This window comes from Carcharodon carcharias, chromosome 11 (genome assembly GCF_017639515.1).
Source record: "Carcharodon carcharias isolate sCarCar2 chromosome 11, sCarCar2.pri, whole genome shotgun sequence".
In the NCBI taxonomy this organism is placed as follows: Eukaryota; Metazoa; Chordata; class Chondrichthyes; order Lamniformes; family Lamnidae; genus Carcharodon; species Carcharodon carcharias.
The window spans coordinates 35802722-36379437 of NC_054477.1; the positions used below are offsets into that span (position 1 = coordinate 35802722).

Genomic DNA, 576716 nt, shown 5'->3' on the forward strand with positions numbered 1-576716 from the left:
GCAAATCTATCTTGCTATTTTTAATGTAACACAGTTAAGAATATGCACTTACATGGCACATTTCCCTTTGCAGAATGCTGTAAAGTGTTTCACCATCAGTGAATTACTTTCGAAGTGCTGTTATTATTATTTTGTAGGCAAACATGGAGGCCAGTTTATGTACAACAAGGGTTCACTAACTGCAGTTTGTTATTTTATATTCACTTGTGGGATGTGGAAGTTGCTGGCAAGGCTGACATTTATTGTCCATCCTTAATTGCCCTTGAGTAGATGATAATGGGCCACCATCTTGAACTGCGAATTCTATGAGGGGAGGAGGGGGGATAGTAGGTACACCCACAGTACTGTTAGTGAGTTCTAGGATTTTAACCCAGCAGCAGTGAAGGATTGGCAATATATTTCCAAGTCAGGATGGTATGTGACTTGGAGGGGAACTTAGAGCTGATGATATTCCAATCTGTGTGCAATCTTTGTCCTTCTGAACGGTAGAGATCCCAGGTTTGGAGGATCTGCTGAAGAAGTATTGGTGAGTTGCTGCACCTTGAATCTGGAATCTTGTAGATGATACACAATAGTGATGGAGGAAATGAATGTTTCAGCTGGTAGATAGGATGCTGATCAAGCAGGCTCCTGATTGATGTCGAGCTTATTGAGTGTTGTTGGAGCTGCATTCATCCAGGCAAGTGGAGAGTATTGCATCACATTCCAAAATTGTACCTTGTAGGTGGTGGACAGGAACTGGGGATTCAGGAAGTGAGTTACTCACCACAGAATTCCCAGTCTCTGACCAGCTCTTGTAGCCATAGCACTTATATGGCTGGTCAAGTTTAGTTTCTAATCAATGGTAATCCCCAGGATTTTGATGGTGGCGGAGTGGGGCGGTGGGGGTCAGCAATTGTAATTGTCATTGAATGTCAAGAGGAGATGGTTAGATTGTCTCTTGTTGGAGATCGTCATTGCTTGGTATTTGTGTTGCACATATGTTACTTGCCTCTTATAGCCTTAAACTGAATGTGTCCAGATCTTGCTGCAAGGGGCATGGACTGCTTCGTTATCTGAGAAGGTGCATATTGAACTGAACACTGTGTTCATCAGCGATGGAGGGAAGGTAATTGATGAAACAGCTGAAGCTGGTTGGCCTGGAACACAATCCTGAGGAACTTCTGCAGCAATGCCCTAGAGTTGAGATGATTGACCTCCAACAAGTCCAACCATCTTCCATTGTACTTGCATTGATTCCAGCCAGTCAATGGAAACTTTTCCCCTAATTCGCATGGACTTTAATTTTACTAGGGGCCCTTGATGCCTCACTTTGTCTAATGCTATCTTGACCCTTTCACCTCAACTCTGGAACTCAGCTCTTTTGCCCATATTTGGTTCAAGGCTGTAATGACGTGTGGAGCCAAATACTCCTGGTGGAACCCAAACTGAGCATTGAGCTGATTATTGGTTGGTACTGCTTAATAGCACTGTTGGCAACATCTCTTATCATGTTGCTGATGATTAAGAATAGATTAATGGGCAGTGATTGGCTGTATTGGATTTGCCCTGCTTTTTGTGGACAATTTTCCACTTAGTTGGGTGGATGCCAGTGTTATTGCTGAAGTGGAGCACAACATTATAGCTGAAATATTGGCGGAGCCCACAGCCCATGCTGTATCCAGCGTGCTAAATCATTTTTTGCTATCATGAATAGTGAATCAAACTGACTGAACACTAGCAAGTAAAACAGAAATGCAGATTCATTCAGTGAGAGGTTTGGTGAAAGATTGGGAAGTGTTGATGTTCAAAGGGACATGGGTGTGCTTGTTCATAAGTCACTGAAAGCTAACATGCAGGTGCAACAAGCAATTAGGAAGGCAAATAGTATATTGGCCTTTATTGTTGTTTAGTTGTCCACCACCATTCACAAAAGGCAGGATTGCAGAATTTTGATTTAATCCATGGATTATGGAATTGCGTAGCCTGTTGCTTTTGCTGTTTAGCATGCACGTGCTGCTGTGTTGTAGCTTCATCAGGTTGGCACTGCATTTTTTAAACAAGTCTGGTGCTGTTCCACATGCAGCTCCACACTTGCCATTGAACTAGGGTTGATCCCCTAGCTTCATGGTAATGGTAGAGGGATATGATGAGTCATTAGGTTACACATTGTGGTGTTAAACAATTCCGTTCCTGCTTTGGACCCATTGTGCCTCATGGATGCCAAGTTTTGAGCTGCTAGATCTGTTCTGAATCTATTCCATTTGAAACAGTGATGATGCCACACTACACAATGGTGTTCTCAGCATGAAGGTTTGTCTTAGTCTCCACAAGGGCTGTGCAGTGATTGGTCATACCAATACTGTCATGGAAAGATGTCTGTATGACAGGTAGATTGGTGAGGATGAGGTCAAGTAGGAATACCAGGCTTCAAATGCTGGCCATTTTTACATTAACAGTAATAAAACTTTGTAGCCTCAGCCCATTTCCTTGTGCTTCATGTAGAATTTGTGCCAGAACAAAGAAGGGAGTAATTTAGCCTAGATGGGGAATGAAACAGTAAACTTAAAATATAAACTTATAGTAAGGAAAGGAAAGAGAATAAATCAGTATATCTGTGGTAGTGTTCCACTGCATGAGAAGTCAGTGACTGTTTTTACGTTGAGAAATAGTGCAAGGGCAACTTTGTTGCTTTGGCACTTCGATGAGAATATTAAAGGTTGGAACCACTTTAAATATACTATTTTCACTATATACTTTTCATTTTCTAGTTTATGTTCTCAGTTGGTTTATATCTTGAACTTTGGTTCGAGAGATTAGATCAAATTTAAAAACATCATATTTCCCAGCAAGCTGGAATATGGCAGCAAGGGATCTCCCCAACCCCTGGGCTGCATTACATTTGTTAGATATTCAGCAAAGACACAATCTGATTTGTAGAGGATATTTACAGGAGTGGTCAGTAAAACTGAACCCATGTAGAATATCTAGAGTAAAAACCCAATAATGAAACACAACATTATCATGAATGTATGAAACATAGATTGAGGCAAGGTATAACTGCCTCTGCCTGACTAAGATGCAATTTTCTGCAACTGATGTCTTGCTAGGGCACTGAAATGGTGTATGTTAGATGTTGACCTGACAATACCCAATGTATAAAAATGTTATACAATGTTGATGCTGAGTTGTTTTTGCTGATCAGAGGACAGAAAATCTAATGTTGCTACAAGTGCAAATTGTTGAAAAAGATTGAGGGTAATAAAACCCAGGAGCAGAGAGAAATGAGGGGCAAAGCACAAGAAATCAATTCAGTGAACGTGGTTTTCAAGAGTACTTGTCTATTGGCAATAATGCTTAGAATTCCAAATAGTCACCGAACATTTATTATTTTCTGGTATGTTCATTACACTTGACTCATTTTAAGAGAACTTTTAGCATGGTATTTGGAAAGGTAGAACAAATTCACAATGCTTTGTTTTTGCTTCCATGTTGTTTATGTTTCCTTTCTTTCATTTCATCAACACCTTTTTGGGGGTATGGTTCCACGAGTAGTGACCTGTTCCAGTTCATCACTTAAGTGGTCATTATTCAAGTGTGAGCCTTCCTAATGAGTGTCAGCTGATTATTTGATTGCAGGGGTTTATCACAGCCAAAACCATTCTTGTCCTCAATCAAAATCTATGCATTCATTTCCTGCCAGGGTCACTGGATAGAATTCAGTATTATCATTCACCCATATTATTTTCCCCCAACCTAACCTGCCAACCACCCGCCCCCCCCACCCCACCCACCTCCACCTCCCAATCTAGCCCTCGCTGAGACTGGAATAAAACCTGGGATCTTCCTGGTTCAATTCTCAGCCTAGCGATTTAAAAAATCTGGCTTTACATTTGACTGCAGTCATGCCACTGCCACGTTAAGCTGCTCTGCATTAGTATGTTCAAGGTTCAGGTCAGGGCATGACACCTGCATTATACTGCCATTCTTATGTTAATGCACAACTGAAGCCACTTTGTATCATTGTAATGATGGCAGTATAACTGTAACTGATGGTATGAAATTATCTTCTGCTATTTGGTATAAATTTCTGTGCCTGTTGTGCACCAATTTCGGCCACATAAATGGCACCAGTTTTGCGATTAACATCCACTAGGTGGGGTTTCACATCATCAGCCAACTGAATTGTATCCACTATCAGACAAGTCCCAATGTCTCCTATTGGTGGGACAGATAAAAAAACTATTCTGTTGCTGTTCAGCTGGGCCACAACGAAGTACTTGTTGTCGTATGTTAGCCTATAAAGTAAAAAAAAAACACAATTAAAAAACAATTTTTTTGGTATTTCTGCATGCAATATGGAAAATGAAATTTACTCTATATTACATAAAATGGTCTAAACACTTAGGAAAGTGACATTTGTCTAAGACCAGATAAGGCCCTCAAAGTTCCACTGGCTGCAATCATTGTAGTTGTACCAGGATTGCACCTGCCAGTCCCCTCCAACACTATCAAAATTTATGTGAGGCCACCTTATTTGCACAGGGCAGGTGGATCCAAAGTGTCACTTGGGGCACATCTTTGGCATCCATCCATGTCCCGGGAAATTTGGATACCTATCCCACCCTTCTGGAGGGAAGGGTGGGGTGAAAATAGGGGAATTACCTAGATCCCTTTCCACTGATCCAACTGGGCTCTGATCTAGGAATTATTCTGGTGAAAACATAATATTCACCTTCAGGGGACTAGCTGCTTATCAGGTGGCCATGCCTAATCATGCTTCAAATGCCAGCTTTCACTATTATATTGCGTACCTATTCATGGCCAGGATTGGGAACTCTCTACATAAGAAACCCCAATTCCAAGATGCTATTTGCCTTGGAAGGAATGGACTGAATTTCCACCACCTTCAAGTCAATGCAGAAATGGCAGAGACCTGACTTAACTTGTCCGCCCCATTTCTGCATGTGGGGGAGCTGCTGCTATCCATCTAAGTAGAAACTCTGAGGAATTTTGGGCCCATAATGTTGATTCAGTTTCTGTTCAATGAAGGGTATAGAAACATGGTTGCCATTGTTGGCGCTGTGCAGGTGCAAGGAATGCGTTCACAGCCAAAATTTTGACGTTTTGATTTGTAAATCTCGGCCAAAGAAAGGTAGAGGGTACCAGCCTAATGCTTCCCCACAGGAAAGGAAGAAGAAATAAAAACTACAAATAGGCTAGTTGCGTTGAAACACTTCTGTGTGCATCAAAATCAAAAGCACGGAATGGTACTGATATAGACAGTACAGAATTGGTAAAACTACTTTAAAAAAAGTGAATTGCCATAGAGTCCTAAGCTTTTACTCTAAGTACTGAGATTCTTTATTATAAACGCGTTAGTGGATTTCTGAACTCACCTAACAGAGTAAGGGGCATCATCTGTGAAGCAACTGGCCCAGGACCCTAGCCATTCTCCTGAAGCTGCATCAAATGCTTGCAAACGCTTGTTGCCCCTGTCAGCTACCCAGATCTACATTTGAAAAATAACTGAATTACAGATAGAACAATTTGCATACTTTTACTTGTATTTTTCTCCCTTTTTGCTTCTACTTTTGTGCCCTCAATGGAACCACTTGCTATGATGCTCTCTCTTTTAGCCAGGAACTGCTGAAAAATCAACTTAATTTAGTTTCTTTTTAAGAGAGAATACAGAAACGTTCAACTCACCTGCTGTTTTAATGCGATGGCTGAATTTGAATATTATATTGTTAAATATTATTGTAGTAATTTAGCTGATACTTTTATCCAAAGCAAATTAGTAAAGATGATGATAAATGCTATTTTGAAGGCGCTGCTTTCATAGGTCAATATTTTTAGAAATTTTGCTGTGGGCTGGATGAAGTTGAACAACGGGCTGAATCCAGCCCATGGGCCGTGAGTTCCCCACCCTTGTCCTAAACCATTATTGATACTGCCTCCTAGTTTACTGACAACAGGTCTACCTGCAATGAGGCCCATCAGCATTTTTGGGTTTTTCCATAAACACATCAGGTGGAATCGTCTAGTCCCATTGGTGTCGGGTTTCAAGGTGGGCAGTGAGGGGGTGGGATTCAGCGTGAGAAATCGGTTTCATGCCAGTGTGAAAGCACAGCAGCATCATCCGATGGTGTCCGCCATGGCAAAACGCCAGTCCCACTGGAGGCCGGCATGAACCCAACGTGATGCAAAGTAAGGCCCGACCGGAATCGCCCCCACCCCATGCCAGATTTACCGTTACGCTGGTGGGAAAACATGCCAGCCTAGAACACATCTGGACAAGTGTGACATGCAGAAGTTGGGACTTATCATTAGGGCTTTGCTCAGATCACGGACATCTGAGGAGAAGATGATGCTGGAGCCTTACAACTACCAGACTCTGGAGGAACATGTGCATTGCAATCTGGGTGGATCCTCATGGACATGGCTCTGTTGCAAAGCAGCTCAAGGGAGGTGGGAATCTCCATTGATGCTTCGGGTCCGCTTCAGAACATCACGGTCTTGGCCAGGGGCTGCTATGGATGATCGGCGAGGGATTGAGGGGAGGAGAGAGGAAGGTCTAGCTGTGAGAGGGAGGTGTACTGGGTGGAGAGAAGGTGTTGGGGGTGGGGGAAGTGGTTGGGAAAGGGAGGATGAAGGTGTTGGGGGGGATAAGGTTGGGGCATGGAAGGAGGGAGTGGGGGATGAAGGGTGTAATGGGGGAGAATATGGTAAGAGGGTAGGAAGGTATAAGGGAGGGGATTTTGGCAGGGGGAAGGGGGGGCTAGGCATCTGGCACAGGGAGCATGGTGTTCAGTTGGGGGAGGGGGCAAGATGTCCGGCAGGGGCAGCGGGGGTCAAGGCATCCAGTGGAGGGGAAAGAGTCCGGCAGGGGATGGGGAAGGAGTCTGGGAGAAGGAGGCAGTAAGGGCGGAGGAGGGTCTTATGGGGGATGGGGAGGAAGAATGTCCAGTTGAATTTGCGAGGAAGCGGTCTGTGGAGTCAATGGTTGCCTCCTGGGCAGTGAACTGCAGGTTAGAGTGGTAGAAGAGAATGGTGAGTATGAGAAGGGGCAGAGGGAGCCAGTAGGGTGGGAGGATGAGGGTGTGTTAGTAGCGGTAGAAGGGAGTGTGAAGGTGGTTGGTGGGGACTCTGGGGCAGATACGGACCCTGAGGATGGGAAGGAAGAGGTCAGGGAGGGCAATGTGGATGGGGTGGGATTTCCCAGGAAGACAGGGATGTGTGGGTTCACCTGGACATCCTGGAAAGATAAGGGTTTGGGTTGGTAGGTGACAGTGGGGAAGTGAAAGGTGATACCAGGGGTGTTGACAGTAATAGGGGAAAGGACATGGGTGGCTGGGGGAGGGTAAAAGACAGGAGAAGCTAATCCAAAGCTTCAATATTACCTTGGCTGTCGAAATTGGAAGTGAGCGGAACCTCGTGTTGGATGGGTAGAGGTGCTGCATTGGAATGCAAAAAGTGGGCGGAGATGTAGGTCAGTTCAGATGGACAACTGAAAGAGAACCCCAGCAGGCAGCACTGAAAATGCTCAGGACAGTAAAATGAGTGTGGTGGATGAAGGCTCCACGTGCTTGGGAGAGTGCTTGCATGAGGCTCTGAAAGGCCCTGCCACATATGCACTTCTCCCTCAAAAATCACCAATGGTCAGGCTGTGTGCAGTTGAACTGCTAGTGGGAGGGGATGCAGTGGGAGGACTGCAGTGGGCAAAACCTGTCAATGAAGCTATAAGACAACATTACACATTAATCATTGAAAGTGAAGAGTTTTTTCAGATTATAAAGTGACAAAATGTGTTCACCTGTGCAACCAGTTGTGATCACAATTTCTGAACTTTTCTAGGCCTACTACTTCTTCTAGGTGCTGCCCTGACATCCTCAGCAGGGCTGGAGGCAGCCTGTGCAATGGTTGGCCCTGCTGCTTCGGATAACTTCGGCGTACGTTCACTGGAGAGCTGAGACCTTGAGGGCCCCAGCTTGCCTTGGCTTCCCTCGCATGGGCCAGCTGCTCCTTCTGCGTTGACAGAGGATGAGGTTGAGGGGGTCACAGGCAATGGGGACTCAGAGGGAACGGACAGCCTCTGAGTTTCCTGAGTGATGACCCAGGGACATCTGGCTGCCACTCTTCCTCTCTTTGGGTGCCCAAGGGTCCCGGCCTGACACCTTCAGGGGAAGAAGCACCTAGAGGGACATCGAGGTGTCCCGTTTCCTCTCACGTTGCCACTGCAGGAACTACCCATGGCTGCTGCAATGGAGTGCAGGTCTGCGCGCATCTCCGTGTTCTGCTGGATCAGGGTCTCCGTGGTGTCCACCATCCTTCCCATGGAGACCACCATGCACACTTGGGCACCACTTCATCAGAGAGCAGGCGGATGCACTCCGACTTGCGTGCCGCTCTCTGGTGAGCAGAGCCATGGGTGGGATGAGGACACGAGCTCCAGAGGATTTGAGCCTGATGGGGATGTGAGGGCATGTGTGAGAGTTAGTGGTGCCTTTCCTTGAGGTGTGAGATCCCTGTGGATGTGTGATGGGTTTGTGCGTATGTGAGTCGAGAATGATGAGGTGGTTGAGTTACCCTGGCAGAATGGATGACAGCATTCATCCTCTTCCTGCACTGAATGGCTGACCCCTGCACTCTGGTGGCGTTGGCCTCCACTCCTGCGTGCTGTTCCCCTGCCTTCTGCTTGCTCTCCAGGATGAGTTGGAAGGCTGAATTCAGAGGCTTGTCATCTGACTTGGACCTCCCAGATGCCTGATCCCCAGCAGTCCTCCGAGTGCTGGGGAGCTCAGCTGAACCTGCCTCCTACTGCTGCGACACATGTCCATGCGGTGACCACCAGATTGTGAATCCAACCTGCTCTAGATCTAGGTCCCACCAAGGTGTGTGTCTCTGTGCTGGTGGAGGGTGTGGGTAAGCACTGTGACGAATCTTTCAGACTGCTCATTTCCAGCTCTTCAATGGAGGAGGAGTCCTCTTGGCTGGAGGTGAGGACCTGGATGGAGCTGATTGACTGGCTGGTTGAGGTCGTCGGTTGCTTGGCAAAGCTCCCTGTGAACCCATGTAGAGATAATTAGTGTATGGCAGCAGAGTCAAGCATTGCATTGAGAGAGGGATGATGTGGAGCAGGATCCTCACATGGGTGTTTGCTACTAGCCTCACCACTGCCACAGGCACGGTCCACGTCCTCCCCAGTCAGCACAAAGGCATGCTCCTCAAAGTGAGTGAGAGGCCCAATATGGGCCACTCCACCCTCGGTCCAGGACCTCTCACAGCTCGTGAGCGAGGTTCCTCTGCTTGAAAACAGATAGAGGGAGTGTGAGCAAGACATGTTTGTTGGTGAGCAGAGCCATGGGTGGGATGAGGACACGAGTTCCAGAGGATTTGAGCCTGATGGAGATGTGAGGGCATGTGTGAGAGTTAGTGGTGCCTTTCCTTGAGGTGTGAGATCCCTGTGGATGTGTGATGGGTTTGTGCGTATGTGAGTCGAGAATGATGAGGTGGTTGAGTTACCCTGGCAGAATGGATGACAGCATTCATCCTCTTCCGGCACTGGATGGCTGACCCCTGCACTCTGGTGGCGTTGGCCTCCACTGCTACCACCTCACAGGCTGGATTGGTGACTCTGTTGCTGCATTATCCGTTTCTCGTAATTTTAGTAAAGAAGTTTTACTCACATGTAAAATACATTACAGTTTTGGACCTGCTGCAGCCAGAGCAGGGATTGAGAACAATGCGGTGGCCTTCCACTGTGTCCAGCACGTGTCCCAGAAAGGCATCACTAAATGTGGGGGCATGCCATCTTCTTTGCCTTCTGGGCCATTTGTTGCCTGGAGCAGTGTTGGTCTGTAGACATGAAGTAGACTGCGCCCTGGTGCCCAGAGCAAGGAAGCGCAGAGGTCACTGTGTGTTGGATAAATCTCAGCCCTCCCGTCAGCGATCTGGAGTGTTTCCTGTGAATGCATTATTAATGAGATGGGACGTGTCGAGAATGGGATGATACGGCATGAAAAACCATCATTATGGCTGATGGGTAAAACAACCCTTTTCACATCCGCTACTGCACTTAGCGCAAATCTGGGACGAGTCCTCCCATCATGATTTTACCTTGCTTTTGTTGTTTTATGAATCCTTTTACTTATTGAGGTGAGTGATTTAAATAATAAAAATTAAATATATTACCAATTTTATATCTAGTGTCAATGCCAAGCATTTCCAGCTCAAGGGTAGAATATACCCTACATTGATAATTTGCATTGATTCAAACTTAAAATGGTATCCTCACTGCATGTATGAAGTTTCTGTCAGCCATTCTTGTTATCCCAATGTGAGACTGCTAACTGTAAAATCAGGAGCAGTTTTTCATGTAGATGAAGTTTAGTCAGATATCAGGTTAAGATTGCCAAACTGACTTCATTTAGGAAGAGGAAGGAACTTAGAGCTGGATTTATTTTCTGAGCTACAGATAAAAATACAGTTGCAGTTTGCTGCATTATCGGTTTCTCATAATTTCAGTGAAGAAGTTTTACTCTCATGTAAAATACATTACAGTTTTGGATTTAATAAATTGTACATTCTAGGGTTAGATTTGACAAATTCATCAAGAGCTCATATTGAGAACTGAGGTGCAGATAGATCCATTGACTCCTTCACTTCTGTGGATCTTCTTCTTCTTCACAAGCACTAAAATTTCAGTTGAATATTTGCAAATATTTTGCAAAAGGATAGTAAAAAATTGTGTCTTATGGAGCAGTTAATTTTATCTTTGCCACTGAGCCAAATGCACTCAACAGTCATACTGATAAATTTTAAAACTACATCTACAGGTAATCCATTTATCAATAATAGAGGCTGAGACTTACCCTCCCTACAGTATCCTCAGTTACGCTGTGTGGAATGTAAAATTGAGAAGGTCCAGCTCCCTTTTCTCCTTTCATCCAAACTATCCCAAAACCTATAACAGATAAAACCACCAGCTACAAGACTGTTTATTTCCTTTAGTTATTTACTTCTACTACAGTACAATCCAACTGGGTGGAAAAAAACTGCATGAATGAATACAACAGTAAACAGGCACCAGATCAAGTTGATGTATATTTTGTATAAATCCTACTTATTAGCTAGTTTCAATGCCAAGCAGTCCTACATCAGGAATATGTATATTAATAAACTTAAAACAGAATTTTTAAAAATTGCCAATGAATCCCAGTACTTTATTTCAAAGCACATTGGTTTCAATAGACCATGCACCACCTGTGTCTTAGAGGGCAGTAGGTTACATGTTTCTATGTCTCTGCCAATTTTTCCCTTCAAGTAGGAGCTAACAGGCAACAACTGCCTTCTGATGTCTGTCCCTCCAATTTTTCTTTCCTGAAGAGAAGCACCTGATCCCAGGTTGACAGCTCCCCACAGTATCAAAACTGAATTTTGGGACTCCTTAGAAAGGGGTGAGGGGGTGTTGGAGAGAAAGGGGCAGGGGCAAAAATTTTTGGATTGCTGCAGGAAAGGAAAAGCCTGTGCTGTAATATCCAAGTATGATACTCCTACACACTTTACTGCAGCAAATTTTAAAATGAAAATTTCTACATACATTATCAAAGATGTACTTATTGAGATTTTGTTCTAAAGAAGTGTTCTTCACACAATACATTCATTTCAAATTTTATGGCAGCTGTCTCATAAACAGCCTTCACAGCTTCAACTAAAGTTAAAGTGGGGAGTTCAGTAATTTTGGGGATCTCGCCTGGGAAAAATTGTCACCAAATTGAAACACTCCTCATTGTCATAGTCTAGAATTCTGATAGTGCTGCACCCCATTTTCAAGTTCCAAGTGGTTGCCTAAGCATTTGCTGGAAGGGAAGGGGCGTATGGCATATTTAATGCCATAAGAGGGCAGTTTGCAATATTGGTAAAGGCAGGAAGAGAGACATCCAGAGCCTGCGCATGAAATGGACAATAGGCTTATTGTTTGCACATTTGCAAACAGTGGGTCTGTTGAGGCCACATTTATTTTGTAGGCAATGTGGGTCTGTTCAGGCCCCCTTTCCAAAATTGGGCTGTCTCGAACGCAGCCTGTGTGACCAAACTACATTCAGGAAAACGTGGATGACATGTGGCCTAACCAGCGTAGTCTTTAAAGGGACCTTGTAAGCCACCATCAAAAAAGTAACTTTGAAAAAAGTACTGCATTGAGTTTGGAGCCGAGGGTGGGTGCAGCATGTATTAGATAAAGCTTAAACTCTCCTCATTCTAAACTGTCCCTTCCAGCTCTTCTATGGAGAAATCTTAAAGCAGATTGGAGGACACTTTCTCAGTCTAAATTACTGTTTTAAGATGGGTAGGGGAGAAACTGAAACAAATTCAATCTGTTCCGCAAACCTTCTGGTAATTTCAAATCACAAAAGTAATTGCTTTCAAAAGAAATAGTAACTAAACACTCACTGAAGTTAACAATTTAAACAATGACAATTACCTTGTGCTAGTTTGATTAGCCTGTTATTTAAGCCTCCATCACCATCCACAATGTATATTTCTCCCTTTTTAGAAACAAATACTTCTGCTGGTTGATCAAATTGCAATGGAATTAAACCAGAGCCAGGAGTTCCAGGTGTTCCCAGAGTTTGAAGAAGTTTTCCAAATGAAGTGTACTGTTTGACTGTGTGTCCATATTTTCCTAGAACAACATGAAAGAACTGGAATTTGTAAAGCTCCTTTCACATCCTGAGGATGGCTTCTGAAGTACTTCATAGAGAAGGAATTACTTCTGAAGTGTAGTCAGTTATTTTGTAGGCAAATGTGGCAGATTCTCCCCTCAAATCCCTGTCCTCGCCCACTGCAATATCATTTAAAATTTTGACAAAATTGTGTTGCATTTCTGCATGTCCTAACACAGATTAGAAATGTACAGATCTGAGGGCAAATCCCTCTGCTCATACCTCTCCAGCTTGATTTCACTTCTCTATCTAGTAACTGCTGACAATCCCTTATCTACCTCTTAAGTTTTACTTCAGATACTTGCCGGCTTAAGTTGGTGTCATGTGGAACTTGAGTTAAATGCTTTACAAAAGTGCAGGTAGATAAGATCTTTGGACTTTTCAAATCTACTTAGAAACCTACTCCCTCAAAAAGGTCAAGGAGTTTGGTCAGGCAGGACTAAGTTGAAACCATGGCAAAAAAACATTTTAATGTGTTTTTAAAGTAGTGAGAGACTTGATCAGTGGTTCTGGTTCCTCTAGATGTCAAAATAACAACTGCCAAAACTTTCACTGAAATAAAACCATAGACTCTCCATGTCAAGTAATAATCCTTTTTCACCGTCCTCCATTTTGGTTTTGTTAAGGTGAGACAGCTATAAGCACTAGAATTTCTTTTTTTATTCATTCTTTGATAGGATGTAGGTATCACTGACAAGACCAGCATTTGTTGCCTATCTCCAATTACTCTTGAACTGAGTGGCTTGCTAGGCCATTTCAGAGGCAGTTAAGAGTCATGCTACATTGCTGTCAGTCTGGAGTCATATGTAGACCAGACTAGGTAAGGATAGCAGATTTCCTTCCCTAAGGGGCATTAGTGAACCAGATGGATTTTTACGACAATTGATTATAGTGTCATGGTCACCATTACTGAGAATAACTTACTATGAACCTGCTTCCCTCCCTTGAAAAAGACAATAACTCATTTGTTCTGGCATTAGGAGACCACCCATCCTTATTTGGGAAGTAGGGAATAAGAGACTTGAAATCCTAGTGATTATAACTAGAAGTGACAATCAGAATCCTGATATCAAATCCCACCAGGACAAGCTGAGAAATTGAATGGGTTACCACTAGAAAAATAAACTGCACCATATAAATTATACTACATAATGATGTGTGCCTAACCCCAGAATGAACAAGTAAAATTATTACAATCAAATAAAATGCAGGCTGAAACATTTATCAAATCAATTTTATATTTACAAAATCAGAAGTTGTAAATTCCACTATACCAATCATACCATTACCAACATCTGTCACCCACACAGTTGATGAAGGCAATGTATTAGCTGCAAATATCCCATGTGGCATCTCAATTGTTGTAGTATTCCACCCTTGGAGAAAGTATCCATGCTCTGTAAACACCAAAACTTTTGATACCGATTCTCCTCTCTGGAAGGTTTAAGAAAATAATGATATTTATTTGTAATTATGAGACCTTTAAGCCATTAGTAAAACATTTTGATGTAATATGTCAAATATTTTGAGCTACTACATATAGTACCAAAGAAAATTCTTTTGAATGTTCTGTTCTATTGTTTGGCCCTTGATGTAAGGTCCAATAATACCTGTATTAGTGAAGGCTTGGCAGAGATTAATGTGAGTGAAGAGTTTTCATAATTATAGAAACAAAGGATAGTTTCTACTTTCTGGTAATATGGCATCAACTTCTTCAAAAGAACTCAGCATAGGAAGAGAAAAGGCCATTCTGTCCATCTACATTTATCTCTCCAGCAGACATCCCACCATGGCATCTCATTGTATGGTTAACAAGCCCAATGTTTATCCCTCCATTAGATTGTTCCAAACATTTATTTCTCTTAAGTAAAGAAATTTTCAAAATTTGCTTTTCACTGATTTCTATTAAGGAATATGCTTAAAAACATGACGTACATGTATTTGCTAAGTTCTTATGGTTTAGTGGTACAATACTTGTATTATGTCACTGGAGGGGCAACACAACAGCTACACGTGTCCCCACAGGAAGGGGGACAGTGATCCTGACTGTTTCTGCTATCTCTCACATTTTAATCGCAAATGGGAGAGATCTAGGCTTAAGCAACCAATCCACCGTTCCAGTCAGAAAGCAGCAAAGCAGAAAAAATTAAATAAAATGAGAGAAGAGTATCAAACAATTACAACATCGCCGTGTGTTCAAGTACAAATGTATGTCTCACCTGCGCCACATAAACAATATCTGCCACTGGGTCGACTGCAACACCAAACACCTGACCTGTGAAAAATTTTGGAAACTTAGGCCATTCAGTATCCAGCTTGTAGAGATTTTTCTCAGCTAGTCTAGGCGATTTCACATAATATCCAGCTGTTGCCTGATGGTGCAGACATGAAAAACAATTTTATACATTTCCCTCAAATATTTGGTTCACTATCTACCAAGTTTTGTCAAATAGTTATGGTGTAATACCAAGTAAAGATTAGACAGGAAATGCTCCTTCAGTTTTACTTTTTCCATTTAGTGAACTGAAACAACATATTTTTCCACTTCACATTGAATGAAAGAGAGAAAAAGCCTCCTCTTAATGCACTGCTGTTACATGTCTAATCCCTTGGATAGCTTTCAATGAGTTCACCACTATGATAATGCTTTATGCATTGCAGGTTGAAATGTAATTCTTTGAAAAACAGCGGTGAAGAGGAGATAGATGACAGTCAATCTCTTCTGTATGGTTGTTAGGGATAGCCCTTAACACAACTGGGATGTTAAAGGGAAGTGATAAGGACAATATGGTTCTAAATTTGTGCTAATGATCTTGTGCTACTTTGCTGTTTGCAATTTGGCTTCTTCGACAAAGGGTCTGTCATAACCAGAAATCACTGAAGTTTCCCCCCTAACTCAGTGAGTCAAATGAAAAAAAGAGAGAAGTCAGATAGGATCACTGCCTAATAGCTCTTGCTTGACAGTGCAAATGTGTGGCTGCCAGGATTCCTATAATCAAAAAGCCTGTGGACACTTGCTATCTAGGTCCAGAGATGAAGAATGGTCATTTGGATTGGGTATTAGAGTGTGTTACCAGCAAAACTGTTACCCAGCACAAGTAAGTACTTGCGAGAGATGGGAACGAACTGAAAAGAACAACACTCTTACTACTGTTCTTAAAGCATACAAGGTCTGAGGCATATTCTAGAATATAGGGCCATCTTAAATTCCAACTTTAAGAACAGCAACAGAAAATGTTGAAATATACAGGTGGTCCATCAAGATCTGAAATGAGAGCAGCAAGTTAAAATTAACACTGAGCCAAAGGAAGAGACACTAGAACAGATGACAGAAAGTTTGGACAAAGATGCAGGTTGAAAGGAACACCTTAAAGTTGGAGAGGCACAGAGATTTAATGAGGGAATTCCAAAGCATAGCCTGGATGGCAGAAGGCAGGTCCACCTCAACAGTGGGGCAAAGGAAGTAGGTGATGCACAAAAGTCCAAAGCCGAGGAATCATAGGATTCTTAGAGGATTGTAGGGCTAGAGAAGATAACAGAGAAAGGAATGGTCAAGGTTCTGGACGGATTTAAGTATGAGGATGAGAATTTTAAAATTGAGGGCAGATGTGCCAGAAACGAGTACATAGGAATGATTGGTGAATGGGACGTGGCATGAATTAGGCAGCAGTTTTGGCGGAGCTTATGTTCATGGATAGTGGATAAAGGGAGATCAACTAGGAGAGCAAGCAGATAGTAGTGTCGGGAAGCAAAAGGACATAAGTATTCTCTATCTCAAAGAGCTTCACAGCCAGTGAAGTAATTTTGAAGTACAGTTACTGTTGCAACTGGGGTAAATGCAGCAGCCAATCTGCTTACAGCAATGCCCCACAAACAGCAATAAGATAAATGACCAAATAGTCTGCTTTAGATATTGTAGATTGAGAGACTAATTTGGCAAGGAGAACAGCAGAAACTCCACAATACATCTTCAAAAAAATGCCCTGGGACTGCTTGTCTGAGGGACGGTCAGGGCCTCAAGGTAGTGCCTCATCTGAAAGATGGAATCTCTGACAATGCAGCACTCCCTCAGTAGTGTACTTAAGTGTCAGCCTCGATTACAAATTCAAGTTTCTACAGTGAAGCTTAAGCTTACAACTTTCCGTTCAAAATTCTACAAATGTCTGATTATACTTTTTCCTTATGATCCTAAACTTTAATTGATAAGCTTCAGGGACAAGCTCACAAGCATTGAATATTGCCCTTTTAACCGCGTCATAGTCTTCAGATTGCTCTTCTGACAGATTAGTTTTATTTTATTCATTCATGAGACGTGGGCGTTGCTAGCTAGCCCAACATTTATTGCCCATCCCTAATTTCCCTTGAGAAGGTAGTGGTGAGCTGCCTTTTTGAACTGCTGCAGTCCATCTGCTTTAGATACACCCACAGTGCTGTTGGGGATGGAGTTCTGGCAAAAGTCAGAACTGGCATAGTTACAAACAGTTTTCTTCTAGTAAATTCCTGATCGTTCACTTGATACTTTTCACCCGATTTGTACCTCTCCCTGAGACTCTAAAAAACCACACTCTAAACCCACTGTTCCTTCAACAACAGAGCAAACAAATGAGTTCCCTAAACCCAGTCTTCCAGTAGCACTCTGCTAAACTGATCACTTTACTAAGTTCTATAATTGATTATTCAGTCAACTACTGTCCCAATAGTCTTGAAGGGTTTTGGAATCATAGTTATAGAATCATAGAATAATACACATAATACACATAAGGCTACTTAATAATATAAGAGCCCATGGTGATGGGGGTAGTACATTAGCATGGATAGAGGACTGGCTAAATAATAGAAGACAGAGAGTTGGGATACAGGGGGCATTTTCAGGATGGCAAATTGTACCTAGTGGAGTACCACAGGGATCAGTGCTGGGGACTGTATGTTTGCAAAGGACAAAAGGGACCCTGACTTCTCTATTAAACACCTCAGGATTTCAGACCTGGGAAAATACATCCTTTGTCCAGGAGAAGTGGTGGGAGGTATGTCACATGACCTCCCTCAAGCTGCTAGAAACAGTAATATTGACGTGTGGAACTGAACCCAGGCAATCAACCATTTTTCACGTAGCAGCAAAAACAGCTCTGTCCAGGTTTAAAATTGCCTGGCCCTCATCTACACTGTGAATTACTGGAACCTTGGAACTTCTGTATCTGTGCCTTCAAGACTAATTCATCTCTATGGCCTTTTTCCATTGTGGAAGTCCTCGCTTCGGGAGAGTTGGATCACCCTGTAACACTTTCAGGCTGCTAACCTCTGAAGGAATATGCCATGGGAGTTTTGATTCTCGACTCTGCACTCATGTGAAACTATACCTCTCAATTTTTATCATGGTCTTGCCCTGTACCCCTCTTTTTCCCTAATCCCTCCTTATATTATATGAGTGCAAAGGGGTGGATATTGTGAAACCCTGTCCCTTGTTTTGTTTCTGTGTGTAAAGTATACTACCCCTCTTATTTTACCTTATTTCGAGTTTGCTGTGTGGTAATTAATAGAGGATTGGATAACTTCAAAACCGAAGGGTTGAGGAAAATATTCCACCACTTATAAAGTGGGAAATCAAAAATCAAAAACACCTTTCTATTTAAGCACGGGTAGTTAGTGGAGAAATCAGGGCTGTTTAAATTAATCCCCCTCCTATCCGTAACAATCTTTTAACAATTATGGATGTTTTCACAAGATTTTCTGAGGGCAAATTACAGAAAAAGTGATAGTGGAAAAGTTAGTTCAATTTTTTTTACAAGATATGGATTACCTAAGGAAATACAACCAGATCAAGGTTCAAATTTTATGTCACAAATATTCAAAGAAATAATGAATTTGAAATGTCAACTCTTTTCTTCTCCGCTGATGCTGCCAGACCTGCTGAGTTTTTCCAGGTACTTCTGTTTTTGTTTTGGATTTCCAGCATCCGCAGTTTTTTGTTTTTAAATAATGAATTGTTTGGGAATAAAAAATTTAAGTCTTCAGCTTATCATCTGCAGTCACAAGCAACATTAAAAAGATGGCATCAAATTTTAAAGATCATGATTAAAGCCTATTGTCAGGGATGTCCTACTGATTGGGATAAAGGCATTCCAATTTTACTGTTCGCCATTAGGGATGCCCCTAATGAGTCAACAGGCTTCAATCCTTTTGCACTGATATATGGGCATGAGGTCAGATGACCCCTTAAATTAATTTTCTAAAAAATTATAAACCAAAACTCAGAAACTACAGTTTTGACCTCTGTGTCAAATTTCTGGGAAGAGATTAACCAAAGCATGTGAGTTGGCCAAAGAGTATTTTGTTATGACATGGCAGATGATGTGTGCCAGGTGAACCAAATCCATGAGGGAAACTTGGCCACACTATCAAAATGGTTTTGCAATATGTATTTATTACGAGAAGATGTGTGCATTGAATTCAGAAGGAGCAAGTCCGCTAAGACCTTTAGAGATTTTTACAAATTAAATTAAAATATTTATTAACTAAAGAAAAGATTTCAAGCACATTCATAAGACTACAGTTACTTAATACTATAACAAATCTTAAAAGTCCTAATTAATCTGACTCTAAATTACACATCCCTTTTAAGGCAACAGACCAAAATAGATTTTAAATTTAAAAAGCAAGCCAGTGAGTTACCACAGTACCACTCGACAGTGGAATTCTAAAGTCTCCAACTTTAGTTACTGAACATAGCAGACTTTTGCAAAAATGGCTGGTGGCTTCCTGAAGGCTGTTTCAGACACTCCTGTTAGATCTTACAAGGCCCCATGACATAGCCTTTTATTCTCCTTTACATATGTTTCTCTCTCTTTAATCTGTAAATTCTATTGTTCCATATGTCTTTGAAATGTACTTTTCCCATAATATAAAAACGTTCATGTTGCCAATATTGTCAGTAATATTGGGAAAAATAAACACACTGCTTGGCCTTATCTGGCTGGTTGTAAACATCCTAACATCCCTTTGAAATTCAAACATCTCCACTTATCTAAAAATGCAAATTTCCTTCACACCTTATATGTTAAGACAGCATCCATATTTACTCATCAGCATTTCAAGTACGTTTCTACATCTAACTTCTTTTGATAATTGCAAGCTTTCAGTCTCCCTGACTCCAAATTTAATTAAATCACACAGACAGAACCATCTACACTCATATGCATAAGCCTACTTGACAATAAACCAGAATAATATTATGAAAATTATTATACTTTTGTAACAATTTGAAAATCGCTCAATGAAAATTAGAGCAGATAAAAATGCCAAAGCTCGAAATTTTGTTGCTGGGGACACAATATCTCTGGTGAACCATTAAAAGCAAGGTTCACTGGACCATGTCAAATCATAAAGAAACACAATGATGTAAATTATATATTGAGTACTCCAGATAGGAGGAAAAGTCAGCAGGTGTGTCACGTTAATATGTTAAAGCAACATTATGACAGGGAAAATAGTCAGAATAGGAGTGTATTTACAGTGGTAAAAGAAAAAGGAAGTGAAATAAAAATATCAGAACAGTCTGAGAATGAATCAGAAGTCGAAAATTCTAAAGTCAACTCTACAGTAATCAGCTTGGATAATACGAAGGTGCTTAAAATTTTAGATGTAATATTACACTATCTTCCAGAAAACTGTCGAGGTGACTTACAAAAGCTATTGCAAATTCATGAATTGATTTGTGTGAATAGGCCAGGGAAAACATCTTTTGCCACACATGGTGTTAATGTAGAGAATGTATTACCCATAAAGCAACATCCTTACAGGCTAAATCTAGAGAAGTTAGCCCAGGTGAGGGAAGAGATCAAGTTCATGATGAGAATAACATTAATGAACCGAGTCACAGTTGCTGGAGCTCACCTATTGTAATGGTACCGAAACCAAATGAGTCGCAGTGATTAAATAGATCATCGCAAAGTAAATGTGATAACAAAGACGGATTCATATTCAATTCCACGGTTACAAGACTGTATTGAGGAGATTAGACAGGCAATGTTTGTTACAAGAATTGATTTATTGAAGGGATATTGGCAAGTTTCATTAACCCATACAGCCAAAAAAAATCGGCTTTTGTCACACCAAATGGAACTTATTAATGCAAAGTCATGCCTTTCGGAATGAAAAATGCACCAGCAACTTTGCAAAGATTAACCAATAAGGTCATTGAAGGGCTATGCAACTGTGTGGTATATATTGACGATTTGGTTGTATTTAGCCAAACCTGGGAGGAACATTTACAACGCTTGTATGAATTGTTTGATTGGTTACAAAGAGCCAATTTGGTCGTAAACTTGGCTAAAAGTGAATTTGCTAAAGCAAAAGTTACTTATTTGGGTCACACTGTGGGACAAGGCCAAGTAGCACCTGGAGAAGCAAAAATAAGGGCTATTTTGGATTTTCCAGTGCCTAAGGCAAAACAAGAGATTTTGCAGTATATAGGCAAGAGTGGATTCTATTGGAAGTTCGTTCCGAATTTCAGTATTGTAGTGGATCCCCTGACCAGCTTGTTGAAGAAAGGCAAGCAATTTGAGTGTGGACAGAGTGTCAAAGTGCCTTTGACAGCTTGAAAGCTGTACTGACTACCATACCAGTTTTAGCAGCACCGAATTATGCTAAGCTAAACTGGCTGTTGTTCGCCAGAAATGTAGAGGTTGGTGCTGTTTTATTACAAGAGAATGAGATGGGGATCGAACAGCCAGTCAGTTACTTTTCTCAGACAACAAAAATATTCAACTGTAGAAAAAGACTTTGAGCTTAATATTGGCTTTACAACTTTTTGAAATATCTAACAACTCTGCAGAGGCTATTGTTTATACAGACCATAAGCCTTTAACCTTTATAGCAATGTTTCATACCAAGAATCTGAGGCTATTTCATTGGAGTCTATGATACAACCATATAATTTGAAAATTATTCATGTAGCAGGAAGAGACAATATCATAGCAGATGCTTTGTGAAGTGTTTCAACGTGGAGGAACGTAGGTGTCGTGATCAGAATAGACTTGTGTGAAATACAATTTTTATTGAAAAGTCATTTTTCCTTGTATATTTGATGTAAATAGATTGTTAGTGCTAGAGTAAGGTCTCTATATGTAAGATAGAGATGGTGATAAGAGGGGATTGTTTAATGGAAAAACGAAAACGCCTCTTAAAAGATGCCTTTTCATTTTTTTTCCTGTGGTTTACAATTTAGAAGTCCTGTTATAGAATTTCTGTCAAAATGAACCATTTGCAGGAGAGTAGGATGTAGTGGGTCGAATAGCCTCCTTTCAGTGCTGCACGATTCTAGGGTCTTGGTCATGTCTAGGCTAATTTGAACCAGGGTGAATGAACGATGCCAGCACAACATCTAGCTGTAGAGGTATCTTTAAAAAGAAAGCTTCATGTGTCAATACTGCTCTGCGTTTTAAGATGCTTAAATTGTCCAAACTGTCCGGCGACCAGCCTCCAGACACACTGGCTCCTTCATTATTTGGCTGAATCTTACTTCCTCAAAATGTTTCCTCAGCAGATTTTAGAATAACCGACTTCTAAAACTTACCGGGTTGGCAAACCGTGCGGGTAACAATATCCACAGAGACAGGAATGAAACTATCATGATTAAAACTATCAGGGGTTTGGACTGTTTCACAGACACAAACATCCAGTTTGCCCTCAACATGACCGTTTACTTCCGACGGTTGAGAGCAAGGCGGCTACTTTAGCTGCCGGAGAAATCGTTCACAAACAATGGTCTTTTGGCCTTGAGTATTGAACGAGCGGCAGCTATTTTTAAAGTGTTAAAGCCCCGGTGACATAGGAAGGCGGGGGGAGGATAAAATAAAGCGAGTGAAGGGTTGGGAAAAGGGGGAACGGTGAAAGTGCAAACATCATCATCCGGCGTCGCTGTGGCGTGTAGGCCCCCTGAGAGAGGGAGAGAGCGACGGGAGGCGGGCCCGGCTCGAGCGGAAGGTTCGAAGCGGCGGTCGTTAGCCGGAGGCTGTTTGTGTGTGGGGGAGGGGGAGAGAGAGAGAGAGAGAGAGTGATCCTCACTGTAACAGAGCTTTTGGGAAGGGAGTGAGGGAGCTCTCTGATTTTGTGAGGGGGGGTTTCGGCCCCCATCCCACTCCGATTAACATTAGCGGCCATGGAGCAGGTGGGGAAGATCGGGAGGAGGAAGGGGGCAGCCCTCAGAGCCCAGTGTGTCTGATAGCGGCATTCCCTCACTCACTCCCATTGTTCCCTCCTCGGTCCCCGGCACTCACTCATTCAGATCGCCCTTTGTGTGACCGCAGACATCCTCAGTCACGGGCGAGAGGGAGCGGAAGCTGCTGCTTACTCAACAACCACCTCCTTTAAAATAAGGAGAAAGAGAAACGAACACACCTCTCCCCTCTTCCCCCCGCCCCCAAAATGGACAACAAATCGTTTGCAATTGTCCTGGATGAAATAAGGAAGGTAAAGACTCCATTGTTGCTCAGCTGTCGTTCTTCCTTCCCGCGAATTATTGTGTACTATAATTACATTTAAGAATTTCAGAGCAATATGTGCCCAAGTATTTGAGACGATATGTTCGCTTTTAAGTTATAGTTCCTTTTCTGTGCAGAACTCCATGTGTATAATGTGGAAGTAGCTACGAATGGAGCTAAAAAGACACCTAGGACACTGAATAGACTTGATGTTAAACTTGTCTAGCCAATGCTGAGCAGCAGTCAACAAAACTAACAGGGAATGCAATGCTGGAAAACATCCAGAAGGTCAGGCGGCATCTATGGAGAGAGAAACAGAGTTAATGTTTCAGCTTGATGACCTTTCATCAATCGGGTGTTGACCCACATAACCAAACCAGTAGAATGTAGGTCAGGAAGTCGTGTTTATACCACACAGTGCTCTAGTCAGACTGCATCGTGTGTACGCTATCCATTTCTAGTTGCTGAGACATTCTGGAACTGGAGGCAGTATAGAGAACTATGAGGTTCATACCTAGTTATAAGGAAACACTAGGGACACTTGGGCCTTTGAAGCCTGAAAAGGAGATGCTTGAAAGGTGATCTTCCAGAGTTTTATAATAGGGGAATGGAGAAGATGAATCTGAAATAAAACTTTAAATTGTTGGAACAGGACTAGATGGTGTGGGCCTGGTTGCAGGGATCAACAGTTTAGATTAGATTCCAGTTGGAACAGTGGAAGTGCAAAGCTTGGAATAAGTTAAGAAATAATTATATGGTTAAATGAGTGATTGTTAAATTAAAAGCAAAAAACTGTGGATGCTGGAAATCCAAAACAAAAACAAAAATAAAAACACCTGGAAAAACTCAGCAAGTCTGACAGCACTGCGGGGAGGAACACAGTTAACGTTTCGAGTCCATATGAGTCATACGGACTTGAAACGTTAACTGTGTTCCTCTCCACAGATGCTGTCAGACCTGCTGCATTTTTCCAGGTATTTTTATGATTGTTAAATTATTCTGAAATGGGCTGAATTTGTATGTAATTATATTATGATATATGTAATTGATATGTCTGGTATGTTTTTTTAAGTATCTTGCTGTACCTTTATACCCTTAAATATAAATCTTCAACATTGATGAAAAAATTACAAAATTACATTTGACACATAAGAAATCTACTGTCTCGGTGTTGCATTTAAAGGTTATGTTGCTAAGTGTAAAGGTTATAATGCAACTTGTACTAAGTGACTATACAAAGTTCTCAAATTAATGTATCATCAGTAAAAACATGAGAGATGAGGAAGATCATTTAACCTATTTTATCTTGTTAATCAGAAGCAAACAATAGTTCTTCCCATCACTATATCCAAGTATTTCTTCAAGGTTTTTGCCTCCACTAACCTCCCAGAAGCCCATAATTTTTTTGTGAAGAATGGCTTTTGATTTTGGTTCTATATTTACCATTTTATCGTTTAAGCCAGTGGCCCTTGTTCTAATTTTATGACGTGTCTTGAAATGATTCTCAATATTTGTAATTTAATATGTTGTATATCCATTAGGTCTCTTCAGACATCTTTCAAAATTGAAGAGCCCAAATTTCTCTAGTTTTATCTTTTAATTAGGCTCTCCAACACTTAACTCCTGTCTTCAGGGTTTGAATGGTTTCTTTGCGTCTTGTTGGCTAAACCTGGGCTCAGCTTAAAGTGCAGTCTGACCATATGGGCTCTGGGGAAACTGGAAAGAAAGTAAAACTTGCTAACAGTTATTGAGCAAGCACCACATGCGACTGAGAGAAATGAAACCACTGTACTTTCTCATATTATAAAGTTCTTAAGCAATATCCCGAGACAAAAGCAACATAGGTTGAACAAGATGTTTAATGCAAAAGCCGTGAATCTGACATTGTTTTAGAGATCTAGGAGTTAGAATTTCAACTTGCTGGTGTAAAACTGGTGTTGTGAATCGGTTGCCTATTATAGAAACTACCCAATCTTTCATTCCATTGGTTTTAATAGAAGTTAAAATTTGATGGCTTCTGTAATGATTGACCAATTTGTTTTGCCATTTTTATTGCCAAGTGGCAAGTTGAAAATCTATTGTGAAGCCATCTTTGAAACTTTTTTCAGAAAGATTTAAGTATCGCTTCATTCAATTTGTAGCACTCAAGCCTCTCATTCAAAAAGTTATGGAGCTTAGCTCTAGAATGCAAGTTTAGTAGTACTATATTATCAGAAGCCCAATAACAATAAATACTGGCCTAGCCAACGATGCCTGCACCCTGTGAACAAATTAATAAAAACAAAACTTCAAATAGTTTGTTAAATCAAATCCCTATCACTTATTCCAGTGTCTCAGGTAGACACCAAAGAGCCCATGACACTGTTGAAAGAATAGCAAGGGTTCTATGGTATCTTGATCAATATTTTTTTCTTCAAATTGACTGGACATTTATTTCTTTGTATGTGAGACCTTGCTTCTCTGCTTCAACAATATTCACTACAATTCAAACAAATTTGGTGTTTTGGGATTTGAAATTTAAAAAAAAACTCAGCTTGACATTGCTATTTCAGCTGTGTGTATGAAATCTTAGTGTGTTATTATCTGACTGGCTGCCAGCCTTATGGACCCAATATAAATGTATAGAAAGTGTCTTAGGTTACCAGCATTGAATATCTTATATTCCAATAAGCTCAAGGCAAAATGCGTATTGACTATTTTTCAAATTTCTTACAGCATTGACATCTGGAATTTTCTCATCTTTTAGACCTTGGCTCCAGTGCATGCTGTTTTAGTTTGAATACATATTGTGACACAGAAATTATTTTATGCACTTTTCATGACAGTAGCCAAGCCAACTAAGTGAGCTACTGATATTAATTTTAAAACTTTTATTGTTCAGCACCTTGCATTGATTCTGAGTTGCCCAGATACTTGATGCTTCCTCCAGTCTTGGGCAGATTTAGAATATCATTGTAATATCATGATCTAAAATATGGGCACATGTCAAAAATTAATACCTTTAAGTTTCTAGTGGCTATCTATAATAGCAACCACTATATTTATCTAACTCAACAACCTAATTTCTAATGATATGACTACAGAATATTTGTGAATCCCCTTATAAGCCACAAGGTGCAAATATGTATTTGTAGAGTCAAATACTTGGGCATGTATGTCTCATCACATGTAGTGTTGTCATGTTAAATGGTTTTAAGAGACATTTATGATGATAGAGAAGACTGAAGTAATATTAGTTTTGCACCTGTTGCATCCTTTAGTTAAAGGATATGAACAAAATTCAAAACAGATGCTAAAAGATTCAAAATTGCAGTGCAACATTTGCACCAAGCAATGTATTGTGAGTATTTTCTGGCAACCATGTTACTTATTATTCAATCTTTACTTAAGTGAAAATTTTCACTTTCTTTATAGGGGGTCCTGACTGATCATAAATTAAAGGCAATTGAATACGTACATGGATATTTTTCAAGTGAACAGGTATCATCAACTACCGATCTATATGTTCACACTAATGCTGATTCATACTTCTTGTGTGATTGCAATTAACATTTCATTTTATAAGCCCTTTTAGAGTTGACAATTACTGGTATAAATATTTTAAGTTGAATACTAGTGGAAAATTTTAATAGATGCTTGCTAAATAGCCATTTTACTGCAGATGTATTTTGTAAAAGCATTTAAATTCTTAAAGAAAGAAAAGTCAGCAGCCATTTTGTTCTTCAATTACTTTTTTGTTATCTCTTTAAAATGTATCCATATCCTTGCAGGTGGTTGAATTACTGAAGTATTTTTCCTGGGCAGAACCTCAACTAAAAGCTCTTAAAGCTTTACAGCATGTAAGTGCTAAAACTCTCTTGCAATATTGCAGACTGTTAAATGTCTGCTTATCCTAATTTTCATCTTTGTGTAATGTATGATGGTTTGTCTTGAAGAGCTTTGTTATATTGTAGAACTGAATTATCAAATTATAGCAACTTGACAAAATTAGCTAAAGCCACTCTGCTTTTCATTGTTTTGTTTTTCAGAAAATGGTAGCCATCCATGTATCTAAAGTAATAAATATCCTTCATTGCCTCACTTTCACTAAAGATAAGCTTGTCGCCTTAGAGCTAATAGCTTTGTAAGTATGTTGCTGTGTTTGATATAGTATCACACCTACCTTGTGTTACATTTGCTGCAAATCATGTTTCAACTAAAATGTAGCATTTTTAGGGTCTTACAATCTTTTAAGCATAATGAATAATTGCTGTAAAATGTTGCAAAATGTAACAATGTTATAGAAAACCAGTAATCATGTGAATGAGAAGTTCAGGTTATTTTTTATCGCAGATGGGGCCTCCAATATATCTGATGTACATGTGCATGTTATTGTTTTTTAGAGTTAGCAAATATAGTACCAGGAGAATATAGTTGTTCACTAAGCCATTAAAAGAATGAAATGAGGTTGTTGTTAGGTGTCACATTCATAGGTAGGCTTTGTAAATGTGATCAATAAATGTTCTTTTCGATAGGAATATCATTGATCCTCATAACTATCGACTTATTGAAGATATTTTTCGGGTACACCTGCCAGAAAAGAAACGCTGCAAAAGAATTCTCGATCAGGTGAGGTATCTTAATGAGACCACTTTTCTGACTTCTGGTTTTACAGGTCCATTGTCAGTGTTGTGTGATGGTGGAGATAATTTAATTTTAAATTTATAGGGGAAAGATTTCAAAGATACTAAGAACAGAAACTATGCAGGTAAGAACTAAAATCTGAAAGCTTGGATGAATTAATTTGTAGCATAGGAGGGTTGATGCATTTGTTTAAGAAGACAATTGGACAGAGGTGTTGTGTGGGAAATGCTGAGGATAGATTCACACTGCAATTGGGTGGTAACTGGGAGAGCAGTTGGACAGGTTATGGTTTTGCCACAATCAGCAGCAAAGGTGAGGATTGCAAGACAAATTTGGCTTGGATGAGCAGGGAAGATGGCAGAGTCGAGCCTAAGTGGTGGGCTCCTGTTTCAGAGAAGTAGGTACTGGCTGGATGTGTTAAGCTGAATAGTGTGGTTTAGTGGCAGATCGACCAGGCACTTGTGTGGAAGTTGGCAGCAAAGAGGTGCCCAGCAGCAAAAATATGCCTGGGGTTATAGAAGTGGGGTCTTGGGAAAAGAGAGAAGGGGGAAAAATGGGGGGGGCAGAAAAAGAATGGGAGGCAGGAACAGAGCCTGGGGCAAAAGTGAGGAGGGATTGAGCAGAATAATGTTTAAAACTTTTAAAAATTACAGATTGATGGAAGAAAAGCAAATGCTGAAATTAATGGCCGAAAAGAGAATAGATTAAAACAAAACCAAGTGAAGAGGAGAAATTATATGATGATGAAATGGCAATTTTCTCCTGTTGTATAAATTGTTGAGATTGTTTGAAATTTGGTGTTCTTGCTTTTGTCCTGATGAGTACAAGACAAGAAGCTTTGGCAAGATGTCTCTATTTTGAGTAATATTAAACGGCAATTTATTAACATTTCATAAAATAAATCATATAATAACTACAGCACACTGCAAAACAGATCAGCATGCTCCAGAACACTGGCTATGACAAGTCAATAATGTTGAAACTCCCAGGGAGTTATAATGGGTAACTATGGAAATACTGATGTAGCAATTTTTAATGGAACTTGGTAATTGTATCAGTTAATTGTCTTTGAAGCACCATGGTGAGGGTGACGGCAAGAAATGAGAAAGCCATATGAGTGGGAAGAACACTGGTCAGTGATGATGAGCTGCGAAGATCAGCAGGGGGCTGAGTGATAGTGATAAACAGGCTTGTGTTTATCTTTAGTAGTATAAAATTGGAAGAGGAGTGGAGAGTGATTGCAAAGTAGACATGCAAAGAGGGAAGGAGAAAAGCATCAGTTTAGAACAGTACTTCCTAAACTTTTTCCTGATGTGACCCCACTTTATTGCCTCAAACTTTGTGTAACCCCAGAGTGAAAATTTGAGGGGTACAGGAGTTGTTGAATGGGGTGGAAGGAGGCTTCAGTTCTTCAGTTGTTGAGTGGGGACAAAGGACTTTAGCTCTTGACTGGGGAGGGTGGAGAAAAGGAGTTGAGCTTGGGGGGATTTGGTGAAAAACCAGGGTGTCTCCAAAAAAACACGCTGACCTATTCACAGGTTTTTAAATATTTTTCTGCAGCATTTGATCCTCAGAGAGCAGTCAATTAGGCCACACCCACCACCAAAAATACACTGGTATTTAAAGGGGGCTCGCAGGTGTCAGTACAAGGTCCAAGCCATTGTGGCCTTCGAGCTTGCGACCCCAACACCTCGTCTCCTGACCCCACTGGGGTTCATGACCCACAATTTGGGAAGCCCGGGTTCCGAAACAAGACACCGTAAAGTTTAGTAGAGGACTTAGGCTTGATACTAAAAGCTGCTGGGGGTCCCAGGGCAAATTGAGTGGGTTGGACACTTTATTTTTGGGTAAATAATGTCTGAAGAGTTTGAGGAGGTTGACGATGGCAGTTTTATAAGGGAAAGGTTGAATGCAGCACCTAGTTGGAGACTGAGTATTTGGGTTAAACATCAAGGATGTGGGAGAAAAACCTAAAGAAGGAAGTAAAAGCACAAAACATTACATTTTAAAGTAAAAGTTTAATTTATAATGAACTTGCTTAAGAAAAAAATACTACATATTGAACCTGAGCAACACTTGGTGGCCAGATTGTGGAACTGCAGGCAGATTCAAAACATTGAAGAATGCTAGCATCACAGAGCATCACATTAAGTGGAAAGTCATATTAAAAAATTGACAATCTGGTGTTAGCAGATTTAACAGGTGAGGACATAATTAACACTGTGAAGTCTATAGGAAGTACTTACAGATGATCAAACATATTGATTTTTATTAACATGTGGATAGTTATACGATCCATACAATAAATATAGATAGATCCCCAAATCCTATATATAGAATGCATTGTCCACTTTAGTTACTGCACTTTATTGTATCCTCTGAATGACAACGACCAATGCACAGGTGTTGCAATTATTTATATTGTTTATAATATTGAGCAATACAGTAAACTAATCTGTTTTAAATTGGATTTAGGTTTCTAAGCCACAGCTATCATATCAATAAAATTGAGGATGGTGCAATTTGCTGATATTGTAATAATACATTTCTAAGATGGATTTAGAGCTGTTCTTTTTGTTGATGTCCTGATTTTTGTTGTTATATATAAGGCTTCTAAGGCTGGCTGTAAGGCTCCTCTTGCCATGCGATCTTCATGTGGAATGATTCCAGGAAACCCCTATCCTAAAGGAAAACCCAGTGTGTTGAATGGATTGTTAGCAGTAAGTATGGAACCTTTGCTATGGACACATTGATCAAAATTTCTCTTGGTTGTGAAAGGTAACATTACCACTTTCAGTTTAGAATGTTTCCCTCTTTTCAGGGCAGTTGGAAGCTACCGCTTGGGCACAGCGGAAAGGGAAGGCTGGTAAACTTGGGTGTGAGTGACAGATCCAGCAACTTATACATTTATCCATTAACACACAGAGGCTTTTCTTGTATTTCTGTCCCATTTAATGTTAAGACTGTCAAGACAAGTAGAGATGGAATGTTTTTGCAGCAGAATGGTAGGACATGAACTTGTGCCCTATAATTATTCACATTTGAGGTTTTCAATCTCATTCATGCCAATCCCCCCCTGCAAGGGTGGAGGAAACACTAGGAGGTTTGCTGAATAGCTCTTGCTTAATGCTTTAAGGGCCAAGTTAAGAACCGCATTGGCAGGGGCCTGGGACAGGTTTGCATTTTGTCAATATTTATCAGTTTATTCATAAAAAGAAAATTTGACAAGAACTTCAAAAGTTGCAAAGCAAATTTGTTGATAGATTACATCAAAACAGGTTACGTTAACCATTTATAAGACTTTGGTATGGCCACATCCTGGTTCTGGGGACCTTAGCTATGCAAGGACATCAGCATGTTGGAAGAGGAAAAATTCTGAAACTCAACAGTAAAGACTAGTAAAAGACAGATCATGTGCCTTTCAATCTTCTTTTCACTTATGATGGTGTACCCTTGTGAGAGAAAGGAAAGTTGAGAAGTAAAATAATTTGTGACATCTGTGCTGCAGGATTCCATGATTCTAGATTACTGAAAGTGAGTGGATAATGTATTTAAGTAGATTACTTACATTGTCACCATAGGACCAAAACACATGCATCTTTTGGTGAGCCTCAAGCTCTAAGTTTATAAAGAATAATACCTATATGAATAAAAGACATGAAAAATAGAATCCCATATTAGCCTAATACAAAGTTGATATGTGAAGAATTGATTGTGATTTTCTCTGGCCAGGCTCTATCTGTTAAGAAAGAAAATGAAGATGGCTATAGTGTTGGCCGAGGGATAGCGACCTGTATTCTAGGACCTTCTAAACCAGTAAGTAAGAAGGCTAAAATACTGCCATAACATTGATTTATAAGGTCAAGAATTCTACTTCTTAAACAGTGGATAATGTCACTGGTTATATTTGTCTGCTTGCTAATCAATATACTATGATGAAAGGGATCAAAGGATATGAGTCTGTATTGGTAAGCTTCATGCAAGTGTGCATGTCCGATTGTATCGTGTTCTTCATTTTCTATCGATTTAAATTCCAAACTTTTCTTTTCAAAAAAGTAAAAACAAAGGTAATAATTTTAAATGTGTAAAGAAACTGCAGGGACAGAAACTACTAGCGTCAGATTGCCTGCAACCCGTCAATTCCTCTTTTATACTTTGCACTTAAAGCAAAAAGCTAGTGCTCTGACCTGCAATTTAGTTAATTCGCAGCTCATTCATTGTTTACTTAACAACATTTAACTTTGTGACTTCTGTTGCTGTGATGAAGCTGTATGGTATGTTGCGCATTAAGTTGCATAATACTTCTGCCCTTGCAAATCAAAGTATACTCTGAGTTACGTTGAGAGAGGAGTGCGGTGACCAGTGATTTTTCAATGTTATACAACTGAGTTAACATTGTGCACATCAAAACAATGTGGGGGTTTTATGGAGCCTGCAGCATTGTCAGCTGATGGCAGGTTTCACCACTGAATAGATTCCCCTGCTGTGGAATCGCATGTGTCTCCCCTGCATGCCGTCGGCACTTTAAATTTAAATTGTAATCATATGGAAAACATGAAAAAGCAAGAGAGCAGATGTTCTGCTACTGGGAATAGAGCGCTACTGAAAATTCTTCCCATTTTCTCTTTGTGATGATTCAATTACACTCCTGTTTTCATCGAAGATGGACACCAATATGTGGGATTTTAAAATAAACTTCAGTATTATTAAGATAATTCATCAGAAGGCCACTGAAACAAACAATCTGATCAGATTGTAGCCAATAACCCTGAAAAAAAAATATGGATGTGTTGCAAAGGAATGGTAAAAACATGATATGTTCATTGAAGCTGGTGTCCTTGCATGTAATGACTGTTATCAGGATCGACTAGATGTGCAAATGAATTCTTGACTGTTCATATTTATTTCCCTTTTTAAGTAGTGTCTGGAAATGCTAGATGCTGGAAATCCAAATTTAAAACAAAGTGCAGGAAAAACTCAGCAGGTTTGGTAGCATCTGTGGAGAAAGAAACAGAGTTAACATTTCGAGTAAAATATGACTTGAGTTCTAAAGATGAGTCATATTTGACTATGTTAATTCTGCTTCTCTCTCCACAGATGCTGCCAGATCTCCTAAATTTTTCCAATGGAGGCAAGTTTGAACATACAATTCATGGGCAAAATTTTCCCCCCATTGGTGGGAAGTGCGGGAGCCAGTGTGGACAGGCGGTTGTCTGATCAGCGCCCCCAATAGGGGGCACACCGCTATTTTTCTGGTGGATCAATTCAGTCCACACGGAAGGACGAAGGAGCACTCCGATCTCCCTGGGACTAAGTGCTGCCTCAGGGAGATCGATTCCCAAAGTGAAAAGGTTATTCTTTAAAAAATTTCATTTACCATCCATGTCCCCTGACAATGTCACATGAGTTGGAATATGGACATAACTTTAAGTAAAAGTTAATAATTTTTTAATTCAGTCATGAAGCCTTATCCTGCCCGTGGATGAGATTTCATGCTTTTTCAGGTGGCCACCAGCTCTCCCGACCTGCCCGTCAACCTTAAGGTTGGATGGGCAGGTGCATTAATTGCTTTTTGAATGGCCTCAATAGGCTGTTGACAAGCTGGTGGGTGCACAGTTGACTCGGCTGCGCCCCTGCCGACCTGAAAATGCAAATGAAGTGAGATGACATCTGGAGTTCCGCCTGACGTCATTTTACGAGTCGGCAAGCGGGCCCCACCCCTGCTCGCCGACAGGAAAATTCTTGCCCATGTTGCACTTCTAGAGGGCATTCTATCAGCATAGTGGGCTTTAAGAAAAATTGATTATTTATGTGCATGTAAGGTCACTGGTGGGCTCCAAGTTATGAATATTACTGTGTGCAAGGTGTTACAATGCAATTTTTGTAAACTTACCAATGAAAATATACCTTTGCTATTTCTTGTTATTATGAGGTTATTGAAGAATTAAATAAAGCTCTTGCCTGTTTGTTTTTAATGAACTTGAATATTGATCTTTGTCATATTATTGTATACTAATATTGCGAAAGTACTCACATGTAGTAGTTCAAAGAAGTCAGAACAGGCAAGATCGGTTTGCAAATGGGATTCATCATAGGTAGTGTAGAGTCATAAGATGAGATAGAAGAACCTGTAAGTTAAATTGCGATGTGTTTAAGTGAACAAAGCCAGAAAGGGACCTGGGAGCTCCGTGAATTAGATTGGTAAAGCTGTTGATTTAATGTGAGCACGTGGTGAAGAAAACAAAGTGTTTTTATATTTGTAAAAGGTTGGGGTGTGTAGCTAATTCTGGTGTAGAGAGGTGATGTTAAATTGTATCTGACTTTTTGTGATTCTATCTGTGTTCAGTTTGGATCTCTAATGGAAACAGCATTGGCCTATGTATGCTGTAGACTATCTCCATTTATTAGTATATCAGTCAGCTCTTTGGATCAGTTTGGAAGCTGATTATGAAAAAAATGTATACTCTGTACACATAGTAAAGCAAGTTGATACTCACACTAGACCTTTTGAATTGTTTCTATTCCTAATGTCTAAGTTATTTATTTTGCTGTTTAGTTCCCATGTACCCCACATTTCTTGGCCAATAGAGTCACTTGTTACCTGGACACAGCTAAATTTTTTTTGCAGTAGACTCTGAAGAGATTTGAATAACTGACATGATTCATTCAAATGAAAAAGCTTAAATCTTTATCGTATTCATAGAACATTCCAAATTGTTTTACAGCTAGTGAATTACTTCTGAAGTGCAGTAACTGTTAACATAGGCAAATGTGGCAGTCAGTTTGCACCAAGCAAAATTTCATAACACAGCAAATTAATCACCAAATGATTTTTTTGGTGGTATTGAGGGATGGTATTGATCAGGACATTGGGAGAACTCCTTGTGCAAAGTTCCTTAACACATTTTTCATTCAACTGAAGCAGTAGACCAAACATCACGGTAATATCTCATTTGAAAGATGCTAACTCCACTAAGTGTCCAGAGATTGGTCATAACAAATTGTAGAGCTTAAGCCTACAATTCTGTGACTGAAAGACGAGTTCTGCCAACTAATTCAAACTGACCCAATTTCTTATTTTTTTGTTCTGCTTCCCTGTCTCACTCCAAGTCTTCCTCGCCCCTTGCATCTTAGATTTTCCAGTCTAGACCTGTGGGTGAATTTCCACGTAGGCTTTCATGTTCGTCCATTGTGAAAGACATGGAAGTGCTAGAAAAACAGCATGAACATAGTTGATGCTATTTTTTTTTATTAAACCCATGGTGGACAAGTGGCAGAGTCTCAATGTTTTTAGATTTCTGCAGAAAACTGTATCAAACCAGGAAGTCGATGTGTCAAGCAGCTGTTTACATCCCTTATGTTCCAATTGCATATGCTGACTTGCCAGTAAAACCTTTGTGTCAATATTGTGTATACTTCCTTTTGATTGATTCATTAAAATTATGTATTCATTTTATATTTTACATTTAATCCAAATAATTTTGTATCCAAATAAATTATACTTGTGAATAGATTTATTGAATTTTTAAACTTCTATTCAAAGAAATTTGTGAATTCTACATACTTATGCCTGAATTTTCCTTTCATATAGGCACCAGTAACATACAATCCTCATAAGCCTGTTCCTTACCCTATACCTCCCTGCCAACCACATGCAACAATTGCACCAAGTAAGATTTTGTTCATATTTTTCTTCAACTGTTTTCACTGGCAACAATATCTATGCTGTAATGCAATCATAATGCTACAGAAAATCATACATGTATTGATATTGCTGTTGAAGCTTGTAAGTATCTTACAGGCAATAATACTGTGATGCATACTTTTCCACCAGAAATTGTGACTTCTGTCCGGTGAATCAAGGTATTGATATTAGAAATGTTATAAGCTCGTCGATATATTATTTTTCTTGGGGGAGGGTCTGTTATAGCAAGATGCTTATGATGTTCCATTTTGTTAATGGACGGCTTGTTTGAACTTTGTATACTGGAAGGTGAAGAATGTTGACTGTAAATTGCAAATTCTACTGCTGATATGTTGCAGCCAAAGTTCAGTGAAATGCTGGAGAATTCAAAAATCTCCTTTTCTGCCTCAGTTTGATATTTTTATTTCCCATGATGGTTAAGCTTGTACCCTTTTAAAAGGACAACAAGTTGACTTGTTGAGTTATGGTCAGTAAACATTTATCTGCTGAGAAATGAGTTTGGGAATTCTGAACTATCGAAGAGAAATTACTTCATCTGTTTAAGTTGCGTCCAAGGAAAGTCCTGGAGGCACTAAGACATGCAACCCATTGCAGTCTTGTGTGACAGTGTCTCAAAGCTTTTTTTTTGCAATTGACTAATAATAAAGCAGTAAGTATACTTGTTTCGCTCTGTAATGGTTGCAAGTTGAATAGTCCTAGTTCAGTTAGATTGCATCTAGTCTTCACTACTTACATAACAGTGGAATTTTCTCTTGAGGCGTAATTTGGAAGTTCTACCCAAAGTTTTGCCATCCATGTGGCCATTTTTTGGGACTCAGAACATGTAGAACTTGTCATATAGCCCTTTGTTAAATATGAAAATTAAGGTTCAAACCAATTGACTACCATTTCATGCTCAATAGACATGACATGTTAAAGAATGTGCAAGCATGCCAGTTTTTTTTATGTGACTCATACTGAAGCTATGAAATGTATTCAAAGAAACAGAAAAAAAATGTATCTCAGGATAAATCTTTTTATTAAAAACAATTGCCTAAAAAAAAGGCATTGTTTCCTGCTGCACTGAAAATATTGGGCTTAATTTTACACCGTTTTGCACCAGTGAAGTTGCAGAAAATTCTTGCATGTGGTTCTTCAGCTTGGGGTGGAACCATTACAATGAGCATTTGGATGCAAGAATCAATAGACTGCATAAAAGGTTAATTAACTTAGGTAAAAGCAAAAAACTGCGGATGCTGGAAATCCAAAACAAAAATAAAAATACCTGGAAAAACTCAGCAGGTCTGACAGCATTTGCGGCGTTGCGGCGAGGAACACAGTTAACATTTCGAGTTTGTATGACTATTCGACAGAAGCGTTAACTGTGTTCCCCTCCGCAGATGCTGCCAGACCTGCTGAGATTTTCCAGGTATTTTTATTTTTGTTTTTAATTAACTTGGGTGTAGTGTAATTGCATGCATAATACACTTGAGTTCAAGTTTGCTGAAGTTGTTGCAACAGGTATTTGCTTAATGCTCCAATTACACATGCCGCTTGGTGCAAATACACAGCTGGGTGAGTTAACACTCCATCAGCCTTGATTCATGACAAAAGATTGACTTCTGTCCTCTAAATCAAAGTGTGATACTGATATTGGAAGTTTTAAGTTCATTAGTATTTCATGAATGTGTAATCAATGTAAAGAAATGAGATGTTTGGCATATACAATAACTTTGTGCTTATAGGATTTTGAAGATCGAAGTACTGTAAAACAAATGCATTTATAAAAGATGTTATCAACATAATTTTTTGTTAAATTCTTTCTGTAATGGAGCAAGGTAAGGAAACAGCATAGTTGCAAAATGCTGAAAATGAGATGTTTATGGTGGATCCCGATCTATATTTGTTTATTTCTTGTAGGTGCATATAACACAGCTGGCCTCGTCCCAATGGGCAGTTTCATAGCACCTGTTGTAGCACCAGCTGCCTTTGCTCCTCAACAAGGTCTGAGCAGAATTAATTTATCTTAAATCTTTAAAGAGCATTCCCATTGCTTATAATTGTGTTGTTAACTAAAGGTTGATTATTTGGACTGCCAGGTACAAAGGTACTTCAGATTACTCTATAGTGTTGACCACAAATATTTATTTCTGAACCAGTACTGCTGATTATTCTAATCTTACTATTTCGTATTTCACCAGTCACTGTAAGTTAACCCATCCACTAAGGCCGAGCTGAAATCCTGTGAACTTAATTTTCTAACGAGTAGAATCAAGCAGGTTGGCATACACAATGAATGTGACTAATAACACTAGCGGTAAAATGCAGATAATAACTAGAAGTGAGACAGAGAAATAGATAAAGCTTAAGAAAATATACAAATCATATTATCTAAATTGTTGTAAACTATCGAATTCATTTAATTTCTAGAGGAAGGATTCTGCAGAGTACTGTGAGTGTGGAGGTGATTTTTTTAATATGGATACTGGGCACATATTTTGATGATTTGTACTTTGACTATTCTATGCAATTACTGAAAGTGTCCCCATTAATTTCTGCCTTGGTTGGTTGTACCTTCTCTAGCCTATTCCACGGCATGGTCTATTCCAGCTGTAAGAATGGCACCAGTGGCAACTCAGTATATTGTCCTTGCACTTCTCAATGGAATAAACAGCTGTGGTTGAAATAAATAAACTTGTCACTCTGATATGTATCTAATTTTCTTGGCCTTTCAAATAATGGTGGCGTTAGTGGATTGGTGTAAAAAGATGAATCATGGCAAGCACCAGGGTTGAGAGTATTAGTATGCGTGTATTGTTACAGACTAGCTTGTGTTCTTGGAGTTGAAGCCCCTTTTCTTCATGAAATAACAAACTTGTAATTATATGGTGTGTGTGCGTGCGTGCGTTTATTATATTGAACCTTGGAGAATCCATGCAGATAATAAAGTGCAAGCTTCTTTTGTGCTGCTGTCTCTTCTGCAGGAGGCATTAGATAAAATTGAGGTGCCTAAATAAGCAAGACAGCTATGACAATGAACTGCAGGCTAGGAGATGGGGCATATCTCTTGATCAAAAACACAATTACCTGGAAAATCTCAGCAGGTCTGGCATTGTTTTGAGGTATGCAGAGATGAAAAAGTCAAACAGAAGAGCTTATCACCCCTTTAAGAGAGTTTGTCACTGAATCAATTTGTAGATTGGGCAGGTCAAAGTTTCTAATTTTTTTTATTATCGGGCATTCTTTAGGAGTGTACCAAAATTTAAAATTCATAAGGGTGAGCTGAGGAGCATAAAACAAGAATATATATTTTTCAGTAATTATTTGTTGTATATAATACAGTCCATTTTTAAAAGGAGAAATAACATTTTTTCTTTCAGCTTTTTCCAGACCAGCCAGCCAATTGAGTTACAACACATCTGCCAACTTGCATACAGCTGCGTTCTCACCACATGGTTCTTATCCATCAGCTCCTTCAACTCCTGTTGCAGCACCTACACTTGTACAATCGCCTGCAAATCAACTAGCTTTTGCTTCAGCACCAGGAACTCCAGTCTTTCCAAGGCTTGGCACATCCACCCCAATACCTCCTGTTTTTTCAGGTGTTCCTCCATCAACGGGCTCTTCTGCCCCACCTCCATATCCTGAGTGTCAGAATACTACATCTGTGATCTCAGCAGCACCACAGATGTCTCAGGCTCATGCTGAAGTAATATCAGGAAATGCTGGCACACCTACTCATAGTTCAGCTGCCGTAGTGTTAACGTCTAGCTATAGCAATACAAACTGCAGCCCTGGTATGATGCCACAAACTGGGTGAGTATATTGTTTTTCAGTGCAGCCAGCGCATTGTGAAATGTGTAAAATGAAAGTGCAATTGTGCCAATTTCATTAAAACTGCTAAACCTGACAACGTAGGGTTTATTTCTTTCGTATATAATGCAATTAATGAGGTTGCTGTAAATGGCATCACTTCAGTGAACTTTGTGCATCTTAACTAAACATCAATTTTTAGCAAAATTCACTATAATTTGCAGGAAAAAAATTTATGCCACAAAATTAAATGTGACTTGGCTCGGATATGAATTTCAGCTCCTACTGAGACTTAATAGCCCAATCTAGTGTAGCACTGAGAGTGTGCTGCATTATTGGTGGTGCTAGCCTATGGATGAGATAGTAAACTAATGTTATGTCTGCATGTTCAGCTGAATATTAAACACAAACACCTGAAATGATAAGACAGTAACCTTGATATTTTGGAAGGAACAGAGTTCCAAAAACTGTTCAATTTAATTTTTAAAAAAATACTGAAGTTGGAGGTGCTATAGATTGGTAGTACTATATATTTGCAATGGTCTTATTCTTCATTCAACTTGTCTATATTTTATTCCATTGTTTATGATGATTAGTTTTCCCTTGGTTATTTCCCCCCCTTTTCAATCTTATATATAATTCCCTTTTTAAAGTTATTAATGAACTTGCTTCCACCATCCTTTCAGACAGTGCATTCTATATCATAACTCACTGCATTTTTTCCCCTCATCTCCTCATCCCTGGCCCTTTTGCCAATTAGCTTAAATCCGTACCTACTGTCACTGACCCCCCTGCCAGTGGAAACACTTTATCCCTATCTACTCTTATCAAGACTTTTCATAATACACATTACAATGACAAGAAGCTGCAAAAATATGTTCTTTACTTCAAAAAGAAATCTCAAATTTTTCAGTCTCCAGAACTGTAAGTTTGATCATTTGTTATGGGTTTCAGTTAACCAGGAAGTATAAATTTTGAAAAGTCCTTTTGGAGTGGCACTATTTTTGCATTCTTTAGTGTTTGTTTAAATTGTCAAAATATTGTTAGTGCACTGGTGTTTGTTTGTACACTTAATGACTTACACTAAATCAGTTAATACTGTTGAGACTTTGATGTCTCAGCATTATTGTACTAATTCTTGGTCAATTTAAAAATGTATCATTTGCTTTTGTGATTCTGATTGTTAAAGCTTTTTATTATTTTTCAGTTCGTCCTCGGGGTTTCAGACAAGTGACAATTCCAATACACCTCCAGCTATGAACAACTCCTTTCCAGGGCTTGTATCCTTCCCAGGGATGTCTATGTTTTTTCAGAATCAGACTTTATCTCCTGCATCTCTGTCTGCACTCCAAGCAGGAATAACTGTTGCAAATTTGCCTGGACTTCAGTCAATTGCAGCTGCAGCAACTTTGGCAGGAATGCATTCTTCTGGGGCTGCTACGTCCCTATCTGCGCTCCAGAATGGCGTGATGACAGCTACGATGCCTGGACTTCAGTCTGCTGTCCCTGTTGCTGGACTCCAGTCAAGTGCTGATGTTGCCTCTCTTCATGGACTCCAGATTACGGCATCTCTGGGTGGACTTCAACCTAATGGAAATTCAGCATCTCTTGCTGGACTGCAGCCTACAATATCTCTTGCTGGGCTGCGATCTGCTGCAGCATCTCCAATTGGAATGCGTTCAACTGCAGCATCTCCAGCTGGAATACGATCTACTGCAGCATCTCCAGCTGCACTACAAGCTGCTGCCTCTCTTGCCGGTCTACATGCTGTTGCTGCCTCTCTCGCTGGACTGCAGTCTGCTGCTGCCAATTCACACCCTGGACTCCACCCTGCTCCTACATCAATCTCTGAACTCCAATCTGTTCCTGTCTCCCCCTCTGGACTCCAACATCCAGTTTCCTCTCTCCCTGGGCTCCAGCCTGCTGCTGTCGCTCTCCCTAGATTGCAGTCGTCTACAACTTTCTCCGGACTTGATTCTATTGTGGTGGCTGCCTCTTTACCTGGATTGCAACCAACTACAAGTTCTGTATCTCTTCCCAGTCTCCAACCTGCTGTGACTGCCTCATCTCTGCCTGGTCTTGAGTCTGCAATGGCTGCTGCTTCTTCACTGCCTGTTCTCCAGTCTGCTTTAAGTGCTGCTTCTTTACCTGGGCTTCAGTCTCTAAGTGCTGGGTCTCTACCAGGAATCCAATCTGTAGTAGGTACTCCTGCACTCTCTGGCATCCAATCCACTATGAGTACTACCTCATTTTCTGACCTCCAGTCCACTGTAGGCACCACTTCTGTCCCCAGTGTACAGTCTGGTGTGAGTATGGTATCACCAACGGGCCTACAATCTAATGTGGATACTACGTCTTTACCAGGATTCCAGACAACAATGGGTGCTGCATCTCTTCCTGGATTGCAATCTGCTGCATCGCCAGCTTTACTGCAGGTAAGATGTATGAGAACTCGTTGGCCTTAACAGAAGAATTTTCTTAGCTTTTATATCTGGCCAGAGTTGGCGCGCACAGTATCATAAATACAAGGCTAGGGCAATTGATTGTAGAGATGAGAGAGAGTTAGTTTCAGCTGTTTAACTTGTAAGTTGAATATTTTCCATCTTTATTGGACTTAAGAGTAGCAGTAGGCCATTTGGCCCTTTGAGCCTGCTCCACCAATTGATAATTCATGGCTGATCCGATTGTGGTCTCAACTCCACCTTTCTGTATGGCCCCCAGAACTCTTGACTCCCTTGTCTATCAAAAATCTGTCTAACTCAGCCTTGAACATATCCAATGACCCAGCCTCCTCTGCTTTCTGGAATAGAGAATTCCAAAGAGTAATGGCCCTAAAGTCCCTCTACTGTTTACTCAATACAAATATGACAAATATCCCACATTTTATTTGACTTTTTAAAATTCTGTAGTTTCTACAGAAGTGCAGAAAGTTTGATTAAACTTGTTGGTTGACTATTGATATGAAATATTGCCTGTGATTTGCTGTGTTGCTTAACGATAGCAGTCTTGGGCCTTATTAAATAAAGTAGAAATGACTGGGGATCCTATATAAAAAAAAAGGTTGAGATTAATTAGATTGAGTGATCAGAAGTACTTTTTCATAATGTATAGTGAAAGACCATTTAAATTTTATGGAATGTTAATTAGGATGTCACAGTAGATTAGAAAATGGGAAGTTAATTCTATTCTTTGAAATTGTGACCCCACCCCACCCCCACCTCGTCTCGCCACTTTTTAGAGGGTTGTGGATGCGGCATCACTGCATATATTTAAGACTGTGAGAGACAGGTTTTTGGTGTCTCAGGGAATCAAGGGGATATGGGGAGCGGGTGAAAAGTGGAGTTGAGGCAGAGATCAGTTATGATCATAGTAAATGGAAGGATAAACTCAAGGGGGCCACAAGGTCTAATGCTCCTATTTCTTATGTTTTTACGTTCTAAATCTTATGTTACAGATCTCATTCATTTTGATATTTGTAGATCAATTATACATTTGTACAGATTAAAGTCTGTACTAAATGTTAGTACAGCATGGACTAGACACCAGAATTCTGAAAGGTATGACTGAAGAAATAAATTAGTTAATATTTTTGTGGCTCCATATTATGTAGCTTATAGCTAAGTGCTGTTGATAAGTAGAAAAGCTCCATCCTCTGGGTAAGATGTTTAGAAGTTCTGCAGTTATTAATTCTAGGTGATCTGTTGACTGCTCATAAAGATATAAAGAAGAAAGCTGATATGTGACTGCTTTTGTTGAAAGCTATCTATGTGGTCAGGAAACAAATATAGAAGAGATGAAAAACATTGTCTTTTAATCACCTCTTCACTGAGGAGGACACAAGGAGAGGAAGATTCCAGAATGAAATCAGCTTATGAGGAAAGGCTAAGAAAAGGTTCTTATTAAAGGAAAGATTTAAAAAGGACAAGGTCATACTATTGTTATCAAGAAAATAGCAATTGCAAGCCTGAAAGATGTGTATACAATATTAACAGTCTCTTGATAGTACAGAATTTGGATATTGCTGAAGAGAGCGACATGTTACCGAAACTTTTCATCTTCTACTCAGCAGAGTAAATGCAAGAATGCCAAATTTCAAATGATCATGACAATTTATACTGCAGGAGAAAAGGGTGCTGATTGGTTGGCTAGTAGACCAACCTGTGCTTGCAAAACCCAAAACAAAATATCTACTGTTGGATGTGATTCTGCAATTAGACATCACTTGTTGAATGTTCTGGAGTACACTATTGGTGCACAAACAACCAATTTAAAGTAATCTGTCAAGCTCGTAACATGGCTCATTTATGCTTGCATTCAAACGCAGGAGCCGTTCTTTGCAAGCAAAAGGAATATGTTCAAGCCTTGCACCTTTTTTGATTTCCTCGGGAGCTTGGTGAGCCTATAGATAGTTCCTTTCTCCTTTTTCCATGGCAACACCTCGGCCAATCAGAGTTGACTTGCTAACCAACCAGCAATCTTTTCTCCTGTAGTATAAATTGTTGTGATGGAAATTTGGCATTCTTGCATTTCTCCTGATGAGTGCAAGATGAAAAGCTTCAGTAACATGTCTCTCTTAGACATATTTAGATACAATATTGGAAAGTCTTGAGCAAAATTGTATATTGGAGGAAATTTACTTTCCACAGACTTGCATAGAATTGGAATAGACTTCCATCAGAAATACTTAAAGAACAATTGATCAAGTCCTTTAAAAAGATTAATGATTATCTAGTTATGAACGGACGAAAAATCAAATAAAATACTCATTGAACAATATGCCAGCAATATTTGCCAAGTCCAGCAGATAAAGACTGAATCACAGGTACAAGAGGCTATTTGACCTGTTGTGTCTTTTCTGGCTGGCCAAAAGAGCAGTTCACCTAGTGCCACCTTCTCCCTGTAGCCCTGCACAATCTTCCTTTTCAGATAATATTACAGTTCCCCCTCGAATATCTCAATTGAATCTGCCTCCACCACATTCTCAGGCAGTGTATTCCAGATCCTAACCATTTCATGTGGGAAACAAAAAATTTCCTCATTTTGCCGTTGCTTCTTTTACCAATTACCTTTTAATCTGTGTCCTCTTTCTCTATCCTTCCACCAATAGGAACAATTTTTCCCTATCTATTCTGTCCACACCCCTCGATGATTTTGAATATCTCTATCAAATCGCCTCTCAACCATCTCTCTCCTCCTCTTCAAGGAAAACAGCTCCAACTCTCCCAGTCTGTTTATATAACTGAAGTTCCTCATCCCTGGAATCATTCTTGTGAATCTTTTCTGTTCTCTCCCTAGTGCCTTCACATCCTTCCTAAGACATGGTGCCCAGAACTGGACATAATACTCCAGTTGAGGCTGAACCAGTGATCTATACAAGTTTAACATAACTTCCTTGCTTTTGTATTCTATGCCCTATTAATAAAGCCTAGGATACTGTATGTTTTATTAACTGTTCTCTCAACCTGTCGTGCCAACTTCAATAATTTATGCACATTATTACAAACAGGGGAGGACAGAAGAGATGAACTGAAACCCCCAGTTCCCATCCCTTGTTGCTTGTAATCAATTTGGTTTTGGAAAAGGTGGTGTGTGTGCATTTGTTCATCCCCTTGAATATGTGATCAGTTTGAAGCTTCGAATCAGTTTGAATCTTGTGAATCTTTGGAATTCTGTACCCTAGACGGTTGTAGATGCTCCATTGTTGAATACATTTAGGGCTGGGGTAGACAAACTTTTGATGCCTCAGAGAATTAAGAGATATGGGGAACGAACAGGAAAATGGAAGCCCAGGATCAGCCATGATCTTGGTGAATTTTATCTTTTTCCGATCTCACCCCTTCAGGCATAAACCTAGCTGGCGTGGCCGGTTTTCTTGGGCAGCAGCACAGCCTGGATGTTGGGCAGGACCCCACCCTGGGCTATGGTGACCCCTTCCCAGCAACTTATTGAGCTCCTCGTCATTGCGGATGGCGAGTGGGGGATGATGCGGGTTGTCTTGTTGTCCTGGGCTGCGTTGCCAGCCAGCTTGAGAATCTCGGCCGTCAGGCACTCGAGGACAGTGGCCAGGTAGACAGGGGCTCCGGCCCCGACACACTCGGCATAGTGACCCCTGTGCAGCAGCCAGTGGATATGGCCGACGGGGAACTGGAGACCGGCTCTGGAGGAGTGAGTCTTGGCCTTGGCACGCCCTTTGCCTCCAGTTTTACCGCGGCCAGACATTCTGTTGTTGCCCCTGCTGAAAGTCTTCACTACTGTTGGAGGGCAGAGCAGGCTTAACGAGCCGTATTTTTAAATAAATCATTCACGCGATGTGGGCTTCACTGGCTGGGCCAGCGTTTATTGCCCATCCCTAATTGCCCTTGGGAAGGTGGTGGTGAGCTGCCTTCTTGAACCGCTGCAGTACATATGGTGTAGGTACACCCACAGTGTTGTTAGGGAGGGAATTCCAGGATTTTGACCCAGCGACAGTGAAGGAACAACAACATATTTCCAAGTCAGGATGTTGAGTGACTTGGAGGGGAACTTCCAGATGGTGGTGTTCCCGCCCATCTGCTGCCTTTGTCCTTCTAGATAGTAGTAGTCATGGGTTTAAAGGTGCTATCTAAGGCGCCTTGGTGAATCCCTGCTGCTCCTATTTCTTGTGTTCTTGTGAAACACAGCAGCAAGATTTTGTGGGTTTAAATAAAGAGGATTATTTAATCATGCTTTTAACACAAAAGTCTAAATGCTACGTCACTTACGTCCACAAACACATTAAAGGCACAGTTAAAGAGAATTACAAGTTGTGATCCAAAATAATAAGTCATAGTTCATGTGTCTGGCTCAATTGTAGGAAATCAGTTTTTGTGGACCTGGTAAAGAAAGGAGTCTTTGTAGTTTAGATGGGTTCAGATAGCTGGAGTTGGATATCAGGAATATTTTAGGAACCTCTCGAATAGATGAATGTTCATCAGGTCACGAAGTTAGGCACTTGTGGTTTTTGTATTAGGAGATCCAATTTCTTTATGGGTGGACTTGAGTTTAGGAATCCGGCTGGGAGGCTTTTTAGATTTTACAGCCTTCTGTTCTTAACAAGAAAGATGACATTCCTTTTTCTGCAGTTGCTGTGGTTTGTAGTTTTCTCTGCAGACTGCCCAGGTGTTTCTGGGTCTTTGGATGATAAAACTTGAGTGAAACTGGCTCAAAATAACATGATCAATGGTCATTGTCCACCCAGAATGACAAAAAGCTATCACTATACAATGGTGATAATGGATGAGTTCTTCACACTTACTCAGGATGATTTGGTTTCTGCCCAGCTCTCATTGTTAGGGTTTTGTGTGGGTGTGGATGATGTGGCGTTTATATTTTTGGGGTGAATGTGGGAACAAGTCATCTTTATTTAAGCTCTCAAAAGCTTACTGTTGTTATTCAAATTGACAAATACTCAAGGGGGATAAGATATACGCGTGCACCTCCCTTTCCAAAACCACACTAATTATGGGCAGTAAGGGAAAGGAATTGGGGTTTCAGTTTAACTCTTTACCCCCTGCCCTTGTATGTAACAATGTGCATAAATCATTAAACATGGCAGGATAGGTTCAGAGAGAGCAGTTAATAAAGCATACAGCATCCTAGGCTTTATTAATAGGGGCATAGAGAACAAAAACAAGGAAGTTATGTTAAATAAAAACAGAAAATGTTGGAAAAATGCTGTAGATCTAGCAGCACCTGTGGGGAGAGAAACAGAGTTAACGTTTTGAGTCTGTGTGACTCTTCAGAGCTTGAAATATTAATTCTGTTTCTTTCTCCACAGATGCTGCCAGACCTGCTGAGTTTTTCCAGCAATTTCTGTTTTTATTTCAGATTTCCAGCATCCACAGTATTTTGCTTTTTTCGTTAGAAGTTATGTTAAACTTGTTTAGAACACTGATTCAGCTTCAACTGGAGTATTGTGTTCAGTTGAGACATGGAGTCTGGACTTGTGTTTTGGGCAAATCCCCAAACTATAGCAAGTGTAAGTTCTGCAGAGAGTATTTGTCTTTATATCTCCATTCCATGGAGAGAAGCCACCCAGGGTGATTCAATTAGGAACCTTCCAGATGCTGTGGATAATCTTTGTTGAAGTTGCAAAGGTCACCTGACCCTTGACAGCTGCCTTGGCTACTTTGTCTATTTAAAAAAAAGTGACTGTTCCAGAAGCTTCCATATGAACATCTCACGTTTGAAGTTATGGGCATGGCACTCATATACCCAGGTCCCTTTGTTCTTGCATCCCCTTTAAAATTGTGCCCTTTATATTGTGTCTCCATGTCCTTACTACCGAAATGAATCACTCCATGCTTCTCTGCATTAAATTTCATCTGCCACATGTCCTCCCATTCTGCCAACTACGTCCTTTTGAAGTTCTACACTATCCTCATCACAGTTCACAATACTTTCAAGTTGAATCATCCGCAGCCTTTGAAATTGTGTCCTGTATACCAAGGTTTAGATATAGATATCCATAAATATGGAACTCTACTATAATTCAAACAATTTAAATAAAAAGCAATAGACCACACATCTAAGTCATACGGCAGATCAATTAGCACATGACAAGAATAGACAACTGAGGTTTGAGAACTGAAAAATATACAAAAATGGTGAAGGGGGTGTAAACCCTACTAAGGTAGAGGAACTATCTGTAACATGTTTGTCGAATGATTCAACCTGCCATCTCGGACAAGTAATAGAAGCATTGAAGAATTAAAATATGTTAAAGAAACGACGTAACTTGAGTAGGTAAGGCAGTGAATGAAGGAAATGGTGGAAAATAGGAAATATGGAATTTTTTAAAAAAAAAATCCTGGCGATTAGTTTTGAAAGAAACTGGTTTGTCATTTAAACAGAAGATGCTGGCAAAATGCAGTGTGTCAAGGTAAGGATTCAGAATGAGGGAAAAACAGGTCATGAGAGATGCAGCCCTTGCTCCTATTCCCTGACCAACACTGCTTTGATGAAGGATCACTTCCCTCTTCCCAACGAATATCAACCCAAGTGCCTCACTCTGGCCATTGACAGACACCACCCCTCCACACCATTCGCAACTCTTAGTGTAAAGAAAATGGAGAGGTAGCTCTGAAGGGTTGCAGATTGTCTAAGAGAGAGATGAGATGTTGTTCTTGAAGATTGTATAAAGCTTTAGAACACTAAGAGGCCGAGGACAGAAAGTTAGGACTGACGATGTGATTTGTGAGTTAAATGGTATACCACAGGGAGCTCTTAAGCTATGCTTGTGGACAGAAGTGAGATTTTTGGCAAAGTGGTCATCAAATTTTTGGCCTCCCCAGTGTCGAGGAGAGAGCACTGAGTAATAGGTACAATTTTGTTCATTTACCTCCTCCGCACCATAAGCAACTTGTGATTCAGCAACTTGTGTGTACTTTTAATTCTTTGCTTATGGTGGGAATTCAGAGAAGATGAAGATCTTGTTGAATATGTACTTGAACCCGTAAAGGAAAATTCAGGGGAGACCTGACTAATAGCAATCAATTAACTAGATTAAAATGACTAAGGTTTTAGTGGTGCTAGAGAGATTGGAGGCTAGACATGAGAGAGGGGGTGCTGTAAGACAGTTGAGGTCTTGTTCAAATCTAGGTAAAGGTATAAAATAATGTTATTCTCAAGGCGCAGTCTGATTAGTTGTCCATTGCATGTGATTGGTCACAGCAGAGTGCAACCAATACTACAATGGAAATTGAGCAGCTGATCAGAAAGCATAGTTGCCAGGTAAAATGTATCAGTGAGCACCCTGTGTTACAATTACTATAGCAATTACAATTACTGTACATTGTGCTTTTTTTTCCAGGCACATTCAGCTGCAACGCTGGAGAATTTTCCAACTCAGGGCAACAATGGTTTTGCATGCTACCCATCCACACCAGGAACTCCATATTCTCTGCAACCTGGCTTACCTTCTCAACTAGGGTGGCAGTAGATAGCGGACTTGCTTTCGACTACCTTCTAAACTTCAGATATAAAACTGATGCTTGTTGAATTTATCCAGCTCTTTGATTAGACATACAGTAGATTTAGCAGTGTATGTAGGTGAAACTTGATGGTAATTTTCCTAACAGAAGATATCTAAAGATATAAAAATGGTAAAGGATGAAATAGAAACAGCATCTGAAGATTGAATTGCTCCTTATTAGTCACAATGTCAGTAAACTAGTGAGACTTGCTAAATGCTATGTTTCATTCAAGTGTTATCTATGGGACATTATATTAATAAGTGTTAATTCAAGGGAACAGTAGCATGGGGGTGATGTTACTGAACTAGTAATCCAGAGGACTGGACTAATGAACCAAAGCCATGGGTTAAAATCCCATCCTGGATGGTGGGGAATTTAAATTCAGATAATTAAATAAATTTGGAATAAAAAGCTAATATCAGTAATGATGATCATGTAACTACTGGATTGTCATTTAAAATCCATCCAATTCACTATTGTCCTTTAGGGAAATAAATCTGGTGTCCTTACCTGGTCTGGACTGTGTGACTCCAGACCCACAGAAATGTGGTTGACTCTTAACTGTCCTCTGAAATGGCTAGAAAACCACTTAGTTGTCATGGTTCACTACTTCCTTGAGGGCAATTAGAGATGGACAAAAAATGCTGGCCTTTCTGCATACTTCCCATGAATGAATCAAAAACATATATTTGTATAGTCTTTCAAATACATTGCAACAGACCATCCCAGTGGTGTATTGCAGAAGATGAACTGCTAGTTATAGATTTTCTGAAAACAGTTTCATTACTGTACTTGTTCTGGCACTGTTCCATTCATACTGGTTTTTTACTTCTGGAAAGGTTTAAAACGAAGGTTTGACTCATGATAAGTTTATACTATTCCCTTAGAGACAAACCAAATACATGTTGCAATCAGAATTAGCTAATGGGATAGATATTTCATTTCTCTGCTCAATTATTGGGCCAAGTTGCATTTGGAGAGAGGGGTGGGATACTCACTTGGTAACCAAAAGACATTTGGTTCAATAGACCATATATGTCTTTGCTCACTATCCAACCAGATGTTATTAGGCTTGTTGACACTTATAGAATAAGCTCAGATATCCTCTAATTTCTGACTAATCAAGTGGCATATTATAGTTTGTGGCATTGTTTTGATAAAGATGTTCTATTCTTCTTGTTATCCTTTGAAAAAGGACAAGACTCATCAGCCTGAGGGAGTCCCTGCCCCACAATGATAGATTTACAACTCTTTCCTCCCCCCCCCACCCCAACTCTAATCTCTCCCATACATCCAACAAATTTTGGGCAATGATATTGATTCAGATCTTCCACTTCTCTCTCTAGGCTCCAATTTACTCAATTTTTGCTAAAGTTTACTTATTGAAAATGCCCACCTTTAGGCAAACCTTTAAGCAGCTACTGTAAAGATCGAAAGTTGGGCTTACTGATTTATCTTGTTTGCATACAGTGTTCGGGATTTTGGTTGCTACAAGAATGTAATTTCCAAAAATGTTCATGTACTAACCTCGGGTATGCTCCCAGAAGAGCTATATAGATTTAATTTTAAAAAGGCCTTTGTAATTTTTAAAAAAACACGGTTTAAAAGATTACAGTACTGGTAAAAGAGTTACAGTACTGGTAAAAGAGTTACAATGTCCTAAGTACACAATGCATTTATCAGCTGAATGTCATCAACATGCATTGAATAAAACTCGAAGATGCAATTTGGCTTGCATTATCTAAAAAGTATGGATGGAACTTTCCCAGGCTGTTGGAGATGGTTTCAGGGGTGAGAAAGTTGCAGAAAATGACATCAGGTCAGGATCCTGATGTGACCCTGTCCCCTTCCAGCTTTCTCAGGGGAAAGTTGGGAGTGTAGAAGGAGGAACCCCTGAGATTGAGGTCGGAAGCCAATTGAATATGTAAGGAGGCAATTAGGAGCAATTTTGCATATAGATTTCCTCTTGTTCAACAGTGCAAGAGTTCCAACCTGTGTTTGTATCCCAGCAGGTTCAAGAAGGCAAGTTAAGTGGGAACAACTTCCTTAGTGAAGCTGATGAGTAGTGAAGGCTTTGATCAGTTATACTGAAGACCTCCAGCCATGGCCAGGTGAGAGGTTGATGTTCAAAATGCTCCTATCAGAGACTGCTTGGCAGGCAATTGCTTGGGCGGTACTTCACCTGTCCACTGCTTCATCCACATTTCTCTGCTTCCAGCCTCCCTTGGCCATTTTCATCTATGCCTGCTTGCTCGGAGAGGCTGCCCTCTTCCTCGTGTCCTTGGGAGCGCTCAACTCACTGCAGTCCCTCTGCTGGTTTTCCAGGAAAGAGTAAAAGACCCAGAATACAGCATTCCTAGGCCTCCTCTCCTTTCTTGTGGGTGCTAGCGCTTGAAAAATCCATGCACTGCTCAACTTTTCTGAAACATGTCAAGAGAAATCCTTCCTCTAAAAATAGCCATGTAATTCTGCTCGCCCTTCCTACTTGGTCAGGGAGCCCGGAGGTGTGTTCTTTATTGGTTTACTCTGATAAGGGGTAACAGGAGGTTGGGACTGTGACTCGAGAATGGTCCCACCATTGGGTCAGAGACTAAGGTGGTAAGATTTATGTTTCTCAAAACAAATGCTATCTTGTGCTAAAACTAATTTACTGACTTATACCTCTATTAATGCCTCGTGTTGAGGATGATGCTTCCTTGGATGGCTGTGTGGAATATATTTATTCCATATACCTGTTAATTCTTTAATTATTTGGTTGGACTTGCAGCATTTAAGTGAGAGTTAAACCACATTCATTATCAGCAGCGTAAAGCCAAAATTTGAAATTGTAACAGAAATGATTAAAAACCAAATTGAACTGTCATTTTGCAAAACAAAATATTTAAAAGTTTAAACAATGCACAAACTCTTTTCTTCCAGGATCTGAGTTTGAATCCAGCTCGGGTTGCAGGAATAAGATGCTCCTCTTTGAACCATACATAACGATTGGGAGGAAAATAACAATTAAAAAATAAAATCCTGGGGTTTAACTCTTCAATGGGTCAGTCTAATTCATACATTTTGGTTTTTTTAAAAAAGTGTAAGGTCTTGGCACAATCAAAATAATTTAATACAATGCAGCAGAAGCTGAGTACTTTTGGATCCAGGAAATAAGCGTGTGACTGTTTTTTTTATAATGGAAAGTGGCAGTTTTCCGGTAATTAAATGGTAAGTTGATCGTTCATTCTTTTGAGTATCGTGGAGACATTTATCCACTTGGCACAGTGTGGCTTATGGATCCACAAAATGCTTTCAGGGTTTTGATCTAATCCCTGCATTTGTGCTGTGCCTATACTATTCTTTAATATCTAGAATAATTAGACATAGAGAAGATCTTTCTACTTATTCGGGAGTCCAAAGCAAAGAGTCATAAGTATAAGGTAGTGCCTACTAAATCCAATTTAGGAGAAAGTTCTTTACCCAGGAAATTATTAGAATGTGGAACTTGATAACCCATTGAGTAGTTGAGGTGAATAGCATAATTGGAAGCTAGTTAAGTACATGAGAGCGAAAGAAATAGAAGGATATACTGATAAAGCTAGATGAAGTAGATAGGGAAGAGGCTCCTGTGGGGAATAAATACCATCACAGATCTGTTAGACCAAATGACCTGTTTTTCTCTTGTAAGTGCTGTGTAATTCTAAGTGGTTTGAAAACTGGCTTAAGCTGATTTTTTAACCAATGAAAATTCCTTTTTTTAAAATAAAATTTCTCCTCCATTCATCATCTATTTTTGCATAGAAGGATAGGTGAATGTTTTAAACATTAAGGGAAAAAAATTCAATAAGCAGAAAATAATTAAATTTAAAAAGTCACAATAATAGGAAGGAAGAAAACTGACATGGCCAACACAAATTTGCACCTTTTAAAAAATGTTTGATGTAAACTTGTGTTTTCATTCTTTTTATTAGTAGTTTAGGAGTAATATAGCTATTAAAACTATTTCTCATGTTTAAGTACTTTATTTCTGTCAGAGCTAGAGCCGGAGACAAATTAAAGCAGTTGATCAGGGGAAGCAAGACTACCCCTGATTCTGCTCACCTTTTTAAAGATTCAAATAGTTACACTGTAACAGTATAAATATTTTAATTTACTGCACATACTAAAATACCACAGTAAAATGCTCAACAAATAAATGCAGTAATAAGTCCGTACTGTTATATTAGTATACACAGTAGTTTTTACTGACCAAGCAGTTTATATTTGGTGTTCATAACTTTGAGGTTCTAGTGTGTATATTGAGTGACCAGCTAATAAGTTTTGATAATTTGCACTCTGATTAGAGATAAATTTGTAGATGAAAACATGAGCAATAGTCTACTTTTGCAAATAAACAAAAATCCAGAATTCATTGCTACTAAAAATTAGTAAACATTTTACTCTTGACTTGAGTTTTAAAGCATTTTTAATGGAATATTTGTACTCCAAAACACATGACAATGGTCTTAATCCTTGAGTATTTGTTTTAGAAAAACAGAAAACATTTTTCTTCTCTAAACGTTATGAACAATGGCCTTTTGGGTTGAATACTGAGGTTAAGGCTATTGGTGGACAGTACTGTCAAGCATAATGTGAATTTGCTGGCATACTAATCAAAGAGTTGGTACAACATACACATCCTGTTAGGAAGTTTCATTTACAGTGAACCTTGGTTCAGCTACTGATTCTCTGCATTCCCTATGTGTGTTTAACAGAATTGTATAAATTGAACATTGTTTGTTATTTAGCCTGTAAAGAGGCTTCAGCTGTAACACATTTGAAGTTATACATGTTCTCTAGTAGCCATGTTGATACTGTGTAAGCAGTTTAAAATCTGTTCTCCTAATCAAGCTGTATTGATTTTAATTTAACAATATTGGATTATTGACATTTGTTGGTATGATGGAGTATCAACTTTAAAAATATTTTTAAACTTAAAGCTGTAAAGCTTACAAAAAATGTGCATCCTTGACATTCTTTTTAAAATGGTATACAGGATGCTAATACGCAAGAATGGTCAAATTGGCACTTTCAGAAAACTTTAATTCTATATCATGTTAATACATTTATGGTAAGTGTGTCATCAAGAGAAACTTCATTGTTCCTAATATAGTATATAGGCTTGCAGGATAAAATGAACTTTATCCTGAGTGCAGTGTATATAAGTTACTTGATCTTTGTTTTGAGCTTTTATGTCTTGATACACTATTTTGGTACACTGTCAGAACTTCTTTTTTGTAATTGTACACCTTCCAACCCATGAGTTTGATTGGGAGGAAGCTCACTTGAGACATGGACCAGTTGGGCTGAATTACTTGTTTCTGTATTGTAGATTCTATATCTACACAGCTTTCAGTTATTTTTGTATTGTATATAGTTTATGATACAAGGTAACAGATGCTCAAGGAAGCATTTATGTGGTTCCAAGGTTTTTTGTAAATATATGCCAACACGCAACAAGAAGCCTCTTACTCAACATTAATTCACTTTACCATCTGTTATGTATGTACTGTCTATTTTTTCTTGATTTGGGACTGCATTTTTAATGAGATAAGAAAAATGCCTTAAAATAACAAATTATTGGATTCTTTATTGTCACATCATGTTGACATTCTTAATTTTTTAAAATTAGCTACAATCACACAGATTTTTGTGTCCTAAATAGAGAACCACTTTGCAGCCTGTCTGCTTGATCTCATCCATTGTATAGGGTTTGGTTTGACACATTGGGCAAAAGAAAGGGAGAGAGGAAATTAAAATAAATAAAGAAAAAGAAATCTTTTCTAAAAAAAATACGCGTATTAAATGTGTTATTCAAGCACCTTACTACAAATTTCTGTGGAATTAAAGAACTATGAGCACTCTTTTGAAAGAGCAGCAGATGAGAATTTGACAACACGTATTTTTATATGGTATCCAAGAAGTAAAGATTCATACTAGCTTCATCGCTCACTCATAAATGAAGTAAAATGCAAGAAACAACTCTGGACAGAAATCTCTCTTTCCGTTTACTACTTCATCTTTACCAAGAGGGTTTTCAAAATGGCAGCTATCATGACATTAATATGGCCCATGTGCTTGTAATATTGATAATTATAACAAATTTGATGGTGGAATTTTTGCTTTTTCAAGCAATGAGAATGATCTTGTGACTTGCTTTTTGTAATGTGTGACTTTCTTGATTTACAATCTGTATTTGACTTCTCATTGTTTATGTTGTGTTCATAGCAATGTTACTTTAGTACATAAGAGATTGTATTTAGTTCAATAACCTAAAATTATTGTATGTAAGTAGGCTAGAAGATTGCTTTTATAGTGATATGATCTACTGGATAATTATTACTTCAAAAAAATGCTTATGCAATAAAACATTTTTGCTATGCACTATGTGACCTGTTGCATTGAAAAATCATTACTTAGTTGTACTTGAATGCATTTGCAGTGGTGACAAGTGTGATTTCTGCCCAAGGATATTCAGATTTTCAGGCTATTTGCAGAGCTTTACACTATGTATTTATTTTTTGGAGAAATCCACATCCTGTTTGAGAGTAATGACTCAAAGTTCTTTTGGTGAAAGGGTGAAAATGGGTGCTAAATGGCTGCTGAGCTAATAAGGCCCACCTGTTCAGAAGTCGGACTTTAGCCTACTATTTGGGGCTAATTGACAAGTATGACTTAAACATGCCTGAAGATGCTAAAGCAGACACCTGTAGGCTTAGCACTTGAGCGCTGTTTAGAAGCAATTTTGTAGAATGATCAATGGAAGTGGTTGCATGGAGGTCACATTTAAGGTGTGCAGTGCTTTAGCTGATGCACAATGGAACTTTTCCAGATGGCTCTAGAGGGGATACAGGTTATCAGGTGTGGCACTGGAGTCCTAGGTGGAGGAGGTCCAGAGGATGAGGGACATGCTTTACCTCGGGTAGAAAGTCACTTCACCCTCCTATTTCTCTTTCCTGCAACAGATGATGCTGTACTGCCTGGCCTCATCATCTCCCATTTCTCCTTCAGGTCAAAGGGTGCTTCTGGCAAAAGTCTTATGATCAAGCACTCCATTTCTCCTGGTGACTTCTATAATATTTCCAATAAGATAGAATAATACAGTATTAACACTCTTTCAGAAAAAATGTTGGTTGAGTGTTGTGAATTCTTCAGTGTCCCAAAAACCTCACTATCTGCCTTAAATGTCCTTTTAAAACACAACCCATCTCCAGCAATAAGTGAACAGTGAAAGTTGGGTGTGGCTTTAAGTAGTGCTAGAAATCCTCAACAATGATGACTTTACTCGTATGGAGCTGGTCACTGTTGGAGAGGTTGTTAATTGAAGCATCAGCCACCAAAATGGTGTATAGCCTCCTCAATGTAATTGTCAATCAGATCCTTAACAATCCTCAGGTGGCCATTTCTAGTGCATACTTCAACTCCTTCACCAAGATGCCTTGCACTAAAGGCTGGCTAAACTAGCATTGTAGCTTAAGGCCCCTTGACCACCTCAGAGGCTCTTTAGTGTCTAAAATATATGATGGCAATCTACTTGTTGGTATTTCCACTAGAACACTAATAAGCATAACATGAAAAGCAGTTATCTACTTTTATAATCAAATATATAACTCAATTTATTATCAAACAATTAGGAAACATCTTAGGGTTTATTTTTTCAAACTGATAAATTTACTCTTATTGGATAGACATATTTTGCCACAACAGGGCCTCTATAGTAATTGAGCAAACAGGTCAGTCCCAGAGCAACTAAGATTGATTTCCATACCATTGGTAACATTGCTGCAAAACAACCTTCTCACTTTGTAGCAAGGTTAAAATTGGTGTGTACATTGAACTCTTATTATATGCTGTCTAAGTTAATACTTGATGGTTTCAGAACCAGACTCCAGTGTAAACATGGTATTTTGTAGCTTGAATCTCAAGGTTAAGTGATGCAAAGAGAAATTGTTCACGTTTTTAAAAAAAATCAACTGGTCTTCCCTTCTGGGGAAAGTTACAAAAAATTTTCAACATTTAAAAGGTAACTAAACTCTTGTTATTTGTAAGGTCACCATCAAAAGAATGTTCAAGAGCTCAGGGTGATTTTTGGGAGTGCTAATCACTCCCAAATCTATACAGTACAGAAAGAAGCAATTCGGCCCATCGGGTCTGCACTATCTCGCTGAAAGAGCAATCTACTTAATCCCACTCCCCTGCCTTATCCCTGTAACATTGCACATTCTTTCTTTTCAGATAGCAGTCCAATTCCCATTTGAATCCTCAATTGAACCTGCTTCCACCACCCTCTCTGGAAGTTTGTTTCAGACTCCAACCACCCCCTGGGTGAAAAAAATTTTTCCCCTCATCACTTCTATTCCTTTTGCCCATTATTTTGAATCTGTGCCTTCTAGTTGTTGATGTCCTCTTGAGGGAACAGTTTCTCACTATTTACCCTGTCTATACCCCTCAGGATCTTGAATATCTCTGTCGAGACTCCTCTCAGCCTTTTCACCTAGGAAAATAGACCCAACCCCTCCAATCTATCCTTACAGCTACAGTTATTTATCCCTGGAATCATTCTTGTGAATCTCCTCTGTACTCTCTCCAATGCCTTCACATCCTCACATATGGTGCCCAGAAGTCGTTGCACTACTCTAGATGAGGCCTAACTATCTTATATAAGTTTTCACATGGCCTCCTTACTCTTGAACTCAATGCCCCTCTTAATTAAACCTAGGCTACCATATGCTTTACTAACTCCGCTCATAACATGCCCTGCCACCTTCAATGACTTATGTACATATACACTGAGGTCCCTTTGTTCCTGCACCTCCTTTAGAGTTTCTCCCTTTATTTTATCCATCTCTCCACATTCTTCCTGCCAAAATGGATCACCTCGCACTTCTCTGCATTCAACTTTATCTGCCACCTGTCTGCACAATCCACCAAAATGTCTATGTCCTTTTGAAGTTCAAGATTATCCTTGTCACAGTTGACAACGCTTCCAATCTTTATCATCTGAAAATTTTGAAATCATTCTCTGCACACCACAGCCTAGGTCATTTAATATATATCAAGAAGAACAAGGGTCCCAGTGCTCACCCATGGGAAAAGTAACACCAACTTTAGAGCAATTCACTTCTGAGTTCATTGAAGTTTCATCCATAAGGTATTAAAAGGCCTTACTAAATAACTATTATGCCTGGGGCAACATGCTTAGACTTAGTTGGTGTGACAGAGACTTAATTACATTTGAACTCACTGTGTAGAGAATATAGTAATTAACATGGTCCATATTGTCTATTTGTCTCTGTGCAGAGGTGACATGTGATTTCTGCCCCAGGATATTGATTTTCAAGCAATTTGCAAACAATGCAGAGCATTAAGCTCTGTATTAATCTTTCAGAGAAATCCACACTATGTTTGCAAGTAATGTCTTGGGAAGTTATTAGTATGTATTTGAATTAAAGTCCTTCCAATTATTCATTTCAAACTTTTAAGATGTATTGAATTTCCAGTCAAAATCTTGACGATGGTATGGTGTGCTGCATGTCTGGAGTTTTGATGCAAGTTAAATTAAGTCTAATATAGGCGTAGCTTCATAAATAAAGCTACTCAAGAGTCCAGAATAGACTGCAAGGGCTGAAGAAATCCAGGACAGTTATAAGTAGTTCTGAGGTGATCTGCACATTGTGATTGTTGTGAAATAAGATGAACACTTGCATGCTTTATGGTATTGACCTCTAATGTTCCCATTACTGTAAAATTATTCCTGACTTTTGTAGATCTGAAGGACTAAACTTTCTGGGAGACACTTGGGTTCTCCACGCCGCACACTCAGTTTATTCTTTTGGTAACCTTGCTTATATTTGTTTCTGGTATAGGTCAGGTGAACTGCAAATGAAAGCTATGCTTTTTAACTTGTGTGATAGCACTTATTAGGAGAATATGCTCCTTGCATATGCTCCTCACATGTATGCATACAATCTAGTGCGGTAGGTTTTGGAGAACCCTTCAGCTGATCTGCTGAAACCCTCATTCACACATTTGCTACCTCTAGACTTGCACTCCTTACTAATCTCCCATATTATACCTTCTACAAACTTAAGGTCATCCAAAACCTTGCTGCCTGTGTCTTAACTTGCAGCAAATCCCATTCCCCTATCACCCCTATATTCGTTGACCTGAATGGCTTCGGGTCAAGCTATGGCTTGATCTTAAAATTCGCCTCCTTGTTTTCAAATCCCTCCTTGGACTTGTCCCTCCCTATCTCTGTGATGTCCTCCAGCCCCACAACCCGCCAAGATCTCTGCACTCAACTAATTCTGGCCTCTTGAACAACCCCCAATTTTAATTGCTCCACCATTGGGTGACAATGCCTTCAGCTGCCTAGGACCTAAGCTCTGAAATTCCTTCCCTACACCTCTCCACCTCTCTTTCCTCCTTCAAGACAATCCTTAAAACCTATCTTTTTGACCAAGCATTTGGTCATCTGACCCAAAACCTTCTTATGTGGCTTGGTATCATTTTGTTTTATAAATGTTTCTGTGAAGCACTTTGGGACACTTGCTAATGTTAAAGATCTATATAAATATTTAATTGTTGCATTTCCATCCTTCAAGTGCCAGCCTTCTGTTCCCTGCATCAGCATTGGTGGCTGCTTCTCCCGCCCCACTCTCTGCACCTTCATTGCTTGGTGATCTCCACGTTGTCATCTCTCGCCCTGACCTCAGAACCAATTCGAGACTCTGTTATTAAAATGCACTTTTGCACTCTCCTGATCTCTCTCTTCCCTCTCTCCAATGCTGTTCACCACCTAGTAAAGTGCTCTTAGACAAATGTTGATGCTCCACTGGAAAAGAATAGCCTCTGTATCAATAACCATCTGCAGTTTTACTCCAGAATATATTTTGCTACTTGTCCAAAAGACCCTGATGTCCCCATGGCTACATTCACCCCTGAAATCAGTTTTGCTGCATAATTTATCTATACTTGTTGAGCACAAAAACTTACTTTCTTAACACGTAAGCATTATGCTGGTAACCTGAAGGAGGATAATTTCAACAGTTTGTTAACTGTAAAGTACAATTAACTTTCCTATCTTGTAATGAGCATTAAGTTAGAAGGCTTTCATCTTAACAAGAATAATGGAAATGAATCACTCTGACTGTATGGTAGTGACCATCACATGTTCGACTTAATTGACCTTGACTTTTCTCAAACACATTTGGAAACCATCTTGCAGCAAACTTAAGTTGAAACAATGTAAAGTATGCACTTTTTAGAAAACTAGAAATTCTCTGAAATATTACCTCTTCACAATTTATTAATTTTCAAAATAACTGGTGTAAGATTACAGTGAGATTTCAAAATCTTTATTGATTGCTGTAAATTATTCTGTTACTGATGTCTACATCTCTCCTACTCTTGAATACAGTTGCTCATACAAAATGTGAACAGCTTTCTAGAAAGTCATTATCACAGATAGGGTGACAGTTACAAAGAAATCATTTAAAGATTCTCAATCTTTTTGCTTCTAAGTCTCCTGTCTAGTCTTATAAAATTATACAGACCAACTGTAATAAAAGTATATTTTTGTACAAAACTTAGTCATACATTAAACATATATTTTTATTATTTTTCTATGACTTAGTTAATGTGAAACTTGAATGTGTAATGTCCACCAGCAGAGGCTCCATCTGCATTTGTACACCAAATACCCACAGCAACTCTCCATTTTGCATGAACTGGCTCCGAGGCCTGTTTTTCCCCATCTCTGAGGATGGTCACCTCAGTAAGTAATCTGCAGTCACGCAGCCCTAGCTGTGCTTCTCCAGTGTTTTGTGGCTAAAAGTTGCCAGTTTTGTGGTTAACCATAACTGAGTAACCAGACGTGTTTCCACATTTACGGCACGGGAAGAGGGACAGTGCTGGCTCGGAGCCACTGGCACCTTTGGCCCTTCCAGGCATTCCTCAGCGCAGTGTCCTAGGCCCAACCATCTTCAGTTGCTTCATCAATGACCTTCCATCATAAGTTCAGAAGTGGCGATGTGCAAGCACCAGCAAACAATGTTCAGTACCATTCTTGACTCCTCAGACTATGAAGCAGTCCATGTCCAAATGCAGCAGGAACTGCACAATACCCAGGCTTGGGCTGACAAGTGGCAAGTAACGTTTTTGCCTCACAAGTGCCAGGCAATGACCATTTCCAACAAGAAATAATCTAACCATTGCCCCTTGACATTCAATGGCATTACCATCTCTGAATCCCCCATTATCAACATCCTGGAGTTACCATTGATCAGAAACTGAACTGGACTAGCCATATAAATACTGTGGCTACAAGAGCAGGTTCTGCAGTGAGTAACTCACCCCTTGGCTCCCCAAAGCCTGTCTGCCATCCACAAGGCACAAGCCAGGAGTGTGATGGAATATTCTCCACTTGCCTAAATGAGTGCAGCTCCAACAACACTCAAGAAACTTGACACTATCCAGGACAACGCAGCCTGCTTGATTGGCACCCCTTCCACAAATGTTCACTCTATCCACCACTGATGAACAGTAACAGCAGTGTGTACCTTCTATAAGATGCACCGCAGAAACTCCCCAAGCCTCCTTAGGCAGCACCTTCCAACCCATGACTGCTACCACCTAGAAGGACAAGGGCAGCAGATACATGGGAACACCACCACCTCTAAGTTTCCCTCCAAGCCACTCACCATCCTGACTTGGAAATATATTGCTGTTCCTTCACTGTTGGCTTGATCAAAATCCTGGAACTCCCTCCCTAATAGCACTGTGGGTCTACCTACACCACATGGACTGCAGCTGTTCAAGAAGGCTGCTCACAACTACCTTTTCAAGGGCAATTAGGGATGGGCAATAAATGCTAGCCTAGCCAGTGATGCCCACATCTCATAAATGAATAAAACAAAATATGAGCAATAGCTACATGAAATTTAGGGACGTATAAGGTGAAGGGAAGATAAATGAAATTTCAGTATTTCCAATATTCTTATATTTTTTTATAAAATTAAAGACAATGTTTCAAAGTACTAGGGCTGATTTTCCTGGCCTGCTGCCACTCCTGTTGCTGGTCAGGAATGGTGCAATTGAAGTGTAGTTGTCGTAAGCCTGTATTTCCTGTTCTGAACCAGAACAGACAAATTGCACAGGGCTCAAATATCTCTTGTACAGCATGTCAAGATTTGGAGATGTACCTTTTGCAGTCCTCTTAGGTTTACCATTAGGCCAACTTTAACCCTCCTGTTCCAATTACACAAACCCAATTTCAGCTGCCACCCCATGGTGCAGGAACAGAAAAGTAGAGTGGGAAGGCCCAATATGCCCCTACTCCCCACTCTATCTCATTCACACTGATGTGATAGGCTAATGCCTATTAGCCAGCTGCACCATCTTCCCTACCTGGAGAAATGTCCTGAAATCGTAACCTTTGTGCCTGGGAAATGGGCGTTTTTTAGGGACAAAGGTACTGAGCCAGTTAGCAATTCAAATAGGCACTTTATCCATCACAAAAACAGAATTACCTGGAAAAACTCAGCAGGTCTGGCAGCATCGGCGGAGAAGAAAAGAGTTGACGTTTCGAGTCCTCGTGACCCTTCGACAGAACTTGAGTTCGAGTCCAAGAAAGAGTTGAAATATAAGCTGGTTTAAGGTGTGTGTGTGGGGGGGCGGAGAGATAGAGAGACAGAGAGGTGGAGGGGGGGGGGGGTGTGGTTGTAGGGACAAACAAGCAGTGATAGAAGCAGATCATCAAAAGATGTCAACGACAATAGTACAATAGAACACATAGGTGTTAAAGTTAAAGTTGGTGATATTATCTAAACGAATGTGCTAATTAAGAATGGATGGTAGGGCACTCAAGGTATAGCTCTAGTGGGGTTTTTTTTATATAATGGAAATAGGTGGGAAAAGGAAAATCTTTATAATTTATTGGAAAAAAAAGGAAGGGGGAAACAGAAAGGGGGTGGGGATGGGGGAGGGAGCTCACGACCTAAAGTTGTTGAATTCAATATTCAGTCCGGAAGGCTGTAAAGTGCCTAGTCGGAAGATGAGGTGTTGTTCCTCCAGTTTGCGTTGGGCTTCACTGGAACAATGCAGCAAGCCAAGGACAGACATGTGGGCAAGAGAGCAGGGTGGAGTGTTAAAATGGCAAGCGACAGGGAGGCTTGGGTCATTCTTGCGGACAGACCGCAGGTGTTCTGCAAAGCGGTCGCCCAGTTTACGTTTGGTCTCTCCAATGTAGAGGAGACCACATTGGGAGCAACGAATGCAGTAGACTAAGTTGGGGGAAATGCAAGTGAAATGCTGCTTCACTTGAAAGGAGTGTTTGGGTCCTTGGACGGTGAGGAGAGAGGAAGTGAAGGGGCAGGTGTTGCATCTTTTGCGTGGGCATGGGGTTGTGCCATAGGAGGGGGTTGAGGAGTAGGGGGTGATGGAGGAGTGGACCAGGGTGTCCCAGAGGGAGCGATCCCTACGGAATGCCGATAAGGGGGGTGAAGGGAAGATGTGTTTGGTGGTGGCATCATGCTGGAGTTGGCGGAAATGGCGGAGGATGATCCTTTGAATGCGGAGGCTGGTGGGGTGATAAGTGAGGACAAGGGGGACCCTACCATGTTTCTGGGAGAGAGGAGAAGGCGTGAGGGCGGATGCGCGGGAGATGGGCCGGACACGGTTGAGGGCCCTGTCAACAACCGTGGGTGGAAAACCTCGGTTAAGGAAGAAGGAGGACATGTCAGAGGAACTGTTTTTGAATGTAGCATCATCAGAACAGATGCGACGGAGGTGAAGGAACTGAGAGAATGGGATGGAGTCCTTACAGGAAGCGGGGTGTGAGGAGCTGTAGTCGAGATAGCTGTGGGAGTCGGTGAGTTTGTAATGGATATTGGTGGACAGTCTATCACCAGAGATTGAGACAGAGAGGTCAAGGAAGGGAAGGGAAGTGTCAGAGATGGACCACGTGAAAATGATGGAGGGGTGGAGATTGGAAGCAAAATTAATAAATTTTTCCAAGTCCCGACGAGAGCATGAAGCGGCACCGAAGTAATCATCGATGTACCAGAGAAAGAGTTGTGGAAGGGGGCCGGAGTAGGACTGCAACAAGGAATGTTCCACATACCCCGTAAAGAGACAGGCATAGCTGGGGCCCATGCGGGTACCCATAGCCGCACCTTTTATTTGGAGGAAGTGAGAGGAGTTGAAGGAGAAATTGTTCAGCGTGAGAACAAGTTCAGCCAGATGGAGGAGAGTAGTGGTGGATGGGGCTTGTTCGGGCCTCTGTTCGAGGAAGAAGCTAAGGGCCCTCAGACCATCCTGGTGGGGGATGGAGGTGTAGAGGGACACTGACATTGTCATCAAACCCGCTGACAAGGGTGGTGCTGTTGTTGTCTGGCGCACTGACCTCTACCTCGCGGAGGCTGAGCGTCAACTCGCAGACACTTCCTCCTACCTCTCCCTGGACCATGACCCCACCACTGAACATCAAGCCATTGTTTCCAGGACTGTCACTGACCTCATCTCCTCTGGGGATCTCCCTCCCACAGCTTCCAACCTGATAGTCACCCAACCTCGGACGGCCCGCTTCTATCTCCTACCCAAAATCTACAAACAGAACTGCCCCGGTAGACCGATCGTCTCAGCTTGCTCCTGCCCCACAGAACTCATTTCTCGTTATCTTGACTCCCTTCTCTCTCCCCTTGTCCAGTCCCTTCCCACCTACATCCGTGATTCCTCTGACACCTTGCGTCACATCAACAATTTCCAGTTCCCTGGCCCCAACCGCTTCCTCTTCACCATGGACGTCCAATCCCTCTACACCTCCATCCCCCACCAGGATGGTCTGAGGGCCCTTAGCTTCTTCCTTGAACAGAGGCCCGAACAATCCCCATCCACCACTACTCTCCTCCATCTGGCTGAACTTGTTCTCATGCTGAACAATTTCTCCTTCAACTCCTCTCACTTCCTCCAAATAAAAGGTGTGGCTATGGGTACCCGCATGGGCCCCAGCTATGCCTGGCTCTTTACGGGGTATGTGGAACATTCCTTGTTGCAGTCCTACTCCGGCCCCCTTCCACAACTCTTTCTCTGGTACATCGGTGATTACTTCGGTGCCGCTTCATGCTCTCGTCGGGACTTGGAAAAATTTATTAATTTTGCTTCCAATCTCCACCCCTCCATCATTTTCACGTGGTCCATCTCTGACACTTCCCTTCCCTTCTTTGACCTCTCTGTCTCAATCTCTGGTGATAGACTGTCGACCAATATCCATTACAAACCCACCGACTCCCACAGCTATCTCGACTACAGCACCTTACACCCCGCTTCCTGTAAGGACTCCATCCCATTCTCTCAGTTCCTTCGCCTCCGTCGCATCTGTTCCGATGATGCTACATTCAAAAACAGTTCCTCTGACATGTCCTCCTTCTTCCTTAACTGAGGTTTTCCACCCACGGTCGTTGTCCGGCCCATCTACCGCGCATCCGCCCTCACGCCTTCTCCTCTCTCCCAGAAACATGATAGGGTCCCCCTTGTCCTCACTTATCACCCCACCAGCCTCCACATTCAAAGGATCATCCTCCGCCATTTCCGCCAACTCCAGCATGATGCCACCACCAAACACATCTTCCCTTCACCCCCCTTATCGGCATTCCGTAGGGATCGCTCCCTCCGGGACACCCTGGTCCACTCCTCCATCACCCCCTACTCCTCAACCCCCTCCTATGGCACCACCCCATGCCCACGCAAAAGATGCAACACCTGCCCCTTCACTTCCTCTCTCCTCACCGTCCAAGGACCCAAACACTCCTTTCAAGTGAAGCAGCATTTCACTTGCATTTCCCCCAACTTAGTCTACTGCATTCGTTGCTCCCAATGTGGTCTCCGCTACATTGGAGAGACCAAACGTAAACTGGGCGACCGCTTTGCAGAACACCTGCGGTCTGTCCGCAAGAATGACCCAAACCTCCCTGTCGCTTGCCATTTTAACACTCCACCCTGCTCTCTTGCCCACATGTCTGTCCTTGGCTTGCTGCATTGTTCCAGTGAAGCCCAACGCAAACTGGAGGAACAACACCTCATCTTCCGACTAGGCACTTTACAGCCTTCCGGACTGAATATTGAATTCAACAACTTTAGGTCGTGAGCTCCCTCCCCCATCCCCACCCCCTTTCTGTTTCCCCCTTCCTTTTTTTTCCAATAAATTATAAAGATTTTCCTTTTCCCACCTATTTCCATTATAAAAAAAAACCCCACTAGAGCTATACCTTGAGTGCCCTACCATCCATTCTTAATTAGCACATTCGTTTAGATAATATCACCAACTTTAACACCTATGTGTTCTATTGTACTATTGTCATTGACATATTTTGATGATCTGCTTCTATCACTGCTTGTTTGTCCCTACAACCACACCCACCCCCCCTCCACCTCTCTCTCTCTCTAGCTCTCCGCCCCCCCCACACACACCTTAAACCAGCTTATATTTCAACTCTTTCTTGGACTCGAACTCAAGTTCTGTCGAAGGGTCATGAGGACTCGAAACGTCAACTCTTTTCTTCTCCGCTGATGCTGCCAGACCTGCTGAGTTTTTCCAGGTATTTCTGTTTTTGTTTTGGATTTCCAGCATCCGCAGTTTTTTTGTTTTTATAACCTTATCCTTCATTTTAGATCACTACTTCCATCTTGAAGTTTGTGTTTTGCAGCAGCAGTCTACGTATACCCAGCATTTTGGTGCAAAAACTGTGCAGGAGTCAGTTCCTCAGACCAGCGCAGCACTGGCTGAGTACATGGCAAGATTCTGTCATGATGGGACAGGTTCATTCAAACTGATGACAGGAGGACAATTAGGAAAGGCTAATCTAAATCTGTATGGGGGAGAAAAACTAAAAGGACTGGTATCCAGTGTTTTATTGTAACCTTCCTGTATGTGGAGTATAATAAGTGAAAAAGCATGGTTTCCTGTCATGGGTCTTTTCTACCGTATACATAGCACTGTAGATTAAGCAAATGTTTTGGACTTAATAGGAAACTCTGCATTTGTACCCATGTCACCAATAAATTTAGAGTTCCACTTGAACAGGGAAACAAACCACTTGTGTGAATTTTATTTCTTCAGATCCTATGTTCTGTGACTGGAGGGAGTTTGCACAGTCACTTGGAACCTCTGGTAGTAGAATGACAATGTAGAGTCGATTTATGTAAAATACCACTGATGACATTCTTCCTGATTCTTCTCCTTGGTGAAGACTCATTAAAACCTTGTACCATAACAAAGAGGAATATAATAAAGATCAACCATGCGATTGAGTTGACACTTGTAGCCATGCATCAGAGAGAAAATCTTCTAGGACCACTGGCTATGAAAGTTGCATCCGACTGCAGTCGTGTTAGTCCCCGTCCACATGATTGTGTACATAATCTCACCCTGTTCTACATCCTTAGCTTCATGAAAAAAGAAGGCTACAGAGATGGCAGCAAAATAATATGTAAATATTCAAACCTTATGGCTCCAAACAATGAAGGCTAGAGAGAAAATCTGAGGGGCAGGAACACTCTATGCAAAGCCTGAATTGCACTAGGAGATGGAGAGCATCGCAAAATAAATTCCACAAGGCTATCAAGCCCCATTGGAAATGTTGCAAAACATTTCTTTTGTTACTCTTTATTATTTTAATTCAGATAAAGCCTTTTAATTGGCAGGCACTAGTGATCACTCTAGATAAGAGGACTGAACCCAGCCTCCCTCCTGTGTGATTGTGTTAAATATTGTTTCCCCTGTTGTTATTTCACTTTATCAAAATGATTAAGCAGTGGTTCTTGGCTCACTTGGTATTTCTGTCAAGTTAAAGGCAATTACATACCCCTCTGGCCATTTGAGTTTGCTGATATATGACAAGGTTACAGTCACTATCAAAGAGCAGAGCATTGCCAAGGTTTTATATGGAAAAGTCTGGATATAGTCACTATCCTGGAAATAACCTCCAGGAAAGTGGATAACAGCTGGAAAATGAAAAAGAGGTTCACCTCCAGAAATCCTGAGCAATGCTCCTGTCAGTACTCCAGTGACAAATCCAAGTCTATTCACACATGGAATATACAGAACACAAACAAGCTGTGGAAAAAGGATAACGTACACCAGGTCAGCACTTAATGCATAAAGGCCATAGATAGTGTTGGTAAAGAGAGCAAGGATAGTGGCAAGTACCGTCACTACCAAAACTGTAGTCTTCATCGCATAGAGGATTTCTTTCTCTGATGCCTGAAAATAGAAAAGTAAAAGAGTTGAGAAGCCAAATTCTGTGTAAATAACTGAGTCATTCCAAAGGCAAATACATTAGGTGTGGAACTTTCAAACCATCTGAGAATATCTTAAGATCGCTTACATGATAAATCCTGAATGGTAAACATAGGGGTTAGCGAAACAGATTGGGAGTTTGGGCAAGTGTCCGACCAGAGCCTTTTTGAAAAAATATCATTTAGAAATTGTCATCAATGCATACGCAGATAACAGGTAGTTTGGCATCAATAAAATAAGATAAAGCAATGGAAATATACTTACATCAAAATGTGAGAGAAAGGGGTAAAACTGAACACAGTGGAAGACTGTGGCACACAAACAAATAAAATATCAACTCTTCTACAAAGTATTAACGCCTGTGACAACGTTGAGGCCAGCTTGTGTGCTTGGCTCATTGCAGCCCTCAGAAGAGTTATTAATAAGGCTGTGGTTTCACAATATGGACAGAACACTTGAACTGTGCTCCAGACAGTGAGTATGTATTTAAAATGGGCACTGCCTGAATGAAGTAATTGCCAAACGAAAAGCCGAATACTGCAGATGCTGGAAATCTGAAATAAAAGCAGAAAATGCTGGAAGCACTCAGCAGGTCAGACTGCATATGTGGAAAGAGAAACAGAGATCAGAGCTTGAGTATTGCTGAAAAAAAAATTTTGTCAAAGCTTTTCACCTTGCACTCATCTGGACAATCACAAGAATACCAGTGTCAAGGGAATCAATTTCCCCTGACATTGGTATTTTTGCTATTGTACTGATGAGGGTAAGACAAAAAGCTTTGACAAAATGTCTTTTTTCAGAAACAGAGTTAAATGTTTCTGGTCAGAACTGGGAAAAGTTAACAGTGTAATAATATTTGAGTAAGGGCTGGGTAGGACAGGGACAAAGGAAGGCCTATGATAGGGTGGAATTGAATGACAGAAGAATTAGTCTTACAAGGCCAAAGGGAATGGTATTGGAGCAAGGAAATAAACAAAGAAGCATAGGATCTGCCCAGAGCAGGTATGCTGCTGTCTGAAAGCAAAAATAAACTGATACATGCAAAGAAGAGGAAACAAAATGGGGGGTATCAAGAAAACAAGAAATTGTAATATTTTTCTTCTGGTAATAACACTGTCAAATTTCTTATATACTGGAAGACGAGCTGAAGGAGCTTGTAAATATGGTAATTGGAATAAAAGCCAGAGTGACTGCAAGAGTCTAACACCAACAGTAAGAAGTGGTTTTGATATGTTAATGAAACAAGGGAAACTTCAATCAGAATTTTACATAAAACAATAACAGGAGTAGTTTTGAATTGAGTTGTTTTAGTTCAAAGGGAGATATATGCAGGTTGTAAAAGGTGTAAGTAAGTAAGGTAAAGATAGGGTAAATTTGTTTTTGTTAAGTCTAAGAGCTAGAGCAAAAAAATCGAGTTTCATCAATTCTGGAAGAAAGCATTTCTAAGGAGACCGGTTGAGACAATAGAAAGATCAAAGGGAAGGAATGCATTTAGGGAAATGCTGAAGCCTATCTGAGGGGATAGCTGTTTCGATCTCCCAGAAGACTGCAGGATAGCTGGTCAGAACTCCCAGAAGACAGTGTGAACAAGGCCAGACCTGGAGAAGCAGTTAAGTTTAGATCTTGTGGAGCTGTTTTAAAGTACTGTTTACTGTGTGAATCCATTCTTGTGGTTAAGGGCAGGATTTTTACCTTGTTGGGTGGGTGGGGCCGGGAGCGATAGCGAAGCTGACTGCTGCCCGCGATCGGGCACCAACAACAATTTCATGCTGGCAGGCCAATTAATGGGCAGCCAGAGTGAAACATGCGCTGCAACGCTGAGCGCCGCTGGGGTGGGGGGCGGGAGGAGGGCGAACACGGAAGTTTGCGCATGCACACGGGTGCGCGCAGTGAAAGCTCCCCGAGGCACAGAGCTGCCAAAGATTTTCCAAATCAAAAATAAGAAACTTACAAATGTTAAAAACATGTCCCCTCATGTGACTTTGCCATTTCAACATTTAAAAAATTTTTTCATTCCTGCTGGAAACCTCCCGCTCGCAGATGAAGTTTCATGAAAAATCCAAAGGCCGCCTGGCCGATTCACCTGCCCACCCACTGTAAGGTTGGACGGGCAGCGAAAAATTGAATTCAATTAATACTTTAATGGCCTTAATAGGCCTGTTAATTATCGGCGGGCACGCTGCCAACTCCCGTGCGCGCCTGTTGACCGAAATATCGCTCGAGTCTGCAATGACATTGGGACGCTCACCCGACATCAAGGGGCGTCATTTTACGCTTGAGTACATCAGGTGCCTGGTGATCTAGCTGTATGCCTTATGACATACAGAGAGCAGAGATGAAGCAGAAGAGAGTGATGGAGGGCCCTAGCTGGGCAGAGGGAGGAGCAACACCCTCAACAAAAAGAGGTGGCTGGGACACTGAGGAACCACAGTGAGCCTGACGCTGGTTGGCGGCTAACTAGATCCAGAGTCTATAGATGGCACTTGTCGTTCCTGCAGATGACTGAGAACCGGTGTCACTGAAGACTGCGCATGTCCAGGGAACTGGACATCTGCCACCTGCTGCAGAATTTGGCAACAGGGAGACATGGAGGGCATCCACTGCCAGTGACCATGAAAGTGACCTCGCCACTCAATTTTTACACCAGGAGGTCACGGACGCCATATTCATGAAGGCAGATAACTTTGTGCATTTTGCTCAGGACCAGGAAAGCCAGGAAGTAAGGGCGCTGGGATTTGCCCTGATTTCAGGTTTTCTGCAGGGTGTCATCGACTATACTCATGTGGTGCCCAGATCTCCGTGTCAACAAGCAGTCAACCAAGTAATCCACAAGGGCTTCCACTCACTGAATGTTCAGCTAGTGTGTGACCACCACAAACATATCCTACAGGTCTGCGCACAAATCCCAGGGAGTATCCACAACTCCTACATTCTCAGCAGGTTTCAGATCCCTGACATCTTTCAGGGTTGGCTCCTTGTGGACAAGGACTACCTGAGTGGACATGGTTGATGGACACATGTGCAGTGGCCGCAGACTGCAGCAGACAGAAGTTATGAGGGTCTTGCTGCAACTCGCTAGTGGAGCAAACCATTTGAATGTTAAGGATGAGTTTCCAGTACCTGGACTGGTCTGGTGCAATACAATACACAAAGAGTGTCACGCATTGTTGTCATCTGCTGTGCCCTTCACTAACTGGTGCTGCAACAGGGAGAGGAGCTGGCTGTGGAGGAGCTGCACATCTCCTCCAATGAGGAGGATGTCGATAGGGATGAGGATGATGAGGCCCTTGAAGGTGAGAATGATAGCGATGAGGCCATTGCACTGGCCAGATGACGCAGGCATTCTTGGGAAATCTCACAGCTGCTAAATTTGTGGAGAATGATGACAACGTGCAGAGGAGACACTATAGATCCTCACATTGCGTCTGTGAACATTTGACTCCTGGCTGATGGCAGCACACATATGCTCTGTGGTAAGGCTGCTGTCGTGGAGATGCAGTGGATGCCCATAGTCCCTATATTCCAGGAGGATGATGATGACATGCAGTGGGGACACTCCATAGATTGTCACATAGCTTATGTGAATGTCTGATTCCTGTCTGGCTGATGGCAGATCACTTGCGCTCATGGAGATGTGGCGGGGAAACTTTAACTTCTCCCAATCCTATGGCGTCCTTCATGAGCTGAACCCGTCAGGACCACACTGTCACCGGACACAGATGCTGATGAGGTGGGGGGCCAGCCACATGTCAGATGTGCTGGGAGCACACAGAGAGAATGATGGAACTCTGTGTCACTGGCCCAGGACATTCTGGCAGCAATGATTAGCCCCATCGAGGTGCAGGTTTGGCTGATGTGTCCAATGACTGTGAAGGCACACCATCAGTGCGCTGGGAAGGTTACACAAAGCACAGGGAAGACGCCCTGGACTGAGACACCTGCCTTTATCTTGTGCAGCAACAAGGTTTCATACCTGAGTGACACAAACACTGCTCATCATAACAAGGAGCCATAGACAAGGAGACATTCTTGGGAGTTTATTTACAATAGTAAACATTATGTACAAGTGATTAACACCCATGTCGAGGCTGTGCAACTAATTCTTCCTAACCTTCCTAACCCTGCCGCTACGTCATGGTGCTCCCCTGACATCCACAGCAGAGGTGGAGGCAACCTGCTGTCTGCTACACCCTATCTATGATGACCATGGCAGGTGTCCTTTGGAGGGCTGAGATCTGGAGGGCCCTGATCTGCTTTTGGGATCCTGTGTGGCAGTGGCACCCTCCTCGGCGTGTGGAGCTGGAGCTTTTGGGGTCACAGCAAGAGGGGATTCGGATGGGCCGGACACTCCTGAAGTCACCTGAATGGATGGTCCTGGGATGTTCACCGGTTGGTCCTCCTCCCTAAGGATGCCTGAGGACCCCTGGCTGATTCCTTGAGGAGAAGGGGAAGCTGACACGAGATCAAGCTGTCCTACACCCCTCTCATGTTGACACTGTTGGAGGCCAACAATGGCATTAGTGTTGGAGTTCAGCCCGTGCAGCAGTGCAGACCGATGTCATGGACCAAGGTCTCCATGGCAGCCGCCAACCTGCCAGTGTTGACCTTGGTGCGTTGGCACACCAGCGCTATGAGGAGTGCAGCAGACATCCCTTCCTGATGTTCCCGAGCTTGCCTTTGCAGCTCCATCAACAGTGACATGACCGATTCCAGAGGCTCCTTATTTGACTCGGACTCAGTAGATTTCAGGTCTCCAGCTGTCCTCTGAGTGCCGGAAACCTGGGAAATCCCTGCCTCCACCTGCTGTAGATCAGACAGTGCGATGTGCTCACCAGATTGTGATCCCGAGGCTACTCTAAAGCTAGGTCCCGCCAAGGTGTGTGCGTCTGCGTTGGTGGAGGGTGTGGGTAAGCGCTGTGATGGTTCTTCAATGAGGGTGTCATCAGGTTCTTCTTCTGATGTTTCTTCAGGACTTGAGTCAAGGACCTGGGTCGTGGGCCCCCTTGGCTGTTTCCCAGATGTGCCTGAAAAGCAAGGGGAGATAACTAGCGCATGGCAGTGGCCTGTAAAACAGGACACATTACTCACAGCATGGTTGGCTGATGGATGTTGCACTGCTGGATCCTCACTTGGTTGAGCACCACCAACCCCAGCACAGGAACAGTCCAGATCCTCACCGGGCAACTGGATGACTCCATTTTCAAAGTCCGTGAGGACCATGATTTCGGGCAATCCTCCACCAATCTGCGACCTCTCCCTTTTGTTGTGTGCCAGCTTGTCCTGAATGAATGCAGATGGAGTGAGTGTAAGCAGGACACCTGCCAGGCCAGATGATAAGGATGCCTGGCATGTGTGCGGGTGGTGAGTGGTGCCATGGAATGGATGAGGACATGATCCCCAGGGCAAATGAAGGTGTGTGTGAGAGAATGAATGGTGATGTCTCTTGAACTGACAGTGAGTGAGATCCATGTGGATGTGTGATGGGTTTGAGTGTATGTGAGTTGAGAATGATGAGAAGAGTGACTTACCCTGGCGTTATGGAGGAAATCATTCATCCTCTTACAGCACTGGGTGGCTGTCCTCTTTTTCTGGGCATTGGCACTGACCACAGCTGCCACTGCCTCCCACCCTGGATTGGTGACCCTGCTTGCTCATCTTCACCCAGACCGGGGGTAGAGGACATTGTGGCAGGCCTCCACTGCATCAAGTAAGGAATCGAGGGAAGCACCGCTAAATCTGGAGGCAGCATGTTTCCTCCCTTTGGCAGCCATCAGTTCACAGCAGCTTCCTATCCCTTGAAGAGTGCTAGATTTTTGCAGGGGCAGCCTTTAAATACGGCACCCGGCTTACTGAAGGCCTGAGGTTACAGTGTGGTGGGCGAATCAGAGGATGCCCTACCAGCGACCTAGTCTGTTTCCCAGGAATGCATAATTAATGAGGCGGGAATGGGATGATACAGCACAAAAACCCACCATTTTGGCCAGCGGGTAGAACGTCCTTTTCTCACCTGCTATTGTACTTCGTGTAAACCTGGGATGATTCTGCCCTATTAGTTCCCAAGGAGAATATGGCAGAATTTTTCATCATCCTGCAGTCAATCCCAGAGACCACTTCCAGGAAAGGGACTGCTTTAACCTGCTGCTTAGCACATTAACACTCCTGATATTTCCACACCTCCAATACACTGTTGCACCATGCTAGGCACAGCTGACTTGAATCCACTGGGCCAAACATCAACATTAAATTATAGAGCTAAGACAGGTGGTTGGAGTTTAAGATACATTTCAGCCAAAATCTCATTGAACAGCTGCTGTGACTCGAGAGGCTGAATGTCCTGTTCTTATGTTCCTTTCCCGTGGAAAACTGGCTGCAATATAAAAGATGCAGCACTTTTACTTTTAGTTCTTATGCCACCCAGTTGGATTGTCTCAAGTATAGGGCATTTTGATGGTTAGCATGTGTCCTGGAATGCACCTACTTCCAATGCTACTCCCTTCAGCAACACAAGGTTACACTCCATGAATGTGTCACTGGTGCAATGTGTGTGGCACTACTTCCTGCCCATATGTTTTTTCTAAAGGTGGAATTTAATGCCCCCGCAGAGGTGTGTTCTGATGCATGGGGGGGGGGTGAGAAGTGGGGAGGGCGGGTGTCGTTTAATCAGACAGGAGGGTATAGGGTAGGGACCCTGCTTAAATCCAGGCCAGGAAGGCTTTTTGACAGCATTCCTGCTGGATGCCAAGTGAGGCCCTTAAGTGGGCAATTAGTGCCATGTGGGGCGACCAACGAGCAAACCATGTTGGGGTACTCTGTGTTTGATCAAGGGACCAGGCATCAGGAAGTGGGCCCGCACCCCCTACCCCTCACTGGCAATGCCCTCCCCATGAACCTCAACCTGCCATCACTCATCTTTCTCTAGGGATCTAACGATGATCCCTGGCAAAGGCTTAGATGTATTACCAGCAGCATCCACCAGTCCTGGTGGCGCTGCTGGTAATAGAGAGGCCCACAGTTCTTGGGGGTGGGCTTTCTGCCTATTGGGCGTGGTGCGGTAGTTAATTGACTGCCATGGAGCCGGGAGCCCCAGCTGCCGGGTTCACGCTGCCAAATAGGGACTTAATTCCCTCAGGGCTCCTGGAGGTTGGGTCGGTTGGGGCACCATCGGTTTTGGTGGCAGATGTCAGACACCCCCACCGCCCTCCTTAAATTCAGCCCTAAGTGTTTCCCCAGAGGAAAGAGAAAAGGAGGTGGGTGACTGTTAGTGCTTCATCTGGGAAAGGAAATGATCAGGTGTTACCCTGTGCTAGGTCAATAAACGGCTTTGTGACTCCAGGCACCATAGGTATTGGTGCTGTGCTTGTCTGTGCTCATAAGCTATCTGACTTATCTGCAGTCAACTGAGTAGGGCAACAGGGTGTGGGGCTGTCCTGAGAGACATCTTCATTATCTGTATGAGTTCCTGTCATTCCTGCGCTCCCTCAGTACTCCCTCAGTATGTCCAGAGATTTGTATGGGAGAGCGCAGCAGTAGTAAGGGTGCAGCAGTCTGCATTACCTGACTTTAATATCAACATGGGAGAGCCGGGAATTTACAGAAAATACCCATAAACCAGTAGCACAAAGTGCAGCGACAGTGACAAAGGCAAATTGCTATTAGCAAGCAGTATGGCCAGAAACCTCCTGTCTGTGCTGTTACAGAAACCCTGGTTTATGTGGCAAGTGCAGCATAACAACACAAAATCACATATGACAGGTATTTACTTCTACCACTTGAACATGAATTATCACCCAGCAGAATGGAAGATTAAAAACAAAAAAACTGCGGATGCTGGAAATCCAAAACAAAAACAGAATTACCTGGAAAAACTCAGCAGGTCTCGCAGCATTGGCGGAGAAGAAAAGAGTTGACGTTTCGAGTCCTCGTGACCCTTAATGGAAGATTAAGTGGGGCTGATTTCCACTGAAAGCAGATCTTGTGCCATTTGCCCTTCATTTAAATTATTAGGAGATTTGGGTGAACTCTGTGTGGTCTGCTGAGCGCAGATTTCCTCTTTGCACTTCATCCAGGTGATACAGGTGAAAATCTAACCTATGTGTCTAGTATAAAGGATTCACAGTGCTGTCTGTGCTGAAGAGGTTTTAGTGGACTGATTCTTTCCTATGTCTTTGGGTGTTTTAAAACTAGGGATATCTCTTTGTTTTTCAACTTTGATAGCAGTCATGACTGCAGCATTTGCGTGTATAAACACATTCCTCCAAGTTACCTTTGGTCTGACAATCTTTCGGTAGATATTATGGGTGAACATGGAGCTTGATGAAAGAAGAGAGGAGTCAGTTGAGGACATGACAGCAGCTGCAATGGCGCCAATTCCAAATATAGAGACAGCAGGAGGACACAAATATCGGAGAACTAATGGTAGGATCATGGCAGCTTCATTTATCTCATAAGGCGACTGGGAGCCATAAGAAGTCTGATTCCAGTCTGAAAATAAAATGAGACCTCTATCAGATTTTAACAATCAAAAATTGACAACTATTTTATACTGGCAAATAGACATTTGATTATGTTGCAGACAATTTCCAATGTTCCAAACATGGTTTGGACACTGCTGCTAGCGGCAAATTCTTCTGCCTCACAGGAAGTCTTTAATATTTTCATCAGCAGGAAGGATCCCTGTTATTGTGAGGAGGTGTCCACTCCTGCATCACCTCAAGTCTCTATCACGTAGATCTAACACTATTTCATTGAACTGTGCTGTGAGGTGGGTGAGATTTTCATTTTAAAAATGGGGGTGATCAGAAATGGAGCAATCAGGAAATGGGCGATTAGGAGGTGGAGGTAACCATCAGGAGTGGGGGAACATCTGAAAGGGTGGGTCCAGCATCCATGGAGATGGCTGCCAAGCTCAGAAGGGGAGCAGCTGGCATTGGAGAGAGCGATAGCAGTGATCTGGGGATGAGGGTGTTGAGGTCAGGGTCAGTGTCGGTCGGTGTGGGGAGTGATGGTTGGTAGCCAGCTGTATGGTTTGGGTGTGGAGCCAGGTAGGACAATCCTGTTCTTCATGGCTCTACATTCAGGCAAATTTATTTTAACCCCTTACCCTTTTGGTTGCAGTTTGCAGTGGTCCCTTTAAGGATTGCCTGTTAGTCGGCATGCCAACCTGGGACACCTGGCAACCAGGGACTCTCACAGCCATTAGTATCCTTGTTTGAAACTAAAGAGCCTAATGACTGTTTCTGGAGTGTGCCCTGGGCACCTATATTTTCATCCACATTACCTCAGCTCTTTAGCACATGCTTCCTACCGCATTTTAGAGGCTTGGGTGTGTGTATAGTGCCTGGGGTCTTTGGAGCAACTAGGCAAAGAAAATGAAGATAAATTATTTTGTTCCAGTGTGCAAGCTGAGCAGGTAATGTTGGATTCTTGTAGAATGCTAAATTGGCTAACAAGTTAAAACATGATTTTTTTTTGCAATATTCTTTATCAGCTACTACAATAACAAACACAGTGAACTATAGAGATTTCACTCACCCCCCTCCTCTGTGAATACACAGATGCACACAAACATAAACAGGCACAGATACACACACTTGCAGACACAGACACACAGACACAGAAAAAGATGCAGATACACTCATAGACATGGACATGTACATGCAGACACAAACACGCCTGAAGGCACACAAGTAAGTGCAGACATACACGCAGATACACACAGACACAGAGACAGTGGGCTGGACTCTCATGCAGGAGGCGGAAAGGTCAAATTGGAAAACTTTCTGACTCGGCAGACCCGTCTCATTTAAAAGGCACCGATATTTTCATGCTGGGGAGTTGGGGAGGGGAGAGAATGGGATTGGGTCTGCCACCTCCAGCGGCAGCAACGGAGTTAGGCAGAGGTAAGGCTTATGGGCTAGAACACCGCCTCCATTTACTAGGACCAGCTTAAAGGATGAATGTTAGGCTCTAAAACTCTCACCCCTACACCACTCCATTCCTCCTGCCCCCATGCCCCCTCCATTCCTTCTCATATCCCCCTTGCCCCCTCCATACCCTCCCAATGTATCCTCCATAGCCACCCACCCAGTATGGGCAGACTTCAGGATGTCTTTGAAATGGCCAATATAAAAATGAACTTTTAACGATATAATCTCATTCAAATATAGAGTACTAAAAAACTCTCCTTTAGAAAAGCCATTCCAAAAAAAACCCTCGAGTGGTAAAAACAACTAAACATTGATTTCACTAACCACATCAAAAATGGTGAATCTCTTAATAACCTTTCAAAATGGTCGATCAAAATGTTCATATGGACCGTGCTGAGGTAAGTGGTTCTGGACCTTTTGAACCTCAGCCAAGTGTTCATAATGGGCTCAGCTGTCATAACAAATCATAGACAATGGAGCCAATTGCAAAAACAGATGGCTAAGTGTTTTCTAAGCTACACCAGAAACCCTGTCAATCAATGCACTCGAGCAGCAGGTTTCTGTTTCTTCCCCCTAACTGTCAGCTGCTGAAGTTTTATCTTTCAGTGGGCTTTGGACATTTAAATCACTTCAGGTTATTACACTAGAGTTCCCAAGCAATATTTTCTCCAGTTTTGAATGCATATGCACACCTTTCCCGGTTGGAAAAGAACATTAAATCTCAACACGTGCATCATGCTAGTGAATGTAATGGTCAACTTACCTTTGCAGGACAGAATACTATATTTAATCACTACAGTGAAAGTACATCTACTTTACAATACAGCATCTAACTATTGAAGCTGAAAGAATAAATGTATTTTTCTATTTCAAAGCCAGTCAATGAAAGAATTCCAGGAGCAGGTGACTGTCTTTTTGTTTTGATTTCCCACTTGGGGCTGGGGTTCCCCCCATTGTTTATACTAGAGAGGCTGTGAACCATGTCTACTCCACTAATATTGCTTGGGGGGGCTGTGTGGGGGTGGCGGGGGGGGGGGGGGGGGGGGGGGTGCGGGGGGGTGGCTGTGCGGAGGCGGGTTGAACTGACCAACCCCGTTATGGAGCTGGCGAAGGTGGGAGTGGGCTAACTGTCCGCACCCTCATCCTGTACCAGTAAAAATTGCCAGAAACAGGAATGGTGGCAGGAATCCCAGACTCAGGTCCTGCCTGCCATTTTGAAAGGGCTCCCAAGTTGTCCTGACTTGCTGAAGACCCAGGCCAGACAGACACACACACAGACATACACACACATATAGGCAGGCATACACAAATTGCCTATGGTAGATAAGTGGATTAGTCAGTCCACCAGAGATTGTACATGTTTATGGAATACTGTACCTGTAGAAGCTGCAACAGAGCCAATCAGGACTGAAGGGATGCCCATTATACAACCACCAAATGCTCCTGCTATTGATAATGTTTGAGCATTTTCAATAGAGGAAGATGCCAGCACTCTTTGAAAATACGCCTGCCACGGTATTCCTCCCAATACCTGAAGATGAAAATTAAATTCCAGTCTGGTTATGAAACCATATTTATATGATGTATTGTAGTATCAAGATTAAACACTCAGTATCATTCAATGTGGCATTGCCAAATATTTCAGATCCTAATGTACTACAGAAGGAGAGACACATTTGTAGAAAAGCCTCTGTTCAGAAATATTGCCTTATAAATTGTACATAATGAGAAAATGCAGTATTAATTTGATACTGGGTCAATAACCTTCTTTCTAAAATAATGGAGTGTTGGGACATTGAAAGGTGAGAGGAAAAAGGGACAATATTAACAAGTACCATGCTATTAAACAATCCTGAAACTGTCCTTCCTCTGCATGATGTTCATTTTCTTACAGAGATATCAAAGGAGATTCTCTCAAAGTCACTCTCCTTAAATTAAAAGGGTGATTCTACAGTGATAATTGACTTGTTTCTTACATTTCAATACCTGTAGAATTAATTAATTGTGAATAAAAATTCAGAATAACAAATACTAGCTTCAGACATCGATGATAACTGCAACAATAGGCAGTGAAGATTCACCATCTAAAATAAGAATGAATATGGACAACAACTGGAACTGCATTACCCGATTAGTAAAAACAAACATATTCTGGCTGACACATGGCCAGTTTGACTGTTTGAAAACTAAGACCAAAGTTTAAGTAAAAGTAACATACTCTCCTATCACTTCCATTTTCCCCTTTAGAATACTGAACTTATTCCTCAATCATCTTACACATTGATAATCTCTTAACAACACATTTAACTATTTTTAAAGTATTTCCTAATTTGTTCTGCAGCAATTCACCACCAGTAGGAATGCACAATGCAGTGCAAGTAGCACATTTGGAATTCCATTTACAATAAAAATCCCCATTCTCCATCAGATTATACTTTTTCCTAATAGTTTATTCCTTGAGGAAAATATACCTCCTATTGTAATATAACTCCTGATGCATCTTTAATCTGCTTCTAAACTACAAAAAGATAAGTATATAACATTAAATGATGATGATGATGGTGAGAAACCACACTCCCTTCTTGAATTATTCAAAAGCTCCATTTGAGTATGTGCCTGGCTGGCTAATCATTTTATAATTAATCAGCAAATCATTATTTTTTATCAGGTAAAACAATGTATTTCATCATTAAGGAAGGAATTTCTATATCTTACCATTAGCAAAAGATCGTCAATCCATTTTCCAATAAGACTCTCATCAATTTTTCCAAGCCAGGGTTTTTGATGGACCTCCTTAACTGCTGTGATCTTGATGCTTGTAACAGCATGATTTAGAATTGTGAAAGGCACACACAGCCACTAAAAGATGAAGTATTGTAATTAACCACTCATAGTTTACACAATGAATACATTAAACAGCCTACTGAAGCTTGGATATTTAAGTTTTCAGGTAAGCAATTAGCTACAAAAGCAAAACATTGGGTATGCTGGATATCTGAAATCACAACAGAAAATTCTGGAAATAGTCAGCAGGCCTGGCAGTATTTGCGGGGAGGAATTGAAGTTAACAATTCAGGTCTGCTACCTTGATATATTATAAATAATTAGTTATGTCACTTGATTCATTCATAAGTTATCATGCAGTTCTGATGGAAAACGTCAACTCAAAATGTTAGCCTGCTTTTTGGATGCTGTGTGCTTCTGCCATAATTTTAATTTCAGATTTTCAGAATTTATTGTTTTCCTTTTCATTTCAATAATTTCATTTATTAGTGTTAATTTACAATGGTATCATTTCTAACAAAAAAATCAATCACCAATCAATTGTCATGTAGGTGTCTGACCACTGGTCCTTTACAAAGTGGAACAAAGGAGAAAATTAACCAGTTTGGAGGCACTGGATTAGAGGGAAATTCTAGTCAGGACATAAAGAGAACTCATTGTTCTTCAGTTAATGCAACAGGAACTCGTATTTTCACCATGACAGGCATCTCATTTGAGCTAACTCTGATAATGTAGCACTCCCTCAGCACTGCACTGAAGTGTCAGTCCAAACTATGGCCAGAATTTTTACCTCGTTGCATGGGCGCGCACCTGGCCCAAATGAGCATAAAATGACTCACGATGAGCGTCCCGATGTCATCGCACACTCGTGCGACACTTCGGTCGGCGGGTGCGGGTGGGAGTCAACAGAGCACCCACTGACAATTAAAGGCCTATTAAGGTGATTAAAGTCAAAACTTTTCGCTGCTCGTTCAACCTTACGGTTGGCGGGCAGGCGAAAAGGCCAAGTGGCCTTTGGATTTTTTTAGGAAACCTCATCCATGGGTAGGATGGGGCTTCCCTCAGCTATTAAAAATTAAATAAAAATTTAAACATTTCATTAATAACGTGTTCCTGCTCATGTGACAGAGTCACATGAGGGGGGCATTTTTTTTAACAATTCAAAAGTCTTTATTTTTATTTCTTAAAATCTGCATCTCCCTGAGGCAGCTCTCTGTCTCAGAGAGCTTTTCCTGAACACACCTGTGCACATGCACGGAAGTTCGTATTCGCCTTCCTCCCCCTGCCCCTCCACACAGGCAGCGCTGAACGCTGCGGCATGCATTACACACTGGGTGAACCTTAATTGGCCTGCTAGCATGAAATTGCGGTCCGGCCCCATTCACGGGCGGTGGTCAGCTTCCCAACCACTCACACCCACCCCCGTCCCAGCCGAGTCCGCCCAATGAGGGCAAAATTCTGGCCTATATTCCGGCTTGACCCCTGAAATCTGGGCCAGGATTTTCCTGTCAGTGATTTGGGGGTGGGGCCCGCTAGCTGACAGGGAAATGACACGGGATGACGTTGGGAGGAACCCCTGACGTCATCCTGATCCCTTTAAATTTTTAGGAAGATGGGTGGACAGCAAAATCAGCTGTCCGCCCGCCGACCTGTCAATGGCCAATTAAGGCCATTCACAGGCTGATTAAGATTTTTAAAGACCTGCCCGTCCAACTTTAAGGCTGGCGGCAGGCCAGGAGCCCCAGTTAAAAACTTTAATAAAGTTTATGTCATTTTTATTAACATGTCCCATCTCGTGTGACATTGTCACATGAAGGGGGCATGTTAATTATATTTTTATTTTTCTATTTTTTAAGTTTTTCAGACTGGCACTGATCTCCCTGAGACAGCAAGTAGTCTCAGGGAGCAGTGCGCTCTTTTGCGTGCATGCACGAAAAAGCGCACTTTGACAGCTGGGGATTCCCTCCCTCCCCTGCACAGGAAGTGCATAGCGCTTCCTGTCGGGAAGACTGCTGGGCGGGCCTTAATTGGCCCACAGACTCAAAGTGGCGGTGGGCCCTGTTTCAGCGGCGGGGGTCAGCTGTCCGCCCATCACCGAGCCAGTGGGGCCCACCTGCCCACCAAGGGCAAAATTCTGCCCCTGTCATTTGACTGAGCCGAGCTGACACTTATATTGATCATTTGAGCATGTGACCAAATAGATCTCTGTAACTGGATTCCAATGAAGCCTATTATTTGGAAGTTTTGTGGGATAGGAAATAACCTGAAAGAAATGGCAGAAAACTAATTTAAAATTGTCATAGAAAAAGAAAATGTTACTCAGACAGCGATCTGACCTTACAACACACAACACAAAATCAGGGATTGAACTGCCCACAAACATGGCCTTAAAGTCCAGCATTATTGTGTTAAAGCAGTGGTCCAAAATAGTCAAATGTGTCTTTAAACAAATACTGTGACTACATATTAATAGAGTCTAGAACTCACCAAACCAAAGAAAATACATCCTAATTGAACGACATCAGTATATGCCACTGAATACAGTCCTCCAAGTAATGTATAAATCATTGCCACACAGGCTGAAATGACCACTGATAGATTCTTATCTAGATCCAGGATAACACTAGAAGTTGTACCTGAGTAAAAAAAAGGTGAAATTGATATTTAGGCTTTAACCATTAACAAAACAATATTTGGTGTCAAAAGCAGATTTACACCAGACTAAAAATAGAAGTTCCAAAAGACCACAGACTGTGCAGTCCCATGATACACCCACAGCTCCATGGACATGCCAGCAAAAGGTTAATTCAGGAACCTCCCCATGACTATTGAGACTCCAGTATGAGTGTTATGGAAGCCCCACAAATTAGACTGGGATTGAACCCTGGCCTATGTTGTGTACATGCCTTTGAGGAGTTGTTGACACTAAATGTGGTAAGGAATAGTTTAAAACTGCATGTTTCCTTTTACTGGGAACAGCTCAAGGATTCATTCCTCTAGAAACAAATCAGTGGAAGATTGTTCTTAGGTGATGACAGCTGTACCTAACTCGGAAGGGGCCCATGGTCAGACAAGGCCTAGTGAAAGAGCAACTAGGCAGGCACTTAAAACAACCATATTACAAATAAAACCAGAAAGTGCTGTTATAAAACTCAGGTAGAACAAAAAGGAACATCAGGTTAGAGGGCGAGAGAGATTAAATGACAAAGATGACATGGAGCAAAAGGAAAAGGGAGTGGCAGCGGTAGCAAAAAGGAAACAAAGCATTGGTAAAAGCAAAAAACTGTGGATGCTGGAAATCCAAAACAAAAATAGAAACAGAAATACGTGGAAAAACTCAGCAGGTCTGGCAGCATCGGCGGAGGAGAGCACAGTTGATGTTTTGAGTCCTCATGACCCTTCAACAGAACAAACAAAGCGTTGGTCTGGAGTTAGTGTTAATGGCAGAATAAAGGAGAACTCTGCCTGAAAGTAAAGTTTTTCGAGCACTTTCTGACTTTATTTCAACATCCCTCAGTATTTATAACCATATGATAAAACTGTGTTGGCTTTTCATTCAACCTTGCTTAATTAGGACTGTGCTGGAATATGAGTTCGTTAGTGTATGGAAGTAGAATAGAATCTACAGTAGTGAACAACACTTATGGTTCAACAGCCTGATAAAGAACTAGAACAGATCAACTGTTTAGGCATCATTGATAGGTCTATAGGAACAATGAAGTGTCTGTGGATGATATTTGAGGGAATTATGGAGCTGGCCCTGGGGAACAGCCTAAGATGAAGTAGGAAAAGGATGAGGTAAAAGCTTTAATGATCAGTGACAGAAGGTATGTATGAATTCTCAAGAAGCTAAAGGCAGCTGGTGACATTAAAGGTGTGCTTTTCAACCCAATGTTTAGGCAACAAATTAATGTTCTACTTTATAATAAGGTAAATCTTTATAGGGCAAAAAAGCCTCGTCAATAATTGATCCAGGTCCATCCTGAAAAAACGATTATGAAGTAAGAGACTTTGGGACACCTCAGTGTAGTTAGGCAGTGGAGAAGAACTCTCACGGGAGACTCCGGTCCAACATGCCTGAGTAGTTTGAGAAGCCATGAAGATGTGAGATACTGAGAAGAGAAGAGGGTAAAGAAGAAGAGAAAGAGGTGTTTGTGCATGCTAGCTATCCTGCCTGATCTGGACCAGTACTCACTACTTGTGTATTTGTATTTGTATACTTGTGTATTGTGTATTTTTGCTGTATAACTAGTGTGTTATATTCCATCTTGAACTCTGAGTAAACTTAACATCCCAGCATATTGTTTACAATCGACCCTAATTGTTTAAATAGGATAACATCTACTATTTTTTGAAGATTAAAATAGCCACAAGGGGGAGAAAAGGACTTGCAAGCTGAGTGTTATTTTTATTCATTCATGGGATGTGAGCATTTCTGGCTGGGCCAGCATTTGTTGTCCAACCCTAACTGCCCTTGAGAAGGTGGTGGTGAGTTGCTTTTTTGAACTGCTGCAGCCCATGTGGTGTAGGTACACACACAGTGTTGTTAGGGAGGGAGTTCCAGGATTTTGACCCAGTAAAGGAACGGTGATATATTTCCAAGTTAGGATGGTGAGTGCTTGGAGGGGAACTTGTGGTGTTCCCATGTATCTGCTGCTCTTGTCCTTTGAATTGGTAATAGTCGTGGATTTGGAAGGTGCTGTCTAAGGAGCCTCGGTGAGTTTCTGCAGTGCATCTTGTCGATGGTACACACCGCTGCCAATGTGCGTCGGTGATGGAAGGAGTGAATGTTTGTGGATGTGGTGCCAATCAAGCGGGCTGCTTTGTCCTGGATGGTGTCAAGCTTCTTGAGTGTTGTGGGAGCTGCACTCATCCAGGCAAGTGGTGAGTATTCCATCACACTCCTGACTTGTGCCTTGTAGACGGTGGACAGGCTTTGGGGAGTCAGGAGGTGAGTTACTCAGCGCAGGATTCCTAGCCTCTGACCTGCTCTTGTAGCCACAGTATTTACATGGCTAGTCCAGTTCAGACCGTCAGCCTGGGATCTGCCAGCCCACTGGCATGTTGGATGAAAATATGCAGGCCTGGTTCAACTGTTAGTACACACAGGAAAGGGAATTCAGGAGAAATATACTACAAGGGTCTTCAGAAACTGATCCAATAGCAAAAGGTTTAATGTTCTTGCTACCTGTGAGAACAAGGATGATGACTGTTGGAAGGACAGCCAGAATACTGACCATGGCACTTTGGAGCAGAACGCTGTCCAAAGGTACTAGGCAGGGAAGTAAAATGTGAGGGGTGGATAACACCTTTTGTTAACTGGATCAGGATTCTCACATGGTAGGTTGCTTATACCTCATGCCAGGGTGAAGGGCATCTCAAACTTGTTTCAAAGGATAATGGAGAAGGAAGTGAGGAGGATCTGATCATTGTGATCCAGCGACATGGGAAAGAGTAGGCAGGAAGTCCTGTTCAGAGAGCACTAAGAGCTAGGAGGCTTGGGAGGAAGCTCAAAATGGGGAATACCATTTTGGGGGGGGGGGTTGCTCCCCCATGCACACGAGGCACCCCTTGAAGGAGATACCTCGTTCCTTCCTGCTTCTTCACTGCAGAGGTGAAAAAACAGGCTTCTCAATCTCATCCACCTTCTTTGCCCATAGTATTTTGGCAATGGAGGAGGAGTTAGGCCCTTAATGGCCATTTCATTGCAAAATTAAAACCTCAATTGGCCTAAGTGCAGGCAGCCTGGTGAGTACCTTACCATGTATCAAATTATGGGGAATGGGTGGGAAGGCGGTGAGCTAGCCACCTCTCATTTTTTACATGCCCCCTGCTGAAAACACATGCAATTGAGGGTCATAAAATCCACCCCAATAGATGTGTAAGAAAGCAATGTTCGAACAGAAGAACAGGTTAGGGTGTGTGGCTCAAACTAATATTCTTTAAACAAATACAGAGTGTATCAGCAACAAATTAAATGAATTGCAGATGTGTAAGATTTTGATAATACTGCCAATTTTTAGGGTTTATGTTAATCTGAAGTAACACTTATGGATTTTTTCTTGACCACCTTTTAAACAGTTCAGTTTATTGAGCAAATGATCTGACAGTAACTCTTTCGAGTACAAACCCATTTCCATCTGTTTCAGATGAAGTTACATTGTTTCATAGTTTGCCATTGTGAGATTTGAACTCTTGATAATCTTTTAAATGAAAACCAAATCAACAAGATTGGGATAAATCAGGTACAGCCCCTAATTCAGGTCAGCTGTAAAACCAAGAACAAAAATTTAAAGGAACCTTACAAACTTTAAATCAAAATGTGATTAAAGGGGTCAACAAAACACCCCAGTCCCCGCGGTGCCCACTGAGCACGGAAGGCCTCGAGAGTGCCAGCAGAAACCGCGTGCTCCCTCTCCAGGGACATCCGGCAGCGAACGTAGCCGCGGAAGAGGGACAAACAATCGGGCGGGACTCCCCCGTCGATCGCCCGCTGCCTGGACCTGTTAATGGCCAACTTGGCCAGGCCCAGGAGCAGGTTCACGAGGAGGTCCTCCTCCTTCCCGACCCCCTTCCGCACCGGGTGCCCATAGATCAGGAGCGTGGGGCTGAAGTGCAAACAAAACATCAATAAAAGGTTTTTCAAATAACTAAAAAGGGAGTGCAGCCTACAACACCCTGTGTATACATGGTCCACGGACTCCATAAGACCGCAAAAAGGGCACGTGTCCTGAGAGTCCGTGAACCTATGCATCCTCTTATTATAGGGGACTGCTGCATGCAACACCCTCCAACCCAGGTCCCCGATAGAAAGGGGGAGGACACCTCCGTAGAGGGCCTCCCATCGGGGGCCTCTGCTGCCGGACGGCAACAAGGCACGCCAGGGCGTGTCCGGTCGACGGACAAGGGCGAGAAAATGGAAGGTTTGCAGCAGCAGTCCGTACAAAAAGCCCCTCTTTGCCGTGCCAAAAGGCAGGGAGGGCATGTCCCCGAGGCGGCTCATATTGTGGGGCACCAGCACCCGAGGGAGGGTTCAGGGCTTGGGGCCAATGTGGAATTCTGTCCGAACAGGGGAACGCTCAGACGGAAGACCACCGCACACCTGGGCCACCTCAAGACCCAAAATAACGTCGGGTCCGAGCACGACCGTTCTGAGGTCTTGGATGGCATCGGCTGCGACCTGGACACTCACAGACGCGCGTCGCACCAACTCCTGCGGGAGCATCCAGCCCAGTCCTCCGCCACCCAGCACGTCCCCGATCCTGGTCACCCCTGCGGCCACAGCCCTCCTCTCCGCCAACCACTGAAAAGGACGGAGGGGCGGATTCCTGAGCAGCGGCTCTCTGACGATAGCCGCTACTCCTGACGGGGGAGAGCTGCGTCGCGAGGCGACCACTTTCCAGACTTTGATCAGGTCCTGGTAAAAGACGGGCAACGCCTGCAAGGAGCCACCGAGGCCCAGCTGTTCTATAAACAGGAGCTGCACGTCATAATTCAGGCCGTGCACCTGACGGAAGAAATACGTCATCAGGGCACATCATCTAGGAGGAGGCTCGACGTAGAGGTATCGCTGCAGGGTCTGAAGGCGGAAAGTCGCCACCTGTGTGCGTAGGCACACTAGCGCCTGACCACCCTCCCTAAACGGGAGACTCAGAATCTCGGCAGCGACCCAGTGCAATCTTTTGTCCCAGAAGAAGTCGACTAACAATCTCTGGATTCTTGTGACAAAGTCCGGGGGAGGGGTCAAAGTGACCAGCCAATACCACAACATGGCGGCGATCAGCTGGTTTATGACCAGAACTCGACCTCGGTAAGATAGCACTCGGAGCAGTCCTGTCCAGCGCCGCAGGCGAGCGGTGACTTTCTTCTCCAGTTCCTGCCAGTTTGCCAGCCAGGATTCCTCAGCGGGGCAGAGATGGACCCCCAGGTAGAGGAGGCTGGTCCTGCTCCAGGTGAAAGGCCTGAGCTCCTCGGGTAGGGGATCCATCTGCCACTGACCGACCAGGAGTCCAGAACATTTACCCCAGTTGATCCTGGCAGAAGAAGCGGCAGAGTAGACCTCCTGGCACTCGCGCATCCTCCGCAGGTCAGCCGGGTCACTAAACATAAGGAGCACGTCATCGGCGTAAGCCGAAAGGACCACCCCGATGCCCGGCCCGCGCAGAACCAATCCCGACAACCTCCTCCGCAAGAGGCGCAGGAAAGGCTCCACGCAAATAGAATACAACCGGCCAGACAGGGGGCAGCCCTGACGTACCCCTCTCCCAAAGCGAAGGGGTGCCGTCAGGGACCCGTTAACCTTCACTAGACACTCCGCGGCGATGTACAGAAGTTGGATCCGGGCGACAAAATGCATCCCGAACCCAAACGCTCGCAGAGTTCCGAGTAAGTATCCGTGATCCACCCTGTCGAACGCCTTCTCCTGATCGAGAGACAGGAAGGCACTCGACAGACCAGCCCTCTGGGAATGGTGGATGATGTCCCGGGCCAGATGGATGTTATCATAAATGGTTCGGTCCGGGACGGTGTAGGACTGGTCAGGGTGGATCATGTGGTCCAGCACAGTGCCAAGCCGAGAAGACATGGCTCAGGCGAAGATTTTGTAGTCCGTGCTGAGGAGGGAGACTGGGCACCAGTTTTTAAGAAGGCGGAGATCCTAAGATCAAGTGATGCATTTTATTGCATGCAAACAACTAGACAGTGTTTAAGGTAAGATTTTAACTCACTCAAACACATTCATTGTTTCATAGTTTGCCATTGTGAGATTTGAACTCTTGATCTTGGGGTTACAGACCCAGTACCATAACATTGTGAGATTTGAACTCTTGATACTCTTTTGAGTAAACCTGTTTCCATCTGTTTCAGATGAAGTTACATTGTTTCATAGTTTGCCATTGTGAGATTTGAACTCTTGATACTCTTTCGAGTACAAACCTGTTTCCATCTGTTTCAGGTGAAGTTACATGTTTCACAGTTTGCCATTGTGAGATTTGAACTCTTGAACTCTTGATCTTGGGGTTACAAACCCAGTACCATAACCACTTGGCTATTTAGGCCAAGCTTTAAACAGTTCAGTTTGAATTTCTACTAGTGAGGCAATTAACAGTTAAGGCAGCTATTAACAAGGAACTGGTGTTGATGATTTAATGACTTCAAAGGTAATGAAAAGTCTAGGTTCAAGGGGTTGTATTTGTTTTAATTACAGTGCGCAGGTGAGAGCTCCTTTGTCAGCTTTGAAGAAATAACCAAAAGGTTTCAGCTCAGCAGCTTGAACTTAGGATGATACCTTATCTTTAAATAAAACCACATATTATTTGGTTTAATTGATAAATTATATCTGATGGGCAGAACATCTGTACTCAATGAAAATATTCCTTTTTCTGACATTATGGTAGGAAATGTTATTAACATTTGTTCTTACTGGCTTTAGTATCCGTGAGACTTGGGTTAAAATATGTTGATGTGAATGTTTACGATAGGTTGTCCTATAATAAGAGGATGTAACATTGTTGGTATCTACAAGGATGTGTCATTTGTTCATAATGGAATATATCTCCAAGGACCCAGAAAATAAGGGATGGACATTTCTGTTCAGTCCACATGACTTTAGTTACAAAGGTGGGGGTGACACCAGATGGCCATTACCCTAAGCCATTGAGAGAGATTAGTTTGGACTATTTCCTAATAACAAATGAGGAACAGTCAGAAGTAGGAATAGAAGTTGGAAAGCAAAGTCTTTGATGTCACAGCTTTACCACGGCTTCTGTGGGATGATTCTTCTGAGAAACTGTTCAATGTAACAGCACTTCAGAGGCAGAAGAAGAAAGGCATCATCTGTGCTGGCAGCACTTGAGGAATCCTAGGGCCTCGAGGGATAAGAATCTTCCATGTTGCCTTCACTGTTGTTGTTAAGTTTATGTAGCGCCTCGCTTAATAAATTCTACTTGATTCATAAATACTAATTAATCATACCTTGTTAGGTCAGGCACAACTGAGGACCGCATTGCTATAAATTAAGAATTTGGAACTTAGATATTTAAAGTAAAAGGGTTTTATACTTCAAAACCCCTAAACTTACAGGTGCAAATTCATCTTGGGGGTCTGACATGGACTGAAAATTAAGGATGTCATTCTGCTATTTAAGAAAAGTGAGAGAAGGCATTACAGACCAGTTAGCCTAATATCTCTTGTAGGGAAAATACAAGAATTATAATTAAAGAAAGGGCAACTGAACATCTTGAAAAGTTTCAGCTGTTCAGAGAGAGCCAGCATGGATTTCTAATAGGGTGGGTCATACAGGGTACCTTAGGACAATGCCTTGGATAAGTGACTTGATAACAATACCTATTCATTCTTAAAAAGGATACCATCCCCAATGGCTCCACATGTTTATCCAATGATTAGCTGGAAGACCTCAGTTTCGATCCCTAATCTGTGCTGAATTAGGTGATCTTAGCTGAGCCATCGGTAAGGACGTTTGATTGAACTTTTTGAAGAGGTTACTAAAGCAGTGAGCAGTGGAATGTCTAAGGATGTTATTTACATGGACTTGCAGAAGGTATTTGAACAAATCCTTCATAAGAGACCTTTAGTTAAATCTGAAGCTAACGGCATTGAGGGCAAATTATTGATCTGCTTAGAAGTTTGGCTGCATGGCAGGAGAATAAGGATAATGGGCAGTTGCTCTAATTGACATGATGACTAATGGTGTCCTTAAAGGATCTGTGTTAGGGCTTTGAGCATTCATCTACTTATTGTATTGAACACCGACTTAGGTGTTGGAGCAGAAAGCCACATACACAAGTTTGCCAATGATGTAAAGATAGCTGGCATTGTAAGTGTAAATGGGAACATCAAATTACAAAGGGATGTTAATAGATTAAGCAAAAAAATGTGGCATATAGATTTCAATATAGATATGTGTGAGGTAATCCACGTGGATTTAAAAAGGATAGAATGGAGCGCTTTCTAAATCCTGAAAAATTAGAAACACTGGATGCCCAAAGAGACTTAGGGATCCATGTACACAGATCATTAAAATGTTATGAGCAGGTAAAGAAAATAACCAAAAAGGCTAATCGATTATTGCCCTTTATATTTTAGAGGATTAGAATACAAGGAGATAGAAGTCATGCTTCAGCTTGACAAAGATCTTGTTAGATCATACCTGGAGTACCATGGAGCAGTTCTCAGTGCCTCACCTTAAGAAGGATATATTGGCCTTAGAGGGGGTGCAGGTTCACTTGAATGATACCTTGACTCCAAGGGTTAAACTACCCATAGCAGTTATACAAACTAGGGCTGCCTTCCTTGCAAATTAGAAGATTAAGAGGTGATTTGATTAAAGTGTTTAGGATATTAAGGAGAACAGATTGGTTAGATACAGAGAAACCATTTCCACTGAATGGAGAATATACCCTAAAAGTTAGAGCCAGGCTTTTTAGGAATGATGCTCGGAAACATTTCTGCATGCAATGAGTGGTACTAATGTGGAACTTTTTTCCACAAATTCTGATATTGATAGATTCCCGTTAACCAAGAGTATTAAGGGATTTGGGGCAAAGACTCGTACATGGAATTAGGTCACAGATCAGCCATGATCTCATTGAGTGAGGAACAGCCTTGAGGAGTTAAATGGCCTATTCCTGTTCCTATGTTCAAAATTGGTGCAAGTGTGGCTCACCGGTGGATCCAGATCTGTGTTTTGGCCTTGACGTCCAAAGAATAACACCAGTTTTCAGTCTCCTTCTTGCAACGTACCATACCCACTCCATGCCACTCCGTCTTTGCCCACAACCCAACCCCCACCTCCAACCACTGCACTCTGATGGGTGCCTGAAGCATGTCCCTGCAAAATGTTAGAGTATCTCCCCAATCCCAAATTCTCACTTTTCTCAGAATTGAAGAGCTAGAGATGCTCAAACCCAATGTCCTTTTTTTTTGGCTTATTGTATCGTATCTGTCACAAGTTCAGCATCTACCATCTGCCCTGGTGAAAAAATTGTGCATTTTGGTGACTGCACTATTAAAACACTGTCTGTTTAACAGTCAGCTAAAACTAGAGTCTTTCAGCATGTATCTCCTGATACTGTGTTGTGAACTGATGATGTCTCCCTGGTAACAGGCTCAAGAGGGAAGTCAACACAATTTTCACTTGTGAACAAATCTTGGGGATAATTTTGACTTTGGATGATTGCATAAAACAGGTGATGTCGATTCGGTTGACCATTATACATGTCTCCCTGAAAAGTGTGGAGCTGTATAATGGGCACTGAACCAATATCAGCTAAAGTCAAAATGACCTACCTTAAGATTGACTGAGTTTATATTTGATTAACTACTTAACTTTGTATACTGATTTTCAAGTAACTGACTTGGAGGACATAATAAAGAGCTGCTTCAATTGGGAAGGTGGGGATTCGCAATTGGAAAATGCAATGAGAGATCTCAGAGAAGCAAAGGTGTTGTTTAAAAATCTCAGAAGAGACAGGTTGATGTTCTGGAAGGGGAAGAGAAACATTGCCCAGTAATAATTGCATTCTGGGGTTGGAGGTGTGGGTAGCATTCTAGTGGTGCTCAGATTTCTGACTTTGGGGCAGAACATTGATCTGCCACATTTGAAACTGAGCAGGAAACAGATTCCAGGAGGGGGATTTGCCTGGTAGCTCCCACATCCCAACAATAGATGGGGTTGTGCCTGGTTGTTTCTGGGTGTATTCTCGGGTTACGTTGAAAATCTTTTCAGATGTGCTTATGATAAGGCCAGTTGGACCTACAGTTGCCATGATCGGGCATGGTTTCACATGGCTCCATTATTTAAATGAACTCATCCAGGATTTAGGAGAGAGTAACCGGCAGGTTTTGTCCAATGGGCAAAATTTTGAAAGTGATTTAGTTAAGTCTGAAACCAGGGTCTTAAATCTAAACAAAATAAACTACTTATGTATGAGGGGCAAGTTGGTGAAGATGCAATGGGAGATGATATCATTGCTGAGAAAAGAGACAAGCTGACAATGTTTTTCATCTTGCACTCATCAGTACAGATACAAGAATGCCAAATTTCTTAAGGAGCAACAATTTATATTGCATGAGAAAAGGGTGCTGATTTGTTGGCAAGTTGACTCTGATTGGTCGAGGCATTCCAATGCAGAATGCACCAAGGAACTACTGTCCCTCATGCTTTTGTTTAACTCAAAAAAGGCACAATGCCTGGACAGGTTCCTTTTGCCTGCAGAGGACAGATGTTGAATATGAATGTATATAACTTTTAGCAAGCAAAAGTGAGCCATGTTGTGAGTTTGAGTAATAATCTTAAATTGGTTGTTAGTGTAATCCTTAGGACACATGGAATTGTTCATCAAGTGCTATCCAATAACAGAATTACATCTAACATTAGACATTATGTTCTCCTAAATCCTGGATGAATTCATTTAAATAATGGAGCCATGTGAAACCATGCCCAATCATGGCAACCAGCACGAGCTGGTTGAGTATGGCCTGTAATTTGCCTATTGTGAACAGCCAAAGGGACATATCAAACAGCACAGTGTTGGAGGTGAAATTCTCACCAGGGAAAATTGCCAGATCTTTCAGTGAGGCTTATTTCATGGTCAGGGGCAAGTGCCCTTGCTTTCCATTGACCACTAAAGTGAAACAGATCTTCCAGTATGTGGCAATGCTGGGCATGTTGCCAGTGCCCATGAAGATTTCCCCGATCCAACGCTACTGCCCATTTCTTCCAGGATCTCCCAATTCTGGCTGACCAGAGAAATGAATAGCACAGCATCTCCTGTCTAAGTCCAGCAAGTAGAGTAGAGTCAGGGGAAGAAGATATGCCTTTTATGGCACAGTCTTTTAATGAATAAATGTGGGTGAGTGATAGGTGAGTGAGTGAATAGATAACTGAGCGAATGGGTGAGTTAGTGAATGGGTAGGTGGCTGCAGTGCGTGAGTAGATAGGTGGGTGAGGGAATAGGTAGATAGGTGGGTGAGGTGGATAGATGGATGGGTGGGTGAGTGGGTAGTTGGGTGGTCGGTTCTTGTTGGAGTGTAGTTTGGTGGTCGGGGGTATAGTTGGGTCAGGTCTGTGGGGCAGTCAGGAAGGTCAGGGGGTAGTCGGGTGATCAGGCGTAGTCAGGTTGAATCGTGTTGAAGAGTTAGTCAGGTAGTCGGGCGGATAGTCAGGTCATCAGGGTGGTGATCAGTTGGTCGGTGGAGGGTTGTTAGGATGATTGGGAGGTGGTAGGGTCGGTCATGGAGTTACACAGCTGTTAGACGAGGTATTAAATTGTCTAACATTTCCAGGGTCAATACACAGGTAAGTACTGTGTACCTAAGTCTCCACCCTGAGCTCAGTGTCAGAAACATTTGTGGAGGGTCCTGGGCAGCAGGGAATCAGCCCTTTGGAAGTTTAAACTTCCTGGGCAATTCCCACATATATCTGTGCATCAACACTTCTGTAGGGTTCTGATGCACATCTCCTGAGACTGGATGATTTAGGACTATGGGTGGAATCATCCCAGATTTGGACTAAGTGCGGTAGCAGGCAGGTAAAGCGTCGTTTTACCTGTCAGCCACAATGGCTGCTTTCTACACCTTATTGTCCCAAACCTGCCACATTAATTATGCATTCCCGGGAAACACACCGTTTCCATCGAGGGCGGGTTCTCACTTGCCTGCCGCACCATCACCTCACTGCTTCATCACGCCGGGCGCCATATTTAAAGTCTAGACACGCACAAACCTCTCAGTGCTTCCAGCCCACGACTGCTGCAAAGAAAACATGGCTCTAAAAGGGAAAAACACTGCAGCTCCCAGGTCAATGACCCGTCCCGTGAGCGCCTTTAGAACGCAGTATAGGCTCACCGTGATGTCCTCTACCCCAGCTCTGGCCTCAGGATAGGCAGCAACCTCACTAATCCAGCTTGGGAGGCAATGGCAGCAGTGGTCAGCGCCAATGCCCTGCAAAAGAGGACAAGGCACCCAGTGCCTCAACAGGATGAATGGTAACCTACTCTTCTCATCACTCTCAACTTACACACTCACAAACCCAACATGCACCCAGGGATCTCACACCTTAAGGGACAACACCACTAACTCTCACACACACCCTCACATCTCCATCAGGCTCATATCCTCTCGAGCTCACATCATCATCCTGTCCATGGCTCCGCTCACCACACAAACATTCCACGCAGTGTCATGTGTCCTGCTCACACTCTCTCCATCTGTTTGCATGCAGGAGAAGCTGACTCACAACAGTAGGGAGGGGCCCCAGACTGGGGGGTGGAGGGGCCCACATCAGGCCCCTCACTCACTTTGAGGAGCGTGCCACCAAACTGACTGTTGAGGACATGGATCGTGCCTGTGGTGACGGTGAGGTCGGCAGCGAACACCCTTGTAAAGGATCCTGCACCACCTCATCCCTCTCTCAATGCAAATGTGAGTGTTGTCTCTCCTGCTTTTGACTCTGCTGCCATGCGCTACTTAACTCTACTTCAGGAGCTCTGCCAAGCAACAGGCACCCACAGCCAGCCGGTCCCTCAGCTCCAATCATATCCTCACCTCCAGCCAAGAAGACACCTCCTTCATTGAAGAGCTGGAAATAAGCAGCCTGGAAGACCTGTCACAGCACTTACCCATATCCTGTACAAGCACAGAGACACACACCTCAGTGCGACCTAGATCTAGAGCAGGCTTGGGTTCATAGTCTGGTGGTCACCGCACGGACACATGTCCAAGCAGCAGGAGGCAGGTTCGTGCGAGCTCCCAGCAGTTGGAGGACTGCTGGGGATCAGGCATCTATGAGGTCCAAGTCAGATGACGAGCCTCTAGATTTGGCTTCCAACTCATCCTGGAGAGTCAGCAGAAGGCATTGGAACATCATGCAAAACTGTTAGAAGCCCTCAGCAGAGTGGCACGCAAATTGGAGGAGTGCATCCGCCTGTTCTCTGACACACGTTTGCGTATATGGAGGTCTCCATGGAGACGATGGCAGATACCATGGAATCCCTAGTCCAGCAGAACACGGGGATGTGTGCAGACCTGGACTCCATCACGGGAACCATGGGTGAGTTCCTGCAGGGGCAACACGAGAGGGAAATGGGGCACCTTGATGTCCTTCCAGTGCTCGTTGATCTCAAGGAGTCAGACTGGGGCCCCCAGGCACCTGAATGGAGGAGGAGTGGCAGCTGGACACCCCTGGGTCATCCACTCAGGAACCTCAGATGCTGTCCACTCCATCTGAGTCCCCTTTGTCTGTGACCCCCCTCAACCTCATCCTCTGACACTGCTGAGGGAGCAGCTGGCCAACAAGTGATTCTGGAGGGAGAAGTGTGTGTGCATGGCAGGGCCTTTCGGAGCCTCGTGTAAACTCTCTCCCACACACGTGGATCCTTCATGTATCACACTCGCCTCAATGTCCTGAGCATTTTCAATGCTGCCTGCTGGGGTTCTCTTTCAGTTGTCCACCTGAGCTGACCTGCATCTCCGCCCACCTACTGATCACACTCCCATGCAGCACCTGATCTCACCCACCTTGACCACGACCTGTCTTTTCAATTTTGATTTCGGCAGCATGGTCTGGATTCACTTTTTCATGCGCTCCCCCATCTTTTTCCATCTCCCACTTCCTTTCCCTATCATAGTTGACCCCCATCCCCCGACCCGGCATCATCTTCCACCTCCCCTCCGTGACTACCAGCCACAACCCTTTTCCTTTGGCGCTGTCCAGGTGAACGTGTACGTTCCCTTCCTTCCCGAAAATCCTACCCCCATCCACATTCCTCCTCCTTCCCACTCCCGGGTCCACATCTACCTCCGAGTCCCCAACAACTAACCTCGCCATCCCTTCCATCGCTACCATCAAAACCTCACCGTCCCACCCTACCACCTCAATCTGCCCTCGGTCATTCTCACTATTCCCTCATATCACACCCTCCCTCAGTTTTCTCATCAACGGTGACTTTCCAACTTCAGTGCCATGTCCATGAGAATCCACCCAGCATGTCATGAATGACCATTGCTGTAGAGCTCCAGCATCTTCAGCTCCTCTGATGTCTGCAATGGGAGCAAGGCCCTGGCAGTGAGTCCCAACTTCTGCACGTCACAGTTGTCAAAACGAGCTCTGCACTGGCGTGTTTTTCCACCGACGTGGGCAGACAATCCACTGTGAGGCAGGGGGGGGAATGGGATGAATCTGGCAGGCTGCAGGCTGAGCAGACGACTGCAAACTGGTTTCACGATGTTGTAAAACCAATTTCTGACCTTCTCGCCAAATTGGCCACTCACGCCACCAAACATGCCCGATGCCAGCGGGCACGGAAAATCCCGGCCTATGTGTTTAGCTGCAGAATATTGATGACAAGGAAATCTAGATGGGCTGAATAGACTGAAGATCTTCTATATCCTTACCTAAAGCTGCCAGAATCGCAGCAGACCAGAATATTTCTCCGATTATGGCTGGAACAAACACCAAACTTGCTATTTGCTTCCCATAGCGCAGCTGAAATGGGTCCAACATTGTTACATACCGCTCAGCTCGCATTTTCTTTGCAAAAAACAAACCACCTGTGTGAAAGCAGAAGAAAGGCTGTTAGATACCACACACATAATTCAAAAGATTGAATTCTCTTTGCTACATATTCTTTTATGCTTAGCATTTTTCTTAATAGACTAAGGCCTCATTAGACCATGATTAAATCTCCGCTGTATTTAGTTTTCATGACTGGGGTCTGTCTATGTGCTGCATGATTTTGGTTCAATTTTGCCATGAATTGGTTCAACAGTCCAGTGCAGTGAAAGTTGTATTTTATTTTGAAATGTTAACATCTAATATATATCATGCACAAATGCAAATTAGTTAGAAAAAGTCATTGCAAAATATTTAAGCTGCAAAACAATTCCACCACTGTCACACAAGGGATAGGTCTTATGCAACTGTGGAAGTTTAACAATTTCAATTGTGAGCACTTTGGTGCCATAAAATGTGTTCACGTTTGCAGGAAGTACGGTGCAGATTTCAATGAGAAGGAATACATTTTAAAGGTTATTGAGAACGCATCTGACTTAATTGTATTGTGAGTGACTTTCCAATGATGTGGGTGCATCTTGTCTGGCACACTCCATATGGCGATGTAATAAGCTCTGTGACTCTGCAGAGGGTTTAGATAAGGGGAATGCTAACTTGCCCTTTGAAATCTCTTTTATTTCCATCAGGAGTACAATTTATTTCAGAGTTTTTCCTAATAGAACCAAGGGACATGGTCTCAGAATAAGAGGTAGGACACTTAAGACTGAGATGATGAGAAATTCCTTCATTTAGAGGATGGTGAATCTTTGGAGTTCTCTACCCCAGATGGCTGTGGAGGCTATCATTAAGTATATTCAAGACAAATGGATAGATTTCTAATTATTGAAGATATCAAGGGATATGGAAATAGTGCAGGAAAATTGATTTGAGATAGATCGGTCATTATCCAGTTAAATGAGGGAACAGGCTTGAGGCAGTGAATGGCCTATTTCTGCTCTTGTTTCCTACATTCCTATAAAGAACTGCTCTTAGAATGCCCGAGGTTAACATGGATCAAGCTGCTGGCACAACTTGTGGCAGTAAGAAGTATTTGGATGTGCACTTGCGATGCCATGGCATACAAGGCTATGGGCCTAGTGCTGGAAAATGGGATTAGAATAGTTAGGTATTCGTTGGACTGGCGCAGACTCAATGGGCCGAAGGGCCTTTTTCTGTGCTGTAGACCTCTATGACCCTATAACAGTGTCAAATAGTACATACACCTAAAGCACACCCTCTAGGATCTGAGAAAATTGAAAGGCTGTTGTTTTTGAATGTGTTTACTTAGACTTCAGGCAGCAAACTACTTGAATCAAACTAATGCCTGATACAGGGGTAATAGCCTGGACTGTCCTCTTTATTCATAGATCCCGGCACAAACTGGTGAAAGTGGTAGCAGAAGAAATTAGTGTGTAAGTGAAATATAAAAGAATGGGAACAAATGAAGGAGAGTGTCAAAATGGAGGTGGTGGGAAGAGCTCGCAAGTACTGAAAGCCTCTGGAAAGGTTTGAAAGGCCTCTCAATCCACTGGAAATCTTTGGTAAAGCTAAGTGTGGAAGGAAGTGACAGACAAAATGAAGGGAAAGGAAGTCCCACATGTAGGTTTGAGGCTGCAGCTATAGCCAATGACGTCAATTGGTGTGCCAAGCCAATAATGCCTGTTAGCAGCAAGTGTCCATACAATAGAAGTCACAGCTGTGCACCTGTTTCTCTGCTCCCCCATGCCCTGTGAAGACAGCTCCCCAGATAATGTGGCATGTCTGAGAATATGGCTTGTGACATTTTGGCCAAACCAGCCTGAATTGAATTTTGCTGGCTGAAGTGCCTCCTTTTAATATTGTTCCATATAAGGACTGACGCTCTGGGGTTGGCATGCTTCTGAAGAACCATCCAGCATACCAATCGGTCCGAACCTGCACACCCTTCTGTATCATTGTGTCTACTGTTACAAGTTGTGAGCTGGAGCCTCTGCCTGTGCTAACTGTCTGTATATGTGAGGCCTGGTTACTGCTGTGTGGTTGTCGACTGCAGCCTACATCCTGACAAAAAATGAGCACTGGTAAATGAGTGACCTGATACTGGCACTTATTTTTACTCACCAATGAATAAACAAAGTAGAGACGTCCAAGGGGCTACAGTCCATACTAGTCCAGCATCTGGTCGGTAGACCATTTCAGCTGTGCCGTTTATATATGCACCACCAACCCAGGTTGCTGCAAATGGATGCAAAAGCAAGAACACTGGAAATTCATCTCCTTATTTAAATCCACGAGGAGAAAATAAACTGTGAAGACTTTGGCGTAGTTGAACTTATATACTAATAACAGCATAATTGGATATTGTAACATTGCAAGAGATGGTTAACTTCCATTCTTTGAATGAGCATTAGGGAATGCTTTACCAAATGCTAAGCATTTAGAGTGAAGCTGTTTCAATTAGCCATACAAAAAATGTCATACTATGGCGAGGTACATCTTATATTGTACATTTATGTTAGGATCTCTCTTTATAATCCAGACACAATGATGTTAATACAAAAGCAAAATACTGCAGATGCTGAAAATCTGAAATAAGAACAAAACAAGTCAGAAAAACTCAACAGGGAAAGGGAATCGATCTGAAACGTTGAAACTGTATTTACAGTTATTACTCTGTTCACAGATGCTGCATACCCTACTGAATATTTCCAGCATATTTTGTTCCCAAAACACAATGATGTTGTTTGCTGCATTCACCCAATGCTGAAATTACTTAATTGTCTATAAAATCAACAGAAGATTGCATGTTTAACATTGCATGTATGTGAATGTGCAGCTTTCAATTTGTATAATAATAAAAAATTATATTAGCACCTTTGCATCTCTATCACTTTTTAGGTATTTGAATAGCCAATATTAACCAAGTGACCTCTAACTCATTACCAATCAAGTGTTTACCATTTCATTCCTGTGTCTTAGCTGTTTCCCTTGTCTTTGTTTTTGTTTCAGGGTGGATCCAAATTTTTCAATTGTTTCTGGCCTCTGTTGTAGGCCAGCAATACTTCAGTGTAGAGGTTCCTGTATCACTTTTCCCAGTCCCTGGTCTTTTTCCATCTGGCCTTTGGTCTCTCCCCATCTAACCTCCAGCATCTCTTTGAACAGCCCCAAGCCATATCCTTTCTCCAGTTAACTTTGAAGCCAGCACACCAACTCTAAGACTCCCTTCCATGCATGTTGCTTCCAATGTGCAGCCACCTGTAACTAGACAGTCCAAATGGACCAAATCTCAGTATATTTTTCTGTCAGTCTTTCACCGCCCTGCTCCCTTAGGATCAAACCAGTAAAATTAGCTCCACTTTAGAAGATTTTTAGAAAAGTGGCCTCTCATTAAAATTCATTTTTATTTATGTCCAAAGAACATTGTTGGAGATTGGGCAGCATCATCGGTTTGCCTGAATTTCTAAATACCAAAGAAACCAGTTCGGCTTCATCTTGACAAAATATATTAAAATGATAAGTTGAAATATCCTGACTTTGTGTTGTAACAAATACTGGATTTATAAGGTTGTTATGTTTTGCAACTGTCTCTTTAATTTAAGTTAACATGGAGGAATGAAGGGGGTCATATGATCTGTTCTGAATTCTGCCTGACAACAATCTTGGGTGGCTTGGTTGTTAAAGGTTAAAGTGGGGCCCAGATTGTTTTATTGGGAAGAGGGTGTTGATGTCGATAATGACTAGAGTACCTGTGATGATGGTAGGTAGACTGTTAGTCTCCAAGTATCACAGGGAGGTGGTGGAATGTCAGCTTTTATAAATGGTTATATTTTAAACTGTCTACCTAATTTCAGATGGAATGAAATAGGAGGTCTAAAGGATAGCTAATTAGCATTTCCATTGGCTCCATGCCCCACATGATTCACAAAGCCATGGAGAAGAGCGATGTCATTAGGAAGCCATTTTAGGATTGGGTTGCAGATTTTCCTAAGACATCCCTAAACCTCACAGACACAGTCAGCTTTCAAGAACCTGAGAGATGGAGAGAGAGAGAGCAGAGAGATAGAGGCAGCCAATCTCTATTTTTCACCACGCAGACACCAAGTTCATGAAGATTTAAACAAGGCTGCAGGATTCACCTAACTTTGGTCAGAGGGAGGAATCGCCAGGGTAACTGTCACCATGAAAGTCAGTTTGGGGAGTAGAAGCTACCTGGATGGAAATGGAAAAAGAAAGCAAGCCAATGGATGCTGAGTATAGCTTTGGACTGGTTCCTGAAGAATGAAATGTCTACTTAAGGGACAGAATAAAGTATAATTGTGGAGGGGGATTTTTAGTCATTTTAAAAGTTAAATGGGGAAGCTTTCCTGTAGTTTAAAGTATAAGGTGACTACTGAAATAGTGTCTATTCAATGTTGTTTATCGTTTGTGTATTATAGTAAAAGTCTTAAAACTTGAAACCTTGTCTCTATGGGATCGTAACAATGTGCTATGATAAGTCCATGATTGAGACTTATAGAGCAGAGTTTTGTCTGAGTCCTGTTTCACCCTGTTACTCCTGGCCTCCTTGTTTCTTCCACCCTTGCAGTGTCCAAGACCCATTCCTCCACACTCCCCTCACTCCCTAGGATGATTCTTTGCCATGGCCTTCACATTGGCCATTGATAAAAGCTCTTGACTCCTGCATCCCCATTCCTTTTTTTTGCATCAGTTGGTCCAAGGTGCAAGAACATTGCCAGACCTTGTCCTTGCAATGGCCACCTAGATCTGTGTGGAAGCCCAATCTGCCCATTCCCTTCAAGTTCCAGCGGAACACTTCACAGTCAATAAGTCACTGTTGTTGTGTAGACATTGTTGTTAAATAAATGAATGCAGCAGTTAACTTGCCCAAGGCAAGATCCCACAAACAGCAAATGAGAATAGTGACCAGTTAACCCATATTTTTTTTGAGTTGAGGGGTAAATGTTAAAAAATCAGACATGCACTTATATAACATGTTTCATGACCTGACGACATCCTAAAGCATCTTGCAATGAAGTAATTTTTTGAAGTGTAGTTGCTGTTGTGGTAAACAAGGCTGCCACTTTTCACACAGTAAGCCCACACAAACAGCAATGTGATAATGACCAGTTAATCTTTTTCTTGAATGATTGCAGGATAAATATTGGCCAAAACACCAAGGATAATTCCTGTTCTTTCTCAAAAGTCTACTATGTGACCTTTGTCCAGCCACCTGAGAAGACAGATGAGACCTTGGTTTCTTGTCTCATCTAAAAGGTGACATCTCTGACTATGCAGCACTGTTGGAATTGAAACCAGAAGCGCTCCCTGCTAATCTTCAAATATTGTCATGGGATCTTTTACATCCATCTGAGAGCAGGTCAGAGGCTGGGAATCCTGCATTGAGCAACTCACGTCCTGGCTCCCCAAAGCCAGTCCATCTGCAAGGCACAAGTCAAGAGTGTGATTGAATACTCTCCATTTGCCTGGGTGAATGCAGCTTCCACAACACTAAAGAAGTTTGACACCAGCCAAGACAAAACAGCTCACTTGATTGGCACCCCATCCACCACCTTAAACATTCACTCCCTCCACCACCAACACATAGTGGCAGCATTGTGTACCATCGACGAGATGCACTGCAGGAATTCACCAAGGTTCCTTTGGCAACACCTCCCAAACCTCTAGCAGGACAAGGGCAGAAGATGCATTGGAACACCATCATCAGCAAGTTCCCCTTTGAGTCACCCACCTTCCTGACTTGGAACTACATCGCCGTTCTTACATTGCAGCTGGGTCAAAATCCTGGAACTCCCTTCCTAACAGCACCTAGGGTGCACCTACACCACATGGAGCAGCGGTTTAAGAAGGCAGCTCACCACCATCTTCTCAAGAGCAATTAGGGATGGGCAATAAATGCTGGCCTAGCCAGCGAAGCCCACATCCCGTGAAAGAATTTAAAAAAATAAATCTGAGCAGGAGCAGGCCCTTGGTTTAATGTCTTATCTAGTACAATGCAGCACTCCTGCACTGAAGGATCAGCCTAAGTTATATATTCAGGCTTGGAATTGGTCTTGAACCCACAGCATTCTGATTCAGAAGAAACAGTGTTAACACTGAGTCAAGTTGGCAGGGAAGGAGCAATTTTTTCATTTTGCACTTTTGGTTGGAGCTCTTCCCAGTCGCCTGTGTCAGAAATTAATGGCTGGAAAATTATGGGCAGTGAGGGCCCAATTTGCCAATATGTGTTTTTGTCTGACCACACGCCTCACTGATGTTCAAAGCTGGAAAATGATCCATTACAAATCTAATAGACACTACAACTGTCTGGATAGTTTAAAAGAAAGATCACTCTACCTGTGGTTGTTAGAATGCCAAGGGTGATTCCGATTTTTCGTCCTGCTATCATTACCATTTCAGGACCTTCACCCTCGTATGTTCTTTCAACTTTTTTGGCTCTCTTTGCTGCCCAGATGCCGACAGTAAGAATAAGCAGATAAAAACTGGCCATTGACACAGCCCCAGCAATATTTATAGTCATGGTGCTTTCTCCTATAATGCAAAATAAATAAACACAAACAGCCATTACAAATGCAATGCAATTTTCAGCAACTATTGTAACTGCTATTACTCTAGACAGCATTCTTAACATTATTATATAAGTTGTCAGAGACTAACCTTTGGTAGAAGCCTATAGAATGGCCAATATCTCCACAATATCCAATATATGTAGGGTGGAATTTTCCGAGCCCGCTGGTGACGGGTTTGATAGGTGGCATGCGGGGAAAATATGGCGGGACCCACTTCACAACGGTGTGAAGGCAGGTCATGATCTTCCGCTCAGCCCGCTGACCACAGGCCACGTTTCTCGCTATCGGTCGGCGGGGAGCTAATCGTAATACATTAGCCTATAATTAAAAGGCCATCCCGCCAGGATCTTGGAACCCCACCGTATCGTCCATCCATGTCGGCAGGAAAGCGCACCAACGTGTTTCACAACAGCACGCAGGCGACGTGCACTTGGCAGCCTTCACTTTGGGGGAACTGAGGTGAGAGGGCAGCAGCGTTCTCCATGGCTTGCCCATTAATTACAGGCCTCAGGGCTGCCGGGGTGGGGGCCGGGGTGGGGGATGCAGGGAAAACTGATGCCTGGCTCCGCAGGCAACTGCTGAGGGGTGGGGCGGTAGGGGGAATAGGTGCTGGCCAGCCTCAGTGCTGCCCTGGCACTGCATCCCACACACAGGTGGGGGGGCAGAGTAAGTGAGGGAAGTGGCCACACATTAGGGACACCTGTATAAACTGACCATCCCTCTGCAACTGAGACAGATCAGACGCAGCCACAGTGATGTGATTGGGGTCAGGCTCCTAGCCTGCGCTCTTGCAATCAATGCAGAGGCACCAAAAGGCCACCAAGCGCTCCACACCTTACCCCCCAACTCCGCGCCCCCACCCACCCCCGGCACAGACTTCAAGTCTGCCACCTCTTTATTGGGCTGCGGAGCAGTTGGACTGCACACTTTGTACAATCTCCACACCAATGCTGGCCATGTAGCAGTCACTGCTGGAGGTGCTCACAGCCCCTTGCAATCTCAGCATCCTGGTTTGGACCAGTGTCCCCCATGTCGCAGGTTGACAGGGCATCCATGCAGCGCACACATCTCTGGCTATCTGAGGAGTGTCTAGCACTCTCTGGGAGGCATTAAGGGGTGGTTACACAGGGTCAGGAGAGGTGCTAAGTACTGCCATGATAACCATGCCTCTCTCTCTTTCATACTGCAGGAGGACCAGGTCAGGATCATGGATCCTGGTGACCGAGCTGTGTGCTTGATGGCCTACAGACACCATAGAAGACAGAGGAGAGAGCGACTGAGGTACCTAGATGTGCAAAGGCAGAAACAGCAACTTCATGAAGAAGGGGCAACAGGGGCTCCCGCAGACGCTGCCCAGGAGCGACAGCGAGCCCTGGCTGGTTGGCAGCTAGCAACACCCAGGGTCTACAGATGCCGTCTGCATTTCTGCTGATGACTGAGAACCAGTGTTGCCAATGACTGTGCATGTCTAGGGACCTGGTGGCTCACGTCTGCCACTTTCTGCAGGACTTGGCGCCAAGGGGACATAGAGGGCATCCACTGCCAGTGGCCATGAAAGTGACCACAGTGCTCAATTTCTATGCCAGTGGCTCCTTTCAGGTGACCTCTGTAGGATTTCACAATCTGCTACCCACAAATGTGTCCATGAGGTCCCATCTTCTCCATGGCACCAGGATGCAAGAGCCATTAGATTCTCCCTGATCTCAGGATTCCCACAGGTGCAAGATGCAATTGACTGCGCTCATGCTCAGGTCTCCATCTCTATACTCAGTGGACTTCATCAGCTACAAGGGCTCACTGAGCATGCAAGCTGGTTTGCGACCACCAGAAACGCATCCTGAAAGTATGCATACAGTTTCCAGGGAGTGTGCACAACGCCTACATCCTGAGATCCTGCAGTCTTCTAGGGTCCACAGAGGCTGCAGGGCTGGCTACTTGGGGACAAGGGCTACCCGCAGAGGCTGTGGCTGATGACACTCATGCGGCGGCCTCAGACTGCAGCAGAGAGACGCTATAATGAGGCTCACGTAGCAGCTCGCAACTTGGTGGAGCAAACCATCGGGATGCTGAAGATGAGGTTCCAGTGCATGGACCGGTCTGGTGGTGCCCTGCAATACACTCTGCAGAGGGTGTCACGCATCGTCGCTTTCTGCTGCATCCTTTACAACCTGGTGCTGCAATCGGGAGACGAGCTGGCTGAGGAGGAGATGGAGGAACCGGAGCTCTCCTTTGATGAGGAGGATATCGACGGAGATGAGGGTGAGGGGGTCCTCGGTGGTGATGACGATGAGGATGAGGCTCTCACACTGGCTAGACGAGGCAGGTGCACTCGGAGGGCCCTCATAGCTGCCAGATTTGTGGAGGATGATGACAACATGCAGTGAGGTGTCCCCGTAGATCCTTACATTGCAGTTGTGAACGTTTGACTCCAGTCTGGCTTATCGCAGAGCCAATTCCCTCTGTGAGAATGCTCCTGTCATGGAGATGCAGTGGAAGCCCTAATAATTACTCGATCACAGGGGGATGATGACAATAAGCAGTGAGGACACGCCATATATCTTCATATAGCATCTGAGCCCTTATCTCCACCTGCTGTGGATCAGAAAGTGCCATGTGCTCACCAGATTGTGATCCTGAGGCTACTCTAAAGCTAAAGTCCCACCGAGGTGTGTGTCTCTGCCAGCTCCACACATTTAGCCAAAACTCCTGCAAAATTAACTTTGATGGATTGGACATTGTCCGCAGGTAGCTGAAAAGCATCTCCCCTGCCACACCCTGTTCTCTCAATTCTCACATGTCTGCCATTCCAGGGGAAGACAAAGGAAACACTTCAAAAACACTCTGCAGCACTCACTTAAGTGCAGCAGCATTGACGTTAATGACTGGGAGGAGCCTCCTGGACAGACACAGGTTCTTGGCATTACCAGAGTCTGAAGGAAGCCACATGATTAAAATTTCCTCTTTTAGTTTTAGTATTATTAATTTTAATTAATTTTATGAATTTTTCTGGGCTGGTGGGTGAGCACTGTGACAGGACTTCAACAAGGGTGCCTTCAGATTCCTCTTCAGAGGTTTCTTCGAAGTTGCTTGGAGGCTCTGGGTTGTGGACTCCATCAACTGCTTCTCAGATGTGCCTGCGAAAGCAAGGGGAGATAATTAGTGCATGGCAGTGGCCTGTGAAAGAGGACACATCACTCACAGCATGGTTGTCTGATGGATGTTGCAGTGCTGGATCCTCACTTGGTAGAGCAGCGCCGACCTCACCGTCAGCACAGGACTGGTCCAGATCCTCACTGGCTAGCTGGATGGCCCTGTTTTCGAATTCTGTCAGAACGTTGAATTCTAGCATCCCTCCACCTGTCTGTGACCTTTCCCTCCTGTTGTGAGGCAGTTTGTCCTGCATGGATAGAGATGGGGAGAGTGTATCAGGATGCCTGCTGGGCCAGATGATAAGTATGCCCAGCCTGTGTGGGTGTTGAGTGGTCCCATGGACGGGATGAGGACAATGACAGTGTGTGTGAAAGAGTGAATGGTGATATCACTTGCACTGGCAGTGAGGGCCCTGTGGATATGTGATGGGTTTATGAGTGTTTGAGTTGGGAGTGATGAAAAGAGTTATTTACCCTGGAGGAATGGAGGAGATCATTCATCCTTTTGCTACATTAGTGGCTGTCCTCCTCTGCAGGGCATTTGCGCTGACCACCGCTGCCACCCTAGTTGGGTTGGTGACATTGCTGCCCATCCTGCGACCAGAGCCGGGGTAGAGTACATCCTGGTGGTCCTCAATGGCATCCAGCAGTCGCTCGAGGGACCCATCATTGAAGCAGAGGGGCTGCAGTCTTTTTGCTTTTGCTGGCCATGTCTCCCGGGCAGCGGTGGTGAGCTGGTGGCGATGAGCGCTTTGCTGGCGGCTGGTGTGATGCAACAGCGGGGTGATGGTGAGTGGGCAAATGAGAGCCCACTCACCATGGAAATGGCATGTTTCGCTGGAGTGAATATATAATGAGGCGGGCTCAGGAAGATTATGAGCGGGTAGGACTCCATTTTACCTGCCCGCTCCTGGACTTAATGCAATTCTGGGAAAATTTAGCCCGTAGTCTTTTTACGTTGTGACTCGAGCTTAGAATAAATGTTGTCTTGCACTTATTTCATAACCTGACATGCTTAGCAAATTAATAAATCAAATCAGTAGTAACAATGTGGGAAACTCTTTAGTGCATTCACTTTGAGAATTATAGAAAAAAAAGTGTGGTATCAACAATCTACATGATTTTACAGAGAGTACATGTGACCTTGGTGTGAATGTACCTTCTATAACGTCACATAGCTTGCTGACACCGCACCTTTGACAAGGCAATCCAACACCAGATCAGCTGCATCATCTCAGCCTTCTGTAAAATATGGCAATGAGTGTTTGACAATAAAGACCTCCGCAAGCCAATGAAAGTCTGGGTGTACAGAACAGTTGTTGTCACAAGTCTGCTGTACTGCAGTGAGACCTGGGCTAATATGAGTGACACATAAAAGTGCTAGAGAAATTCCATCAGCAATGCTTCCGCCTCAAGCTCCGGATTCAATGGGAGGACCGTTGAACAAATGTTAGCGTCCTTTTTGAGGCCAGCTCCACACATTTAGCCAAAACTCCTGCAAAATCAACTTTGATGGATTGGACACGGTCCCCAGATAGCTGAAAAACATCTCCCCTGCCACATCCTGTCCTCTCAACTCTCACATGTCCACCGTTCCAGAGGAGGACAAAGGAAACACTTCAAAATCACACTGAAGCTCTCCCTTAAGTGCAGCAGCATTGACGTTAATGACCGGGAGGAGTCTCCTGGACAGACACAGGTTCTTGCCATCACCAGACCCTGAAGGAAGCAATGTGTGATTAAAATTTCCACTTTTACTTTTAGTATTATTAATTTTTATGAATTTTATTTATGTCTCTAATGCTACATCCATTGCCCTGGTGTTCCATTTTCCATGTTTTAAATTCCAATAATACTATTGAGTACAGCTTTCTTTTAAAAGGAACAGCCAGTTTTTAAGAAAAGCTGCACCATGTGATTTAAACAGAATGCTGGTCAACCACCGCTATGCGCAGAGGCAGCTGATAGTGCAAAGCGGAAGCCAGCAGAAAGGAAGACGCTAATTGGCCCCAATCGTGCAAATGAAGTGGGAGCACCAAAAATGAATGCTGCCCACGTCCAATTTTTAGTCCTTTAATTTTCATTTCCATATTCTGCTCCTTCCTAGACTGGCTTTCTAACGCAGTGTTGACAAGAAGCACCCTATTCCCATTCATTTCCTGTTTGTCACAACTACCTCTATACCTTCTCTTATAACTCCATTTTATGGAAGATCTAAACTTACTATGTCGTGTGTCTTATAATAATGGGATTGAAATGGTAATATATATTCTGGATAAATAACAGGTCATTGTAATCTAATTGAATACAAGAATGACGATTGCAGATTAAATGCGCCTCTCATTTTCAAACTGAGGCTTAGGTGATCCATAAAAGCATCAGATTTCTGTATTTGTTAACTAATTGGCACATTAGATTCGTGAGAATGGACCCAGGAATGAGGAGCTTTAGTTGTGCAGATAGATTGGAGAAGTTGGGACTGTTTTCCTTGAAGAAGAGAAGGTTGAGGAGATTTAATAGAGGTATTCAAAATCAGAAGGGGCCTGGACAGAGTAGATAGGTAGAAAATATTCCTATTAGGATCGAGAATCAGTTAGCACAGAATTATGGTATTGGGCAAAGGAAGCAATGGAGACATTAGAAGAAACTTTCTCAAGCAGTAAGTGCAAGGCAGGAGAGAGTGGGGTACAAAAGAGTGCTGGGGAGAGCGAGAGTTCACTTGGTGAACGACAGGAAACTTGAAACTAAGGCATTTATGTGTGCCAACCAGTCATTTTTTCATATGTTTTAGTTGAAGGGATGGGCATAGTGGTGGGAGGTGAAGGATGAACCTCTACCTGGCACCCCTTCCCCACTCAGCCCATGTCTTTGACCATATACTTTTGGCCACTCTTTAGCGAGAAGCAGCTCAGATACACTCCTGTAGGCAACTGGCACAATGGCAATTTCACAAAACTCCCCCTCACCTTGCCAAGCACACATTTCTTTAAATGCTTGGGGTTAATGCATGGTGTATGATTACTGTTAGTGTGTATTGTGATGGTGCTCGTCCTTTGCGCTGGTATGGGATATGTACCACCTAAACTAATATATTTAAATGATTGCATTGTGCAAGGAATAAGAGTGCTAGTTGGTTGTGTTATGATCCCAGCTGATGTTGCTACTGGACAAGCCAGATTCCAGGGTGGAACCCAGCTTGATAGATCCTAACTTTTGTTTTTTGTTATGAATCGTGGAGGGCAGCTGCTGAACAGATTCACAGGAGTCAGCTGATGAACTTTTAATAAAATAATTAAACATTCATTAAACAAGAAAAGATGAACTGTATTACAATACACTTTCACCCACAATTATATCTTAACAGATATATACAGATTTGTAACATAAGTTACAAAAGCTATCTTATACTGTCATGTTCACAATAAGTGCACAGTCCATGTAAACCAGTAGGCGACCTGTGGTCAGGCACACCACACTCCGGGTAGAATTTTCCATGCCCCCTGGTGTCGGGCGTGTTTGGCGGTGTGAGCAATGTGGCTAGAAGGCCAAAAATCATCCAGTTTGCAATCGTCCACTCTACCTGTCAATTTCGGACAGGTTTCCCGCTGTCAGACATCGGGAACCTCATTGCAATACATCTGCATATTATAAGCTCAGCTTGCTGGAATCATCTCCTGATGCTGGATAATCCAAGCACAGCTAACATGTTTTGCAGCTGTATGTAAGTGATGTACACCTGGCGAGCTGCACTTTGCTCGGGACTTCGAGGTTTGTTTGCCTAACTTGCTTGGTCACCGGTGCCAGGCTTTGCAGGCAGCACCACATCACTTTCAGGGGGGCTCTAGGGCCAGTCTCTATCTACGAGACCAGCCATAAGATGGGGGTGGCTTCTTAATGGCTGCAAGACTAGGGCTTGCTTGGGGAAGGGGGAGAAGAGGCCTCAGGCAAGGGAAGTTGCTGCAGGGCAAGGGCTGTTCTGGGGAATGGGATATCCCAGGGTGTGTGGGGGCTCAAGTTGATCTGTGCAAGTGGGTCCAAGATGGTGAGGGCTGAGGAGACAGCCTTCAGAGGAGATAAGGCCAGATTGAGATGTGAGGGTGTGTGAGAGAGAGTGAATGGTGAATGGTCCCTTGATCGAGTAGTGAATGAGATGCTTTTGAATGCATGATGGGCTTGTGAGGGTGTGAATTTAGAGTGATGAGATGGTTGCCTTACCCTGGCTGCACGGATGAGACCATTCATCCTCTACCTACATTGGATGGCCAACATCTTCTGTGCAGCAGTAGCACTGATCACCACTGCCATTGCCTACCAAGCTGGATCGGGGATAGAGGACATCAGGGCAGGCCTCCATGGCAGCCAAAAGGTGCTCGAGGGACGTGTCACTAAACCGGGGTGGGGGGGCTGCAGACCTCTTGCCTTTTGGGGCCATGTCTTCTGGGCTGCAGTCACGGGCTAGAAGCACTGAGAGGTGTGTGTGCGGCTGCAAATCTGTAAATCTGGGACGATTCTGCCCTCTGAAACCAAGTGACAGATGCCATCCCAAACAGATACTGTGAATCCCTCATTAACACCCCCCAGGCACTTGTCACAACGTGAGCCTAGTGGCCTCACTCAACTCCGTCTTTCACACAAGGGTTTCCAATCTCCATTCTTGAATAACTTACTTTGGAATCTTCTCCAAAACAATGTATCTCTTGGATGCTTTCCACTAGGATCCACCTCTGGGGTTTCGAACTCTCCATCTGTTGTTCCTCTCCACTGGATCACCACATGCATTTAAGCTTTGCCTTCCACGCGCTCTCTCTCAAATACTTGGTCATGCCAACAGAACACTATTGCTTCACATGCCCATAGTAAGGAGTCACTAACCTTTGGTGGTCTCTTTGGATAATCTGGCTTCTCACAAGCCTACTTGCTTTAAGCCTGCACTCTGCAGCTTTCTCCCTTTAAGCTCGGAGTCTTTCTCTCTGCTCCTTACTACTTACACTTAACAGGAGCTTTTCTAGATTCCTGTTTTTCCTTTGACTAGAGGGTCTTCTTGGGACTTTTTCTGTCCCACTTCCTGGTTTCTGGGACCTTCTTCTGTTCTTATGGGAAACCTACTTTCTGCAGTTTCATTGGGCCAAATAGCCTCCTTCTGTGCTGTAACAATTCTGTGATTATTTGTGTGGTGAAGCCTAATAGAAGAGTTTTCTGCAATAATAGTATCTGTTTCCTCTGGGCAACAGACACTAACTTTCAGAAATTAGCATTTATTCTCCAGGAGTGTGTCAACACTTGCAGAGTGATTCCAACGAGAGAAGTTTGAAAATCACAGCCTAAGGGTCACAGTGAAGTTTACAAGTTTCAATACTCGTTCATAGATAACAATCTTAATAATTACTTTATCATAATTCTTCTCTTCGCAGCAAGCCTTTTCTACACTTATAAACAAGCAAATGTTTTAAAGATATTTCTTTAGAAACCTAATATTGATTCCAAATAATTATTTCAACCCTTTAATATTACACATCTCAGAGCCTGATTTTAACCGGAACTAGCCTCCCATTATTTGTAACGTTTTTCCTATGTTCACGTTGTATACTCTTTCCTGTCAGAGAGTAGACAGACAACTGGAATACAGACCCAGAGCAGCAGAAGGTGTGGTAAGACTATAGACTGGCCACTATTGTCATTTAAAATTGCTTGAACATATTGTTCATTTTCATATCACAAAGTGCTTTGAAGCTCACAATATCCTGGTAGATAGTCATCATGATGTTTGGTCAAAAAGATCTATTGAAACACAGCTTTTACAGACTGTCGATGACCTAGCTTCAAGTCTCAAAATGGATGAAATTACTCACGTGGCAATACTAGATTTCTCCAAAGCCCTTGACAAAGTTCCTCATGGAAAGCTTTTGTCCAAACCTCACTACTATGGAAACAGGGGGATATTATTTAACAGGATCTTGCACTTCCTTACCAACAGAAGAAAAAGAGAGATGTGTGATGGGAATCATCCTCTCCAAAAGTTGTCCTCTCTGGGACGCCCCAGGGAACAGTGATGGGACCTTTACTCTTCTTGATACACATAAACAACTTTCCCAACAAGTTAAAGAACAGAATGTGACTTTTCCAGATGACTGTGCAGTTTACACATCAGGGAAAACTCAAGATCTATTCAATTCACTGAAAGATGATCTTCTGGAATTCCAAAAATGGAAGGACGAGGAGATGGCAAAAAGGCTATGTCATGGGCATCACCAATAGATAGCTTTAAGTTCTGTAATCAAACCCGCCAACAGGTACTTACACAACCTGGAGGTTCATCTTAAAAACAATCTTCAAGGGGGTTTCCACGTTCAGCAGATAACATCCAAAGCAAACAGGGTACTTGAGTTTCTGAGGAGGGATCTTTGGTATTGCAACAAAAATATCAGAGTTATAGATTACCAAATATTACCAAATGTTCATCCAATCCTGGAGCATGCAAGGTGCGCAGGGGATTCTTATATGATAAGAGATATAAATAAAGTTGAAGTGATCCAAAGACACAAATCAGTATGGGAAACACTCTAGTTTCAGATCCTTGATCAAAGATTAGGAATGGAAATCACTACAGCAAAGAAGGGAGAAAAATAGGTTGACCACGTTCAATAAACTATGGAATGGGCTGGTGGGGATTGACAGAAGCAAATACCTGGTGCCCTCCGGCAATGACAAACCACGAGGTAACCATCCACACAAAGTGTAAAGACCATTTGTTTCCAAGACAGTCTTTCTCCCCAGGGACAATCCCATAATGGAACAAACTGCAAAAAGAAATAGTCACAGCCTCATCACTTGAAAACTTCAAGACTTATCTTTAAATTATTTCTATTTATAAGTTTTTCATTATCAGGTCACCATTTCAGCAGGTCATGCCTGGTTTAGCTAGCGCTACCCATATAAATGTTGATGGAATACGAATGTTAGTCTGTGATGCCGGCACAACTAAAGCAGCAGAAACAGAAGAGAAGAAAGGGCATTACTGCAAGGCAACATGTTGCAGAACTTTGAGAGAAGGGGTAGATTTGAGAGAGAATGGTTGTTGGATGGAGAAGAAGGGTTTCAAATTATTTTTTTAGTGAGGAGGGGAATGAAAATGTGTTTTGTAGGAAATGGGGATGGAGACAACTCTGAAAGGAAGAGTCAGGTTGATGATGATAACAAACTAATTGGAGAAGAAATTAAACTCCATGATCAAGAGCTGGAAAGGCAATAGAGTGTGCATGTGATGGGCTTCAAGGATGGAATATATGAGGTAACGACTGAGAGGAAGACAATACAACTGGTTAAGTGGAAGGGAGGTGTAAGTTTTTTTTATTCGTTCATGGAATGTGGGTGTCGCTGGCTGGGCCAGCATTTAATGCCCATCCTTAATTGCCCTTGAGAACTGAATGGCTTGCTAAGCCATTTTAGCAGGCATTTAAGAGTCAACCACATGTATGCCAGACCAGGTAAGTACAGCATATTTCCTTCCCTAAAGGGCATTAGTCCAACATTATTAGGCTTTTAATTCCAGATTTTTAATTGAATTCAAATTTCCCCATCTGGTCCCCAGATCATTACCCTGAGTACCTGGAGTACTAGTCCAGTGACAATATCGCCACGTCACCGCCTCCCCTAGGGAGAATGGAGGGGTCAGAGGGAACCAGACAAGACAGTAGCTGCAATGTACCTGGCCTTGATTTTGGACACAAAAAAAGTCCATGTCCTCACTTTTTGAAGTCCAAGGACTTGAATAGTTGGGGGAGCTCTGAGGAACAGTGGATAAAATGAGTCAGGAATGGTTTCCTAGTCTGAAGTTGGTTTTGGTTAAAGTGATTGATCAGTGGTGCAAATTGAGATTGTCCAAGCAGTAGCCAGTCAAGTCAGATTAATGTCAAGTGCATTTTAGCTAATGGCTACTGATTTAACATTGTGGAGGTGGCCATTATAACAGAGAGAGTAGTGGAGATGGAAGACTGCATCGGAAGAGACAGGTAGTGGTGAGAAAGCTATGGAAAAGATTGCTGGAGGCATCAGTAGTAAGTAGGTGGGAGGTCCTGGTTTGAGAAAATCAGAGTTAGACAGGAAGGAATGAAAACAGAAAGTGCTGGAAAAACTCAGAAGGTCTGGCAGCATCTGTGGAGAGAGAAGCAAGGGTCAGAATTTTCCAGTCCCTCATGCTGGTGGGGTCTTCCAGTCCCGATAACGTGAAGGGAGATTTCAATGGCTCACTGGCCCTGTTGCAGAGAACTGGCTGCAGCAGTGGGGTGGGGGCTGGAAAATTCTGGCACAAGTTAACATTTCAAGTCCAATATGACTTTTTAGGAACTGCTGAAGATGAGTCATATTGGACTCAAAACGCCAACTCTCTCTCTCTCTCCAAAGATGCTGCCAGACCCGCCGAGCTTTTCCAGAACTTCCTGTTTTCATTTCTGATTTCCAGCATCCGCATTATTTTGTTTTTATCTTAGACAGAGAGGAACTTGTTTCTCCAGGGAAAGTAATAACAGAACTCCTAGGGATGGGGAGGGAAACGTGTCAGAAAGTAGAGATAAGGGACCTATTATTAGAGAGTTTTGTCATAACCATATGACGGCAAAATCAAGGACACAGTCATGTGTTTGAGAAGAGGAATTGATGTGAGATTGACAATCGAGAAGGGTCAGGAAGTTAATGAAAGAAAAGGAGATCAAATTGATGTGAAAATTGAAATTACTGATGATGAGAAGTTAAGGCAGCTGGTAGATAATCAACCTGGAATAGATGGAATCATGTGAATGACATGAAGTTGGTGAAGGTCAGATTTATTAAAAAGCCATTCAAAATCTCAGTCGTGCACCAAAATGTCATTGCAATGCAACAAGATGATCGGGCACAAACCCTTCAAGAGCTCAATCTTCAATAAAGTTAGTGTTCCTCATAACAAAGACATTCAGGTTCTCAAAGCGCTATCCAAAGGAACAGGCACTTTTCTCCATAATCTCTTTTAAATTATGGGGAACTTTAATGAATCAAATATAAACTTGGAAAACCAAAAGAGTTTTAGAGTCAGTGTTGATAAATGTGATGCATGACTACGCATAACTAATGTGTCAAGGAAACAAGGGCAAGCAATGATTACCTTCACCTGGTATTTTTAAATATCACTTTTGCCTTTGGACTAAATATAGTCTCAGCCCATACTGATCGGGAGGCATGATCAGGTTTGGCCATCCCATGCCAAAATGCACCTCTATATCTTTGGATGTCAGCCTTTACAAGATTCTGACTAGGGCAATGCCAGAAAAATATTGATGCTGAATGAAAAGAGCTGTGGCTTTACATCAGTAACACAGGAACAAATTTACAGTTATATCCCAACATTTTGTATTCAATCTATCTCTATTTCTGGAAATAAACTAATACAACATTATTGTTTGAAGCTTTGCTCCAATTTTTGAAAGTTTAAATGTTACAGTAGTCTCTGGCTGCACCCAGTTAATGCACACATACAAAACACTGCCAGCAATCAGACACAATCAGACACAAGCTGCACATCTGATTGATTAACCCTGATCCAATGTATACTGTACAGTGACTGCCAGGACTCAGATATTACACAGCTCAACTAGACTATTATGGTCAGGAAGATATGTACTGCACATTTCCACTACACTACAAGGGTCCAAATATAACTACATGCCTCAAGTATGCTGCCAAAGATCAGATACTACACACCAAGATAAAAGCAAAATACTCCGGATGCTGGAAATCTGAAAATAAACAGAAAATGCTGGAACAACTCAGCAGGTCTAAAGCATCTGTGGGGAGGAAAACAGAGTTAACATTTTGAGTCTGTATGAACTATGAAGTTCATGACATCTTTGTCAATCTCTCCTTTGCCCCCACCTGTTGCTGGCCTTCTATCCAGCTTCATCTGCTCCACCGCCTTTAAACTGTATAAACTTCATCACATTTCTACTTCTCTGTAGCTCTGAAGAAGAGTCATATGAACTTGAAACATTAACTCCATTTCTCTCTCCACAGAAGCTGTTAGACCTGCTGAGTTTTTCTAGCATTCTCAGTTTTTGTTTCAGATACTACACGGTTGCCTTAAATTGCCAAGGATTAAACATGTACTTCACACATCCATTACAATGCAAGGGGGAGAAACATATTGCAAAGCTGCAAGGATTAAATACAACTGTCTGTCATTTCGTGTGCCGAATGTGTTCCTGAAAATGGCCTGTTTAATGAAAACGCACGCTTGGCAGAAAATAATTTTGCCATAAGAAATAAGATTTGTTTATGCTCCTGCTCTGGACAGAGGGCGGCCCGTGGCCTTCCCCCCTGCTCACTTCAACCGCACCAGACACAGAAAGCACAACCTGAGAAAATCCTGAATGGCACCTGACCAACACAGCACAGAGGAAGCTTCTAGAAAGCTTAAGGATTGGGGGCTGCTGGATGGTCTGCATCCCTGACCTGGGAGCGTTTCCTCAAGCCAGGAACCAGGCTAATCCCAGCCGCTGCAGGGCTCGCACAAGGATCTGGTGGTGGACACCAGCCTCGGCCTCGGCCTGGGCCTGAGCCTGAGCAGCCTGCCCGAGTACCTGTGCTAGGCCGGCCTGACCGACTCCCTCCCACATCCACTTGGACCAGTCAAGCACCCTGCATTACTTCCAGAGCATGGCTGTGCGTGGGGCTGAGGCTGAGGCCCTGTTCTTGGGGGATAACCTGGAGATGGAGCCCACCTGGGGGGGGGTGCAGGGGGAGGCCTTGCAGCCCAGTTAGCTGCTGGAAGACGGGGATATCATCAGCCTGAGGGAAAAGCAGCTGACTGTGCACTCTACAGTGTTTTACAAGAATTCAGCAAAAGCTGAAAGTGTTGAAATGGAAACTAAATTTTGGCGCGCTTCTTAACACGCACAGTAATAACGTATCAACTGTACTAAATCAAAAATTGAGCTCGTGGTCAGCAGTGCTATTCAGGAACGTTCCCTATTTTTAAAATTGCTCTAAAATGAAAATGCAGTATTAGAACTTGCTCTGTACTGCACAGTTTATCAGGGATCACATTTCTGAGCAGGGATTTGAAGAGTACTGCACACCTCTGCTGTAATGCCAAGGATCAGACACATGCATATCTCCACTAGATCTCCTCCCTCACACACACCCCTTCTTCAGGGTTCAGATACTCCACATTTCCATGAGATTATCAGGCACGAGGTACATATAAACACTAGGCTGTCAATTCAGACAGATACCACAAAGTTCCACAAAACCAACAGAATCAAATGCATAGTTCAGACTTGCATTTGATTGTCAGACGTTTCCATGAGATGGTTAGGAATTAGATCCACTTTCCATTAACATACTTTTACAGACAAGATACGTACTGCAGACTTCCACTAAACTCTCACAAGTGAACATATTCTGTGCATCAGGCATATCTTACATACCTGCAGTAGACTATCAAGGATTGTAATTGGATGGAATAGTCAATGAGTTGCAAGCTTGAACTTTTTCTTTCACTTGTATACAATCTTCATTCTCCAAAAGGATCAGGCGTATAGTTCACCAGAATATCAATGTGAATATCAGTGTGTCATTCAGCTGCCTCAACTGTCAGGCCTAGGGAGACATCACGAGATGTCAAAGGAACAGATGTATTCAAAACTAAAGTGATTGGGCAAAAAAAGATAATGACAACCCTCATCATTAGTGATCACATGTAGACCTCACCAACAATTGCTGTAAGAAAATATTATTTCCAATTATGGAGGATTGAAGCAATGTGATAGAACACTAATATGTTGCAGGGCAAAGTGCTGGGATATGGGAAAATCAGAGTTACTGTGGAGTCCTCTCAAATATTACCCTGTGGACCATTTAGGGCACCATTGTTTGTGGCCTGGAAACAGTTCCACAGAACATTCTTGCTATAAATATTGTACAGCACTGACAGATCAGAAGGAAATGGAAGGGTAGCAAATGCCTTCAGGAAACAGAAGTTTTACCAGAGGGGTAAAAAAACTTTTTAAAATATATCTTGCAGATAAAATTTAAAATTCAGATTACTTAGTCACATTTGCTTCTCCTCCATAAAATAGGCAAAATATGTGGAGATCTGGATTTTTTTGATTAACTTACATTAGCAAGACTTATAAAAGGAAGGTCAGAAGTTTTCACCAAACAACTAACAAAGTCTGACCTAAATATAATTAATGTACAATGGGATCTTTCATAGAGATTTAGATATTTGTGGCAATGCAATTAGAAAGTTAATCATTCTTACTAAATGGTTTCTTTGTTACTGTCTGGTGTACTTTCCATTTGACTCTTCCATTTCCTCTAAATTCATGCAGACAAAATTTCTTTATGGACTTATGATGATGTATTACAGCAAGTCACAGAGCTCTTTTGTCTGTTGCTTTATGATAGTCACAAGATTTGAGTTTGCACAGCTAAGTGCATAACCACTATCACTTCAGAGTAATTGGAGGTCAGGAAGTATAGCTGCCAGCAATTTGATGTTCTGTTCTTCCTTAAGTGCCAGTTTAGATTTTGAATAAGGAGTTCTAAAAATAAGCTCTGGTTAGCTTTTGACAAGAAGATGGCTTTCTTCATCTCCGTATTATACAAATCAAGCTACTTGATGAAACCATGGCAACAGTGGCAGGAATTGTTTTTGTCACACCGTCTGTTGTGACTGGATTTAAATGACCGCAGCTCATGCTATCGGCAACTCTCAACTGTTTATGTAAAGAAGACATGAAAAGACTCAACTGGCTGTAAGGAGCAAACCATGAAATAATGTAGGAGTGCAAGGAAAACGGACAAGTCATAATGAATTTCAAACATGACTTTCTTAAGATAATTACAGATGAGAACAGGCATTCAGCCCAGCTTAGCTTGTCCACAAATAGCCTTAAGTTTCCCTGTTTCAGCATTCAATTATTCATTATATTCTTATAATTGCAGGGTCTTCATCTCCACGACTTAATTCTGGAGGCTGCTCCATGTTATTGTTCATTCTTTATTTGAGGAGAATTTCCTGAGATAAGTTTAAATTTTTCTTTTGCTCATTCAACCCCGTAACACACTGCCCTCACTCTTTCAGCTGTGTTTAAAGTAAGTTTCCGAAATTATATTTTCCACATTATTTTCTACCTTCTATATTTTTTTATGAGGATACCTCTCAAACACCTTCCACGGAATCTTACTGCCACCAGCAAACCACCTCCTGGCACTGCAGGGCTTTGCCCTCAGCGGGGAACGCACCTGAAGGCATCGCCAAACTGCTCCTAGCTGAGCTCTTAAATATTCAAATTGGCTATCTGTCACTTCCGGATGGATAGTCTTTGCCGCATCCACCTTGTGTTCAGCGAGATTGGCCGGAGATGCAATCTCATTGGCCTGCTGGTTCTGTAGAAAAGTCCTTGACCTGAAACGTTAACTCTGTTTCTCTCTCCACAGATGCTGCAAGATTTACTGAGGATGTCCAACCTTTAGTTTTTATTTTATACCTGATAACCTCCCATTCTACCTGCCTCCCAATCAAAGTCACCTTGGCAGGATTGGTAAGATATCTAAAGATCAACCCTTTTGATCTTCTTTCAAGTAACTCCCTTGTGACCAGAATTGGACATTCAGTCATATTTTGTTGCCACAACAAGAACTCAATGAATCGCATAATATTAAGAGGTTAATTAATGAGAATTAAACTATGATATTTTAAGACTTTTCATCCTATCTTTTTTCACGGACTTGGGAATCAGCTGTGTTTTAAAAACAGCATTTAAACAAAGTCAACGCGCACATTTCGAAAACATTCTGGACCGCAGACACATGAACCAGGCACATGAACCTACACGTGACTCCAGACCTACGGCAATGTGGTTGACTCTTAAATGCCCTATGAAATGGCCTAGCAAACCACTCAGTTGTGACAAACCGCTACAAAGTCACAAAAAAGGAATGAAACTAGACGGACCATCCGGCATAGACCTAGCCACCAGAAACGACCATGGTAATCTCAGCCCTGTTGACTCTGCAAAGTCTTCCTTACTAACATCTGGGGGCTAGTGCCAAAATTGGGAGATCTATCTCACAGGCTAATCAAGCAACAGCCTGACATAGTCATCCTCATGGAATCATACCTTACAGATAATGTACTAGATAACACCATCACCGTCCCTGGGTATGTCCTGTCCCACTAGCAGATCAGACCCGGCAGAGGTGGCGACACAGTGGTATACAGTCAGGAGGGAGTTGTCCTGGGAGTCCTCAACATCGACTCCTGACCCCATGAAGTCTCATAGCATCAGCTCAAACATGGGTAAGGAAACCTCCTACTGATTACCACATACTGCCTTCCTTTAGCTGATGAATCAGTGCTCCTCCATGTTGAACACCACCTGGAGGAAACACTGAGGGTGGCAAAGGCACAGAATGTACTCTGGTTAGGGGACTTCAATGTCCATCACAAAGAGTGGTTGGTACTGACCAAGCTGGCCGAATCCTAAATGACATAGCTGCTAGACTGGGTCTGCAGGCAGTGAGGGAAGCAAGAGGGAAAACATACTTGACCTCATCCTTACTAACCTACCTACCTCAGATGCATCTGCCCATGACAGTATTGGTAGGAGTGACAACTATACAGTCATTGTGGAGACAAAGTCCCTGATTCACATTGAGGACACCCTTTATCGTGTTGTGTGGCACTACCACTGTGCTAAATGGGATAGATTTCGAACAGATTTAGCAAATCAAGACTGGGCATCCATGGGGCGCACTGGGCCATCAGCAGCAGCAGAATTTTACTCGAATGCAATCTGTAACCTCATGGCTTGGCATATCCCCCACTCTACCATTACCATCAAGCAAGGGGGTCAACCCTGGTTCAATGGAGAATACAGGAGGGCATGCCAGGAACAGCACCTGGCCGACCTAAAAATGAGGTGTCAACCTGGTGAAGCTATAGCATAGGACTACTTGCGTGCCAAATAGCATAAGCAGCAAATGATAGACAGGGCTAAGCGATTCCACAACCAACAGATCAGATCTAAGCTCTGCAGTCCTGCCACATCCAGTTGTGAATGGTGGTGGACAATTAAACAACTCAGTGGATGAGGAGGCTCCACAAACATTCCCCTCCTCAACAATGGAGGAGCCCAGCACATCAGTACAAAAGATAAGGTTGAAGCATTTGCTACAATCTTTAGTCAGAAGCGCCGAGTGGATGATCCATCTCAGCCTCCTCCGGAGGTCCCCAGCATCAAAGATGCCAGTCCTCAGCCAATTCGATTCACTCCACGTGATATCAAGAAATGGCTGAAGGCACTGGATGGTGCAAAGGCTATGGGCCCTGACAATATTCCAGCAATAGTACTAAAGACTTATGCTCCAGAACTTGCCGTGCCCCTAGCCAAGCTGTTCCAGTCCAGCTATAACACTGGCATCTACCCAGCAATGTGGAAAATTGCCCAGGTATGTCCTGTCCACAAAAAGCAGGACAAATCCAACCCGGCCAATTACCACCCCAACAGTCTACTCTCCATCATCAATAAAGTAATGGAAGGGGTCATCAACAGTCCTATCAAGTGGCACTTGCTTAGCAATAACCTGCTCACTGATGCCCACTTTGGGTTCTCAGCTCCTGACCTCATTATAGCCTTGGTTCAAACATGGACAAAAGAGCTGAACATCCAAGGTGAAGTGAGAGTGACTGCCCATGATGTCAAGGTGCAATTTGAGACAGCATGGCATCAAGGAGCCCTAGCAAAAATGAAGTCAATGGGAATCAGGGGGAAAACTCTCCGCTGGTTGGAGTCATACCTAGCACTAAGGAGGATGGTTGTAGTTGTTGGATGTCAGTCATCCCAGCTCCAGGACATCGCTGCGGGAGTTCCTCAGGATAGTGTCCTCGGCCCAACCATCTTCAGCTGCTTCATCAATGACCTTCCTTCCAACATAAGGTCAGAAGTGGGATGTTCATTGATGATTGTACAATGTTCAGCACCATTTGCGACTCCTCAGATACAAAGCAGTCCATGTTCAAATGCAGCAAGACCTGGACAATATCCAGGCATGGGCTGACAAATGGCTAGTAACATTCGCACCACACAAGTATCAGGCAATGACCATCTCCAACAAGAGACAATCTAACCGTCGCTCTTTGACATTCGATGGCATTACCATCACTGAATCTCCCACTATCAACATCCTGGGGCTTACCATTGACCAGAAACTGAACTGGACTAGCCATATAAATACTGTGGCTATAAGAGCGAGTCAGAGGCTAGGAATAGTGCGACAAATAACACACCTCCTGACTCCCCAAAACCTGTCCACCATCTACAAGGCACAAGTCAGGAGTGTGATGGAATACTCCCCACTTGCCTGGATGAATGCAGCTCCCACAACACTCAAGAAGCTTGACACCATCCAGGACAAAGCAGCCTGCTTGATTGGCACATCCACAAACATTCACTCCCACCATTGACGCACTGTTGCAGCAGTGTGTACCATCTACAAGATGCACTGCAGGAATTCACCAAGGCTCCTTCGACAGCACCTTCCAAACCCACGACCACTATCATCTAGAAGGACAAATGCAGCAGATAGATGGGAACACCACCACCAGGAAGTTCCCCTCCGAGTCACTCACCATCCTGACTTGTAAATACACCGCCGTTCCCTCACTGTCGCTGGGTCAAAATCCTGGAACTCCCTCCCTAATAGCACTGTGTGTACCTATACCACATAGACTGCAGTGGTTCAAGAAGGCAGCTCACCACCACCTTCTCAAGGGCAATGAGGGATGGGCAATAAATGCTGGCCCAGCCAGTGAAGCTCACATCCAATGAATGAATTAAAAAAAAGCCAAGTGGGACCCTATTCATTCTGAGAATAGTAGAATATGTTTTCATTAAAGATGGTGGGGGTGGTTGGGGGGGGGGGGGGGGGGGGGGGGGGGGGCTATGTGGAGCATGGCTAGCAAATTGTAATCACAGGTCCATTGGTGAATTATTGATTGTGGAAGGAGTAAAAAATAAGGACTTGGATTTATGTAGTGTTTTTCGGGATATTTCAAAATGATTTACGGCTAATGAAATACTTTGGAGTGTAGCAAAACACAGTGATCTCCCACAAACAGCAATGTGATAATGACCAGACAACTGGTTTCTCTTCTTTTTGAGAGCTAAATGTTGTCCAGGTCACTGGTGATAACTCCCCTGCTTTTCGTCCAAATAGTGCCATTGGATATGAGAGGCCAGATGGGGGCCTCAGTTTAACACCTCATTGAAAATACAGTGCAGCATTCTCTCAGTACCGCACTAGAGTGTCAGCCTAGACTTTTCCCCTTCCAGCAGAACTATGGGTGCACCTTCAACAGATGGACAGCAGCAGCTCAAGAAGGCAGCTCACCACCACCTCCTCAAGGGCAATTAAGGATGGACAACAAACGCTGGCCTCACTAGCACCGTCCACATCCCATGAATGAATGAAAGTCCTGGGGTGGGACTTACACCCACAACCTTCTGACTCAGGGGAGAGAATGCTACCAAGTGAGCCACAGCTAACATCAGTCTGAAGGACAATACTCCCACTGGCTGGGAAGAGAAAGGACAGAAGCACACAGCCCGCCAATAAACCAGAAAGGTTTGGCAGCAAATCTGGCCTAGTGAGGGGAAACTTATTTTTCTCAAGCCTAGAGTTAATCAGTTTCAGGATGTTGACCATGAAAAGTCAAACAAACTCAAAAATAAGGATGAAGTATTTAAAAAAATATATTTTCCTTGCTCTCACAGGGAATGCCATAGTTAGTTGAATCTGTTTTAATGCTCATTCACTTGCTTAACAAGTCATATCTGGCCATAATCACTTCAATCTTCAGTTGTAAAGACTGGAGTTGCACATGTGGGCATATGTTGGAAAAACATAAGCTTATTTCAACAATTGTACATTGGCATGTTCCAGAGAGTCTGTGTAGATATTAAACAATGTGAAGCCGGATTGTGTGCTGGGTCAGTCTATTTGCTGTTCCATGATAGTCTGAGGTATCTTACCACAAGGCATCCAAATTATTTTTGTGCAGGTTGCCAGCTCTGGTTGAATGTATTCCTGGAAATGTCATCACATGATCTCCTGCCTCCAATTGCTCCTCCCTCACGTTCCCACCATTGGTTGCCCGAGACAACCATCCTCGCAGTGCACCGCATTCCCACACCAATTGAATTTGTGAACAGACTCTTTGCCATCCAATTGAATGAGTCATCATCATTGATCAAGCAGCCTTTCCCCCCACTTCCAATACATTTTCTTCTAAACAAAAGTTCAGTGAAAATTAGTGAAGCACATGATTTTAGTTGATGCACAGAGTGGGCAGATTAATCTTTAAACCCTGGAGATAACAGGCCAATCCTGGAGGTTTAGCAAGCCTAGATTTTGCATCTATCAAAGTTAACTGATGCTCTCACCTACACATTGTTCTCCAAAAGCTCACACCGTGAAAAATCAACGAATCACAGAATTTTAATGGCACAGGAGGAGGCCATTCGGCCCATCGCATCTGTACCAGTTCTCCAAATGAGTAATATGACCTATTGCCATTGCCCTGTCTTTTCCCCATACCCCTGCACATTGTTTCTACTCAAATAATTATCTAATGCCCTCTTGAATGCCTCTACCGCACTCTCAGCAGTGCATTCCAGACTCAAACCACTTAGTGTGTGAAAAGACTTTTTCTCACGTCACATTTGCTTCTTTCGCAAATCACTTTAAATCTGTCTCCTCTCATTCTTGATCCTTTACGAGCAGGAGCAGCCTCTCCCTATCTACTCTGCCCAGCCCCCTCATGATTTTGAACATCTCTGTCAAATCTCCTCTTCGTCGTCTTCTCAGCAAGGAGAACAGTCCCAGACTGTCCAACCTATCCTCATGGCTGAAGTTTCTCATTCCTGGAACTATTCTTGTAAACCTCTTCTTCACTCTCTCCAATCTGTTCACATCCTTCTTATAATATGGCACCCAGAACTGTACACAATACTCCAGCTGAGACAAGTGTCTTATATAAATTCAGCATAACCTCCCTGCTCTTGTACTCTATGCCCCTATTAATAAAGCCCAGGATACCAAATGCTTTATTAACTGCTCTCTCCACCTGTCCTGCCACCTTCAATGATCTATGTACATATACACCCAGGTCTTTCTGTTCCTGCATCCTCTTCAAAATTTCACTCCTTATTTTATATTTTGTCCACATTCTTCCTGCCAAAATGCATCACCTCACACTTCTCCACATTGAACTTTATCTGCCACCGATCTGCCCACTCCACCAACTTGTCTAAATCCTTTTGAAATTCTACACTGTCCTCCTCATAGTTCACAACAATCCCAAGCTTTGTATCATCCACAAACTTTGGAATGGGTTCCTGCACACCAAGATCTAGATCATTCATATATATCAGGAAAAGCAATAGTCCCAATACCGACCCCTGGGGAACCTTCCTTGAGCCTGAAAAGTATCCATTGACCATTGCACTCTGCTTCATATTTTTCAGCCAATTTTGTATCCATGTTGCTACTATCCCTTTTATTCCATGAGCAATAATTTTTCTCACAGGTCTGAAGTGTGGCACTGTATCCAAATGCCTTTCGAAAGTCCATGTACACCACAACAACCTCATCGACCTTTTCTGTTACCTCTTCAAAAAAATTCCAGCATTAGTTAAACATGATGTACCCTTTAGAAATCCATGCTGGCTCTTCCACATCAATCCATATTTTTCAATGTGACTACTAATTCTATCCCGAATAATTGTTTCTAGAATCTACCACTGAAGTTAAACTGACTGGTCTATAATTGCTGGGCTTATCCTTACAACCTTTTTTGAACAAGGGCATAATGTTTGCAATTCACCAGTCCTCTGGCACCTCTCCAGAGTCTAGGGAAGACTGAAAAATTATAGGCAGTGCCCCTGCAATTTCTACTCTCACTTCCTTCAATATCCTTGGAGGCATCTCGTCCGGTCCCTTGGCAACTTAAAGTACTGACAATATATTTAACACTTCCTCCTTATCACTACCAGTTTAGATGGGCAACAAAAACAAAGAGTTATATTGTTGCCTTCAGCCAAATGTGAAGTGGTCACACAGGTTGTTGACAGAAAAATCTTGGGCCAGGAATTTCCTCATGTCTATTCCCACTCCATTACCTTATTTTGCCGAAAGTGCATCAGTAACCCAACTAGTTAAGGTGAGTGAGGTTTCAACAGCACTTACAAGGCAGTCTAAGTTTGGCTGGAATTTTCTCAGAGCTGCTCCTGCTCCACTGCTTCAATTTGGTTGTTAATCTTTAACACATGGAACTCATTACTATGACCCAGATCACTCATGGGGGAAAAGTGAACATTAAGTTCAGGTCAAAAGAGTTGAGCTCATTGTATTGGTGCCTACAATAATACATTGTGGAATTGGCATGATGTCGATCTGGAGACCAAGCTGAAGGTCTGTCATTAAGTTTTCCTTCCAACATTCTTGTTTGGCTGCAAGGAAGCAATGTTTAATGAAATTCCTCAAGTCCCTCATAATTGGCACTATAATGAAAATTTTTGACTTGCGGTACTCTTCCTTATATTAATGTCACTGTTAAGACAGGCTTTGTAAGCTTTCAAAACCCAGTAGATGGTGTAGGCCTGAGGCAGCCACTAATTTTTGCAATTTTGTGTTTTTGCATTTTATTTCTGCTTCACTCTTGATTTTAAGCCTATGGTGAACATTTAAAGTTATTTTGTATTAAGCCTTACATTGATTTTAACTGGGCTGTGATTGTACTTTGATTTAATTAATCAATAACCTGTTTTCCCAGACATTTTTTTTCCATACTGGCCGTGCACAGCTGGTATTTAGACTACATCTTTGTTTCCCATTTTTCAAGCTAGAAGACTGAAATAAGCTGTCCTTTGCTTATCATAAGGCCTCCTTCTTACTGCATTCAGTGACTCTTGGATTACAGGCCATGGTGATGGTGTTCACCTACTATGATCATCAGAAGATGGAGTTTAATTGATGGACATTACACTTGAAGGATTACAGATGGGAAGGCGCTATCAAAAGATGCGTAAGCAAATTGGGTATTGTGAAGACTGTATGGACTTGCAGTGCCAGTGAGAAAATTTGATAAGAACTGAGACTTGTTTTGTGAAAGGACTGTCCCAGACCTCAGAAGGCTGGCATGGAGCCTGAAATTTGGCTTAAAGGGAGTTTGCTTTGAGGACTTGTTGCTGTAGCCACAGTGGAATAGTCAGCACTGAAGACAGTAAGAAGGGCCAGAAACAGGATGACTGACCGTGGTGCCCACCCGTGGAGGTTACTCAGCGACTTGGCAATGTATGTACCAAGGAGATGGTAACATATGTACCAATTTAGGGAACTGTCCTGTAACAGACCAAATTGGTGTTATTGTTTGTGTTTGACAAAAAAATCTGCCTTTCCTCTTCTGATACATATAAAGTACTTTTGCCTTTCAATAAAGTTATCTTTCTTTCTATTACTTAATTTTTATATATTAATGTATTATCAATTACGATTGTCATATTATGATTGTCATATTATTATATCATTATTCAATATTCAATAAAATTGTTGTTTTTAACACAATACTTGTCATAGTCACTCATTCCTGTTAGAGAGTAAGGCTTTGAACCTAAGTGAGGCTCAGGAAGGGACTCTCAGGCCCCTCCCTAAATAGGGATACACACACAGAAATTGTAAGGAAATGTCATGTGGCTTGTAGGAGAAATAGAACATTCGGAATGATTGCTCTTTTAAAATCAACTTCATTCATTAACAGTGGGAGAAAGAATATTTTATTTGAATGCAATATGAACACATTACTAAAAAAGAGAAAAAAAAATGAAGGGTTAAATGATATGGTTTTTTTAGCTGCAGCTTTTACATTAATTCTAGAAATGATTTTTGCAAACATTATTCTTGCTGGCCTGTTACAAATTCTTGCAATAAGCAGCCAATAAGAATAATATTGATAACTTCCCAGGAAACGAATATTCAATAACCTTGTTTTAAATACTATTATCCCACAGTGGAACAATTAGATTTACAAACATGGTTCTAAACGTGACAGGTCAGAGATGTGAGGATTGCAGCAGAAACAATAAGAATAACCAATCATCCATTGACATCAACATCCATGGATAAATCATCCATTGACACAGATGCAATATGTTGGATAAAAGCTAATTTTGCAGAGGGCATAGTTTTCCCATTCCAAATGAGCAGTTGGCATATACAAAGAGCTACAATGACAAATGCAAAACAGATTATTTAAAGAACTAATGTTGTACAAGAAAGCAGAAATTAAAAATGTCTTTGAGTGAGCAGTGAATTATTTTAGAGTTTTCTGTTGTTTACACACTAAACACCTTAAGAGTTCTTGGAGTCCACAGTTACAATTAGTTGAGCACATTAAAGCATTTTTGTTGCAAAATTTGTCGCTACACATTCTACAATGAAATTGTAATGTCTACCCTGCAGATACAAACAGCAGGATCAGTAGGATCTCAATAAAAATGCAACAGTGAATGTGTGAAACTTAATATATCCACCCAAGGTGTAAAGAAAAGTACAATTCGAGATCTGAATGGAGGTTGTTTCTGGAGAGATTACTTTGAGCTTTATAACACAGAAGTACTGGTGGCTATGGATCCATTACTGGCAATGGAACTAATTTGAAGTGATGAGTTTAGGGAAACACCAAATATCAAAGCATATTGGCCTCGTTGTGATATTTCTTCCTATGACATATTGTTATCAATGCACTAAATAGGCAAAGTGACAACACTGGATGCGGTGACACACAAATATATAAGACCTAATTATTAGGCCTGCTATTAAATCAGTGCAGAGATTACCTGGTCGTGGCTAAACCTATCCTGTAGATCAGGAGCAGACCTTATGAGAAAGTCTAGTACAAGTTTACTTCACTTGCTATTACAAAAAAGAGATGTGGTGATTTTTAAAAAAAATTATGGAATTCATATCCTTAGCCACCAAGGACAGTTACAATTAGCCTGTTAAACATTTACACCCACCATCTGCCATCCCCTCATGCAGCACAAGATAAAACTTAATGACAGCGGCACACATGCAGTAAATACAATTTCTTGCAGACCAAAGCAAAACATGAGACATAAAATTAATAAATTGAACCTGTACAAGGATTGCAAAACAAGAATACAAATCAAGAAAGCACCATGTGGATAACTTACAGACCACAGGGTGCGCAAGTCAAAGCACCTCAATCTTCCCAGATGGACCAAACAATTAAAATTTCATAGGTTTTTTTTGTTTTTTTAAGATTTATCTTGGGGGGGGGGGGGGGGGGGGGGGGGGGTGAGGGGCGGGGTGCAAAGATTAGAATTCAGTTTCCTTGGAAAGCAGGATCAGTAGGATCTCAATAAAAATGTAACATTGAATGTGTGAAACTTAATATATCCACTCACGGTGTGAGTGCTACTGCTACTTCATGACTGGTTAGTCTTCCAGTACATATGTCCAGCTGCAAAATTCTTATATAAAATGCTGACTAATTCATTTATATACGAGAAACAATAAAAAAGTGATTTATTGAGTCTTCTAACTACTGCACCTTCAGTCTTTACATCATCTACATAAGTTAATAAATCTCCTTCTCAGTATGAGCGGACTAATTAGCACCTTCGGATACAGTTGTCTTTTAATCCTGTTCAGGGAAAGTGATTTAAAAAAGTAGTGGATTTCCCTCACATAAGCCTCTGCTGCCCCCGTCCCTCTTCCCCCCATCATGTGATGCAGTTTGTGCAGTGCCTCTCGATGTACAGTGCATTTTAGGTCACTTGTTGAATTCTGTGCAAAAGATGATACTTGAGACCCATGACTAAGTTTCAGTGAATGCGATGTTGCATGGGTTCCAAAACCAAACATTCAAGTACAGCTGGAGTCAAGTGACAACAGTAATTGGATAAATAATGTTCTGGTCTTTGTAATAAGGCACAGTTCAAGTCCTCTGAGGCACTTTGGAGTTGGCTGAGATGGAATTTGATGTTGATCAAACCTCAGAGCTGTCGCTGTGATAATTCTGTGCAGTCATGGCCTCATTGCTGGATGATTTCTTATACTCTCCCTTTTTTTCTGATTGCTTTCTGCGTTTCAGCAGGAGGACAATGATAATAACAACACAAATAGCTAGCAACAAGGTAGCAATCCCTCCAATAATGGGAATATTGCCAACTTTGTCACCTCGGTCATTTGGTGACCTAGCAATAGCTCCTTCAGGGAAGATCTCTTCCTCGACAACCTGCTTCCTGTTACTGCGGTCCAAAGCAATATGTTGAATGTTGGTTCCTCTGTTGTTCTCAATGCCGATGTCCTCAGCCAGTATGGGGGCTTCTTTAACTGATCGTTGCTGGCGTGAATGCCCCATAGTGCTCAGGTATCCGCTATGTGAAACAATATGATACTCCACACTTCTCTTTCCAATGCCTCTGCTCGCACTGTCCCTAGACCGCACAGTGTAAATGGTATGAATGTACCACTCTCGGCCAGCAGCAACCTACAGATTAAGAATAACATGTGACTGTTCTGCTTTAGATTTCACTGCAACAATTGAAACATTAACAGAAAAAATACTGTTCAAGTAACTGTTTGAAGGGAGAAAATAATATTAAAATGGCCATTAATCTGCTTTTTCACATCAAAGAGTATGTTTAATGGCTATTTACAATTGATTTCTTAACTACTTAACAATAATGCATATTTGAAACACCTGTCTGAGTCAGCAGAGACTGGGATGTTTATGATTACTTCCACTGCAGGTTAGTCTGCAAAAATGTGCATTAAATACAGTTTGCGTGCACTCATTAAATTTTGAAACCAAAAACAATTTCCTTATAAACTCACAATCTATTTGGGCTACGCAAGGTAAATGTTTGTTTCAGTTAAATTCCACTGAACGATGGTTATTGGATCTGTTTTGGGGCCACAGTTTTTCACCACATATGTTCAAGAATTGAATGAAGAAAGAGGAAAGTTGTTTATCCAAGTTCCAGATGACATGAAGTTAGAAAGCACAGTAAGTTATGCCAAAATTGGGGGAGGTGTCCCACAGACTAGTCAAGCAATAGTCTGACGTAGTCATACTCATTGAATCATACCTTACAGCCAATGTCTCAGTTACCAACATCACTGTCCCTGGGTATGTCCTGCCCCAATGGTAGGACAGGCCCAACAGAGGTGGTGGCACAGTAGAATACAGTAGGGAAGGAGTCCTCAACATTGACTCCAGACTCCAAGAAGTCTCATAACATCGGCCAGAAACTTATCTATGTCTGATGGGCTGGGCGGGAGCAGGCGTGGTGCTGATCGCCGCCTGTGATCATCTGTGTGCCGCCAATTTACGTGGGTGGGCTAATTAAATCCTGCCCAGCGTGACACATAGCTGGTTGCACTCAGTGCTACCTGTGCAGGAGGGTGGAGGAGGGAAAATCAGGACCTGCACTCTTTCGCGCATGCATGCGGCAGAACGCAGCAATCTCCCTGAGGCATGGAGCTGCCTCAGGGAGATAAAGTTGCCAAAAAAATTTTGCAATAAATAAAGTTAAAAATTATTTAAACATGTCCCTTTATGTGGCAGTGTCACATAAGCTGGGACATGTTTGTCAAGTGGACCAAATTTATTTATTAATTTTATGAAACCTTCAGGGAACCGCCCGTGGATGAGGTTTCCTGGAAAACATGAAGGCCGCTTGGGCTCTTCGCCTGCCCGCCAACCTTAAGGTTGGACGGGCAGTGGTGTTAATAAGCTTGATTACCTTTTTAATGGCCTTAATAGGCTGTTGACAGTTCGGCGGGCACGTGCCTGCCAAACAAAGGATCTAAATGACGTGCAATGACATTGGGACGCGCGTCTGACATCATCTCGTGTCAGTTTGTGCATTGGCATGCCAGGCCCACCCCTGCACACCGACAGCAATATTCTGGCCATCAGGTTGAGCATGGACCACCTGATTACCACTTACCACCCTCACTCCACTGATGAACTCCCCCACGTTGAACATAATTTGGAAGAAGCACTGAGGGTTGCAAGGGCGCAGAATTTACTCTGGGTGGGGTACTTCAATGTCCATCACCAAGAGTGGTTCAACTGCACAACAACTAACTGAGCTGGCCAAATCCTGAAGGACATAGCTACTAGACTGGGTCTGTGGCGGGTGATGAGGGAAAACTTTCCAGATCTTGTCCTCATCAATCTATCTGTCATATAACATTATTGGTAGGAGTGACCATCACACAGTCTTGTGGAGACAAAGATGCATCTTCACATTGAAGATACCCTCCATCATGTTGTGTGGCAGTACCACCATGCAAAATGTGACAGATTTTGAACAGAGCAACCAAATCAAAACGGGGCATCCATGAGGCATTGTGGGCCATCATCAGCAGAGCAGAATTGTATTCACCACAATCTGTAAACTCATGGCCTGGCATATCTCCCAGTCTACCATTACCACCAAGCCAAGAGATCAACACTGGTTCAATTAAGAGTGCAGGAGAACATGACAGGAGCAGTACCATGTATGCCTAAAAAATAGGTGTCAACCTGGTGAAACTACAACACAGCAATACTTGCAAACCAAGCAGCATAAGCAGTATGCAATAAGCAGAGCTAAACAATCCCACAACCTAGGGGTCAGATGAAAGCTCTGCAGTCCTGCTACATCCAGTTGTGAATGGTGATGGACAATTAAACAATGAGGAGGAGGTTCCACAAATATCCCCATCCTCAATGATGGGGGAGCCCAGCGCATCAGTACAAAAGACGAGGCTGAAGCATTTGCACCAATCTTCAGCCAGAAGTTCCGAGTGGATGATCAATCTCGGCCTCCTCCTGCACTCTCCAGCACTAAAAATACTGGCCTTCAGCCAATTCATTTCACACTACATGAGATCAAAGAGATGAAGGCACTGTATACTGTAAAGGTATGGACCCTGACAACAGTAATGCTGAAAACTTGTGCTCCAGAACTTGTCGTGCCCCTAGCCAAACTGTTCCTGTACAGCTACAACACTGGCATTTACCTGACAATGTGGAAAATTGCCCAGGTATGTCCTGTCCACAAAATGTGGGACAAATCCAATCAAGCCAATTACTGCTCCATCAGTCTAGTCTTGATCATCAGCAAAGTGCCGAAAGGTGTCGTTGACAGTGCGATCAAGCAGCAATTACACTGCAATAACCTGCTCACTGACACTCAGTTTCGGTTCTGCCAGGGCCACGCAGCTCCTCATTACAGCCTTGGTCTAAAAATGGACAAAAGAGCTGAACTCAAGAGGTGAGGTGACAGTGACTGCCCTTGATATCAAGGCAGCATTTGGCCAAGCGTGGCATCAAGCAACCCTGGCAAAACTGAAGTAACTGGGAATGAGGGAGAAAACACTCCACTGGTTGGAGTCATACCTAGCACAAAGGAAGATGGTTCTGGTTGTTGGGGGTCAAACATCTTAGTCCCAGGACATTGCTGCAGGATAGTGTTCTAGGGTAGTGCTCTAGGCCCAACTATCTTCAGCTGCTTCATCAATGACTTTCCTTCCTTCATAAGATCAGAAGCGAGAATGTTTGCTGATAATTGTACAATGTTCAGCACCATTCCTGGCTCCTCAGATATTGAAGCAGTCCATGTCCAAATGAAGCAAAGACCTGGACAATATTCAGGCTTAGGCATTTTTTTTATTCCTTCATGGGATGTCAGCGTCGCTGGCTAGGCCAGCATTTATTATCCATCCCGAATTGCCCTTGAGAGGGTGGTGGTGAGCTGTCTTCTTGAACTACTGCAGTCAATGTGGTATGGGTTCATCCACAGTGCTGTTAGGGAGGAAGTTCCAGGATTTTGACCCAGTGACAGTGAAGGAATGGCGATATATTACAAAGTCAGGATGGTGAGTGGCTTGGAGGGAACTTCCAGTTGGTGATGTTCCCATCTATCTGCTGCCCTTGTCCTTCTAGATGGTAGTGGCTGTGGGTTTGGAAGGTATTGACTAAGGAGCCTTGGTGAGTTCCTACAGTGCATCTTGTAGATGGTACACCCTGCTGCTACTCTGCGTCGGTGTGTGAAGGGAGTGAATATTTGTGGATGGGGTGCCAATGAAGTGGGCTGCTTTGTCCTGAGTGTTGAAGCTTCACTCATCCAGGTAAGTGGAGAGTATTCCGTCATACTCCTGAATTATGCCTTGTAGATGGTGGATAGGTTTTGAGGAGTCAGGAGGTGAGTTACTTACTAGCCTCTGATCTACTCTTGTAGCCACAGTATTTATATGGCAAGCCCAGTTCAGTCTCTGGTCAATGGTAACCTCCAGGATGTTGATAGTGGGGGATTCATGGATGGTAATGCCATTGAATGTCAAGGGATGATGGTTGGATTCTCCCTTGTTGGAGATGGTCATTGCCTGGCACTTGTGTGGAGCAAATATTACTTGCCACTTGTCAATCCAAGCCTGGATATTGTCCAGGCCTTGCTACATTTGGAGATGAACTGCTTCAGTATCTGTGGAGCTGTGAATGGTGTTGCACATTGTGCAATCATCAATGAACATCTCCACTTCTGACCTTATGATGGAGGGAAAGTCAATGAGGAAGCAGTTGAAGATGGCTGGGCCTAAGACACTACCCTGAGGAACTCCTGCAGGATGTCCTGGAACTGAGATAATTGACCTCCATCAACCACAACCATCTTCCTTTGCACTAGGTATGACTCCACTAGCAAAGAGTTTCCTCCGATTCCCATTGACTCCACTTTTGCTAGGGCTCCTTGATGCCACACTTGGTCATTTGCTGCCTTGATGTCAAGGCAGTCACTTACACCTCACCTCGGGAGTTGAGCTCTTTTGTCCATGTTTGAACCAAGGCTGTAGTGAGGCCAGGAGCTGAGTGATCCTGGCAGACCCCAAACTGAGCGTCAGTGAGCAGGTTATTGCTGTGTTAGTGCTGCTTGATAATACTATCGACAACACCTTCCAGCACTTTACTAATCATTGAGAGTAGACTGATAGGGCTGGAATTGACTGGGTGGAATTATCTTGCTTTTTGTGGACAGGACATACCTGGGCAATTTTCCAAATTGCTGGGTAGATGCCAGTGTTGTAGCTGTACAGGAACAGCTTGGCTAGGGGTGCACTTAGTTATGCAGCACAAGTCTTCAGTACTATTGCCGGAATATTGTCAGGACCCATGGCTGTTGCAGTATCCCGTATCATCAGCCATTTCTTGATACCATGTGGAGTGAATCGAATTAGCTGAAGATTGGCATTTGTGATTCTGGGGACATCCAGAGGAGGCCGAGATGGATTATCCACTCAGTACTTCTTGTTGAAGGTTGCTGCAAATGCTTCAGTCTTATCTTTTGCTCTCCCTCGAAACGTCAACTCTTTTCTTCTCCGCTGATGCTGCCAGACCTGCTGAGTTTTTCCAGGTAATTCTGTTCTTGTTTTTTATCTTTTGTAATGATGTGCTGGGCTCCCCTATCATTGAGGATGGGGGTATTTGTGGGGCCTCCTCCTCCATTGAATTGTTTAATTGTCCACCACCATTCACAACTGGATGTAGCAGGACTGCAGAGCTTAGATCTGATCCATTGGTTGTGGAATTGCTTAGCTCTGTCTATCACCTGCTGTTTGGAATGCAAGCAGTTCTGTGTTGTAGCTTCACAAGGTTGACACCTCATTTTTAGGTATGCCTGGTGCTGCTCCTTGCATGCCCTCCTGCACTCTTCATTGAACCATGGTTGATCTCCTGGCTTGGTGGTAATGGTAGAGTGGGGGATATGCTGGACCATGAGGTTACAGATTGAGGTTGAGTACAATTCTGCTGCTACAGATGGCCCACAGCACCTCATGGTTGCCCAGTCTTGGTTTGCTAGATCTGTTCGAAAATTATCCCATTTAGCACGGTGATAATGCCACACATCATGATGGAGGGTGTCCTCAGTGTGAAGGTGGGACTTCATCTTCACAACGATTGTGCGGTGGTCACTCCTACTGATACTGTCATGGACAGCTGTATCTGTGGCAGGCAGGTTGGTGAGGATGAGGTCAAGTATGTTTTTCCATTTTGTCAGTTCCCTCGTCACTTGCCACAGACCCAGTCCAGCAGCTATGTCATTTAGGACTCAGCCAGCTCGGTCTGTAGCGGTGCTACCAAGGCATCCTTGGTGATGGACATTGAAGTCCCTCACCAGAGTACGTCTGCACACAATGAGGTCTGCCACCCAGCATACGTTCTGTGCCCTTGCCACCCTCAATGCTTTCTCCAAGTGGTGTTCAACGTGCATCAGCTGAGGGGGAACAGTACATGGTAATCAGCAAGCGGTTTCCTTGCCCATGTTTGACCTGATGCCATGAGACTTCATGGAGTCTGGAGTCGATGTTAAGGGCTCCCAGAGCAACTCCCTCCAGACTGTATGCCACTGTGCCGCTACATTTGCTGGGTTTGTGCTGCCGGTGGGACAGGACATACCCAGGGATGGTGATGTCTGGGACATTATCTGTAAGATATGAATCTGCCAGGCTGTTGCTTGACTAGTCTGTGAGACAGTTCTTCCAATTTTGGCACAAACCCTAGATGGTAGCAAGGAGGACTTTGAGGGGTCGACAGGGCTGAGTTTGCTGTTGTTGTTTCTGGTGCCTAGGCCGATACCGGGTGATCCCTCCGGTTCCATTCCTTTGAGACTTTTTAGTGGTTTGATACAATTGAGTTGTTTATATTAATGCTTACATTATTGGAATAAACATTTTTCTTTTAAAATAGAGGTTTAGTCTGTGGGTGTGTCTTAATTGGATTAAAGCCAGCTAGTCTGGGTGCTTTGACGTGTACTAGTTTTGAGATGTAAACAGAGAGGTAGAATGCATTTGCATTTTTTTTGAATAGAGCATTCAGGAAGTGCTGTGAATTCTGGCACCTAGTGAACAGAGACCAAGCAATATGTTTATATTGCTAATAAAATTGGCACTATGAAAGGGGTTTTATTGTTAGAAGAGGCTGGTGATACAATGAGAATTTACATTCAATGAGCTGTGCTAGGTATAACTTTAGCAGTTTTCGGGTGTGCAGAGGAGAGGCAATGTGAGATCAAAAGGCAGCTGTAAGCCTCCAACTGTCTCCACAGGAACCAAAGTGAAAAGAACCTAATTTTGAATTCATAAGGTGAAAATACTTTGCCTGTTGTCTGGTTAAGTCAATGGGTTGCTGTTGCCTTAATGGAGATTAGTTTGGGAATTTGTCAAATGTTATGATTGTAGTAATTTGTAGCCATGTGTATATATTTAATTTTTGTAAATTAATAAAATGTTTCATTTAGCTTAATATAAAACTCTCGAGAACTGGTGGTATGATTCCTAAATTTAGAGTTGCATCTCAAACATAACACTTAAAATTATAGGTTATGACAGTTGTTTAACGTTTCCCTCTGGGATTTTTAAAAAACAACTCAGCTTTACCAACTGCTCAGAAATAACATGAGTGGTTTGCTAAGCCATTTCAGAGGGCATTTAAGAGTCAACCACACTGCTGTGGATCTGGAGTCACAAGTCGGCCAGGCCAGGTAAGGACAGCAGATTTCCCTCCCTAAGGGATGTTAGTGAACCAGATGGGTTTTTACGACAGCCGACAATGGTTTCATGGTCATCATCAGACTTTTAATTCCATTTTTTATTGATTTCAAATTTCACCATCTGCCATGGCGGGTTTCGAATCCAGGTCCCCAGGGTCTCTTGATTACTAGTCCAGTGACAATACCACTATTGCCTCCCCCTGCTGGTGGCAAGTAACATTTGCGCCACACAAGTGCCAGGTAATGGTCATTGCCCACAAAAGAGAATCTAACTATCTCCCCTTAACAGTCAATGGCATTACTATCGCTAAATCCCCCCACTACCAATATCCTGGGGGTTACCATTGACCAGAAACTTAACTGGATCAGCCACATAAAAACTGTGATGCAACAGCAGGTCAGAGGTTGGGAATTATGTGGTAACTCATGTCCTGACTCCTCAAAGCCATCTAGATGGCATGAGTCAGGAGTGTGATGGAATATTCTCCACTTGCCTGGATGTGTGAGTCTCCAACAACATTCAAGAAGCTCGACACCATCGAGGACAAAGCAGCTTGCTTGATCAGCACCCCATCCAACACCTTAAACATTCTTCTTTCAATCATCGACACATAGTGGCAGCAGTGTATACCATATACAAGACGCACTGCATCTTGTCAAGCCTCCTTTGACAGCACCTTCCAAATCCGCGACTTCTGCTAACTAAAGGACAAGGGCAGCAAATGCTTGGGAACACCACCACATCGAAGTTCCCATCTGAGCCACACACTATCCTGACTTGGAACTGTATCATCGTTCCTGCAATGTCACTGGATTAAGATCCTGGAACAGCCTTCCCAACAGCACTATGTGTTTACCTACTTCAGATGGGCTGCAGCGGTTCAGGAAGGTAGCTCACCACCACCTTCTCATGGGCATTTAGGGATGGGCAACAAATGCTGGCCTTGCCAACGATGCTGACATCTCATGACAGAATAAAAATAGCGTTGTGTGAATAGGAGCATGGAGTTTTTTCTTTTCTTAGATTGAGTAAAATGGGCCTATACTCTGCTGTTTAGATGAATGAGAAGTGAGCTCACTGAAGGATATAAAGTTCTTAGAGAGCCTGATTGGATAGATACTGAGAGATTGTTTCCCCTGGTTGGAGAATCTAGAACTAGACACCGACCATTTAGGGCTGAGACATAGAGGAATTTATTCATTCAGTGGGTTGTGAGTCTACCCAAAGGGGCGCTCTGTAAATCAATAAAAGCTTGTACACAGGTACAAAATTTAATCAAAATGGCTACAGAGTGTTGGCCTTTATCTCAAGGAGGTTGTCAAGTCAGGAAGCTATGATTCAGCTTTACAGAGTCTTGATCAGACCCCAGCTGGAATACTGCATTCAATTTTGGACATCGAATCTCAGGAAAGATATAATGGTCGTGAAAGGAGTGCAATACAGATTCACCAGAATGATATCTGTGCTTTAAAAGTTAAACTGCTGTACAGATTGCAAAACACTGTTCAGCATTTTGAAAGGTAATCTCATTCGGGTGTTTAAAATGGTAAGGGGATCAATAAAACGGAAATAGAAAAATATGTTCCTCTTGCGGAAGTGTGCAGGATAAAACATCATAATTGTTAAAATTAGAGCTATTTGCTTTAGGAGTAAAATCATGATCCACTTTATTACAAATAGTGCAGTGAAGATCTGAAACTTGTCCCCCCAAAAGCCTCTAAATTGCAGGATCAACAGAGATTTTCAAGACTGAGATCGATGGATTTTTTATTGTGTAGGATATCAAGGGATATGGAGCATAGGCAGGGAAATGGATTTGATATATAGATCAACCCTGTTCCAACTGAATAGCAGAACAAGGCTCAGGGACTGAATGGCCAACTTCTCTTCCTATTAATGCTGAATGCTTCTTGTACGTTGTAAGGTTCTGATTTGTATTAACCCTGTAGGATTTTACACTACCTAGTGACATCTAGTGCCCAGTCACTCAGACTGTAACAGAAACATTAACAAATTAATGAACTAAGCAGTGATTGGTCATTTCAACAACCTTACTCAATAACTGCCAATCTTTGGATATTACAACACAAAGGCATTTAATGTTTATAGCTCAGGTTGTAATAAAAACATTAACTAATTAAAATTCAGCGATACTCTATTGTGACAACCCCAGTGAATATAGACCAGCTGTTGTTGAGAAGGATGTCTTGAGTCTCAGCAGAAATTTTAAATTATAAATTCCATAAAGTGTACTGACAAACTCCCACAGAAAATAAACACATTATGAGATGGCAGGCAGCAAGCATTAACAAATTAGTGATCATTGCCTTGATTTACAACTGAGTGGATTGGGTCCATTAAATAAACCCAGAAAAAACATGTGGCTAATGGAGTTTTTTCTGGCTCCAATAAAAACAATCAGAAAGAACCAAAGAGTTAGGAAGTTACAGTTACATTGGTAATTGGCAAAATAATAGAACTGATCATCAGGGACAAAGCTGAGGAGCATCAATATGAAAATTACCTGGTAAGAGGTAGCCAACATACCTTAAGGTGTAGCAGATCCTTACTGACCAAAATCATTGACTTGTTTGAGACACTAGAATCCCAACAGGACACCAGAGAGCCCTTTACAGAATTATAAAACGATTACAGCACAGGAGGCTATTTGGCCCATCATGTCTGTGCCAGCTCTCAGCAAAAGCAACTCACCTAACTTCATTCTGCCTTTTCCCTGTAACTCTGATTTTTTTTTCTCTGATTCTCTTTTGAAGGCCTCAATTGAAACTGCCTCTACCAGACTCTCAGGCAGTGGATTCCAGATCCTAACCATTCACTGCGTAATTTTATTTTCCTCATTTCACATCCGGGGCTCGCCACCACATGGCGAAACCGTCCAATGGAATCTAGTGGTCTCCCAGTGGCTCCAGGGGGGAGTGGGCCTCCTTTTTGGGTACTCCATGGTGCATGGAGGGGCCTCTGACAATAGCATCACCTGTTCACTGAGACCCACCTCATTTGCTGAGCTACCCCCAACCCCATTTCTCTGTCTTCGAGGGCACAGGCCATTGACATGCCCTCACCCTCCAGGTGCAACCCCAGCAATGACCACTGCTAGTGGAGGCATTGCTGAGCTGCCAGCTCTCTGATTGGGCTGACAGCTCTTGGGGATGGACTGTCATCCTTAATAGGATGGCTGCTGCTGACTAAATGAAGTGCCGGGTCCTGCTGCCCACAGAAGTGTGGTCACGCCTTTGCTTTTGGCCTAGGTGACGGGGCTTCAGCAGCCTATATTTTCTGATGATAAAAATGTCTCAGTCATAGATCTGTCAATATAATTAAATGGCGATGTCCTCAACAGCGCAATACGTGACTGATGTTTTATAATACAGTTGGTGTGTCCTTTAAGAATAAGCTACAATTCTGTGCAACACCTTATACACTTCAGGGCAATAAACTGTGCTGATAATCCTGCACATCTAACGTGAGCCTTTCAGCCACTAAGCCATGAAAGGGTAACACTGGCAGTGTCTGCACAATATATATGGAACAAACATCTCCTACCTACCTGGAAGAGTGGGGAGGAGTCCATTCGAAAGCCATCAGAACCAGGCTGTCTGGAAAGTGCAATTGCTTCAGCATCATCTATTGCAAGTCTAGCATTGAATGCTACATTTCCAAAATATGGATCTTGTGTCTCAGGCTGAGCCTTATCCTGTTGAAAAAAGTAAAAGGCCTATTACAAGAATTGTATGTCAGTGAAAATAAAAAATACTCATGTTGCATTTGAGGAGGTTAAATATTTTGGATGAAAGGCAACCCTACGTACTGAACACAATTCTTTCCAACGATAGCAAGCTGATTGGCAGTGCTGGCAGCTCATTTGACATGCTTAAAATAACTTCATCTCCCTCAAAATTTTATTCATTAATCTTTCCCCCACTCCCTCCAACCGCACCACCCCCCAACAAAAATCATAACTGCATTCTACTAAAGCTCTAGGCACATGCCACCGATGACCAAGATTATGAGCATTATTTCAAGCCATCTATTAAAATAACTGACTTACTAGGATTTTGAACCTGTACAAGAGTGATGATGAATCAGCCAGGCAGCCATATTCACTATTTATTGGGTTGTACTTGGGCACATAGCCGTCAGCTCCTGTACATAGAAACACCTTCTCAATATTACAGTGGAAGGAGTCTCCAAGGTTCTGCACAGGGTCAACCATCACACGCCCATAGACAACTGATCCTGCAGGGAAAATACATTCCAGTTATAAGTCTGATGAAGCTTTGTACCATGTTACCAAACTGCCTCACTTCCCTTCCATTTCCAGAATTTTTGTTTTTGCTATTTCATGTCTTTCCACATCTTGTAACATTTCCTGAGGCAGCAAACATGCAGCCTATTTCCAGACCACTTTCAGTCTGAAGCAACAACTAATTGTTGGGAGATTCTGTTGCTCAATGCTCTGATTTTCCCTTGCTTCATAAGGGCACAGCAAGTTGTTTCAACAGGGTGTACACCCCTGAATAATCTGACTTGAGATGGTTAACAAAATACATCGAAAAGCATGGACGATAAACCCACATCCCATGAGGTCACAGACTTCATAGGACAATACAGCACATCCCAACATCTGTGTCTTTAACTTGTCAGGTGAACGGTCTAAAATGTTTCCAATTGAGTATTCATCCAAAGCATCCTTGTTATTGTAAGGATGTTCAACACTATACTAGTGCAAAAATGCGGCAAGTTATTTTACATAGCAAAACCTGGACTTGTGTCACTGAGTTTCTTCAAAATAACACACTTTATTCTCTAAGGTACACTGAAGGCCTAACATCTTTATACAAATTTCATAGCAGATTCCACTGGCTTAATGTTCTGATGAAGAGTCATACAGACTCGAAACGTTAACTGTGTTCCTCTCCGCAGATGCTGTCAGACCTGCTGAGTTTTTCCAGCTATTTTTGATTTTGTTTCAGATTTCCAGCATCCGCTGTATTTTGCTTTTACCACTGTCTTAATGTTGGTCCAAAAAATTCCTGTAATGTGATCCCGGCAGTTACACTGAGATTGGGCTTATTAAAGCTCTCTTTGTGGTGACCTCACTGAAGCGTGAGGACATCTAATTTGTGTAGGACAGGTGGGCACAATTGCCACTGTCGGCCCATCTCCAGTGCCCAACTGCTCCTCTTAGCCAGAAAAGCTTGTGCCTGTCTGCCGCTGGAGTCGGGCGGGGGGGTGAAGAAGGGTTGCTGAGGGTTTCTCTCCTCTGCCCAAACTCCCGTTAAGCCATGTTTCCTCTGTAAGGTTTCATCAGGTTTAAGTAAAACAAACTCTTTGGGAGTCCATGCTATTTTGGCAGGTGGGTGTGCAGGTGTTGGGTGGGCAGAAGTAGCGGACGGACCACTCCCAGTGGGACAAATGTCTGCCAATTTGGAGGCCACAGGGTACCTGAGGAGGGTATTACATCATATCGCCAATGAACTGTGGAAGCAAGAACTTCCAGCATAAGAGTACCCATCTCCACTTACCCCTCATCGCAGCTCCACCTCCCCCTCATCGCCGCTCCACCCACCCCTCATCGCCGCTCCACCCACCCCATATTGCCGCTCCAGCCACCCCTCATCGCAGCTCCACCCACCCCCTCGTCGCAGCTCCGCCCACCCCCTCATCGCAGCTCCACCCACCCCCTCATCGCAGCCCCACCCACCCCTCAGCGCAGCCCCACCCACCCCTCATCGCAGCCCCCCCCACCCCTCATCGCAGCCCCACCCATCCCTCATCGCAGCTCCCCACACCCCTCATCGCAGCTCCACCCACCCCTCATCGCAGCTCCACCCACCCCTCATCGCAGCTCCACCCACCCCTCATCGCAGCTCCACCCACCCCTCATCGCAGCTCCACCCACACCTCATCGCAGCTCCACCCACACCTCATCGCAGCTCCACCCACTCCTCATCGCAGCACCATCTTCTTTGTAAGGGGTAAGTGCAAGTTCCAGAAAATCCTGGAAGTTGCAAAAACCTGGTGGAACTGAGTTCCTGCCATTTTCTGGTGGTTCTATAAGTTTTCTGCAAGAGTTATGGTGGGGCTCTAGTGGAACTCCCATGGATTTTCAGGGTCCTTGTATGCTTTTAAGACTTTGATTACTTATGGTTGTTGGAATAATGATTTGCTTTCTTTCAGATCAATTGGGATGTAACTGGGTAAGAAAAAATAACTATAACCACTGGCTGGCAGAGTGGTCTGTTCCATGATGTAACTCCTATTGATTTCAGCAAACCCTTCCAAGCAATTACAGAGATAGAGAAGATATTGAACAGTAGAGAAAAGGTAAATTTGGATGACTACTTCAAATTGAACACCTACTGTAGGGAAAAGGTTAAACTGGCAAAAGGCAAACTTAGAATTGATAACACAAAGTTCTTCAAAAAACGCTCAATCCATGGTGGAATCAAAAACCCTGGCATCATTTAGAAAACTGATTAATTTAGATGAGTCGATTGGCCTTCCTTATCTACAGTTATCTGATGATTTTCTAATGCAATTTGTCGGGGTGGGGGGGAGGGGCTGGCTGCTGGAGACTGCTGTGCTGAGATATTAAATAAAATGGAGCCTGACATATATTTTTCCTGCTTGGAATTTTGAAGGAAGGGAATTGAACAGCTTTTTTGTATTGTGTCTCAGTATTAGATAATTAAGCAGTGTTCACATTCAGCCTGGTTATTTGTAGCAATAAAGTGGCTCAACTTCCATACCTTCTGTAAAAGCGACATCGCTGCCTTCTCCGAATCCCATGGAGCCGTCAGACAACCAGAGACCCTTTTTACTTAGCAGGAACATTTGAGTATTCAGGCTGAACTCGGCAGCAACAGGATCGCTCACCTGGAAGGAGCAGACAACGCCAATAAATCAAAACTTAGTAAGCAATAATGGGGAAGGCAGGATTACAAACTTCTTGAGCATGTGGCAGTACTTTGATCTATGTGCCCGACAGATGCCAGGCGCTCTCAATCATGAGCATATCTGTCACTCAATCTACCATTCGCCACTTGCCAGACAGCTGCAGGATGTAGTACCACGTGAAAAACATGCATGGTCCCTCTCAGGGTTCAACAACATGCCAACCAACAGATCAGATCTAAGCTCTGTAGTCCTGCCACATCCAGTTGTGAATAGTGATGGACAATTAAACAACTAACTGGAGGAGAAGACTTTACAAGTAACTCCATCCTCAATGATGGGGGAAGCCCAGCACATCAGTACAAAAGATAAGGCTGAAGCATTTGCAACAATCTTCAGCCAGAAGTGCCGAGTGGATGATCCATCTTAGCCTCCTCCGGAGGTCCCCAGTATAATAGATGCCAGTCTTCAGCCAATTTGATTCAGTCAACGTGATATCAAGAAATGGCTGAAGGCACTGGATACTGCAAAGGCTGTAGGCCCTGACATTATTCCAGCAATAGTATTGAGTACTTGTGATCCAGAACTAGCTGCACCCTGAGCCAAGCTGCTCTAGTACAGCTACAACACTGGCATCTACCCAGCAATGTGGAAAATTGCCCAGGTATGTCCTATACACAAAAAGCAGGACAAATCCAACCCGGCCAATTACTATCCCTTCAGTCTCCTATCGACCATCAGTAAAGTGATGGAAGGTGACATTGACAGTGCTATAAAGTTGCACTTACACAACAATAATCTGCTCACTGAGCCTCAGTTTGGATTCTCAGGCCCACTTAGCTCCTGACTACATTACAGCCTTGGCCCAAATGTGGACAAAAGAACTGAACTCAAGAGGGAGTTGACGTGACGGCCCTTGATATCAAGGCAGTATTTGAACAAGCCAGTAGCATTAAGGAGCCATGGCAAAATTGAAGTCAATGGAAATAAGGGGAAAACTCTCCAGTGGTTGGAGTCACACATAGCACAAAGGAAAATGGTTCTAGTTGTTGGAGGCCAATCATCTCAGTTATAGGACATTGCTGCAGGAGTTCCACAGGTAAGACCTAGACAACATTCTGGCTCAGGCTGAAAAGTGATAGGTAACATTCACACCACAGAATTGCCAGGCAATGACTATCTCCAGCAAGACAGAATCTAACCCTTGACATTCAATGGCATTATCATTGCTGAATCTCCCACTATCAACTTCCTGGGGGGGGCGGTTACCATTGACCAGAAACTCATCTGGAACAATCATATCAATACTGTGGCTACAAGTGAACAGATCCGAGGCTGGGAATTCACCTCTTGATTCCCCAAAGCTTGTCCATCATTTGCAACGCACAAGTCAGGAATGTGGTGGAGTACACTCCACTTGCCTGGATAAGTGGGTCCCCAACAACACTCACAAAGCTTGTCACCATTGAGGATAAAGCGGTCGCCTGTTGGGCACCACATCCACAACCTTAAACTGTTATTTGCTCCACCACCGACACACAATGATAACAGTGTATACCATTTACAAGATGCATTGCAGCAAATCACCTTCAACAGCACCTTCCCAACCATCGACCTCTACCACCTCGAAGTACAAGGGCAGCAGATGTATGGGAACACCAGCATCTGGAAGTTCTCCTTCAAGTCACACACCATCTTGACTTGGAACTGTATTGCTGCTCCTTTAGTGTCGCTGGGTCAACATCTTAGAACTCTCTTCCAAACAGCACCGTGGGTGTACCTACAGCACATGGACTGCAGCAGTTCAAGGTGGCGGCCTCACCACCACCTTCTCAATGGTAGTTAGGGATGGGCAATAAATGTTGGCTTTGCCAGCAATGCCCATATCCCATGAAAGGATAGGCTTAAAAAATGAATTTATGAACACGTTTAAAGTAGCAAAATGCCCCAAATGCCCCAGTGCTTCATAGGGACACTATCAAACAAAATTTGACATTTAAGTCACATATGGAGCTGATAAGACAGGAAATACAAAAGCAAAATACTGCAGATGATGGAGTTCTGAAATAAAAAGAAAGTGCTGGAAAACTTCAGCCAGCCTGACCGCAGCTGCGGAGAGAGTTCTGAAGAAGGGTAATACTGGACTCGAAATGCTAATTCTGTTTCTCTCTCTACAGATGCTACCAAGCTGGCTGTGTTTTTCCAACACTTTCTGTTTTTATTTTAAAACAGGAAACTTGGGCAGAGGCAGGTTCTAGTGCTCCTTGTGACCTCAAACACACCACTTAAAAAGCTATTTTTGAAACTTTCCTTGGGCGTCCTGCAGTTTAAGAAAGTTGCGCACGCTCTGCCCATTGATACTTCAAAATTGCTTTGAGCCCCAATCAATGACAGAGGGCCCCGATTTGAATAGGTTAGCAAGATTGCCGCCTACATCCAGTGGCTGCTTCAGCTGCCCATACCGAGGTCCCCACCAACATGTGATGATATGGACTTTGGCAAAATAGTTTCCTTAACTGCAGCGCCGCCATTTTCATCACATTACCACCTTATTCCCACACAACTGAGACACGGTAGGGAGGGGTGGTCAGGGAAAAATCGAGTGAGGAGCGGTTTACTTGAGCTGCCTAATAATCTGGTACCTGCTGAAATCGGATGTCAAGGTCAAAGGTTATTGGCTCCCTTGGATTGCAGACAATTGGGATGGTATACTCCTGGCTCGGAGCAGAGACGCAAGGAATCAGCTTCACAGTGTATGTTCCTGAATAATCACGGACCTGGAACAAACAACAGATTAATTGCAACCTTAGAAAACAAATCTACATCATTTAGGAAATTAATCCTAATCTATAAATATTTACATCAATATTAAATATATCTTCTCTAAATTTTTTGACTTGTCACAGTTACCTTCCTGTAGTCTTTTTAATAATCATGGGGGATTTTAATCTACAAACAGGCTGTATAGATCAGATGGGAAAAGGTAGCCGAGATGAGGAGTTCATAGTGTTTTAGGGGCAGTTTCTTAGAACAGCATGTTCTGGAGCCAACCGGAGAACAGGCTATACTAGACCTGATATTGTGCAAAGGAACAGGATTAATTAATGCTCTCACAGTGAAGGTACCCGTAGGTAGCAGTGATCAATATATGATGGAATTTAACATTGGGCAGAATGGTCCCAGATTTGCACTAAGTGCGGTAGCGGGTGGCCACGATGGTGGCTTTTCATGCTGAATTGTCACAAATCCGCCACATTATTTATGCATTCCCGGGAAACTCGCTGTTTCCATGGCAGGCGGGCTGTCATTCATCCGCCCGCCATCACCTCGTCACTTCATCATGCTAGGCGCCATATTTAAAGTCCAGCAGTGCACACCACATCTCAGCGCCTCCAGCCCATGATTGCTGCAGGGAAGATGTCCACAAAAAGCAAAAAAACTGCAGCCCCCAGGTTTGGCAGCATGTCACTGGGATGCCTTTTGGATGCCGTGGAATCCCACCGGGATGTCCTCTACCCCTGTTCTGGCCGCAGGATGGGCAGCAGCGTGACCAACTAGACTTGGAAGGTGGAGGCAGCAGTGGGGTCAGTGCCAACACCCTTCAGAAGAGGACAGCAACCAAGTGCCGCAAGAGGATGAATGATCTCCTCCCTTCCGTCAAGGTAAGTCAATCTTCTCATCACTCTCAACTCACATACGCACAAGCCCATTGCACATCCACACAGATCTCACTCACTGCCAGTTCATGGGGCATCACCTTTCACTCTCTCACACTCACCATCATTGTCCTCATCCCATCCATGGGACCACTCACCATCCACACATGCCATCTTATACTGGGCCCAGGGCTTGGCCCTCCAGAGGACGCCCGCCAAAGTCATCACAGACAGGGCCTTGCAGTCAGCAGGCTGAATCCACCTCCACTGTGGACGTCGGGGGAGCACCAGGACATAGCGGCAGGTTTAGGAAAGTTAAGAATAATTAGTTGCACAACCTGGGTGTTAATCACTTGTACGTACTGTTCACTATTGTCAATAAACTCCCAAGAATGTGTCCCTGCCTGTGACTCCTTGTTCTGATGAGCAGTGTTCTGTCACTCAGAGGTGAAACCTTTCCACACAAGATAAAGGCAGGTGTCGCAGTCCAGGGCCTCGTCCCTGTGCTCTGTGCAGCCTTCAGACCAAAGTGATGGTCTGGCCTCACACTCACTGGACATATTACAATTGCCTGCATCTTAACTGTGCTTATCATTGCTGCCAGAATGTCGTGGGCAAGTGTCATAGAGTTCCGTCATTCTTCCTGTGTGCTCTCAGCACCTTTAAGGTGGCGCTGGCCCTCATCTTTTCAGCATCTGTGACCAGTGACTCTGTGCTCCTAAGGGCTCAGGTGGATAAAGGCTCAGGTGGATAAAGGATCAGATGCTTCAAAGCTGAAGGTGGACAAAGGATCAGATGCTTCTAAGTTTCATGGCTCTGTCTCTATGATATTACCCTGATCACAGAGTGCAAGTGACCTGCCCTCGGCCAGACAGGAGTCAGAAATTCTCAGAGGCTATGTGAAGATCTATGCAGTGTCCTCATTGTCTGTTGTCATCATCCTCCTGCAACTGAGCGACTATTAGGGCCTCCCCTGAGTCTCCATAACAGGAGCATTAACACAGAGGGTATGCATGCTGCCATAAGCCAGATTGGAGTCAAATGTTCACAGATGCAATGTGAGGATCTATGGTGTCTCCTCACTGCATGTCATCATCATCCTCCACAAATCTAGCAGCTATGAGGGCCTCCCGAACGTTCCTCTGTCATTGAGGGCCTCATCCCCGTCACTGTCACCTTCGAGGACCTCCTCACCCTCATCACTGTCAACATCCTCCTCATCAGAGGAGACCTCCAGCTCCTCCATCTCCTGCTCAGCCAGCTCCTCTCCCCATGGCAGTGCCAGGTTGTAAAGGGTGCAGCAGACAACGACGGAGGTGAGTACACAGCAACAATGTGTACTTTAACGAGGAGATTGTACAATGTGTGCAGTCGTACAACTGTTCTACAGTCCACTAAAATGTTCATGGCTTTGCAATCTGTGCCGGGGCGGGGTGAAAATCTCTGGAGCACTTGATGGCACTTTGATGCGTCTGCGTTGCTTCAGTGGGCAGATAAGCTAGAAGCCCGACTCCAATGTGACTGTGCCTGAACTGTCTCAGTTGCAGAAGAGTGGTCACTTTATATAAGGTGTCCCCACTGCATGGCCGCTTCCCTCACCCACCCTACCCCCCACCCCAAATACTTGTGTGCTATATTCAACTGCAAGGCAGTCCTTGCTTCCCCTCCACAAGTTGCCTCAGCCGCAAAGCAGCCCTTGCCCCCCTGCCCACCACAATGCGCCGCCAAGCTTGAAGTCCAACAGGAGACCCTGGTGAGTGCTGCACATTGTTGCTGTGTACTCACCTCCAAATTCCCCTCAATGTGCAGCCCGCCAAGTGCACACCTTTTATATGCTTTTGTGAAACACGGCGGCAGGAAAGCACGTCAATGTGAACGGATGATCTAACGGGGTGGGGGGGGGTGAATGATATGCAGATGTATTGCAATGAGGTTCCCAACATCCGATGGTGGGAAATGTGGACCACCATTGGTGGGCTGAGTGGACGATCACGAAATGGTTTCACACCGTCGTGAAACTGATGGCACCATGTTGTCTGCTCAATACCACCGAATATGCCCGACAAGCACAGAAAATCCTGGCCATTGAGTTTGAGGGAGAGAAGAGTGGGTCCAAGACTAGTATTTTAAACTTAATTGAGGGTAATTATGAGGGTATGAAAGCAGAACTAGCTAAATGGCAAATGAGGTTATGAGATAGGTCAATGGAGATGCAGTGGCTGACGTTTAAAGGCGTATTTCAGAATACTCAATAGATACATTCCAATGAGAAGGAAAAATTCCATGGTGTGGATCCACCATCTAACTAAAAAAGTTTAAGATAGTATCAAACTTAAAGAAAAAGCATATAATTTCACAAGGATGGGTTGCAGGTCAGAAGACTGGACAGAATATAAAGAACAGCAAAGATAGACTAAAAGATTAATAAGGACTGAAACATTAGAGTGAGAAAAAGACTAGGTAGAAATATAAAAACAGATGGTAAGAGTTTCTATAGATATTTAAATAAAAGTAAACAAAAAAAACAAAGTGAGCATTGGTCCTATAGAAAGTGAGTCGGGGAATTAATAATGGAAAATAAGGAGACGGCAGATGAATTGAACATGTATTTTGCATCAGTCTTCACTATAAAGTAACATCCCAGAAATATCTGTAAATCAGGAATGGGAAGGTAAGGAGGAACTCAGGAAAATTACAACCACCAGGGAAGTGGTACTTAGCAAATTGTTGGAGTTCCTTTTCTTGTAAAGTTTCTTTCCATCCACCCCTGTCTACAGAGGCTGTACTTGCTTGTCCTTTGTTTGTCTGTGTGTGTGTCTGAGTATGCTGGGGAATTTTTTTTAAAAAGGGGACAGATGGTTATACTACCAGATTACAATTGTGTGTTAACCAGTTCTTGCAACTTGTTAAAAAAAGTTTTGTTTTATAATAAATCAATCATTCTGAGTTTATTGAAAGAAGCCTGGTTAAAGTCTCTTTTGTTCTGGGTATTGGTAATGAAGACAAATCCCAGGTCCTGATGGACTTCATCCTAAGGCCTTAAAAGAAGTGGCTAGTGAGATAGTTGATGCATTGGTTTTAATTTTCCAAAATTGCCTAGATTAGGGGAAGGTTCCATTACATTGGAAAATAGCAAATGTAACTCCTTGGCCAGTTAGCTTAACATCTGTCATTGGGAAAATGTTAAGAGCTATTATTTAAGATGTCATGCAGGGCACTTACAGTCAACATGGTTTTGTGAAAGGGAAATCATGTTTAACCAATTTATTGGAGTTCTTTGAAGGAGTCACATGTGCTGTAGAGAAAGGGGAACTGGTAGATATACTAAGATTTACAGAAGGCATTTGATGAAGTGCCACATCAAAGGTTATTGCAGAAACTAAAAGCTCATAGTGTAGGGAGTAACAAATTGGCATGGATAGAATATTGGCTGGCTGGCTGGCTGGCAGAAAACAGAGATGTTAGAATCACATCTTTCAAAACTATACTTTTCGTTTAAAATTTGGAAAGACATTGCATTATCTGGACACTTGGATGTTGATCAGGAGTTTTTTTTCAAAAAGGTTATAAGTTCACCTTGGAACTGTCAACAAGCATGCCTATTCCAAAAAATCATCTGACCAGCATAGTGCTTGAAGGGGGAAGAACTGTTTGTTTGTTATGAACTGCAATCACTTTAATTGATGGGGAAAAATCTGGTAAAGGCAAAGGCTAGTGATTTACTGGAAATCACATGGCAGAGTTTTGAATCTGTTGTTTTTCAAACTCAGTCTTTTGGGGGATAAGCCGAGAAGGAAGGCTGCCCTAACCGGCCGTCTCCCTGTCTTGCCTGAATATTCCATGTTGGTGATCAATCTCCCGGCAGAGAATTCTCATTTGCATATAACTTGCTTGCTTTTGGAAACCTGAAAAGCTGAGACGAGAAGCATTGATCCGGCTATATTTTCAACCACGTCGTGGCTCCTTCTGAAAGAACGTCCCGACTACTACAGTGACTAGCAATCAGCCTTCACATGAGTGAGCACCAGATTGACAGCGTTGAAACCCTGCGAACCTTATCCTTTTCTTGTAAAGTTTCTTTCCATCCACCCCTGTCTACAGAGGCTGTACTTGCTTGTCCTTTGTTTGTCTGTGTGTGTGTCTGAGTATGCTGGGGATTTTTTTTTTTTAAAGGGGATAGATGGTTATACTACCAGTTTACAATTGTGTGTTAACCAGTTCTTGCAACTTGTTAAAAAAAAGTTTTGTTTTATAATAAATCAATCATTCTGAGTTTATTGAAAGAAGCCTGGTTAAAGTCTCTTTTATTCTGGGTAATGGTAATGAAGATAAACAATTGGCCATTTTGGTGAGTGAATCAAACTTTTAAATTAATGATGTGACCTGTGGACCAGTGGGGCTAGATAAACTGCATACTTCTCCATTCCGGTTGTAATAAAGAGTTGGCGTAAATGGGTCTTTTTCTGGTTGGCAGGATGTAATGAGTGGTGTGCCACAGGGATCAGTGCTGGGGACTCAACTTTCTACAATTTATAAGAATGACTTGGATGAAGGGTCCAAAGGTATAGTTGTTACATTTGTTCATGACACAAAGATAGATAGGAAAGTAAGTTGTGAAGAGGACATAAGGAGGCTACAAGGGACATAGATAGGTTAATTGAGCGGTCAAAGATCTGCCAAATGGAGTATAATGTGGGAAAATATGAAATTGTCCCTTTTGCCAGAAAGAATAAAAAAGCTTATCATCTAAATGGTGAGAGATTGAAGACCTCTGAGATTCGGAGGGATCTGGGTGTCCTAGTGCATGAATCACAAGAGGCTAGTGTGCAGGTACAGCAAGTAATTAGGAAAACTAATAGAATGTTATTGGTTATTGCGAGGGGGATTGAATATAAAAGTAGGCAGGTTATGCTTCAATGTATAGGACACTGGTGAGACCATATCTGGAGTACTGCGTAAAGTATTGGTCCCCTTATTTAAGGAAATATGTTAATGCATTAGAAGTAGTTCAGAGAAGGTTTACCAGTCTGATACCAGAATGGGCAGGTTGTCTTACAAGGATAGGTTGGACAGGTTAGGCTTGTATCCATTGGAGTTTGGAAGAGTAAGAGGCAACATTGAAACATAGAAGATCCTGAGGGGATTTGACAGAGTGGTTGTGAAGAGTATGGCCTGAATTTTGCGCTTGTCATGCATATGCTATCGGCGTGCCCGGAAGTGGATGCGATATTCGCTCCCATCTGCGATCGCAACCTGAATGCGATTTTACGCTGGCTGGCCTGAAATGCGCACTGAAAGGGGCTCAGTGCTGCCTGTGAGGGCGGGAGCATGGCAGGCGCCGGATCCAATAGGGACCAGAGAGGGGTTTAAAAACTGCACGGGCAATTCCCTGAAGGCTGCCAGGAGTTGGTGAGGAGCCTCAGGGAGCTGTCTCCGAGAGATTTGAAATCTTTTTAGTTGGCAGGAATTATGGCCTCAGCAGCTGCTGGGCGTGCCAAGCAGGAGGGCAATGCTGGTGGCGCTCTGCTTCCCCACCGGTTCTCTGACGAGTGCCTGCGCACTTTCATGGAGCAAGTGTGAGATTCTCATGTCGCGGGATGGCAAGAGGAGGCCACCCTACCAGATGAAGGACACCTGGATGGAGATGGCTGCTCAGGTGAGCAGGCATGATGTTGTACGTTGTATATGGACTCACTGCCGGAAAAGGTTCAATGATCTTCTGCACTCCGCACGAGTACCAACTTTGCCTGGAATTGCGTGTAGATGTCTTGGAGAGTGGCTGTTCTTGTTGGTGCTCAGGGGTGTGAGATGCAGAGTGCCAAATGGAACATATTCCTGTACTGTCCAAGGCTGGGAGATGTGCCCACTTGCCTTGGGTGTGTACAAGGGCGAAGTATGCCAATCTGACAGGCACCTCAACCTGGGTCTCCTGGGTGCGGGGGGTGGGGGGTAGTGGGCGGGTGCAGTTGAGGTTGGTATAGTGTGGCAGGTAGAGGGTTGACTAATGATTGCACTTTTGTCCGTACAGGAGAACAGAAGCCACAATACGCTGGAGCCTGCGCTAACAGGTGGTGGGATGGCCAATGTCCTGATCCTTTCAAAGTTTGAGATAGACGCCCTCGACATGGAATGTAAGTGTAGAGCAAGGTCCACAGGTCATATATACAAACATACGAATTAGGAACAGGAGTAGGCCACTCGGCACCCTGAGCCTGCTCTACCATTCAATAAGATCATGGCTGATCTGATTGTAACCTCAAACCCATATTCCTGTCTACCCCTGATAACCTTTCACCCCATTGTTAATCAAGAATCTATCTAGCTCTGTCTTAAAAATATTCAAAGACTCTGCTTCCACCGCCTTTTGAGGAAGAGAGTTCCTGAGACTCAGGATGCTCTGAGAAAAAAAAATTCTCATCTCTGTCTTGAATGAGCGATCCACAAGAGGAAACATCCTCTCCACATCCACCCTGTCAAGACCCCTCAGGATCTTAAAGGTTTCAATCAAGTTGCCTGTTATTCTTCTAAACTCCAGTGGATACAAGCCTAATCTGTCCAACCTTTCCTCATAAGACAACCCACCCATTCCTAGTATTAGTCCAGTAAACCTTCTCTGAACTGCTTCCAACACATTTACATCTTATCTTAAATAAGGAGACCAGTACTGTACACAATACTCCTGATGTGGTCTCACTAGCTCCCTGTATAACTGAAGCATAATCTCCCCATGCGGAGAGGCAAGGGTCTCGGAGGAAAGTAAGAGTCTAGTGGACAGTTGAGAGACTAGGGAAGTTTGTAAGAGTTGTAGGTCCGTGGCATCTCCAATGAGATGCTCAAATCAAGAGTCCCCACTGGTCATCCAATCAGTGACTCAGTGAGGCGGTTGTCCATTGTGACAAGCGACCGCTGTGCATGCACAGTCACTTCGTTATGATATTATCAACTGATATATTCTCTTCCTCCCTCAGATGCGCTATCCTCACGATGCCTGAGAGAACTTGAAGACCCTCCCTTGACACCCAAGGAGCTGCCGACAGATGCACCCGTGTCACATCCTCTCTCCAAACCAAGCACCAGCGCAGACATAGGCATGTCGGTGAGCAATAGAGTGTGGGTTCATATACTGCATAGGGGTGAGGGGGCATCACACTCGCATGAGGAGCAGATGGAGGCAGAGAGTGCCCAGAGCGCTGACAGTCAGAGAACTAACTGTTGGAGACCAGACCCATGGATGAGCCTCTGGAGTTGTCCAGCAGGTGGAAGATGCTGGATGTCCAAAGGGATGCGTGTGAAGATCTGGAGGAGATCCCTGAGGGTGTGCCTGCCATGGTCTCTGTCCTAGAGCAGTCCATGCGAAGCGTGAGCAATGCGTTGACCCGGAGCTCCAGGGGAACAGCCTCCTCCATTGAGAGCGTGGTGACTGTCATGGAGAGGCAGCTCCAGGAATAGAATCAGGGGTTTCTGCGGTTGCGCTTGGGCCTGCAAGCCATCACACAGGCAGTGACCTCAGCAGGTCACTGTCAGTATTAGAGATGGATGAGGCACCGAATCTCTCTGCTCAGTGCCCGTCCATCAATGGTGAGCAGGGAGGTTCAAACCAACCTCACGCTGGCAGACCAGTTGCATGTCGCATCTGCAAGCTCCTCTCAGGGCACACCAGATGAAGGCAGAAGCTCCTTCACCCTTCTGCCAGTGCCCATGGCATCTGATAAGGCCATGATGACTGATGAGTGCCCAGTCATGGCGCTGGACGTCAGGCAGTGGCTGCACATGCTCCACTGGCCAGTGGATGTCCATCAAGGTCATCGAGGGCAGCACAGTCAGCAGGCTGCCTCTAATGCTTCTGCCAGTGAAGTGGGGGCACCAAGACGCAGCACTCGCAAGCAGAAGTTTAAGGCACTGTAAACACAGGAGGGCTTGTCATGGGTGATATAACCTCAGTTAATACGCGTTCTATGTACAAATTGTGTTAATGGGACCACCATATAAAGATTTCGTTATGAGCCAAGGCCTGAATGTGCTTCGTTTTTTTCACAGGTGTTAGACATGGGAGTGGCTTGTGACGGAAGGGAAGGGCTGCAAACTTTATTTCATCCAACTGAGCTGGATTGACGAAGACCCTTGGGAGTGTCTCAGGATGTATGCATCACGGCAGCTGCAAGGCTACCTGGCGCAGACCTACAAAATCTGTATCTGTGGTTGCAAACAATCTGGATATTCATAGAGTGGAACCCATTCCTGTGGCACCCAGCTCACCCACTGGCACTTTTATGGCCACATGTGTGTAATCTATGGCTCCCTGGATGTGGGGGAGCCCAGCAGTTGAAGCCTGGCTAGCTGGTTTCTTTGGAGGAGGTCCCTTTAAGGTGTAGACAATCCCCATTTGCTAGAATACAGATTGCACAGGATAGTGTATTGAAGGGGGCTCTAAGAAAGCTTCTAAGCCAAAGAGTCCTCCAGAACACACAGGAAATGCAAAGAACTGTCTGTAAACAACCTCCAACCAACTCACACCTAAATTCCTACCTACTCAAATTTCCACGGCTCTGGTCGATTTTTATCCCATCCTGGATCGAGTTTCAATCAAAAATAGGATGGCCACCCAGCTGAGTGGTCCGTGCGTCGACTGCTAAATCGCACGGGCCATGTAAAATTGCGACAATTGCCTTTTTAATGGGCTTAATTGCCCCTTTAATTGTCGGTGGGCGTGCTTCCGACTCCCATGCATGTCCCATCGACTGTAATATCGCGCGATGGCGTAGTGATGTCAGGACACCCGCCTGGCGTCTTCTCGTGTGAACTCACGTGAGTTTGGAACCATCGCGCGCCCGCTCCGAGAACGTAAAATTCTGGCCCACCTTTCCTCTTGAGAGAGAATAGAGGTCACTGCTTAAAAATAAGCGGCCACCCATTTAGGACAGAGATGAGGAATTCTTTCTCTCAGAGGGAGTGAGTCTTTGGAACTCCCTTCCTCAAAAGGGAGTGGAAGCAGAGTCTGAATATACTTAAGGCAGAGCTGGGCAGAGCCTTGATAAACAAGGGGATGAAAGGTTATCAGGGGAGGACAGGAGGTTACAATCAGATCAGCCATGAATGGTGGAATAGGCTCGAGGGGCCGAGTGGCCAACTTGTGCTCCTAGTTCGTATGTTTGTACGTTAAGCCTGTTTTCTGAAAATTTATTAAGACCTTCATGACTAATGATCACAATAATAAACAGAAACAAACACTGTGTTTCGTGGGTAGACAGCAAAATATCTTTTACACCTTATTTCATGTGGGAAGTTAAAAAAATACAATTGCTCTTAAATATTGCCTCAGGTCTCACAAGGTCATCTCAAAGCATTTCATGCACAATGAATTACTTTCAAATATTGCACTGTCGCTACGAGACAAACAGAGCAGCCATTTTGTGCACACAAGTCTCACAAATGCCCCCAAGACAAAAAGCCCAGTTAATCTACTCTGGTGGTGGTTGGTTAGGGCACCGTAAGAAAAACAGCCTGCTCTCTAAAGTGACTGTTAATTTCAATGTGGGCCATTTACAGGGAACCAGAGCTTCAATTCAATGTTCCATCTAAAGGAAAGCAGTTCTGCCGATGCAGCGCTCAGAACTATGCTGTGAAAGCCTAAATTATGTGTTGAATAGCTAGGGCTGAATTATGTGGGGCACTGGATTCCCCACCACTCTCCCCTAGTTAAAAAGTCAGGGTGGGGTTGGGGGATGGTGGAGCCTGCCGTGGAGAACACCGGCTGCCCCACAGCTACTTAATGGTTAATCGGCGTTCACTAGGCTGGGGGCAGGACTTCACCCCTTTTGGCAACCAGAGGCCAGCAGCTCTCCAGCACTTCAGGAGGGAGGCGAGAGGTGCTAGATCCAGGATTTGTCTTATGTGTATGGGTGGGGGGGTCTCGCTAGTGCCAAGATAGTGATGGGTGAGATTTGAGAGGCCATGGGTGGTGGGGGGGGGGGGGCTTGTGCCTCCAATTGGCCCAGGTGCCCATTAAGGAGGGACCCCTCCTGCCCATCACTTGCCCGCACAGAGAACCCTGACTGCAAATGGAATGATTTGGCAACAGGGTGAACTTTTCAGGTAAATACTTTAGGACAAGGCCCTCTGTAAGTTTTTGTCATCGAGAATTGCTCCAAAGTATCATGTCAATTGTAAAATCAGTAATTGAACAAAGTCCTATCATTCATACAGTGCCTTTACAGCAGTAAAATGTCCCAAGGTGTTTCACAGGAATGTTATCAGACAAAATTTGACACAGAGCCACACAAAGAAATATTAGGGCAGATGACCAAAAGCTTGGTCCAAGAGGTAGGTTTTAAGGAGCATCATAAAGGAGGGATAGAGAGGTGGAGAGGTTTAGGGAAGGACTTCTAGAGCTTAAGACCCCCAGCCTGTTGAAGAAAAGGCCATCAATGGTGGAGAATTTAAAATCAGGAATGTGCAAGAGGTCAGCATTAGAGGAGCACAGAGAGCTCACTGGGCTGTAAAGCTAGAGGGGTTTACCGAAATGGTGTGGGTGTGGAGCAGGGAGCGATTTCAAACAAGGCTGAGAATTTTAAAATCAATGTGTTGCTGGCCCATGAGCCAATGTAGTTCAGCAGAGCACAGGCTAAATGCCAGCGAGTTAGGTGCCAGTTAGGAGTTTTGGATGAGCTCAGGTTTATATAGGAAGCAAGACTGGAGGGCAGCCAGAAGAGCAGAATGTCTAGAGGTAGCAAAGGCAGTAATACTTAGTATTCCTGATCCACACCTAATTTTGATATGTGCATAAAACATGTGCATAAACTGGTTCATCAGCAATTGCTCTGAGTTTAAACTAATAAAACTTACAGCAAAATCTGAAGTGAAGCTCCATTGTTGCTCAGGATGATTGTATGTTGGCTCACTCCGCACTAAGCTGAGGGTAAAGGTCAATCCTGGGTGATCAGCTGACATAACCATGGAGCTGAGAGGTGATGCTGGAAAGGACAGATTGTTTTAGGGCACCTCAAAAACACTGCACTACAAACAGTAAAATAAATACATGTTTGCTATTAACACCTTGCTCAGTAACATCTTCCATTTTCAAATGAATAAAATTACTCCTGTTCTCCAGTGTCTCAGCAATATTTTCCAGTAAAAAACCTCATCCACACGGGCCAGGAAATTTCGAGGTCTGGTCCCTGCACTGGACCAAATTAGAAACATGGAATCATAGGCCAGGATTTTCCCCTCGGCGATTGGGGGTGGGGCCCGCTCGCCGAGGGGAAAATAACGTGGGATGACGTCGGGAGGAATCTAAATCTTCAGGAAGGCGGGCAGACAGTGAAATCAGCTGTCCGCCGGCCGACCTGTCAATGGCCAATTAATGCCATTGACAGGCTCATTAAGATAGTTAAATGCCCTGCCCGGCCAACCTTAAGGCTGGTGGGCAGGCCAGGAGCCCATGGCCTGTAGATTATTAATGAACCTTCATCCACTGGCGGGATGAAGTCTCATTACCGTTTTGTAAAAATTTAATAAATTTTATGAGTTTATTATCAACATGTCCCATCTTGTGTGACGTTGTCACATGAGGGGGACATGTTAATAATTTTAAAATGTCTGTAGTTTTTGACTTTACTTACCTTTCACTAAACTCCCTGAGACAGGACTTTGCCTCAGGGATCAGTGCGCTCTTTTGTGCGCATGCGCGAAAGAGTGCACTTTGACAGTTGGGGATTCCCTACCACACCCCCGCACCCCCCCCCTCCCCAACCACACAGGAAGCGCATAGCACTTCCTGTCGGGTAAGCCGCTAGGCAGGCCTTAATTGGCCCGCCCACTCAAAATGGCGGCGGGCCCCGTTTTGGTGGCGGGGTTCGGCTGCCCGCCCACTGCCAAGCCGGTGGGACCTGCCCGCTAACCAAGGGCTAAATTCTGCCTATAGAGTAGTTACAGCATAGAGGGAGGCCATTCAGGCCATTGAGTCTATGCCGGCTCTTAGAAAGAACAATTTTGCTACTTCCATCTTCCAGCCCTCTTCCTTTACCCCCACAATTTTTTTCCCTTCAGGTATTTATCCAATTCTCCTTTGAAGGCTGCAATTGATCCTGCCTCCACCACACTCTCAGGCAGCACATTCCAGATCCCAACCATGTTTCTTCTCATGTTGCCTTCGGCCTGTTTGCCAATCACCTCTGGTTCTTGACCATTCTGCTAATGGGAACAGTTTCTCTCTATCTACTCTGTCTAGACCTTTTGTGATATTGATTTCTAGAGGTATCGCAAATGATCTTTGATCCCCTGAGTATAGAATAGGAAAACATTAATTCAGATACTGGCACCTCATGGTAATCTAGTGATCACCTGTTAGAAAATGTGTAGGAGTGAACGCGGGTGGTGATATGAAACAGTTTGCTAAAACTCATCGTAAAAGTTAACACTCGAATTACAGTCACAGGTATGCCCATGAAGTAGTACTTGGAATCATAGAATAGTGCAGCCAAAAAGGAGGCCATTCAGCCCTTTGAATCTGCACGGCTCTCTCAAAGAGCATTCCAATTAGTCCGACTCCCCTCTTCTTTCGCCACATCCCTGCAATTCTTTCTCGTTCAAGTATTTATTCAATTCCCCTTTGAAAACTCTGATTGAATTGGTGTCCGCCACCCTATCAGAGAGTGAATTTCAAATCCTAGTTACCTGTTATGTAAAAAGGAAGAAGTGAGTGTCTTCAGGAGAGAAGAAAAGGGCAAAGAAACTCACTCACCAGGATGCAACATAACAAAGAGGCCGCGGAATCGTGCGTCTGTACGGAAGTTCACAACCAAGCGTCCTTCACTGTTGATCCGCATGCTCGTTGGGTAAAGGGCACCTGTTGGCAGACATCAGGCATGGTTATAAATTTAGGGGGAGCAAAAGAGTCCAAAACAGTGAATATTATTATGTGGAACTGACAGCTCAAACCTGCTGTAATGTCATCTGATGTATAATAAGGTGTGCTGACATTAAGATGAATACAGTGAATGAAAATACAACAGTATGAACCCATCCCAGCACTCCACGTTAACAGACAACTGTTATTTCACTAAACTCCTCATTCCAACAGTCTTAAGTTAGGCACGTGATCTGTTGAACTATATTGGAAATTCTACTTCTAAAATACCTGGTTAGATAAGTCAAACTCCTTTTATTCAGTTGATCTGCTCTGTGAATGTGCAGAGAGAAAATCAAACCACAGAAGTAACTTGGCATAATAATACAAGCAAAATACTGCAGGTACTGGAAATCTAAAACAAAAACAGAAAATGCCTGGAAAAACTCAGCAGATCTGGCAGCAACTGCGGACAGAGAAACAGAGTTGACATTTCGAGTCCAATATGACTCTTCTTCGGAACTGACAGTCAGTAACTGTCACGTAACCACAGTATTGTATGGCAAATGTTAGCTCAAGACTATGGGGTGGAATTGTTATCCTCGAGGTGGGTAGTGGGAGTTGGCGTAATTCCTGGCTCGGCTTGCCTGCCTCAGGATAAAGTGCCAGGAAAGACCGGATTTTCATTATGGGGGTACGGGCGCAGCTGCAGTCGGGCCAGATGAGCCAGGAAATAGTTTGGAGGCAGCCACAGGGACTGCCGGGTGCGGAGGAGGGCTGTTTAAAAGGCCCGCCTTGGTGCTGTGAGACTTTGTCCCGGTTAAAATGAAAATATTAAGGCCCTCACCCCCATCTCACTCCTCATGCCCCATCCATGCCACCTCATGGCCCTTCACCCACCCCCTATGGCCCCATGCCAAGGTGGTCATCTTCTGAGATTCTATAGACTCTGGAACAGTTCCTACAGATTGGAGGGTAGCTAATGTAACCCCACTATTTAAAAAGGGAGGCAGAGAGAAAACAGGGAATTATAGACCAGTCAGCCTGACCTCGGTGGTGGGGAAAATTCTAGAGTCCATTATAGAAGATTTAATACTGAGCACCTGGAACACAGTGGCAGAATCGGATAGAATCAGCATGGATTTATGAAAGGGAAATCATGATTGACAAAACTACTGGAATTTTTCGAGGATGTAACTAGCAGAGTTGATGAGGGAGAGCCAGTGGATGTGGTTCATTTGGACTTTCAGAAGGCTTTTGACAAAGTCCCACATAAGAGATTGGCTTGAAAAATTAAAGCGCATGGGATTGGGGGTAGTGTATTGGGATGGATAGAAAACTGGTTGGCAGACAGGAAACAAAGAGTAAGAATAAATGGGTCTTTTTCCGAATGGCAGGCAATGATTAGTGGGGTACCGCAGGGATCGGTGCTGGGACCCCAGTTATTCGCAATATATATTAATGATTTAGATGAGGGAATTAAATGTAATATCTCCAAATTTGCAGATGACACATAGCTGGGTGGGAGGGTGAGCTGTGAGGAGGATGCAGAGATGCTTCAGTGTGATTTGGACAAGCTGAGTGAGTGGGCAGATGCATGGCAGATGCAGTATATTGTGGATAAATGTGAGGTTATCCATTTTGGTAGCAAAAACAGGAAGGCAGATTATTATCTGAATGGCTATAAATTGAGAGAGGGGAATGTGCAACGAGACCTGGGTGTCCTTGTACACCAGTCGCTGAAGGTAAACATGCAGGTACAACAGGTGGTAAAGAAGACAAATGATATGTTGACCTTCATAGCCAGAGGATTTGAAGACAGGAACAGGGATGTCTTGCTGCAATTGTACAGGGCCTTGGTGAGACCACACCTGGAATATTGTGAGCAGTTTTGATCTCCTTATCTGAGGAAGGATGTACTTGCTATAGAGGGAGTGCAGCGAAGGTTTACCCGACTGATTCCTGGGATGGCGGGACTGACATATGAGGAGAGATTGAGTCGATTAGGATTATATTCGCTGGAGTTCAGAAGAATGAGGGGGATCTCATAGAAACCTATACAATTCTAACAGGACTAGACAGGGTAGATGCAGGAAGGATGTTCCCGATGGTGGGGGAGTCCAGAGCCAGGGGTCACAGTCTGAGGATATGTGGTAGACCATTTAGGACTGAGATGAGGTGAAATTTCTTCACCCAGAGAATGGTGAGCCTGTGAACCACGGAAAGTAGTTGAGACCAAAACTTTGTATGCTTTCAAGAAGGAGTTAGATATAGCTCCTGGGGCGAAAGGGTTCAAAGGGTATGGGGAGAAAGTGGGAGCAGGCTATTGAGTTGGATGATCAGCCATGATCATAATGAATGGCAGAGCAGGCTCGAAGGGCCAAATGGCCTACATCTGCTCCTAGTTTCTATGTATGCCCCTCACCCGCTCACTTTGGCCCCTCATGCTGAGCTATGGTACTTTCATGCCCTTTCAACCACTATACACTGTATTGAACCATTGAACATTACAGTAACAACAGGATGTGCAAAAAAAAGTTTGGGAAAAAAGTAATTCATTGGTAACTTTCCACTTAAAAAAAAGCTCCTTTTTACTACAGGCCAATAAACGTCTTGATCGTACAGACCATTCAAAATATTAATAGCTAAAATGGTAAGCACTTGAAAACTTGTGCAAATAAACATTGTGCATTAACAGAAGAGATCAGGGAGCCAGAGTTATCAATCAAGCAATGTTTCCTCTGGGGCTCAGGTGTTTCAGTACTCTAATGGATTTCTGGGCTCTCAGCCAAGCCTCATTATGCATTTTTGCCTTTTTTTTACACATCCTATTGTCTCTATAGTATATGTTCAATTATTTTAACAAGCTACTCTACAGTAGAACAATCCTTGAGTCATACTTAACAGTAAAGAAGCTGCTTTTACATATACTTTCACTTATTTCCAAGTAACTAACTTAATTGTAAGAGAAAACTTTCAACCAATACTTTTTTTAGCAACAACAAAGTGATGATAAAGCTTACAAATTATTAATTGGAATAGATTTTGCTCAAAGCTTTGAGAAGCCATGTGCTTTCTTTCAATATTGACACAGGGGCCTGGATATAGTGGTGGAAGCACATGACCTACTGAGCCTGTAAGCTGGAGTCTGGGTGGGGGTGGGAGAACCCGCTTTGGTGGAAGGCAAGACCTGGGGTTGCATCTTGTCACAATTAAGGACAGTCGCCAAGAGCTGCCAGCTAATCAGAGGGCTGGGAGTCCAGAGGAGGTGGCCACTATTGGGGCTGCACCTAAAAAATGAGGATGTATTAATGTATCAAGCAGATAAGTGCCTTGTGTGCTCTCACTGGCCTTCCTGCCTGAGTAGCCTGCTCAATGCCCTTAATTGGATGTGGCTCCTCGAACCTGTTAGACAATAGTAAAGGCTGAGGCTCCTCCACTTTTATCTTCTGGGTCCCCATAGCTGCCTCACTCGCAGTCACACCCTCCTGTCCCTGACCAAATCAGAAGACCCTATTCTAAGCGGTGTGACTGCCTCCTGGAACAAAGTGTCCAGGTAACTTTCTCCCTCCCTGATGCACCACAGTGTCTGCTGCTCAGCCTCCAGCTCAACAACTCTGAGCCGAAGCTCCTCAAGCCATAGACAATTACTGCAGATGCGCTTGCTCTGGATCACATTCCGCAGTTGCATCACATCACCTGCCCTACCTTCTATATTATGTGTTATTTCATTTGCTTTTCTTAATGAATTTATAATTAATAAACACCTGCTAGTAAACCTTACTACTACTAATAAAACCTTACAATTACCAATAAATTAATGTGAGGATAAACAAGCAAACTATTCATTAACCAATCTGTTTTCTTGTGATGTCACACTTTGATTTCTCTCAGAATATGGCCCCTCCGCTCTGGAGCCACAGACTGGGCTGGATTAGATAGCTCTTCTAGATTGTGATTAGTGCCTCCAGGTCCTCCTTACAATTGTTCCTTTTTTCACCCTGCTAGCTACAACCTCAAAAGATTCTAGACAGATTTACAAAACATGATTTCCCATTCATAAACCTGTGTTGACTCTGCCCAATCATATTAAGACTTTTTGCGTGCCCTGTTATTATGTCCCTAATATCAGGAAAATTGCGTGATTTTCTGATCTTTCTCTATGTACAAAGCATTGCTAGCAGTGTGGGGTCTTGCAAAATTTACCTAAAATAGCAGAAGCAAATTACTGATGAGAAGATATCCTTATAAAATTTTTCCTCACCAAACTGAACTTGCTGATATTAACTATTAGAAATAGTAAGGCAATTTCTGGCAATCACTAACCCTGCAATTCTGCTTCTGGTGGGCTGCCAATTCCATCCCTCCACAAGATGGCAGTGTCGTACACAAAAGTCAAGCGAAGCTCCGACTGCAGGTCAAAGTGCTGCCAGCCACCAACACCCACCGGGGAATGGAAAACGTAGGAGACGTAAAGAGGCACTCGCAGAGTCACATAGGACTGCACAAGGTTCAAAACCTAATAAGGCAGAAAGAAAAGCCCAAAAATTTTTTTTAGCACATTAGATACCAGCCATCACTAAATATAAAACATAATAGTGTCCCTTTAGAAAAGCCCAAAAATAGAATGTGTTGCTTTAAGAACGGTGGCATTACTGCAGAATTTTGTTGCTTTACGTTATTTCTTTTCTTTTTTCTTTAAAATATACACATTCAAACACACACACACACTTTTCTATACTTATTGCATTTGATAGGTTTACAGTATTGGATACTACGCGGTTTTGTCAAAGTGAATCTATGTTGAACTGTACAAATCCTTTTTAAATGATTTCGTGCAAAGTCCTGTCACCATTGTTAGCTGAAGGCTGTACACTTACTGGTCAGAAAGGTGGTTGGATTTTTTTTCACCACAAAGGTGCTTTTCTTAAAATGCTATATCACCTGGATATTCCTGATTATGAAAGGTGATCTACATTTACCAAGCTTGTATTTAATCCTTTGTCATAGCACGGTGAATGTGCAAAATGGATTACCTCGAGAGGTAGATTCTACGGTTAATTATAAGAAAAAAGTAGGTAGATGTTTGGTCAGGAAAATGACGAGGTGGGTGAGAGACAGGATGATATACAGCACGGTATTTTCAAAATTTCTGAGACCGGCATAAAAGCCCATAATGATCTTTCCCAGGCATGTACATTCCATGCTTGAAGGAACTGAAGTCCCCGATTTAAAGTTTATCTGCTTTACCTGGATAATCAAGATTACACAGTACTAATTCTGCTCACTCTCTCAAAGCAGAAACTCCTACCCTGTAGACCTGCCATTTTATATCTGGGAGAAATATCAATTTGTAAAAGACCAGAGCTGTCCCCCAGCTACCTTTGTTTTCTATCTACATTTCTGACAAATATCTGCACTGCTTTGAACCTCGCAATTTCCAGGTTATTTCATATTAGTTAAAGTGAAACTGGGCAACTGTAATCAAGAGATGTTGCATTGTCACAAAAGAATAAAAGGTAGAATTTAGGATCTGCAGGCATAAATTCTTAATGTTTAATAAGAGCTTTACAGACAGGATTATTGATTAGCTTTGAGACATGGTCCCAGTTTCTGAATATCCTTCAGGCAACAAGCATCTGACAAGGATAAAGACCACACTTTACAAACAGTACGTACTCAAGCTTTAGAAAACAAGCATTCACTGTCACCACAAGTATCAGTACTATCCAGGGATCCAAATTACCGGTCATGAACAGTGACTCAGTCTAACTTTGAGCTTTAACCATGAGTTATAGGAAATAAGAAGCAAAGCAACAAGTTGAATCAAATGACAGTTAGGTTAAAATTCAACTTTTCATGCACACTACTGTCTAAAGTAGTGAATCTGTGCCTTGACAATTAATTTCCATTTATCTAATGACTGCACACTGGCAATGTATCACAGCTGACTGTCACTTTGGTACAGAGACACGAAGCACAACCTACTTCAGTAATAATTACAGTTATTTCTCGATGATCAAAGTTCATTTTCCCAGTGAACTAATTAGCAGAGCACCATTCCAAAGTCATCATATAGCTTAATAAATATCAAATATCATGCAATACACTTAGTATTTTTACATCAGGTAGAACAGTGCTTGCTCACAACAGATTTTATCAGTGTGGCTGAATGGCAATTTATTTATTTTCCACTTCACATATTAGAAATGAATCAGTATAATGACTATTGGCTAATTAGACTCAATTAAATTTTTAATGATGGTTGTGCCTGGGCTTCCCTTCAATCAGGTTATCTAGAAGCTGGAGGGAAGGTAGGGAAAACTTGCTGGGTGGTGGTGTGGGGTGTTGCTTTCTGTTGAGACACAGGCAGAATTAAGTTACTTTAATATTAGAGTCATAGAGTCATTGCAGCACAGAAAGAGGCCAATCTGCTCATCGATTCTGCTCAGGTGAGTAACGTGGTGAACTAGACCTCTAGTGAATTCCAGCAAATTTCCTTTTGGGTTAGAGCCAATTATGACAGATCTGAATGTCAAAACCTGGTGCAATCAGCATCAATCCTAGTAAAGCTGCGAGACACACTTTGTTGGAGAGGATCCTTATGTTTGCAGGTGATGGAGACATCATCAACAGGTGCACCATTAACAAGTGTCCATAACACATTAACGGAGAGCTCTTATCTGCACTTCCTAAAAGGATAGGGATGATTGGATACAAATGAAAGGCAACAAGCAGAGGGATATTGAAAGTGAATTGCTAAACATTCAATGTTTGTGTGCCTTTCTGGTGGTTTTATATATCTTACACATATCCTCTCTGTTGGCCTCTACCCCAAAAATTGAAAACTACTAGATCCCCTGAAACTATTAAAAGAACTTATTTGGACAAGTGTTGGTAGAAGAATGTTAGAGGAGTTTTCCCAAAAAGTAAAGACTTTGATTGTTGCATTAGTTAACTAAAGTTCAAGAACAAGAACAAGTCCATAAAACAACACAGTAAAAGACAAACAAAAGTTGGCAAACCATTACACCGGACTTAAGGGAAAACGTCTTTGCTTGCAGAGTTCTGAGCTGCACGATCATTCTCTTATCAACTGTAGGAAATGACAGCGGGCAAAAGAACCTCCTTATCATCAGCAGACATCAAAGGGAAGCGTCACTGAGACGCACGGTTTGTTTTAAAATCTAGCCCTTCACACCTCGGCAACAAAAGCAGGGAGATAATGCATTTCCATTTATGTCAAGAAGCTGTAGTTATCTGAAAGCAGCCCTTCAACAGGGCGGCTGGGGCCCTTTGATTCCCGCTGCTGATAAAAGTGAGACGGCTGTGGCTGCCACAGTTCAACAAATGATCTCAGACCCTGTGCTTACAACTGGGTAAATAAAAAGCTGCTTTGTCAGTGGCGACCAAAATAACACAGGTTACTGTTTCGTTGATATACTTCTTGCACTTGAAATATTCAGAGACTGCCAAACCATCAAAATTAAATTTTCTCCCTTTTTATTTGCAGTATTTTCTACCTTTCCTCAATACTTCCTCCCAACATACTCCTCTAATAATCCTGCATGTAGTTGTTTGGTAGCACAGAACTTGAGTTTGATGAAAAAAGACACATGCTGTCGAAGCTTTTCATCTTGCACTCATCAGGACAACTCACAAGAATACCAAATTGTAAAAGGAACAACAAATTATATCATATGAGAAGTAAGTGCTGATTGGATGGCAAATGAACTCTGATTGGTAGAGTCATTATCATGGGGAATGCACCAGTAACTAACAACTGACAGTTAACTTCCAAACTTTGTTTAAATTCAAATCAGACAGGTTGACTCTGATCAGTCAAGGCATTGCCCTGGGGAATGAACCAGGGAATAGCTGTCCCGTAAGCTTCTATTTAGTTAAAAAAAAGATGCAATATGTGTATGTTCCCTTTGTCTGCAAGGGACAGGGCTGCATGAATTGTTGTTCCCTTTACAATTTGGTATTCTTGCAAATTGTTCTGATGAGTGCAAGACAAAAAGCTTCAACAGCATGTCTCTTTTTTCAGCAATGATACTGCAAGTATGGATTAGTGAAATCTCCAACTCCTTTTGGAGGAGGGAGGTAGGAAAGAGGTAGTGCAACAAGCCTCTTCATTTGGCTCAGCTTAAAGTATCTGCTAGAAATGCAATCAAACCTTTTGTATGTAATAACCTAAGATTGTGACCTTCAGAAAATGCCAGATAAAAGGCTGAATGCTTTGTTGTTGCAGGTGAAATGGGACCATTGTAGACCTGATGTCCAGATTCTGCCACCCACCTAACACCACAATGGATTCCTTTATATTGTAATACTGCCAGCAACTCACATCAACATTAAAGTAAGACTGATCAGAAAACAGGCTAAAATGTTAGGTTAAATCATAAAGAAAGAATTGAGTCCATTTTGTTGAATTCTAAGAAAGTTATTTTAAAAAGATAACACATGTATATATTAGCGGGGTAACAATAGAGTAAAATAAAATAATAGCCCGAATGAAGCTTCATTGGTGCAGGTATGGTGCGTCTATATGCTGCACTATAGAACAGCCAAGCTGTCTCAGAAACAGGCAATGGAGATAGGATGGAGGGAAACTGCAAAAAAAATAATAAAATCAGAGGTTTAGTCAGCCAGAGCTGTTCTGGCACTTCTACACATGATAGAGGACAGAGTATAGGGCCTCTCAGCTGGGAAATTCTGAACAGGAAGCTCAGGAGGAAGAAAGGCAATAAGAAGGAAATAAAGATGGGATCAAGGGTAAACTAAAATTTCAAAGGAGAGCATTCATCACAATATCTATGAAACCTAGAAGTAAAATCCTTACAAGAATGAGTAGGCAGGATGCAGCTTATGGCAAAGAATTCAAAACAAGACACAATCTCAGATCTCAGCCATACTCAAGACATGTGGGGTTATACAAAGAGCTGACAAACAAAAGGATCCAAGCTCTGCCTGTCTACATGTGGCTCAACCTTCTGCATGGTGTTGTGTTACAGTAAAACCTCATCCCGACATAGCAAGGCTTTGTTCACCATCTAAAAGAGAATCAGTAAAGCAATGAGGCATTAAACAGACACCCACATAGTGTAGAAGAGGGATGATCTGGCAGTATTTATCAACAAATTATTCCATTCCTACAACAAACTAAGCTTTTTCCCTCAGTCATTTCAAATGGGTAACAAGGTATAAAAGGGTATCTTGATTTCAGTTTTATACAGTGATAATTAAAAAAGGCATCTAAAAATGCACAAATAGTGATTTACTGCAGCCTATGGGCAAGACCTGCTTGCTCTGGTTAAATGAAAACAATTTGAATTAATCAAAACTGATCCTAAATGATAGCTTTGTCTGTACAGATGTTCCTATTAACTGCAAAGTGACTGCAATGATGTGAGTCAAAAAATGAAAACATTGGATTAGTGTTCATTCTATAATTATTGGATATCAGGGTCGACAATGTGCACGTCTAATACATAAACAAAACTATTTTGAAAATAGTTTGAACAGGATATGTTCTGTATTGATGGGCGTGATAGTGAGTCAATTGCATGTGTGCCTAGAAATCGATGTTGATTATATTCGGCAGCACACCCTAAGCCCCTAGGACCATACCTAACATAAGCCACCGCCTTCAGGAGAATGTTGGAGAGGCGTGTAAATTGAAATACATAATGTTTGGCCACTTCATTTTTTAAAAAATATAAACATCTGCATCATAACTTTTATTTGTTTAAGAAAGATATGTGACACAAAAACAAACTTTGCCAAGGAGGAGAAGCTGTTCATACCTGGCCATCGGTTCCAATAGTGCCACCACAGTCTGTGAGCAGCTCAGACATGTCATAGAAACTCTCAAACTCCCAGAGACAAGCTTCAAGGTTGAGGTTTCGGTAGAAGCGAAGTGTAGAAGGTCCACGCAAAGATGAGCTATACTGGTATGGAGCAGTCTCTCCAATCACCTCAGGGTTTTTTGTGGAATCTGACAAAAAGCCATAATGAGTCTTCACTTCATTGTAGTCCAGCAGATTAGAGCACTTGTGGTTTCCAACCCGAGTACCATCAGGGCTAAGAGTAAGTTCAAAGTTAGACAGCTGGCGTGTGGAGATAACAGGGAGCATACCTGAAACAAAAATAGTGAATGGAACACATTAATCAGACATCTGGAGTCTTTTTTTAAACTAAGCATTTACTGATTATTTTTCATTTTGATTCCCCCCATTTTGACCGCCATTCTGGGCAGGGTTCCACTAATGGCTGCTTTTCAGCCAATCTGTCATTAGGAGGAGTGTGAGGGAGCCTCAGGGGCCTTGATATTAACTACCCCGCCTCCCCCCCCCACACCCCCCCCTCGCCTCGCCTCATCCCAAAGACCTAATTTCCACCCAACTCAATCTCACAGCCCTGATCTCTAGCCTCCTCCCTCCTGATTGCAGCCTGTGGGTAAGGGGAGTGTTGGCCGTTATGTTGTTTATTTTAAGAAACAATTAAGTGGAATCTCACATGCAATGGAACTAAGTTCCACAGAACTTAAGCAAGTCACTTGGAAAACAGAAAAACACACAGCAGCAACTCCATGTAGCACTCCCTACCATCGATGTGAGGCATTGTTACAGCCACTTTAATGAGGTTGGGATGGTCTGGATCTTCGGATCCCGTGTAACGAAGCTTAGCAGAGAACGGCTCCGCACCGACTGCTCCTTGTACCCTGGGCTGGCAAAGGCCTACCAATAAAAGGAATCAAGCATCATTAGCTGGTAACCATAACTGAATGACAGATTTAAAGACAACTGGAACTCTCTTGTCGTCAATCTAAAAGAATACCATTTCTCTTTATTGGCACATTCTGGGCACTGAGGAATACGTACAACATTAAGGAACTGCACAAGTTAGGGATGGACAGCCCATTTTAAAAACTTTCTTGTTTATAAGATGTTAGGAAAAGTAAAACACATAATTTATAAATAATAATTGCAATATAGGAAGTTTTCCCTCAGGGAATTAAGGAATATGGGGAGCAGGCAAGGAAATGGAATTGAAGCCCAAGATCAGCCATGATCATATTGAATGGCAGAGCAGGCTCGATGGGTCATTTGGTCTACTCCTGCTCCTATTTCTTGTGTTCGTGTAATGGAAATAATTTCTCAATGCAAGAAATGACCTTTTATTAGCCTTTAACTGCAATTAATGTCATGTGTGCATTCATGTCAAAGCACATGCATGTGCTCAAAGAGAAATAATCGTACAGGTGTTGGCGAGTGTGTGAAAAATATTAATGCAATTTCAAGATTCAGCTAATATTTAAAAAAATGGAGATTCACAAGTAGATATTTAATTATTTTTGTTTAAGTAAGCTGATTAACGATCGCATTAAACCAGAACAAGAAGGAATTTCCATGTGAAAGCATTAATCAATATTCTTGAAATAACACACAAGAAATGAAACTCATTTAAAGTTTATCATAACATCTCTTGCCTTCTTGATTTGGGTTAACTTGTAACTCCTTTCCACCTAATCATCATTCAATGCGCATTGTTCTCCTCAAAGTAGCTAAGCACACATTTTTAATGTGTTACCTTCCTCAATGTTGATTGATACAATGGGGCTTGTTAGCTCAAGCCCTTCATCCCCGTTGGAATTCACTGCTCGGGCAGCACACTGCACCCGAGAACCAGCCTGGAAGTAGATGGAGTCCAGAGTAATCATCTTGGATGAGGTGAAGAAGGTATTTGAATCTACTTCTCTCATAGGGCTCGTCACTCCATCAGGGCCGGTCGGGGCACTCACCAGCCAGCGGTAGTGAGTAAGGGTATCATTGATGCTCTCACTGGTGCATATTGAGCCTGTCTTGTCATAATCAGAATATTTCGGATTGCATGCCTAAGGAAAGAATGGAATGAAGTTAAATATCCCATATGACAATACAAACTAGATTCAGTCAAAAGCAAAACATTTTGAATTAAGCCACCAGCAAACATTAATATTGTTTGTTTGTGTTTGGAATTGTAATGAAACAATTTTTAGTGAGTTGTACACAAATACAAATAAAGCCCTGCAATTAAATATTACACAGGAAAAATATTTCTGTACAGGTGATGATTGTGCAGTAACATTGCAAGCATGTTCTTCTCAAAGGCATTTACAATGTCCCTGTACAAAATGACCTGGACAATTCTTTCCTTTTGATTGTTACTGTATCAGCCTGGATTGTCTTTTGTTCTTGGTCAGATTAATTTGTTGTACATTCCCCTTAGTTTGCAATAACATTTCCACAGTTCAATATATTTTAAAATCCAGTCACTTGTAGGCACATATTTCGGGGCAGTTTTATTTAACTCAAATATTGTTTAAGGGGAATTGCCATTTGATTCGTTGTTAATTTCATTCTCTCACTTTTTAGTGCATCGCATGCTTTCCACTGCAATTAGTTGCAACATAGCCAGAACATCAACTCCAGAGATTCCTGTCTGCCCAATTGCTCAATGCATACCCTAAAGCTTCATTCTTGACATGCTCCCATTCCTTAAAAACATGATGCCCTTGATGACATTATCTGAAAACATGAGGTCAGTTACCATTCATATTCAAATGACACATTGCTTTACCTCTCCACCTCAGTTCTTGACATTATGGCTGTTGGTATGCTACAGGACACCATATTATAGGTGAGCTAGGACATTCTCTAGTAAAACGTCAATAATATTGAGGCCAATTGTTTGACTCTGACAGAAACTGTATGTAACAGAGGTGCTGATTCCATACTTCTCACTCAGACTAAGACCTATGCAAGTGTCCCGCTCAAAGTTGAGATTCAAAGCCCATATCTAATCTGTCACAGAGAACAGTTACACTAATGTTTATAAAATATCCCACCTATGTTCCTACATCACCACCACCGAAACCCTCATCCATGCCTTTATCACCCCTCAACTTGACTTTTCCAAAACTCTCACCTGCTTTACATGTACTGGCCCAAACAAACTTTCTCAACTAGAATTCTGCCAATTATATGCTGCCCCACATTGCTACCAGCACAGTCCTTGCTGACCTGCACTGATTATTGTCCCCCTCATGCAACGATGTCTAAATCCTCATCTTTGTTTTCAAACTCTCTTGGGCCTTGCTGTTTTCCATGAATGCAATCTTCAACCCTACATCTCAGCAAACACAGTCCATATTTCTTGGGCTATTGTACATCCTGCCATCTGCTCCACTTATTGATGAGCAGCATGGCAGTCGAAGATAAATTTAAAAGTTAATCATAGGATGTGGGCATCGCTGGCAAGACATTCATTACCCATCCCTAATTGCCCATAACTGAGTGGCTTGCATTTCAGAGGGCAGTTAAGAGTCAATCACATTGCTGTGGTTCTTAAATCACACGTAGGCTGGACCAGGTAAGGACAGCAGATTTCCTTCCCTAAAGGCCATCAGTGAACCAGATGGGTCTCATGGTCACCATCACTGATACTAGCTTTTTATTCCAGATTTATTTAATTAACAGAATTTAAATTCCCTAGCTGCTGTGTTGGGATTTGAACTCATGGGAAGGACTTTTTTGGATGGTGAGGTTTCCTCCTGAAACACCGAAAAAGGCGAAGGGGAACACACCTCCGCTTCAAACGGCTACACTGAAGCCATTTATTCATTGGCTGGAGGTGGGACATCCACCCCTGCCTCAGGAGGAAACTCTGACTCACACAGCTGCGGGCCAATCTGATTGGCCAGCAGCTCTCGAGTCCCAGCAGCATTGCCGGGAGCAAAGGGTGAGGTGGAGGTCAGGTTCCAAAGGAAAGTGGAGGAGGCTCCTGGGAGGGGGAGGCAGACCATGGGAGGGGTTCCCAATCGGGAAAAGAGGCTCGCGAGGGAGGTGCCTCGCGCACCATGCCCCCTTCCCACCCAAGGCCTGAGCAAGCTAAACTGCTGAACTTCACAATGTCCCTGCAATGCCCGAAAATTGTGGCCAGACTGGATATGGCCCTTAAGTGACCACAAAGTTAAGAGGTGGTGGTGGCGTAATGATATTGTCACTGACTAGTATTCCAGCGACCCAGGGTAATGCTCTGGGGACCCAGGTTCGAATCCCACCATGGCAGATGGTGAAATTTGAATTCAATTTAATGACCATGAAACCACTGTTCACTAATGCCCTTTAGGGAAGGAAATCTACCATTCTTATCTTCCTGACCAGACCCCACACCAATGTGGTTGACTCTTAAGTGCCCTCTGAACAATGGGATGGGCAATAAATGCTGGCCAGTCAGCGACACCCACATCCCATGAATGAAAAAGGGCCCTTAAGGGTGGGTGGGCCCCAGGCCTTGCATGGACCATCTCATCCCCACTCCCCCACTTAAAATTGCAGATTGCAGCCAGGTCAGGTAGGCAACAGGAGGGACACTAGCAGAATTGTACATGGAACCCCGCCTACAAACCTGCTGGCGGTGGGCTGTAAAATTCTGCCACACCGCTAGTCTAGGCTTCTGGATTACTAGTCCTGTCATCTGAACATAATGTGGTCCCATTATAAAATATACCAATGGCAAAGACTTCTCAAAAACTCTGTGATCAAAATATCATGGTTGATGCTCCCAGCTTCTTTTCCTCCAATGCTCTCAATGGGAAATAGGAGTTTTGTAAGATGCACAGTTGCCTTTGTGTTGCAATATGTGGCATTAACTTAATTATAATTTAACACAAAGGCAGAAGTTTTGACATAAGGGGCTGGATTTTCAATCAGGTGTCTGGAACCGGAAATGGAGCTAATTGTGGGTGTGACCCTGCACAGCCTGCTTCACACACGCCCACTGCAATTTTCAAAGTTGCAGCCAATTAAAGGCCGGGAAGTGGGATCATCATCCAATCAGGTGCACGCACCTGACAATAGGAGGCCCTTCGGAATTCAGTGATTGGCAGCCCCATTGGTCGAGTTGGGGGCTGCCGATCGTAGATGAAGATAAAGAGGGAAAAGGTCAGCTAAGTCTTTTTAACTGCTTAAAATCAATGCAGCTGCCTGGCAACCCATCCAGTGGACGGCCAGCGGTTGCTGCTGTGGCCTGGCAACTATTATGGCTTGGGACAGAGGGGGGATGTACCCTTACATTATCCATCGTCCTCCATCCACCCTCAGTTTCCACCCTTATCCCACAGTGTTGGCCTGGGCATGGTCGATACTGACCTGGGTTGCCCACATTGTTGACTGAACGTCCCTGTTGGCATGGGATTTGGGCCATTATAGAGCCTGTAATTATCAATAATTGGCTGCCTGTCCATCTGACCCTAAGCCACCCTCACTAAAAATTGCTCAGGGCGGGATTGTATTAGTGAACTGGCATGGAGGCTGGTGATGCCAAATTGTTTGCCCGGTCACCTCCGAAACTACACTAACTTAAAAATCCCAGCCAAGTTTTCAGGGTCTCATAATGAGCATGCAACTTTATCGTCCAATGACGATACTATGGCCTGAATCTTTTGGTCGCTGATGCGTAAAATGACACGTGATGTCGGGCGTGCATCCAGATGTCACCGTGCGTCATTCCAATCTTCAGTTCGGTGGGCATGCACTGGAGTCGGCTGTGCACCTGCCGTACTGTCAAAGGCCTGTTAAGGCCATTAATCCCCTCATTAAAGTCATAAACAGGGCTGCCCGTCCAGCCTTAATGTTGGTGGGCAGGTGAAGAGCCCAGGCGGCCTTTGCATTTTACATGGGAATGTCATCCATGGGTGGTATGAGATTTCATGAAGGGTTAATAAGTTTAATAAAAATTTTTATTAAAATTCATTGACATGTCCCAGCTCATGTGACACTGTCACATGAGGGGACATGTCTGAGTAATTTTCTTTTTCTTTACTTCAATTTTTCATAATCAAAATAATTTCCGAGGCAGCTCTGTGCCTCAGGGAGATTTCTGTGCTCTTTTGCGTGCAGACCCTGACTGTCCCTCCTACCCCCACCCGCACAGGTAGCGCCGAGTGCTTCCGGGTCTGCGTCATGCTGGGTGGGCCTTAATTGACCCACCCACATAAAATGGCAGCTGCGCGCCTGCCTGCACCCGCTCCCACCCAGCGCGCCCGACAGGGAGAAAATTCTCCACTATGAAAAGTTATGTAGTTAATCACTCTGACAATAACACCATCATGTTAACTGGATGATACGTACTGTAACACAGACAACAGGATAGCCTGCTGGGGGATTAGGGTTTTCTTTTGCTCTGGATGTATCGTCATATATAAGCAGCGAGACAACTTGTGGGACTGATGGGAATGTGACATCAGCCATGCTGTTCATCTCCTCAATGTATACAATTGCTTTGCTTATCTGGAAAATAACATAAAGAAGTATCAGAAGTATATCGCTAAGGAAAGCAATACAACATCAAAGGCAGTTTTACAATACAGAAATAAAATGGTGTATTTTTTTGTGATTGTGGTCAAGGTAGGGCACATTTGTTGGAAGCGGTGCAAAACAGTCAAACACTCCTCAAAGAAGATATGATATGGAACAGGTTCAATATGTGGGTTACTTGTCAGCACAGTTGAAGTTCATGGAATAGAAGTGACAATGACGGCACGGATACAAAGTTAGCTCAGGGACTTAGGTGTGTTGGACACAATTTCAAAAGATGGCACAAAGCTGGGAAGTATTGTGAACTGTGAGATGATATACTAATGATGGACTTCAAGGACACACAGGCAGGTTGGTGGACAAGTGACAGATGAGATTTAATGCAGAGAAGTGTGAAGTGAAACATTTTGCTAGAATGAGGAAAGGCAAGATAAAATGAAGGGTGCAATTCTAAAGGGATGCAGGAGCAGAGAATTGATTCAAAGATTTTGTATTTCTCTTCAAATCAGAATATAATGACCTGTAAGTGACATCATTGAGGTCTGTGCATTCATGTGTTAGTCATATACACTGGTGTTCTATTTAGCAGATTAATGCTTCAAACGTTTGAATCTGAAAAGTAAGGCACTGAACTGGATAGCAAATGATAAACTGACTACTACTCAGCGAGGTAAGAACATTTTTCAAGCTTACCATTGCTGTAATGTTTTAAATAGAACTTGGATTCTATGGTTGCACCATTTCCCTTAGCACGTTGGGTGTAGCATTTGGAATACCACTGGCAAAGAGGATTCTGATGATGAGTATGAGAAAAAAGTTTGGATGCTAAGGAAGTGAGGTATAATTGCAGGAGGAAGGCCCTTGTCCACTGTTACAATGCCAATTGATTGTCTCGGTCACAAAGGACTTATTGCGAGGAGCAATTTCTCCAGAGGTTGCTAATTGCCAGGCAGGCAGTGATAGAGCTGTGCACCTTGTTGTAGGAGGTCCAGCAGGACAAATCCAGGACAGGAATGGTGTTGTCTGTGGCAATGAACCGGTCTTGATCATTTTTACTGTGGATTCTTACCTTGGGGGTCACTGGGACAACAGCAACGTAAGCCTGGGTACAGTGCAACAGTACATAAAGTCAATAACTAATCTCTTGTTTAGAAGAACAAGCAGATGCTTCACTTTCCTCACAGACAACAGAAGAAGGGGATTGAAGGACAGAATGCAGAGTTAAAAGGACACCTTGCTAATGCGACAACGCTCTTTCTTTGTCCAGCACTAGGTTTAACCTAAGGTAGCAGATGGTGTTTCCCTCTATGAGTTTGCACCGCTCAAAACTGGAGGCTTTTATTAATGTTTTAAAGTCTGTTTAATAAACCTATTGCTAAGTAGGTTGCATTCATTTCTCCTGTGTGTGTACCTGAGTTTCTGCCACCATATTTTCATCAGGTTTCAGGTGGACGGTGAAGGCCTCTCGCATTTCTCTCACTCCATCGTACAGCACCTCAACTTCCACAAAGTGCTGAGTTTCGCTTTCCTTAAATTCAATTTCTGAAAGCAATTTAAAAAAAGTCTTAATGAAGAAGGGACAGTCAGTATACATACCACTTAAAAGGGAGGCAAAGTTTCATTCAAACCACGGAAAACTCATTTTCTCCCAACGCTGAGTACTTACTTAGCATTTTTTAATGCAGCAATAGAAAGATTTAGGTTTTATAAGTACCCGATTTAATCAGCATTCTAAAATACATTAAATTTGTCAAAGCTAAGGCACAATTTTGTAATCTGCTCTACTTTAGCTTACTAAATGGGGCTTAGGGTATTGTCTCACTTAAACCTTTCAACTGGGGCTGGGAGCAGCATTAATTTTTTTTTATTCATTCATGGGATGCGGGCTTCGCTGGCTGGGCCAGCATTTATCGCCCATCCCTAGTTGCCCTTGAAGAGGTGGTGGTGAGCTGCCTTCTTGAACCGCTGCAGTCTATGTGGTATAGGTACACCCACAGTGCTGTTAGAAAGGGAGTTCCAGGATTTTGACCCAGCGACAGTGAAGGAACGGCGATATATTTCCAAGTCAGGATGGTGAGTAACTTGGAGGGGAACTTCGAGGTGGTGGTGTTCCCACCTATCTGCTGCCCTTGTCTTTCTAGATGGTAATGGTTGTGGATTTGGAAGGTGCGGTCGAAGGAGCCTTGGTGAATTCCTGCAGTGCATCTTGTAGATGGTACACACTGCTGCAACTGTGCGTCATTGGTGGAGGGAGTGAATGTTCAAGAGGCCATGGAAAGGGTGATGGTGGTGGTGGTGGTGGGGGGGGGTGGGGGATGACGTTGAATGACAGTACCTACAATGGGCCCAGGAGACCCACAGAGGAGGTCATTCCCATCCCCCCCACCTCCAAAGCCCAACACTAGCTTGCTGCTTGGCTTCCCGCATGATGTGGGCCTCCTCTTGCTGCAAGTAAACTACCACAAGGGTAGGATGATGCCCTTAAGTGGCCAATAATTCCGCTGGTTTCTGTAAAACCTCAGACAGGTCAGGGTGGGTGGGAGGTATGGGCAGGCCGCCCATTGAATTTTACAGGCCCCCACCTTCAAATCCACCAGTGGAGCAGCATAAAATCTCGCCCCTGCTCTAATGCTGTCTATGGAGCATCAAAGTGCAATGAGAAAAATGTAGCAACACCATAAGTCAAAACTCTTGACAGTTTATTGGATAAATCCATTGGTTAGTACAGAAATGAGCCATATAGCACAGAAAGGCCCTAGATTCTATTCCTATGTATTCAGTTGATGATCTTAGTAAGGGCAGTAGAGCTTGTGCCACAACTGACTGAAAACTGAGCAGAAAAATCAGCTAAAGTCCCTGTTCTTGATCACTAACCAGTGACACTTTCTGGAAAGTGTGCATAGCGAAGTCAGGATTGGATTGCTTATAATCCTTATGGTCAAACAGCCTGCTGCTGATACTTGCTAAAATAGACTTTCATATGAAGGATGGTGACTGGTGCAAAGCAGCTATGGAACTATAAAGAGTTAATGGTCTATACAAGATGCATACATAATGAGGCTTGGCTAAGGCCCCAGGCAACCATTACGTTTGTTGAAACACCTATACCCCAGAGAAAACATTGTTTGATTGACAGCTCAGGCTCTCAGATCTCTGCTGTCAATTTCACAATGTTTATTTATGCAACTTTAAGTGGTGTCAAGGGTTTGAGGTTTTTGTTAATGATACTTTAAAGGGTCTGGATGATTTATCATAAGCCAATAAAAGTGCCAAATGACATTTCCTATCAACATAATAGAAAGTTATGAATGAATTACTTTTTAATTTAAAAATCATCCTATGTGTCATTATAGCATTCATTAGTTCTATATAATGTATAGTGGGTAAATGGGCTTGGGGGGGGGGGGCATGAGGGGTGGACGGGGGTGTGGACGGGGAGTTGACGGGGGTGACAGGGGGTGTGGTGGTGTTACTTGGTCTAAGAGACATGAAGAGGTCCTTTTGAATTTACTTTTTAAAAGGTCCCTTCATGCAGACTAGGGTTCACAACTCCTTTGAGGGGCTGTGAACCACGGCTCCTTAAAAAGCTGGCCTGATTACATGAAAATTGCAGAGCAGTAGGGCATGCCTGATCCTCCAATGGAACCAACCAGGTCAGGAGTTCGGAATTTGGGCTTTTGACAAGAACCAGCCTGCACTCTTTGAAGACACTCCCAAAATTCAGGCAGCCCAGGAATGGGGTCGGAAAATCTGAATCAGGACCTGCCTGCCATCCTGATTTGGTGAAAATTTAGGCCATAGTCACTGGTATAATGTAGGCAATGCAGAACAGGCTCAAAGGTCCAAATGGCCTACTCCTAATCAGTATGTTTGTATGTCATTCTGAATGGATGAGATGAGTTGGGTCAGATGATATTTGACATCCATAATTAGCTTGCGAACAGAGAGTGCAATCATGGCTGGAGTTCGGTTTACTTTGTTGGTAATGGAAGTTTACTGTGAGCAGACTTTGTGGGGTGAAATTGCCAGGACAGGAGTGCATACTGGGCTCATAGTGAATTAATAACCTGTTTTATACTGTATATGATTCTCAAGAGCCCTTTCCATTGACTTCAATCTTGTCCTTTTGTCTACTTACCTATTATCCCACCCTATTTTGGTACCTTTTATGAGATTTTGAGGGCTGAAATATTGTTATAAAGTTGTGTCGCATTGTAGATATTGAAAATATATTGTAGTGAGAAGCAGCAATCAGCAAAGTCTTCAGACTTGCTGATAAAGAAAACACAGATACAATTGTGAACCATTAAGTCTTTGTCCTCTGGCCTCTTAAAAGTTATGTTACACAGACACCTGAGGGCCCCAACACTTCTTATTGACCGTGAAAATCTAAGTTGTTCAATCATTCCTCTTTGTTGTTCAGGAGTAAGTTGATCTTTCTACCCTGTGAGGTTACTGATAAAATATAATCCAATTACACCCCTTCTATGAAATTATATTGCATAATATCATGCACACAGACAGGAACAAGTCTTCTTCTTCTTCTACAGAATGGAAAAGATCTTGCACAGTTTATATAGATTGCAAGCATTGAATCTTCCACCCAAATATGAGTTTACTGTCATTGTGTCCATATGGTGCAAAGTGGAGAACATGTTAATGAGGGCTGAGGCAGTCACCAAAATTAGTGTTATCGTCTGCACGCTGTTATAAATAACTAATGGGATATTTTCCTGTCAAACGAATAATATTGTACACTGCTGTTGAAGTAAAATTTGTACTCTGGTTTGTTTGATATTCGCGGTGGGATCACCTACATGGTGTACACAAATTAACATTGCATTATATTGTTGCTGCTCTTAATATTAATGACCCACGCTGCATATATATTGGATGACATTTGTAACCACAAACCCACAATGGATGTTATCGCTATATTAAGACCTTTCTTTGACTGTTTGGTGAATTGGCTGGTGAATCTTGAAAAAGGGAAAAAATATCATGCATGACTGAGGGAGAGGGCTGGTGGGGGTGGTGGGGGGTCGGTGGGGTGGTGGGGGGAGATGGTGGTGAGGGGAGTGGAATAAGGGGCCTGGAAACAGGAGAAGCACCAGGGCCCACGATTTCTCTCCCTGGCCCTGAGTATGAGGGCTTTCCTGCCAATTGGTGATACATGGAACAGGGTGAGTTTGGCATGGGATGAGCGAAACACTGAGGCATTTGAGAACAGGCCAAGCAGGACCCTAATTTGAATGAACTAATTCAACATTCAAATCTTTCTGAATATGCGCTCCTGCTGCCAGTACATTTACATCCAATATGGCGGGTGGCATGCTTCTGGTTGAAAATGTGTGGGTGCTTCCTGCTCACCATGTTGAAAGCCTAATAGGAAGGTTAGTGTCCAAAAATCAGGCACTGAGCCACTCAATTTCTAGGCCATTATCTTTGGACGAGGAGGACAGACAAGGGAAGTATTGTTATCATAAAAGGGCCCTCTGATTAGAGAGATAGTTATGTGAAAGCCTAGATGCCTGTTAAGACTTAATTATTAAAGTGAACTATGTCTTTGAATCACATCAATCAAGCAAATGAACCACAAGTGTTCAGCATAATGGGCTGAATCACTTCCATATTTAGGCTAACACTCCAAATAATATGCCAACTTTCTAACAATGTTACAAAGATTCAACTGGAAAGTGCACTGTAGAATTTTATCCGGAATACAAATGGAAAGATGCCATCATTTCAGGCAGCTAATGATTTCATACTATGAAATCCTTGCCAGGGTGAACATGCAAAATTTATAGTGGTTACTATAAAAAGCTGTTCCCTAGCTACTGATTCCATCCCTTTCCCTGGCTACTCTCTGAAGTTCAACCAGACTGGTTGTAACCATGGTATCCTATTTGACCCTGAGTTAAGCTCTGGCCCCATTTCTGTCCCAGCATCAAGCATGTCTACTTTCGCCTTAGTAACATCACCTAACTTCATCACTGCATCAGGTCATTTGCTCCTGAAACCATGTATCCTGCTGCCTGTATCCTAGCTCACACCAAGTCCCATTCACCCCTCATCCGTGTACTTGTTGATCTCCATTGGCTTCTAGTCAGTAATGGCATTTCTCAAAAATTCTCACTCTTGTTGTTAAATCCCACCAAGGCCTCTAGTCCTATAGCCTTTTGATATTTCTGTAATCTTCCAATTCTGGCCTCTTCTGTATTCCTGGCTTCTAGGGGAGGTGTTGGCATAGCGGCATTGTCACTGGACTAAAATTCCAGAGATCCAGGGTAATCTCTTGGGACCCAGTTTTGAATCCCACCATGGCAGATAGTGAAATTTGAATTCAATAAAAATTTGGAATTAAAAGCCTGATGCTGACCACAAAACCATTGTTGTAAAAATCCATCTACCCTCCTTACTTGGTCTGTCCCACATGTGACACCAAACCCACAGCAATGTGCTTGATTCCTACTTGCCCTCTGAACAAGGGCAATTAGGGATGGGTAAAAAATGCTGGCCTAGCCAGCGAGGCCCACACCTCATGAACAAACAAATTAATAAATAAATAGTTCCACCATGCGTGGCCGTGCTTTCAGTTGCCCATGCACTGGAATTCCCTCCCTAAACATCTCAGCCTCTCTACCTTCCTTTCCTCCTTTAAGATGATGCTTTAAACCTACCTCTTTGATCAAGTGCTCCAAGATCTCCTTATGTGTCAGATTTTGTTTGGTAATGCTCCTGTGAAGCACTTTGGGAACTTTAACTATATTAAAGGCACTAAGTTGCTGATACTGAGTTGGTTTTCCGCAATTCACTTGACTTGGTGACATTGGTGAATTTGCAGGAAAGAGATTCATGATCAAAAAGAGTGAACTAGTTGCAAGTCCCTTTAAGCAAATGGGTTGTGTTATTATTAGGAGGGACATACAGCAAAATACATTACATTCTTAAATCAGTGAGTCAATCTCACATTTCACATGAGGCAGATTCACATTTTTACATGTTTTCTCTTAAGTAATTACCCAAGGATAAGTTGCCAATTAAACAATGATGGCAGATAATGTTGAGGAGGGAGTTGACAATTTTTTATTTACGGAATTGATTGATGGTTGTCAGAGATAGGTCATGGTATGGTATTTTTACATATGTTGGGAGTAGCCAAATATATTGCAGTGGCCCTTTTTGGATCTAGGCATCGGTAGGTTACTCAAACTAAAGTTATCTATACAGTGGCATAAATCGCACAAGGATTATCAACTCTGCACCACAGAAGAAAACACTAAATTCTGAGCGAAAATAGCAAGCTGCAGTTGAACACAGAGATCCATCATATCCTGTTCCAGTGTGTGGCCAAAGTTATGGCAGTATTCCATCAGGACGGCTGCCTATTTTTAGTTCCTTTTATTTTAAACTGGAATTAATCCCTCCTGTAAAGCTAACTGATAAATACAGGACTGATGGAAGATATTGTATGGCAGTGCAAAAGCAGTCAATAATTTAACTAAAAATACTAAAAACAAGATTCCGCTCCATTTTCCTAAATTACAACATACATCTTATAATTAAAACCACACTGCAAACAATAGGCATTCTATTACTTCTTTATCACGGGTAATCTCGTTGGCCACTTCCCAAACCTTTTCTTCATACTAAATAACTGTCAAAATGCACAAAAGCCGTGCTCAAAACAGGTTGAATCATGTTCCAGTCTACTCCAAGCCTCCTTGCTGCAGGGAACTTCAGATTTAAATTTAGTGTAAGTACCTGAAACATAAGACGCAACTAGACTTTCAGGAAACTATGAACCACTTTGCGCAATCAGGTACCTTCTGACAAGGGATGGTAGTCTTCTCCTGAGATTGCCGAACCATCTTTTGTGTGGACTCGTACAATAGAAACTTTTGAAGTGTCTCCAAGGCGAAGTACTGGAATTTTTACAACTGCAATCTGCCCGGGTTCTTTAGGTTCACTGATGCTGAATTTGGTCTCCCCAAATTTAATAATAGCCTCTGTGGCAAAAGAGTAAAGATTTTTAGTACTGCTCTTGATATACAGAATAAACCCAATTCACTTTGAAACTACACAATAACGCTTCTCACTGTCTGCGCCATCCATGATTTTTATCACTGTTTCATTCTTTTCACCAATTGAAGCGCCAAATGGGGACTCGCTCTTTGGAGTTCCAAGCACCAATCTTAGATCTTCGTCTTCCTCGTGTATGGTATCGTCATTTAAAGTCACAGTGCAGGGTTTCTCAATTTCACCTGTGAAATATGATAGAATGTCATGTGACACTTAAAGTGCTACTCATTGGCTTTCCATTTTTGCAAAATATGTGGTTTTTATTTAAAGAAAACTTGTATTACATTGAAAAACATATTATTTGATTTTCTAACATTCAGGGTCTTCAATAGAAATAGCAACAAAGGAGTAGAAATGTCTGCCAGCGATGTTATACAAATACTTAGAGCAGAATCTTCTGTTCGGAGCGAAGTGGTGGAGGGTGGTGGGGGGGGGGGGGGGTTGCCGGGCACCACATGCCAACGTGTAAAATGACGCATGGTAACGCTGGGCATGTGTCCCGACGTCACTGCACGTCATTCGGATCTTCAGTTCGGTGGGTGTGGACTGGAGTCGGTTGCGCGCCCACCAAACTGCAAAGGTCTGTTAAGGCCATTAGTGAACTAGCTGAAGTGATTGTCAGGGCTGCCCGTCCAACCTTAAGGTTGGGTGGGCAGGCGAAGAGCCCCGGCGGCCTTCACATTTTTCATGAAACCTCATCCACGGGCAGGATTTTATCAAAATTCATAAACATGTCCCAGCTCATGTGACACTGTCGCATGAGGGGACACGTCTGAATAATTTTTAAAAGTCTTGTTTTCAATTTTTCATAATGAAACTAATCTCCCTGAGGCAGCTCCGTGCCTCAGGGAGATTTCTGCGCTCTTTCACACGCAAGCGCAGAAGAGCTCAGGCCTCGACTCTGACTCCCCCCACACAGGTAGCACTCAGCGCTTCCGGGGTGTGTGTCAAGCTGGGCAGACCTTAATTGGCCCGCCCACGCAAAATGGTGACGTGGGCCGATTGTGGGCAGCGATCAACTCTGAGCCCGCTCCTGACCAGCCTGCCGGGAGAAAATTCTCCCCTTAATGTATTTGTACTAAATACCTTCACCTCCTGTTATTTAAAATCCCCATTCTATTTGGACAGGGATTTGTTATAAGTAGACAAACGTTTTGTGTTATAATGTCACTAACAGTATTCTCTACCTTAGGTTCCGAATGAATCCATGGAGTTGGTGAACAGGAGAAAAACTATACTTAGGTAGAAGGCACTTGGTTAAAGCTAAGTGCTTCAATGTGAAGATGCAAAAAAAAAAAAAAATCATTATTTTCTTTCAGCTTTTCCGTTTCAACCTTTGCTTTGTGGCGGGAAGGTGGTGGCATAGTGGCATTGTCACTAGACTGGTAATCTAGAGGCCCAAGATAATGCACTAGGGACCCAGGTTCAAATCCTGCCATGACAGATGGTGGAATTTGAATTCAATGAATATTTGGAATTAAAGCCATTGTCCTTACCTGGTCTGGTCTACATGTGACTCCAGACCAGGTAATGTGGTAGACTCTTAAAGACGCCCTCAGAACAAATGTAATTAGGGATCAGTGATAAGTGCTGGCCTAGCCAATGATTTCCACAAACAAATTTTAGGAAAATATTTTATTCCCTTGGTCTAACTAGCTGCCATAATAGACAACTTTTACCACAGAAATTTGAGAATGTAAGGATCATTTAAAGTGAAGTAATAATAGATTGAAAAAATAACTGATGTTCTGCCCCGATATTCTGGCATATCTTTTACAACCTGTGATAATTTTCTCTTCCTTCTATGCAATTTCCTTTTTTTTATCACCAGAAGCTAAAGTTAGCAAAATATTTATTCCCGAGTTTGCTCGTCATGAAAAAGTTGCTGCATCTCTTGTGAATATCAGTCACAAAAAGTATGGCTCACACATTTCATCTCTAATCTGCTCTTTAAAAAAAATACCCCCTTAGCAATTTCCCTAATTATCCTTTTGGGCAAAAATCTGGTGATGTCCTTGCTTGACATCATGCTTGATACCGAATTCAGCTTTCTCACCACATCCAGTTTTTTTCTAAGATTCTATCTCTAACTTATCACTGCTGAAATCCCAATGTCTTCATTACCTGAAGCATTGGCTCGTCCAACTCTCTCCAAGGCAGCTTGCTGCTTTCATCCTTCATGTATAGTTCACACACAATTCTGTGGCCCATATCTTTTCCTGTACAACGTTCAATTTATTCACCACATCTGTGCCAAACTCCAATTTGTTTCCTGTCCCCAGTGAGTCAACTTCCAAGATTCTTATAGCAATGAGGTGAAATACAACCTGTTTAAGAGGGGTGGGACAGGTGGAACTGGATAGAGGGCCAATGATAGGTGGAGGCAAAGGAGCGGTTGCCAAAGATGTCATAGACAAAAGGACAAAGGGGTGTTGACAGTGGTAATATTAGCTAAAGGATGTGCTAATGGTGACATTAAGGGTAGAAAGCAGGATGAGCAAGTAGCAGATAGCCCCAGTGGGGGTGGGGTGGGAGGAAGGGATCGAAATAGGCTAAAAGATGGAGATAAAACAATGGATGGAAATAAATTTAAAAATAATAATATAAATAGGTGGGAAAAGAAAAACATATTGAAAAAATATAATTATTAGAAAAAAGGGGATTGGAAATGCGGCGGGGGTGGAGGAGAGAGTTCATGATCTGAAGTTGTTGAGCTCAATATTAAATCCAGCAGGCTGTAAAGTGCCTACTTGGAAGACAAGGTGCTGTTCCTCCAGTTTGCATCGAGCTTCACTGGAACATTGCAGCAGGCCAAGGACGGACATGTGGGCACGAGAGCAGGGTGTTGTGTTGAAATGGCAAGCGACAGGGAGGTCTGGGTCACGCTTGGGGGCAGACTGAAGGTGTTCCGCAAAGTGATCATCCAGTCTGTGTTTGGTCTCTTCAATGTACAGGAGACCACATTGGGAGCTGCGAATGCAGTAGACTAAATTGAGGGAAGTGCAACTTCTGCGGTTGCATGGGAAGGTGCCGTGGGAGGGGGCTGAGGTGTAGTGGGTGATAGAGAGGAGCAGACGAGGATGTCCTGGAGGGAACAGTCCCGGGACACCCTGGTCCACTCTTCCATCACCCCCTACACCTCAACCCCCTCCCACGGCACCTTCCCATGCAACTGCAGAAGGTTCACCTTTTAGCCTATTTTGATCCCTTCCCCCCACCCCACCACTGCTAGGGCCATCTGTCACTTGCTCATCCTGCTTTCTACCCTTAATGTCACCATTAGCACATCCTTTAGCTAATATCACCACCGTCAACACTCCTTTGTCCTTTTGTCCATGACATCTTTGGCAATCTCTCCTTTGTCTCCACCTATCACTGGCCCTCTATCCAGCTCCACCTGTCCCACCCCCCCTTAAACAGCTTATATTGCACCTCATTTCTATTTCTCTTTAGTTCCGATGAAGAGTCATATGAACTCGAAATGTTAACTGTGTTCCTCTTCGGATGCTGTCAGACCTGGTGAGTTTTTCTAGCTAATTTTGTTTTTGTTTCAGATTTCCAGCATCTGCAGTATTTTGCTTTTATCCAAGATTCTTATTCCCATCTGCAAACCCTACAATGATCTTGCTCCAAAGTTTTTTGAGGAAACTTGTTCTGCCATGTCTCTGACTCCAGATTACTGCTTGTACCCCGTTCCCTATACTTGATTTTTCAGTCGCTATTTTCTTTCCCTGTGGAATTCTCTCCATATGTTGATTTTCTCCATTGCCACTTACATCTTCCTAAATCCTCCAAAAATCCTTCTTGTCTTTGCTCTCCCCTTGCTGAAATGCCCTTAATTTCCTACTCAAGTGTCACTCCCCAAAAGTTAGCAACAACAAAAACTATGTTCACAAGGTGTTTTCCCTCTTCCCTTCTAATCCAATAGGAGGAGCACTATCACCATATCTCCCAGAATGTAGAAGATTGGCCATTTTTGTTGTGCAATGTTTAAAGTTAGCTATGCAATGGATCTGAAAAAATCATCACTGTCCTTCAGTGAGTGGTTTATGATGGGAAGTATAAAAAGGGGAATAAATGTGCTTACAACAGCACTAGGGAGCTGGTTCATATTTAAACACCCTTCCGAAGTGGAAAACTCAAAAGCTATAAAATGCTCCATCTGGTGACCAATGGAGTTAATGAAAACCAATGGAGTTAAATTCAGCATTCTTTTAAACATGCTAAATATCTGTTTTAGCATGAGTGATTGTTAACCTTTTGACACAAACTACTTTTGAAAACTAGGCTAGATAATCTATTACATTTCTTCCTAATTTTTAGGTTGATGTGTGTGGTGTCATAAGTGCAATTGGGAATAGATTATTCTGAGCGCTCTCCATTTACAAACCCAGAACACCAACGTTTAAAAGTTTTGAAAGGAGTTTATATATCAAAATAAAATGGATTGATATTAAAAAGTTTTGTGAGATCTGAACTGAAGTCCTTCCTTCTATCGTACATTTCAGCCTGGCTTCTTATAATATCCTTACTTTAATGACTGCACATTTACATTCCATGACAGATTACAGTCTTTTTTACAGCTTCTTGTGCAGGATTTCTCACAGAGCTAAAATTTCTGCAAATTCTAAAGACATGGATCAGTCAGCTGCCACGAGCAGACCACATCTAGACAAGTGTCACAGTTAGCTTGTAAGTGGCCTCATTTGTCTATTAAGCATAAGTGGGACAGTGCTGCATTTCTCATGAAGATTTGGATTTTTAACCAGCTGTTCAGCAGCACAAATCCTAATCATGATGCACATTTGAACTCACTTACCCTCACTACGTGGACAACTAGAGTTTTTGACGGCAGAGCTTTATTATAGGAAAGGAAAAACTGCTTTTTAGAATGGTATTTCCCAATAAATAATCCTATAATGGCAATGAGAATGATCGGTCATGATCAAACTGAATGGTGGAGCAGGTTTGAGGGATTGAATGGGTTACTCCTGTTCCCAATGTTCCTGTCCATCAATGATAATGGCTACTGAGCAGTCTGAGAGATAGCTATCCCTTGACAAGGAACCATGACAATATTATGGAACTAATTAAGGAAAGAAGTGACACATTAAATGAAAATCAGTGCATTTAAGGGTTTTAAAAGCGGTTTCAGACAAATATAGCAATATGAAAGGTTTTGAGAGCATTTGCAAAAAACACACTGTAGATGCTGCACATGACAGGGTCAAAAGGACAGCCATGCTATTCTTACTGACAAGGAGCTGGAAATTTACATTACCTTTCTATCATGTACAATACCTGGAAGAAACGTAATGATGGAATCATCTGTGTTTGGACGTTCAGCAAAATCCATCATGACCTGAGCAGATGCCTGACGAGTATAGCACCGTACTGTGGACTTATAGCTGATGTCACCACTGCGGTAAACAATGGCTGTGACCTGACCGTCGTTCTCTTTCCCCATATATGTTGCATCTTTGAACTGTACCTTTGGCACTTTAAGGAAAAGGAAAGTTAATCAAGCGTTGTTTTCTCATAATCGTTTACTGAGTGAAATACAATACAATTCTCTGTTACACAATTGCACCTGTGCCTGACAGAATTGGCCACTGCATTTGTTCTGCTAGATTTTGGTTACCTTGGCAGTCTTAAAAGACACAACCACATTTAATCCTATAAAATGCTCTGCTACTTTTTATTTTGTGGGGATTCCAATTTCACTGATTTCACGAATGAAGCAAATCCATTAACTGTGAAATCTCCAGGTATATTTCTGAGCTAATTTAGCACCATTTACTGCCATGCTGGAAATAAAGTAAAATCCAGTCAAATGATCAGTGATAAAAAAAAACGCACTCAAAGGAGCATTTTATAATGTTTACTTATGACAGGGAATTGTTTTCAATAAGGAAAAGCTGCTAATATAAGTTTGCATAATTTGAATCTGAAATATGCAGCCATGATATAAGGCAAACCAATGCTGTTGATTTAAGAATAAGGTTTGGAAGATAAGGAGAAGGTTTCTTTGAGGAAATTGCCAGACATGAAATTTAAGACAAATATTTAATTGTATCCTTGCCCATTTCTAACAGTTTGGAAGTTATCATAGTGTTGTTTAGCAAACTAAACATTTCAGTCTCCGCTTTAGTAACTTCTTGGCATAGCTGTGGAAGTTATTAGTGCAGCATACTATGTAAGGTGAACACTTACAATCTGAGACTGAGTCGTTAATGAGCACAGTGGCTTTGCTTGGTTCTCCAAGGACGGCATTCATTGGCATGCGCAAGACAAGCTCAAACCTCTCTGGCCCTTCCAGCACTGGTTGACCTAAATCGTCAAGGATAGTAACACGGAAAGTCTGCATGTTCACTCCAGGGGCAAAATCCAGATTGCGGCTTATGCCCACATAATCGACGCCAGCTGGAAAAGAACACCCAAAGATTAGGAATACTTAGACTGCAACTTAATGATCATGAAATTGGGGAAACCATTTACAATAATTATCTCAAGTCTTTCTTAAAAGACCCATTTCTAACACAAGGACCCCTTCAAAAACATCTACATTTATGACAATCATAATACCAAAATTGATTCTGAACTGTTGTATGAGCACATTTTCAGTAATAGAAAAATCCTTAAGTTATGCAGAATTTGCAAGGTGCACTTTCACTAATTTTCAACGCTCTTAAATAAAAAAGAAAAGCACATTCACAATACTCACCAGCTTTTCGTACTTTTTAGCAAGACTCGGGTGTTCCCCAGAAGTTCAACCACAGGGAATTTTAATTTTACTACCAACATACTCTTGCTCTTTTGTGGTTCCAGTCACAGATATCAAAAGATAAAGATTAAAATAGGAGCTGTTCTTGGATGAGCACTTAATTCACTCATTGGGTGGAATTTAATGTCCTCCCCCCGAGGCATGTTTGGTAGCAGTGGGTTCATTTAATTCGACAGATGGGTGGCGGATGAGGATCCCGCCACCCTTCTTGCCTGTGCCCTGGTTACGTCCAGTACTGGAAGACTCATGGACAGCTAATTGAGGCCCTTAAGTAGGCAATTAATGTCCAAATAAGGACCTCATCCCACATCCACTGGTATTCAGCCAGCGGCGGGCGGGGGACTTGCCATGCGGGAAGCCCAAAAAGCAAACCCTCTCAGGGTTGCTTGAGGGCTTCTGTGGAGTCCCTTGTTGAAAGGCACTCTGCCTGATCGAGGGACCAGGCATCGGGAAGCGGAGAGGCCCACTGAGAGCCATACACTTACCTCAGCTGCTGACCAACTTCCTCCCGCAACACCCTGCCCACCATCATTTGCCTGTGCCTTGGGGGTCACTTGGAGATCCTGGGCCTTGGGTGGGTGTATTAATGACAGCAGCTACCACCTCCGCAGTGATGCTGCTGAGCAATGAAAATCTACTGGCCTGTGATTGGCCACCCACTCCCAGTGGGCATGACTTCTGCCGCTGGGGTCCTTGATCCGGGGGAAGGCCCGCTGTTACTCAGTTAAATGCCTCATTGGCATTTAATGTGTCTGGCCTTCCTGAAAAGAGGCAACATGGCTCTCGCCGGCTCTCCAGCCAGTGAACGAGATGCCTGTCGTCTACATTAAATATCGCAAAACATAGCAAAACTTCTCACTACATTATTTAAATGCAGGAGTTAGCCCATTTAAAATAACTGATGCTCGAATATGTAAAATGGTAATGGTTAAACAAAAATGGATATTTGGTTCCAATGAGTAGATGAGTTATCTGGTTTTTTTTAAAAAACAAATCAAATGGCAGGCTCACCCAAACTCAAAGGGTTTGAGGTTTCACGGCCTTCTCTGAATCAACTGTCTGCACCTTCAGTGGAAAATCCGTAAGGACACTGTAGACACAGCAAATATTTGCATTTTGAGTTTCTGGGGATTCGCTGCCAGTAATCTTGATCCCCGAATGTAAATCCAATTCCACAATGTTCAAAAGGGGTAACTGACACAAAGTGGCCCAAGTTTGGGCCGAAGGTTTTAAACGCACTGAGGCCGAGGTCAGGAAAGGGTGGACGTGCAATTTCGCTCTGCTGACCTCCATGCCAATTACCCACCACAATCCTCGCCCCAAGCTGTTTTCAATGAATGGAGCTCTGGTTGGATGAGGTGCCTGCCAGAAAGTGGCTATCAGCCAATTAAGGATAATTATTGGTAATTACTGACGGGTTCCGTTCCCATACTGACTGGATTTTTAGTCGGCAATGCTGATGGCCTATCAATCTGGTGGGGGTGGGGGGGCGGTTGGTGGTGGTGGTGGTGGTGGTGGGAACCCATTATGGCTGCTGGGCCACAGCTGCAGCTGTTGGTCATACTCTGGATGGGTTGTCCCTTCAGGGTCATGGCCACGGAGCTGTGGCCTTTTTAAAGATAAAAATAAACTCTCTCCCCATGCTCAGATCAGCAGCTCCCACCTCAGCAAGTGAAGCAGCCAAAGGGCTGAATCGTCCCAGATTTGCATAAAGTGCAGAAGCGGGCGGGAAAAAAGTGGTTTTACCCGTCAGCCACAATGGTGGGTTTTCGCACCGTATCATTCCATTCCCACCTCATTAATTAAGTAGCCACAGGAAACTTGCTGCCTCGTTGGCGGGCGGCCTCCGATTTGCCCGCCACACCGTTACTTCGCCACTTCCTCATGGAGGGCGCCATATTTAAACTGCAGTCGCACGCACGCTTCTCAGTGCTTGCAGCCCAGGACTGCTCCGGTGAAAACATGGCCCCAAAAGCCAAGAACACTGCAGTCCCCGATTCAGTGACGCCTTCTGGACGCGGTGAAGGCCCGCCGCAGTGTCCTTTACCCCATGCTCTGGCCGCAGGAAACCCTGTCTCAGTCTCACCACTCCAGCTTGGGAGGCGGTGGCAATGGTGGTCAGTGCCAATGCTGCACAGAAGAGGTTGGTCACCCAGTGCAGAAAGAGGATGAATGAACTCATCCATGCCACCAGGGTAAGGCAACCAACTCATCACTCTGAACTCTCACACTCACAAGGTCATCACACATTCACTGACATCTCACTCACTGCCAGTTCAAGGGACATTATCACTCACTCTCTCACACACATCTTCACCTCTCCATCTGGCCTCATCTCCTCTGGAGACTTCCTCCTCAGTCCTCATTATCTTGAGGCCACTTACACAGATCAACATGTGCCCTCACACGCACTCTGTGATACCCTCCCATTTCCCCAGTACAGCCCTGCCCTGCAGCCTTTTCCTTTGCCTGAAGCCACTTCACCCCCTTCCCCAAGCAAGCCCTAGCCCTAGAGCCATTGAAAATCCAGCCCCACCTTATGGCTGTTCTGGTAGGTGGAGACCTGCCCGTGGGCCCCCTTAAAAGTGATGTGGTGCTGCCTGTGGTGCCTGGCGCTGATGACCGTGAGTGCTGCCCGAAGTAAGGGAGGCAAAGAAACCTCAAAGTCCCAAGCGAAGTGCACGTCGTTTATGTACAGTCATGAAACACATTGGCGAGTGCCATGATGACCCAGCGTGGGGGCAGGGCGGAGGGGGGGTGGGGGTGATTCTGGCAAGCTGGGCTTATATTGAAATGCTATAGTATTGAAATTAGGTTCCTGATGTGCAGCAGTGGGAAACATGGCCCGCCATTGATGGGTGGAGCAGATAATCGCAAACTGGTTTCATGATGGTGTGAACACAACTTTTGGCTGTCTCACCATATTTTACGCACCCCACCCGCCACCACCAATGGGGCTGGAAAATTCCGGCCGATGTGTCAGTGCTGGAGAGCCTCCCATTAGCCCTACAGCATTGGGAATCCACCCACTGTCCTTAATTAAATGGCAATCCTGCTCCCTGCCATTAATTGGCCTTTAAAAATCTAGGTGTGCATTTTGGAGCAAGCTGTGTGGGGTCAGGACCATGAATTGAACCAACTGCTAGGTTCCCGACCCAGAATTGAAAATCCTGGGCTTGACCACTTTTATTTCAGGATTTGGTTCAATGACAGGCACAACTTATTAGTTAAGTGCCAGAATTTCAGTTAAATGTCACGATGATGGACATGATGACTGATTGAGACCTACCTACAACTTCACCAGCTAACCACAGACATACTGAACTGTTTAATGAAGACCTGTATTTTTTAAAAATACAAGTAAAGATATTGACCAAAGATGGATACCAGCAGTCACCTGATATCTGGTATTGTAAGTGACCACTTTTCTGGAAAGTTCCTATATGGATTGCACTGCTGAGCTGCTCTCAGATGTTGTACGGAATTTCATGCCCCGAGATGGCAGAGTGTGGGGAGTTTGTCAAGGTCCAGTTCAAACAGGGATTCTTGAAAAGGAGGCATTAAAAATTCTGTGCTGGACTTTTAATCCATTAAATTCTGTGAAGACAATGGGACTTGTTACCCAGCCAAGATACACCCCACCAGATACTCAAAACTCTCTGTGGAGGACGAAATAACCTCATCTCCTGTTGATTTATATCTCAAAATGTGTCAAAAAGTTTCTGAGATGAAGGAGAAAAAACTGGGATTACAGCAACAATGGATGCAAGACATACTAACTGGATTCCCTCCTGGGAATATATAGAAAAGTGTTTAAAAACTGGTTCTGCCAAAAGCAGAGAGAGGGACAAGCAGGAAGAAACATGACAGACGTCTAAAAACTCTGCTAAAAAAGAGCAGGAAGGATCTCTCTCTCTCCCCATTTCTCCGGAAGCCAATAAAAGTGTCTTCAACAAAGTACACACCTTAACAAAGTCAACTATAGAATTCTACCAGAAAACACCTAATTTCAATGAGTGCAATGTTCCACAATCTACGCCTCACGGACAAGCAAAAGACTTACTCGTATATTCTTTTAACTTTTATTTGGACTAGAAGCTTCTTATTTCTAAGATGTGTGTGTGTGTGTGTGTGTGTGTGGGGTTGCATCTTTTATTTTTTTTTCTCAGGTTTTAGTAATTTATAAACTTACTCTTTCTTTGACTCAAGAAAACCTGGTTTGATTGGCTCCTTATGAACTAAATACATGTGAATTGGTAAAGGCATCTATGGAGGAAAGAAAATTTAAGAAATAAACCTTTGTTGCCACCGAGGATGTTGAATAAAAGGGGAGCCAGCTTGCTCCTTCTCACCTGGTTGTAACATAAAGATTAACGCTTTTCCATGAAAATACAGGATAAGTTAGATTATCAACAATAGGACTGTTAGAAAGAGTGGAATAGGCTTTTGTAGTTCTTCTTGTTTCCTATGTTAGTGGAAAGATTTTAATTAAGATGAATTTAATCAAGGGAAAATTGTCAAGTAGACGTTAAAAGAAATGAACCTTTTCCCTTCTGGTTCCTTCTTGTGCAACAGGCTCCAGGCTAGAATTTTACTCTCAAAGGTCAGACATACATATGGTGAAGGTGTGCTTCAACTACCTTCCTATATGCAGGGCACTGGAATGGGTATGTTTACATTCCTGTGCTAACACATTTTTCAGCAATGACCTACTGATTTGAATGCAACACAATGGGGTTAGCTGCAAAAATGGAATAGGATGAGCCATTTCTTGGTACAATTGTATTGATTTACAATACTTCATTTGGGAAAGGTGCCTCTGGACACATTGTTTAATGAGGCATTTTGATTTTCAGCACTCTACAGGGAAAATGACAGATGTTGTTAGACAGAAACAAATTAATCCTTCTAAGCTACTCCTAAATAGTTTTACAAAGGTGAACTCTGATAAATGTCTGAAGCTAAAACTGTTGAAGATTCAATATGAGAATTCAATGACGTCAGGAATCCCTAATTTTCTTAAAGTTTCAAGTTCAATAGTCTGTACGTTTACAAACAATAGCCTGGATGTTGTGATAAAAATAATGGGAGGCTATCAGTGTTCACTGTTATTAAGGAGCAATTGAATAGAAATTCAGCATTCACAAATACCTAGCAGTTCAAGAAGGCAGCTCACCACCACCTTCTCAAGGGCAATTAGGGATGGGCAATAAAAATGCTGGCCTAGCCAGCGACACCCATGTCTTGTTAAAGAATAAACAAAAAGTAAAACATGGAAATGAGGAAATTGCTGATTAGGTTTCTTTATGCCTGCACAAGCTGTGCTCCAATAGTTTCCCAATAAACAAAACAGAAAAAGTTAGCATTGTCAATTCAAGTGTAAGTGAATTTTTAATGTTGCGTTAAGTCTGCAAAACAACCTCTTTGGCATCGAAAATTTACTTTTTAAAAGTGTGACATCTCATTCCTTCAGATTTTGGGTTTGTTGGAGATTTGTAAATGAATACTTTTTTAGTTACCTTTTCCTTGACTCTCTCTCTCTCCCAATCCCATCTCTCTTTCCCTCTCTTCATTACATTTTCTGTACATGTTTTTTCATTGAACTAAATATTCCAAATTATACTGTATATCTCGTAAGGGTTCTTCAATCTTATTGATTGGCACCTTTGATTAGCCTTTTAGTGATAGTTCCAGATCGCCTCGAGAGGGTAATGCACTATTTTGACTCTCCAGTAACTGCAACTCATAATGCAAAAACCCACAGAATGTTTGAGGACAAGTGCAAGCGTACTGAATAGCTAGACTGTTTCTTCTTCACTGACTGCAAAATTTGGGCCTGTATTCTAAAACGCCAACAAAATATAATGCTCTCACCTTCAGCTGATGCTGGTTCTGTTTTGCGAGAACGAACTGTCACAGTTGCAGTCTTGGACAAGTCTGTTCCAGTTCGCCAGACCTGGACTTCCACGTAGCCTTCACTTTCATCCACCTGGTACTCAGTGTCTCCAAAGTAAAAAACTGGTTCTGGAATAGGGATAGTACCAGCACCATGAATATGTGTACAACTCTTTATATAAAAGATAAAAGGCAAAAATACCCAGCCAGATAGGTCTTTAGCCATTTCATACATATCATCACATCCTCAGTAATAAGGGGAAACTCTTCCTCTAATGCTGGGACATGAACAATTTCAGAGGCAAATTAATTGATAAAAATATCAAAGCAATAGATTTAAATATAAGTTATCATATCAAACTTAAGGCAATAATTAACTTAGATTTATTAATGTGTAGAACTGACAAGAGCAGATTGATATTTAGTAGGTTGCCATGGTTGTGCAGTACAATAACTCAAACAAAGGCCTGTGATTGTCCAGTCTCAAGCGTACACAATTAGTGCACAACATGCACTTCCATACCAGGAGTCAAATTAGAAAGAGATTCATCCAGGGTGGTTGCAAATCCTGTTATTGATAGCTAATTATTGACAGCTGCTGCAACTGGGCAGGCATTAGACAAGGATAAAGTCAGGCTTGGTTCTAATGAACCAGGGTCCAGATACCCCTGTCAACAGTCACTGCCTAATCTTACTCAGGGAGCACTTGAAAGGCACTTATTGTCAATGGAATTATGCCCCAAATATCACAAAATTGGGGATAAAACTACGAATAGAAAACAAATGTGACCTGCATGACCAAAATGCAAAGTCAAAAATGCTGTTCCTTTTATTTGACTTTGGCAAAAAAGGATGTCAAACAAAATTCAGTTGGAGATGATGTCTAATAAAGCAGGCTTTCAAATTTATGGGGCTGCATTTTACATGCCCATGCTGGGTGGGTTCTGGCAGGTAAGGGGCACTTAAAACAGGGCTGATGCCAACCCCAACAGATTCCCGCCCATCCGAGTTCATGGATGCCAAAATCGGCAGCCTGCATGCCATATTTAAATAAATAATCAATAACACACTACCCACGTCATAAAATAGTTGCCATGGGTAGTTGGGCTGGGATGGGCAGGTTGCTTTTTAAAAAATACTTTTCAAAGGGCAGGAAGCAAGTTGGGGTATTATCTTCAGGGGTTGCCCTTTGTGGGTTGGTTGGGGGGGGGGTGGGGGAGGTGGCGGTGGGCACCCCTAAGATAGAATGCTCCTTTTCTTCCTACTCGCCTGCTCCATTAAACATACCAGCCCTGCTTCCCTCCCTAACCTGTCCAAACCCTTGCAGCTCAAGACCCCAGACTTACCTGGCTCCTGGATCAATTGGGCTTTCTCCTTCTGCCTGGTTACAGTGACGGCAGTGCCCACTAAGGTGCTCTTGGCACTGCTGGTTCTGATGGATTGGCTGCTCACAAAGGTGGAACTTCCACCCTAGTGAGGGGCAGAAGTTCCACACTGCCCCTATTTAGCCCACCCGCAGCGTGTTATGGCTGTGGGGCGGGCTAGGCTGGAGTGGCTTGGCCTCCTTTGCTTCTGGTTATTGGGGGGAGGGGGGGGATGTATGCAGCTGGCTGTGTGCCCCTCCACTCCCTGTAATATTCTGCCCCATTATCTATTAATTTGTGTTTTAATTCACTCAGATTAAGTTCTCTGTAGTTATTTTTAGTCCTGTGTGTGGTATGGCAGGAGATTTTGAATTTTTGTTAATAATATATTTTTCAGAATAATTGCTGACAAACCCCTTTTATTTCTTTGTTTTACAGGATTTTATTGATGTCTTATTCAGCAGCTTGGACCAGAGCTGTTGTGTGGTGTGGCACCAACATGTTATCAGAGTAACCTTGGGCAAACAGTGCTTTAATCACCTGCCAAAAAATTCCATGCATTTTTCACTTCTCCACAAAACCCACCACAAAGGCTGGATATTCAGACCAAAGAAAGAACTAAACACAGGTTGCTATGAGTCTGACATTTCACATCAAGAAACTGAAACTGAGATTTCTTCACCTTAAATCGCTTGTCCTTTTACACTCAACAACAACTTAGATGAATATAGTGTTCTTAGTGCAGCAAAACATGTCAAGGTGCTTCACAGGAATGTTATAAACCAAAATTAGACACCGCACCACATAAGGCAAGCGAGGGCAGACAGCCAAAGTTTGATCTTTTAAGGAGTATCTTAAAGGAAGGAAGAAAGGCAGAGAGCCAGAAAGGTTTCGGGAGGGAATTCCAGGGCTTGGGGCCTAGGCAACATAAGGCACAGCCACAAATGGTGGAGCAATTAAAATCAGGGACGCTCAAGAGGCCAGAATTAGATGAGAGCAGAGATATTGGAGGGTTGTCAGTTTGGAGGAGATTACTGAGATAGGGAGGGGTGAGGCCAAGGAGGGATTTAAAAACAAGGATGACAATTTTTAAATCAAAGTGTTGCTTGACATTAAGCCAACGCAGGTCAGTGAGGATAGGAGTGATCGGTGAATAGGATTTGGTCTGAGTAAGGACATGGGAAGCTGAGATTTGGATGACCTCAAGTTTATGGAGTTTAGAATGGGAAACCGGTCAAGAGTGCATTGGAATAGTCAAGTCTAGAGGTAACAAAGGTATGAATGTGGGTTTCAGCAACAGATGAGCTGAGGTAGAAACAAAGTCAACCATTGTTGCAGAGGTGGAAACAGGCGTTCTTAGTGATCACGAGGATATTTCGTCCGAATCTCATCTTGAGGTCAAATATAATACCAAGGATAAGAACAATCTGGTTTAGTCTTAATTGCCAGGGAGAGGGATGGAGTCGGGAACTAGGGTTTGGAGAGGGGACTGAAGACAATAGCTCCAGTCTTCCCAATATTTAATGAAGGAAATTCCTGTTCATTGGATGTCAGACAAGCAGCCTGATAATCTGCACCAGTGCAGTAGTCTAGAAAGGTGGTGGTGACGTAGAGCTGCATGTTATCAGCGTATATGGGGAAAGTAACACTGCTTTCAGATGGTGTCAATGAGGGGCAGCATGTAGAAGAGAAATAGGAGGAGGCGAAGGATAGATTGCTAGGGGACACCAGAGGTAACGGTGCCAGAATAGGAAGAGAAGCCACGGCAAGTAATACTCTGACTATGATCAGAAATATAAGAATGGAATTAGGTGAGAGCAATCTCATGCAAGTGAACGACAGTGGAGAAGCATTGGAGAAGGATGGTGTGGTCAACCATATCAAAGGTTGTAGAAAGGTTGAGAAGGATGAGGGGAGATAGTTTATCTTTGTCATAGTCACATAGGATGCCACTTGTGACTTTGAATAAATGCCATTTTGGTACTTGGCAGGATGGATGCCTGATTGGAGGGATTCATACATGGAATTCCAGGAAAGATGGGCACGGATTTGGATCTCATCCAGAAAATGATATCACAGGCTGTTCAGTAATCCTTCAGTACTGCTCTGAATTGACAACCTAGATTATGTGATCAAGTGTTGGAATGGAACTTGGGACCACAGGCTGAATTTTCCCTGTCCCAGGATAGTGGACATGGAGGCAGGGGAACCGGGAAAGTAGTGGGCAGCATGCAAGGATGACACCCTGACGTATTCCTGCAGCCAGGTAAGTTAAGGCCCTGATTAGGGGCAATTTTCTGGGCTCACAGGCATTTTTCCAGTGATTGAGCAGTCCCCCACTGCATGGGAAGGTTGCCAGCTCAATGGAGGCTGCCTTCCTGCAGTAGGCCGGGGGTCCCATCAGAGCTGTGGGCTCCAATCCCTAAAAAGGGTCCTGCCAGCAGCAACATTGCACCCACAGCCCAAATGCTGCCGGCGGAGCGGCTTCCCCTGCTTGATGCCTTTTAATTTATGTCTTAAATTTATGCTTCCTCCATTAGAATGGGCACCTCCATTTTGAGGCACCCTCAGGCTCTCCACCTGCCTCAGCAGCGCTCACCTCTCCCAGTGGGACTGCTGAGGCTCTGGCGCTACCAGCCCTATGACTGGGCCGACAGCATTGGGAGCCTGCCCACCATCCTTAATAGAACAGTGAGCACGGAGGTGGCCAATTAGGAGGCCACTTCTGGGGAACCATTTCCGCAGGTCTGACTCCTGCCAAGTGTGGACTCGGGTTCCCCATTTGATTCCGACATTGACAGCAGGAGCTGTTACAAGTATATAGAAAATGAAGAGAGTAGCTAAAGTAAACGTTGGTCCCTTTGAGGATGGGACTGGGGAGTTAATGATGGAAAACTTAGAAATGGCACAGACTTTGAACAAGTATTATGTATCAGTCTTCATGGTAGAAGACACAAAAAGCATCCAAAGAATAGTAGAAAATCGAGGGTAAAAGGGGAAGAAGGAAATTAAAACAATCACAATCACTAGAGAAAAAAAACACTAGAAAAAATAATGAACTAATGGGACTAATGGCTGAGAATCCCCTGGACCTGAAGTCGTTCCTTCTAGGGCTTTAAATGAAGTGGCTGCAGAGATAGTGGGTGCATTGGTTGTAATCTTCTACAATTTCCTAGATTCTGGAAAGGTCCCAACAGATTGGAAAACCACAAACACCTCAATTCAAGAAGGGGTACGAGACAGAAAGCAGGAAGCTATAGGTCAGTTAGTCTGACATCTGTCATTGGGAAAATGTTGGAATTCATTATTAAGGAAGTAGTAGCAGGACATTTAGAAAGTCAAGAATGTTTGCACCATCTGAAACTGAGTGCCTTTTGGCTCAAGGGCCACGATTCAGATGTGTCCTGCAAGGTGTTCCCCAGATGGGGTTGGCCAGGCTGCAATGACGCTGCAGGTAGTGGACCAATCCATGCTCCTCTGTCCTTTCAGGAGGAGTTGAGCCATAAAAACATAGAGAGGTCAAGGACAGGCGGAGGCCTCCCAAACCTCCTAATCCTAACCAGATTTGAGCAGGACGCCTTGGAGTTAATGAGGCACCAACCACCTCGGTCAGCCAGTCACAGAGAGGCTGGGGTGTCAGACGAAGATAAACGTGCAGAGCATAGCTTTTAACCAGGCCCATGCCTTTTTAAAGCCCAGGTACTCACTGTGGTAAAGCGGATTCAATAGGTACTGAGATTGAACAGACTAATTGCTTTTTGTTGAGAAGTTTGCACATTGTTAGGTGTACATAAGTTTCCAACTCCTAGCCAGAAAAATGACATCTCTTTCTCTCTTTTAATTCTCTTGATCCTCTGATGTGCTACATCTGCAGTGTGTTGTTACCTGCAGATGCTCTCCAAGAACACGAGTAATAGGAGCAGGAGTAGACTACATGGCCCACTGAGCCTGCTCTGCCATTCAATACATTTATGACAGATCTTGGCCTTCAGCTCCATGGGCTGCATCTTCCAGTCGGCGGGCGGGGGGGGGGGGGGGGGGGGGGGGGGGGCAAGGCCCAATCGCTGACGTACAAAATGACGCGGGGCGACGTTGGGCGTGCGTCCCGACATCACCCGTGTCATTTAGATTTTCAGTTCGGTGGGAGTGCAGCTGACTTGGCTGCGCACCGGCCGAACTGTCAAAGGCCACTTAAGGCCTTTAAAAGAGTAATCAAGCCAATTAATGGCCCTGCCCGTCCAACTTAAGGTTGGCGGGCAGTGGAAGAGCCCAGGCGGCCTTCAGAAAAAACATGAAACCTCATCCACGGGTGGGATGAGGTTTCATGAGGGATTTAAAATGTTGACATAAAAGAAATTGACATGTCCCAGCTCATGTGACAGTGTCACACGAGGGGACGTCAGGATTTTTTTTTTCTCATCTTTACTGACTGTTTGACACCTGAGCCAATCTCTCTGAGGCAGCACTTTGCATGCGTGAAAGAGCACACACCCGGCTCAGAGAACCCCCTTCGCCTGCACAGGGAGCGCATAGCGCTTCCTGGCCCACGTCACGATGGGGAGGGTCTCAAATGGTCCACCCACGTAAAATGGTAGCATGCCCCTGACTGGGGGTGCCGATCGGGAACACACCTGCTTATGCCCGCTCCCGCACAACCCCCCCGACTGGGGGAAGATCCTGCCCCATATTCCCACCGACTCCCCGTATCTCTTAATTCCCTGAGAGACCAAAAATCTGTCCATCCCAGCCTGAAATGTATTCAACGATGGAGCATCCACAATCCTTTGATGTAGAGAATTCCAAAGATTCACAACCCTTTGAGTGAAGTAATTTCTCCTTATCTCAGTCCTAAATGATCGGCCCCTTATCCTGAGACAGTGTCCCCGTGTTTTAGATTCCCCAACCAGCAGAAACAATCTCTCAGCGTCCACCCTATCAAACCCCTTCAGAATTTTGTAGGTTTCAATGGGGGTTGCCTCATTTTTCTAAACTCTAGATACTATAAGCGTAATTTACTCAGCCTTTCATCAAAAGGACAACCCCCTCATCCCAGGGACCAGTTTACTGAACCTCACAAATCCTTTTATATTGTCTGAAATCTTTCAAAATTCTTAAAAGATCTTTGCAGCTTTCCAAGTAAATTCAGAATTTCTCTGACACATTGGGAAAAATTCTAATAAATATATGAATTGCAAACCATTTTTATGATGCAGCTTTAGATTAGTCAGTGTGAAAATTGCATTTCCCTCCCCTACCTCAAATAGTGGAAGCATTTTAGGGGTGTAACACACTGCTGAGGAGTAGCAGAGCTGTTAGAATTTCAGCTGAACTGTTAAAAATTTAAGGAGTACAAGCGACAGACAGACACAACATCTTAAGGGCACAAAATCTCTGTATCCCCCAAAGACCCTGCTGGCTCTGCAGCTTGTGAGGATAATAGGCAAAATGCTCCAATGCCCCGGCTAGTACAACTCTTAAGTAGATTTCAAGGGATATCTGGCAGTTGTCTGGCAATGGCTCTTTGAACTCCCACTTTGCTGAATGAATTATGTGTTGTCTGGCAGACCCTCACAGCGGCATGGTGGAATTAGTCACTCAATAGAGTAGGCCATGCAGCTGAATCCTTGCTGCAGTTGAGCTCTCCAATGTGCTACTCTTAAGAAAAAAATATTCTATTGTACAAACTCACTGCCCATTATAAATCAATTTCCCCCTCACTCCCTATAAAAGTGCACTGAAAATTCACAGTAAACAGTTCAGGTTTATGCCACACTGTTAAAGTTGCACTTTGTGTCATGAAAGCACATAAGTCCTGACAAACTCATTATGCTACAGGTTCTGATTTGAAATCAGTATTTGCTGAGAATAATGCAGGGCAGTAGAATGAAGCAATACTGCCAGCTCTATGAAAAAATGAAGCTATGTCCTTATCAGCACACAGATACAGGTTAAACTTCAATGCCGGCAGAGAGATGGCCTTTTTGTGGACTGCCTGCTAACATGAAAGTTTTAAAATGTAATTTTCCATAGTCCATTTCTTGTGCCCACTAAGTTGCTGAAAGTGCAAGTTTATTACAGCAGTGAGAAAAACAGAGTGCCTAGGCTCTGAGCGAGTAGAAGGTAAACGTGTAGAGGGTGAGCTAATGCTGGTGAATTCAGTGACAACTCAGACATAGAAAGTGAAATAAAGCGAGAGAAAAAAAGATTGGATTAAGAAAGAGGCAGAACGGAAATGTAAAAGTATTATTCAAAATTTGATATTTTAAAAATGACCCCAAAAATTATAAACCTGGAAGAATTAGACTCAACACTTCATTTTTGATGCCAGAGAGGTTGAATGGCAGTCATTAACAATTATTGCATTGTTAAAAAGTTGTACATATGCTACTAATTACTGTCCTTAAATATCTTTGGTAGGTTTAATTTGCATTTACTGTGCGAAATACAGCAAGTCCAATGCTTGCCAATAGCGAAGCAGAAAAGGAAATGCTGTTTTCATGAAGAGCTTGTCTAAGGTAAGTGACTGTCCAGATAGATTTTTGGGACGTGTGGCCTGGTTGATATATTAACTATGCTTTAACTTAAACAGCACTTAAAAGAACTAATTATTGTAATTTATCAATTTTGATGTAAAAAGGTATAAAAACTGATTGGAATGCACCATTTTTACATTTTTTTTCAGAGAATATAGGAACTTAGGAGCAGGAGTAGGCCATTTGGCCTTTCAAGTCCGGACCACCATTTGATAAGATCATAGCTGATCTGGCTGTGGTCTCAACTGCGCTTTCCTGTGTGCTCCCTTGACTCACTTGTTTATCAAAAATCTACCTAACTGAGCTTTGAATAAATTCAAAGACCCAGCCTCCACTGCTTTCCGGGGAAGAGAATTCCACAGTCTAACGACCCTCTGAGAGAAAAGCATGCTTCAGAATTCTCTACATATGCCACCATGGGTATAGAAACAGGTGGAGGCAGCATTCAGAAAAGGCACTGAAAATACTAAATACATCACCTACAACTCTGTAATTACAGTTGTACTACAGTGACTGTGAAGCTGAGGAGTTGTAAGGCTCACTCTTGCATTGCTTTAGTAATGTTTTAGCAACTTGGCAAACAAATTGCACCACACACTTTATATCGCTGTGAAGTAAAATCTGGTTTGTATCAATGATGACAATTTATTACTTATAACTGACCGATAAAAAACTTCTGCCAAAGACAGTATTTTTTTTCTCTCTATAAAAATATAATTTAGAAATCAAGGCCTTTATAAATGACTCTTTAGTTCACAGTGCTTTCATAAGATAGTATTCTCGACTTCCACAGCAATGATCATACAGCTTTTGAGCATTAAACCCAGGTGTCAATCTTTATTGCAATAACAGTCAGATAGTGAACCCATTCATGTCAGATATGGTTGATTCAAACTAAATGCAACCTCCATGGGTTAATGCGCGTGTCCTGTAGCAGATCAGCAATATGTCAGTTGGTTTGACAGTTCAGGTTTTCATATATAAATAACAGTAACATTGTCCCTGGTCAATGCCAGATTATGTGTAAAGAGTAGGGGGAGAGCTTCATGCAAAGTGAAAGCTGAATAGAGTGTTAACCAGTTACAAGGTACTGACTTGCACAGATTCAGGTCTCATGTAATACGGCATTAAATTATTAGCTATGCACACGTCCTGAGTTTCCCTCCCTGTAGAAAAGTAGTGGGAGTGCAACAGGAGATGATTGTTACTAGTTTGATGTAGATCTTATGCACAGTAACTAGGAGCAACTCAGATGTCAAGGTGTAGGAGTTGGTTAACTTCCTCCTGAGCAATAATTCAGTGATTGCTGCATAGATGTGGTGTTGTCACAACTGACTGTAACTAATGAGCAGCATAAATGCTGCCAAAAATATGATTTACTTTTTCCATTTGAGTGCTTAATTACAGCACTATATACCCATATGCATTGGCTTCATTATGTAGAGAAGCCACAGGACCAACGTGCAACTCATGCACTTTAAATGCGCAGTAACTCAGGCCTGATCCATAGGGCACAAACCTGCTGATCTTTCTCAGAATGACTGCACTCGTCTTCCCACTCATGTCGCTCCGCATTCCCGATTTTAATTGCTCCACCACTGGTGGCCATACATTCAGCTGCCTGGGCCCCAAGCTCTGGAATTCCCTCCTTAAACATCTCCACCTTGTTTTTTTCCTTTAAGTTGCTCCTCAGAACTTGCCTCATTGACCCAAGCTATAGGTCATCTGTCCTACATCTCCTTCTGTGGATCTGTGCCATATTGTGTTTTATAGTGCTCCTGTGAAGCTTCTTGGAGTGTTTTATTAGAGGTGCTATATAACTACAAGTTGTGGGTTGGTGGAAACTCCATCCCCTGAGCTAAACCAGCCATTCCAAGCTGTACTTAACCACTTTAACTGAGAAAGTAGAATTGCTATATTCTTTTGGCTGGTACCCAACAATGACAGCTAGCAAAGTCTTGGGTTACATTAAACTAATGAACAGATTGAGATTAATCCTGAACAAAATAATAGGGTATGAGAATTTAGTGCACTTATGGTATTGCTTAATCGTTGAAGACTCTAATGAGTTCCGCGATTGCTTTGAAACAAAATTAATTACATAACAGCTACTTAACAGGCACAGTCCATTCATAACAGTATTTCAACGCTTCCTCTCACCAATGTTTATACCGGCATATGTATAGATTATGCCAATGAGTAATGGGAAGTGAATTGGGCACGGTATTCCCTTCCTGTTGAATTGTAAACTTTAAATCATGGTGTTTCTACTTGTGGAGAAATGGGTGAAACCAGAAGAAGTAACTCATTCTTATTGGTTGGATTGAGTGGCAAACGAGTCATTTGAACAGTTCACCTGCTATCCCTTTGGATGCAATGTAAGGAAATCCAAAAGACAGGGAAAGTATTATGTAGAATGTCCAGTCCAACTGGTCTATGTCAGTATTTCTGCTTCACGTGAATCTCCTCCTATTCCTCTTCATCTAGTCTGATCAGCATATCCTTCTACTCAATTGGCCCTCATGTGCGGATCTAGCTTTCTATTTAATGCACTTATGTTCCCTTTAAATACATCTATGAACGTGTACAGATTTTAAAATAAAAAAAAAAATTCATTCACGGGATGTGAGCTTTGCTGGCTGGGCCAGCATTTATTGCCCATCTGTAGTTGTCCTTGAGAAGGTGGTGGTGAGCTTCCTTTTTGAACTGCTGCTGTCCATTTGGTGTAGGTACACCCACAGTGCTGTTAGGAAGGGAGTTCCAGGATTTTGACCCAGCAACAGTGAAGGAACGGCGATATATTTCCAAGTCAGGATGTTGATTTACTTGGAGGGGAACCTCCAGGTGGTGGTGTTCCCATCTATCTGCTGCCCTTGGCCTTCTAGATGGTAGTGGCTGTCGGTTTGGAAGGTGCTGCCTAAGGAGCTTTGGTTAGTTTCTGCGGTGCATCTTGTAGCTGGTACACACTGCTGCAACTGTTCATTGGTGATGGAGAGAGTGAATGTTTATGGGAGGCATGCAAGTCAAGCGGGATACTTTATTCTGGATGGTGTCAAGCTTCGAGTGTTGTTGGAGCTGCATTTATCCAGGCAAGTAGAAAGTATTCCATCACACTCCTGACTTGTGCCTTTGTAGATAATGGACAGGCTTTGGGGAGTCAGGAGGTGAGTTACTCGTCGCAGGATTCCTAGCCTCTGATCTGTTCTTGTAGCCACATATTTATATGGCTAGTCCAGTTCAGTTTCTGGTCAATAGTAGCCACCAGGATGTTGATAGTGGGGCATTCAGCGATGGTAATGCCATTGAATGTCAAGAGCCAATGGTTAGATTCTTCAGATTCTCTCTTGTTGGAGATGGTCATTGCCTGACACTTGTGTGGTGTGAATGTTACTTGCCACTTGTCAGCCCAAGCCTGGATATTGTCCAGGTCTTGTTGCATTTGGACATGGGCTGTTTCAGTATCTGAGGAGTCGCGATTGGGGCTGAACATTGTGTAATCATAAGCGCACATCCCCACTTCTGACCTTATGATGGAAGGAAGATCATTATGAAGCAGTTGAAGATGGCTGGGTCTAGGACACTACTCTGAGGAACTCTTGCAGTGATGTCCAGGAGTTGAGATGATTAACCTCCAATAGCCACAACCACGTTCCTTTGTGCAAGGGATGACTCCAACCAGCAGAAAGTTTTCCCCCTAATTCTCATTGACCCCAGTTTTGCTAGGGCTTTTTGATGCCACACTCGGGCAAATGCTGTCTTGATGTCAAGGACAGTCACTCTTAGCGAGGTATTCAAAATTAGCCCTTTAACTCTCTTTGTTTCTCCACAGAGGGCTGAGAGTGTGGAGCCAGGAGCGTGGGAGGGTCCGAGACCAAGGACAGCCCCAAGGTTTAATGATGACGCCCTGCGAGTCCTTCTCCAGGCTGTAAGTGATAGACTGAAGGTCTTCACGCCCACTGATGGGAAGAGAAGACCTCCCAGCCATACAAAAGCAGCCTGGACGGAGGTCGCAGTTGAGGTCAGCAGCCTTGGGGTCATCCAGTAAACTTGGCTATAGTGCTGGAAAAGGCTCAATGACCTTTTGAGATCTGTAGGGGTGAGTGCATCACCATTCTGGAGATGGACATATATGGAAGGGTCTGGTGTGGGTCCATTATGAGATTCTCTTGTGAGCTGCCCAAGTGTGCATGGTGGCATGATGCACACATACCACTCAGTATGGCAATGGGGGTTATGGAGGGCAGTAAACTTTAACAACTGCTAATTGGCAAAGAGCACTGAGAAATGTGCCCTAGTGACAAAATACATGTTGGCCACAAATTTGAAGGTATGAGTCTAGCACAGTTTATCATTACAATTTCCCTCTTTAGCTGCAGGAGAAGAAGGTGCACAATGCCAGATAGGGGAACAGGACTGGAGGTGGTGTACCAAACTTAGGCATCCTGATAGTTATTGAGGAGTTGGCTGTCAACGATTGGAGCTGGTCCACTGATTGAGGCGAAATTTGAGGAAGGCCCGGAGGGGGGGGGGGGGGAGATTCCAAGGGCTAATATCTATAATTCTTGCAAACATTGCTGAAAGGGCTGAGAGTGTGGAGTGTGTTGTAAACTGGGGAAGCTGTCAGGAAGGTAGCACTGATAGTTTGTGACTTTGGGGGCTTGCAGAATTCAGGGAGAAAAGTGTGCTTCCATGTTGACGGGTCTATGGTTCAAAAGTGTTTGCAATGAGGAAGCATGTCTATGCAAGCTCATCTCAAAGGATGAAGATGCCCCTCACTCTCCTTTGCGTTTCCACCACAGGTGCAACTTCGGCAGCTGCAGTATATAGCCCTGAGGGACTGACTGTAATATCTGAGGAGGAAGAGGAAGCCTCAGAGGGTGCGGCTTCACATCTTGCTCCGCACCGAGCACCTGCACAGATACACACACCTTGGTGGGTATAAGCGCTTTGGATGTAATGGACGCACTGGTGGGAGCACATCACAGTCAGAGGAACATCTGTCAGAGACTGAGATGGAACTGGCCTCTGGTACTTGGAGTGCTGGAGGCAACCGAAAGGCTGAGCCCCAGGCTGATAACGAGCCTCTAGAGTTGTCCATCAGGCAGCAGATTCTGGATGTACATGGAGATGTGGCAGAGATACCAGGGGAGTTGTGCATTCTTGCACGTTGGAAGAATCCATACAGGCTATGAGTGTTGTGAATACTCGCTTAATAGAATGCATGGCTTCCTCCATCGACAGACTTGCAAGTGTCATGGAGGGCCAAACCCAGCAGCTCACAGACGGGATACTGGTTATACATTCTGACCTGCACTCCATCACCTTGTTCCAGAGTCAGGGTGAGGGGTGACGAGGAGCCTAAAGTCACATCCAGGTTCTGACTTCTCTCAGGAAAGCAGGGCAGGCCAAAGGGACCTTAGAGCAGTGGATGAGCAGCTGCTGACACCACTGGGGGCAACACTCAGATCACTTCTGATGGGGACAGCCTCTCCTCCGCCCTTCTGCCATTGGTACAGATGCTAAGTGCCGTGGCAACAGATGAGCCTCCTGCCGCTGTGCAGAAGACTCCCACCATGCTGGGGCCCTCATGGCCTCAGAAAATCAGAGGACAGCCACCAAAGTCATCCCAGGCAAGGGGGCACAATGTTCAGCAGCCTGTCTCCAGCGCAGCTGGCAGTGAGGGGAGAGCACCAGCCACAGCACCTGGAAAAGAATCGAGAAAACTCCCCATGGAGTCTGCCTGCCTACTGCATTATGATGGACTGGCGTGATGATGTCAGGTTTGTGAGCTGACGTCGCAGCATCGGGTTTTAAGTGTGCGGGCGATGGCGACAGTTCCACTTTGAGAGGATCAAATTCGGCCCCAATTCACAAAAGGAGTCATTAGCCCAGATGGCCAAAATTTTGGTCAAACAGATAGGTTTTACAGAGTGTATGAAAAGAGAAAAGAGGAGAGGCACAGAGAGTTTTAAGGAAGAGATAATTGAACTTAGGGCCTTGGTTGCCAATGGTGGAACCATTAGGTTAGAAATGCTCAAGAGGTCAGTATTGGTGGAGTGCAGAGATCTTGGGGGCTTTGGAGGCTTGGTGGAAATAGGGAGGGGCCAGGCCTTGGAAGGAATTGAAAACAAGGACAAGTATTTTAAAATTGAGGATCTGCTTAACCAAGAGCCAAAAAATGTCAATGAGCACAGGAGAAGTGGGTGAGTAGACTTGGCACGAGTTAAGACACAGGCAGCTGAGTTTTGAATGATCTCAAGTTGGCAGAGGGTAGAACTAGGGAGGCCAATCATGAGTACATTGGAATAGTCAACTCTAGAGGCAACAAAGTCATGGATAAGGATTTCAGCAGCAGTTAAGCTGAGGCAAGGATGAAGTCAGGCAATGGGCAGAATTTTCTGACTACCAGGCGGACGGGCCTGACCCAATCTCTGGCAGGCAGGGGGCCGATCCCCGCAGGAGAAGCGGGTCCCACCGCCATTTTAAGTGGGCAAGCCAATTAAGGCCCACCCAGCGTGACGCCCAGTGGGAAGCGCTATGCACTTCCTATGCAGGCGGGGCGGGGGGATTCCCCAAATGCGAGAGTGCGCCCTTTTGCGCGCACATCTCCCTGAGACTAAGTGCTGCTTCAGCAAGATCGCTGAACATCAAAAATAGAAAAAAAATCCTTAACACAAGATGGGACATTTTAATAAATTTCATTAAAACTTATTCAACTTTTTAAATACTTACATGAAACTCCACCCCACTGGTGGATGAGGTTTCATGTTTTATCTATTAGCCGCTGGGGCTCCTGGCCTGCCCGCCAACCTTAAGGTTGGACGGACAGGTCATTTAATTATTTGAATGATCCTGTCAATGGCTCCCCCCCGACTAACGTCATCCTGTGTCATTTTGTGGGTCGGCGAGTGGGCCCCGCCCCCTGCTCGCCGACCACAAAATTCAGCCTAATGTTGCAGGGGTAGAAATAGGCCATTTTAGTAATGGTCCAGATATGTGGTAGGAAGCTCACCTCAGGATCAGATGTAACACTAAGATGAGTGTATAGCCTGGTTCAACTTCAGGCAATTGCCTGAGAAAGGAATGGAGTCAGTGGCAAATGAACAGAGATTGTGATGATGACTAAAAACAAGAGCTTCCATCTTTCCAAATATTTAGTTGGATGAAATTTCTGCTTATCTAGTATTAGATGTTAGGCAAGCAATCTGACAATTCAGAGACAGTGGAGGGGTCGAGACATGAAGGTGAGGTTGAGCTGGGTGACATACATGCAGAAATTGGTGCTGTGTTTTTGGATAAAGTTACCAAGGGTCCGCATGCAGATAAGAAACAGAAAGGGGCCAGGGAAAGATCTGGGTGAAGGAAGGACAGCAATTGGCCTGATCACAGATGTTTTCTTCAGAAGTCTATTAAAAAACGCCATAAAGAGACCTTAATGTCTTTCTCACGGGTGTCATTGTGCAGCTTAGGTTTAACAGAATTCTGTGCTGTGAAAGTTAGTGTGGTGTGTTATGTGATAACTCCCAGATGTATGCTATTAATACTACAATGAATGATCCAGCAGGTTTTATATTGGAACAGGAACATGGATGTATCTAAAGAACAGTTTAAGAGCCAAATGCTTTAGTTCAAGGTCCTCAATTTCACCATGAACTCCGGTGGCTTATTCGTTGCATCCATTAGTGTTACTTTAGGATTAGACATTTTTCATTAATTTTCAATAATATCTTTCCTCTGCTTTTTTTTTCTCATTTGGTGTTTCCTTTTCAGACATTTTCTTTTGATTTACTCCTTTGATTTGACAGGAATGTGGAAATTTTCCCCTTACGAGATTACTTTTCAACTAACAACTTAATAATGCAAAAGCTGTTCAATTAAAGGGTCTTTAGCAGAAGGTAATGATTGCTTAACAATTTGATTTAATTCTGAAACACATTCAGTGGCTCATTTATTTTAATAATTTTTTGTCACTTATCACTTTAGATTTTCTCACGCTCTGCACTGATAGAGACTATCCTAACTCCCCTGGGTCTCTGACTGTCATTCTGAAACATCTGCTGAGAGGCTTGCCAATAAAAACCTTAGCAATGAGTTGCCCTCAGATTTTCCCTTGGTGTCTCTTGGGAAGCAGGTTTCTTATCTAGTGAGTAGGAACCAGCACCAAATTATTTTTGCCAAAAATAAAAAAAAAATGAAAGCCTGGAAATTCCAGCTTGCCATTATGGCATACCAAGTGTGGTGAAGTACCACCCCTCCTCATGCTGTCTGGCCTTACCATGACCCTGTCCCAAATCCATGATTATCATTAATGGCTAAGAGAGAATTATGTGGAATGGCACTTTACCTTTCTTTGGTGGTGGCTGGGTGGGGAGATGTGCAGGGGAAGGTGTGCACAGCGTATTCTAACTAATATTATGGACAGGAGAGAGGCAAACTGAACTTCTTTATCCTCTTCCCATCTGTTTGTAAGCAGAGGTGTTTTTGAATTATTTTTGCGCTACGTAGCAAACTCTCCTTAGGATTAACTCAGAAAGTTGATGTATTTCGCACACACACACAAACACACACACGCATGTCTGAATTTTGTGCCAGTTGGGTGCGCCCAATTGGTAGGCCGCAGGCCCAGAAGTGGCCATGATTTCCGCTAGAGGCCTTGATCAGACCCCAAACAAATTTGGCCAGTCAGTGTAAAGCATGCCCAGACATTGGCGAATTGCGGACAGCAGGGGCGGGTGTAGCATGCGCTAGGTCCAATGGGAACCTGGAGGGGCATTTAAAATCAGCAGAGGCAGCTCCCTGAAGGCTGCCAGGAGTTGGTGAGGAGCCTCAGGGAGTTGTCCAGGAAAGACGGTAAAAATTTGCAAGGGTTATGGTCTTAGCACCCGCTGAGCACGCCAGGTGGGAGGGCAATGCTGGTGGGCACTCTGCTCCCTGCTTCTCAGATGAGTGCCTGCGCACTCTAGCGGAGACAGTGAGTGCCAGCTGGGACATCCTCATGCCGTGGGATGGCCTGGACTGAAGTGGCAGCCCAGGTCAGCGGGCATGATGTTATGCATTGCTCCTGGATCCAGTGCTGCAAAAGGTTCAATGATCTTCTGTGCTCAGCAAGGATGAGTACCAAGTTGGCATGGTACTGTGTGGTGATGTCGTGAAGGCTGTCCTTCGTGGCACTCAAGGGTGTAAGATTCAGAGTGACAAAATGCACATATACGTGTGCCAGCCAAGGCTGGGAAATGTGGCTGCTAGCCTTGGGGCATAGAAGGGTAGAATGTGCAAATCTGACGGGCTCCTCAAACTGATCCTCTGAGGGGGCTGGGGGTGGGGGGTGGTGCGAGGCTGGTATGATGTTGAAGGTAGAGTTAAAGCGCCAGCATGAAGAAAGGCCTTTAAATTGCAGAGAAGCAGGGGTCTCAGAGGAAGTTAAGAGTCCATTGGACAGATGTGAGAATAGTGGAGAGTGTAGGGCCATCTCATCTCAAAATGAGAAGTTCTAAGCAAGAGTCCCCAGTGATCCAGCAATCACGATGCAGGTATCCACAGTCTCACCAGCCCGCCTAGTGTGCAAATTGACTATGTGATGATTGATAATGCTGACATATTGTCTTCCTTCCTCAGATAAGCCATCCTGCACAGGCTGCCGGCATCCTGAGGACCCTTCCTTGGCACCTGAGGAGGAGCCACAGACAGTTCCACCAGTATCACACCCTCTCTCTCTCTACCAGGCACCAGTGCACATACAAGCATGTTGGTGGGCATGAATTCATTGGCTCAGAGGGCACTGTGGGGTGGGCTTGGCACACTCGCATGAGGAACTGGCAGAGGCAGAGAGTGCCCAGGGTGAAAGCTGTCAGATGTCTGTTGGAGACCAGGACCATGCTGAGTCCGAGGTGGATGATGAGCCTCTGGAGTAGCCCATCAAGCAGCAGATGCCGGATGTCCAGTGGGATGCGCGGTAAGATCTGGTGGAGATCCCTGAGGGTCTGCTGCTGAGGTCTCTGTCATGAAGGAGTCCATGACATAAAAATCTGTCTATCTCAGCCTTGAATATACTTAACGACCCAGCCTCTACAGCCCTCTGTGGTAAAGAATTCCACAGATTCACTACCCTCTGAGAAGAAGTTCCTCTTCATCTCTGCCTTAAATGGGTGACCCCTTATTCTGAGATTATGCCCTCTGGTCCTAGACTCTCACAAGGGGAAACAACCGCTCAGCATCTATTACCATTTCAACACCTCATCTTGCTCTCACATGTCCATCCTTAGCTTGTTGCAATGTTTCAGTGAAGCCCAACACAAACTGGAGGAACAGCACTTCATCTTCTGATTAGGCACTTACAACCTTCCAGAGTTAATTCTGAGTTCAACAACTTTAGACCACGAACTCCCTCCTCCATCCTCACCCCCTTTTTATCCTTTTCAATATTCCTTAATTTTAATTTTTTCATTTTTATTATTTTTTATCCACTTATTTTTATTTAAATTCATTTTTATTCATTGTTTTATCCCCACCTTTTATCCTATTTTCAATCTTTTTTTCCCACCACTGTCCCCTCCCCCCACCCCACTCCCACAAGGGCCATCTGTCACTTGTTCATGCTGTTCTTTCCAGAGCGCTTACCCTTATCCTGCCATTATCACATTCTGCTCTCTGACCTTAATGCCACCATCAGAGCCTCCTTTAGCCAGTATCACTATCATTAACACCCCTTGTCCTTATGTCCATGACATCTCTGGCAATCTCTCCTTTGCCTCCACCTGTCACTGGCCTTCTATCCAGCTTCACCTTCTCCACCTCCCTTTAAACAGTTTACATTTCATTACATTTTTACTTCTCTTTAGCTCTGAAGAAGAGTCATAAGGGCTTGAAACGTTAACTCTGTTTTTTTTCTCTTCACATATGCTGTTAAGACCTGCTGAGCTTCTCCAGCATTTTCTGTTTTTATTTCAGATTTCCAGCATCCACAGTGTTTTGCTTTTCTCTCAGCATCTACCCTGTCAAGCCCCCTAAGAATCTTATATATTGCAATAAGGTCACCTTTCATTCCTCTAACCTACAATAAGTACAGGTCCAACCTACTCAACCTCTCCTCATAAGAAAATCCCTCCATATCCAGGACCAACAATTGGGTGTGAGATTCCACAATGGCGAGAGGAGGATTCTTTTGTTCTTGTAACTCCTGTTGGTAGCTTCTAGAACAAAGGGTCAAACCTGTGGGTCATGTGACTTGTTGCAGCCACCTTATTAGGTTCCACAGAAAGTCAACTTTAGAAATAGCAAAATAAGAATAAAGTCTGATGTACACAGTTTTGATTTCCTTCATGTCTTTTTGGCATTACACTGAAGATTTTAAAATCTCAAAAGGTCTTTCCTGCTGATTCCTCACTAGTGACCCCAATATCCAAAGAGTAATCAACTTTTCTTGCATTGATTACTGATTGAGCTCATCATTGTGGGGCTCACAAACAGCCTTGTGTGGCAAGTGTGACTGATTCATGCGAGTATCCTTAAAACTGGCCATACAAAAGGTTGGGATCTTAATAATTCTGCTGCGACAATTGAAGGAGGTGGTGGTGGTGAAGAAGTTGATTTGGAAGCAGCGTCTGTGCCATTTCTGTTGGAATTGTTTTTTGAGCCAGAAAGGTTCGGAAAAACCTAAAAAAAATGCTGCCCTTTCGCTCCCGTGGTGTCAGACTTTTCCCTATTAAAATACGTGTAACTCCCAGGCCACACAGCTCCTGGAATTTTAGCTCAGCATGAATGGTTTTGATTTGAAAAACTACGGTAAGAAATTGTAGCTATGTAAGGTCAAATGTTCAAATGTTTAGCACACCTTGATGCTTCGCAGGTTCCTAGCTAAGAAAGCATACGGCTACCAGTTATACAATATCTTTAAAAAGTTCAAAATAAAGCATCCAGGTTGGTTGTGTTCCAATCTATCAGATTCTTTGGTACTCTAGTGGCTATGTATCCACCTTACCCAGCATTAGTCAACAATCCAGGGATAATAGAAAACTAAAGCTAGGACTGATAGTCAAATTCAATTAGATTTCCTTCGTTGCTGGCCCTGGGATAAATGTGCAAGTCTCCCAGTAGGTTAATGGTATGGTTGTTTACAAATCTACATCAATTTCTCGCATTTCCAAACATTTATCTGGTAATTTCAGCAGCATTCTTTATAGCTTTAACAGCTCTGGAAGCAATTCTGTTGCCAGGTCCTGCCAATTCATTTAACTGCTCCCCAAGGGAATGTAAAAGTCATGCTTTAAATGGTAGGTATTATACACACAACAGGGCATTTGGAGCTCCACTGAGTGAGTGAAGATTTAAACTCAATGTCCTTTTAATCCCACAATCATGTTAGATACAGTAGTCAGGAAAATTAATGGCACGTTTTGAAGGAAACTTCAAAGACGACCGTAAATGGTCCTGGAATGGGGGTGCGTGGGGAGAAGTAGCTCCTCTGTTGCAGATGTAAATCCATTCTGATTTGCATCAAGCCACTGTTGCAAATGCATCCTTAAATTATTTTCCCAACAAAATGACAATAAAACTTTTTAACTTTACAGTTTTAAAGTTGATTATAGCCTGTAGAAATATGAAATTCGCTGGAGTAACTTTGATGAATGGAACTGCAAGCTTACTTGCATAGAAATTTTTTTAAAATAATACCAGCTTTAGTTTAGTGTAAGCAACAAAAGTGCTGCTATTGTGTTTTGTACTAGGATAAGAGCATGACAAAGAAAACACCTTTTTTTCTCCTCCTTTATTCTTTTCTTCCCTTGCTAACTCCTTAATCTCTCAATTTTCACTCTTCATCATTACTAACCCAGCATCAACAATTTTCCAACTACTGCCTTAGGTTTCAAGGCTGTACCATCATTTACTGTCCAAATAATAGGTGTGAGGCACCTTTCATGCTAATAGTCAAGATTTTGAACAAGGATGTCCATCTATCTGAGTAATCCTCTGCTTTTACTGGAATTGCAATTTGCATTATGTGGTGTTCATAAAATAATAGTTAATAAGAAATTTCCATTTTGGACAAGTTCTATCCAGCAAAGATGTGAGTTTGGTATCATATATAATACAGGAAGTTCCCCTCCAAGTCACTCACCATGCTGACTTGGAAATATATCGCCATTCCTTCACTGTCGCCGGGTCTAATTCCTGGAACTCCCTCACTAACAGCACGGTGGATGTACCTACACCACATGGACTGTAGCAGTTCAAGAAGGCAGCTCACCACCACCTTCTCAAGGGCAACCAGGGAAGGGAAATAAATGCTGGCCCAACCAGCAAAGCCCACATCCCATGGATGAAGAAAAAAATTACTGGTGTGTAATTATACCTACACCTCTGGATAAAAATAAAACAAATAATTGACTATATTTTCAAGAAAGTCATTAATCCAAAGCCAAACCTATATCTATAGATATTTGTTTGCTGCAAACAGGGCATGTCAATCTCCAATCAAAGACTTATCTAGATCTTACACCACAAGAAGCCATAAGCAAACGCCACACTCTACTATACATTGGTGTGACTCATTTAACTTTCATCATAGTTCAAAAAGTAACTTTATCATTGTGCGTGTGCGTGCAAGCTAGCTTAATTTTAACTGGATATCTTGGTACCTGGGAACAATGATGTTGTAAGAGTTGAAATAAAATACCTTTTGACTTTTCTAAAATACATATACACATCAAATATCTACTGGTTGATATCAATCAACTCATTTCCTGATGTTGCTAGTCACTGTAGTTACTCAACACTTTAAATCTGAAGAATTAGTTGCACTGATGTAAAATTTGTATAAAGGTTATTTAATGTCAGCTTCCTGGTAACATTCAAAAATCACACTGTTGTATACAGTCACATTTCCAGCTTCTCAGATCAAAAACCTATACAAAGATGTGATACATCTACCAGGATTTATTGTACGGATACTGTTTGATTTATACAAAAGCAAAATATTGTGGATGCTGGAAATTTGAAATAAAAACAGAAAATGCTAGGAACACTCAGCAGGTCTGGCTGCATCAGGCTGATTTATTAATGGATCAGGTGCAGGTGGGGTGGGAATAATGGATTCATGTTTTGATAGTGAGCCACGATCGAAGCAACTGAGTCTCTACTTGATACATTAACCTCTCTTCTTACACGTTAGCTGACCTGTTTATATTTTGTTTTCATTTTGGATATTTGGCATTTGCATGTTGCTTTTCTTTTTACTTCTACCTTGTCAATATATCAAAGTTCCAACAACATTTAAGAAGCCCGAAACCATCCAAGACAAAGCAGCTTGCATGATGGGTAACAAATTCACCACCTAAAATATTCACTCCCTCCGTCACTGATGTACAGGGCTACAGTGTGTACCATCTACAGGATGAATGTGCCAAGTGTCTGTATCTGCATATTCCAGAGTGCAATTTCAAGGACAATTATTGTAGAATTAGAAAAGATTATTGTGGCAGGGATTGAATTAATTTTTAAACTTTTGCTCCCAACTGTTTTAGTTTTATGAAGTTCATTATATCTGATAAATTACAATATTAATGGAAAATAAAAATGGTACAATAAGCATTGGTGAGCAAAATTAAAAGTCTAGGCAACAATACCCCTCCCCAAAAAGGCAGGTAATGAAGCTGTGCCCAAAGTGGTACTTGTGCCCATCTGACCCATGCAAAGGAGCTACCCTGTGCTTACCTCACAACCTCTGGGGAACAGGCAAGGGGAGGGGAGGTCAGCATGTTGGGTACGGTCCCAAGAATTTCCAGGCCCAGATATAGAGAAACCTCAAAATTAGTTGATATTCAAAATGTTAACTCAACATTTAATTGCACATAAATGAATCAGTAATCTCTTTCCCCATTATGACCAGATTCAAACCAGTTGATAAGGCAACCAATTTTACAGGTAACAGACCAATAAGGCAAGAATGGTACGTGTCATGGAGCTAGTGACCTCTCATACTAGAAAACAGGTTCTAAGTAAATATTTTCTTTATTTTCATTGTTATATTTTTAAATATACACACCTGTTAATTTCTCTTAAAAACTTATAACAGGCATTGAGTTCACATCTAGAAGCGATTTTCGAAATAACTCTGAAATTGCCCCATATGACATCAAACATTCTACTGAAAAATTAACCTTGCTTGACCAGCAGGCAATGCCAAAATACAGCGCTGTAAAACTGATTTCAAGTGTGGTACAGAAAGCTTGGCTAAACACATGGTATTTATTTCTTATCTCAGAAGCCGTGATTCAGACACGTTTACTTCTGTATTTCTTTTAATTTCTCAATTCCATTCTTATCTTACAAAAGCCGACAGAGAACATACAGTCTTACAAAGGCCACGGATCATTGTGACCAACAACCCACAGCTGTTTGGTTATAACGGCAATGAAATGTTTGCTGAAATCCCTCTGATGTGACTCGAGGAAGTTCTCTTGCCAAGTGGAACAAGTTAATTCCCTTTCATCTGTACAGCATACCTGGCAGAAGTTTCACCACTTTAACCACAGAGCGAATTCACATTTTAATCCTTGGTTATTGAATGTATTAGAAGTTTTAAATATGAGGGGGCAGATTAACTGGTTTGCTCTGTGATGCTGATTTGTTTCCAGAATCCACCTTCATCTCAATGTTTGTCAGGCAAATATCTGGAGACCTTTGTTGTCTACTGAAGGAGACGTAACCAGAGATACGATAATAAAAGCTATTAAATCATAAGTATTGAAATATTCAATGTTGAAGCAGTCCATGCCCGCATGCAGCAAGACCTGAACGACATTCAGGCTTGGGCTGATAAGTTGCAAGTAACATGTGTGCTACACAAATGCCAGGTACTGACCATCTCCAACAACAGAGAACGTAACTATCTCCCTTTGACATTCAATGGCATTATAATTGTTGAATTCCCCCAAATCAACATCCTGTAGATTACTATTCACGAGGAACTTAATTGAGGCATATAGGTAAGATGGTGGTGTAGTGGAAATGTCATTAGACTATTAACACAGGCCCAGGCTAACATTCTGGAGACATGGGTTCAAATCCCACGAAGGCAGCTGGTGGAATTTAAATTCAGTTAATAAATCTGGAACATATCTCAGTAATGGTGACCATAACAACCATCACTGTTTGTTGTAAAAACCCATCTAGTTCCCTTCAGGGAAGAAAACACATTTGCCAGAATCTTCAGGTCAGTGAGTGGGGGTGGGGTCTGCTCACTGATGAGTAAAACGACGTGCACCGGAGTCGGATGCATGCCCACCGAACTGTCAAAGACCTATTAAGGTCGATTAAAATATTTAACTGAACAGCCCGTCCACTTTCCTGAATGAGTGCAGCTCCAACAACACACAGAAAGCTTGGCATCATCCAGGACAAAGCAGCTGCTTGATTGGCACCCCATCTTTCGACATTTAGTCCCTCCCTCAGTACATAGCGGCAATAGGTGAAGAGCCCAGGCGGCCTTCACATTTATCATGAAACCTCATCCACGGGCGGGATGAGGTTTAATGAAGGTTTTTAAAGTTTAACAAAATTTTTAAATAAAATTCATTGACATGTCCCAGCTCATGTGACACTGTCACATGAGGAGACACGACTTAAAATGCTATTTTTGTCTTTATTAAAATTTTTAAAAATCAAACTAATCTCCCTGAGGCAGCTCTTTTCCTCGGGGAGATTTCTGCGCTCTTTTCAGCATATGTGCAAAATAGTGCAGGCCCTGGCTCAGCCTACTCTACACCCCGCCTACACAGGAAACACTCAGCACTTCTGGGTGCGTGTCGCCTGGGTGGGCCTAAATGGCCCGGCCACGTTAAATGGCGGCGTGCATCCGATCGCGGGTGGTGATCGGCTGTGCACCTGCTCCCGTCCAACCCCACCTAAGGGGAGAAAACTTTCCTTATTGTCTGGCCCCACGTGGTTCCAGACTCACAGCAATGTGATTGACTCTTAAATGGCCTAGCAAGCCACTCAGTTCATGGGCAATTAGGGATGGGCAATAAATGCTGGCCTTGCCAGAGATGCCTACGTTCAATGAAAGGAAAAAATGTATAAATGTTGTGACTACAACAGCAGGTTAGAGGCTGGGAATTCTGCAACGAATAACTCACCTTTTGACGCCACCACCTACAAGGCTCAAGTCAGGAATGTGATGGAATACTGTCCACTTTCCTGAATGAGTGCAGCTCCAACAACACACAAAAAAGCTTGACATCATCCAGGACAAAGCAGCTGCTTGATTGGCACCCCATCCACCACCTTCAACATTCACTTCCTCCCTCAGTACACAGGAGCAACAGTGGCGGCATTTACCACTCCGGATCCATGTCCCGTGGGGGTGGGACGGGCAGCGAGAATGTTGTCTGCTGTGGACCCCAGTGGGAAATCGCGCTGAACTGCATGATGTTGGGCTCATTAGTTGTGCAGCCGGGCCTTTCCCAATGTGGTTCATGGCGAATCAGACAGAAGTTGCATGCCACACCATCATTTTGGATGCCTAATTTAAAAGGCGCCCAGACAGCTACTGCTATATTGCGTTCTTAGCCACAGAACAGATTATGGAATACAGAACCTCTATTAAAGCTGCTATTGCAGGGCACTTGGAAAAAAGTCAAGGTAATCAGGCAGGGTGAAAATGGTTTTGTGAAAGGGAAATCATGTTTAACAAATTTAACCAATCCGGCCTCTTCCAGAGGTCCCCAGCATCACAGATGACAGTCTCCAGCCAATTCAATTCACTCCACGTAATATCAAGAAACGGCTGAAGGCACTGGATACTGCAAAGGCTATGGGCCTTGACAATAATCTGGCAATAATACTGAAGACTTGTGCTCCAGAATTTGCCACACCCCTAGCCAAGCAGTTCCAGTACAGCTACAACACTGACATCTACCCGGCTATGTTGAAAATTGCCCAGGTATGTTCTGTACACAAAAAGCAGGACAAATCCAACCCAGCCAATTAACACCCCATCAGTCTACTTTCAATCATTAGTAAAATGATGGAAGGGGTCATCAACAGTGCTATCAAGCAGCACTTGCTTAGCAATAACCTGCTCACTGACGTCCACTTTGGGTTCCACCAGGGCAACTCAGCTCCTGACCTCATTAAAGCCTTGGCTCATACATGGACAAAAGAGATGAATTCCTGAGGTGAGGTGAGAGTGACTGTCCTTGACATCAAGGCCACATTTGACTGAGTGTGATATCAAAGAGCCCTAGAAAAACTGGAGTCAATGGGAATCAGGGGGAAAACTCTCCTCTGTTTGGAGTCACACCTAGCACAATGGAAGATGGTTGTGGTTGTTGGAGCTCAGTCATCTCAGCTCCAGGACATCACTGCAGGAGTTCCTCAGGGTAGTGTCCTCGGCCCGACCATCTTCAGCTGCTTCATCAATGACCTTCCTTACATCATAAGGTCAGAAGTGGGGATGTTCGCTGAAGATTGCACAATATTCAGCACCATTCATGACTTCTCAGATACTGTAGCAGCCCATGTCTAAGTGCAGCAAGTCCTGGACAATTTCCAGGCTTCGGCTAGGAATCCTGTGACGAGTAATTCACCTCCTGACTCTCCAAAGCCTGCCCACTATCTACAAGGCATGAATCAGGAGTGTGATGGAATACTCCCCACTTGCCTGGATGAGCACAGCTCCCACAACACTCAAAAAGCTTGACACCATCCAGGACAAAGCAGCCCGCTTGATTGGCTCCACTTCCATAAATATTCCATCACCGATGCACAGTAGCAGCAATGTGTACCATTTACAAGATGCACTGCAGGAGTTCACCAAGGCTTCTTTGACAGCGCCTTCCAAACCCAAGACCACTACCATCTATAAGGACAAGGGCAGCAGGTATATGGAAACGCCACCACCTGGAAGTTCCCCTCCAAGTCACTTGCCATCCTGACTTGGAAATACATCACCATTCCTTCACTGTTGCTAGGTCAAAATCCTGGAACTCTCTTCAGGAGTTGAGGTCTGAAGCAGATCAGCCATCATTTTATTGAATGGTGGGAAAAACTAGAGGGGCCGAATGGCCTATTTTTGCTTCTATTTCTTAGGTTCTTATGTTCCTAACAGCACTGTGGGTATACCTACATCACATGGACTGCTGCTGTTCAAGGAGGCAGCTCACCACCACCTTCTCAAGGGCAATTCGGGAGGGGCAATAAATGCTGGCCCAGCCAGCGAAGCACACATCCCATGAATGAATAAAGAAAAAATTACTGGTGTTTTTTGAAGAAGTAACATGCTGTGGATAAAAGGCAACAGTGGATGTACTGTACTTAGGTTTCCAGAAGGCCATTGATAAGGTGCCACATCAAAGGTTATTGCGAAAAATAAAAGCTCATGATGAAGCGGGTAACATATTGGCACGGATAGAAGGTTGGCTACCTAACAGGGAATAGAGAGTAGGCATAAATGAGTAAGTTCTAGTTGGCAAGATGTAAAGAGTGGTATGCCACAGGGATCGGTGCTGGGGCCTTAACTGTTTAATTTATGTAAAAGACTTGGTTGAAGGGATCAATGGTATGGTTGCTAAATTTGCTGATGACACAAAGATAGGTAGGAAAGTAAGATTTGAAGAAATTAAGTGAGTAGGCAAATATCTGGCAAATGGAGTATAATGCAGAAGATGTGAAACTGTCCATTTTGGCAGGAAGATAAAAGGTAAGTATATGATCCAAATGGCGAGAGATTGCAGAGCTCTGAGATGCAGAGAGATCCAGGTGTCCTCATGCATGAATTGCAAAAGGTTAGTATGCAGGTCCAGCAAGTAATTAGGAAAGCTAATAAAATGTTATCGTTTATTGAAAGGGGAATTGAATACAGAAGTAGGGGGGTCATGCTTCAGTTATACAGAGCATTGTTGAGACTACCTCTGGAGTACTGTGTACAGTATTGGTCTTCTTATTTAAGGAAAGATGTAAATGTATGGGAAGCGGTTCAGAGAAGGTTTACTGGACTAATACCTGGATTGGGTGAGTTGCCTTATAAGGAAAGGTTGGACAGGTTAGGCTTATATCCTCTGGAGTTTAGAAGAGTAAGAGGCGATTTGATTGAAATATATAAGATCCCGAGGGGTCTTGACAGGGTGGATGTGAAGAGCATGATTCCTCGTGTGGGAGAATCTAGAATTAGGATTGCTATTTAAAAATAAGGGGTGGCCCATTTAAGACAGAGTTGAGGAGAAATTTTTTTCTCTCAGAGGGTGTGAGGCTTTGAAACTCTCTTCCTCAAAAGGCAGTGGAAGCAGTCTTTGAATATTTTTAAGGCAGAGGTAGATAGATTCTTGATAAGCATGAGGGTGAAAGCTTATAGGGGGTAGATGGGAATGTGGAGTTGAGGTTATAATAAGATCAGCCATAATCTTATTAAATGGTGGAGCAGGCTCAAGGGGCCAAGTGGCCTACTCCTGCTCCTAATTCGTATGTTCGTTGATTCAGCGAAGCTTCGCAGGAAGTACTGCCGAATGCAATGGAGGAGAGGAAGGATGTCCTCTACCCAAGGGATGAAAAGAGGAGGCCTGCCCGACTGGAAGACATTCATCAGGGTGTTGTGTACGAACTGCCTTCAACAGAGGACTGCCTTGCAGTGCAGGAAAAGGATGAATGACCTCATCTGCGCCGCCAGGGTAAGTGAACCCTCTACTCCACACACTCACCACACTAAATGAGAACTGGGCCCAGTGGTAAGGCTACCATCTCTGCTGCCCATGAATAAAAGCATGTCTCATCCTGATGCGGTGACACCTCATAGTCCCACTGCAGTCCATGTAGTCTGCAGGAAGAGAGTACACTGCGGCTCATTGGACATGTCATACACACAGTTCATATTGTGTTGGGGTGGGGTTGGCGTAGAGGCTGCAGCATTCCCTGCTGATGCCATGCCTCTGTCGGCCTTATCCTTCTGTCTGCATAAGCTCATTGCACTGGAGGGTGCTGCCGAAGAACTCCTGTGGATTAGCTGCAGTGCATCTTTCACATGACACAGAGTAGCCAGTGGGTTCTTGGTGAAGACTATCATCACATGAATATCACCTGCATCCTAATTGCTCTCAAACCATCTTCTATCCTTGTGCAGGACAAGTTAATACACAAAAGCGAAAAAGAAAGAGGATGAGGGGTGGGTGTACCTAAACCAGTTGAAGTGTGGTGGTACAAGAAGGCAGCTCAGTACTACCGTCTCAAGGGAAATTAGGGATGGGCAACAAATGACGAACTTTCCAGCAACGTTCACATCCCATGAAAAAATAAAACAAAAATTTATAACTGATCTTAAAGAAAAGAGTGATTTGTTGAGTTTCTGTGCAGTGGAATGAATGTATGTAATTCATCTGCTTTGCTCTACTTTTTTCCAGGTCCAGGTTTCGGCAGGCCAGGTTAGATGCTGGGAACAATATAGCCACCGCCTGGTTATGGTTTCTTTCCTCCCAATTCAAATCCAATCCAATATTTTGGGAGGCACATGCCGGCCATCTGCTTGGTGCCTCCCGAATATTAATACCTCTAAGACTGGTAACCTGACAGACAGAGGAGATAAAAGGAAACTGTTCTTTCATGTCATGGTGCCACTTACAGGAATTCAAAAGGAAGCGTGCAATATTAAAAAATTGTTAGTTTGCCTCTTGCAACTTGTAAAAATGCTGTAACAAAGTTCTACTGCATTATAAACAATAAGGGTAGAAAAATTGCAGGGCCCAAAAGAAATACTTTAAGGACTTATTAGAAATTGAAAATAAATGTAACTAGTTGGTTTATAGGGTGATGTTGTTAATTTCTAGCACATTGCTCATACAATAAAGTGATATATTGACTTTGCTATTTCTTCAGTGTATTATTAGGCAATTGTAAAAGTCTGTTAATACACAACGATACACTAGGGGTCAATATTTGGGACTCTGAAATTTGAGCTTTAAAGTTTCAGAAATCTGGTAACTAAAAATAAGAATCAAATATACCACAACATCCAGGACAGCCCATGAATTTCTCAAAATCATTAGCATGACTGGGAGACAGTCGTCAGGGTGTTGTGTACGAACTGCCTTCAACAGAGGACTGCCTTGCAGTGCAGGAAAAGGATGAATGACCTCATCTGCGCCGCCAGGGTAAGTGAACCCTCTACTCCACACACTCACCACACTAAATGAGAACTGGGCCCAGTGGCAAGGCTACCATCTATGCTGCCCATGAATAAAAGCATGTCTCATCCTGATGCGGTGACACCTCATAGTCCCACCGCAATCCATGTAGTCTGCAGGAAGAGAGTACACTGCAGCTCGTTGGACGTGTCATACACACAGTTCATATTGTGTTGGGGTGGGGTTGGAGTAGAGGCTGTATGACCCCATGTAGATAAAGTACCTCTGCCCCACTACACCAACATGGATCCAAGGATCAAACTTTAGGGGCTGGATTTTACCAGCCCTCTGAGGGCCAGGAGATGGGGGCGAGGGTTGTAAAATGGCGAGGGATAGTAGGGGGTGGAGTGCCCATTGTCTTCCCACCGCCATGACATTTTACCAATGGTGGATGATGGCCCTCCTGCCCAGAAGCCAACCTAGCCACTGGCACTGTAACAGCAGACCAGCAATGTGTAGGCCCTCCGCTGCATGCAGAAACCATCAGCTGAACTCTTTCAGCCTCCCTATGGGCTGGGAGGTGCAGGCAGCACTCCTATTTGGGTACTCTGTGGCCCATGAAGAGTCACCCAGTGGCAATGGCCACCCCAGAAGCAACACTCACTTGCCCTCACCAATCACACCTCCCTCCCTATTCCGGAGCCTGCCTGACGGGGCCCAGCGATCACAGGCCCCACTTACCTGGTGGGAGGGTGGAGTGCTTCCATGATGTCCCTCCTCATCTTGGTGTAGTCCCAACTGTGGCTACCGTTCCCAGTGGCACTGCTGAAACTGCCTAGCTGCCGGCCCTGCAATTAGCCAGCAGCTCTTGAGAATGAGCAGCTGTCATTTAAAAGGATGGCAAGCCCAATGACAACTGATTAGTTGCCTGACCGAGACAAAACACAGCCAGGAATCCCGAAAATGGCTGAGGGTGGATTGCTCTCGGCTTTCTGGCCCAGTCGGGGCCCCCAAGACTTGCAGCCCCAAGGCTGTCAGACTACTAGAGAAATAAATGGGTGTTTGTATCACTTAAAAATGGTTAAATGTCTCTCCTCCATGATAAAACTGAATGTATAAAAAGTGCTTTCAAATCTTGAGATGAAAAAGTAAATGTAATATTTATTTAGTCCTTTGCATGGGATCTGTATAAATAGTTAGCTGAAACAGTGGTACTCAAGCTTAGTTACCATACAAGTAGAGAAGCAAACATGCTCTTGGATGGTGACCAAATGAATCCTGCTGGCTTATGGCTGCCCATTGTAACTATAAAAATCTTCATGCTCATTAAAATTTTACTGTAAGCATATTTTCAGTATTCTAATTGTAACAGTATGCTATTGAATATAGCCAAGCATTTCTCATTTGGAGGTAAGATTATGGGGTTTTTACTGTTGTTATTTAGCTTCCTGTTGCTATCTAGCTTATTGTTTTATAATGAAATTTATTTTTGCACTTGTATGTCTTATGGAAATAAAGGTGTCATCAGTTTGGGCAAGTTTTCTAAATTTCATCTGCGCAGTCAAATGTACAAGCATACAATACCTTGACTAGCATCACTGATTTAGCCCTTACATCAAAGAGCATTTGGGGGCTATCGTTTCGACAGTTTACTGAAATCTTTAATATATTTGGACTGTCATTAATATTTAACCTAGGAGTTGAATTAACATTAAATAAAGCAGGATACAAGCTGGATATTGAGCTACATTTTCAGAAATATTAGAGCCACATTTAAATGCACGATAGTGTGAATGCACATATTTTTTTTACACTCTTCTGCAATATACTTTTAGGCTTGAGAAAATGTTTGTTATCCTGTGGAATACAACAGAATTTTCCCCTAATGTTTAATAGGCTAATCTGTTCTAGTCAATGCAATTCTTCAAATCATTATGTATAAGGAATAGGTTAGGGGCCACCCTAAAAGTGATTTTTCCTCTAGAATGCTTAAAGCGTATTTGCTTTTCCTTTCCTCAAAAATGTACAATTAAAACTGATGAAAATTTATAATTTATACTTAGTTATTTGGAACAATTCCCTCCTGAGTTCTGAATAAAAAATATGACCATTATGGAATCGCGAATGATTTCTTAAAAGCTTTGTTATTTTCAAGCTGTACAAAATATACTATATACCAAATATATATGTGATATATATGTATATAGTATATATTTTCATAGTTTTGAAAACTGCAACTTGACATTCAGTTAAATGTGGCTTCTTATTTATACATTTTCTGGTCTACTTATCTGGTCCACTAACAAAGGCAAACTTTGTTCGGCTCGTTAAACAGTAGTAAAAACATGAGACAATTACATCAGCCTTTCTTTGAAGATGCCGAAAGTTTAAATTCAGCCAGAACTTATGATCATAAGTTTGTGTAAATCAGAATTTTAAAAATGCACTCTAAATACAACAGAATTATGACTGCAGCCAACATGCACCTGGGATGAAAAACAAGTGGTAAACATGAACTTGATGAGACAAGGGACTACATGGTAGCATAGTAGACAAGTAATCCAGAGGCCCAGGATAATGCTCTGGGGACAAGGGCTCAAATTCCACCACAGGTAGGTTTTAGCTTATATTCTTTACATTATAAGAAATTATAGCTTGGTAAGTTACAAAATTTACTGTTGACAACAAAAATGCAGCCAGACAATAAGTATAATACAAGCTGACAGAGGCTGTACCAGTTAATTGCATGAGTTAAGGCATGGGCAGATGAGCTTTATTGTACGACTGTTTCCTGAAGGAATGTGTGAGAACCACGTATACATGATGAAAGATTGTCAAATAGCATTTTAGGAAAGGATTAGGAATAATTCTTAAACATTTGCTGAATGTTTTCAACAGCTGTGAAATGATTACTGCTCAAGGGCACTTTATGATCTGTCAAGATAAGTTATTCTAATTATTAATGAAATCATTATTGAATATCATTTACAATAATGGGAAACCCATTTTTCAAAGGATTTCAATGGGAAAGGGTTCAGAGGAAGGTGGTGATGCTATTCTAGAATTTCTGGGTATGAAGTTTACCCAATATCCCACTGTGCCTTCAATAGGGGCTTGGCAGAAACTCAGAGAAACATAAATGGCTGTTCTTAGCCTTTTGTCTGGGGGTCACACTGATCTCTCACTGAAACTGCATCAGGGGCTTGGGACAATCCCTATGAAATTTCCAGGTTTAACTCAAGGATAAGGCTTATAGATACATTTCCTGTGGGTTTCCGCAGGGCTCAATGTTACATGCCTTGCCTTCATGCCATATATCAACAGTGTAGGCTTAACTGTAGGGGGCACGATTAAGAAGTTTGCAGTTGATACAAAAATTGAACATATGGTTGATCGTGAGGAAGAAGGCTTTAGACTTAAAGAAGGTTTCAAAGGATTATCAAGTAGGCAGAAAAGTGGCAAATGGAATTCAACCTGGAGAAGTGTGATGTAATGAATCTGGGGAGTGCAAACAAGATAAGGATACAAATAAAGACTATAAATGATGGGATACTGAGATGTAAAGCATAACAGAGCGATCTTGGCATGCGTGTCCACAGATCCCTAAGATAGCAGGACAATGAGAAAAGGCAATTAAGAAGGCATATCGGAGACTCACCTTTATTAGCTGAGGCACAGAACATAAGAACAGGGTGGTTTTGCTGGAACTGTATAAAACACCAGTTAGACTGCAACTAGTGCACCGCATACAGTTCTGGTCACCATGGTACAGGAAAGGTGTGATCATACTCAAAAGGGTACAGAGGAGGTTTATGAGAATATTGCCAGACTGGAGAATTTTAGCTACAAGGAAAGATTGGATCAGCTGTGACTATTTTATTTGGAATATGGGAGGCTGAGGGGAGATTTAATTGTGGTGTGCTGTATGAAATGATGAAGGGCCTAAATAGAGTGGAGAGAGATCTATAACTGTTGGTAGAGAGGTCTATAGCCAGGTGGTATAGAATTAAAGTAAATGATAGAAAGAACAAAGGGGAGTTGGGGGGAAATATTTTCACCCAGATAATGGCGGGGTTTGGAACTCTGAAAAGGTGGTAAAGGCAAAAACCCTCAACACATTTAAAAAGTACTTGGGTGTGCACTTGAAATGCCTTAACTTACAAGGCTACAGACCAAGAAATTCAAAGTGGCTGGATAAGTTTTGGATAGTTTTTAGACAGTGCTAACACCATTGGCTGAATGCTGTCTTTCAGTGTTGCAAATTTCTCTGATTCTATAATGTCATTTGTCAAATTCATTTGCGATTTTCACTGTAAATATACAGAATCATATAATGCAATCCAAAAATATCAGTTAAAATCTTGGAGGAGAATTTTCCCCATGTCGGGTGGGCCGAGCGGGCATGGACCCGATCGCCATCCGCGATCGGGTTCTTGCCGCCATTTTAGGCAGGCGGGTGGGTGAATTAAGGCCTGTCCAGTGTAATGCACGACTCCCATGGACAGCGGGGGTGGGTGGGCGGCGACAGGAGTGCAATTGACCGCAGGGTCCAATGGCGACCCGGTGGCCTGTTTAAATGAAGCGCTGGCAGCCTTAGAAAGACTGCTCACAAAGGCAAGTAGAAGTGTTCTGATGAGCAGGCCAGTCTGGAGGGTAGCCCAGTGAAGCAGGCCAGGCCGGAGGGTAGGGCAGCAGAGCAGGCCAGGCCAGAGGGTAGCCCAGCGAAGCAGGCCAGGCCGGAGACTAGGGCAGCGGAGCAGGCCAGGCCGGAGATTAGGGCAGTGGAGCAGGCTAGGCCGGAGACTAGGGCAACGGGGCAGTGTGCCCCTCGTTTCTCAGATAAGTGACTAGCTGCCCTCCTGGAGGAGATGGCAGCACAGTTGGAGGTCCTGCTTCCGAGGGACAGGAGGAAGAGGCCCCCCCCAACCTGACCAAATGTACCTGGGGGGAGGTGGCTAGGAGTGTGAGCTCCCATGATGTGGTGCAATGCACATGAGTCCAGTGCTGCAAGAGATTCAACAACCTCCTGGCACGGGAAGGGTGAGTACCGTGTTGGCTGAGGTCACTTAATGCAGCCGTCAGCCTTTCCCCGCAAGGTGCCCCCTCACTCCCCAACATCTCAGTGCAGTTACAACATTGAATCCTTCACAGCATGTTTCCCTCGCTAAGTGGGCCAGCAGATATTGCCCATGACTAGTTCACCCTGAGAGGCTAGTGCTGAGATGGGTTCTGCACCCGCAGCATGTGTGACACTGACACCCAGAGTATAGATTCAGGGGAAAACTCAAGGATTTGCACCTAGGTGCAGTGCTGGAACTACAAAGCATGTCAAAGTCAGGGTGCTAATGTGCTGGGAGGGGAGCTTCCAGGTGGTGGGGCACCAATCCATCTGCTGCCCTTGGCATTCCACATGCTTGTGCCTCCTGGCTTTGCAAGGTTAAACCATGTGGTGCCCAATGTGAAGAAGGCAGCATTTGGGCAAGGGGGCAGGGGTCAGCCCGGGCTCCTTTGAGTGAGTGTGCGGCAGCTGGGGGGTGACGAATCACTGGAGCGCTGCGATGTCCCACTCTGGCTGGCGTGGCAGGGATGTGATGGGAATCCAGGAACAGGGTGGACTAATCAATGCTCTTCTCTCCTTTTCAGGGGAAGACTGCACACAATACCGCCGAATGGTTGCAGACTGGTGGAGGCCAGGCCCAGCTGGCCATCTTGACTAGGTATAAGCAGGAGGCGATGGATCTGGAGAGGAGCCATGCGCCCAGGTCTACCAGTGGCGGTGAGGCTGGGATGCCACAGGGATGTATGTTTGCCAAGCACTGAAGTCACCATGTGTGTTCCAAAAGCCATGGCACTGCTGAATGCTCAGTGATTGAAGTTTGCAACATGGGTTGACCATTGATTATGGAAGGATGATTATGTAAGCATAATGATCTGGGGGACAGGCATGTACATTGACATTGTCTCCACTTTAACTAATCAAATGTCCTTGTTCTTCCTTTCAGCATCAACAGAGTAGGCCCGGGAGGAGGAGGCAGAGGGGCCACCTCTCACACCTGAACATTTCGACTCACCAGCATCACACCATCTCTCACCAGGCAGGCACCAGTGCAGATACTAACACTTCGGTAGGAATTAGATCATCGGCTAGTGTCTCGGGGCACAGTGATGAGAGCACTTCGCACTCATTTGAGGTGTGGGCGGAGACAGAGAGTGCCCATGATGCCAGCAGTCGGAGGACTGCTCGGGACCAGACACATGCTCAGTCAGTGGCTGATGATGTGCCTCTGGAGTCCTCTGTGAGGCAGCAAATGCTGGAAGCGCAGCAGGGTATGCGGGAGGATCTGAGTGAGATACATGAGGCATTGCGTGGCATGGTGCCCATACTGGGGGAGTCCATGCAGAGCATCACAGATGCAATGAGCCTAATGGCCAAGTGTCATGCTTCCTCCATGGAGAGAATGGCAACTCTTGTGGAGAGGCTCCTCCAGAAGACCAACCAGGGCCTCCTGGGGTTGCGCTTGGACCTGCAAGCCCTCACAGTGGCATTGACCTCAGTGGGAGGTCAAGTATCCCAGCTCGTTGCCCATCCATCTACAGTGAGCAGGGAGGTCCGAAGTGACCTCACATCGGCGCAGCAGCTGCCTGTCGTCTCTGCAGGCTCCTCTCAGGGCACTCTGGATGAATGCAGCAGCTCTTCCACCCCTCTGCCAGTGACCGTGGCATCCGATGAGGCTACGGCAACTGGGGAGATGGCCGCCAAGGTCACTGAGGCCAACAGGGCAGCACAGTGAGCAGGCTGTCTCAGATGCCACTGCCAGCGAGGAGGGAGCACCGAGACATAGCACCCGTAAGCATAAAGGCACCTTAGGCACACACGGGTTTCTCACTGGTGCTTTTATGTTGTCCCACTATTAATTCATGACCATTTGGTGTGATGTGCAACACCTTTGTAATATTTTTTCCTAAACTTCATTTTGTTATATCATTAAATTTTGATACGTGAGCATGGCTCAGGGTGATTCCTTTCTTCTGCAGGTGGATGGTTACCCATAATGTTATGAGTGAGTTATGTTACATTGAGTTTTATTGACAAGGTCCTTAGTTAGTGTTCCTATCCAGGCAAATTTTGCACTCAGGTATCGAGTATGGATCCTGCAGCCCTGGCTTGTGTTGGAGGTCCAAGTGTGGTGGGCTAGCTGAAGGTTCATTGGATTAAAGCCTTCTGGGTGTCTGTGTCTCCCTGGAGTATACCCGGGTCAGCGTCTACCCCCTCAGTGTTCTCCTGTGAGTGCTCAACCTTGGACACACTGCTGGATTCATTGTGTGCAGCCGGAGCAACTGCCTCTCCTCCCAAAGATGGCTCCCCTGGAGGCTGAATGTGGACTCCTGGCCTCCTCCCCCTTCTGGCCCTCCCTTCCTCCTCAGAGGAGGTGCCTCCAGTGGATAGCACAACTCCCATTCCCAAGCTAAGGGAAGGCTTCCTGAAACCTGCAGGCCCCAGAAATGAGCTTTACTGTAGAGTCCTGACCAGAAGGCTGTTACTCCTGTCCAAGCAGCTGTAAAGAGTTTTGAAATATTCCTGCTCACGCAGGCAAGTATCAGTACTTTTCACAATTAAATATCTGACAAATACCCTCACTCCTCATCCTGCCTGTGGATAAGGTTTATACAAATGTCTCCTACCCGTCTGCCCATTGCGCCCGTGCGACGTCCAGAAGATCGCAAAGGCCTCAAAAAGTAGCAGACAATGGCTGCCTCAAGGGCCTTAACTGGGTGATTAATTAATGGCGGGTGCGCATTGGAGAACATCGCCCGCCTGCCTAAATATTGTGATGGCGCGCGGTGACATCGGGATGCTCGCCTGATGTCACTGTGCGTCATTTTACACCTCAGTGTGCGGCGCCCGCCCCCACACGCCAAAGAGAAAATTCTGGTCTTGAAATTCCAAATAACACAAAGATAATTTCACTGATTGAGTCACTACACATTAATAGCTGAATTATAAACAGATAGAGTCACTGAATGCTTGGACTGTAGAAATATAATCTGTCAAAGGAAACTGGCTAGGGGTGGACAAAGCAGGACGTTAGAATGGCAGATACTCTACTCAGCATCTATGGGGGTTAGAGAGAAATTTTACAAAGCATTTCCTTAGGACATTAAGTTGTGGTTCAAGCAAATGGCAGAATAAGTTCTAAACAGTGGCAGAAGATGCACCATTGATATTTTTCTGTGTTCTTTTTCTGTTAAGTAGGGAGCCTCACATACCTACTGCTTAAGTGAGAAATCAATGTACAACCTATCCGCGTTTCACACGTTACATTTCAATTCACAAAAAACTATCCTATATAACAGAGTACTTATGGGCACCACAGTTTTCCCTCATCCACTTCTGGAATGTTGTAATGCAGGGTGTGGGAGAACTTGCAATCCAGCATAATACGTCTTGTATTATTTGAATGCAGTGGCATTTCATCAATTAGGGTAAGGACATCCTAATGAATCTAATTTAAGGGACTGACAGGCATTTAGGCAAAGTTCACAGATATGATTTCTCCTGGAGTACTTCAACAGTTAAAATACCAACTGAAAAAAGACTACTTAACGCCTAGGATTATAGTGCAGGGGAAATGTTAAAATTTCAGAGGCGCTTACTAAACAACAAAGAAAATGAAAATAAATTAAGATCAACTTGCAGCTAATGCATCATCATGGTCATCAAAATGTAATTACTCAGTTTAGGCCAATGCATTTTTTTTCCACGCTGGTTCATGCTAATTACATTCTGGCTGTGGAGTGAATGTCCAGTTTGAAACACCTGGCTCTGGAATTTTATAATATGACTGGTAGCCAAGAAACTAATCTTTTAACGCCCGTGAAAACAGAACAGCAGATACCAGGTTAGAAATGTATAATCTTAGTCTGCAGTGTTGTGATAACAATATTCTTAGATCTCCAAAAGTTCATGAAATTAACTAAATCATTTGCCTAAAGGTGCTGGTAACATTTGTTACAATAAATTCTTGAAATTTATACAATTCCAACTTTATGGTTTCCAATGATACATTTTTCTAAAATTATTTCTAAAACTGTCTTTCTGCTCCTTGTCTTTGTAACAAAATATAAAGTGAAACTAATAGGCATCTTATGTACATAATGTTTGAAATATCCATGCACACAGGAATCCTGGTATATTACCTAAAATCCAATCCTTGTATTAGAGGCACAGGCATGAAACTGCACTCTGGTTGAGGGTTTTAGGGCTTCGAGGGATTCAAACTCATGTCCCTATCCTTCCTGCTTTCCAGAGTGAGTGGATCAAAAATGCACTCAATTGATCAAGCCTGCTCAAGAATATACGCAACCAGGAATTTCTATAGAATGATATATTTTTCAGGGAGAATATAAAAGAAAGTCTTTATGTGTAGCTATAATTAATACAGTTAAGGACATTAGTGAACCAGATCATTGTTTGACAATTGACGATAGTTTGATGATTATTACTGAGACTAGCTTTCAACTGCAGATTTTTAAAAATTAATTCAATGTGCTCAGTAACTAAATTTGAATTCCACCAGGTGCTGTGGTGGGATTTGAACCAGCTTCCCCAGTGTATTAGCCTGGACCTCTGGATTACCTCACCACTGTCTCCCCTATAATGACAGGAGTTGTGCAATTATTAAGTTACCTTGTTCTTCATTTTAGGAAATTGAGCAAAAATTATTAATCTTACACAGAAGAAATAAAAAAGGTTAAATTTAAATGTTACAAACCTATTTCAAAAATAACTTCAATTCCTCCAGCTTGTTTAACATTGTTTTTTGAAGAGACAGGACATCTACCCGTAGGAATTGTAGTTCCTTTGCTTCATTATTCAATGTCACCAATGTCATGAAGCCAAAGTGCCTCTAACCTTCAGGTCACTTGCAACTTTAGGATCTCCACATATCTTAGTAACTTTCACCCTGTGTGAGTTGTGCAACTGCTTGACTGACCTGTAGCAATCATCCAAATCCTACTCTGTAGCCAATTCAGTCGACTGTTTGTATCCTATTTCAAAATATATAAATACCAGTTTCTAGAAAACGAAATTAAATAGGGTTTGTATAATAATAGAATGAAATGTATCAGGAGACCAAAATATTATTTGTTTTAGCTGAATTGTATGATGGTTAATTTAATTAAGCTTTCTTGCCTCAACAAAATCAAGGTTTCTGCCAGTCTCATGTCAAGAAGAAACAAAAATCTTTTCCTCGATGGTCTCTTCTTGCTGGTATTTATTTGAAACTTCATGGGATGCAGGGGTTTGGGTGGTTTGCTGGTCATTATGGAAGAAACTGCAGACAAAAATCCCACCATAGAGCCAGTGAATCCAAATTGGATTGTGCCAACTTTTTCTTTTTGAAAGCCACCAAAGATTCACGTCCTGCATTGGAGAAGTGCTTACTTGACCCCACAATCCAATGTATCCTAACTAACCCGTATTCTACCTATTAGTTCAACCCTTGATGGAGATACAACCAGCTGCAGGTACTGGTCACTTGGGGGAGAATCTTGTGCCCTCCCCCAAGGCGAGGATGGTGGTGTGGGGAGTGGGGGGGCAGGGGGGGGAGCATTAAGTCAGTTGGGAGGGTAGCAAGTGAGGACCGTGCCACCTTCATGCCTCTACCTAGTTAAGTCCAGGGCAAGAAGGCCCCAAGTGGGCAATTAATGCCCACTTAATGGCCAAATCCAGCAATGGAGAGGGGGCTCACCATGTGGGGGGAACAATAAGCAACCCCATGCGGGGTTGCTTGCAGGCTCCATTGGTCAAAGGTACTCGGTGCCTGATTGAGGGACCCGGCATTGGGAAGCGGTTGGCCGGCTGAGTGCCACCGTCCCCCTGCCTTGTTGCCATCCACCCCTCCCGCCATCATTCATCTTTGACCTGGGATCCAGTGATGATCCTAGGTCTTGGGTGAGTGTTGTACTGGCAGCAGCCACCTCATCCCTGGTGGTGCTGCTGTTCAATACGAGTTTCTGGTCTCTGACTGGTCAATAGCTCCCAGTCGATGGCACTTGCACCTCCAGGGCCCTTAATCCTGGGGGAAGGACCACCGCCAACCTGTCAAGTGCCTCAGTTGAACAAGATGTGGTGAGCCTTCCTGAAAAGAGGTGACGCAGGGACCTTGCTGATAGCTGACTGCCCTGTTGCCTCCACAAGGTTCCAGTCCTTGTCCCAGATCAACTTAACTTAATTAATAGTAGTCTCACCTCTTGGTCAGCAAGTTTTACTACCAAAGCAAGGAGTCTGAACTGATTCTTCAGCACAGCAGTGAAGAAGAGTTGCATTGTCTGAAGTAGCTTGTGTGGTTCAGATGGACATTTAAGAATTTCATCTGTTATGCAACCCTCTCTCAACCAGTACCACCTAATTGGTAATGTTTTTAGGTGGGTGGGCGATACGCAAAACCCATATTTGCAGGGGCACTGGCCATAATTTTTCAGTCTTCCCTAGACTCAGGGGAGGTGTCAGAGGACTGAAGAATTGCAAGCATTACACCCTTTTTCAAAAAGGTTGTAAGGATAAGCCCAGCAATTACCGACCAATTAGTTTAACTTCAGTGGTGGGCCAGATTCTAGAAACAATTATTTGGGATAGAATTAATAGTCACATGGAAAAATATGGGTTGATAAGGAAGAGCCAGCATGGATTTCTAAAGGGGAAATCATGTTTAACTAACTTGAAGATCTTTTTGAAGAGGTAACAGAAAAGGTCGATGAGGGTAATACTGTTGATGTTGATGGACTTTCAAAAGGCATTTGATACAGTGCTACACAACAGATGTGTGAGAAAAGTTATTGCTCATAGAATAAAAGGGACAGTAGCAATGTGGATACAGAATTGGCTGAAAAATGGGAAGCAGAGAGTGATGGTCAATGGATAGTTTTCAGGCGGAAGATTTGTAGTAGAGTTCCCCAGGGGGTCGGTATTGGGACCCTTGCTTTTCCTGATATATATTAATGATCTAGGTCTTGGTGTGCAGGGGACAATTTCAAAGTTTGTGGATGATACGAAGCTTGGGATTGTTGTGAACTGTGAGGAGGATGGTGTGGAACTTCAAAAGGCCATAGGCGAGTTAGTGGGGCGGGCAGACAGGTGGCAGATGAAGTTCAATGCAGAGAAGTGTGAGGTGATGCATTTTGGTAGGAAGAACATGGACGGACAAAATAAAATAAGGGGTGAAATTTTGAAGGTGGTGCAGGAGCAGAAAGACCTGGGTGTATATATGCATAAATCATTGAAGCTGGCAGGACAGGTGGAGACAGCAGTTAACAAAGCGTATAGTATCCTGGGCTTTATTGTTATGGGCATAAAGTACAAGAGCAAGGGGGTTATGTTGAATTTACATAAAACACTTGTTAGACTTCAGCTGGAGTATTGTCTACAGTTCTGGGTGCCACATTATAGGAAGGATGTGCACACACTGGAGAGAGTGCAGAATGGTCCCAGGGATGAGAAACTTCAGTTAAGAAGATAGACAGAAGAGGTTGGGACTGTTCTCCTTGGAGAAAAGAAGGCTGAGAGGAGATTTGATAGAGGTGTTCAAAATGATAAGGGGGCTGACAGAGTAGATAGGGAGAAGCTGTTCCTGCTCGTAAAAGGATCAAGAACGAGAGGGCACAGATTTAATGTGATTTGCAAAAGAAGCAAACATGACATGAGAAAAAACTTTTTCACACGAGTGGTTCGGGTCTAGAATGCACTGCCTAGAAGTGTGGTGGAGGCAGGTTCAATTGAGGCATTCAAGAGGGCGTCAGATGATTATTTGAATAGAAACAATGTGTAGGAGTACGGGGAAAAGGCAGGGCAATGGCACAAGATCATAACGCTCATTTGGAGAGCTGATGCAGACACAAAGGCCTCCTACTGTGCCTTTAAAATTCTGTGATGCTGTGATAGTTATTGACCATTCCTAGCTGTCTCAAGGAAGTCTTCAGATGGCGCTTCCACCTTGAGGTCCCCTCTCATTCCTCTACCTACATCAGCAGCATTCACCTCTCCAGGGGCTCCTGGAGGCAACCTTTTAATTGGCTGCCTCCTCCAGAATCTCTCTCGGGGTCTCACACCAGCGTTCCCAATCCACATTTCAGCCCGGAGGCAGGATAGGAAACTGAGAATGAGAATGCAGTCCTAGGAGTTACCCACGTTGTGTGATGTGTAAGGCAGCCAGGAGACAAGGCAGCCAATTTTTTTCCTGAAGAAATGTGCAAAGCAGTTGCAAATGACAAATGTTCCATAGCAATGTCTCTTTGGTGCCAGCCCATGAATTATCAGATTTATTTAATTTCAAAGTTTACAATGGAAAGAAGGAACTTGCATTTGTAGAGCAGCTTTCATGCTCTCAGGATGTAAAATAGTACTTCCTAGTTAATGAAGTATTTTTGAAATGTAGTCAATGTTGCAAGGTAGATGTACATGACAGCCAACTTGTGCTTGGCAAGGCCTCAGATAACCTGTTTTAGTCATGTTGGTCGAGGAATAATTAAACAACAGGAGAGCTCCCTGGCTCCTGTTTAAATTGTGCCAAAGGATCTTTTATGTTCACCTGAAAAGGTAGACATGGTCTTAGTTCAACATCTCACTTACAGGATAGCATCTCTGACTGTGCAGCATTCCCTCAGGACTGCACTGAAGTGTCAGCCCAGATTATGTGCAAAATTTTTACCTCGGTGGGTGGGCGCGCACCCGACCCGCTTGAGCGTAAAATGATGTGCGTTGACGTTGGATGAGCGCCCCGACGTCAACGCGCAGTAGCGCAATATTTCGGTCAGCGGGGGTGCGGGGGAATCGGCAGCGTGCCCGCCGACAAGTCTAAAGCCTGTTAAAGCTATTAAAGTATCAATTAAAGTAAAAGTTTTCGCTACTCTTCCAACCTTACGGTTGGCAGGCAGGCGAAAAGGCCGAGCGGCCTTTGCATTTTTTAGGAAACCTCATCCACGGGCGGGATGAGGTTTCCAACGTCAAATAAAAATGAAATAACATTTTTAAAATTTCACTTATAACATCTCCCATAACATGAGGGGACATGTTTTATAACATTTTTCACGTCTTTGTTTTTTTTTTGAAAACTCTTCATCCCCTGAGGCAGCTCTGTGTGTCAGGGAGATTCTGAAGTGCGCGAAGTTCGTGTTCGCCCCCCTCACCCCTACCCCAGCACAGGCAGTGCTGAGCGCTGCCACTCGCATTTCATGCTGGGTGGGCCTTTATTGGCCCATCAGCGTGAAATCGCCTTCTGGCCTTGATTGCGGGCGGCAGTCGGCTTCCTGAGCATCCCTGCCCAACAAGGGCGAGATTCTACTCCATGTTTCTGTAATGCAGCCTGTGTCTATTGCAACTGGATTAATCTATGTCACCCTTTTCTGATCTTCACATCTGTAGGGTAGCTATTCCCTGGGGGCAAAAGTCTGGAAACCTGGCTCCACCATGTCTGATATGTATGGGCAGATGAGAATTCAAGGTTTAAATTTAAATCATGGATTCCCAATAAATTCTGGAATTCTACGCTGGGCCTTTTGAGGGTGGGCTCGGAGGTGGAAGGCTGGCAAAGTGGTGTAGGTGAGGGGTTGGCTTACCCTTTCAGTCACCATGCAATTTTGCCAGCTGTGACAGATGCCCACCTGCCCACAGCCTAATCCTGTTACTTAGGTGACCAATTAATGGACTCTTCTCACCTCTGCTGGTATTTTACCAGTGGCAGGGGGTGCCTGGTGGGCTCTGGAGAAGGCGAGGGCCTGCCTTTCAGGTCCAGGGAGAGGTCTCTGACAGCAATGGCTGTCCTGTGGCATTAGTTTCACCTGCCTTCAGCGATAAGTGCCTGCCCCATGCCCCCAGCTTTTACTGGGGTCTAGCTGACCGGCCCCAGCATCCCCTGGCCTCATTTAACATTAATTTGAGGGTGCACATCCATCAATGTGCCCTCATCCCTTAGGTGTAGCCCCAGCAGTTGCCACTGCTCTCCAATCAGAGGGCCGGCAGCAACCAGGGCTGGGCCAGCATCCTTAATTGTTCAGCAGCCCTGGTGGCAGCCAGTGAATTGGTCCACCAAAGACCCCATGCATTTAACTCCAAAGGTGGGACCCCTGGCACCTCTGAAAAATCTTAGCCCTGGGGCTGCTGGTGTTGTGCGTCATGGCGGGTATGAGTGGACAATATGTCAGGGAGGCCAAGAATCAGTTTCACACCATCGTGAAACCAAAAATCTGGGAATAAAAGTTTTATGATGATCATGAAACCATTGTTGATTGTTGTAAAAATCCATCTAGTTCACTAATGTCCTTTAGGGAAGGAAACCTGCTGTCCTCCCCTGGTCTGGCCTACATGTGACTCCAGACTCACACCAACGTGGTTGACACTTAAATGCCCTCTGAACTAGTGCAAATATGGATGGGTAATAAATGCTGGCCTGGCCAGCGATGCCCACATCCCATAATGAATGAAATCGTCCACTCAGCCGGTCAATAATGGTCTGTGTTTACTGCACCGCACGTTGGGAACTTCGTTTTAATACATCTGCATATCATTGTAAGCCCTGTTTGCCAGAATCATCCCCCATGCCAAATTGATTGCCTACGTCGACGGGAAAACATGCCTCGACAAATGTGACATGCAGAAGTCAGGACTTACCATTAGGGCCTTGCTCACATTGCGGACATCCGAGGAGCAGAAGTAGCTGGAGCCCTACAGCTACCAGATGCTGGAGAAACATTTGCATCGCATGCTGGGTGGATTCTAATAGACACGGCTCTGCCGCAAAGCACTCATGGAAGGTGGAAAGTCACCACTGAGGGTTTGCTTCAGGACATCAGTGTATTGGACATGGTCTGCTACGGATGATTGTCGAGGGGGTGGAGTGGAAGGTCCAGCCGTGAGTGGGAGAGTAAGGTGAACTGGGGGGGTGAGATTGGGATGTGGAGAAGGAAGGTGTCAGGAGGGGTGAGTTTGGGAGGGGGAGAGGGGAGGAGGGTGTAATGGGGGAGAATGCGGAAACTGGGAAGGTATGTGTAAAAGGGACTGGAAGGTGTAAGGAAAGGAGTTCGTAGGGGGTAAGGTGTCCAGGGAAAGGAAGGAGTAAGGGTGGAGGAAGGAGTGAGGGAGGGGGGAATGTCCAGGTGAACATGCAAGAGTGGGATGTGTGGAATCAATGACTGCCTCCTGGGAGCAAAGTGAGAGTAGGTGTGGTAGGAGGGAATGGCGAGAATGAGAGAGGGCAGAGTGAGCCGGTAGGCTGGGAGGCTGAGGGTGTGATGGTAGCAGTAGCAGGGACAGCGAAAGTGGTTGATGGGGACTCGGAGGCAGACATGGCCCCCGGGGGTGTGAAGGAGTAGATTGGGGAGGTCACTGTGGATGGGGGTGGGATTCTTAGGAAGGTAGGGAACATGCATGTTCACTTGGACATCCCGGAAAGAAAAGGGTTCTGGCTGGTAGGTGACACTGAGGAGGTAGAAGATGATGCCAAAGGGTTCAGCAGTGATGGGGGAAAGGACAGGGGAGCTAAAGACAAAGTTGAGGTGGGGGGGAGTGGGTGGGTGATGCAGTGTGAAGATTCGTGAAGCCTGTAAATGAAGCTGAAAGATGCCATTACACATTATTTGGTGAAAGTGAATATATTTTCAGATTGTAAAGTGACAAAATGTGTTCACCTGTGAAACCAAATGTGATCAGAAATTCTTAACTTTTCTAGGCATCACTTCTTCTAGGCGCTACCCTGATATCCACAGCAGCGGTGGAGATGGCCTGTGCAATGGTAGGCCCTGTTGCATCTGATGGCTTTGGCATGGGTCCTCTGGTGAGCCAAGGACTCAAGGGCCCCGGCTTGCTTTGGCTGTCTTCCTGTGGGCCAGCTACACCCTCTGCAGTGACAGAGGCTGAGGTTGAGGGGAGTCACAGATAAAGGGGACTCAGAGGGAGAGGACAGCCTCTGAGATTCCTGAGTGGATGACCCAGGGGTGTCCAGCTGCTGCTCTTCCTCGTTTCGGGTGCCCAAGGGCCTCAGCCTGACTCCTTGAGGAGAAGGAGCACTTGGAGGGACATCGAGGTGCCCCATTCCCTTTCGCGTTGCTACTGCAGAATATTACCCACGACTACCGTGATGGGAGTGCAGGTATGCGCGCCTCTTTGCATTCTGCTGGACTAGGGTCTCTACGGCACCTGCCATCCTTCCCATAGAGACCTCCATACGCGCACATGTGGGCACCACTTCATTATGTGCCACTCTGTTGAGGGCTTCCAACAGCTCTGCGTGATGTTCCCATGCCTTCTGCTGACTCTCCACGATGGGATTGGAAGGCCTAATCCAGAGACTCTTCATCTGACTTGGACCTCACAGATGCCTCTTCTCCAGCAGTCCTCCGAGTGCCAGGGAGCTTGGCTGAACCTGCCTCTTCCTGCTGTGGGCATGTGTCCTTGCGGTGACCACCAGATTGTGAACCTGAGCCTGCTCTAGATCTAGGTCCCACTGAGGCATGTGTCTCTGTGCTGGTGGAGAGTGTGGGTAAGCGTTGTTGCAGGCTGCTCATTTCCAGCTCTTCAATGGAGGAGGTATCCTCTTGGCTGGAGGTGAGAACATGGATGGAGCTGAGGGACTAGCTGGCTTAGGGTGTCAGTCGCTTGGCAGAGTTCCCTGTGAACCAAAGTAGAGATGATTAGTGCATGGCAGCAGAGTCAAAAACAGGAGAGAGAGCACTCACAGTGGCGTTGAGAGAGGGATGATCTGGTGCAGGATCCTTATGTGGGCGTTGACTGCTGACCTCACTGTCAATGCAGGCACGGTCTACATCCTCACCAGTTAGCGCAATGGCACGCTCCTCAAAATGAGTGAGGGATTTAATGTGGGTCACTCCACCCCCTGGCCTGGGACCTCTGCCGGTTGCTGTGAGCCAGCTTTGCCTGCATGGAAACAGATAGAGACCATATGAGCAGGACACATGGCATTGCATGGAATGCTTGTGTGGTGAGCGGAGTCATGGAAGGAATGAGGAGGCGAGCTCGAGAGGATATGAGCCTGATGGGGATGTGAGGGTGTCTGTGAGAGTTCGTGGTGATTTCCCTTGAGGCGTGAGATCCCTGTGGATGTGTGATGGGTTTGGGAGTTGAGAGTGATGAGAAAAGTGACTTACCTTGGTGGAACGAATGAGACCATTCATCCTCTTCTTGCACTGGGTGGCTGTCCTCTTTTGCAGGGTCTTGGCGCTGACCACCGCTGTCACCACCTCCCATGCTGGATTGGTGGCCTTGCTTGCTGGTCTTTGCCCAGAGCGGGTATGGAGGACATCGCAGCGGGCTTCCACTGCATCCAGTAGGCGCTCAAGGGAGACATCGTTAAATCTGGGGGCAGCTTGTTTCCTCCCTTTGGCAGCCATCAGTTCCCAGCTGCTTCCTATTCCTTGAAGGATGTTAGCTCTTTGCAGAGGCGGCCTTTAAATATGGTGCCTGTTTACTGAAGATGGTGGGGCAGGCGAATGAGAGGACATCCCACCAGCAACCTTTTTCCTGCCCGCTACCATACTTATTGCAAATCTGGGATGATTCTGCTGCTAATGTTTGCAAGCAACCTCAAAAAAACTTCAAAGAAACAGTGGGACAGATGCACTTGAGACTATAATTAGTTGTCTAGCATACGTCTAAGTATTGGAATGACAACACTTCTATGGCTCCTTTCACAAACCATAATTAAAACTAATAGACTCATTGGAAGTATGGAACATGGAATTTGTATATGTACCAACTACTCGCTAATAATCAGCATTTTGGGTGATTGATCTCTAACAGGGGCCTAACAAGCAAAAGTATACTTTCACATCCCACTTTGATTTTGTTTCAACTTTGAGTAGGAGCAAAACATAATGCAGTGCTGACCAAAGATTAGTCTGTTACAGATTTCTATTAATTTCACGCTCCTTTTCATTCACGTCGATATATTATCAAATAGAAACAAAAATAGGTCTCTTCCCTATAATCTTATAAGGGAAATGTGTAGAGAAGGAAAAGGCAGGTAAGTAAGAATGAAATCTGTCAGGAAGGGTCAGGCTTATTGTGACTTAATGGCCTTTAGCTTTGCCTAAATATTTTTGATGTTCTCATATCCACAAACAAAAAAATTCTGAAAGCTTTCAAGCATACTTAATTCTCTAGAGCGTAAGTAAACATGAGTCTGGTTAAACATGATAGATGGATTGAAAGTCATGTATAAATTTATGATAATTTTTAAATGCTGACTAAAAATTGATAGCTATTAAAAATTCAAATAAATTTCATTTCAGATCAATTTATCATCTGTGTTGTGGATTTTCTTGCATATATAAAGCTGAACATTTAGCAGATAGCTGATAAAACTTTTGTCTATCAACAGGTTACGAAATGATCACAGATGCAGTGTCTCAAATCATGGTGTAAAAATCAACTGGAGAGGGCTGCATTTATAATTATATCAGAACACAGCTGCCTACATTCCAACTTAATTCACAAAAACGAGTAGACAAAACCTCACTGGCAGCAACAGGTGTTGGAAAATATATCTAGTTCAGCACTTCTGTTCCTGTTACAAACTCCCTGAGGTACAATGTAAAACTATGGCTGAATTAGATGGCCATCTGTAGTATTCTTTCCTCAAGGATATAGAGGGATATTTGAGTCTGTTCCGAAAGTTAGTAACCTACTTTACATTCATACTAGCCTTTATCACTAGTATGCATGAACAAAAAAAAACTCTCCAGTATGCTAGGCCAGGGAAAGTGCACTCACCCCAAAGAATGATTTTAAAGATAAAGGATTGATAACTTCCCCACTTGAGGCTGATGGCTGCACTGTGATCATATCATACCCACTGATGCTCTACAGCACAAACCACATTGAAGTTTGCGAGGTCAGTAGGAGGTATCTTGCTGACGTCACATGCAGCAGAAGAGCCAGTGCCCACCTACCCATCAATGGTGGTTAGGAATATTGAAAATTTAAACAAAGTAATTACGCAGAAAATGTAATTGAGTTGTAAGTTAAGATGTAGGTATACTGAACATCGTTGCACTTGTACATGAAAGTTGAAGTGTTAAGACAAAATGGATTTGGTGGTGGGAGTAAGTTGTAGTATTTTGGAGTTAATGTGCAAGCTTGCACTCTCCTTTCAATTCTACCTCTCCAGCCTCCATTACACCTAACTGTCCAGGCTGTCCCCCTCATCCTCTAGGTCCAGGCACTATCCCACCCCTATGGCATTCTTACTTGAATCCTGCTGTTGCTGCTGCATTCAAAACCAATTAGATATGGCTGAATGATGTGGCAGGAATTCCTGATCCTGAGGCTGCTCATTCACCAAATGCAACTTGATTGTTTGCAGCGGTAGCAGGAGGATTCATATAAAAATGTCCAGTGAATATTCATGAGGAAGGGGATGGCCCATCAGAAATCATGAACTGTGGCTGTTTGACTCTAACAATTTGCGTCATTAGCAGATGTAAACTGGCACTGTTTGACGTGATGTTGGATGTCTAAAGTGGAAAGTATTGCACACTGCAACGCCCCTTTGTGAGCACAGGAATTCACAGAGAAACCCAAGAAGAGTTACTATAAAAAAATACATACAGTTGTACAATGACTTTCATGATGCTGGGACATTCCAAAGCATTTTACAGCCAATGAGGTATTTTCAAAGTGAAGCCATTGTAGTAGCATTAGAACTATTACATTAATGGAAATATTTTGCATGATAATTTTATACTCTGCGTCAATTATGCCTAGAATTCACAAAAAGAGTTTGCCATTAAATGCAGTTAGTAGCTCTTAACTCTGTCAAGATTTTGCTTGTGTGCACTGATAAACTGCTTTCCTGTCCCTCCCCCTGTCCCTTCACCCTCTCCCTCTCCCCTCCCCACTGTTCTTCTCCCCTCTGCCTTGTCCCTCGCTTGTCCCATTCCCCTATCCCTCTACCCTGCCCCTCCTGCACTCTCCTTTCAATTCCACCTCTCCAGCCTCCATTACACCCCACTGTCCAGGCAAATAGCTGTGGAACAGCCAGGCTGCGGGTGGCTATGGAAGGGTAGGCGGCAGCCATGGGAGAGCTGGGTCAGGGACAGCCATGGAAGGGACAGGTTGGGAACAGTCATGGAAAGATTGAGTATTTGGGCTTTGGGGTGAGCAGCACGTGCCTTTGGAAACTGGGCCAAAACCTTTTATTTAACTCATGAGTTGGAGTTGCATCCTCCACCTCCGGGTATTTCCACTGACACTAAAAAATAACCTGCTCCTCACATGAGGTCCATGAGAAAGGAGGGAATGGGGAATCTGGTGCTTAGACCAAGCCTGATTGACAAGGTGCTCAGCCAATCACTGATGTGGGTCTGGCAGTCCAGTTTCTAAAGCAGCCAATGACCGGCAGCAATGGGTCAGATGAGGCAGGAGAACAAAACTTGTGCTGGATTATATACATTGTGGTTTGCCCAAAACATTGGTAAGCTCCGTCTTGCCCAGGTTATTGTGCTTGTTTTTAAATTGAAGCATGTCTCCAAGTCAATTTTGACCATGTCAAGTCAAATCACAAGTCATTTTTGTCCAAAAATATTTGACCTGAATTAACTACTCTAGTTACTTGCACAGAATTCCAGCTTCTAGCCTGCTGTTGTAGCCAAACTATTTATGTGGCTGATAAAAACAAAAAAACTGCGGATGCTGGAAATCCAAAACAAAAACAGAATTACCTGGAAAAACTCAGCAGGTCTGGCAGCATCGGTGGAGAAGAAAAGAGTTGACGTTTCGAGTCCTCATGACCCTTCGACAGAAGTTCTGTCGAAGGGTCATGAGGACTCGAAACGTCAACTCTTTTCTTCTCCACCGATGCTGCCAGACCTGCTGAGTTTTTCCAGGTAATTCTGTTTTTATTTATGTGGCTGGTCTAGTTAAGTTTCTGATCATTAGTGGCCTCAGAATGGTGATGGTGAGTGATGGTAGTGTCATTGAATGTCAAGGAGCTGAGATTAGATTCTCTCATGTTGGAGCTGGTCATTATGTAGTACTTGTGTGGCATGAATGTCACTTATCGGCACAAGCCCGAATGTTGTCCAAGTCTTGCTGCAGGCAGACATGAACTGCTTCAGTATTTAGGGAGTATTAAATTAAATTAAAGTGTAATCATCCACTTACAATTTTATAATGAAACGTCTGCAATGATGTCCCGGGACTCAGATGATTGGCCTCCAACAACCATAACCATCTTCATTTGTATTGGGTATGGCTCCAGCCAGTGAAGCGCTTTCCCTCCAATCCCCACTGACTTCAATTTTATTGGGGCTCCTTGATGCCACACTTTTTCAAATGCTGTCTTGTCAAGGGCCGTCAATCTCACCTCACCATTTACCATTATGGTTAAAGATACAAAAACAGCCTAGATTTATACAGTACTCTTGTAAGAGGATATCTCAGAGCACTCAGCAAGGCAGTGAGGTCAACACTAAATAGGAGTAAGAACGTAACTTGAGTTGGAGAGGAAACGCCAGACTAAAAGAACGCTGTAAAAGATGGGGCTGGAGGTAGCCTTTGAAAGCAAGGAGGGAAGTAGCAAAGTGAATGGTTTAGGAATAGAATCTCAGAGGGCAGGAGTCCAGCAACTGAATGGACTGCTGGGAGTGAAAAACAAGCAGCAATCTGAAAGCAGAAAATTGCCGGGGGTGGGGGGGGGGAATGTGTGGTTCAGACTCAGATTGGGCTAAGTAAGATCATGGAGGCATTTGAAGGTGAGAATGAGGAAAATAATTTGCATTTATATTGTGCCTTTTATAACCTCAGGACTCAAAACACTTTACAGTTAGTCAATGATATACTTTTCAAAGTGCAGTCACTCTCGTAATGTAGGAAATGCAGTAGCCAATTTGTGCACAGCAAGCTTCCACAAACAGCAATGTGATAACAACCTGATCTTTTTTTAAACTGCTTATTTTTTTTTTAGAAGTGATGTTGATTGAGGGATAAAAAATTGACACAAGAGACTGGGGACAACTCCCCTGACATTCTGCAATAGGGCCGTGGGATCTTTTAATGGAGACTCGGTTTACCATTGCATCTGAAGGTGGATAACAAACCCAATTTGGTGTTGACACAGGGAGCCAATGGAATTTGATAAGAATAAGGTGGTGGATGAATTCTGCGGTTCCTGTGTACAATATATGCTCCCATTCAAAGCAGATGCAATAACAGTTACCAGGATGAGGAGCTCACAATAAAGTACCTGTGCTGGCCCAAGTCATTTTGATATTTCAAATTGGAGCCTGTTTCCTAATGGATTAAATTTCAGTGAGTTCCTAATGACCAAAAGTCAAAAGAGTGCCACATCCATGAGAAGCTTAAAAAAAAAGTAGCTTTATACTGTCTAGAAACAGCTGTATGGAGCTGCAGGGTAGAAAGCATTTCCACAATATTCAGCACAAAGTCTTTACAGGCAGTTGTTACAGCTGTACCTCAGGTTGTAAAACAGCCTTATATGTGAATTTATAAGAGATCTAACTGGTGGCACCGTTGAGTTCTTTTTACCCATGTACTAAAAATAGCTTCAAAGCTTAAAAGCTCCCTTCACCCAAACAGAGTGTTCTTGTCTGGTAGATGGCAAGTGAAGCACCAACACAAGCTGTCAGAATGGGCCATTTCAATTGTGGATCTGATTTACCTGTGCAATCGACCTTGTAGAATCTGCTATCCAGTCCAAAGATAAATGCGCCATGCGAAAGCGAGGTGAAAGGACTTGCAGTTTAGATACATGCTTCTGACATATTAAGTGGTAGTATTTACCTGATTTCATAATGTGTGTACTTTAAAATTGAGCAGATGCAGGTTGTGTCTGCCAAATCAAGGAACAATGTACAACAACAACAACAACTGTTCAGTATAATATCTGCACACTAAAAACACTGTTTCATTATGGCCCTAATTTTCATCTTTGAGGCGTGAATCATGAGTCAGGCCATTTCCTCATGATCCTGCCTCCTGTCCTGCAGTGCCCGTCCACACCATTCTCATAATGGGGTGGTGGGGATGGGCTAGAGTTGGGGTTGTTGCCTCCAGAAGCAGGCCCAAGGCAAGAATGGAGGCACATGGATGCCGAGGTGGGGAGATTAAAAGAGCCGTCTCCATTTGCTGGGACATGTCAGGTCCGGTAGCTGAGTTTGAGACCCCATAACCCTCGCCGGTCCTGACCCCTTCCTCCTTATCCCCCTTATCCTCATGCCCAAAGCTCACCCTCCATTCCTCCCTCACCTTCTTATGCCCCCTCCATTTCTCCATGTCCCCTCCATATGCCACTTCTATATCCCAATGCCTCCTCCATACACCCTCACTTACCTCTGATGCTGACGCACCCAGAATCCACTAGGTACAGAAATCTTAAGCCCTATAATAACATTGGGAATTCTTTAGGATGCTCAAAATTGTTGAAATAAACAAAATTATTCAAAAACAAGAGAATGGGTGTTATGCTAAACACCCTCAACTGGAGTAATGTGCCCAGTTCTGGGCACCACACTTTAAGAAAGATATTAAAGTATTAGAGAGAGCGCAGAAAGGATTCACATGAATGGTTCCATGGATGAGAAACTGCAGATACACAGATACCTTGGTGAGTTTGGAACTGTTTTTCTTGGTGAAGTGCTGATTGACATGAGATTTAATAGAGGCATTTAAAATAGTGAGAGATCTGGACAGAGTAGATAGCGAAAAACTGTTCCCACTGGTAGCAGGATCAAGAATGAGAGGGTACAGATTTAAGGTAATTTGCAAGAGATGCAATGGAAACCACATGAGGAGAAACTTTTTTCAGGCAGTGAGTTGTTAAGATCCGAAACATGCTGCCTGAATGCGTGGTAGAGGCAGGTTCAATTGAGGCATTCAAGAGGGAATTGGATTATTATCGAAAAAGGAAGAATGTGCAGGGTCATGGGTACAAGGCGACAGAATGGTACAAAGTGAATTGCTCATTTGGAGAGCTGGTGCCAAATGGCCTCCTCTTGTGCTGCAACAATTCTGTGATCCTGTGAAAAGTACCTTCATAAAGACTATTACGTGGTCATAAAACTGTCAAAATAAACAAAGTCAGTCAAAGACCACTTCAAAAGATTCTATTAAGTGGTCATAAACTGTCAAGTTAAAGAGATTCACAATCCCCTTGAAAGCTGTATGAGAACCCCTGCTGAGTTGAATCCCATTAGTGGGGTTTGGAGTTCAGCCAAGCATGCATAATGAGATTCCATTGAATGACTGTATTAACAACCCCCACTGAGCTGAATCCATTAGTGAGGTTTGGAACACAGCCAAGTATTCATAATGAGATTCCACTGACCAACTGTCAACAAAACCTCCAGAGCTGAATACATTAAAGCCATTGAAGCCACTGAAAGAGCTCAACCAGCTGTTCAAGGGAAACAGATGGTCGAGCTGACATTCAATTAAAATATTAATTCACAGGGGGCAACTGACACAGTCAAATCTGAATATCAATATTGTTGAATGCAGGAGGTCACTTTTATCTAGCGGATAACATACTCCTGTGCATTGGAAGACTTTTGTACTTATGCAATGCTAGTCAACTTAATGGTCACTTACCTTTTGAGAACAAAGACCTGTCATCAATCACTACATTAAAATCATATTTAATTAATAGGATCATAGAATGGCTACAGCACAAAAGAAGGCCATTCAGACCCTAGTGACTGTGCTGACCCTCCGAAGGGGCAATTCCTCTAAGTGCCACTCCCCTGCCTTTTCCCTGTAGCCCTGCAATTTTTTTATTTTTCAGAAAATGATCCAATTCCTTTATGAAAGCCTCAAGTGACCCTGCCTCCACCACATTCTCAGACAGTGCATCCTAACCACTTGCTGCGTGAATAAGTTTTTCCTCATGTCTCCATTGCACATTTTGCCAACTACTTTAAAACTGTGCCCTCTGGTCTTGGATCCTTCCACCAATGGGAACTGTTTCTCCCTATCTACACTGTTCAGACCCCTCATGATTATGAGTACATCCAACAAATCCCATCTCAACCTTTCCTTCTCCAAGCAGAACAGTTCCAACTTCTCCAAACTTTCTATGTAGCTGAAGTTCTTCAGCACTGGAACCATTCTCATGAATCTTTTCTACGTCCTCTCTAATGCCTTCACATCTTTCCTAAAGTGTGGTGCCCAGACCTGGAGGCAATGTTCAAACCAGTGTTTTGTACAGATTTAACATAACTTCCTTGCTTTTGTAATCTATGCCCCTATTAATAAAGCCCAGGGTGCCATATGTTTTACTAACTGCTCACTCAACCTGTCCTGCCACCTTCAATAATTTATGCATTAAAAAATCCAGATCCCTCTGCTCCTGCAGCCCCTTTAGAACTGTCGCCTTTATTTTATATTGTCTCTGTGATCTTCCTACCAAAATTAATCACTTCACATTTCTATGCACTAAATTTCATCTGCCACTTGTCTGCCCATTCCACCAACCTGTTTATGTCCCTTTGAAGTTCTACACTATCCTCCTTATGGTTCACAAGACATCCAAGTTTCACATCATCTGCATATTTTAAAATTGTGCCCTGTACACCAAAGGTCCAGGTTATTAATACATATCAATAAGTACAGGGTCCTTACACTGATCTCCACTCTAATCCATCCTCCAGTCTGAAAAAACAACTGTTCACCACTACTTTGTCTCCTGTCATTCAGTCAATTTTGCATCCATGCTGCTACTGTCCCTTTTATTTCCTGAGCTATAACTTTCCTCATAAGTCTGTTGTGTGGCACTTTGTAATGGGCAGCATCAACCCACTCTGTTACCATATCAAAAAACTCAAACAAATAATCAAACGTAATTTTCCCTTAACAAATCTATGCTGCCCTTTCTTAACTTACCCACATTTACACAAGTGACTATTAATTTTGTCCTGAATTATTGTTTCTAAAAGCTTCCCCACCACTGAAATTGATTGATTGGCCTGCAGTTGCTGGGCTTATCATTATACCCTTCTTTGAACAAGTTTGTAACATACATTATTCTCCAGTCCTATGGTACCAACTCTGAGTCCAAGGAAGATTGGAAAATTATGGCCAGTGCCTCCACAAGTCCCACTTGTACTTCCTTCAGTATCCTTGAACGCACGTCATCCGGTCCTAGTGCCTTATCAACCTTAAATACAGTCAGCCTAGCCAATACCTCCTCCTTATTAACTTTAAACCCTTCAAATGTCTGGACTATCTCCTCTTTCACCAGGACCTGGACAGCATCTTCTTCCTTTGAAAGGGCAGATGCAAAATATTCACTTAATACCTCAACCTGTGTCCATGTGTAAATCCCCTTGTTGATCCCTCATCGGCCTCACTCCTCTTTTTACTCATTTTACTATTTCTATGCCTATAGAAGATTTTTGGATCCCCTTTTGTATTAGCTAACAGTCTCTTCTCACACTTTCTTTTGCTTACTTTCTCTTCGCTTCTTGTGTTTATTTTTTCAATTCGCCTCTGAACCTTTCATATTCATTCTTGTTCTCAACTGTATCATCCACCTGATGTCTGTCATAAGCACACTTTTCTGCTTCATCTTAATCTCTATGGCTTGGTGAGCAGGGGTGGGGGGGGGCCTAAGGCGTAAAATGACACGTGGTGATGTTGGGCGTGCGTTCAGATGTCACCGTGTGTCATTTAGATTTTCAGTTCAGTGGGCACGCAGCTGAGTTGGCTGCGCACCCGCTGAACTGTCAAAGGCCTATTAAGGCCATTTAAAAAGCCAAAAAAGCAATTAACTGAGCTGCCCATCCAACCTTAAGGTTGCTGGGCAGGCGAAGAGCTCAGGCGACCTTCGCATTTTTCATGGAACCTCATCCATAGGCGGGATGATGTTTCATGAACATTTTTAAAGTGTTTGAAAAATTTTTAACAAAATTAATGGACATGCTCCAGCTCATGTGACAGTTTCACATGAGAGGACATGTCCTGAAAATTTTTTAACCTTTTTAACCTTTGTGCCTTAACGCAAGGAGCATTCGCAATAAAGTGGATTAATTAACTGCGCAAATAGACGTAAACAGGTATGATATAGTCAGGATTGCGGAGACATGGCAGCAGGGTGACCAGGGATGGGAACTGAACATCCAGGGGTATTCAGTATTTAGGAAGGACAGACAAAAAGAAAAAGGCGGTGGAGTTGCTTTGCTGGTTAAAGAGGAAATTAACACAATAGAGAGGAAAAATATTAGCTCCGACGATGTGGAATCTATGTGGGTAGAGCTGAGAAACACTAAGGGGCAAAAAATGTTAGTGGGGGTTGTATATAGATCCCCAAACTGTAGTGGTGATTTTGGGAATGGCATTAAACAGGAAATTAGAGACGCTTGTAATAAAGGAACATCTGTAATTATGGATGACTTTAATATGCATATAGATTGGGCAAATTAAATTAGTAACAATACCGTCGAGGAGGAATTTCTGGAGTATATATGCTATGTTTTTCTGGACCAATACATTGAGAAACCAATGAGAGAACAGGCCATCCTCGACTGGGTATTGTATAATGAGAAAGGAATAATTGGCAATCTAGTTGTGCAAGGCCCCTTGGGGATGAGCAACCATAATATGATAGAATTCTTCATCAAGTTGGAGAGTGACGTAGTTGATTCTGAAATTTGGGTCCTGATAAACAAAAATTGTTTATTCCTGTCTGGCGCAAAAGTAAAACAGGAAAGGTGGCCAAACCATGGCTTACAAAGGAAATTAGAGACAGTATTAGATGCAAGGAAGAGGCATACAAATTGGCCAGAAAAAACAACAGACCTGAGGACTGGGAGCAGTTTAGAATTCAGCAAACGAGGACCAATGGATTGATTAAGAAGGGGAAAATAGAGTACGAGAGTAAGCTTGCAGGGAACATAAAAACTGACTGTAAAAGTTTCTATAGGTATGTGAAGAGAAAAACATTGGTGAAGACAAATGTAGGTCCCTTATAGTCAGAAAGAGGGGAATTTATAATGGGGAACAAAGAAATGGCTGACCAACTAAATACATATTTTGGTTCTGTCTTCACAAAGGAGAACACTAATAACATACCAGAAAGGTTGGGGAATACAGGGTTTAGTGAGAGGGAGGAACTGAAAGAAATCAGTATTCGTAGGGAAATGGTGTTGGGGAAATTGATGGGATTGAAGGCCGATAAATCCCTGCGGCCTGATAATCTACATCCCAGAGTACTTAAGGAAGTGGCCCTAGAAATAGTGGAAGCATTGGTGGTCAGCTTCCGAGATTCTATAGACTCTTGAACAGTTCCTGCAGATTGGAGGGTAGGTAATGTAACCCCACTATTTAAAAAGGGAGGCAGAGAGAAAACAGGGAATTATAGACCAGTCAGCCTGACATCGGTAGTGGAGAAAATTCTAGAGTCCATTATAAAAGATTTAATAGCTGAGCACGTGGACAGAGTCAGCATGGATTTATGAAAGGGAAATCATGCTTGACAAATTTACTGGAATTTTTCAAGGATATAACTAGTAGAGTTGATGAGGGGGAGCCAACGGATGTGGTTTATTTGGACTTTCAGAAGGCTTTCGACAAAGTCCCACATAAGAGATTGGCATGTAAAATGAAAGCACATGGGATTGGGGATAGTGTATCGAGATAGATTGAAAACTGGTTGGCAGACAGGAAAGAAAGAGTAGGAATAAACGGGTCTTTTTCCGAATGGCAGGCAGTGACTAGTGGGTACTGCAGGGATTGGTGCTGGGACCCCAGTTATTCACAATATATATTAATGATTTAGATGAGGGAATTAAATGTAATATCTCCAAATTTGCAGATGACACAAAGCTGGGTTGGAGTGTGAGCTGTGAGGAGGATGCAGAGATGCTTCACTGTGATTTGGACAAGCTGAGTGAGTGGGCAAATGCAGTATAATGTGGATAAATGTGAGGTTATCCATTTTGATAGCAAAAACAGGAAGGCAGATCATTATCTGAATGGTTATAAATTGAGAGAGGGGAATGTGCAACAAGACCTGGATGTCCTCGTACACCAGCCGCTGAAGGTAAGCATGCAGGTGCATTAGGCAGTAAAGAAGGCAAATGGTATGTTGACCTTCATAGCAAAAGTATTTGAATATAGGAGCAGGGATGTCTTGCTGCAATTGTACAGGGCCTTGGTGAGACCACACCTGGAATATTGTGTGCAGTTTTGGTCTCCTTATCTGAGGAAGGATGTACTTGCTATAGAGGGAGTGCAGCGAAGGTTTACCCGACTGATTCCTGGGATGGCGGGACTGACATATGAGGAAAGACTGAGTTAGTTAGGATTATATTCACTGGAGTTCAGAAGAATGAAGGGGAATCTCATAGAAACCTATAAAATTCTAACAGGACTAGACAGGGTAGATGCAGGAAGGATGTTCCCGGTGGTGGGGGAGTCCAGAACCAGGGGTCACAGCCTAAGGATATGGGGTAGACCATTTAGGACTGAAATGAGGAGAAATTTCTTCACCCAGAGAGTGGTGAGCATGTGGAATTCGTTACCACAGCAAGTAGTTGAGGCCAAAACATTAGGCAGAATTTTCTGCCTTCCGGACGGGCGGGCCCGACCCAAACTCCGGCGGGTGGGGAGACGATCCCCACTGAAGAAGCGGCCCCGCTGCCATTTTACATGGCCTGCCCAATGTGACGTCCGCCAGGAAGCGCTATGCGCTTCCTGTGCGGGCGGGGATTCCCCAAAAGCGAGAGTGCGCTCTTTCGCGCATGCGCAGAAAAGAACACACATCTCGCTCAAGTTAAGTGCTGCCTCAGGGAGACCACTGACAGTTCTAAAAACATTAAAAATAGAGAAAAAAAAATCCTTAACAAGTCCCTCTCATGTGACAATGTCACGTGAGATGGGACATGTTCATAAATTACATTAAAACTTTATTAAACTTTTTAAATCCTTACATGAAACCTTACCGGCCGGTGGGTGTGGTTTCATGTTTTTTCTATTGCCCGCCGGGGCTCCTGGCCTGTCCACCAACCTTAAGGTTGGACGGGCAGGTCCTTTAATTGTTTTAATGATCCTGTCAATGGTCTCAATTGGCCATTGACAGGTGGGTGGGCACACAGCAAAATCAGCTGTGGGCCCACCTTCCTGAAGATTTAATTGGGGGGGGATGACATCGGGAGTTCCTCCGGCACCATCCCGCGTCATTTTACACATCAGCGAGCGGGCCCCGCCCCCTGCTCGCCGACGGCAAAATTCAGCCCATTGTATGCTTTTAAGAAGGAGTTAGATATAGCTCTTGGGGTGAAAGGGATCAAAGGAAATCGGGAGAAAGCGGGAGCAGGCTATTGAGTTGGATGATCAGCCATGATCATAGTGAATGGTGCATCAGGCTCGAAGGGCCGAATGGCCTACTCGTGCTCCTCGTTTCTATGTTTAATCAATGTTTTATAAGTGAAAGTAATCTCCCTGAGGCACCTCTGTGCCTCAGGGAGAGTTCAGCGCTCTTTACCACGCATGCGCAAAAGAGCGCACTCCCCAACTCAGGCAACCCCCCCACCCCCCGCCACCAGCCCGCACAGGGAGCGTTCAGCACTTCTGTGCATGCATCATGCTGGGCGTGCCTTAATTGGCCCGCCCACATAAAATGGCAGCAACCAGCCGATCAGGGATGCCGATCGGCTGCGCACCCACCCGCACTTGCCCCCCATCACAACACTTCCCGATGTGGAGAAAATTCTCCTCTATAGCTTTTGTCATCAAGGGAGCTCTAGGTTTGTTTGTCCTACCTTTCCCCTTTGTGGGAATATACAATGACTGTACTTGAACTATTTCTTCCTTAAAGGCAACCAATTGTTCAGTCACAGTTTGCCTTTTAGTCTCTGATTCCGATTTATCTGGGCAGATCTACTCTTACACTACTGAAGTTGGCTTTCCAACCTATTAATTATTCTTACTCTGAATTTCTCCTTGTCCTTTTCCATATCAATTTAAATCCTGTGATAAAATGATCAGTTTCCCTCGAGTCTTCCCATACTGACACTTGATCCACTTGGCCGACCTCATCACCAAGAACCAGGTCCTGCATTGTCTGCTTTCTTGTTGGACTGGAAATGTACTGCTGTAGAATATTCTCCTGAACAGTCCCCCATTATAGTGACTTCATAATTCTTGCATTTCTCTATAACTTCCTTATAAATTTGTTCCTCTGCATCTTTCCGACTAATTGGTGGCCTTTAGTCTACACTGAGCAATATTATTGTAACTGTTTTGTTCCTTAGCTCTAGCCAAATCAATTCTGTCTTTGATTCCTCTGGACATCCTTTCCCTCCAGCATTGCAATCTTCTCCTTAGTCAACACTACCACCCCTCTTCCTTCCTTATCTTTCCTGAACACCTTGGGCTGAATTTTGAACTTGACAGGCCCGACTGACTCAGTGGTGGGCGGGCAGCTGATCCCCGTCGCCGAAACGGGCCACGCCGCCATTTTGCGCAGGCGAGCCAATTAAGGTCCACCCAGCAGGGTTCTGACTCCCATTTTCATCAGGCAGCACAAGAGGTGAGGGCGGAGGAGAGGAGGGGGGCAGGCTGCAGGGTAGGCCAGCGGGGGGCCACTGTGCCCCTCGGTTCTCAGATGCCTGCCTTGCTGTCCTCCTCGAAGAGGTGTCCAACCATCTTGTTTCTGGAGGATGGGAGGAGGAGGGCCCACCACATCACCAGGCAGGCGTGGTGGAGGCTGATAGCTCTCATAATGCTGTGCGGCGCATAGGAACGCAGTGCCACAAGTGCTTCAATAATTTGTTGCGCTCTGGAAGGGTGAGTATCATGTCAGCCTTGGCCATTTGACCCTGCCGGTAGCCTTAGCCTCGGAGGACCCTGCCCATGTATTAGTGTTATGACTGCATTGGGCATTTGGCGCACACTGGGTGGGCAAATGGGTACTGACCATGCTTACATCAGCCTTAGTGGTTGAGCAGAAGATGGGTTCTTCCTGCAGCATATGTTGGTGTTTGTCGCATTTGAGTAGTCTGGGGGCAACCTGCAGGGGAGGCAGCTAGACACCTACTCAGAACTCCAACACATCTTATTGATGGTGATGAGATGGTGGAAGGGGAGCCTCAAGGTGTCGTGGCCAAGAGCCATCTGCTGACCTCGGCACCGCACCTAGTTGCGCATCCTTGCCATGGATGCTAAGACCCGTGTGATATTCAAAGCGATGGACGCCGAATGTGTCCAAGGTGGCTGTTGGGGGAGGGGGTTGGGAGCAGCCGTACTATCTTCTGGTGACTGATCACTAGTAGCGTGGACAGGAGCCGCTGGAGGCCTCAGATGGGCCACTGTGGTTGGGGTGTGGCGTGCGCGTGCAGAGTACATGAGCAATGAGTGATGATCAGCCCCAATAAATGCTCTTCTATGTTCTGCAGGCAAAAACTGAGAGCAATATGCGGGAGTGGCAGTGGACTGGTGGTGGGCACGCTGTGCTGCAGCGCCTCACCATGTATGAGGAGCAAGCCATGGAGCTGGAGAGGAGGCAGACGGCCAGGTTGGCAGGTGTCGGCGAGGCTGGGGTGCAGCGGCCAGGTTTTTGAGGGCCACAGTTCCATCCACTCTGTCTCCCCACCATCCAAAGCACTAATGGTTGCTGCAATCGTTAATGCAGCAACACTACTCATTCACAGACTGATATAGTCAGACATGGGGGTCATACACAAAGGTCCCTCGGCCCCTTGAGGATGCACATCTCTAGCATCTTCCAAAGTTGCCTTATCCCATTTATGACCACTATCCCCATGGCCTAACATGCCATGGCATCGCTGCTGCACATCCAAAGACTTATTGCATCTTAGGAAGGTTTGTACCTCCACCACCTTTTCAGCCAGTGCGCCCCACATTATTACTCTGTCCAAAAGGTCCTCAGCACCTCACCTGTCAACCTAATGGAACTCAAATTAAATAAATACTACCACATTAGTCATCCCTGCGCCAAGGGGAAATGTTACCTTCTGTCCACCCATTCTATGCCCCTCAGAACGGTATGAAGGTCAATAATGTGACCTGTCAATCTCCTGTGCTCCACGGCAAATGTCGCATGTGTATGCAATGTTTCCTCATCACTCCAACTCTCCAGGCCAGCATGCATCCAGGTCAGGTACCTCTGCATTCTCCCCACTCCAATGCCATCCCTCCCATGAAGCCCAGGTCACAATTGAACGCAGAAGTGTGGATGTGGTCTCAACAGCGTTTTCTGCACTTGCAACATGACCTCCCTTTTCCTACATTCTATTCCTCGGCTAATAAAGGCAAGTCTGACTTCGACCTTGTTAAACGCCTTATGTTCCTGTTCTTAACGGGTCTGCCCAGCAAGGTTCCTGTAATCGTCGTGACTTCCCACGGTTCAACCATTACTCATGTATTCCTGTACCATGCTTGTCTTGCTTAAGTGCTTAACTGCACACTTATCCACATAACATTCCATGTGGCATTCCTTAGGCCATCTGACCAGCCTGTCTGTATGCGCGTGTAATATTTGGGCCTCCTCTTGACTATTTACCACCCCACCAATGTTCGTCTCCTTAAGTTCTTGAAGGGTGAGCGCATTATGAGGCTGGGGGAGAAAGGGATGAAAGGTGTTCCTGACTGAACGCTAACTGATGCACTGTCCTTGTTGTTATTTCCGGATCACCAACGCATGGCCACCACCAACATGTCCAGAGAACCCCCTCCACACATGAAGGCCAATACTTGCAACTTGCGTCACATCCTTTCAGCGAGCCAGGCACCAGGACATGACAAACACTTTGGTGGGGATTATGTCATCGGGCAGAGTCCTGGGGCACAGTGGAGAGGGCACTTCACAATCGCTGGAGGAGATGGCACAGACAGAGAGTGTCGATGGCGCCAGCAGCCGGAGGACTGCAGGGGACCAGGCACATGCTGAGTCGGGCCGTGATGATGTGCCTCTGGAGATGTCCGCCATGCAGCAGCTGCAGGACAAGCGGCAGGGTGGGCGGGAGCACCTGGCAGGGTTGCATGAGGGTGTGCTTCACTTGGTTTCTGTGGTGGAGGAATCCAGGCAGAGTGTCAGAGAAGGCATGAACCTCAGGACAGAGCTTCAGGCTTCCTCCATTGAGAGATTGGAGACTCTCATGGAGAGGGGCTTCCAGTGGATTGAGAATCTTCTGATTGGGTTACGCTCTGACCTGCAAGCCCTCACAGCGCTAATGGCCATGGGTCATTTGCAATGTGGGAGATGTGCTGGGCACCAAGTGTCCCAGCTCGGTGCCCATCCATCTGTGGTGAGCAGGGAGATCCAAAGTGACCTCATGTCGGCGCAGCAGCTGTCTGTCGTTGCTGTGAGCTCCTCTCAGGGCGCTCCGGATGAAGGCAGCAGCTCCTCTACCCCTCTGCCAGTGACCGCTGCATCCATTGAGGCTGCGACCACTGGGGAGGTGCCAGTTCTGGAACTAGCCACTCCCTCCCAGGTGGGGCCATCACAGGCTTCACGGGCCAGAGGACGGCCGCCAAGGTCATCAAGGCCAACAGGACAGCAGAGTCAGCAGGCTGTCTCACAAGCCACTCCGAGCGATGGGGTGGCACCAAGTCGTAGTACCCACAAACGTAAGCATAAGGCACCTTCGGCACTCCACGGGTTTGTCACTGGTGATTTTGTGTTAGCCTTAGATTAGGGAATATATCATTATGTACATCTGAGCGACGTTTATTTTGATGGGAATAAAGACCTCATTTCTGACCATGGCTGAGGGTGTTTCCTCTGTGCTGCATTTGTCTGTTTCACAGAAATCTCATGTGTGTTTGAGTAGACCATTGATATTTTTGTACTAAGCCCTTAGTTGTAGCTGATGAGTTGGAAGATGTAGCACCTAAGTGCCAAGTGTGGAAGCGCTAGGCAATGCTGGTCCTGCTGATCGATGTGTGTGGAGCTAGCTTACGGTTCGTTGGATTAAAGTGTCCTGGGTGTTCCTGCCTCCTTGGTGCAGTAGCGGGTCGGCATGCTACCCCTCATCATTGCCCTGTGCTTCCTCATCCTCTGAGCCACTGCTGGACTCATCGTGTGCAGCCTCATCCACTGCGTCAAGGTCTTCATCGTCAACTGCATCCCTCCTTTCCAGCACAAGATTGTGTAGAGCGCAGCATGCTACCACTATCACAGAGACGCGATCTGGGGGGTACTGGAGTGCGTGGTCCAGGCATTGGAAGCGCATCTTGAGAAGACCCCTTCACCACAGCCCTTGTGGGGGCATGGATCCTGTTGTACTGCTACTCATCTTGTTTTTGGATGGCAGAGAGGCGTCATGAGCCACCTTCTGAGGAGATAGCCCTTATCACCCACCAGCCAACCATCCAACCTAGCCGGATCACTGAAGAGCACCGGCACCTGGGAGTGTCTGAGGGTGCAGGCGTCGTGGGAGCTGCCTGGGTACCTTGCACAGACTTGTAGAATCTGCATCCTGTGATCACACACTATCTGCACGTTCATGGAGTGGAAGCCCTTCCTGTTGATGAAGGCACTGGGCTCACCTGCTGGAGCCTTGATGGCCACATGTGCACAGTCTATTGCACCCTGGACGCGGGGGAAGCCAGCAATGGCCGCGAAGCCTCTGGCTCGCTGTGCCTGACTTGCCTGGTCACAGTGGAAGTGGATGAAGATCAATACCCGTCTGAACAGAGCGTCTGTAACCTGCTTGACACAAGTGTGTACAGCTGATTGGGAGACACTGCAAAGATCACCCACCGAGCCCTGGAAAGAGCCAGATGCATAGAAGTGGAGGTCTAATGTGACCTTCAGAGCCACTGACAAGGGGTATCCACCTACACAGTTAGGGGGGATCTCAGGGCCAATCATCTAACAGATATAGTTGATTGTCTCCCTTGACAGATGGAGCCTCCTTCGGCACTGCACCTCAGTCATATTGAGGTAGCTCCTTTGGCAGCAGGATAGTGGTGTCTTCTGTGGCCCCTTCCACCTTGGATAACCTCTTGACCCTGCAGCCCTTGTGCCTGCGCCTGGCCTCCCAAAGATGGCTCCCCTGGAGGCTGATTGTCCACTCCTTATTCTAGCCCTCCCTTCCTCCTCAGAGGAGGTGCCTCCAGTGGAGATGTCAGAACCCATACCCAGGCTAAATGGAGGCCTCCAGAAAGCTGCAGGCCCGATGAAGACTACTGTCTGCAGGCTGGTGAGCTGAAGCTCCAAAGTACACAGAAAGCTATTGGAAATCGATCTTAACTGCTAACACTTTCTGCATTAAATACTTCAGAAAAAACATGAACAAGCCCTCTGAGCCCACGTATCCCGCCCGTGGATGAGGTTTGTTAAAAAATCAGTTACCCGCCTGCTCGGTGGGCCCGTGCGCCGAGGCGAAGATCGCATGGGCTCCTCAAAATCGGCTTCAATTGCCGAGCTAAGGGCCTTAACAAGGCCTTTAATTAATGGCGGGCGCACGTCGCGCTTTATAGCGCCCTCCCACCTAAATATCACAATGCCGCGCGCTGACATCAGGACCCTCGCGCGACGTTTTAAGCGCTGATGTGGGCTCCGCCACCCGCACGTCAGCCATAAAATTCTGCCCCTTGTATCCAGGAATATTTAATAACCAGTCCTGCCCTTCTTTTAAGTCAGGTTTCTGTTATCACCACCATATCATATTTCCATGTGGCTACCTGGATCTGTTACAGCTGTGAAGAGAACGTTGTTTCTTATTTTTTTCTTAGCAGAGAGGTTTGAAGGTGGCCTGATTATGAAAAATTGTGATAAGGTAAAAACTAATAGGTTATTACCATCGGTTAGCAAGATGGTAACAACAGGGCTGAAAAAGATAATAAATACAAAAATAATTAAGAGAAAAGTTAGAAAACATTTATTTGCACAAATGGTGGATCGAATGTGGAATTCTCTGTTACATATCATTGCTTAAACAGATTCTATTAGGACATTCAAAGGGAAATAGATAGTTACTGAAAAAGTGTAACATAGAAGAACGTGGGGACTGAGAAGGACAGTAGGATGGGACTAACTGGCTCCTGATGAGAAACAATGGCATAAACCTTATTGGCCAAATGGCAGGTTCTGTTCTGTAATATTCCATAATTTTACTTGAGAATTAAATACAATCTATGACAGAACTAGATATAACACAAGTGAAATTCAAATGATATCTTCACCTTAGAAAGATTAAATCAAAAAACCGTAAGTTATCACCATAGTACTATATACACAATTTTACTTTTGTTAAGTGCATTACCTTCCTCCTTATTTAGGAGGCAAGTCCGCACAAAGCTACACTTCTTGTTTGTCTGAACTGAAGCAAGTAGGTTTTGTTTTCTCAAATGGTGTAGTACTCTGTAAATAACAGAGATAGCTGAAGGACACAGGGAATAGGTACTCAAGTTTCTTTTGCCATTCATTATAGACAAGCCAGTAAAAACTGCCAGCTACGTTACCATGGAATCCAAATCTCAAGAGGGGCTGGTGCGCCTAAATACTTACTTCCTAATGTAAGGGCTATTTACAAGCCATTTCCAGCACTTAATCATCGAAAATTGTTTTGTGATAATTGCACTCTTCAGCTAATGGGGTCTCAGAAGGACTTTCTACCACAATGCCCCACTGTCCTTAGACTGTGCATTTGTAACAAGGACCTATACAAGCTTCGAAATCTCACCTACATGGACGAGGTTTGACAGGATTACATTTGGCAATAAAATTAAGTTGGTTTTAAATTTAAGGCCATTCAGATAATGTATTCAGACACCATACTGTTAAAAAAAACAAAAGTTGCAACGTTGAAATCCATGAGTGAACATGATGTAGGCATACCTCAAACAAGTAGATTATGCCTGTAGACAATACACCCGCAATCTTTTTGATTAAACTGGGCAGTGTGTGAAATCATGGCAGCGTCACAGAAATCTCCCAATACTCTGATGTTAATCCAACTTGTTTTACAAATCAGCGATTGAGGCTTATGTTGGTCTACAAAGATCGTCTTTCTTTCAAACAGCAAGAGCTTAGTTTTCCCCTTCCTACTTGGCATGCTGATGCATGTACAAAATTAAAACTTTTAAAAAGATCAATTTTCTTGAGTGCATACAGGAGGTAGATGAAAAAGAAAGCCAAGGAAGAAACGCTTTGATTAAAACACAAGAATGTGGAAAGGTAAACTCGATTAGGGCAGTGACAATCATTGCCATTTCAAATTCACTTTCTATTATAATTATAAACAGGGAAAAATCTAAGGTCACCATCTTATCTTTTGGGTACTTAGTTTCAATGTTCCTTATTTCTCCACAATATTAGCAGCAAATAGTTATCTGAAGATTTTTGTTCCAGCTTGTTTCTGTGCATATGCATATGAATGTTGACTTATGAGAGCATGCTTTAATGTCAGCTACAAGCTTGTAACAGATCTGATCTGTGAGATTTTACAGACAAATAAATGAAAAAAAGAGGAGCAATGTGAGAGTCTAACAAGATACGGTTTATTCTCCAAAAAACCTAGCAATTCCTGCAGGATACGGATCATATTTCACACAGTAGATCTGAAAATTTGCAAAATTCACAGGAGAAAGAATTGTTCTGATTGCTACTGGCCCCTCCATCCTGAAACTAGATGGTAAGATTGAAAAAAACAATAAATTCAGATTTTTTTCTTAAATGTAAATGGTACTGCTCATGAAAAAAAAACTAAGGGCAGAATTTTAGGTCGGTAGGATTTTATAGCCCTGTCGAAGTCAATGGACCTTTGCATGACTCACTGCATTTTTACGGCCCTACCGCCACTGCAATGGGGTTGTAACATTCTGCCCTAAATTTTTTTTTGAATAATTGCTCCTTTGATTTTCTCTAATTGCTAATTCTTTGTATTCCTCTTTGGCTTTCAGCTATTCAGTTTATTTCTCTCTTTTGTCTTCATGCACTTCTATTATTTCCTACATTACAGCAGTGACCACACTTCAGAAGAACTTCATTGGCTATAAAAGAAACTTTGGGATGTCCTGAGGTTGTGAAAGACACTATAAATGACAAGCATTTCTTTCTATTGTCTCGATTTCTCAGTCCTTCTCTGACTCCTCTCTTCTGACTCAACTATAAATCTACAGCTTTCTATCTCTGTTATGACGTGGCAGATGATGATATGTTCCAGGTGGACCAAATCCACGAGGGAAACTTGGTCGCGCTATCACATCAGTTTTGCAATTTGTATTTATTATGAGGTGTGTGCACTGAATTCAGAAGTAATAAGTCCACCAGGACCTTTAGAGATTTTAAAATATTAAATTAAAATATTTATTAACAAAATAAAAGATGTCAAGCACATACATAAGACTACAATTACTATTCTAATAACTCCTAAAATTCCTAGTTAACCTGACTCCCAGTTACACTCCCTTTAAGGCCATGATCCACAATAGATTTTAGATTTAAAACAAACTCAGCAAGTTAACACAATACCCTGGACAGTGGTATTCCAACTGGCTTTTCTCCAGCTTCAGTTTGGCTAAATAGCCGACTTATACACAAATGCTAGAGACTTCATTAAGATTATTTTACACACTCTTGTTAGATCTTACATGACCTTCTGACATATAAACTTTCATTCTCCCTTATATGTGTTTCTCTTTTTAATATGTAAATTCTATTGTTCCACATGCCTTTGAAACTGTATCTTCCTCATAACATTAAAAACTTTCATGGTGCCAGTACTGCTAATAACTTTGGGAAAAATAAACACCTTCCTTAGCCCTGCTTAGCTGGCTAGCTGTAAACAGACTAAAATCCCTTTGAAATCCAAATTTCCCTTCTTTTATCTAAAAATGCAAATTCCCTTCACACTCTACATGCTAAGCCTGCATCCATGTTTACTCATTAGCATGTCAAGCACCTAGCATCTTTTGATGACTTAAAGCTTGCAATCCGCTTGACTACAAAGTGTAATTAAATCACACAGACCCAACTATACTTACCTCCATAAACCTGCAGCACAATAAACCAGAAAACTATTATGAAAAAATGTTAGTTTCATGACAATCTCTTTTTCTCGTATATTGTCACAGTACCTGCAATAAATCTGCAAAGACATATTTTTAAAGACTACACTTTAAAATAAATAAAACTGGAACTTTAGAAGGCTCATCAGAGATACCAGACAGTTTATGTGGATTAAACCATCTTATCCCTCAAGAGGACAAAGATATCTTTTCTTATATTGACTCACTGTGGTTTCAGCCAAGACATAAATGAAGCTTCATCAACATCCTCATTGCAAAAATGCAAATTTGCCTTGTCAAATAGAAAGGATTTGGCTACCTGAAAATACCACAGGTGGGAGAAGACTTCAGACTGATGATTAAATAATCACAATTCCTTATTTAGGACCATGACTCAGCACTGATGTGAGATCACATGATATAGTGGCCATCTTGACTTCTTGCTAAAGTTATAACAGAAAATTCAAACTGCTTTTCAGTGACATCTTCAGAGACACAGACAAAATTCCATCAGAGAGAGAGAGAGAGAGAGAGAGAAAGCTATCCATCACTGCAGCCAGTTAAGCAGCGGTGTATCTAACTACAATATTTTGAAAGAGAAACTAATGTCTCTCTTTCCTCCATCCTGTTCCATCTTCAAGCCTGCCTGAGAAAACATCCTCCGGACAAAATCAACCCTAAGGATCATTACAATTATTGAGAAATCTCTGCACTTTTGAGACATTCATTTCAGCTAAAGTAACAACTTGAATATGAAATATCAGGGCCTGCACCAAAATAGACAACAAGTTAAATTTCATTTTCATAACTACATCTTTACCTTCAATTGCATCTTGTTTCTATGCGCGTGATAGTATGGGTGAGTTGTATGATTGAGACGTCACATTTTCGTTAGCCTCCGGGCAAGTGTGAGACAAATAAACTAACCTTCTTCATTTCTAAAATACAAAAGCTTGCTGCTGGGTTATTAAAATTAACTCAATCACTGCAAGGGTAAGAAAATACACACATCCACATACAAATATATTTGATCATAAGCAATAAGAGGTAATACCTTAAAATTGTGTAAGACAATATTTTATATATACACATGCATATCATGCTATATATATGTGTATTTATATACATATACACACACACGTATATATCTATACACATGCATACATATATCTATCTACTTGTCTTGTGTACTTTGCCTCATTTTCTCTCTGCATGTTAATCCCCTTGGCTCAGGGAATGATTTTCTATTGCTAAAATCATTCAGAAACTGGCAACTGGCGTAACACTTTAGATTCTGAAATTCATATTTATCATTTGCAACATTGTTAGTGGCATTAATCGATGCATGGGACTGAATTTTCCTTGCCTCCTGATGGCTGGCTTGGAGGCAGGGAATTAAGAGGAAGACTCTTCAGGCTGGCTCCCTGATGCATTCCCACGCCAGGAAAGTTTCCAATGGGGAATGGGATCCCAGATCAGCTGCCCACACCACAGAAGTAGACAGGCAATTATAGGCTTTGGAAGCAATTTTTCAGGCCCACTGCAATACGGCTGCCAGCGGAGTGGTCCCCACAACATGGAAACTTTGAAAATTTCTGCATGGAACGCTTAGCATTCAGGCAATTCTTTTTTATTTGTTCATGGTGTGTCAGTGTTGCCCCCTGGCCAGCATTTATTACCCATCCCTAATCGCCCTTGGTGAGCTGCCTACTTAAACCCCTACAGTCCAGGTAGTGTAGGCACATCCATTATGTTGTTAGGGGGAGAGTTCCAAGATTTTGACCCAGTGACACTGAAAGAACAGCAATGTAGTTCCAAGTCAGGATGGCTTATGGCTTGGAGGGAACTTGTTGGTGGTGGTGTTCCCATACATCTGCTGCTCTAGTCGTTTTAGGTGGTAGAGTTCATGAGTTTGGAAAGTGCTATCAAAGAAGCCTTGATGAGTTGCTGCAGTGCATCTTGTACATGGTACACACTGCTGCCACTGTGCTTTGGAGGTGAAGGTAATCCGTGTTTAAGGTGGTGGATGGTGTGCCAATCAAACGGTTTCTTTGTCCTAGATGGTGTAGAGCTTCGTGAGAGTTGGAGCTGCACTCGTCAAAACAAGCAGCACTTCAATTGAGGCCGGAAGATGGCAGGCAGCCAACCACCTTCCAAGGAGGCCAGTTGATACTTAAACATGATAATGAGACTGCGAGCCTCATTGCCATTCAACTTTAATAGTGGTTGGCCAGTTTTCTCATGCCTTGGGAAAGCTGGCAGCTATTTTCCGGTGAAGTTTTGCCAGATCCAGCAGGTGTCAGTCTTTACACCTACCTCCTGGATCCGATGGGCCTGCGTGAGGAACCCCTGCGATAGGGTACACCCCCTATTCTTCCACAACACCTGACACCCTCTCCACCATCCAGACCTCTGATTCCCCCAGCCACCCACTCCAATACCTCCAATTGCCACCTCGAACTCTCTGACCTTGCTCCCCCCAACAGAAGTCTTTTAATATTTCACCCCACCTCCTCCACCCCAAGGCCTCCGAACACTCCTCAGACTCCTGGTATATCAAGAAAGTCTGAGCATGCTCCTTCCATTCCCCTCCCCACAAAATAGTTGGAAACATCTGCTGGAATTGTCAGCATCCTGGCCAGATGGGTTTCTGAGACCTACCTCTGCTGATGTCGGTGTTCTCTGGCATTATTAACATGAAGTGACCTCATCTTGACCTTGCAGGAGAACCCCCCACCCAACAAAATTCTTAGCCAGGTATCCCTAAACTACAGCAATGGTATGTAAAGTAAGTCTGCAAGAGGACAGTATTTGGGAAAAAAAAATATTGGAGCTTTAAGAAAAAACAAAAGTTTCCCAAAGACATCTCACTTAAACATTTATAGAAAGGGAATTCCAGGATTGTAAAACACTCACCAATCTAGTTAACAACCCTCAGTCCCATTTACAGATTAAGGCAGATAAAACTTGTTCAAAATAAATCTCCTCCATAAATTTTTGTCCTTAAGATAATAAGTAACATCTTGAAGAACTTCATGTAGAACACCAAATACTGAGGCCCATTCACTGAGCACAAACCACTCCTTCTGAGAATAGAACTGGAATATTACAGAACTTGGAACTGCCATTCTTCCGCTCCTATTCAGTACTATCCAACTGACTAGTATAAAAGTTTAAGTTAACCAGTGGTGAAGGAACAAGCACAGTTGATCAATTGGATGCAAAATGGTTATGACTAAACCGTGTTTTGTTCCTTCTTAGCTTAGTCAAGTATGCAATATTTAGATCTGGTTAATCATTACATTAATTCTATTAACGAAAGGGAAATATTATACACAAGAATGATCTTCAAATGGTTGACGAATCATAACTTACATTCAAAACTAAGTAATTGATAACTCAGTTGGGCTTGTTCATTTACCTGAAGTCAATATGCTTGGTTTTTAAAAAAAAGAACACTTGAAAAGGTTTACACGTAAAAAAAAACATTGAATTTTCAAGGGATGGTGGAGACGCGTCTGGAGACAGGGGCGAGGCATGAAAACAGGAGGGAAATCCCATCGTGTGGGCTCTATGGCCTCGTCCTGCCTCCACAGAATAATGCAGGAATTGGCGTGGTGGCAGGATTGATTCTCGACCAGCCAAGTAAGCCCCTTGAGGGCTTAATTAAGGGCATACTCTGAACACTGGATTTTCCAGATGGCATACTGGGGGGCCGTTTGTGAAACAGTGGTGCCTTCTAGCAACAGGCCATGTAGCCATTGCAGCTGAAGGCTACATTCAGTGGGGGATGGTGCCATGTTAATAGGTGACAGTGCCTATTACTGTGAGTAGGCTTTCCCCTTCCTGTCTAGTGGTTCTGTCCCTTTTGACCCTTCTAATATTGTGCATTTGTCACTGGCGACCAGTAATAGAGGGGTTCTTGCACCTCCCCTTATATAGTTCAGCAGCACCCCCACCTCTGATGGTGGGGCTGCTGATATTTCAGTGCTGGGTGGCCTCCTATTGGCCCTCCAGACTCAAGAGCCTGCCCAACATTCTCAATTAGGTCAGGGCTACTGGAGGCAGAAATTTAATTGGCCGCTTTTTTCAAAGTCTCCCTCAGTGTACCATAGCTGGAATTTTTGGATTCCTGATTTGCATTTCAATGTGAAAATGTGACTGGGACCCAGGTATGAAAGATCTCCCCATTTACATTTCTTTCACAATGGTCGTGTATATCTCTACAAGCAAAAGGAAAATAAGTTGTTAAATCTGCTTAGATTTTCTTTTCTACAGATTTTCCAAACCTATGTGCACATGGAGCTAAAAGATCACGTTCCTTTAATTACACACTACTGAATGTTATTCATAACAATGTTGTGTCATGGACAAGTCAATAGGAGCCTATCTAGCATGGACTGATGAGCAGACTTTCATTAGTAGTCATCAATGCAGTAATACCTTAAAAATGATAAGGATGAGTATCTGGTTAAGGACAAGAATGAAGGCAATAAAGATGAAGGTTGGATTTTCAGGTCCCGCATGGTGGGACCCACTGCGGGGGATGCGCCGGCCCAGCCAGAAGCCCATTGAATTTCAGCGGGACTAGACCATCCCAGCGGCAGGCGGGGCTGGCACATCCCACCCAAAGAGTAGGTATGTGGCTCAAGAGTATATATCAGGATATACTAAGGGTCCTGTATAAATTCAAGTTCTTTTAAATAAAGACACAAAAGATTAAACACTACATTTACAGTCTTGATAGGACCACATGAATCTCATCTAAGAAATACAACTAGTCCAGGTAGGAGCAAGAGCTGAACGGAGCTTAAAAAGTGGCAGATGGGCGAGATTTTACTTTGGGAACGAGCAAGGCCTGAGAAGGGCTTAACAAGTGGCAAAGAGAGAGAAAGATTTCACTTCAAGAAGGAGCGAGATCTGAGGGGGAAACTTTATGCCAAATAATGATTTTTAATCCACCGGCTGGAAACATGAATTGAACTTTCAGATAAAGACATTTCTAAAACATAGACTAAAGTGGCTTGAACTCACAGCCAAGATGGATACCTAATTTGCATTACTGCACATTTCACATCCCAACCCCATTGAGATGGAAATAGCATTCTGAAAAAAAACCCATCAAAGACAATGACCCCAAAGGAATGTGAATGAACTATGTTTCCTATTTCCTTAGGACAATGTCCAGACACTCAACTAGGTGGAGACAAACCATCAAACCTAATCACTTGAACAATGGGACCCTGGCTAAGAAGGGAAATTCACAGATTTGACACAACCAAGTTACAATTGGAATACACAATCATGTTTGAATTATTGCCCAGTTGGGGGAGGTGGTCAGATGACAAGCCAACCCTTTGTATGTTTTATACACAATTTTCTCAGCAGAACTGAGGACAAGCAGCTGACAAGCTAAGAGAGATCCTTCCTCCCCTTCTCTCTCCCCCCAATGTGCAAGCTTTTAGGCCCTGAATACGATCATTTTGCTTTCTCTCCACTTGTAGCAGACACAGATTCTTAAGAACTCATTGCTGTGTCTCCAGAACAACAGATAGGTCATCCATCTGCAGTTCTAAACCACCTCAACGCTGAAAGCAGAAGATCATTGAGTGAAAGCAGCAGGAACACTGAGTTCAGCCTGAAGCCAGCCAAATTGCCAAACTACACACTATGAATTCCATTTAACTTTAATGGAGTCTACTTTGGCCAACCTATCATTCCCCACTCTGCAATGCGTGTGTGTGCATGAACTTCAAGCATATGTGCGTGTGTGAAAGTCGGTGCGTATTTCATTATTTTACTTAAATCAGTTTAAGTACAATAAAGCTAACCCTTTTCTTTGATAAATTCAAGAAAATATAGGTGGAATTTTATGGCCCCATTGTGGCAAGGGCAGGGCCGTAAAATGTGGCAAGTCTCCACTAACTTTGGCGGGAATGGAAAATTCCACAGGCGGGAGGGACCATAAAATTCTGCCCCGTGTCCTTTTAAGATCACAGCACGTAAAGAGTTAAGTACCCACTGAATTGGCAAGTGCAACAAAACCTGTTGCAGTCAAATGGGGAAGAGGGCAAAGAGGGGAGCCATTAGCCCCCTCCTCACCTGGTCATAACAGGGGCATAAAGAGTGCAGTAGAGTGTGAGACTCATTTCAGGAAGGAGTGAGAACTGAGCGGAGCATAAAAGAGTGCAGGAGAGAGAGCAAGACTTCGTTTTGGAAAGGCAAGCTGAGCGGAACTAGCCAGGTTCTAGATTCAGAGATAAAAACAAAAAAAACTGCGGATGCTGGAAATCCAAAACAAAAACAGAATTACCTGGAAAAACTCAGCAGGTCTGGCAGCATCGGCGGAGAAGAAAAGAGTTGACGTTTCGAGTCCTCATGACCCTTCAACAGAACGATGCCGCCAGACCTGCTGAGCTTTTCCAGGTAATTTTGTTTTTGTTCTAGATTCAGAGCCCATACTCGGAAAGAAAAACCGAGGTGTGACGTCACAGGGAAGCAGGTTAAGTGATCGGCTGGTGAGTAGTTCCTATTTATCTTATCTAGGGAATTTCTTTCAGTTGGGGTAAGTAGAACATTAATTGAAATAATTTGATGGTTGGGAGTGGAGGCAGGAGCTGGCTGCACCTGTCTGGAGCTTGAAACAATAATCAAAGCATGGCGTCACAAGAAACTCTTGAGTTGATTGGCTGGTGACTATTATTGCTAAGGGACTGAGTCTAAACAACTGGTAGATTAAAAAAACATTCAAAATATTAAGTATTAATAACAAGTAACAATTAGGCATCTGGTGAGCCTTGACTTTCTGTTTTTAAAATAAATCATATTACTTCTAGTAAGGCATATTAACTATTAGTAGGATTTACTAGTATTAGTAAGGTTTAATAGAATTTGGTAAGGTTCATTAATAGTAGTAAAATTTGTTAGAATTGGGAAAGATTTATTAGCAGTAGTAAGATTTATTCACAGTAATAAGGTTTATTAGCAGTAGTAAGATTTATTCACAGTAATAAGGTTTATTAGCAGTAGTAAGATTTATTCACAGTAATAAGGTTTATTAGCAGTAGTAAGATTTATTCACAGTAATAAGGTGTATTAGCAGTAGTAAGATTTATTCACAGTAATAAGGTTTATTAGCAGTAGTAAGATTTATTCACAGTAATAAGGTTTATTAGCAGTAGTAAGATTTATTCACAGTAATAAGGTTTATTAGCAGTAGTAAGATTTATTCACAGTAATAAGGTTTATTAGCAGTAGTAAGATTTATTCACAGTAATAAGGTTTATTAGCAGTAGTAAGATTTATTCACAGTAATAAAGTTTATTAGCAGTAGCAAGGTTATTAACTAATAAATAGAAGAATGGCAGGGCTGCTCCATCCCCTAGGTACACATCCTGTGCCATGTGGGAACTCCAGGACACCTGGATAACCTGGATTACCCTGGATAACTGTTTGTGCAGGAAGTGTTGTCAGTTTCAGCAACTTGAGCTCTGGGTTTCGGAACTTGAGCAGCAGCTGGTGTCACTGCAGTGCATCTGTAATTTAAGAACTTCACGGAAAGCACATTTATAGACATGGTCACCCCGTAGCTCAAGAGTATGCAGGGAGAGATAGAATGGGTGACCACCTGACAGTAGAAACAGGCAGGTAGTGCAGGACTCCCCTAAGTGCATCCCACTCTCCAACCAGTGTTCAGTACTGAATACAGATGGGAGTAATGGTTCATTTGGGGAGTGCAGCTGGAGCCAAGTCCATGTCACCATGGTTGGCTCAGCTGTACAGGAGGTACAAGGAAGACTGGAAGAGCGATGTGCGATAGGCGATTCAATAGTTAGGGGAATAGCCAGACATTTCTGTGACACATGTAAATCCAGGATGGTGTGTTGCCTCCCTGGTGCCAGGATCAAGGATGTCCCTAAATGGCTGCATAGCACATGAGGGAGGGTGAACAGCCCAGCAACTGTATTCCACATCGGTACAAGTGACATAGGCAGAAAGAGTAACGTAGTCCTGGCAGTCAGAATTTAGTGAGCTAGGTAGAAAATTAGCAAGCAAAACCTAAAAGTAGTCACCTCTGGATTATTCCCACCATCACATGCAAGAGAGTATAAAAATAGGAGGATAAATCAGATTAATGTGTGGCTGGAAAATGATGCAGGAGGGAGGGCTTTAGATTCTTGAGAAATAGGACCAGCTCTGGAGGAGATGGGACCTGAACAGGCTGGACAGATTTCATTTAAATAGAGCTGGGGCTGAGTTCATTGTGGGAAATTTTGCTAGTGCTTTTGGGGAGGGTGTGGAAACCAGGAGGAAATATCAGAAAGGATTATCAAGGTGCACAGAGTGCAGAGACAGTAGGGGTGGGGTTTACAGGACATTATTTCAAAATTTACGGATGATACAGAACTTGGAAGCATTGTGAACTTTGAGGAGGATGGTGTAGAACTTCAATGGGACATAGACAAGTTGGTGAAATGTATGGACAGATAGCAAGTGAAGTTCAATGTGGAGAAATGTGAAGCGATTCATTTTGGTGGTAAGAACATGCAGAGACAATATAAAATAAAGGGTACAACTTTAAAGGGGGAGCAGAAGCAGAGGGACCTGGGTTTAAACGTCCATAAGTATATGAAGGTAGGAGGACAGTTTGAGAGAGTGGTTAAAAAAGCAAACAGTATGCTAGGCTTTATTAATAGGGGCATTGAATACAAGTGCAAGGAGCTTATGTTACATAAGGCACTAGTTCGGCCCCAGTTGGAGTACTGCTGTTCTGGGTGCAACTCTTTAGGAAAGATGTGAAGACACTGGGGAGAGTGCAGAAAAGATTCAGGTGAATAGTTCCAGGGATGAGGAACTTCAGTTATGAAGATAGATTGGAGAAATTAGGACTGTTTCCCTAGGAGAAAAGAAGGCTGAGAGGAGATTTGATAGAGGTGTACAAAATCATGAGGGGGTCACTCATGATTTCACTCATGAAAAGATCAAGAATGAGATGGCTCAGATTTAGAATAATTTGCAAAAGAAGAGCGATATGAGAAAAAGCTTATTCACACAGCGAGTGGAGTGCACTGCCTGAGAATATGGTGGAGGCAGTTTCAATTAAGCCATTCAAAAGGGAACAACACCGTTATTTGAAAAGAAACAATGTGCAGGGTTGGGAGGAGAAGAGTTGCTGTAGACATGATGGGCTGCAAGGCCTCTCTGCGCTGTAAAAATTCTGTAATACTTTAAAAGGTCAGGGGGAAAGTTTGCAGAATCACATCTTATTGGAACAAAAACAGAAAAAAAAATGCTGGAAAAACTCAGCAAGTCTGGCAGCATCTGTGAGAGGGAAACAGAGTTAACGTTTCAAGTCTGTATGACCCTTCTTCAGATCTAAAAAGAATTAAAAAATGATGAAATTTATACCGTTTAAGGGGGGTGGAGCGGGTGAAGCAGGATAGAAGGCCAGTGATAGGTGGGGGCAAAGCAGAGATTGACAAAGATATCATGAACTAAAGGAAAAAGGGAGTGTTAATTTTATCCACTTATTTTGATTTTTATTCATTTATTAACTGTTTTATCCCCTTTTTTTCATCCCTCCTTCTATCCCATTTTCTATCCTTTTTTCCCCACCACCACACCCCCCTCACGCCCATCCCCAAAAGGGCTATCTGTTACTTGTTCCATGTCATTCTTTCACACAATGCTTACCCTTGTTCTGCTATTATCACATTCTGCTTTCTTACCTTTGCCACTATCAGCAATTTTTTTTAGCTCTTACCACTACCATTAACACTCCCTGCTCCACCCCTCTTAAACACTTTTCATCACATTTTTACTTCTCCTTAGCTCTGAAGAAGGGTCACATAGACTCAAAACATTAACTCTGTTTCTTTCTCCACAGATGCTGCCAGACCTGCTGAGTTTTTCTAGCATTTTCTGTTTTCGTTTCAGATTTCCAGCATCCGCAGTATTTTGCTCTCATCTTACTGGATTTTGGATTTAAATAGTTAAAGTGGGAAAAGATTCCACAGCAGGGCAAACTGTTGGAAGAAACAGGCTGGTGAACTGAATGGCCTTTCCATATGTAACCTTTTGAAGATGCACTGCACTGAAAGACACAGGTCAACTACAGGCCCCAATTCTAACCAATCTCTATAGTGAACCTTCAACTCATAATACACTTAGCCTATTTGAAAACTGGTATCATGTAACAGGTATCATGTGTCGGGTAGAAAGGTCAGAATTTCAGCACCGAAACAGATTCAAATCTTTAAAGTCTCTATTACTGGAGAAGTTAATATTTAAGTGAGATAAGAAATGAAGAAAACCATTAGCAAATTTACGGGTGCAGATGGACTGCTCATTCACAAGGGTGGCAGACAAAAGACAATGTTTACAACAAACAGCTGACAACACACAGAAGCAGATATCCTGAAGTCTTTTAGTGGTATTTAGAGAATGAACTACTACAAAAAAGCACATTTTTTCTTAGAAAGAATGTTTATATATGATCCACAACTTTGTTTGAACATTAACTGATTTAATAATTTAGTTATCTGCCTGTGGCAAAACTATGAAGAGTTCCAATACTGCATGCTTAGAATTTTCCAAGAGATTAATTTTTGATTCACTTGAAGGGAGAAAAAATACGGTGCTGCAATTACTCTGTGCACAGGTAGCACATTAAATAACATTTTTTATTTGCTTTTTTTAATGCATTTGTAGAAACTCTCAACTTTGTCGGGAAACTAAGGTGCATTAGAGTATGCTAAAACTGAAATATGAGAACGGCTAATGGGAAAGTACTTGCAAGAAATGTCAAGCCGTTAAACAACCACTTAACCAGAATAAATAGTGCACTGTAGGCCATCCCAGATGTGGAGGCTGAAGTAAAGATCATAGCAGATGGCAAGAGAACATGGCAAACTGGCAAGAATACTACAATGCTGGAACAGTGCAGCAGGTGCAAGAAGCCCACACACAGGAGGCCAATAAGATGTCACGCTTACATATGTATATAGCATAGCAAAGTAAAATTTAGGTGTCAGAAGAATTTGCTTGAGCACATTCGTATACTCAACCTAAACCATTCCAATAACCTGCTGCAAGTACTAAACAAAGGAAATCAATGAATATAGTTCAGAACTAATGTAGCAGCATCAAACAGGAGAGCCTAGAATTATTCAGCTGAACAAGAACCACTCTTCAAAGAAGCAATCATGCAGGTTGTGACAAATTATTGATGTGTTTCATTTCCTGCCATAAGAGACTTTGGGGCCAATTTTAGTACACAGTTCATCACTGGACCAAAACTCAAGCAAAATCTGTTCTGTCTGATTAACATTGGTGTCTGGACTAAAGGAACAAAAAACACGCTCTGTATGTAAGAGTAACTTGTAAAAAAGCCAGGAAGTTATGCTAAACCTACATAAAGACAGTAATTTTGAGTCTAGCTTTGTTTTATATTTATTTATTCTTTCACAGGATGTGAACATTGTTGGTTAGGTCAACATTTATTGCCCAACCCCAACTACCCTTGAGAAGATGGTGGTGTAGTCCACGTAGCGTAAGTCATCCACAGTGCTGTTGGGGAGGAGTTCCAGGATTTTGATCCAGTGACAGTGGAGGAACAGTGATATAGTTCCAAGTCAGGATAGTAGGTGGAGATGTTTGCACGCATCTGCTCCCCTTGTCCTTTCAGGTGTTAGATATTGCAGGTTTGGAAGGTGCTGTCGCAGGAGCCTTGGTGAGTTCCTGCCAGTGCATCTTGTAGATGGTACACACTGCTGCAACTGTGCATCGGAGGGAGTGAATGTTTAAGGTGGTGGATGAAGTGCCAATCAAGCGATTTGCTTTGTCTTGGGTGGTGTCAAGCTCCTTGAGTGTTGTTGGAGCTGCATTCATCTAGTAAGTGGAGAGTATTCCCTCGCATTCTGGACTTGTGCCTTGTAGATGGTAGACAGGTTTTGGGGAGTCAGGAAATGAAGTATTGTCTCTAATTCTGGAATCTACAGTTTAGGAAGGAGGTGATGGCTTTGGAGTGGGCATAGAAGAAACTTAACAGAATAGTTCCAGGGATGAGAGCTTAAGCTACGTGGATAGACTGGAGAAGGTGGACTTTTTCTCCTCAGAGCAGAGAAGACAGAGGATTGACTGAAGTGTTTAAAATCATAGAATAAATAAAGATAAAACATTTGGGTCGATAACCAGAGGGCACAAGATTTAAGGTTATTGGTAAACACATCAATAAGCGAAGTGAGAAAATCTTTTTTTTTACACAATAACTAATGAGAATTTGGAATACACTGCTTCATAGGGTGGCAGAAACAAATTTAACAGCAACCTTCAAAATGGAATTGTATGAATACTGGGACTGAAAGAAAAATGTAGGGATGGGGGATGAGCCATGGAGTGGGGATAATCAGATTTGAAAGGGCTGGCACAGACTTGATGGCCTCCTGCAATGTATGACTATTATTATCATATATGAAAATTTACTGGGAGCATGAATTTAAACCATATGGGCCCTGGGGAAGCCCCACATTGCCACTTTTTGGGAAGGCCTGCTGCATTGTTTCATTCAGGCATTTGAGATGCCAGTGGCAGGTCTTCCCCTGCGGTCAAGGACCCCGAGAGCATAAACCCTGGCTGGCGAGAACTGCCAGAACGTTTACTGAGTGGTAGCACCACTGGGGAGGCAGTGGCTGCTGCTGTTACGGCACCTGCCCAAGGCCTAGGATTGTTGCTGGATTCCATGCAGGCCAGAGGTGAGTGATGGTGGCAAGGGGGTCACTGGGTGGGGACAGCAGCAAGGGCAGAGGATTGTCTCTCAGCAACATTCCCCGCCCTTCCGGATGCTGGGTCCTTTGATCAGGCACTAACTGCCTCTGAACAAGGGACACCCCCCCCCCCCCCCCCCCACCCACCCCCCCCCCCCCCCCCCCCCCCCCCACCCACCCCCCCCCCCCCCCCCCCACCCCCCCCCCCCCCCCACCACCCCCCACCCCCCACACGCAAACCAACCAACCACCCACCCACCCCCACCCTCTGGGAGCCTGCAAGTAATCCCACACATGCTTTCTTGTCATACTCCCCTTATGAGGAGCCCCCGCCCGGTTCATACCAGTGGTGGTGGGATGAAGCCCTTAAGGGGGCAATTAGGGCCTCAAAGGTGGGTAGGCCATTCATGGGCCTTCTTGCCATGGACTTAATTGGCCCCCACCTGCCATCTTCCTACCTGATTAAATGCCCCCACACCACCAAACCTGTCATGGGTGAGGTCACAGATTCCACCCTATATGCGGCCCGCATAAAAGCTTCGCCAGCCTGCCTTAGTTGTCATGCAATGATTGAACTATTTGTAACAGCTTTGCTTTGGAGCACCTCTATTAGTTTGGCTATTGTGTTTCATTGAGATTATTGTGGTCCTGAAATTAAATTTCAAATAAGCTGAAAGAAAAGCACCAGAATATATGAAGCAAATGAAAGCAGTTCAGAACATTGCATATCAATTGCATTGCTGTACTAATGATGGTTTGCCTGGAGAATAGAAAATCCTCATTAAAAAAGAAATATGTTGCTTTTCCATAATTTTCCCTATAGCCTATTTCTAATCAACTTTCCTTGTTCAGATCATTCAAGGTTTTCATCATTCTTACCCAAACATGCTTTGTCTTCTGTTCATACTGACAAGGGTTAAAAGATGGGCACCACCGTATGTCTTTACAGAAATGGGGCTTATTTATCTTGAGCAAGGTGTTGAGGCAAAGTGACAGGTCTTCGCTCAGACACCATTCAAACAAAATAGTTTTCTTTACACTTACAAGTTGAAGGCAGACTCAGTCATCAAGATAATGCATCAGTCATTTGGCTACAAGCTGAGCCTCACTCTGCCATTATGACAAATGGCAAGCGTTGTTTTAAGGAAACATTTATCACTGGTAAAGAAAAGTTAAATCTTTGATTAATGGTGAGTGGTATGTACAGGAATAACACTTCTTTCAAGAACTATTTTAAATATCACATTGACAAATAAACTAAACAATAGACACTTTGTAGCTAAATGCATTTCTTATGCCCTTCTCAGGGCAATTAGGGATAAGCAACAAATGCTGGCCTTGTTAGTGAAGCACCAGCCCATGAACAAATAAAAAAGCCCAATGGAATACGTTGGATGTCACAAGCATTTGATGCAAGAATATTCCCATTTAATTCACAAATGTTAAAGATCTAAATATGTTGCTACGATGCTGGTTAACAGTCAGTTAAACGGAAGTGGTTTCGGACAGAATATGGGTTACCACCTTTTCAGAAAGTCTTAATTCAGTGGTGATATTTTATCTTGCTATCACATCAAACATTGAGCCTATTTTCAATCGTTAGTCAATAAAAGCACAAAACAACCTTAGGTCAGCTACTGACACAGGTCAGCAGCATTGTTGGCTTTCCCGTCTGGGGCATTTACTAAACTGTGACTAAACTGAGTTCTAAACCCTCCATAAGCATAATCTGTTGATATCTCTCATTCTTCAAATTCTTACATGCCAGCCTGTTAAAACCAAGAATGTTGATTTGGTGCTAAATTTAGTGCTTTTTGGAGATTTTATTCTGATCATGATTTAACTCAAAAGTTATAAGTAATAACGTAGGGTGGTGAACTTCTTGAAATGATGGGAAATGCTGGTCTGTAACTACTTAAAATATTAGACAGGACGTTAGCCGAGGCTGCCAGACTTACCTTCTGATGCCATACCCATGTGTTAGATAAAACTGCAGATTTCATTCTTTGCAGAGAATCAAACTCCAGTCTTCAAGGGTGACTGGTACAAAAGGCAGTTTTAACCAGATGTTTAATCCACATCCTCCACTCCATATTATTATAAAAGATTCACCTAGTGCTAACTAACAATATTCTGGAGAATAGAGTTCTGTTCTATATCCATTCACCAAGTTCAGAATTCTGTGGGACTTCAACTGTAAAGACTTATTAACTCATAACTGCTGCATAAAATAACAAAAAATACGTGATCACTTGATGTCTTTCACATTTACAAAAGGCGATCAAGGATACTCAAATGTTTATGAATTCCTGACATTTAACCTGCAATAATTGTAGATGTCCTATAATTTCAATTGTAAATGGTTTAAATTTGATGCAGTCCAACAATAAAGAGGTCATTACAAACACTAGTCAAAGCAGCCGGTTCAAACGTACCTATCAGTTGCCAAAGTCACCCAATAGTGCAAAATGACACGGAAATTCAAGAAGGTTAGCTCTTACCATCATTTGCATCTTGTAGGATGATAATCTGAGTAGATGGATGTTTTCCTATCCTGCCCCCCATGGGCATGCTCAGTGTGACGTTAAACGTCTCCTCATTTTCATACAAGGAATCATCAATGATGACAACATGGCACAGCTTTTCAGTTTCATCCTTATAAAAACGGATGACACTGTTGTGATCCTCTAATCGAGTGATGTAGTCGGAGTAGGACAGCACACTGGATGGAATAGTGCCAGTTGCAGTGCCTGCAATAAAGAATTAAATGATTTCACATTAAACCATTTAATCAAAGCTAAACAATCTCTTCCTTTGAACATTTAATTCTCTGGGGAGGGATTCATCTCGGGTGGTATTGAATCAACTGCCTGTTATATGCAGTGCCTGATATTCAGTTCCATTGCAGTCAATGGATTGAAATATCAAGCACTGTGGATAATGGGTGGCCAATCCAATACTGCATGTTTAGCACCAATGCCCAAGACAAATTTCTAGGCCTCTGTTTCTGAAGTACTAAATGTTTCATCTTTGTTTGAGAAATTGAAATGGCAATCTGTGTACCATGTGGGGACCCCATCAGCTAAATGTTAAGAATGTTTCAAAGACATTTCAATCTTACTGAAATATTTAATGATATTAAGTACCAAAGTTAATAACTACTTACTTTCAAAATGGTTCAATTTGCTCAATGGAATGCTGCATCATATAAAATGTTAATTTATTACTGACATTTCTAAGTGTGAAATTTAAATTAGAAATAGGAAACTGGGATAAAATCTTCCTGCTGTGCTGGTTTAGCATGAAATCAGGGCAGGTGTATCTAGCAAATGGTGTCCATCATACTTCGTCCAAGATAATGTTCTCTCTCAGAAAGAAGGCTGGGTTTTCAGATTTATTGCATCCAGGAATGTCATTGCAATCATTTTGTCAGCCATGTTGCTGTACATCATCAAGTTACAGAAGAGGAGCAAATAATGTGGCTGCCTTAACTAACTAATTAAAATTCTATTTAATAAAAATTCCCAGGATTCCCAATTAAAGAACTGTATGGTCACCAGGAACTTATGCCTTAGAAAGATTGCATTTAAGCCACTGCTCTTTAATGTTGTGCCTCTGTATTTCTTGAGTGAAACTCTTAATGTATCACACCAAATTGTTCCCAGACTTAGAACCAAACATTCAATCAACCATGTTAGTGTTAGGAAGGAGAAAATCTATGACTATACTTATAGATTTATTTCATAGCTCTGGAGGATAATGTATTAACATTTCAAACATCCACTATTACAGTTTACTGAAATCCTAGTGATAATTGAGCTGTGGCGTTGTACAATTATTTTAGCTTTTAGTATGGCAGCAACATGGAAGGAAATTTTAATGCCAAAAGCTTTGGCTTGAGTGGGAGGTTAAACCAACCTGTTTTCAAACTGCAGGTTTTAATGGAGACAGGATAGGACTGGGGGCGGAAGGGAGGGGGATGGTGGGAGGGGGTGACTCGCTCCCAGGAAGTGGGCTAGAAATTTAAATACTATGCTGAGACTGTGTCTCATTTTTATGCACCATTTTGAATTTAACTCTGGATGGCCAGGTTTCCTGAGCCCTGAGAAAGCTGGAAGCAACCGGGAAGTGAAGACTGTTGGATCCAAGTGGTACATGCCAATCATCATTTCCATCCTGCAATCGTTTTTTCCAATCTCCCTAGCCCCTCTCCAATCACTGCGCCCCTGCCCCAGTAGCCTCCAATCACCACTGAAGTCTGTTCTGAAAGGGTATGCATTCCTCCCTCCCACCCTCTAGCAGTAAATGTACTGTGTACAGTATATTCACTACTAAAATTGTCACTGAACCACCAACTCTTGCATTTGTGTCAGAAGAAGCATTACACCCAACTCCAAGACTAAAGTATGTAATCTAAGTTGACATTCCATTGCAGTACTGAGGAAGTGCTGCATTATCAGATGTGACATCCATTAGGTGGGAAGTTAGACCGCGACCTGTGTTTGCCTCATCATGTGGATATTATGGACCTAATAACAGTGGATAAAAATGAATGGGAGCTCTCACAATGTTCTAGCCAATATTCTTCCATTAACCAAACCACCAAATACAGTCTAACTCTAGTCAATCAATGCATTGTTGTTTGTGGGATCTTGTCATGTGCAAAACTGGCTACTGGCTTTCTTTGCGAAGTTTTGAGGTATTTCCCAGCATTATGATGAAGTGTCATATAAATGGATACTGACCAAAAATGAGGAATATCTAATTCTAAGTATGCCAACTCCATACTATGCTGCAAAGTGTTTCTACTCAGAAATTCTCACATGCACTCTAGAATTCTTCTTGGCTTTTTTGAATGAATCCTATCAGACAACAGGTACAGTCAACACCCCGTAAAATGTATCCTGTGAATCTCAAGGGTAAAAGTTGAGAACAGGATGTTTTCTGAAGGTAATTCCACCTGAGTGACCTGAAGTAACAATAAATTTAAAGCCCACTGTATCTCACTTCAAAGCAGCAGAGTTTTGGTTTGCTCAGTAACTTGAAATTAAACGGATATTAAATCTGACTCAACATCTGTCAGCTGTAGCACAAAGGAATGAGTTGTATTCCTGGGTCTTCCTGTTGAAAACTTTTAGCGGAAGTTAACAGCATGGATACTGAGTTTTTTTTGTGGACTGCACAGAACAATTAGGTCATGAAACAAAAATGATAAATTGAAGGCCACCGTTGTTTGATCAAATCTGGAAGAGGTTTCAAAACCATGCCCCACCTCCCCACCCCCCATTCCCCGATCCAAAAACAACCAACTTGCAAGAAACAGGAAGGTGCTCATGTAAAAAGCAGCCACCCGCAATTCAAAGCAAAGGATGACTTACGCAGTCATGTTAACACTTGCTCCCATTAGCCAGTGGGATTTTAATAAGCTAAATGCAGTTTGATTCATGTACCATTCTTTTTCCCTATTCTCAAATCTCTTTTATTCTCTTTTATTTGTGATGTAAAAGGCAATTTATAACAACAGTTCTTCCGTCACTAGAATGCAAAGGTATGTTAGAATATTTTAATGTTTCTATCCAAAATGTTAGCTTGCTGATTTGCCTGCTGGACATTCTTGGGGGAGAAATCCATTCACCAGGCTTAAGTTGATTCCCTGGGGCAGGCATTAGCGTGGGCCACTATGCACTATCTGCTTGGCCTTCTTCATTGATACCATTGAGGGAACCCACGTGGGCTGCAAGACAAGGCCTCGCGAATGGACTTCTCCCCTGAGAATATTACCTTTCTGTCATCAGTAACAGGACTCTGAAAACAAAATCAGCAACCTAAGCAATGCTTGAGTAAAATATGACACCAAGCCACATAGATATTAGGGCAGGTGAGGTGAGTTTTGAGGAGTGTCTTAAAGGGGGGGGGGGAGGGAGGTAGAAAGGCACAGAGGTTTAGGAAGAAAATTCTAAAGCTGAGGGCCTAGGTGGCTGAAAGCACAAAGGCATCACCGCTGGAGGGGAATCCAACAAATAACATGATATTCACTGGGAAAACTGCTGCAATCTGCACTACACACCAGCAGCAAGGCTGTTACACCGCTGCACTACATTAGTGAGGATCCCAACATATAGCAGAACTACACCAGCATTACATTGGCAACATATTAATACCTGTTTATATTTTCCTCATTAAATAAAAATATTATTTAAAATCATCTTTTCAACAATGAGCTTTCACATACAAGTGATAAATGTTGGAAGAAGCTTTGGTAACTCATTGCCTAAAACTATTCAACATCTATTCTGAAAATGCCATCAATAGAGGCATAAGTCTGACCATTCCATATATCTGTTTTCTCTGTTCCAGGACTCCTGCTGTGGTGTATACAGGTTAGGCAGCTCAGATTTGGGCCATGTGAAAACTGCGGTTCAGCAAATATTAAAGTTTCATTTGCAGAATACATACCATTCCACCTATTTCTTAAATTTTGTTTTATTCAGGTTAAGAAATATATTGACATTTATAAATCGAACTGTTGCATGATGATGATTTGCTAATACAAGCAACAATCAGCACGCCAAGTAGACACTTGAAAACAAGTTTAACTGTGGAGTATTGTGCTTTTAAATGTCTATATCCAATGGGTATAAGTAACTAACTAGTGCAGGAACTATGAGAACGGTCCGAAACTTATTTTTGATGTAAGGATACCTCTATTCACGAATTAAAGGTGTATACAGGCTTTGAGTACATTAGGTTTCCTGGAGCAACTGCTGCTTATCCTCTTACCTTGATGTGTGGAACAGATAACCATCAGCTCCTGACTCACGTCCCCTGTCCTCTTCACTGGAATTAACAGCTCACCAACATCTTCGTCAATGGCATAGGAAGTCTTGGGGATAAAGACTGTCGATTCTGTAGGATATATTTATAAATATTGTTTAGGGGAAATAATGCAAATTATTAAATTGTTTTTGTATTATTGGGCACTAACACCCCAATCCAAAAATATATTATTCATGAGAACATGCGATGAAGATAAAGATTATTTTTTGATGCCCTATGGAATTTTACTCTTAACGAAATAATTGCTGGTGTGTTTGCATTGAGAACCTCATTATCTCCTTGACCCCTCGAAATATTGGTGTGTATTGGTTCCTTTAACCAAATTTCCATAGTTAGTAATGTTGTGGTAATTCAAATCTTATCGTTTCAAAGACAGTGCACGTGTAGCGAATGAGCTTGTGTATGGATATCTTTATATTTATATAGGACAGAAGTCTCCTGGTTGACCTTTGCTTGAATTTTGACTCCAGCAGGCAGTCTCACTTGTGCACCTCCCACTGTGAAAAGTATGTTTGCTTTTGTTCCAGAAAACACAGACAGACTCCTGGAAATGTATCAAAGGAATCCTTTCTATCCAAAATCCAGATTAACCCGGGCACTACAGGTCTGAATAAACCAAAATATTTGGGGATATTTTGCAAGTTAACACATTTATGTAAAAATAAAAGATAATTATAGTTTCTGTTACAGTTCTCAAAGTATCTTAGGAGACAAGTTTGTGTTTTTTATATATTAAATAAAAGCTTTCATGCCATTTATGCAGTAGGCTATATACCTGCAAGATGAAGAAACTTTGAGAATTTGTTAACTTGGTGACTATAAAATTTTATGTCAATGAACAATTAGTAAAATTCCTGAATGTCTGTTACACAATGGAGAAGATGAAAAATTTCACCACTTAGGCTTATTATTCAGATGGAGGCAAAAAGTGATTTAAATTTCTTTGTCTTGCTGGAAAATAAATAAATGTTAATTAGGGGTTTTTGGACTGGCAATCAATCATGTGCCAGTTAAGGTGCTTTTAACAAGCCCAATGTTTATGGAGAGACTTGGAGGTGGGGAAAACCCGTCAGCTGCAGATGTAGTGGCCCTGTTGTCATTTAAAGGATGGGAACACAAACAAGAGGCAGCAGGCTGCAGCCGCGTCCCATGGGGATGGTTCATAGCACTGAGTACAGATGGAAACCTCTAGGTAGCTATCGAGAGGGGACAGAGAAAGGACAACTGGTATTAATGGGTCATTGGAAAGGGATAGAGATAGGGCTTGAGTGTTTGGGAACATGAGGGCTGCAGTGCAGGCTTGTGGTTCGGACGGGGATAGTTCGTGGGAGGGAGCAACGGTTTCCTTGTGAGGTATAGAAAAGCATTCCTGTTCTTCCTGAGCTAGAATAAATGCTAAAAGGAGCAGCTCTTTAGCACTTACCTTGGCATGTCAGTACCTCCCACAATGTATCTGCTGCTGGGAATCTCATAGCCTGGGGTTCCCACTTATTCACTTACATTAAAGTTGTGCCACTGATGATAACACAAATGTTAATTAGGTCCCCATCTGCCTTTTGTGGCAACTTCAGTGATGGCCTAATTTGTTTTTGCTTAATTTTAAACATGCAGGCATGTGGCCAGGCTTGTTCCCAATATTTTAACTCCTCCCCCACAACTTCTCCCACCCGTGAGGAGTTAAAATTAAGACCAATGAATCAGATTTGTCCTGATTATTCTCTTGTTGTTCCTAAATCAGCTTTACTTTGTGAACCTTTGTGATCAAAGCAAATTAGTAGATACAGTCCAAAACATCCAAGCCCAGATGTTAACTGAGTAGTTACCAATGTGCGTTACTGTCACACTCTATCTTTCCATGACAGCAGTAAACTGGCTGTGGTTGACTAACTGAATTATCAAATACACTGCCGAAAATTTAAACCAATTAAAAGAATAAAGCAAAATACTGTGGATGCTGGAAATCTGAAATAAAAACAGAAAATGTGGGAAAAGTTCAGCAGGTCCAGCAGTATCTGTGGAGAGAGAAACAGAGTCAACATTTCAAGTCCTCATGACTCTTATTCAGAGCTCTGAAGAAAAGGCATACAGACTCAAAACATTTACTGTTTCCCTCTTCACAGATGCTGCCAGACCTACTGAGTTTTTCCAGCATTTTCTGTTTTTATTCCAATTAAAAGACTGTGTTCTTTTCCCTAGTTTCCAAACCACATAAAGCCTAAATTTTCTGCTTGCTTTACCTTCACAGTATAATCCCAAATCTTTCCTTTAAACAATGTACTCCCAAATGCATTCCTCTTGCAGATAAACCACTCAGTGGGAGTGCTGCTATGGGACTAGGGTTAGGAGAGCATTTTTCTTAGGCTGCTTAAATTATATAAACACTATACTTGTGGCCTGGAAAATGTGTCTTGTTTTACGTCAAAATATGGTGATAGAGAGCATTCTGGGGGGAAGGAGTTAACACCGTGATGTTCAAGAAGCTCACAATTTTCTACACTAGATGAGTCAGTTAATTAACAAAATGTACCAGGCTCTGAGTGATCCATGTAAACCAATCAGCTGCTCCTCTCAAATCATTTGATGCTCCTTTAATTAATTGAAGTAGATGGTAATCACTCCACTATTGGTGACTGGGCTTTCAGTGCCAAGACTCAAAGCTTTGGAATTCTCTCCCTAAACCTCACTACTTCTCTTTCTCATTTCTACATTGAGATGCTCCTTAAAACCTACTTCATTGGATGTCCCCTTATGTGACACCACCACAGTATCAAATTTTGTTTGATAAGACTGCTGTAAAGCGGTTTAGGATGATTTGGTACATTTAAAGTACTATAAAAGTGCATGTTATTGTTGTTATTTTGGTAAAAGTTTGCACCCAAATGTTAATTTTTCTCTGGTGGAGACTGTGGATGGATTTTCCAAGGCTACAGCAGAGTCAGGGAGAAATATCTTTCCCTACTTTGCAAGACAGAAGAACCTGCTATATAACAAGGTGTTTTCTCTGCTTGCTTTTTCAATTTGTCTAAAAAGACAGGTTGTTTTTTCTTGGGTTTAAATAGCATTTAAACATTAATTAACTTTACCTAAACATTTTTACTATAGCTTAAAAAAACTAGTTAAATTTATAATATAATTGTAACTCTTCTAAATATAACCTATGATTTAGTAAAATTACTTATTTTGACCAGAATTTCAACTTCAATTTTGTACCAAAATTTAAAAATGCATTTTAGGACTTTCTCCCTGTCTTCCTTAATGTGCCCTCCTGATTTGTCAAATGCATTTCAATATTGGAAGCATCTGAGGCAATGAGATCAGTCTACTAATTACCAACGTTGAAGCTAAGGCTAAGATAAGGTCAAGGGAGGTACTCTGATGTTGGTCTCTTTGTGTTTAGGGAAATAAAGTGAGACTAAGGAACAGCAGGAGACTATTCAGTTGCTTGAACCTGTTTTGCCATTCAATTAGGTTATTGCTGACCTGTATCTTAACTCGATCTACTCATCTTGGACAAAAGCTAAAGTAGACACAAAATCCAAAGCAGCCTCCAAATAATATTTCTATTTACGAATATTTTTCACAACTAACAGATTAATTAAGTTAACCACAAAGGAGGTATAGGAACAGTAAATGGTGCACAGGCTGGCTCCGTATTAGTTAATATTCTGTGTGACGATCAGGCTGTTGTAAAAGAATAAGAGAAAAGAGGCGTGATAAGCATTTGGTCAGTCAATTAATCAGCCCACTCAAAACTTTCACGGCTGATCAGTGGCAGCACCAGCTTTATTCTGAACTTGGGGACAAGCCCATGGAATAGTGAGAAACCATGAACAACACTACGTCTGGAATTTCGCATAGAGGCGGTGGCCTTGCCACTGGCTGAAAATTCTAAGCCAATTCTTTATCCATGCTAATAGTTCACGCCGCCACCCACCCCCACCCCACCCCCCATCTGTATGAGCCCTTATTTCGTCTTTCAACCTTTTCTGCGGCACCTTATGAGATGCCTTTTAGAGATCCAAGTATTCCACATCTACTGGTTCCCCCTTATAGGTCCAACTAGTTACATCCTCAATAAACTGAAATAAATTTGTCAAACAGTATACTCCTTTTGTAAAACCATGTTGAATTGTTCCAGTCATACTATGCTTTTCCATTATCTCTGCAGCTATCTCTTTTAGAACCTTTGGATGGATGCCATCAGATCCTGGGATTTGTCAGATTTTAGTCCCTTGAGTTTCTCAAGTATTTTTTCTTTGCTGATATTAATTACTTTAATTTCCTCGCTCATATAGCCCCTTTACCCTCTATTCCTGGTATGCAACATGTGTCTTCTACTGTCAAGACAGACACAAAATATTTGTTCAATGTCTCTGCCATTTCCTCATTTCATATACTTCTAATAGCTCTTACAATCTATTTTTTTAACTCCTGGCTATTTTACTCTCATACTCTACTTTTGCCCTTCTTATCAAATTTTGTGTGACCCTTTGCTGAATTTGAAAACACTTCCAATCCTTAGTCTTAGTATTATTTTTTTCAACATTACTTGTCTCTTTTTTTAATCTAATACTAACCTTAACCACCTTAATAAGCCTGGGATAGACTTTTCAGGTTTTTGTTTTTCAACGGATTGTATTTTTGTTGGGACATTTTCAATTGTTTCTTTAAATGTTTCCCACTGTTTATTCACTGCCATACCTTTCAGTTTATTTACCCAATCAACCTAAACCAGCTACCAATGCAGTTAACTTTGTTTAAGTTTAAGATTCTTGTTGGGATTGAAATATGTGATTTTCAAACTTAGGCTTGGATTTTTGCAACAAAGGCAAGCCTTTCTGTGGTTGCCAAAATGGTGGATGAGCCTGAAAGTCAGAAGGCCCACCCCTGAACACGGCACCTACCACTTTCATGCGGGGTGGGAATGAGGTTGGGTCGTACTTGAGCATGTGCATTTCGCGGAGGCAGCTGCCCATAGAAATCTGCAGCTGCCTCTACTTGTGTGATTTTGGTGTAAGAGATGTCTGAAACCCAACATGCACATATTATAACAGGTGGGAGCAGGTCTCAACTTTGTGGATTAGTTTTGATAGCCAGGGTACCCTTTTGGTGAGGTAAGGTACCTCTTTAGATATAAACATACGAACACAAGAACTAGGAGCAGCAGTAGGCCACTCAGCCCTTCAAGCCTGCTCTGTCATTCAATAAGATCATGGCTGATCTGATGGTAATCTCTTGCCTACCCCAATTAACCTTTCACCCCCTTGTTAATCAAGAATCTATGTAGTTCTGCCTTAAAATTATTCAAAGACCCTGCTTCTACTGCCTTTTGAAAAAGAGCATTCCAAAGACTCATGACCCTCAGAGAAAAAAATCTTCTCTTCTCTGTTATTATGGTTCGAGGAGTGTTGGGGGAGGTCAGGTATCCTTTGGGGGAGTTAAGGTGCCCTTTCAGATTACTAAAATTAGACATGAATGTGTGTAAAAAGTACATAAATGCATTGAAACTGTGAAGCTCATTAGAACTATCAAAACAACTTTCAAAAGTGTCAAGATGAACTGTCAAAGGGAGCTGTCAACCATTTAAAACTGTCATTTAACTCTTTCAAAAAACTGTCTGAATGTTAAAAAAAAACTGCTTGTTCTTTTGCTGTCTGTTGATACAAGCCTTAGGGATATCATTACTGGATCAGTGCTATATAGGGAGCCTGCCACTTCATAACTTGACTGACAGCTCCAAGTGTCTTTGGACTCTTTGAAGTGGGGCTATAAATTCCAATGTCTGATATTTAAGGGATTACACAATTAAATGAAATATTTGTTGTTATAAGGGATAATATACTTGAATGAATGTAAAGATAATAAATGGGTTTTTATGAATGAGTGTGCTTTTAAAAAAAATGTCTGCAATAGTCACTTGTAACTTCACTTTATTTAATCTCAGCATGGGTCCTGAGGTTTGCCCATAGTGGATACTGGGTGAGTTGTCATGGTAGGTATAAGGACAAAGGGTGGTGGGGGCATAGATTGGCAAGAGTTGATTCAGTTGACATAGGGTCTATCAAGGGCCATGGGGGTCAATGGAGGGCATCCTCAATGATTATGGAAGCCCAGCACATCAGTGCAAAAGACAAGGCTGTAGCATTTGCAACCATTTTCAGACAGACGTGCCAAGAGAATGATCCATCTCAGCCTCCTCCTCAGGTCCCCAGCATCAAAGATGCCAAATTTGAGCCAATTTGATTCACTTCACATGATATCAAGAAACGGCTGAAGGCACTGGACACTGCAAAGGCTATGAGCCCTGACAACATTCTGGCAATAGCACTGACGACTTGTGCTCCAGAACTAGCCGTGCCCCATGCCAAGCTGTTACAGTACAGCTACAACACTGGCATCTCCCTGGCAATGTGGAAAATTGCCCAGATATGCCCTGTCCACAAAAAGCAGGATAAATCCGTCCATCCATTTTCAAACTGCTTCTCCTGGTGAGGGTCGTGGTGGCAGTCAGCTGAACAGGGCCGATCAGACTTCCCTTTCCTCAGCTATGGATTCCAGCTCCTCCTGGAGGATTCCCAGGTGTTCTCAGGTCAGTTGAGAGATGTAATCCCTCCAGCGTTTCCTGGGTCAGCCTCGAGGTTGCTGCCGTGCCAGTACAGCTCCTGCGGCAGCCCACCAGGGGGTACCCTTATCAGACGCCCAAACTACCTCAACTGGTCCGTCTCGATCCGGCGGAGCAGCGACTCTACTCCGATGATCTCCCAGATTGTCGAACTCCTCACTCTGTCCCGGACAGTACACCCAGCAGTCCTGCGGTGAACTCTCATTTCCGCCACTTGTACCCACAATCTTATCCTTGCCGGTCATTACCCACAGTTCATGACCATAGGTGAGGATGGGGACGTAGATCGACTTTTAAACTGACAGCTTTGTCCTAAAACTGAGCTCCCGCTTCACCACCATGGACTGGTACAGTGCCTGCAGAATTACAGCCGCCACATCGATCCACTGGTCAATCCCACGCTCCCCCATGCCATCACTTGCAAACAAGATCCCAAAATACTTGAACTCCTCCACTAAGGGAAGCTGTTCTCCCCCTCACCTAACACAAAGGAAGGTGGTTGTGGTTATTGAAGGTCAGTCATCTCAGCTCCAGGGCATCACTGCAGGAGTTTCTTAGGGTAATGTCCTTGGCCCAACCGTCTTCAGCTGTTTCATCAATGACCTTAATTCCAAAATAAGGTCAGAAGTGGGGATGCTCGCTGATGATTGCACAACATTCAGCGCCATTCGCGACTCCTCAAACACTGAAACAGTCCAAGTCCAAATGCAGCAAGACCTGGACAATATCCAAGCTTGGGCTGAAAAATGGCAAGTAACATTCGCACCACACAACTGTCAGGCAATGACCATCTCCAACAAGAGAGAATCCAACCATCACCCCTTGATGTTCAATGGCATTACCATCGCTGAATCCCCTACTATCAAAATTCTGGGGGTACCCTTGACCAAAAACTGAACTGGACTAGCCATACATACACTGTGGCTACAAGACCAGGTCAGAGTCTAGGAAATATGCAATGCATAACTCACCTCCTGACTCCCCAAAACCTGTCCACCATCTACAAAGCACAAGTCAGGAGTGTGATGGAATACTCCCCAATCGCCTGGATGAGTGCAGCTCCAACAACACTGAAGAAGCTGGACACCATCCAGGAAAAGGCTGTCTGCTTGATTGGCATCACATCCACAAACATTCACTCCCTCCAGCACCAACGCACAGTAGCAGCAGTGTGTACCATCTACAAGATGCACTGCAGGAATTCACCAAGGCTCCTTAAGCAGCACCTTCCAAACCCATGACCACTACCAGCTAGAAGGACAAGGGCAGCAGATAGATGGGAACACGACCACTTGGAGGTTCCCCTCCAAGTAACTCACCAACCTGGCTTGGAAATATATCGCCGTTCCTTCCCTGTTGCTGGGTCAAAATCCTGGCACTCCCTTACTAACAGCACTGTGGGTATACCCACACCACATGGACTGCAGCGGTTCAAGAAGCTAGCTCACAACCACTATTCTCATCCTGGGGAGTTACCATTGACCAGGAACTGAACTGTACTAGCCATATAAATACTGTGGCTAGAAGAGCAGGTCAAAGACTGAGAATTCTGTGTTGAGTAACTCACCTCCTGACTCCCCAAAGCTTGTCCATCATGTTCAAGGCACAAGTCAGGATTGTGATGGAATATTCTCCTCCTGCCTGAATGAGTGCAGCTCCAATAACACTCAAGAAACTGGACATCATCCAGGACAAAGCAGCCCACTTTATTGACACCCCATTGATCACATTGAACATTCACTCATTCCACCACCGATGCAGAGTGGCAGCAGTGTGCACCGTCAACAAGATTCACTGCAGCAGCTCACCAAGGCTCCTTCAGCAGCACCTTCTAATCCCGTGACTGCTATCACTTAGGACAAGGGCAGCAAATGCATGGAAACACCAACACCTTCAAGTTCCTCTTGTTGCCACGCACCATCCTGATTTGGAACTATACTGCTGTTCCTTCACTGTCAGTGGGTCAAAATCCTGGAACTCCCTTCCTAACAACAATGTGAGTGTTCCTACAACACGTGGACTGCAGCAGTTCAAGAAGGTGGCTCACCACGACCTTCTCAAGGGCAATTAGAGATGGGCAATAAATGCTGTTCTAGCCACCGATACCAACATTCACATGAACAAATAAAACAAGAGATTGGCGTGGAGGGTATAATGGGCCATAGGGATGGGTGGCATGCTTGAGGCAGCATAGGTTGGCATGGATGGGGCATAAGGAGGGGGAGTGACAGCTGGAGGCCTCTCTTATGTTTTTCTGTTTACTTTTAAAACGTTGATAGAGTGCCGGTGCAGCAAGGCATGTCTTCTGCCCAGCCTGCCTCTGCACCCGGCATCCACCGCACTTGTTCTGGGGTCGTCTGGCCTGACTCCAAGAGAACCCCGCTACTCCAGAATGAAAATCCAACCTTCTAGGCCACTTTCTCCCAGGTCAGATTTGCAGAGCTGGGATATGTCCTAGCTCTGCGGGAGCCCAAAATTCCAGGCCTTAATGTGCAATTCAGTTGTATTATGATCACTATTTTCCAGTGGATCTTGAACTTTGATATTACAAATTAACCTTGCCACATTGCACAACACTAGATCTAAAATAGCTTTATCCCTAGTTGGTTCCATAACATTTTGCTCCATGAAATAGTCATAAAAGCATTCTACAAATTCAACCTCCTGGCCCTCTTTGCCAATTTGATTGGTCCAGTCTATATGAAGGTTAAAGCTTTCCACAACTATTACATTGCCTTTGTTACAAATTCCAACGATTTGTTATTTAATGCTCTGTACAATGGTATAACCATTGTTAGGGGGGGCCTATAAACTACGTCTTGATATTCCTTATCTCCACCCATACTGTATCAACCTCCTGATTTTCTGAGCCACGATTGTTTCTCACTAATGTCTTTACATTATCCTTTATCATCAGGGCTATCCCTCCTCCTTTTCCATTCTGTCTGTCTTTTCGAAATAATATTGGGAAATATGTATTTCCCAGCTTGGTAACCTTGTAACCCTGGCCTGAATTTTATGCTCCCCAACTGGTGGGTTTTTAGGTGGGGCGGGGGAGAGGAGCGTGAAATTGAAGGAATGGGATTCCCTCGGGGTTCCCGTCCGCCCTGACCACACAGCGATTTTACAGTGGGGCAAGCAAGACCTTGGACAGGAAGCCCGCCCCTGTGCCAACTGAGGCCCTTATGTGGTCAATCATTGAGCAAAGGAAGCTATTAACGATGTCAGAGGGTACCGGCTGTTCAAGGAGAAGGCTTACCACCTGGTGGGGAAACTATTGGAAGCAATTCTGAGGGACAGAATTAATCTACACTTGGAGAGGCAGTCAGCATGATTTTGTTAAGGGGAGGTCACGTCTGACCAATTTGATTGAATTTTTCAAAGAAGTGACCAGGTGCGTGGATGAGGGCAATGCATTTGACATAGTTTACTTGGGCTTCAGCAAGGCTTTTGATAAGGTCCTGCATGGGAGACTGGTAACGAAGCTAAGAACCCATGGGATCCAAGGCAATTTGACAAATTGGACCCAGAATTGGCTGAGTGGCAGGAATAAGAGGGTGATGGTCAAGGGGTGTTTTTGTGACTGGATGCCTTGTCCAGTGGGGTTCCACAGGGATCGGTGTTGGGTCCCTTGCTGTTTGTGGTATATATAAACAATTTAAACTTGAATGTAGGAGGGTTGATCAGTAAGTTCACGGATGACACGAAAATTGGTGGGGTGGTAAATAGTGAGGAGGATAGCCTTAGATTACAGGAGGATATAGATGGGTTGAGCAGTGGCAAATGGAATTTAATCTGGATAAGTGTGAGGTGATGCACTTGGGCGGGACAAACAAGGCACGGGAATACACGATGAATGGTAGGGCCCTGGGAATTACCGAGGATCAGAGAGACCTTGGTGTGCATGTCCACCGGTCCCTTAAGGTAGCGGGACAGGTAGATAAGGTGGTTAAAGTGGCATATGGGATACTTGCCTTTATTAGCCGAGGCACAGAATATAAGAGCAGGGAGGTTATGCTGGAACTGTATAAAACACTGGTTAGGAACCAGCTAGAGTATTGCGTGCAGTTCTTGAATCCACATTACATGAAGGATGTGATTGCATTAGAGGGAGTGCAGAGGAGATTTATCAAGATGTTGCCTGGGCTGGAGGGTTTTAGTTATGAGGAGAGATTGGATAGACTGGGATTATTTTCCCTGGAGCAGAGGAGATTGAGGGGAGACTTGATTGAGGTATATAAAATTATGAGGGGCATAGATAGGGTGGACAGGAAGGAAGTTTTCCCTTAGTGGAGGGATCATTAACCAGAGTGCATAGATTTAAGGTAAGGGGCAGGAAGTTTAGATGGGATGTGAGGAAGAATTTTTTTACCCAGAGGGTGGTGGGAATCTGAACTCACTGCCTGAAAGGGTGATAGAGGCAGAAACCCTCATAACATTTAAGAAGTATTTGGATGTGTACTTGCGATGCCATGGCATACAAGGCTATGGGCCTAGTGCTTGAAAAAGGGATTAGAATAGTTAGGTACTTGTTTGACCGGTGCAGACTCAATGGGCCGAAGGGCCTTTTTCTGTGCTGTAGACCTCTACGACACATTCTAAGGGCAATTGTAGATGGGAAATATGTACATCCGTTCCAGCATTGTCTACATCCCAAAAACAAGCAATTAAAGAGGAGACTGGAGAGGGCATGAAGAAACGGGAAAAAACTGCAGGGATCAAAGCTAAAGTAAGAAGGAAATTGGGTAGAAGTCTTAAGCAGCTGACTAGTGGAAGAAAAGTACTGGCAGAGACAGTTGCATGAGTGATCTATTTCCAAGAGCTCTTAGCACTTAGTATTGAAGATGATAGTAAAGGGGCCAAGAATAGGGCTCTCAGAACGTGTTTGTCATTCGGAAAGGAGGCTTCATTTATCTGTGCTCAAGGCATAATCCTGTAGTATGAGCATAATTTGGCTGAGGAAAGAGAGGCTAAGTCATACATAACATAGTTGACCCAAATGTGGCAAAGAATGACTAGACCAGCTCGGGGCAGTCGAGTTTCAGCCACCTGATTTAAGGATGTTATGGTGACGACTATTCTGAGATGACAAGAGGGACGGGAATGGAAATATTTGTGAATCTATCAGACAAAGAACATTTCATTCAAAACAAAGTGCAGGTTCGTTGTACAGAAATGCATAACATGTTCTTTAAGGGTATTCCAGTGGACTTTTGAAAAGCTGCTTTACTTCAATGTAAAATATCATATTTGACAGGCTTCGGTGATATGTACACTACAACACAAATTCATGCCTGTTAGGGATCTAGAAATACAGCACAGTTAAGGAGATATTTACCATCGCCGGGGTCGACAATCTCCACAGTTGCAATCTCTGGGAATTCAAGAACAGCCATGACGGGCTCAGAGAGTAAAATCTGGAATGTTTCAGACTGTTCGTATTCGTTATCTGTCAAAATCCGTACTCTCCAAGTCGCTGTGGTTTGACCTGGATTGAACTGCACCTGTTTTTGGGATTTTCCCCTGAAATCCTTATCCTTCTCAGCTGTGCCATCCTTTGTACCTATGCCTGTCAATAGAACATGAAGAGCAGCTGGGTCAAAATCCAAGTAAATCCAATGCATACCCCGTCAGAGATTGCTTCCATATTGGCAAAACTAATGAATGAATGCTTAGCTAGAGTAATTTTGATGCATAATTAAAGATTATAATGGGCCACAATTTCCTTAATCAGAATTCCGCCGGAAGGGGAACAGAATTTAAATCAGTTTCTGCACTGATCTTGCTGACAGCAACTTACACAAAAATTTGAGAATCTTGTTAACATGAAACATAAAAACTAGCATAAAGCAAGCAAAAACAAGCAAGGCCCAAAGAAACCATGGAGCATATGTCATCTTTTTTAAAGTCCCTCTTTATTTTACTGTTGCTGTAGATGCTGAAGTATGAAGGCATCATTTACGCACATGCAGCATAGCATATTTAAGAAAATTTAATTTGGAAAGCTTTTCTCTGCTTTGTTGCATTTCCTCACAACATTAAAAAAAATAGCATTCAAAGATACAAAAAATACAGTGAAGATTAGAACAGCATCATTATATACCAGCAATATTTCCATGTTCCTCATTATAGTCCATAAGTTACGGAAGTAAAACAACTGAATTGTTGATAAGTACCATAGGGAACTGACAGTCAGGTGTCACTTTGCCTGTGAAGAAGATCAGCATGTTGAGAAATGGTTTGGGATTTGTGTCTTCAGAGAATAAAGGAAGACCATCTACTCTCCTGTACATTGTGCATGTTTTTTTTTTGTTGCTTGCAGATGAATAAAACATCAAGTGCAGAATTTTATTTCTATAGTAGGTGTTGAATTCTATATTGAACATCATGTTTAGCACAGGGCCTTTCTTCGATTCTAAGATAAATCTTCAGGGCCTTTACGCACTAGTTGTCATAGGGCTGGATTTTACAGGGCACCATGGTCCCAGGCCTTCCGGCAAAGAAGTTGGGAGTAGCCCACTCAGGTGAGGAACTGCTACCCATAGCCATTTAATGGCAGATATGTCATGATATGCTATTAAGAGATTGGAGGAGGAATTTTCACCGCTCAGGGACAGGAGGTTCTGCCTCAGGGAGTTGACAGAGCTCAATAAGAGGTCAGCAGTTCTCTAGTATTGGCAGTGCTACTGGGAGTGGTGTCCACTGCCAGCACTGGAGGAGGAGAAGTACTGCTTGAGGAGGCTTGCTGTGCTGGATTGTGGCTTTTTAAGCATTTGGGGATCTCACTGAGTACCAAGCCAGCAGGCCCCAGTGAGGGGATTGGGAGCTGGGGTTTGAGAGGCCATGGAGAGGAAGGGAACCTGGGAAGGGGCAACACCCTGGGGTCCCTCCAGTTAACCCAGGGGGCCCAGTAAGGATGAACTGCACCCCTCTGCTCACCACCAGCATAAAATCCAGCCCATGGTCTCTGATCAATTTCTGCTTTTTGATAAGTTAAAGCACAACAAAGGTAAGAAAATGTCCATGTAGCAGATGTCAAACAGTTTTACCAAACAGTCATTGTAGGAAGTTGGTTAGTGGTGACACCCATTGTTAAATCATTACTTCAGAACATAAAATGTGACATGGAGCAGTTTCTTAGCAGCCAGGAAAGCTGTAAACATTCTCTTATTTTTTTAAATTTGTTCTTAGGAAATGGACAATTCTGAGAAGAATAATACTTACAGCCTATCCTAGTTGTATTGAATGCACTGGGAGTCAATCACATAGGGTAAACCTTTATGGTGCCTGTCAATGTGCGTTCAGGCAGGGGGCCTGTAAAATCCTGACAGGGTTCTTCTTGCCGCTTACTCGCTTACTCGCTGGGTCACTTAACGGCTGCTTCCTGCTCAGCTCCAATTTTTAGCCCAGCAGGAGGTGGTCAGGGGCTGGGGGAGGACCCCCTGCCACCAACTCAGGCCATGGGCAGGAAGCAACTTTGGCTCCCGACACTTGTTCTGTGGGTATAGTCCCAGCAGTGGCCACCGGTCCCGGTGGTACTGCTGAGTCTCGAGAGCTGCCAGTAATTCAGATTGGGGGTGGAAGGCACGCCTCTAGCCAAGTAATGGTCCACAGAGGCAGAGGTGCATTTACTGCCAACACCTTTGGTGGCAGGGTGGGAAACCCCACCCTCCAAAAAATACAGCCCAAAGTGTGGGACTGGAATATTTGTAAGCCAGATCAGATACAGATAGCCAATTCCCTTCTCTTAAGAATATTAGGGAGCCCGTGGGCTTTTATGACAATCCAGCAGCTTTTGTTATTTTACTGGTACATGCCCATAAATTGAATTTCATAACTTGCCATGATGGGATGTGAACTCAAGATCTCTGGGTTACCCATCCAGTACCACAATCACCAGGCTAGCTGTAGATTTGAATGCAAAAGCCTGACCCACCAACTTGTCTATCACAGGCATGAAGTGACTAGGTAGCTTTTAGTTAGCTGTTTCATATCAAAGCACACAGAAGCAACCTTTGCCCACCTGCTCCTTCTGGTTGACATGTACGCCATGCACTATACTCAGTAAAACTGGTGTCAGTACCTCAAAAAAACCCTCAGTTCAGCCCAATGCTCACCCAGCTAAGGACTCGGGGCCCAAACAGGAAAGAAAACTTATAAAAATGGTGCTTTGTGTTACAGCATTCCAAAAAAACAGAATATAATTAAATACATTTCCGTAATACAGTTAATGAAAATTTAAAAGATAATACATTTAATAAATGGGTACAACTCCCCAGGCAGCTGGCTCACCCACACATACAGTACACTTTGAATGTGAGTCTTGGCTGGAAAGAAGCAGGTTTTTATGGCTAACAAGGCCAAGAGAACACAAAGGCAAAGGATAGGAATGCAGAAATTTCGATCTGTGCCAAGCTGGGGAATATGATAGTGGATCCTCGCGGCTTCCTGGATATACATGCAGCTTGGAAACCCTCTACACAACCTTTGGATTAAACATCCTTATCTGCCAAAATTGATTAGAAATCAAATCACTTACTCTGCACTTTCAGCCTTGACTTCATTGGACACAGAAAGAAAAACAGCATCCTAGCTTCCAAAAATTTTAATACTAATCTGTTTTGACAGCTGGTGTGCAGTCTGTTCAATTTATATCTATCCATTAGAGCTCTATACTCTGTCACACAGTGAAGCAAGAAAACAGTCCAGTTATGAGATTGATATTTTGGATTATTGTTTCTGATCTGAAGCTCAAGATTTTTTGCAGATATATTTTAATTTTAAATAAATGAACTTGTTTGCATTGACTCTTCAGACATGCAAAGAATTTTGCTGGGGACCTTTAGTTGGGAAACGGCTAGAATCTCTACTGAAGTTTAGTCCCAAATTAACCCATTTCCACATTGTTATGATTATAACATTTGTTTAACACATAAAAGCCATGAAATGATAGAATCGTGGAAGCCTACATCATAGAATTAAGCCATTCGGCCCATCAGACCTATACTGGCTCTTTGGAAGGGCTATCCACTAAGTCGCACTCCCTTTTCTTCCCCTGTAGCCTTGCAGTCTTCAAAATGTATATCCAATTCCCTTTTGAAAGTTACTGTTTCAGGCAGCTCATTATTCACTATGACTTAAGCCATATTAGCATGAGGTGAGAATGGGGAAATTACACTAATTACTTTTCTGCTAGTCAATGACAAGGCAGCCACATTGAAAATGATGATTTGACACTGTACCCGTCACTTGTCAAATATATTACTTGCAGATCACTGCTCCTGACAAGGCATTTGTGCTATTTTAGATTTTTCTTTATTCAATTATTAATGAAAAAGACATTTATACCACCAATGAAAATGTCATACTCTTAGGGTGGATTGGTCCAAGATTTGCACTAACTGTGGTAGCAGGTGTGAAAAACGTCATTTTACCCGGCGGCTGCAATGGCAGATTTTCGTGCTGTACCATCCACTTCCCGGCGTGTCCCACATCATTAATGATGCATTCACGGCAAACACATGGATCGCTGGTGGACGGGTTAGGATTTGCCCATCATGCTATGAATTCAGCGCTTCCTCGCTCCGGGCACCATGTTCAAAGCATACCAGGGAGCATGCCTACTTCAAAGTGCAAAGACCAGGACTGCTCCAGGTGACAGGTGGCCCCGAAAGCAAAGATGGTGGCAGCACCCTCCTCACCCTCTGGGGCACCTGCTGCACGCAGTGGAAGGTCAGTGCCGCTGGATCACAGAGGAGGTCTACCATCCAGTGCAGGAAGAGGATGAATGCTCTCATCTGCTCCACCAGAGTAAGTCAACCACTGATCACTCTCAACTCTCACACTCCCAAACCCATAACACATCCACAGGGGTCTCACACCTCAAGGGACGACACCACTAACTCTCTCACACACACCCTCACATCTCCATCAGGCTCATATCCTCTGGAGCTCGCGTCCTCATCCTGTCCATGGCTCTGCTCACCACACAGACATTCCACGCAGTGCCATGTGTCCTGCTCACACTCTCTCCATCTGTTTTCATGCAGGAGAAGCTGGCTCACAACAGCAGGGAGAGATCCCAGAGTGGGGCTGGAGTGGCAGACATTAGTCCCCTCACTCACTTTGAGAAGCGTGCCATCGCACTGACTGGTGAGGATGTGGAGTGCACCTGCAGCAACAGTGAGGTTGGCAGTGAAAACCCACGTAAGGATCCTGCACCAGATCATCCCTCTCTCAACGCAACTGTGAGTGTTCTCTCTCCTGCTTTTGACTCTGCTGTCATGCGCTCATCATCTCTACTTTGGTTCATAGGGAGCTCTGCCAAGTTACTGACGCCCTCAGCCAGTCTGTCCCTCCACTCCATCCAGGTCCTCACCTCCAGCCAAGAGGACATCTCCTCCACTGAAGAGCTGGAAATAAGCAGACTGGAAGACCTGTCACAGCATTTCCCCACCCCCTCCACCAGTGCAGAGACACACACCTTGATGGACCTAGATCTAGAGCAGGTTCGGGTTCACAGTCTGGTGGTCACTGCATCTACACGTGTCCGCAGCATGAGGAGGCGGATTCAGCCCAGCTCCCCGAAACTCGGAGGACTGCAGGGGAAGAGGCATCTGTCAGGCCTGAGTCAGATGTGAGCCTCTGGATTCAGCCTTCCAACTCATCCTGGAGAGTCAGCAGAAGGAGGGGGAACATCATGCAGAGCTGTTGGAAACCCTCAACAGAGTGGCACACAAGTCAGAGGAGTGCGTCTGCCTGCTGTAACCATGTGACAGTTTCTGCTGTAGCAACGCGAGACAGAAAAGGGGCACCTCATTGTCCCTCTAGGTGCTCCTTCCCCTCAAGGAGTCAGGTCAGGGCCCTCAGGCACCCGAAGGGAGGAGAAGCGACAGCTGGACGCCCCTGGGTCATCCACTCAGTATTGTCAGAAGCTGTCCGCTCCCTCTGAGTCCCCTTTACCTGTGACCCCCTCAACCTTATCCTCTGTCACCGCAGAAGGAGTAGCTGGTCCACAGGAGGACAGCCAAAGCAAGATGGGCCCTCAAGGCCTCGGCTTTCCAGGGGACCAATGCCGAAGTTATCTGAGGCAACAAGGCCAACCATTGCACAGGTTGTCTCCACCCCTGCTGTGGATGTCAGGGCAGCATCTAGAAGAAGTGGTAGGCGTAGAAAAGTTAAGAAATTCTGATAACAAGTGGCTGCAAGGGTGAACACATTTTGTCACTTTGTAATTGTGAAAATATCTTCACTTTCACTGAATAATGTGTAATGTTGTCTTTCAGCTTCATTGACAAGCTTCGTGAGTCCTCCCCCTGCATCTCACACACACACACACACACACACACACACACACACACACACACACACACACACACACACACACACACACACACATTTTCAATACTGCTTGCTGGGGTTCTCTTTCAGTTGTCTATCTGAGCTGACCTGCATCTCCGCCCACCCACTGATCGCCCTCCCATACAGCACCTGTGCCTGCCCAATGAGGCACCGCCCACTTTCCATTTGCACAGCATGGCACTCATTAAGTTTGTGATTAGTTTCCTGTCCTTTCCCCTCCCCCACTCACCCATGTCCTTTCCCCCATTACTGTCTACTCCTGGCATCATCTTCGTCTTCCAAACTGTTATCCTACAGCCCGAACCCTTGTCATTCTAGTATGTCCGGGTGAACATGCACGTTCCCTACCATCCTGAAAATCCCAGCCCCATCCACATTGAGCTCCCCAGCCTCCTCCTTCCCACCCGTGGTCCGTGTTTGCCTCAATGTCCCCACCAACCACCCTCACTGCTCCTACTGGTATTGGCACACACTCACCCTCCCACTCTACTGGCTCCTTCTGCCCCCTCTCACACTCACCAATCCATCCTACCATGCCTACCCTGAGTTCGCTCCCCAGGAGATAGTCAGCTATTCACCTGGACATTCCACCCCACCCCCCACCCCCTTTACTCCTTCCTCCACCCTTACTCCTTCCTCCCCACTCTCCGGACACCTTCAACCCTCCAAACGCCCTCCTTCTCCTGGACACCTTCCACTATCTGAACCACTTTCTTTACACCTACCTCCCCACTTGCACCATTCTGCCCCATTACTTCCTCCTCCCCCAGCTACCCTCCTCCTCCCTCTCAACCTCACCTCTCCTGACACTTTCGCCTCCCTATCCCATCTCACACGCCCCCTTGCTTCCAACCTCACATCTCCGACACCTTCTCCTCCCCTCCTCCCAACTTCCCGCCACCACCCCTGACACCCTCCCTCCCTGCCTCTTCCAACCTCAACTGTGACCCTCACGCCCGGTACACCTCCCTCTCCCACCGCCCCACTTCACCGATCATCCGTACTAGTCCATGGTGAAGTCCATGAAGTTCCAAAGCCTCAGCTGCGTGGAGACCTTTCACCTTCTAAGAGCTGCATCACGACAGAGCCATTTCCACAAGGATCCACCCAGCATGCAATGCACGTGTTCCTCCAGGATCCAGTAGCTGTAGGGCTCCAGCATAATCTTCTCCTCAGATGTCCGTGATCTGAGCAAGGCCCTGAGTGGACTTCTGCACATCACGCTTGCCCAAATGTGTTCTGGACCAGCGCTTTTCCCGTCAATGTAATGATAAATTGGGCGTGGGGGTACGATTCCAGTCGGGCCTTATTTAGCATCTCATTAGCGGGATGCAAATTGGGTTCACGCCAGCCTCCAGCGGGATTTACGAACCACCATGGAAGACATCATTGTATAATCCCACTGTGATTTCACGTCGGCATGAAACCAATTTCTGCCCCTCCCATCGAATTCTTCCCCTCGCTCGCCATGATGCCCACATGGGAGTGGAAAATTCCGGCTTTAGTGTTGGGATTTAGGACAATACATCATAGCTCCTAATACACATCAAAACTCGACCAAGACAGTTACTACAGAAAGTACAATAAAATGCACAGCCTGACAGAATTTATAAGTTTATAAAGAACACTAACAGTGCTAAAGCCAGTACTTTTGGAGATACCCATCTACGAAGAAATATATTAGATAAAATATATAGTGTATTATGTGTTGACTCGATCAGCCAGTACTTTGTGGATGGGAAATGAAAGACAAACAATACAATCGTATTTAATTTTGTAGCAATTTCTAGTTGCAGAGAGGTACTTACTAACAAATGAGGTTTCTCCCAGATATCCTCTGCGCTTCAATGAAACCTCCAGGAATTTAGAATTCTCATCTATTAGGTAGTACTCCTTTTCCAGAGAGATCCAAGCCCAGTTCAAACGGAATAGTTGATTCTTCAACTTATTACCACCTGCAGAACAATTGCCGACAGCACAAATTTAGACAAGGAACATGTGAGTAGTAAACAAGTCATTGCTGTATTTGTGAAGACGAAGATAACATTTACAAAAGGGCCAATAACTTAAAGGGGACAATCCCAGCACTGATGCCAGATTTGCCAGGTCAGTAGAAGGGCACCTCTTGTGCATGGGGTTGGCGATTGCCCAAGGCATATAGATGCTTCCTGCCTGTTCCATCCTGCTGTAAAATTCTGGCACCCTTTGTCATTTCCTTAGGCTGCAGTCAAACCCCTGCCCCCTAACACTGCCCCCGCTACGTGACCCCAATTTTTGGTCTTCTGGAAAACTGCACGGGTCATCTGATTTAGGCACTGGCCTCCAGTCTTATACTCATCCCAAATGAGCTAGGAAGTGGGAACTCTAGGCATAAGGTGTCCCTGGTCTGATATTGTTTGATTTTGTAAGGCTGAGCAGGTTTTCCAAGTTGAATTGTAACCTGGCATAATTTCTGAGCCCTGGCCTTTCTCGTGAGTTCAGGTCACAGTCCGGGGAATGGCTAAGGAAATTCACAGGGCATAAGATTGATCTACACCAGCAGCGCTAAACAGTTTGTAGCGCACAGCCAGCCGGTTTTCCACTGGGTCGCTTTTGTTTTCTTGGAAAATATTGCTAAAATTTTGCATTTTAATTTCAAACCAAGTAAAAGCAATGGTGAGAATAGGAAGTGAGTCTCCAAAAAGAGTTTGAGCTATTGTCCTGTGAACTTCAGCGGAAAGAAGATTGGGCTCAGTGAAAAATAAAATCGGCTGTTGATTCACTTTCCCTATCGCACTTCTGACATTGACCAGTTTCACCTCCATAGACTTAATATAGCTTGAATGTGATCTGGGAGAAGAATGGGACTCAAACTCAATAGATCTAACAATGTTTTATTATTCCATGATCTCCTATGCAATTTCAGTATGATGATTCTTACAGCAGAGTTAATATGGAAGCAAACAGTAGCAGCCTAATTTTGTACTGAATAGAAAATTTTGAACCCTCACTCTAGACTGACACAAACGTACTCTTATGGTTTGAAAAAGAGAACACATCACCGTATGTTACATATTTATTATGCTTTACATGATTATGCATTTGCATATAAGTTATAGCAATTACTAAACAGAATTTCTCAGGTATTTTTGGTAGGTCCTGCATCAGTGTACTATGTGTAAATCCATGTTATTTTCCTTTTTCAATAACAATGCTTTCAAGTTCTTGAAACATGAAACCAGATCAAATATGGGGCTGGATTAACGCTGAAAGCGAGCTTCTGCTTTGCAGGCTTGCCTTGTTTTAATTTTTTGGGCGTAAGCCCTTTAATTAGTATCAGTCCCCCCTCACAGTGCTGCAGGCCAGAGGCCAGCAGCTCTGTGTCATTGCAGGATCGGTGGCCACTGCTAGCATTGCAGGGAGCAGGGGGCTTGGGAGGTTGTTGGACAAGGCAGGAGGGTGGACGTGGGGGAGGCAAAGTTGCTTGGGAGGGGGCAGGAAGGAGGCACCGCCCACCCACCCCACCTTTCCCTGATTAACAGTCCGCAGGATTAAACCTGCCAAGCTACACACTGGGTGCAGGCACCTCTTGCTGCCCGTTAAATCAGAGCGACGGTGGGATGAGGCCCTTAATTGGGGCATTAATTGCCCACTTAAGGGCCTCAATTGGGCCATTAGCAGCATTCCTGCTGTCTGCCCACCCACAATGATTTTACAAGCCTACCCAATACCTCCCTGCCACGTGGTGGGTGTGAGTGGGCAAGTGGCAGGCATGCCTCCAATGGCACAGTGCCCTAATTTACAGGTTGCCTGCCTGTCTTCCTGCCCATTAACCAGAGGTCTCTAATGTGTGGGTTCAGGCAGTTCATGTCTATAACGTTAGAGAGCTGGACATTCACGGGGTCAGGAACACTCAGTGGGCCTTTAAAAATGGCGCATGGGAGCCAGGTGTAGAAGTCCTGCCCCCGTTTCCCAAATATTCAACTTTTGTGGGCAGAGGGAAGGGGGTGGGCCCTTTCTAAGGGAAACACGAACTCAGCAGGGTCATTTTAAATTAGTGCTGAGTTCAAACAGACCCCATTTTTACTGGTCCAAGGGCCTCGAGCTGCAGTATGAAATCACGAATAAGCAGATACTCTTGAACGGTGGGTAAGGTCTGTTTAAGGAGAAATGGGGTTTGGGTGGGGCGCATGAGCTTGCATAGAGGTGGCATGGGGGTCTGTTGTGGTGGGGGAGGGGTTGAGAGGGTGTGAGGGGTGGCTAGAGGGCCTAACGGCTTCTATAGCAGTCATGATGAAGTCCCAGAATGCCGTGCAAGCCTTATAACCAGCCAACCTCGCCACTCGCCCACTTCCATGGCTGCCTAGGATCTGCTTCCACAGTCGGTTGGCCACAATTTGATCCTGCCTTGCCTCCCCAGAGTGAAAATTGGGTTTAATGGAGCCATTTAAAACAAGATAGGTCTGCCCTGCTACCCGCCCAGTAATGAAAATTTGGCCCAAAGAGTCAAACTGAAACATGCAATTTAGTGAGGACTGTGTTATCAATCACTTGTATATGAGACTGTAATAGTTCATATTAAAATATTAAAAACACTGATCTATGATGACTACTTAAGAGATTATAATAAAACAAGGAGGGGAATGTGTATTTGGCTAACACCACGTTGAAGGCAAGTTTAACATTGCCCTGGACAAACCCATACCTCTGCCTATCATGACAATGCAGAGACAGACAGTGATGTGGCGTTGAATAAGGAAAGGCTATTTCAACTTTTAATTTTTTGGGACAGAATATGAAATTCCATTGCTGTCATGTATCAACATTCACAAAACAAACATTTGGGCTCATCTCCACACAGCCAATTGAATTATCGTGGAAAGCACCAGAACTGCTCCTTGCTGGAACCAAGAATCGAATGCCCAAACTTAATTTAGGTCCTCTTTCAGGTTCAGCAGGTGGACACCAGATGCATATTGTGGTGCAATACTGGCTGTAGCCATAAAAGGAAGAAGTTGTTTAGACTCTTAGAGGCAATACGAACCTTGAAGGGGCTGTCAAATAAAACCCAATGAAAAGGGTGTCAAAGGCATGCGAAATTTCTGGTGCACTGGAAAGAAATTATTAAAAGTGACAGCTGCAAATGAGTTCTGGAGAGTGCATTCATTTTCATCTGTCAAAAGTTGTCATTTTTCAATTCTGTGGTTGTTTCCCATTTCTCTGATGAAATTGGGCATCTCCAGTCATTGAGCACATACTGTCGTGCCATGGAAGGGTTAGCAGTAGTGTGCTTTCCAATACTTCAATTTACAGAGTATCAGTTAAAGAGCAGAACCTTACTGCAAATAGGTATATGTGCTGCATGCACACATTTCTTTAAATAAAGAGTATTTCAGAACTTCTGAATGTGTTAGAACAAGGGGGTGGTGGGGGTCTGTATGAGTGATGGGGGTGTCAGTTGTATATTTAACCAGGAGTTAGACCAGTTCCTTTTCAGTCTAACACTTCCTGGGTGGCTATCCAGGTAAGTAAGTTGGAACTCTCCAAAGTCTCTGACTCTTAAGCCAGAGCTGGAGGCTTTTTTGGTGGATGCCGGGGAGCTGGGGCAATACCTAACAGAAATTCAAACTTCCGGGGCAATTCTCACTGAGTCAGTGTGCTGGGACTCCCAAGGAGTCCTGTGGCGCATTTTATGGGGTACATCCAGTCTCCGGCCATCCCGAGGCTGGGAGATCTGGGCCTTAATTTGCACTCAGCAATGCAAATAACACAACAAAGTTGAAACTTAGTGCAACAAAAAAAATCAGATAATTTGACTTGGAACAAAGAGGAGTAAAGTTTACTTCCAATCAATCTCAGAAACAAGATATTCAGGTTTCTGCTCTCTGTATAGTACACCACCTTTTCAAAACAAATAAAAAATGGAAAGCTTTTTAAGGGAAAGGCTACAAAGGTAACAGTATTTATTTACTGATGTCCAGTCTTAGTTGATTGCTTCACAACTTAACCTGTATTTCTTTGATGTTCTTTACTAGTCTTATTGTTTGGACTGATAAAGACAGGCCCAAGTACACCACCCAATGTAATTACTATCCTATCTTCCAACTGCTCATTTACTGTGTCTATATGCATCAGTGTGCAGCTCTCAAACAAACTAACAGCTCATATGAAACCTGCCATGTAGTTTATTTCCCCCCCTTCCTTCCCTTCTTGTCTTTCATATCCTCCTCCCTCCCCAATTTTCCCCTCATACTGATAAGTGCAGGGGTAAACAGATGAGATCAGCACAGAAACTCCACTTAAACTCAACAGCCTGAAAGACACAGGAGAATGTAACGGTCAGTAATTTGTCATCAGCAGTGAAGATATGGAGCTCACCAATGAACTCGAACTAAAGTGTCCACTTAGTTAACCCAATCCACCTGCTGAGAGCTTCAGTGGGAAGGCAGGAGGATTTCATCACAATGTGCACCCCAGTGTTACTCTGCAGCAAAGTCTAATGTGAGCATAAATGACAGAGAATGTGGTGCAGTGACTAGAAACCAGGCCCAAGAATCTGTCAAAACTAAGCTACTGCAGTACCTGTCATATGTATGTAGACAGAATTTTATATCAACTTTAATGGAATCATGGATAAATTTGAATAAAAAATTTTAAAAAGCTGAATAAATTTGAAGAGAATCATGTTAAGAAAGTAATGGGCCATAACTTCCTTGGAGTGGAAATCAGCGTCGGATTGCCATTCTGTGCCCACTTACCTCGCCAAATTTCTTCCGTGCCTAACTTGCCTGACATTTAGACTCAGGGTGGTCGAGAACCAGGCAACGCAGCTGTCTCCGAAGTCCAGCGCTGGCGAATTGAAGGAGGGCATGCCCCCTTTTTTACGGCACTAGCTGCCGCAAACCGTGTAAGTTTAAAGGTTCAATTGAAATTGACAGGCCAGGGAGAAGGTAAGTGCCTAAAGTAAGTGGATAGGATTGGGGGGGTGGGGTGAGATGGATTGGAGGTTGGGTGAGGATAAGGGAAGGGAGTTGGACATCGGGGGGGTGTGTTTGTGTGGGGGGTGGGGTGGGCGGGGTCAGACATCAGGGGGTTGGGGCGCAGGGGAGGTGGGTCGGACATTCGGGAGGGGTGGGGAGGGTCAGACATTTGCCGGGGTGGGGGGGGGGTGGGGGGCGGTTGGACATTGGGAGAGGGTGGGTGCGGACAGTCGGGTGGGCTGCGGGGTCGGGGGTGTTGGGGGAGTCCCGTGGGGTGATCGGTCTGGGTCTTTACAATAACTACCCAGAAGTTAGAAGAGCTTTTACTTCTTCTAACTTTTTCTGGTGTAACCCTGTCCGAACCACCTGAAGTTTGCATTTTAAATCGCATTTTCGGATGGTTCCCAATGCAGGGAAATTGCCCAGAGGAAGTTTGCAATTCTGGGCAATTGCCGCGTAAATGCTTACCTGTGAAGTTCTGAGTGAGATTCCCAAGCGCACCTTTGGGACATCCCCCAAATCTGATGCTGGGGAGCTCCAAAGTTACAGCTCAATATAAAGTTAATCCTTTACAAAGTCAGACCAAAATTCAGAATTGCTCCCACAGCTGTTTTGACAGTTGAAATTCATTATTCCAGTACGCATGTCCTCATTCAATATATGCAAACCGACAGAGGCTCTTTCTGCCCAGAAACACCAGCCCTAAAACGTTGTGGTGAGAAAAGTTCATTATCAGTGGGCAATTAGTCCAAACTCACACCAATACCATGGGCAGGGTTTCTGGGTCGTCGGGCAGGTACAGCAGATGGGCCCAGGAGCAGCCGGGAAACGGTCCACTGCCCGCGATCGGTCCCCAAATGTGATTTCACACTGGCTGGCCAATTAACGGCCAGCCAGTGTGAATGGCGCACCGAGCATCTCATGCTGCCACGGTGGGGGCGGGTGGAGTGCGAGCACAAAACTCTGCACATGCCCCGGGGAGCTTGCACTGAAAGCTCCCTGAAGGCAGGGAGCTGAAAAATATTACAATCAACAATAAAGATTTTAAAAATCTGTAAAAAATTTCCCATATTATATTCCATCTGCCACATTTCTGCCCACTCACTTAACCTGTCTATATCTCTCTGTAGATTCTTTGTGTCATCCTCACCACTTGCCTTCCCACCTATTTTTGTGTCATATTCTGCCCAAAAATTCATACTTATTTTAATTTAATTAAGGCCGTAAGACATAGGAGAAGAAGTAGGCCATTCAACCCATCAAGTCTGCTCCTTCAATGAAATCATGGCTGATCTGATAATCCTCAACTCTACTTTCCTGCCTTTTCCCCATTACCCTTGATTCCCTTACTGATTAAAAATCTGTCTGTCTATCTCAGCCTTGAATATACTTAACAATCCAGCCTCCACAGCCCTCGACGGTAAAGAATTCCACAGATTGACTATCCTCTGAGAGAAGAAATTCCTCCTCATCTCTGGCTCCTTACTCTGAGATTATGCCCTCTGGTCCTAGGCTCTCCAACAAGGGGAAACAACCTCTCAGCGTCTACCTTGTCAAGCCCCCTAAGAATCTTATATGCTTCAGTAAGGGTCGCCTCTTATTTTCCTAGAATCCAATGAGTACAGGTCCAACCTACTCAACCTCTCCTCATAAGAAAAGCCCTCCATCCTCAGGATCAACCTCATGAACCTTCTCTGGACTGCCTCCACTGCCAATATATCTTTCATTAGATAAGGGCACCAAAACTGTTGGTAGTATTGTAGATATGGTCTAACTACTGCTTTGTATAGTTTTAGCAAGACTTCCCTATTTTTATACTTCATTCCCTTTGAAATAAAGGCCAATATTCCATTTGTCTTACCTATTACCTACTGAACTTGTATGCTAGCTTTTTGGGATTCATGCACGAGGACACTCAAATTCCTCTGTGCTGTAGCTTTCTTCAGTCTTTCTCCATTTAAATAATATTCAGCTCTTCTATTCTCCCAGCCAAAGTGCATAACCACACTTTCCCACATTATATTCCATCTGCCACATTTCTGCCCACTCACTTAACCTGTCTATATCTCTCTGTAGATTCTTTGTGTCATCCTCACCACTTGCCTTCCCACCTATTTTTGTGTCATCCACAAACTTGACGATAGTACATTCACTTCCCTCATCTAAGTCATTAATATATATTGTAAATAACTGTGGCCCCAGCACGGATCCCAGTGGCTCATCACTAGTTACAGATTGCCATACTGAAAATGCCCCCCCTATCCCAACTCTCTGCCTTCTATTAGTTAGCCAGTCCTCTATCCATGCCAATACACTATTACCCTCAACACCATGGGCTCTTATCTTATTAAGTTTCCTTATGTGTGGTACCTTATTGAACGCCTTTTGGAAATCCAAATTCTCAGTCCACTCCAGCCAACTCTGCCCTCATTCCTTTGTAATTACCCTTCTTTAAATTTAGCACAGTCATTTCCAAACTAAGTTTCTCACTCTCAAACTGAATGCTAATGTTATGGTCACTTTTCCTTGAGGATTTTTTACTCTGAGATCATTTATTAAACCCACCTCATTACACATTACCAGATTCAAAATAGCCTGCCCTAGTTGGATATTGTTCTAGGAAACTGTCCTGAATACATTCTATGGGCTGAATTATCCCCCCGTTGCGCTCCCTGTGCGGACGGTGGGGGGGGGAATCCCAAATCAGGAGTGCGTTCTTTCGCGCATGTGCACAAAAGAGCACACTCATCTCTTTGAAGCTAACTGCTGCCTCAGGGAGATTGGCTCAAAATGTTAAAAACCTAAAAATAGAAAAATAAAATTTCCCTAACGTGTACCCTCATGTGACACTGTCACATGAGTTGGGACACGTCCATAATTTTTACAAAACTTTTATTAAAATTTTTAAAAACCTACATGTAACCCCATCCTGCCCGTGGATGAGGTTTCGTGCTTTTTCTAGTTCGTGCCGGGGCTCCTGGCCTGCCCACCAACCTTAAGGTTGGATGGGCAGGTCCTTTAATTACTTAATTGACCCTGTCAATGGCCTCAATTGGCCATTGATAGGTTGGTGGGCACGCAGCTGATTTCGCTGCGCCCCTGCCTTCCTGAAAATTTAAATGGGGCCCGGTGATGTCGGGAGCTCCCCCCGACATCACCGCACATCATTTTACGCATCGGCAAGCAGGCCCTGCCCCCCTCCCCCCCAACCCACCCCCGCCGACGGGAAAATCCTGCCCAATGAATTCCTCATGGCTACCTCTGCAAATTTGATTTTCCCATTCTACATGAAGATTAAAGGCACCCGTGATTAATATACAGCCTTTTTTTACATACCCTCATTATTTCCTGATTTATTCTCTGTCCAATAGCATAGCTATTTTAGGGGGCCTATAAACTACTCCCACCAGTGTCTTCTTCCCCTTGTTATTTCTTACCTCCACCCATATGGATTCCACATCTTCTGATCCAAGATCATTTCTTGCTATTGTACTTATTCCATCTCGTACTAACAAAGCTACCCCACCACCCTTTCCTCCCTGCCTACCCTTTTGAAAAGTCATATACCTCTGAATATTTAGTTCAAAGCTTTGATCTCCTTGTAACCATGTCTTCCTAATGACTATATGATCATACCCTTTACCTTCTATTTGTGTCATTAATTAATTTATTTTGTTCCGAATACCATGGGCATTTAAGTAAAGAGCCCCCTTTTTTCCCCCTTTGACTCTATTTACTGCTTTTCTTAATGTTTGTACACTCTGTCCCTTCCTGTCACACTCTGGGTATCACTACCTAAGTAGCTGCCCTGCATTGCCACTACATCCTTTGCTTTGTAAACCTAACTATCCCCTCTCCAGAAAACAACTGCTCCCATTGGTGGAAGGGTTGAGAACCAGAGGAGGATATCGATTTAAGATGAATGGTAGAAGAGCCAAAGAGGGCCTGAGGAAATCCATTTTATGCAGTGTGTAGTTAGAATCTGGAATGCACTGCCTGGCAGCCTGGTGAAGGCAGATTCAATCTTAGATTTCAAGAATTGGTTAACTACCTGAAGAGAAAAAAATGTTGCACGTTTATGGGGCAAGTCTGCAGAATAGGACAAGCTGAATTATTCTTGCAGACAGACAGCACAGACATGATAGGTCACATGGTCTCCTTCTGTGCTGTAACCATTCCATGGTCCTATGAATTCTGTATTATCTTTCTTGCCCTACCTAAATTCCTAATTGTCCATCTTAAAAATACAGCTAACTGAACTCCAAACATTTCACTTATCTAAAGGCAGGCTTTCCCTGCCTCTGTACTACCTAAAACCTATCACATTGGTGTCAACTTTTGTTTGACTATAATCCTGTGTAACTCCTCAAGCCATTTTCCAATGTTAACTGTGTTATATAAATACAAGTTGTTGTTGTTACTGACGTAACTACCAATCCTCTAGGGTGACTTCAGCTAAAACTTCAATAATTGCATGTTGGAGAATAGAGAAATGGCATTTAATTTTGTTCAATAGTACTCTTAAAACTGCTGCAGAAAGTAAGAGTTTCAAGTACTGAATCTATCATTCCTCACCGTATCGCTTGCACACATTGCAGGCTGATTAAATAAGGGATACTTAAATCACTTAAAAGACACTCAAAACATTCTTTACTTTCTAATTTTCTTCTTTCCCCCGCTCCTACCCTAAAACAAACTGCAGCTATTTCCCCCACCAGGCCCCTGCCAAGACCCTGGACAAGAACCTGTCCAACCACGGCAGGTGGATGTGAAAGCAGTGATGCTGGGATTCTTCAAATCCATGATTATTTAATTGGAAAGTGGTTGCTATAAACAGGAGACTACCAGGCTGCCTGCGACTAAACCCTCTTAAAATTTCCTGAGACAACAGAACAATACATTGAAAGCCCAGCGTAGAATCAATGACCCTTTTTGAAATGTTTGAACTCATTTTATTGAAATAATGGGCAGGATTTTCCCATTGGCAAGCAGGAGATGGGGTGGGGGGCACTCGCTGATGCGTAAAATGACACATGGTGACATCGGGCGCAACTCCCAACGTCACCGTGCCCCTTTTAAAGTTTCAGGTAGGCGGGGGCGCAGCAGAATCAGTTGTGCACCCACCGACCTGTCAATGGCCAAATGAGGCCATTGACAGAGTCATTCAACTAATTAATGGACCTGCCAATCCAACCTTAAGGTTGGCGGGTCGGCCAGGAGCCCCGGTGGGAATTAGAAAAAGCATGAAACCTCATCCACGGGCGGGATGAGGTTTCACATAGGTTTTTAAAAATTTTATTAAAGTTTTTAAAAAAAATTATGGACATGTCCCAACTCGATTGGGGGCGCTGACTGGAGGTGCACCTGTGCATGCCCACAATTGAACTTCACCCCCAACGGAGGGAAAATCCTGTGCAATGAATAAAAGGGATCACGTAATAGCCGAAATATATTAGGCAGCATGGGTTGGTCATTTGACACACAGGGGAGAATTTTTTCTAAGGCGTGTGGGCTAGGTGGGAGCGGGCACAGAGCTGATTGCTGCCCGGGTGCCGCCATTTTACACGGGTGGGCCAAATAAGCCCTACCCAGCGTAATGCCCGGCCGGTAGCGCTCAGCACTATCTGTGTGGGCGGGGGGAGGAAGGAGAGTCGAGGCCTGCGCTCTTTCACTCATGCGCGTGAAAGAGCGCAGCAATCTCCCTGAGGCATGGAGCTGCCTCAGGGAGATTGAGTGGATTATAAAGCGTTTTAATAAATTAAAAATTTATTTAAACATGTCCCCTCATGTGTCAGTGTGACATGAGCTGGGACATATTTGTGAAGTTTGGAAAATTTATACACTTATTTTATGAAAGCTTCAGGGACCCTCAACCCGCCCATGGATGAGGTTTCCTGAAAAGTGCGAAAGCCGCTTGGGTTCTTCGCCTGCCCGCCAACCTTAAGGTTGGACGGGCAGCTTTCTTAATTAGTTTACTTTTTTAATGGCCTTAATAGGCTGTTGACATTTCAGCTGGCGCGCAGCTGCCTCCAGCGCGGGCCTGCCGAGTGATGTGTCGAGATGATGCGTAATGATATCGGGACATACGCCCGACATCATCGCGCGCCAGCAGGTCAGGCCCGCACCCGCGTGCCGACAACAAAATTCTGCCCATAATTAAAGTTTACAGGACATGAATCTTTTACTTCAAGTGAAGAAAAATGTAACTTAACATTACATGCTGCAGAGGAATTTCAATACTTCAAAAGCTACATTGTGTTTTTCTTAAAGCAACACACTCAAATGCAGTAGGATCATTAATCATTTTTCCGAAACACTGGAATGACAGTGTTACTGCTTTATTACTCCATGCCTGCAGTGTATATTGTTTTGCTCATTCCACACTATTCAAGAGTCAAGAACGTAATTCAGAAATGCCTATTAAATTGTGAGAGCGCGCTGTGTTCGAAGCATCCAGTAACTTCAAATCAGCTTTGCTCCTATTCCCATTTATAGCAATTTCCACAGCATTGTTTAATATGAGATGGGATTTTTTTTATGGTCTGTAACTTTTCACAAGGCCAAAACTGTTTTATGCTTTTACACTTAGTAACCTGATATTTAAATCATTTTAGGCCTGTTCTATCTCATGCTTCAAGCCGAGAACAATAGAAAATGGCATGTGTGTGTTACATAGATTTTCCTGCTGAGAATTTCCAGGCGTTTTTTTTGATTCATTCGTGGGATTTGGGCATCACTGGCTGGGCCAGCATTTATTGCCCACCCCCAACTGCACTTGAGAAGGTGATGATGTGCTGCCTGCTTGACCCACTGCAATCCATGGGCAGAACTTTGCTGTTGGTGATCAGGGGGCACCCCACCGACACGTAAAATGACGCGGGATGACGTCGGGCGGAACCTCTGACATCATCCCAGACTATTTACGTTTTCAGGAAGGTGGGGGCACAGCAAAATCAGCTGTGGGCCCGCCGACCTGTCAATGGCCAATTGAGGCCATTGACAGGATCAATTATACAATTAAAGGACCTGCCCATCCAAGCTTAAGGTTGGTGGGCAGGCCAGGACAAATAGATAAAACATGAAACCTCATCCACCGGCGGGGTGAGGTTTCATGTAGGGTTTTAAGAAGTTTAATAAAGTTATTATGTAAATTATGAACATGTCCCATCTCATGTGACATTGTCACATGAGGGGGACATGTTAGGGAATTTTTTTTTTTCTATTTTTCATATTTTTCACAGTGTAAGCGATCTCCCTGAGGCAGCACTTTGCCTCAGGGAGATGTGTGCTCTGTCGTGTGCATGCGTGAAAGAGCGCACTCTTGCTTTTGGGGAATTCCTCACCCGCACAGGAAGCACATAGCGCTTCCCACCGGATGTCACACTGGGCAGGTCTTAATTGGCCCGCCCACGTAAAATGGCGGCGGGGCCCGCTTCTCCGGCAGGGATCGGCTCCCCGCCCACCGGAGATCAGGTCGGGCCCACCAGCCCGACAGGCAGAAAATTCTGCCCCATGTGTTGTGGGAACACCCATAGGGCTGTTAGGGAGGGAGTTCCAAGATTTTGACCCAGTGATGGTGAAGGAACAGCAATATAGTTCCAAGTCAGGATGGTGTGTGGTTTGGAGGGAAACTTCCAGGTGATAGCGTTCCCATGTATCTGCTGCCCTTGTCCTTCTAGGTGGTACAGGTCGCAGGATTGAAAGGTGCTGTTGAAGAAGCATTGGTGAGTTGTTGCAGTGCATCATGTACATGGCACACACTGCTGCCACTGTGCGTCGGAGGTGGAGGGAATGAATATTGAAGGTGGTGAATGGGGTGCCAATCAAATGGGCTGCTTTATTCCAGATGGTGTTGAGCTTCTTGAGTGTTGTTGGAGTTGCACTCACCCAGGCAAGAGAAGAGTATTCCAATTTAAAAACACAGCAAATATTTAACACCCATTTGAATACACAAAACTAGGTACAAAAGGTAGAATCAAAAATATTACTGCAGACTTCAATGTCACAAACTAAAATTTTATTTTTGGAAAAGTAAGAATAAGTTGCCTCTGATTTGTCACTCCCACTGCCCACCATCCACATATGGCAGGTCGAATCACAATTTTTTTTTAACATAAATCTGACTTTTCAACCTCACAGCTTGCATAAACTGTGTTTGTGGAATTTGATATCTTTTCAAAGGACAATGAAAGTCACAGGCCAGATAACTCCACAATTGACACTGCCACAGGGTTTTGATTGTCTGATAAAGACAGACAGGCCACACTTAGGCAGTCCTCCAAATCTAGCAGTCACAGTTTTGATATAATGGTTTCAACAAAAGGTTAGACTAAACCCAAACGCTGGAATAAAGGCAGATGGATTTAAATCAACTAAAATTAATTCACAGACGATGTTCTTAAAATAGGCGTTCTAGTTAACAGCACTTCAGTCATTTTACATGGTTCAATATGTTCTGCATAAAATAGCAGTTTGTCATTTTAAGGTTAATGGAAACTTTGGTGAAAGGTTTGACATAATTCGTTAGATTTTGTTTCTCTTACAAAAATATTAAAAAGGAGCAATATCAAACGAAAAGTACAAAACAACTTCTGAATCTAATCATAGCAACATCCTAATTTTACAAACCTTAAAAGTTTCCTCCCTTCATGCAATAGAAAATACTCCATTCAATATCTTTATCTTGGTATAATTTTTCTTTATACTTAAGCTGAACCATGGATTCAAATGTTGTCGATTTGCATACTTGTGGCCATTGCCGTCATTTTCAGTCATGGACAGAAACTGAACTCATTTTGAATATAGAGTAATGTTGACAAATCAGGCCAAATGGAATCCCAGGCACAGTTAATGTTCATGTATTATGATATTGAGGGAATGATTACTAATACAGTAACAAAAGTTAATCAGCAAAAAATGCTGCATTGGAACTTTAAAAAAGTAATTTTCATCTATAATAATAACGCCCTTTAAAGGTACTTCCTAAAAGGATTACTGCAACAAATGGGCATCGCACTTTGTTTACAAACAGGAATTTCTCTTTTGTTTGGAGGAAATTCCTGCCAACATATAATCATTTGAACAGGAGGTACTGACAAGGTTACAGATTACTCAGGGGATACGAGTTTTCGTCCCACCAATTCCAGGGAGTAGCTTCTTGATAAATGAACGATAGAAAACTTCAATATGATCATTCCACAAAGCAAATACCCAATCTCACCCAAGTTATAAGGGCAAATTGACTTGCACATCCACTCACCCCGTGTTATTGAATGGGTTCTGAAACTCGCACACTGGGGCTCATCAGTTTCATATTAGGTGAATTACAGCTTCATTTTATTTAGGTAACAAATAACAAAAGGTACACTCCCACTGTTGATCTGTGGGTTCCAAAGGAAACTTTGGTTATGGGCAGCCTAGACGGTTTCAAATACCAAACACTTTGCTTCTTCAGCTATCTCCTTTCTGCTTGTTCCCTAGATTAACTGTAGTACATGAAACCATTCCAGTTAGTGGGATGGGATCAGGAAAGTGATGGAAGAAACTGCCTTTTTTCACAGTGAAAGCCAGAAGCATCATGATTTGGACCAATGTGGATGAGCAAGTCTTTTATTTCATCTTTTCTTCCCCAACATGACTCATTTCACATTTTTCTGGAATTAACAGCTTTTAGGGAGGAAATAAATGCAATTATGCTCAACCAATTTAGTCCCATATGGAATATCAAATAAAGGTGGATAATTTTGCAGGTTTATTGGAATTTTGCTTTGGGCCATAATATGCTTATACATGGCTAAAATAGAAAATTTGAAGAGCTAAATTTGTCTATTACGATCTTTCATGACCACTGTTCGTGCTAAAATGTGATCAAATGGTAGGAGGTAAAATTCAACCTGAGCAAGTTGGGCAAAAGCTGCCTAGTTGCCTCATAAAACCACAGCTTATTGAATAGCTTCAACTGTTGAGAACATTCCCAACTCACCCAATATGAAGCAGCCTGTCACTTGACCCCAAAGCAGAAGAATGTAGAGTATAATATCCGTAGTTAGTGTAACAATGATTTACATTTAAGTAAAGCTCCTCAAATACAGGAGCAGGAAGTAAACTAAATTCAAGTGGGATGGGGGACACTTGGTCATTGTCACAAATGCAGTTTTATGGGTGATTTTGAAGGTGGTGAGGGGAAACACGGAAAGTGATTTTGGGAGGAGGGCAGAGCATTATTGCTGAAGGATCAGTCTTTAATGGTTCTTTTTGGGCGGGCTGCAGATGTAATTGGGGAGTCAGAAGAATAAAGTGTGTGGGATGGCAAATTATGGGACGGCGATGCAAGACAAGGGATGGATTTGAAAATGAATATTGTCATCTTGAAGCATGTTCACCCAGGCAAAGGAAGCCAAGTCAATGTGACTGGGTAAGAATAATATACATGCTGAGAATAGGGGGCTTTTAATAAGATGCAGCTTGGATTAGAGATCTGCATTAATTGAAGTTTGTTAAGGGTGCAATCAGTAGAGGCAAGAAAAGAAAGCACTACCAAAACCAATGTTAAGAAAATGAAGGGGTGAACGAGATTCCAACAGAATAGAATACAAGGCAGAGGTACAAGCAATGCTTGAGATAGAAGGATGTATCCTGCATGGTGCACTGAATATGGTACAGAAAGCTCAGCTCAGAACTGAACAGAACATTCAGGTTAACAACTAAACAGACACAGCCTCAATGAGCAGACAAGAAGGTTGATAGAGCTGGTGCCGATAAAATGCAAGTACCAATAAGAGCAAAGTAGGCAGGTTCCAGTTTTGTCAGTTTTGAGTATTATGATGAGTGAATTATTCAGCACTTGAGATTGGACAGACAATAGGCTACCATAAATTGGGCTGTAAAAATTAAATAGGAATTGTTTAAAACAGAACTCTCTTGTGACAGCACTCTAAGCATTAAGAAGATGAGTTGCCTTCAAGAGGGCACAAAATTTGACCCGTCTTGCTTTCATTTGTAAATAGTTTTGCCCGTAGGCAGCATTCAGTGCCATTCTTGGCTCAATGATCAGTGAGAAGAAGCAAGTGAAGGGGAAAATGGCCAGGATTTGAGGTGACCAGCTCCATTTCCTACATCATTTCATCATGCTTCCTAGTAGAATGATCAAAGAATTGGAGTAATTGGTGTCCGGAGGCTAGACTGTTCTGCTCTCCTGCCCTTTGCATTCTGTTGAATGATGCTTTTGTAAGGTTTATGTGGAACAGATTTTCAGCATTCTTTTCCAAAAGTAAGAGGAACCACCTGGCTGCATGAAATTTCACTCATATAATTAGCCAAATTTATCGGATCTCTGACAATGTGTTCCTGTATTTTGCTTTGGGTTCATCTTAAATGAGAATAATCTGAGAAATTCATAACACAGGTTTCAGATACTGCAGCAGAATGTGCTGTAGATAAACAATGTGCTGCAATAGTATTTCTGATGAGTGCTTTTCCAGGACAAATGCAGTGCATGATATTCTTCAGTACCATACAGTCTTGGGAGGTCCCAAGTGCCTCTGCAGTTCGGCAGGGTTATATACACACTACAAGCTCCATTAGTGTTTCTAAACAAGGAAGGGGAAAATTGACCAAGGGTCTTGCCATCCAGTGACCTCTCCCGGAAGAGTACTTCTTGTGCAAGGACAGGCTGTGAAGGCTTGCTGACACTCACTTTGCAGAATCACAAAGAACAAACAATTTTTTTTTGTAAGGTATCAGAGAGCTGTCAGAGCCCTGTCAGATCAGCACTTTCAGGAACAAAGTGGAGCCATTTAGTGAAAAAAGTATAAGGGGGCAGGATCTTCCCCCCCGTTTGGGGGGGGGGGGGGGTTTGTGCGGGAGCGAGTGGGCAGGTTCCTGATCGGTACCCCTAGTTAGGGGTGCGCTGCCATTTTACATGGGCAGGCCAATTAAGGCTCGCCCAGCATGAAGTCCACCAGGAAGCACTATGTGCTCCCTGTGCGGGCGGGCGGTGGTGGGAGGGTGGATTCCCTGAGCAAAAGAGCACACTGATTTCCATGAGGCAAAGTGCTGCCTCAGGGAGATCAGCTCAGGTTTGAAAGTTTCAATAGAGAAGGGGAAAAAAATTACTGACATGTTCATTCGTGTGCTACTGTCACCATGAGCTGGGACATGTCAATTCCTTTTATTTAAACATTTCATAAAAATTTTAATACCCTCATGAAACCTCAACCCGCCCCTGCGCGAGGTTTCATGTTTTTTCAGAAGCCCGCCTGGGCTCCCAGCCTGCCCGCCAACCTTAAGGTTGGACGGGCACATCCATTAATCACGTTAATTACTTTTTTTAATGGCCTTAATAGGCCTTTGACAGTTTAGTGGGTGCGCAGCTGATTTGGCTGCACACCTGCTGAACTGAAAGTCTAAATGACCCGGGGCAATGTCGGGGCGCACGCCCGACGTATCCCTGCGTTGGCGAGCAGGAGATGCCTCTCTGGATCCCACCATATTCCATTTTAATCTGCTCTTCTGAACATGCAGCATGAGTATCTGCTAAAAGCCAGCGGGATCCTTCTTTAAATAAGCAGATTGGAGTTCAATGGCATTGTAGACCACAAGCATCAGCAGTGGCTCAATTGGTATCACTCTTGTCTCCAAGTCAGAAGGTTCTGGGTTCAAGTCCCACACTGGCACTTGAGCAGGAAATTTAGACTGATGCTCCAAAGTGCACTGTTGGAGGTGCTGTCTTTCAATGAGATGTTAAATCAGGCGGTATCTGCCCTCCCTGGTGGATATAAAAGATCCCATGGCATTATTTCAAAGAAGAGCAGGAGAGTTATCCCTGGTGTCCTGGCAAATATTTATCCCTCAATCAACGTCACAAAAACAGATTTTCTGGTCATTGTCACACTGCTGTTTGCGGAAGTTTGTTGTGTGCAAATTGACTGCTGTGTTCCCTACTTTACAACAGTGACTACACTTCAAAACCACTGTAAAGCATTTTGAGATGTCAAGAGGTCTTGAAAGGTGCTATAATTGCAAGTTTTTCTTTTTTGTAAACTGCAATTTTAACTATGCTCTGAGCAGGGAAACCATGATGACTTTCAGCCAGATGATAACAGCAGGAAAAGGATCCAGGATGAGAAGTCCACATAGCTATGTTTCTTTTCAACTTTCTTGTGGGGCCAGGAGTGCACCTCTGGGTCCCTATCCAGGAGTCTTTCCCAGCCCTAACGTATGATCTTCTCAAAACCCTAGACCCTAGGCCCACACCTCCATGACTAACTTCCTTGTGGTGTGCCTCCCTCTAGTACGAGTCAGCAACCTCCTGCCATATGGATCCCTGCTCCTGCTCGCCGGCAAGTAGCTGCTTCCCATCTATTTCTGCAGGCAGCTGACTGGTGGCGTCCAAATGATGTCTGGGAACTAAAATTGGTGAGATCAGGGGTTGGCATTCACCCTGTCCCCACCTTCCCAAATCCTGATCCAAGTTAAAATTCACCCTTTTGTACCAGGAACAGTAGGTAAATCAATATTTCAACTTAGAAAACTCCTATGATAGCAATTTAACCAGCTCACCTTAATTCAAATTTTGGAAGTCACCCACGTTCACTCAAAGTTAGAGCAGTGATCTGTTCAACAAGACCACTGCAAGGGTAAGGAAACAAAATCCACAGTCAGGCCCAACAACTTCAACAATGACAGTTCCCAAGCAGATTTGCATTTCCACAGTGTGTACAGATATGTTATTAGTTAATATAAACTGGAGGGGCTAAAAATGAGCAACACAACCTATTGATACAGCTACACTTACAAAATCACACTATGAAACCTAATTTGCATCAGATTCTATCAGGGGCGGAATCGTTCCAGATTTGCACTAAGTGCAGTAGTGGCTGGGAAAAAGAATGTTTTACCTGCCAGCCGCAATGGTGGCTTTTCACACTGTATCGTCCCAATCCCGCCTCATTTATCATGCTTCTCCGGGAAACACGGTGTTTTGATGGGGGGCAGGCTCTCATTTGCCCGCCATGCCATCACCTCGTCACTTCCTCATGCTCAGTGCCATATTTAAAAGTGCAGCCACGTACACAACTCTCAGTGCTTCTGCATGGAAGACATGGCCCCGAAGGCAATAAGACTGCAGCCCCCTCAATTCAGTGAAGCATCCCTGGGACACCTTTTGGACACCATGGAGGCCCGTCATGAAGTCCTCTACCCCCGCTCTGGCCGCAGGAGGTCCAGCTATCTCACCACTCTGGCTTGGTATGCAATAGCGGTGGTGATCAGTGCCGATGCTGCATAGAAGAGGTTCACCATCCAAAGCAGAAAGATGATGAATGATCTCATCCATGCCACCAGGCTAAGGCAACATCTCATCACTCTAAACTCACACACTCAAGCCCATCACATATTCACTGGCAACTCACTCACTGCCAGCTCAAGGGACATCACCACTCGCTTTCTCACACACATCCTCACACCTCCGTATGGCCTCATCTCCTCTTCCCACACCAGCTTGAGGCCAATTTCACAGATCAACTAGTGCCCCCACACACACCCTCGGATACCCCCCCTTCCCCAGAAGAACCCTTGCCCTGCAGTCGCTTCCCTCACTTGAGGCCACTTCTCCCCCTATCCCAATCAAGCACTTGCCCTGCAGCTAATGAGAAGCCACCCCCACCTTATGGCTGGTCTGGTTAGTACAGACCTGCCCCTGAGCCCCCTTAAAAGTAATGTGGTGCTGCCTGTGAAGTCTGGCGCTGATGACTGCAAATGCTGCCCGAAGCAAGGTAGGCAAACAAACCTTGAAGTTCTGAGCGAAGTGCAGCTTGGCAGGTGCATGTTGCTTATGTTCAGTTGTGAAACAGACATTCTCGGATGATCCAGCGTGGGGGGGATGACTCCAGCAAGCTGGGCTTATAATAATATGCAGATGTATTAAAATGAGGTTCCCGACATCTGATGGTGGGAAACATGGCCCACCATTGATGAGCAGAGTGGATGATTGCAAACTGGTTTCACGGCATCGTGAAACCGATTTTTGGCCGTCATGCCATATTGTCCGCTCATGCCGCCTAACACGCCTACTGCCAAAGGGAACAGAAAATTCCACCCCATATTCCTCTTGTCTCCTGGCCATGTTGATAATTTTAGTGGAAAAGCTGGCTTGACTCTAAAACTGGAATTCCTATTTTTTGGCGGAAATGATTGACTGGAGGAATGTTATCTGCCTTGCCCCGTTTCCTTGCCTTAGTCCAAATGTCAAGCATCTAATTCCATAATTTTCCATTGTCCCCCTTCCCACAATAAAAGCTTCCTTTTCAATTCTTGCTTATACTGGAGGAAAGTTGGAGTCACCAGTTTGAGTATCCTGCCACAAGTGAACTTTCACTATTCTATGGTTCATCTTGTATCAGTTTTCTGTTCCATGTGTGCAGTAGTATCTATTATAGATCTAACATAAAGGAAAACCAAAACACACGTTATGACATTAAGAAAGTGGCTCAGATGTTTTTTGTAACACGATACATGATCCAGGAATAACGTACCTCTAACTTCAAAGAACTAAAAAGGGCATTATCATTTTTACAAGTACATCTTGTTGTTAGGTAAGCTGCATGGCAACAATCATTGTTTAAAGAGGTGAATGTTGACCACGTGCCAAAAAAAAACCATCATAATTCTTTGACTAGCTTATGAAGACGTAAAAGTGATGACTGCAGTTTAGAAGATAATCAAACTAAAATCAGAAACGTGCCACCAGAGTTGCCTACCCATAAACCAGTGCAATAAGCAATTACACACTGCATCCTACAGTAATGACGCAAATTTAATATATTTCAGATTAGAGTCATTGGATGTTTACATCTTTTCTATCAAATGGATATTAAAAGTCTGATCCGGAAACCCTTTTCTTTCAGTCTCTTTTAAGTCGACCTCTGGCAAACATTGGTGGACTAAGTTCCTTTCAAACCAAGCACAAGAGTAAAAATAGGTATCTTGTTCATGCAATTTTTGTTTTAAAATGGCATCTCAAAGGAACAGGACTTTCTTTATGTCTTCAGAATATTTTAAGAACTGAAGTTGGAATATAAAGTTTATTGTACACAGTCTGTTGGGGTAATTTTAGGCAAGAAAAGATGTTTAATTGACCTTTATAGGAAACTGACAGGAACTTTTGTAAGAGTGGATTTACACAGGAAGTCGGACTCAACTTGGAACAAATTAAAACACTCAACTGGTAATTCTTTCTGCAATACCTACCAGTGGTGACAAGTCAAAAGATGTTATCTATGAGGTATTCAACATCAATGCTCTTTTATGTACACAGCTAGTCTTAATTAAAGGGTTAGCACTATGAAACTCATGAACCAGGTAATCAGAACTTGGCATCCAGGACTTTCCATCTGATTGAACAACAGGATCCTGCCTACTGCTTTTTCTTTATACCTGATCTCAGTGCTACATTAAAATGACGTACAGGCTTTGAACAAACTTTTCTTACTTGTCAGACTAAGTTGGCAGAAGGTTACTTCACAGAAACTCTTGAGTTGATCTATTTTGTAATGGCTGATGACTGACAGGTCATGTTTAGTGAATTACTTTAACACAGAGTGGTAATAGGATTCTTACTGTGTCAAGAATTTGCCATGAAACAAGTTTATCTTCTCGTCAACTCTTGGGCAGAAATTCCAATGATAGTTTGCCTGAGGAACAGGTTTAAGAAGCTTAAGGCTAAATGTTGTTAGTCTTTGTGGCAAACAACATCAATACTTTTATCTGGTGTAAAGGCAATACACTGTACAGACTCAGGGAAGTTCCTGCCTGCCTGTTCTGTAAAACACACAACCCTCATCTCTCTGCCACCCTGCCTAAACTGCCCAAACCCTCCCTGCCCAATACCCCAGACTTACCTGGCTCCAGGATCCTTAGGTCTTCCTCTTGGGCCTGCTTGCAGTGCCGGCAATGCCTGCTAATGCGCTCTTGGCACTGCCAGGACTGCCGGAGGTGCTGGCCAATCTGATTGGTCGCTGCTCCCAAGGGCTGGACTTCCTCCCCAGTGAGGAGCGCAAGTCCCACTGCAGGTTATTTAGCTCAACCCCAGTGTGTCATGGGAATAAGGCAGGCCGACGTGGAGCGACTCAGCTCCCACGCTGACTTTGCTTCTGGGGTGGGGGGTTGGTGAGCTGTCCACCCCTCTGTGATATGCTGCCCCAGGCATCTATAAGTACAATTTATGAATACATTAATCCAATAGCACAATACCTATAGCCTTAAGTTTCCTTAAGCTTATTTTTGAGTTATTAATGATATATCAAAATGTCTAATGACATCTCTTTCCCTTTCATACAGTCTAATAAAAAAGTATTTGAGTAGAATCTACCACAGAACTTAAAATTACACAACAGGAATTCAACCAATTTAAGCCTGGGCAATGCAAGGACTTTTTCCAATTAACTCCACAATAAAATACAAATTCTATGAGCATTTCATAGATCAATGCTGTTTATACTGTGATTATATAGATTTCACTATATATTTCTTCATTTGGACAGTCAGAGCTTATATTCCAGGTGCAATGCCGATTTTAATGAGTGCTCTGTCTCATCCAAGCTGGGAGTAAAGGAGTCTACACAAGTTCTTATCTTACTAGCACTGCAGCAAATTATAGCAGAGAGTTCCAGGCACCACTGTAACAGTCAATTAAAATAAACTACTTCCTTATCAGTTTCTACTGGGAGTTCTGTGGTTCATGATCGGCATTTATTCTGTAAAGCAATGTACCTTAAAACCCAAGAAAATGATACCCCGACCCATCTACTCCAGCCAGCCCTGAGTTTCCTTGTGCCACACAGCATTTCTCAAGATGATGAACACACAACCTTCTTACTTAGGACAAGGGAGGCATACAAAGCTTGACACGATCATCAAATTACCTTTTTCCTTTATGGTCATGAAGTATACAAAAAGTAACTAATTCTACCTGTTATTTGAATTAGTGTCTTAAAAAAACCTTATGTTATTTTATAAACTAAAAGGAATTTTGTTTGTACTGTCTTGTAACAAATTAAGTGGCTGCTATAAACATGCTAAGACCAAGATGAAGCAGAAGTCGAAAAGTTCAAACAACTAGTCAACAGAGACTCAACCGTTAATTTGACAACAGCATACAGTTACCAGCAACTCCCCTAATTAACTAATTACTCCCACCACTATTCCCACCAACAATGATCCCCATTGCCACACATTCAGGATAACAATTTATATTTATATAGTGCCTTTAACATAATAAAATGCCCCAAAGTGCTTCACAGGAGCACTATACAACACTGAGCCAGATAAGGAGATATTAGGTCAGATGATTAAAAGCTTGATCATGCAGGTAGGTGTTAAGGAGTGTCTTAAAAGGAGGAAAGCAAGTTAGAGAGGCGAAACAGTTTAGAGAGGGAATTCCAGAGCTTCGGCTCTAGGCAACTGAAATACAATTCTATTTTTATTTAGTTATTATCAATTCAGTTTATGGTATTAGTTAGTAGTATTATATTAAGTTTACCACAAGTTTTCTTTTCTGCACAACATAGTGGATTTATATCAACAGTTTCCTAGTGTGAATCTAGTATTTGATTCACTGTCCAGGTCACTCTGTAATTAAGAAATCAGAATCAAGATCTTGTACCATTCATTAACAATTGTGAATTAGCTTCACACATTTCGACATGGTCATAAATTCCAAAACAGCACTATGCCAGTCTCTTAAATACTGCAGCAACATATAACACTTTAGCACTATTATTTTAGGTTGGTGACAATAATACTTGATCTGAAACTTGGTGGAAACCTCTTGCTTGATGTTTTGATTTCCTTTATTTAAACTTTTGTACTCATTGATAACTGGTGTCTATTTTGCAGTTGATGACAAGAGGTAAACAAAGATTGAATGGAGTAACGTTCATAAACAGGCAGGTTTTTTGGACACTGTACTTTAGAAACACTAGTCACAGTCTATTTGAGTTAATCATATGATATTTATATTTTGTCTACAGGCTAAATATTTTATTCTACTAACAACCGATTTAAAAGACCAGCATATACTTAGCTTCTGAGTTGCATTGAAGTAATGTCTTGAATAATAGTACTGTTTCTGGAGATCCTTTACATTTATAAAGACTATAACCTTGTGTGGAAGTAAAATTAGGAAACTGCAGTGTAACAATTTTTATAAATTGAAGCTAAGTTTGGTAGCAGAACTACATTATAGACATAACATGAATGGAAATACAAATACAGAGTGCACCTTCTGAACTATATACAGAATTACCCTACACATGGTAGCCTCAGGTTCTATCATACAACCTGGTTCCAAATAAAGATTTCAACCCACAACTTACTTCAAAGCTAAATCGTCTTTATACAAAATTCAGTAATATCGAGTCAAGGGGACAACATTTTCTGCATTTTTGCTCTTCTGCGCTGTCCTTATTGGCCTAGGCTTTCTTGTTAAAATAATGGTGAGGCTTATGGGTGTCATCTTTAATTATTTGGAAATGGTGCAGAAACCTCAGGCAAGGGACAGACGCGCTGTTAAAAGCAAATATCCAAAAGTTGCTGTTCAAGTGGTGCTGTTACACCAAGCTTGTGAAAATAGCATCTCAGTGTCTGCTAAGGTAAAAGCAAAATACTGTTGAAGCTGGAAATCCAAAACAAAAACAAAAAATGCTGGAAAAACTCAGCAGGTCTAGCAGCATCAGTGGAGAGAGAAACGTTAACTCTGTTTCTCTCTCCACAGATGCTGTTAGACCTGCTGAGCTTTTCCAGCATTTTCTGTTTTTATGATGTATTCAAAGGTGTGAATTTATTGTATTTGCATGATGGATACAAATTAAATCCGCCATAGAAAGTTAAGTTTTGTCCATTCTAGTCCTATGCTTTTAATGATGTGATAAATATTAATTATAGCCAATCAACCTCCCTGGCATTGAAAACTTACTATGAAAATCTTTCCGGTTTTAATTGCTGGAGAATGTAAATTGTGCTTTTTTTTTGCTTTTCTGTCTCTTTTATTCTGCCTCTCAATCTAATACTTCTTTCCCTCTGCTGATTTCTCTTTCTCTGCCTGATCTGACATTGAATCCACTCTAATTTATAAGTACTTCTCAATCCTTACACTGTAAATTTCACAATCCTTCAATATGATTGGTTGAGATAGACATTTTCTTAACTTGTTTATTCAGTTCCCAATATCATAATTCCCTCAATGCAAGGTTAACAGCAATTTGCCACATAAAAAATTTAAACTTAAACATGTAATGTTAAGTCCAACCAATGACAGACTCCATTAGACAACCTGCTCCAGTAACATTTGGCCCTATATTTTTTTGTAATTGTACAGCTCCCCATCTCAGCTTTATTCCAATTACCAGGTGACAGGTGAAAAAATAATTTTGATTTACAAATTAATATGAAAGCAAAATACTGGGATGCTGGAAATCTGAAATAAAAGGAATAAATGCAGAAATTATTCAGCAGGTCAGGTAGCACCTGCGAAAAACAAAGTTAGCATTTCAGGTTGATAACCTTCTATCTGGTGAACGGTCACTGGGAGCAACTGGTTTGTGTAGAAGCATCTGAAAAATCTCTTTCAGGATCTGCCACACTAATCTTGTAAACCTTTGCAACTTTCAATAACTATAGAAAGCACCAAACATTTGTAGAATCGTTACAACCAGAAGAAATCAGTTAGCGACCAACCTATAAGTAGTCGATAATCCTGTAAATAGAGCTGGTGGGGTTCTTTCTTTTCTGCTGCTGAACACATGTGCAAGGCTCAGAGAAAATGCAAGCTGAAGCATTGAACTCCAAACTGGTAGCACTGATATCAAATTGGCATTGCACACTGACTGATGTTGTCATACTTCAGGTGAACATTCACTGCTCTCACTAATATGACATCCGGCACAATTTGCTTCATGGGGCTGTGAGTGCACGCGCATGCTGCGGACACCATTTTGCAGCTTTAAATGCCCGTGTAGTGCACCAATGAGCCCAATTTCTGGTCTTTACTTTTTGTTTTGAGCAATTTCCCTTGTTTTAAATAGCACACTTTAACATCGATATTCTCAAAAAGTAAAACACCAGTACACATACTGGGACATAAATGTTATCTGCATTCCATGCACTATACAATTCAAAAGGCATAAGAACAAATACAGAGTAACCTATTCTCTGTACTTTACTGCATTCTGAAAATAACTTTTATATTGTACAAAACACATTGGAGTCAATTTTCCCTTGCTTGGCCTGGCCTTAATTAAGTAATAGAGGCTTCAAAATGAGGTCAAGTAGCTCTACTGACCCATTAATCCTGACATGCAAATGCTTCCATACTTAAAGAACCTTACTGCTAGGCATCCAAAGCGCCTGCCTGTTTCAAGCAATAGATCCTTTTTACAATGTAAATTGGGGTCCTATATTGTAAAAAGGCCTTGGATTGCCATTTCAATTTAGAAATTGCCATTCAAGCTCCAATTAATTCCATTGTCAATGGCGCCAATGAGATCAGCTTTGAATTATTTTTGCAGGGCTCAGAGCAGGATATCCATTTGGGGAGGCTATGACTTTCCTTGGGTCCAGAAGAGCATTCCTCTACCTTCAGATAAGCTGCAGACCTAGCTTCTGCCTGGTGGGAAAGCTATGACCATTTGCACCCTCAGATCCCAGTTGAAATTGCATATGTAACTCCAGATGGGTTATACCAGTGTCGGGTTATGCCCTTCGGACTCCAAAATGCCCCGGCTCAATTCCAAAGGTTGATGAACCAGGTAGTGGCAGGCTTGTCCAATTGCGTTGCGTACCTGGATGACCTCCTTGTGTACAGCCTCACCTGGGAAAACCACGTAGAGCAACTGGAAGCCCTCTTCCAGAGAGTACAGTCAGCTGACCTAGTGATCAATCTCGCAAAGAGTGAGTTTGCTAAGACTACAGTGACCTATCTCGGACACGTAGTAGGTCAAGGACAGATACTGCCCAGGGCTGCCAAGTTACAAGTCCAGTTCCCCATTCCCACCATAAAATGGGAAATCATGAAGTTCTTGGGAATGTGCAGGCTCTACCACAAGTTCGTCCCAAACTTTACCACAGTAACCTCCCCGCTGACAGACCTACCACTGAAAAAAGCAGGGTAGTATGGACCCAAGAAATGCCAGCCAGCTTTCAAAAAATTTTAACAGGCGAGCCCGTGCTTGCAGCCCCAGGTTTTAATCAGGCATTCAAAAGTAGCCATTGATGCGAGTGACATCGATATAGGGTCTGTTTTCTTACAGGAGGACAAATCCGGAATAGACAGACTAATCAGGTACCTCTAAGAAGTTCAACAAGCATCAGAAATGGTACTTCACAGTAGAGAAGCAGACCCTCTGTTTATTACTGGCCCTCAGACACTGTGGGCTGAATTTAACGCTGGTCGGATGGGCACGCACCCAACCTGATCGGGCATGAAATCACGTGAGATGACATCGGGACGAGTGTCACAACATCATACCGCGCTCGCATGATATTTCGGTCTGCAGGTATGTGCAAAAGTTGGAAGTGCACCCACTGACAATTAAGAGGGCAATTAAGCCCATTAACAGTGCAATGTCCTGTCATTTTACATCGCCCATCCAACCTTACGGTTGGCGGAAGGGCAACTCGGCCAGGCAGCCTTTACATTTTTCAGTAAACCCCATCCAAGTGCGGGATGAGGCTTTCGTTACTAAATTTAAAAAAAAAACTAGAAATCTGTGGACACCATTTTTATAATTTATCAATTCAGGTGCCTGAGTGTGATCCTTGGACAATTTTTTCCTGATTTTAGAAACTTTATTTCCTGGGTTTCGGGGTTTCAGCTCCCTGGGGCAGCTCTCTGCCTTCAGGGAGCTTTCTGTCAGTGCTCACCCAGGCCTTTGTTGCCTGCCCTCCTGCACTCCGGCAGTGCTGAGCTTTTCAGCGCGTGCTTCACGCTGGCTGGCCCGTTAATTGGTTAGCCAGTGCGAAACCGCTCCCGGGCCCGCCGATTGTGCCCACCCACCAAGCTGAAGATTCAGACCCTTGAGATATATATCCAAAATGGGTACAGAGAAACCACAGTCCATACTGACCACAATTTGTTAACTTTTGTGGAAAAATTTAAGACCCAGAATGCCAGGTTATACCGGAGTTTGTTCCTCCAGCCGTAACACTTAAAAGTCACCCACATTTCTGCAAAATCAAATGCCATGTCCAGAACTTAAATGAATCTCATTTCATTCTGGGAGGAGGGGAAGTATCATGATAATGAATGGGAAAACACCAAATTGCATCCAGAAATATTGGACTTTGAAAATTAGACCTGAGTTTTTAAGAAATGCACACAAGCCACTGGCTGGGATGCTGCAAGTTGGCTCCCTAAGAGGTAATGGAATCCCACCCTGTTGCCAGACAAGGTACTTTTAAAGACATCCAGAAACAAACTGCTCCCTCCGGTAGAGACAATGGGACATAATGGGAGATGAGTATCAACTCATCAAGAAAACCTGTGAGCAATGCCCAGACAGATTTGGGAATTCGCTTCCCACTTGGCATATACAAAGAAGGGGTTAAAAGTGAGCTGAAAAGCTGCCCTGGTCGGTGTTCTGAGAGAGCAGTGCTGGAAGTTTGACTCAGAAGTAACAGCCACACACAGTACCTCTTCAAATCGCCATTTTGCAGGTATCCTGAACTCTCTCCCTTCTCTACCTATTTATTCGCTTACTTCAAGCTGAAGTCTTACTTTTAACCTGTATGAACATATGTGCATGTGTTATATCATTTCTTGCCTTTAGTAGTTCATAAACTTACTCTTAACTTTAACTCAAGAAAGTCTGATCAAATTTGCTCCTTCAAAACCAGAATGATCAGGTCTGGGAAAAAAGTATCTATGCAAGGGGTCCTTTTTAGATTAAATCTTGTTGCGATCAACAGAGGGTGGGGGGTGTTGGTGGGATGCGTGGGGGTGGTGGTGGTGCTGAATGAAGACAGGGCCACTTCATCCCTCCTCACCCGGAGCATAACAATTTGGGGGTGTCTCAGCCAGATGGTGACATAACTTTGGGGAACCTCAACTGGGAGTGGATTGTAATAATACTCAGACATACATACTCAATTAGTGATAAAATCTAGGCACTTATCACTTGTAATATCTATTCCAAATTCCACATGCATCAGAAATCATTCCATATCAGATTAATAACAAGTAATATACATCACAATTCTGCAGTCACCTGGCAACTATTTAGTATTCCTATCATTAAACACAGGGTATACTGGGGTTTGGCTATATTGTGTCTTGTATTTTATGAGAATCTATGCATTTATAGAACTGCAAGATGCACGGCACAGCACTGCAGAAGTAATAAATTATAAGAACTACAATACTGGAAACTATCAAAGATCAATCCTAAAGTGGGCTGAAAAGATTAAGAACATTGGATATTTTGTTAACTTCCAATGGAGTAACATTTCAGGAATTTGCATGGATAAATACAATTGGAACTGGTTAATGGAGACACAGCCACCCACACGGCTTAGATGCTGTGTGGACTTATCCTTGACAGCTGCCCATAAAACATCAAAATGTTCTGTAGTTTTCATTGGCATTTGAAAACAGTGGGTCTCTTCTTCAGGTATAGTTACAGATGTAGGAGAATTGAAATTGTTTCTTTTTAAAGCAGAGAAGGAAGTCATCCTTTGGGGGACTAAATTCAGTGCAAGCAGTAAATGAGAACTTTTCAGTCTCATTTCCCTGCTTTATCCACATTCATCTTTGTTATTTTCCTTTAATGATCCAGTATGTTTTTAAATGATGCAATCAATTGAGCATTGGTGACTACATGAAGCAAAGCACCCTGATAAAGCTCTTTTAAGAAGTATCTTCTAATCGTTGAGCTTAATTACATACTGACTATTTTAAGACTTATGCCTAATTTACCTGGGCTGATGCCGTTCAGGGACATAACAAGCAGAGCGCACAGGAAACTCAAGAGTGCCTAGATTTCCAGCTGGTCTCTTTCACCTGTACTTGGTGAGAGCAGACATCTTGTGCTTGTGGAGACACACAATTGGAACCAGACCACCCAGGTACCAGAAAGTCAAGTTGATTAAAGGGGCATGAAGCAAGAAAAGATAACTGCAAGGAACTGTTGCAGCATAATCACATTTATACCAATCCTGATTTTTTTTGCAAAAAGGGAAGGGTCTATTTTAACTGCTCCTAATACTTCAAATGTTTTAAAATATTAAAGCTTGCTTAAGGATTTGTCTGAAATGCTTACACATTATTTGTGACTGAAGTCTTCTCTGCAGTATATGTACTTATGCTGTTTTGAAATTATATTCTTTGATGGAGGAAATTTTAACTTTCAGTGATGATCTAAACAAGTGACATCAGATTAGTTACACATTGTACAGCTTGGATGATTTTCCTGTCCATTGACTTGAGGGTATGGTAGTGTAGTGGTTACCATACATACTGTGCTGAACTAAACTAGTAATCCAAAGACCTGGACTAGTAATCCCAAAGTTACAGTTCAAATCCCGCCATGGTGGTTTAAGAATTAGGATTCAATCTGGAAAATTCAAGCTGATAAAACTGACCATGAAGTTGCTGGACCTTTGTAAAAACCCAACTAGTTTATGGTTGTCCTCATCAGTCAAGCACATGTGTGACTCCAATCTCACACCAACATGGTTAACTCAAACTAAACACCTTTTAAGGGTTCCTTCCCAACATATTACACCTTGCGTAAAGCTGAAGCCATGCAAAAATATCTCCTCAGACAATCCAGAGAAAGCCACATGACTAGCTGGGTGATTCTGCATCATCAGATTAGAGTGGAATCTACATTAATATTAATGCCGTCGTTCCAGGATGCACACAGTGCCTCTTTATCGGTGATGATACTAGAGCAATAATCTTAGTCTTTCCAAAGCAGGGGGTAGGTCATTCAGCCCTTTGAGCCTGCTCCATCATTCAATTACTCACCGCTGATCTGATCGTGAGCTCAACTCCACTTTCATCCCAACTTCCCATAACCCATGAATCCCTTGTAGACCAAAAATTTGCCTAACTCAGTCTTGAACATAGTCATTGATTCAGGCTCCACTGCTCTCTGTGGAAGGAAATTCCAAAGACTAACAACAGTATGAGAGGAGAAATTCCTCAACTCTGCCTTAAATGGGAGATGTATTAATTGTTCATGCTTTTATAATTTCATTGTTTTCCACACAATATATTGAAGGGACGCTTTGATCAGGAGTGTTCATCTAAACTTTAATTTCATCCATGCATTTCAATATGCAATCATGGCATTACAGCCAATTATGCAATATCATGCCTGTTTAAGCTTCCAAATAATCCCTACGTCAGATTATGAAAGGGTTTTCTAGTGGCATTCTCTAACAGCTAAGGAGAAATCATTGCAGTTTTTATAAATACCAGAGCAGGATTTTTTGTTCTATTAGAAAAGTGACATTTTCTTCAACATTTTGAAATTCTGCCAAATAACAATAATGTACAAGTGAGCTGTAGCTGGGAATTAAGAGGCAGATCAGTAGATCAAAAGGATGCAACCTGTCTTTCTAGTAGTCAGTTTATCTTCACTTGGTTATATGTTGGCGCATGATAACCACTGATCTCAATAATTCTTGAACATCAGAATTATTCATGAATTATTAGTTTCCCTTTGCATTTTTGATGAATAAGTGCAAAAACCTTGTAGCCAACACTGAGAATAATAATGTTTTTAACACTAAAGTACTGAAATGGCTCGCATTTAGGCAGCACCTTTCATGAACTTAGGACATCCCAGGGTGCTTTACAGTCAAAGAAGTACTTTTGAACAAGAATCATTGTTTTAATGTTGGGAAGGGCGACAGCCAGTTATCGCACAAGGCCCCATAATCAGCAGTGAGAAAAGAGACCAGATTTTAATGATGGTGGCTGATGGATAAATGTTGATCAGATCCCTGGTAAGAACTCCCCTATTTTTCTTCAAATAGTGCCATGGAATATTTCACATCTATCTCAACGGGTAAACAGGGGCTTACTTTAATACCTCTTCCAGAAGACCGCAAGTCCAAGTGAGTGCACCTTCAGTGCTGCTTTAAAGTGTCAGCCTGGCTTTTCGGCTCAAGTCTCTAAAGTGCAACTTGAACCCATGACCTTCTGATTTGAGACCCGCGTGCTACTGAGTCAACAATGTGGCTTCCTTGAGTACATACAAAAAGACTGTGAATACTGTGACAGTATAATAGTGACTTACTAATTTGTGCGTGGATGTGGGCGGCCTGGAAAAATGGCGGTGATGTGGTTGATCCGGCTTCCTAACTCCGTTCCCAGCATCATAAATTCTCCTGAGAGTTGGGGTGATGCAACATGTCAATTAAGTTAACTGAGGGCTTGTTAAAAGCCCAGTTCCATGAAGATTTTGGTTTTTCCTGATACCGGTCAAAGTTTTGGAGCTGTGTGCCTCAGACCATGTGAAGGCAGACATGGACCAAGTCAGGGGAGAGTCACAGAGCCCAGAGCTAAGTGTAACAGCTGAGTATAAGTGAACAGACTTACACCTTTGAAGTAAAAGTTGCAGCAACTCCTCACTAGTCAGGGAAGGAGTCAGGATTAAGAATATTACCAGTTCAGGGGTCATCCCCCTGGTATCTTGTGGGCATCTAGGACTGTTTGAACTCCAACTAAACACCAGGAAGTCTGTAGCTGGAAATATGCTCTGCACGCTCAGAAACAGAGGTCACTGGAGATGAGGAGCAGCAGCCTGCACAGGAATGTCGAGCACTAGTCATCATGAGGCCAGAGGAGGGGGAACAGGGACATGAAGGAGAAGAGACACAAGCAGAGGCAAACCTGCCTGGGGATGACTGAAAATAAGTTTCTAGGGAGATGGCCATAAAGATCTGTGCCCGTGTCAGTGCGGGCCTCTGCAGCATCTCATAGGCAGCTGGTGCATCTCCCGAGTGACAGACCCTGCTATACCAAGGTTAGATGACACATTAGATTCCCAACTGATGGGGCATTTGAGGCTCAGAGGGCACTGGGTTCAGTGCCTGGACCAGTCAGGTGGTGCCATGCAATACCCTCTTGTAAAGGCTCTCGGTCATTGTGGTCATCTGCTGAGCTCTACATAACATGGCCCTCCAGAACGATGTGAATCTTGAGGATGGTTAGGACCTGGAGGAGGAGCAGGAGGTTAGAGAGGAAGAGGAAGAGGAATTGGAGGCAGAGGGAGACGATGCCAAGCAGAGAGGTACTCCTGCAGTAGGATGAAGTAGCCTCTTCGGCCATCCTGAGAGGAGAAGTAACTCCTCCTTCTCCCTCATAGGTGTCAGATTTCTGGCTCCCTGCAACATCTTGTTTCCCTTTGGTGCAGTGTCAGGCTTCGGCATGAACTTTCTCCCTTAGGAGAACCAACCACCTCAGCAATGGCTTTCACGAGTGACAGAATGAGTGCTCCATTTCATCCAATCTGCCTCCATTCCTGCCACCACTAGCTTTAATTGGACAGGAAGCCCGACTCTGTATCAATTAAGGGCTCACCCCCACGAAAATCTGAACTTCATTCAATCAGTTTCCCACTAGAGGTGGCTTTTTGACACAAGAACAAACCAGCCTCCTGTTTCCCACCTCTATAGCGGAAATTCCAGGCTTTAGAGTGCCAAATGGCAAACTTAGACCCAGAGACAATTGCTTTATATATCTTTGATGGAGAAGAACAACGTGAATTGAAACCTAGTGTGATCCAAAATAACGAATCAGACTTATTCAAAAATTCAGAAAAGTATTCTAACTTAGAGAAAAAATAATGTTCCATTGTACATATAAAGCATGATTTTACTACTTCAATATGAGTTTCTGTCAATGTGATGGACAGTGGCTGCTACAGCATTTTAAAACCAGAACACCTATGATTGGGTGATTTGTCCTTTCATAATTATTCAAGATAATTCAATTCTGTGAGATAAAAGCAAAAAAAAAACTGTGGATGCTGGAAATCCAAAACAAAAACAAAAATATCTGGAAAAACTCAGCAGGTCTGGCAGCATCTACGGAGAGGAATACAGTTAATGTTTCGAGTCTGTATGACTCTTCAACAGAACTAAGGAAAAATAGAAAAGAGGTGAAATATAAACTGGTTTGGGGGGTGGGGGGGGGGGGGGGGGGGGGTGGGACAGGTAGAGCTGGATAGAGGGCCAGTGATAGGTGGAGATAGCCAAAAGATGTCATAGACAAAAGGACAAAGAGGTGTTGAAGGTGGTGATATTATCTAAGGAATGTGCTAATTAAGGGTAGAAAACAGGACAAGCAAGGTACAGATAGCCCTAGTGGAGGTGGGGTGGGGTGAAGGAATTCTGTGAGAGTTGTTCCGGTAGTGTGCATAATTCCTGGCATTCAATGGGAATGCTCAAACTTTAGCTGCCTAGAAAGCAGTAAAGGCATTTAATTTCTGGGCTCTGTAACACTGGATATTTAGAGACTAAAAGGCCGGGGTAGAAACAAAACCAGTGTCCCTAATTGCATAACACAGACTATCCTGGAATTTAAAAGGCTTAGGAAATTCAAGAATACATCCTTATTGCTTGATGGTGCGCTCAGAAAACACTTCAATCCTTAAATTTGAGTGATTTTGTTTTCAAGTTTGAAGTTCAAAGATTGCTCTTTTTAAACTGAAACTTGAATTTCCTACATTACAACAGTGAATTACTCATCAAAATTACTTGATTGGCTGTAAAGCATTTTAGGACATCCTTTGGATGTGAAAGGCACTATATAAATGCAAGTTCTTACTTTTTAAACCTGAATCACAATATCCAATGTCCAATCACAACAAGCATATGGTAAAGTTCATGAGCAAAACTATTATTGTAAACAGTTCAAAAAAATGATAATCATCATTTTAAATTCACAAGATCTTACCTTACTAAATGTTTTGATTTATAACAAAAACACATAACTGCATACAAATCTGAAGCTTTTCTTTCAAATATAAATTAAGTAGTTTCAATTCTTGCCTGAAAAATTAGTGTCCTCTCTCAACCGAATTGATATAATCACATCAGTTTACCAAAGCTTTTAACCTTATATAGATATAAATGATTCTACTGTAGGGGTGAATTTAATCTCAATGTTACTGTAAATAATAGACCCCAAAAGTGATGGCACTGTAATTATTTTTCATTTAATGTTACAATGAATGTTCACTTGACAGTTTTCAATTGTGCAGATTATGAATTTGAACTCTGAGCAATATAGGCTTTCTGGTTGCTTCCAAAGCCTTCCATTCATTATTTATGATTTTATATCTCTGTCCATCAACTCCCTTCAATATTATTTATGCATAACCAGCATTTCGAGATAAGGAATAAAATATGCTGGCTGGCATGTCTCATTTGTGTTTTACTTCTCTGTGTGAGTGCAGTCTAGTGAATAGCAGCTCATTTCCTTTCATGTTTACAGCCAGACATTTGTTAACCCTTCACTGTGCTGAAGTGCCTCGGGTTACTTAGAAGGTAAATGGACCCTTGTAAGCACTACATTCTTAGGCTTACTTTACTGTTCTGTGCCACTTCATCTCTGATAAGGATTGGTACAGGTCGACCATTTTTGTACACATACTATTGATTTAAAAGTCAAATCCTATTAGTTTAGGATCTAGAAACTCCATTCCTTGTCGTTTTTTTTTGTGTGGCTTTATGCAAGAATTTCCATTTGGGTACAACATTAACATCAATGCCCATAAGTGGATCTTGCACCCTGACCCACACCTTCACCTTAGACACAGCCACCAGTCAAAATCCTAAAAAGATTACCCCCACCCCCAGGGTGTCAATGATGTTTGACATTGAATGGGATGACTTGATTCAGAGATCTGCGCTAAATGTTTCAAACAGCTTGTCAGGTAGGTCCCCATCACAATGTAAGAAATCAAGCCATGCATACCAAGCAATGAATGAATTATGCATATCTGTGCCTTCCCCTGAGGTGTGAATATTAGCCAATATTCCCTGAAGCTAGCAGAAAAAAAACTAGGAATAACTGATTTTAACCATGCGTGTGTAGTATTACTAACCTTACACGATTGCTCTGCAGAGTCCAGAAATTAAAGACTATTCTGCACATGGCTGTGAGCAATCCAGGAAACTCTTGGCTTATTAGTATTAAAAATATTGGAGAGGACAAAAAGGCTGTTTGACTGGACTGGGTGGTTGAGGGAGAGAGATCATTTGATGCACTCTCCAAAAATATGTCTGACCAGAGTTGTCAATCCCATGTACTGTGGCCATTAATAGGTAGTTAATAAATAATTGAATGAAGATTAACAAAAAGCCTAATTTTTTGTCACACCTATGTCCACATGAAATTCTCAGAATTGCAAATACACCTGCCACAACAAAATGAGTTTCAGTCTGTGGAGACAAGAGTCTGTTCTGAACAGTTTATATTTCTAACACATACATAGCCATCTGATAAGGGATATGTGTTACTCTCCAATCAAGAAGCAGCTTTGCAAAAACAACTTGCAATTTTGTCAGAAGTTGTCAGGCTTCATTATGGTATAGCAATCATATATATTCATTACCTCCAAGGATCTATCCTTGGCCCACAAGCTTCTTCAATATTTCCTCATAACTTAGCTCACTGACACTGGGAAGTTACTTCATTATGCACTGCCTCTAGTAACTGAACACTTCTCTTATTTCTTGGCAACTTGAAGTGCGTGCTGTATTTAAAGTGGGGTCAGATTAGAATAGTAGAAAGTCTGATTAATGCTTCCTGGGCAGAATTTTGCCCCTGGCGTGCAGGATTGGCGGGGGTGGTCAGGAAGCCGAGCACCGACCACAAACAACAGCGCGCCAATTAAGGCCCGCACAGCGTGATACACGAGCAGCAGCACTGAGCACTGCCTGTGCGGGCGGGAGAGGAAGGCAAGTAGGCCTAGCGTGCACTTTACGCATGCATGCAAAAGAGCACTGAATAATCTCCCTGAGTCACAGAGCTGCCTCAGGGAGAGGAAGAATATATTTTAGAAATTATTAAACAACAGAAAAAATTAATAAAACGTGTCCCCCTCATGTGACTCTGTCACATGAACAGGGACATGTTTTTAATTAAAAATTAAAGTTTTTATTTCATTTATATTTGCTTTTGGAAACCTCATGCCGCATGTGAATGAGGTTTCCAAACAAATGCTGACGTCAACGTGCACCATTTCACACTTGGTTGGGTCAGGCACGCGCCCGCCCGCCGACTAAAAATTCTGCCCACAATGTTTTATCTCCAAGGGCAGAATTTTTCCGTCGGTGAGTTGGGGGCTGGGCCCGCTCGCTGATGTGAAAATGACGTGGGATGACGTTGGGGGCTACCCCCGATGTCATCCCACCCCATTTAAATATTCAGGAAGGCGGGCGGACAGTGCGATCAGCTGTCCGCCCGCCGACCTGTCAATGGCCAAATGAGGCCATTGACAGGGTAGTTAAATCAATTAAAGGCCCTGCCCGTCCAACCTTAAGGCTGGCGGGCAGACAAGCAGCCCCAGTGGGCTTCTGAAAAAAACATGAAACCTCATCCACCGGCGGGCTGAGGTTTCATGTCTGTTTTAAAAAACTTTAATAAACCTTATTTGATATTTATTCTCATGTCCCATCTCGCGTGACATGAGGGGGACATGTTAATAATTTTTTTATTTTTCAATTTTTCAACTTACAAAAACTGTCAGCGCTCTCCCTGAGGCAGCACTTAGTCTCAGGGAGATGTGCGATCTTTTGTGTGCATGCGCTAAGAGTGCACTCTGACAGTTGGGGAATCAACCCCCCCCCCCCCCCCACCACACTGGAAGTGCATAGCGCTTCCGTCGGGCGGCACACTGGGCGGGCCTTGATCAAAATGGCGGCGGGGCCCGCATGCCCATCAAGGGCAAAATTCTGCCCATACAGTTGAACCATAGTAATGCAGGTTATCTTAATTTCTTGCAGAAAAATTGCAGGCTGCCATGGATATGTATTAACGGTCTTTGTTGTGAACTTATATAAACCGTCTAAAATTGTCAATGCTAACAGTCTTTTTCCATTTCCCACTCAACTTAAAGTGGCATTATCCTCTCTCCAAAACAACCACACACCCCCAGGCCACTCTTTAGTTCAAGGCTGAGGGTGTGGCACTCTGCAGACTTACACCAATTCCCCAAGGCTATTGCCTGCGCCACCGGCACAGTGCTCTTCACTGAGAAATGGTAAGCAGAAAGTGGGCCATGGCACTACTTGCCCATGACAACTGGATCCTTCCCCTCCCACTCCAAGTTCCTCTCCAGCCCCAGGAGATATTCATAACCCTAGCACCAGTGTTTAGAACTCAATCTCATGACTGCAGAGAATAGTGTTTATTTCCCTAACTATAATGTTTCCTACTACAACAACATTCCTTTTGCACCCCCCCCCCCCCCCCCCCCCACTTGAATGGCCCCACACCATGGTGCTGTGGTCAGTTTGCTCATCCTCCCTGCAGTCCCTGATCTCAGCCACATAGGCTGCAAGAACATTGGACAACTGCAAGGGCTGAGGTTCCTCCAATTCTACCTTCTGCATCCATAGTTGCCTCATTTATAATTGCACCCTCCTGTCTCTATAGATGGACCAAATCAGGATTATCTAGAACAAAGTGTCCAGGTAACTTTCTCCCTCCCTGATGCATCTCAATGTCCGAAGTTCAGACTCCAGCTCATCAACTCTTCGCTGAAGTTACCCGAGCTGCAGGCACTTACTGCAGACGTGGTTGCTGTAGATCAAACAGTTGTCCACCAGCTCCCACATGATAAAGCTGCTGCACATCACCAGCTCTGCCATCCTTATTTAACTATTTCAAGGTAAGATTATCACTTAATGATTATCTATAGTTATATAATGGAGTTTAACTAGTTATGCTGTAGGTTTAGCAGAACGCTTATATCTGCCTGTACCTGTTTAAACAACTGCCCCAGTTAATATTTTCAGCACAAGAGATTGTTTGACAGTAATTAAGATTTATCACACCATTAAAAGTTCATTTACACTTTAACCGGTAAGCTCTAAATTATTTTGGCACATTTAACGGGCATCTAGTAGATAAGTAATGCAACTTAATGCCCTTCATGTATTTGGATGTTGATTCTCTGACAAGATATTGGTGAAGCAAAGTTTGTAAAGGATTATGGCATCTTGGGTCACAGCTTCTGGGGCAGGATTTTCCCATCGGCGGGTGGGGCCCACTCGCTGACACGTAAAATGACGTGCGGTGACGCCAGGCAGAACTCCCAACGTCACCGCGCCCCATTTAAATTTTCCGGTAGGCAGGGACGCAACAAAGTCATCTGTGCGCCCGCCAACCTGTCAATGGCCAATTGAGGCCATTGACAGAGTCATTTAACTAATTAATGGACCTACCCGTCCAACCTTAAGGTTGGTGGGCAGGCCAGGAGCCCCGGCGGGAATTAGAAAATGCATGAAACCTCATCCACGGGCGGAATGAGGTCTCATGTAGGTTTTTAAAAATTTTATTAAAGTTTTTTTTGAAAATTATGGACACGTCCCAACTCATGTGGCAGTGTCACATGAGGGGACATGTCAGGAATTTTTTTTCCTACTTTTAATATTTGTGACAGAACAGTCGATCTCCCTGAGGCAGCACTTAGCCTCAGGGAGATGAGTGCGTTCTTCCGTGTGTGTGCGCGATAGAGTGCACTCTTGGGTTTAGGGATTCCACCTCCCCCACCGCCCGCACAGGGAGTGCATAGCGCTTCTGTATGGACGTCGTGCTGGGCCAGCCTTAATTGGCCCACCCACATAAGATGGCGCCGCGCCCCCAATCAGAGGCGCACTTGTGCGTGCCCGCCCTTCAACTTCGTCCCTGATGGGGGAAAAAAATCAGAAATCCAGGGGCAGGATTTAACTGCATAGGTGTGGGCTCAGAAGCTGCTTTCCAATTTACTCCTTGATAAAGGTAAGCACTGATAGTCTCCCATTGAAGGTGGATAAATCACCTGGACCAGATGGATTACACCCCAGAGTTCTGAAGGAGATAGCTGAAGAGATAGTGGAGGCGTTGGTGGTGATCTTTCAGGAATCACTGGAGTCAGAGGGTCCCAGAGGACTGGAAAATCGCTAATGTAACCCCCCTGTCTAAAAAGGGAGTGAGGCAAAAGACGGGAAATTACAGGCCGATTAGCCTGACCTCGGTTGTTGGTAAGATTTTAGAGTCCATTATTAAGGATGAGATTTCAGAATACTTGGAAATGCATGATAAAATAGGGCAAAGTCAGCATGGTTTCATCAAGGGGAGGTCATACCTGACAAATCTGTTAGAATTCTTTGAGGAGGTAACAAGTAGGTTAGACAAAGGAGAGCCAATGGATGTTATCTACTTGGACTTCCAGAAGGCCTTTGACAAGGTGCCGCACAGGAGGCTGCTCAGTAAGATAAGAGCCCATGGTGTTAGAGGCAAGGTACTAGCATGGATAGAAGATTGGCTGTCTGGCAGGAAGCAGAGAGCGGGGATAAGGGGGTCCTTCTCAGGATGGCGGCTGGTGACTAGTGCAGTTCTGCAGGGGTCTGTGTTAGAACCACACCTTTTCACTTCATACATTAATGATCTAGATGAAGGAACTGAGGGCATTCTGGCTAAGTTTGCAGATGATACATAGATAAGTGGAGGGACAGGTAGTATTGAGGAGGCGGGGAGACTGCAGAAGGATTTGGACGGGTTAGGAGAATGGGCAAAGAAGTGGCAGATGGAATACAACATGGGCAAGTGTGAGCTCATGCACTTTAGTAGGAAGAATAGAGGCATAGACTATTTTCTAAATGGGGAGAGAATTCAGAAATCTGGAGTGCAAAGGGACTTGGGAGTCCTAGTCCAGGATTCTCTTAAGGTTAACTTGCAGGTTGAGTTGGTAGTTAGGAAGGCAAATGCAATGTTGGCATTTATTTCGAGACAACTAGAATATAAAAGCAGGGATGTGCTGCTGAGGCTTTATAAGGCTCTGGTCAGACCACATTTAGAATATTGTGAGCAATTTTGGCCCCCGTACCTCAGGAAGGATGTTCTGGCCCTGGAGAGGGTCCAGAGGAGGTTCACGAGAACAATCCCAGGAATGAAAGGCTTAACATATGAGGAACGTTTGAGGACTCTGGGTCTATACTCGATGGAGTTTAGAAGGTTGAGGGGGAATTTGATTGAAACTTACAGAAAACTGAAAGGCCTGGATAGAGTGGATGTGGGGAAGATGTTTCCTTCGAAGGAGAGACTAGGACCCGAGGGCACAGCCTCAGAGTAAAGGGAAGACCTTTTAGAAAAAGATGAGGAGAAACTTCTTTAGCCAGAGAGTGGTGAATCTATTGAATTCATTGCCACAGAAGGTTGTGGAGGCCAGGTCATTGAGTTTATTTAAGACCGAGATAGATAGGTTCTTGATTGGTAAGGGGATCAAAGATTACGGGGCAAAGGCGGGAGAATGGGGTTGAGAAACTTATCAGCCATGATTGAATGGCGGAGCAGACTCGATGGGCCGAATGGCCTAATTTCTGCTCCTATGTCTTATGGTCTTATTATTCCTACTGCAAAATTCAGCCCATCCACTTCAATTTTAAGGGACTAAGGAATTACCGTGTTCTATGAGTTGAAGTTCTTTTTAAATTCGCAACTTCAGGAAAGGCTATTCATAGCATCAATATAATTGGGGAGTTAAAACAGAAAGATTCACTGTTTAGTATCCAAGAGAATCACATAAGTGATTGTTGCTCTAGTTCATCAATGCACACAAGTCTTCAGATTTATCTTCCTGTGAGTTCCACCTGCTCCATTAGTGCCAAAAAGGCAGGGAGTAATAAGTTGTAGCATACAAGGTCATGCTTTCATCCGAAATGGAGGGCTGCATCATTGGGTCAGAAGATTACAGTTCAACCTTGGATGGGTTCAAGCAATTTAACAATGTGTTCTTTCTTCCTGGTTCACTCTTCTCTGACCTCACTTGTATGGCAGAATTTTATGGTTCCTATCCAATGATCATACATTGTACTTGTAGAGTCACTGAAATAGGTCATTTTACTTAACTCTTTCACTTGTCTACAGATTCCAGCATGAAATGTGTCTAGAGTTTGAGAATGTGAAAAATGAAGCACGAATATAAATCCTGCATTACGAAGAACCCAATGCAAGGTTTATATACGTTCACAAAAAAGTCTTTGAAAAAGGACCACGGGTAAAAGCTTGCTCTCTTAGTTACTTGTTAGTTTTGAAACGCAGAAGGGAGGGCTCACTAACCAAGGATTCATATGTAATTAAGGTAAGCTTCGAAGGGATGAGAAATAAATTAACCACAATAAACTGGACTGATTGTTAGTGGGTAAACATATAGATAAAGAGTGTGAAGTATTCAAACAAGTATTTGGCATTCTACTAACCAGTACATAGACCTACAAGATAAAGGCTACATTTTTGTAGAGAATCAGTCACCACCAGAGGTAAGCAACAGTATATGGCTAAAATAAAATGCTAGGTAAAGTGGAAATTCAGCACACTGGAGGAGCAAAGGGCTAAAAAGAAAGTAACAAGAAGAGCAAAAAGAATTATGAAAAATACTTGCAAGGAATATCGAAGAGAACTGGAAACTTATTTATAATTATATTAAGAGAATGTTAGGATAGAAATTTATCTCAAGCGGTGGCGGAGAAAGGGCAGTATTGGACTGGCCGCCTGTTTTACAGAGCGTCTGGTATTTAATTTCACTGACTTCAATGGAACTGAATATTAGGTGTTGCGTATAGTCAGCACCTGATCCGATACAACCCACTTTGTGCCACCACCCAAGAGGGGTTTCTACTCCAGAGAGTGCTAAAGAGATATGTAAGCCCATTAAAGCCACTGCACGTGAAATTATAGTGATTAGTAAGGAAATGGCAAACTTGCTAGGAGGAGGAAGAGGACAAACTAACAGTGGTTCACCGGAAACTGAAAATCAGTAACACGTAGGAACTTAGTAAACAGTAACACAAGTAAAAAAAAAAGACAAAAGAATGGGACATAAGATAAATAAATTCACCAGGACCTTAGGATTTCAAGCCCAGGCTAAAGTAGGTGAGGAAAATGCAGATACATTCATCATAATTTTCCAAAACTCTCTGGATTCTGGGGAACTATGTCAATGGATTGTAAAACTTGAAAATTTGAGGGGGAAAGGAGACAGACTCATCAGTTTAACATCAGTCATGAGAAAATCACTGGTAACTTGCATCAAGGACAGAGAGCTGGACTATGCAGAGAAGGTGGGCTCCCCACACCCCAGCGTAAATTCTAGGGGTGAGCCTGCCTCTGGTTGGCCCACTCGCACCACAATGAATTTTCAGCTGATGTGCCTTTAGTTATTAAGGGATGAGACTTCTGACCCTATTCAGGAGGAAGTGCCACCTCGTGGAGCTGCCGGTTTTCGGAGGCCAACAGCTCCGCAATACTGAACACACGATGAGGAGCGACAGGTGCTGCTGGTACTGCAGGAGGCCAGGGGAAAGAGCAGCCATGGGTGCTGCGGAAAAGTCTAGGATCGCACTGGGATCGGCTGGCAGACCCTGGTGAGGGGAAGGTGAGGGATGGGGTTGGTGCATATTGTTCAGGGCTAGGGAAGAAGGGTGGACATGGGGAGAGAAAACTGTGGGGAAGAGGAGGGGGGTGGGGGGACACTTCCAACTGGCACCGGGGACCTGGAAAGGAGCCAGCACCATTCCCCCACAAGTTTCACTTGCCAGAAGCCTGACAGGATCAAACCCGCCAGGCTGCGTGTTGGGTGCAGCCTTCCCATACCACCCATTAAATCTGAGCAGCAGCTGAATCAGCCCCTTAATTGGGCATTAACTGCCACTTAAGAGGGTCAATTGGGCGTTGGGCAGGCAGCCCACCCAACACCTCCCCCATCAATTGTAAAATTGCAGCAGGGAGAAGGCGAGCGGGCGTTTGGTGGATACACTGCCTATGGCATGGTGCCCTATTTCATGGGTCCTCCTGCCTGTGGGCGGCCCATAAAATCCAGCCCAGAATGACTGAGTATTTGGACAGGCATGTATTAATCAAAGATGTCAGCGTGGATGTGAAGTGTAGGTCACATTAACTAATCTAGGTGAACTGTTTTGAGGTGGTCACTAGCATCTATCCTGGATATTTTCTATATTGACTTCCAGAGGGCTCACGGGACGATTAATAAGATTGAAAGTTAATAGAATTAGAGGTAACCTTTTGAAATGATTTGGTAAATGGTTGGGAACTGGGAGACAGAGTAGGAAAAATAGGAAGGCACTCATGCATTGCCAAGCTCGCAGATGATTCTAAGTTATGAAGAACAGTACTTTGTGCCACCGGACGCAGGATGTTTTGAAGTCAGGCCAAAGGCATGCACAGGCAATCCAGGGATCTTAATCTCACAATCCCTCAGATTTTCTAGCCTGTAGTGTGATTTTTTTTTTTAAAAGAATCGAAACATGTTGAATTGGTTACGGTAGCCTAATGGTTATAGTACTAGACCCAGAAGTAATGAATTCAATTTGCCACGATTGTCAATTGTGAAACTGAATTCAGTAAATTTGCTAGTCTGTGGGCTAGCATTACAAAAATAATCATTAGAGCTGCTATATTGTCAAATTGATAAAAATCCAACTGTTTCACTAATATCTTTCAGGGAAGGGAACTTGGTGTCTCTACCCAATCTGACCTATGTGTAACTTAAACTCGGTGTGACCTATGTGTAATTTCAGCTCTATGCAATGTGACCAACACTTAATTCTCTCAAGGAAACTAGAAATGGACAATAAATATTGCCTTGCTAGTCATACACATAAAAAAACCCAAAATTTTAAGATCAAAGTGTTATTCTATAAAAAAGGGGGAATGTTTTTAATAAAAAAGTACTCTCCCTGGGTGTTCTTTTCCTTTCAAGCAACCATGTCATCATGGAAAATCAAGCGTATGATAAATTTGAAATGACTTAGAATAGAATTACATCTGTTTCAATAATTAGCTTTGTCTTTTTGTGGATAATGAACAGGCAAGTCTACTCATAGTATTATAGTTAAGACAGCTGTCAACCTCAATCCTGACCAAGAAATAAAAGGTTTTATTGACTTATCTAGAAAGCCCAGTTGCTTCAAGTCAAAGCACAGAAGTACAATTGTGATTACATTAAAGGACTGGAATTGTCCCAGAAAGTGTCTCTCAGACCATGCTACTACATTTATCATCTAGAACCACTAATAGCTTTATGCAAGTGAGTTTTTAAATGATACATAGCTTGTCACGGGGGAACATTCTTTGACATGTAACTGCCTAGCAATATTATGAGCTTAGGTGAAGTTCATAAAGGATGTTGTAAGGTTGTTTAGTGTCTCACTAAGAGGCCTGGAGGCTTGTATGATTGAACACAAACCATTTATTAACAATTCATACTATATACACCTCCAAGGTACACCGCTGCATGGGTGCTGTCTCCATGCTGCTTTCTGCTAGACTCCTCTACACGTAGTTCACCATCATGTGACTCTCTATATCATTATGTGGGTGGTATTGTTTCCCCAGACCTATATTAATCCTTGCTCTGTCCAAACACCCTTACACTACATCTTTACTTGCTACCTCTTCTCCCCCCACTCAAGTCTCTGACAGTTATATAGATAAATGTACATGACATATTTTATCCCTTTGTGCAAACTAGAGATGATGCAGTATCTTTTATCTAGGCTAATGAATCACAGACAGGGTTTTTGCCATTTATATAGAATTTCTTTAACTTTAAAACAATTTATAAATTCAGACGGTTTTACAGTTCTTTCAGGTCTCGTTCTTGTCATGTTTGGAGGAATGGTTGATTTGGGTTGACTTTGTAGTGATCTGTGGGGAGGATTTTCTGCCCATCGGGCGGGCCAGTCGGGAGCAGGCGCGAAGCCGATCGCCGCCTGTGATCGGCTGCGCGCCGCCATTTTACGTGGGCAGGCCAATTAAGGCCCACCCTGCGTGACACGCACCCAGAAGTGCTCAACGCTACCTGTGCGGGCGGGGGGAGGAAGGAGAGTTGGGGCCTGCGATCTTTCGCGCTCATGCATGCAAAAGAGCACAGAAATCTTCCTGAGGCATGGAGCTGCCTCAGGGAGATTAACTTCAGTTCAAAAGATGCTTAAAATAAAAAAATAAAATGATTCAGACATGTCCCCTCATGTGACAGTGTCACATGAGCTGGGACATGTTTATAAATTTGAATAAAATTTTTTATTTAATTTATAAACCCTTCATGAAGCCTCATCCTGCCCATGGCTGAGGTTTCATGAGAAATACGAAGGCCGCCTAGGCTCTTCGCCTGCCCGCCAACCTTAAGGTTGGACGGGTAGCCCTGACAATCACTTCAATTAGGTAATTAATGGCCTTAACAGGCCTTTGACAGTTTGGTGGGCATACAGCCAACTCTGGTGTGTGCCCGCCAAACTGAAGATCGGAATGACACATGGTGACGTCGGGACGCATGCCTGACGTCATTGAACGTTATTTTAAGCGTCAGCATGCAGGGCTCGCTCCCGCATGCTGAACGGAAGATTCTAACCTATGTTTCCAGCACTTGGTTGTCTCCACCTGATTCACTTTTAGGACTCCAAGAATTGAATTTCTCCTTAGCGACAACCCGCCTGCTTTGTTCAGATAGCCGGGGCTTATCCCGTTCTTTCCAAAAAGAATGTTAACTCCGTTCATTCATAGCGTGGACTCTGGTTTTCTTTTTCTGTGGGATTCGCCATGTTCTTCTTGGAAGTTTACGTTTCAAAAATGTAATCTTCATTTCCACTTGTTTCACAATTTTAGCCAAATACTTGTTTACTCCCTTATTTTCCAATCCTTTTTAAAGCTTATGGATCTTTTCATTCATTTAGCAACAACTCTGGCGAGTTCAGTTGTCTTAGTTTCAGATTTGCTCTTCCACAAAGTGCATCTCATCCTTTGTTAGATTGAATCAAAGTTCGAGAATTTCATTGCTCTTTTCATGATGAAATTCTAACATTTCATCAGTTTTGGTTGTTAATTCTGCATTCAACCACCTTTTGATTCTTCAGCAATTCCTTTTCCTTTTCCAGGTAGTTTTCAAAATACTTAATGGGGGGGAGGATCTTCTGGTTGGCGAGCGGGGGTGGGGCCCGCTTGCCGATGGGTAAAATGACACCAGATGATGTCGGGCGGAACTCCCAACGTCACTCGTGTCATTTCCATTTTCAGGTCGTCAGGGGCGCAGCTGAGTCAGCTGTTTGCCCGCCCACATGGTGGGCTTTAGAAAAAGCATGAAACCTCATCCACGGACAGGATGAGGTTTCATGAGGGTTTTTAAGTATTTAATAAATGTTTCAGGAGAAGTGATGGACATGTCCCAACTCATGTGACAGTGTGAGGGAAATTTTTTAATTATTTGTCTTAAAAGTTTTAATTCCGAGGTGATCTCCCTGAGGCAGCACTTAGCCTCAGGGAGATCATTGCACTCTTTCACGAAAGAGCGGATTCCCCGCTGAGGGAAACCCCCCACCTGCACAGGGAACACATAGTGCTTCCTGGAAGATGTCACACTGGGTGGGCCTTAATTGGCCCGCCCATGTAAAATGGCGGCACGCCCCCGATTGATGGCGCCGATCGGAGGCACGCCTGCACACACCCGCTCCTGCACTTCCCCTCCGACGAGGGAAAAATTTTCCCAATAGATACTTTTGATACTAGATGGTCATCCTATTCTAATTTTTCACTAGCAAACTCAAATCTCTTACGTGACAGTTGATTCTCTGCACTGAACAGTTTTCCCTTAGCAGAGCCAAATTCTGGTGCACTATCCTTCAAGTTCACATTCTTTAATTGCACTTTTGCTAATTGTTTCTGAGACCCTTTGTGCTCCTTTGTGAGAACTACTTTATTTTTCAATTGTTCAACTTTTTCTTGACATTCTGAGTTCTTGATTTTCATTTCAGCCACGTTGTTTTTTAACAGGTCAATGATTCTCAGTAAGTCTGAGGCATCTGGTGCTTTTTCTTCTAGTTCCTTGATCTTCAGCATTAGATTTACATTTTCCAATCTTATTTCTGCCTTATCTTTCTCTGTCTGCAGCAGAGTTTTGTCGTTGTCCTTCATTTTGGTTTCACTGTTGGCCAGGTCTGTCTTCGGCCAAGTCTTAACCTGTTTCAGTTTTGTAATTGTGCTACTCGTGGCTTCATTATCCACTCGCGGCTTGGAAAGCTCTACAGCTTTTCTTTTCAATGCCGCCTCTTTTCCATTCAGTTGGTCCTTCAGCTCTTCAGTCTCTTTCTTGTAGCTCTTGGCTTCCTCTGAATTATAGAACACTGCTGAGCCTTCTTCGCCAACTAGTTCTTCAGTTTGTTCAGAATGACATTAAATTAATTTTGCTTCTCTTTGTAATGTTCCAGAGGAACAAACTTCGACCTGAGGGATTCTTGTAGCATATGAGGGCCCTTCAACAGGTTTTCCTTTTCTGTGCAAAGCACAATTGCTTTGTCTTGAGTTTTCTTGTAATTCAACAGAGTCTCCTCAACTTTTTCCTGTTGTTCTTCCGTTCTGCTTTTCAAGACAGTCTTCATTTCTTCATGCTGCTGAAGGGTTATGTACTACTTTTGTATTTGTTCTTGAAGGTTAACTAGCTTTCTTTCCACTGATTATTTTCTTGTTAACCACTTGCCAACTCACATGGCACCTCAGTGCATTGATTTGTCGCTGCTGATAGTTCCAATGCAGCTTTTTCTGTAGCAGTATTCAACATTATTTTAACTCATGCTTTTCAAGGGGCACGTTTTGATTCTTCAAAGAGTCTTTCAGGGCAGTAACTCCTTTGAGTATCTTATCTGCCTGCTGTTGTGCCAGGCTGTATTCCTGATTGAGATCTTCCCACCCGCTCTTCGGTTTGTCCACAGTGAAATTCAGAGTTGTTATTTCCTCCTTGTGCTTTTCTGCAGTAACGTACTGAGTCTGTGCATGATTTAGATTTTCATTGGTTACATTCTTCTCAACCTGTTTCTTTCAAAACCTCTTTGTACTTTTCTGACATCTCAGAATTTTGTTTGTTCAGATCTTGAACAGTTTGGTTCATTGAAGTCTTTAGCTAATCATGCATTTTCAAAGGCACACACTCCAATTTAATCTTGTGTTTCAAGTATTCCGAATCAGCTTTGATACCAACATTTTCCTGTCTTATTTCATTTTCCTTTTACAATGTTTGTTTGTTTTGGGTTACATCAGATAGCTTTCCTTCATTCATAGCCAGCTGCTTGCTCCACACTGCTACCTGTTATTGTAGCTTGGTAATTTCTCGGAATTTTCAAGATATATTTTTCAGACTTCCGGATGGTTCTCAGCCTCTCTGCCACCATCATGTGGTTTGCTGGGGATTTTCTTTTGCCCTTTCATTGCTTTGTTGGGGTTCTTATATCCCTCTTTTTAAGTTCTATATGTTCCACAACTTGAAGATTAAACGATTTGTCAAAGGCTTTTAATATCTCATCATAGCTGGTTGAGGATTCATCTATACCTTGTCTTAGGATTACTTCATCCACAAATATGCCAACAAGTATAAACACATAGTAACTTGGACTTCTGATTCCTTGCTTAATGTGATGTACTCCTGTAATCTAAAAAAAAATTGTTTCCATGATGCCCAGTGTTGCATCTGGTTTGGCCTTTGCTTGAGCTCAAATTGGTCTGGTAGTTTTAATTTACTATCCATGGCCATTTTCCATAAGAGGTGGGTACCTTTCTAAATTTTTATTTTTCTCTTTCTTCCAAGATGGCGCCACCGTAACAATCATTTCACTTCTTCTTCCTGCACCTATCGGGCCTTGGTGGGCTCCCACAGAGATTTTGGGACCAACTCATCAAAGCAATCGATTCCCCAAGAAATCCTCAAACAAGCCGTTTGGGGCAAATACTTCTTTCTTTAGAGAATGTAATCGGAGGTGATTTTTTTTAACTCTGGCTGCTGTTTTAAGAATTCTGTTTTCATTCAGCTGAGCTCAGCTGCCACATGTTATGGCACCAGCTGTGGACCTGCTACTGCAGCTTTTTTCCAGTTGTGCACTGGTACACTAGTGCTGATTCTGATTGCTGCCAATTTTAAAAGGTAGTTCCCGACTTTTCTGTATTTTGCTCGCCTTTTTTGTGATCTGGGTAGGTCCCTCGACTCTGCGTTTCATCAGGTTCTTCTCTTCATCTGCACAGTGGATCTGCATTCTTCTGCCTTTCAGCCATTTTACTTTTCTTAAAAAACTTTGTTCAGCCTTTTGTGATCTGGCTAGGCTTCTGTGTTCGATCAAGTCTGGCTTTTCATCTGCACAGTGGATTCTTCTTTCAGTCTTTTTATCCCTTTTTTTGAATTTTGCTCAGCCCTTTGTGGTCCAGCTAGATCCCTTGACTCTGCCTTCGATCAGGCATGGTAATGGACCTCCACATGGTCTGGTGGAGTCCTTCATCATCCGTGTCTGCAATGGAGCTTCTTTTTAGATGATCTCCAACTGAATCTTTAATTTAGGCATACCTTGTTCAGGTCCGGGCTTTAGTTTTTTATGTTTTTCACCATGTTGTAATGTTGTTTGGTGTCTCACTAAGAGGTTTGGAGGCTCGTATGGTTATTAAACTATTTATTAATAACTTATAACTATATACATCTCCATGGTACAGCCCTGCAGGGATGGTGTCTTGATGCTGGCTTCTGCTAGACTCCTCTACACAAAGTCTACCATCAGGTGACTCTCTACATCACTGTCTGGGTGGTACTGTTCTCCAGTCCCACATTAAGCCTTGCTCTGCCCGAACACCCACATCCTTTGACACGTAACAGCCTAGCAGTATCAGGAGGTTAGCTGAAGTTCGTGAAGGGTGCAAACCTGTTCAGAAGGTAGAAACTGGATGTTGTATCTCATAATCTGAAAATATATCTTCCTGGGGGTCTTTTCCCACATCTAACTATTTGCAGGATATTATACTATCACAAATGTAAACCGCGGTTTTCATTTTCCACAAACATTTAATTTCTACTTCATCAACACATTTGGCATGCTCAATTTTGTTGTCCAGTATTTGTAGGTTTCACTAGTACATCCATAAAAGCACAGCAGGGCATTCTCTGAACTTTAAGCTATGGATGAGAATGATCAGATAAATCCGTATTCAGATCTGCAATTCTGTTTTCTCAACTCACCAAACTTGTTCTCTGGATTTACGTTACTTCATGGGCTTTGAAGGGAAAATTTTATTTCCTCCCCCCACCTGAAATGATAGTGTTTAAAACTTTAAAGCTGCTCTTATTTAATTTCTGAACTGGGTTTTAATTAAGTCAAGTTTAGAAAATACTTCAGAGCTAAGTTACACTCTGAATCATATGAAACATACAAAGACATTCAGACATAAAACCTAATTCAAAATGATCAGATTATCCTCGGGGAGTATTTAATCATTTCTGGATTTTATATTTCAGATCAGAATTAGTGAAGATTTCAAGAACAAGCACAATTTAAGGCTCACTCCTCTGATGGTTTAATGAATTATCCCCACCGCATATTTCTGCTGTTGTTTCGATTATGGGGTTTATAGGATTATTATGTTTTGGACTGTGTCTTTAAACTTAGGGTAAAATGAATAGGACATGTGACCTATTCCAAATTCCGCCTGGCAATAAGCCTGGCTTAGACAAGGGATTGGCTGAGCCAGGTGCAAAGATCTCCCACCTGGGAACAAAAGGCAAAGACAGCTGTGCTAACAATAAATAGACTTGCCAGCTCCATCCAAGCTTTTGGGGCAGAAGGGAAAAGAGATAGGAAAAGAACAGCAGTTGTTGCAGTCAGTAGAGAGGAGAGGCTGCAGGTTTCTTCTGAGCTAATGAAGCTGGATGTGGGAGGGAAACCGTCTCTAGCTGAAGAGGCGCAATCCACAGCCAACTACGGAATCCAGGAGATTCTGGCATGGTCACTGGGGAAGGAGAGCCATCGGAGAGTGCTTTACTGCTGGTAATAGATTTGGGAAACTCTCCGAAAACTGAGGGAAGCGTCAGCAGCACTTGAACAGAAGTGTGCATACTTTGCTCAAAAAGCGAATACCAACAGCTTTGCCTATAATGCAGCAGCTTGTAATACAAAAATGTTTGCTGAATATTGCACCAAAATGTGCTGTGGAATGTCAATTTGTTCCTGTGTCTCCTGGGGCGAACAAATGGGTTCCACAGAAACAAAAATACAGATGTCAGATTAAAAAACAAATGGATGCATGAAATCTTTGGAAGACTTGTTTCCAGACAGGCAGTTCACATTTACAAGAACGTTGAATACAATAAGTCTAATGTTCATTGCATTAAACAAAAAAAAAATTGGACCATTTACGTTCCCAGTGTTTACACTCCTTTATGAATGGAAATCTTTGTAATTGAAGTTTAAAGGAAGCAAAAAAGCTTTTAACCTAACCAAAATTTAAACCGCAACAATGATTCCGGTCAACAGCATAAAACCATCATAAAGCAATTTCATTTTAATGTTTTTCACTCCAGGAATGTTTAAAAGAGCAATCACTTACCAAATACAAATCTAGAGTGGCAAGGAATTCACAGCTTACTTGAAGCTTAAGAACTTTCTCAGTTGTCAGGGGTAGTAAATAATATCTCAAGTGTTTTGAGATGCAGAAAGCCAGATCTGCCCGAAGACAATCCAAAAGCTTCTAGAATAGAGAGCTAACCTTTTCACACCCAGAAGTAAGAGCTGTCTAATCAATTATTGCAAAGCCATGCAGAGGTTTAACAGTTATGGTGGATTTAAATCTCCTTTCATATCACATCAATCATTGTGTGCTCTTGGGCTTTGGGTTTGTAATCTTAAATTTTTAAGAGTACACCGAATGCTTTTGTTACTAGGAGTGGAGGTGAGTCAAGTGATTAGTTGCATTGGAAAATCTATATGTGATCTGAACACAAAGGAAGTAAAACAAAGAAGTGAATTTAGAGAGCAGCACAGTACAATGACTACTGTTTACTTCTACATTCATTAGAAAATTGACAAACTGAACAACTCAATGCATCAATTCACTGAATCCATACAAACAACAAAATGTTGTTTGATCACCTTTGGCTTTATAACATTCAAATTCAACAAAATAAAACTGATCTATGGCAATATTTGGTGTTGGCCATAACATACTGTTGAAATCTTGCTTCAGAGTCAGAAAATCATAGGTTTTTTTCTATTCTTTTACAGGGCATCGACCAGCACATTTGCTGCCCATTGCTAATTGCCCTTGAGATGGTGGTGGTGAGCTGCCTTCTTGGACCGCTGCAATCCATGTGGTGTAAGTACACCCACAGTGCTGTTAAGTAGGAAGTTCCAGGAGTTTGACCCAGTGACAGTGAAGGAATGGCGCCATAGTTCCAAGTGAGTGACTTGGAGGGGAACTTGCAGGTGATGGTGTTCCAGTGCATTTGCTGCCCTTGTCCTTCTAGGGGGTACAGGTTGCGGGTTTGGAAGGTGCTGTCAAAGGAGCCTTGGTGAGTTGCTGAATGCATCTTATAGGTGGTATATACTGATGCCACTGTGCGCTGGTGGTGGAATGAGTATATGTTGAAGGTAGTGGATGGAGTGCCAATCAAGCAGGTTGCTGTGTCTGGGATAGTGTCGAGCTTCTTGAGTGTTGTTGGAACTGCACTCATCAAGGCAGGTAGAGAGTATACCATCATACTCCTGACTTTCGCCCTGTGGGTGGTGGACAGGCTTTGGGGAGTCAGGAGGTGAGTTATGCTCTGCAGAATTCCCAGCCTCTGACCCACTTTGTAACCGCAGTATTTATATGGCTGGTCCAGTTTCATTTCTGGTCAATGGTAATCTCCAGGATATTGATATAGTCAGGGATTCAGCAATGGCAATGCTATTAAATGCCAAGGGGAGATGGCTGGATTCTCTCTTGTTGGGGATATTCATTGCCTGGCACTTGTGTGGCACGAATGTTACTTGCCACTAATCAGCAAGCCTGAATGTTGTCCAGGTTTTGCTGCATATGGGCACAGATTACTTCAGTATCTGAGGAGACGTCAAAGGTGCTGAACATTTGTGCAATTGTCTTCTGACCTTATGATGGAATGATGGAGGGGAGGTCATTGATGAAGCATCTGAAGATGGTTGGGCCTAGGACACTACCCTGAGGAACTCCTGCAGTGATGCCCTAGGACTGAGATGATTGAGTTCCAATAACCACAACCTTTGTGCCAGGTTCATGTTCCACTCCAGAGTTGTGTGAACATAGTCTAGTCTGGCACTTCAGTACAATATTAAAGGAATACTGACCAAGAAACCTCCCTTGCTCTACAGCATATGGTGCCATGGAATCTTTTACATCTATCTGTGAGGGCAGACAGTTTAATGTCTGATATGTATCTCCAATAAAGCAGACTGGGACTTGAACCCATGACTTTCTAACTCCCGGTTACTGTCAGTGCTCATACATTTCTCCAGAAGGTGTGCTGTTGACATGAACTCAGACTGAAATTAATTGGGAAATATTTGAACCAACGAGAACCTTCACCCTTAGTCTCTCAGGGTTGCATCTTCACCAAAGTCAGGATGACTCGGGAGCCCTTTAAAAATGGCAGCTGGGACCTGATTCCAGGATTCCCGGCACCATTCCCGAGGTTTCTGATTTTTGGGAGTGTCTTTTAAGGATGTGGGCTGGTTTGGATTGCAAGCCCACAGCCTGAACTCCTGACCTGGCCAGCTCCATTGTGAGGATAGACATGTCCTAGCTCTATGTAATTTTCATGGACCTGTGCCAGCTTTTAAAGAATCATGGTTCACAGCAGCTAAGAGGTGTTGTGAACTGTATCGGCATGAGGGAACCTTTTAAAAGTTAAGTTCAAAAGGTCGTCCTCATGCCCCCCACCCCACATGGCTCTTCATGTCCCTGTGCCAAGCTGTTGCAATTACATGCCCTTTGACCCACTATACACTATATCGAACCAATGCACCCGATAGTGACAATAGAATGTGTAAAAAAAAGCTTTAAAAACAAAGTCATTCATTCATAACTTCCCACTATGTTAAAAAACGTCCTTTGACTATAGAGCAATAAAAGTGTCAGTCATCCAGAAACTTTAAAGTTTAAATAGCTGAAACTGCAAGCACTTGAAACCCCTCTTAACCTTGTGTAAATAAATATTGTGAAATTGACAGCAGAGATCAGAGAGTCAGAGCATCTGACTGACCAACAGCTGTCAGACAGGTGATTTTTGCTACCAGGGTCCTTAATCCAGGGGACCTTGGGAGTGCCTTTTAAGGATGTGGGCTGGTTTGGATTGCAAGCCCACTCCTGACCTGGCCAGCTCCATTGTGAGGATAGGCATGTCCTAGCTCTATGTATTTTTCATGGACCTGTGCCAGCTTTTAAAAAATCATGGTTCACAGCAGCTAAGAGGTGCCGTGAACTGTATCGGCATGAGGGAACCTTTTAAAAGTTAAGTTCAAAAGGCCCTCCTCATGCCCCCCCATGCCAAGGTATGCACCCCCCCCCACATGGCTCTTCGTGTCCCTGTGCCAAGCTGTTGCAATTACATGCCCTTTGACCCAATATACACTATATCGAACCAATGCGTCTGACAGTGACAACAGAATGTGTAAAAAAAGCTTTAAAAACAGTCATTCATTCATAACTTTCCATTATGTTAAAAAACGTCCTTTGACTATAGGGCAATAAAAGTGTCAGTCATCCAGAAACTTTAAAGTTTAAATAGCTGAAACTGCAAGCACTTGAAACCCCTCTTAACCTTGCGTAAATAAATATTGTGAAATTGACAGCAGAGATCAGACAGTCAGAGCCTCTGACTGACCAACAGCTGTCAGACAGGTGATTTCTGCTACCAGGGTCCTTAATCCAGGGGAAGGCCCAATACTGGCCACTTAAGCACCTGATGGGCACTTGATACAGGCAGGCCCTCACCAAACTGAAGCAACAAGTGGCTCCCCGCCAGTTCTCCAGCTGGCGGGCGAGATCCCTGTTGCAAACATTAAATTCCACCGGTGCTGTCATTGGGTATTTGATCCAGCGCAGCACCTTCTAGACAGAATATGTGGCATATAGAGCAGGGCCAGCAATAGGATGGCTCTTCAATCAGACTGAAGGTCCTCACCAAAACACAAAAGTCTGAATTAGGAAGTACAAACAAATTTTAAATTCCGTACAGAAAGCAAAATAGAGAGAGAAAAAGTGAGATAAGATAAAGAGAGATAAGAGAAAACATGTAAAACTAAAAAAGTTATTTTTAAACTTCAAACACTAATTACATTTTGAAGGAATGAGTCTCCACAGCTGTAAAATAAAATTTTCAGTGCCAGTGGCTTGTTCGCAGTCATTAACATTTATCATGCTGTTAACACTTCATGTACACATCAATGCCCCAGCACTATACTCTGCTGTTGTGTTTAGTGGGTAAATAGTGGCTAAACACAGCAACCTTACTTCATGACACTGATTTCAATTCCAAGTCTATTCTTGAGGTTCTGTTATACAGTGTATGTTCACACCTCGCCAATGGACCAAAGTTAGCATTGCTGAACTAAACTTTTTTGGACTGGATGCTAAATTTAATTTGTTCTTTATTAGGATCTGATAAGATACAGCCAGCTGGTTGGCTTCTATTTCTAAATCACTATAAACTGCAATAAATGCTGTGTGACCTTATGAGTTGTATCTGGCATTTCAACGCACCCTTTCTTCCATGAGGCTGTCATCTGCAGTCTGAATATCATTTACTGTATTTTTATTTGTCTATAATTGAGAGCAAGGACATGCCAAGTTACTGAACCTTAGGATTAGGTTTATTATCTTAGACACAAAAGCCTTGTATTAACCTGAAAAATAAAATATTAAAGGATTATGTAGCAATTCTCACTTCCTCTTGGCCTTGCTCACTGATAACATGTCTTAAATTTATGTATATAAATAATGGCAAAGAAGTGGGATATAAGACTAACATTGTGAAGATCGACAATGAGACAAATGATAGGACCTTAGGAGAGGAAGCGAAACTAGAGGAGGAAAGAAAGAACTAGGGAAAGACAGAGAAAGAAAAACAAAGTTGCCATGCTACATGTGAAGTGGCTCCCTTGACTCTTCAACTCGGTCCCGGCCTCAACCTCAGCCTTGTTTAATGTCCAACAGTATACTTTTCATACTACTGGCTGATCCAAAAGTGAGCGCTGAACTTGAACTACATTTATATTTTTGAACACTAGTTGGCTAAATCAACATCCTCTGAACCTACTTTTTCTAAAACTGTATGGTCAGATTTCATTGTTGCATAATATGTGGAATATGCGCAAAAAAAATAATTTTGCTGAAATTTAATTACTCATGATTTGATACATTTACATAGTGGAGCCTCTTATTTGCACTCTAACTATTGATTATCTCAACTCTCTGTCACAAAGCTCTTGACTTCTCATGTCCTAAAGCTTGTGGCAGTCATGCCTTCAGCCATCTGGCACCAAGGCTCTGGAAAGCCCTCAGTGTACTTCGCCACCTGCCTTGCATTCTTGAAGATGCTCCTTAAAACCCATTTCTTGTACCAAGCTTTGAGTCCCCGATATTCAATCATTTGAAAATGATGCCAACTCCATGGAAACAGCATAGCAAAGCAAAGTCCCTTCAGAGCGCTCAAACACACCCTCCACCAGCACAAAGTCACACACCATGGTGAGACCTAGCTTTACAGTAGCCTCAGGGTCACAATCTGGTGAGCACATCGCATTTTCTGATCCATGGCAGGCAGCGGCAGGGACTTCTCAAGTCCAGGACTCGGAGGACTGCTGGAGGCCAGAAATTTACTGAGTCCGGGTCAGATGACGATCCTCTGGATTTGGTCATGTCACAGTTGCTGGAGCTGTAACAGCAATCTTGGGAACATCAGAGATTCCACTGCACTCCCCAGATCGCAAGGCATGATGGGATGTCCATCCGTCTTCAGGCTGTGGTGATAGCTCCAGCTTGCCAATGCACTGAGGTCGACACTGGTAGGATGGTAACCACCAAGGAGACCTTGGTCCAGGATGTCGCTCCTGCAATGCTGCATGGACTGACCTCCATCGCCGATGCCATGGTTGGCCTTCAACAGTGTGTATGCAAGAGGGGTGTAGGGCAGCTTCATCTCACTCCAGCTACCCCTTCTCCTCAAGAAGTCAGCCAGTGGCTCTCAGGCACCCATAGGGAAGTGGATCAGCGGGTGTACCCAATGGAGCCATCCATCCAAGCGACTCTGGGAGTGTCTGGCCCATCTGAATCCCCTCTTCCGGTGACCTCAGCAGCTCCAGCTCCACAAGCTGAGGAGGGTGCCACATGCCACACAGCAGGACCCCCGAAAGCAGGCCGCCCTCCCAAGGACACCCATCAAGGTAATCACAGACAGACCATAGCAGTCAGCAGGCAGGATGTCCAGGGAGCACCAAGACGTAGCGCCTCAATCATAAAGTCCAAGTGGTGACCCGGGTGAGCGCAACATTACAGTGCTCTCACCTTCATGTTCCTGTCAAAGTGCAGCCTGCCAAGTGCTCGCCTTATATATGCTGTTGTGTGCAGTCAAATTGACGTGGGCAGACGATCCAGCTCGGGGTGGATGATTCCTGCAGGCTGGCCTTATAATGATATGCAGATGTATAACAGTGAGGTTCCTGACATCCGATGGTGGGAAATACGGCTTGCTATCAATGAGCTGAGGAGATGATTGCAAACTGATTTCACGACATCGTGAAACCGATTTCTGGCCTTCTCGCCATATTGTCCGCTCATGCCACCGAGCACACCCGACTTCACGGAAAATTCTCCCCTCTGCTTTAAAGAAGTTACAGTGAAGTTAAAATAATATCAAATTTACTTGCAAAACTCCCATGGTAATGATGACCCGGGCGAGCGCTGTGCAATCAGTTTTTTTTAATACATTCATGGGAGGTGGGCGTCACTGGTTAGGCCAGCATTTATTGCCCATCCCTAATTACCTTGTTCAGAGTTAAGAGCCAAACACATTGCTCTGAGTCTGGAGTCACATGTAGGCCAGACCAGGTAAGGAGAGTAGATTTCCTTCTCTAAAGGACATAGTGAACCAGATGGGTTTTTAGCAACAATCGGCAATGGTTTCATGCTCATCATCAGACTTTTAATTCCAGATCTTTATTGAATTCAAATTTCACCATCTGCCAAGGTGGGATTCGAACCCAGGTCCCCAGAGAATTAACCTGGGTCTCTGGAATACAAGTCAAGTGCCAATACCACTATGCCACCACCTCCCTTTAAATTCCCCCTTAAATTGTCTTAAATTGAAAACGTTAAGAGCAACAACAAAATCTGGAACAACTTGATCTATTTCATATTGACCATATCAGAACATTTCAGTCGGTAGTATTAATAATAGTGACCGTCAAGGTACCGTAACAAATTGATGTAACAATGCCCTACGCAGCCAAAGCACTCCACAGCTTGTTAAAGGCTCATGTGCAGCTCCCATCCTTGATCAATGGAAACCCGTTTTGATAATAATTAAATTTTTTTTCTAAACATTTATGAACATTGTACAAATGAGAAAATATCATTCAATTAACAACTATTTTCTAAAAACCTTTAAAATGTTGAAATGTGTGTCTTTCTTGTTTTTCATTATTACAGGCATTTGAGTAACAAGCTTTGCGGCTCTTAAGATATTGCATTTTTGACGGAATATTTAAAAAGGGTCTTGTTGTTATTAGGGTTGCCAACCACTCCTCTATGCTATGGAATAGGTTCTACTCCATTGTGAGTTCAAAAACATAGGCTGGAATCTTCCAGTCCCAACCATGGTGGGACCCATCCTGGGCAGGAAGGAAAATCTGGCAAGGCAGCCAAAAATCCATTGACTTCTGACGGGAATTTCCAGTCCCGCCATAGTTAACATAAGAGGGATAAAACAAATAGCTGCAAGGTGACTCCAATAAAAATAGAAAAGTCATTTTTTATTCACTAGTGGAATATGGGCTTCGCTGGATGGGCCAGCATTTATTGCCCAACCCCAGTTGCCCTTGAGAAGGTGGTGGTGAGCTGCCTTCGTGAACTGCAACAGTTCATGCGGTGTAGGTATATCCACAGAGCTGTTAGGAAGAGAATTCCAGGATTTTGACCCAGCGACAGTGAAGGAACAGCGATATTTTTCCAAGTCAGGTTGGTGAATGGCTCGGAGGGGAACTTGCAGGTGGTGGGGTTCCCATGTATAGGCTGCCCTTGTCCTCTTAGATGGTAGTGGTCATGGATTTGGAAGGTGCTGTCGAAGGAGCCTCGGTGAATTCCTGCAGTGCATCTTGTAGATGGTATACACTGGCACTGTGTGTCAGTGGTGAAGGGAGTGAATGTTTGTGGATGTGGTGCCAATCAAGTGGGCTGCTTTGTCCTGGACGGTGTCAAGCTTCTTGAGTGTTCTGGGAGCTGCACTCATTCAGGCAAGTGGAGGGTATTCCATCACACTCTTGACTTGTGCCTTGTAGATGGTGGACAGGCTTTGGGGAGTCAGGAGGTGAGTTACTCATCACACTATTCCCAGGCTTTTGTAGCCACAGAATTTATATGGCTAGTCCAGTTCAGTTTCTGGTCAATGGTAACCCCCAGGATGTTGATAGTGGGGGATTCATGATGATAATGCCATTGAACATCAAGAGGCAATGGTTGGATTCTCTCTTTTTGGAGATGGTCATTGCTTGACACTTGTGTGGTGTGAATGTTACTTGCCACTTGTCAGCCCAAGCCTGGATATTGTCCAGATCTTGCTGCACTTGGGCATAGACTGCTTAAGTGTCTGAGGAGTTACGAATGGTGTTGAACGTCATGCAATCACCAGCCAACATTCCCACTTCTGACCTAATGATGGAAGGAAGGTCATTGATGAAGCTGCTGAAGATGGTTGGGCCTTGAACACAACCCTGAGGAACTCCTCAGTGATGTCCTGGAGCTGGGATGACTGACCTCCAACAACCACAATCACCTTCCTTTGTGCTAGGTATGAATCCAACAACCGAGAGTTTTCCTCCTGATCCCCATTGACTCCACTTTTGCTAGGGCTGCGTGATGCCACACTCGGTCAAATGCAGGCTTGATGTCAAGGGCAGTCACTCTCACCTCACCTCACAAGTTCAGCTCTTTTGTCCATGTTTGAACCATCTGCCATGTCACTCTCATGTGGATTAGCAGATGGCAGTGACAGAGGGCCAGGAGCAGGTTTCTTTACTTGCCCACTCAGTTAAAGGACAGCACTTGGCGCAGCAATTTTAAAATAAGCAGGGTTATATTCATTACAAAAAGAAAAGAAAGCATTAAGAGAAGCACCTGGAATGTCAAATTCACCTGACAAATTTAGGGGTGGGTGCTGACATTAAGTCAATAACCATAGGCATTAAATGTGGGACTAATTGTCTTGTTCAGGAAAGTTGTTATTGTTTAGTTCATTTTATTTCTCTTAGCAGTATACCTACACCTAAGCTGATCTGTAGTATTTATGGTTTCAATTGCTCTTTACTTGCTTTTGAGAAATATATTTTCTCAACATTTAACGCATTCATTCTTTTTCCTTCCCATCACCACCAACCCTGAATCTACACCACATGATCTCAAAAACTTTACACCTATATCAGCCCACTGTAAAGCAATCTCTTGGACGAGTATCACCATATCAGTATTGATGGTGACCGGCAAAACTGCTCTAAATATGGGAACAACTTATCATCTTATCATAATACCAATATGGTGTGCAAAGTGTTATTGTTTATGAGTTTGTGCTAGGTCATTTGTCTAGAGTTAATTCTACAACAGTCAAATACTTACTCGTCTTTTCACTTCCAGTTTATTTTTTGAAACTAGCTGGAGATAGTTTCTATCATTCTGTTATCTTGTCGTACTCAAGTGAGTGGTACATACACAACACAGTGACCACATTTGCAGTTCCATGGTCGACAGGCTCCTTGGTCTTTCAAGGTCATATTTTGCACCATTGTGGTTCAAATGAGTAACAGGGAAGACAAATATCTGTCACTCTGAATACCTCTAGTCATCTAGGATCAAATATCTAAGCTTCCCATAGCATTAGTCGCACCTCACAAGCTAATCTGTGCAAATCTATTATCTGTTAGAAATCAGCTTCATCAATTCCTGTGCAAAACTACCCAGTATTTATTTAAGTTTAACGAAAAGCTAAGCCTGTTATCTTAAAAGTATTACCTTATAGTATTGGAGTAGTGCATCTATTTTCTGATCGGGGAGAGGGGAGTTGGATGGGGAAGTCCAGGGTATGGGAGGCCCATGGTTTTCGTGTGGAGCTTTGAGTTTAATGGAGGATTTTTTGAAATTGTCACTGACACATAGCCTGTTCCTCTTGGCTGACAAGGAAGCAAATTATTATTTCTTTAAGCTTGCTTTGCTGAGACTCTACAGGATCCTGTTTCTGGCTTGTTTGGCTTGGTAGGGAAGTCAACACCGCTCCTCTGCTCAGACTTCAGGTTAAAATAACAAATCACATCCCGTTAACATCATAGATGCATATTTGAAGTGGGCAGCGAGAGCCCTTTCCACCCGCAAGTTATCATTGCAGTCGGCCAGATCAGGACGGAGAAGGAGTGGGAAAAGAACTATCCAGTTCTGGTTTAACTGACCCCCCCGCAACCCTTGAATTCTGTCAGGCTCAAGAATTAAAAATTGACCCCAAGGAATAAGTCAATTGCCAGTAACATTAACAATCTTTTTCCAAACTCATTCTTGTGGAATGGAAACAAACTGTTTGGACTCTCACTGTGGGCATGGGCTGCAAATGAAAGGACTGGATTAAAGGGCTTCCCAATCAAAACAGAGCTCTGAAGAGGGAATACGCTTGCTGTCTGCAGCCACTCACTCAACCTGCTTAGGTATGTCAAGAATGCACTGCTTGGAAGAGTCAACGTAAATATGCTTCAAAAGTTGATTAAATATATTCTTAACATATAAAAGGTGGGATTCAAAATTCAGGAGCTTATTTTTAATCAGAGACAAAATAAAAAACAACTGAGAGGAGATAAGAAAATATTTTTCCAGCCTATCTTGTTTTCTTGAGTTCTGAAATATCCAATTTTATATAGAAAACCTCAGTGTTAAATGCCAGCCAATGAGAGTGTGAAATTTAGCTAAAGATTACATACGATTACATATAATTTACGCTTGCCTGCCAGAGCCTCAAGGCAACTTTCAATCAATTATAGACAAGTTTCAATAGAAATTAAAATTTTGAATTGTGCAATTGTAGTGAAACAGAAATGCTTGAATATTACCTCAAATATGGACATATATCTTACAACGATGCAGGATATTTTTTTGAAATTGTAACTGGCACATATGCATTTGCAACATTTAGGAAGGTAGAAATTGGAGCATCCATTATACAGGCATAAACCGAGAGCCTAGGGACCAATTTCAGACACAAGCATCCTAGGTCCCAAGGCAGTTGGAAAGACCTCCAACCTGATATGGGGTGAGACCATTTTTTGGGGCTTACCTCGCAGCCACCTAAAACAGGTATTAGGCCCCTCATTTACATATGAATAAGATCTAATGCCTATTATCAGCCATTGCAGAAATTGGATTGTGATCAGCAGTACAGGCAGCAAACAAGCCTGGCTCAGGATTCTTCAGCAGTTGTTACAGCCTAAGCAGTAGATGCCCACAAATGCATAAGTGCCTAAGAAATATCATTTAAAAAGAATTTAAAAACATTGCTGTAACATCCACAGAACTCACAATCGGCTCACACCCAGGCGGCATGTCACACCCCACCTCAGGTCTTAACTCAGGAGTGCTGCTGATTAGGCAAACAGCTCCATACTCATCCACTTGAAATGGATGAGTTACCTATAAACACAACAGCTTGTAAATGAGGACAGAGAACAGCCTTAGGGTTTCAAGGCCAGATATGCACTGACCAAAAATGGTTTATGACCAATTTTTACCCCAGGGCTCTATAACACAAAGCCAACTGAAAAACAGCAGTGGCCAGGACTGGACTACTATAGTCCCCAGATTCTAAATCCCAGAGTCCAGGACCAAGGAAGTGCAGGGGTCCTCGTGGTGGGGAGGGCAGGTGAGGCCCAGGGAGTGGGGAGACAGGTGTTGGGGTCTTGATGGACAGGTGGGGTGAAAGGGGCATGCGTGGGAAGCAGTCCCTGGGGAGAGGGGATGGGGTGCTCCAATGGAGCCCTTGAGGGGGGGTGTCCTCATCCCTTCCCGCCTGAGGCCCAAGCAGGATGACCTTCCGGGCATCATCCCTGCCCCTGAACTCCTCCTGCCAGCCTCAAAATTGGCCACGAACTGGCCTTAATTGGGGTGAGGGCAGGTGGGGCACCCTTCCCACCACCCTCCTCATGCTGTGTAAAAATGCAGTCAGGTCAGTGGTGGGCGCGAGGTCAGTGGGAAGGTCACCCGGGGAATTTTTGGGAGGCCCCCTGCCTGCAAATCAGCTGGCAGCGGATTTTAAAATTCTGCCCTTCGATTAGGAGGTTTTTTTATAAACCTCACTTGCAGAAACTGCCAGAAACGTTGCTGAAAGTTGCTGTAGGGAAGTGAAAACATGCATATTTCTTAACCTGATGAAGCGTGCCTTTGCAAAGCAGTGAAAAAAAAACTGAAATTAAGTTAAATTTAATAAATGCAAACACCCCCCATCTCGGCTCTGTAAAGGGGGCTTTTGCAACAATGTAGCTGTTTTAATTTGATTACGGAGGCAGCCATATGCTAAATTGAGCAAACTCGCAAAAATCTGCGGGTCAGAGGTTTCCATTCACACACAATCACATTAGGGAATACCACATCTTTTCCGTTTATCATAATGGCTTATTAATTTCAATCAAAGCAAAACTACTGTGCATTTAAAAAACTGAGGAAATCCTCATGGAGCTAAAAGACCCTGGGCTTTGACATTTACTTTCCCCACCTTCCCTGCCCTTCCCCCGACCTACTATTGAAACCACAGATTAAATTGCAGAGGTGCAGGATTAGCACAGTTGGGCCAAGCGACTTTTAACAAAACTATTACTAGCTGAGGTAGGTGTTTATATGCTCAGGAGATCGCAGCTTTATGACAGCGTTCAAAACAAGTGACTTTTAAAAATATTGATTTTTACTTAACATTTTTTCACTTGCATTTGATATTGTACACTTCTAATTCATTAATAATTCCTGCCAGCAAGAATCAGTGTCACAAACTAGTGGGTCAGATGCCCAACACTATTAAGTGTCAGCGATTAGAATTTGCCAGGTTACAGACCAATGATACCTGTTTTTCTTCCTAGCTGCTGATCCCGGCTTTGAAACGGCTTACATGGAGCAAACTACCTTTGAGGAGTTATGTTGAATCCAGTGCCCTGGTTTGTTGGGGCTAAAGGATCTGGGTTACACACTTGTTTTAGGGTGACCGAGTTGGTACCAAGACAGAGAAGATCTGTAGATCGTTCTTAGAAGAAACACATTCTGTTTATTTACAAAAGGAACTCAGCAGCTATGCTTGTGTGCTTACAACTCCAAACTCTGCTTTTACTCTTCAGACTCTAACTCAAGGCTACTGACTGCAGAGGTAGCCCATGCTACTCTACTATTGGGTACTAAGATCATGTGATCTTAAATTACAACATTTGTATTAAAGGTATATTACACTTCAGAATACTACGAGTTACTAATGTTTGCTTCAATGCAACTGTCTATTTCTATTATTATTGTATGAGTAAAAACATGCAAACTTACTGCATCAATTATAAACTAGTCGTTAAGAGCAAAATAACATGATGCATTTGATAATCTCAGCCAGGGTAACAATGTGGGTGCTGGATTGAGGAGAGGTTGCCAGGGTTTTATCTCCCCATCACTATCCATTATTCTCTACCAATGGCCCTGCCTGGAACAGCATGTGTCTGAACGTCAAGTGAACACAGTTTTCAGTTTGGCTACGATGGTCCATCCACAATTGAAGTACCTGTGATTATTTGTACTTAGGGCTGACTTTTACAGTCTCCCACTAGCATATTTGAAGGTGGGGGTGCTCATAAAGTAAAACTGGTGGTGGGCTCACTGCCTTCCTACCCACTCCCGGCCTATCCTCACCCCATCCACCCTTAGGCTTACTGATGCCCTTAAGTGGCCAGCTAACTGCCACTTATGGGCCTCAGTCCACTTCCACCACAATTTTTCAGTCTTCGGGGGAAAAGGGGGGGGGGGGGGGGGGGTTGGTGCAGTGGCAAGGCAAGCAGCCAGTCAACTTTCACCGTATGGGCTGCCGACGGGCAGAAAGGAGGGGAGGGGTACTTCCTTCCTGGGGTCGCCTGTGCCCACTGGGGACAACCCCTTCAAGAAAGTAAACCCTTATCCCTTCCCTGCAGCCTCTCTAACCTGACTCTCCACCCCACTTCCCCAGCTTCCCAGCTAGGGTTTCCCAGTCGGGCCTGCCCAAGTCCGGGAGACATCAGGGTGGATTTCATTTTTTCATTTGGGGGGTGGGGGCGTGGATTACCCACCCTGTGTCATTTTGCCATCCTGAAATCCGAAGTGATATTACGTTGGGGGCAGCTTTAATTATTGAGAGTTGGACTGGCCAATCTGATTGGCTGGGAGCTCAGATGTCCCAGCAGCGCTAGAAGACAGTAGTGGCCACTGCTCAGACTGCAACCAGTCCCCACAAAGAAGTGAAGATGGATAACAGACTTAAGATAAGTTTGTGGATTTTGGGCTGACATGGCTGTGAGACCCCAGCAAGGGGTGGGATGGATATGGGGGTTACATCAGAGAGGCTGTTGGGGGGGGGGGGGGGGGGCAAAAATTGGGGCTACCAAATTTGGTGGGAGGAGGGGTCCCTAATGAGCACAGGTGATCCCCTAAAGGAGGTCCCGCAAAGCTAAAATCGCTGTGGGGCATCTATATTTCTGGTCGGTGAGGTACCGACCAACTTTTAGTCGGGAGCGCGGGTAATACGTCTTCCCTCCCCGTAAAACCCAGCCCGAGATTTTTATTCCTCTGCCCTACCCAAATCAGACAGGATAACGCAATAGCAGTGGCAAAACTATGTGAAGATTTCCAACACAGACTCCTGTTCAATTTCGTTTTTAAAATTCTTTCATGGGATGTGGGCATCGCTGGCTAAGCCAGCATTTGTTGCCCATTCCTTGAGAAGGTGGCGGTGAGCCACTTTCCTGAACCACAGCAGTCCATGTGGTGTAGATACACCCACAGTGTTGATAGCAAGGGAGTTCCAGGTTGCCAACCCAATGACAGTGAAGGAATGGGATATAGTTCCAAGTCAGGATGGTGAGTGATCAGGAGGGGTGCTTGCAGGTGGTGGTGTTCCCATACATCTGCTACCCTTGTCTTTCCAGGCGATACAGGTCCTGGGTTTGGAATGTGCTGTCAAAGGAAGCTTGGCAAGTTGCTTCAGTGCATCTCGTATATGGTGCACACTGCTGCCACTTTGTGCCAGTTGTAGAGGGGGTGAACATTTAAGATGCTGGATGGGGTGCTGATCAAGCAGCTGCTTTGTCCTGGATGGTGTTGAGCTTCTTCCAGGCAATTGGGAAGTATTCCATCACACTCCTCGCTTTTGCCCTGTAGATTGTGGACAGGATCTGGGGAGCCAGGAGGTATTTTACTCAGCACAGAATTCCCAGAACCCTGATCCGCCCCTGTAGCCACAGTATTTATATAGCTGGAGCAATTAGGTTTCTGGTCAACTGTAACTCCAGGATGTTGATGGTGCAGATCCAGTGATGGAAATGCCATTGAATGCCATGGGGGTTGGTTAGATTTGCTGTGATTGAGATGGTCATTGCCTGGCACTTGGGTGGCATAAATATTACTTGCTGCTTATCAGCTCAAGCCTGAGTGTTGTCCAGGTCTTACTGCATGGAGGCATGAACTACTTCAGTACTGGAGGTGTTGCAAGTACAAACATATGAATTAGGAACAGGAGTAGGCCACTCAGCCCCTCAAGCCTGCTCTGCCCGTCAGTAAGATCATGGCTGATTTTAACTTCATATTCCTGCCTACCCCTGATAAACTTTCAGCCCCTTGCTTATCAAAAATCTACCTACCTCTGCCTTAAAGATTCAAGGGCTCTGCCTCAAGCACCTTCTGAGGAAGAGAATTCCAAAGTCTCACAACCCTCTGAGAGAATTTTTTTTTTCTCATCTGTCTTAAATGGGCGACCACTTATTTTGAAACAGAACTGGGTGTCCTAATGTATGAATCGCTAAAGGTTAGTATGCAGGTGCAGCTAGTAATTAGTAAAGTTAATAGAATGTTATTGTTTATTGCAAGGGGAATTGAATACAAGAGTAGGGTCCTAGATTCTCCCACAAGAGGAAATATCCTTTCCACATTCACCCTGTCAAGTCCCCTAAGGATCTTATATGTTTCAATCATGTTCCCTCTTACACTTTTAAACTCCAGTGGATACAAGCCTAGCCTGACCAGCCTTTCCTCATAAGATAACCCACCCATTCCAGGCATTAATCTAGTAAACCTTCTCTGAACTGCTTTTAATGCATTTACATCTCTCCTTAAATAAGGAGACCAATACTCCAGTAGACACAGTACTCCAGATGTAGTTTTGCCCTGTATAACTGAAGCATAACCTCCCTACTCTTGTATTCAATTCCCCTTGAAAAAACAATAATATTCTATTAGCTTTGCTAATTACTTGCTGCACCTGCATACTAACCTTTAGCAATTCATGCATTAGGACACCCAGATCCCTCTGCATTTCAGAGCTCTACAATTTCTCACCGTTTAGATAATATGCCTTTTTTTATTTGTCCTGCCAAAATGAACAACCTCACATTTTCCTACATTATATTCGATTTTCAGATTTTTGCCCACTCACCTAACCTACCTATATCCTACCGTTTCCTCCTTACATCCTCTTCACAACTTACTTTCCTACCTACCTTTGTGTCATCAGCAAATTTAGCAACCATACCATCGGTCCCTTCATCCAAATCATTGACATAAATTGTAAGGAGTTGAGACCCCAACACTGATCCCTGTGGCACACCACTCATCGAATCCTCCCAACCAGAAAATGAGCCATTTATACCTACTCTCTGTTTCCTGCTAACTAGCCAATCTTCTATCCATGCCAATATGTTACCCCCTACATCATGAGCTTTTATTTTCTGCAATAACCTTTGATGAGGCACCTTATCGAATGCCTTCTGAAAATCTAAGTACAGTTACAACCACCAGCTCCCCTTTATCCACAGCACATGAGACTCCTTCAAAGAATCCAATAAATTGGTTAAACATGATTTCCCTTGCACAAAGCCATGTTGACTCTGCCTGATTACCTGGAATTTATCTAAGTGCCCTGTTATAATGTCTTTAATAATAGCTTCTAACATTTTCCCTGTGACAGATATTAAACTAATTGGCCTATAGTTCCCTGCTTTCTGTCTCCCTCTCTTTTTGAATAAAGTTACATTAGCTATTTTCCAATCTAATGGAGCCTTTCCCAAATCTAGTGAATTTTGGAAAATTAAAACCAATGCATCAACTATCTCAAGATAAAAGGCAAAATACTCCGGATGCTGTAAATCTGAAAGAAAAACAGAAAATACTGAAAAATCTCAGGAGGTCTGATAGCATCTGTGGAGAGAAATACAGAGCTGACATTTTGAGTCTGTGTGACTCTTCTTCAGAGCTACAGAGAAATAGAAAAGTCTTGAAATTTATGCTGTTTAAGGCGGGGTGGGACAGGTGACACTGGATAGAAGGCCAGCGATAGGTGAGGGCAAAGGAGAGATTGACAAAAGATGTCATGAACAAAAGGACAAAGGGAGTATTAATGCTAGTGGTAAGGGCTAAAAAAAGGTGCTGATAGTGACAAAGGTAAGAAAGCAGAATATGATAATAACAGAACAGGGGTAAACACTCTGAAAACAACATGAACAAGTAACAGATGGCCCTTGTTGGGGTGGGGTGGGGGGAGGGGGCAGTGATGGGGGAAAAAAAAGGATCGAAAATGGGATGGAAAGGGGGGATAAAAAGGGGAATAAAACAATGAGTAAATGAATAAAAATAAAAATGAATAAAAATAAAAATAAGTGGATAAAAATCAAAAATGAGTTTTGAAAAAAATGAATAAAAGAGGGGTGAAGATAGAGGAGAGAATTCATGGTCTGAAGTTGTTGAATTCAATGTTAAGTCCAGAAGGTTGTGAAGTGCCTAATCAGAAGATGAGGTGCTGTTCCTCCAGTGTGCGTTGAGCTTCACTGGAACATTGCAGCAGGCCAAGGACAGACATGTGGGCATGAGAACAGGATGGGTTGTTGAAACAGCAAGCGACAGGAAGGTCTGGGTCATGCTTGCAGAGAGACTTAAGGTATTCCGCAAAGCAGTCACCCAGTCTGCGACTGGTCTCCCAATGCAGAGCAGACCGTATTGGGAGCAGCGAATGCAGTAGACCAAATTGAAGGAGGTGCAAGTGAAGCGCTGCTTCACCTGAAAGGAGTGTTTGGGCCCTTGGACAGTGAGGAGGGAGGAGTTAAAGGGGCAGGTGTTGCATCTTCTGCGATTGCATGGGAAGGTGCCATGGGAAAGAGATGAGGTGTTAGGAGTGATGGAGGAGTGGACCAGGGTGTCCCGGAGTGAATGGTCCCTAAGGAATGCTGATGAGGGGTGGGGGGGAAAGATGTGTTTGGTGGTAGCATCATGCTGGAGTTGGTGGAAATGGCGGAGGATGATCCTTTGAATGTGGAGGCTGGTGGGGCGAAAGGTGAGGACAAGGGGGGCCCTATCATGGTTCTGAGAGTGAGGGGAATGTGTGAGGGCAGAGACGTGGGAGATGGGTCAGGCATGGTTGAGGGCCCTGTCAACCACAGTGGGTGGGAAACCTCAGTTAAGGAAGAAGAAAGACATGTCAGAAGCGTCGTTTTGGAAAGTGGCATCAATGGGACAGATGCGACAGAGGCGAAGGAACTGAGAGAATGGGATTGTGTCCTTAGAGGAAGCAGGGTGCAAGGAGCATTAGTGAAGGTAGTTGTGGGAGTCAGTGGGCTTGTAATGCATCAACTACCTCACTGGCCAATTCTTCCCCAGGATGAAATCCATCAGGACCCGGAGACTTGTCAACCTGCAGTTCCAAGAATTTGCTAAGTACCACTTCCGTGGTGATTGTAATTTACCTGAGTTCCTCCCCTCCTTCCAACCCTGATTTACAGCTATTTCTGGCATGCTATTTGTGTCCTCCATAGTGAAGACCGATGCAAAATCCCTATTCAATTCTTCTGTCATCTCCTTATTATCCATTATTAATTCCCTAGACTTATTTTCTATAGGACCAACACTCATCTTTTTTAAATATCTTTCAAAACTCTTATTGTCTGTCTTTATATTTCTAGCTAGCTTTCTCTGGTACTGTAATTTTTTCCTCCTTATTAACCTTTTAGTCATTCTTTGCTGTTTTTTTTATTCTATTCAATCTTTTGTCTTGCCACCCATCTAGGCACAAATATATGCTTTTTCTTTAAGTTTGATACTATCTTTAACAATTTTAGTTAACCATAGACGGTGGATCCTCCCCTTGGAATTTTTCTTTCTCGTTAGGATGTATCTATTCCAAAATATTCCCTTAAATGTCTGCCACTAGATCCCTATAGACTTATCCCTTAACCTAAATTGCCAGTTCACTTTTGCTTGTTCTGCTTTCATGCCCTCATTATTGCCCCATTTTAAGTTTAAAACACAAATGTTAGACGCACTCTTCCCTCCCTTAAACTGAACGTAAAATTCAATCATACTATGATCACTGTTACCTAAGGTGCCTTTACTATGATGTCATTAATTAATCCTATCTCATTGTACAATGCCAGGTCCAGTGTTGCCTGCTCCCTGACTGTCTCCAGAATATGCTGATCTAAGAAATTATCCCAAAAACATTATGGGCAGGATTTCCCAGTCAGCATGTGGGGTGGGGGCAGAATCCGCATGCCGATGCGTAAAATGACGTGGGATGACATTGGGCAAAACTCCTGACGTCACCCTGCATCATTTCAATTTTCAGGTTGGTGGGGGTGCAGCCGAATCAGCTGTGCGCCCGCCGACCTGTCAACGACCAATTGGGGACATTTAAAAAGTAATTGCAGTACTTAAAGGACCTGCCCATCCAACCTTAAGGTTGGTGGGCAGGCCGGGAGCCCTGGCGGGCTTCAGAGAAAGCATGAAACCTCATCCACAGGCGGGATTAGGTTTCATGTAGGTTTTTAAATACTTAACAGAAGTTTAATTAAAAGTGATGGACATGTCTCAACTCATGTGACAGTATCACATGAGGGGACATGTCAGAAAAATTTTATTTTTCTATTTTTAACATTTTTGAATTTGGCACCAATCTCCCTGAGGCAGCACTTAGCCTCAGGGAGATGCGTGCACTCTTTCACGCAGATGTGCAAAAGAGTGCACTCTCGGCTTAGGGAATCCCACCCCCCCCCCCCCACCCCAACCCCATCCGCACAGGGAGCGCATAGCGCTTCCTGGTGGACTTCACGCTGGGTGGGCCTTAATTGGCCTGCCCACGTAAAATGGGGGTATGCCCCCGAATGGGGGTGCCGATCGGAGGCGCGCCTGCATGCACCCGCTCCTGAACTCCCCCCCCCACAATGGGGGGAATATTCTGCCCTATATGAATTTGTCATCTTTGCTACCTTTGCTCATCTGATTTTTCCAGTTTATATGTAGATTAAAGTCCACCATGATAATTGCCATATCTTTCTGACAAACTCCCAGTATTTCTTCTTTGATACCCCATCTTACTGTAAGGTGTGATTACTGTAAGTTGCCTGTACTTTACTCCCAAAGGCAACTTCTTGCCTTTATCATTCCTCATCTCTACCCAAAGCGCTTTTGTATCCTGGTTTCCTGAATTTAGGCTCTCCCTCTCTATTGTGTTAATGTCATCTTTAATTAACAGACGCACCATTCCACATTTTCCTAACTTCCTATCCTTCCCAAAAGTCACAAACCCTTCAATGTTCAGGTCTCAATCTATCCCGTCCTGTAGCCATGTCTCTAATGGCTATTAGATCATATGTATTTATCTCTATTTGCATTATCAGTTCATCTGTTTTGTTTCAAATGCTACATACATTCAACAACTGTAAAGAGGATATCATTTTTTTCCCAATATTACTGTGGAATACCATGAGGCAGGCTTGTGGGGGCTGTGTGTGTTGTGTGTGTGGCTAATTTAATTAAACTGAAGACAATCAGACTGCAAGATTTAAATCATCAAAGGGATTAGCTGTACAAACAGGCATTTTGAAATGGAGATGGACGAGCTAAGATGAGATCCCAGTAGTTATAGTATGAATGGGAATTTACATTAGGAAATACGTGAGGAGTGAGGAGCTGTTGAATTTCAGAGACATAACAGGAAGTTTTACAACTGGCAAAGATCGTAAATAAATGAGACAAAGTTATTAGGTTTATTTTTTCTGAAAGTGCTGGCCATAATGACAACATGAAAAATTTTTATATTCTGGGAAAGGTAAATTCCAAAGAAAGTTTAGAACAATGGGTTTAGAAATAAAAGGGGGGAAAATATATTTAAGGAATGATTGAAAGCTGTACTGGGGTGGCCATGTGAGATCTTGAAAGGTGGGCTGTGCAAAGACAGACTTCTGAAAAGCAGCCTCTAACCACAGCAGAGAAGTGCTTGTTTGTCCCAGAAAGCAAGGTTTTGCTACAAGCCTTGGATTTCCATTGTCGAGTGAGAGGGAAGCTTGTGAAATACCTCCCTCATAGCAACAGTGGGCGCTTTGCAGTAATATTACTGGAAGTTTTATAGATTAAGAATCTATTTGGACTGTTGCCTGGAAAAGGGTGCTATTTGGGAGTCTAGCTAAGTAGAAATCTTTTGAGAAATGTTGTAAGGCTAAAGTTAACTGTGTAGTTGTAATCTTGCATGTTTATGTTTTCTTTTCTTTTGTTAATAAATGTTTTAACTTAATATTTAAAATCTCCAAAAGTGGTAGTGGAATCTTTACTTCTGGCTTCAGTGCACATACCTTCTCATAATAAAATACGAATTGCAAATTGTTGTGATAGCTTGGCCAAGTTTCCCTTTGGGATTTGGTCAGTCTGGCAATTGGCACTTGCCATATCATAACATTACAGAGCCTTAGGTTTTAGTCCTTTTATTATTTTTGTAATCTTTAACCTTATCTATTGGTTTACACTTAGATTTGTACTCGCTGTCTCTTCCTGACATGGTCCGTTTATCATTTACCGAATTAATACCCTCCTCCCTCACCTTGTCTCTGCTCTTTAATCTCCCACATCTTCCCACATTTAATCCTTTGCCCCCACTATTTGGTTTCTACTTCCCTAGTTATGTTTTCGCAAGAACACTTGACCCCAGATGGTTCAGGTGTAGACCATCCCAATAATACATCCCCTACTTACTCCAGTCTGGTGCTAATGCCCCACGAAATGGAAACCACTTCTCCTACACTAGTGTTTGAGCCATGCATTCACCTCTCTAACGTTATTTCCCTGTTCCAATTTGCGTACTGCTCGGTTAATAATCCAGGATGTTATGGCCTTTAAGGTTCTGCTTCTTAATTTGGTACCTAGCTCTTCATACTGACTATTCAGAATCTCCTTCCTTGTCCTACCTATGTCGTTGGTACTGACATGGACCACGATGAATGGACCCTCCCCCTCCCACTGCAAGTTCCTCTCCAGCCCTGAACATATGACCGAACTCTGACATTGGGCAGGCAACATAGCCTTCTGTACTCTTGCTCTTTGCTGCAGACAACAGTGTCAATCCCCCTCTCTATACTGTCCCCCACTACCACTATATTCCTGTTTGTTCCCCCAAATTGAAAGGCTTCCTGTACCATGGTGCCATGGCCAGCCTGCTTACCTACCTTAGACCATAAGACATAGGAGCAGAAATTAGGCCATTCAGCCCATCAAGTCTGCTCCACCATTCAATCATGCCTAATAAGTTTCTCAACCCCATTTCTCCCACCCTTTCCCCATAACCTTTGATCCCCTTACCAATCAAGAACCTATCTATCTCGGTCTTAAATACACTTAATGACTTGGCCTCCACAGCCTCCTGTGGCAATGAATTCCACAGATTCACCACTCTCTGGCTAATGAAGTTTCTCCTCATCTCTGTTCTAAAAGGTCTTCCCTTTACTCTGAGGCTGTGCCCTCGGGTCCTAGTCTCTCCTACTAATGGAAACATTTTCCCCACGTCCACTCTTTCCAGGCCTTTCAGTATTCTGTAAGTTTCAATCAAATCCCCCCTCATCCTTCTAAACTCCAAGGAGTATAGACCCAGAGTCCTCAAATGTTCCTCATATGTTAAGCCTTTCATTCCTGGGATTGTTCTCGTGAACCTCCTCTGGACCCTCTCCAGGGCCTGAACATCCTTCCTGAGATATGGGGCCCAAAATTGCTCACAATATTCTAAATGTGGTCTGACCAGAGCCTTATAAAGCCTCAGCAGCACATCCCTGCTTTTATATTCTAGTCCTCTCGAAATAAATGCCAACATTGCGTTTGCCTTCCTAACTGTCCAAAAGCTCCCACATTCCACAGTTGCAACGTAACACTTGTCCTCCAATTGTTACTTATGTTATTCAGTTAATTTAGTTTAAATACTTTCTTAATTAACTTAGAGTAATTCCAATGTATGCTACAATTTACCGTGCTTATTAAATGCTAGTACCACTGACAACTAAAAGCTACAGGTTTCTTAACTACACAGGTATGTGTTTTAGGTGTTTACTTTAATTATTTTATTTTTCAAGATTTAGTTCTATTTTATTCACAGATCTACCTTAACGCCTGTGTCCTAAGCTAGTTATTAATACACTGTCCCTAACACTAAGCGCTTATGGTCATTTAACATACTATCAACTTACAAAAGTATAGTGCCTGTACAATTTTAAACACTAGGAATAGAATAAACCTTAACCGCTTACTAGATACTCACACTAGTACTGAACACAATAACAGTCATTAACAGTAATAAACAAGTAATTGATGAAGCAGCTGAAGATGGTTGGTCCAAGGATGCTACCCTGAGGAATTCCTGCAGTGATGTCCTGGGGCTAATAACCACAACCATCTTGCTTTGTGCTGGGTATGACTGCAACCAGTGGAGAGTTCTCCCCCTAACTGCCATTGCATTCAATTTTTCCAGGGCTCCTTGATGCCACACTCGGTCAAATACTGTTGATGTCAAGGGCAGTGACTCTCACCACACCTCTGGAACTCAGCTCTTGTGTCCATATTTGCATCAAGGCTGTAAAAAGGTCAGGAGCTGAGCAGGATCCAGACTGAACATCACTGAGTAGGTTGTTGCTGAGTAAGTGCTGCTTAATAGCATGTTCCATCACTTTGCTGATGATTGAGAATAGAAGGTGGTGTTAATTGGTCAGATTGCATTTATCCTGCTTTTTGTGGACAGGACAAACCTGAGCTTTACACATTGCTGAGTTTGGCAGAGTCAAAACAACAGGCGGAAATCCTGCACCAATCCTGTAAGTGCAGGGGTTAAGAAAATTCCAGCTGTCGCCGTCTCCACATTAAATACAATCTTGATGTCCAAGATCAATTTCGCCCCCAAGTCTTCCAAAAGACCCTGCAGTCTTCGCAGGTCTGTACGTGCCATGCAACATGAGCAACCAGCTGGAGCATCATTCTGATTAATAAATCATGCCTTGTACTTTACTGTAAAAAATCTAACTCAACTTAACAAAAAGAAGTGTCAGGAGACAAAGTGAAATTATAACACTTTTGCCTAATGTAATCTTGTTTTTTGGGGGTTATTTGGTCTTGCATAACATCAAGGTAAAAAGCCATTTTAAGTAAGAATTAGAGACCTTTTGATCCTTCACATAAAATGTTGCAGCTGTACATCTTATATAATTATTGGGAAGTACTTCTGTATAAATCATTTAAAAAGTCTCTAATATCAGAGCAATTGTGGGAACTCAACATGTCGTAATTAGCTTTTCATTAGTGTGTTTGACAAGCTTTATCATGCAGTTTTTACACTTAATAGTTGCCAAACAAGAGATTACGTTATAATTAAAAAAACTACCAACTTTTTATCTCCCTGTTCCTTCAGTTCCTGGGTTATGGGCTTCTGCAGCCCATAATCCCACTCCCGCCCACTAGCCAGCCAGAGCTTCTCACCGTGCTTGGACAAGGAGACTGATACAGATAAGCCTTGGTTAAAATGTCTGGGTCCTCACACTGCAGAGGGCTGAATGCTTTGCTGTCTGCACTATCTGCATGACTCTTGCCTGAAGTTAAAATATGAACACCGGTCTTTCCAGTACTTTAGACTCAATTACTGGTTTACATTTCTACATTGTACTGTGGAAGGTATTAAAGGCATTATTTTTCGGTTTAATTTAAAACACACACAAAAAGGAGCTGGAATGCATCCTTTGAAGAATACCAAGGAGCCAAATGACACAGGATATTTCTTTAACCTGAACAGCACTCTTCCAATTGACTCTTACTACGTGCTTCACATAGCTTATAGCTGAGCTTTCCAACTCCAGCCTAATCTTCCTGGGTGTCAACTCCTTTATGCAAGTAGTTAATGTGCAGCAGAGGAGTGTAAAGCTGAATTATGCCCACCATTGCCACATGATAATGTAAGCAGGATGTTTCTACAGAAGGAATGAGAGAAAGTCAAAGGGCAACAGTGCCCACTCTGATGTGCTACCCAGTGGATCGCTTAACGTAGGCATGCTACTGGGCGCCTGAGAGCAAACTGCCTATTTGCTTCCTCAGGCGAAGGGAATAGAGTGGGAACTTGGCATAAGAAAGTACATAAGATACCTGAGGTGTTTCCCCCCACCACCACCACCACTCCTCCTCCCTCCCCCCCCCCCACCCCCCAGGTTGAGAAAAAAATAATCAAAATAAATTGTCATTTTCATATATAGAATCATCTTGGGGGCCCATCAATTAAAAGTCAGGTAGCCACTAATAAAACATTGCAAATGCAGGAAACCTAAAACATAAACAGACAACAGTTTTGGATGCAAAACATTTTTTTAGAATTCTAGCTTTTCCTGCATCTGGAAATAAAAATTACTGATTGAACTTTCAAAAATGTTTTGTAGACTTCGTTTTCTCCTAAAATGACCAATGCAGCAAAGTACAATAAGCTACTATAATTTTTGGCAGAAAAATTGAATCACATCGTCCATAAGGCCATCAGGAAGACCCTCCACCTCCCCCACCCCCCTTCCCTCCCCAAACCACTCAAAAACTCATGCTTAGCTTAAATACTGGTGCTTCAGGGCAGTTCCTGCCACAAGATACAAGGGAATGAGCCTGGATTGCATTGCCATGTGCTGAAGGATCAGTGTACTTTTATAAAGAGGGCCTGTACCATTGCTCCAAGTTGAATTAAACTCATTTCCTCCTTGAAGCCTTGAAACTCTGAAAGAACTGATAAATGTTGGAGCACCAAGTACATGTACCAATACAAACACTTCTTTTTTACTCAAACGGCATTGGCAAGATATCTTTCAAGTCCAGTGGAAAAACAAAAATAGTAAAATATGTAATAATTCAAATGCCAATATTTGACAGCAGGAAGCCCAACTGTTTAGTGGGCTTCATTAGATCACTTATTTCAGTTCAATGTATTCAATGAAATGTCCCCACAGATTAGATTAGGCTGTTCTTTGTGCTCTTGACAGCTTTCTAGCTTTGTGCTTCCTTGGAAAGCTGCCAAATATTTTGAAGCAAGTCCCAAATTTGTGCCTCAGGATATGTTTTATATGTAGAACTCTACGATAGCTGTGGTTAAGGAACAGTTTTAATTAATACTTTTACCTAAAACATATAGAAGTTCTTGCAGACATTTCTTCTGTATGCCTCACACTATTGTGCTAGCTCATGGTTTTGGCTAGCTTGCCTAGCTGTGGTTTCAATGACTGAGACAACCATTGTGTTTAGCCTTAAACTGCAGACAGTTGATGTGCATATTAATTTAGTGATTGAACACATGAGAATAACCATATCAGAAATGATCTGTAGATAACAATAGTTTGCTATCAGGTGTTCCCCTTTTTGCCTCCTGACATGCCCACCAGCACATGAATTTCTGGCTACAGGTGAGGAAGATTGCGGAAAGATCCTCTTCTGAGCACCTGTCCCCATTAAAATGTGAAATGAATAATTCTAAGCACTTTTTAACTTCACAATCAACTAATTCAGCAAATTATTTGAAAAGTGTATTTCACAGAGGCACTCTGCCTCATCCAATCTCTCCCCAATTCAAAAACATTCTCCTTCTTCAATTCACATGACACTTTCCCCTTTAACTCCACTTGCTAACAGAGACACTGTCACCTCCAACCCCCCGCCAAAGTCCAGAAGCACCCTCCATTCCTACCATCCCACATTTCACAGAGGCATTATCCCACATCTTTTCCCCAGGCTAGAGACACTTTCTCCTCTAAATCTCTTCAGAGTTCACAAAGGCATGCTCACCCTCCATCCTTTCAAATGATAGGGGTAATCATCCCTTTGCAAAGCTCCCTGAAAAGAATAGGGGCACTCCATCCTTTCTAATTCCCTTCAAGTCACTCCCTCCCTTCTCCAATTCAGAAACCTTCCATTTTCTCTAACACCACCCACTTCCTTGTTATATTCTCCTCTTTAAACAATCCTAATTTATTCAGGTAACCTATGGCTTCCAATTTTTGGAGAGGCTCATCCACTTTAACCCCACTCCTCTAGTTTCCAAAGGCACTCTTCCTTCCATTTCACAAACTTGTTTGCCCCTCCAAAATCTGGATGCTCTTTTGAGGTTTTGTTTACTGTTTTTTTACTTTAAATACCTTTGGTTGCCACGGCCCCAATTTTAACTCAAAACAGAACACAGGTGGGCAGAGGTCAAGGCAAACGCCAATCACCCTGCTCTAGCACCACCCTCCTCCCTCCCCAGAGCCCTGCCACCACCACCCCCAACCCAGCATTACCTTAGCAGCATGAGCCCCAGGAGATTTTAACTTCCAGGCCTCATCAACTTGACCCTGGTTAGTTGTCTTCCCAAAATAGGACATGGAAGCTGGTCAGAAGGTTGGAGGTGGCAGGAGGCTACTGAACAGCACTGAGGGAATGGACATTGACCTGCAGGATAAGTCATCCCTTTATCCCAGCATCTCTTCCAAAGAGTTTTCCTTGATGGGAAAGCCACAATGACCAACCAGTTAAAATGACAGTCGGAATCTAATGATGGTATCAGTTCTGGTTTGCATATTTAAAAAAGGACATCTTCAACTTCAAGGCCAGGATTTTACACGGAGATGTGGTCCCACCCCCGGCTGAAAAGTCAGGGTGAACACAAGCTTCCGCTTGGTCAGTCTGGAAGGCCCCGAAGACTGGGGCTGGGTTTGGGAGGGTGGGGTTCAGACCACGCTGGGGGTGGGGGATGTACTGTTGGAGAGGGGGGAGGGGCCTCTGCTGGGCACAGGGCGAAACAGGAGAAACCCCCTCAGCTTGCCAAAAGGTTTCACCAGCAGCCTCGCCATGTAGTCTGGACACCTGCCACTGGAAAAATACCAGCAGTAGTAGAAGGAGGCGCTAAACTGACAATCACTTGGCCAAATAAAGGCCTCAACTGGTCAAAAAGTGGTGGGCTGCTCGACACCTCCCTTGCCCCTGGTAAAATAATAGCAGAAGCAGGTATGCAACAAGCACAACACCAATACCATGGTAAAACAAAAACAGAATTACCTGGAAAAACTCAGCAGGTCTGGCAGCATCGGCGGAGAAGAAAAGAGTTGATGTTTTGAGTCCTCATGACCCTTCAACAGAACGTTGGAGGGTCATGAGGACTCGAAACGTCAACTCTTTTCTTCTCCGCCGATGCTGCCAGACCTGCTGAGTTTTTCCAGGTAATTCTGTTTTTGTTTTGGATTTCCAGCATCCGCAGTTTTTTTGTTTTTACCAATACCATGGTACCTGATTTCACAGATCCCCCGCCTGCTAGCCCACTCCTGGGGTTGCGGGGAGGGTCACATAATATCCCAACCTAGTTGTGTGTCCTTGTTGCCTGCCTAAAAAGAGTAGGTTATAAAATGCTGGAAGAGTGTGGAATATGTGGACAGAGCTAAAATTGCCCCTCATATTTCAAACTACTCTCATAAGTGATCAACTTTCTAAATCAGAGGGTTAGTTTAATTTGTCCAGATATCGAGGTACGTTTATACCATGCCCATGATTGAACAGAGAGGCCTTTCATTATATGTCAACTATTCAGCTTATCATGTGTCCTCACCTAATCTTCCTTCTCAGCAGATGGAGCAGAACAACACTGAGCAAGATTTTGGACTTTCACTGCCACACAAATTCATTAAAAGCAAATAGTAGGAAGAGCACAATCTAGGTTTTTTTTAACCCTGGTTGTTTATATTTGCTAGTTCCTTTTGTAGTTTGCAACACTCACGCTAAATTCTGGTATATGTCATTTATACTATAAACTCTCAAACAAAACTTCAAATTTTTAAGAACAACAAAAGGCTGCAAAAAGATGGCCACCCAAGGATCGTGTGACTTCTCTGGTGGATTGAAACACTCCCCTGTCGCAGAAGGGTACAAAAGGAATTTTCCAGACTCAACACTTTTCCCTGAAGCTAATTCAAAAGGGTAATTTCAAATTGAATAGGAAATCAGATATAAAGACACTAGCTGTCTCAAACTCTCAAGGTGTGAAAGTCATTACACAGGATGTATAATTGACCTGGCCACCCAGCTTATTTGGAAAAGGACTTTGGACTTGTAACAGGTCACGTGGCTGAGACAGCCGTGTTTGTGGTCAGCTTTTTAAAAACAGCAAAAGCTACTTCCAGAGAGTGACTTCCACCCAAACCCATCAGACAGCCATCGAACCAGCTGCAAGTCAACTATGCAGCCAAGCTAATAAACAACCATAATTTGAAAGCAGGAGAAGGACTCTGCCCATCCTATTACAACTCCAAGTTCACCTGAGAACTACTGGAAATTCAACTACAAGAAACTTTGCAGTTTACTGAAATTCTTCTGCTTACAAGACAAGACCATCACTTCAACTAAAAGCATCAACTCATCTAAAAAACTACAGGTCTACCATGAAAGACAGATTGAGACAAATATACTTTGTAATCATATGCTTTTTCTTCATTTGTATCTAATCTGTGTGTAAGTGATGGCATGTGTGAGGCGAGAGAGTGAGACGTCACCTTTTTAAACCTGCAGGGCAAACGTGGGATGATAAATAATCTTTATTTTCAAACTCACAAAAATTTTTAATTGGAACAATCACTCTATGGGTAAGAAAATATATACACCTCACATACAAAACACATTGACCACAGACAGTAATAAAACATAAATAATTTTTTCCATGAAAAATAAGTAATATTACCCACAGCTCCTTCCCTTTTCTTACCATATCGATGCAGCAACCATTTGGAATTGCAACCTCCCTTTGAAGGATACAGAGATTCCTCTTTGTGAGCAAATTGATCATAACTATGTAAATCTAATGAACTATTTTCTAAATACAACAAAGGCTGCCTATCAAACACTATTTCAACAATACCAAAGCGTATTTTTATTTAAACTGAGCGCTGAGGCTTTCACCCAGACACCTGTCTGACAAATTGACCAATTATTACAACAAATATCAAATTAAGCTGGGATTTCAGCAATTGAATTTGTTGTTTAAACTTATGTGTACTTTGACAGAATTATAGAAACCAATGCTGAGCTAAATCTTAAGAGAATAATCCTTTACTTCTCACACAAACACACACCCTCCCACCAAAAAACCACAAACATTTGTTCCACCTCTCCAGTTCACAACACTCTCCCCTCCTCACTTGACTTTTTCAATATTGGTCTCAGATGCAGCTCTTACTGGATATTGATTTTCACTCCAACAGCACGCTGTACCGAAGCTAGTAATTCCGAAGCTACTGAAAGCTCAAAAGTTCTTATCTGTAGTCCACAGCATAGTATCTGTTCCCAGAGAATATCAACAGTGTCAATTAGAACAGGACCAGCATTGAAAAGGTCATACAGGAGCGACAGCAATTTTCTGGCATGACCCCTTCCGGGAGCAAATGAACTGCAGCATCGCAACAAACTGATTTGTACCCTCAGGCAATTATGAGCATACAGGTTTGTATACATTGTGTACAACTGACTATAGACTCAAATGAGGGCAATAATTTATTATACAAATAATTCAAGGTAAATTCTTGTCCACATCTAGCTGAAAGCTGTCAGTGTTGGAAAATGAACATTTTCTGGGCTCTGGGACTGCTGATGAGTGACACATTAAGCAGCAGCCTTCCTGTTTTGACAAGTGTTGAAGTGACCATTAAACCTGTGAACTTCTGAGATGTTGGTAGTGAGATTTATGGTCAACAAGAGTGAAACAAATTGCTAACTCGTTTGCACATATGGAGCGGTGTTTATTTTCGGATAAAATACGTCAAAGTAGGTGACATCCACTTGTAAACCAAAATGAGTGAATCTCCTACTAAATGAGTTGATGGGTCTGGCAAACAGGTCACTCTTTTACACATGTGTGACTGAAAAAACAGACTTTGTAACTGACAAATTTGTTATTCAAAAGGCAATAGGCCGTGGGAGCTGGACTCAGGCAAGTGCAATGCTTTAAATGACAAAATAATAGGGCAAAAAATGATTGAGTAGGTAGGATAGCTTATATTGGTTATGAGAAGTAATAGTAAACAGGATTATATAAAGAGAAGATAGAAAATGAGGAAGAAGAGAGAACAGAGAGAAAAAGACTGAGTAGGCAAACAAAAGTAAATCATTTCAATGTTTTTGTTTTTACCCACCAAGTTTCCAATGTTTTGCGAATGGATCACCTAAATCTAGATATAGATTTCTCTACAGTTCCACTTCAGCCTAATGGCAAACTGAGAGCAAAGGTCCAAGAATTTTTCTGCCTCTGTCTCTGTTTACACATATGAAAACTTTTGTAAAATCCATCTTTTCAACCAATGTTTCAGTCACATCTCTTTACTCTATCATTTACTGTCATAGCTTGGCATTAAACTTCAAACCTGACATCATTCCCCATGCCTGCAAAGGTTGCTTTGGTGTTGATGAAAACACTATGATTTAATCTCAAAATTATCACTATTTCTCAGCCAAGCCAATAAATCAAACAGTTCACAAATGCAGTGATTTATATGGTAGAGGAAAAATCAGTAGCATCCATGCATGGCCTTCTTAATGATCTTAAAGCCATTCATGAATAATGACTCTATTTATTTTTTCTTTCATGGGACATGGGTGTCACTGGCAACATCACCATTTGTTGCCCATCCCTAATTGCTCTTGAACTGAGTGGCTTATTAGGCCAATTCAGGGGACAGTTAAGACATTGCTGCAAGTCTAGAGTCATGTTGGCCAGACCAGGTAAAGGTGGCAGATTTCCTTTCTTAAAGGGTATTAGTGAGCCAGATGGGTTCTTACAACAATCAATGTAGTTCACCATTGCTGAGACTCATACCAAATTTGTTAACTGAATTTAAATTCCAACAGCTGCCGTGGTGGGATTCGAACCATGCACCCCTGAGCATCAGCCTGGGCCTCTGGATTACTAGTCTAGTGACATTACCAGTACGCCACGTCTCCTCCATTATTCCTAAATCCCCAGCCAAAGGTTGGCAACATGTGGCTGCAATGAAGTTGTAGATTAAACAAAAATAATCTTTAACTTATATATAAAAAGGGACTACATGTAAACATAAGGGATCAAAACTTAGTTTATGTAGTGCCGCTTCAAGTGGTATTGTGGAAAAAGGGAGGAAAAATGCACCAAAGACTAGAGTCAGGCCACTGAAGGCCACAAAAGGTGATACAAAGCTGAAGATGGTTGAAAAATTAAGACAGAGCAAGGCCATGGAAGGAGTTAAAGGTAAAATTGAGAATTTTAATTAATGTTTTGGACAGCAGGGAACCAATATAGTGAGGAAAAGTCTTGAACACTTTCAAAATTTGTTTCAGCTGTTTAATTTAGAAAACATTACAGGATAAAATTCCAAAAGGTGTGAAATAATGCCACAGGATACACTTTACATATTTGTCTGAAACTTTTCTCTCCACAATTTCAGCAACAACATTTACATAAAAACAGATTATTGTCTCCGTTAAGAAAGTAGAAACGGCAATTTCCGATGAATGAGAGCGCCATGCATCCCATGACACAACAAGTATCTTTAAAAGGGTCAAAACGTCAACTTGAATTTCTGAATAAGAAGCACCTTAAAATACTGAAAATCACAATAAGAAAAGCAAAATTCTAAATGCAACAAAGATAATTTTCTTCAGTGATCTTCAATTATATGAAATGATCATATCCTGTGCTTTAAGGAATTAATAAAAAAAATGAACAACTAACATTAATATGGTGCCTTTCATGACCTCAAAACATCCCAAAGCACTTTACAGCCTGTGAATTGCTTCTGAAGTGTTGTCACTGTTGTAATGTAAAGTCCTATAACAGTACTGTGGTTACTGACCTCCCACTGGGAACATATGAACAAGTTAGCCTGAACTCCTGACATTCAGCAATTGCCTACCTGCACCACAACAGATTTAAGGACTTTCCAGGTTAAAAATACCAATAACATGGATTGAAGATTCACCATATTTGGATTTTCCATAATTACAGGCAGAAAAGTCGCTACTCCCAACAGAGTTCCATTCTGAACCAATCACCTCTCTGTCACATTCTCAAGCCACGTGTTACAAACAGCATACTGATCTATCACAACAAGGCCTTTGGTTAAAAAAAACTTGTATACTATAAGTTGTGCATTTCACAGTATCACAGTATCTTTACAGTGCAGAAGGAGGCCATTCGGCCCATCGAGTCTGCACTGCTCTCTGAAAGAGCATTCCACCTTGTCCCACTCCCCTGTCTTATCCCCATAACCTTGCACATTCTCTCTTTTCAGGTAGCAATCCAATTCCCTTTTGAATACCTCGAATGAACCTGCCTCCAGCACCCTTTTGTTTTAACAAAACTTGTTAATGGATTTTGCAAACATTTACAAATTATTCTGCTATTTCAAAATTGATCTTAAACCTGGCATCATACTATGAAATGGTTATTACAATGCCAGCAAACATCATTATACCTATTGAAATCAAGTTGTCTTCACTGTTTAACCATCTCACAAAAATTACTTTGCAATGTAAAATCTTAACTACCCCAAATCATTTCAAAAATATCAAAATGCTGGAGATTTTAAATAAAGCACAACACTAAAGCACAATAGCTTCTCTAAAGATGTAGCTATAACTCCAGACAGGACAATTTAATATAATCTTCCAAGCTATTTGCAAAGAAGTGTCAAAATAAACTGAATTGCAATGGATAGAATGATAGTGCACACTAAATTGTTTCTTCTCAAAAAAAAATTGCTAGTTTATTTATTCTTCACAAATCTACAGTACGATATGATAAATAATGTCACCATGTACATTATGTCATCTGAAAGTGATATCTTGACAAAAATTACATATAAAACTTCTGGTTTTTCAATGCCCTCCAAAGGATGGGCTTGTGAGCCATCATCTTCATTAGGGCTATGTTCTTTAATGATATTGTCAGAAAATTTGAATAAATTGAATTAGGGATACATTAAATCACAATCTACATTGTAAATTATACTCAGGAAATGGTTTCACGTGGAAAATGAAAAAGAAATGCTGTAAATGAGAGATACTTTCTCCCCAGCTCCTGTATCATTCAGCTCTCTGAGCAAGTATTCTGAAAGTTTTCTAAAAATCTGAAGTCTGCGGTATTTTTACTGATAAAATATTTATTTTGTCCAGTTAGGAATTTTGTATGCTTGAATCACATAGAAGAATTAAATGATCAATAGGTTTTTAAAGAAACTGAGACTTGAATCAATGACAAAATTGCAAAGTATCTGCTGTGAAACTAACCAATTCAATTTTCCATCCAAATTCTTCCGTTTATTGTTCAGATTATTTAAATAGTTAAAACAAGTGACGAGACAACAAAAATACAATAGTTTTAATACTGCATACTTGGAACCACTTTTAGCAATACTTAAAATGCCTGAATTTCATTGCTGCATTTTAATTAAACATCAAATTATGTTTTTTTTATTAAAAACTGAAATAACTAATTTATTGAATGATTGATTGATGAGAATATGGCAAATATGTTTGGATATTTAGGTACAGATACAAAATGATGAGGGAAAAGGTCTGTTTACAGGAAGCACTATGCAAACGTGGAGTGAAAAATTGGTTCTTTTTAAAGAAAACGAATTGTGACAAGTAATTTGTGTTGTGAAGTATGTATCCTAAATGCTACTTATAATTTTCAAAAGATGAATTCAGTTTGGTAATATTTCATACTGATTCCGACTTCCAAATATTCTGTCAAAGAACTGGGGAGAGGAATTTATTTTGCTTGGTTTCTGGCAAAAAATGGATGGTGCAAAGCCAAAGTGTGCCTAAAGACTTTGGCCTGAGGCCCGAGTGAAATTTAGCCTCAGCCATCATTTGCATGGAGCTAAAGAACTGTAGGCTATGATCAGGCTTGAGCAACCTTTTGCTGCTTAAATGCAGAGTCATCCCAGAAGTAGATCCACAGTTAAGATGAAGAGGAGTGGGTTGGGCCATAGTATGTTTGTCTGTATCTAAAGTCCTCTTTCTGGCTTGCACTCTGAATGCCTAGAAATCATCTGCTTCTAATTTCAACTTCCCAAGGAAATTGAGAATGTCACCCAAATTCATTTCTTCCCCAAAATGGCGATTTAACTCCCAAAAAGAACAAGCATGGCTATATTTAATTTCTTCCCAGTTAATGTGACTTTCCCATGTTAAAATTACCAATATTTTTGAATGGTGATGATAAGTTACAGATACAACTTCAAAGTAAAAATGACCAAGTGTTCACAAATAGGTGCATGTAAACACATTTTCAGAATAATTTTTTCTGTGGATCAGCAACAATAGAAATGGAAATAAAGGATCAACATTCTATCAAGACTCAAGACATATTTTTGCAAGAATGATTCTCCTTCAACAGGGAAAGACTACTAACCTATTATGTGGTAATAGCACAGTAGAATATACTGGCTTCCAAAGCCAAAAGATGAGGAATGATGTTATGAAAGTCTTACTTGGAGAGAAACAGAGAGAGAGAGAAAGAGAAAGAGAGGGATAGAATTGTGTAATTGCAAGTGCCACAGGAAAAGTTAAAAAGTTTATTTCAGCAGCCACCTTTCTTGAGCTAATGTTGTCCTCCTACTATTTCTCCTAGATTGAAAAGAAAATCAGTTTTGCAGGCAGCACTTGCAAGATTTTAAAGGTGTTCCACATTTCTATCCACATACAATCCAAATATTAGGGAGCAAATAGCAAAGAGACATGTTCTGAAAATGTATGCTCTAAGACTTTGAGTAAATGCTCTGGAATGTTTGGCCTGAAAGCACTGTTGGAAATTTGAGCGTGCAGCACTGTGAGAACTAACACCTTGACATCCGCCAGAAAACACTTGCAATAGTTGAAGTGGGAAGGAACATCTGGTCACTGAAACCATACTACAGAAAGGACAATACTATTAAACAGCCTGATTTTACACATAGCAGACCGAATCACTTACCACTATCTTCAACAGAGAAGTGGAATACGTCACTTGTCGCATTGTCCCCTTCTTTCAACACATAGCAGATCTTCATGTCATCAACTTCCCCTGCAATACCAATGATCGTTTAGTATTTTAAGGAAGGTAAATTAGGATCTGTTTCTCACATTGCTTTTGTCACTGTTTCCTGCAGTGATCAATGAAATCTGTTTTTAGAGTAGTCAGCGAGACAGTGGAACATTTGGACAATTAGAATGCTAAGAGACACAATGATGGTGCTAGTTAAGAACCCTCATATAAATTTGAAATATGTCACAGCACTCGGGACTGATTGGAAACCAGGAGCTGTGCCAAAGGGCAGGTGAAAAAGAAAGCTAAGAAAACCAGAAGACATCTAACCTGGTGTCATGCTTGTGTGCTCCACAGCAGCTGCTTAAGAGCACAGCAGGAAATATTTTAAGTTAAAATAAAACACAAATGATGCTTTTGAATCCAACACTATGCATTGGTTTTGAAAAATGGAAATTTCATCAGCCTTTCCTCCAGAAAAGCACACATTCTTTACCAGCAACATCCTAACAACAACGCAACTGGCTTCCATTGGAAAAGCACTTGTTGTTTATTAATGGCAGTCAGAATTGGTAGTTTACGATCTGGCACAATTGCTAGCTATTTGCTCCAAAATACAATAAAATGGTAAGTAAATTGTTTACTTGGTTAATTAGCTTTATGACCTGGCCTGCTGTAGCTATTCAAGCCATTTTAAATCTCATTTGTAGTTTAATATTCCAAGCATGCTCCAACATCTGACAGACCCAAGAAGCCTAATAGACTTGATGTTCAACATATCCAACCAATGCAGTGCAACAATCAAAGCTTAGATAACATTTACCAACAAATAAAATGCTGGAAACACTTAGAATGTTGCAGATTCTATAGGGAAAACAGAGAAATTAATATTTTAGTTGCAGACCTTTGTCAAGTGCAGCTCAGAGTTGGTAGCCTCCAAACTCACCCAGCAGCATGTTATTAATGGACCTCTCACTTCACTGACAACTTCATGTAAAGTGACAAGGGAATTCAGGCAGTGTGTACTGTTCAGGTCATGTTGGGCTGCCAGGTACAGGTAATGCTCTGTCACTTTACGTTGGTTGTGTGCAGACCTAAGAGAATCTGGACAATAACCATTACATCTTCCTGCATTGATGGCTCACCACTATCTGATAAACTGCAGAGCCCCAATACTTAAAGGAATAGGGGCCTTCGTAGTTTTGGGACTCCGATATGACTGCTGTCAAAGAAAACTCGATTAACGTGGCAGCACTTAACTTAAAAAAGGTGAGAATAAATATTGTTTCATGTTTAACTTCAAGAAAAAACAGAAGTAGTTTGACTTTAGTTCAGGCCTGCCACTGATAGGGAAAATTGAACAGAGATTATCTGATTGTTGGATAACCAGCTCTGATGATCATCACAGCTGCCCTTCCACCTAGCCCAAAACTGTATACAAGTCTACACCTATGTTTAGAGCCAGAGTTTACAAAAACAGGCAATTTAATCAATCGAGTCAGTGACAGCTTTGGTAGAACACTCCAAAACTAATCCCATAGCTCCACTTCCTCTCCATAGCTACCTTCTGCTTCAGGTATTGATGCAATTTTTTGCTTAAAATGCAATGGTTTTTGTCTCAACCACTCCTTGTGTCAAAGCAATTCATATTCAAACAACTTTCTGTGCAAGAAAATGTCTCTTAGGTTTTTCAATTTTTTTTCAATTGATGACCTTTTACCCTCCCAACCAGAGAAAATAGTTTTTCCCAATACACTATCATTACCTTTCCTAATTTTAAAAGTCTCTATTAAATCTCCTCTCAAATTCTTTGATCCAGTGGAAATAGTTCCAGTAATTCCTTATAACTACTGTTCCCACCTCTGGCATCATCCTCATGAATCTATGCAGCTCACACCCTATGGCTTTATAGTCCTTTTGACAATGGACCACCCAAAATTGACACCATGACCTATAACCCTAACCTCAGAAGAATACATTGTACAACTGCAGACCCACACTGGCCATTTTTAGAGCCTGAGACTGTTATGCTGAATTCTAAGTAATCTGTGGTCTGGATGCACAATTAAGAAATTAAATTGACACTGTCCCAAGTTAATTCACAGAAGGCCTCTTTAGCTAGAAGAGAGATAAAACTTTATCAATCAGTAGTGCCAGATTTCAACCTAGGTCCCAAAAGTAGACAGATGGTGTATTAATGTACTGTATTGCCCAGTTACCCCAACTATAAAATTGTGTATGGCACTTGTTGCATGTAATGTTAAATATAGATTTTATTTGACGCTGTTTTTAACTGAACTTCTGAGTTCATGTTTGAAAGGTCATTACACAAAGTCATCTCTATTAAGAAGATAGTTAACATTGTTGTAGCATAACAGTACAATTTTGTTGGAAAACAGGACCAGACAACATTGTACACTGTAACATTAGCTTGGCTATTGCTAAACAATATTAGATTCCCAGTCTAAAAATGAGCACAAATTGGTGCTGCTTTTTAACCTTTAATTAGCTAATAAAGTTTAGACTTGTAATGTATCAATACTGTTCATATTCCTTCTTTATATAATTCTCACATATATATTGCATGCAAAATAGATTCTTAACATTGAACATTTAGTAGCAAGCTGAATATTGTTTCAGAATTACAAGATATTTTATCTTCACTCTCATTCAGACAATTTTTCTACCAAAATCCAATAAAATGTAAAAAAAAGTAACATCGCTCCCAAGAAAGAATAAAATGTACCAGAAAGCAATCAGAACAATAAAATCAGTATGACATGAAAGGAATCTTACCCTGAGTGAATCCAGTAACACTTTCATTTCCTTTGCCCATGTGGATCAGGTATCCATGTTCAGGACCTTCCAGGATCTTGAATCTTAGAACACTGTGCACGCTGTCACGATCTTCAGCTTTTAATGCTTTGCTTGTAATCATAAACCCAAGGTGCCCTGTGGTGAGCCCACGAAGAGTGGGGGCGCCTTTATTCACAATAATCTGAGGCACTCCATTGTCCACCGGCATTGTCCGTATTTTCATCATCTGTGATTTTCGAGTTTCAAAGATGGTGTCCGGGAAAACATAGAAGTCTGTGTGTGTGCCATCAGTCACTGTGAAAGAAAAGCTATCCTCAGAAAATTCTGTCCCATCGTGCTTGTAACTGATGAGGTTCTCATTCAAGTCCTGCTTTGTAAAAGATGTGACAGATGTAGTGCGGTTGAATAGCAGCTGTCCATGAACTGGAACTTGTGTCACAGTAAATCGCAGCAAGCGATCTGGGGTGTCTCTGTCTTCAACAGTCAGTTCAAATGGGGTAATTAGTTTTATTTCTCCTTCATTCACCACCAAGTCATGGAAAGTAAGAACAGGTTTTTTGTTGTCAACGTCACTGATGGAGATCCTGAAAGTGCGAAACACAGGGTTGTAGCCATCTGTGACTTCAAATTCAAAACTGTCCATTTTCACCTCATCATCAGATGTGTGAATGTAGTAAACTTTGTTACCAGCTAACTGAAGCTGTGAGAATGTCGTGATAGGTACTCCTGGCTCGTCTGTGCATTCCAGGTGACCACGAACAGGTGCTCGGGTAATACTGAAAAGCAGATTTTCATCTGGGCTATTCAGGTCAGTGGTGCTAAGTAAATCTGTTGTAAGAGTTACTTTTCCACCTTCCTTTAGAGAGACTCCTTTACTGACCACATCAGGGAAGATCATATCAATACCGCCAATAGAAACATAAAAGTAACGATCGATGAGTGGATTAATGCTGTCTGTTACATCAAACTTGATGAGATCGCGGATGCCTTCCTGGCCAGTATGTGTATACTGAATCAAGTTCTTGTCAATATCATCCTGGGTGAAATTCATTCCTACTGTAATGTTTTCAAAGTTGCCTGAAGGAAGAAGATGCTGCAAGAGCCCTTGACTTGGTCCGTAACGTATGATGTACACAAGTGATTTGTCATCAGAATCGAGGTCTGTAGCTTTAAGAATTTTATCATTTATTATTTTTGTTTCTCCAATCTCAATTTCAAGTCCATCATTTATGGTCATTCTTGGGGTCTCATCATCAAGTGGAATGACCATTATAATTACTGTTTTTTCAACACTGTACTTCCCATCGGTAAGTCGAATGTCAAAACTGTCTTCCTTGGTTTCCGAGTCATCATGCTCATAAACAATGCTGGAGCCTTCTCTGATCTGATCTAAAGTAAAGCTGTTGACAAGGACAGTGCCTGTCGTAAGCTGATTTACTATCTGACCATGCTTTGGTGGCTTAATGATGGAGAAAGTTAAGCCATTGAGAGGGATGTCGGCATCTGCAGCATTGAGAATAGGAGTGTCAATAACGAGACTCATACCTTCCATTACTACAAATTCCCTCATGTAAATCTCTGGCTTTTCATCATTTGCAGGGATTATCACAATAGGAAAAAAGTGCCTCTGTGAGAAGTTAATTCCATCAGAGCAGCGGAATGTAAACCTATCTTCCACTGGTTCCACAGTTTTGTGAATGCTCTGGACATAATTAATGTGTCCAAGACGTATATCTTTAAAAGTGAAAGCAGTGATAGCAGTTCCTGCACGAGATGTCTCAGACCCAGGAGCTGGCGAAATGTTCTCTACATAGCCAGAAGTTGGTTGGACAATAATAGTACAGAGAATATCATCATCGGGGGTATCAAAATCTTCAGCTTTCAAATTGTTTAATGATATTGTATTTTTATCACCTTCAACGACAGTAAACTGCTTTCCTACAATAACTTCTGGAGCCTGACTGTCAACAGGAAGGATGGTCACCTGCACACGAACACCTTGCACTTTATTTCCTCCAATGTTCCACTCATCAGACATGTCAGTGAGAGTCAAATTAAAAGAATCTTCCTCTTTTTGCAATCCTATCTCACCATTTGTGTGAGTGTAAATCACAACCCCATTGATAATGTCTTGTTGTGTAAACCTTTCAGAGGGAATTCCATTAACTAAGATCTCTCCCAGTTTTGGTTGGTCCTCAACAATGAAAGTCAATCTAAGATCATCCGTGTCTTCATCGGTTCCTTGGATGACATTGGTTGTTATTTCGGTAGCTCCATTTTCCAGCACATCTAAGTATGATCCAATAGTTCCAACTGGCAGCATAATAGTTGGCACTTCATCATCAACTGGACGTACTGTTACTTTAACAGTGATTGTAACCGTATGAACTCCATCACTTACATCAATTTTCAAAGAGTCATCAGTAGACTCATCGCCGTTGTGCACGTATGCGATTTTCCCATTGCTTATGTCATTTAAATTAAATGTTTCTCCTTCAGTTATAACAACACCTGCATACTGCAACTGGCCATGCTTTGGAGGCTGAGAGAGCGTAAATGTTATCTGGGGTCCATCAGTGTCTGGATCTGTGGCATCCAATTCAGCACTTGTAATTATATATGTATCCCTCTCAAACATTATAAATCCAGTGTTGGTTATTTGAGGTGGTTTGTTGTCAACAGGCTGCAGAAAGATTGTACATGTTCCATCCACACTGTTCCCAGCCGTGTCTTCTACTGTAAACTCAAACTGAACAACGTGAGGAATAATTCCAAGTTCCACATCTGGAGGTCGGTAGGCAATTTTATGGTGGTTGACCTGAGCTTGGGTGAACTCCATCACCAGGGTGTTGGGGCTTTCAGTTAACACTATATTGCCCATTTGCACGGGATTGTTTTCATCAGTGTCGGTGGGGGGCTTCGTAATGGTATACTTCAAATCTCTGTCATCCGAATCTAGATCAGTATAACGAAGATACTTCCTCCGAAAGTGGGTCAAGCGGTACTCTTCAACAATCATCTGTAAGGTGCTTCCTGGATATAGCTCAGGGGGAATGTCATCCACCGGTTGGATTTTGATGATGAAGGTATGCTGGCCCGACTGATTCGGAGGGTCGTTGTCATCCTGCACGCGGAATAGGAACTGGTCCATGACGGTGGTGGTGCTGTGAGGCCCCACATGTCGATAGAAGAGTTTGCTGTCTATGATATCCTGCTGGGACCACTCCAGCACCACCTTCTCGAAAGCCCCGTCTTTTTCGATGAACTGCCAGGAGTAGGAGTCGGCGGGAGGTTCCAGCTGCCGGAGGACAAGCTGCCCGATTTCGGACAGAGGGGCTTCCACCGTGAACGCGATGGTGGAATCTTCCGAGTCGATGTCGGTGGCGCTGAGCACCGCGGGGGAAATGGGGGCCAGCTGGTTCTTGGAGAGCACCAGGCCGGTGTTGGCGTTGACGATGGGCGGCTCGTCGTCGGTGGGCACGATGGTGATGGGGAAGAGGAACTCCACGTCGTGCCGGCCGTCCGTCATGCGGAAGATGATGTTGTCGCTGTAAGTGTCGCTGCCGTCGTGCTGGTAAACCACGATGCCGGCGTCCAGGTCGGCGGCGGTGAAGAACTTGCTGCGGGAGCCCAGCACCGTCAGCTCGCCATGCCTCAGGCCGTCCAGGACGGCGACCCTCACCTCCTGCAGGTTGTCCTCGTCGCTGAGCTGCAGGTTGTGGCGGCTGGACAGGGCCCGCGACTGCCCCTCGTACAGCAGCTGCCCGGTGTTGCGGGTCACCACCGGCGCCAGCGTGTTCATGGGCTTCACCACGATCATGAAGGCGAAGGGGTCGGACACGGCGCCCTCGGTGTCCACCACCTCGAACTCAATCTGGAAGATTCTCTCCACGTCCGAGTCGGTGGCCGGCGGCTTGTAGGCGATTTTCAGGTCCTTCAGGTCCCGCTGGTAGAAGGAGGTGACGGGCAGGCTCTGGTCGTCGGTGCTCACCACCTCCACCTGGCCGCCGCCTCGGGGCGAGGTGATGTTGAAGATGAGCTCGTCCGCCTCCGACTCGGTGTCCTCGGCCGCCAGCATGTCCGGAGTGATGGCGGTCAGCACGAACTGGTCCACCTCCATCATCATCATGGCCACGAAGCTGGGCTTGGGCGGCGTGTTCTCGGCCCCCTCCCGGATGCGGACCAGGATCTGGAAGTACTCCTGCTTCAGCACGTTCCCCTGGCGGTCCAGGAGCTCGGCCACCATGGGGATGTAGTCCCGGTTGGGCGACCGGCTGGCGGCCGTGTGGCGGTAGCGGATGTCGGAGTTGACAAACTCCTCGCAGTCCACCATCTGGCCGGCCCTCTGCTCGTTCAGCAGCCGCCCGTAGCGGGGGAGGCCACCGGCGCCACTCAAGGTGCCGATCCGACAGACCTCCCAGCTCGGGTTGTAGTTGAACTCCAGGAGCTTGCGGTCGATGGCGTTGCTGGTGCCCAGCAGCTTGTCGACGCTGAGCGGCATGTTGCGGGTGATGATTTCCAGCTGGGTGAAGACCACCTCGACCTCCAGCATGAAGGGGATGATAACCGTGTCGGTCTGGGTGTCGTACCTCAGCTGCAGCTTCACCCGGTCCCGGGACGGGCTCCGGGAGCCGAAGTGCGAGTACTTCACCTCGTCCCGTCCGAAGTCGCAGGGGAACTTCTTGGGCGTCAGCTGGCCCGGCCTCTGGGACAGGGGGTCGTTGCCCAGGACGGTGACCGTGCACTTGTCGTCCGGGTGGACCTGGATGACCAGGTCGTGGATGGGGTCGAGGTCCACCGAGCGGCCGAAGGGCACACGGATGCCATTATTGGCGAGAAGTATCGAGTCTTCGGACAGCCCCGACCTGAACCCATAATAAAGATCCACACTGTCCAAACTCTCCTGCCCCGATGTGCTACCTGTCACTGTCAGAGCCAAGAGCAGCAGCAGCCTGGCCACAGATACACAGAAGCAGGAAAACTCATTCTCCCCTCTCCGCTGCAAACTTTCCATGGTGTTAACTTTCTTTTCAAAAAGAGTTATTTTCTTTTCCCTCCTCACTCAATTTACAAGCAAGGTTCTGCAGAGATGAGTATATATTTATATATATATGTCAAAGAAGTGACAATTGTCTTATTGTTTTTTCTTCTTGCTGTTGTTCAGTACCAAGTTTGCAGCCACTCTTTCTCTCTGCCGCGGTATCAATCTCCCACTGCACCGAGTTCCAGCCCAAACTCCCGGCTATAAACTCCCTGAGCCTGGACTAACCTGTCTACGGAAGTACCGCCCCGCTGCCGGCACCGATTGGAGATCAATCAGATCCCAGCCCCGCTCCTTCTCTCCCCTCTTTCCGGCCGGTGGGTGGTCAGGTGAACTGTCAATTAGGTGACGTCTGCCAAAAGGGGCTCCTCTCTCACCACCAACCCCCTCCCCACCACCAACACCCACCCCCCACCCCCCCCCCTCCCTTCCCCTCACTCCTCTGGTCTGGGAATAGACCCCCAGCGCTCCGTAAATGGCAACGGAGCCAGAGGCGACAGCAGTGATCGGGGAAAGAGAGATAGAACAAGTTACATTGGGGGTGGGGGTCGGTGCAGAAGCACAAAGGGAAGCTCCGAAAACTGATATCTTTAAAGATTAGGAGAGGGGAAAATGAAGCCAACAAAACTGGAAAACTAGAGAGGTTGCTGGTTTCAATACAGGAGGTGAAAGTCGGGCGGGGGGGAACTGAGATAGAACAAGGACACAAAACTAGTAGCAATGCCAAGGCAGAGAGAAAAGGGATAAGTGTAATGTTTGGAATAATTATTTTATTTTTTTTAATTCAAAAGTTTCAATCCCTATTTTAAACGTGAAATTTTGTGCCAAAGTTTAACTCACTTGTATGCCCCGCGACCGCTGGTTTACGCTGCACCTCGGGGCAGCTGTAAACTACTGAGATGGTTGCATGTTTATTTATCACTGGTGTGTTTCTTTTAACAATCTCTTTTAACCTACTGGTTTGTGGATTTTCTTTGATCAGTTTTCGCATGGAAAATGCTACTGTTTTCAACATTACGTCTACAAAACAACTGGCTGTTATTTATGGCCAGCGGAGTGAGAGCACATTGTAACTGCGACCTTACTTGTGTAGTTATTTAATCAGTGCATTCACGTAAGGAATTGTTTCCACTCTTTTACAGAATGTTTTAATTCAGAGATGTTTACCACGTATATATAATGCGGGTTTACAAAGTCGGTTGCTGTTACTACCCACAAAAAAATTCCCAAACAGCCGTTTGCCTATAACCCAGGACTGCACGGATCGTATTATCGCCAGAGTGAGTGTTGTCACCAGGCGTTGAAGGGGCAATTAATTACTCATTCATTTCCATTCGCGAGGCCCGGGATATTGTCGCTAGTGCCTGTCGGAAATAGAAGTAGCAATAACACCCGTGCAAGGAAAGCCTGGAGGGAGACCTGGACTACACCGCCACATGTGTTCACAGCTGCCTCACTCGGGGCTATGAGAACTGGAGGCTCCTCTCTGCCATCCCCATTCAGTCAACTGAGGGAAGACAAAAATTCTGTATAAAAAGGGGGCAGGGGCTCATAAATATAATTTTTGATGAAAGTTATGCAGATAATTATTCATGGCTCCAGTTGCAGCTTTTTTTTTTAGTTCTTTCGCGTGTCAACCTTTCAAGGCTTCGAACCTCTTTTTCACCTTCTTTTGACATCGAGTTTTTAGTGGTAAATTAATCCGATTCCCCGACCCCAATAAAAACGCCGGGGGATTCACGTACAACGAATCTCTGAAGGTGGCAAAACAAGTTAGTTTGTTTTAATTAATTAATGGGATGTGGGCATCACTGGCATTTATTGCCCATCCCGAATTGTCTTTGAGAAGGTGGTGGTGAGTTGCCTTCTTGAACTGCTACAGTCTATGTGGTGTAGGAACATCCACAGTGCTGTTAGGAAGGGAGTTCCAGGATTTTGACCCAGCGACAGTGAAGGAACCGCAATATATTTCCAAGTCAGGATGGTGAGTGGTTTGGAGGGAACTTGCAGATGGTGGTATTCCCATGTGTCTAGAAGCAGTGATTGTGGGTTTGGAAGGTGCTGTCTAAGATGAGTTCCTGTAGTACATCTTGTAGATGGTACACACTGCTGTTACCATACGTAGATGGTGGAGGGAGTGAATGTTTGTGGATTGTGGATAGGGTGCCAATTAAGAGGGCTGCTTTGTCCTGCAGCAAGCTTCTTGAGTGTTGTTGGAGCTGTACTCATCCAGGCAAGTGGGGAGTATTCCTTCACACTTCTAACTTGTGCCTTATAGATGGTGGACAGGCTTTGACAGGAGGTAAGTTAATCGCTACAGGATTCCTAGCCTCTGACCTGCTCTTGTAGCTACAGTATTTATATAGCTAGTCCAGTTCAGTTTCTGGTCAATGTTAACCCAATGTTGATAGCGGGGAATTCAGCGATGGTATTGCCATTGAATATCAAGGGGCAATAATTGGATTCTCTCTTTTTGAAGAGGATCATTGCCTGGCACTTGTCTGGCGTAAATGTTATTTGCTACTTGTCAGCCCAAGCCTGGACATTCTCCAGGTCTTGCTAGATTTGGACATGGACTGCTTCATGCGGCTGAAGGTGGTTGGGCCTAGGTTAGTAGTAATATTGGATACTAGAATCCCCAGAACTGCCTACAAAGGACTTCATTTGGTTACAAATTTCTGTGTCAGCTGAGCAATTCCTTAAATATACACTTTGCAAGATCATAAGATGGAATTCCATGTGACAAGTTATTGGGCCTATCTGAATTCATGCAGCCAGAGAGATCCCAAGATTTTCCCATTGTAGAATCTAATTATTTCTTAAATGATTCCAGGGTTTTTAACCTCCATTAGCCTATCTAAATTAGTTTGTCTTGAAGTCAGTGCTGTAGCTGATCAATACGTGTGTGAAGAAAAAAGTCCTTATATCACTCCTAAAATTACCTTTTATTAATATGAAACTATGTCCCCTCCTTCTACAGCTCATTCAGTTTAATTTGAAGTAATATTCTGAGTTAACTTTTTCTATGCCCTTAACATCTCCATATTAGGCTGAAAACTCCAAGTTGTTCCAATGTTTCCTCATAACACAGATGCAAACCAAAGGAATTAGCCTTATGGCTCTTCTGTGTACAGCTTCCTTTCGGATACATTACTGAAGCTCAGAGCATTATAACATTTGAGCACTACCTCTATGGACTTGATCCTACCATTTTGGCTATGTAATTCAGCATCTTATTGACTTTGCTGTTAACTACTGTACTTTGGCTTTGAGTTTAGCATTGAACCCACCAAGATTCCACAGTTCTTTCAGCTTCATCTGTAGTTGTTTAAACACCATTCATGGAGTCTATGTATGACCTATTTATCCTTCCTGTATGCTGCACTTTATGCTTCTTTGCCTTAAGTTTTATGTCATTGTTCTACTGACTTACATTTCTTTGTTCTGTCTGTCAGCCTTGGCCCAATGATTGCACTTTTGCCTTAGAAGGTCAAGGGTTCAAACTCCAGTTGAGACTTAAACAAATGAATTAAGCTGATATTTCAGTGCAGTACTGAGGGAATGCTGCATTGTTAGAGGTGCAGCCTTTTGGAAAGGATGTTAAACTGAGGTCTAATCTGCTCTCTAAGGTAGACATAAAAGGTTCTATGCAGCTCTTCAAAGAAGTGCAGGAGAATCCTCCTAGTATCCTGGCCAATATTTATCCTTTAACTGATATTGCTAAAACAGATTTTTTTTTGAAAAATATACTTTATTCATAAAATATCTGGAAGAACATTACAAAACATTTCTAAATGGCCATCACAAAAAGTACAATCATTTTCAACTTTTACACATGGATCACGAGGTGCTTCAAAACAATCAATGAATATTACAGTCATTCCAATATGGTCATTACAGGTAGTCAGACAGTGCGATGGTATTGGAGTTATCGACATACATCATGTTGCACTCTGCGGTGCTTCAATACAATTATGATACATTTAGTATTCACTACATACTTTTATTGTGAGTCGTACAGCCCGAGGGGTCAATACCTTTCCCAGCCCCTTGGTGCACTGTGGCAGAATGGTCTTAGACAGTGACCTTTCCCCATTGCGCCTTTGCGGTGGCTGCCCCAAGTTTTAGTGCATCCCTCAGCACGTAGTCCTGGACCTTAGAATGTGCCAGTCTGCAACACTTAGTCAGGGACAACTCTTTGCACTGGAAGACCAACAAGTTTCAGGCAGACCAAAGAGCACCTTTTACCGAGTCGATGATCCTTCAGCTGTACTTGATGCTTGTCTGGGTGTGTGTCCCTGGGAACAGCCCGTAGAGCACAGAGTCTTGTGTCACAGCACTGCTCAGGATGAACCACGACAAAACTACTGCATCTCTCTCCAGGCCTTCTTTGCAAAGGCACATTCCACAAGGAGGTGAACAACGGTCTCTTCCCCACCAGAGCCACCTTGAGGGCAATGTGCAGAGGGGGTGAGACTCCTGGCATGTAGGAAGGATCTGACAGGGAGGGCCTTTCTCACCACCAGCCAAGCTACATCTTGGCAATTGTTGGAAAGTTATGGCGATGAGGCATACTGCCAAATGATCCACCATCTTTTCCTGCAGGGCCTCTAAGACATTATGTGCTGACCACTGCCTGTGGTCAAAGGTTTCTCTGCATAAATTTTTCCATGAGGGACAGGTGGTATGGCACGGGTCCAACTACTTGGAGCATTCTGTGACAGCGTGGCCAGACCCATCCTTCGCAACGCCAGGGACAGGTAGAACCTCAGCACATAGTGACACTTGGTGTCAACGTACTGAGGGTCTACGCACAGCTTGATGCAGCTACACACAATAGTGATCATCAGGATTAGGGCAATGTTGGGCACGTTTTTTGGCTTCATTTGCTGTTTGAGGGATTTTGCTGTGCACTGATTGACAGCAGCATTTCCCAACACTTACAAAAGTGACTACACTTCAAGAGAACAGTATTTTGTTATCTGTAAATTGCTTTGGGACAACCTGAAAGGCACTATATAATTTCAAGTTATTTTTCGAATTCAATATTAATTTATGAGCTGCATCTTGGGATTCTACTGGTCCTCCTTTTGTGATATAATCTGAAAATCTGACAACTTTGCATTGAGCTTTTGAATCCAGATCATTTATGCAAATTAGAAATAGTAATAGGCCCCCCACCAAGCCCTGAGAAACATCACTCAGCAGTTACCTCACTCTGGCACCATTCCTCAAATGAATAATTAGGCTGGATTGAGTGGAGGCAAAAGAGCTCTTGGCTGCTAGCTGGAGTACTGATGAGACTGCGTACATCACCTCTTCGGGAAAGCCTGCCACATCAAGTGCCACTTAGGCACTTGACAGGAGAGTGGTGGGCCTTCCCCGGGATCAAGGACCCTGGGGGCCAAAGCCCTGCCTGCTGAGAGCTGCTGGCCAAACAGAGTCTGGCAGTTCTATTGAACAGCTCACCGCAGGGATGGCAGTGGCTGCTGCCAGTACAATACCCATCCGAGGCCTAGGTTCGTCGCTGGACCCAAGCCACAGGTGAGCGATGGCTGGATTGGGTTGTGGCTTCTGAGGTTCATGGGGTGGGGGTCACAGGGAGGGGAAGGGGAAGAGGGTCCGCAGCAAGGTTGGGTGGGTGGGTGAGGCTCTCAGTGGGCCACCCCTTCCCGATACCGGATCCTTTGATCAGGCAATTAATGCCTTTGAATGAGGGATCCCCCCTGGGAGCCCACAAGCAAACCCTTGCGTGGCCAATCCCTCTGCCTGCCGCTGTGTTAATGCCAGCAATAGTGGGATGAGGCCCTTAATTGGGCATAAATGGCCATCCATAGGCCTTTCCACCACAAAATTAATTGGGAAGGTGGCAAGATCCCCATCCACCACCCTCCTACTGATTAAACACTCACCCTGCCACCAAACCCAGCACAGGGAAGGGCATTAAATTGCAGCCCTTGTTGTTTCCTAATTTCAGCTTACTTCAAAATCCATTTGCAGGCAATGCCCTGAATCTCCACAGCTTTGGTGTTAATTAACAATCTTTGCTGTGGAAATCTTTTGGAGGGGAAGCTGCAGAATGCCATAGGGCCTTCCACAATCCGCTTAGTTGTCACTTCTCAAGGTAGATCAGGGAGTTTGCCAGACATGATGCTTCACTTCTGAATCTGGTTGACTACTGTTAATTAAATTGTTATTATGCAAATGATCCTCAAATTTACCGATAATAGGTTTCATTATTCGACCTAGAATGAAAGTATAATTGTCAGTATTATCTTGTAATCCGTTTTGAGTATCCTACCACAAACACATTTTTTCTTAAATTGCAAGTTAATATTTTACAGTTGCACTCTATCGCAGGAGTCTCTCTATTCAATAGGAATGTGCCACAATGGTTTTTATGGTCGTTGCCATCTAATCATTTTAGTCGAAGGATTGACGGTGCTTCTTGAATCCAGAGGTGGAATTACAAGATGTTTACCCTCTCCAGTCTCGTCTCCTTTACAATGACCCCTTTTAAAGTATAACTTATAGCATGTCACTAGATTGATTGCAGCTAATCTTTAGGAAATTTGGAGTGATTTAATGCAGCTGAAAGTGTAATCAAGACTTTCACATTTGTCTGGAAATGTCTTTTAAATGGAAGTTGGGATAACATTGAAACCTCTTTCAGTTAGGTGGTATGGGTGGGTCAGAGAAACAATCACTAGCCAGCGATTTTATAAAACTGTTTTATGAAAATATTAGCTAAACTTTGAATTTGAATTCCTTATTTCCAATACTCGGACTCTGATCACATTTGGGCCCATTCCCCATTACTGGTACGTTGTAAATACAAACTTACTTTCATACACATTTTTGGAGGGAGAGGTGGGTATTTTGCATTAATTTCATTCTTACCAGCATATTTTTACAATTATATGAGTAAGAAAACATTTTAACAGTTAGAGAATCAGCACGGCACCACCAAAATAATTTAGCACAAATTCTGCTGTCACCATGTCCACCCTTGCAGGGGCACAATGGTGGGTATAGCAATTTGTTGTTTTTGGAGGCAACATTTAATCACCGTATAATGAGTATATTCACTCTTTATATTTGAAAACTAAGGTGGGACAATGACTACATCAACACAGCAGGATTTCAACCGGCAGTGTAAGAAATCAGGATTTCCAACTGCAACGGTGACTAGCACTGATCTTAGCTGACTTCACATTAGTATTTGCTGAGCCAAATACCTGGTAATGGGAAAGTTTCCTAATGTCAAGTCTGGAAATTCCCCAGCTCCAACATTTTTGGAGTTATCAGTAGATAAGTTATTGATCTTATAAAGAATGAGGAGATAGTCCCAAAAACATTCTATGTGCTCTAGCTACCTCCTACAGAGCAAAGATAAACACCTTTGGTAAACAACCAGAGCATTTTTTTTTGCTGGGGGTGGTGGGATTTGGTATTGGTGGTACAGGGTATTGACTGGAGAGAGATTTCTCAAATAGCTTTTGAACCTTGCAGACCATAATCTCACAGATGATTTGATTGATACCATTCAGTCAATTCTCCTGCTAATCAATGGCCAGTATTAGTGACAGAGCAAGATCATGGTCCCATCTTATTTCCCAGGATAGCACCAACATGAGTTCCCCCAGGCAGACCCCCATTTCCCTGCACATGAGTTGCAAAGGAGGCATGACATGACTGATCTTCTGGCGGCACAATAAATGCAATTTACAGCAGATTCCTCTCAGGACCAGGTCATTTAGGCCGGATCTTGTGGTCAGCAGTGAAGCAGAGCTGTATGCCACTGACCGCATTTTAAATTCCATTTTTATCTTTATTGTTGACAGCAGTGGGATCTTGCTCTCCCATCTGCAGTATGAATCCATTGTCGAGGTGAGGTCTAGTGGCAAGGTGCAATTCCATTGAACTGCACCCTCCCCCCCTGTCCCCTTTATATGTCATGAGTTGAAGGCATACCTCTTGAGGTCTCTCTTTAGTTCAATGATTCTTAAGTATTTTTAAGTTCTTATAAGTTTGACTTTATTCAACCTCTCCGTTCTCTACTCAGCACCCCACCATAACCATGACACTACTTACCATCACTCCTACACCCTCAACTTTGCTCATCCCCTCCTTTCTCCCATACCCAGGGCTCTTCTCACCTCTCCCCACCACCCCCAGTGACCCCCAGTCCCCCACGACAGTGACCTTCAGTTCTGTCATCTACCTCCTGCACCCCGGCTCTGGTCGCCCAACCCTACCAGCACTCCCAACTCTACTCACCACTCCCACATCCCCAGCTCTGCTCACTCCATCCTCCTCACAGGCATGCTGGCTCCTCTCCGACATCAATAGGATTGAGGAGCCCGGGTTTAAGAGGAGTGGGTGGGTGGGAGGAGTAATGAAAGGGAGGGGTTTAAGTAAAGCCAGGGGTACAGAGGTGAGTGTGGAAGAGGCTCTGAGCAGTATCGGGGGGAGGACCGAGCAGGGTCAAGGGTGCAGGGAGTGGCGTGGTGGTGGTGTGCAGAGCCAGAGGTGCCGGAGTGAGGTGTGAGCAAAGCTGGGTATGCTCAGCAGGGTGGTGAACAGCGCTGGTGAGGGGTTAGTGGTGAGAGATAGCATGGGTGCAAGGGGCAGGGTGGGGGATCTGCAGCTGCATGTAAGTATTTCCTTACACACCTTAATGGGCGCCATCCTGCCCAAAACTTCATCATTGAAATGGAGCAGTCGAATGAGCTCCCTTTCCTTGATATGCTGGTTGAGAAATCCAAGCCTACCTTAACTGGTCAATATACACATTGGAATTCCTACAGCTCCATGCACTATAAGATTGGGTTTAGTGGCAATTTCATAAATAGGGCATTTAAATGGCGAAAACCATTTTCTCACCATGCAACCTTGATGCTGAAATAGAGTGCATCAAGCTATCCTGCAGGATAATGATATCCTGCATGATCAGATCATTGCTTACTGCTCACACATACTCATAATGGGTCTAAAATCACCACTTTCGGTCCTGAAAAGCACCCCGTCTACCTCAAATTATCCTGGAAGGACAAGGTTTCTCAAAATTTGAGCAACAGATTAAGCTAGCTGGTTCACGCTGCTACAATGCAATAGCAACATGAATGATATTTTCCACAAACAGGATGCTGCCGTCAAGCCAAGAAGGCGTTTTGTCTACCTACTGAATTTCAATGCTGGTGCAATGCCAGGTATCCAGGCCATATGGCCCAAGGACTGGTGAATCATATCAAACAGTACTTCCCTTCAGCTGTTCACAATAGGCAGAGTACTGACGGTACTCAACCTGCTCGTGCTTGCAAAGCTCAGAACATAATGCCTAATGTTAGATGTGATTCCACAATTGGGCAGCGCTTGCTGCACAATCCTTAGTGTGCTAAGAATTACACGCCAATTTAATATTATCAGTTGGATTCGCAGTATAGCACTTATGCTTGCTAGAAGCTACATATATTAATTCACAGGGACCTGCCCTCTGTAGGCAAAAGGAATTTGTCCAGACATTGCATCTTTTTTTGAATTAAATAAAAGCATGGGGGAACAATAGCTCCCTGGTGCATTCTCCATGGCAATGCCTTGACAAAGCAGGGATGACTTGCCGAACAACCAGCACCTTTTTTCTCATGCAGCATAAATTGTTGCTCCCCTTTGAAATTTGGCATTCTTGCATCTGTCCTGATGAGGCAGAAAGCTTCAACAGTATGTCTCTTTTTTCGGAAATATTAACTTGATTATTTAATACGACTAGTCACAATAGAATGAGTGGCAACTTTTTGATCCTGTTGATATAGTTAATAGAATTCTTCACATAAATCATGATTAGCCATGTAGGTTCAATCAATGCTACATCTGCTGCTAAAACTCTTATCTATGCTTTTCTCCCATTCAGACTCTATCTTTTCAGTTCCTTCCATGCTTCCCAAGCTCCACCTTAGTAAAGTTCAACTATTCCATAATGCTTCAATCTGTATCTCATCCCACACAAATTTTGTACACCTATCATCTGATCCCTGTTGGATCCCCACCCCACATCACCTTAGATCCACTGGACCTCCACCTCATATCACCTTAGATTCAAAATCTTCAATCTTGCCTTCAAATAGCTCCATGGCTTCTCTTCTCATTACCTCTGCAGCCTCATCCTGCTCTGCATCCTCATCTGTCTTCCCTCTCCGTCACTACCCACATTTTCTGCCTCCTTCCAACCCCAATTAGCCTCTGTCTCAGGAAAAGACTTCTCCCAACTTCCTCACAATCACATCTAATCCTAGCTCTCTCTCTTCTGGTCTTCTACTGAGCTCAGCACTGCTGCCACTTTTAGCCTGCTCAATAACTTCCACAGCCTGACTTTGGCCCTTTTCATCACAAAACTGCCCCTGATCTTGCAGCCTCTCCATTCTCCTAATATTGCTGTACCAAATCTGAGGGCTGTAGACTTGATTGCACTTGGTACATGACTAGTCCAGGTTTTTATTACCAGGTTTTTATAGCTTGACCGTATCAAGAAATATCATAAAAGCAAAATACTGTGGATGCCAGAAATCTGAAATAAAAACAGAAAATGTTGGAAAACTCAGCAGGTTTGGCAGCTTCTGGGGAGAGAGAAACAGAGTTAACATTTCGAGCCCATATGACTTTTCAGAGCTGAAGAGAGGTAGAAATGTGATGGGTTCTAAGCTGCTTGCAAGGGGTGAGTGGAGCAAAATAGGTCAGGGATAAGTTGGAGGTCAAGAGAGATAAAATGACAAAGATGTCATGGCATAAGACAAAGGGAGTGGTACTGACAGTGTTAAAGAGTAAAACAGGTGTCAATAGTGGCATAAAGGTCAGGTAGCAGAATGTGTTAATAACAGTGCAAGGGTCAGCACTTTCTGAAAGCAAAACATGAGAACAAATATTACCATGTTTATGGCCATAAAATTCTTAGTATCCCAGGATAATCTTGTAAAATAAGGAAAATCCCAAACTTCTTTCCTTAACAGCAGACCACCTCCTCTGACTCTTTTATGCCTCCTATCTTCAACCCCCACCCTGCCTCTTCCACTCTTACCCTTAGTACTTCTAGGAATGACTAGGAACTTGTAGCCATTTTCATCTTTACAATTGAGACCGTTGATGCAGCTGCTTCAGCCGCTATCTCTCGTTATATCTTGACATTCTCCCAGCCCCTATCCTCACCATGTGAATTCCCTTATCTGTAGTTTCTGACCATCGTTGTCTCCAAGCTAATCTCTTCATGAAAGAAAATATAAAAACTTACATTTATATAGCACCTTGCATATCTTCAAAAGTACATAAGAGCAATGCAATGAATGATGTGCTTATCAAGAGTAATTACTGTTGTAATGTAGGGAAAGATGATAGCCCATTTGCATATAGCAAGAACTCACAAACAAATAAAACAAGTAATTAGCTGATCTGTTTTGGTTTTGTTGGTTAGGAGATAAATGTTGGTCAAGACATTGATTGAAATGCTGCTCTTCTTCACAGTTAAAAGAAACACAATTAAAAATTATCAGCATTAACAAAAAATGAAGCCATAATAGCAGAGTTTAGAGCGGTGCTGTACTTTTGCTTATTCATATTTAAATTATAGAATCAGCTGATGTTTGTAATTCTGTATTAAGCGCATTGGGACTTCATTAAAGGACCTATGTACATATAAGTTGTTTCTGTGTTGCTGAAGGTCTACAGCCAGCAAATTCAAGATGCAATTATAACAACATACACTGGGAGAATACTAGCTCATGGGCAATCAAAATTCCTGAGTGCTTTGTAAACATAAACCATAAAGTTGTTATTTTCTATGTTCCTGCATGAAAGTTTCATATGAATAGTAATCTGAGCACCAAGAAAACGATATAATAATAACACTTGTTATGATCCCAGCTGATGTTACAACTGGACAAGCCTGATCCCAGGGTGGAACCTGGCTTGATGGATCTTAACTTTTATTTTTTGTTTAGATATGTGGAGAGAAGGTACTGAACAGAGTCTTAGGAGGCAGCCGATGAACTTTTAACAAAAGAATAAAACATTCATTAAACAAGAAAAGATGAACTATATTACATTACTCTTTCACCCACAACTATACCATTATGGTTATATACAGATTTGTAAGGATAACAAAAGTTACATGAACTATCTTATGCTCTAATGTTCACAGCAAGTACATATTCCATATAAACCAATAAGCAACCTGTGGTCAGACACACCACAGTCTGGGCAGAATTTTACAGCCCTGTTTCGGTGGGGACAGGGCCGTAAAATGCGGTGAGCCATTATAAACCCCATTGACTTCAGCGGGAACGTAAAATCGCGTTTCCGTAAAATTCTGCCCTCCGAAACCAAGTGACGGATGTCACCCCAGTCAGATGCTATGGATCACTCATCAACTCTCTCCAGATGCTTGTTACACTGTGAGCCAACGAGTCTCACTGAACTATGTCTTTCACACACGAGGTTTCCAATCTCCACTTTTGAAGAACTTGCTTTGGAATCTTCTCCCGAACCGACACTTTCTCTCAGATGCCTTCCGCAAATGTCTACCTCCAGGGTTTCAAACTCTCCTTCTGATGTTCCTCTCCCTGGGGTCACCACATGCATTCAAATTTCCTTCTATGCACTCTCTCTCAAATGCTCAGCCATGCCAACAGTATGTCACTGCTTCATAGTAATGAGTTACAGACCCTGAGCTATCTCTTTGAACCTTCTGACTCCTCTCAAGCTGCTTTTGCTTTAAATCTGCTTTCTGCAGCTTTTCTTCCTTTAAGCTTGAAGCCTTCCTCTGCTCTTCATTCTTAGTTCACTTAACAGGACCTATTCCAGGTTCCTGTCCTTCCTTTGACTAGAAGGTCTTCTTGGGACTTTCTCCTGTTTCTTTCTGTCTCACCTCTTGGCCTAGGGACCTTTCTTCTTTAGCTTGGGACTTGCTATCTGTCTCCTTTCATGTCTTGCCTGTTCTGGTACCTTCTTCCAACTGCACCCAAACTACTGTTTTTACTCTCTTGCTATGCATGGGTGTGGGTGGGTTTCCCTTTCTGGACCCCTGTTGCTAAGCAACAGCACAGTTTTTCCTAGTCTTGTGTTTGCTTTAACTTCTCTTCAGGAGTTGTAAAACTCATTAGAAATGCAGGTATACAAACAGAGCTTTAGACCTGCTGTCTCCACTCAAAAATGAAACTAGATCCCAGGTTTCACCTTTCAACCCACAAATAGAAAAAAATATGAATTAAACTTAAACTTAAAGATATACCTTATTCCTAACACCCAAATACACATATAATTTACTTAAACTCTCTCTATTTCCTAATACACTAAATAGGTCAATAATTAGAAATGATCTGACCTTGTCAATGAGTGCACGCTGGCAGTAAACATAGATAAATAGCACAGAAAATGACACCAACAATATAATCCATGTCTCAATTGTTAATGTTGCAAATGCTGTGACAATTAAGTGCATACTCTAGTTGTGATTAAGAGTAGCTGATACTAATTGGGGAAAGGTTCGGACACATATGTAAGAACTAGTTTCCACCTGTAGGGGGTGGAAGGGAAGAGTCGTCCACACTTATGTTATACTGGGTTTTGTGAAAGAACCTATGTTGAAGACAGACTAGCTCCAGTTTCTGTTGCCAAATGGATATTCAGCGACCTAACACCAACATGTCTAAGAATTGATTGAAACAATTCATTAAAGAAAATGAGAAAATTATGGCCTCCAAAATAATTTGCATAAAATACTGAACATTGATAACCCAAAAATTTAATTATTTTTAAAAAGATCAGGAGAGGTGTGTATCAGTTATCAATATGTATGTAAGAGCATTTCAGTAAAAATTACTATTATAGTTTGAAGTTTGCTGAATGACCTTATCTCTTGTTCTGTCAAGGATTTTAATGCTGGCCATATCCTTTAAATAAGACTTGAAAGATCAATAACTCAAAATGTTTACATAAACGTAAATAAATATCAAATTTATATGATTAGTGAAATTAATTTAAAGTACTCATGTATGTACAGAAAACCAAATTATTTACTGTACTATAGTGTAGATTTTATAAAAATAAACATTTTATATGTTTGGATATTTTCCGTAAGTTTGCTTCTGCTGTTAGCACAACTTATATAGCTTTACATACATTTCCAAGTGTACTATCAAAGTTATTTGCAATGAAAAGTTTTCATAGGGCAGAATTTTATGGCCCCATTTCAGCAGGGACGGGGCTGTAAAATGCGGTGAGCCGTTATAAGCTTCATTGACTTCAGTGGGAAAGTAAAATCCTGCTGCCATAAAATTCTGCCCATAGTGTTTCTGCCTCTGTATTTTGAAAATAATTTGAAACACAATATAGCACATCTCAGCACCGTGTCCTGTTTCAGTTTCGTACCTTAGTCACAGTTCTGTTTTATAGTTTCACAGACAAAAATCTTTGTGTTTAAATCTTTCTTATCCATACCAGAGTATCATCATTAAAACCCTATGGTACTAAACAGTTTTTATGTTTGTTTATTTGAAAAATATCATCTACATATATGATGATAACATTTCATGTAAGTGGGTTTCATTCATATACTTTCGGTTAACATTGATACCATCAGGTATATGCAACTGAGAGGCTGGGGCTTTCTCAAAGGCTATACTAGCCCCTCTGTGCATTTGGGAAAGGAGGAAAAGTCCCATTCTTATTGTGGATTGTTGTTGCAGCCCCTGGAGTCACACTTTCAAAACCTGAGTGCCAATGAGATTACATTCCAATGAAACAGGAAAAAATACCTTCAAGCTCGTAAAGAAACCATCTGTTGTTTAGCAAATTTAGTAGATTTGTGATACATACCACAACAAAATCCGAAAGACCCAGGGAAATTAATTTCTTTGATCGCATGAACAGTGACAAATATGTGTTTGTGATATGTGGTAGGGTACATCAAGATTATAACCTATGTTTAATTATCTTACATCTTGCATTACTTATGATTAGAACATGAGAGTTGCTAGCTTTCATTCCAGATTTTCTTGATTATTATTTCCCATCTGATGTATGCTCTGAAACCAAAACAGCAAAGTTCTGTTCATTTTTATACTGTAGCATTTTTGTTGTGTCTGATTGTGTAAAAATCTGCCCTCTCTTGGTTAATTCCATATATTACACAACAATGCCTTGACCAAGTACTGTAAAAGTACATAAATGTTTCTGTGGTTTATGGTCCATTTGGGTCTTTTTGTTATAATTTATGATTACAATTTACATGATTGTATTAGAAGACATTTACACTAGTGGAGCTGTTGCTGAAACAAATGGTAATTCACCTAAATGGAAATAACATTGCTTTAATTAATTCTTATAGAGCGACTGGGACATTAGATTGAAATATTAGATATTTTAGTTATCCGTTTTCCTTATGTTCCCGGATTTATTATGTCTTCTACGAGCCATTGGGATTGACAACCACTGAGGACTGGTGCTGTACATTTCAGCTCTCCTGACACATACCATTAGGGTTGCTGCATTTTGATGGAGAGGAATCTCGTTTTACAACTGGCATTTCCCTTTCTGATGATTTTTCCTGCACCAGCACAGTGTCCTCATTCTAGAACTGGTAAAACTTAATTAATATAAAAATACCACCGTCAGCTGAGTTTGGATTTGAAATTTCCACCTTTGAATCAATGTCCAAAGTTCTAGTACTTGTGTTACTGGCTCACTTGATTGAGGCCCTGGGGGTGATTTTCAATTGCTGGTTGCCCATATCTCATCTGAATCACAGATGACCTGTAGTTGAATATTGTTACATTGTAACAGCACCTGCACTGTAGCACCTCAGTTTGATACTTCAAAGAACCTTATTATGGTCCAAACAACTATATTTCTGCTTCCCAAATTCTAATAAATTCCTAGGTATCTACAAATAATAATGTTACCTTCACGTATCATATACAAATAATGGCAGATTGGTTAAATTTAAAATGGTGAGCAATGTTTATTTAGTTAACCTCTTCAATCTCTTTTCACTTGGAGAATACATGCGGTCTTCACTTCTTGAATTCTACACTACTAGCTTTGTGAAAAATCCTGAAGTCATGCCCATAAATCAGGATTGTTAATGTGACTAATTAGAATGAACATACTCAAATATGCTGAACAAAGGTCATCAATATATACATGCATACAAAAACGAAAAAGATAGGTTATGTATTATTCTCATATCCCACTTTCTCCTCCTCCACAATCTCATCTGATGCAGAAGCTGCAGATGGTATAAGCATGCACTCCTTTTCCCCTGTTTACTTCACCCCTGCCTTACCTTTGTGCCTTTCTCCTCTCAGATATAAGAACTGCAACGTGACCAGGATCATGGAAGACTGACAGGTGGAAGAGCAAGAAAGCAGGGATGATGAAGAAATACCATTACTCGTTTTCACACTCACAACCACCAGCTCAGATACTGACACTGAATGTAATTTAGAGGATAGCTTAGAAGTGGGATCTGCATGTGGCGAGTCATTGAATATGAGTGGCCTCCAGCCAGAGCAGGGCCAAGGTTCGTGCAGGTGCTTGTTTCCTGGAGAGTGAGGTCATGCAGTGGACGCAGATGAGGACTTAGATGGGACAGGCTACAGAAGAAAGCTAACGGGTGTATGCAATGAAATGCCTCAGGTTTGCCAGAAAACCTGCATGCAATGTCAAGGAGCACCAGCTTTGCACAGGGCTTTGTGCAGAACTTGGAGCCCATCTGGTCCAGCCTGGAAGTGGTGACCAACTCCATTGCCGTCCCAACCATCATGCAGTGTCTGATGGATGATGTTCCAGCTTGCATAGCACCACCAGCAGAAAGCCACACAACATCTGAGTGCTCCAGCGGAAGCTCAGAATTTGTCATTAAAAGTCAGCTTCAGACTGCTGCCATCATGGATGTGGAAAGCAGTGTTCGAAGTGCCTCAACAGTCCAGAAATTTGTCATCTAACATACAATTTCTGAAAAAAGGAAGACTTGTATTTATCTAGCATCTTTCATGACCTGTTTCCATCCCAAAGTTCTTTATTATGTATGAAGTACATTTGAAGTGTAGTTTGAAATAGGAAATGTGGCAGCCAATTTGTGCATAGAAGGTTCCCAAAAACAGTAATGTGGCAATGACCAGATAATCTGTTTTTACAACCTTGATTGAGAGGTAAACATTGGCCAAGTTACTGGGGGTAATACCCTGCTCTTCTTTGAATTAGTGCCTTTGGATCTTTTATGTCCTTTTGAGAGGGTAGACAGGACCTTGGCTAACATCTCATCCAGAAGGGAGCACAACTGAGAGTGCAGCACTTCCTCAGAGTGTCAGATTTGATTTTTGTGTTCAAAGCCAGGAGTGGAATTTGAGCCCATAACTTCAAGAATTAGATACAAGAGTGCTACATACTGAACCTGACACATTAGTTCCGCATGGGGGTTGTGGCAGTAGTTTAATGGAGCACAAACCTGTTGTCCTCTCTCAGGAAGACAACATTTGTCTTCCCAGTCACTGACTGTGGTGTTGGCTGTCCCTTGATTCAAAGAAGATGTCTTCTCAGGGTCGCAAGTTTCTGCATGGATTGGTGTGACTGAACACACCAATTCTGGACCCACAGTCCTTGGGTATATGGGGCAGGATTTCCCATAGTGAGATCCGGAGGACAGGATTTGTTTCCTTTTCTTTCCTTCTTTGTGACGCTCTGCCTCATTAAGATGTCATGATTCAGAGCATGACGCAGCTTAATGGACAAGTTGCTGCCACTTTGAACAATTGGTAGCAAGGTTCTCCCAGTCATTAATGTCAATGCTGCCACACTTCAATGAGAGCTTCAGAGTGTCTTTGGTGTTTTCTATGTCCTTCCCTGGGATGTTGGCCATTTGAAAGTTGAGGAAACAGGACCTGGCAGGGGAGATGCTTTTTGGCCATCCGGACACGGTGTCCTACCATTAAAGTTGATTCTGCAGGAGTTTAGCCTGAAAGCTTGTGGAACTGTCTTCAAGAAGGACACTAGCATATGTTTGATGGTCCCCCGATTGAACCCACAGGATGTGGCAAAAGTATTGCTGATGGACTTACTCTAGCATTCTTATGTGATGTTGACATACAGTCCAGGTCTCACTGTGGTACTGGAGCGAGGTGACTACAACTGCTGTGTATGCTAGGACTATTGTTGACTTGCAGATGTCTTTGTTTTCAAACACTCGCTGCTGTAGTTTGTAGACAGCTGAGCTGGTTCAGTTGATCTGCCACCTCCTCATCAGTGATGGTCTTTTGAGAAAAATGGCTCCGACGTATGGGAAGTGCTCAACATAGTCCAAAGTCTCTGCTTCAACATATATAAGCATATGCACATACAAATTAGGAGCAGGAGTAGGCCACTCAACCCTTTGAGCCCGCTGCGCAATTCAATAAGACCATGGCTGATCTGAACATAACCTCAACCCCACATTCTTGTCTACCTCTGATAACGTTGCACTCCCTTGCTTATCAAGAATCTTTCTTTTGCTGCCTTATTATTCCAAGATTCTATCTCCACTGCCTTTTTAGGAAGAGAGCTCCAATGACTCACAACCCTCTGAGAGAAAAAAAATCTCCTCATCTCTGTTCTAAATGAGCGACCCCTTATTTTTAAACAGTGGCTCCTAGTTCTAGATTCTTCCACAAGAGGAAACATACCATCTGCATTCACCCTGTCAAGATCTCTCAGGATCTTATATGTTTCAATCAAGCCATCACTTACTCTTCTGAAATGCAGCAGATACAGGCCTAGCCTGTCCAACCTTTCCTCATAAGACAACCCGCCCAATCCAGGTATTGGTTCATTAAACCCTCTCTGAATTGCTTCCAATGCATTTACAGGAAACCAATACTGTACATAATACTTCAGAAGTGGTTTCACCAATGTCCAGTATAACTGAAGCATAACCTCCCTACTTTTGTACTCAACTCCCCTTGCAATAAATTATAACATTCTATTAGTTTTCCTAATTATTTGCTGTATCTACATACTAGCCTTTTGCGATTCATATACTAGGACACCTGGATCCCTCTGCATATCAGATCTTTGCAATCTCTCACCATTTAGAAAGCATGCTTCATTTTTTATTTTCCCTGCCAAAATGGACAATTTCACACTTTCCCACATTATGCTCCATTTGCCAGGTCTTTGCCCACTCATTTAATCTATGTATATCCCTTTGCAGCCTCCATATGTCCTCTTCACATCTTATTATCCTACCTATCTTTGTGTCATCAGCAAATTTAGCAACAATGCCTTCAGTTTTTTTCAATATTTATATAAACTGTAAAAGGTTGAGGCCTATGGGAGGTGGAATATTTGGCTGACCAAGTGTGGGTTGATAGATGAGTTTTGTTTTGGCAACATTCAAGGATGGGACAACTTTCCTGTATGCAGTATTGAAGAGATCAAGAATGGCTTGCAAATCTTGTACACTGCAGTCATCTGCAAACTGTTGATCATATCTATGGTGTCAGTTTAGTTTTGGTATGGAGGTGACTAAGATTAAAGAGCTTTCCATCTAGGCAATATTTAATAATGACACCAGAGGGCAGTTGATCTTTGATAAGGTGAATAGCCATGGTTAGATAGATTTTAAATAGTATGGGGGCTATCACACAACTGTGCTTTAAGATTCTTAAGGCATCTATTTCAGATCTTCCACTCAAAACATTTGAAGTCAGATCATCATGAAGCAATTACAGGATTGTGGTGAAGATTCTTGGGCAGTATCCTGAAGAGGACTGGTCAGTCACAGATGCTGCTGCCCAGATAACCTCTGTCCCAATGCAGGTATCCAATGACTTTCATGCATCAGTCACCTGTATCCAGCTTCTTGACTAGGGACCCCTAGTGTCACGCCCCCGTCCCCATCGCCAATTCTCTATCATCACAGGACTTGGCAAATGGACCCTGGGAGAAGCCTGCACAGGCCTTTGTTTAATGTGGGGAGCTTGGGACGCTGTAATTTTCCACACAACCTTGATGGGATGGTGGTCAGTTTTTGGTGATGTGGAGAACTGGGACTTTGCTGCTGCAGCCTCCTTCCACCTTCACAGCCAATGAGGTGCACAACCTTCCCTCGCCTGTTCTGCCATTGATGTAATTATGGACTGCACTTTGTTGGGCACCTCCTCCCAACCTTGCAACCCTGAAAAGCCCTACCAGGAATAAAGAGCCCCCATCAGCATCGCCCAGGGGATCATTGGAATGTGCAAGACTTTCAAGCTGGCAATGCATGGAAGGATTTACCAGTGTCCTTTCTTGTCGGCCAGCCAGGCCATTCTGCTGCTGCCCATACCAAAATTCTGCTATCCTCAGCCAGGCCTTCAAAGCCTGGAGCTGCTCAAGGTCATCATTCAAATGCATCTGTAGTGTCCTACAGTGAAATTCAGAAGCCTTCCAGCAGCCATACTGCAGCACTGAAGTCGCACCACATAGGAACAATAGGCAAGGTAAAGCACATGGAAGACAGGCACGAAGGGAATGCACAACGTTGATTACCATTAACATTTTGTATCCATTGGCCTTTGAGGAGGCACAGTGCAGACTCACGAGATGGTTGTCATCATTGGAGGCCAATTAACTCTAGGTGGATAGAGAGGGCTCTAAACTAAATAGTGGGGGAAGGGATCATGTGATGGGAGATGTGGTAAGTTAATGGGAAATGACAAGGCAGTAGAGCAAGGTAGTGACTTGCATACCTGATAACCAAAGTGTGGCAGGAAGGGACAGAGCTAAAAAATTTAAGATTACATCAACAGCTTAGGCCAGAGTTTCCAAAAATAGTAAAAAGTCAGAATTAAAAGCTCGGTTTCTGAATATGCGCAGCATTCATAACAAAATGGATGAATTGTTAGCATAAATATATATGACCTGATAGCTGTTAAAGAGATATGGTTACAAGATGACCAGGGTTGGGACCTGAATAGTGAATGGTTTTTGACATTTTAAAAGACAAGAAGCTAGGAAAAGATGGAGGGTTAACTCTATTATTTAATAATAACATTAGTACAGTAGTGAGAGATCACCTTAGCTCGAAAGAGCCAGGTGCAGAATTAGTTTGGGTATAGATGTGAAATAGGAAAGATAAGAGGTAGTTGTAGTTTACAGGAGTAGTTTACAGGACCCCAACAATAGCTATACAATATGACAGAATATACGGCATGCTATACGGAAGAAAATAAATGGAGTGTGTAAGAAAGGTACTACAATAATTATGGGTTATTTAATCTACATATAGGGGAAAATTTACTCCCCGTCGGGGGGGGGCGGGGAGGGGATTGGGCAGGAGCAGGTGCGGGTGGACGTGCAGTCAATTGCTGCTTGTGATTGGCTGCGCACTGCCATTTTACATGGACGGGCCAATTAAGGCAATTAAGACAAAAAAGCAGAACAATTCCAACCCAGCCAATTACCGGCCCATTAGTCAACTCTTGATCATCAAGAAAGTGATGGAAGAAGTCATCAACAGTGCTATCAAGCGGCACTTGCTTAGCAATAACCTGCTCACTGACACTCAGTTTGGGCTCCGCCAGGGTTGCTCAGCTCCTGACCTCATTTCAGCCTTGGTTCAAACATGGACAAAAGGGCTGAACTCTAGAGGTGAGGTGTGAGTGACTGCCCTTGACATCAAGGCAGTATTTGACTGAGTGTGGCATCAAGGAGCCCTAGCAAAACTGGAGCCAATGGGAATCAAGGGGAAAAGTCTCCAATGGTTGGAGTCATACCTAGCACAAAGGTTGTGAGTGTTGGAGGTCAATCATCTCAGTTCCAGGATATCTCTGCAGGAGTTCCTCAGGGTAGTGTCCTAGGCCCAAATATCTCGGCTGCTTAATCAGTAACCTTCCTTCCATCATAAGGCCAGAAGCAGGGATGTTTGCTGACAATTGCACAATTTTCAGCACCATTCACGACTCCTCAGATACTGAAGCAATCCATGACCAAATGCAGCAAGACCTGGACAATATCCAGGCTTGGGCTGACAAGTGCCAAGTAACATTCGCGCCAGTGCCAGACAATGACCATCTCCAACAACAGAAAATCTAACCATTGCCTCTTGACATTTAATGGCGTTCCTATTGCCGAATCCCCTACTATCAACACCCTGGGGGTTACCATTGACTAGAAACTGAACTGGACTAGCCATATTAATACTGTGGCTGCAAGAACAGGTCAGAGGCTAGGAATCCTGAGGTGAGTAACTCACACCCTGACTCCCCATATCCTGTCCACCATCTTCAAGGCACAAGTCAGCAGTGTAATTGATTACTCTCTGCTTGTCTGGATGAGTGCAGCTTCAACAACACCTAAGAAGCTTGACACCATCCAGGACAAAGCAGCTGTCTTGATTAGCATCCCATCCACAAACATTCACTCCCTCCACCACCTACACACAGTGGCAGCACTGTGTACCATCCACAAGGTGCACTGCAGAAACTCACCAAGGCTCCTTAGGCAGCACCTTCCAAACCCACGACCACTACCATCTAGAAGAACAAGGGCAGCAGACCCATGGGAACACCACCACCTGGAAGTTCCCCTCCAAGACATTCACCATCCTGACTTAGAAATATATCTCTGTTCCTTCACTGTCTCTGGGTCAAAATCCTGGAACTTCCTCCCTAACAGCACTGTGGGTGTCCATACGCTACATGGACTGCAGCGGTTCAAGAAGGCAGCGCACCGCCACCTACTCAAGAGCAATTAGGAATGGGCAATAAATGCTGGCCTAGCAACGAGGCCCACATCCCATGAATGAATAAAAGAAACTACATCCAGCTCGAAACGTGGGAATGTATCCTGTCTACCAAGCTGGGACCTTTGTAGGCTATTTAGGACCTGGCACAGGGTGCTGCCCAACCAAATTTTGAGGGCAGTACTTTGAACTTTCTCTGCCTCTCTAATTCATGCTGTCTGAAAATAATTCATAAAACAGGCTTTCTATAAACAAAGTGGAACATTCTACTTCACATGCCTAGCCTAAGACTCATCAAGAACTAATCACAAAAGTTTTTTTTAGACCATTCCTGCATGGATTATTCAAACATTTCAAGCAAATCCTTCAGGTTGAGCTTTACCAGTGCAGGCTTCTTGTTATCGTGTCCTTGAGGTTGCCATGATCAACATACAGTAATCAATCAAAATAAAGCCAACCATATGCAATTTAAGATTGGGGAGATCACATTTTGTGTGGTACCACATTTTGACTTATATAAGTGTTATTAATTTATTGATTTGACTGAAACCAGATCAAGTGCAACATTATGAGATTTTGATTAATTACTTTTCACCATTTTTTTTCTTCAAAAGGGACATAGTCACATAGGCACAGCTGTAGGCCATTCAGCCTGATGTTATTTCTTTTTTATTCATTCATGGGAAGTAAGATCGTTGGCAAGGTCAGCATTTATTGCCAAACCCTAACTGCCCTTGAAAAGGTGATGATAAGAAGCCACCTTCTTGAACCTTTACAGTCGATGTGCTGTGAGGTAGGGAGTTCCAGGATTTTCACCTAGCAACAATGAAGGAACAGAGATACAAGCTGAGTTAGTGAGTGACTTAGAGGGTATCTCAGGTGGCTATGTTCCCAACTACTTGCCACTCTTGCTCATCTAGGTAGTAGAGGTCACAGTTTTGGGAGCTGGTGTCAAAGAAGCCTTGGCAAGTTTCTGCATTGTATCTTGTAAATGGTATACAGTGCAGCCACTGTGCACTGGTGGTGAAGGGAAGAAATATTTTAGGTGGTGAAAGGGGTGGATGTTCAACCAGGTTGCTTTGTCCTGGATGGAGTCATGTGTTTTGAGTATTGTTGAAGTTGCACTCATCCAAGCAGGTGGGGAGTATTCCGTCACACTCCTGACTTGTACCTTGTAGGTGGTGGAAAAACTTTGGAGAGTCAGGAAGTGTGTCACTTACTGCAGAATACCCAGCCTCTGAACTGGTCTTGTTATTACTTGTGTGGCTGATCCAATTTGTCATCATCGGCTGTCCCTTGATTTGAGGATGACATCTACTCAGGGTTACAGTTTCTGCCATGGGTCTTTATGTAGCTGTAAGTAAAGTTAAAGCTCATGGAATAAAAGGGACAGTAATAACATGGATACAAATTTGGCTGAGAGACAGGAAACAGAGAGTTGTGGTTAATGGATGATTTTTGGGCTGGATGAAGGGTTGTAGTGGAGTTCCCCAGGGATCACTGTTGGAAACCTTGCTTTTCTTGATATATATTAATGACATGGGGCTGAATCTTCTGGTCAGTGTGCGGGAGGTGAGACGTCACCCTGTGTCATTTAAATTTTCAATTCAGCAGTTGCGCAGCCGACTTGGCTGCGCACCCGTTGAACTGTCAACGGCCACTTATGACCTTTAAAAAAGTAATTAAGCCAATTAATGGGCCTGCCTGTCCAACCTTAAGGCTGACGGGCTGGCAGCCTTTAAAAAAAAATGAAACCTCATCCACAGGTGGGATGAGGTTTCACAAGGGATTTAAAATGTTTATGAGATGTTGAAATGAAAGAAATCAAAATATCCCAGCTCTTGTGACAGTGTCGCATGAGTGGACATGTCAGTAATTTTTTTACCCTTCTTTATTGAAACTTTCAAACCTAAGCCTATCTCCCTGAGGCAGCACTTTGCCTCGGGGAGATCTGGGCACTCTTCCGTGCATATATGCAAAAGAGCCCACTCTCAGCTCAGGGAATCCCACCCACCCCCCCCCCCCCCACCCCCCCACCCACGCTCCCGCCTGCACAGGGAGTGCATAGCATTTCCCGGCGGACGTCACGCTGGGCTGGTCTTAATTGGCTCACCCATGTAAAATGGCGGCACGCCCCCAACCAGGGGCATCGATCAGGAACGTGCCCACTCACGCCCGCTCGCGCACAACCCCCCCCCAACGTTGGGAAGATCCTGCCCATAGGCTTTCATGTACAGGGCATAATTTCAAAGTTCGTGGATGATACAAAACTTGGAAGCATTATGAATGGAGAGGAGGATAGTGTAGAACTTCAAAAGCACATAGGCAGGCTGGTGGAATGGACAGACAAGAGACAGATGATATTTAATATGAAAATGTATGACGTGATTCATTTTGGTAGTAAGAACATGGAGAAACAATTTAAAGCAAAGGATACAACTCTAAAGGGGGAGCAGGAGCAGAGGTATCTGGATGTATAGTGCATAAGTCATTGAAGGTGGCAGGACAGGTTGAGAGAGCGGCTAATAACGCATACAGTATGCTAGGATGAATTAATACGGGCATGGAGTACTAAAGCAAGGAGGTTATGTTGAATTTTATAAGACACTATATCGGCCTCGGCTGCAGTATTGCGCCAGTCCTGGCTGCTGCACTTTAGGAAAGACGTTAAGGCGTTAATTGAAGAGAGTGCAGACAAGATTCATGAGAATGGTTCCAGGGATCAGGAACTTCAGTAATGAAGATAGATAGGTAAAGTTGGGACTGGTTTTCTTGGAGAAAAGAAGGCTGAGAAGTTTGACAGAGCTATTCAAAATCATGAGGCGTCTGGACTGAGTACGTAGGGAGATACTGTTCCCACTTGTGAAAGGATCAAGAATGAGGGGGCACAGATTTAAATTAATTGGCAAAATGAGCAGAAATGCAATGGAAAAAACTTTTTCAAGCGGCGAGTGATTAAGGTCTGGAATGCATTGTATAAGAGTGTGGTGGAAGCAGTTTTAATCAAAGCATTCAAAAAGGAATTAGACTGTTAGCCGAAAAGGAAGAACGTGCAGGATTACGAGGAGAATGTACGGGAATGGCACTAAATGAATTAGTCATTCAGAGAGCCTCTGCAGACACAATGGGCAGAATGGTCTTCTGCACTTTAACGATTCTGTGATTCTGTACTGAAAAGCCATATTTGCATATCTTGACCACATGGGCAGGGCGTCCCACAAAATAATGGGATCCGGAGCGTACTTTTTGCTTCCTTTCCTTTTCTTCTCTTCTACTGCTTTGCCTCATCAGTAAGACATTGTGACTCAAAGCATGAATTGGCTTCAACCCTAATAGAAACCTGTGTGTGACTTTGTTTAATGTGGGGTCCTTGGGGATCCCATCATTGTCCATACAATTTTGATGGGTTCATGATCTGATTTTGGTGACATGTTAATCTACAATGACCAGGCCCAATCAAGTTTCCGGGCAATGGTAACTCCCAGGATGTTGATGGTGGGAGTTTCAGTAGGGGTTTCAGTGTTGGTAATGCTAATGAATGTCGAGGGGAGGTGGTTAGGCTCTCTCCTTATTGGAGATGGTCATTGCCTGGCACTTGTGTGGTGGGCATATTACTTGCCACTTATCAGCCCAAGCCTGAATGTTGCCTAGACCTTGCTGCATGCGGGCACAGATATTTCATGATCTGAGAAGTTGCCAATATAATTGATGATTGTACAACAATCATTGAATATCCTTATTCTGACCTTATGATGGAGAGAAGGTCTTTGATAAAGCAGCTGAAGATGATTGGGCCTAGGACACTACCCTGTTGAACTCCTGTAGCAATATCCTAGATTAAGATAGGAACATAGGAACATAGGATTTAGGAGCAGGATTAGGCTATTTGACTTTTCAAGCCTGCTCCACCATTCAATAAGATCATGATTGATCTGATTGTGGCCTCAACTCCACTCTTCTGCCTGCCACCCATAACCCTGGACTTCCTTGTCTATCAAGCATCTATCCAACACAGCCTTAAATGTATTCAATGACTCAGCCCCCATTTCTTTCTGGGGAAGGGAATTCCACAGACTAACAACCCGCTGAGAGAAAAAAAAACCCTCTTCTCCATCTTATACGGGAGTCCTCTTAATTTTAAACAGTGTCCCCTAGTTCTATTCTCACCCCATAAGAGGAAACATCTTCCGGAATCCCTTCAGGATCTTATATGTTTCAGTAAGATCACCTCTTATTCTTCCAAACTCTAATAGGTTGAACAGGTTGAGCCTGTACCTTTCTTCATAAGATAAGCCCTTCATCCCAGAATGAGTTCACTGAACTGCCTCTAATGCAATGATATCCTTTTTCAAATAACTGTACACAGTACTCCATATGTGGTCACATTAAGGCCTTGTAAAGCTGCCTTAAAACTTTGCTACTTTTATATTCCATTCCCATTGTCATAAAGGCCAAGGGTAAAATTTTTCGCTTGGCGGGTGGGCATGTGCCTGACCCAACCCAACATAAAATGATGCGCGATGCTGTTGGGCGAGTGTCCCGACGCCATCGCGCACTCGTGCGATATTTCAGTTGGCGGGCATATGCCAGAGGTGGCAGCGTGCACAGGCGGGATGAGGTTTCCAAAAGCAAATAAAAATAAAATAAAAACTTTAATTTTTCATTAATAATATGACCCTGCTCATGTGACTCTGTCCACATAAGGATACATGTTTCATTACAGTTTTATTTTTTAAATTATTTTTTTCATATATCTTCATCTCCCCGAGGCAGCTCTCTGCCTCAGGAAGTTTATGTAGCGCGCACTCACGCACATGCATGAAGGTCATGCTCACCCGGCTCGCACTCCTGCCCCCACCCGCACAGGCAGCACTGAGTGCTGCCGCTTGCGTTTCACGCTGGGCCTGCCAGTGTGAAATTGCCTTCCGGACCTGACTGCCCCTGCCAATGGCAAAATTCTGCTCCAAGATTCCATTTGCCTTCCTCATCACTTGCTGTACCTGCACATTAACTTGCGTGATGCATGTACCTGGACACCAGGATCCCCTCTGTACCACAGAATTCTGCAGTCTCTCTCCATTCAAATTGTATACTACTTTTCTATTTTTCCTGCCAAAGAGGACAAGTTCACATTTTCCCACAGTATGCTCCATCTGTCAAAGCTTTGCCCACTTACTAAACCTATCTATATCACATTTCCCAGACTATCACCATTTAAACAATAGTCCGCCATTTTCTTTTTCCTACCAAAGTGGATAGCTTCACACTTATCCATGTTGTACTGCATCTACCATGTATTTGCCCACTCACTCAAACTGTCTAAATTGCCTTGAAGCCTCTTAACATCCTCCTCACCACTCACGTCCCCACCAAGTTTTGTGTTGTCAGCAAACTTGGAAATATTACGTTTGGTTCCCTCATCCAAATCATTCGTATATATTGTGAATAGCTGGGGCTCAAGAACTGATCCCTGTGATATCCCCACTAGTCACTGCCTGCCACTCCGAAAAGACCTGCTTATTCCTACTCTGTTTCCTGTCTGCTAACCAATTCTCAACCCATGCCAATCCCATGTGCTTTAATTTTGCACACTAACCTTTTATGTGGGTGTAGCATTTTGATGTGTAATATACCTTTAAGACAAATGTTGTAATGTAAGATCACATGATCTTGATATCCAATAGCAGAATAGCGTGGGCTATTGAGTTGGAGTCTGAAGAGTAAAGACAGAGTTTTGAGTTGTCAGCACATGAGTGTAGCCTTTGAGTTCCTTTTGTAAATAAACAGAATGTGTTTCTTCTAAGAATGGTCTATTGACCTTCTCTGTCTTGGTACCAACTTGATCAACCTGAAACAAGAGTGCAACCCCAATCCTTTTGCCCCAACAAACCAGGGCACTGGATCCAACAGTGGGACTTTATCAAAAGCTTTCTGAAAATCCAAATAAACCAAAACCACTGGTTCTCCATTATCTATTCTGCTAGTTATGTCCTCAAAAAACTCCAGTTGGTTTGTCAAACATGATATCCCTTTCATAAATCCAAGTTGACTTTGTCTAATCCTGCTGATATTCCCTAAGTGTCCTGTTATCACATCCTTTATAATTTTCCCTACTACTGATGTTCGGCTAACCGGTTTCTAATTCCGTGTTTTCTCCCTCCTTCCTTTTTTAAATAGTGGGGGTACATTTGTCACCCTCCAATTGCCGGGTTATTCCATGATCTACAGAATTTTGGAAGATGACAACTAATGCATCCACTATTTCTACGGCCACCTCCTTTAGTACCCTGGGATGTAGATTATCAGGCCCTGAGGATTTATTGGCTTTCAGTCCCATTAAATTCTCCGGCACTACTTTTTTAGTAATACTAATTCCCATCAATTTCTCCTTCTCACTAGACCCTAGGTTACCTAGCATTTCTGGGCACCCCAGAATGCACACATTCTGTGCCCTTGGCACCCTCAGTGCTTCCTCCAAGTGGTGTTCAACATGGAGGAGCACTGATTCATCAGCTGAGCAGTGGTGGAGTGCAGCATGTGGTAATCAGCAGGAGGCTTCCTTGCCCATGTTTGACCTGATGCCATGATATTGAGGACTCCCAGGCAATTCCCTCCAGACTGTATACCACTGTGCCAGTGGGACAGGGCAAACCCAGGATGGTGATGGTAGTGTCTGGGACATTTTCTGTAAGGTATGACTCCATGACAATTACTATATCAGGCTGTTGATTGACTAGTTCTCCCCATTTTGGCACAAGCCTCCAGATGTTAGTAAGAAGACTTTGCAGGGTCAAATAGGCTGAGTTTGCCATTATCATTTTCAGTGCCTAGGTCGATGCTGTGTGGTCCATCCAGTTTCATTCCTTTTTGACTTTCTAATGGTTTGATATAACTGAATGTCTAGGCCATTTCACAGGGCATGTAAGAGTCAACCATAATGCTGTGGATATGGAGTCACATGTAGGCCAGATGGGGTTTTATGACAATTGTCAATGGTTTCATGGTCATCACTGATTTTTAATTCCAGATTTTTATTAAATTCAAATTCCACCATCTGCTGTGGTGGGATTTGAACTTGGGTCCCCAGAGCATTAGCCTGGGTCTCTTGGTTACTAGTCCAGTGACAAAACCACTATGCCACTGTCTCCTCAGTGTCCAACATGTTGGTGAAGGGGGATGTATTGGTGGGAGGAATGCACTTCTTGGGTATGCAAAGGGAAAAATATTTTAAGTTTTCAATATTGATATGTCCAAGTGCCTTACTTGCTACATGCCAAACATGTGCAGCAACATATGCCCTGCATTAGCCCTGTTGCTAGCCTGGCATCTTTATCAATTGTGACGTATTCCACTCTCTTATTATCCAGCTGACCACAGATAGCGCATCATGCAGGACTGTGTCCGATATCCCGGCAGCAGTTTTAACTCCTTCATCCTGCACCAGCTCTCTGTGCAGCTTTTTATTCCAACCAGGCTGCGGCCAGGATTTTCTGGCCTCACCAAGGCAGATGTGGAGAGCCATTCAAATCCCTGTTGACTTCCGGTTCCGCCAGCAGGATGAGCTGGAAAATTACACCCTGTGACTTTCAGGCTGGCTACTGAATGACAAGGGATATCCCCTCCGGACATGGTTGATGATTCCTGCCAGAAGCCCGCACACAGCTGCAGGACTGGCCAACAATGAGAGTCATGGTGTGTTGATGTATAAGTGTAATTGAGCAAATAATTGACATGCTCAAGCAATACCTCCACTGCCTGGACCATTCTGGAGGGGTTTTGTAGTACATCTGTGATTGAGTATCCAGATTTGTGGTCGGCTGAAGAAGCAGCAGCCCACCATTGTTTCTATGTACCGGAGTGGATCAGTTTAGTTAAATTGGACCTCTCAGCTCCATTATATGAACAGTCCCATCATTCTTACAACTGTCCTCGCTGCCACCATCCAATTTCCTTTCTTCAGTATAGACTTATGGGTTTTACCTTTACCTCACAACAATGGTAAACATCAACCCAGATCTTGAACGAATAACAAACTTATCAATCAATTCAATTAGAGCTCTAATACTGTACCATCTACAAGATGCACTGCAGGAATTCACCAAGCCTCCTTAGGCAGCACCTTCCAAACCCACAACCACTACCATCTAGAAGGACGAGGGCAGCAGACACATGGGAACAGCACCACCTGGAAGTTGCTCTCCTGACTTGGAAACATATTGTCAATCCTTCACTGTCGCTGGGTCAAAATCCCGGAATTCCCTCTCTAACAGCACTTTGGGTGTACCTACACCACAGGGACTGCAGTGGTTCAAGAAGGCAGCTCATCACCAGCTTCTCAAGGGCAATTAGAGATGGGCAATAAATGCTGGCCTAGCCATCGATGCACACATCCCATGAATGAATAAGAAGAAAACAATTAAGTACCATCTTTGTGCCAGCTCTTCATGCATTTCTTTTTTTCCCATCCTAGTGAGGTGGCTATAGCTTGGGAGGTGGAAGGCCACTGACATTTCCATTCAGGACACTCATGCAGCTCAAGGCCTAGCGGGCACAGCTACAGAGCATGGTCAAAGCCGTCTAGCCCAGTTGGCTGCATGGCCCTGACAAAGGTGCTGGAAAAGTGCTGGCAGAAGATTATGCCAACCTGAGAGTGGACAGTCCATGCCTCTCCCATGGAACCAATGCCACTGCCCTGGGATGGCACCTCAGCACTCCAATGGCTCCACATCAGATTAGAGTGTGATGTGACACATTGAAGGTCTCTGTCAATGTTGGCTCTCAGAACCAATATACTAACTGTCTGAGCTCCCAATTTAATGAAAATCAAACAGTTTCTATAACAGCCCAGGCAGTAACAACAACAACATGCTCCACTGGTTCATTCTAAAGGGGTATTTCCCCCTGCAGGCACTAGTCACTCTGTAGTAATACTCCCAAGAAGCCATTCTTCATCACAAATACAGCTCAACATAGAGCCTTAGGTGGGGTCCCGTTACAGTTTCAGTGAGGTCGATGTTCAGCCCATCCCAATGGGTGTGTTCTGATTTTAGTTGATTGACTGATTTCAGGGTAATTAACATAATTTTAATGTGCTCCTGGATGGATTCCCTCCAAATTGGGAGGTGAGTTTGAAAAAAGTCACCCCCTCCCCCACACACTTGTTTGATAATCACTTTCCCTTCAATCGTATTCTTTATGTTTTAAAAGTCACCCCTCCTCGTCAGAAACCCAGGAATGCACCAGTATTTCTAATCATCCAGTGTTGGTAGAGCATAAATTACAGGAACTATGTTTGATGATGTTTCCATTATTAATTAAAGGAAAGAATTATACTTATCTAGTGCCTTTCACAACCTCAGGACATCCCAAAGTGCTTTCGAGCTGCTGAAGTACATTTAAAATGCAGTCACTGTTGTAATTTAGGAAATGCAGCAGCCAATTTGTGTCCAGCAAGATCCCACAATGACAATGTGTGAATGACTTTTATCTGCTTTACGTGAAATTGGTTAGAGTGTAAATATTAACCAGAACATCAAGGAGAACTCCCCTGCTCTTTTTCAAAATAGTGCCTGGGGTTTCTTATGTCTGCCTGTGAGGCAGATGCGTCTTGGTTTAGCAGCAGTTGACACCTCCGGCAGTGAAGCAGTCCCTCAGTACTGCTTTGAGGTGTAAGCCTGGAGTTTTCAGTTCAAGTCCTGGAATAGGACTTGAATCCACAATTTTAGCAGCAAGAGTGCTCCCAACTGAGGCACAGCTGACACTACTTTGAGTAAACCAACCCATATTTGCACATATCTTACGGCCCCATTGATTCTAGCAGAAAATCCGATTAGTGCCAGCGATAAGCATTGAACTAGAAACAACAGTTATAGAAATTTCCCACTCATGTCTGTATTACTCCATTGGAAAACCCCAACCTTTATGTTGGCAGGCTGTTAATGGTGGGCATGATCCTGTCCTCAATTGACATCCACATCAATGAACTTGCAGTAAAGTTCACCAGATAGCGATCAGTTGCAGAAACCTTGGCTTGTTTTCCCCTCTCTAATGCCAAGGCTAATTATAAAGACTTGGCTGAGATCAGCTAATTCAACACAGACTGAGATTTGACCTTCAGGTCTATAATCAACTTTCAATTCAATGTTAATGTTAGCTCAGATGTGACTGTTCTCTTGGTTCTGTTAGCTTTGAAAATATTTGAAATTGAGTTTAAAAAGCTTTTTGCTGTTATACCAGAACAGATGTGAAACTGCAGCTTTATGAAACTTGTTTCTGTGCTGGCCTTATACCTATTACTTTGAGTGTCCTTAAACCTACATTGCAGAGCCATGCTTGATGCACAGTTAAAGCTGTTTCATGTTGAATATTTCCCAATAATGGTACTGTATTGTGATTGTGTGTTAGACTAGTGAAGATTGAAGGTCATTGTTTACCAGGCAACAGTGACCCCCATGCTGCTAAATACTTTGGGGATTTGGACAACCAAAAGCAGGCACCTCAAAGTACTGAAGAAGAGCCACAGCAGAGCCTTTGCAAGATCCTCCAAATCCAGTGGCAAGAAGGACAATCTAACAGCAGCGTCCCTTCCCAAGCCAACATGCCCAGAATCGAGGTGCTAATCACTCAAAACTTGCTTGACCGGGTGTCTTTTTTATGTCTGACACCAGACTCCTGAAGCAACTGCTCTCCCTTGAACTCAGTCATGGCAGGACACTCCCAGGAGGACAGTGGAAACACTTTCAAGGCATCTCTGTACAGGTCAAACATCCCTGCCAACTCATGAAAGACTCTGGCTTGTGACTGACCAAAATGGAGAAGGAAAGCACCGAGCACATTGAGAGACTTTGTGCAGAGGTGAAGTTGAGTCATCAGAGGGAGTGCACAAACCTCCAAACAACTCATGTACCCAACCCTTCAAGCACCACCTGCTCTGTGGCAGAATCTATAGATTGCGCATTGGACTTCTCAGAACCCATCAAAGCAGAGTGGAAGCAAGTCATCCTCGATCCTGAGGGATTGACTGAGAAGAAGTGAAAATCTGAAGAGGCTTCACCAATGATACAGAGGAAATTCACATTGCCAAATTTATTGAACTCAAATTCACTATGATGATTTGAACTCAGAACTTTATGAGTTACTGTTCCAGTACCATTGCCACTAGTGTGCCATTTGTGGTAATAATAAACCTTCATTTTATAAGTGGCTTATTATTTGCTTGCACAAACATCCAGAGGGAGCCTGGTCCCATCAATGATCACACATTTACACTTTGCATCAGAGGTTTCTTATACTGGAGGGAGGTGGTGGTATTGTCGATCTCGATGAGTAATCCAGAGACCCAGTGTAATGCTCTGGGGACCTGATTTCAAATCCCACCATAGAAGATGGCGAAATTTGAATCCAATAAAAGAATCTGGAGTTAAAAACTCTAATGATGACCATGAAGTGATTGTTCTTCCTTTAGGGAAGAAAATCTGCTGTCCCTCACCTGGTCTGCACTGCATGTGAGACTCCAGACCCACAGCAATGTGTTTGACTCTTAAATAGCCTAGCAAGCCACTCACTGCTCAAGTGCAATAAATGTTGGTTGAGCCAGTGATGCTCCTGCCTCATGAATGGATTTTAAAGAATCAGGAATGGGAGCCCTAGCTATCTGAATGTTTTTAACCTCAGAGGTAGTGAGGTCAATTACAATCTCTATATCATAATATGGTAACTGACCCAGGTTTGATATCTTAGTTAAATCAAAGAAACCTGGTGAAATCTGAGCAAGGACTATGACAGGCAGTATTTTTAAAAGTATAAATGTCTTTGTTAGACACTCCAAGTGTAGCATTACAACCTGAGCATTAAATAGACTGTTTTGGGAATTGTATAATTCACCCACAAGACAAAAATCCAGTGTATTTCTTTTCCCTTCAAATTGCTCTTTTTCTCTCATGTGGGCGCAGATCCTGGTGGGAAAAAGTTTCATCAACATCAACTGCTGCTCAAGTGGCTTTTTGTTTTGAGTGAGCCCAGAGGGTGAGTGTTAAAAAGTTATTCTACTATGAGACTGAGCTATCACAGCTGAACACAATCTTGCCATCACTGGCCTGGCAGGGTAGTGGGAGGGGTTTGAAGGATTGTTGGGGTGGGGCGAGGGATTTGCATATGCTTTCCCTGTACTCTACCCACAAAGTACTAAACCTGCATTTTATAATTGGCTTTCAACCCATAAACAGGTTGCTAATTCCAGTGGCAGTCCATCTCTGGGAAATTTGCCTGGAGGAAGGAACACATTGAGGTGGTAAAATTTAAATTTCCATGCTTCCCTCCACCTCAATTCCAAAGCCTCCTCCATGGAGCTGAGAAGATTCCACTCAATGTCACCTTTCATGCCACTGTAAGTACAATATGTTACTTTCACATGTTTTCTGTTTACTAGTCCAAGTGAGAGTTGGCAAAGCTCAACCCAACCAATAATGCAGATTTTAAAAAATGTTATGAAACTGGTGTATATTTAAGGGTTCATTCACACACAACCATATGAAGTCATGAATATATATCACTGTGTACATTTAGCCGCCTAATAATACAGAACCTGAGAATTGCTGAAAAATGAGACGTGCTGTCAACGTTTTTCATCTTGCACTCATCAGGACAGATGCAAGAATGCTAAATTTCCAAGTGAGCAAAAATTTATACTTCATGAGGAAAGGCTGCTGATTGGTTGGCAAGTTGACTCTGATTGGTCGAGGCATTCCAATCAGGGTGACCAACTCCCAGGGAAAAATTTAAAGGACGTTTTGTCATGGAGCCTGTAAAAGAGGTAGAGGTAGAGGGGGTGGTGCTAGGGTTGGAAGAGTGGGATGAGGAGGGGGTTGCTGCCATATGTCCTGACCTCAAACTGCATGTGTGCTGGGTCCGAAACATGCACAGGAACATTCGAAGAAAGTGTTGGGTCTGATGCATGTGCAGAAATGAGTTAAAGCAGAAATCTGGGATAGTAAGTTTTCCGGGAAAGCCTGACCTGGGACACAGGACAAAAATCTGGATTATGGGATGATCCTGGAAAATCCAGTATGTTCATCCTGGTTCCAATAGAGAATGCACCAGGGAACTACTGTCCCCCATGCTTTTTAATTCAAAAAGTTGCAAGGTTTGGGCATGTTCCTTCTGCAGGCAGAGGACAGGCCCCTGCATGTGAATATGTGTAGTTTCTAGCAAGCTTAAGTGAGCCACATTGTGAGCCCAAATGATAATCTTAAATTGGTTGTTAGTGTAAGTCTTAGCTAACTTGGGATTGTTCAGCAAGGGCTGTCCAAATGCAGAATCGCATCTAACATCAGACATTATGTTCTGAGTTTTGCAAGCACAAGTTGGATGAGTATGGCCAGCCCTCTGCTTATTGTGAGCAGCTGAAGGGACATGCTGTTTGATACGATCTGCCAGTATTTGGGATGTACATTGCACTGGAACTGAAATTCATATACTATGTTACTCAGAATTACACAGGATATATAGCACAAGAAAAAGGCCACTTGGCCTAACTAGTCCATGCTGATGTTTATGCTTTAAATCTACCATTGTAACCATCTATTCCCTTGTTCCTCAAATGCTTGTCTATTAATGGGAATTGTTCTAGCATATTTGTTGCAGGGTATAACTACTCTACATTGGACAGTTCTGGCAAGAAGAAATGCAAGTTTAATAGACAGTTAGCCTGTAGACACAAATTCACTATCTTCCACTTGAGATTTATGCATTCATTAACTTCTTCAGTTACTGAGTCATTGAGCCAATATTTCACAATTGTTTTTTTACCATAAATAATTTCCTTTTAAATAGTTGGACTAAAACCAGAAACACTTTTGGATTTATTTGCTGTCAAGAAATTAGACTTGCACCCAAAATGGACAATGGCTACGCACTCTTTGGCCTTGCCAGCATAAGATCTGAGGCAAAATTGGCTTCAGGCCTCATTTAAATGTCTCTGGCAAGCTGTGGGTGCCAAATGAGCACTGCAGCTCACCATTCAACAAGGGTGGGAAATCGACCTATAGTAAGCTTGCCATAGTTCTGATTTAGAAGGGGGAGGCTATCTTGGAGGGAGTTCTGAATGCACCAGCAGTTGGCCAACATTTTTTGTGGGCCCAGGAGGGAACCTTCTGCTTGTAGTGGGCCCATGAAAATTAAACTGCAAATTTGCTGGGCCATTTGTTTTGATCTGCTTCTGAACGTCCTTTTAAGGATCACTGTTCATAAAGTTATTTAAGATCAAATGTTGATATTTGGATAGCTATGATATTTCATAAATAATTTTGTTCCTGCTTGGGAATGATTAGGCTCCCTCAAATATTGACATTGCCACTATACAGTTTCTGTCACTTGTCACATACTCTACTGCTCTGCTTTACTCTGCTCCAATGAATGACGAATATGTTGGGTAGAATCTTGTGGAGATGATGGGATTCTCAGCCACTGGCTGGAGAGTCAGTGATTCCCCTGCGTTGCCTCTTTTTTGAGAAGGCCTGTCGCATTTTGTGCTATCCAGACACTTAACAGGCCAGCTTAAGGGTCCCAGGGACGGAAGTCCCACCTGCCAGGAGATGCCGGCCAATCAGAAGCTGGCAGCTCTTCTGTACTCAGCAGCAGTATCCGTGAGGCGGTGGCTGCTGCAGGTACTACACCCAACGGAGGCCTCAGATTAAGGAGGGGCTCAGGCACAGGTGAGTGATTGCGGAGTGGGCTGAGGGGAGTGGGGGTCAGCAGCAAAGGCAGGGGGATGGGTCTCAGCATCTTCCTTATACTGAATCCCTTGATCAGGCACTGTGTCTTTGAGAGAGAGACCCCCACCCGCCATAAGCAAACATGTCAGGGTTTGCTTGTCATGCTCCCCTCAGAGCGAGCACTCCACCTGCCACCGGGTTAATACCAGCAGTAGCAGGATGAGGCTCTTAAGGGCATCAATCAGGGGCATCAATGGCGGCAGAGCAGAAAGGCCACCTGTCACAGTCCCGCCTGATTAAATGCCCCCTGCCACCAAACTTGCCAAGAGGGAGGGCACAAGATTCTGCCCATCCCCATGACACTACACTGTCCCGCAATTAACAGAGTAATCAATTAATTTCAAATAAACTGATTAATGTCTTTATTAAAACCACCACAAATATGTTAGACACTCATTGCTGATATTACCAACAACAATTTCTAGAAAAAGACATTAAATATAAGCAAGTCACTGAGTTTGTATTTAATAGGACATGAACTATATAAAATATAAATGTGGAAACCTAGAAACGTTGGAAAGACCTCAATACCAACACAAGAAAATTATTCAAATCATATTATTCCATTACCCCAGCAATATCTTTACAGACATATACAAATTCAGACAGATAAACAATTTATAATAACTATCTTATACTCTAATATGCAAGGCAAGAATATGGTACATGTGAATTAACAAGCAAACTGTGGTCAGATACACCACACTCCAAAGTAAATGACAGATGCGACCCAAGCAGATTCCAACGTTTCCTCAACAAGCCCACTTAGGCGCTTGTCACAGCGTGATCCAACTGGCCTCACTGAAGCTTTATCTTTCTCACAGGATTCCAATCTCCACATTTGAAGAACTCACCTTGGAATTTACTCCAAATGTCACTCCCACTCAGACAGTATCAACAAGAATCCACCCCTAGGGTTTCAATCTCACCTTCCAAGATTTCTCTCCCCTGGATCTCCAAGTACACTCAATTTTCACCTTCTAAGCACAATTTCAGATCTTCAGCTATGCCAAGCAGAACACCACAACTCCAAAATGCCCACATTAAGGAGTCACAAACCTTCAGCTGCCTCCTCAGATCTTCAGGGCTTCTCTCGAGCCCACTTTGCTTCAAGTCTGCTTCCTGCAGCTCTGTCTTTAATTCAGAGCCTGTTTCTCTGCTCCTTGACTTCTGGGATCACTTTCTGTCCCACTTCCTGGTTTGGGACCTTCTCCCTGTCCCCCTCCCTGTGTCCAACTCCTTAGGACACACTCTCGGCACCTGACCTGCAGCTTCATGCCATTTCACTTCTTTTCCCTGTCGACAGAACAAAAACCTTGAACTGTGCATGTGCAGCCAATTCCCAGCTGCGCAGGCACAGAAGCCCTGAGACACCCCAGGAGCTGTAGTTACTGAACTGCGACTGCTAATTCAAAATCAAGGTAAGTATTGGATTTCATTACAAGTTTACTTTTTTCACTGACTAAAAAGAATAAGAGAAAGAACATGTATTGATGTATTTTTTTTTCATGTCCTCAGGATGCCCGAGTGTACTTCACAATCAATAAATGACTTTTGAATTGTACTTGCTATTGTTTTGTAGGCAAATGTAGCAATGAAGGGTTCGTGACAGGAATAAATGACTAGTTATTGTTTGGTGCTTTGTTGGTGTTTGTTCAGGGATGAATGTTGACCAAGACACCAGGAGAGGTTTCTGCTTTTCTTTGAAGAACTATCATGCGATCATTTACTTCAATCCAACAGAACAACGCCAAAGGTAAAGTCAGTTTACCATCTCATCCAAAAACTGGCAACACCAAACAATACATAGTACATTGTAATATTAGGCTAGATTATATACTTAAATTTTTGCAGAGTCTTGAACCTACAACTTTCTGACCCAAATGCAAGAATGCCACCACTGAGCCAAGTCAACAAAAAGGTCCCCATCCTTACGTTTTTTAAGGGATCGAGAAGAAGTGAGGAATCCATTTCGTGTTACACCCCTAAGGCTAAAAACCTGTTGAACTTTCTTGATGCTGGGATTTTCCTGTGCTGCCATGGCGGGACCCATTGTAAGGGATGCATTGGCCCAGCTAAAATTACATTGACTTTTGGCAAGGCTGGATGATCCCAGTGGCAGGTGGGTCTGGAAAATTCTGCCCTGAGAATGAGAGTGTTCACAGGGTCACAAATGGCCTATCTGTAGGTTAAACAACACATTGAGTACATTTCCATCTGAACTTTCTCATGCATGTGCTTGGATTGAATTCGTAGTAGAATGCATAATAGGTATGTTTTATGTTTTACATAACCTAAACACCTACAGCTCCAGCCAGATCCTGGAGCCTTTTCAAACAGTCTGGTATAAATTGATGCAAAGTGTATGAAATAATGCAGTTGGAAAGGTATGAAAAGAGTAACTAAGTAATGCGAAGTTTGTAGTATAGGAAAGAGATCTTGAAAGTTGAGCTCATTGTCTGTAATATGTAATCATTTACACCAACTAATCAGCTTTATATTCTTTGTATTTTAATGTAATCTTTAATAAACTTGTAAGCTTTTTGACTCCTGCGACTACAGCTCTCATTTCTAACAGACACAAGGCATTTGATTTTCCCTTTGGGGCCAAGAAACAGAAGTTGGGACTGTTTCTGGGACATGAACCCACCTCCAGTGGGAAACAGTCATTCTCACAGAGGATCCCCATTAATTGGCATGGAGACAGGTTGTCTGTCCAAATAATGGTGGTGGCGGGGGCTTTTGAAGCTGGAGGGCCAATCAGAGGCCTTGTAGCTCGAGAGGAGCAGCAGCCTGCAGTGGATGGTAAGCAGCTGAGGCTCAGATTTTCGCTCCCAGGTTGGCTCCAGGAATGGTGCCAGGAAACTGACTCGCCAGCCGATTCCAGTCATCTTGAGCATTCCCTACTTTTTTCCCTCCCCCAGCGGAGTCTGAAAATGTGGCCCAAGGCCTGTAGCATCTGCCTAACCCTACATATTTATTACAATCACATAAAGCACTTCCAAGATTCAAAATGCCTATAGCTAATAAATTTAACATGTAGCTGTTGGACAATTTGACCATACCTACCTACCATCCAAGATACTTGTGATTTCTTTGCCAATCATGCCTACAATTGAAAACTCTTAACAGTCTGGGCAACCGGCTGCTAGCAAGTGCAGCACAGGCATGATATTGACAAATTGGTTTAAACAAGCCCAAGGGAGTGATTGTCTGAAAATAAGTCATAATGAAGTCCAACCCACAAACGTAGTAGTTAAAATTTATCCCACCAAGTTTGGCACTACTAAAAGACAAATAAGAGCTGAATGTAATGGGTTACTCTTGTTAAAATAACCCAAACCCTATCCTACTCAATGTACAGGCCTTAATATTTGGAATGCAATTACATGTTCATTATGTAATTTTATTACATTAAAGAATTATGTGGTTAAGTGGTGCATAATTCAAATTGAATTTTGAGCATACTGGAACCTTGACCACAATATCCATTTGCAACCAATTAATGTCATAGATTGACAGAAGAAGTGATCATTTCTGACAATTGATTGGTTCTTTGAATTGATCAAGTCTAATTTAATAACAATTTACTGGATGTAAAATTTTGCTTTGAAAGATACAGATGTTAGCTCTGGCCTAGACTTGCTGCCACGTGGAAAAAGTCATGTCGAGCTGTCTGGCCACGATTGGAGCCAACCCATTTCCGGTAGTGGCTGGCAAAGAACTTGTCCATTTTTGGGCAGGTGAAATCAAATGATGATGGGATTGTGTCAGGGGTTCCATTTCACTTCATTTCTGCTCAAATTGCAAGTGTAGAGCTGATGTTCAGCATTGCTGGGCATTGCCTTCCTAGCAGAGGTAAATTTAAAGAGAGTTGCTGATAGGTTTACAGGCACGGTAAAAACAGATGTATGCCATTTTGGTATTTTTATTTCATTCCTATTGTTGCTTATCATCATCTTTCAGGAGAAGAAGAGGCAAAAGTTTAAAATGGATGCACACGGTTAACAAGTGGCATAGAGTAAATCACAGTAAGTGACACTGACAGCTCTGACCATCTTGTGTCACTGCTGCTGTGCTGCTCTTCAGTTGGACCTGAGTCACTCTGTGCCAAATAATGCTGCAACACTTCAACACCTTTGTGTGAAGCTGGGGAGCTCTGTAGAACTCACAGATAAAAATTGTGCTTGCAAAACAATTTTTGCTGGTGTATTCCCCCCGAGTTATTGCAAACATTCCAATTCCTTTAGCAAAACACTAGTTTCTGCATCTTGCCACCAAATCGTGAATAACCAGTAACTCTGCTTGTTTTAATGAGAGCTCATCATCATTATCACAATTAGGCTAACCCAGAAGCTGTGACAGGGTTGGCCTACTTTAGAATTCTTTACATTGCACTTTGCCAATTTAAAAATAAACAGACAGAAAAATAACAGGCTGTGCATCCTGTGTTTTCCTAAGCTGTGTTCCCTGCATGTGATGTTTTCTTATGGGAGCGATGGATCATGGAATCATGCCTTTCAGAATCACCCAGGGTTTTCCAGAATTGACAAAGTAAATCTGGGTGAGTTACATTCAGGGTTCAAGCACCAGAGGATGCAGTTAAAAATGAAGAATTTAAAATTAAGAAGGAAAGGCAAACAATATTAGACTTATGCAATAAGTTACAAAGGTGGCCATTATGAGAAGCTATATAAATGGAGATGATTAGATATATTGTTAACAAAGATTGAAGATGATGAAGCAATGATGGTTAGGTAGAGTTGATCTATCAAAAAGGACAGTTTTGCAGAGCCTAAAGTCTTTTCTCAGTCCTATAAATTCTTAAGTTCCATCCTGCTTCAATCAAAACCAATATTTGTTTGCCCTGCGCGCCTTGACTTTTCAAAGAGGAGCCCTCCAGTAACTGCTCACAATCTGGGTACAATTATTACAGACCAACCATTTCGACATATTTATGGCTTATCAGCTCAGTAAATCTAAGCAAGAGAAGTCAATTTTAGATAAACTACATTAGTAAATCAAGATTTTCATTGCCTACAGTTACTGCACTGATATCCTCCATTAATTTATATAGACAGAACACTTACAATTGTTTTATTATGTCCCTCTTCTGAACCTGAGCTATTTAGCTATTAAAACACATGAAAGAAGAAGCTAACAGAGGTTTGTTGTTCCCAAGTTAACAGTTATTTTTAAGTTTATGTTCTAACTTAGCAACACGATAGTGACTACGGCCCAGATCTTCCAGTCTCCAAATGGGTGTACCGCAGAAGATGTCTTGAGGGACCCCTCGGAAATCTCAACACAAAAACTCCGTGGGAATTGCTGGGCATGTTTCAGCTTCCAATGGGTAATTCCCCAGCTCCCCGCGACCCTTCGAAAAATCCTCCAACTCTGAGTTAGAGTCGAAAGACAGAATTCTCCAAGATTTGCTCTAAGTGTGGTAGCGGGCGGGAAAAAGGACGTTTTACCTGCTGGCCGCAATGGCAGCATTTCACGTCATCTCGTCAGATTCCTGCCTTATTAATTATGCATTCCTGGGAAACACGCCAGGTCACTGGCTGGGAATCCTCTTATTTGCCTGCCCCTGTAACCTCAGGCTTCCAGTAAACCAGATGTCGTACTTAAAAACCACCCCTGCAAAGAGCTAGCACTTTTCAAGGGATAGGAAGCTGCTGGGAACTGATGGCTACCAAAGAGATGAAACATGCTGTCCCCAGATTTAGCGACACTTCGCTGAAGCGCCTACTGGATGCAGTAGATGCCCACCGCGATGTCCTTTACTCCCACTCTGGGCAAAGGCCAGCAAGCAAGCTCACCATTCCAGCATGGGAGGCAGTGCTAGCGGATGTCAGTGCCAATGTCCTGCAAAAGAGGACAGCCACCCAGCACCGAAAGTGGATGAATGGTCTCCCCTTTTCCGCCAGGGTAAGTCACTCTTCTCATCACTCTCAACTCACACACTCACAAACCTATCACACATCTACAGGGATCTCATAGCTCAAGGGACACAACCACTAACTCTCACACACACCCTCACATCTTCATCAGGCTCATATCCTCTGGAGCTTGGGTCCTCATCCCTTCCATGGCTCCGCTCACCCCACAAACATTCCTCGCAGTGTCATTTGTCCTGCTCACACTCTCTCCATCTGTTCTTATGCCAGAGAAGCTGGCTTACAGCAGCAGGGAAAGGTCCCAGGCTGGGGTCAGAGTGGCCCATATTAGACCCCATACTCATTTTAAGGAGTGTGCCATCACACTGACTGGTGAAGATGTGAACCATGCCTAGGGTGACAGTGAGGTCGGCGGTGAACACCCACATGAGGATCCTGCACCACATCATTCCTCTTTCAGTGCAAATATGAGTGCTCTCTCTCCTGCTTTTGACTCTGTTGACATGCACTAATTATCTCTGCTTTGGTTTATAGGGAGCTCTGCCAAGTGACTGACACCCTCAGCCAGCCAGTCCCTCAGCTCCATCCAGTTCCTTATCCCCAGCCAAGGGGCACCTCCTCCATTGAAGAGCTGGAAATAAGCAGCCTGGAAGACCCATCACAGCACTTACCCACACCCTTCAACAGTGCAGAGACACACACCTCAGTGGGACCTAGATCTAGAGCAGGCTTGGGCTCACAATCTGGTGGTCACCACGTGGACACATGTCCGAGCAGCAGGAGGAGGCGGGTTCAGCTGAGCTCCCCAGCATTTGGAGGATTGCTGGGGAAGAGGCATTTGTGAGGCTCGAGTCAGATTTCGAGCCTCTGGATTTGGCATTCCAACTCATCGTGGAGAGTCAGCAGAAGGCAGAGGAATATCATGCAGAGTTGTTAGAAGCTGTCAACAGAGTGGCACGCAAGACGGAGGAGTGCCTCCACCCAATCTCTGGTGAAGTGGTGCCCACATGTGCGAGTATGGACGTCAATGTGGGAATGATGGCAGATGCCATGGAGACCCTGGTCCAGCAAAACAGAGATGCGCAGAGACCTGCACTCCATTGCTGCAGCCATGGGTGACTTCCTGCAGTGGCAATGCAAGAGGGAAATGGAGCACCTCGATGTCCCTCCAGGTGTTCCTTTCCCTCAAGGTGTCAGGCCAGAGCATTCAGGCACAAGAAGGGAGGAGGACCGGCAGTGTGTCACCCCTGGATCACCCACTCAGGAATCCTAGAGGCTCACCTCTCCCTCCAAGTCCCCTTTGTCTATGACCCCCTCAGCCTCATCCTCTGTCACCGCAGAAGGAACAGCTGGCCCACAGGAGGAGAGCCAAAGCAGGTCGGGGAGCTCAGGGCCTCAGCTCTCTGGAGGACCCACATCGAAGTCATCAGAGGCAACAGGGCCAACCATTGCACAGGCTGTCTCCACCCCTACTGCGGATGTCAGGGCAGCACCTAGAAGTGGTAGGTCTAGAAAAATTAAGAATATCTGATCACAAGTAGTTGCATGGGTGAACACATTTCATCACTTTATAACCTGAAAATATATTCACTTTCACTGAATAATGTGTAAAGTTGTCTTTCAGGTTCAATTATTGGCTTTGTGAGTCTTCCACTGCATTCCCAATCCCTGTCTCACCACACCACTAGCAGTTCAGCTGCATGTTGCTAGCCCACGAGTGATTCTGGAGGGAAAAGTTTGTGTGTGACAGGATCTTTCGGAGCCTTGTGCAAGAATGCTCCTACGCACGAGAAGCCTTGCTCCATCACACTCATCTCAATGTCCTGAGCATTTTCAATGCAGCGTATGGCCAAGATAATGATGTCCCGAAACAGATCCCAGACATCAACGGTCACCTTCTGCCTTCAGTGAGCTGCTTCGCGGTAGAGCCACGTGCATGAAAATCCACCCAGCATGTGGTGCATGTGTTCCTCCAGTATCCAGTAGCTGTAGGGCTCCAGCATCTTCTGCTCCTTGGATGTTTGTGATTGTAGCATGACCCTAATTGTGAGTCCTGAGTTTTGTATGTCAGACTTGTCAAGACGTGTTCTGGGTTGGTGTGGTTTCCCGCTGATGTGAGTGGTAAACTTGAAGTGGGGTTGTTGACTCTGACGAGCAGGGCTTATAGTTAGATGCAGATGTATTAAAATTATGTTCCCGATGTGCGGCTGTGGGAAACGCGGCCCGCCATTGACGGGTGCAATGGACGGTTGCAAACAATGGTGTGAAACTGATTTTTGGCCTTCCTGCCATATTGTCCGCTTGCGCCCGCCATGACGCCTGATGCCAATGGGGATGGAAAACTTTGGCCAAAGGCTTCAGAGGCTTCCAACCCACTTAACAGAATAGTTACCCAGAAACTGTTAGACAGGAAAGAAACCATATCAAGCTCCTGGCTAACTTTACAATTGACACCAAACACCTAACTGACTCCCCACTGACTCCCAACTTAACCTTGACCTTTCAATGACACCTCTTACACTGCAACCCTCTGACTCCATCCCGGCCCTTGGACAAGCCTTGAACCTCCGACTCTCCCTAACGTGCCGACTCCCTCTCGACCCTCTGACTCCCCACTGACCCTCCAACTGACCCCAGATCCTTCAAGTGACCCCAGCCCCTCCAGCTCCCCCCAATACTTTGACTCCCCCCAACACTTCGGTGCCTTCTTGACCTTCTAACTCCCACCCAACCATCTGACTCGCCCAGGTCCTCTTACTCGTCCCAAACCTCTGACTCCCTCCTGACCCTCTGAGTCCCCTGAGGTCCTCTGACTCATCCCCAAACCTCCCACTCCCCCCAACCCTAAAACTCCCTCCGACCATCTGACTCCCTCCGATCCTCTGATAACCCCTGACTCTCCAACTCCCCCTGACCCTCTGACTCCACCAACCCTCTGTCTGGCCCATGACCTGACATGACCCGACCTCACCTGCCTTGCCACCTAGCACCTAGCTGGCATCCTACCCAACCTACCAGCCTGTCACCCTACCCACACTGCCAACTACGACCCTACCCACACTGTCACATTACTCACCCTACCCACTCTGCCACCTACCATCCAACACTCTGCCATCCTACCTACTCAGCCACCCAATGCACCTGGCACCCTACCACCCAACCCGCCCTCCCCCTTACCTCATTTACTAACACAGTGTAAAGCTATTTAAATGTCCCAAAGCTTTTCAGTGTGTTAGTGAATGAAGAGTTACCAGAATATGGCAGCTGGTGCCACAAAAATGGGGCATGGTTTGGCTTCCCTTGATGATCCTGTCCTATGAAGAAGGACTCTGAGAACAGGTATGCCCTGCATTTCTGAATAAGCCAAGTTCAGAAGGCTGGGCGAGAAATGTGGAGCTCCGTGTGTTAAAAAAAAAGGAGCAGAGTGACAACCCAACGGTGATTTCCACTCCAGTTCAGACTCGGCCCTATGATTCTCAACACTTCCAGTATAATACCATAGTCATAGACTCATTATGGTATAGAAAGAGGCCATTTAGCTCATCAAATCCATGCCAGCTCTCTGTAGAGCAATCCAATCAGTCTGGTCTCCCACTCTATACCTGCACCCTTGCAAGTTTATTTCCCTCAAGTGCCTATCCAATTTCCTTTCAAAATCATTCATCATTGGCACTTCCACCACCCTTGTAGGCAGTGAGTTTAAGGTCATTACCACTCGGTGCATAAGAAAATGTTCTTCCTCATCTCCTTCCTGCACCCCTTGCCCAAAACTTTAAATCTGTGTCCCCTAGTCCTTGAACAGTCATTTCATGGGAACAAAAAATGTCTAGTGTTGTGGCAGAAGACTGAGGTTGCTCAGATGACTACCAAAAGACCTTGATGCCAGAATGACTAGTTTCCAGCGATTCATCATCAGACAAAACTGAGTACCCATTATGTCACAACGGCAACATGGATGAAACACCAATGAATTTTGATATGCCCAGCAGCTGTACTGTAGAGTGGAAAGGTTTGAAAACAGTTCTAGGAAAGCCACAGGACATGAGAAGAGAAGATTCATGGTGGTACCAGGCTGCATGGCTAACAGAACAGAATTAAAGCCTATAGTAATTTTCAAAAGTAAAACCATGTGGAAAATCGAGTTCTATGTCAGGAGATGTTGTGCATGTTCATGCCAACGGTTGGATGGATGAGGATGGAGTGAAGTTGTGGATCTATAATGTGTGGAATAGGCATTCTGGTGGCCGAAGCAAAGAACATATTTCATTAGTGTGGGACATGTTCAGATCCCATATAATCAATGAGATCAGGAGGTGCCTGAGAAGAAATAACACCCACCTTGCAGTTATACCTGTGAGTCTAATGTCCATAGTTCAACCTTTGGGTTTGTGCCCCAACAAACTGTTCAAGGATTATGTTCATGCCAAATGAACTAAGTGGATGATTGATGGGAAAAAAAATCCTTCATAAGGAATGGAAATATTGTGTACTGATGTTTTGTGTGATTTGCCATCAAATCATGGGACTCTATTAATGCACAAACGGATAACAAATTGTTCAAAAAATGCAGAATATCCAATTCAATGAATGGAAAGGAAGATAATTTATTGTGGAACGATGATTCTGATACCAAAAGTGCTAAATCTGACCCACAGTGGGATCCTAATGATGATGACACAGACAAAGTGACTTAGGATGTATTCTTTGCATCCAATGCCAAAGAAATTTGTTGGTTTTTAAAACATTTTGATTGTGGTTAAAGGTATGCTTGTGGAATTAATTCATTCAATAAAACATGTCACATTGATCTGATTTGAATTAATCATGTTATTTTTTTTCTCAAATTTCAAAATGGTGACCACCTATGCCAGCACCAGTGGTTCACATTTTATACTTGGCATATAAGGAAGGCGCTTTCGAGGCTTCTAAGGTTGATTTATATGTCATTATCTATGATATGCCCAGCAGATGCAGATGGGGCTCATTATCAAATTATCTGTATTCTTCAAGCCTTAATTCTTCACTGAATAAAACCATCACTTTTGGGCGTTTCAATTTAGTTTCCTATAATACATTTCATTGAATGTTACAGGAAGTGACTAAAGAGAAGATTTAGGGAATATCTATGCTGTTCAATTTGAAACCAAATATGACATAATATCCTTTGCTTGTCTCTAGCTTGAGTGAGTTTGAATGGTACTAAATGCATAAGTAATGTGTAGACTATAAACTTTAGGCTATAAAAACAAGGATACCCAATTAAATGAGAATGACTGGAACATTTATGGTCATCTTAACTGCCATGAATAATTTGTTGCCGGTTTTATATCCTCATACATTGCTTTGACTCACTTTACTGTACATATTGTTACAAATGAATATGTTACAATCTTAAGAAGCCAACAGAACCTAGAAATTTATAGTACAGGAGAATGCCGTTCATCCCACAGTCTCTGTGCTGCCCTTTGGCTTAAGGTACATTCTGACTAAAAAGGTGTTTGGGAAACCTCAGAAAATTAGTTGACTGCATTTGCATATAAAAAAAATTCTCTTTATAAATTTCTTATCATAAAGTACAAACATAAATAACTCAAAAACCACATCTTTATAATGGTGTTTGGAAGAGGCTGAGAATTGCAAATTCATTAAGAACATATTTGTTTATATTTTAATTATTTTTGAATTGTAAGCAAACAGAAATTATCAAAAGGCTCTGCTTTCTCCTATTCTAATATTAAAATAGCTAGAGATGAAGCCAAAAGAAATCTAGAAGTCTTAGTGAACTCAATGCACTGGGCCAACGAATATGGAGCAGCAATCAACAAAGCTTACAGAATGTTGAACCATGTAATGATGTAGCCAAATGCTACAGCTAATCACTAGAAAGACAAGTAGGAAGAAGCCATAACCAAAATGTTTATTTTCTCTGGTCAGACCTCACATTGAGCAATATGTATAGCTCATGTCATTGAGACACAAAGGAAGCATTCAGGCACTAGAGACAATGCCAAGAAAAGCCAAGAGGATGATCCCAAGTATCAAAGGTCTGGGTTTATGAAGTGAAGCTGAAAAGGAGGGGACTTAGGAATGACCTTATAGAGGTATTTAAGATAATAAGGTAAACCCAGAATATTATTTTAAATTAGAGAGGTGGATAGTCTGCAAAGGAATATTGGTAGGTTAAGTGAGTGAACACCATTTTGATATATGGTGTATAATATGGGAAAATGTGAACTTGTCCACTTTGGCAGGAAGAATAGAAAACCAGGATACTATTTAAATGGAGAGAAATTGCAGAACTCGGTGGTACAAATGGATTTGGGTGTCCTGGTACAAGAATGACAAAAGGTTTGTATGCAGGTACAGCAAGTAATTAGGAAGGCAAATGGAATGTTAGCGTTTATTGTAAGGGGAATAGAATACAAAATAGGGAAGTTTTACTGAAGTTGTACAGGGCCTTGGTGAGATCGCGTTTGGAGTACTGTGTACTGTTTTGGTATCCTTTGTATTAGAAGCAGTTCAGAGAAGATTCATTTGACTCATTCATGGGATGAAGGGCTTATCCTATCAAGAAAGGTTGAACAGGTTGGGCCTCTACCCACTGGAGTTTAGAAGAATGAGAGGTGATCTTACTGAAACACATAAGACCTTGAGGGGACTTGATAGGGTGGATATTAGGAGGATGTTTCCCCTTGTGGGGAGACTGGAATTAGGGGATACTGTTTAAGAATAAGAAGTCTCTCTTCTAAGACAGAGATGAGGTGAATTTTTTTCTCTCAGAGGGTCATTAGTGTTTGGAATTCAATTGCTGAAAAAAAGACATGTTGAAGCTTTTCATCTTGCATTCATCATCATAAGAATACCAATATAAGGGGAAAAAAAAACAATTTATACTGTATGAAAAGAGAGTGCTGATTGGTTGGCAAGTGGAATCTGACTGGTAGAGGCACTGCCATGGAGAATCCACCAGTGATGATGACTGATGGTTAACTGCCAAACATTGTTTGAACTTTAAATCAGGCAGCTTGACCCTGATTAGTCAAGGCAATGCCCTGAGGAATGAGTCAGTGAATGGCTGTCACTTACTTTGTTTATCTGAAACAGGCGCAATGTGTGTACATGTTCTTTCTGTCTGCCAAGAACAGGGCCCTGTGTATTAATATATGTAGCTTCCAGTACACGTAAATGCACCACATTGAGAGCCTGACTGACAATCCTAAATTGGTTGTCAACGTAATTCTTAGCAAGTGACTATGCGATTGGACAACATTTAATAAATAATCCGCAATTAGACAATTAGATTGGAATTAGATACTATTCTGCCATTTGTGAAAATAGGAAAAGCAGCTCACACCAGATTACTCATTAAATAACCAGGTGGTGTGTAAATGGTCATTATGCATGTTTTGAGCTAGGCCAGTGCACCAATATTTTTTTTTTAAGACAGTATATTTGTTGCATCAATGTTACAGTAAGAGAAGCACCTTGAAACTGTAGTAATTTCCATAATAATATAGGATTGATTGGACAAATCACAATGGCCACAAGGTTGCAAAAAAAGTCTGCATGATTATCATCACAAAATATAAATTACATTAACTAATTTCTTAAAGTATTGTTTTTAATATATTAATCACAATCTTTGCTAACCAGTAAGCCTATAGGTAACAGGTAATCAGTGCTTCAGAAATGTTCAGAGGTGTTTTAATGAATAGCTAACTGTTGATTTATAGGCTTTTACCACAGTGTTTATAGCTTCATGCCAGTGTCATGGTTTGTGGTATCAACCACTGCATTAAACACACATTCCATCACATTGAAAACAGCTGTCTGTAGAATTGAAAGCATTGCTATTCCTTTTTGATTAAATAGTGTGTAAAAACAATACGTTGCGAAGTACTGATTCATTGACCACTGACATTACTTTTGAATATATGTGTGTGCATTTACTTCACCACTTTCTTTATTATATAAGTCAAAACTAACTGGGCAGCATTCACAGACCCATATGCAAAATACCAAGCCCTTAGGTTCTGGGCTTGTGCCATTGCTATCATGCCATAACAAAATCATTCAGGTGGACAGAGTTAGGAGATGCTGCATAATCAGGCAGAATCAGGAACCCTTTTAAAATGTTCAAATAAAAACATTGCACTTAGTTCCTGTGAAAAATATTTGCTTTAATTCCACATTCAGCAGATAACATCCAAAGCAAAAAGGGCTCTTGGATTTCTGAAGAGGGATCTTTGGCATTGCACCAAAAAGATCAGAATATAGCTTACCAAATATTTGTTTGCCCAATTCTGAAGTATGCATGTTGTGTATGGGATCCTTGTATGGCGCAAGGTATAAATAATATTGAAGCGATTTAAACTCTGCACAAATCAGTACGGGAAACACTCCAGTGTCACATCCTTGATCAAAGATTAGGAATATAAATCACTACAGCAAAGGAGGGACAAAAATAGGCTGACCACTGTCTACAAAAAATTGAATGGACTGTGAGAACTGACAAAAACAAATACCTGGTGTCCTCCGGCAATGACAAAACATGAGGTAACCACCTGCACAAACTATAAAGACCATTTGTTTCCAAGATGATCTATCTTTCTTTCCAAGGACAATCCCACAATGGAACAAACTGCAAAAGAAAATAGTCAGAGCCCTACCACTTGAAATCTTCTAAGTTATTTCCGTTTGTAAGTTTTTCATTATTAGGGCTACCATCTCAGCAGGTCATGCCTGGTTTAGCTAGTGCTACCCATATAAATGTTGGTGGAATAGAATGTTAGTCTGTGAAGCTGACACAATCAAAGCAGAAACACTGAAAGAAAAATGTGGGATGTTTATTGTTGGAAGTATTTTGGATGATTTTTATATCAGCAAGTGGTGCTAGAGGATGGTTAAGTAGGTTCAGCCACTGTTTCACAGGTTAGGTTTATATTCTGCACTGAGTTAGCTTATCTCAGCTAGGCTAGCGGTCAGGTCTAAACAGTTCTGGGAGAGAAAAGTTGGCCAGTGTTTCTGTTGCTGATCACTGGTCAGAGACCAGTGCCAATTGTACAAATGTGTGACATCATATGAAGACAGGATACAGCTTTCTGTGAAGCCTCCCATGAGCAAATAGCATGCCAAGGCCTCATTGTCAAACAGCGAAAAAAGTTAATCACAGGCACTTGGGTGAGATGCCAGGGAAAGCTGGTACCTATGGAACTGCACCAAAGCAAGGATCCAAAACTTTCAAGAGATGTGAGAGAATATAAAAATTGGAAAAATATTAAAAAGCTAAGTGAAGCGGATGGCATAACACATGAACAACAATGTTTTGACTGATACACTGGGCTTCTTCATAGGGGTAATTTTAACCTAATTTGTTGAGGGGAAAAGTGAGTAGGTTCAGTTATGCTACATTCTTTACACTCTGTCCAATAGTACTGCCCACTGCAGTCAATGGAAAATAAAATCATGAGGGCTGTAACAAAGGTGGATGACCTGATCTCATTAGATTCCTGGTAGGTGGATTAGGTGAAATTACCTACTGAATTAAAGATGTTAATATCTGCCCATGACTTCAAATGGACTGTACATATTGTAGTAGTTCTCAGACAGAGTGGACCGGAACACCCATCAGAGTAATATATTTTGTTCTATTATTCAATTTTCTCCAGTTTCTTTCCCCTTCAATTTTCTCCTTTTTTTTCCTGAAGGTTCCATGAGTGTTGCCATTGTCCAAGTGCCATTCATAATGTGAAAGTCTAGACAGTGAATATTAGGGTGTACATCATAGTATAGAACACCTGTAAGGGTGAAAAACAGGAAGAAAATTAAGTAATTCAATAATGGCTAGGTAAGATCAAACCAGATTAAAAGACTGAAAACTTAGGAAGAGAGAAGATTGAGGAGAATAAGGAATTCTATAGTTCTGAAGTAAAGATTGAGAGTAGTAGAATAGTGTGATGAGATTTGAATTCAGTGGCATGAGTTGTGCTGAAATACTGGAATCATTATCAGTGTAGACCAAGGGCCAGTGTAATTTTAGTAACAAGTTTGCCTCTTCACTGTTTCTGGAGAAAGCAGTGTGAATTACCTAGATGGGAATTGCTAATGTGTTGTTAAAGAAGCTTAGTGCCTGAAACAATGTCATCTTGTTCAGATGCTGGAGCAAAACCGTAATCCTTAGTTGTGGAAACAGTGCATTGCTTTAAAACAATGATCAACAGATGTTTTTGAAATAATCTGAAAGTCACTTGATCCTCATTCTCTTTGCTGAAATATTACTGTCTATCTGTAATATAGTTTATCTGTGGAATCAACTTATTGTCACTTTACCCTCTTAACAGAACAATAAGCACATTGTATTGATCTAGAACTTGCCCCTTCAGCTATTAATAATGTCAAAAACTCTGCTCTGTGTGTGTATGAAAAACCAATCTATTAGTTAGCATTGTAGGATCTTTCAGAAGAATTAAAAATAACTTGTTTAGGTCATTAGGAAACTAGCAATAATTAATACAGTTACAATAAAATAGTAAAAGTAGGTGATTATAAATTCACATACTTTGTTACAGACAGGTGAGGAGAGATGGAATGGCTTCCCTCGCTTCCCCCAATCCTCGTTTGACTGCAACCATTTTTTAAAAAAATAAGCTTGCCAATTCAGTGAATGTTTAACTGTTTAAGTGCTTTGACTGTAAAAGACACAAATAGACAGCTTTCCTTGAGTTTCTTTAGAAAGGAAAAAGAAGATAGTTTTTATTGTACTTAACCTGGCTGTAATGACTTGGCACACCAGACAGTTTTCAACTAGAAACAGGTAACTTTATTACAGAGAGCTTTTCAGATACAGCTTGAATGAAGTCCTCAACAAGAAGCCCCACCCACCAGATTACCCATGCTTGGGGATCATTGATCGGAGTGGTGTACCTCTGCCAGTTGAGGTGCTTTTCTCTACTGGATCGGCCTGATCAGAAACTGCAGCACCAGATACATCATTAGAAAGTGGCAGTTCAGGGTTTGACAACTCTATAGAGACATCAGGCATGTCTATTCTCGGTCGACCTGTCACCTCAGGGATTAATGGTTCAACGTTAGTCATAGGCGGAATAGTTGGTTGTTGGAATGTTTCTTTATTCCTAAGATGATCCACATGTTTTTGAACAATTCGGTCTTCCTCTTCCAACTGGAAGGACAAAGGACTAGTTTCTTAGACAACTGTACCAGGGACCCAACAAGGTCTGCTTCCAAAATTCCGCATGAGAACTGTATCTCCTACAGTAAATTGTCAAGCTTTGCTAGGCATATCGTGATTCAATTTTTGATTACTCTGATTCTTCTCTACCTTCACCTCTAAGTTTGGAAACACCAGACTTAACCTTGTACGTAGGCAATGTTTCATCAGTTATTCAGATGGCGTTGAACCCATAGTTGAAAGAGGCGTTGTACGATAATTGAGAAGAAAGCAGGAAAGTTGAGTTTCTAGAGTACCTTCTGGTAACCTCTTCATCCCTGATTTGAAAGTTTGCACAACTCTTTCAGATAAACCATTTGATGATATGGTGCTGTTTTAATATGCCTGGTTCTGTTTAAACTCATGAATCTATGAAACTCTGTACTGGTAAGGACTGTACTGTTGTCCAAAATGATGATTTCCAATAGGCCATATGTACTAAAACATTGATGCAGTTTTTCAATAGTCATGCTCGATGTTGGTGGTCTAATTTCAGACATATCCATCCATTTAGAATGTGCATCTATGATCAATAAAATCATGGTACCTAAGAATGGTCCTACATAATTATTATGTAGTCTAACCCAGGGTCGACCAAGCCACTCCCACGGATGCAGTCGAGCTGAAACAGGCAACTTCTGTTGTTGCTGACAATGGAAGCAGTGTTTGACCATGCTTTCAATGTCACTGTCTATGCCTAGCCTCCAGACATAGACTCGAGCAATCATTTTCATCTTTGGTATACGTCGATGCGCACTGTGAAGCTCTGTCAAGAGTGGTTCTCTTGGGAAGGGACGACAACTCTTGATCCCCACAACAAGGTTCCATCTTGTCAAATTAACTCTGTTTATCAGGCATGGAATGATCTCATCTCTTCAGACACTGGTAAATTTGACCACCCTTGCAATACAAGGGATCTGACTTTCGACAAAATTGGATCTCTGTTTGTCTAGTTTCTAATTTGCTTTGTACATACAGATGACGAATCCAAGAAATTCAGTACAAGCACAACTTCTTGTGGCTCTGAAGCATGTACAATACTATTTGGAATGGGAGATGACTGAGTGCACCCGCATTTTCAATATGCAAGCCAGGATGGTGCATAAAGGTATACTCATATGCAGATAATATCAAGCCCAATGTTGAATTTTTGCTGATGCTATTGGCGGAATGGCTTGATCCTCATTGAATAAACTTATTAATGGCTTATGGCCCAACACAATGGTGAAATGTCTTCCATGCAAATACTGGTGGAATTTCTTCACTCTGAGTACCACCGACAAACCTTCCTTTTCTAGTTGGGAATAACCCTTCTTAGCTGGGCAGCGGGTTCTGGAGACATAGACAATGGGCCTTTCTGATCCGATTTCTGTCTTTTCTTTTTCTGTTTGCTGCAGAATTTTGTCTCATTCTCCATTTTGATTTCACAGTCGGTCATATTTCTCTCTGGTGAAGCCTTAACTTGGCTCAGTTCAGTAGTTGAGCTACCCATAGCTTCATTATCCACTCTCGTTTTGGAAAGTTCTATGACTTTTCCTTCTAATGCCTCTTTGTTTCATTCAGCTGTTTCTTCAGCTCTTTAGTCTTTTTTTGTATCTCTTTGCTTCCTCCTGGAACATTGTTGAGTCTTCTCTGCCAACTGTTTCTCCAGTTTGTTCAGAGTGACATAAAATTCATTTTGTTTCTCCTCATGATTTTTCAGAGGAACCAACTCTGACCTGAAGGATCCTTGCAGCATGTGAAGGTCTTTCAATTCTCCTAACTCATCCTGAAATACACTGTCATATTTCCTTTGCAGTTCAGGAATTCCTTCTGTTCTCAAGTGAAATATATCAGGCTAGTTGAGCTTGATTCTTTTGTCACCAGTCTCACCCAGGAAGATTAGGTCCTTCACCTGTCACTATGATCACTGAAAGCTGGGCTGTCTGTTGCCTATAGGACACAGACATTGTGGTGATGCCCTTTACCTGTATGGATTCTCCAGTGCATGTCTTCAATTGAGCTGTTGTTTGCTCCAGATTCACTAAATTAATGGGTTCTTTCATTTAGCTATTTAAATGTGTGCTCTTCCGCTACTGTGTTTGAGGCTCCTGTATCTACCTCCATTATTAGTGGCTTCCCATTAACTTGGATTGTGATAGTAATAGGTTTGGTTTTTATCGCTGTGATGTTGCACAGGGAATAGATGTCAATATTGGCAGCTTCAGGTTCTGTTGTATTATTCAATTCAATCTTGTTGGTTTGCTGCCTTATGGGCTGTTTCGATTTTGCCCTGCCTTGCTTTATTACGTGACCTTTCTTGTGGCAGTAATGGCATTCTGCCTTCTTGAATCTGCAGGTGTCCGGTATGTAATCACCCTCACATCTATAACACATTATCCTTGGAGTTGCTCCTAAGATGTTTTTACTTGGCCTTTGTGTTTTTCTAACAGTGGACATTGTCTCTTGCTTTGCTGCTGCGCCTTTGGTTTTAATGCCACGTCCGGCAGTAGGGTCCCACCCCACATGAAGAACAGCGCCACATTGAATGTTCTGTAACGCCTGCAAGTTTCTCGCAGCACTTTCCATGGCTAGTGCTATTTCCATGGCACACTTCAAATCAATGTTGACTTCTGCAAGTAAACTGTGCTGAATGGCGTCATCATGAAGTTCACAAACTAAACGGACCCACAGCATATCACTGAGTGTGTCTCCGAAGTCGCAGTGTTCAGTCAACTGCTTCAACTTTGCCATATATGTTGCGATGGACTCTCCCCAGACCCTAACTCTGGAAAAACTTAAACCTCTGCATCATTACGGATGGCTTCAGCTGGTAATGTGTTTTCACGAGGTCTACTAATTCATTAAAGGACTTAGAATTGGGCACTTTCGAGGCTGCTAGGCTGCGGATGGGATTGTTTGTCTTGCTACCACATACACTCAAAAGGATTGCTTTCTGCTTCTCCTCCGCAGTAATTTTGTTCGCTATGAAATAAAAACCAAGGCACTCTACATACTGGCTCCAGTTTTCCATAGTCGCAAGTATGCATAGTATGTATTCTGCCAAAGAGTGGCATGACTGGTGAGTATAATTTTCTTTTTTCTTAAGATTTGATGTACTCACTTTTACAAAGCAAGGTGCAGTGTCAGAGCCATCCAACCCTCATCGCCAAGTGTAATGACTTGACACACCAGACAGATTTCAATTAGAAGTGGCAAATAACATTCGTGCCACACAAGTGCCAGGCACTGACTATCTCTGACAAGACAAGAGAGAATTTAATGGACCCTTGATGTTCAATAGCATTACCATCACTGAATATCCCACTATCAACATCCTGGGGGTTATTATTGACCAGAAACTGAACTGGACTAGCCATATAAATACTGTGGCTACAAGAGCAGGTCAGAGGCTCGGAATCCTGTGACAAGTAATTCACCTCCTGACTCCCCAAAACCTGTCCACCATCTACATGGCACAAGTCAGGAGTGTGATGGAATACTCCCCACTTTCCAGTATGAGTGCAGCTCCCACAACACTCAAGAGGCTTGACATTGTCCAGGATAAAGCAGCTTGATTGGCACCCCATCCACCGATGCACAGTAGCAGCAGTATGTGCCATCTACAAGATGCACTGCAGGAATTCACCAAGGCTCCTTAGACAGCACCTTCCAAACCCATGACTACTACCATCTGGAAGGATAAGGGCAGCAGATAGATGAGAATACCAACACCTGAAAGTTGCCCTCCAAGTCACTCATCATCCTGACTTGGAATTATATCTATGTTTGTTCTCTCTCATTGAGTCAAGATCCTGGAACTCCTTTCCTAGCAACACTGTGGGTGTACCTACACCACATGGACAGCAGCGGTTCAAGAAGGGAGCTCACCACCACCACTAGAGCGCAATTAGAGATGGGCAATTAATGCTGGTCCAGCCTGGGAAGCCCACATCCTTTATTACAGAGCTTTTCAGAAGCTAATGCTTGAACTAGATCCTCAAAAAGAAGTCCCGATCCCAGGATTACCCGCGCTTAGGCCTCACTGGTTGGAGCGTCCAAAAACAATCACGTGACCCCGATAGGCAATAAGGAAGGCTATACCTTTAATCACTACACTGACCTAAGAAAAATAATAAAAACACTCCAACTCTCTCTTCCAAACGCACATGCACAAGCATACTCAAGTTCACACACACAAAAATAGATTACAAAGTGGGAAGATAGATTAAGTGATAGCTTTAAAGTCCAATAAAGGTTAAAGTGACTTGGTTCTCATAGTTTGATGACTTGGGTAGATACAAACTAAGCTCGGTGGTCCTTCTGGTTTCAGTGCCAGGGTGGTTTAACGATGTAGATGGATAATTAATCTTTTCTTCTGGAGACAGCATCTGCTGGATTGAATTCTTATAAAAAATCTCTGCCTGTAGCATGTCAAAAAAGCAGACAGGTCTTGAGCTTGTAAAAATAGGAGGAGAGCGAGAGAGAGACAGAGAGAAGAAGGCCCACAATGGAGCCTTCTCTTCTGTTCATTTCCAGACTGGCTTCCTTCTCCCTGGTTCTTGGAGTAAATAAAATTTGCAAAGTGAGTTTCCCCTTTCATGGCTGGAGCTAGTTGGGATCCTAAAAATACCTCATAAGGAATTATTTCTATGCCCTTAGCACACGGTTAACATCCCAAAATGAAATACTACACTGCAATGCAAAATACCTTTTCATACATGAATTCTGGTTTCAAATGGATTTGAAATATTTTGTGAGGGCATTCTTATGGAGGAGACCTTATTATTTTTGCAGGTTAAAGCCCGATAATATGCAACAATTGACCAGGGCTGTTGAGTTGGAGGCATTTGTAACTCAGATTTCAACAGATACATTGACATTTCAGGCTGCCTGGTAATTTCTGTGGGCCTTACAACCCAAAAGTAAACAACGTTTGGATCCCTCAAAATGATCTGTAACTTCCTTCAACTAAACACTGGGAAGAAAGAAGCCACCTTGTTCATACTCTCACTACCTGCTCCATCCCCTATGTTCTCAGTGGAGGATGAACTAAGGGTGAAAAGGAGGCCATGTCAGCCCATGACAGTTTTATAAAGCATTTACCCAGTTAGTGCTGCTCTATCCCCCAAAGCCCTGCAAGTTTTTCCTTTTCAAGTATATATTTAATTCTCTTTTGAAGATTACGATTGAATCTGCTTCCACCAACCTTTCAGCCAGCTTGGTGTATTTAAAAAAAAACTCTGCATTTCCACGCTGTTTTTGCTGCCAATTTTTAAAAATTTTATACCTGCATGGGGTGTGGGCTCTGCCAGTAAAGCTGGCATTTGTTGTCCATCCCTCGTTGCCCTTGAGAATGTGGTGGTGAGCCAACTTCTTGAACTGCTGCAGTCCATCTGGCACAGGTACACTCAGAATGCTGTCAGGAAGGAGTTCTGGATTTTGATTTGGTGACAGTGAAGGAATGGCAACGTGGTTCCAAGTCAGGATGGTGTGTGACTTGGCAGGGAACTTGCAGGAGGTGGTGTTCCCTTGTGTCTGCTGCCCTGATCCTTTCAGTTGCAGAGGTTGCAGGTTTAGAAGGTGCTGTTGAAGGAGCCTTGGTGAATTGCTCCTGTGTATAGAACATAATGTTCACACTGCTGCATCTGTGAGTTGGTGGGGAAGGGAGTGAATGTTTAATCTGGTGGATGGGTGTCAATTGAGCCACCTGCTTAGTCCTGGACTGTGCCAAGCTTCTTGAGAGTTGTTGGAGCTACACCCATCCAGGCAATTGGAAAGTGTTCAATCACATTCCTGACTTGTGCCTTGTAGATGGCATTCAGGCTTTGAGGAGTCAGGAGGTGAGTTACTTGTTGCATAATTCCCAGATTCTGACCTGCTCTTGTAGCCACAGTATTTATATGGCTGGTCCAGGTCCAATTATCTTAAATCTGTACCCACTGGTTACCAATCAGCAGTCCAGTGAAAATAATTTCTCCCTTTTTGTTTTAGCAACAACCCTAATAATTTTGGACACCTCATTAAATCTCCCCTTAATCTTCTTTGGCTCTCAGGAGAACAATCCCAGCTACTCTAGCTTCTCCAAATAATTGAAACCTTCATCCCTGGTATAATTCGGGAAAACCTCCTCCACAACATCTTCCTAAAATGTACTTGAGACGAGAAGCATACTTTAGCTGAGGTTTAATCAATGATTTATAAAGATTTAGCATAACTTCTGTATATTCTTTCTTCTATTTATAAAGCATTATTATTCTTTTTGAATGATCTTATTAAGTATATTAAGATATTAAGAAATGGCTGAAGGCATTGGATACTGCAAAGGCTATGGGCCATGACAATATTCCTTCAATACACTGAAGGCCTGCTCACCAGAACTTGCCATGTGTCCTAGCCAAGCTGTTTCAGTAGAGCTACAACATTGGCATCTAACGGGCAATGTGAAAAATTGCCCAGGTATATCCTGTACACAAAAAGCAGGACAAATCCAACCCAGCCAATTACCACCCCATCATTCTCAATCATCAGCAAATTGATGGAAGTGGTAGCATCAGTGCTATCAAGTGGCATTTACGCAGCAATAACATGCTTACTGATACTCAATTTGGGTTCCACCAGGATCATTCAGCTCCTGACCTTGTAAAGGAAATATAATTTTTTCCCCTAATATTACTGTGGGACACTGAAGCAGGCTTATGGGGACTCTGTGTATGTATGTTTCTGTTTGTGTGTGTGTTTAGTTTAGTTAAATTGCATACAGCCAGACTGCAAGTTTTGAATCATTGAAAGGGATTACGTGTAAAACAAGCATTTGAAATGGAGATGGGTAAGCTAGGATGAAGTCTCAGCTGATACAGTGTGAATGGAATTTGCACTTTAGATAAGTTGAAAGGGTGTTTGATTTTCAAAGGGACATGATGAGATGTTTAAAACTGGCAAGATAAATAAGGCGAAGTTATTAAGTTTATTTTCCCAAAAGTGCCAGCCATAAGGACAACATGAAAAAATGTTATATTCTGGGAAAAGTAATTTCCAAAGCAAGGGTGAAACAATAGGATTTACAAATCAAAAGGGAGACAATGTGTTTAAAGATAGATGGAAATCTATATAGGGGTGGCCGTGTAAGATCTTGAAAGGTGCACTGTGTGAAATGGACTTGGGGGAAAAAGTCTCTAGCCACCCTGGACAAATTTGCTGTTTGAGTAATCAAGATTTTGTTAAAAGCCTTTGGAGTTCCATTGTCGAGTGAGGGAGAGAGAGAGAAGCTATGAGATACCTCTCTTATAGCGACAGTGGGTGCTTGTGGTAATATTGCTGGATGTTTTATAGATTAAGAATCTTTTTGGCTGCTGCCTGATAGGGGTGTGGAGTGTGTATTGTCTTGTGAGAAGCATTATAAAACTAAATTTAACTATGTAACTGTATTCTTGTTAATAAACGTTCTAATTTAACCTTTAAAATCTCCAAAGGTGGTAGTGGACTCTTTTCTTCTGACTTCAGCGTGCAGATCTTCTTGTAATAAATACAACTTGCAAATTCATTGTGATAGCCTGGCCAAGTTTCCCTCTGAGATTTGCTCAGCCAGGCAAATACCACCTGCCAAATCACAACAACTTCATTACACTGTTATGACAGTGGACTAACGGTACCAATTACCTGTGGGCAACTTGAACTTTTTAAGGGAGACCTGTGTTTTTTTATCAAGGACAGAATCTTTTGTTCGGTGAGCGGGGGCGGGGCCTGCTCACTGATGTGTGAAATGAAGCACGGTAATATTGGCCATGCGTCCCGATGTCACCCTGCATCATTTAGATTTTCAATTTGACAGGCACACAGCCGAATCAGTTGCGTGCCCGCCGAACTGTCAAAAGCCTATTAAGGCCATTAAAAAAGTAATTAACAAGATTAATGGACCTGCCTGTCCAACCTTAAGGGCAGGATGAAGTTTCATGAGGGTAGTAAAATTTTTGTAAAATGTTTAAATAAAGGAAATTGACATATCCCAGCTCATATGACAGTGGCACTTGAGTAGACATGTCAGTAATTTTTTCCCCCTTCTTTAGTGAACCTTTCAAACCGGAGCCGATCTCCCTGAGGCAGCACTTTGCCTCAGGGAGATCTGTGGTGTACATGCACAAAAGAATGCACTCCCAGCTCAGGGAATCCCCTCCGCCCACACAGGGAGCACATAGTGCTTCCTGGCAGACATTACATTGGGCGTGCCTTAAAATGGTGGTGAAATCCCGACCGGGGGTGCCAATCAGGAACCCACCCACTTGCACTCGCTCCCGCAAAACCCCCACCGATGGAGGGGAGATCCTGCCCCAAGAAATGCAAGCAAAGACACTGAGCAAAAGATGGCTGATGATTGACCTCCAACACCCACAACCATCTTCCTTTGTACTAGGTATTCTAGGTAATGTAAAGTGACTACTTTCTGGAAAATTCCTATGTGGATTATGCTGACAGACCTGTCCTGAGAGAACATGGAATGTCACAACTGAAAAGGTGTCATGGCCTTCTTCAAGCAGAGACACTTGAAAGGGAGGTAGGAAAGATGAACAAGACTGAACTTTAATCTTCTGTGGTTGTGGAGACAAAAGATTTGCTTGTTTAAGCAAACATCCAAAGTCCATCGCTTGTTGATTTATATGTTACAAAGTGTGAATGGTTTGAGATGAAAAGAACATGGATTCTGGGTGCAAGTCATAGTTTATTCCCTCCATGGTGTGCTGGTGTGTGACTGTGTGACTGTGTGTAACAGCAAGCAGAAGGATAAGCTAGTCACCAACCTGCAACTTGCAGGTGAAAGACCTCTGTCTCTCTGTTGCTGGAGGCAAAGCTCAGCCGAAGCCACAATCTAAAGGAAACAGGATAGTCTTTCGGCCATCCTGCAGAACCATGTGTCTCCAAAGTAACAGCAAAAATGCCAAAGTCAGCTCTATCAGAATCACCCAACTTAACAGCCACAATTTACCATGATCAGCGCATCATGGACAAGACAAAGGCTGATCTGTATATTTTTAAAAAACATTTATTTGAACTCTTAACTTCTTATTTCTGATTTGTACATATGTGTCTTGCATTTTTATCATTTTTCTCATGTTTTAGAAACTAATAAACTTACTCTTTCCTGACTCAAGAAAGCCTGGTTAAATTGGCTTCTTCTAAAAAAATAAGTACATTTGAATTGGGAAAAGGTATCCTTAGGGCAGAATGATTCCTTTAAATTAACGATGTTGCAACTAACCAAGGGGTTTAATAAAGAAAGGGGGTGTCAGCTCATTCCTCCTTACCTGGGAGCATAACAAAATTGGGGAGCCTTTTGGGAAGTTAACAAATTTGGGGGCCACATCTGAGGACTGGTTGTAAAAACGGCCTTGGTTCAAATGTGGACAAAAGAACTGAACTACAGAGGTGAGGTTGGAGTGACTGCCTTTAACATCAAGGCAGCATTTGACCGAGTCTGGCATCAAGAAGCCTTAACAAAACTGGAGTCAATGGGAATCAGGGGGGAAAACTCTCCACTGGTTGGGGTCATACCTAGCACAAAGGAAGATGGTTGTGGTTGCTGGAGGTCAGTTATCTCAGTTACAGGACATCACTGCAAGAGTTCCTAAGGGTAGTGTCCTAGACCCAGTCATATTCAGCTGATTTATCAATGACTTTCCTTCCAAAATAAGGTCAGAAGTGGGGATGTTCACTGATGATTGCACAATATTCAGCACCATTTTCAACTCCTCAGATACTGAAGCATTCCATGTCCAAAGGCAACAAGACCTGGGTACTATCCAGGCTTGGGCTGACAAATGGTAAGCAACATCTGCACCACACAAGTGCCAGGCAATGACCATCTCCAACAAGAGAGAATCTAACCATTTCCCCTTGACATTCAATGACATTACCATCCCCCACTATCAATTTCCTGGGGGGTTAGCATTGACCAGAAGCTGAACTGGACCTGCCGTATAAATACTTTGGCTACAAGAGCTGGTCAGAGACTAGGAATCCTGCAGCAAGCAACTCAGCTCCTGATTCCCCAAAGACTATCTACAAGGCACAAGTCAGGAGTATGATTGAATACAGATATATTACAAAGACATGGCTACATGATGACATTGATTGGGACCTGAATATTGAAGGGAACATGACATTTAGGAAGAACAGGAGGTTAGGAAAAGATGAAGGTGGTGACCCTGTTAATTAATGATGGTATTAGGTGATATTAGAGAGAGGTGACCTAAGTTCAGAAAACCAGAATGTAGAAGCAGTTTGGGTTGAGATGAGAAATGATAAAGGCAAGAAGTCACTTGTGGGACTGGTGTACAGGCTCCCTAATTGTAAGTGTATGGTAGGACAAAGCATCAAAAATGAGATAATGGGAGCTTGTCAGAAAGGTACAGAAATAATAATGGGGGATTTTAATCTACATATAGTTTGGAAAAATCAGATGGGCAAAGGTGGCATAGATGAAGAGTTCATAGTATGTTTTCGGGATAGTTTCTTAGAACAACATGTTTTGGAGTCAACCAGGGAGCAGACTACACTAGGCCTGGTATTGAGCAATGAGATAGGATTAATTTTTAACCTCATAGTGAAGGAACTCTTCAGTAGCAGCGATCATAATATGATTGAATTTTTTATTCGTTTTGAGGGCAAAATGAGTGCATCCAAGACTAGTATTTTAAACTTAAATAAGGGCAATTATGAGGGCGTGAATGCGGAGCTCGGTAAGGTGAACTGGCAAATGAGGTTAAGGGATAGGACAATCGAGGTTCAGTGGCAGACATTTAAAGGGGTATTTCAGAATACACAGAATAGATACATTCCAATGAGAAAGAAAAATTCCAAGGGTAGGGCCCACCATCCATGGTTAACTAAAAAAGTTAAAAGATATCAAACTTAAAGAAAAGGCATCTAATTACGCAGAGACGGGTGGCAGGTCAGAAGATTGGAAAGAATATAAAGAACAGCAAAGAATGACAAAAAGATTAATAAGGAGGGAAATATTAGAGTATAAGAGAAAGCTAGTTAGTAATATAAAGATGCATTCTAGGGGTTTCTATAGATATTTAAATAAAAAAGTTAACAAAGTGAGTGTTGATCCTATAGAAAATGTGTCTGGGGAATTGATAATGGAAAGTAGGGAGATGGCGGATGAATTGAACAGGCATTTTGCTTCGGTCTGCACTATAGAGGACACAAGTAACATCCCAGAGATAGCTGTAAATCAGGAAATGAAAGGGAGGGAGGAATTCAGGAAAATTACAATCACCAGGGAAGTGGTATTGAGCAAATTTTTGGGACTGAGGCCTGACAAATCCCCAGGTCTGGATGGACTTCACCCTAAGGTCTTGAATGAATGGCTAGAGAGATAGTTGATGCATTGGTTTTAATTTTCCAAAATTCCCTATATTTGGGGAAGGTTCCATTAGATTGGAAAATAGCAAATGGAACTCCTTTATTCAAAAAGGGAGGGAGACAGAAAGCAGGAAACTATAGGCCAAATAGCCTAACATTTGTCATAGGGAAAATGTCAGAAGCTATTATTAAAGATGTTATAGCAGGGCACTTAGAAAAATTCAAGGCAATCAGGCAGAATCAACATGGTTTTGTACAAGGGAAATCATATTTAACCAATTTATTGGAGTTCTCTGAAGAAGTCACATGTGCTGTGAACAAAGGGGAACCCGTAGATGTACTTACTTAGATTTCCAGAAGGCATTTGATAAAGTGCCGCATCAAAGGTTTTTGCAGAAAATAAAAGCTCAATGTGTGGGTGGTAACATATTGGCATGGACAGAAGATTGGTCAGCTAATAGGAAACAGAGAGATGGCATTAATGGACCTTTTTCTAGTTGGCAGGATGTGACGAGTGGTGTGCCACAGGGATCAGTGCTGGGGCCTCAGCTTTTTACAATTTATATAAATGACTTGGATGAAGGGACCGAAGGAATGGCTGCTAAATTTGTTGACACAAATATAGGTGGGGAAGTAAATTGTGAAGAGGGCAAAAGGAGGCTACAAAGGAGCATAGATAGGTTAAGTGAGTGGGCAAAGATCTGACAAATGGAGTATAATGTGGGCAAATGTGAAATCGTTCATTTTGGCAGGAAAAATAAAAGATAAGCATATTATCTATATGGTGAGAGATTGCAGAGCTCTGAGATTCAGAGGAATCTGGGTGTACTAGTGCATGAATCATAAAATACTAACGTACAGGTACAGCTAGTAATTAGGAAAGCTAATAGAATGTTAGCATTTATTGTGAGGGGAATTGATTACAAAAGTAGGGAGGTTATGCTTCAGTTGTACAGGGGACTGGTGGGACCACATCTGATTATTGTGTACAGTACTGGTCTCCTTATTTAAGGAAAGATGTAAGTGCACCAGAAGCAATTCAGGCAAGGTTTAATAGGCTAGTACCAGGAATGGGCTTATGATCTTATGAGGAAAGGTTGGACAGGTTAGCTCTGTATCCGCTGGAGCTTAGAAGAGTAGGAGGGAACTTAATTGAAACCTTTAACATCCTGAGGGGTCTTGACAGGGTGGATGTGGAGAGGGTGCTTCCTCTTGTGGGAGACTCTAGAACTAGGAGTCACTGTTTAAAAATTAGGGGTTGCTCATTTAAAACAGAGATGAAGGGAATTTTTTTCTCTCAGCGAGTCATGAGTATTTGGAACTCTTCCTCAAAATGCGGTGGAAGCAGAGTCTTTGAATATTTTTAAGGCAGAGCTAGTTAGATTCTTGATTAACAAAGGGGTGAAAGGTTATCAGGGTTAGGCAGGAATGTGGGGTTGAGGTTACAGTCAGATCAGCCATCACCTTATCAGATGGTGGAGTGGGTCAAGGAGCCAAGTGGGCTACTCCTGCGCATATTAGTATGCGCACATGATCGCTGGCGGCGGCCAGGTTCCTGACTACCCCTGCCCGCTCCCGCCGAGCCCGTCCGCCATATGAAAAATTCTGCCCATGGAGAATCTTCACTGGGAGGACAAGAGGTATTCCTCCTCCATGTTCATTCAGGACTCAATCTCCATTCCAAGATTGAGCAAATTAAAGTGCTACATTATCAGTTTTTTTCTTTTGTTTGGTTTCATGAAGGTGAGGCGAATGTAACTTTCACTGAAAATATATTGGGAGATCTATACCACGCTTAGGAAATAGATGTCAGGCTGGATGGCAACCCATGTTTTTATTGTTGATTGTTGAGTGACGGACGAAACAGAGAGCAGTCTTTGATCTTCTAGCTCCGCCTCCAACCTTCTCCAACCCAGCATGGATTGGTTGAAACGAATGGCCTGTTTCTGTGCCATATCTTCTAAGTAATTTTTTTCCGTACTTCAGTCTGGAATAAATAACATTTTATTCACAAAAGAAAATAATGACAAAAGTAATGGTATTTTTGAATTGTAAGTAATATGGTAATGAAAGCCTTGCAGCGGGTTGGCTGTAGTGGGTTGTATCTATATCTGATGTCATGTTGACATCTGCTATTTTAAGAATAATTTCAGTCATGAGTATGAGTCTTGCTGAACCACTGTAATCTAAGCATAATGAAAACATTCATTTACAATTTTTGTTTCTTAAAGGGTGAAAAAAAAAGCTGGGAAAGTCAGCTAAACAGCCTGGTAATAGACTAACACGACAAAAGTCACTATTTTATCTTAATTTACTTTACTCCAATATAAATTGATGGACCCAAAGAATTTCCAACTTAAAATACAAGATCAAAAAAACATATAAGGCAAGACACACTTGCCTGGATTTTAACCTGGAGATGGATTTTGTGCAGGGGGAGGGACTGTTGCGAGCTTGTGGAACCTGGAAGAACGGGTTTCCTGAATCTCCTTCAGAATTTAATTGTGGGGTGCCTTTAAGTGTAGTTCTCGGTCACTGTCAGCTTGATAGACAGGTTAAAGGCCTTTCAGGCAGGAAGCCTGCTTCACAGGGCCAAAGCTGAGGAAAGCAGATTGACTTGTTGAAGGATGGAGAGAGATCACAGGGAAGGTTCTGGGGAGATGGGCAGGGAGAGTCCCAATCGGGACCGACGTTGCTGGTGATGTGGGGTGCTCCTGATCTTGGGGTGGGGGTATCCAATGGTGCTTGGAGCTTGTGAACAATTGGTGGTCGGGAGGAGCAATTGCTGATCAGGGTGGGAAGCAGCGATTGGTGGTAGGGGTAGAGTTGGTGCTGGTGGGGGTTGGGGGCATAGATCGTGGTGATTCACTTTGATAGTAAAAATATAAAGCAGAGTATTTTTAAAATTTTGATGTTCAGAAGGATTTGAGTGTACACATAGAAGGAACACAGAAAGTTAGCATTGAGATACAGCAAGCAATTAGGAAGGCAAAGGGTATGCTGGCTTTTATTGCAAGTGAATTGGAATACAAGAACAAAGCAGCCTTGCTACAATTTTACGGGGCTTTGGTGAGACCATATTTGGAGTACTGAGTACTTCTCTGGAGTTTAGAAGAATGAGAGGTGATCTCATTGAAACATACACGATTCTGAAGGGGCTTGATAGGGTAGAAAAAGTGGGGTTGTTTCCTCTGGCTGAGGAATCTAGAACATGGGGGCATAGTCTCAGGATAAGGGGCTGATCATTTAGGATGGAGAGGATGAAAAATCTCTTCACACAAGGAGTTGTGATTCTTTGGAATTCTCTACCCCAGAGGTTTGTGGATGCTTCTTTGTTGAATATATTTAAGGCTGGGCTGGACAGAATTTTGGCCTTTTAGGGCATCAACGGATATGAGGAGCAGGCAGGAAAGTGGGGTTAAGTCTGATGATCAGCCATGATTGTATTGAATGATGGAGCAGGCTCAAGAGGCCATGTGGTCTGCTCCTGTTGATGTTTTTTATGTCCTTATGGGAGGAGCGGTTGGTGTTCGGTGGGGGTCAGGAGGGGTGGCATTTGTGGTGGTGGGGAGCATTTGGCAGTTAGCTGGTGGTAGTTGGGGTGGGGAGTAGACTGCAGGATGCGCTTTACTGGTAAGCTTGTCGGGCCAGGAGAAAACATTCATGCTCCTCTTAGGATACAAGCAGTGCAATTTGGGCAATTACCTCATGGATTCAGCCCCTTTGGCTCCTTTAAGCTGGCAAGTTTCCAGAGGCCTGGAAAAGCTGGCAGCCTGTAGTTAAAATTATAATAACAGTTACAGTGAAGGTTTGCAGCCTCATTATAGTATGTAAATGGACAACCCATTTCCTGTCAATGGATCACCTGACCTCATCCCACCTCTATTAAAACCAAAAATGGGCGTGTTGGTTTCCTGGACAGAATTTTACGGTCTCCTAACACGGTATTTCAAGGCTGGGGGGCTCGTAAAATACAGGGTGTGGCCTGCCTACTGCCTACCTACCTGCCCCCGACTTGTCTGCCTTTTTATAGGGGGGCGGTAGAGGTGTTGGTTGGCCCTTAAGTGACCAAACAGGTAACCTGGCAGCTTTAGCTGTGCAGACTGGTGTCAGGCAAAGAGAGGTACCTTCTTTAGGTTTCGCTGTGCCAACTGGAGCCTATCCCGAGGGTCATACCACCTGGCCTCTCAAGCATAGCTCCCAAACCCCTTCAATCCCCTCACTGAGCCCTGTCAGTTAGGCCCCGCTGAAACCCCAGACTTAGCTTCCGTCTGGCCTCCACCTCCTCCTCCTCGGGGACTGGCTGTAGTTCCAGCAGTGGCCACTGCTTGAAGCTGGCACTCAAAGAGTTGCCGACCACCTGGTTGGCTGGCAGTTCACTATGGGGGTGGAGGTCTTAGCCAATGAACACCCTGCCAAATGTTAAATGGCTGCAGTAAGACCCTTCAGGTGGCAGGGCAGGAAACCCCACCAAACGAAAAATTCTGTCCCGTTTCCAATTCTTGCTTTTTAACCCCTAACATGACCCTAACCTACACATATTTGGGAGTTAAAAGCCAGCCATTCTGCATGTAAGGAGCACCATTTTCTGTATAAGTCAAGCTGCAACTCAGCAGAATTGGCCATCCATTGAAATTTATTTTTGTTTCCCCTTAACTGTGTTCAAGGTTGTCAACTCAAAAGCAGCAATAGCCATGCAAAAGTGTTCAGGCTCCTCTGATCCTGGAACAGCAATTGTGACCAGAACAGTATTCATTGGTGGTTGTGTTATCACCAGTTCAAATAGAACATCAACACATTCTTTCCTGCAATATAATTTGTTGGTCTGTCACTTTTTAGGAACAGAAGTCAACAGCAGAAGTTTCTAGAATTATAAGTAAAATGAGTATGAGGATAAATTTGATTTGTAGGCCCTAAATGCTGTGTGCCAGGAAGTATTATGCTGCTTACATTCCCTCCTTTCTATTTCTTCCTTTACTGCTGCTATCATGTTGTCAGTCCTTTAGGCAGAATGCTGTTACTGATTTATTTCTGGCTGCCATTCTGTAATCAGATAACAGGAGACAATTTTATGCAAGGTTATTAGTTCTGATAGTTTTTTTGCTCCCACATGACAGCCGCTTTGAACTGTTCTATAAAGTGCCCTCATGAGCCAACAAAACATGAATCAGGTCAAGTTCAAAAACCAGTTTAGTTTGGGGTTAGTGCCTGTCATAAAGTTGTATGCTGTCTTGTGAACATGTCTAGAGGCATGTATGGTTGAACAATAACTGTTTATTAATAACACATCAGTATATACAATATATATATATATATATACAGGATACAGTCCTGACTAGATGCTATCTTCATGCCAACTTCTACCAGACTTACTACTCCACTATACTACTCTCAACCTCATAATGTTTCCCAGTCCCACATTAACCCATACAGTCCCAAATACCCTAACACTACACTTGCCCCAAACCTTTACCCAAATGTATTTACAATAATATTTACATGCTATCTCTTCGCCCCCTATCCCTACCACAGAATTCTGACTTTACAGATTCAGATGGTCTAGAGGTTTTATGACCCTTCCAGACCTCCTTCTTTTCAGGGAGGAGTGGCAGTCTCAACAGCTTTGGGCTGACTTAGTTAGTCTGGAGTTGAAGTTGTAGGACTTGGCGTTTCAAATACTCAGGATGTCAACATCTGCTTCACTTCCTGTGCTTCTTAGTGTTGTATTTTCCCTTGTTGACAAGCTGTCTTCCTTGGTAGGATACCACAGGCTTATCCGTCTCCTTCCGGAGGGAATGTTCACTCTGTTCATTCATAGAGTGGATTCTGGTTTTCTTTCTTGGTGGGATCCGCCATGTTCTCCCTGGAAGTTGAAGGTTTACCTTCCTTAAGTTTGTATGTTCTTCATCCTTGAGCTCAACCTGCAGTTTGGATTCTAACGCTGTGCTCTGTTTCTTCATGTGCACTTGTGTGTCACTGAGTTTTGTCTTGATGAGTTGGTGGCTGCTTCTCTCCTTCTCCTGGATTAACTTTATGTTGTGAATATGAATTTGAAGCTCCAGTTTTGTTGCTTCTCTGGTTCTGTGATGGACAGCAACTGTTTGATTCTGAAGTTCAGGCTCAGCCTTCTGCTGCTGCTCCTTCCCCTCCGTATTTTCTGTTTTAACTATATTGGTTCTCACCTGAAGGTTTGGCTGCTCTGACTGATGGAGAGTATTTTCTGCTGTCCACAAAGAGCTGGAATAACCGCTTCTGAAAAGAGTGAGGACAATTCCGAACTGAAGTCCTGGTCGAGATCATCAGTACTGGCGAACCTCTCGGGAGTCTCCAATTCAGTGTAATAGACTACAGTGGTTGTTTTGACATCTTCTGCCGTTATGAGGAAGTTGAGGGTAACACAGGGATTCTGATCCGGAGAGAAAAGGATTGATTGTGGATGACATGCAGAACTTCGATTATTTACTTGTTGCCATATCAGAGTGACTCTTGAATCACGCCTATGACTGATAGGTGGATTCTGCCAGGGCCAGACAGTTGTGTGTTTGCTGTCGAAAGCCAGAGGTCATTTAGCCACAGTTCCTGATCCGTGTCTAACTTGAAATTTGTGAGGGAACCATTTACAGATATATCAGCTTCCAAAATGTGAATCTGGGCTCCTTAATTTCTTCTGAGAAGCATTTTTGGACTTCTTCTTGGTGTGGCTCATCTATCTCATGGACTCGTTTGGGATCCTCTGCACAGCTCGAGGTTTTGGACTTACACATCTTTTCAAAGTGTCCCAGGTGGTGTCTGTGATGTCACTATACAGTGTTTACACCTGTGAGGTCTTTTGGTGCCACAGCTCTGACATGGTCTGCCACCATCTTTTGTTTTGCTTGGGTATTGCTTTCCTTGTCCTGGAGTCTCCTTTCCCTTTTGTTGGTTTATGAACTGGATTCTTAGGGTTGCTCTGTACCACAGTTTAACTTTGCATTGCAAAATAGATCTGTTTTGCTGGCGAATTTCTGAATGACTGACGATTTGGATGGCTTTTTCCAAAGTCAGATCTTCTTTAGATTGGAATACATCCAAAAGAGTATCATCAGCCACTCCCATTACTACTCGGTCTCTTATGAGCTCTGACTTAAGGCCACCATAGTCACAGCCTTCAGCCAATCCGTATAACTCATTTAGAGACTATGGGTTCCCTCGACTTTTGGACACTCTTGTTAAATTTTGCTCGCTCCAAAATGTTATTGTTCTTAGGTTAAAGTAGGTGCCAAAGGACTTCATGACCTTTTCAAAGTTATTGGAAATTCATGTATTCCTTGTTTGGCAATTATGTCATTGGCTATTGGACCTACTGAATATAATAGTGTATTCACTTGTTCGGCCTCTGTTTTCTTATTCCAGCCTGATGCTATCATATCTCTTAAAAATCTTCTTCTCCAGAACGTCCAATTTTGAACCTGGTCTGACCCTTCCATCTGCCTTAATTTGCCTAGCACTCTTGATTTAACATCCATGGCTGTTTTCAGCTTTGATTTAAAAAAAATGGCACCGCAGTAATTTTTTTTCTATTCCCATGCTTGTCAGGATTTGGTAGGGTCCCATTGTAGTTACTGAGCCATTACAATTCAGCGATTCTGCAGAAAGCCTTTTGAATGAATCATTTTGGCCAGCTAGTTGCTTTCCTAAGCTAGGAGGATCTAATTGAAGCCAATTTTTTGCTCTGATTTCTCTTTAATTTTTTTTTCTACTTGTGGGCGGTGTTATGGCTTTCGTGTTATGAATTCAGGCTGCAGTAGTCTTCAAGCTGCGTTCATTAAAACAGTTGGCCTACCAATGCTACCTGATTACTGCGCTAAATTTAAAAGCTTATTTCAATCTTTTTTGTTGTGTTTGCTCATCATTATGCGATCTGGCTAGGTCCTTTGACTGCTTTCAATTGGGTCTCACAATGGACCTCCACATGCTCTGGTAGAGTCCTCTTAATCGGCACAGTGTCTCTTTCTTCAGCCCTTCACTCTCCACGCCTATAATAGAGCTTCTTAAGTGATCACAACTATGTATTCGAAGTCTTCAAATTAGGCACACTTCTCTCGGGTCAGACTGCAGTTTCTTTGCTTCTTCATTCTTAGGGATTTTGGGGTCCTTCATCTGCTGCCACCTTGTTGTAAGGTTGTAGGTTGTCTCATGAAGTGGCCTAGAGGTTTGTATGATTAAGAAATAACTGTTTATTAATAACACGTAACTACATGCAGATATATAGGATACAGTCCTGACGAGGTGCTATCTTCATGCTGACTTCTACCAGACTCCCCAATAATGTCTACTAGTCCCAGAAACTCTACATCATAATGTGGGTGGTACTGTTTCCCCAGTCCCACATTAATCCTTGCTGCCCCAAACACCCTAATATGACAGTGTCCAGACATTCCTGCTGAAAATGCACTACAGTGATACTTAATTATTGGGTGGCAGTGGTTTGTCTGTGCCTAGTAGTTTTTAGTGTTTCTGAAATCCTCTGAAGTATTTTCTTTAAAAACTATATAATATTGTATAAATATTGGTAGTCATTACTTTGCAGAAAACTTTAAACAGTTCTGTTTATTCATTGATAAAGTTCCCTCCTGCTCCTGAGTGATTCACAGTGCATGCCTGTATATCTCAAGGCTCACTCCATTTCCCAGTAAGTTGTCATTATTCATGCCAAAACAAACATGCCCTGTGATACTGCAATTCAAAGAGAAACCCATGGAGCTTTGCACAGTATCAGCCTGAGGAGTATTTGTTGCAATTTCCACATCGATTTGGCACATTGCTGATTCTAATCAACCGTGGCCTCCGAGGCCCTTTACATAACAGCATTAGTTAGGCCAGAACACATCTATGGTCTGATAATGATTTTTTTTTCCCATTTTTAGTTGAGACACATGTGCTTTGGCAATTTCTTTTATAAATATATAGGTATGATTTTATATGCAATAAGTAAACTAAGGAACTTTCCTTGGCAAATAATGAAGCAAATACAATTTAACTAATTATTGCTGGACACTGGTATAATAAAGGTTTTACAAATTAATCTTGAAAAATTGGAGCTTTTTTGTAATAACAACATAGGTTATAAGGCAATATGGTAGGAGTGTTTAAAATTATGAAAGGTTTGAACAGGCAGAACGAAGCAGATTGTTTCCAATAGTTGAGAGGTTGAGAAAGAGGTGCCCTAGATTAGCTGTAAGACTGTTGGAATAATGAAGTGCTTAGAATCATTACAAATGACTTGAAAGACACAGCAAAGTAACATCGAAGTCCACTGCTACCCGAGCAATAATTTCCAAGCTGGATTCCACACTACACAGCATTACCTCAAGTAGGTGTTGATGCAATAATGATTTTCATCTGTTCCCTGACAGAAAGACCTCCAGACCCAGTCATCATATTCGAATTGGATGCTTTGAGTGCTGTTATTTCCTCTTCCCTCTTCTGCTGCTCAACCTAAATTATACAGGAATGCCCACAGTGAATTGCTTGGTTATAGCTCCTGTGACAGAAGTGTGGGAAGCAAAAAGTTGCCCTTGCTTGAAACTGCTAAAAAATGAATACAGGACTCTTTCTCAGTTGCACAGGTGAGAATTTATCTTCCTATTCGCTTCAATGGGTAGTGTAGGGGTTATATTATTGAGCTAGCAATCCAGAGGCTTCAGGAGCTAACATATACAGAACTGAGGTGCTACAGTGCTTTAGTGGGAAAGTGTAATTACAGTTTGAGAAGTTTACATAGGTTGTTTCCATTATAGATGGAGATAATTGACAAAACATGAAAACAAAAAATAAGATTTTGCAGACAGGAGCTATGCTTATTTTATTAAACTTTATTTATAAGTATTTTTAGTTACTGATGACACACTGATAACAGATTCTGTATTAAGGGCATCACACTGCTACCACTTTATAGTGAGAACGTATCACCCAGTCATTTTGCAATCTGGCCGTTATGTCCCTGCAAATCGCTCAACTACTTTCTGAAAATGTTTTACATCCATAAATTTCCTCAGTAACTGAAAATTGAAATGTTCAAAATATGAATCTATATAGTTGAAGAAAAACAGAAAAGCACATATTTTAGAATAGCACATTGAAATGTGTCCACTGAACTGTCTTGGTGCTGATCTTCACACGCTGGAAGTATATATCTAGTATGCAGGCACAAAATGGAAAATCATGCAGAGCAGACTGATCTCTGTGCATGAATTCCCAAAACTGACTCCTGTCATTGTTAAGTTCTGCACCATAATCAAACTAAAGGAAGGTATAAAAACTGAAAAAGCCACACAGATAGAAGAATATGAGAGACACCTTCTCTGAAGAGGGGTAAAAATGGAAATCTTCTACAGTATGAACTAATGAAGGAGATTCTGCTCATTGTTCCTTCAATTCTGAGCCAAGGCATTGAATCAAGTCTCCATCAGGTAGAATGTAACAAGTGAAAAATTGCATTCATTTTTTTTCTGATTGCTTATTTTGCAATGGACTGAGTTGAAAAATGATTTTTTAAAATTTAAATTATTATTTTATTATTATTATTAATAATAAATGTATGATTAAATTATTAAGTCCTTTCCTGTCACATCTATCCACTTGATATTAAATTTAATACAGGTTGTGCCTATTAAACACTTATGATAAGTATTTTCAGTTACTGACACAATGATAGATAGGTCCAGTGTTAAGATCGGGGGTGGGGTGGGGGACGGTGGTATAACAGTGTATAACACACAGCTGCTACTTTATAGTGAGAATATATGACCCAGTCATTTGGCCACTAAATTAAATTAATAATAAATTAAATTAATAATTTAATTAAAAACCAAATAATGAAAAAAAACCTTGGACAGATACAAAAGGATAGGCCTCTGTTATTAAGCAATTTTGACATTTGAGAACTGCGTTTAGGACATATGAGTGCAATGTAAAGCCAATGCCTTCATCCATCCCTCCAACACTGACTTCATATGCAGTATTTACAATTGGTTATGCAAATCGAAACTTAGCTTAACATCACAGATGAGACAACACCTTACTTAAATAAGGACAATTATGAGGGCATGAAAACAGCTAGCTAAAGTGAATTGGCAAATGAGGTTAAGGGATATGTCAATAGAAGTTCAGTGGCAGATATTTAAAAGGATATTTCAGAATACACAGAATAGATGCATTCCAATGGGAAAGAAAAATTCCAGGGGAGGGCCCAGCATTCGTGGTTAACTAAAAAAGTTAAAGACAGTGTCAAACTTGCGATCTCACTTATGATGCCATGGCATACAAGGCTATGGGCCTAGTGCTGGAAAATGGGATTAGAATAGTTAGATACTTGTTTGACCGGCACAGACTCGATGGGCCAAAGGGCCTTTTTCTGTGCTGTAAACCTCTATGATTCTATGACTTAAAGAAAAAGCATATAATTACGGAAGGATGAATGGCAGGTCAGAAGATTGGAAAGAAAATAAAAAACAGCAAAGAATGACAAATAGAGGGAAAAATTAGATTATGAGAGGAAGCTAGCTAGTAATATCAAGATGGATATTATGAGTTTCTATGGCCAGAAATTACCCCCAGTCGGGGGGGTTGCACGGGGGTGGGCGGGGTCGGGCGTGAACCCGAACACAATCAGCGCCCCTGCTTGGGGTCGCACTGCCATTTTACATGAGCAGGCCAATTAAGGCCCGCCCATCGTGACGCGTGCCCAGAAGCGCTGTGACACTATCACATGAGCTAGGACATGTCAAAGAATAAATGTATAAATTTGATTAGATTTTAAAGCAGTTCATGAAACCTCATCCTGCCTGTGGATGAGGTTTCATGAAAAATGTGAAGGCCGTCTGGGCTCTTCGCCTGCCCGCCAACATTAAGGTTGGACAGGCAGCTCAGTAGATTGAGTTAATTAGTTTTTAACAGGCCTTAATAAGCCTTTGACAGCTCAATGGGTGCACAGCCGACTTGGCTGCGCGCCCGCCAAACTGACAATCTAAATGACACGTGGTGACATCGAGACGCACATCCAATGTCACCGCGCGTCATTTTACATGTCGGCGAGCGGGCCCCAAAGGGAAAATGCTGCCCTAAAGATACTTAAATAAAAAAAGAGTTAACAAAGTGAATGTTGATCTTATTGAGAGTGCTTCTGGGGAATTGATATTGGAAAGTAGCGAGATGGCGGATGAATCAATCAGGTATTTTGCTTTGGTGTTCACAATAGAGGACAGGAGTATCATCCCGAAAACAGTTGTAAATGAAGTAATGGAAGGGAGGGAGGACCTCTGGAAAATTACAATCACCAGGGAAGCTCATTGAGTAAATTGCTGGGGCTACAGGCTGCCACTCCCCAGGTCCAGCTGGACTTCACCCTAAGGCCCTGAAACAAGTGGCTAGTGTGATAGTTGATGCACTGGTTTTAATTTTCCAAAATTCCCTAGATCCGAGGAAGGTTCCATTAGATTGGAAATTAGCAAATATAACTCCTTTATTCAAAAAGGGAGGGAGACAGAAAGCAGGAAACTTTAGGCCAGTTAGCCTAATGACTGTCCTGGGAAAATGTTAGAAGATATTATTAAAGATGTTATAGCCGGGCGCTTAGAAAAATTCAAGGCAATCAGGCAGAGTCAACATGGTTTTGTGAAAAGGAAATCATGTTTAACCAATTTATTGGATTCTTTGTAGGAGTCTCATGTGCTGTGGATAAAGGGGAAGTAGGGAATGTACTGCACTTAGATTTCAAGAAGGTATTTGATAAAGTACCAAGTAAAAGGTTATTGCAGAAAATAAAAGCTCATGGTGTAAGGGTTAACATTTTGGCATGGATAGAAGATTGGCTAGCTAACAGGAAGCAGAGAGTTGTCACAAATGGGTCTTTTTCCAGTTGGCAGGATGTGATGAGTGGTGTGCCACAGGGATCAGCATTGAGGCCTCAACTTTTTACAATTTATATAAATGACTTGAATGAAGGGATCAATGGTATGGTTGCTAAATTTGCTGATGACACAAAGATAGGTAGGAAAGTAGATTGTGAAGAGGACATAAGGAGGCCACAAAATAACACTGATAGGTTAAGTGAATGGGCAAAGATTTGGCAAATGGTGTATAATGTGGGCAAATGTGAATAACAAAGAAACTTATTATCTAAATGGTGAGAGATTGCAGAGCTCTGAGATTTGGAGGGATCTGGGTGTCCTAGTGCATGTATCACAAAAGGTTAGTATGCAGCTACAGCAGGTAATTAGCAAAGCTAATAGAACATTATCATCTTTTGCGAGAGGAATTGATTACAAAAGTAGAGAGATTATGCTTCAGTTGTACAAAGCATTGGTGAGGCCACATCTGGAGTATTGTGTACAGCACTGGTTTCTTTATTTAATGAAAGATGTAAATGTGTTAGAAGCATTTTAAAGAAGGTTTACTAGACTAACATCAAGAATAGGTGGGTTGTCTTATGAGGAAAGGTTGGACTTGTATCCACTGGAAATTAGAAGAGTAAGAGGTGACTTAATTGAAACCTTTAAGATCCTGAGGGGTCTTGACAGGTTGGATGTGGAGAGGATGTTTCCTCTTATGGGAGAATCTAGAACTAGGGGTCATGGTTTAAACATAAGTGGTTGCCCATTTAAGACAAAGATTAGGAGATATTTTTTCTCTCAAAGGCTTGTGATTCTTTGGAACTCTATTCTTCAAAAGGCGGTGAAAGCAGAGTTTTTGAATATTTTTAAGGCAGAGTTAGATAGATTCTTGATTAACAAGGGCTGAAAGGTTATCGGGGGTAGGCAGGAATGTGGGGTTGAGGTTACATTCAGATCAGCCATGATTTTATTGAATGGCGGTGCAGGCTCGAGGGGCAGAGTGGCCTACTCCTCCTAATTCGTATGTTCCTATGACACCAACCTAGACTGTAAACCTGTATTTTTTTTGATGAACACTCATCCATCGAAGTGATGGGGGAATCCACCATCATCAATGGCCTAGAGCATTGCCTCAAAGACAACTTACCACCGAGATCTAGCAATCGTTGTGGCATAGATTTCACCCTTCCCGCTGGTCATTTGAACTTAATGCCAAGTCAAGAGGCTCTCCAAACATCATCTCATTGAAACATTCCCACAGACAACAAACCAGGAGTAAAATGCACTGATTATCCTTCACTTTTTAATAAAATTTTACAGAGAAAGAAATAAAGATTAGGATAGATACATGAAATTAAACAGAAGCTGATCTATCACAAACAAACTAATGAAACATAGTTTTAAAACATGTGGGATATTTTTCATAATAGAGAAATTTGACATTCCATAAATATAATGTTAGTTTTTCAGAGCCAGAGAGGTTATTTAGGAATAATTATGAACTTAAGATGCAATTAAAAACTAATTACACCTCATTCAACAAGATATCGCTTTTTGAGGGTTTTTATGGTGGGCCTAAGAGAAAAAAAGTGTAATTTCTCATCAGTTTAATGATCTCTGATTGGTTGCAGTCTGTGGGGACTTTGACATCATGTATCATGGAATTGACAACAACTTTCGGATTTCTACATTTCCGCAGAATCTGGAAGTGCCTGTCAGTTTCAGAGGAGTAAGGCTGGCGAATGCTAACAGTTTCACCATCAGTTCAAGCGTAAAATCTGGGCCAAAGTCTTCTGCATGATTGTGTGAGGTAATCTAATCCCTTTCATTTATGTTTCTCTGAGGAAAATAAACATGATAAGAAAAATCAGAAAATACAATAAACCAAAAGGAGTGAAATTCTTCAGTGATTGTGCTGTCAGTTGGTTAAGGAGAGTAATTCTATGTAGCAAGTCCTTAATTTAAATACAGCATAAAGCAAGTATTTTTTTAGCAGATACTCCTATTGTAGATATTTATTGAAAAACATAAGGTGTAATTTTCTGTGTCCCCTGGTGTCAGGTGTGTTCGGTGGCATAAATGGGCAATATGGCGAGAAGGCCAAAATCGGTTTCAAGATGTCGTGAAACCAGTTCGCGATCGTCCGCTCTTTCCGTCAATGGCATGCTGCGTTTCCCACCATCGGACATCGGGAACCTCATTGTAATACATCTGTTATCATTATAAGGCCAGCCCACCAGAATCATGTCCCCATGCTGGATTGCCCGTACATGTAGGGAAAACACACCGATGCAGCACATGTCTTGACAAGTTTGACTTACAGAAGTCAAGACTTCTCTCCAGGGCCTTGCTCCCATCGCGGACATCTGAGGAGCAGAAGATGCTGGAGCCTGACAGCAATGGGACCCTGGAAGAATGTCCATGGCATGCTGGGTGGATTCTCATGAACATGGCTCTGCTGAGAAGCAGCTCACGGAAGGTGGAAATTCACCGTTGAGGGCCTGCTCACATTAGATGATGGTCGAGGGGGTGGAGAGGAAGCTCCAGCTGTGTTTGGGAGAGAAAGATACACTGGAGGTGGGAGGGGAAGGTCTAGGATCGACTGGGAGAGGAAGAGGTGTTGGGTGGTGAGGTTTGGATGGGGGGGGGGGGATAAGAAGATGTTGGTAGGGTGAGGTTGGGAGGGATGGACTTCAGGAGAGGAGGGAGTAACAGCGGAGAGGAAAGCAGCTGGGGAGAAAGGTGTAAAGGGGATGTAAGGGGTAAGGGAAGGATTTCAGAGGTGCGAAGGAGTGCAGAGAGGGGAAGGACTCCAGGGAGAGGAAGGAGCCTGGTGGGGGGGGGGAGGAAGGAGTGCAGAGAGGTGAAAGAATAAGGGTGGAAGAAGATGTAAGAGTGGAGGAAGGAGTTGGGAAGAGGGAAGGAGCAGGGCTGGAGTAAGAAGTAAGGCTGGAGGAAGAAGTAAGGGTGGAGGAAGGAGTCTGGAGAGGGGAAGGAGTAAAGGTGGTGGAAGAGGTAAGGGTGTCTGATGGAGTCAGGAAGGGGGAGGGACTAAGGGGGCAGGGGAGTGCAGGGGGTGGAGGACTAAGGGGAGGGTGGTGGGGAATCTGGGAGGAGGGAAGGAGTTCCAGGGGTGGGGAGACTGGGGGGTGGTGGTAGGGGGGACGGAATGGAGTTCCAAGGTGGAGGGGAAGTAAATCCAAGGCGTGGTAAGGAGTTCCATGGGGGGAAGTAGTCTGGAGGGGGGAAGGAGTTCGGAGTGGGAGATGTCCAGGTGAATGTGCAAGGGAGGTTCCATGACTGCCTCATGGGGAGTGAATTGAGGGTGGGTGTGGTATGAGGGGATGGTGAGAATGAGCGAAGGCAGGTAGGGTGGGAGATTGAGGGTTCAACAGATCAGTAGAAGGGACAGTGAGGGTGGTTGGCAGGGACTTGGACCCTGGGCCATCTGCCTGAAACCCCTGGACTGACCTGCGTGAGGTGGTGACCAGTCCTGCGCACCTTGCTGGGCATGACTGAGACTGGACTGACATGCCTTCCCCCTCCCTGGATTAGGACAAGGACAGCCTTTGCAAGCTCAGCAACCTAAACTGGAGTGTTCCTTCCCTCGACTCACTTCCCATTCTGGCCCTGAGGAATTATCCCAATCATGTGCCTGAGTGCAGCCTTCCCCAGTATAAACCCCTCCCCCAGTCAAACCTTTGTCCTCCAGCTCATGTAATCCCCACCACCCTCCACTCCCCACCCCCCCACTCCACCACCGCCTTACCACTGGTCTGGTACGTACAACTTTCGTTCTGAAATCGCCCTGAAGTCGTTGTGCTGTTGCTTGCGCTGCCTGGCCTGGATTTGGAGGAGCTGTGAGTGATGTGCAATGTAAGGTAGGCGAACATATCTTGCAGTCACAAGTGTAGTGCAGTTCACCATGTTCCCTTATATCCATTCGTGAATGATGCCGGTCTAATTAGATGCTGGCATGGCCTTTTGATCCAGCATGCGGGTGTGATCCAGCAAGTTGCCTTCATAATGAGCCTTTTTGATATTCAAATGTATTGAAATGTCGTTCCCGACATGGTGCAGTGGGGAACACACACCATCATTGACAGTCTGGTGTGGACGATTGTGACCTGTTTTCACGCCAACGTAAAACTAACTTCTGCACTCCAGCGATATTTTCCCCTCCCGCCCGCCATTGCTTTCACCACTGACAGGAACGGAAAATCCTGCTCAAAGTCTGTGTGTGTACATTTACATATGTGCGTGTGTGCGTCTGTGTGTCTGTGTGTGTGTATGTGTCTGTGTGTCTGTGTGTGTGTTTGTGTGTCTGTGAGTGTGCATCTGTGTCTGTGAGTGTGTGACTGTGTGTCTCTGTGTGTGTGTGAGTGTATGTGTGTCTTCCTGTGTCTGTGTGTGAGTGCGTGTATGTGTGTCTGTCTGTGAGTGTGTGTCTGTGCCTCTGTGTGTTCTCACGTGCAGAAGTGGAAAGGAAGGGAGGTTTGAATGAAATGTATTGGCACATCAAAACTAAAGTTTGTTCTCACTATGCCTGTATGTAAAACTCAAGCTTAATATTTTGGAATAATTACACATTTTCATATATTACCTTTCTTTCAATCATGGCACTTCCTCTTCTAAGTTTAACATGAATTGGAATTGACTGATTGGTGTGATTTGTGCCATTATTAGGAATATAAGTGTTGCTGTGCATGGGTGAAGCAGAGGACAAAAAAATTGATCAGATGTTGGAAGGGAAAGCTTGTTGGAAGGAAAGAAAATCAGTCGACCCCGGGTCAATGCTGTTCATCTGTGTCAGCTGCAGAAGGACTGCCACTCATGATTTGGCATCTACAGTCACAAAAGATGATGTTCAATACAGAAGTGACATACACCCTGGGTGCTGTCCATCATCTCCCAAGACAGGTGGATGCCAATAGTGTTGCTGACTACTGTGTTCATGCTGTGGCAGATGGTGGACTTCAGAATTCATCTATGTAGACGTAAATGAAAGCTTTTTCACCAGACTTGATGTGCCTCAGGAATTCCAAGTGAAACAGCAGAGTTGCAAAATACTTTTCAAATCAACAAATCATAGGACTATTTTGGGTAAATCGGTACTCTCTATCTGACCTGTTGGGGGATGTTAGACCAAATGTAAAATACTGTGGATGCTGGAAATCTGAAAACAGAAAACGCTGGAAATACGCAGCAGGTCAATAAAGTGTTGACATTTCAGGTCATGACCTTCCATCTGATGAAACACTGCCAACACTGGTGTCACAGCTCACACATGGTTTGGGCCACCACTAGGAGGCAGCTATCATGAGATTCATGCATTCACTAAAATCTGATGGAACACACAATTAGTATTCCGAAGTAAACAGATCAGTGAACTCATGCTCTATAGCTTTATCAACATCTTCAAAATCATGCAGGCCTGCTGCATTTTCTACAATTTTGGCATCAGAGAGAAGTTAGAATCCAGGACACATTCTAAATCTTAGGTATGATGATGAAGAAGGGAAAAAAATAAGTGAAGCTGTTTTCTCACCAGGAAGACTTAGGTACTAGTCATTAATTGATTTTGTTATGGTCTCGATACACACCAGTAACTTTTCATTTAAAAGTGGAAGAAATCCAACATCCAGCTATTCATTAAAAGAATGAAGCCACAAGATTCCATGATTTTAAGCAGAGGAATTTTTACTACGCAAGAGCCAAACAAAAAAAAACCCTGAATCCTATCTTAGGTAATCACCTGTACTTTAAATTCCAAAGGCTGGGATTTTTCCTGAAATGTGCAAAATCCGATAGTGGGTGGGAAAAACAGCGTTCCACCTGCTGGCCACAATGGCGCTGTTTGTGGCAAATTATTCGACTATGGGGAACATGCCGTACCGGTGTTGGGTGGCATTTAATTCGCCGGCCCCGCCGTGACCTTAGCACTTCCTAACTCCAAGCACGATATTTAAAACGTGCCCCTGCACAGCTTTCGCACGCTCAGGTGCAGCTCCAGTGAAGACATGGCTCCCAAAGACAGAAGGCATGCGGTGCCCAAATTCAGTGACGCCTCACTGGAGCGCTTGTTGAACGCAGTCAAGGCCCGCTGCGATGTCCTCTAGCCCTACTCTGGCCGCAGGCCTTCCACCAAGGTGACCCACTTGGGAGGTGGTCGCAGGGGTGATCAGTGCAAACACCCTGCAGAAAGGTCAGTCACTCAATGCAGAAAGAGGGTGAATGATCTCATCCATTCCGCCAGGGTAAGCCAACCACCTCATCACTCTCCACTCACACGCTCTCAAGCCCATCACACATTCACAAGGACTTTACTGGCTGCCCCCTTAAGGGACATCACCACTCACTGTCACACACCTCCACATCTCCATCTGGCCTCATCTGCTCTGGAATTTGCGTCCTAATCCTGTCCAGGGCTCCACTCGCCACCACACACTCCAGGCATCCTTATCATCGCATGTGTTTTGCTCACATTCTCTCTGCATGTCTTCATGCAGGATAAATTGGCTCACAATAAGAAGGAGAGGTCCCACACCTGGGGTGGAGTTCCCGATATCAAGGTTCTCATGGAATTAGAGAACAAAGTCATACAGCTGGCTACAAAGGATATAGACCATGCCTGCACTGACGGTGAGGTCGGTGGTGCACATCCAAGTGAGGATCCTGCACTAGAACATCCATCTGACAACCTCCTGTTTCAGAGTCACCTGCCATGCACTAATTGTCTCTCCTTTCTTTCATTAGTACCTCTAGGAAACTGCCGAGGGCACCCACGAGCCAGGCCCTCAACTCCAGCCCCGAAGACATCTCGGATGAGGAACCTGAGGACTGCGCCTTTGAAGACCTGACACATCACTCACCCACACCCCCCACCAGCTCAGAGACACATACCTCGGTGAGACCTAATTCTAGATTAGTCTCAGAGTCACAATTAGGTGAGCACAGCACACAATCTGCTCCACCGTAGGCGGAGGCAGGGGTATCCAAGGTCGCCGGCATTCAGAGTACTGCTGGGGGCCACGATCCTGCTGCGTTCGAAGCTGATGAAAAGCATCCGGACTCGGCCCTCAACCAGTTGCTGGAGCTGCAAAGACAAGCACGGGAATAGCAGAAAGGGATGTTAGCGGCACACCTCAGATTGCAACGCATGATGGGGGAGTTCATCTACATTCAATCTGAGGTGACAGCGCCGGCATTCCGACTCACTGAGGTCAACACTGGTAGTTTGGCAGCCGCTGTGGAGACCTTGGCCCAAGACAGTGGTCCTGCACTTTTGCAGGAGCTGTAGTCCATCACTGTAGCCATTGGTGGCATCCATCAGTGTCAACATGAGAGGGTTGCGGGACACCTCGGTCTCACTCCAGCTGCCCCTGCTCCTCAAGGAGTCAGCCAGGGGCCCTTGGCCACCCATAGGGAGAAAGACCTGCTGATCGACACCCTGGTGCCATGCACCCAGGTGACTCTTAGACTGTCTGGCTGACCCCAATCCCCTCTTCCTGTTACCCCATCAGCTCCACCTCAACATACTGCTCCACAGCAGGACACCCAAAGCAGGCCAGGATTCACCAGGTGTCGGCCCGCTAGAGGACGCCCGCCAAGGTCATCACAAACAATAGGGCCTAGCAGCCAGCAGGCTACCTCCTCCACCACTGTGGATGTTGGGGGAGCACCAAGATGTAGCTCCGGGTAAAGGAAAGTGAGGAAGATGTAGTTACACAACTTTGGACGGAATTGTCCCAGACTTTCCCTGCATTAATTAAGCATTCCTGGGAAATACACCTTTTCCATGGCAGGCAGGCTCTCATTCGCCTGCCACACCATCACCTCGCTGTTTCATCATGCCATGCACCATATTTAAAGTGCAGCTGCGCACACACCTCTCTGGACTTCCAGCCCTGGGCTGCTACATGGAAGACATGGCCCTGAAAGGCAGGAAGACTGCAGCCCCCAGGTTCAATGATGGGTCCCATGAGTGCCTTCTGGACGCAGTGGAGGTCCTCCATGATGTCCTCTACCTTCATTCTGGCTGCAGAAGGGGCAACAACATCACTAATCTGACTTGGGAGGCAGTGGCAGTGGTGGTCAGCACCAATGCCTTTCGAAAGAGGACAGCCACCCAGTACCACAAGAGGATAAATGATCTCATTCGTTCCACCAGGGTAAGTCACTCTTCTCATCATTCTCAAGTGACACACTTACAAACCCATCACACATCCACAGGGCCCTCACTCACTGCCAGTTCAAGGGACATCACCATTCACTCTCTCACACACGCTTTCATTGTCCTCATCCTGTCCATGGGACCATTCACCACACACACAGGCCAGGCATACTTATCATCTGGCCTGGCAGGCACCCTGCTTACACTTTCTCCATCTCTATTCATGCAGGACAAGCTGGCACACGACAACAGGGAGAGGTCACAGACTGGTGGAGGAATGCCTGAAATCAAGGTCCTCACGGACTTTGAAAACAGCCATCCAGCTGGCCAACAAGGATCTGGACCATTCCTGTGCTGACTGTGAGGTTGGCAGTTCTCAACCAAATGAGGATCCAACAGTCAACATCCATCAGACAACCATGCTGTGAGTGATATGTCCTGTTTCACAGACACTGCAAGGCACTCATTATCTCTCCTTGCTTTCGCAGGCACATCTGGGAAACAACCAAGATAGTCTGTGACCCAGGGCCTCCAATCAAGCCCCGAAGGAAGCTCAGAAGAGGAACCGCTGAAACCCTCCCTGAAGACCCATCACAGCGCTCACCCACACCCTCACTAGCGCAGAATCACACACCTTGTTGGGACTTAGCTTTAGACTAGCCTCGGGATCACAATCTGGTGAGTGCATTGCACTTTCTGATCCACAGCAGATGGCGGTAGGGACTTCCCAGGCGTCCGGCACTCGGAGGACTGCTAGAGGCCCAGAGGGTATCTGCGCTGCCATAAGCCAGACTGGAGTCAAACATTGATAGATGTAATGTGAGGATCTATGGTGTCTCCTCACTGCATGTCGTCAACAACTTCCACAAATCTAGCAGCTTTGAGAGCCTCCCGAGTGCGCCAGCCTTTTGTGGTCAGTGCGAGGGCCTCATCCCCAAAATCGTTGCCCTTGAGGACCTCTTCACCCTCATCACCATCGTTGTCCTCCTCACCGGAGGAGACCTCCAGCTCCTGCATCTCCTCCTCAGCCAGCTCCTCTCCCCATTGCAGCGCCAGGTTGTAAGGGGCGCAGCAGGCAATAATGATGCATGACTCCCTCTGTGGACTATATTGCAGGGCTCCACCAGACTGGTCCAGGCACCAGAACGTCATTTCCAGCATCCCGGTGGCTTGTTCTACCAAGTTGTGAGTTGCAGCATGAGCCTTGTTATACCTTCGCTCTGCTGCAGTCTGAGGCCGCTGCTCGGGTGTCATCAGCTATGTCCTCTGCAGGTAGCCCTTGTCCCCTAGGAGCCAAACCTGCAGCCTCTGTAGATCCTGGAAGATGTCAGGGATCTGTGACCGATTGAGAATGTGGGAGTTGTGGGCACTCCCTGGAAACCATGCACAGACCTGCAGGATGCGTTTGTAGTGCTCGCACACCAGCTGCACATTCAACGAATGGAAACCCTTGTGGTTGACATAGTTGACTCCTTGTTGTGATGGAGATCTGAGAAGCACGTGAGTGTAATCAATGGCACCCTGCACCTGTGGGAAACACGAGATCTGGGAAAATCCAATCGCTCTTGCATCCTGGCTGTCCTGGTTCCGGGCAAAATGCACAAAGTTGTGTGCCCTCACAAAGATGGCATCCATGACCTCATGGATGCATTTGTGGGTGGAGGCTTGAGAGATCCCACAGACGTCACTTGTGGAGCCCTGAAAGGAGCCACTGGCATTAAAATTGAGCACCATAATCACCTTTATGGCTACTGGCAGTGGATGCCCTCCATATCCCCATGGCACCAAATCCTGCATTAACTGGCAGAAGCGACCGACCAGTTCCCTAGACATGCGCAGTCTTTGGCGACACTGGTTTTTGGTCATCTGCAGGAATGAAAGGCAGCATCTGTAGACCCTGGGTCTGGCTAGGAGCTGACCAACAACGGCTCACTGTGGTTCTTCAGCAGCATGTGAAGGAGCCCCAACCACCCTTTCTTCCTGAGGGTGCTGCCCCTCCCTCTGCACAGCCAGGCACCTCCATTGCTCTCTTCTCTGTCGTCTTTGCTCTCTGTAAGCCACAAAGTATACAGCTAGTTCACCAGACCCATGCTCCTGATATACTCTTCCTGCAGGATGAAAGTGAGAGACGCGCAGGTTAGCTTGGGTGTACCAAGAATCTCTCTAGGTTATGTCTGAAGGCCCCTTAACGCAACCCAGAGAGTGCTGGCCACCACTTGGATGGCCCTAGTTCATCTGACCGATTGACAGCAGCTTTGCTCTTTGTACTGCATGCTGTGCTCTCAGCTCAGGCACAGGCATTCTCCTAAACCGCACTGCAAGGCTGCACTGTTAGCTTGAACCAAGAGGGAGACTGGTCCAAACCAGGATGCTGACATTGCAAGGGGCTGTGCGTGTCTCCACCATTGACTGTAGCATGGCCAGATTTAGCAAGGAGATTGTACAACAAGTGCAGTCGTACAACTATTCTGCAGTTCACTAAAATGCTTATTAGTTTGCAGCCTGTGCCCAAGGGGTGAAAGGTTCTGGGACACTTGGTGGCACTTTCATGCCTGTGCGTTGCTTGAGTGGGCAGATGAACTAGAAACCCAACTCCAACCGTGACAATGTTACATCTATACAGTCTCAGCTGCAGGGGAATTGTCACGCTATACAAGTTTCCCCTAATGCGTGGCCAATTTATACCCCCCCCCCCCCCCCCCCCCCACCGCCAACCCCACACGTGCTTGTGCACTACCTTCAACTGCAGGGCAGTCCTTGACCCCACGCCTTCAACGTGCCTCAATCTTGAAGTCCAATAGGCGACCTGGGTGAGCAATGTGCGACATTACTATGCACTCACCTTCAATTTCCCCTCAAAGTGCAGCCCACCAAATGCACGCCCTATATATGCTGTTGTGAAACACGTCGGTGTGCAATCACAGCAACGTTGACAGATGATCCAGCGTGCGGGATGATTCTGGTTGGCTGGCCTTATAATGATATGCAGATGTATTACAGTGAGGTTCCTAACATCTGATGGCGGAAATGGGGCCTGCCATCGATGAACCTCTTTTTGGCCTTCTCGCCATATTGCCTGCTTATGCTGCTGAGCACGTCTGTCACCAACGGGCATGGACGATTCCACCTGTCAGCACGGGTTTTAACCACATGTATGTAAAGTGCACAAATGTAGATAGACTCGCAGTCATTTCGCAATCTTGCCTATGACTCCTTCTTATGATGTGCTGTGCTACTGTCAATCATGTGTGATACCTTGTTCCTGCCTCCACTTAAGGCAATTGTTTCTATACTGGGCCTCTCTTCTGTGCAGTGTGCTGCCATCTCATTACAGTGAATGTCCCATTTCAACATGATGCTCCATATCAGTAATGCCTGCACCTTCATGTTAACTGTGCTTGTGGAACGAACCTTGTTCCCATTCCTCATAGGGACCATCATGTACATGCTTGGCTCTGAATAATTGAGGCAGGGGAGTGCCCCTATTTCATCTGCATTCTTGACAGGTGAAGGTGTGGTGTTTAAGGAGAGGTGTGCTAACGCATGGAAAAAGCTCAAGTACCCTCCAACTCCATCTGCCTGCTGCCTCTTGGCAGGGTTATAATGATATGAGCCTCTACTCAGAGGTATACAGGGTTGGCCCTCAGCCAACCAGCTGTCTGATGCTCCCAGTGTCAATCTGCTGAGCTGAGCAAAAACTGGGACAACTTTGCCACTTCAAGGTGACGAAGAAATGGCACATTTGTGTACAGGCGCTGAGACATCCAGCCCTTAGTGTTTCTCACCCTGTAGTTGTGACTATTGCAGGGAGAAGGGCCTGGTCACAAAGTTGGTAGACAGCGGTGCGCGTCCCATCACCGTGACATTGATGCTACTTCCAAACGTTGATTTCTGGAGGCCAATACAGGCTTTAGGCATGCTCTGGAATCATACATCATTGCTTCAGACAGTGTGAAAGTGTGCAAAGGGATAGGAGCATGTATGTGATGAAGCAGAACAGTGCTCTCATTAGCAATGACTTGTGCCCTTGAGGGCTTCACGTTTTCTGTTTATATTGGACTTTGCTCGAGCCTGGGTTGGCTATGAGGGCACACTGGTTGTGTATAAGAGGGGGCACCTCAAGATCAGGCAGCCAAGTGTCTGACCACGTCATGCTCAGGTGCTCCGTCTCCAATGTAGGATTCGGAGAAATGCAGCTCAGGGTCCCTAACTGTCGGATGTCACAATCATTTTGGGGAGTGTATCACAACTTGCTGAGTCATCTCTAAGGGCAATCACAGCAGTGGTATTTCATTAGTTGCCTCATCCCAAGTGTTACTTTTTTGTGTCATCATCGATGTAACACATCGTGTGTGGTTGCGTTGGTTCTGATGGATCTCCACGAGGAACCTTGCCAGATTGAAGGCATGCAGGCACTAGCCCACTGAGCATTGTGCAAGATCCCCTTGTAGGGTGCTGTTGTGATGAGGATGCTGGATAGATGTGTGAAGAGTCAGTACTTTCTGATGTCTGCTGCCGAGATGTCCTCCTCCAGGTAGCACCTCATCTCAGCACAGACACATGCCCTCTAGGCTTGCTCATCCTTCACAGCATTAGGGCTACATGAGCATTCTGTGCAATGATGCACAGTCATCTGGAAGTTCATGGTGAATTAGAGGAGTAGGTGTGCTGGTGTTCATGCTGGCCCATGATGGAGAAGAGTTGTCCAGGAGGATCCTCAGTGTATCTCATCATCCTTCCCCTGAAATCTGCTGGCAATGTGGGCCTCACAAGCACACATGCCTCGTCTGGCCAGTGCAATAGCCTCTTTGCTTGCATCCTCAGCTTCCAAGACCACATCACCATCATTCCCTTCAAGGTCCTCCTCATCGGGGCAGATGTGCAGCTCCTCCATCTCATCACCTGTCAAGTCCTCTCCACTTTACAGTGCCAGGTTGTGCAGTGTGCAGCAAACCACAATGATGCATGAAACCCTCAGGGGAGTGTACTGCAGTGCTCCACCAGGCATTGGACTCATTGGATCCTTTTCTGGATCCCTGTGGCGCGTTCCACCAATGTCTGGGTTGCAGCATGAGCCTTGTTGTAGCTTCTCTCTGCAGGAGTCTGAGGCTGCCGCACGGGTGTGTACAGTCACATCCTTTGCGAGTAACTCTTGTATCCGAGGAGCCAGCCCTACATCCTGTATGCTCCCTCAAAGATGTCAGGGACCTGAGACCTACTCAGGATGTCTGAGTTATGGACACTACCTGGGTATCTAGTGCATACCTGCATGATAAGTTTGTTATGGTCGCACACCAGCTACACATTGAACGAGTGGTAACCTTTCCGGTTGATGTACTGGACTGCCTGTTGCCAGGAAGGTTTTTCAACCGTATGAGTGCAGTCGATGGCCCCCAGCACTTCTGAGAAACCAGAAAGCTCTGGAAAGCCTGAAGGATTTTCAAAATTCCCACATTTTCCATATCATCAACAAGGATATGACTTTTGGACTTTTCTGGCAGAGGACCCAACTACTGAGTTAAGTGTAGAACCCTGCAGACAGGAGGCTAGGTCCATGAAGGCCTGGGACTGGACATGCCTGGGCTTGTTGAGTGCAGTGTGGATTGTTGCCTGACACCAGACAACGAGAGGAGACAGAATACGCATTCTTCCCTTTAAAGCAATCAACCTAGAGAAAGACTTCATCTTACACGAAACTAAAGCCCATCAAAATCTTGCATAAATAATTGCTACTAACTACTAAGGCAGGAAGGCAGCAATCAATGCAATTATGCAAACCCATTAATACTCTACATATCCAATGGCTTTCAGGTCAAGACTAGCTACGGGGACAGGAAGACAATGATAAACATCATGTGAGCCCATTAAAAACAACGAGACAACAATGACCTGAAGAAGTCCACCAAGATCAGACAAAGAACTAATCTTGATTTGAATTGAGATAAGAAATTCGAAAAAAAAACAGTATAACTGGGCCGCCAGTTACGAAAGAGGAGGCTGAGCAGTTTTGGAGCGGTTGAAGCAGAGCTTAAGCAGGGAGAGGGAGCTGAGCCAAGTGGAGGGTGGAGATATGGAGGTTTGCAGGCCCGCAGGCAACATCACGGCAAGGGGCACGGAATGGCAGGTTCAACCAAAGACAACAAGGCCACAACCACAGCTCTCCACAAAGATCGACCACCCACAACCACGCCCTCCACCCAACTGAAGAGCCTTCGCAGATTCCACAGACCAGGACCATGTGGGGATGGCAGGCCCCAGTGGACACAAATAGCGTACCCTAATACTGCAACCGGCTTACCTGGCTGGATTTTGAACTGTCAAGGAACGCTGGTTGGTGAGCATGATCTCTGACCTCTCCTAGTTCAGTTTAGTTAGGTTTTGGGGGTGGGACAAGGGTAAGGGGATTAGTAGCGTGATTTTTCCTCATTATGCCGTGTGTTCCCCATTCTTAACTAAGTGTACTTTGTAGATCTGTATAATTTCAGTGTAATCCTAATGTTATAAGTTCATTTGTGACTTCAATAAGCCGAGTATTTTTTTTCTTGCACCAAAACTAGTTGTCTGCTGCACTTTGTCACAACCCCCAAATAAGTCCAAGGTCTAGAACCCAGGGAGTGGGAGTGATTCGGACTGTTCAGAAGTCAGAGGTGAAGCTGACACACACCACCACCCCCTATAAGCCCAGTGCTTTTGAGTCCTGGCTTGTTTGATCTCTGTCGATGTTGAAAAAATTGCATGCCTTTCCAAAAAGTGACCTCCTGGATGCGTTTGTGGGTGGATGCTTGGGAGATGCTGTAGAGATTCCCTGGAGCCCGGAAGGAGCCCCTGGCATAGTAGTTGCCTGTGGCTGTTACTTTCACAGCCACTGGCAATGGATACCCTCCCAGCCCCTCGGTGCCAAATCCTGCAGAATGTGGCAGAAGTGACCCCTTGACATGCGGAGGTGTCTGCGACACTGGTTCTCACTCACCTGCAGATGTCACATGCGACATCTATACACCTTGGGTCTAGTGAGGCACCTACAAACTACAGCTCTCTGAGGATCATCCTCCATGTCCAGAGGAGGACCAGCGCTGCTTGGTCTTGAGGGTTCTGCTCCTTCCTTTGGCGAGCTAGGTGTCTCTGTCTCCTTCTTCTCATTCTTTTCTCCTGCCTATAAGCAATAATGCAGGCAGCAGTAACACCAGGATCCATCTTTCTAATGGTGTCCTCACTGCAGGATCAGTGAGAAACACACAAGAATCAGTATTTGTTGCAAAAGGTCCGCTTTCTGTCTGTGATTGTAGGGTCAAGGCCTTTTCAGGCATACCAGAGAGTACTGGCCCCTGAAATGATGCCCAGTTCAGGGTACGCATGAACGTTCACCACAAATCCCACTCTCCCCTTAACCCCCGCCCCCCACCCCCCCACCCGCCCCCCCCCCCCCCCCCCCCCACCCCCACCAAGCCCACATGATTGACTGGCGGCAGCTTCGGCCAGGTGACTGGATATTCTGCTTTCAGCCCAGGTGCTGGGGCCATCCGTACCTGCACTCCAAGACTGTGTTGTTAGAACTAAACATGACGCCTAATGTTCAGTGAGTACATGAGACTAATTTAGGGGGTGTGAGGGTTTATCCTCTGTGAGTGGTGAATGGCCACATTTCCAAGGGGGTCCTCAAGCTTGTCCAGTCGCCCAATAGTTCTGCAGTTCCACAATACTCTATTGAATTTGAAGGCCTGAAAACTAGGGGAACAATCATTGCCAATATGCGGGATCAGTGTTGCATGAATGGGCTCTTGAGGCCGCCACGACACCCGCTACAAACAGGAGCAGAAAATCTCGGCCAAAATCAACATTAGTTAAACATGAATTAACAGATGTGTTGTGGTGGATTATAAACAATAAATCACACATTAAATGGCAAATACAATGAAGATAGATTTTACAAATTGGCTCAGCAGTCTCAGCATATAGGCCATCAAACTCAGTCACAAAGTCCTTCAAAACTCTTTTCCTCACAAAAAATTTCAGCTCCTCTTCTTCTAGGATGTAGTCTGATCCGCAGCCAACAGCAGCGCACAACTAACCTGAGTTCCATGGATATGGTCTTCACCAAAATTGGCACATGTCTGCAGAACCTCTTGCATTCAGCCTGGATGGTGTAGCTCCATCAATGTTATCTTCAAGTAACAGAAACAGCTACAGCAAGTGTGTATTTGCTTATTTTCAGCTTCTGGATATAACCTCTGTCTTCTTCAGCCTGCCTGTACTGTACCACTGGACTCATCAACTTCCATTGAGCTCTGATGGCTCTGTCTGCTTTTATATAGTTTCAATCAGAAGTTTTGGTTTCCAATTCTCAGTTTCAGCCTCAGTTTCCTCAGCAACTGGGAGGGTCAGTTTCCTTTCTCAGTTTCCCTTTTCAATTAGGGTCTATCTCAAAAAATACAAGCTTTGCCCACAGATTCCATCACAGTATGATATTCACCTTAGTAATTAATCTGTCTGTAGTACATCCAGACCTGACTTCTTTTTCACAATATAGAGGCCTATTCAATATATTGCCCTCCATCAACACACCTCTTGCATCTTTCTATAATCCTGCCCAAATAAACTTTCAAGGAAATGTTAAAATGTTAAAAAACTGTTGTCAATTAATCTAGCTACAGGTGAATTTTATATGTGACAATAGTGCTTAACCATACTTGGTGCCTTCTTGGACCTAATCTACTGTGTTTTCTAGTTGCTGTCTCAGTATGAGTAATAACTGATGGTAGACTGATTCCAATGGAGGGCTTTATTGAATTGAGGATAGGACTTCTACGTTGAGCAATCACTTGAAGCACAGCTTAGCAAAGTAGTTGTGGACTATTTATTATTTTCTACTACTCAAGGCGCTAGCGAAGTGTAATGGCTACTGTAAAAATATATGTTGTTACTGCAACTATTCACTCCTTCTGTAATTTGCTAAACCCTAAGTCAAAGCCTATCACACGGTTATTCTGCTGCTTTCCAGAGCCACAGACCAGTGTGTGAATATATAATAAACCAAGGAGAGTTCACTATTCATTCCCTGGGTACATTACAAATTTTACCAAGCTAACTTGGCAAGGTCGAGCATTTTCTGGTATGTGGGGAGTGAGGACTCATTTAGGAGAGTAATCCGAATAAAAGTTAGCAGTCCCTAGAAATAAAGAAAAAATGTTAAAAATGTAGCAATAGATTAAATGTTTCAGGTTTTAGTAAAATAACTTAAATACACAGAACTGTTAAATCTCCATACAAATGCTGACACTAATGCAATGTGAGATCACCAACTGGTGAAAAATTCTTGCCAGCGCTCTCTTCAGCTACTGGTGTCTATTCAGTGAATGGAAAACATCCACTCTAAAGCTTATTTTTACTGTGGAGATAAAATGATAACACTGAATAGTTGTTAGTAACCAGATATGGGAAGTGTGATCTTTGAATCTAATGCAAGTTGTTTGGAGCCTGGATTTTACCTTTAACAAAACATTTGGCAGTTTCAGCTTTTCTTTTCTGCACCACAAAATGTCACAGCATGAAAAGTTAATTTTAGGAAGCATGCAATAAACTGAAACTTGATCTGCTCTAGACTGACAAGTCTTTCTCATTTTGAATCAGAGTCACTAAATTCAGCCAAAAAAAAGTGACCTGTTTCTACGTGCCTGACACACTGAAAGCAAACACGCTCTGTACTTTTAAATGGAGCTTTAAACTCCGCCGCGCACTTATGTCTATAAAATCTCTTTACTTATAAAGGCTGACTTTTAGTTCCTCGTTCTTTGAAGGCAGTCCTGTCATGACAATTTTTAATTTTAGTTATTTTATTCCACTTTATATTAATTTAATGTGCAGGGCAATAGCATAAATGCTTATTTATCTCTGGTAGCATCAGCTTTCTGTTTCTGTCACAATGACATTATGTGGTGGTAAAATGGAGAGATGTCCAGAAGGAGTTTGCTTGCCTGTTGAAATACAGTATGTGATGGAAGATATCTTAACTAGAAGCACAAAATAAAGCATGATCTTAAAAATATAAGCCTAGAAAATAGTTGACAAATACCTAATGTATTCTTTTGACATTGCCCAATCCTCTCTTTAATGTTTTCTTAACCGATTTATTTCAAAACCTTTTAAACGGTTAAAGTGAGGGAGTGAGGAATATTGTGGAAAGATGTTACATGTCCCTATGTTAATATTATCAACAGCAATTTCTAGGCTACCATCTTTCATTTTAATAAAGTATCAAAGTATTAATCAGAAACTTTAGCCGGAATTTTTCCATCAGGTAGGTAGTTCAACTGCTGATACTGAAAGCGGAACCCAACATCATGCGGGGACCCTGGGTGACATTTTCCTGGCCAAGGCCGATTAAGAGGCCAGTGCCTGGACTACTGTCCAATTGAGGTTTGTGGTCCTCCTCCCAGAGCTGGCAGCCCAATCAAAGGGGCAGCAGCTTAGCAGCCTCAGCAGCTCCACCAATAGAGCTGGGCGCTGCCGAGGCTTCAGGAAGAAGGGGAAGGTGCCTCCATGCTGAGGCTCCCTTGAACGCAAGGTACATTTTTCTATTTGCCGTGCTGAGGCCAGGCAGGCAGGTCCTGAGATTGGCGGGGGTGGATGGGGGGTGGGGGGTGGGGGGGGTGGGGGGGGTGTTGGGGACAGGGTGGGGGGCGGTTGAGACAGGTAGTGCACCCCCCCCCCCAATCGGTGGAACTGTAGCTCGCAAAGCAGCCATTATTGCTGGAAGGGGGCCCCCTGCGTGGGCCACGGAGTGGCAACAAAGAAGGAGAATCCTGCCTGGAACACACTGGGAGGCTGCCTGGGTTTATCTGCTGGCCTTCCCAGGAGGCAATGGCCCCTCCCATCTTGGGTAAAATGTCGACCAGGGCAGGAAGTAACCCTTAATTGGGCAATTGGTTGGTTTAATTTTCTGACCAACTCCGTTTGGAAGGGCCGCGTAGCTGAGATTCCCACTGCTGCTAATATTTCATGGTGGCAAGAAGACATTAGGTTCACCTTCTGACGACCTTGTCACCATTTTCAATGGCCTCCCACCTCCAGCATGTGTTCAGAAGGCTGAGAAAATCCAGGCCTGTAAATCAGATGATAGGTTCCAGTGGGCTAAACTGCCATGGAAATCATATGAATCATATGTTATCATCCTGATTTAAGGTGGACATATTGAGCCTATAATATGTCAGGGAAAACAGAAAGACTGAAAGTGTAGTTGTGATAAAGGCAATGTATTTTCTTTCAGGCTGTAAAATCTGAATAGCTCACACTCCAAATGGTTAAAATTGTGAATGGAAATCTAAATTCAATCCCTGGCTATAAAGTAGTTGAGTAGGATGCTTGATGATAATGGCTAATGAGAAATGCAGATTCTAGCAGTCAATATTGTTTTTCATTCCTTCATTTGATATGGGCACTGGTGGCAAGGCCAGCATTTGTTTCCCATCCCTAACTTGCCACCACCTTCTCAAGGGCAATTAGGGATGGGCAATGAAAACGCTGGCTTAGGTAGCAGTGCCCATGTTCTGTGAAAGAATTTTTAAAAACTACCCTTGAGAAGATGGTGGGGAGCTGCCTTCTTGAGCCACTGCAATCCACGCTGTTAGAAAGGGAGTTCCAGGCTTTTGATCCAGCAACAATATAGGAATGGCGATATATTTCCAAGTCAGGATGGTGTGGAGGAGAACTTTCAGGTGCTGGTGTTCCGATGTGTCTGCTGCTGTTGTTCTCCTAGGTCATAGAGGTCAAAGGTTTGGAAGGTGCTGTTGAAGGAGCCTTGGTGTTGCGCAGTGCAAATTGTAGATGGTACGCATTGCTGCTAATGTGCATCAGTAATGGAAAGAATGAACTCTGAAGGTGGTGGATGATGTGTCAATAAAGCAGTTTGTTTTGTCTTTGGTGGTGTCGAGTTTCCTGAGTATTGTCGGAGCTGCACTCATCCAGGCAAGTGAAGAGTATTCCATCACACTGCTGACATGTGCCTTGTAGATGGTAGACAGGCTTTGGGGAGTCGTGAGGTGAGTTACTTTTGCAGAATTCCCAGCCTCTGACCTGCTCTTGTAGCCACAGTATTTATATTCCTTGTCCAATTTAGTCTCTGGTCAGGGTACTTTTTTGTGGATAGGGTATACCTGGGTAATTTTCCACATTGTTGGGTAGATGCCACTAATGTAGTTGTACAGGAATAGCTTGGCTAGGACCAGGCATATCTTGGCCTGGTGAAGCTACAACACAGGACTACTTGCTTGCGAAACAGCCTAACCAACATGCAATAATAATGGAGTGAAGTAATCCCACAACTAATGGATCAGATTAAAGCCCAGCAAGTCTTGTCACATCCAGTTGTGAATGGCTGGGGATGCGGCTAGTTCTGGAGCACAAGTCTGGAGTACTACAGGTGGGGTGTTGTCAGGGCCTATAGCCTCTGCAGTATTCAGTACTTCAGCCATTTTTTGATATAATGTGGAGTGAATCAAATTGGCTGAACATTGGCATCTGTGATGCATGGGAACCTCTGGAAGGCGCCAAGATGGATCATTTACTCGGCGCTTCCGGTGAAGAATGTTGCCAATGCATGCTTCAGCCTTGTCTTTTGCACGGATGTGCTGAGGTCCACCATCACTGAGGGCGGGGATATTTGTGGAGCCACCTCCTTCTCCTGTTATTTATTTAATTGTCCACCACCATTCACAATTGGATGTGACAGGACTGGCTGGGCTTTGATTTGATCTGTTAGTTGTGGGATTGCTTAGCTCTGTTTATTGCATGCTGCTTTGGCTGTCTGGCAAGTAGTTCTGTGTTGTAGCTTCTCCAGGTTAAGGTATACCTAGTGCTGCTCCTGGCCTACTCTCCTGTACTCTTCACCATTTGTGCTCTAATTTAGCACACACTGTAACACAGAAAGAAAGAATATATTATCAACATTGACATTCAGAGAGTCTTATACTGTCTTCATTTAGAATTTGAATTTAATTTCAGTGTTTTACGCTACTCTATTGGGCAGGATTTTGCGTTTGGTGTGCAGGTGTGGTTGGCGGGCTCTGGAGCGGCTGGGAAACGGGTCTCTGCCTGCAATCGACCCCCGACCGCGGTTTCATGCTGGCAGGCCAATTAACAGCCAGCCAGCGTGAAAGGCACTCTCAAATTCTCAGCCAGGGTGGGGGCGGGAGGAGGGCGAGCACTGAAGTCAGCGTGGGCTCAGGGGAGCGCTTACAGGAAGCTCCCTGAAGGCAGACAGCTGCCTCAGGGAGCTGAAGAATCCAAAAGCCATAAATAAAGATTTGAAAATGCTGAAAAAATGTCTGTGCATCAGAATGAGTCACCTAAACACATGGTTGCTGAAAATCCAGTCCAAACATTTTTATCCCTTTTTAAATTAATCTCAGAAACCTTATCCCGCCCTTGGATGAGGTTTCCTCAAAAAGGCAAAGGCCGACTGGCCGATTCGCTTGGCTGCCAACCATAATGTTGGACAGGCAATGGAAAATCCTTGGTAACTGCAATGCTAATAGCCCTAATAGGCCTCTTAATTGTCAGTGGGCATGCTGCTGACTCTTGTGTGCGCCTGGCGACTGAAATATTGCCCCAGTGCTCGATGACATTAGGACACTCGCCTGATGTCATCCTGCCCTATTTCACTCTCGAGCGTTTAGGGCGCATGCCCACATGCCGAGCGAAAAATTCTGCCCATTATCTTGCTGTGGTCCGAGTGAACAGCCATGATGGTCTGGCAGACTTTAGCATTTAAATTTGATATGTAGATCCTTGTAAAGGAGATTGGCAGCTTTAATGAGGACAGCTCTCCTCACTTGGCAGCTTTGGCCCGCAGGCACGAGAAACATATGGAACCTCTTATAACTGTGAAGAGCCAAAAGCATTCAACAAATTGGTGGCTTATATCTAAGATACAGAAATACCATTAGCCGCATTAAAAAAAATATTCAGAGTGATGATGATGGAGACATATGGCCTTTGCTTAGGAATGTAAGGAGTCACTGATGATATATAGCAAACGTAGTGCACCTGATGATATCGTACAAAAGACTTTTCTGGCTGAATTCTGACAGGGATACATGTATGTTATTTAATATGTTTTTAAAATTAAAATAAATTTAACTGCTTCAGTGCTAAGCACAGCTTGGTCAGAATTCTTGACTTCATAATTTTTTCTGACAAAAATAAGACAAGACATGAGTAAAGAATTATGGAATGGAGGTAGAAACCTCTTACTGGTTACATAAATGTTTTTTCTTCACAAACCATCCCCAACTCTCCAAAATGGATTAATGAACATCAGTGAACAGTGAGAAAATAAAATCAGTGTTTGTTTGTTGAAGCCTTGGTCAGGCCATTAATGAGAAAGTCACAGTATCCAAATTGATCAGTGACAATTCTGTTCCAGTGCTGGTGAGCTGAAGAATAATAAAATTTCAAAGGATTGCCATAGCAGCATTGGATGTGAATTGTGCACAAATGTTTTTAGATCACAGTGGAGCTGGAGGAGGGCAAGATACGGCTGACTGCAAGAGTAATAGTTAACGCATACTATGCTCTTCACAATTTATCGCTCAGGGAGGGCTAGATTCTGATGTTATTGTCTTACCTCCTTCTTCCCCCACTTTTCGATAAAGTGATTTCCCCTCAATCCACAACCCATCCTCCAATATAACAACATGATTGGTCCTCTTTGTCCCGATGTGAGCATGCCAATAATCATCATCTAAGTGTCTACATCAGCATCCGACATGAACACCTTTCCTGCATAATTGGAGACTCTGCGGGCTGAATTTTCACCATAGAGGCAGGAAACTGGAGCTCGGACTGTTTTTGGTCAGAAACCCATTTCTCAGGAAAGCTGATTAAAGTTCAGGTTTTTGTGAGGGGAAGCCCTTAATTGGTTTGGAGACAGATTTTTGGTCTATTTAGAGCCAATATGTTGGGAGCAGAGGCAGGTCAGATGAAGTGTGGGACTCATTTAGACTCCCATGGCAGCCATTACTGATGCTGCTGGTTGCCCTGAGGGAGAAATAGGTCCTTGGTGCCAAAGTCTTCCACTGCACTAGAGGAAAGTGAGTTGTCGCAGGGGAACTGGAGGCCTGCTATCCAGGGTAGGGTTGCCTCTCACTTCATCGATGCCAACCTGGATCTAATGCTAGAAGCTGTGAGGGAAAGGAGGGAGGTTCTTGTCCCAGAGGGTGGCAGGAGAAGGACAGCTTTAAGTTCATCTCCCTCCCCTTCCAATTCCTCCCTCCCAATCACCTCCTGCCCCTCCTCTGATGGGCTTTTTCCTTTGAGCTCCTCATTTTCTTCAAGACTCTGAAGGGCTCTGGAGGGTCAAGTAATGGGGAGAGCAGCAGACACCATAATGACTATGACCCTTGCAGGCAGGTATTAGAGGTCATCACCGATCACCCGACTGGTCCAGCACCAGAATCACATCTTCAGAAGCCTGATGGCCTGCTCAGTGGTTGTCCTACTGAGTAGGTGGCATTGGTTGTATCAGCTGGGAATCCCATGGATGGATGAGCAGCCATGACTTCAAGGAATATCCCTTGTTTCCTATGATATATCCAAGCACCTTGGGGATTGGAGTGAAGATCTGAAGCAGTCTGGACTGGTAGAGGATGAAAGAGTTGTGGCATGCACATATGTTGGAAGCTCTTGTTGTGGTAACAGACCTGTTGGCCTTTGATGAAGTGGAAGCCTTTCTGTTGATGTATCTCATTGCCCATTTGGTGGGTGCCTTGATGGGCATGTGCAATCAATGATGCCCTACACCTTGTACAATCTAGCAATAGAGACAAAACCCAATGCCCTCTATCCCTGTGAGGCCATGCCCATTGTCAAATATGTGTGCCATCCAACTCTGGCACAAAAGACATCAGTGACCAGTGAGACACAATGATGTACAGCCATCTGTGAGATTCCATCAAAGTCTGCAGCTGATCTTTTGAAGGAGCCAGAAATGTAGAAGTTCAAGGACACAGTGACTTTGATGGCTACTCACAGGGCATGACAACCAGTGCTGTGAGATGTGAAGTCTTTGGCAATGAGGGCACAGCTGTCAGTGACCATCTGCCTGGAGAGCCTTAGTTCCTGTGGCACTGGATCTCGGTCATCTCCAGGTAGCTCCATTTTCAGCAATCGGTCCTGTGTTGGGGGTTTGTTTTCCATTGTCTTCCTGCCCCTCTTTCCTCTCCCATGGCCTCCTGATCACCAGCATTTTTGCCCTTCCTGCAGAGGGTGTTGCTCTTAATCGTCACTGGGCCCAAAATCTGACAGTCATGTAGGCAATGCCAACTGAAGCCTTCCTTTTTGACAATTGACCATCCTATTGTGTTGACATCCTTGCCCCCTTTTCTTCTCCCCCCATGGTCCCAAGGGGCTAACGGCTCTGTTCGATGCCCGAGCACTGCGCCCATTCTCTCTGCCATCCGTGCCAGGCCAAGGGTACCAACTTACCAAGTGCCGAGTCCCCCTTTGCCCCTCTGACCCTTTTATGGAACCAGAGTGAAGCACTTGTGCAGCCTTGACTGGATCACCACTGTGTAGCAGCCTCCATTCAGGCTATTCTAATACTGACAGCTTCTCAAACTCCTGCCCCTTTCAACATTCCACCCTCTTCCTTCAAAAAGCTCATAATGAGCTTTTTAACCAGTTTAATTGGCCTCAACTGGGCTGACAGCGGGAATCCTATTGTGCCCTGGTGATTATTGGCACCAGAAACAACAACTTGAAATTGACACGTTGCCTGGCTCAGGTATTTTTGGGGCCACCCCTGCCTCTGTTCCCACCTGGGGGGACAGTGTGGAGCGGAGGGGGGGGGGTGCCCTTTGACTAAGATAATATTAGTGCACATTCTACTTTAACACAATGAAGTCCAAATTGAACTTAAGCCAACCTATTCTTTCTGAACACTCATGCTTCTGCTAGGTGCTTGCACTTGCCTTTCTTTCACCTATTGTAACATCTCACCTAGTTACACTACTTTTACACCAAGCAGTCAGGATTTGTGCCTGCTACTGGCCTGGAGTGATATTTACATTCTGAGATCAGCTCATTTACATTGGAGTTGTAATTTGTACGCATCCCGTTTAAAGCAGGTCAAATCTGTTGTGCTTCACGGGAATTAAAGGGCAGACTTTATAAAAGCCATTTGGTGGTTGGGGACTGCTGCAGCATTGCACGTGAGTATAAATAAGGGACAGTTTTTGGATCATTCACTTGGATGTCAGCTAACTTGACTGCATGCCTCATGAATCATTTTTTGACAATTGTCAAGAATGCTTATCATGAGGCAGCTGGCACACTCATCCAAAAAGGCAGCAGCACATGACACACAAGCAGAGAAGAGGCTGGTACAAGGCCTGCTCGAGGAATTTGCCATCAGGAGACTCACTGATGCTGAGTTTGGGTTCTGCCAGGGCCACTCAACTCCTGACTTCATTGCAGCCTTAATCCAAACATGGACAAAAGAGCTGAACTCAGGAAGTGAGGTGCAGGTGACTGCCCTTGACATCAAGTCCACATTTGACCAAGGGTGGCATCAAGAAGCCCTATCAAAATGAAGTCAATGGGAATCAGGGAGAAAACTTTCCACTGGTTGGAGTCAGGTGGTTGTGGTTGTTGGATGTCAATTATCTCAGTCTGGGGTTATTGCTGCTGGAGATCCTCCAGTATGGTGTCCCAGCCTCAGCCACCTTCAGCTGCTTCACCAATAACCTTCCTTCCATCATAAGGTCAGAAGTGGGGATGCCCATAGATGATTGCACAATGTTCAGCGTCATTCGTGACTCCTCAAGTACTGAAGCAGTCTGTGTCCACATGCAGCAAGACCTGGACAATATTCAGGCTTGGGTTGAAGTGGCAAGTAACAAATGTGCCACACAATGAACATCTCCATCAAGAGAGAACCTAACCATCATCCCTTGATATTCAATAATATTATATTGCTGAATCCCTCATTATCAATATCCTGGGGGTTATCATTGACCAGAGACTGAACTGCACCAATCATATAAATACTGTGGCTGCCAGAATAGGTCAAGCTGGGAATTCTGCGGCGAGTAACTCACCTCCTGGGTCCCCAAAGTCTGACCACCATCTGCAAAGCACAAGTCAGGACTGTGATGAAATACTCTCCACTTGCCTGTATGAGGGCAGCTGCAACAACACTCAAGAAGCTCAACACCATCCAGAACAAAACAGCCTGCTTGATTGTTATCCCATCCACAACCTTAAACATTCAGTCCTTCCACCACTGATGCACAGTAGCAGCATTGTGCACCATGTACAAGATGCACCACAGCAACTCACCAAGCCTCCTTAGACAGTACCTTCCAAGGCTGCTAACTCTACTATCTTGAAGGATAAAGTCAGAAAATGCATGTGAACACTACCATCTGTAAGTTCCCCTTCAAGCCACACACAATCCTGACTTGGAAATATATCGCCGTTCCTTCACTGTCACTGGGTCAAAATCCTGGAACTCCCTCCCGAACAGCACTGTGGGTGTACCTACACCACATGGACTGCAGCGGTTCAAGAAGGCAGCTCACCGACACATTCTCAAGGGCTCTTAGAGATGGGCAATAATTGCTGGTCTAGACACTGATACCCTCACCCCATGAATGAGTTAAAAAATGGCACATATTCATCAATGTCTGTTGTATAATGCTCTTGTGAAGTGGCTTGGGGCATATTATAACATTAAAGTTGCTATATAAATACAAATTGTTGTTGTTGAAGGAAAGCACTAGAAAAATCCTCCCAAAATGTAAAAATACTGTCTTCCCTATAAAAATATGAGGTAAAATCCAGGAACATAGTCCAGAAAATCTTTTTTTGAATGCCCACTAATGACCTATCAGTGGATTGCTTGGATGGGTCAGGCCCCATGAATACCCACCTAAAATGAGTGAACAGCTTGCAATGTGGAATTCATCACTCACAGTTGAGAATTTGGATCTGCTATCTCATTGTAATATAATTTGATGCAAATAATGCCTCTGCTTGCAAAGTGTATGGTCTCATTTTTGCCCTGGAAATTGTCTATTATACAATTGAGGAGGCATGAATTGAGCAGGCCTAATTCTCCAACCTGTGACTGCTCCCTGTGAGGCTCTATGAGATCCTCAGAAAGTCAGATCCTCCAAGAAGAAGAATATTTGTGTTACTGCAAAAACCCATCGAGCTTTAGATCATGCACCTTCAACTACACATGACAGCAATAAGTAGGGTTGTTAACCGTGATTAAATGTATTCCTGGAGCTTTCATCACAAGACTTGCCTCACGGTCCAGCCATTTATCGGCTAAAACATCCATCCTTGTGACAAACTGCCTCCCTTGACTGTCAGCCAAACAGCCTGTTCTTCCCCCATTTTCAATATTTTTATATCTGGTAAAGAGAAATGGTCAAAGAAACTGACAAAAAAAAATCTTTAATGCCCCGATGGCTTTTCTCTAGAGTTGCACACAGCAATGTCCTGGAGATTGATTTTCCATTCCTGGAGACTCCAAGCCAATCCTGGAGACTCTAGGCCAATCCTGGAGGGTTGGTAACTCTAGCACTAAGTTCCTATGATAGAGGAAAGCTAACAGAGCAAATGGATGATGTTGCTCAACATACAGAGGTTGCATTTTGTTTAATTAAGAGCCAAGTACTTCAAATTGAATCAAGGTCAGGTATACACAAGTATTGTATTTGCCAGACCAGAAGATGCACCAGACTATAAGATGCACTAGGATTTTAAAAGGAAAGACTTGAGTGTAATCTTTGGACCATAAAATGTATGGCAGTTTAGGGTGACTTTTCTCTAGAGAAATGTGTCTTATAGCCCAGCAAATACAATGCATCATAAATTTGTCAGCTCAAGTTATTTTAATTAAAATATTATGATTGACATTTTCCACAAACATTGTGGCTACTCTATATTTTTAACTTCAAGTTAAACTGTGTGCAGGTGGAGCTTAAGTTTAACTGATGTAGTAATGAACCATTGACACAGCAATGTCTGTTCTTGATGGATTGAACTTAAGATTGTCCCAGTGATGTGGTAATGCATTTAACTGGAATCAACTGTAGCTCTGAGCTGACTTTCAGGCAGCTAATTGCAATAAGTTGAACCTAAAAGGCAGATTTTATTGATAGTTTGGCTGCTGATCATGTACTTGGCTGGAGAATGTTTAAAACACTTAGACATGCCAGAAACTTCCTGTTGCATGACTAAAAGGATGACCTATATTACTGTGTTATAAATCTGTCACTTTCCATGAGTCTTTAGTGTTTGTACTGTGAGTCCTTGATATTTCATCCCGTTGGACCTATTTTACGGTGAAAAATGGATGGTTAAAGTCCCAATATAGCAGAGAGCAAATTTATCATTATTCCACCCTGAAACTGCATCTGTGTCCTACCATTGTTGTATAAGGCCATTTTGTGAAATGTACCTGCCCCAACCCCTGACTCAACACATGATAAACTTGCTCAGAAAATCATTGCAATAACAGCCAGGGAGGAGTGCTATTTATGAACATAAGAACAGGAGAATGCTATTTGGGTCTTCAAGCCTGCTCTAACATTCAACAAGGTAGTTTGTTCATGGTGTCAGCTCCACTTTCCTGTCTGCCCCCCATAACCCTTGACTCCATTGCCTAACAAAAATCTGTCTAACTGTGCCTCGAATAAATTCAAACACCCAGCCTCCATTACTTTCTAGGGAAGAGAATTTCAACTATCCTTTGGGAGAAAAGGTTTTTCTCCCCCACTGCCTTACAAGGGAGACCTCTTATTTGTAAACTATGTCCCCTAGTTTTAGTCTCCCCCACAAGAGGAAAGATCCCCTGGGTATCCATCCTATCAAGTCCCCTCAGGATCTTATATGTTTCAATAAGATCACTTCTCATTCTTTTAAACTCCTATGGCCATAGGCCCAACTTGATCAACCCAGGAATGAGTCTAGTGAACCTTCTCTGAACTGCTTCTAAAGCAATTTTATCATTTTTTAAATAGGGAGACAAAAACTGTATACAATACTCCAGATGTGGCCTCACCAAGGCCCTGTACAGCTATAGTAAATCTCCCCTACTTTTATATTCATCCCTCATGCAGTAAACGCTAAAATTCCATTTGCCTTTCTAATTACTTTCTGTACCTGCATACTAACTTTATGTGATTCATGTACCAGGGCACCTAGATCCCACTGTAACTAGTGGAGTGCCATATGGATCAATGCTGGGTCCCCAACTGTTTACAATCTATATCAATGATTTAGATGAAGGGACTGAATGTATGGTTGCTAAATTTGCTAATGGCACCAAGATATGTAAGGAAGTAAGTGGTCAAGAGGAGGTAAAGAGACTACAAAGGAATACAGGCAGGTTAAGTGAGTGGGTAAAAATCTGGCAGATGGAGTATAACATGGTAAATTGGGAGTAGTGAATGGAGTCGCCCGAATTGAAGGAGGTGCAAGTGAATCATTGCTTCACCTGAAAGGAGTGTTTGGGGCCTTGGATGGTGAGAAGGGTGGAGGTAAATGGGTCGGTGTTGCACCTTCTGCAATTGCATGTGGAGATGCGGTGGGAAGATGTGGTGGGAAGTGGATGAGGAGATGGGGATTATGGAGGAATGGGCCAGGGTGTAACGGAGGGAACAGTCCCTATGGAGTGCTGACAGAAGGGATTGAGGGGAAGATGTATTTGGAGCTGGCGTCATGCTGGAGTTAGCAGAAATGGTGGAGGATAATCCTTTGAATGCAGAGGCTGGCAGGGTAGTGGACTGCTCCGAATGTGGTCTCCTCTAAATTGGGGAGACTAAATGCAGACTTGGTGACTGTTTTGTGGAACACCTTTGCTCAGTCTGCAAGCATAACCCAGACCTTCCTGTTGCTTGCCATTTCAACACATAATTTTTCTCTAATGCCCATATGTCTGTCCTTGGCCTGCTGCAATGTTCCAGTGAAGCCCAACGTAAACTGGAGTAACAGCACCTCATCTTCCGATTAGGCACTTTACAGCCTTCTGGCCTTAACATTGAGTTCAACAACTTCAGACCATGAACTCTGTTCTCAATTTTGATCTTTTTTAATGCAATTTTTTAAAAAAATTATTTATTTATTTATTAATCCATTTTTAATTTATTCATTTTTTCATTTTCTTTCTTTCTTTCTTTCTTTCTTTCTTTCTTTCTTTCTTTCTTTCTTTATTTTTACTCCTTTTTCTCCAACATGCCCCCCACAAAAAGGATATCTGTCACTTGTTTCTATGTTGTGCTTTCACAGAGCGTTGACCCTTGGTCTGTTATTTTGTCTAGATGCCACAATCAGCATCTGCTTTCGTCTTTAACACTTCATTAACACTGCCTTTGCCTTGTGTCCATTAAATCTTTGTCAATCTCTCCTGAGCTCCCACCGATCCCTGACCACCTATTTCGCTCCACCTGCTCCACCCCCTCTTAAACAGTATAAAATCCATCACATTTCTATTCTTTAGCTCTGAAGGAGTCATGTGGACTCGAAACATTAACTTTGTTTCTCTCTCCATGGATGCTGCCAGACCTGTTGAGTTTTTCCAGCATTTTCTGGTTTTATTTCAGATTTACAGCATCCGCAGTATTTTGCTTTTAGCCTTGTTGGGAAACAAGCTGAGGAAGGAAGGTTACCCTAACTGGCTTGCTCTTTCTACCTTGCCTAAAACTGTGTATGGCTATTAACCTTTAGCCAGAGAACCCTCAACTGAGTGTAACCGGTCTGTATTTGGATTTGCAAAGCTGAGATCAGCTGGTGAGAGCTTCCAGGCATCCACTGGGACCAGTGGCCCATCTTCACATGAGGGAACTCCAGGTCAACAGTGTCAAGACCCTGCAAACTTTATCCTTTATTTTATGCCCATCCTCTAAAGCCCACCTCTGCGGAGTGACTCTGTCTGATTATCCTTTGTTTGTTTATGTGTCAGTTTGTGTGCTGGGGGAATTCTTTAGGAAGAGATAGATATTTGTACTTCCTGATTACAATTGTGTGTCAACCAATGTTTGCAACTTGTTAAAAAGAAGTTTTGTTTTTTAATAAACAATTGTACTGAGCTTATTGAAAGAAGCCTGGTTGAAGACTCCTTTATTTTGGGCACCAGTAGGGGAAATAGATGATTGGCTATTTTGGTGAGAAAATTAAACTTTTAAATTAATGGTACAGCCTGTGGAGCAGTGGAGTTAGATCATATACCCACTCCTCCTATCCTGGTCGTAACAGCAAAAGTCTGCCACTGCAACTCTACAATTTACCTTTTAACTTAGTTTCCCAATTCACCCTAGCCAGGTCTACCTTCGTACCCTCACACTTACTTTCCTATCTATCTTTGTGTCATCAGCAAATGCAGCAACCATACCTTTGGTCCCTTCATCCAAGTCATTTATATAAATTGTAAAAGTTGAGGGCCTAGCACTGATCTCTGTGGCACACCACTCCTTACATCTTGCCAATCAGAAAGTGATCCATTCATGCCTATTCTGTTTCCTGTTAGCTAGCCAATCTTTTATCCATGCCGATATGTTACCCATTTCTTCCCATATACTCTTTCCTACAGTGTAACAATTGTTAGGGGGGCCTATAAACTATTCCAACTATATCTTATCTCTACCCAAACTCATTCTGCATCTCACTCTTTCAAGTACTGAACTAAGGCCATCCTTAATTAACAGAGCTACCCCACAGTTTTTCCCAGCTTCCTATCATTCTGACATGTCAAAAAACCTTCAACATACTGGTGCCTGCTCACCCACCTTGCAGGCCTTCTCCTCATCCACACAGGTAGCAAGCACATCATACCACTCAATAGGTTAGCTGATTATTTGGCCTCTTGTATTGCTGGTTAACGCCTGGGCCCTTCTTGTATATGTGATGATTTTTACTATTCTGCAGTGAAATCTGTCCTCGGGGGAAAGCTTTGTGCTGGTGTTGAACATTCAAGTCCCAACCTTGGTCACCTTTCAACTATGCCCCTGCAATGCCTATCAGGTCATGCATATTTATCTCTCTATGTGTTAACAATTCATCCCTTTTGTTACAAATGCAATGTACTTTCAGATACAGATCCTCAAACTCTGTTTTCTTTTATCATCTTCATCTGCTGATTGCTTGTTCTGTCTCTTCCTGTCACACTCTACAGTTCATTACCCAAATTGCTGCCTTGCTCCATTATTTTGTTCCTTCCCTTTACTTTACTATATTTCCTCTCACATGATCCCTTTCATCCATTATTTAGTTTAAAGCTCTCTCTACCGCCCTAGTTATGCTGCCAGACACTGGTACCAGCATGATTCAGGTGAAGACCGTCCTAACTATACTTTCCCCCATACAGGTGCCAGTGCCGCATGATTCGAAACCCATTTCTCCCACATCAATCTTTGAGCCATGTATTCATCTCTCTAATCTTATTTAACCTACACCAGTTTGCTCATGGCTCAGATAATAATCCAGAGAGGTTCTATTTTACAATTTAGTCCCTAACTGCTCACAGTCCCAGTGCAGATCCCCTTTCCTTATCCTATCTAGATGGTACCTACATAGACCACAACCACTGGATTCTCCCCCTCCCACTGCCAAGTTCCTCTCCAGCCCAGAGCAGATGCCTGGCACCAGCCAGGCAACACAGTTATCTGGTCTCACGCTCTCGACTGCAGAGAACAGTATCTATCCCCCTGACTATACAATCTCCTATCACTGCCACATTCCTTTTCATTCCTCTCACTTGAATAGCATTGCTCACCATAGTGCCATGGTCAGCCTGCTCAACCACCTTGCAGGCCTTCTCCTCATCCACACAGGTAGCAAGCATATCATACCACTCAATAGGTTAGCTGATTATTTGGCCTCTTATATTGCTGGTTAACGCCTGGGCCTTTCTTGTATATGTGATGATTTTCACTATTCTGCAGTGAAATCTGACCTCTGGGGAAAACTTTGTGCTGGTGCTGATCTGCTTTGGAACAGTTTTCTTCTAGTCATGGGTGATCTGGAAGCTCTGCCTTTGAGGATGGGAAGAGGAGGGAGAGCAGCAAAGAAGACAGGAGAAATCAGGAAGAAAAGGGAGGGGGAGCACATTCCACAGCTGCTCTTCTGGAAGGATTTCTCATCCCTAAACCTCACACATTGTGTGAGTAACTAGCACTTTACCAAGGAAGCTACGTAAACTGTCACAATCACAAATCGAATCCCAAAACCAGGCACAGCTGCCATTGTCAAGCTTAGGGGGAGACGATGGTGCAGTGGTAATGTCCCTCAACTAGTAATCTGGAGGCCCAGGCTAATGAGCTGGGGACATGGCTTCAAGTCCCAACACGGCAGCTGGTGGAATTTAAATTCAATTAATAAAACGGGAATTGAAGAATAGTCTCAGTAATGGCGATGATGAAACTCTCATTGATTGTTGTAAAAACCCATCTGGCTCACTGACGCCTGATAGAAAAGAAAATATGCTGTCCTTACTTGGTCTGGCCTCCATGTGACTTCAGACCCACAGCAATGTGGTCGACTCTTAACTGCCCTCTGAAATGGCCCAACAAACCATTCAGTTCAAGGGCAATGAGGGAAGGGCAGTGACACATACATCTCATGAAAGAAAAAAGAAAGGTCATTGTGGCTCTTAATTTTTATGCCATTATTGCGGACACTTGACATGGTTGAGGGAGGCAATGTTGAGCAGCTTTCAATATTGAGGGCTCAGCAGTGGACTGCAGCAACTCAACATGGGCCAGAGTAAATGCCGACCACAACCATGATAAGTATGCAGCTCAATAGCCTTCTACCTTCCAAACTGCAGTAACTGGGGAAATCTTTCATTGGAGCGCTAGTATAGGTAAACAAGCACACAAAACAGTTACTAAGGGTTTGCACAAGGGTGATTTTAGTTCTTAGGCTAAATATTTTCAGACAGGCAGAGGGATCTGGGTGTACAGGTCCACAGGTCACTGAAAGTGGCAACGCAGGTGGATAAGGTAGTCAGGAAGGCATATGGCATGCTTGCCTTCATTGGCAGGGGTATTGAGTATAAAAGCTGGGAAGTCATGCTGCAGCTGTATAGAACCTTAGTTAGGCCACACTTGGAATATTGCGTGCAATTCTGGTTGCCACATTACCAGAAGGATATGGAGGCATTGGAGAGGCTACAGAGGAGGTTTACCAGGATGCTGCCTGGTCTGGACGTTATTAGCTATGAGGAGAGGTTGGAGAAACTCGGATTGTTCTCACTAGAGTGGCAGAGATTGAGGGGCGACTTGATAGAAGTTTACAAAATTATGAGTGGCATGGACAGAGTAGATAGTCAGAAGCTTTTTCCCAGGGTGGAAGAGTCAATTACTAGGGGACATAGATTTAAGGTGAGAGGAGAAAACTATAGAGGAGATGTGCGGGGCAAGTTTTTTTACGCAGAGGGTAGTGAGTGTCTGGAATTCGCTGCCAGAGGAGGTGGTGGAAGCAGGTACGATAGTGGTGTTTAAGAGGCAGCTTGACAAATACATGAATAGGATGGGAATAGAGGGATACGGACCCCTGAAGTGCAAAATGTTTTAGTTGACGGGTAATATGATCGGCGCAGGCTTGGAGGGCCGAAGGTCCTGTTCCTGTGCTGTACTTTTCTTTGTTCTCTTTTGTTCTCTTTTCAATGAAGATTTATCATTTATGTTTGTGTGGTAAGTGTTTTTCTTGTGGAATTGCTGTTGATTTTGGTACATAGGAGCCATTGCCTGTGAATTAAGTTGGACTGTGCGAGTGGGTTCTGATGGGTGGTTGTAGGGACTCCGGCAATGTGCTTGGCACATCTGTTGGTTATGGAGGATGGGAGGGTGGAGCAGCTGAAGTACTCACAATCAGTTGTTTTCCCATTTTCCTGGCAGGTGGTGGGAGTCTGAATAGCCCACTCCTGCTCCTAATTCATATGTTCCTACATATGTATGTAAAGATAAAAGGGAAACAACTCTATAATTATGAGAAGATTCTAAAGTTGATATTTATGTTGGCAGTGCTGCCAAAAAAGTGCAAGATAATGACGTTCATTGTTGGTATCTGAATACGCAATTATGTATTATTGATTCCTTGCATGGTTATATTCAGTTTCTCCTTATTCTCTCACGGGATGTGGGCATCGCAGGTTCGGTCAACGTTTATTGCCCATCCCTAATTGCCCTTGAGAAAGCAATGGTGAGCCGCCTCCTTGAACTGCTGCAGCCCATGTGGTGTAGGTAGACCCACAGTGCTGTTAGGGAGGGATTTCCAGGGTTTTGACCCAGTGACAGTGAAGGAACAGGGGTATAGTTCCAAGTTAATATGGTGTGTTGCTTGGAGGTGGTGGTGTTCCCATGTGTTTGGTGCCCTTGTCTTTCCAGATGGTAAAAGTCGGGGATTCGGAAAGTGCTGTCAACAGAGCTTTGCTTAGTTGCTGCAGAGCATCTTGTAAATGGTACACACTGCTGCCACTGTTAATTAGTGGTGGAGGGAGTGGATGTTGAAGTTGGTGGATGGAGTGCCAATCAAGCGGCAGCCTTATCCCCTACTCCACCATCAAGTCAGGGGATCAATCCTGGTTCAGTGAAGAGTTCAGGAGGGCATACCTGGAGCAGCATCAAGCATACCTAAAAAGGAGGTGCCAACCTGGTGAAGCTACAACACAGGGCTACTTGTGTGCCAAATAGCAAAAGCAGCATGCGATAGACAGAGCTAAATGATCCCACAACCAATGGATCAGATCCAAGCTCTGCAGTCCTACAACACCCAGTCATGAATGGTGGTGAACAATTAAACATCCAACTGGAGGAGGAGCTACACAAATATCCCTATCTTCAATGATGGGGTAGCTTAGCACATCAGTGCAAAAAAAAAGGCTGAATCATGTGCAGCCATCTTCAGCCAGAAGCGCCGAATGATGATCCCATCTCAACCTCCTCCTGAATTTCTCAACATCACAAATGCCAGTCTTTGACCAATTTGATTCATCCTGTGATATCAAGAAATGGCTCAAGGCACTGGATACTACAAAGGCTGTGGGCCCTGAAAATATTCCAGCAATAGCGCTGAACACATGTGCTCCAGAATTAGCTAATCCCTTAGCCAAGCTGTTCTAGTACAGTTACAGCACTGGAATCTAGCAATGTGGAAAACTGCCCAGGTATGGCCTGTCTATAAAAAGCAGGACAAATCCAACCTGGCCAATTATCGCCTCATCAATTTACTCTTGATCATCAGCAAAGTGATGGAGGATGTTGTTGACAGTGCTGTTAAGCCTCACTTACTCAGTAATAATCATCAGGGGATTTCTTTGGCCATATTTGACCTGTTGCTATGAGAAGTCATGGGGTCCAGAGTCGATATCAAGAGCTCCCAGGCCAACTCCCTCCTGACTGTATACTACTGTGTCACCACATTTAGTGGGTCTGTTGTGTCGTTGGGACGGGACATACCCAGGGATGGTGATGGTGGTGTCTGTAAGATATGATTTGGTGAGTATGACTATGGCAGGATGTTGCTTGACCAGTCTGTGAAACAGCTCTCCCAGTTTTGGCACAAGCCCCCAGATCTTAGTAAGGAGGATATTGCAGGGTCAACCTGGCTGGGTTTGCCATTGTCGTTTCTGGTGCCTAGGTTGATGCCAGGTAATCCATACGGTTTCATTCCTTTTTGAAAACTTTGTAAAGGTTTGATACAACTGAATGGCTTGCGAGGCAATTTCAGACTCAACCGCATTGCTGAGAGTCTGGAGCCAATGTAGGCCAGACCAGATAAGGGCAGCAGATTTCCTTCCCTAAAGGACATTAGTGAACCAAATATGTTTTATGACAATTGACAATGGTTTAATTGCCGAGACCAGTTTTAAAAAAAAAATCCAGCCTTATTAATTGACTTTCAATTCCACCAGCTACCATGGGACTTGTCCCTATAGCATTAGCCTGGGCCTCTGGATTGCTAGTCCAGTGACATTACCACTAAGCCTCCGCTATCCCCTAACATAGATCTTATCATAAGATTATCATAAAGACTAAACACAGAATAATAAGTTGGTGACATCTCACTAGAGTTCTGTAAAAAGAGTCACAGTGCCTGATAAAAGAGTGACTGCAGTAAGATGTATGAGTCATACAGATCCCTGCAAATCTGGATTTAATGTGGAAGGTGTTTTGAATGTCATCACATATCATGAACATAATTGAGTGACATTTTTTCTACTGCAGCTGGGCACAACATAGTTTACTGGAGTTTCTTGTTTGTCTTGCAACTGAGGGTGCACCTTGCCCTTTGGAAAGAATGAATTTCAAAACGAGATAAGCTGCCTGGATACTCACTGCTGACACTCAGTGACAAAGTTCAACTCCAGGTTGCTTGTTCAAAAAAGATTTTGGTGACACTCTTAGGATGCAGCACTGTACTGAGGAATGCTTTACTCTGTGGTAATATGTAAATATCCTGAGGAAAGAAAGACATATTTGAATTTCTATAGTGCTCTTCATGACGACTGGACAGTTTAAAATGCTTTACAGCCAATAGAGTAATTTTGAAGTGGAGTCACTGTTGTAATATAGGAAACCAGCAAGCTTCCTCTGACAGCTATGTGATAATTACCAAATAATCTATTTTTGTGATGTTGATGAAGGGATAAATATTGGCTGGGACCCGGGAGATAACTCCCTTGCTCTTCATCTAAGTAATGCCATGGGATCTTTTATGTCCAACCAAGAGGACATACAGGACCTTAGTTTAACAGCTAATCCAAAAGATGGTACCTTTGGCATTGCAGCACTCCCTTGGCACTACACAGGAGGGTTAGCTTTGATTTTTATGCTCAAATCCTGGAGTAGGAGTTGAATCTGAAACCATGTGACTCAGAGGCGAGAGTGTTAGCATCTGAGCCTAAAAATTGAAGCATAAATTTTGAGGTGGGTGGTCACATTAAAAACTACTGACAGAGCTGTGCTCATTCTGGACTTTTCCTCCATCCTGCCACAGAAAGTTAGGGCTTGTCTGATTCATTATAAGTACCCATTTTAATGTTGTGATAAGGCTTTATTACTGTTAAAAGCTTATCTGGCAACGAAAACTAACTTTTACAAACACAGAATCTCATTTCTTCAACTTCTAATTGTTGCTGGGGGTTTAAGAAATTATATTACATTTCTAAAAAATTCTCTTTTTTTCTTCTCTTCTTTAATGCAGTTTTTCTTTCCCTCATTGTATTGACATTGAATTAAGTATTTCTGACACTTTTTGGTTCAGCCTCTGCACTGCTCATTAACAATTCTTCAGTCGGATTGGTTAAGGAGATTCACAGTTGCTTGCCCTGTTCACACAGGTCCAATATACCATGTATAGGTCTCTGCCCCATTTCAATGTTTCATTTGCTGCAAATTACTGTGTTAAATCTCATGCAAATTAAACAATATCTGCAAGTTCTGCAAATGGTAGGCAACATTTGTTCGACAGTTCGTGTAAATTCTGGACCAATACATTCATATGGTTGAATGCTTCAAGCCAATTGCAAAAAAGATTACTCACTCATGTAAATGTTGCACCTGTATCCATAATAAATGTGTGTATTTAGCCTTATTTTATAATGGTTTCAGTGTGATGAGTTGGAATAAGATCATGGGTGAATGTAAACTTTAACTCCTCTAGATTGCATAACTTTTCAGAACTCACAGGATGTTAAACTTACTCGGATCCACCACCCAATGATCGCTGAAGTAAGATGTTCTTAGTCTGCCATTCTAAAAAAATTACCACCGTGTGAAACCAGAGTTGGAATTTGTAAAGTGGCATTAATATTGCTCAGATGAAACTTAACTCCTAGACTGCCATCTACCACATGGTAGCAATTCTGCGCAAATATTACTCACAGTCAAGATAATACCTTCACTGTGGGGAAAATAACTTCTGTACACCTGCTTAAGAGAAAAGGTTTGTGATTTTGTCACATAATAAAGAAAAACCCCTTCCGCTTTCATGGTAGAATGTGACTTTGCTTATTATTACAGATTAAATAGAGTTTTGCAAACGGTAAGTGAGCGGTCTTCTATATTTACTTGAGCTACGGAAAGTGTAGCTAAGTAAAGGGACACTGTATCTTTGACAAGAATAGGCTTGAGGCTTGAAATGATAGCCTGTGTTGGTGTCATGAACCCAACTGACTCACTTCACCTCACTTAAAATGTCTCTTTAGCTTAAGCTTTGCAAATAGAAACATCCATCTTCAAGAAAGAAAGTGTTGTCAGGATTGTTTGTGTGGGTAACCAAAAGTTATGATGGAGATTTGTTTTAAAAAGTTGGATGTCATATGAACCTTGTAGGTTCATTAGGTTGACAATGGCTCCTCTGCAGCCCAAATGAAAGTGAGCCTTGTGAAAGCTGTTAGATTCTGAATTCATTGCTTTTAAGATTATTAATTGTTTCCTTACAAAAAGCATTCCACCAGAAAGCTAGCTGTCCTGTTGAAGGCAAGATATTAGGAAATGATGTGGCGAGTTTTTATTCCCTCTGTTGGCAGGGAAGGTGATGAAAGCAAAATCAAAATTGCGGTGCAGCACTTAGCCTTGTTCACATTGATATCTGGATCTCTGACATTTTGCCTTGAAATTGATGGCGTAGGCACACATCTGAATTAGACAAGAGCCTCAACAGCCCATCCACATCAGGGCACTGTAAAATAATTAGATCCTGATGCACCTTGGCCCATTAGTTCTTGGTATGGAGTGGCCCAATCAATAGCCCTTAAAGAGTCCGCAGGATGTTCAGAATAAGGTGGAAATTAGTTTCAGAAGTTATTATTGTGGCTTATGGAGGAGAACTGGGGCAAAATTTTCTGTCTGTTGGGTGGGCGGAGCTGGAGCAGACGGGGAGGTGGGGGGGGTGGGCGCAGACGTGATTGGCGCCTGCGATCGGGTCCATGCCGCCATTTTACCCGGGCGGGCCAATTAAGGCGTATTTACCGACTCCCGTAGATAGTGGAAGTGTGCTGGGGGCAGCGGGTGTGCACAGACCACCGGGTCCAGTGGCGACCTGGCAGTCTGTTTAAAGGAAGGCCTGGCAGTCTTTGGTAGGCTGCTCACAATGGCCATTTCGAGGTCACACTGCAGGGGGGTCGGCTGAGCAGCGCATGCTGGAGAGAAGGGCTGAGGAACAGGCCAGGCTGCAGGGCCTGCCACAGGAGCAGGGCAGGCCGCGGGGTAGGCCAGCAGGGGGCCAATGCACCCCTCGCTTTTTAGATGAATGCCTTGCTGCCCTCCTCAAGGAGGTGGAAGCACGGCGGGAGGTGTTGGTCCCCCAGGATGGGAGGAGGATTCCCCCCAACATGACCAAACGTGCCTGAGAAGAGGTGGTGGAGGTGGTGAGCTCCTGCGACATGGTGCGGTGCACTTGGATCCAGTGCCGTAAGCACTTCAAAGATTTGTTGCGCTCTGGAAGGGTGATGCTATGTTGGCATTGGGCATTTAACCCAGCAGGTAGCCTTAGCCTTGAGCCCCCCCACCCAAGTCTTACTGTTGTGACTGCATTAAATCATGTTGGGCATTTTTCCTATGCTGGGTGGGCAAGCAGATAGTGCCCATGCTTAGATCAACCTGACTGGTTCATGAGGAGGTGAGTTCTCCCCTGCCACATCTGTTGCTCTTAGTCGCACATGATTAGTCTGGGGGCAACCTGCAGGAGATGCAGCTAGGCACATACCCAGAACTCTAATACATACCCTATTCACGGTGATGAGATTGTGGATCTGTTGCCCTCGATGCTGCATGTAGTTGTGATTCCTTACTATGGGTTTCCTAAAGTGATGGATGCAGAATGTGTCCAAGGTGGCTGTTGGGAGGGGTTGGGAGCGGTCGTACTATCTTTGTGTGACTGATCACCAGTAGTGGGGAGAGGAGGCACTGGAGGCCTGATATAGCCCACTGTGATTGGGGTATGGCGTGCGCATGCAGTGTCCATATGCAAATTGCTGCAATTAATGGCCTTCTCTGTTTCTCAGGAGAAGAATGCTCATAATGCGTTGGAGCGTTCAGGGACTGGAGGTGACCAGGCTCACCTGCTCATGTTAAGCTACTTCGAACAGGAGGCCCTGGAGCTTGGGAGGTGCCATGCACCCAAGTTACCTGGTGGTGATGAGGCTGGGGTGGAATGGCCAGGTATTTGAGGCCAACAGTGAGATCCGCTATGTCCTCCCAACATCCAAAGCACTGATGATTGTTTAATTTGTTATTGTTGCAACATTACTCAGTCACAGTGATAGAGTCAGAGGTGTGGATCACAGAAAAAGGTCCTTCAGCCCTTCGAGGATGCGCGCATCAAAGACCTTCCAAAGTTTCCTAATCCCATTTCCCAGCACTTTGACCATAGTCTTGTATGCCATGGCATCGCAACTACATATCCAAATACTTATTACATGTTAATGCGTCCACCACCCTTTCAGGCAGCGGGTTCCTCATTCCCAACACCCTCTGTGTGCAAAAGTTGCTCATCACATCCCCTGTAAACTTCCTGCCCCTTACCTTAAACCTATGCCACCTGGTTACTGATCCCTCTGCCAATGGGGAAAAGTTCCTTTCTGTCGACCCTATCTACGCCCCTCATAAGCTTATACACCTCAATCATGTCACCCCTCAATCTCCTCTGCTCCAGGGGAAATAACCCCAGTCTATGCTATGTCTCCTCATAAGTCAAACTCTCCAGCCCAGCCAGCATCCTGGTCAACGACCTCTGCACTCTCTCCACGCCAATCACATCCCTCCCATGAAGCGCATTTCACAACTGCACTCAGAACTGTAGCTGTAGCCTAAGCAGTGTTTTCTGCACTTGGAACATTATCTCACTGCTCCTATATTCTATACCTTGGCTAATAAAGGCAAGTATGGCATTTGCCTTCTTAAACACCTTATGTACCTGTCCCACTACCTTAAGGGGCCTGTCGACATGCCCAGCAAGGTCCCTCTGATCCTCGTTACTTCCCATGGTCCTACCATTCACTGTGTATTCTCGTGCCTTGTTTGTCCTGCCCAAGTGCATCACCTCACACTTATCCAGATTCTATTCCGTTTGGCATTCATCAGCCCATCTTACAAACCTGTCCATATCCGCCTGTAATGTAAGGCTATCCACCTCACTATTTACCACCTCACCAATGTTCATGTCCATTGGTTCTGGAAGGTTGAGCGCATAATAAGCCGGGGGAAAGGGATGAAGTGTGACACTGTGTGGACGCTAACTGATCCACTGTCCTTGTTCATTTGAGCATCATTAGAGCATGGCCGGCAGGAGGAGCTGCAGATGTCCCTCTCACACTTGAGGGCCCTCAACTGTCACCTGCGTCACACCATTTCTGCGAGGCAGGCACCAGCTCAGATACTAGCACCATCGGCTAGTGTCCTGGGGCACAGTGTAGAGGGCACTTCACAATCGCTAGAGGAGCTGGCAGAGGCAGAGAGTGCCGATGGCGCCAGCAGTTGGAGAACTGCAGGAGACCGGGCACACGCTCAGTCGGTGCCTGATGATGTGCCTCTGGAGTTGTCTGTGACTGGGTGTGTGGGAGTATCGGGGAGTGTTACATGAGGCTATGCTTCGCTTGGTGTCCATAGTGGAGGAATCCACGCAGAGCATCACTAATGCACGTGCCTCATGGCAGAGCGTCATGCTTCCTCCATGGAGAGAGTGGTGACTCACATGGAGAGTCGCCTCGAGGAGAACAATCAGGTATCCTGGGGTTACGCTCGGACCTGCAAGCCCTCACAGCGCCAGCAGCCACAGCTGGTCAGTGCCAATGTGGGAGATGATGTGGGCTTCAAGCTTCCCAGCTCGTTGCCCATCCATCCACGGTGAGCAGAGAGATCCGAGGCGACCTCATGTCAGCGCAGCAGCTGCCTGTCGTCTCTGTGGGCTCCTCTCATGGCTCTCCGGATGAGGGCACCAGCTGCTCCGCCCCTCTCCCAGTGACCACTTCATCCGGTGAGGCTGCGATGACTGGGGAGATGCCAGCTGTGGAACTGGCAGAACCCTCCCAGGTGGGCTCAGCACAGGCTCCACGGGGCCAGAGGACAATTGCCAAGGCTATTGAGGCCAACAGGATAGCAGAGTCAGCAGCCTGTCTCAGATGCTACTCCGAGTGATGGGGCGGCACCTAGACGTAACACCTGTAAGCGAAAGCATAAGGCACCATAGATGCACCACAGGTTTCTCACTGGTGCTTTATTGTTGGCCCGAGATTAGGTCCTTATAAGATTTTTCTGCTGGCTTAATGTTTTGTTTGGGATTTGTGAAAACATCTGATGCTTAAAATAAGAATCAGATGTGTGTCCATGGCTGAGGATGGCTCCTTTGTTCTGCATGTGTATGTTTAAGATAAATGTCATGAGTGTTTGTTTGGACATTCAAATTTATGTCCAAAGCCCTTAGTTCATGCTGATGACCTGGCAGATGTAACACTTAAGCACTTATGGGAGTGCCAGGCAAGGCTGGTCCTGCTGATCCATTTGTGTTGAGTGAGCTGAAGGTTCATTGGATTAAAGCCTCCTGGGTGTTCCTGCCTCCTTGGTGTAGTCCTGGGTCAGCATCTTCCCCCTCAGCTGTCCCCTGTGCTTGCTCATCCTCAGAATCAGTGCTGGACTCATCGTGTGCAGCCACAGACACTGCGTCAAAGTCTTCATTGTCAACTGCAAGCACCCCCACCACCACCACCCTTTCCAGCGCAAGATTGTATAGAGCGCAGCATGCAACCACTTTCACCAACACACGATTTTGGGGGGGTACTGGAGTGTGCCTCCTGAGCAGTCCAGGCATTGGAAGCGCATTTGTGTCATAGACAAACATCTTTTTGACTTGATGGCAGCATCCTGTTAGCGGTGAATACCACTCATGTTGCCTCTGCATTGTAGCAGTGTGAAACAGCTAGCCTCACCCTGGAAGGGCATTTGAGCAACATGAGCGGTATTCACTACTGACAGGATGCTGCTGTCAAGCCAAAACAGACGTTCTGCCTATCACACAAATGAGTAATGTGGTATATGAATTTCAGTGCTGATGTGATGCTAGGTATGTAGGCCGTATGTCCCAAAAACTGGTGGATCATATCGAACAGCATGTCCCTTCCGCTGTTTGCAATGGACAAGGTACAGATCATACCCAACCAGCCCGTGCTTGCAAAACTCAAAACACAGTGTCCAACATTTAGCAATTGGACAACATTTGCTAAATAATCCTCAATGTGCTAAAACTCATGCTGACAATCAATTTAATATTGTCAGTTGGGCCCGTAGTGTGGCGCAATTGTGTGTGCTGGAAGCTACATATATTAATACACAGAGCCCTGTCTTTGCAGGCAGAAAGATCATGTACACACATTGCGCCTGTTTCAGCTAAACAAAATAAGTAATAGCCATTCGCTGATTCATTTCTCAGGGCAATGCCTTAACCAATCAGAGTCAAGCTGCCTGATTTAAATTTCAAACAATGCTTGTCAGTTAACTATCAGTCACCATTAATTGGTGCATTCTTCATAGTGACACCTCTACCAATCAATGTCCACTTGCCAACCAATCAGCACTCTCTTCTCATACCGTATAAAGTTGTTGCTTCCCCTGACATTGGTATTCTTGCGATTGTTCTGATGAGTGCAAGATGAAAAGCTTCGACAAAATGTCTTTCTTCGACAATACTCAAGACTGCTTTCCTTAAAGCAGTTGATTGGCAGCTTTGTGACTGGCTGATGGAAGGAAACCAGCTTTTCAAAATTTTCTGTGCCCAGTTTCCACCATCTAAGCATGTTGTAGGCCTGATCCATACAGGCTTACAATTTGCTGGGAGAATCAAAATGGAACTGTTGAAAATGCCACCAATTACCTTATCCTATCTGTTGGGCTTTCCCCCGTGGCACTAGATATAAAAGGAACGATGCAGGAACTGCCCTTTCTCCACCAACCCTCTAACCATCCCAGGAAAGAAAGGAGTAGGTACTAGCCCTGATAACTTCCTAACTGCAGTATTCAGGAAATTCAGGAGTAGGATGCCTAACACCAGATGCCCGAAGCAACTGTTCTACATGAAACTTGGTCACATCCAGAGATACCTAGGAGGAGAACAGAAATGCTTTAGGGACATCCTCAAAATAGCCCTGAGGAGCACTTGCTGAATCATGGAAGGCTTGTGACTGACCAAATTGGAGAAGGTTCATTTGGGAATGCACGGGACACATTGGGTGGTATTTATTAGAGGCAACCTGGGTCTTGCCTATTGACTGGAGAGCCAGCGAGAGCCTAGCATTGTCTCTTTCCAGGAATCAAGCACCAAACAGGCACTTAACTAGGCCTTCCCTGGGATCGAGGACCCCAGGGCTAGACTTCTTGCCGCTATGAGTTGCTGGCCAATTAGAGGTTGGCAGCCCTTCGTTGTTTGACAGTGCCACCCAGGAGTGGTGGCTGGTGCCAGTAATGCACCCATCCGAGATCTAGGGTCACTAATGGAACCAGACACAGATGAGTAATGACAGAAAGGAGTTTGCAGGGGAGTGGGGCTCGGCAGCAAGGACAAAGGGGTATCTCTCAGCATGCCCCCCACCCCATTCTCGATGTTGGGTCCCTCGATCAGGCACTGAGGCTCCTTGTACGAGGGCCCCCCTTGGGTGCCCGCAAACAACCCTGACAATGTCTTAAACTCCCTGCATAGCAAGACTCCACCAACTTCTGAATGAATACCAACAACAGCAGGATGAGGCCCTTAAATGTATGTTAATTGCCCATCTAAAGGCCTCAATTGACCGTGGAGTGGGAAGGCTGTTGATGGGCCTTCCTGTCATGTACTTTATCAGGACAATGGTGGGAAAGTGTTGGGCATCCCAACCACCACCCTCCCGCCTGATTAAATGCCTGTCCCAGCATCAAACCCCCATAGTGAAGGGCATTAAATTCTGCCTATTGTGAGTCTTCGTCAGGAGCACGTGAAGTTGAAGTGTCCTGAGAGAGAGGACATATTTACCTCCAAACAACTCAATTACCTGACCCTTCAGGGACTACCTACTCTGCATGTGTTGGAGTCTGCAGATCGCACATTGGACTTATCAGCAATCAGAACCCCCCAACTGGAGCGGAAGCAAATCATCCTCGATCCTGAGGAACTGCCTAAGAAGATTTGTATTTACTTGCCTGGTCCAAACATCTGGTTTAATTCAAAATGCCACAGGGGTAGAAGCTAAGCCTTATATAACTTTTGAAATGTTTATATTATACACTTTTGAGTAGGAGTCTTAAGAAAGGTGTGAAATCAATCACTCATTCTTCAGGTTATTTTAAAAATGCTCTCACAGAATAGCAATCTTGTTAATGGGTCCTTTGATCTGTCCTTAGAACAAAATGTCATGTGGCTGGAGGGCTGATGCAAAGAGTATCAAGTAACACAAGGATCAACAAAGCTATTCAAAAATTGCATCAGACCATTTATATTTTGTTTTATAAATAATTGGGTCGGGGAAATGGAGGAGCGAAGTGGGAAGGGCATGGTGTCCTGAGTGGGGTCGGTGGGGGGGATTGCTGGTGGTTGGGATAGTCAGCCAAGGGAAGAAAATGAGAGGCCTAAAGGGCAGTGTCAGTGCCGTCCACATATGGTTCCACCTCAGGATGATGGCTGTCAGAGTCCTTAATGGACTTTGCTACAACTGTTCAGAGTTGGCAGTAGATGGTGATGAGAGTAATTGTAGACTTCTGGATGATACAGCCAGGATGGAGAAATGGGCAGAAGCAAGGCAATGGAGCACAATCTAGAGAGGTGTGAAGTGTTACACGACTAATATGGAAATACTGGGTGGGTGTGATTTTATGGAGCCCACAAAGGCTGGAAACGTGGTGTGTGGGATGACTTTTGATTTCCCGGCGGTGGGTTGAGACGCAGAGATAAAGTGTTGGATCTTGTGGATCCTTGTTGCATGCTTTTTGTAAGTGGTGGCCGAGTTGGTACTATAGATAGAGTTGATCAGCAGATACTTATTAGATGGAAAACATTATGTTTACTTACAAAGGTACTCAGCATTGGTGACTTTACCTCAGCAGCAACTACACGTGTGCTTTCACTTCAAAGCCTATCTCTACACTACTGGCTACTAACTACAGAGGTAGTGCTACTCTTCTATTGGTTACTTAGATCATTTGATCTTCCTTAATAGCATTCTTCCTAAAGGTATATTACACATTAGATAAAATCATCATTACTAAATTCCTCCCCCTTTACTCGGAAATACATTTTATATTTACAAGTACAATTTTCTCAATATAGCAAATTATTTACACTGGTAAGTAATTTACAAATTCGGTCTTTCTGGGGGTTTCTTTTGGCGTGTAGAGGGTCTCAGCTCTACAACTTCAGATGCTTTGTCAGGAACCTCCTTTTCTGGAGTTGTCTGAATATCAGGTGCTTCAGTGGGCACTTGCAGTTTTGTATCTTCAACTCTTACTGGAACATCAGACATATCGGACATGTCAGACATGTCTGAACTGATTTCTGTCAACAGGAAATGTTGACCCGCTCGTGAATATGGGTGGGATCAATTCTTGGTGATTTCTTTCTTTCTTTCTTAGATGATCCACATGTCTCCATATGACTTGGCCTTCCACCCCCACATGGTAAGATAGAGGTCCAGTCACTGCACTTATTCCACCCAGTAACAACTTTGGTCCTTCTCCAAAGTTCTTCACGTATACCATCTCTCCCACAGTAAATTTCCTCTCATGACTATGCCAGTCGTGTCTAGTTTTCTGACTTCCCTGACTCCTTTCCACCTTCCTCTCTAAATTCGGCCTTATTAAGCTCAATCTCATCCTGAGACTGAGTTTTATCAATAACTCCGCAGGTGTGATATCTGTTGTTGTGTGAGGGGTGGTCCTATAATGGAAAAGAAAATGTGCTACCTTGGTTGCTAAGGAATCTCCAGTTAACATTTTCATGCCAGCCTTGAATGTTTGAACGGCCCTTTCAGCCAGTCCACTTGAGAAAGGGTGGCATGATGAAGTTTTTACATGAGTGACACTGTTAAGGCTGATAAACTGTTGAAACTGAGCGCTTGTAAATGACATGCTATTATCAGAAATGACTGCCTCTGGTAGTCCGCGAACGGCAAAACTTTGATGTAACTTCTCAATTGTAGCGGCTGACATTGGTGACTTCACCTCATTTCCATCCATCCATTTTGAATGGGCATCAACAATGAGCAGAAACATTGTTCACATGCAAGTTCCCACATAGTCACATGGCCTTCCTGGCCTCTCCCAAGGTTGTAACGGAGCTGTTGAAGGTAACTTTTGCAGTTGCTGACATTGCACATAATTCTTCACTAAACTTTCTATTTCTCCATCCATCCCTGGCCACCATAGATAGCTGCATGCTATGGTCTTAATTTGGGAAATTCCTGGATGTGTGCCATGCAGTTCAATTAACAGTGGCTCCCTTCCCTTTGGAGGAACTATCACTTGTGCCCCCCACAATAAGATGCCATCCTGGCTGGTTATTTCATCTCTTCTGTTGGAGTACGGTTTCATTTTGTCAGATGCTGGCTCTTGTGACCAATCATGAAGCACTAGTTCTCGTACTTGAGATAAGACTGGGTCCCGACTTGTCCAGTCTCTGACCTGTCGAGCGCATACCGGCGAGGAATCTAAGAAATTTAACAATAAAACAAGCTCTTGTGGAACTAGGACATCCTCATCAATTTCTTGTAAAGGCAAACGACTAAGTGCATTAATGTTTACAATTTGATTTCCAGGCCTATGTACAGAAGTATACTCGTATGCTGCCAGGATTAAAGCCTTATTTGTGTTTCTGTGTCTTCTTTCTATGTGCCTTCTTCTTTCTGACACTGACTTTAACTTAGGCCTTCTTTCCGACTTCAATATTGGGCAGACTTCTCTCAGATGTAAACTCAACTTGAGTGAACTCAGTGGTTAAGTCTCCCAGAATTTCATCATCTGCCTGCTTCTTAGGAAATTCTGTGACTTTTGCCTCCAAAGCCTCTTTGGCTTCATTTAGCTGATTCTTCAGCTCTTCCATCTCTTTTTTTGTATTTGTTTGCTGCCTCCTTGGAAAATTGATCTTCGTTGTATCTTCTCTGCCAACTCATCCTTCAGTTTATTCAGAGAAATGCTGAATTCTTTCTGTTTCTTTTCATACTTTTCCAAGAGGTACAAACTTTGACCTGAGGGAATCTTGTTGTGTGTGAAGGCCTTTCAGCAGGTTTTCACTTTGCTTTCAAAGGTTGCTCACCTCGTCTAGAACTCTGTCATCAAACACGGTATCTTTGAACATCTCTTTGTACCCTGTGGCCTGAATTTTGTGTGCATCATGCATGCGCGATCGGCGGGCCCGGAAGCGGATACATTATGCACTTCCGGCCACGATTGCAACTGATACACGATTTCATGCTGGCTGGCCATTAACTGCTGGCCAGTGTGAAATGCGCGCTGAGAGATACTCAGCGTTGCTGGGACAGGTGGGAAGAGGACAGGTGCCGAGACAAGTGAGGGTGTGGGCAGATGGTTTACAACAAGCTCCCTGAAGGTTGACAAATGTTTTGGAGCTGCCTCAGGGAGATGCAGTATTGTTCAATGGATATTTGCATGCAAAAAATTTCACAAACTATCTCTAAAGCAACTACAAACAACTGACAGCAGTACTCACAACTCCACAACCTTCAAACATCTTCTTGGCATTTTATCCCGCCCTGGATTGAGGATGGTACAAAATTGCGAAAGCCAGCTGGCCAATTGGCCCGTGCGCCAAGCGTAAAAGTGCACAGTCCACTAAAAGTCCTGGTCGATTGGGGCTTTAATTGGCTTACTTGGAACGTTGATTATCAGCGGGTGTGCTTCCAAGTCCCTTGCACGCCCATTGATCATGATATGGTGCGACATCGCTCTGATGCCAAGAGGCCCGCCCGACATTTCCTTATGCAATTTTGCGCTAGCTTGGGTTAGCCGCACGTCTGATTGTGGCACATAAAATTCCGGCCTGCCTTTCTATTTATAAAGCCAAGGATCCTGTATTTTTTAAAAAGTTTCTCAACTTGGCCTGCCACCTTCAAAGACTCATGTACATACACCCTTTTCTATACCCTCTGTTTCTATACCCTCTGCTCTGCACTGTACCCAGTTGATACTTAATGCCCATGTAGTAATGATAAGAATTTATCCTAGCGGGTCTCAAGTTTAGAAATCAAATCCAACAGTCAATTATTTTTAACATGTTTACAAAATTTTTCTGTCTAAAAAGTTCATGAAACTTCCTCACAGTTGAACAAGATACAAAGGCAAGATAAAATCTATCTATGCTGAAATAATTCAGATCAATTTGATGCACAGCAGTTTGTAATACAATGTAATAAAACGTCCCAAGGTTCTTCACATGTGTGATGAAGTAAAACCTGACAATGAGGCATAAAAGGAGATATTAGGACAGGTGATCAAACACTTGGACAAAGATCCAGGTCTTAAGAAATGTCTTAATGTAAGTGAGAAAGGTTTAGATGCTTTGTGAGGGAATTCCAGAGGTTAGGGACTAGGTAGCTGAAGACATACTGTCACTCCCCACCCCTCCCCCAACTCCATCATAAGAGTTAAGGTCATTTCAGCACTGATAAAATTTGAAAAATTCCTCACCCTCTAGCTGCTAAATGTTCTTAGTCAATTAAGAACATAGGAACATCGGAGCAGGAGTAGGCCAATTATCTATACTGTTGGCTGGAATTGTGTCTCTGCTGTCCTAAGGTTCAACCTAGTTCCTACCATTTGCAAATCTCATGGCACAAATTTCCAATATCAGAGCCCAATTTGCTCATTTAAAGAGCATTCTGATGTTTTGAGGGAGGCGTCCTTCCTACCTGTAAAGCAGTCAGTTTGGGGGAGGGAAAGGAATGTAGAAGCCTTCTCTTCAATTTTAATTGCTACCCTCCCCACACTGTCTCTAGCCTGGTTTGCACAAAGCAGTAATTTAAAATCAGAGTTATCACTTCTGTAAGTTTGTTAACTGTTTAACCAGCTAATAATTGGGAAGTAATACTCTTGGTAGATAATTTTGTGGTACGTTTTTAAATAATTTATGGTACCGGGCTAATATGACTTTAAACATACTTGGATCAGGTAAAGCTAAAAAAAGAAACTAACTGAGCTTAGACAAATCACTCAGGCAGCTCAGCAGGGCAGGGAATGTCATTTGTTTGCCTGAGACTAGCCTCCCGAAGCAACTGCTGCACTTGGAATTCAGTCACAGCAGGGGAACTCCCAGGAGGACAGTGGAAATGTTTTAGGGATGCCCTGAAATCATCCCGAAACAGGTCAAATATTCCAGCTGACTCACAGGAGTCCCTGGCTTGTGACTGGCCAAAACGGAGAAGGTTCGTTCTAGAAGGCACTGAACACATCGAGAGACTTGGCCGGGAGAAAGCAAAGGCAAAGTCGAAGCATCAGAGAATGTGCATAAACTTCCAAACACCTGATCTACTTGACTTTTAAGCACCACCTGCCCTGTATATGACAGAGCTGGCAGATTGTGTATTGGATTTATCAGCCATCTCAGAACCCATTGAACCAATCCTGAGCGATTGTCTAAGATAAGATTGGTAATGTCACTGGACTTGCACTGTTCTTTGAGAGATTGGCCAGGCTGAGGATTAACTGACATGTGCGCTGTACCCAACCTTTTAAATGAGGGTGCATTTGCAATATAAGCTGTTATTGCATGTTTCACACTGTTGTCTTAAGTCAAAATTATTGGCCATGCGATTAGCATTGGTGCAAAACAAGGAAGTGCTTCACTCTAATGCTAAACTTGTATCACAAATGTGCTTAAGAAAGCATTAATGGGAATGCAGCAGTACTTTTAGAGAGAAGATTGTAGAGATGTTGTTGAATGCTTGATGTAATTTTTCTATTTGCGGCTGCTATAATACACTGTACAACAGGACAGCATGAATTACTGGAAAAGTGAGTTCTGATCTTGAAACACATGCATTGGCAATGCTTACACTGCAAGTTTAGCTCTGGAGCAAGTTTCATTTTGTTTTTCTTATGGTTTTATTTATGTTTTCCTTTATTTTCTTCATTAATGTCAGGGGATGTCTTTGTACATTAAAGTTGCAACATAAATGCAAGTTGTTATGGTTTTGTATACACCTCTGGACCACTTTCTCCCTGCCTGCTTCTTCAGATTCTGTTCCCAAACACTACCCAGGTTATTCTACGGCTGGCACTATAGTGAAGGTGACACGCACTTACAGTCCTTAGCAAAATTATTTTACACATTGCTGAAAGAACAGAACACTGAGCCATATCTAGCTAGGTTTTCATACTGTTACATCTACTGTAAACATAGTTACTTATTTGGTGAGAAGGTCACTGCAAGGATTTCAATCCCCTGCATGAGGGCACCGGAAATGGGCGAGGTTGTGGTGTTAAAATCAGGTTAGAAGGAATCTGGGCCAGAAGCACTTCACACTTACCCAGGTATTTATCCAGCTTTATTATGCATGAGTAGAAACATCAAGTATTGGGCATTGATAGCTTGAAATTACATTTTGTGCATTTAGTTTATTTTAACCTTGGAATACCCCTGCTTCTATTTCCTAGGTTCTTATGAGCCCCTGTGAAGATAAGCAGAGATATGTAGTGACCAATGTGTGCTCAACCTCACAACCCACCATTTGTCTCCCTCCCCAGTCCCCCAATTCACATGGTGAAACATGCCTCATACATTTAGTGAGTCTATTGAACAGACTCGCACTTATGCTGGCATGAAGCTAGATACTTTCTCGATGCATCACGCTCAATGATTTTTGGGGCACTGTGCCAACTCCAGCTGTTATAATTGAGCTGGTACAGAACTACTCATGTCAAAAAAGCTACCTAGGTGGTCTCTCTAATGAAATGGAAAATGGTATAATGTAACAGAACTGCAATCAAAATTTAGTAGACGTTTTGTGAAGGGATTCCTCCCACTTTAATCTAGACAAAGCCGCAGTGAAAATCCACTAACATGTGGTGTGCAAGATCCCTTTTGCAAAACGTTCCAATGGACTTTCACTGCAGCTGTGTCAGACCTACAATGTTACTGTTGCCTGCTACAATTTAAGCCGTTGTTTAAAGTGGTCACACAAAAGAATTTAGTTTACTTTATTCCCAATGGCATGTCTTCTGTAACTGCTGATCAACCAAGAGGTTTCCAGATATTTCTTGGGTTCATGTCTGAAATGATAAATCCTCTGGTAGCCATGAGCAATTCTATGTGGATCCACCTGGTGTTCAAATATCAAATCATGAGCTTACCTTTTCTCCGAGCATTGATGTTCTTCTTCTGTTTCTGAGTAACCTTTCCTTTTAATTTGTTGCTTTTCACATTTTCTGCTTTTCTTTTTAGGTTACTTAGGTTTCATTCCTCTCAGTTTGCTTATTATTCTTCATATCTTTCTTTCCTTCTGCATTATTGAAGGGGGTGTTCTACAACACCAGTACTGGCATGTATCGATGGAGATGTGAGAACCTGCACAAAGGATGCTCAGACATGATACCATTATAACAGAAACGCAGTGCTTGAAAACAGCATTGCAAACTACAAGAGAAGGAAACAAACTTTAATGATGACCATCAAAATTTTCATAGCCAATGAATCTCAAAGCTATTTTAATAGTTTGTGTAAGCTTTACTTTCGTTCCTTTGGTCCATTTTTCTCTCTTCTTCTCTCCTCCAGAGAGCTGGTGCTAATCGAGTGTTTTTCCATAAGCCTTGGCAGTCATACGATACCTCAAGCCACCAGGCAATTTTCATATATAAGAGCAGACAGCAATGCTGGTAGGATTTTCAACCATGGCCCAACACAGCTGACAAAGGTGCTGGCCTCACCTGACATCACAACATTCATTTCTAATCAATGGTCATTGGATCAGTAGCAGAAACATGGCTGATTTTTTTCCCCCTCTCTTGCCCTAGACCAGGGACACACCATCTCCATGCAACACAGGTCAGCTAACTCAACACAGACCAATGATCAAACCTAGGAATTTACTGAATGTGCTTACTGCCACTCTGGATGTGCATTTACTCACTGTGCCAATGGGAGAGCACTTGGTCAATGTTTTACAATTTCTTTCACTTTCTGTAGGCTTCCAGAATACTGTGCTCTTATTTTAATCAGGGCAGAAGAACAGCAATAAAATACTTGAAACTTAAAGCAAAAAAAAACACAATGGGGAGATGAAGAGTAATTTTTTTAATGCAGCGAGTGTTATGATGTGGAGTGCATTGCATTACCTGAAAGGGTGTGAAAGCAGACCCAGGAGCAATTTTCAATTAATTGAAGGGAAAAAGCTGCAAGGGTATGGAGGAAAGAGCAGGGGCATGGGACTAAATGGATAGCTTTTCTAAAGAGACAGCATAGTCATGATCGGTCAAATGTGCTGTTTGATTCTATGAATGGTTATCCTGATATAAGCCATAATTTCTGTTAAGTACAGGAATCCTCACTATTTTGAGAAAACAATGGATAGAATAAATAAAGTTCATTTTACCTTGACAGGCACGTTATACAAGGAGAAAACTAGACCAAACACTGGAACCTGTGAGGGTTGAAGTGGCTCAGGCGCCACTTGAGTCAAAAGAGGCCGAGACCAGGCCAGCTGAGTTTTACCTTAAAAGGATGTTGATTTAAAAATATGCTTGATGTCATGAATATTGTACTTAGATGCATTTGACGCCAAAGGTCATGTGATAATGACCCTAATATGGATTGTGTATTAGAGCAACTTGTGATATCCACTGCTCCTTCAGCCATCTGGGTCAATCTAAAAAGCTACTTCATTTAGGGGGATGATTTACAATGTATCAGGGAAGATATATGTAGTTAAATCTGAAACTGGGAAGCAGCTGCTTCTTCAGCTGCAGTCCTGTCAACACTTTAATCAACAGATATTTGTTTCCTGTTTTAATTTTATGTATTATATGCCTCTGTTATTTTTGTAATCACAGACTATTTTAGACTGCTTTACAATTTACACTAGTTTTTTTTGCTTTAAGTACCATGTAGGGTCACAAGATGTGGAAACTAATAATAGCATCTGCTTCGGACAGAAAGTTAGCTATCATGATCTAAAACATAGCACTAATAATCTGTAACTTCAGCTTTGTTGGAACTGATGCCGTGCCAAGTAGTGAAGGAAAATATGTGATTTGCCAAAAAGCTATACAGTGCTGTTGAGGAGCAAATATTTCCACAAACCATATCATGGGCTGAAATCTAAATCGTCATTGGAAACAGATTGTTATCTTACTCACACATTCATTTTCTTACTGAAGAACAATATTCTCGATAGCAGTGTTTTAATTCTTACTGTTACATTAACCCTTTACTCCTCTACTCGGTCACTTGATCACGCTAGTAAAGTGAGAGCCTCATCTGTTTTCCAAGAAGACATCGATCTTATCAAAATAAGGTTATATTAAAATTTCAGCTAAAGATCTTCAGAAATGGCTTTAATAGAAATTAGGATGTAACCCTTGCTTCTAAAGTAATATAAAGTCCAATCTGACAAATAAAATTCAATAACACAAGTACAATATGAATACTGAAAATATTGTGACCAAAATGATATCATTAATATTCTCATGCCCAGTAAAGGCATATCATATTCATATTTTTAAACATGGACTATATTTAGGACCGAATTTTCTGAAATTTCTTTCTCCTTTAAAAATGGACATTTAAAAGGCTCCTAATGTTCTCTCAGGTCCAACCCTGACATTGTCATCAAACCCGCTGACAAGGGTGGTGCTGTTGTTGTCTGGTGCACTGACCTCTACCTCGCGGAGGCTGAGCGTCAACTCGCAGACAGTTCCTCCTACCTGTCCCTGGACCATGACCCCACCACTGAACATCAAGCCATTGTTTCCAGGACTGTCACTGACCTCATCTCCTCTGGGGATCTTCCTCCCACAGCTTCCAACCTGATAGGCGCCCAACCTCGGACGGCCTGCTTCTACCTCCTACCCAAAATCCACAAACAGCACTGTCCCGGTAGACTGATCGTGTCAGCTTGCTCCTGCCCCATGGAACTCATTTCTCGTTATCTTGACTCTCTTCTCTCTCCCCTTGTCCAGTCCCTTCCCACCTACATCCGTGATTCCTCTGACACCTTACGTCACATCAACAATTTCCAGTTCCCTGGCCCCAACCGCTTCCTCTTCACCATGGACGTCCAATCCCTCTACACCTCCATCCCCCACCAGGATAGTCTGAGGGCCCTTAGCTTCTTCCTCAAACAGAGGCCCGAACAATCCCCATCCACCACTACTCTCCTCCATCTGGCTGTACTTGTTCTCACACTGAAAAATTTCTCCTTCAACTCCTCTCACTTCCTTCAAATAAAAGGTGTGGCTATGAGTACCCGCATGTGCCCCAGCTATGCCTGTCTCTTTATGGGGTATGTGGAACATTCCTTGTTCCAGTCCAATCCGGCCCCCTTCCACAACTCTTTCTCCGGTACATCGATGATTACTTCGGTGCTGCTTCATGCTCTCGTTGGGACTTGGAAAAATTTATTAATTTTGCTTCCAATCTCCACCGCTCCATCATTTTCACGTGGTCCATCTCTGACACTTCCCTTCCCTTCCTTGACCTCTCTGTCTCAATCTCTGGTGATAGACTGTCCACCAATATCCATTACAAGCTTACCGACTCCCACAGCTACCTCGACTACAGCTCCTCATACCCTGCTTCCTGTAAGAACTCCATCCCATTCTCTCGGTTCCTTCACCTCTGTCGCATCTGTTCCGATGATGCTACCTTCAAAAACAGTTCCTCTGACATGTCCTCCTTCTTCCTTAACCGAGGTTTTCCACCCACGGTCGTTGACAGGGCCCTCAATCAGTGTCCGGCCCATCTCCCGCGCATCCGCCCTCACAACTTCTCCTCCCTCCCAGAAACATGATAGGGTCCCCCTTATCCTCACTTATCACCCCACCAGCCTCCGCATTCAAAGAATCATCCTCCGCCATTTCCGCCAACTCCAGCATGATGCCACCACCAAACACATCTTCCCTTCACCCCCCCGGCGGCATTTCGTAGGGATCGTTCCCTCCGCGCACCCTGGTCCACCCCTCCATCACCCCCTACTCCTCAACCCCCACCTATGGCACCTCCCCATGCCCACGCAAAAGATATAACACCTGCCCCTTCACTTCCTCTCTCCTTACTGTCCAAGGGCCCAAACACTCCTTTCAAGTGAAGCAGCATTTCACTTGCATTTCCCCCAATTTAGTCTACTGTATTCGTTGCTCCCAATGTGGTCTCCTCTACATTGGAGAGACCAAACGTAAACTGGGCGACCACTTTGCAGAACACCTGCGGTCTGTCCGCGAGAATGACCCAAACCTCCCTGTCGCTTGCTGTTTTAACAGTCCACCCTTCTCTCTTGCCCACATGTCTGTCCTTGGCTTGCTGCATTGTTCCAGTGAAGCCCAACGCAAACTGGAGGAACAGCACCTCATCATCCGACTAGGTACTTTACAGCCTTCCGGACTGAATATTGAATACAACAACTTTAGGTCTTGAACTCCCTCCTCCATCCCCACCCCCTTTCTGTTTCTTCCCCCTTCCTTTTGTTTTTTCCAATAATTAATATAGATTTTTCTTTTCCCACCTATTTCCATTATTTTTAAATATTTTTAAATTTTTCATGCTCCCCCCACCCCCACTAGAGCTATACCTTGAGTGCCCTACCATCCATTCTTAATTAGCACATTCGTTTAGATAATATCACCAACTTCAACAGCTCTGTGTTCTTTTGTTCTTTTGTCTGTGACATCTTTTGATGATCCGCTCCTATCACTGCTTGCTGGTCCCTACAACCACACCACGCCCCTCCACTTCTCTCCCCCAACCCAACCCCCTCCCCCTCCCCAACACCTAAAACCAGCTTATATTTCACCCCCCCTCCTTGGATTCACCTAGTTCTGTTGAAGGGTCATGAGGACTTGAAACGTCAACTCTTTTCTTCTCCGCCGATGCTGCCAGACCTGCTGAGTTTTTCCAGGTAATTCTGTTTTTGTTTTGGATTTCCAGCATCTGCAGTTTTTTGTTTTTATCCTAATGTGGTTGCCTGGTGTCAGATGACTTTTGCAATTTCTGCACAGACTAACTCAAGCCTCTTGAAAGTTCCTAATTGAATGACCATGGATGGGGTGACTCCTTGAATGGATATACAAAAACTATTTGTGGAATTCATACCTTCTATTGTTTGTGGACTTATCCAAAACTCAAAATCTATGGACTCCTAGGCTTACCATCTCCGAGCTTGAAAGGTAACAATGAGCTGTGGGGAAACCAGTCAGCCTGTGAACCACCACTGCAGAGGTAGCTCCAGAAAATGCATCAATATCTTTAAAACCTGCAATATCTTAAAGCCTGTTGCTTTTCAAGTCCAGTAGTACAGGAAACTGACCTCATCATAAGAAAATTGTAATTAACTAACTCCATGACCCCTGCTGAAAATCCATTGCTTCAAGAGAATCCTGCAGCAATTCTGATACAAAACTCTGGCTATTGAGTCCAGCTAGACTACCCTTCAAGATTGAAAGATGTTCTTCACCAGGCATGCAACGTATGTTTTTCTTAATATAGGCCAAACAGGTGAATTATGAACTATCCTTTTCTTTATGACTTGTAAAAGTGCACTATTCTCTTGAATTGTATTCTTTCTTGAGTGTGTGTGCATATTTGTGTAAATGTGTATGAGTGTGAGTGCATGCATGCGTGTGTGTATGTGTGTGTGTGTGTGAGTGCCTAGTGAGTAACAAAGCATTAGGCTTTTGGGGTGAACACATGAAAAATAATCAGCTTTATTTAAACCTATGAAGTTTTGCTGCTGGTTACTCAAATTGACCACTCACTCAGGGTTAAGAGACACACACATATTCCTTTTCAAATAAACACTGATTATGTACAGTAAAGGAAGGAAATTGGGGATTTCAGTTCCTTCTCATCCCTGTCTGTAACAAAATTAACTGGAACCCAGCACCAGGCAGGAGGGGCTCGGGATTAAAAATTTAAATATGGGGTATGGGTTTCCAAACGCTGCACATATGTCCACCTGCTCTCTTACAGTGGTGAATATTTTGGTGTCCAAGGGTCCCACTGTGTAGAAGTAGAACACTTAATTGACATATTTACACCAGGGTCCCACAGTGCAACTGGGAGACTGATTTGAACTTCACTGCTGTTGTTTGGGTTCCCCCTAATCACTGAAAAAGAGATGGGAGCTGCTGATTTCACACGGTAAGTGCCTTTTCCAGTACTCCTTTTGGGTCAGAAGGAGCAAGTTTTCTTCTCTCCCCAGCTTCTTTTTGTTTAATCCTTGCTATATGTAGCCTCTTTATCCCCACTGCCATGATCACAAACTATTCCTATCCCAGCCTGATAGCCTCTCTCTCTCCGGCCCCCAATTACCCCTCCCCTACAACTATGATGCTTGATCTCTTTCTTCCTGCCCAAAAGCCACAATGACTGACTTTCCCCCTCACCCTTCATGATTTCTCTGGATTATCCCCAACTGATAATCATTCAGTTTGGCAGATCTTTCACATCCTTGGCCTTGCCCAGCTCTTGGTCTGTTTTTGGCCTCCAGTGTTCTCCCACACCTTCCAAAATATTATTGGTGCCTATATCTCATGAAAAAGTTAAAATTTGTAAACAGCTTCAAACTGAGGAGAATAGTTAATACTGAGGAAAACTGCAAGAAAATTCAGAAAGACCATAACAAACTTGCGAATGAACGTCAATATTGATAAGTTTGAGATGGTTTTGTAATAAGAGTAAGGAGGTAATATGCTTGTCAGGCCCTGTAAAAGCATGTCATATTTACAACTTTACACATGGACTATGATCATTTGGAAGCTTCTGGAACTGTCATTTTTTTTGGGTTAAAACAGACATTCATGTATTGTTAAGATGGCTGCCAAGGGGCCAGGTGACCTTTGCTTATTCAACACAAAATATCAAGCTTCTGGAGAGTTCCAAATTGAATAGCCATGAGCGGGGGTTTCACCTCGGAATGGACATACTAAGACAAATGTTAGCTGTGGAATTCATGCTTGCCACTGTTCGAAGCTTACTCAAAATACAGAGTCATTGGACTCTTAGACTCTATATCTCCATGTCTGCAGTTCAACAAAGGAAAGCTGATGAGACCAGTTATCCACCAGCTAAGTGTGATAGACCACGTCCATCTCCTATTGTATATCATTAGACTTTTAGCTTTAAACTATTATGGGCGGACAATGGCTGTTGAACATGTAATGGAAGCTGGCTTCTGATACTGAGATTTTTTATTATCCCAAGACCCAGAAGTGATCTGGCCAGACTGCAAAAGGACACTGACAAGACAACAGCTGCAGAGAAAAGCTGTATCATCTTTGCCTTTTAAGAACCATCAGTCATCAACCAGTCTGAGAACCAGACTCTGGAACTAGCTGCAAGTCATCAAGCAGCCAAAGCACTTAATCTGTTCCAGTTTCAAAGTTCACCTGAGAACCAACCTCCTGGATATTCAACTACAAGAAACCTCTCAACCTGCTATGTACCCTTTGCTTTACAAAACCTTCACTTCAACTTTAAATCAGCAAAACCAAATTCAAAAAAGACACAGGCCTGCCACATAGGAGATTGGAAATTCAGAGACTGAATTAATTGTAGTTTGTAAAAGTGCACTATATCCAATCTTTGTGTGTGTGTGTGTGTGTGTGTGTGTGTGTGTATGCATGCGTGAGATCGAGTCTGTGATGTTGCATTAATTCAGGGTATGTGTGTGAGACTAAGTAGCCTTCTTTAGTTTAAACGCACAGAAGTTTGCTGCTGAATTAGGTTAGGGCTGACAAGTGGCAGTAACAAAAGTGTATGCCATCTACAAGATGAACTGCAGGAATTCACCAAGGCTCCTTCGACAGCACCTTCCAAACCCATCTAGAAGGACAAAAGCAGCAGAGAGATGGGAACATCATCACCTAGAAGTTCCCCTCCAAGTCACTCACCACCCTGACTTGGGAATATATCGTTGTTCCTTCAGTGTTGCTTTGTCTAAATCCTGGAACTCCCTTCCTAACAGCACTGTGGATGTACCCACACCACATGGACTATAGCTCACCACCACCTTCTCAAGAGCAACTAGGGATGAGCAATAAATGCTGGCCCAGCCAGGGAAGCCCACATCCCATGAATGAATTATTTAATTAGAAAACATGCTCCAAGGGTAGGAAAAGACACACTTCTTTCCTAACAAAACATACTGAGTACAGGCAGTGAGGGAGCCCATGTGTTCGTTCCGTGACAGAATTGTGGGCTGCATTTGGGATTAACTTTTCTCAAAGGGTCATGAATCTGTGGAATTCACTACCTCAGAGTGCAGTGGATGCCGGGACGCTGAATAAATTGAAGGAGGAGATAGGCAGATTTTTAATTAGTAATGGGTTGAAGAGTTAAGGGGAGAGACGGGAAATTGGAGTTGAGGCCGAAATGAGATCACATGATTGTAATGAATAGCGGGGCAAGCTCAAAGGGCTGAATTGCCTACTCCTGCTCCTAGTTCTTATGTTCTTTTGTTCTTAAACCCATTGGAGCAAACCAGTTAAATCTGACTTTCAAGGAAAATTGGAAATAGAAGGGAAAAGTGACAGAGCCAAAATTGTTGAAACAAAAACAAAAGGGATTACAATGGTAAGCTTCATGAATACTACCAATAGAAAGTAAGGTGGCTGACTTTGATGTAAAAGTATTCATGTAACAGGAGGGCTTAATTTGGGCTTATGAGCATCCATAACCATAGAACAGCTAGAAGCCTAGATGCAGGTAAAATTTAATATACATCATAAAGCCCAAGGTATTAAAGATTCTGGCTGAATGCCTTGGCTTCATCCCAGACTTGGAACAGGCCGAAGATACAGAAACTGAAACAAACCAGGTTACCTTAGCCAAAACTTGCCTAGAAGAGTGGAGACTAGAGTTAGAGTTTCAGGCAAGGGAAAAAGAGAGAGAAAGGGAATCCTAGAAGGAGAAGGAGGAGAGGGAATTCTGGACTTGAAAATGAGAGTGAGCTTTCCAGCTGGAGAAAGAATTACAAGCACAAAAGGAAAGCAAATTAAGGCAAATTGAAGCAACTAGAGAGAACCTTTTTTTTTTACCTAGTAAAGATGCCGCTAGTAATTCAACCACCCCTAATTCAGAAACAAGTTTTGATTTCTTAAGGAATTCCTGACTGCTGCTCCCCTTTGAAGAAAAGGATGGGGAAACCTTTTTTACAGTCTTTGAGAAACTGATAGATCAGTTAAACCGGCCAGCAGAATCTTGGACTCTCCTACTGCAGTGTAAGCTGGTAGGAAAAGCCCACAAGGTCCACTTTATGCTGCCTTCAGACAGCTCTGCAAGTTATGGACAGACAAAACTTGCTATCCTAAGTGCCTATGCACTCATACAGAAGATGTACCATCAACAATTCTGGAACTCTGGTGAGAATCCCACTTAAATTCACCAAATATCACCAAATCCAACAACTTAATGTTGGAACCCACTGAAAACAAATTACAGAAAGCCAATCTGAACATCTTACAGGGGTTTAAAACCACTTAACTATCCACAATCACCTTAGAAGTAAGAGTTATCAAGGTACCTGAAACAAGGTACCTAACCCATGGGTCGTTGGAGCAACCATCGAAGGGCTAAGGCATGTACAAGCAGGACAGCTCTGCAGTAACAGAAATTTGCATACTTTGAGCATTGTCCTTCAACAGCCTATGAAACCTGATTCTTTCCAGGACTGCATAATTAAACTACATATAAGCATACGAATTAGGAACAGGAGTAGACCACTTGGCCCTTCGCACCTTCTCTGCCATTCAATGAGGTCATGGCTGACCTGAGTGTAGCCTCAACTCCACATTCCTACCTACCCCCGATAACTTTCCACTCCACTGCTTATCAGTAATCTATCGACTTCTGCCTTAAAAATATTCAAAGGCTCTGCTTTCACCAGATTTTAAGGAAGAGCGTTCCAAAGACTCACAATCCTCTGTGAGAAAAAAAATTCTCCTCATCTCGGTCTTAAATGGCTGACCCCTTATTTTTAAACAGTGACCCCTAGTTCTTGAGTCTCACACAAGAGGAAACATCCTCTCCACCTCCACCGTCTCAAAACCCCTCAGGATATTATATGTTTCAATCACTTCCAGGTCAGCCTCCTGCACCCCACCGAAAAATGTAAAATTCACCCCACTTGCGGGCATGATCAGGTCAAAAAACCATCAATATAAAGATGGTCACTCGTAAATTCAATAGAAAATTCAGGAGAAACTTCTTCATCCAGAGAATGGTTAGAATGTGGAACTCAATACCACAGGGAGTGGTTGAGGCAAATAATGCATATGTATTGAAAGAAAAATAGATAAACATGACGTAGAAAGAATTAGAAAGAAATGTTGATAGATTGACAAAGTAAGGGTGGAAGCAGGTTCGTGTGACGAGCATAAGCACTGAAATGGACCTGCTGTGCCAAATGGTTTGTTTCTCTGCTGTAAATATGCTGTAAAATGTTGTACATTTACACACTGAATGGCACTGCTAATGTATGTGTTTTATGGGTTAGTGCAGAGGACAGAGAGCTGATTTGCAGCATCAACTGTATAAGATATAACAGCTACTGAGATCACTCACTAAATTCACCAACTATCTCAGGACAAAGCACCTGGATATGATTGTAGACCATTGTCTCTTTACTATTGAATTTTGCTCTCTCCAAGGCATCCCTGCAGCTAACATAGTGCCCTTTAGGCATTACAACTTTGCACAAGCCAAATAAGAATGAAAAGATTAGCTGCTTTTCCTCAGTTTCATCATTACGTTTAGTCCAATGGGCGGAATTGTCCCAGGTTTGCGCTAAGTGAGGTAGTGGGAGGGGAAAACGATGTTTTACCTGTCGGCCGCAATGGTGGCTTCTCACACAGAATCATTCCAAACCTGCCGCATTAATTATGCATTCCCGGGAAACATGCCATTTCCATTGCGGGCGGGCTCTCATTCGCCTGCCACTTCATCACCTCACTGCTTCAGCATGCCTGGCACCATATTTAAATTCCAGCTATGCGCAAACCTCTCAGTGCTTCCAGCCCACACATGCTGCAAAGATGACATGGCCCCGAAAGACAAAAAGACTACAGCTCCCAGGTTCAATGTGTCCCTCAAACACCTTTTGGACGCCGTGGAGACTCGCCGTGAAGTCCTCTTCCCTCAATCTGGCTGCAGGATGGGCAGCAACCTCACTAATCCGGCTTGGGATGCGGTGGCAGTGGTGGTCAGCGCCAATGCCCTTCAAAAGAGGACAGCCACCCAGTGCCGCTACAGGATGAATGGTCTCATCCGTTCCGCCAGGGTAACTCACTCTTCTCATCACTCTCAACTCACGCACTCACAAACCCATCACACATCCACAGGTATCTCACACCTCAAGGGACAACACCACTAACTCTCACACACACCCTCACATCTCTATCAGGCTCATACCCTCTCACACTCACATTCTCATCCAGTCCATGGCTCCGCTCACCAAACAAACATTCCACACAGTGCCATGTGTTGTCTCACACTCTCTCCATCTGCTTTCACGCAGGAGAAGCCTGCTCATGTCAGCAGGAAGAGGTCCCAGATCCGGGCTGGAATGGCCCACATTAGGCCCCTCACACTTTTTGAGGAGTACATCATCGCACTGACTAGTGAGGACATGGACCATGTCTGCGGTGATGGTGAGTTCGGTGGTGAACACACTCGTGACGATCCTGCATCACATCCTCCCTCTCTTAACGCAACTGTGAGTCCTCTCTCTCCTGCTTTTGACTCTGCTGCCATGCACTAATTATCTCTAATTTGGTTCACAGGGAAGTGTGCCAAGTGACCGACACCCTCAGCCAGCCAGTCCCTCAGCTACATCCACATCCTACCTCCAGCCAAGAGGACACCTCCTCCATTGAAGAGTTGGAAATAAGCAGCCCTGAAGACCCGTCGCAGCACTTACCCACACCCTGCACCAGTGCTGAGGCACACTCCTCGTTGGAGCCTAAATCTGGAGTGGGGTTGGGTTCACAATCTGGTGGTCACCGCAGGGACATGTGTCCACAGCAGCAGGAGGCAGGTTTGTGCGAGCTCCCCGGCACTCGAAGGACTGCTGTGAGGTCAGCGTCAGATGACAAGCCTCTAGATCTGGCCTTTCAACTCACTCTGGAGAGTCTGCCGAAGGCATGGGAACATCACGCAGAGCCAATGGAAGCCCTCAGCAGAGAGGCACATGAGGAGTGCATCCACCTGCTCTCTGATGAAGTGGTGCCCTCATGTGCGCATATGGCGGTCTCCATGGGGATGATGGCAGGCATCATAGACACACTGTTCCATCAGAATGCGGAGATGTGTGCAGACCTGAACGCCATCCTGAGAGCCATGGGTGAGTTCCTGCAGGGGCAAGGCAATTGGTAAACAGGGCACCTCGACACCCCTCCAGGTGCTCCTTCCCCTCAAGGAGTCAGGCCGGGGCCCCCAGGCACCCAGGGGGAGGAGGAGCGGCAGCTGGACGCCCCTGGGTCATCCACTCAGGAATCTCAGAGGCTGTCCCCACTCTCCGAGTCCCCTTTCCCTGTGAGAATCTCAACCTTGTCCTCTGTCACCGCAGAGGGAGCAGCTGGCCAATGGAGAGAGACGTGTGAGTGTGTGTGGCAGGGCCTTTCAGAGTCTTGTGTAAGCACTCTCCCACACACGGATCCTTCCCGCATCACACTCATCTCACAGTCCTGAGCATTTTCAATGCTGCCTGCTGGGATTCTCTTTCAGTTGTCCATCTGTGCTAACCTGCATCTCCGCCCACCCACTGATCACACTCCCATGCAGCACCTGATCTTGCCCACCAGATTCTCATTTCACTTTCGATTTGGGCAGCATGGTCTGGACTCGGTTTTGCGTGCATTCCCCCACCTTTTCTCCTCCCCGAGTCACCTATTTCCTTCCCCCCATCACCGTTCACACCCCCCCCGCCCCGCGCCCCCCCCCCCCACCACCCCCACCCCCACCCCCCCCCTCACCCCTCTGTCCCGGCATCACTTTCCACCTTCCCACCACAACTTACCAGCTGCAACTCTTTTCCTTCGGGGATATCCAGGTGAATGTGTATGTTCCTACCTTCCCTGAGACCATAGACTAAAAGACGTAGGAGCAGAAGTAGGCTATTTGGCCCATCGAGTCTGCTCCGCCATTCAATGAAGTCATGGCTAATTTGATAATCCTCAACTCCACTTTCCTGCCTTTTCCCCATAACCCTTGATTCCCTTACTGATTAAAAATCTGTCCATCTTAGCCTTGAATATACTTAATGACCCAGACTCTACAGTCCTCTGTGATAAAGAATTCCACAGGTTCACTACCGTCTGAGAGAAGAAATTCTTCCTCATCTCTGCTTTAAATGGGTGACCCCTTACTCTTAAATTATGTTGTCTGGTCCTAGACTCTCCCACAAGGGAAACAACCTCTCAGCATCTACCCTGTCAAGCCCTGTAAGAATCTTATATGCTTCAATAAGGTTGCCTCTCATTCTTCTAAACTCCAATGAGTACAGGCCCAACCTGCTCAACCTTACCTCATAAAAAAATTCCTCCATGTCTAAGGTCAACCTAGTGAATATTCTTTGGGCTGCCTCCAATGCCAATATATCTTTCCTTAGATAAGGGGACTAAAACTGTTCGCAGTATTCTAGGTGTGGTCTAACTAGTGCCTTGTATAGTTTTAGCAAGACTTCCCTAATTTTATACTCTATTCCCTTTGAAATAAAAGCCAACATTCCACTTGCCTTCCTTATTACCTGTTGAACTTGTATGTTAGCTTTTTGGGATTCATGCATGAGGACTTCCAAATCCCTCTGTGCTGTAGCTTTCTGCAGTCTTTCTCCATGTAAATAATATGCAGCTCCTCTATTCTTCCTGCCAAAATACATAACCTCACCTTTTCTGACATTATATTCCATCTGCTGTTTTTGCCCACTCACTTAACCTGTCTATATCTCTCTGTAGACTCTTTGTGTCATCTTCACCACTTGCCTTCCCACCTATTTTTGTATCATCTGCAAACTTGGCGTTAATACATTCACTTCCTGAATCAAAGTCATTATTATATATTGTAAATAATTGAGGAACCAGCACTGATCACTGTGGCACTCCACTATTTACAGGTTGCCATCCTGAAAATGCCCCCCTTATCCCAACTCTCTGCTTTCTATTAGTTTGCCAGTCCTCTATTCATGCTAATATATTGCCCCCAACACCACTGGCTCTTGTCTTATTAAGTAGCCATATGTGTGGTACCTTATTGAATGCCTTTTGGAAATCCAAATCCAAATATATTACATCTACTGGTTCCCCTTTATCCATCTTGCTTATTGCCTCCTCAAAGAATTCTAATAAATTTGTCAGGCTGATTTCCCCTTCATGGAGCCATGCTGAAACTGCTTGATTATATTATGCATTTCTAAATGTTCTGCTGTCATATTCTTTATAAAAGACCCGACCATATTCCAAATGATGGATGGATGGTAAGCTAACTGGCCTATAGTTACCTGTTTTTTGTCTCCCTCTCTTTTTGAATAAGTGCATTACATTAGCAATTTTCCAATCTTCTGGGACTTTTCCAGAATCTAAGGATTCTTGGAAGATTACTACCAGTGCATCCACTATTTTTGCAGCTACTTCCTTTAATATCCTAGGATGCAACCGATCAGGCCCAGGGGACATATCGGCCTTCAGCTCCATTAGGTTCCTTGGTACTTTTTCTCTAGTGACAGTTATTGTATTTATTTCCTCCATCTCTTTTGCACCTTATTTAGCATTTTTGGAATGCTATTCGTGTCTTCTACGGTGAAGACTGATGCAAAGTACTTATTCAACTCCTCTGTCATTTCCTGGTTCTCCATCATTATTTCCCCAGTCTCATTCTCTTGAGGGCCTATGTTCGCTTTGGTCTCTCTCTTCCTTTTTATATATTTAAAGAAGCTCTTACTGTCAATTTTTATATTACTTGCTAGTTTACCCTCAAAGTTTATTTTCTCCCTCTTTATTATTTTTGGTCATCTTTTGCTGGTCTTTTAAAACTTTCCCCATCCTCTGACTTACTACTAATCTTTGCTACAACATCAGTTTTTTCTTTCAATTTGATACTGTCCTTAACTTCCTTGTTTAACCATGGTTGGTGTATCCCCTTCCTAGAATCCTTCTTCCTCACTGGGATATATCTTTGTTGTGAGTCCTGAACTATTTTCTTAAACATCTGCCATTTTTCATCAACCACACGGGTGAAAGAGTGCAGGCCTCGACTCTCCCTCTTTCCCCCACCCACATAGGTAGCGCTGAGCACTTTTGGTGCACGTCATGCTGGGCGGGCCTTAATTGGCCCACCCACATAAAATGGTGGCGCGCAGTTGATCGCGGGCAGTGATCGGCTCCCCGCCCATCCCCGTCCACTCACGCCCAGCCCAGAAAATTCTCCCGTCTGAATTCTTGCTTGTGGCTACCTCTGCCAATTTGACTAAAGTCACCCATGATAAATGTACTGCCCTTTCTACATGCCTTCATTATCTCTTGATTTATTCTCTGTCCTACAACATAGTTACTGTTAGGGGAACTATAGGTTACTCTCACCAGTGTCTTCTTCCCCTTGTTATTTCTTACCTCCACCCGTATGAATTCTGCATGCTGCAGCAGCAACACATCACCCATCCTGTCAACGCTATCGTATTTTATTTAATTACTTAAGTAGTTACTCTAGTATCCCTTCTCTTTACACTTGAAGAATACCCTGCTCTTTACAATTCATTGTAATTTTTATTTGCACACCAGTATTGATCTTATAATTAACAAGCTATTTTCAATAAAAAGAGAGAAAAAAAAGGCTTGAGCCCTAAACACAAACTAAAGACTGCGAATACTCACAGCTTAACAACAACCTGCTCACTGACACACAGTTTGTGATCTGCCAGGGCCACTCAGCTCCTGACCTCATTACAGCCTTGGTTCAAACATGGCCAAAAGAGCTGGACTCCTGAGGTGAGGTGGGAGTGACTGCCCTTGGCATCAAGGCTGCATTTGACGGAGTATGGCATCAAAGAGCCCGAGCAAAACTGGAGTCAAGGGGAATCGGGGAAAACTCTCCACTGGTTGGAGTCACACCTAGTGCAAAGGAAGAAGGTTGTGGTTAGAAACATAGAAGCAAGGAGTGGGAGTAGGCCATTCAGCCCTTCGAGCCTGCTCTGCCATTCAATATGATCATGGCTGAGCCTCTATCTCAACGCCATATTCCAGCTTTCTCTCCATACCCCTTGATGCCCCTAATACCCAAAAATTTATCAATTTATTTCTTGAATATACTCTGTGACCTGGCCACCACAGCCTTCTGTGGTAGAGAATTCCACAGATTCACTACCCTCTGAGTGAAGAGATTTTTCCTCATCTCAGTCCTAAATGGCCTGGCCCGTATTCTGAGACTGTGGCCCCTGGTTCTAGACTCCCCAACCAGGGGAAACATCCTCCCTGCATCCAGTCTGTCTAGCCCTGTTAGAAATTTATACGTTTCAATTAGATCCCCTCTCATTCTTCTGAACTCTAGTGAATAAAGGCCTAGTCGAACCAATAGTTCCTCATAAGATAGTACTGCCATTCAGCCCAGTGAACCTTTGTTGCACTCCCTCTATGCCAAGTATATCCTTTCTTAGGTACGGAGACCAAAACTGCATGTAATACTCCAGGTTTGGTCTCACCAAGGCCCTGTATAACTGCAGTAAGACATCCCTACTTCCAAACTCAAATCCTCTTGCAATTCAGGCCAACATACCATTTGCCTTCCTAATTGCTTGCTGCACCTGCCTGTTTACTTTCATTGACTGGTGTACAAGGATACCCAGCTCCCTCTGTGCATCCACATTTCTCAACCACCATTTAAATAATACTCTGCCTTTCTGTTTTTCACACTGAAGCATGTAACTTCACATTTATCCACATTAAACTGCATCTGCCATGTATTTGCCCACGCACACAACTTGTCTAAATCACTCTGAAGGCTCCTTGCAACCTCCTCACAACTCACAACCCCTATATAATATAGTGAATATAATATATAATATATATTATATAATATAGTGAATAGCTGGGCCTAAGCACTGATCCCTGCAATACACCACTAGTCACCGCCTGCCACCTAGAAAAAGACCCATTTATTCCCACTCTCTGGGCAGAATTTTCTGCCTGTTGGGCGGATGGGCCCAACCCAATCTCTGGCGGGCAGGGAGCCGATCCCTGTTGGAGAAGCGGGCTGCAAATTAAGGTCCACCCAGCGTGACATCTGGTGGGAAGCGCTATGTGCTTCCTGTGCGGGGGGATTCCCCAAAAGCGAGAGTGGGCTCTTTCGCACATGCGTATGAAAGAGCACACATCTCCCTGAGGCTAAGTGCAGCTTCAGGAAGATCACTTCCACTTTGAAAAAGATTAAAAATAGAAAAAAAAAATCCCTAACATGTCCCCCTTATGTGACAATATCACATGAGATGGGACATATTCATAATTTACACCATAACTTTATTAAATGTTTTAAAACCCTACATGAAACCGCATCCTGCCAGTGGATGAGGTTTCATGTTTTTTCTATTGCCCGCTGGGGCTCCTGGCCTGCCCACCAACCTTAAGGTTGGACGGGCAGGTCCTTTAATTGTTTAAATGATCCTGTCAAAGGCCTCAATTGGCCATTGACAGGTCAGTGGGCCCACAGCTGATTTTGCTGCGCCCCCGCCTTCCTGAAAATTTAAAAGGGGCGGGATGACACCGGGGGTTCCGCCCAACATCATCCCACATCATTTTATGCATCGGCGAGCGGGCAAAATTCTGCCCTCTGTTTCTGACCTGTCAACCAATTCTCAATCCATGCCAGTATATTACCTCCAATCCCATGTGCTTTAATTTTGCCCACTAGCCTCTTAAGTGGGACCTTATCAAAAGCCTTCTTGAAATCTAAATACGTCACATCCACTGGTTCTCCCTTATCTATTCTACTAGTTACATCCTCAAAACACTCTAGTAGATTAGTTAAGCATGATTTCCCTTTCATAAACCCATGCTGACTTTGTCTCATCCCAATAATGTTCTCCAAGTGTTCTGTTACCACATCTTTTATAACAGACTCCAGCATTTTCCCCGATGTTAGGATAACTGGTCTGTAATTCTCTTTTTTTCTCTCCCTCCTTTTTAAGTAGTGGGGTTATATTTGCCACCCTCTGTAGGAACAGCTCCTGAATCTATAGAATTTTGGAAGGTGACCACCAATGCATCCAATATTTCCAGGGCCACTTTCTTTAGTACCCTGGGATGTAGATTATCAGGCCCTGGGATTTTTCAGCCTATAACCCCATTAATTTCTTTAGCACCATTTTTTTACGAATACTGATTTTCTTCAATTCCTTCCTCTCACTAGACACTTGGGGCTGAATTTTGCCGTCAACGAGCAGTGGGCAGGACTCGCTTGCCGATGCGTAAAATGACTCTGGATGACATCGGGCAGAACCCCCGATGTCACCCTGCCCCATTTAAATTTTCAGGAAGGCGGGGGCACAGCAAAATCAACTGTTCGCCCGCTGATCTGTCAATGGCTAATTGAAGCAATTGACAGAGTCATTTAAACAATTAAAGGACCTGCTCTTCCAACCTTAAGGTTGGTGGGCAGGCCAGGAGCCCTGGCGGGCAATAGAAAAAACATGAAACCTCATCCACTGGAAGAATGAGGTTTCATGCAGGATTTTAAACAGTTTAATAAAGTTTCACTGTAATTTATGAACATGTCACATGAGGGGGAAATGTTAGGGAATTTTTTTTCCTCTATTTTTATTCTTTTTAAAAGTGTTAGAGAGCTCCCTGAGGCAGCACTTAGCCTCAGGGAGATGTGCGCGCTGTCGTGCGCATGCGTGAAAGAGCGCACTCTCGCTTTTGGGGAATCCCCCCCGCCCACACAGGGAGCGCATAGTGCTTCCCGCCGGACGTCACACTCGGCGGGCCTTAATTGGCCTGCCCATGTAAAATGGCAGCGGGGCCCGCTTCTCCGGCGGGGATCGGCTCCTCGCCCACCGGAGATTGGGTCTGGCCCGCCCACCAGGCGGGCAGAAAATTCTGCCCTTGGTTCCCTAACATTTCAGGGAAATTATTTGTTTCTGACTGTAAGGGACCTATATTTGTCTTTGCTAATCTTTTTCTCTTCACATATTTATAGAAGCTTTTACAGTCAGTTTTTATGTTTCCTGCAAGTTTAGTCTCATACTCCATTTTCCCCTTCTTGATCAATCTTTCTGTCCACATTTGCTGAATTCTAAACTACTCCCAATCTTCAGGCTTGCTGCTTTTCTGGCAATTTTATATATCTCCTCTTTGGATCTAATACTATCCCAAATTTCTTTTGTAAGCCATGGTTGAGCCACCTTTCCTCTTTTGTTTTTACGTCAGATAGGAATGAATAATTATCGTAATTCATGCATATGCTCCTTAAATATTAGCCATTGCCTATCCACTACCAACCCTTTTAGTAAGGCTCCCTAATCCATCATTGCTAACTTGCACCTCATACCCTCATAGATCCCTTTGTTTAGATTCAGGGCCCCAGTTTCAGGTTCACCTTCTTCACTCTCAATCTTAATGAACAATTCTATCATTTTATGGTCGCTCTTCCCCAAGGGACCCCACACACCAAGATTGTTAATTAATCCTTTCTCATTGCATAATACCCAGTCTAGGATAGCCTGCTCTCTAGTTGGTTCTTCAATGTTTTGGTCTAAAAAACCATCATGCACACAATCCAGGAAATCCTCCTTCACAGTATTATTGCTAATTTGTTTTGTCCAATCTATATGTAAATTAATATCACCCATGATTACAGTTATACCCTTATTGCATCTCTAATTCTCTGCTTCATTGTCCCTTACATCTCCATTACTGTTTGGGGGCCTATGTACAACCCCCACCAACATTTTCTTCCCCTAGGTGTTTCTTATCTCCACTCAAACAGATTCTAACTCATGATTTTTCGAGCCAATATCCTTCCTCATTATTGCATTGATTTCCTCCTTTACTAACAATGCTACCCCGGCTCCTTTCTCTATTTGTCTATCCTTCCTAAGTATTGAATACCCCTGGATGTTCAGTCACATCCTTGGTCACCCTGCAGCCAAGTCTCCATAATTGCAACTATATCATAGCCGTTTATATCTACTTGAGCTGTTAATTCATCTACCTTATTGCGAATGCTCTGAGCATTACGATGCAATGCCTTTCGACTTGTCTTTTGAACCTTGTTCGTCATCTTAGCTTTATTTTGCACTGTGACCCCATTTGTTTTTTGCCCTTGTTTTTTTTGCTTCCTACTTTTGCTTCTTACTTTTCTGTCTTTCATTTCTATCCCTGTTTCCTCCTCCTCTGTCTCCCTGCTCAGGTTCCCATCCCCCTACCATTCTAGTTTAAACTCTCCCCGACTGCACTAGCAAACACCCTCCTGAAGACGTTGGTCCCGGTGCTGCCCACTTGCAACTCGTCCTGTTTGTACTGGTCCCACCTTCCCTAGAACTGGTCCCAATGTCCCAGGAATCTGAATCCTTCCCCCTTACACCATTTCTTCAGCCACATATTCAACTGATATATCCTGTTATTTCTACTCTCGTGGCACTGGTAGTAATCCTGAGATCACTATCTTTGAGGTCCTACTTTTTAATTTACTCCCTATATTCAGCTTCTAGGACCTCATCCCATTTTTTACCTATTTCGTTGGTACCAATGTGTACCACGACCACTGGCTGTTCACCCTCCGCCTTCAGAATGCTCTGCAGCCTTTCCAAGATATCCTTGACCCTGGCACCAGGGAGGCAACATACCATCCTGGAATCTCTTGCAGCCACAGAAACACCTGTCTGTTCCCCTTACTATTGAAACCCCTATCACTATAGCCCTACACTCTTCTTCCTCCCCTCTTGTGCAGCAGAGCCACCCATCGTGCCATGGACTTGGTTCCTGCTGCTTTCCCCTGAGAAGTTGTCTTCCCCAACAGTATCTAAAATGGTATATCTGTTAGAGATGGGGACAGCCACAGGGGATTACTGTACTACCTGCTTTCCTCTACTCTGCTTGGTGGTCACCCATCCTCTTTCTGCCTGTTCAGTCTTTACCTGCGATGTGACCACCTCTCTGAACGTGCTGTCCACGATAATCTCAGCATCGCGGATGCTCCACAGTGAATCCATCTGCAGCTCCAGCTCCAAAATGCAGTTAGCAAGTAGCTGCTGCTGGACACACTTCCTGCACACATGGTCGCCAGGGACACTGGAAGTGTCCATTACTTCCCACATAGTGTAGGAGGAGCATATCATGGTTGCGAGCTCTGGTGCCATGACTTCCCTTTAGATTAAGCTTGTTAGTTACTCCCTTTAAAGAATATTAATTATGCTAGGGGCGTTATTCCATTCCAAATACTTCTACTACAGTCTTCATCTTATTTTGTTTAAGCTAAGGGACTGCAGCAGTTTAATTAGTAGAAAAAGTAGAAGTAGAAGTACTCACCTGCCCCTATTTAACAATTAACTGCCTCCCCTGCATCACGTCACTTTTTGAATTGTGATATCCTTGCTCTGCTTTCAGCCCGAGGTCTTCCCGGAACTCTCACTCTGTCCTCGCATCACTTTCATCCCTGAGTCCAGCTCCCACTCTTTTTAAATCTCCACTCTGACTCACAGCTTCTGCTTTTTTTAAATCTCCAGTTTGACTCCCACCTCCCGCGCTTTTTCAATCTCCACTCTGACTCCCAGCTCCTGCTCTTTTTCAATCTCCACTCTGACTCCCAGCTTCTGATCTTTATAAATCTCCACTCTGACTCTCAGCTATCGCTCTTTTTAAATCTCTACTCTGACTCTCAGCACTCACCCTTTTTTAATCTCTGCTCTGACTCTCAGCTATCGCTCTTTTTAAATCTCCACTCTGACTCTCAGCACCCACCCTTTTTAAATCTCCGCTCTGACTCCCAGCTCCCGCTCTTTTTAAATCTTACCAGGTCCGCAGCTCCTCTCACTCTGCTTCCTGGTCCTGCTCTGGTCTCAGGTCTGGTGTTCCTTACACTTTAAAATCCCGGCACCTCTTGTACTGCCTCCCGATCCTGCTCTGGGGGACCACCAGCTGTTTTATCTGCTTCGCCATTCTCATGCTGTTTTATCTGCTCCCTCTTCTCACGCTGTTTTTCATCAAGGCTCCTTCGACAGCACCTTCCAAACCCATGACCACTACCATCTAGAAATGTTGGAGGTCAGTCATCTCAGCTCCAGGACATCACTGCAGGAGTTCCTCAGGGTAGTGTCCTCAGCCCAAACATCTTCAGCTGCTTCATCAATAACCTTCCTTCCATCATTAGGTCAGAAGTGGGCATGTTTGCTAATGATTGTATGATGTTCAGCACCAATCATGACTCCTCAGATACTGAAGCAGTCTATGTCCAAATGCAGCAAGACCTGCACAATATCGAGGCTTGGGCTGACAAGTAGCAAGTAACATTCGCACCACACAAGTGTCTGGCAATGACCATCTCCAACAAGAGAGAATCCAACCATCGCCCCTTGATGTTCAGTGGCATTACCATCACTGAATCCCCCACTATCAACATCCTGAGGGTTATCATTGCCTAGAAACTGAACTGGGCTAGCCATATAAATACTGTGGCTACAAGAGCAGGTCAGGGGCTAAGAATAGTGTGACAAGTAACCCACCTCCTGACTCCCCAAAGACTGTCCACCATCTACAAGGCACAAGTCAGGAGTGTGATGGAACACTCCCCACCTGCCTGGATGAGTGCAGCTCCCACAACACTCAAGTAGCTTGACACCATCCAGGACAAAGCAGCCTGCTTGATTGGCACCACATCCACAAACATTCACTCCCTCCAGCACCGACGCACAGTAGCAGCAGTGTGTACCAACTACAAGATGCACTGCAGGAATTCATCAAGGCTCCTTAGACAGCACCTTCCCAACCCAAGACCACTACCATCTAGAAGGACAAGGGCAGCAGATAGATGGGAAAATCACCACCTAGAAGTACCCCTCCAAGTCATTCACCACCCGATTTGGAAATATATCACCGTTCCTCCACTGCCACTGGGTCAAAATTCTGGAACTCCCTTCCTAACACCACATGGACTGCAGCGGTTCAAGAAGGCAGCTCACCACCACCTTCTCAAGGGCAACTGGGGATGTGCAATGCATGCTGGCCCAGAGAGCCCACGTCCCATGAATGACTATATGAAAAAAAAGTCAGGCATACCCTTGGCTGGCAAGTTGGAAATCTACTCCAATATGTTAGCTTTTCATCTCAGTTTTCAGTCTAAGAATCCTTCAATTAAAACAATAGGACTTTTTCCTGATTAATCTCAAACTGATACAATCAGAGAAGCATTTCACCCGAGGAGCAAATTTCACAGTTTTTAAAAGAAATTCTGATGTACTTTATTAAGCGCATGACAGCACATTTTATAATTGTTGAAATACAGTCAAACAATTACTGTGCCTCAAAGAACTTAATTATTATGTTAAAAAATTGTACTTTGATCAATAACTTAGAGAGGATAATCTCATACACGTGCTTAAAGCTCATGTAGGTTTTATATATCATAGGTTTTCTAACATTATCTCAAGGCTATTTTCTAATCTTTGACATGGCTTACATTTTCTTTTCTGTTTTCCACTCATAAAGTGCCACTGGCCAAAACACCGCAGATCAGAATTGTTGAGAAATTTTAACCATTAGAGTGTCTGTTCTCTGTTAGAAAAAGCTATTCCAACAGCAAAACTGTATGTGTGTAAATTGAAGTCAATCCAAAGAGAGGTTGGATCAACTTTAGGTTCTATACAGAGACAAATAAGTGGGGAATTTTATCACTAGAACAGAGACGGTTAAGAGGAGATCTGTTGACATGTTCAACGTCCAGGGACACTGATAAGTGAAGTAAGGGAAATATATGTTCATTGACCAGTGAATTAGTAACATGAGGCCATAAATTTATGTTCATGACCAAAAAAATCAAAGGATAAATGAGGAGAATTTTATAAAATATAAGCCGACTAGAATGTGGAATGCTCTTCTGGAAACAATGCTGGAAGCAGGATCCATAATTACTTTTAAAACTAGAGTGGATAAATATTTGAAAGAAACATATTCTAAATGATATGTAGGCGGGTCAAGGAAATTAAACCAAATGGATACCTTTTTCTGAAAACTGTCACAGGTGCAAAAAGCTAAATAGCCTCTCCCATTGTGCCATAAAGCTCTATGATCTCAATTAACTCCCCTATCTGGTGGAAATCATGTTGGGCCAGTTAAAATGAAAAAAAGAGAAAGACTTGCACTTATATTGTGCTTTTCATGACCTCAGGGCACTCCAAAGCACTTTACAGCAAATTAAGTTTTGAAATGCAGTCACTGTTGCAATGTAGAAAACATGACAGCCAATTTGCACACAGCAAGCTCCCACAAACAGCAATATGATGATGAACAGATAATCTGTTTTTAGTGTTGATGATTGAAGTTGATATAATAAATATAATCAATAATAAATATCGGTTAGGACACTGTGGATAATTCCTTTATTTGAAATAGTGTCATGGGATTTTTTTACATCTGCCTGAGAGGGTAACGTGGCCTTATCCAAAAGATAGGATCTCTGACAATGCAGCACTCCTTCAGTGTTAGCCTTGATTTATGTGCTCAAGTCCTGGAATGGGACATTCAAGACCTGGAGGATGAGATACAGATGGATCTCTGAGCACTGAGGAGAAACAGCAGGAGTTGAAACAGATGGAAGTGTATAGGAGCCATTCCAAAATTATGAAGACCAAGATTAATCAAGTGAATCAGGAGCTTTCCAGAAAGAAAACAGACTTTCTTGTTTTGCAGACAAAGCTTGAAATGCTAATGAATCAATTTTCAGAGAGCAAACAAAATGTGGAAGATGAACCAGCTGACTCAAAGGCAAGAGTGTTAGCAACTGGTGATAACTGGCACCTTCAAATAGAAGCAGTTTTATTTGTCTCTGCTCCCGATGCTATGCTATTCCCTCTCCCTACCTCACCATTCTTCTGTCGGGTGAATTCCTCAGGATTGGCAGCAATTCAAAAGCAATTCTACATGTGCAAGCTTGCACAGGTACAATTGTTTGAAAGTCAGTCACAATTCTTATTACAGGTCTTCCTTGTTGGCCAAGTAAAAGCCAGAGATAGGAAACCCCAGGAAAGATGTTAGTCACGGGTTGCTTTCCCCCTTGCAGAAGCTGATTATATTGCTGGCAACTGCAGTGAGGAAATACTAGCATTGTAGATGATGTGCCTCCTTATCTGATTGCCAAAGTGGAGTTACCTTTGGTGGCATGACAGCAAATATATACAGCATTACAGTAGAATAATTATATTAGCTATCATAAAGGATAAGGATGCAGTAACGTAATGGTTATGGTTATGGTACTGGATCTGTCATTTAGAGGTCTTGAGTTCAGATCCCAGCATGACATGAATTTAAGTTCCATAAACTTGGTAAGTAACTAACAGATCTTGCTGAATTCATTAAGGTCCCCTAGGCAGTAAAAAAGAGGTGGTCTAGCGAGACAATCAATTGTAAGTATAAAACCCATTCATAAGAGAAATATTAGTTAAGGAGTGATATTGAGAGGAATGAGGTAATGTTACATGAGGCAGCATTTTGCTCCTTGGGCCTGTTGCTTATCATTCTCATCATCCGCATTGTTCATTGTGTCTATAGAGAAAACAGTTCATTCTTTCACCAGTCCCTTTGCCTCATTGTCAATGGGCAACCTAGGTTCAGCAATAGCACTGTTACCTCTGAGTCAAAAAGGTTGACTCCACAGGCTTGACCATATAATCTAGACTGACTTTTTGGTGTGGTACTGAGGGAGTGCTGAACTGTTGGAGGTGCTGTCATTCAGATGAGATGTTAAACTGAAGCTCCTTCTGATTTTTTGGGTTGTTGTAAAAGATTCCAAAATGCCATTCAAAGAAAGGTAGAGAATTCCAATATTTATCCCTCAACTAACACCAGCAAAACAAATGATCTGTTCATTTGATTGCCATGTGCAAATTTGCTGCTTTGTTTCCCTACATTATAACAATGACTACACTTCAAAAGTGCCTTGGCCGTGAAGTGCTTGGGGTCATTCTGACAAATGCTAAATGATACATTTTATTTATTTCTGGCATCTCCTTCTTCATCTTTATTTTTCTCTGCCTCCATCTCTGTATTGGATCCACAGTGAAAAAGGTGTAAACTAAGGGCGGAATGGTCCCAGATTTGCGCAAAGTGTGGTGGCGGGAAAAAGGACATTCTACCTGCTGGCCACAATGGCAGCTTTTCGTGCTATTTTATCCCATTCCTGGTGCGTCCCGCCTCATTAATAATGCAAACCCGGGAAACACGCTGGATCACTGGCAGGGTGGCCCCTGATTCACCTGTCTTGCCATCACCTCAAGCCTCCAGTAATCCAGGTGCCATATTTAAAGAGTGCCTCTGCACAGAGCTAGTACTCTCTAAGGGAGCAATGCTGCTGCAAAGTCATGGCTGGCAAAGGGAGGAAACATGCTGTCCCCCTAATTTAGTGATGCCACTCTTGGGCACCCACTGGACGCAGTGGAAGCCAACCGTGAAGCCCTCTACCCTCGCTCTGGGGGAAGACCAATGAGCAAGGTCACCAACCCAGCAAGAGAGGTGGTGGCAGCGGTGGTCAGTGTGAATGCCCTGCAAAAGATGCCACCCTGTGCCAAAAGAGGATGAATGATCTCTTCCCTTTTGCCAGGGTAAGTCACTCTTCTCACAGCTCTCAACTCACATACGCTCAAACCCATCACACATCGACATAGATCTCACTCACTGCCAGTTCAAGAGACATCACCATTCATTCTCTCACACACATCTTCATCTGCCCAGCAGATCGTGTCCTCATTCTGTCCATGGCAGCACTCAGCGCCCACACATGCCAGGCAACCTTCCCATCTGGCTTGGCAGGCTTCCTGCTTACACTCTCTCCATCTCTCTTCATGAAGAACAAGCTGACACAAAACAAAAGGGAGAGGTGGAGACTGGTAGAGGAACACCTGCCATCAAGTTCCTCACAGGCTTTGAAAATGGAGTCATCCAGCTGGCCGGCAACGATCTAGATCGTTCCTGTGCTGATGGTGAGGTGGTGCTCAACAAAGTGAGGATCCAGCAGTGGAACATCCATCAGACAGCCATACTGTGAGTGAGTTCTCCTGTTCCACAGTCCCCTGCCATGCACTAATTATCTCTCCTTGCTTTCGCAGGCACGTCTGGGAAGCAGCCGAGGGGGTCCATGAGCCAAGTCCTACGCTCATGCTTGAAGACAACTCGGAAAAAGTCCGATGACACCCAAATTGAAGTCCCGTCACAGTGCTCACCCACACCCTCTAAGAACACAAAGACATACACCTCAGTGGGACCTAGATCTAGAACAGGCTTGGGTTCACAATCTTACTGTTGACGGGCGGGCAGGCAAATAGGCCAGGCGGCCTTTGTATTTTTGAGGAAACCTCATCCACAGGTGGGATGTGGTTTCCAACAGTAATTTAAAAAAAATAAACATTTTGAAACATAATTTTTAATCTGTCCCTGTTCATGTGACTGGGTTACATGTGGAGACATGTTTCCCTTATTTTCAAAATCTTTATTTTTCATTTTAAAATTCTTCAGCTCCCTGAGGCAGCTCTGTGCCTTCAGTGAACTTTCAGTGCACGCTCCCCTGCTCATGCGTAGACTTCAGAGCTCGCGCCCCACCCCAGCAGTGCTGAGGCTCTCATGGTCGGAACCTGATCATGGGATCGTGGGTGGCTGTCCATTTTGTGGCCATTCCCAGGCCCGCCTTCTGCGCCCGCCTGACGAAAGAGAAATGCTGCCTTAAGTGTTTTTTAACAGTTCGTGAAGAAGATAAAACAAAGGAGTATACAGTTACCTTCTCTTTGGCTGGTCTTGATGCGATGATTACACGTTGTGGCCATGTTGTTTAATTGGCTTCCTGAGTGTAGTTGTATGGAACTGATTTCCATGTTTTATTCCCAAAAGATCTCAGTTTGCAGTAGATTTCTTTTCTCAGGATGACACAATACTTTAGAGGAGAGAGAGGGAGAGAGAGAGAGAGAGAAACAGCTTCTTTGCAGCCTTTCAATATAGCATTCTGATCTCTCATCTCTCTGGCTTGGTAAACAGTTCTTAAAGTCTGCTGGCTGCATGTTGTAAGGAATTTGATTAATCGATGTCTAGTGTAGTCATTGTTTCTTTAGAACAAGTAATTACATTTTGATGACTCATCTCAGAAACATTTGCGGAGTTTCAAGATAGTGTGAAAGCCAACAGGAGATGGGATCTTTCATGTTCCTCAAGGGGTAGGGGGGGACGGGCTGTTGGGTGTCTGCTGTTGGGTGTCTGTTGTATCTTGTGGCTGGCTGGCAGTCTTACATTGTCTTAAAATCCAACCAGAAAAAGAAGAATTAGAGGAGTTATCTTTAAAAAAAAATCACAACCTCATAACACTGAGGAGGTATGTTCACAGTGGCCAACGGGTGTGGCATTTGTCTTTTTTTTCCCTAAACTTTGAATTGCCAGGTGGGAATATAATCTTTTTAAGTATATAAATTATTTTATCTCCCATTTATAAGAGAAATGTTAGTAGTTTAATTCATTGCATCTAGCTTGACATTTACTGAAGTGTAAAATCAATTGTGGCATGTACATACCTGGTGTTCTTCTTCATCTCACATAACTTATGAGACAGTACAAAGTTATATTTGTGGGTGAAGCTTCTTTACATTAAACTTTGTTAAGAACGAGCGAGGGATGGTGGCAACAACCTGTAGACTGAGCAACAGAACAATTCTGAACAACAAATTGGAATGGGTACCAGGCCATGACCTCAACGACTTCGTTAAAATTAATTTTTACTGCAAGATGTGTGAAGCAGACTTCAGCTAGTCTGAGTGATTTTACTTATTTTGTCAAAATCTTGTGATGTTTAGTGCTATCGCAAAACAAACTTGCTGTTTTGTTTCCATAGTGTCGTGTTTCCAGAGAACTGTAAGATTTTTAAAACGCTACTAATTTTTAGGGTTTGATGTTGGTCTGAAGTAATATCTGTGGATTTTATTTTGACCACCTTTTAAACAGTTTAGTTTGAATTTCTGCTAGTGGGACAATTAATAGTTTAGGCTCCTGTTTGCGAGGAACTGGTGTTGATGACTTAATTACTTTAAAGATACCGAAAAATCTGGGTTCAAGGAATTGTATTTGTTTTAGTTACACAGTGCAATTGAGGGTTTCTTTGTCACCTTTAAAGGAATAAACAAAAGCCTAGAGCTCAGCAGCTTAGACTTAGTATGATACCTCATGTGTAAACAAAACCATGTGTTAGGTTTAATTGGTTAATCATATCTGTATGGCAGAACATCTATAGTAGAGGAAAACCTTTCTTTCCTGACATCATGGTAAGAAGTGTTATTAAGCATTTGTTCTTGAGGGCTTTAGTAAAGTTGGAAAATGAAAGTCCTTGCTGGCACAGTTTTACCATGGCTTTTGCGGTATAATACTTCTGAGACATAGTTCAATCTAACGTCACTTCAGAGACAGAATAAGAAAGGCATTGCTTATGCTGGCAGCACTCAAGGAATCCAACTGCCTTAAGGGATAAGGATATTCCAAGTTGTCTTCACTGTTTTTTGTTAAGTATATGTAAGATCTTGCTTAATAAATTCGACTTGATTGATTTGTACCTTGTTAGGTTAGGCACAACTGAGGAGCATATTGTTAGAAATTAAGAATTTGGAACTTAGGTATTTAAAGTAAAAAGATTTTATACCTCAAAATCACTAAATTTACAGTACATAGTGACTAATTTTATATACAGAAAAGATAAAAGCTTGTCTACAACTTTGCAAGTTATAACTTGCACTGACTGATAAATGAGTATTGCTGAGTATTTTGTTTCCAGTTGGCATCATGATGTTAGAATAATTCGTAGAGTTTTTTGAATTGAAATCTGCTTCCAGACCCCCTTGGTGTTCCATCCTGACCTCCTATACCTTTCAGTGTATTAGAGACCTCAACAGGGAGGTAAGCTCATAATTTCAGAGTTTTGCAATCTATCAAGAAGATTTTTGCTATATTTTACTTGAATCTATTTCCTTTTCTCCCACTTTTGAAGGACAAATATAGGTTCATATAAAATGGTCTGAATCTTCCGAGGAACGGCCTTCACCATCGATTTGCCACTCTGTACGTTCCTGCACCTCGCCAGACCGCTGCATTTCTGATCAGGACTTCCAATCCTCGCTTCTCCAGTAATGCGGAGCATTCTCCAATCCAACTGCTTCCTCATAGCACTGGATCACCTTGGGAAGTCAAGCTACCCCAATTTTTATGGCACTAGTTGCTGTAGTCTGGTAAGCATTCACCAACACACTGAAAAGCTGGGACATTTAAACAGTTGTTCAGTGTTTTAGTGTTTAAGCGTCAGAGTTGAATGGGTGAATGTGTAGGCAGATAAGGGAGTAGGGTGGTGAGGTAAGTGGGTAAGGGGTGGGTTGACAGGTGGGTAGAGTGGCAGGTGGGTCAGGTGGTGAGCTTGGGTCAGATCAGGCCATGACCACAGATAAAAACTGCGGATGCTGGAAATCCAAAACAAAAACAGAATTACCTGGAAAATCTCAGCAGGTCTGGCAGCATCGGCGGCGAAGAAAAGAGTTGACTTTTCGAGTCCTCGTGAACCTTCAGCAGAACTGAGTAATATTAGGAGAGGGGTGAAATATAAGCTGGCTAAAGGCGGGAGGGGGGTGGGGGGAGAGAAGTTGGGGGGGTGGGGGTGGTGTGGTTGTAGGGACAAGCAAGCAGGGATAGGAGCAATTTGATTATCTGCTCCTATCACTGCTTGCTTGAGCCTACAACCACCCCCCCCACCTACTTCTCCCCCCCAACCCCTCCCCCCCACCCACCCACCCACCTTAAACCAGCTAATATTTCACCCCTCTCCTAATATTACTCAGTTCTGTTGAAGGGTCATGAGGACTCGAAACGTCAACTCTTTTCATCTCCGCCGATGCTGCCAGAGTTGCTGTGTTTTTCCAGGTAATTCTGTTTTTGTTTCAGGCCATGACCATTACCATCTAGAAAGATAAGGGCAGCAGATAGATGGGAACACTACCACCTGGATGTTCCCCTCCAAATCACTCACCGCACTGACTTGGAAATATATCGCCGTTCCTTCACTGTCACTGGGTCAAAATTCTGGAACTCCCTTCCTAACAGCACTGTGGATGTACCTACACCATATGGACTTCAGTGGTTCAAGAAGGCAGCTCACCACCACCTTCTCAAGGGCAACTAGGGATGAGCATTAAATGCTGGCCCAACCAGCGAAGCCCACATCTTATGAATGAATTAAACAAAGGTCAGAGGGGATTGTGGGAGTCAGGTGGCAAGGTCAGGTAAAGTCATGTCGGGGGCAGTTGGGTGGTAAGATTGGGTCAGGCCGGTTTGGGGGAGACACGGGTCAGGGTGAGAAGTTAGAGAGTAGTTGTGTGGTGAGGTTGGATTGGAATGGACAGTTTGAATAGTTGGTGGGGCAATTGGGGGGTGGGGGGGTCAGTTGTACAATTACCCAGGAGTTACACTAGGACTTTTCAGTCTGACATTTCCTGGGTAACTATTCAGTTAAGTAAGTCGGAACCATCCAAAGTCTCTGACTCTAACTCAGAGTTGGAGACCTTTTCGGAGGATCCTGGGGAGAAGGAGAATTGGAAGTTCAATCTTCCTGAGCAATTCCCATGGAGCCAGTGTGTTAGGACTTCTGAGGGGCCCCAACGCATATCTTGGGGGGTATATCCAGTCTCTGAGAAAAATTGCAAACTACTCGAAAGTATTTCTTACCAAACCTTCCACTTTAACTTTGGTTTACTTTCATAGGTAAGCTTGCGTATATGCATGAATACTGACTGCCCTCTGCATTTACAGAATCTTATAGTAAATGCATGTATGTGAATTACACTGCCGGTCACTATGTACATCAACATCGGAAAGCCTTCATAAAGATTTCACCTTGGCAATATTTGTACCAAACTCACAGAGTCATTTGAACACACTCTCGGCTGAATTTTATGTGCCCCCAATGGGTGTATTTTTGGCGGGGTGGGGACACGTAAAATATGTCATTAGCTAGCCCACCAAGCTCCTGCCCACCCCTGAGCTGACCCCCATAATGCGCTAGGTAGGGAGATGCCGAAATGGGCATGCCACATTTAAATAGTAATTATAGGTCAATTAAGCTTGTTAGGAAGCCTATTGTAGGGGATAATACCCGGCCCATGCCCGAATATAGTTGGCATGGGCTGGCAGACAGGAGTCAGCAGGCTGTTTTTTTGTGGCTTAGATGAGAAATGGCAGGAAGAAAGCGGGGGGGACACCGCATCTGTGTGCATGAGTGCATTGGGTCCCCCCACCCCTCCCCCCTACTATGTCACTCTTCCCCTTCCTTTTTTGCTACCTGCCCTTCAAAACCTGGCCCCCACTACCTTCTCCCTGGGTTCTCGGGTCCCTCCCAACCCTAAAAGCCCAGGCCTTATCTGTCTCTGGGGGCAGCAACTGCTCTCCTTTGTGCTCTTTCCTGCAGTCCCGGCAGCGCCTGCTATTAAGCTGTGGAACTGCTGGGACTGCTGGAGCTGCTGGCCGATAAGATTGTCCGGCTTCTCTCGAGGGTGGGACTTCCTTCCACTGAGAGGTGGAAGTCCCATTTGCACCTCAGTTTAGCCTGCCCCAGCATATTGTGGCTGCAGGATGCTGGGGAGGTGGTGGCATGGTCATATTGTCACCGGACTGGTATTCCAGAGACCCAGGGAAATGCTTTGGGTTGAATCCCACCACAGCAGATAGTGAAATTTGAATTCAATAAAAAAATCTGGAATTAAAAGCCTGATAACAACCATTGTCGATTGTTGTAAAAACCCATCTGGTTCACTAATGTCCTTTAGGGAAGGAAATCTGCTGTCCTTACCTGGTCTGGCCTACATGTGACTCCAGACCCACAGCAATGTGGTTGACTCTTAACTGCCCTCTGAACAAGGGCAATTAGGGATGGGCAATAAATGCTGGCCCAGCCAGTGATGCCCACATCCCATGAATTAATAAAAAAAAGGGAGAGTTTCTTTCCAGCTTGTTGGCTCCCTGCCAGCTTTCACCTCCCCGAAAATGTAGCCCCCTGTTTAAGATTCCACTAGAACTATTGAACAGTCAACATTTTCGCAAAGGAATGCACATAATGACCACGAAATTCCTTAACTGCAGACAGACAAAGTTTGATATGTAGGGAAGTTGAAAGAAAGAAAAACTTGCATTCATACAGCACTCTTCATGACCATGGGATGTCCCAAAGCACTTTACAGTCAATGAAGTACACTTGAAGTGTAATCACTGTTGTAATGCAAGAAATGTGGCCACCAATTTGTGCTCAGCAAACTCCCACAAATAGTAATGTAAGAAAGACCAGGTAATCTGTTTTTTTGATGTTGATTGAGGGATAAATATTAGCCAGGCCATCAGGGATAGCTCCCCTGCTCTTCTTTGAAATAATGCCATGGGATCTTTTACTTGCACTCGAGCAGGCTGCTGGTACCTGGATTTAACGTTTCATCCAGAAATTGGCACCCCCAACAATGCACTGCTCCCTCAGTACTGTACTGGAGCATCAACGTGGATTTTTGTGCTGGACTCCTAGAATGGGACTTGAACCCAGAACCTTGTAATTCAGAGGCGAGCACTACCACCTTAGCCTCTGCTGTTATGGCATAGTCTTTCATTACCATTTCATTTTAATGGTTCACAATTCTTCCTTTGATTTATTTTGCTGAAATGAGAAGACCTCTCATCCACATCTTTCTTAGTTCAGGCTCCTACATTAAACAAATTCAGTCAAGATGTGTAAAAGGTGGCTAGATCAACTGTCATCAAATTCATCAATAAAGCCTTAAAAGTCCTTCCTAAGCGCTTCAGCTTTGGTAACACATCACCTGTTTATTTATGTTTCATTCTATAGTCATTATTTTGAATCCCCTTGAACCATGAAAGACATTTTTGAATTATAGTGTTGTTTCCTTGCAGTTTGTCACGTGGTAATCTTGACCTTAAGATCAAGGAAACAAACTTCTGGATGGAAAGCTAACCCATTATTAGTGAATGATGAATTTCATGTACCCTGTACTTCTCTGGGAAATGAATGGACTGGAGCAAGGCTATGGGAATGTGCACAGTCTGTATTCCCACAGACAACAACCCACTCAGTCTCAGTTTCTCGTATCTTATTTTAGGATAGCTCTATCTGTCAAGCTTGTGACTCGAATTCCAATCTGAGTTTAATAAAACTTGATAAACCACTTTGCCTATACATAGAAACAGAAAAGCCACTGAGTCAACCATGCCATTTTATATTTTTTATGGTTTTCTTGTCCTGTTTTCTGTTGGAGTAAATATTAGGTCATTTACCTAACAATCATGATTTAAAAACAAGCCGAGAAACACCATAAACTATAAAGAAACAAGTTTAACCTTGTGCAAAAATGCATTCCTTCTGTTACAAAAATAGTTTAAAAAATTTGTAAGCAGCAACTTAAATTAATTTTCTTGCAGTGCATTTGAAACAGTGTAGCATTATTTTACAAAAGTTAAATGTAGATATAGCATCCCATTAAAAAATCAGCAACATCTATTTATCCCACAACACAGAATGCAAAGCATTACTATCCATAATGACTAAAATTGTTGTTTTGTACTGGCTTCAAAAATATCATAAAATTCCAAATTGCTGTTATTTCTAGGATTAACAAAGTAATTTCTATTAGTTATACTGCATTACAATTAGGAAGAGAAAAACTGCCAACTTTTCATGAAAGACATGGCACTCACTACTTTCATTGAAAGTCCCCCAAAATTCAAAACACATACTTTTCAGCAGTGTATTCATTCAATTAAATTTACGTAAATGTGAACATGTAACCTTAAAAGATTTCAGTAAGTATTGATGAAATACCATGAAAATTAAACAAATATTTAATCCTCCAGAATAAAAAATAAACATTGTCCACAGTTGTTTTTGTGAAACACAGAGACTCCTAACAGCACCGTGGGTGTACCTACACCACAGGGACTGCAGCCGTTCAAGAAACTGGTTCACCACCACCTTCTCAAGGGCATTTAGGGATGGGAAATAAATGCTGGCCTAGCCAGCGAAGCCCACGTCCCATTAAAGAATAAAAAAATCTCTACAGTGGCTGGGCCAGAAACCAATCATGTACTGTTGCTGCAGACCAATCATGGACAGTTATGTAGTCACAATAGATCAAAATGATACCAAATGGACAGGCAACTCAATTGTGTTTTACATACTGAGATAGACTATATACTGCTCACATAATTCCTTATTAATCAACTTGCAGATATAAAGCCACAATCATTAAATGAGAATATTATGAGAGCTGAAAGACACTGACAACTGGGATTTTCACGAACGGCTGTCGCTTGCTCAAAATAAATCTACAACTGAATAAAACTTCCTCATAAATTTTGCTATTATACAAAACATATGTCTGGGTGAATATCAGTAATAATCTAATTTAAAGTTAGTTGCCAGGATAAAATGGGCTTGAGCTGAAGGTGACACAGTCCATTGACTTTTCACCCCAGGGCATGGAGTTTGAACATAACTCAGAATGATGAGGTGAAAACCTTGTCTTTATATCGAGTTAAAGGACCTACATTATTTGACACACTCACCCCAGTTCCTGGAAGCCACGTATTCACAGAATAAAGTTGTTCAGAATTCATCACTAAACCAGTAATCTCATTTAGAGATCCACATGTGAGTAGTGGAATAAATAAATTCCTGGTGCATTAGGAACTAGTTTTTTGCAGTGGTCACATATTTTGGGCGACTGGAGAAAGATTTAACCTGCCTCTGATCTGATCGTAATGTTTAATATTAACGCTGCATGTCTAAAGTGGAAAGTGTTCCATTTCCCAGTGTAGATGTGCCTCATCTGAATAAACACAAAATAGCATCCTAAAATGGAACATAAAAAAACTGCAATCATGCCAGATATCCACTATTTTCCATAAAATCAGTCATTTAAAATAAATTAATAGGTTCATCCTACCACAATAACACCTATGCCATCTTCCCTTCACAGAACAGGTAGACAGAACATAAATTTAACATTATTGCCCTATGGAATTGTCAGTCTAGATTAAGTGCTCAAGTTGGTGTGATGTTGAAACTGACAACCCAAAGGCATATGCCAAACGGACTCATCGAAGCATGTAGGGATTATTTAATAATTAGATGGGAGATGCCTGTCATGTTTTTTTTTGGTAGTGAAT

General features: G+C 43.3%; 4 protein-coding genes across 11 annotated transcripts; 1 reads left to right on the plus strand and 3 right to left on the minus strand.

The window, feature by feature from the left end:
* Window positions 1–3782: 3782 nt before the first annotated feature.
* Window positions 3783–23030, minus strand: LOC121283945 (NHL repeat-containing protein 3-like). 3 transcript variants are annotated; one of them, XM_041198748.1, is made up of 7 exons: window positions 22979–23030; window positions 14924–14979; window positions 13979–14138; window positions 12464–12664; window positions 10854–10945; window positions 5379–5491; window positions 3783–4277 (listed from the first exon to the last, which is right to left on the minus strand). In XM_041198748.1, exons 1-7 carry the CDS (start codon window positions 22980–22982, stop codon window positions 4043–4045), a joined length of 861 nt encoding a protein of 286 aa, XP_041054682.1. In that variant the 5' UTR covers window positions 22983–23030; the 3' UTR covers window positions 3783–4042. The 3 variants fall into 3 exon arrangements, with proteins under 3 accessions (XP_041054682.1, XP_041054680.1, XP_041054681.1); XM_041198746.1 differs by lacking the exon at window positions 22979–23030 and adding an exon at window positions 22276–22627 and having other exon boundaries at window positions 14924–15076; XM_041198747.1 differs by lacking the exon at window positions 22979–23030 and adding an exon at window positions 22276–22625 and having other exon boundaries at window positions 13988–14138; window positions 14924–15076.
* On the plus strand, window positions 22669–55696 carry proser1 (proline and serine rich 1). Of its 6 annotated transcripts, none has more exons than XM_041198740.1 (13): window positions 22669–23171; window positions 26597–26662; window positions 26953–27021; window positions 27211–27305; window positions 27697–27790; window positions 30415–30525; window positions 30603–30683; window positions 31538–31621; window positions 35397–35475; window positions 37410–37493; window positions 38870–39305; window positions 40510–41737; window positions 49132–55696. In XM_041198740.1, the coding sequence occupies exons 1-13, from the start codon at window positions 23127–23129 to the stop codon at window positions 49258–49260; spliced, it is 2601 nt and encodes an 866-aa protein (XP_041054674.1). In that variant the 5' UTR covers window positions 22669–23126; the 3' UTR covers window positions 49261–55696. The 6 variants fall into 6 exon arrangements, with proteins under 6 accessions (XP_041054674.1, XP_041054675.1, XP_041054677.1 ...); XM_041198741.1 differs by having other exon boundaries at window positions 30627–30683; XM_041198743.1 differs by lacking the exon at window positions 37410–37493.
* Window positions 55697–68069: 12373 nt separating this feature from the next.
* On the minus strand, window positions 68070–113372 carry LOC121284353 (high-affinity choline transporter 1-like). The gene is made up of 9 exons (XM_041199767.1): window positions 113268–113372; window positions 105219–105413; window positions 100986–101099; window positions 98729–98884; window positions 83804–83952; window positions 81248–81391; window positions 79910–80063; window positions 76870–77087; window positions 68070–68570 (listed from the first exon to the last, which is right to left on the minus strand). The coding sequence occupies exons 2-9, from the start codon at window positions 105400–105402 to the stop codon at window positions 68115–68117; spliced, it is 1575 nt and encodes a 524-aa protein (XP_041055701.1). The 5' UTR covers window positions 105403–105413; window positions 113268–113372; the 3' UTR covers window positions 68070–68114.
* Window positions 113373–130446: 17074 nt separating this feature from the next.
* On the minus strand, window positions 130447–408242 carry LOC121284011 (FRAS1-related extracellular matrix protein 2-like). Its single transcript, XM_041198924.1, has 24 exons — window positions 403026–408242; window positions 400179–400268; window positions 311200–311346; window positions 303369–303599; window positions 291352–291477; window positions 287073–287321; window positions 200782–200931; window positions 194337–194546; window positions 193425–193622; window positions 188141–188305; window positions 187868–188050; window positions 181453–181583; window positions 179856–180014; window positions 175273–175576; window positions 174288–174419; window positions 173487–173818; window positions 168004–168196; window positions 163573–163677; window positions 161676–161803; window positions 149820–149954; window positions 147033–147159; window positions 144329–144516; window positions 143828–143974; window positions 130447–133210 (listed from the first exon to the last, which is right to left on the minus strand). Exons 1-24 carry the CDS (start codon window positions 408058–408060, stop codon window positions 132707–132709), a joined length of 9369 nt encoding a protein of 3122 aa, XP_041054858.1. The 5' UTR covers window positions 408061–408242; the 3' UTR covers window positions 130447–132706.
* Between the last annotated feature and the right edge of the window lie 168474 nt (window positions 408243–576716).

Coding starts and splice junctions, on each gene's coding strand:
- LOC121283945 (XM_041198746.1), bottom strand. CDS start 22,395: ATGTTGAGGGCAAACTGGATGTTTGTGTCTGTGAAACAGTCCAAACCC. Junction 5,492..10,853: donor CTGAGGATACTGTAGGGAGG/GTAAGTCTCAGC, acceptor TTTCAAATGTAG/ATCTGGGTAGCTGACAGGGG. Junction 4,278..5,378: donor GATGCCCCTTACTCTGTTAG/GTGAGTTCAGAA, acceptor TTTACTTTATAG/GCTAACATACGACAACAAGT.
- proser1 (XM_041198740.1), top strand. CDS start 23,127: ATGGACAACAAATCGTTTGCAATTGTCCTGGATGAAATAAGGAAG. Junction 30,526..30,602: donor TGTTGAATGGATTGTTAGCA/GTAAGTATGGAA, acceptor TACCACTTTCAG/TTTAGAATGTTTCCCTCTTT. Junction 31,622..35,396: donor TTCTAGGACCTTCTAAACCA/GTAAGTAAGAAG, acceptor CCTTTCATATAG/GCACCAGTAACATACAATCC.
- LOC121284353 (XM_041199767.1), bottom strand. CDS start 105,402: ATGACTATAAATATTGCTGGGGCTGTGTCAATGGCCAGTTTTTATCTG. Junction 101,100..105,218: donor TGGCATTCTAACAACCACAG/GTAGAGTGATCT, acceptor ATCCATTTGCAG/CAACCTGGGTTGGTGGTGCA. Junction 80,064..81,247: donor TTGACGATCTTTTGCTAATG/GTAAGATATAGA, acceptor TTTCATCTTCAG/GTATTGGGAGGAATACCGTG.
- LOC121284011 (XM_041198924.1), bottom strand. CDS start 408,060: ATGGAAAGTTTGCAGCGGAGAGGGGAGAATGAGTTTTCCTGCTTCTGT. Junction 291,478..303,368: donor GATTGTCGACCCCGGCGATG/GTAAATATCTCC, acceptor TATATCCTACAG/AATCGACAGTCTTTATCCCC. Junction 181,584..187,867: donor CTACCATCCCTTGTCAGAAG/GTACCTGATTGC, acceptor AATTGCTTTCAG/AAATTGAATTTAAGGAAAGC.